The sequence below is a fragment of the Macrosteles quadrilineatus genome, unplaced genomic scaffold (assembly GCF_028750875.1).
Source record: "Macrosteles quadrilineatus isolate MER2022 unplaced genomic scaffold, UCM_ALF_1.0 Scaffold_6__1_contigs__length_79288215, whole genome shotgun sequence".
Taxonomy (NCBI): Eukaryota; Metazoa; Arthropoda; class Insecta; order Hemiptera; family Cicadellidae; genus Macrosteles; species Macrosteles quadrilineatus.
In genome coordinates this window covers 27,383,319-27,960,034 of record NW_026542599.1, presented here as the reverse complement: position 1 = coordinate 27,960,034, position 576,716 = coordinate 27,383,319, and the positions used below count along the sequence as shown (strand labels likewise).

Here is a 576,716-nt window from a genome sequence, read left to right as displayed (position 1 = left end):
TTCAGCATTGAAATCAGCGTGGAAATGTAGTTCATAATGATGTGTCACAACACTATAATTACATTAAAAAATATTTATATCCAATATAGCAGATCCAATATGGCTGAACCAAAATGGCGGCCCAAAAAGCGATCCCTATTGAAATTAAGTACGGACCATCCAATAAATATCGGTCGTGGTTCCAAGTCAATATCTCGAAAAATGTTCAAAAAAACATGTGGTATCTTTTGTTGCAAAATTTGTCCAATATTGGGAAAAGCCGCCATTTTTTCCTTAATTTAGGGGTTTCCCGTGGACTGATTTTTTGCAACTTTTGGTATGTCACTCTGCACACTACAACAATAAAAATAAAACCATAAAATGTTTACTTGCAAATTTTTATACGATCCCTGTGTCTGTTTTTTTTTTAGTTTGCTTGGACTATTACATTAATTTATAACAAATATTTTTATTTGAAATATTTTATTATTTCTACAGGGTTTATTTTTTGTTGTAGGTACATGTATTTGGTATCATTTTAAAGGTAATTTCAGGAGGAACATTAAATGTGTTGACGACTTTTCACCAATATTGACTGGAAAGTCAGAATTTCAATAAAAAGCAAAAAACTACTGGATTTGGCCGCCATTTTGGAAAAGTGGTGGTCTTCCACCAAAGATATTTTTGGAGACTTTTGATATGTTATTCACAATACTTTTCACTATCGAACAACAATGGTTTCATCTGTGTTCTAATTATTTCTAGGTCAAACCATATATTTAGGGGCCTAATCCTAACAGCTGGTTCAACTAAACAATTTGATAAGACATAAGACATAAGATATTTATTGCCGTTGATCATTTTTACATGAGATGGGCATGGTCAACATAAATATACAGGGTGTGAGTTTTAATTGTCCCCCCCCTAACTTTTTTCTACATTTTTTCAAATATCAATCCCAGACCACTTCCAAACATTGTTGGGTAGTAAGTACTTCATTTTGACAAGGTGGTCATTTCCGGCCGCCATCTTGGATCCGCCATATTGGATGCAAATTTTTTTTCAAATGTAAAGGTGGGGTTGTGACCCATTATTTCAAACTACATTTTTACCCTGATTACAATGCCACAAACCGTTTTTAAAAATCATTATTCATTTTAAAGTTATGAGGGCTTTTTAAAACTTTATTTTTAGCCCATTTTAACATTGTGCATTTACAAACTAAGACCATAATCTCAAAAAAGTGCTAGATAAAAATAAGTATACACTACCAGTAATTGTCGACCTATTTTCACTTGGTTATGACTGATGTATTTTTTTCGGCCGCCATCTTGGATCCACCATTTTGAAATGTGATAAATTATTTTAAATATGAAGAGGGTGTTGTGACCTATCATTTTGAATTACTTTTTTAAGCTTAACTCAATGCCGCAATCTATTTTTTGTTATCAAGTTTTATTTATGAAATATTGCAATTTTGTTGTTAAAAATGTCAATATTTCAAAATAAAAAAATGAAAATGAAAAACAGATCATGGAATTAAGTTCAGCTTAAAAAAGTAGTTCGAAATGATGGGTCACAACACCCCCTTCATATTTAAAATAATTTATCACATTTAAAAATGGCGGATCCAAGATGGCGGCCGAAAAAAATACATCAGTCATAACCAAGTGAAAATAGGTCGACAATTACTGGTAGTGTATACTTATCTTTATCTAGCACTATTTTGAGATTACGGTCTTTGTTTGTACATGCACAATGTTAAAATGGGCTAAAAATAAAGTTTTAAAAAGCCCTCATAACTTTATAATGAATAAAGATTTTTTAAAACGGTTTAAAGCATTGTAATCAGGGTAAAACTGTAGTTCGGAATAATGGGTCACAACCCCACCTTTACATTTGAAAAAAAAATTTTGCATCCAATATGGCGGATCCAAGATGGCGGCCGGAAATGACCACCTTGTCAAAATGAAGTACTTACTACCCAACAATGTTTGGAAGTGGTCTGGGGATTGATAGTTGAAAAATGTAGAAAAATGTTGGGGGGGGGGGCAATTAAAACTCACCCTGTATACAGTCAATAACATCAAATAATATCAATAATAATCATCAATAATATCTAAATATATTTAAATTAAAACTAAAGTTGCAACTCCAGCCTAGTACCCAAACAACAGCTTCATAAACATTAAATTAATAAAATTGGTAAACTTCATCCAAACAAACAAAAGTTAATGCTTGCTTATCATTAATTTGAGAGCTTAAAACATATTATCTATGTTGAAGGCCATAAACTCATTAATAGTAAAGAATGGATTGTCTAGAAGCCATTGATACAACTTGATTTTGAAGCCTTTTAGAGGAGTGGTGTGAGCATTATCGGGAAGCTTATTAAAAAATTTAACACAATTTACCATGTAAGAATTTCCAAACTTTGTTAACCTATGTTGCGGGATTTCAAGTTTGTTTTTATTCCTGGTATTGTGATTGTGTACCTCACGTGTCTAATAAAAAAAGAATTTAGATTTGTTTTTGTGAATATTAATACATGATAAATATACAAGTTAATAATTGTAGGAATCTTCAATTGTTTGAAAAGACATCTACTATGATCTCCAGGCCTGGCTTGACAAATGGTTCTAATTAATTTTTTTGAAGAATCAGGGCATCTGAGACATTTGCAGAGTGTCCCCAAAGTATGAGACCATAAGCAATATGAGACTGAAAGAGTCCAAAATAGGCAGTCCTCAGATAGTCAGTAGAGATTATGGAGCTCAGTTTCCAAAACAAACAATTGACCCTTGAGAGTTTTTTACACAAATTTACAACATGGTCATTCCATGTGAGCTTTGAGTCTATGTGAATTCCCAGCAGTTTTACAGATTGATTTAGATCGATGATTGATTTTGATTGATAGTTTTGATTTTGTGAAAGACTGAGCAAAATATTCTGAGTTTTAGTCTCATTACACAGCAGTTTGTTAGCTGAGAACCATTCTTGTGCTTGGTTTTGAGCTGAGGTTATTCTGGCCTCCAAGAGGTCAAGGTTTTTACTACAAGTAAAAAACGTGGAATCATCTGCATGGATAATAGAATTTACACCTACATTTTTGGGAAGATCATTTATTATTACAATAAAGAGAAATGGTCCGAGAACTGAGCCCTGCGGCACTCCCAAGGAGACATCACACAATGATGAGTGAGCACCCATAATATTTACATATTGCTTACGGTTCATTAAGTATGATTCAATTAATTTCAAGGAGTCGCCAGAAACACCATAAAAGTTAAGTTTAGTAAGGATATTGATAGGCGGTACACAATCAAATGCCTTAGTTAAATCTAATAGGGATAGGAAGGCTGATTCTTTATTTTCAAAGGCATGTAGTGCTTTACTGACAATTTTCATTACTGCAGAAATTGTAGAATGTCCGGGTCTAAAACCAAATTGGGACTCAGAAAATAGTCTGTTTATTTCAAAATAGTTGCTAAGTTGATTGTACATAACAGTTTCAAATAATTTTGAAAAAATTGGAATAACGGATATAGGACGATAATTTTGTGGAAGATTTCTGTCTCCTTTCTTATAAACCGGTGTAATTTAAGACAATTTTAACATATTTGAAAAATAGCCAGATTCTAAACATCTACTTATTATATAAGCAAGTGGTTCCTTAATTATATTTATTGTCTGTTTCAGTAAATAGTTGGATATCCAATAAAAATCAGTGCTTTTTGAATTTGATAGGCTTGAAACAATTTTCGAAACTTCAACCAGATTTACACTTGTCCAGTGAAAGGAGTTAGGAGCTATAGGTCTTGTTCCCATTAAATCACAGATACTGACATTAGTGTCAGGAATGCCTTTCACCAGTTCATTGACAGACTCTATAAAGTATTGATTTACACACTCAGGGTCAAGAGGGATGACTTTGGTGGAACTTTTGCAGCTTTCTTGGGATATGACCTCCCAAGCAGCTTTGCATTTGTTTCTTGCACTATCAATGTATTTCTCACAAGCTATTTTTTTAGTTAGTTTTAAGTTTTTTCTATAATTTCTTTTACATGTGAGATAAGCGTTATAAGCCAATTGTGTCTGCTCAGAGCCACTCCTTGACAAATCTTTGTAAATATGAAATAAAGTCAGCATTTTGTCTCTTTCAACTCTTAACTCATTGGTATACCAGTTAACTTTGTTTTTACTAGTTGTAGGTTTGCTTTTTTTACATTTTAATAATGGTGAACAAAAATGCCAAAGGTCTACATATCTTTTAAAGAAGCTATCAAACAGTGTATTAACATTTATCTTGCCGTTTTTGTGCTCTTCGACCATACTCCACTTCTCTTTTATTAATTCATTAGTAAATAGCTGGATAACATTATTATTCTGTGATCGGTAATAAGAAGTTTGTTGTGATGTTTTACAGTTTTTATTGGTATATGATTTTAAAGAGAAAAGGAGTGGAGTATGGTCCGCAAAGTGACCCTCAGCTGAGGTAACTTCATACAGGTCTTGGGAGAAGTTAACTAAAATGTTGTCCAAACAGGCATTGTTTCTGGTGGGTGAGGAATAAGTACAGTATAAACTAGGAGTACGCTCCGAAGTCACGTATGAGAATGAACGAAGACCATTTCATACATAAAAAATTGTTATTTAACAGTAGGCCTATCCACATTCATATCAGTTGATCAGCTGCTCAAGCAGTTTTAACTTCATTAAGGCACTAACACCAAATCCATAATACTTTTTCACCAAAGCATTTTCTTTACTGTACTTTGGACTTGCGTCATTAAAGCAGGACCAGGAATCAATCAGGGAGTTGGTATATGAAAGGGACCTTGGTCCAAGGTCATTAGGCAGGTTTGAGAAAATTTACTAAGGAAGTATGTATAATCACTGAATGTATTTCGATGTATTTAAAAGCAGCAATATTGCTCGAAAATGCTAAATAATATTAGGTTTGTCAATCTATAGAAACTCCAACAATTACTTTGTGATGTTTCATTGCTCTACAACATTCAGAAATAAATTATAACAGTGAGAACCATTATACATTGAGGGTAAGGACATCCCTTACATGACCCATAAGAATTATAAACATTTCAAAATACAAGAATTAAAACCTTTTAGGTGTTGCATGGGAGGAAACACTATTTTTGAACCATCAGATACTGCTGAATTTGTTGTGTGAATGATCAAACAAATGTTTACCCGAAACAGTTTTAAAACTTTATATATTTGGATTCACATTTTAATACATTTACCTACGACCGTTTATTAAAATAGCCGTTTCAGCTCAGTTGTTAGAATTTAAAAGTTTCTCATAACATCATAGTTTTATCATAACACAGGTGACGGACCAATGAGGTTCAAGTCATGGTGGAAGGAAAATACATAGGTGTGCTATTCCCGTCATATTCTGACGTCACCCAGATTGCAAACGAAAAATCACTTGATTATACAGTATTGCCGTATTTAAATATATATATTTGTTTTTGATTTGATTGTTATTGTTTATATATTTTTGTTCTAAATGGTGAAATGGTGTTTGCAATCTTGGTGACTTTGACTTCAACAGCAAATTACGGGAATAGCACACCTTTGTATTTTCCTTCCACCATGGGTTCAACTATTGAGATAGAGGAATTAAAATTGTAATGATTCGAACTAATCGGCTCATTTAATTGTCGAGTGGTGCTTAACAATCAGTGTTTGGTACAATGTTTCGTTCCATGATTTTCAGTGGCTATGATACTATAAACGAAAACATAACCTCTCTTCTTAGAAGTTATGAGTAGTGATTAACACTGTCGTAGGTAAAGTGGTGTACGCAACTCGCGTAAATAGTGTTAACGACACTCGTAGAAGTTTTTAAAGCCCTCGCCAAGGGTCGTACCTTAAATTTTCTACTCGTGACAGCCCTACTACTTTACTTTACCATATCATAAGATAGTTTTAAATTCAAAATTATTATGCAGGAGTAAATATTTTGTATCAAGTATTTTTTTCTCCTGCTACTTCACACCCAACCAGCACTTTGCAGAGTACTGTCAGATGGTCAACTCTCTGGAGGACGAGATCTTAAAAATCAATGGTGTTGGTGAGGTGACTGTTTGAAGGGATTTCAATGCTAGGGCGGTGGAATGGGGTTTACCCCAAACAAACACAGAGGGTCAGTATGTTGTAGAGATGGCAGCCAGGCTACCTTCATATATCCTTAATACAGGTGACATTTTCATCATCTGTCACCACTGGCAAGGAAAGATGATCCCTAACATCTCTCTGGCATCTGAAGCCCTAGCCCACCAGTCACGGACTGGTGAGTCTCCAAGGACTACTCTGCAAGGGACTTATCAGGCAATCGTCTTCAGGGAACTTCCAAAGCTTTCCTGAGTTGGGTATCCATATGCCAATTCAGCTCATCCGTCTCAATGTTGGGACCTCAGTTGTCTTTGCCAGGCCACTTTTCAGGGTTACATAAAAAATCAAACTGTTGGGGACATTAAAAGTGCCGAATTTCAAGCCACATTGAAGATGCGTCCCACCATCTTCGGCATTTGACTGTTCCATGCCTAGGACTTTCGCCCACCGCAGAAAGAAGCCAGTTTACTGGTGGAAACCCAAGATTGCAGGACCCCAGGGAATGTGCCTAGAGCTCTGACGAGCAGCGCAGCATGCCAGAAACCGGCCTGAAGGTAATGCTAGATCGGCAGAGCACAAGGCCCCCATGCGAGATGACCATGGTGATATCAACTGGAGTAACATCAGGTGCTGGAAGCAACTGTACCAGGACATCCAGAATAATCCTTGGGTGATAGGCTACAAGATTGTAACCCAAAAGCTAGCGACTTGATCACCCCCTACGGTCATGGATCATGGAACCTGTCGCCGTGGCTACTGTCATTGAAGTGTTATTTCCAAAGCACCCACCGTGACCAGCAAGGGAATTTGGAGATTAGGGCGCGTTACCAGCTTTTCGGGAAGAGGAACTATCCTTCGTTGTCTGATCCCTGAGAAATGGAAGAGCACCTGGTGACTACAATCTTACTTTACATTGTAAAAAAGTAACAACAATTATACAGACGGCTATATTCAACCCTAAACCACTGCCACACAATCAATACTTCTTAGTTTTTTTTATAACTATTTTTATAGTTATTACCATGAACTAAACCTAGCGAAACTCAACTAAGCTACTGTAAGTGTAAAAGATTCATCTTAAAAATAACCTGGGCCCTATGGCCCAAAATGTTAATATTTGCAATTTCATGATGATTATATTTGATCTAGTGAAACATGTTGATCTTGTTCAACATGTTTAGCTGATGGCATTCCTGCAGAAATCTTAAAGCTTGTTGGTGTTCATTAGACTGTTACTTGACATACAAATCAGTTACCTATACTCAAAGAATTCAGTACACAATACAGCACTTGTAATCATGGACTCTGCTATGCTGTAAGTTAGTTAAAACCAATCTTTAAACTTAAAGTGTGACCCTTTTTTACATTCTAAGTGCTATTGAACTTGGATTTTAATGCAATGTAGTGTAAATTTTAATTGGTTGCTTGTTTTTATGGAATTTAACTTTAAAATCTTAAAGAGGGTCCCCAATTTCAAAGTTTTACATCGATGGAAGTATTGTTTTGTTTTAAAATATGGGTCTCTTTTATCTTAAACATTCAGTACATCATGAATTGGGTCTAAAAAATACCTCCAACTCAGCAAACCTGCAGACTAAGCGAAATTCAATTTGCCTTATTTAAATTTCACTTAATCTATTTAAATAGGTAACAAGGTTTGACAAGTACTTAGGTTTGCTAATACATGGAGAGTAATAAAGTGTAATTTTTAGTAAAATACTTAATAGCTTAGTATAAAATAAAAAAATACCGTGGGAATTTTTATTTTAGCAAATTTCCCATACAGGGAATAAGCTATTACCATAGGTCTCATGGTGAGACCTAGACCCGGGACCGATTTACTTTTTCCTTTATGGCCCCAGAGGCCAAAACACACTCCGTTTAAACTCATATATACAGGGTGACAAAAAAGTCTAGAAACGGCTTGATATCTTTTTAACTAAATTCATTAAAAAATTCAAATCTTTTACACCAACTTATATGTATGAAAACTATTTTTTGCAAGCATTACCATTTTTTTACCTTCACCAGGGGACGGCCCATGAGGAGTAGGTACATAATCTTTAATTTAAGCATAGGTTGATATTCACATCTTTTTAAAGGTCTGGTCAAGTGGAGTTCATTGCCCGAAACCGTGTCAAAAAAGGTTAATCCGTTACAAAATGGCGGCAGTCCAAAGTTCTTGCAGAATATACCTGCACAGGCTTAGAGTTGGTAAATACTCATAGTCAACATTAGCCGTGAAATCCGAAACCCGGTTAAATTTGTTTTGAAGATTGAATAAACTTAGTCTATGAGCTAGCTGACTTTAAAATACAATTTCAGCTCTCAAGCTAATGTTTAATACGAGTATTTACCAATACTAAGGCCTGTGCAGGTATTTTCCGCAAGAACATTGGACTGCCACCATTTTAAAACGGATGGACCTTTTTTGACGCGGTTTCCAGCAATGAACTCCACTTGATCAGACCTTTAAAATGATGTGCATATCAACCTATGCTTACATTAAAGATTATGTACCTACTGTTAACAACGCTGCCCCCGCCATCACTAATATCATTCGTTTTGTCCTCCACCACTTCCAAACCGGAGGAGGACATCATAGTTAAATATATTATTATTGGCAGAACACAGGTTGTTGGTAATTTGAATAATAAAACAGTAGCCTATATTATAAAAGAAAGAGAAGAGAGAGATAGGTCTTGTTTGGATGAACAACAGAATGTAATTGATATTTTTTTTACAAAATATAAAAAACATAAAACAGCTGAACATATAATATTAAATACAAAGTAAAAGCGTTTACCATAGGTTATGGCGCACAGCACACCGCTGGGAGCTGCCCCATGTACTTACGCGCTACGTAACTACTTGGCGCTCCCAGCGGTGTGCGCCACAACCTATGGTAACCACTGCAAGGCAGAAACAAAAACTTATATGCAATGGGAACTGTCAAAGTAGGATTGTTTACAGTTATGTTTTATGTTTTTAATTTATTGAATGATTTGTGATTGTGCAAATGTTTGATAGTTTATTTTTTCTAAGGTTTAGGTGCAGTGGTAGAACATTATGGCTATGGTATATGTGTTATACTATAGCATGCCGTAAATTTAAAGAACAAAATTTGGTGAGTCAGTGGCTCAGTCGGTAGCGTCGCGGACTTCGGGCCCAAGGCAGTAGTGTCGTGGGTTCGGATCCTGGTCACTGCCACTAACTTTTATCAGTACAGTCACAGAAAACATACTACTATAACCCAGAATGCCAACCGCATGGTAAAAAGCGTTAAGTGTTTTGAGAGAGCTTTGCGTGTCAATTGTAGGCAGCGCCACCAGCTTTGCTATGCTGAGTGTATGGCAACGCTGGTGGCGCTGAGTTATAGTAATATGTTTTCTGTGGTACAGTTCACCGTGGAACTGTACCGGCTCACCCCTTGCTTTGCTGGATACGTTCCACGCACAGATCTGTAGTCTATGTGGACGGGCAAATGCAAGGTTAAAAGAGGCCGCCAACCTCTTAAAAAAAAAAAAATTACCAAACTGTGTCCTTCCCAATTGCAAACGCAAAGCTTGAGTATTACTGCAACAAGCATTTTATACTTATATGCCAACCCTTATATGCTTATCTTACTAATATTATAAATGTGACAGTTTGTGTGTTTGTTTGAAGTTCAATCACGCATTAATTACTGGACGGATTGGGCTGAAATTTGGCGTGGTGATAGCTCACATTCCCGATTAACATATAGGCATATTCTTATCTCAAAAATCCTTTCGGACTCCGCCCCAGTGGCTATAGAGTTTCCCATGTTAACCTTATGAGTACTCATATTTAAATGGATTTAAAGAATTTAATCAGCTGTTGCAACTAAAAAGGTTGGTTCTATGGTATGCAAAAGCATTAAAAGTTATAAGATTTACCAACAGGGTGCAGCACTATTATTTTTTACTTTCTCCCCCTATACCATAGTATATGGAGAAAGTATTGTTTTCGTCAAAATTTTCGAGTTTGAGTTTTGAGTGGATATATTCGTTTTGGGTCCCCCTGGACCCAAAAAAGTGGTTTTCGAAGTGATGTCTGTGTGTGTGTGTGTGTGTGTGTGTGTCTGTGTGTCTGGATGTGTACAGAGCTAGAGACTACACCTGTGGTCCGATTTCGATGAAATTTGGTATGCATGTTCTAATCCATGGTATCTCGAGGCGTTTTTTTCATTTTTTTGAAATTATGATTTTTAATGAGGATTTTCCCATAAAAACCCATAAATAACCGGAAAAATCTGATTTTCTCAAAAATGGCCCGAACGATTTTGATAAAAATTTAGTATGTTGTAGCCCTTTAAATTCTGAACAAAATGGTACAAATCCCATTTCTGTAAAAATTACGGTTCAAAAGTTATTGTAAATTATGTTATTTTCCCATAAAAAACCCCATAAAATAACGAAAAATAGGGTTTTGGACAAAAATCCGGTTTTTATTTAACATAGTATGTTATGGTCCTTACAATTTTTATAGTTTTTTTTAATTTTTTTTAATTTTTATTTTTAATGGGGATTTGCCCATAAAACCCCATAAAATAACGGAAAAATCGGATTTTCCCAAAATTGGCTCGAACAATTTTGATAAAAATTTAGTATGTTATAGTCCTTTAAATTCTGAACAAAATTTTTCAAATTCCATTTCCGTATATTTACTCTCACCGCTTACACACGATGAAGGCTGTTGACAAACTTATGGGAGAAAGTATGTGTCAGAATGCTGATACCGTTTATTTCATTTATAAAAACAGCTAATTTGAAGTAAGCAGCAACAAAAAACTATGATACACAATGAGAACCGTCTGTCAGTTTTGTTTATGTTTTTTTAATTTCACGAATAATTTGTAATATTTTGTGAATCTTTAGTAATATTTTTTTTCTATCGTTTGGGTGAAGTAGTAGAACATTATAGCTATAGTTGTTGTGTAATATAGCTTACCGTAAATTTAAAGAAGCAAATGTTATCATACTGTGTCCTCCAAGGATTTTATACTTATATGCCAATCCCGTACGAAGGACGGGTACTCTGCTAGTATGCTTATATATGCTCAAGCAAAAATTATCCGATGTTCATGAAATTTGGTACAAACGTGTAAACCTACGTTTATTCAAACAAGTTCGCAAACAAGCATGATCGGACTATGAGAATGGGGGTTTATGGGGGGTTTTATGGAGTAACAATTGGTTTTTCCCATTTTCGACCCTAAAAACACAAAATTTAACAATTTCTTTCCAAACCGTTTTGTGGAAATTAAAAAAGGAAATAATTTTGTATATTGAAGAGTATTTGTATGCCTAACGGTTACAGAGATGATTAAATAAATTGTAAATTTAAAATTCCCATGTTATTCTTATGGGGAATAAATAAACTGTTTTAGTTTGCTTGTTTATGGATATATTTTAATCAAATTTGCCATTTTTGTACTACTAAGCTATCAACGCTATCATACTAAGCTATCAACATTTCAATTTAAAAACACCTCAATACCTTCCCTGTAGCAGCAAACCTAAGAACTCATTAAAATTAATGTTATTTAAATAGGAAATAAATCTGAGAATTTTAAGGAAATATTTGAGTAGAAATCCAGCTAGGAAAATGGAAATTTTCTTAGTCTGCAGGTTTACTGCGGTGGGGATATTTTATATTTTCCCTGTATTGAATGACCGTACAACAATATTCCAATGTACTAATTTACTTGTTTTTCACGCTGTTCAAAATGGTTTAGAGAGAAAATATTTTATTTTGATATGGTCCAAAATGAGAAAAACCAAATTTTACCCATTACCCTGTTCCTGTAGTTCGATCATAGTTCTGCGCTCTCTCGTCTGACCAGATTTGTACAAAATTTCATTGAAATTGGATGGTATATAAATGAATCTGAACGGATAGGGTTTTTTGCCACTGGAACATCAAAACTAAATATTAAAGTGGTCCCAGGTCTATGTCTTACCATGAGACCTGAGACAGTAATAGCTTAGTCTATTCCCAATACTGTATATATGAGAAATTCGCTGGATAGTAGCTAAGAAACCAAACTAAAAAGTTGTAGGTCTAAAACTATTTTAAATTATCCATAATCTTAAAACAATAAGGGGTTTCCCTGTAACATCCTTTTTCCAGCCAATTTACTTTAAAACATAGGTAATGTAAGTGTCAGATTTTTTTAGCGAATTTCCCTATAGGGAAGTAGCTATTACCGTAGGTGGCACGGTAAGACCTAGACCCGGGACCGATTTACTTTTTCATTTTGATGTCCCCAGAGGCCAAAAACACTATTCGTTCAAATTTTTATATATGTATATATATATATAGACATATATATATATATATATATATACGTCCGTGAACGCGATAACTTGAGTAATTTTTGTCCGATTTTGATGAAATTTGGTTTAAAGGTGTAAAGCGGGATAAACTTGAATGAGTTCGCGAACCAGCACGATCGGACCATGGGAACGGGGCTTTACGGGGGGTTTTATGGGGTAAAAATTGGTTTTTCTCACTTTTGACCCTCAAAACACAAAATTTCCCAATTTCTCTTTAGGCCTTTTTAAAGAGCTTAAAAAAACAAATAATTTAGTATATAAAAGTATTTTTGTTCAATTATTAGTAACGGAGAAAATTAAAAAAGTTTTAAATTTTAAATTCCCATGTTATTCTTATGGAGAATATTGTCAAATGTTGTAGTTTGCTTGTTTATGAATATATTTTGATCAAACTTGGCAAATTTATTTATTTTGTACTAAGCTATCAATATTTTACTCAAAAACACACTTTATTAGTTTCCTTGTAGCAGCAAACCTAGGTACTCGTTAAACCTAATGTTATTAAAATATATTTAACTGAAAATCAATTCAGACAAATGGAAATTCGCTTAGTCGGCAGGTTTGCTGCGGCGGGGGTATTATATTAATTGTTAGGTGTAATTTTAGCTAATAATCAAGCTGCAATTGCAAATGGTAATTTCCTTTAGGGCTTTGACCCCTCTACGTTGAATTTATATCCAGAGTCCATTTTCAAAGATCTTCGATCTTTGGGTCAGCATGTCTGGTATAATGACAAACTTTCTTTATAAAGGTTAAAATCTGCATTGTAATTTACAGTGGCGGTTCTAGGGCCTTATCATGGGGGGCTTGCAGGGTGTTCTTCACCAGAAGGAAGTCCAAGAGCTTCTCGCACGGACAATTTTCTATTTTTAAAGCCATATTTAAGGTCTATAACCACCGTTACGTTTTTATAACGAAATTTATGTTTGAATTTATACTTCCAGGGTCCAATTGGGGTGAGGGGCTTTCTAAAGCCTCTATGCCCCCCCCTTTGATTTGCCACTGGTAGTTTAACAGCTGTTACTTTGTGTGAATGTTGAGCCACAGTCAGAATGTAAACAAGAGACTAAGCAGTTCACTTGGTCTATGTAAATGATGATTAGTGGTATTATATGATAGTTGGCAAAACAGTTTTTTTACTTTGCTGCATCACTGGTCCATGGTCTGTGAGTACTGTGAACCAAGTGATACCCGCTCTAGATGTGTAATATTAAAATGTAGGTACCCTGGTCCGTTCTGTGACAATGATCTCAGCATCGCATATATGTGGCAATCGGTAGCGAGCGTGTTGAAAGGAAGACATGATGAGCGTTATTTCACACTCGTTTTAACGGATCAGACTATGATACAAAAATAATCAGATTACCAAGGCACTATTGGCTGTTATTTTGTGATGCATACTGTAAGCAGGAAAACACAGTGAACAGTTTCACAGAGTACTTACGATATATTATCGCATGAAATGTTTGTTTGATATAAATATGTAGGCCTATTCAAATATTTCATTCAACGTTATAGTTTTTTCTGTTGTTATTATCAGTATATCTATAAAAGCCCTGCCACTCTGCTGCATATAGGTTAGGTTAGTTAGAATCATTTTAGTTTATGATAATGAAAAAATATCATTTTTTAAATTCAACCTTTTTCATAAGTAGGGACCTAGTCTTTAAAAAGAAGGTAGTTATTACTGTACCATGAACTAAACCTAGCGAAACTCAACTAAGCTAACCAAATACCCGCAGAACAGTGTAAAAGTTTCTTCTTAAAAATAACCTAGAGGCCCTATGACCCAAAATGTTCATTTTAACATAGCTATTTTATACAACGTGAAACAATATATGTTACCCACATGACCATAATATTTTTTTTTGTAATACATGATGTTATGTATGTAGCCTACCCCTACCCAAGATGCGATTAGCGTTACTTTATATGACCAGTCTAGCCTAACCTAAGGGTAAAAACACACATACAGCGACTGGGAACAGAGCGGAACGGCGCAATTTAGAGTGACAAAATCAAACCAATACAATCAAGTAGTAAACGCACACAAACTGCTGTTGCGAGCATAGCGGAGCGAAACGGTTAACTTAGGAACAATCTCGTTTGTTTTTCTAGCATTTGGGAGCGGAGCGGGCAACGATTCTGTGGACATTTTTAGGTCCACTTTCGCCAGTAGGCTGCTCTGTATGCCCATTCCACCCTAACCAAAACTTACCCAGAGTGTTTCAGAACCTTCTCGAACCTTTTCTTTTTAAAAGAATGCATTCAAAGGTTGAGGTAGAATGGTATTGCATAAATCATGATTAATACTTCTTAACAACACGTCAGATGTGCGCCGCTACCACACGTCTGTTCCAAATGACGCCACATAATACGTTCCTAATCCAGTTACTTTTAAAACTGTTTAAAAAAAGATTGCCCTCAAAGAAAACCTAGTACCGTATAGGAACGGTAGTGCCTCTTAACCTCATTAGCCGAAATGGATGGAATCAACTTCACTTTATCTGCCCGCACCTATAATATTGATTATGAAATTAAATTGTTCTAAACTATTACATCTAACCTAATCAAACTTGCTGTAACATTTCAAAATACGGTTTGATAGTAGAATTCTGAAATTTAGGCTAACTGTTCTTAACTAACCTAACCTAACCAAACTGTATGTGTAGCATTTCAAAAATTGGCCCTTTTGATAACAGAAATGGCTTTCGCGCTCAATTGACTGTTCTAGAACGTTAAATCCTTAACTTATTATGCGCGTCTTTTGCTTCAAAATAGACCAATTTTAAAGAAACCTCCATCTTCGCAGAAATTTAATGTAAGTGAGTAGGTAAGTAATTCATAATGGGGTCTAGAGTAACTGTTTTTTTTTCATTATTTTGCAATACTGGAACGGGAAGGGGTTGTGACGTAATTTTGACATGTGAATAGTCACTTTGTAATGTTTTAAGCCAAGTCTTTTGCCACGGCCACCTTTAACTTGTCTAGCGCCAAACATCGCAAAAGATAACATGGCAAACAGGTGACACCAGCTCATTAATTTGCATACTATCCATTTAAATTTAGATTTAAGAACATAAATGTATTCAAAGAATAGAAAACATAGAGAATTGAAGACCAAAACAAGATTTAAAAATCAAAAATATATTTTTGTACATTTAAAAGGGGAGTCCATATTTTCATAGCCCAATACCGGTAAGCAAGTTTTCATGTTATTAACAAATACACAAATACTATTAGCTGCCTCACAAAACAAAACAGCTGTTACAAGCCTACTTGCGATGTTGCCACTTCTAAGGCCGCGGCCTTTTTGCTGTGCTGCAAATTGCTGCAAACTTGCTTTGTGGTATCTTGGAAATGATCGAGCTCCCGTTCGTGTCGCTCTCGCTTAAGTCGCTGCATGTGTCCGACATCAGTCGCTCACACTCTCGACGCTACAGCCCGCCTGCTCCGCTCTGAATTGCTGTATGTGTTTTTTTACCCTAAGACATATTAGGTATAGAAGCACAATTAATTGGACATAAGTTATCTAGATCCTAACATTTATAGGTACGGTACTACAATTCAAAATGGCCTTGATTTACGCAATATCGTAGCCTTAAATGGTATCTTCATTACGCAATTGGCTATTATTAAAAATTGAAAATAGGGCACACTGCATTGGAGTTGCTTATTTGGATAAACCCAAGCAAAAAATTGCCAACTACGACTTGGCTTGTTTTCTAACTCTGTCGACTATTAGGCCCCTACAGGCCTAGGCCTAACTAAGTAAAATTAGGATGAAACATGTATTCATGGTGATACTCCAAAGTCAATTAAAAACCAAGAAGTACATGCCTAGGAGTAAAGTTTGGCAGAGAACCTGTGATGTATTAATATCATTTTAAATATAAATAAATTGAGGCCTGTATCGATTTTGATTCGGTTCGATACATAAGAAGCTATCGTTTCCACGATATAATTTTGTTATTTGAATGTGTGTCGAATTGAGCTAAATTATTGATTTTCAGTATATGAAATTATCAATACAATGCAAGTATTGATAAAAATGCAAGCATTTTTGAAAAGGTAATTTGAAGGGTTTTTCTCAAGATTTTAATTTTACAAAAACAGTATGCAGGCGACATAAACTAACAACTCGATACATTATAACCTAAACTTTACCTTCCTAATCTAACCTAACTTCAAAACACTTAATGCAGTCACCAATTCGCATAAAGCACGACCTACCACCCTGACATGCCTAAATGAGAACTGTAATTTTACAGTTGCTTGTCGTGTGGTTGAAAACAGTCAGCTGTAGGCTTAGTTAACCCACAGTTCATTCCACTTGTAAATGTTATCCATCCTACCTTGTTTATTGTAATGTTGTATATTTCTACGGCTATATCTTGAGAAATATTCATCAGCGGTGAAAAATAATAGAATATTTGGATTCAGGAGGTAAAAAAATATAAAGTAAGATATCAAAATTAAAAATTTGTTTGAAGGCACCTATACGGAATAAATACGTATCGTTTGGTTACTTAGGTAGGTAAGGTTAACCTAACCTAACTAACCAAACAATATATCGAGTTAAACAATCGAATAATCAATATTACTCATTCGGTTATTTGTGCCAACAGATATGGAAGTTTACCCACACAGGCTGCTATTCTTGTCCTAAGTACAGTAATTTAATTAGCCTACTGTTTTCTAGAAGCGGAGCGACACACATTGTTATTCGCTTTTCCGCAATCCGGGCCGAGAAAAACCTAGCTTAAGTTAAGGCCCAGAGATATAGGCTACCTACCTATCTAAGTTAAAGGCAAGAAGAAATTGATCAATATAAGGCCTAGGTCCTTAAGCTTAAGTTAATTGGGACTGTAGAATAGGCCAAGGTAGGCCTAGGCTATTAGGCCTAGCCTACCTTTGATTGTACGCTACCCGAACACAAACGTTGTCAGTTTTGATAGGGTACACTCTTGTCAGTTTAAAATGGGCCAACACTTGAAAGATCATATCTCAACAATCACAATTAATTTTTAAACAACACAGTATATTATTCCTTCCTTGCCAATGGCCATGAATCCCTCAGATTTTCTTGGTTAATGCATCGAGCCTCTTTAACCTGGATCTAGTCTTTTAGTTGCGATTGACGACTGTAGTATCACAAACTACACTTCAAAGTGTAACCATAACACCCTAACTACTACAATTAATTACTTTATTACTATTTAACTAACGGTGTTAACATCAACATAAAACTCAGCTCAGCAGACAGCACCCAACAACACGAACACACAATCACGAATCACAACACAACAACACAATCCAATCGACGACGACGACAGACGACGATAAACAAATTTTGAAAAAAGTGACTCTTTATAAAAAAAAATAGTAATAATTAGGCTGATATTATTCAAGCCTACTGAACAAACAACCATAACAACATGTAACTACCTAAATAATTTTATCGAATGTAAGTTAATAAATTTCGGTGGATATTTTTAAATCCGATATTTATTTCCACAGATAAATATTCTTTTAAATAGTTATAAGTTAGTGTAAAGCGTTCTTATGCGTAAAACTGTTTACTCCATGGATGAAAGAAATAATAGACAATTTGGTCTCTTTGTCTTTAAAGCAAGAAGCAAAATAACAAAATTGTTGCTCGTAAAATGTAAACAAAAAAAAGAAGAAGAAGGTAGCTCCTAATGTTATTCTTATGGGGGAAAATTAAAATGGTTTTTTTAGGATTAAATAGTAATTACTGAACAAATATGCTCCAAAAACGATCCCCGGCATGATATTATACTATAGAATCTTTGTGCAAAACATCAAGTTGATAGATGTAATCGTTCTCGAGTTTTTGTAATCCATAGAGATGCTTTTCGTACCAGTATGAGAATTCACTTCGTTCATTCAATTAATTGATCTTAATAAGTTCAAAAACAAAATTGAATTGTTGTTATCATTTCTATGTTAAAATCTCCGCAGACGATAACTTTGGTCCCCCTCGATAAAACCTTCTTCACGGCTAATTCAAGTTTCTCAAAAAATATATATATGTTGCCATGAGGTGACCTGTACAATGATATAACATACAAATTGTCTTTAATTATTTTAACACAGCTAATTTCTATGTCTATTTCTGAACTAAATTTACTCATATCAAATTTACAGAATTCAATCCCCTCTCTAACAAAAATTCCTGCACCTCCGTTCTTGAAATTTTTTCTAATAAAAAAACTACCGGGAACGTAACCATGTGGTGTAAAAACCTGTAATTCCTCAGAAGTAAGCCAATGTTCTGAGAGACATATTATGTCTATTTTATTTTCCTCACAGAAGATTTCAAGTTCAAGTAACTTATTTCTCAAACATTGAATATTTACCTGAAGAAGATTTAATCGAGTAGGAGTATACAATTGCCCAGAAGCTACACTATGATATTGACTTGAGACCGTTTTTCTAAAAAACTATGACTTAAGCTACTATCTTTACCCTTGGTTGCCCGATCATCTTCATTGCCACTCACTTTCACACTAGATTGACTTTTTTCACCACTAATGACACCAAATGACCGGTCAGACTCCGGAGTAACTGGTAGGTGAAGGCTCCCGTGGTCAGTGGTGGTACTCATAGAGAGGTGAAGAGGGACGTCTGATGTCGGCATCTGCTCTCTGCTCACTGGATTAATCAGCGGTGGGTGATGTGGACTCACTGGTGAAGATCGGCTAACAACATCTGCATAAGTTTGTTCTCCTGGTGCTATTGGTGTTAGTGGATCTTCTTCCCTCTGGAGATAAGAAAAGGTCTCCAAGCACCTCTCCATTTCCTTTATGAAGGTGTTGTGATCCAGGCCGTTCCGCAAAACACGTGCTGATCTTTGGTTGTATGCAACAATTTTAATCTGGGCCTTATATGACATTTTTTATAAAATGTTCTACTTTTACTCTAGGTATCCCTTATACAGCCCATGGGAGAGCAGTAGAGATATTTGTAGCCCTTTCTTTTAAAATCATTGCAGAACTGTCCAAAAGCCCTGTCATAATCATTTAGGTTGGGCTTCCCCCAGTAATCCAGCTTTGTTATCAAGCTGTACACTCCAGCTCCATCTTTGACCTGCTGGTATGCCAGATGGTCAGACACACAGTTCCATAGAGTGGGTTTGCCAAATTCCCGTGCGAATGTAACAGCTACCCCAGCTGTCATATGCCTATCATTCCCAAAGTCACCAGATATTGTGTGAGAGAATGCGACCTCTTTGTTGTTACAATGGTCGTTGATGACCCTGGTCATGTCTTGTTCAGTAATCGTGATCTTTTTTCCACGCCCAAGATTTACTGTTTGGGTGACATGTTTGATGGCAGTTGGGTCATTTTCTGTTTGGGTAGCCTGACATTTGGTTTGAATTATATCCAGTATCATGTTTGCCACTTTTCTTTTCCCATTTTTGTTTATATGGTAGCCATGTCGAGTGTGATTGAACTTTTCCAATAGATATAGATCTAGCAGGTTGACATCTTTGTTCTTGTAGACTAAAGCCCGGATATTGTTATTAATTCGGATTCTGTGATGTTCAATAACATTTAAAAAGTTAATAGGTTTACCAACAGGGTGCAGCACTATTATTTTTTTAAATTTATTACAACAGCTAATTTGCAGCCAAAAGGTGAGTGAGCGTAGCGAACGAACTTCAACCAGGACGTGATTGAGCCATGCGAACGAGCTCATTTTGAAAATGAACGAGCATTTGACATAAAAACCACATTAAGACAGGACGACGTCTGTCGGACCAGCTAGTAACAATATAAAATCCTACAATTTTAACTTCAATATTTCTTAAAGTTTAAAAATATAAACCTATACACAGGTTTTTGCAGAGAGCTTGTTGTTTTAAACCTGCGTTCCTATGATTTTTTCTTCAATTAATTAAACTTCTTTTGAGGTGTTACTGGATAAAATTATGTATATACTTATTTTTTTGTTAAAGTTATATGGACTTTGAAATTTTTTTATGGAAAAGGGTCATTTTGAGAAAAGCTATTTTGGGAATTTCAATTACGCATAAACAGTTTTTTTGCATTTAAGAAACAATTTTGGTATCAAAAGAAAGCTTATAGTGTCCTCTTTGGAGGCAATACCAATTTTTATCTTAACTCCGCGGTAGTTTTAATTTAAATAATTGTTTTATCGAAGTGTGTCGTAAAAATCACATTTCAGAAAAGGGAGCTCTTGTCGGCCCTATTTTATTTCTTCATAATATCAAAAAAGATACCACTTGTCGGAACCGCAAAATTTGTGGGATATTTTGTTCTCCTTTAAACTGAACTTTGTTGTAGTTCTCTAAATTTACACTAGAATGCAGGACAATTGATTTTTGGACTAAAGTCTATTTATAAAGTGAATATTAGAAATGAGACCTCTTGTCGTTATGGCAAAATATCATTAAGCGACAAGAGGTAACTTTCCCAGACCGTGCAGAGGCTAACAAAATGTTTTATTTCGACCTTATACATCTTCAATTATTTGATATTTTTACCAATACTGACCTGTTTTATGTTAAATGAGATATAACAATCGATAAAAAACCCAAATTTCAATATTTTTGACCTTAATTACTTATATCAGCCGTAATGAAGTTTTTGACTCACCAAGAGGTCCCTTTTTGCTTTCCACATCACATTTACTTTTAAATTGCAACAATATTTATTTTCCTACATTCACCTGACAAAGAGAATTAAGATTTTTTTTTCGTTTTGAGGTCCCTAGAGGCCAAAAACACCATCCGTTCAAATTCATATATATAGATAGATAGATTTATTTGATCATTTAACCATTATACATAAAATGCAATAGATCATGTCAATAAATAGTAAACAAGGTAATCAGAGAGATACATGCAATCAAGCTAATATATATAGAGGTCGTGCGGAACGAGGTGAAGCCTGAGATTTTCGGCAGGAACGGTCTAAAGCGGGGAAATCCATTGTGGGGGTAAGAGACGAGCCGATCGTCGCCTTGCATAGCGACACTTCCCCCGCCACACCACTATTCCCCTCCAATCTTCACCTCGTTCCGTACGACCTCTACTGTATGTGTCCGTTAGCTTGATAACTCGAGCAAAAATGATCCGATTTTGATGAAATTTGGTATAGATGTGTAAACCTATATTTATTCAAACGAGTTCGTAAACTAGCATGATCGGACTATGGGAACGGGGGTTTACGGGGTTTTATGAGGTAAAAATAGGTTTTTCCCATTTTTGACCCAAAAAACATAAAGTTAAGCAATTTCTTTCCAAACCATTTTGTAGAGCTTAAAAAACAAATAATTTAGTATATTGAAGCGTCATAATGCGCCTAATGGTTACGGAGAAAATTCCAAAAAATTTAGATTTAAAATTCCCATGTTATTCTTATCTCCATGATGTTGTAAACTGTTGTAGAGTAGTTTGCTTGTTTATAAACATATTTTGATCAAATTTGGAAAATGTTTTTATTTTTTACTAACTATTAACATTTTACAAAAAAAAACAGTTTTACCCTCCCTGATGCAGCAAACCTAAGTACTTGTTAAACTAATTCTATTTAAATAGGAAATAAATGTTATATTTTTAAGTAGACATTTTAGTGTAAATCCTATCAGGCAAATGGAAATTCGCTTAGTCTTCAGGTTTGCTGCGGGGGGTATTATTGTGTACATTTAAGTATTTTTAGTTTGTTATATTACATTTCTCTCGTGCAGAAAGTGCCACTTTGCCCACTAATTACACAAATGCAATTCAATTTCAATTTATTTCCATTAGAGTTAATTATGTACTCGGAGTACATAATTAACTCTAATGGAAATAAATTGAAATTGAATGTACTCGCAATGAAATGGATAATATGTAATCTTGTAAATGGTTCAAAAGTATAATGTAGGGAATTAAATCTTTAGAAAATGGGAACTGGGAAGTGGTCACACACTGTTTGAACTTTGTACTAACTGTACTCACTCAGCTTTGTTTATTGATTGAAACGAAACTGAAAACGAGTGACTCTAGTCCTAAGTCTACTCACTCAGTCTGTCTCTGTCTAACTCTGGCTTTCGTCTGTTGTATTGCAAGTGGCAACGTCACATCCATTTATCTGTTTAATTGTATCGTATCTGTTCTGTCAAAGTTTAGAGGTTACAAGAAACTTTGAAACTGTTATCATTTCCGGGACCAGTGGTCAGTCCGATTTCCGTACTTTTTATCACTATACAGTATTTCTCTGTCCGTTAGAGTAGTTTCTTGTTGTACATTACTAAATATTAACTCATTAAAATGACTTCACTTACCAAAGGTATAACCCTACTTTTCATTTCAACTTCTTAATTGTAGATAATATTATTCTTAGGTATTTAGTTGTAGGCCTAATTATTTTGGGTAAAAAACTGCCAGGTTGTAATGCTATAACACTTTAACGTTCTTAACATAAGTTATTTTTTGTGTTATGTTACAAGGAAACCTAAACATAGGCCTAAGTAGGTACAATTGTAAAATGGGGTACAGTTTCTTAACTGGGCTATGCTAATATCGATTGAAACTATCGAATTGAAAATATTGAATAATAATCGATATTTTTAAATATATTTATTATCAAATTAAACTATCATAACCTAGGCTAACCTAACCAACCAAACTTGCTGATGGTGATAAAATCGCATGAAGGTTTACTAATCGAATCGATAGTTTCAATCGGTATTAGCATAGCCCAGTTAAGAAACTGTACCCGTAAAATGTTATTTTTAAAACTAAATAGCCTAGGCCGACTCAAGCGGAGCAAATCAACATCCATTAACGGATTTTAGGATCAACTAGGTTAGGCTTAAGTTAAATGTTTAGGGTACCTATCTAAATTCTTTAATACCAAGGCCTATCTTGTCATTGCTTGCTACCAAGAATCAAGAATCAAGAAGTTTATTGGCCATTAAATACAATGTACAGGAATTCATTAGCGTACAATAGGCTTCGTCAAATAGTTTTAGTACAAAAAATCTTAAGTTTCTAGTCTAAGTCTGAAATGTACATTTAAGGTATTCTTCAATGCTATAAAATGCTTTTTGTTTTAGCCAGTTTGAGATAGGCCTAGTTTCTTTGAATTTTACAAGAGGTAGATTTCTTACAACTAATGGTAACTTGTTAAATAACAAAAATTGCTGGTAACTGTGACTTCTAAATGATTTGTGAAGGCGAATGTAAGGTGTTACAAGATTGTGTTTGTTTCTCGTGCTGTGTTCATGTTGATTACATTGTTCACTAAAATTAACTATATTTTCCTTAACATAAACCAGATTACAAAAAATATACATACATGGTAACGTCATTATTTTAAGACTAATAAAACTATCTGTACAATGTTCTTGATTGTTTTCTAAGCCTACCATGCAACGAATGACTTTCTTTTGCCATATTAATACTCTTTTTGCATCAGCGCTATTTCCCCATAAGCGCAGGCCATAGTTCAAATGAGAATTGAAAACACCATAGTAGACCATTAATAATACATCAGAACTGACACACTGTTTGAGTTTCCTCACTAAACAAGTAGCTCTAGCAAGTTTTTTACATACAAGGTCAATATGGCTACTCCAGGTTAACTTGCTGTCTAACACAATTCCTAACAGCTTAACAGGTTTTAAAAGATCTTCATATTCATGACTAATACTATTTTTGAGTGTGAAGAGAATGTTTTCAGTTTTATTTTCATTCAGGAGTAGGTAGTTTGCACCATACCAAACTTTGCAGCAATCTTTTGAGGAACTAAGCTGCTTTAAAACATTATGGATATTTACACCTTTTTCAAGAATAGTTGTGTCGTCAGCATATAAAACAGAAAAACATGGAACATTTACAGCAAAATCATTGATAAAAACTAAGAATAAGAATGGCCCAAGGACCGAGCCTTGTGGAACACCTGCTGACTTTGGTTGAGAAAAAACATTATTGACTTTAACTACTTGAGATCTATTGCTAAGGTAACTTCTAACTAGGAGTACGCTCCGAAGTCACGTATGAGAATGAACGAAGACCATTTCATACATAAAAAATTGTTATTTAACAGTAGGCCTATCCACATTCATATCAGTTGATCAGCTGCTCAAGCAGTTTTAACTTCATTAAGGCACTAACACCAAATCCATAATACTTTTTCACCAAAGCATTTTCTTTACTGTACTTTGGACTTGCGTCATTAAAGCAGGACCAGGAATCAATCAGGGAGTTGGTATATGAAAGGGACCTTGGTCCAAGGTCATTAGGCAGGTTTGAGAAAATTTACTAAGGAAGTATGTATAATCACTGAATGTATTTCGATGTATTTAAAAGCAGCAATATTGCTCGAAAATGCTAAATAATATTAGGTTTGTCAATCTATAGAAACTCCAACAATTACTTTGTGATGTTTCATTGCTCTACAACATTCAGAAATAAATTATAACAGTGAGAACCATTATACATTGAGGGTAAGGACATCCCTTACATGACCCATAAGAATTATAAACATTTCAAAATACAAGAATTAAAACCTTTTAGGTGTTGCATGGGAGGAAACACTATTTTTGAACCATCAGATACTGCTGAATTTGTTGTGTGAATGATCAAACAAATGTTTACCCGAAACAGTTTTAAAACTTTATATATTTGGATTCACATTTTAATACATTTACCTACGACCGTTTATTAAAATAGCCGTTTCAGCTCAGTTGTTAGAATTTAAAAGTTTCTCATAACATCATAGTTTTATCATAACACAGGTGACGGACCAATGAGGTTCAAGTCATGGTGGAAGGAAAATACATAGGTGTGCTATTCCCGTCATATTCTGACGTCACCCAGATTGCAAACGAAAAATCACTTGATTATACAGTATTGCCGTATTTAAATATATATATTTGTTTTTGATTTGATTGTTATTGTTTATATATTTTTGTTCTAAATGGTGAAATGGTGTTTGCAATCTTGGTGACTTTGACTTCAACAGCAAATTACGGGAATAGCACACCTTTGTATTTTCCTTCCACCATGGGTTCAACTATTGAGATAGAGGAATTAAAATTGTAATGATTCGAACTAATCGGCTCATTTAATTGTCGAGTGGTGCTTAACAATCAGTGTTTGGTACAATGTTTCGTTCCATGATTTTCAGTGGCTATGATACTATAAACGAAAACATAACCTCTCTTCTTAGAAGTTATGAGTAGTGATTAACACTGTCGTAGGTAAAGTGGTGTACGCAACTCGCGTAAATAGTGTTAACGACACTCGTAGAAGTTTTTAAAGCCCTCGCCAAGGGTCGTACCTTAAATTTTCTACTCGTGACAGCCCTACTACTTTACTTTACCATATCATAAGATAGTTTTAAATTCAAAATTATTATGCAGGAGTAAATATTTTGTATCAAGTATTTTTTTCTCCTGCTACTTCACACCCAACCAGCACTTTGCAGAGTACTGTCAGATGGTCAACTCTCTGGAGGACGAGATCTTAAAAATCAATGGTGTTGGTGAGGTGACTGTTTGAAGGGATTTCAATGCTAGGGCGGTGGAATGGGGTTTACCCCAAACAAACACAGAGGGTCAGTATGTTGTAGAGATGGCAGCCAGGCTACCTTCATATATCCTTAATACAGGTGACATTTTCATCATCTGTCACCACTGGCAAGGAAAGATGATCCCTAACATCTCTCTGGCATCTGAAGCCCTAGCCCACCAGTCACGGACTGGTGAGTCTCCAAGGACTACTCTGCAAGGGACTTATCAGGCAATCGTCTTCAGGGAACTTCCAAAGCTTTCCTGAGTTGGGTATCCATATGCCAATTCAGCTCATCCGTCTCAATGTTGGGACCTCAGTTGTCTTTGCCAGGCCACTTTTCAGGGTTACATAAAAAATCAAACTGTTGGGGACATTAAAAGTGCCGAATTTCAAGCCACATTGAAGATGCGTCCCACCATCTTCGGCATTTGACTGTTCCATGCCTAGGACTTTCGCCCACCGCAGAAAGAAGCCAGTTTACTGGTGGAAACCCAAGATTGCAGGACCCCAGGGAATGTGCCTAGAGCTCTGACGAGCAGCGCAGCATGCCAGAAACCGGCCTGAAGGTAATGCTAGATCGGCAGAGCACAAGGCCCCCATGCGAGATGACCATGGTGATATCAACTGGAGTAACATCAGGTGCTGGAAGCAACTGTACCAGGACATCCAGAATAATCCTTGGGTGATAGGCTACAAGATTGTAACCCAAAAGCTAGCGACTTGATCACCCCCTACGGTCATGGATCATGGAACCTGTCGCCGTGGCTACTGTCATTGAAGTGTTATTTCCAAAGCACCCACCGTGACCAGCAAGGGAATTTGGAGATTAGGGCGCGTTACCAGCTTTTCGGGAAGAGGAACTATCCTTCGTTGTCTGATCCCTGAGAAATGGAAGAGCACCTGGTGACTACAATCTTACTTTACATTGTAAAAAAGTAACAACAATTATACAGACGGCTATATTCAACCCTAAACCACTGCCACACAATCAATACTTCTTAGTTTTTTTTATAACTATTTTTATAGTTATTACCATGAACTAAACCTAGCGAAACTCAACTAAGCTACTGTAAGTGTAAAAGATTCATCTTAAAAATAACCTGGGCCCTATGGCCCAAAATGTTAATATTTGCAATTTCATGATGATTATATTTGATCTAGTGAAACATGTTGATCTTGTTCAACATGTTTAGCTGATGGCATTCCTGCAGAAATCTTAAAGCTTGTTGGTGTTCATTAGACTGTTACTTGACATACAAATCAGTTACCTATACTCAAAGAATTCAGTACACAATACAGCACTTGTAATCATGGACTCTGCTATGCTGTAAGTTAGTTAAAACCAATCTTTAAACTTAAAGTGTGACCCTTTTTTACATTCTAAGTGCTATTGAACTTGGATTTTAATGCAATGTAGTGTAAATTTTAATTGGTTGCTTGTTTTTATGGAATTTAACTTTAAAATCTTAAAGAGGGTCCCCAATTTCAAAGTTTTACATCGATGGAAGTATTGTTTTGTTTTAAAATATGGGTCTCTTTTATCTTAAACATTCAGTACATCATGAATTGGGTCTAAAAAATACCTCCAACTCAGCAAACCTGCAGACTAAGCGAAATTCAATTTGCCTTATTTAAATTTCACTTAATCTATTTAAATAGGTAACAAGGTTTGACAAGTACTTAGGTTTGCTAATACATGGAGAGTAATAAAGTGTAATTTTTAGTAAAATACTTAATAGCTTAGTATAAAATAAAAAAATACCGTGGGAATTTTTATTTTAGCAAATTTCCCATACAGGGAATAAGCTATTACCATAGGTCTCATGGTGAGACCTAGACCCGGGACCGATTTACTTTTTCCTTTATGGCCCCAGAGGCCAAAACACACTCCGTTTAAACTCATATATACAGGGTGACAAAAAAGTCTAGAAACGGCTTGATATCTTTTTAACTAAATTCATTAAAAAATTCAAATCTTTTACACCAACTTATATGTATGAAAACTATTTTTTGCAAGCATTACCATTTTTTTACCTTCACCAGGGGACGGCCCATGAGGAGTAGGTACATAATCTTTAATTTAAGCATAGGTTGATATTCACATCTTTTTAAAGGTCTGGTCAAGTGGAGTTCATTGCCCGAAACCGTGTCAAAAAAGGTTAATCCGTTACAAAATGGCGGCAGTCCAAAGTTCTTGCAGAATATACCTGCACAGGCTTAGAGTTGGTAAATACTCATAGTCAACATTAGCCGTGAAATCCGAAACCCGGTTAAATTTGTTTTGAAGATTGAATAAACTTAGTCTATGAGCTAGCTGACTTTAAAATACAATTTCAGCTCTCAAGCTAATGTTTAATACGAGTATTTACCAATACTAAGGCCTGTGCAGGTATTTTCCGCAAGAACATTGGACTGCCACCATTTTAAAACGGATGGACCTTTTTTGACGCGGTTTCCAGCAATGAACTCCACTTGATCAGACCTTTAAAATGATGTGCATATCAACCTATGCTTACATTAAAGATTATGTACCTACTGTTAACAACGCTGCCCCCGCCATCACTAATATCATTCGTTTTGTCCTCCACCACTTCCAAACCGGAGGAGGACATCATAGTTAAATATATTATTATTGGCAGAACACAGGTTGTTGGTAATTTGAATAATAAAACAGTAGCCTATATTATAAAAGAAAGAGAAGAGAGAGATAGGTCTTGTTTGGATGAACAACAGAATGTAATTGATATTTTTTTTACAAAATATAAAAAACATAAAACAGCTGAACATATAATATTAAATACAAAGTAAAAGCGTTTACCATAGGTTATGGCGCACAGCACACCGCTGGGAGCTGCCCCATGTACTTACGCGCTACGTAACTACTTGGCGCTCCCAGCGGTGTGCGCCACAACCTATGGTAACCACTGCAAGGCAGAAACAAAAACTTATATGCAATGGGAACTGTCAAAGTAGGATTGTTTACAGTTATGTTTTATGTTTTTAATTTATTGAATGATTTGTGATTGTGCAAATGTTTGATAGTTTATTTTTTCTAAGGTTTAGGTGCAGTGGTAGAACATTATGGCTATGGTATATGTGTTATACTATAGCATGCCGTAAATTTAAAGAACAAAATTTGGTGAGTCAGTGGCTCAGTCGGTAGCGTCGCGGACTTCGGGCCCAAGGCAGTAGTGTCGTGGGTTCGGATCCTGGTCACTGCCACTAACTTTTATCAGTACAGTCACAGAAAACATACTACTATAACCCAGAATGCCAACCGCATGGTAAAAAGCGTTAAGTGTTTTGAGAGAGCTTTGCGTGTCAATTGTAGGCAGCGCCACCAGCTTTGCTATGCTGAGTGTATGGCAACGCTGGTGGCGCTGAGTTATAGTAATATGTTTTCTGTGGTACAGTTCACCGTGGAACTGTACCGGCTCACCCCTTGCTTTGCTGGATACGTTCCACGCACAGATCTGTAGTCTATGTGGACGGGCAAATGCAAGGTTAAAAGAGGCCGCCAACCTCTTAAAAAAAAAAAAATTACCAAACTGTGTCCTTCCCAATTGCAAACGCAAAGCTTGAGTATTACTGCAACAAGCATTTTATACTTATATGCCAACCCTTATATGCTTATCTTACTAATATTATAAATGTGACAGTTTGTGTGTTTGTTTGAAGTTCAATCACGCATTAATTACTGGACGGATTGGGCTGAAATTTGGCGTGGTGATAGCTCACATTCCCGATTAACATATAGGCATATTCTTATCTCAAAAATCCTTTCGGACTCCGCCCCAGTGGCTATAGAGTTTCCCATGTTAACCTTATGAGTACTCATATTTAAATGGATTTAAAGAATTTAATCAGCTGTTGCAACTAAAAAGGTTGGTTCTATGGTATGCAAAAGCATTAAAAGTTATAAGATTTACCAACAGGGTGCAGCACTATTATTTTTTACTTTCTCCCCCTATACCATAGTATATGGAGAAAGTATTGTTTTCGTCAAAATTTTCGAGTTTGAGTTTTGAGTGGATATATTCGTTTTGGGTCCCCCTGGACCCAAAAAAGTGGTTTTCGAAGTGATGTCTGTGTGTGTGTGTGTGTGTGTGTGTGTCTGTGTGTCTGGATGTGTACAGAGCTAGAGACTACACCTGTGGTCCGATTTCGATGAAATTTGGTATGCATGTTCTAATCCATGGTATCTCGAGGCGTTTTTTTCATTTTTTTGAAATTATGATTTTTAATGAGGATTTTCCCATAAAAACCCATAAATAACCGGAAAAATCTGATTTTCTCAAAAATGGCCCGAACGATTTTGATAAAAATTTAGTATGTTGTAGCCCTTTAAATTCTGAACAAAATGGTACAAATCCCATTTCTGTAAAAATTACGGTTCAAAAGTTATTGTAAATTATGTTATTTTCCCATAAAAAACCCCATAAAATAACGAAAAATAGGGTTTTGGACAAAAATCCGGTTTTTATTTAACATAGTATGTTATGGTCCTTACAATTTTTATAGTTTTTTTTAATTTTTTTTAATTTTTATTTTTAATGGGGATTTGCCCATAAAACCCCATAAAATAACGGAAAAATCGGATTTTCCCAAAATTGGCTCGAACAATTTTGATAAAAATTTAGTATGTTATAGTCCTTTAAATTCTGAACAAAATTTTTCAAATTCCATTTCCGTATATTTACTCTCACCGCTTACACACGATGAAGGCTGTTGACAAACTTATGGGAGAAAGTATGTGTCAGAATGCTGATACCGTTTATTTCATTTATAAAAACAGCTAATTTGAAGTAAGCAGCAACAAAAAACTATGATACACAATGAGAACCGTCTGTCAGTTTTGTTTATGTTTTTTTAATTTCACGAATAATTTGTAATATTTTGTGAATCTTTAGTAATATTTTTTTTCTATCGTTTGGGTGAAGTAGTAGAACATTATAGCTATAGTTGTTGTGTAATATAGCTTACCGTAAATTTAAAGAAGCAAATGTTATCATACTGTGTCCTCCAAGGATTTTATACTTATATGCCAATCCCGTACGAAGGACGGGTACTCTGCTAGTATGCTTATATATGCTCAAGCAAAAATTATCCGATGTTCATGAAATTTGGTACAAACGTGTAAACCTACGTTTATTCAAACAAGTTCGCAAACAAGCATGATCGGACTATGAGAATGGGGGTTTATGGGGGGTTTTATGGAGTAACAATTGGTTTTTCCCATTTTCGACCCTAAAAACACAAAATTTAACAATTTCTTTCCAAACCGTTTTGTGGAAATTAAAAAAGGAAATAATTTTGTATATTGAAGAGTATTTGTATGCCTAACGGTTACAGAGATGATTAAATAAATTGTAAATTTAAAATTCCCATGTTATTCTTATGGGGAATAAATAAACTGTTTTAGTTTGCTTGTTTATGGATATATTTTAATCAAATTTGCCATTTTTGTACTACTAAGCTATCAACGCTATCATACTAAGCTATCAACATTTCAATTTAAAAACACCTCAATACCTTCCCTGTAGCAGCAAACCTAAGAACTCATTAAAATTAATGTTATTTAAATAGGAAATAAATCTGAGAATTTTAAGGAAATATTTGAGTAGAAATCCAGCTAGGAAAATGGAAATTTTCTTAGTCTGCAGGTTTACTGCGGTGGGGATATTTTATATTTTCCCTGTATTGAATGACCGTACAACAATATTCCAATGTACTAATTTACTTGTTTTTCACGCTGTTCAAAATGGTTTAGAGAGAAAATATTTTATTTTGATATGGTCCAAAATGAGAAAAACCAAATTTTACCCATTACCCTGTTCCTGTAGTTCGATCATAGTTCTGCGCTCTCTCGTCTGACCAGATTTGTACAAAATTTCATTGAAATTGGATGGTATATAAATGAATCTGAACGGATAGGGTTTTTTGCCACTGGAACATCAAAACTAAATATTAAAGTGGTCCCAGGTCTATGTCTTACCATGAGACCTGAGACAGTAATAGCTTAGTCTATTCCCAATACTGTATATATGAGAAATTCGCTGGATAGTAGCTAAGAAACCAAACTAAAAAGTTGTAGGTCTAAAACTATTTTAAATTATCCATAATCTTAAAACAATAAGGGGTTTCCCTGTAACATCCTTTTTCCAGCCAATTTACTTTAAAACATAGGTAATGTAAGTGTCAGATTTTTTTAGCGAATTTCCCTATAGGGAAGTAGCTATTACCGTAGGTGGCACGGTAAGACCTAGACCCGGGACCGATTTACTTTTTCATTTTGATGTCCCCAGAGGCCAAAAACACTATTCGTTCAAATTTTTATATATGTATATATATATATATATAGACATATATATATATATATATATATATATACGTCCGTGAACGCGATAACTTGAGTAATTTTTGTCCGATTTTGATGAAATTTGGTTTAAAGGTGTAAAGCGGGATAAACTTGAATGAGTTCGCGAACCAGCACGATCGGACCATGGGAACGGGGCTTTACGGGGGGTTTTATGGGGTAAAAATTGGTTTTTCTCACTTTTGACCCTCAAAACACAAAATTTCCCAATTTCTCTTTAGGCCTTTTTAAAGAGCTTAAAAAAACAAATAATTTAGTATATAAAAGTATTTTTGTTCAATTATTAGTAACGGAGAAAATTAAAAAAGTTTTAAATTTTAAATTCCCATGTTATTCTTATGGAGAATATTGTCAAATGTTGTAGTTTGCTTGTTTATGAATATATTTTGATCAAACTTGGCAAATTTATTTATTTTGTACTAAGCTATCAATATTTTACTCAAAAACACACTTTATTAGTTTCCTTGTAGCAGCAAACCTAGGTACTCGTTAAACCTAATGTTATTAAAATATATTTAACTGAAAATCAATTCAGACAAATGGAAATTCGCTTAGTCGGCAGGTTTGCTGCGGCGGGGGTATTATATTAATTGTTAGGTGTAATTTTAGCTAATAATCAAGCTGCAATTGCAAATGGTAATTTCCTTTAGGGCTTTGACCCCTCTACGTTGAATTTATATCCAGAGTCCATTTTCAAAGATCTTCGATCTTTGGGTCAGCATGTCTGGTATAATGACAAACTTTCTTTATAAAGGTTAAAATCTGCATTGTAATTTACAGTGGCGGTTCTAGGGCCTTATCATGGGGGGCTTGCAGGGTGTTCTTCACCAGAAGGAAGTCCAAGAGCTTCTCGCACGGACAATTTTCTATTTTTAAAGCCATATTTAAGGTCTATAACCACCGTTACGTTTTTATAACGAAATTTATGTTTGAATTTATACTTCCAGGGTCCAATTGGGGTGAGGGGCTTTCTAAAGCCTCTATGCCCCCCCCTTTGATTTGCCACTGGTAGTTTAACAGCTGTTACTTTGTGTGAATGTTGAGCCACAGTCAGAATGTAAACAAGAGACTAAGCAGTTCACTTGGTCTATGTAAATGATGATTAGTGGTATTATATGATAGTTGGCAAAACAGTTTTTTTACTTTGCTGCATCACTGGTCCATGGTCTGTGAGTACTGTGAACCAAGTGATACCCGCTCTAGATGTGTAATATTAAAATGTAGGTACCCTGGTCCGTTCTGTGACAATGATCTCAGCATCGCATATATGTGGCAATCGGTAGCGAGCGTGTTGAAAGGAAGACATGATGAGCGTTATTTCACACTCGTTTTAACGGATCAGACTATGATACAAAAATAATCAGATTACCAAGGCACTATTGGCTGTTATTTTGTGATGCATACTGTAAGCAGGAAAACACAGTGAACAGTTTCACAGAGTACTTACGATATATTATCGCATGAAATGTTTGTTTGATATAAATATGTAGGCCTATTCAAATATTTCATTCAACGTTATAGTTTTTTCTGTTGTTATTATCAGTATATCTATAAAAGCCCTGCCACTCTGCTGCATATAGGTTAGGTTAGTTAGAATCATTTTAGTTTATGATAATGAAAAAATATCATTTTTTAAATTCAACCTTTTTCATAAGTAGGGACCTAGTCTTTAAAAAGAAGGTAGTTATTACTGTACCATGAACTAAACCTAGCGAAACTCAACTAAGCTAACCAAATACCCGCAGAACAGTGTAAAAGTTTCTTCTTAAAAATAACCTAGAGGCCCTATGACCCAAAATGTTCATTTTAACATAGCTATTTTATACAACGTGAAACAATATATGTTACCCACATGACCATAATATTTTTTTTTGTAATACATGATGTTATGTATGTAGCCTACCCCTACCCAAGATGCGATTAGCGTTACTTTATATGACCAGTCTAGCCTAACCTAAGGGTAAAAACACACATACAGCGACTGGGAACAGAGCGGAACGGCGCAATTTAGAGTGACAAAATCAAACCAATACAATCAAGTAGTAAACGCACACAAACTGCTGTTGCGAGCATAGCGGAGCGAAACGGTTAACTTAGGAACAATCTCGTTTGTTTTTCTAGCATTTGGGAGCGGAGCGGGCAACGATTCTGTGGACATTTTTAGGTCCACTTTCGCCAGTAGGCTGCTCTGTATGCCCATTCCACCCTAACCAAAACTTACCCAGAGTGTTTCAGAACCTTCTCGAACCTTTTCTTTTTAAAAGAATGCATTCAAAGGTTGAGGTAGAATGGTATTGCATAAATCATGATTAATACTTCTTAACAACACGTCAGATGTGCGCCGCTACCACACGTCTGTTCCAAATGACGCCACATAATACGTTCCTAATCCAGTTACTTTTAAAACTGTTTAAAAAAAGATTGCCCTCAAAGAAAACCTAGTACCGTATAGGAACGGTAGTGCCTCTTAACCTCATTAGCCGAAATGGATGGAATCAACTTCACTTTATCTGCCCGCACCTATAATATTGATTATGAAATTAAATTGTTCTAAACTATTACATCTAACCTAATCAAACTTGCTGTAACATTTCAAAATACGGTTTGATAGTAGAATTCTGAAATTTAGGCTAACTGTTCTTAACTAACCTAACCTAACCAAACTGTATGTGTAGCATTTCAAAAATTGGCCCTTTTGATAACAGAAATGGCTTTCGCGCTCAATTGACTGTTCTAGAACGTTAAATCCTTAACTTATTATGCGCGTCTTTTGCTTCAAAATAGACCAATTTTAAAGAAACCTCCATCTTCGCAGAAATTTAATGTAAGTGAGTAGGTAAGTAATTCATAATGGGGTCTAGAGTAACTGTTTTTTTTTCATTATTTTGCAATACTGGAACGGGAAGGGGTTGTGACGTAATTTTGACATGTGAATAGTCACTTTGTAATGTTTTAAGCCAAGTCTTTTGCCACGGCCACCTTTAACTTGTCTAGCGCCAAACATCGCAAAAGATAACATGGCAAACAGGTGACACCAGCTCATTAATTTGCATACTATCCATTTAAATTTAGATTTAAGAACATAAATGTATTCAAAGAATAGAAAACATAGAGAATTGAAGACCAAAACAAGATTTAAAAATCAAAAATATATTTTTGTACATTTAAAAGGGGAGTCCATATTTTCATAGCCCAATACCGGTAAGCAAGTTTTCATGTTATTAACAAATACACAAATACTATTAGCTGCCTCACAAAACAAAACAGCTGTTACAAGCCTACTTGCGATGTTGCCACTTCTAAGGCCGCGGCCTTTTTGCTGTGCTGCAAATTGCTGCAAACTTGCTTTGTGGTATCTTGGAAATGATCGAGCTCCCGTTCGTGTCGCTCTCGCTTAAGTCGCTGCATGTGTCCGACATCAGTCGCTCACACTCTCGACGCTACAGCCCGCCTGCTCCGCTCTGAATTGCTGTATGTGTTTTTTTACCCTAAGACATATTAGGTATAGAAGCACAATTAATTGGACATAAGTTATCTAGATCCTAACATTTATAGGTACGGTACTACAATTCAAAATGGCCTTGATTTACGCAATATCGTAGCCTTAAATGGTATCTTCATTACGCAATTGGCTATTATTAAAAATTGAAAATAGGGCACACTGCATTGGAGTTGCTTATTTGGATAAACCCAAGCAAAAAATTGCCAACTACGACTTGGCTTGTTTTCTAACTCTGTCGACTATTAGGCCCCTACAGGCCTAGGCCTAACTAAGTAAAATTAGGATGAAACATGTATTCATGGTGATACTCCAAAGTCAATTAAAAACCAAGAAGTACATGCCTAGGAGTAAAGTTTGGCAGAGAACCTGTGATGTATTAATATCATTTTAAATATAAATAAATTGAGGCCTGTATCGATTTTGATTCGGTTCGATACATAAGAAGCTATCGTTTCCACGATATAATTTTGTTATTTGAATGTGTGTCGAATTGAGCTAAATTATTGATTTTCAGTATATGAAATTATCAATACAATGCAAGTATTGATAAAAATGCAAGCATTTTTGAAAAGGTAATTTGAAGGGTTTTTCTCAAGATTTTAATTTTACAAAAACAGTATGCAGGCGACATAAACTAACAACTCGATACATTATAACCTAAACTTTACCTTCCTAATCTAACCTAACTTCAAAACACTTAATGCAGTCACCAATTCGCATAAAGCACGACCTACCACCCTGACATGCCTAAATGAGAACTGTAATTTTACAGTTGCTTGTCGTGTGGTTGAAAACAGTCAGCTGTAGGCTTAGTTAACCCACAGTTCATTCCACTTGTAAATGTTATCCATCCTACCTTGTTTATTGTAATGTTGTATATTTCTACGGCTATATCTTGAGAAATATTCATCAGCGGTGAAAAATAATAGAATATTTGGATTCAGGAGGTAAAAAAATATAAAGTAAGATATCAAAATTAAAAATTTGTTTGAAGGCACCTATACGGAATAAATACGTATCGTTTGGTTACTTAGGTAGGTAAGGTTAACCTAACCTAACTAACCAAACAATATATCGAGTTAAACAATCGAATAATCAATATTACTCATTCGGTTATTTGTGCCAACAGATATGGAAGTTTACCCACACAGGCTGCTATTCTTGTCCTAAGTACAGTAATTTAATTAGCCTACTGTTTTCTAGAAGCGGAGCGACACACATTGTTATTCGCTTTTCCGCAATCCGGGCCGAGAAAAACCTAGCTTAAGTTAAGGCCCAGAGATATAGGCTACCTACCTATCTAAGTTAAAGGCAAGAAGAAATTGATCAATATAAGGCCTAGGTCCTTAAGCTTAAGTTAATTGGGACTGTAGAATAGGCCAAGGTAGGCCTAGGCTATTAGGCCTAGCCTACCTTTGATTGTACGCTACCCGAACACAAACGTTGTCAGTTTTGATAGGGTACACTCTTGTCAGTTTAAAATGGGCCAACACTTGAAAGATCATATCTCAACAATCACAATTAATTTTTAAACAACACAGTATATTATTCCTTCCTTGCCAATGGCCATGAATCCCTCAGATTTTCTTGGTTAATGCATCGAGCCTCTTTAACCTGGATCTAGTCTTTTAGTTGCGATTGACGACTGTAGTATCACAAACTACACTTCAAAGTGTAACCATAACACCCTAACTACTACAATTAATTACTTTATTACTATTTAACTAACGGTGTTAACATCAACATAAAACTCAGCTCAGCAGACAGCACCCAACAACACGAACACACAATCACGAATCACAACACAACAATACAATCCAATCGACGACGACGACAGACGACGATAAACAAATTTTGAAAAAAGTGACTCTTTATAAAAAAAAATAGTAATAATTAGGCTGATATTATTCAAGCCTACTGAACAAACAACCATAACAACATGTAACTACCTAAATAATTTTATCGAATGTAAGTTAATAAATTTCGGTGGATATTTTTAAATCCGATATTTATTTCCACAGATAAATATTCTTTTAAATAGTTATAAGTTAGTGTAAAGCGTTCTTATGCGTAAAACTGTTTACTCCATGGATGAAAGAAATAATAGACAATTTGGTCTCTTTGTCTTTAAAGCAAGAAGCAAAATAACAAAATTGTTGCTCGTAAAATGTAAACAAAAAAAAGAAGAAGAAGGTAGCTCCTAATGTTATTCTTATGGGGGAAAATTAAAATGGTTTTTTTAGGATTAAATAGTAATTACTGAACAAATATGCTCCAAAAACGATCCCCGGCATGATATTATACTATAGAATCTTTGTGCAAAACATCAAGTTGATAGATGTAATCGTTCTCGAGTTTTTGTAATCCATAGAGATGCTTTTCGTACCAGTATGAGAATTCACTTCGTTCATTCAATTAAAGCTAGTTCCTTATCTCTATTACCATAATACTCCAATTTCCTGCAAAGAATAACATGTGAAACCATATCAAAAGCTTTACTTAGGTCTAACATACTACAGCCTGTGGCAAAATTGTTTTCAAAACCATTGAGGATATAATCTACAATGCTCTCTACAGCCTTGGTAGTTGAAGAATTAGGCATGAAACCAAATTGGTTAGTACTAAGCAAATTGTTACTTGTAAAATAATCATACATTTGCCTAAATAAACAAGTTTCGATTATCTTACTTATAATGGGGACAATAGCAATTGATCTGTAGTTCTCTGGTAAATCTCTGCTACCTTTCTTAAAAATAGGGCTAATTATTGATTGCTTCAAGCAATTTGGGAAAACACCTGTAACTAAAACTAGGTTGACAATGTAGGTGAGATGTACTAGAATAGGGTCTATAATATTCTTCAAAAGGTAGTTCGACAGTCCAAAACAATCTTCGCTGCGAGAGGAGCTTAGTTTAGTTACTATTGATTTCACAGTTTTCATATCAACTTTTTTTAATGAGAATTTATTTGAGCTGGTGGTAAACTTTAAATTACTAAGTAGTTTATAATAGTCTGGTAAATTTGAGTTCTGATTGTGAGTCATACTTGTTGGTACATTAACAAAAAAATCATTAAAGGTGTCAGGCGAAATACATATTTCAGTCGGTACTTTGCTCTGCCCTGATTCACTTCTCACTATCTTCCAGGCCGCTTTGCATTTGTTTGTTGATTTATTAATTAGTTTGTTGTTTGCAGAAATTCTTGCCTCATTCATAGCTTTTGTGTAAACTTTCTTGGCATTTTTAAAGTTCATTTTGTCATTAACATTACCATTAGTCTTCCATACGTCATAAAGGTAAATGATATATTCTCTCATGTTTGCAAGTTCAGGTGTAAACCAGTTACTAGGTCCTGGCTTGGTTTTTGGTCTACATTTATTATTTACGATTGGACAATAAACATTGAGATAATAACAAAGTATATTTATAAACATAGAGATCACAGCATCAATATCACAGTTGTTATATAATACTAACCAGCTAAGATTTGAAAGACAATAATTAAAATCAGCTAGCCTATCAGTAGTAATCAGTCTCCTCTTAAATGATTTAGTTTTTACACCAGCCTGGCTTTTATTATCATCCAGCTTAACATTAACAAAAATACCTGCATGATCAGAGATGAGGTCTTGTCCGTAGAGCCAACATTCATAGTGGTCAGAAACGAGGTTGGTGAATATATTGTCGAGACAGGCTCTTCCTCGGGTTGGGTAGGAGTGCACATTGTCGCAAAAATCGATTTTGATCCTGAAGAAGTCTTCACTTGACAATTTTATGATGGGTTAGCCTCTGGATCAAGATAATGCAAATATAAAAAAGGTTTAATTTTCATGTGTCAATTGATCCTTAAGTTATGAAATAACTACGTCCGTTTCGTGCTGCTAAGCGAGCACTTCCTCAGGTTGCATGAACGTTAAAATACGGTCTTCTCATCCGTGAATGGAGTTGTCAACAGGTAAATTAAACCTTTTTTATATCTTCACTTTCAAACTTATAGCCTTCAACTGTTGTAGTAATCTAAAATGTATAACTTATTCATAGTTTTTTTCTCCATTACAGGTATATTTATTGTAGCAGCCAAAAGAACTCCTTTTGGTACTTATGGAGGAAAATTTGTCAAGACAAGTGCTTTGGAACTACAAGAAGTTGCATCAAAGGCAGCGCTTACCTCTGGCAACATAAACCCTGAAATAGTCGACTCTGTAGTCATCGGAAATGTTTTAGGGGTAGTTATCAGTAATTTTACCTTCAAATTTGTTATTTGGTCCATAAAGTTCATATATAACAAAGCTAGGCCCGAATTTAACTAACCTTTTTTTACCAAACTTAACCAAACTGTTCTTAAAAATTACACTCAAGTAAATTGTAAATATTTAGAAATCTAAATAATAAATTAAGTAGGTTTTTAGGATTAATAGCCTAACTCTTAAGCTGGGTTCACTCTGAACAAACTTTAAACAAACAAAACAAAACAAAAGTACATATTCTGTCAGTCCAGTTAGAGCCGAGCTAGTATAATTAACGAACATGTACAAATTGTGATGTACAAAAGTGTAAGTGAGTTTGTAATGAGTTTGTGATGTACCATCGTTGTCGGCTGGCTTGTTTAGCGGCAGCGTTCATGGTACTAAAGGAACCTCGTCCTAGAAGATTCGGCTTTACAAAGAAGAAACAGAGTTCTGGAAAAATAAAAATATTGGCATAAATAAGTTAGGTACAAATCAAATTAAATACCTAGGTTACAGTTCCGGCACCTCATTTTTTACAAATAGAGCACTGACAATAAGGGTAAGTGACTGCTTGGCTATATGACTTTACAGTGTTTTTTGGCTACAGGAGACTAAGATGATTCCTTGATGTAGGCCTACTTATTCAAAAGATATTTTCTTTACAATACATTGATGTACATCTCATCTACATGAACTAGATTTGGGAAGCGAGCTGGACTAGTGGTAAATCATGGGGCTTTGAATCCCGGGTTCAAATCCCGCCAATCACAAATGGATTTTAGATTTTATCTAATGCCGCAACCCTCTTAAACTAGAATGTGGAGCTGGTACATAAAAAAATTATAAAAAAATAAGGACACGATTTAGCCATTGTTTGGTTAAGTTAATAAAAAACATATTTGAGTGACCTACTCATAGAGTATGCTACACTAGAAACACTGTTTTCTCCGTTAATTTTTGGTGGATTAATATATTATAAAAGCTTATATAATTTTACAATAAAGCTGTCTTAGTTTGGTTTGGATAAAACATTAAGATATTCAACGTAAATCAGTAATTTACATCAGCACTCTTTTGATGGCTCAATTCAAGTTCATTTTCATTCTTTCAACCTTTTCAGAACACCTCTCCGGACTCCATTTTTCTTCCTCGCCACGTGTTGCTGAGATGTGGAATCGCCATAGACAAGCCTGCACTTGGTGTGAACCGACTTTGCGGTTCAGGCTTCCAAGCTGTAGTCAATGGAGCTCAGGTAAAGAACTGATAGGCCTAATCCATTTATTATTCACAACAGTCTTTTACATATTTTACATTTTGTAACAGATAGCCTAATAAGATAAGGATGAAGCTGTAAAATTACTTTTTCTTATGAAAGAAATACTAGGCTACGATATGCTAGACACTTGCTAGTACGGCAAATCGGGACTTTAGCCTACCAGATTACCAATGCCAGATAACCGAGTACTGGTACCTTAACGATAGCTGATATTGTAAACTCTGTTAATTTTGTATTATCATACCAAGCATAAAATATTTGACGTTTAAAAATGTGTTTCAGAATATTCTAGTGGGAGACTCCCATGTAGTTTTGACAGGAGGAGTAGACAACATGAGTCAAGCCCCTCACGCTGTGCGAAACATAAGGTAAGGTCTAGTAAATAAATATACCCTAATGTTTTGATGGTTGAACAAAAGTTAAACAATTTTCTGTGCTATGAACTGTACCGGTCAGAGTCAAAGTTTTTAAGTGTGTCCAATCGCAAACAAATTAGGACATGTGGCTAGTCTAGTGGTTAGTGTCTTGGACTTTGGTGTGAGAAAAACAGGTTACACCCCTGGCATATCCATAAAATTTAAGGGATTTGGACAGCTTTCTCTTAAAAGCATTTAACGTTCTCAAATAACTAAGTCCATCCCCACTCAACCAATCAATCAGATCTTATTTTCTGATATTGAAAGACTTGGATGTCGCAGGTTTGGAGTGCCACTGGGCTCTTCGCCTGAGCTGGAAGACACACTTTGGGTGGGACTAACAGACACGTACTGCAAGCTACCGATGGCTCTTACGGCTGAGAAATTGGCCGCACAGTTCAACATCACACGGGCGGAAGTGGACGAGTATGCACTTCGATCCCAGACGTTGTGGAAGAAAGGTAAGATGTGTATCAATCATGTTTTGGAGGGACGATTTGGTCTCCAGTATATCCACAAAAATGTTTAGGTTTTTGGACAATTTTCTGTGAAAAGCATTTTAGATTACATAACACAAAAAGCAACTGGCATACACACTAAATATGCATGAATATATTTTATAACTTTTCTCTACGATTCCAAGATTTAATTTATTCCTTTTGTGCCACTAGCCCACGACGCCGGGGTGTTCAAGTCTGAGTTGGCTCCGGTCACGGTAGTGCAGAAGAAGAAGGAGGTGGTTGTAGACATGGACGAACACCCCAAGCCGCAGACGACACTAGAGGTGCTCAACAAACTGCCGCTGGTCTTCAAGAAAGATGGAGTGGTGACTGCCGGAACTGCTTCTGTAAGTTTACTTTCTTACTGAAATGATTTCGTAATTTGTTTTTAAGCTTCTTGACAGTTCCACCTTTAATTGCCTGTACAAATTGTGATTTTTAATCTAATTACCATCTAATCTGTCTGGACTTGGGGTTGTTTGATAAAATTTTCAAAAGCTAAATAAAGGTGATCTTAATATTTTCAAGCTTTGTTAGTAGTTTTAGTATAAAAATTTAATTGGATGCCATTTTCAAACAAAAAATATATTTTTAATGATGATTTTTTTAATAGCTTATTGCTACTTTACATCGTATAGGTTACTGAATTTTATAAAGATATCTTTACAAGTTAAAGGTTTAAATAAAAAATTACCAAACGACAGATATCTTGGAGCATACAACAGGGTGTTTTTTGGAAAAAATGTTACTATACTCTACATACATCCTATGTATTCACTAATTTACATTGTTTTCCTCCCATTACTCTAGACTTCCACTCAGTAATGTCCCAGTGTTCCTAATCATCTTGTTTACTGTACAGATTAAGTCTCTGCTTATTTAGCCCAAGGTCAAAGGTTTGTTGTGTGATAGACAACAATTACAATGTACTTCTTGGTTATTTTACTTTCTTTTGTGTGTTTCATTGAATAACCTTGATCTTGACATAATTGTTTTAGAAAACCTGCAATATAATATATTTTGCTTGAAAGCTGTTTTCTCTGAAGTATAACTCAGGTTTTATCATTATTTTATCTTTAATGAGAAATCTTAGATTAAAATAAGCTTAAGTGCCTTAAACAGAACATCTTGAGCATTCATGGGATTCTTGATAATAGGTGCCCAGCTATGTAAATAATACCCCCGCCGCAGCAAACCTGCAGACTAAGCGAATTTCAACTTGTCTGATTACATTTTTACTAAATTATTTCCATAAATAAGACATATTTATTTCCTATTTAAATAACATTAGATTTAATGAGTGCTTAGGTTTGCTGCTACGGGGAAGGTAAAAAGTAATTTTTGACCATACGTCAATAATATAGGATGAAATAAATAGATTTGCCAAATTTTATCAATAACTTATACAGGGTGTTTCACGAGAGGTGTCTCAAATTGATTACGGAAAAACGGCTTAACGTACAAGAATGAAATAAAATTATTTTCCGCTAAATCGACCCCAAGGAATAACGTAAAAATATTTTTAACTTTTTCCAAATACAGGGTGTGCCAAAAACTGAGTGTCACTAGTTCAAATCTTGGAATTTTCAAATTTAAACATATGTCATGTTATACACCGTTTTAAAGGTATTTAATAGACAAACATTTTGGCGAAAACTTAAACTTAATTAAATTTCTTTTTCCGTTTCAAAATGGCGGCAGTTAAAAAAAAAAAAAAAATCTATATTTCTTTAGTACTTTGTGTTTCCTATACCAAAGCATTTATTGCTTCTCCGGTTAGATTTTCTTACTCGTTATGAAATTAGCTTTACTTTGATAAGCTACAAGCAACGGTTATTTAAAATGATAAAAATTCCCAAAAAAAAATATTATTGAAAATTAGCGAATGCTCATTGTTCAAAATTTTTAAATAGCAACATATGTCAAGTGGCACATCATTTTATAGGTTTTTTAATTCCTAACAACTTTGTAATTTACACTTACTTCGTATCTCTTTTAGTTTTTGCGTAAATAACAAAAAACCTAATTTTCCTATATCAAATGCATGTTATTTGGGTTTAACACTAAAGGCCCAATTTGATGGAGTGTTAAGTCACGCCAAACCCAAATAACATGCATTTGATATAGGAAAATTAGGTTTTTTGTAATTTATGCAAAAACTAAAAGAGATACAAAGTAAGTGTAAATTACAAAGTTGTTAGGAATTAAAAAACCTATAAAATGATGTGCCACTAGACATATGTTGCTATTTGAATTTTTTTTAAATAAGCATTTGCAAATTTTCAAAAAATAATTTTTTTTGAATTTTTATAATTTTAAACAACCGTTACTTGTAGCATATCAAAGTAAAGCTAATTTCATAACGAGTAGGAAAATTCAACCGGAGAAGGGATAAATGCATTGGTATAGGAAACACAGAGTATTAAAGAAATATAGATTTTTTCCAAAAAAACTTGCTGCCATTTTGAAACGGAAAAAGATAACTAATTTCTGTTTTCGCCAAAATGTTTGTCTATCAAATACCTTTAAAATGATGTATAACATGACATATGTTTACATTTGAAAACTCCGAGATTCGAACAGTTTTTGGCACACCCTGTATTGGGAAAAAGTTAAAAATATTTTTACGTTATTCCTTGAGGTTGATTTAGCGAGAAATAATTTTATTTCATCCTTTTACGTTAAGCCGTTTTTCCGTAATCAATTTGAGACACCTCTCGTGAGACACCCTATATATCCATGAACAAGTAAACCACAACAGTTTTCATTTTCTCCATAAGAATAACATAGGAATTTTTAATTACACTATTTTTGAATTTTCTCCGTGACCGTTAGGCATACAACAGCGCTTCAATATACTAAATTATTTATTTTTTAAGCTCTATAAAACGGTTTAGAAAGAAATTGCAAATTTTTTTGTTTTTATGGTCAAAAATGGGAAAAACACATTTTTACCCCCTAAAACCCCACATAAACCCCCGTTCCCATGGTCCAATTATGCTGGTTCGGGAACTCGTTAATAATAAACGAATAAACATAGATTTACACGTTTGTACCAAATTTTATTAAAATCAGATCATTTTTGTTCGAGTTAACGCGCTAATGGACACACATATATATAAATACTAGCAGAGTACCAGTCCTTCGTACGGGGTTGGCATATAATAGTCCAGTCAAGGAATGAGGTGTAGAGTGCGTGAGCAGGTAACTAAGCGATTCCTTCAGAAACTTGTTCAGGGGGCTTAGGGTGTTAACATACCAAAAGTCCTGACTCCTAGGTGGTGAGCCAGGGGGTGGAGGGGGGAAAAAGGGGGGGGAGAAAGGTACGCATTTTGGGTTTTTTGATTATATCTCGAAAACTATCAACTTTTTGTATACTATAGTAAATTATAAAATTGAAGAAGATTAAATTTTCTACAAGAAAAGTATATAATGTGTTTATTTTGGTTCAACAGATTACGAGTTATAACTTATTTAATTGATATCTTATTAAAATACTCCTTCCATAAGAAATACATGTAAATTAGTATGCGAAATGGGGCGAATCCTATCCGCCCAAAGGAAATATAAATGATATTCTGGAAATCTTGACAAAATTTCCAGTAATTTGACACTTTAATCATTAAAATTGATCCAAAATTAAGGCGAGGGTGAGGTAACAAAATGTCGAGTTTTGGTGTTTTTTTATTGGAAATATAAAAAAAACCTTAAATCATCCCATTTTTAAACGCTCACCCTCGCTTTAATTTTTGACAAAATTTCATGATTTAAGTGTCAAATTACTGGAAATTTGGTCAATATTTCCAGAATATCAGTTATATTTCCTTTGGGCGGATAGGATTCGCCCCATTTCGCATACTAATTTACATGTATTTCTTATGGAAGGAGTATTTTAATAAGATATCAATTAAATAAGTTATAACTCGTAATCTGTTGAACCAAAATAAACACATTATATACTTTTCTTGTAGAAAATTTAATATTCTTCAATTTTATAATTTACTATAGTATACAAAAAGTTGATAGTTTTCGAGATATAATCAAAAAACCCAAAATGCGTACCTTTCTCCCCCCCCTTTTTCCCCCCTCCACCCCCTGGCTCACCACCTAGGAGTCAGGACTTTTGGTATGTTAACACCCTAAGCCCCCTGAACAAGTTTCTGAAGGAATCGCTTAGTTACCTGCTCACGCACTCTACACCTACTTTTGGATCATTCATTGACTGGACTATAAGTTTAAAATGCTTATTGCAGTTATACCCAAGCTTTGCGTTTGCAATGGGGGAGGACAAAGTTTGATCAAATTTGCTTCTTTAAATTGACGGTATATTTTTGGTATTACACATCTACCAAAGCCATAATGTTCTACCACTTCCCCTAAACATCAAAGACAAATAATAAATTATTAAAAATTCACAAAAAAAATCACAAACTATTAATTCATGACATTAAAAACATAAACATAACTGTAAACAATCCTACTTTGACAGTTCTCATTGCGTATCACAGTTTTTTGTTGCTGCTTAGTTCAAATTAGCTGTTTAGATAAATGCAAAAAAAATATACTGCTGCCCTGTTGGTAATTCTTATAACTTTTTAATGCTTTAGTATATCATAGAACCAACTTTTTTAGTTGAAACAGCTGACTATAGTATATTTCTTACCTAGGGCCGAAAATGAGGTTTTGCCGGCTCGAGATAGTTTTTAAGTTCGAGACGAAGTCGAGAACTTAAATCGATCGAGAGCTGCAAAACCATTTCGGTCCGTGGTACAAACGCTATTTTTCACCATACTATACCCTATTCAATCAATCAATCAATCAAATATTCTTTATTCACAAAGTTTAGACAATATGTCTTGAATAGCGTCATTAAACTAACATAAACAAAAAATTATAAACTAAACTAGCTGTTGTACCCGTGCTTTGCAACGGGAAGAGGGCACAGAATAGAAACAAAAAATCTTTAACCCTCCCAGTGTTACTTGACGAAAATTCGACAAGCAGCACACTTTGTGTAGTGTTACTTGTCGATTTTTCGACACGCAGACATCGTTTACGGCGAAGGCTCTATGACTGACTGAATCGGATTGAACTGGATCGAGTTGGGTATCGTTCTTTCCGTAATATTCTAAGCTTTCTCCAGAGGTCTGTCTCTAAGCGCTATTCATTTTAGTTCCGAAAATATTGTAGCAGACAGCTGACGTGCGTGTATTTGTAAACAGCTAGGTTCCCCCGGACCGACGACTGATGTGTTTTATTACGTTTATCATTGTTTTAGTGTTAAAAATCAAAAGTAGTGATATACGTGGTGCATTATAAGAAGATTTAAGTGGTTTTGAAGTGCTGTTTGATGATCCTGAAGAAGTAGGTAGTGATATTGATGTAAATTATCAGCCAGATTCCTAGCTATGGTTAGGCTATGCATTCTTAGCTAAACGCTATGTACTGAAATCAGTTTTTTGCCCATAACTTATTTATTTGCAAATCTACTTCCTTACATTATTATATATTTGTAATCCTCATAAAATTTAGAACAAAGTGGCTATTTTCAAATATTTATAGGCCTATAATTTATACAATTTCATTGAGCGCGAACTTATTTTTTTTTGAAAATTTTCGAAATTATATTTTTTTTACCTAAAAATTTTTTTTTTTTTTAAATGTTCCTTATGTTTTATATATAATATTGAAGCCCATGATTTTCCAAACAAAATGGTATATAGAACATTAGAATTAACATTGTTTTAAGCTTCTCAGATCCGTTTTAATAAAACCTTGCAAATGCGCCAAAAATAGGTGGACATTAAGGCCTAAACTATGGACACTTGGAGGGTTAATAGAATAGAAACAGAATAGAAATCTTTAAATCTGTTGCATATAATAGTTACACATCCGCCAACCCTTTTAGAAACAAAATTCAACTTTTATGGCCTTAATACAAACATTTAAGTTATGACTTTTAAATCTGGTACGTAGTGGATACCACCATTTTGGTTTTGATTAATTTTAAACCTTGTGTAGGCTGATTTGAGAAAAACTGACCAAATCTTCAATAAAACTTTGACATACATGATTTACCTTCATCTCCATTAGTTACATATCTTTTAAATTATTATTGATATTTTAAATCTCAATTTTGAAGTTGCAAAAATACTAATTATTAAATTTAAATGAACATTTGTTTTAATTTCACTCTTCTTTTTAAATCACAAATACTTCCATCTTCAATTTCTTCACTCACAATAAATCATTAGCAAAACTAAGTCAGCTGTTATAAACTTTAGAAAAATTGCTGTGCCTTATCAATACAGTCTTTTTAAATATTAAAGAAACTATATCTATGGGTACTATAAAAAATTTTAAACAAATAATTTAGCGTTAAAGACAGCAGACAGATTAATATGATTATCAAAGCATCAATGACTAAAAAATGTAATAGCAAATACAGTATATGCTTCATTGCATCTCTGATTCTACTCTACAAAATATCAAAAACCAACTTAATATACAAAACAGTTCTTTTAATCTGTTCCATCGTCCACTGCCTTTACATTTTCACACTTACCATTAAGTAAGCATAGTGACCGATATTTCATTGATTTTAGAAACAAAAGAACACTGTGTACTGCTTAGTTTTATGATATTTTCCTTGGTTTAATTTAATCAGTGTTGTGGCAAAACACTAATAATAAATGTATCAAATAAAGTAAATGTGAACTTAAAGCCATGCTAAGATAAAATAAGAGTATGTTGTATTACCATTTGATAATTAAATATAGCCTAGTTATACATATACAAGAGATTTTAGAAAACTAAAATCAACGACATACAATTTAGTTATTGATGATATTCTTTAGTTTAATTTATGCATAGGTTTGGCAAAACACAATAACTTAATTTACCTAAATATATATATATAAAAAACAATGTGATGTGCAAGTTATGTTAAGTTAATCTAACACATGTTAAGCAGTTAGAATTGATTTAAAGTAGCCTCCAAATTCATTCAAAACATCTATACATTGTTATTTTCATACTGTTTCCATTAAAACATATCAATAACATTATTTTCATAACTTAGACGCTTTAAAAAATCCATAGCAGAGCCAGAGTCGATACAGCAACGATTATAGATTTTTTCTATAATCATTGACATAGTTTTAGATTAAATAATCCATGATAAACGGTTAGATTAAAATAAACCTACCTCATAGTTATGGAAAATATTATATTTAATAATTTCTTTGTATCAGCTGTCTGAAATTGTGAAATATGCAGTTTAGCAGTTCTTTTTGTTTACATTTATATGTCAAAGCAAATGTAAACAAACATTGTTAGTGTTCTCATCGCAGCCATGGAGACGAATCAATATTTACTTTTAAAATGTTCACCTCAGAACGTTTAAAGCCAAAGGGGCAAAGCCTACGGTCAGTGTCGAAATGTGAACAGTCCTATAATGGTCCTTGGTATGGTAGCTATATTTTTGTACAACTTAAGCCCAGTTGGTTCAGTAGTTTTTGCACCTAATAGTAATACACATACAGACAGACACCATTAGATTTTTATATAATAGTATAGATATAGATAATTAAAATCATTCACAAAGGATTTATATAGTAAAACTAAAAATGAGTGCTATAACTTTAAAAAATCACAAAATCTTAGAAGGTTACGTTAGAGTAAAACTAGGTAGTAACTGGAATTCAAATGGTCGTTTCGAGATTACAATTTAAAAATTCTTTGATGGAATAAAATGGGTTTCTTATCAACAAGTCTTTTAGTAGGCTTTTTAATCGGTTTGTATTATTTTCTTTTTTAAGTGAAATCGGTAATTTTTGAAGAAATTTTAAGCCTGCATATGAAGGTTTTTTGGTATAGAATTCTAAATTATGTCTAGGAAGGTTAATTTGAAAGCGTGTGTTATATTTACTTGCAGTGGATAATAAATGAAATTGTTTTGCATAAATTATTGTCTCATATATATACAAACTGTAAACTGTTAATACACCCAATTCAGGAAAGATATTTTTAACTGAATCTGTTCTTTTTAATTTCATGATCACTCTAATAGCTTTTTCTTGTTTTATAAGTATTTTATCCAAATTTGCCTTAGTTGTTGCTCCGTAAATGGCGATTCCATAGGATATGTGGGAATGAATTAGAGAATAATAGATTATCCTAAGAGTTTCCAAGTTGCAAACCTTGGACATTAGCCGCAAGGCATGAATGCCAGATGATAATTTATTTACTACATAGTTTATGTGATTATCCCAAGATAGATTTTCATCAATAACCAGTCCCAGAAACTTTGTTTGGTTTACCTGATCAATTTTGTCTGTTTTTATAAAAATATTAGGTTCAAATGCTGTTATTGATTGTTTAGTTGAAAAGGATATTAGATTTGATTTTGTTGTGCTGATAAGAAGATTTCTTTCATCCAAAAACTTTTTTATAGAGAGAAGACTCCTGTTTGAGGATTTTTCAATAGTTAAATTGGATTTTCCTGAAAACAAAACATTAGAGTCATCAGCATACAGACACATAGATCCATCACTGACCGGGATCATCTCTGGTAACCCCTTAATGTAACAGAGGAACAAAAGAGGCCCCAAGATCGATCCCTGGGGTACTCCATATCGTAGTGTCTGCCGCTGAGATCTAAAGTTTTCAATATATTTAGTATTTCTTTTCTCTATTACGTAGTCCACTTCAACAAACTGTTCTCTGTTTTCTAAATATGAAGTGAACCACCGTAATTCTTTTCCTATTATTCCTAATTCATTTAAAATATTTAATAGTTTACAATGTGAAACGCTGTCAAAAGCTCTACTAAGGTCTAAAAATATTCCAACTACTTTATCACCATTATCTACAGAATTTATAATTGATTCAATAAAATCTATACCAGCTGTTATTGTAGATTTTCCTGGTCTAAACCCGTGTTGCTCCTTATCAAACACTTGATTCGTTTCAAGGTAATTAAAGAGCTGAATATAAACAACTCGTTCAAACATTTTTGAAAAAACCGGTAAAAGAGATATTGGGCGATAGCATGATGGGTCTGCGGTGTTTCCTTTTTTGAATATGGGAATAACTTTGGCTAATTTTAATTTGGATGGAAAAATTCCTGAAATCAGAGAAGAATTTATTACATGTGCTAATGGTTTTAAAATATATGGTAGTGATCTTTTAATTATTGTGATAGGTATTTCATCATACCCCGTTGAATATTTATTTTCAAAAGAAAGTATTAATTTTCTAAGATTGTCTTCAGTTATAGATTCAAACTTAAAATTTTTAATAATGCAAGATTTTGAGGGTTTCTGTGTTACTGTACCTATTGCTGTTGTTAATGGTTGTGAAACATATGGCAAAACAAGCTTTTCAACTGCAGTTGTAAAAAAGTTATTAAATATATTACTCACTGCCAGTGGGTGTGTTACCGTTTGACCATTTTGAATAATGGTTTTATTTGAAGTTAGATCTACTGTTTTCGACTTAAGTTTTATTTCTTTTTTTATAATTTTCCATGTTACTTTAGTTTTATTAGTGGCATTTTTTATCTTTTTGCCGTAAAATGTTTGTTTCGCTTTGTTAATTGATTCTTTAAATTCTTTTTTCTTTATTTTAATCATTTTACTCATTGCATTATCTTTTCTTCTCCTACATAAATTCTCAAGTTCTGTTATTTCAAACTTTTTCTCTACTATTTCACCTGAATTCCATTTACCATCATTGTACTTTCTTTCCATACTAATTACTTTTGGAAAATTTACATCAAAATAATAACTAAAAAAAATTATTACCACTATTCACCACTATAATAATGCACACTGATAGTCAAAACAACTACAACTTTAAGGTTATGTAAAGAAATAATTTGAGGAATCAGCAAAAATAAAAATTAATAGTTGCTAGGCAACAGTGACAATAACACAATTCTTTTGCTATGCTATGGATTTTGATTTGTATTTAAAATGCATTCATATTTAAGTAAGCGGACAGCTGATTTTGCGGCCCCGGCCTGTAAAAACCTGCTCGGTCCCCAAATTACGATGACAGCTGGCATAGCCAGCAAAACGTAACTTTCAGCCACCAATTAACGTATGTAATACAACCAAAAACATCATAGTGTGGTGAAAAATTCTTTAATTCCCTCTAAATATGAATACTCATAAGGTTAACATGGGGAACTCTAGAGCCACTGGGGCGGAGCCCGAAAGGATTTTTGATATAAGAATATGCCTATATGTCAATCGGGAATGTGATTTTTAAAGTAAAATTGTATGTGGTCTTATTGACTGAATATTTTCAAATAGTTAAAATGAACAGTTGTTAACATTCTTTTGCTCAAATTTGTATTAGTTGATAGACCATTATTTGATATCTTCCTCTTAAAAAAATTGAAACGAATCAATACAAATTCAAAAAAAAAGGTATTTCACTGCCAGTCCCAAAATTGGCCCATCTCGAGAGAAGATATTGCTTTACGAGCGAGGTGAGGCCGAGCACAGAAAACAAATATCAAACCCGTAATGGAACTTTTGTGACAAGTAGTGAACAATATTTTTCATCATAATTAAAATAAAGACAAAAAGCTTATTTTTCTTAATTTTATTTAATAAAATATTATACCATGGCCTAAACATTCTCTTCAAAGTTGTTAAATAGCATAAGCATAGTTTTACTATTTTTGCCGCTCAAGAATTGTAGATGCCTGCACAAAGCTTTAGCAGAGTGTAGCCATACATTTTGAGAGCGGTAATAAATGTTAGTGCTCGTAATACACACAAGATTTATTCTACCACCATAATTAACTTATCATAACACACAGATAAACTTTTAGCTGTATATAAAATGTCATTTAGGCCTAGGTGTGTTTGATTTATTTTGGTTATTTTATTTGCTTACCAGTTGTTAACATACCAGCTCCGCGACTGTCGTTGGTGTAGAAACACCTACTGTGAAATCAGCTGAATTAGCGAGCGGAAATGAGCTATTTGGTATACTGTTTAAAAATGTGGCAATATGATCATTTCCATGCAGAAGTACGAAAAATTAATTTTAGGACAGGTAAAATCATGTGTTTTGATAGATTTTAAATTTTAGGTAAAGCTCAGCTGTAAGAAATTATTAATATTTATTCAGGTTTTTTTATTGCTAATTTTTATTTTTACGTTTTATTTCCTCAAACCATTTTTTCAACTTGAACTTGAAACAAGTTTTGGTAAAAAAACCCCAAAATATTTGCATTAAAACGTTAAGCATTTAACAAGCGTATTTTTGAAGGGTATCTGTGACGGTGCCGGAGCCGTTGTGATCGCTAGTGAGCAGGCTGTGAAGCAACATAACCTAACTCCGCTGGCTCGTCTGGTTGGCTACTCAGTGGTGGGAGTGGAGCCGAGCATCATGGGTATCGGCCCGGCCCCCGCCATCACCAATGTGCTTAAGGCTGCGGGGAAAACTCTCAACGATGTTGATCTGGTCGAGGTAGGTGCTTGACAGCTATACAAGGTCTGTTCTGGATAAAAGTATTAGGTGTTAATTGGTGTTTTTTTTTAAATTTAAAAGTCAAAGACCACAGAAGCCACATCAAGCTAGACATTGTCACTGCATCGAGTTTAAAAAGCTATATTATCATCAGAAATTTGCGATCAGGATTAGTAAAAACCATATTTTGGGATTTGGAATATTTATTCTCGATCAGGTGAAAAAGAGCCAAAAACATAACAAGGTTAGAATACAGACTCATCCAAAGCTGGGATATCACTAAAGAAAACCCATACAGAGAGAGAGAACTGAAAAGTAGTCAAAACCTTAACCCTTTCGATGCTAGAATATTTTTTTGTAATTTTCCGGAAAATGCTATAGTTATTTGCTTATTTTGTCCGAAAAATGCTAGGCTTGCCACAGGTACAAAGTCTAGTGTGCGAGAAAAAATCTGTAAAAATAAAATTGTTCATCTGAAAGTGCTAAAGAACGATATATCGGGCCTCGATCATATGAGGAATCGAAAGGAACCATCGCTGTTTCAAGACTACAACCGAGTCAACCGATAAGCTTATTTAAACTCACATGATCGAAAGTTGTGCCGGCACGATAGATTGTCGCTTAGCGCTTTTCGGATGAAACGCGAACAACAATATATCGTTCCATAGCACTTTTCGGGAAAAAGACTCACAACGATATATTGTTGCATAGCACTGAAAGGGTTAAGAAAACAATACATCAACAATACAAAACAACCATCCTATATCGGCCCATGATCATCAATGCACTGCTCCAATACCTCAAGACGAGAGGAAACACACTAAAACAGGGACTGCGAGATTTGCTGGTGGAATACCTGGTTACTCAACCAAAGAATTCATTAATCTCTTATACAGATAGATGACCAGAAAATAAATGAAAAAGCAAGATATCCAAACAAACGTGATGCTGTTGTATTTCTTGAAGAAAATAATAATAAAGAAATTTGTCTATTGTCTAATAAGTAGAAATAGAGCGCACTGGACATGTCTGTACAAGATGGTGGCTCACGGGAGGGTGTCTCCAACAATCCCTTTAAAAAATATACTTACAATCACTAGAAGTTGATCTTCAAGCAAAAAAAGTATATTTTAAATGTTTGGTCTGTCAGGGTTCCTGAAGTTTAGGACAATATTTCATATTCATATTCAAACATCTTTATTCATTATAAATCATGTACATTGGTGGTACAGTGAATAGTGTCAGAATGCTTAAAATAAAAATACTAGGCCTATTTCTATGTATGGGAGGTGAAAAACTCCTCAAAAGAATATAATGCTAAATTTATTAAATAATCTTTTAGAATTTTCTTGAATTTAGATAGGTTTGTTTCTTTTTTTATCAATTCAGGGACAAATTTTAGAAACTCGTTTCCAGCGTATGAGGGTTTTTTTTATTCAAAAAATTTTAATTTGTGAGGCTGGACCACAATCTCTTCTCCTCCTGAAATTATAAGAATGTACTGAATTTATTACTTGCTCAGATTCATTTTTTTTTTCAATAAGAATTGTTTCATAAATATATTGCCCATAAACTGTAAACATTTGTAATTTCTTAAAATGTTCTTTTGCCGAATCATCTTGTTTAAGCTTAAGCATATAATTCTGATAGCCTCCTTTTGCCGTTTCAGAATGCTATCCATATTACATTTTTTTGTTTACCCATATAATGCTAAACCGAATGAAAGATGAGAGTGGATGTGAGCAAAATATATACTTTTTAGGGTTTTCAAATTACAATAAGTTTTCAAATTCGTTATTTGACAATGCATAAATTCCAGAGTTAGTTTTATTAATAATAAATTTACAGGCACAAAATTCAAATTGCAATTCCTCAAGTAGAACATTACATATTGTATCCGGCACCGAGACCCTCCTCAGTTAAAAACTCTTCTCTGCCAAAATAATAACCCCTCCTTTAGACTTTAATTTTCTAGAAAAACTTGATTTTATTGAATAAGAATTTAAATTAACCCTTTTTATTTCCTCTTCTTTTGTGTCATGTTCAGATAAAACCACTATTTGGGGATTTATTTCGTCTAAAATTGCCTGTAGTGAATTTAACCTAGAGGGGAGGTGTTGAATGTTCTGGTGAAAAATTTTTACAGAATTATGTTGTGATTTTATTTGATTGGTGTGGTGGTTTCTAGAATTGAGTTTAAAGCTGAGAAAGATGACTGTGCCGATCCACTACAACTTAAACTACTATATACATTCTTTGGAATCTGGTTTACAGGACAATCCCTTACTGTAAGGCACTCTGAATTTTCAGCTTTTAAATCACAAGTGCTCTGCTTTTCACCACTACCTAACTTGACCGCTTCACTGAACTGCAGCTGGCCTGGCACCACAGGAGGGTCGAGTTGTTGGCTGGAGTGATGAGTTGCCTGAGAGAAAGTAGTTGGTAGATGTTCATTCTCCAGTTCTGACGTAGGAGTGGTGTTGGTCCTATGTTCTTCCAGCTGTTCTTGGTCACTGGTGTCTGTAAACTTTACCATCTTGATGCAAAGTCAACTGTCAGTATCATAAACTGAGGGAGAAAATAAAATCTTTACTGCAGCACACTCTCATTTAGTATTTTTTTTTAATAATCTTTTTATTGTGGTAAAGCAACTAGCAATAGCATTGACAAGGTCATACAGTAAAGTCAGAGACATACTTAGGCAAAATGTATTAGCAATAATAAAATAGCCTAATTACTACAGTTGGTCCATTTAGATGGAATCGGGATGTCTACTTTAGTTACCAAAAGCCAATTTTAGTGCTCGTGCAAGTATTCTTTGAGCGCTGCAATCTGAAAATGTTGAATGTGTATGAAAATTCCAGATCAACGAGGCGTTTGGAGCTCAGACACTGGCTTGCAGGAAGGAGCTCAACTTGGACATCAACAAGTTGAATGTCAACGGAGGAGCCATTGCGCTCGGTCACCCCCTGGCGGCTTCTGGCGCTAGGATTACTGCTCACCTGGTGCACGAACTCAGGTACAGTGAGAACTTAGATGTTATATCTTCACAATGTGTACGGACAGAAAACCCCATACTGCACCTCTCCTTTTGAACGTGATTGTTGGTTTTGCTTTTTGTAGCTGTTTGGCTATGGTATTCAATTCAATTCAATATTTCTTTATTCATTAAATCACAAAGTACATGAATAGTGTCATTCTCTTAAATGTTTTTATATTCCAACGTTCTTACATTCTATGGATACAAAGTTCTTAAAATCTAACATAAGTTTATACAAATAAGAAATTAACGCTCCTTCTAAAATTTTAAAGTTCATCAAGGGAATACAATACCTTGTTGATGAGAAATGTTTTAAGACCCCTCTTAAATACCACCATGCTTTTTGCCGATTAAATTTCATTTGGAATTTTGTTGTAAAATTTGGAGCCGATATAACTTGGTTTCTTACTGTAAAGTTCTAATCTGTGGCGGTTTAGAGCAATGTTGGTTTTGTTTCTGGTATTGTAGTGGTGGTGTTCACCAGTTAACGCCAATTGAGAAAATCTGTTTTTGACATATAGAACTGTTTCATAGATGTACAATCCGTATACTGTCATTATTTTTAATGATCTAAAATGCTCTTTTGAAGTTCTCGAGTCAAGGTCCAAAATAATTCTTATAGCTCGTTTTTGTAATTTTAGGATTGTTTCTAAGTTATTGATAGATGTAGCACCATACAGAGATATTCCAAAAGAAATAACAGATATGTATATACGGTATGTATATACAGTCGACTCCCTCTAATACGGATACCTCACAACGGACCTCTCTGTGGTGTTTCACATAAGCAAAGTATGACCTGTAATAGATGGTTATGTTATGATTATTAATTACCACTAACGACGGTTTTAGAGCATACTTTCTCTAAAACTACATCAAGGTTCAATAGCGCACTGTGTTAATTACTAGTTATAGTTTAAACATTTTGAATAGAGCAGTTGGATAACCATTTGATCTGAGGAAAAATTCTGGTGTAGTAGCAGAAGGGGAGATACTTTTAAATTACAAATATTTTGAGGTAGTCTAGAACCTTTTTATACAGGGATCATGGTAGCTAAGTGATAGTATCTTGAAGTAATAAGCCGGAGTTTGCTGGTTCAAGCCTGCACTTTATCACTTCAGTCGCTATTGGCTTGCACCTGTAACCTGTATTGTAATAATACTTTATTGTCTAAAGATGAATATGTAAATCAGAAGTCTATGGTGACGGGACGGACCCTTCCACCCTCAGGAAAAACACGGACAAAACCGCCTGAAGTCGGAACTATCCCCGACAGCATCAGGACGGGTGGCAACCGTGATGGGGAAGGACAGTTGTGGGTTTTTTTAAATTTTAAAAAGTTGGTTTCCTTTTACTTTCTTGATGTTAGAAATTTCATTGAGTTATACTTGCTTAATCATGTTTGGGTTTGTCAAATGTTTGAGTGAGCAGGGTTCAGGTTAGCGAGACTACTGTGTTATATTTTTACTTGTGGTCAATGTATTCTGTTAGCCTTGCATTTTGTACACTCTACCTCTCCTCTGAAATCTATGTGTAACAAAATAGGTTTACTAAACATTGAGTTCACATTACTTAACATTGAGTTCACATTACTTAACATTGAGTTCACGTTACATTACTAAACATTTAAACGAATGTTGCAGGCGGAAGAAGCTCAAGCTGGGAGTGGGCTCGGCTTGTATTGGCGGAGGTCAGGGTATTGCTTTGCTCCTGGAAGCTGTCTAAAAATATCATACCACATACTGGACAAGACTGATGAATTTATCATTGTTGTATCGTTATAAGCCTTATTGTTAAGTATTAAATGTCAATGATAAAAGCTAAGAAAGCACTCTACCTCAGTAAGCCTTCGAGATATGTGAGATGGATATTTTGTAGACCTGAATACTTCTTGCACAACTAATTGGTGCCTAGTTACTTTTTAAGTAGATCCACTAAGTAAAAATATGATAAAAAGAAAATCTTTAAGAAATTTACATATTTATAAATATACAAAATTATTTAATAGTACTTAGGCTACAAAGTGCCTATCGGTCGTGAACCAAACACTCACCTCTTAATATTTGCGCTGAATATTTATCAAACTTTACTCAGTCCCTAACATGACAATTATTGATATTTAAATAAGTACTATTTCGTACAGTTACCTAACAATGTACATGTTCTCTCACTGATTTGAGAAAGCAAAGTGGCCAATTCGCTCATCAGTGAGACAATGTTAACATTGTCTCACTCTAATTACTTTGTCTCACTCCAGATTTGCAATGTGAAGGCACGAAATAGTGAGCGCGTAACATGCAGGCAGCATCGTATGCGCGCGAAATACGTTGGCAGCACTGGTTGTAAATCAGCTGGTCAGCTGTTGTACTGTTGTATTTGTCACTTCACATTAAATGTTATATTAAAAGTTCACTTCTGTGTAAAAATAGGTTATGTTTCTTCACCAATTTATTTGTTTTATGGTAACTGTAGGAAAAGTATAATGTCGCAACTCGAGTTCAAAGTACAATTGCCTCACTCGAGAAACCATTCCTCACTCGCCTACGGCTCGTGAGTAAGAATTTCTCTCGAGTGAGTCAATTGCTCACTTTTCTCACTAGTTGCACAAATAACTATTCTCTATGACCTTGGCTAGAGTGCTTTCTTTCTTGTGGTGCCAGATTGTTATTTTTATATAGATTTTATACTTAAGCACAATTCAATCAAAATATTTATACATATGCATGACTATTGAATTGATATTAAATCATATTTTCATACAATATATATTAACTTATTTGTGCTATGTATCTAAAGGGCTCACAAATTTACATGATTTCCTATTTTAAGGAATCATAGTTCCCATTTTGTAGTAACTTTTTATTCTGATGTTTCTTACTAATCAAGCAGTCTAAAAGTTTTATCTTTGACTATTGAATAGTCAAAGGTTTTATTTAAAAATATTAACCTCATGTCAAAATTTTACTAAAAATATTAATCATTAAAGTTATATTGAAAATTAAAATTGCATAAACAAAATATTGTTTCAATAACCTACAAGTGATCCAAGCAATCTGCCCTACAAAGAACGTGTGGTATGAATAACGAAAAGCAATTAACTTAAATAACATTTTACTCTTAATACATTTGTGACTGCATACAGCATATTCTCTCAAAGTAAGGGTAGTTTCTGGCAACTACTTTTTATTACTTTCAGCTCTAGAAGTGTTTGTCACTCTTATTAAGCTTGTCCAGTTCCACAAAGGAGATGTCGTCGTCTGTTAAGGCGTCTTTTTCTAAGTCGTGAGTAATGCTGCTATTGGCTGAATGACCGTCATCTGATCTCTCCAGGCCATTGGTTGCATCCTAATAGACAAATTGTCATATTAATTTGTACGAGACAAGAAACATTCAGGCCCAACCTTGTATATAGGCTGACTGGGCTATAGAGCAGTGTGCTAAATATTTATGGGGCCAAATTTCCGACAATATTACTGTATTTTCATTTTTTACCATATTGCCATACCACGTGTTTTTGTCATGCTCGCACGTAAAAACACAACTTACTGGGCTAGTAATATTCTATTTCCTACAGTCACCCGACAAAGTGTGCTTCCTTTAATTGTACTGATTTTTCCTTTTTTTCTTTCAATCTTGATGAGAAAGCTGCTAATTGCTCCATTTACTTACTTTGCACACACATTTTACTTTGTCGCACAATTTTTACTCTGTTCCAGACCAGTAAGTAGATATAATAGGACAATATGACCCCACTTTCGGCGTTTTAGAGGCACTTTTAGGGCACTTTTTATAGGGGAAAAATGAGAAAAAAATGGAAGAGCTTTTTTTGGCCACTTTTTTTAAAGACCCAGCTCTCGACCTATACACCCCTATATAAATTTTCTACTTTTGTTAATACTAAAAATTACGTCTGGAATATGGCTCATTTTTTGGCCACTTTTTTAAAAGACCTGGATCTCGTCCAATACAAGCCTATATAAATGTTCAAACTCTATTAAAATTTCAAATCCACATCCATTCCCATGTATATTTTCAAAATCATGTGAGGTTTGTGCGTTTGGCTTATGACGTGCTCCCTTGGACATCCTTAGTGGAAATCCATGAGTTCTGGCTACTTGGGAACCCAAGCCATTTGACATACAACGAATCACCTTTTTTCCTAATTATCTTCTCTACCAAATACATGTCCTTATACTTGGTCTTTAACAACTCCTCTGTATAGAAGCCTCCCCTGATTATATTGCCATTTTCATCTTTCAAGATATAAGTCACAGGCTTTGTATTCTTAACTTCTGCTATTGTAAATAGTTCCCCTGTCCAATTTGGAGTATAACCTTTACTAAAAACATGTTTATACTTGGAAATCCTTACGCTATCACCTACCTTATATCTTGGCTTTTTAACTTGCTCTACTTTAGAAGTCAACCTCTCATGTACATATTTACTATTCTTAACATTTACTTGGTTAGGCTTCATTCCTATAGATCTATGCACTTTATTATTATATTTTCGAATTAACTTTGGAAGTAAATCCAACCATTTATAACTCCCCTGAGCACTAAATTCCCTATATAACCAATTCTTTAAAGTTCTCTGAAACCTCTCCACAATTGCAGCCTTAGTTGTAGAAAATGTGTGATAGTGATTAATATTTAATTTTTTCATTAGTTTGCTAAAATATTGATTAAAAAATTCTTTTCCATTGTCAGATTGAATGTTTTTAACCCCCTTTGGTAGAATGGTTTTAATGGCTTCTGTAACCACTAACCCTGTCTTATTCTTTAGTGGAGCAGCATAAGCTTTTTTAGAAAATGTATCTATTAAAGTTAAAATATATTTATTGCCAGAATTTTCTCTAGCATAGTTTTGCATATCAATTAAATCTATTTGTACGGTTTCATTTATACCTAATACTTTGAAAGACCTTCTAATGAAATTCTTTCTTGCAGGTTTATGAAGTTCGTATGCAATTTCATTCATTTTTTATAACATCATCCTTTCCTGTAACTCTAAATACATCACCATTAGCCCCAATCAATAGATTATCTTCCATTCTTTTAAATACATAGTTTTCTGGTATATATGGTCTATTATCTATATACTTAAATCCACTCAAAGATGTGGGGTCAGCAACTAATAAATCAGGATTATATTCCATCAAATTAAATTTTTTTTCTCCATATACAAATTTTGATCCATCATAATGCATAGATTGTGACATTAGACAAATATCATCCAAATGTTCCCCCTCTGGTAGATTTCTTATGAATTGTTTTTTGGCATCCCAACATTTTTCTTTTTTATCAAAAGTTATAGTCTGTTCTTTTATAACACAGTCAGTGTCATCAATGGCAGGTTTAACACGTACTAACCTTTTACTATTAAAACTCCAATAGCCTGCTTCCATTTTTGGAACTTGTGAAACATTCACAGCATCTTTACTATCTGTACCTTCCATCAAATTACTAATTTTCTGTTTCTTCGCATTCCAAACACCATTCTCTGATTCTAAAAATTCATAATTATTATTGTCTTGTACAAATTTACCATCTTCTTTTCGTATTAAAGTCTGTTGTAAAGTGGGCACATCATCTAAACTTTCACCCTTTTCCACATTAGTAATTTTCCGTTTCTTAGCATTCCAAATACCATTCTCTGATTCTAAAAATTCATAATTATTATTGTCTTGTACAAATGTACCACCAACTGTTCGTATTAAAGTCTGTTGTAAAGTGGGCACATCATCTAAACTTTCACCCTTTTCCACATTAGTAATTTTCCGTTTTTTAGCATTCCAATTTTTATTCTTGGATTCTAAAAACTCATATTTAGTTTTACCTTGTAAGAAGACATCACCTTTTCTAGTTAATGTCTGTCCCAAAGTTGATACATCATCTACAAACTCCCCATCTTTAACATTACCAAGTTTACGGTTTAAACCATTCCAACTATCGTCTTGTAAATTTAAAGTAGGTTCACTACTAGCCCTGGGTTCTGCAGGCTTATTATATGGATTATATAAACGATAAAATTTATCTATAAACATATTTTTATTTAATAAATAATTCCACTTTCTCTCAATTCCTCAATAATGGAATCTATTTCATTATCCACTCCTGAGTTACCGGCTTGGCGACTTAGCCAAAGAAGTCTTAACCTATCTACAAGCTCATTAGGATCATCCCAATAAATATAGTCTATTTTCTTACCAGTCACTTGTCTCAAACCTTCACCAACAGATTTAAAAAGAGGTTTAATTATATTAAGATATTTAGTATGTCTATTGCTTGAAATTGGTGCACCATCTTTGTAACTCTTTAAATGTCCATTTGTAGCTTCCAAAATTTCTTTATAATTTTGCAAATCAGCCGGAGTATAATCCTCAGGTTCTTTTAAAGTTAACAATTGCCACAAACCTTTTGTCCCCTTGTAGGTTTTATTTGCAATTGTAACATCATCATTGGCAATATCAACTTCCTTATTTCCAATAAAAAATTTATTTGCTTCTCGTCTAATACCATATGTAGTGTCTGTCATACTACTTTTACTGAGGTAATTTCCTAAATAGTCTGATGCTAAAAGACCAAAATCTAATTTCTGTGGAGTAGATTGTTGTAATGGTTGTAATCTTGGTATTATTGGTATTCTAGATGGAGTCATTGGGAGAATCTCCATTCGAGGCCTCTCTGTTTTGGCGATTTTTTTTAATTCTTGTAATGGCTCTATTAAAGGTTGGAATGTTTGGAACCTCTCTTCAGCCTCTAGAAACTTGCCACGTTTTAAAGCTCTATATTTCTCTCGTATTTGATTTGCAGAGTCAACCAATTCTTGTTGAATGTTTTTCATCTTTTATTTACATTTTATTTATCTCATTTGACAAAGGATTGTACTCAAACACTTTATCATGTATTATCAAACAATATGCAGATGTATTTGCTGGCACATTTTCTGCAGTTTCAATCTCTAATTTAATATCAACAATTCCTTCCTTCACTGTTTCGTTCTGTCTAGAACAGTCTATTACAATTAGTGGATATTTCTTCATAAACTCAGCCCTACTAATCATAGGATCTGGGATAGTATTATAGTAAGTCTCTCTAAACCTCATAAACATCTCATAAGCTTTAGAGACATCTCCATTTTCAAAGTCGAGATTTAAATCACTATAAGGATAATATTCAGAGTTTAGAAATACTTTGAGATTTTTTAACTTACAGTGATCAAATTCATCAGTTCTTTTTCGTGCACTATTATCCCTAGCTGTTTGGAAACCAAATATAATATACCTAGGCTTCTCCAAACTTGAAGATGTCTTTACTGACCATGTATGTCTTGTAGTATTGGGATATGATGGAAGTTCATGCAACTCTAAGCTTCTAAATGCAATTTGCAAATTTTTATTTTGCAGTAACATCTTTTGTAATTGTAACTTCTCCCCATCTGATGGTATTACATGTGGCATCACCCATTGAATTGAGTTAAGTGTAATTTTAGGAATCATATCAGCAGTACCACTGGCTGGAGCACTAGTGGTTGTTAATATACAATTCAAATCATTTTTGGATCTTTTTAACACCAATTCTTGTTTGACATTTACTAATACCTTATTAAAATCCTCAAATACACCCATTAACAGTTCTAATGGCAAACAAGTACTAAACTTGCCACTTTTATGGAACTCTTTTAAATTCGTGTCAGAATCAAATGCCACATTTGACAATTTAGTAGTTTTATTGTAAGAGCTCAATATTTTCATAAGACTAGAAATTCCTGGGTTTCTTACAATGTCTATTTCTTTACCTGCGACTTCATATCTAATTTCATCAAATAAGAATGCAAATGCATTATTTATAAAATGACCTTTATCATGATTTTCAATTTCTCCCTTAATATACAGATAACTCCTACACGGGAGAGTTAGCAAATCTTGATTATTAATACATATTCGAATTTCATCGGAATTATTTATTGCCAAAGTGTTGTGGGGAACATAGGAGTGATTTGTAATTTTAACCACACTATCGTCGAATTGGGATTTCCCTGTAACGTCTAGAAAATCTTCCATTTTTATTAATAGAAAATTTTAACTTTAGTCCTATTGATCGTAGGAACCTAGCATTTTGTACACTTATAGATAAATTCTTATAAATTCTCATATCTTTTTTATATGACAAGTAATTGTAGTTTCTTCTCCATTAAAGTCAATTGCCTTGTCATGCTGATCGGCAAATGTAATACTGACAACATCTAAACTTCTCTTATTTACAGGAAAATATATAATATTTCTTGGAACTTCAATAATTTTGTAGCCAGGAGGAGCTTCTGGATAAAAGCTATGTATGGTGTGTGATTTGTTTCCGTTTAAATAGGACCCGTTTGCAATATTACATTTTACTCTAATCACATTTACATTATTAATGTTTATTTTATTTGTAGATTCAAACTGAACACCAGGAGTAGAAACACCTTTAAATCCCAATAAAACAGACCCTAAACATGGTTTTGTAAAATCAAACACGTGGCTAGAAAGTAATGTCGCTTTCATAGTTTTATTATTAGCTGTAAGGAAAAAGTCTGGGATTTGCTTTTGAATTTCCTTTGCAAGCTCAACCACCTCATATGTTCCTTCAGAAATTTCTATTGTAACTGGAGCTTTGTGGTCATAATAGAAAACATCATCACCTTCTTCAATGGTTAATTTGTTGCCTTTAAGTTGATTTAATTTTGGAATAAGCCCTTTGAATAAAAGTTTGACTTTAGTATTAATTAATGCTTCTCCATTCTTATGTATTATAACTTTAAGTTTACCATCTAATAACTGGTTTAAATCATCAACTAAGATCTCTCCCTTTGGTAATGTTTTTTTCTCTACTTTGTAATATGTTAAAGTATTAAGTGGTTTTTTTACATTAAATATAGAATTATAACTTTGAAAATCTACTAATCCAATTACATAATCATCATTTAATTCTATGGGAGGAAAGAACACTGACTTTAGCTCTGGCTCTGTACCCGAAAATGTTATAGTAAATGAATCCATTTTTATAAACAAAAATTTTTTATGAATGATAAACATAAAATTCCACAAATAGAACTATTTAAATCTTGTATTTGATCGGTTGTATAGAATATTTTATGTCCCTCAAAATATTTAATTACTTCTTTTGGAGGTTGGATTCCAAATGGGTCAAAATAAATTACAATATCTTTATTTTTACGATATGCTGTCCAATGTGTGCCGGATGAACTGTCTAAATTAACTATTCCGCACTCTTTTACTTTTGGTGTTAGATTTTTTAGCTCGTTTTTTAGGTACACCCCCCGGAAGTGAGGCACGTCTTTTGCGGCCTCTAACAGCTGGTAGTTGTCCATCTTTTTTATTAAATTTTAATCCCATTCCCATTTTTGCTTTTGCCTTCATCAAATTTGTCACCGCATAAGCTGCAGCTCTTTCAGCAAGATTTGCGTCATTTGCCGTTACTCTAGTCCAAGCTAAGTCTGCTAATCTCATGTCTGCTTTGTTCCGAGCAGCGGTATCGGGATTATTCATGTAGAATATGTCATGCTCTTTACAATAAGAGTCTAGCTTATTTTTTGGAGGTACATTTTTGGCTAAATTTTGACGTATATTCGTTCCAGGTCCACAGTACCGATATGATGGTATGTGAAGTGGAAATGGAAGATTATTTATAAGAGTATTCAATAACCCTCGACCCCTGTAAGGCTTTAAGAATAAACCTTTGCCCTTTTTACATGTTTTCTTATTATTTTTCACCATTTTTATTATATAAAAAATGTCTTTTATTCAACAAAAACATAAATTTAAAATAGTACATACTAAGGAAAATATACCAAAGAAGTTGGGTCTATTTCCTACCAATATTCGATGTGTTATTTGTGGTCCAAGTGGAAGTGGGAAGACGGTTGTAATTTACAATTTAATTGTGAAAAAGGAAGGATTAAAATTTACAAACTTATATTTAATATCTAAATCTTTAGAACAAGAAAAATATAAAAAAATAATTGAAATATTTAGTTTGTGTGATGAAGTGAAATTACACACGTTTACTGACTGTGAAATCACACCAAATGATGTAAAATCACAGTCAGTTGTTGTATTTGATGACATAAATAGTCAAAATATTACACAATTTTTTTCAATGGGTCGACATAAAAATATTAACTGTTTTTACTTGTGTCAATCTTACAGCAAAGTACATAAACATTTACGTGATAATGTAAATTTCCTAATATTATTTAAACAAGATGATTTAAATTTAAAACATGTATATAACAATCATGTTGGTAATGACTTTTCATTTAACCAATTTAGAAATCTCTGTCATCAATGTTGGGATAAAACTAAATATGGCTTTTTTGTAATAGACAAAGAAAGGTCAAAGAATAATGGCAAATATAGATTTATGTTTGATCAATTTTATAATGACCAAGCGCAAGAGTATTGATGCCATCTTCCAGAATAAACCTCTTGTCATCGTCAAACGATAGTACTTTCTTATTCATAGTTAAGGTTTGAAGATGATGATTTGTAGATTTAATTCTTGTCACATTCTCATAATAATCTTGCCCAGTTGCAAGACAGTTTAAATAATGTTGATGTCTGAGGAGATGTTTAACTGTAGCACCATCAGCTCCTTTAGCTTTTTTGACCTCTAAAGCTTGCTTGTCTTCTTCATATAACCATTTTAGAGGAATATAAGAATATAACTTTGGTCTTAAACCACAATATTCATACATAATATGACCATCTAATTCGTCTTTAAACTTGCCAGTGACTTTTTTATTTTTATCAGAGTATAAGAAATGGTCTTTACTATATCCAGAGGTATCAAAAAAGTGCAAGTCACATTCTATTTCCTTGTAAAAGTCCTCTGTAACTATAGAATACATTAAAGAATCTGTATCTGTCATAAGAAATCTTTTGTTCTTAAATTTTGACATATAATTATAGTGGAAATCATACATTATTACTTTACTGATATCTAAAATGGTCATTCCTAAATATATCGGCTTATTAAACTTTACAACTAATTTATTTAAATGTATAGCATGTAAATTGTTATCGAACTTTTTGCTACAGTCGAACCTTGGATTAGTGACATATTTAGTTAATAGTGACTCATCCTTGAGATATATATCACGAAACTTGCGTTGGTTCATAATTGTTCGACCAAAGAGACTATTATTTAACAATTTGTAAAAGTCTTTTTCAAAATCATTTTTAGCACATTTGCGTTTTTCAATATTAAAATTAATATAGGGCGCAAGCCATTTAGACTGTCTAAATTTTAAAATTCTATGGTATTTTGTAACAATCAAACCCAATTCTTCATATTTTTGTAATGCTTTATAATGTAAAATATATTTAGTTTTGTCATTTAAATTAGGTATTAATTTGCCATTCATTTTCTCAGGTGCTAATGGATAGTCATTATGTAAATCATGTAAGCTTTTATCATATTTTAAATCAACTTCTAAAATGTATCCAAACTCATCATTTTGATTGTTTTTGTATATTTTGTAGTCTATCTCATTCGTCCAACGAAATCCATCCACGGGTAGTGTCTCACACATAGCTGTGGAGTATAGCGAGTTACAATCTAAATATACTAAATACACACTCTCTTGTTTGGGGTCATAATGTTCACCCATATATCTATTATTGGCTTTAGCGTAACGTGTGGAAATCATACTGACTCCTCCTCTGATTGCACTTTCTATGAACAAATGCATGTCAATATCTTGAAATAATTGTAATTTTATGCCAGTCATTCTAAGACAGGCTTCCCATGTTAGTCCTGGAAGTGAATACATGTGTACGGGGTCAAGTTTGTAATCCTTTAAACACAGGTCTCTAAATGTCTCAAACACATCAGCCAGTAGCAATACATCTGTTTTAAGATATAAATCATGATATTCTTGTAAATTATGTATATTAAAATGGGTCCAGATATGTTTTGCATGTTCATATTCGATGGGAGAGATATGTTCTTTAGTTAAAGTACTGTAAAAATTTTCAATTGGAGGTAGAGACTCTGCAAACTTATCTGGTCCTGTCATGTATTCATAAGGAAATACGCCTTTACGTTGTAGTAGTGGATTGTCTATGAATCTAAATGTATTTAAATTGGAAGCTAATTTGTATAATGGAAGGGACAGAAAGTTATAGGAATCTAAAAATACTAAATCATCAACAGAGAATGAAATGTACTTTTCCATATCTTTGGCTATGCAATTTAATTTACGATTATATTTTCCCAAGTGTTGCATTATTAAATGTCCATCGTAATTTTTCAAGTTATGGAAGAATACTGGTATTTTCTTTGTTACTTTATAGTTTAAATTACAATCATTATGGGCAGCTCCACGGTATTGGCCATTTGAATGACAATGTTCTCGTACCCTATCAAAATATAGAGGCTTTTCACAAATATGACAATGTGTTGAGTTTTGGAAAGATGCCTCTTGCTCAGGAGTCATTACAAGGGGAATATATATCGCCATTTGACTTTTAATAAAATCATAAGTCTCAAATAATCTTTCAAAAAACACATCCATAACATTTGCACCACTATATAACTCTTCAGAAATAATCTTAGAATCTTTTACTACGACAAATGCAAATCCCGATGGAATATGTATATTGGAGTTTATAAAGCACTCAAAATCAGCATAAATCACAAATGGGGCTTTAAGTTGATATTTATAATTTTTAAATTGTAATGTATCTTGTTTAGACATTTCCACTCTTTGTGCATCAAAGTTCTTACAATATGTTATATGACATTCTAATTTATCTTTGGTGTAAAAATGTTGTAAACAAAACTTGCAAAAATACTTCTTGTGGTCTTGTTTCGTAGACCGTAGCATTAACCTATCAAAATCACGAATTAAACAGTAATGTGATTTACGACCTTGTAGTAATAATAATAGATCTATGTGAGCATTACTATTCAGTTTGGTTCTTCTTAATGGATATATAAATTTTTGGTCTTCAACTCCAAATACATTAACACTTATATTATTTTGTCTTTCAAATTTATCTATATCAGATATTTTAACAGGATACTTTATGTTTGTCATATTTAACTGATTTTCATAGGGTGCATATTTCGATACCCTTTCAGCATGTTTAGCATTCCTTGGATGTAAAGCTGCTAAAATTGACCAAAGGAAGCATTTATTATCAGCATTCTTTATATTTAAAACTGCTTTTGTCAATTTAATACTTTTTGGTGTGGGGATATATGACTTTGGAGTTAGGGGCTTATACTTGTAAACGTGCAACTGCCAATATTTAGTATGGTCATAAATCCATCCACTGCCTTCGGCTTGATATTTGTGTATGGAAGCATCAATCTTTAAAAGAGCATTTTCAATTTGAGGCTTTAAATCTCTCTTCTCAATGGTTAAGGTAGTAAGGCTTCTAAAATCTGCAATACATTCTTTCTCATTAACTAATTTTCCATTTTGATCTATTGTATATTTTATAAATTTGATTCTCCTTACTAAAGTCCATTTTATCGGTAGAGGACAAGACTGAAGAGTACTTTTAAGTTCAGTTTTAATCGATTCACCAACAAATTTAATCATTGTATATGGACATTTGTTACAAGAATTGATGTGTCTTTTAAAATGACCAACAACATTTCTTTTACAGAAATTACAAGTCTTATGAGTTTGTAATATATGAGATTTTAGAGCCATGTTATTATCACAGATTATATCACAAACTTTGCACAGTTTCACCTTCATTTTATGTATTACCTTGTAGTGGCGAATCAGGTTGCTTTTTTTGGAGAGCGATGCAAAACAATGTTGACATGTAGTCTTCATTTTTATATATGTAATTAAAAAATAGGTTGGCATCTTCTATATAGTAGAAATTACATTTTGACAATTTCTATTAATGAGAAATAATAATTTGAATTAGAATTTTATATTTTAATATTCAAAACAATTTCATACAATAAGATTTGGCAATTGTAATTTTCTAAATCAAAACTAAATCCAAAATCTTAAATAAAAAATACTTTTTAGCAATTCAGATTGCTGAGTCTACATATATACAGAGTGAGTGTTACCTATTTTAAAGGGGACTTGACAAAATTATATAGTATAATTCAGCTAAGTTTTTAAATAATAACTTGTACACACTTTAGACTCAAAGTCCCCCGGTGCATAAAATTTGGCTATGTTTTTAAATAATAACTTGTGCACACTTTTGACTCAAAGTCCCCCCGTGAGTGAGTTTGGCTAAGTTTTTAAATAATAACTTGTGCACACTTTTGACTCAAAGTTCCCCCCGTGAGTAAATTTGGCTAAGTTTTAAAAAAATAACGTGTACAAACTTTTGACTCAAAGTTCCCCCGTGAGTGAATTTGGCTAAGTTTTAAAAAATAACTTGTATATATTTTTGACTCACTTAAAAATAGTAATAACAAAATAAGTTACTTTTTTGGATAGAGAAGCAGCACACAGTTGACATGTAACTAAAAAAACTAAGTTAGCATGTTCTATATGGTGGAAATTACATTTTAGACATTTCAATTAATGGGAAATAATAATTTAAATCAAAATTTTAAATTTTAATATTCAAAACAATTTAATACAATAAGATTTGGCAATTGTAATTTTCTAAATCAAAACTAAATCCAAAATCTTAAATAAAAATACTTTTTAGCAATTCAGAATACTGAGTCTACATATATACAGAGTGAGTGTTAGTTATAGAGAAGACTATGTTACCTATGTTAAAAGGGACTTGACAAAATTATATAGTGAGTATAATTCGGCTAAGTTTTTTAATAATAACTTGTACACATTTTGACTCAAAGTTCCCCAGTGCGTGAAGTTTGGCTAAGTTTTTAAATAATAACTTGTGCAAACTTTTGACTCAAAGTCCCCCTCATGAGTGAATTTGGCTAAGTTTTTTAAAATAGACTTATATACATTTTAAGTTCCTTAGTGACTGTTCAAAATACTCTAAGTGTTTAAAAATAGATTTATATACATTTTTATAAGTTCCTTAGTGACTCAATTCGGCTAAGTGTTTAAAAATGGACTCGGGAAATTAGCTACACTCCTAAGTTAAAAGAAATACAGAGTATGAGTAGCCTACAAGCATCAATTACATCACCAATTGATCCCATGACCCGACACGCGACAACATATTACATTAGTCTAGCTTAGATGTCAAAGACTTACCATAACAAGAAGATCCAGGTGGAAGAGTTAGTGATGATTCCGTAGAATGCCCCCCTTATATACCACAAAATTGTCTAAATTAATTTAGAACTTAACAATGGAAATTGAACAAACTGAAATTGAACAATTGAATAATTGAGGTCAATCAATCAAACATATTTGGCAATTGTCTAAACCTGCCCCAGACAGACTGGCGCCAGACAGGCAGAGAATGTTGACAATTGGTTTTGATTGGGGTCATTAGGTTACACTCACAGTCATTCATTTGAGTCAGGCATAGTTTACGCATAGCCATAAGCATGCCCGAGTTCACGCACAAACCTCACATGATTTTGAAAATATACATGGGAATGGATGTGGATTTGAAATTTTAATAGAGTTTGAACATTTATATAGGCTTGTATTGGACGAGATCCAGGTCTTTTAAAAAAGTGGCCAAAAAATGAGCCATATTCCAGACGTGATTTTTAGTATTAACAAAAGTAGAAAACTTATATAGGGGTGTATAGGTCGAGAGCTGGGTCTTTAAAAAAAGTGGCCAAAAAAAGCTCTTCCATTTTTTTCTCATTTTTCCCCTATAAAAAGTGCCCTAAAAGTGCCTCTAAAACGCCGAAAGTGGGGTCATATTGTCCTATTATATCTACTCCAGTATTCCAACCAAACAACACAAAACTGTGCTTTTATTATGCACGTAATCCGTGTATGCTTAGATATTACATGCTTAAAGATATTACACTTACAATCAGCTGGTGCAGCGTTTACCATTTCATTCAATGTTTGTATTTAACCTAACCTAAAAACGTGTTATACAGTGTTTGAAAGACTAATTATTCATAAGGTACTAGCTGTTACCCATGGGCTTCACCCCGTTTGACATCATAAGTATTATTAAAACTATTGATTGGTTGAGTTAACCTGAAATAAACAAACAAATAATCACGCCTGAGTTTAATCTATACTTATAAAAGGCAAAGCCCTCACTGACACACTCACTCACTCATCACTATAATTCTCCCACTTCCCATTTACCTAGGAGGCTGAAATTTGGTACACGGATTCTTTGGGCATTAAATAGGAAAACTAAGTTGTTTTTATTCTGATCGGACTCTCGGGCTCCGCCCCAGTGGCTCTGGAGTTTCCCATGTTAACCTTATGATTTTTCATATTTAAAAGGAATTAATGAATCTTATCAGCTGTTTCAATTAAACAAGTTGGTTCTGTTCTATGATGTTCAATAGCATTAAGGTTACAAGGATTACCAACAGAGTGCAGCACTATTTTTTTATTTTTTATTTATGACAACAGCTAATTTGCAACCAAAAGGTGAGTGAGGGTAGCGAACGAACTTCAACCTGGAGGCGAGTTAGCGTAGCGAACGAGCTAACCTGAAGGCAAGTGAGCGCAGCGAAGGAGCTCCAACCTAAAGGTGTGTGAGCGTAGTGAACAAACTTCAACCAGGACGTGATTGAGCCATGCGAACGAGCTCATCTTGAAAATTAAGAAGTTAAACGGGGCAAAGCCCGCGGGTACAGCTAGTAAGGTAATAAATTGAAAGAATAACAAACAAATAAGTACAGCTGAAGTATTTTTAACATTAGGTATATAAAAAGTTCCCTTTAGAAAGGAATTACGACCTTAAAGGGCAATTTATGAAATAATTGATAGTTTTGCGCAAGGTTTCTCGTCATGACAAACATTTTAAGTACCTATATGGTTTATGGGTGTGTGATTTGTAGTTTTCTCAAAAGTTCATGGGTACTTTTGGTTTTATATATAGATGATTTATAGTAACTGTAGGAGAAATATAATGTGTAACAGAAGTGCAAACTGCCTTTGCTGCACTTGAGAAACTTCTCCATTCCCCTACGGCTCATGCGTAAACATTTCCCTCGTGTGCAGCAAAGTTCCACTTCGCCTACTATAGGTCGGCCGCTTAGAAAACGACCTCCTCCAGCATTGGTTTAGCATTAGCACGCAGGTCGTTTTATAAGCGGCCGAACTATAGCTACACAAATAACTGTTTCAAATAACAATTTTATGTACAACTTTAGCAATACAAGCACGTGCTAAACTCACTGGCCTGGAGGTTTCTACCGGAGGTGGTGGTGGAGGTCTCTTTTTCCGAGCCTTAGGTCGAGCTCCGAGCACGCTCACGTCAGTCTCTGACTCCGGACTTGTCGGGGAATGATCATCAGCTTTCGTTTGGTTCTCAACGTCCAAGTTCAGCGGAAGAGTTAGACGTCCATTGAGTTGTGGAGACTGACTGTCTTCGTCTGCACTTTTTGCTGGAAAATAAACCAAAGGGTGAAATGAATACTGACAAGTATCCATTATAATAGATTTTAGATAGATAGAATAGAGAAGACTTATTACTGGAATTGGATCACCACTTTAAAGTGTGTATTTAATCTCTAGAATAAGGGATGTGTGTCAAATGGCCATTCTATATATCTGGGTTTGTAATATATTTCAATAGGTATTTCAAGAATCATTTGAAGTCATATCTATTGGTTGTAGTAAAATCATGTCATGGTCTTAAAAATCTCATCAGTACACTATGTTCAAAGGGTATAGTCAATGTATCTTTTTATTACTCCTCTAAGGCTAGTATTATACTAGGACGCTGGCGTCCGAGAGGCCAGCGTCCGGGACGCTAGCGGGGCATTAAATCAAATGGGGGCGATTATACTATGGATGCTAGCGTCGGATGCTAAAAAAGCCACCGAAAGCTCGAAATGATTACCGTAGGTGGCATGGTAAAACGTAGGCCCGGGACCGATTTACTTTTTCATTTTGATGTCGCCAGAGGCCAAAAACACCATCCGTTCGTATAGATTTGAATATTATATATATATATGTCTGTAAACGCGATAACTGGAGTAACTTTTGTTCTATTTTGAAAAAAATTGGTTTTAAGGTGAAGGGTGGGATAAATTTGAATGAGTTCGCAAACCAGCATGAACATATACCTTGGAAACGGGGTTTATGTGCTAAAAAGGGGGGTTTGTCATTTTTGACCCATAAAACTAAAAAATTCACAATTTCTCTCTAGATAATTTTAATAAGCTTAAAAACAAATAATTTAGTACCTATATTTAAGTGTTTTTGTACTGTTATTAGTTATGGAGAAAATTTAAAAAAGAGTATATTAAAATTGCCATGTTATTCTTATAGAAAATGTTGTTAAGTGTTGGAATTTGCTTGTGTATGGATATATTTCGATTAAACTTGGCCAATTTGTTTCATACTAAGCTAATAATACAGTATTTTACTAAAAAACACACTTTATTAGCCCCCTTAAAGCATAAAACCTTGGTACTCGTTAAACCTAATGCTATTTAATGTTACAAAAAGTGACTAAACATTGAAATAAAATGGCAGTCCGAGAGGCTAGCGTCCCAACACAAATCACGTAATTTATCGGGTCGAAGTGGGACGCTAGCGTCCCGGACGCCAGCCTCTCGGACGCTAGCGTCCTAGTATAATCCTGGCCTAAAGCTCATCAATAACTAACAAGGTTACATGAATTAGGAGTGCTTTTAATCTTTCAAAACTCTATACATACTTGTAGTATCAGTGTCTATCTAAATTCAGTGATTTGTGTTTAATGAAAATTGTTAATTGGTACTTTATCAAGAGAGAAGAAGCTTATTAATTGTTTGAAGGTGTAATTGTTTTGCTGTATTTTTTCATGTTTTGTCTTTTAAAACACACCTGAGGCGTTTTTTGATAGGTGAAAGACTGAAACCCTAGTCAATTGAAGGGTTGAGACCTAGTTAGAAAATAATAAGACATTAGTAATACTACAAGAGTCGGATTATCAAATGTTTTGACAGACCTAATCAGTTATGGTTATCAATTTATAAAACTGAAGTAGACATCCTAGCTATATGTACCAGCTGCAGCTTGTTTTCAGTATTTTTTACTCATAAAGAGCATAGTGACATGAGTCATTCACAGAGTGGGTTGGGGCCCAGGAATGCCAGAGGTTGAAAGTTTTTTTGGGGGGCGAAAGGGAAAGGAACAGTTCCCCGCGATGAAGAGTGGATGGGGCAAATAATTATCTCTTGCACCTATAGCACGTCACATGCAAACTGCGGGCCTGGAGTGCGCTACGATTTAAAAGTAGTAATTTTCCATGTAAAATATTTATAATCATTGATTAGATAATAAATATATTTTAGTTTGCAGAAGTTACTTTTAAGTATCAAGAAGTAGATAGTAATTTTCTGACTTAAGATAGGTAGACTAACCCAGCCTGTCATGTTTAGCCTACTTACTCTCTTGCTCTTGAGTGCTGATAGACCTCGAGAAGACTTGTTGTCTAATCTTCTCCTTGAGTTTTGGTGAGATGATGCGATAGTTAAAGTCCTCATGAAGACTGTTGCTTCTCGGTTGTAGACTTGCTTCTCTGTACGATGATGAATGTTCCAGTCTTTTCTTCTTTTTGGTGGCAAATTTCTCCACTGCCGTTTTTAAAACTGACAGCCGCCTTACAAGCTTCCCCTTAGGTGAAATGTTCAGAGCTGACCTGAAAATAATGTATTGATTTAGACTAGATCCATTCAACACTGACTGAAGATGAGTGTTGAGATTCTTGATTTGTTACTGACTAGGATCAACTGGTCCTTGAGCCAGGATTGTTTTCAAAGTCCAATGGTCAGAGAGACCCTAGACACCTGGGTCAGGGACCCTAGACACCTGGGTCAGGGACCCTATAGACACCTGGGTCCAGTTTTGAGCCGTCAAAAAGCTACCGTAAATTGACATAGGACGTAGGTAACTGTGTGTATTTGAACCCGAATACAAGTGAAGGCTCAGTGTAGAATGCAGTGAGATGATCTGTGTAGTTTTGTTACTGAGTGAGATCAGCTGTAACGTTGGCCAGGATAATACAATTAAACATTTTGTTAACAAGAACAGCTGGATCCAATTTTAAAATATCAAAAAGCTACAGATTTTTCTAAAACACTATATCCATTCAATTACCCAGCTATCTATTGTAAATTTGTTGCTTATATTGTTGGTCGGTATTGTTAGGCACATTAGTGCCTTGCACCACTACCACATACCAGGAACAATGTGACCTACTTTTTGCCACCCCTCACCCCCTCATTTGGTCTAACTACAGTTTTTTGTCAAGTACTGGTAAATTCCCTCACGTTTGGGAAGTAGGTCTTAAGACAGCATAGAGTCACCCGAGGTTTGTAAATTAATTTTTATTGTTCTTGTAAGTGTTGGCTGGCTGATGTTTTAATTCATTATTATCATTGACATTAAATTATTAAGAGAAATAATAAGCATCTGTGGCAAACTACTGTCAAATAAACATAATTATTAATTTAATTCAGTATTAATTGAATTGACTTGATAGAATTACAGCCATTTGAAATTGACACTGCAGTCACGTAGAAGAATCTAGTGATATCTCTTATCACGATTGCAATGTGACAGATTTAGACCAAAGGTCACCTCACCTTGCAAACAATGGCTTGATTGCAAATATCAGCTGTTGAATCTCACATCAACAATTACAATATCGAACAAGAAAAACTGTAAAGAAAAATAAAAACAACTCCCTCCTACTACTTTTATATATTTAAATATTGTATTTAAATATATTTGCTCCTTGCAATGCTCTCAAATGAATCTTTACAAATGTTGGTTGCCCCTGGGTTGGAAGAACTCCAGAAAATAAAAATATCAGACAGAGCTTTTTGGCAGTGGAAGCTTGATGTTATTGAAAAAATATGAGTGGGCCCTGCAAAATATAAATATTCCCAAAAGGTCCTTAGGGGACGCCCCAAAACCACAAACAGCACAACAACTATGTAATATTATAGCACTGGTACCATGAAAATTAAGTAACATTATGTTGACACCTTCAGATAAAATGTTTGCATTTACCAGACTCGTATGGTAATCCCGCACTCGACTTCGTCTCGCACAGGAACGACCACACTCGTCCGGTAAACACCTATTTTTGGGACTAATGATGTAATATTCTATTAAAATACAGTAAGTTGAGTAACTATTTTATAAACAAATATAGTAAACAACAAAACACCCTCTCATTCTCTTTCGTCAACTGATCTGCAAGGGTTATAAAAATATAAGCCAGAAATTTAAATCTATGGCCTCACTCCCGAGACTTTCTCTTTATGCAAATTTCCAATATAGGCAAGCTCAGGTGTTATGGTAATACCTAGTCCGATGACCTCTTTACTTTTTTGTTTTGAGGTCCCCAGAGAACTCATTGAGCAAGTCCTGAGATTAAATTCTTTATTTATAATTCAAAAACAAGAAAATTTGTTCAGGTTTACAACAGGTGTATTTATATATTTATAATAAACTGTGATATATTTTGCAATGTCAGCCCTGAAAATTCTCAAAGTGGTAACAATATCATCCCACTTGCATCATTGAACAAAAATGCCATTTGTCATGTTTAAATTGACACCGATATAAAAAGGTTGAGTGCAATGATGCACATTTACAGCACAGGGTCCTTGAGGAGATAAGCTATGACTCCATGTGATAAAATTAACAGAGCGCTCAAACATATGGTTATCTTTCAGCTAGTCAAATATCTCTCCTCTTATCTCCTATGACTTCAGCAGTCAGCTTATTCCTGATTGATATTCTCACTTCTCAGTCTGGGTCGTAAAACAATAATTATTGGCTATATACGGCAGTCTGAACCATTTTGAAGTTGAAGAAACAAGACAATTTTTATATTTAATATAAATGGGAAACTATGTGTTGGTATTTTTTTTTACTAGGGATGTCTATTTGATACATCTTGTTGTGTCTGGTAAATGGTTTATGACTTACACAAATAAATCATCAAATGTGATACCTGCATTGTATTGTGACATAGCTTGGCCATTGGTTTTAAGTTTTTATTTATTTATTTATTATCATTACGGTCCCTATATCAAAGATTGACAGGTGATTTGTCATCAAACTAAAAACTATTGTATCAACAACCATAATATTGAATAACTTACTTACAATTTCTTTCATTGTTGAAGGCAGCTTATTATAGATTTTGGGTCCCATATATATTAAACGAAAGTGGGATTAGCCACAGTGCCACTATAAATCCCATCTTTTCTCAAGTTTTCCTTTGACGAAACCAGACCGGTTTTCCTTCTTTATTTTCATAAAGAAGCCTGCACAGCCAAAGCTATTAACTAGCTAATTGTTGAAATCAACGGTGACGTCATGTGAGATCAGCTGATTTTATTTAGCAGCTAGACACCCAGATGTGGTTGATTTATCGTGAAGTCGATCCATATTGTGTATTTGGTGATTAAATAATGTTGGAAACGTTTTCCGTGAGTTTTTATAACTTAAATGTTTTAGTTGCCAAAATTGTATTGGTTATTTTGTGACGGCTATACAAAATCAAATCACTGTAAGATAAGGACGTGATGAAAAGATGTTTCTTTTAATTTGAGTAGGCTACCTGCCATCTGTAAGAAATGTCATTCATTGACTTACCATCCCAATATCATCCAATGATCTTCACTAAAGGTACAATTATATTTGAAAATCAATCACAAATTCTTTAGATGTTAAAAATTGGTCTAGATTTACAAATATCTGCCCGTAAAGGTTGAAGTTAGAAACGTGTGAAATTTAATAGCAACAGCCCATTCCTCCCTTAGTCCCTTACTGTCCCTGCATTCACATATTTAGCTTTAAATTTCTCCCAAACGTCTTTAAGGATTAATTTAGTGATTGATTACTACAAAATCATCAAAACATTTGGTGTACATGTTGTACGAAAACATGTATTTATATCATCTTAATTTGATACATTAGGACGATAGTTCTGTAAGGTCGTATTTTAAAAAATACATTAGGTATACAGTACTACACTGCACGAAAGTTCGGAACTAACTGGGCGTTTTAACTACAGTAACTATCAACCACGCACCAGACTCCATTTTAAAAAATTATTTTTCATTTGTCTCTATTGTCTTTGTAGAAGTGCCACACATAAGGAACAATATAATTAAACGAACGTGAAACAAGATACAAAACACAATTTGCATAGCTAAAACCACATTATTATTAATTTTGCAAACAATTACCGTTTCCATAAATTATCAATACGTTACTATTAGCTATGACAATAATGGAAAAGACGTACAAATTAGACCGTAATGTATTCTATTGAATGTGTTGTATAGTTTTTTGTTTGTGGGTTGCTTTCAGAAAATATTTGGCATGATTTACATAAATGTTGGTAAAGCTGAATTCCTAACCTATACCATCAACTTTTAACTCTGCAATTCTTCTCATACTATTGTAAAATATAGCTTGTTTTGGTGTCTGTTTGAAACGTTTTCGTGCATTTTTTTATTTTGCTGTATACAACCACAGAGAATATACCATGGGTGGTCTATTGTCTGTAATACAACTCACATTTAGGGCTCATTTTACAGTGGAGCATTGGCTCTTTGATTACAATATAGGACAAACATGATTTCACTAACTAAATTATTATGTGTTGTTTCTAACATTTATTAGTGTGTAAAAAGACGAAAAGTAAATAATAGTGAACTTACTAATACACTCATTCAACATATGAGCCTATACCGGGCAGAAATATATGGCCTAAAATGAATTCATTGTCTTCAGTTCATTGATAGAGATGTCATGTTGAAAGGGGATTATGTAGGGTACATGCCCTAACTTTGGTCTACAATTTTAAGAGTCCTCTTTGGAAGTAGTTTAAACTTTAAAGTGACATACCACGACGTCAAGATTGACCTCAAGGATGTCAAAGTCTTGGTTGAATCACAACACAGCTTGACAATGCAAGATATAGGGGCTCTTTAACTTGTACTAATAATAGACCTCTTGGATGAAAGGATTTGAACCAACGACTCATTTATAAAACATTATCTATCATTATCATTTTCACACTCGTCCTATACTTTGAAATGAATAGGGTTTGTGCATACGATTAAAAGAAACTACTCCAACGATTTTCCCAAAATTTTTGGGGAATCCCTTATTTTAGGATAAAAATAATATACATAGGCAAGATCCTGTTAAAGGAAAATTCAAGTTTCGTTAAAAATTCTAATTGAAATGGCTTGGATTCTAGTCGATTTAGAATAACTTGTAGCTTTTAAACTATATTTGCATATTCCGGGGAATTGCTGAATACCTACATTAATAGGTTAGTCTTATCTTACTGGGATAAGTACCTATTGTACTACTGTAGCTTTAGCTTTCGAAGCTCTTATCAAAGACCTCACGTCATTTATGACTGAACTAAATTCTAAGAACCTCTTTTCCACGTGAGAAGAAGTGGCACTCCTCTTCAGGTAAAATATTTCGTAATATTCTTAACAAAATTAAGTTTAAAGGTTTAATAATATTATTATTTTGTGTGCCATTGTAAGCATTGCTCTTTCTGTCGGCTCTTAGATAGCCATTTGAGTGATCCCAAATGACCAGTGGCATCTTGGTTGAGAATCGGCTCAGTTTGGGATCGAACCGGCAACATACAGATTAGAAGGCGATCACTAAATCCACTCGCCAACCCATACAATTATAATAATAACTAGGCTACACAACTGGTCTTGTCGTGAGAGCCGCGTCAAATTATTGGCAGACCTATATTTACACATTACACTACAATACCAGACGTTTCGCCCATGCCCGTCTGATAGACAAACAGTGTAAATACCAATTATAGTTCGGCCGCTTAGAAAACGACCTGCGCGCTAATGCTAAACCAATGCTGGAGGAGGTCGCTTTCTAAGCGGCCGGACTATAGACAAGGTTCTTACAGGAAACTCAACAATGTTGCGATGACACTGCCACTTAAGCTGCGAATGGAAAAAACAATAATAAGTTGACAGCCGTAGTTTTGCGCCACAATACAATACATATTTACAACAACAATTAACAATAACGTAGGTAACATACTTTTGCTCTCGTAAAATTAAAAGCCACATATCATCCCCACTTTACACCTAATCTGTTCATATTCATCTCAAAATACCTACGTACACTAAGTGCAGCATAACGCAGTGTAACTATTTATAAGAAGCAAATCGGAAATCCACTATGTATTTATTATTAAAAGGAGACTAGAGTTGGGACTCCTAGTCCCAGATTTGATCTTCAAGACCCTTTTATCATTCATTAAGCTCCAAAACTAATAATCTATGGAATAGTAAATAGTGGATTAACGACATATCGTACAGCTTAACTTATTTTAGGGTAACTATTGCATCATTCTTGAAGGTAAAACGAATCAATTAAAATTAAATTAGACAGTGATTTATTATAGTCTAGATATAACTTATTGTTCTAATTGTTTTGGGTCCGAGAAGTTGCTACAAATTGACCACCTTCACTTACCACGGCTTCTCCAGGAATGTAGCTTTAGGCTTGACCGCCTGCTGTTCCCTGGCGTTCCATGTGTTATACTTGTGTCTGCCGCTGGTCCTGGGGGGTGCCACGGGGGAGGCACACGCAGGGTCGTAGCTCTCGTCGAAGGGGTTGAGGTGTTCAGGGTAGTCACTCGTCACTCCACTCATGTCACTTGCAGTCACTTCAAGTAAGTTAGTGGGTGGCACAATTTCGACGCAATTTTCTTCAATTTCGCCAAATAGACGTTTCCGCCGAAGACGTCCGCAGGATATTTAAATTTTAAAACTTTCGGTAAACTTTTGAGATATTAGTTTGAGATAGACAAATCACCATCAACTCCCGATAATTATTGGTAAGAATAAGTCTAGTGTTTTTCCTGGTAGAGAAAAAATTATGTGCCCTTATTAACCAATGAATAAATTATATTTCAGTTGAAACCCCTATACTAACTTTTATCACTGTGGTCAAAAATCGACTGGCAAAGGCGCACTTGAGTGGTGTTCCCTAATTAATTTACAACCGACAAACAACAGTTGAATGTCAGTTTAATTGAGAAGCCGCTGCCAATTGACTCGTACTGACCAGAAGCGAACCAATCTACCACTTGAGAACTCAATAAGGAATCAGGCCAATCTCGTAGTCGGCTGGCAACAGCAGCGCAGCGCAGCGGTAGACGCCCGCTAGACGAGTGTACACGGCGGAGGTGGCTGCGTTATCACCAGAGTGTCACTATCAGAAGTGACGACGACAGTGCTGCTATCAATCGGGCAACTAGACAACTACAAGCTCACACCGTACCACCCTAGTGGAGATTTGAGTAACCATTGTCTGTGCGTAATAGAGCAAACCGCAAACCATTATAATACACTAGCTGGCCCGACAGACGTCGTCCTGTCCTAATGTGGTTTAATGTCAAAAGATCGTTCATTTTCAAGATGAGCTCGTTCGCATGGTTTACAGTTGTCGCAGCTTGTCTGGGCGCGCGGACCCTTGTGTACTAACCGTTCCCCACGCCAAAGCCATGAAGACAGCAGTGAGGCGCTGAACAACGCCAGAGTGCCGTGTGGGCCAGATGTTTTTGGAAATGAGCAATAAACACTCCCCTCTACACCCCGCACCCTAGCGGGGCCGCGCGCCCAGATTAGCTGCGACAACTGTAATCATGTCCTGCTTGAAGTTCGTTCGCTACGCTCACTCACCTTTAGGTGGGAGCTCGTTCACTGCGCTCACTTGCCTTCAGCTTAGCTCTTACGCTACGCTTACTCGCCTCCAGGTTGAAGTTCGTTCGCTACACTCACTCACCTTTAGGTTGGAAATTAGCTGTTGTCGTTGTCATAAATTAAAAAAAAAATATAGTGCTGCACCCTGTTGGTAAACCTATTAACTTTTTAATGTATTGAGCATCACAGAATCAAATTGATTAGTTGAACCAGCTGTTAAGATTCTTTAATTCCATTTAAATTTGAGTACTCATAAGGTTAACATGGGAAACTCCAGAGCCACTGGGGCGGAGCCCTTTTGACGGATCTGCACCAAACTTCACACAAACCATCCTTGAATAATGCTTAATAATGCCTGAAAGTGTCATTACAATCTGTCGAGCGGTTTCGGGGTCCTTAAAGGACAAACAAACAAACATACATACAAACAAACATACATTGGATTTTATATATAGACTAGCTGGCCCGACAGACGTCGTCCTGTCCTATTGTGGTTTTATGTCACATGCTCGTTCATTTTCAAGATGAGCTCGTTCGCATGGCTCAATCACGTCCTGGTTGAAGTTCGTTCGCTACGCTCACTTACCTTTAGGTTGGAGCTCGTTCGCTGCGCTCACTTGCCTTCAGGTTAGCTCGTTCGCTACGCTAACTCGCCTCCAGGTTGAAGTTCGTTCGCTACGCTCACTCACCTTTTGGTTGCAAATTAGCTGTTCTCATAAATTAAAAATAAATATAGTGCTGCACCCTGTTGGTAAACCTATTAACCTTTTAATGCTATTGAACATCACAGAATAAACTTGTTTAGTTGCACCAGCTGTTAAGATTCTTTAATTCCATTTAAATATGAGTACTCATAAGGTTAACATGGGAAACTCCAGAGCCACTGGGGCGGAGCCCTATTGACGGATCTGCACCAAACTTCACACAAACCATCCTTGAATAATGTTTAATAATGCCTGAAAGTTTCATTACAATCTGTCGAGCGGTTTTGGAGTCCATAAAGGACAAACATACAAATATACAAATATACAAATATACAAACATACAAACATACATTGGATTTTATATATATAGATTAAAGTACAGTATTACCATTGACTATTAGATTACATTGTCTGTGGTGCCACCCTACTTACTATTGATAATTCAAGCAATAACTTTGGGCCACTTTTCAAAAAGAGGGCAGCCACTTTAATAAGTACCTTTACATGTTATATTAGGTCTTGTTAGGTTTGTTTGTATCACCTTCGTTTTAATTTGGCAAATAGATGGTGGCCCCTTTAATATTTTTTCTTTTATAAGTTATAGATTTCTCCATCACGACTACGTTAATAGACATACAATATTATAATACAGTATATCACTAATCCCCTGCAAGAAAAAGAGCCAAAAATACTAAAAATATACAAGTTTCACTAAAACATATTTTTATATAAGATCAATGTAACTTACTGCATATGCCATTTTATAGCTGGTACTAGCACGATTTAGGTATACATAGAATCCCTTTGATAACATTCTGTGTATCTTATTCTGTTTTGCATTGCAAAATCCAAACCAACAAAACAAAAATAAAATAAAATTGCTTCTTAAAAAAATCGAGGTACTCTACCACAGTTAATTTTACCTTCGTTCAGTCACAAATTGCAGCAATTTATGTACACTGTAACGCCTTCCAAACGCTGGGTCTGTTAAGTACGTTGCATCGACGTGTTAGTGTGGTTTCTGTAGTCGCAGGCGTTGTAAAATTCTAACAACTGATGTTACATTTTGTGGATAGTTTTAAATTAGAAAAACTACTGTCGTACACACTCACACCTTCTTTCTTTGTACATAACAGTTTTTATAAACATATATTGTCGAACATTTGTTTTTTCAAATTTCCACGATTAAATGTGAACAAAAAAGTAGAACAAATGTGTTTATATTTAATTTTGGTTATAATATATGTGTGTGTTGTGTTTTTTTTAACTATCCAACAACAAAATATGGTACACGTTTTAATAACCAATCTGTAACGACAATGTTAAGTTATTTATTATGAATTTAATAGGACAAAATAATGTTGTAGAGTTTCTGTATAGTTAAATTTCCAATATTTTAACAGAGGAACATTTTTTCAGAAACTTGGTGGAAAACGTATTAAGAAAATAAACTAGTTTAAAAATAAATTTCAATTTTGGGTGTGTTTCCTTTTCAATATAAACAATCGATCCTATTTTATTGCTGATACGATAATGATCCTTTTCGAAGATATAGTTCGGCCGCTTAGAAAGCGACCTCCTTTAGCATTGGTTTAGCATTAGCCATATATACTTCTATGGCATTAGCACGCAGGTCGTTTTCTATGCGGCCGAACTATAGTTGTGGTACGTAAACAAACACAAGCGTATACGAGCTAAAAGCTATTATGATTTGAACTTATTTGAATATTTTCTATATAGTGCTAAATTATTACAAGAATTTGTTGGATTTTTTGTGTGCAGCAAATCGATCCCTAAATATTTATTTTTTAGGCATATTGGGTAACGATTAAAGCTCTTATCTCTAGATGTAACTTTTGCGGGTTTAGATTATATCTCGTAAAAGCCCTTCGTCCTACAGGCTTTCAAAATTTCACAGAGTCTATGCTGAATTCTGTTGTTAAGATTTGTTTACATCAAAACAGATGGCCAAAATACAGTTTCTTCTCTGTGGTTTACTTTAATACGAAAATAAGGTTATCTGTTCTAGTTGGTGATGTTTCAGTATTCAAGTAAAATATTGTAATGCTATTTGTATAAAATGTAAAGAAAAGAATGACTTACGTTGGATTTTGTGTTGTAACAAGGATTTTGTGTTTTCATTGTAAGTTTTATTGATGTTTTATAGTATTTAAGAAACATATTGTAATATTATTTGTTTAAAATGTAAAGAAGAGATTTTGTGTTTTCATAGTACGTTTCATTAGCATTTTGTAATTTTATGTCTCGAATAGATCGTGCAAGCAATCGAAATAATAGGGCACGCAATGCAAAATAGGGACATAATCATAAATAATCGTTTTTACCCTTATCAACTATACATAACATATATCACGGATTTTTAAGTCACGAAGTGACGCAGGCTGCTAATTTTGTATATATTTTTCAAAGCGACATAGGATTTTCGTAAATGTAGCACAACTTCATTATAACTAGACTTATTATTTTTTATTCCATTCCATGAGCATGTTTACAAGGTTAATGGTATTATGTTCAAGAGTAATTTAATCAGTTTCCTCTTGAACGGTCTTGGACCAGTATATTGCTAATGAGATCAGGTAAGTTGACTATAGTTTTTCTCTATGAAACACAGGGTGTTCGGAAATAAAAGGATTGAACGTTTATGTTGTTTGTTGAGACTTCAATAAAATCGTCGCTTCTCTATTAACTTCCTCATACATAACATTCATCGAATCTGTTTACCATTCATTACAATGAGAAACACTAGCTTAGCATTTGTTTCGTTGGCAACAGTGTTTCCACTTTCGGCATGATTGGTAGCAATGTTTCCTGATGGAGATGCACAGATGCACGATGTGGGTGAAGGCCTTCGTAATGATAAACTGAAACAACTGGGTCGGGTTGTTTGTATCGTTCACTAAATCTAGCTCCAAACCTTGGAATGAAATATCTACGTCCAGAGCGGTTGTACACAGTTTATTTTGTTAGAATTCTCATCATAGTGTCAGCGATTCTCAAGATGGCTTCAGGTAATTTTACTATTAGACGTCTTGGCCCTTCCAAATCGATGGAAAATAGTGCAGTATGTCAGTGAGCAAGGTGCATTTTATGTGCTATTACAGCATAACCTCGATAACAAGACTCTCATGGGAATTACTAAATAATACTTGTTATCAAGATTGACTTTTATCGAAATTTGCACTAGCGTGTGATTAAGGATGGATAAATTCTAGGTGGTTTTAAAATGTTACTTCTTATGAAGGACTTGTTATCTAAGTTCCACAAAATCATCAACGAGTAAATCGTACACTGTAAAATCCTTGAGTAAGAAATAAAACTAGTCAACCTAAACAACTTTTTATGTTACCAAAAATAACATACTTGTACATCAAGTTTAAGTTTTGCGATATGATGAGAAGTGTACGCACGTCGCATAGTGGTGGTTGAAAATCTGATTTGATAATCATTTTTAAAGAGTATTTAGTCTTTATTCTGCAACACTACAGTAGTACTTTATATGTGTTTATTTGCTATGAGGTGGTACGAATATTGGATGAAAGTTTGTAAACGAATCTTGGACCAAAGAAAAACGTAAATATAATTTTAAAATAGCCTCACGTCAGCAAATTTGCATAAGTGAATTTCCATTTGTCTATCGATTCCCAATTTAATCAACAGTAGGTTTGTCAATGCTTAGGATTGATACATTCACTATATGTGCTTTGCTATGAGGTGGTACGAATCTCAGATAAAAGTTTGTAATATTATTTAGGCTACTATGGACTTTAACGCAACGTACCTATTTTCATCAATAATAGTACATAAAGTTTATAACTAACATATAACATTAGTATCCATTAGTTTTCCAGTATACTCTGCTCGATATTATGTTTATATCCAACATAGTGTTACAAAATAGATAAATTTTACAAAGAGAATCAATAGTTTAGGTTTTTTTGTTAATGGAAACCAATCAATATTTTAGCATGAATATAGTCGTAGCTCGACTTTCAAAACTTGGTAACAAATTCCTTAGAGTAAATCAAGCTCGAACCCTGTTCACTGCAAATCCAATACAAACTGTTGACAAACCACGTCACGACCAGACAAGGTACTAGATCGAGATAACTCCTTGAAAGGTAAGAACCAGTCGTTCAATTCATTGGTTAGTGTTCAACTGGACAAAAAGGCGTGATGAAGTCAAGTAATTAGTAGACAATACAAGGAAACACAAAGCTTCTGTCCGACTTTCGACCTTCCTCCCGACTTGTAGGTGTTGGATCAAGTACGCTTCCTCGGGAATAAGGACACCAGACACCCGGTGCAGCAAACCTACGTACAATAGTAATGATACTATCGCTCGAGTGTTTGTGGAATTGCTGGAAAATGTTTGTGTAAATAACTAGATTTTTCAATGTTATAGTATCTTCATGGCTTTAAATTTACAGCTTATCACATAGGAATGGAATAGCTATAGAAAATAAAGTCTCATATTGTAGTTATACAATTTCTATTTGTTACAATCAGCAGCGAGGCAGTGTAAAAACATATTTGGTTTAAATGTAATCAAAACCAATGTTTGCATTGCTATATCTTTCGTCACAATGGAGTTCAATTAACATATGTATCTCTCTTTGTAGCACGTGGTAATTTGAGAGCATGGGGAAAAGCTATAACTTTAATATTTTAAAAGTCCATAACGTGTGAATAATACTTAAGTGAAAAAAAAAAAAAAAACAGACAGACACACACTCATTTTCATCATATTTACCGTACGTAATTTACTCATAAAAATTCAGTTTCGCATTTTTGTTCGGTTTTGGTTTATACAGGGTGTCCCGGAACTCTCTACCAATATTTTAGGGCATTGATCCTGGGTAAGAAACGTACCTAAATATCATATTTCAATTGTCCGGAAGTCCTTAGTTACTCACACAGCCGCCATTTTCTTTTTTTCAGTTATTAATTTTTTTTCTAAAGAATGGTGAAACATACGAAATGGAAACTTTGCACAAACATTTATGACAGCTAGACAAAGCTACAAAAAAACTATGACGATTTTTAAAATTCATTAAACAAAATGGCGGCCATTTAAAATTTTCTTTATTAATAGCTAAAAAACCATTGATTTGACAAAGATTTTAAACGGCCGCCATTTTGTTATATGAATTTGAAAAATCGTCATAATTTTTTTGTAGCTTTGTCTAGCTGTCATAAATGTTTGTGCAAAGTTTCCATTTCGTATGTTTAACCATTCTTTAGGAAAAAATTAATAACTGAAAAAAACAAAATGGCGGCTGTGTGAGTAACTAAGGACTTCCGGACAATTTAAATATGATATTTAGGTACGTTTCTTACCCAGGATCAATGCCCTAAAATATTGGTAGAGAGTTCCGGGACACCCTGTATTTCTGTAATTATATCTCATGTCAAAACGACATGTCCAGCTCCGATGTCAAGTGTTTGTCAACTGCCTTGGCTTTTCAAAATTGGGTTTTCCCTGTTTCTATCCCATTGATTAATTATAACACTTTTGACTTGTGTGAAAAAGTACCATCCCAAATCAACCCAGAGCACGTAGCCACAGCTGTGTTGAACAAAATTGTTGTACACATGCTTGTAACAAAATATCTACAGTGCCCTAGCAAATTGGTAAATACAGCACAAAAGAAAAAGTTATTCGGATGGATACAATTGAGCATAATACACTGAACGGTACGTGTATTGGTGTGAAATGGGATTAATACGATTGTTAAAATACATAGAGGATTTAACAGCAAAACATTCTAAACACTAAATATTGAAGATGATGCGTTAATCGTTATATAGCATTGTTGGTGTACACTGCAAACTCAAAAAAGTGTGTGAAGTCTCTGTAGCTATAATTATAGCATACGGAAGGTTTAAGTCCCGGTTTTTAATAGATATTTTAAACTTCTTAAGCACTATGTGAGCTCCTCGTGCAATGCAAAGCAGACGATTCTTGCCTGAAGGGATCCAGCTGTTGTCCAGGCAAGACGCCAAATGACCAACACTAAATAATATCTTTCCGTTAAAACCTCTGAGCAAGAGTGTAAATATAGATTATGATATTAAAAACTATAAATACCTCAGAGAAAGCATTGGCCCGTGCGAAAATACCTTGACCAACCTAGCATTATGTGAAAGTAGCTAAGGGACAGTAGTCATGAGCTAAATATTGCGCTCAAATGCTGTGTTCAGTTTAAACAAAATACGGGGGGGGGGGGGGGGGGGGGTCCCCGACCTCTCTACCGATTGCATAGGGTATTCTGGAAAAATATAATTTGTTATGTAATATTTGGTTTCGAAATGGAGATATTTTATGATTTTCAAACTGAAATAACATTTAAACAGTACATAAATAAAAAAAAATACAGTAGTATTTCTGATTTAGATATTTTTTACAATTTTAATGGTGCCGATAATCGGTCCATAAATAAGGGAAAACGCGTTTATAAGATACCGTTCGACAATAGGGGCGTTGGTGCTGGTTAGCTAAAACAATCAGTTGTTTTGTTAGTTACCCAATGAGCGTAGTATCTAAAAAATCACCCCATGCGTTTTACCCCTTATTTCTGAACCAACATTGGTACCGTTAGAATCGTAATAAAATTTTCTAAAGAAACCCATAGGCATACTCGTGCCACAATAAGTATTAGAAGAAGATATCTAAATTTAAAGTACAACTCGTGAAGAATATACCCGAGCCTTCCACTAGCTGTTTATAGTCTGTATGATGGATCCTGTCCCAGGTAGAGAGAGGGTCAGGAGACAGGTTCCATACATACAGACTATAGTGAGCCACTCCATCCAAGCTCTGTTATCTATTATAGACAAGAACTCCCTACGTATTTTATGTACACCCCCCCCCCCCTGAGACAGGATTCGAACACTCAAATTAGGGACTTGTCTTCTCCTACTTTGTTTTAATAGTTTTTGTTGAGTTATGCCACAGAATAATGCTCATTCAAGTGGCATTCACATTTCTTTCTGATGTTTTACTCGCCTACATAGTAAAGTAGTAGTAGTGGAAGTAGTAGTAGTATACAGGGTGATTGATATAAGTGTGCCAGCCGTTTTATTCGAAAACTATAAGAGATATCAAAAAAAGTTAAATGGTAAGTGCCTTGGATTTTTTATTAAAAAAATTATAGTCAAGTCCAAAAAATTATTTTAGCCGCCATTTTTCCAATATGGCCGCCAACTTTGATTTTTCTTATGGAACACCCTGTATTTTATGATGTATTCTGGTAGAAAATGTAATTTTAAGACGATTTTATTTTTGTAATTTTTTTCATAAACCTAACCGTTTCAAAGATAATAATGGTTAAAGTTTTGAAATTTCTGCATGAGAAAGAGTTTCGATAAAGGCCTTAGCAAGCATGCCAGCTGTTTTATTCGAAAACCATTCAAAATTTCACAACTTAAACCATTATTATCTTTGAAACGGTTAGGATTATGAAAAAAATTACAAAAATAAAATCGTCTTAAAATTACATTTTCTACCAGAATACATCATGAAATACAGGGTGTTCCATAAGAAAAATCAAAGTTGGCGGCCATATTGGAAAAATGGCGGCTAAAATAATTTTTTTTGACTTGACTATTATTTTTGTAATAAAAAATCCAAGGCACTTACTATTTAACTTTCTTTGATATCTCTTATGGTTTTCGAATAAAACGGCTGGCACACTTATATCAATCACCCTATAGTAGTATTAGTGGAAGTAGTAGTAGTAGTGGTAGTAGTAGTAAGTGGAGGTTTCGTTGTGTTACTCACGTCAGATCAGCCTTTCAAGCTGGTTAAAAATTAGGATTTCATAATCTATAATTTAACGATACGACGACGATGTGTTGACGACCTTGGTTAAGCCCGTTACAGAAGACCATCCAAAACTCCAGCCCACTGCGGACATTGTGCTGTCTCTGTGATGAGGTCATACCCGACCTCGCAACGGCACTTCAATACTTCCCTTGTACTTTCAACGATTCTCCAGATGGTCGTCATAAACATCGATCATCCTCGGGTTGTTTTAGAACTTTCAATGCATCCACTATAAAATAGTAAAATGTGCTCGACCAATTGTAAGGACGCAATTTTCTATTTTATATTTCTAAACACAGAAAACAAATAATTTAGTACCTATACTAAATTGTTGCTAACTAATGCTAGGGAGATGGTTTGAAAAAAAATGTAAATTTTCAAATTGCATGTCATTCTTATTGAGGATGAGTCATTGTTGTAAATTGCTTGTTAAAGATACATTTATTCGAACAAGTTTGGCAAATTTGTAAATTTTATTTTTCTGATAAAAACAATCTTCCCCGTAGCAGCAAACCCTACTGATTAAACCTAATGATATTTTAATAGGAAAGAAATCTGACATTTTAAGGAAACATTTTAGTGAAAATCCAACAGGCAAATAGAAATCGGTTATCAGTCTGCAGGGTTGCTGCCGAGGTTATCCTTAAAATTATCCTCAGTTGGTCCATAAGGATGATCCGAGGGAGTGTGTTACAGTGCAACCTAAGTTCACACTAATGTAAATGTTATCATAGTACATTTAGGTCAAGTTTGCCTCGACCAAAGTAACATTGATTTGATAGACAAGACCATAGGTTGAATCAGGTTGAGTTGAAAGCTTCCGACAAGTTCAGACCCGCCCAACGCCCTGCTATCCCCCTACTGTTGCTGATGTACGGATTGATTGATTTCAATAAAATCAAAGTCTAATGAAATTAACCGATACAAATCATTATGGCTCACCAACTTATCAAACAACTTCTATGTCATCATTAAATGTATCAACATAACAAGATTATTATAGTTGTGTGTATCATTATGTCAGCGAAATGCAATAATTATCACACCGAGTGATTCAACTATACGCAATGAACAGCTGATTAATTATTCGTCATCGTACTAATCGGGTGCTTTAGCAAGGTAGGTTAAGGCCATATGTCACTATTATTCTTTTTTTTTAACAAGTTATACTTTTAACGAATGTCTCTACCACGAATATTGGAATAGAACATAAACTTTATGGATCATGAACTTAAACGAATGAAGTCACTGGCCTAAAATTAATGGTACATTTTTCTTCACTTTGACGTAAAGTGGCTCTTTTCGACCCGAGCTCAATGTTTACGATCTAAAGGAAGCCGATGTCAGAGAAATGACGAGCGAGGGTTGAAAAGACCCTTTTGTGATGGAATATACTTTTCGTCAGATTTCACTATTATTTTAACAAACTATGATTTGTTAATGTTGCATACAATTAAAGATTGTCAACTATAAAATGTAGAGGGTGTTTTGTTGTTTACTATATTTGTTCTTTTTTGCTGTTTAACCAACTTTAAACTATTTCAACCAAACAAAGCAATAATTGGTTTGTTCTTCCTATAATTGTTCTTCCTACGTTATCATCAGTCATCGCCAACTAGTAAAGCACCTAGCTGTAAAATCTTTCTTCAAATGAGAGAAAACGCCTAGTCGACTGACGCTTTCAAACTTCACCAATATGAAACACGCATAAAATAGGCTTGAGATTTTACAAGCATGAGTAGTCTGTATGTATTATTCAGAGTAAATTTTCTGGATAATGACATTAAAGGTGGCGAGTTAATGCTAAACATTGGTGGTAGAATGCTGAAGAAGTACGAAGTTAAGTGAATACCGGTACCGTAAGGGACAAGACCTTCTGTAACCACCAGAAGATTTACTGACTGGGACTGGTCAATTAATGTTGAAACAGCCTCGGAGTCGACGTCCATGGTCTCGAGTCCAGATGGTCCAAGTTTGTATACACAATGTGACCAAGCGACTAAAACTAACAAGGTGACAAGTAGCCAGACTATGAGAAAACTACGCGTGAGAACAAAGAGTGTTTCTTTTCTGATGTTTGTAAAAGATTTTATTTAAATCATTTAGATTCGAATTTGTTTTAAGAAGGAAACATACCGTTAATTTTTACCCTGTGCAAATGAAGTCAATGATGCATGGTGTCCGACGTTAAGGTTTAAACATTTTACTGGTCTTTTATGCACTGACAGTTGTAAAGCATTGGACAAATTATGGGACAGGTTTTGCAAATATTTAATACAAGTTTTTAGATTCCTAAGAATTGCAGTACCGGTAAACAAAATGGCGGTATATTGAACATTTCACCAATTTGCTTGGTCTTGGTGTATAACACAGCAGCACAGTCTGTCCGTGGCTGGATACAACTATGTTTATTTTCATTCAAAATTGACGATAACTTCAACATAAAAGTGGCATGTATAATACTCAAAAGATGGAAAATCAAAGATTAAAGTTGATTTTTCTTCATTGCCATTAAAGTTTAACCACACTCACTACCGTTTCTCAGTGTTTACCCCGGTTTCTATTTCCAGACGTCGTCGCACGACCCACTTTCCGTGTAAAATTACTCGCTCTTGAACCCATTCGGCACGGACAGTGACGTCACAGAACTCCTTTGTGTAATGTTGACAGCTCAAAATGACGTATTATCAATGTTTGTATCAGAAATCTCGCCCTCCTTGTGTTCATAAATACTGCGCGATTTAAATTGATACAGCGGTGTTGGCTAAGAAACGCCTGCCAGTTGTTGCAAAGTTTGATCGTCAAGCCAAAGTTGTCCAAAAAGTGACTTATTTGATTGTCAGGCTAGTTGACTGTCAACAACTAATTTGACAACGAGGATTAGGGAATTATCTCCATTGCTGATTTAGCTGAAAGTCACTGATGAGTTATGGTTGTAGGGGTTCGGAGACATGGTCTACGCCCCGCGCTCTACATCTAAACCATCTCCCTCCCACGAACATGTATTGGTGCGGTTGATAAAACGTCCGATTTCAAGTATTGACCTTCACTCAGTGCAATGTCACATTATGTGTCAAGGGTATTTTTTAGCTTATAATTTATGGTAATGCACAGCCAAGTACCCAATTAAATCCTAAACTCAACGACAACAATATGGCAGTAGCAGCCAACTCCCGCCCTGGCGCGGCCGATGCCAGTGCCTGATTAATCTCACGGTTGGGTGACAGCGGTAAATGCTGGGTTATTGCGATCTTGGATCATGTAAAATGTTTGCATTTGCCAAGCTTGAATTAGAATGATTACATTGATGTCAGGATTAGGTCTTAAAGTATAAGATAATTTGTAACACAGTTTTAAATCAACTAGTGAACCTGTGCGGCTCAATGCCCCGCAAAAACATATGAATTTAGAAAACAAATTCATCGTGTTATATATTGACTCGTCGAAAATTAAATACAGTAATAATAAAGTCTTAGAAGGGAAGCAATCCAGCCATTTTCTAGCTGTATGCGTATTATATTTAGTAAATTAATAAGTGTTCAAGTTCAAGTATGTTACATGGTAGTTATTTTTTAAGATTCTTAAAAACACATTTAACAAAACATTTTATCATATCAAACCAATAGGCAGTGAATGTAGCATATACCTATGTGAGGGTCATAAAATGCTGCTTGAAGAAAACACTTTTAAAAATAAACACTGAAAAACAATATTTTTATCACAAAAGCACTTCCATAAATACTACGATTTTAGTCTTAAAGTTACCTTCAGGAATATTACCCTGGTCAGAATTTTCCGTAATGAATATGCTTATCCTACTATTAAAAGATGTAGCCTTACTTAAAACAACATATACAGTATAATATAGTTGTTGCTCATGACTGAAATTGGTCTGGCTAAGAACATTGCTGCTCTTTAATTAAAGTACTTTTGCTGCAAATGCCAAAGATAACAGAAATTAGCATCTTTCCATTTTAAAAGGTAACTTTGTTTCAGACGGGCAAATCTTTTATCATCGAAATCAAAATATGTCCCTACTCACTTGTTCCATGTTAGGACTTTACTTTCTACTTTACATTGTTGTTAACCGTTCTGATCACACGAAGCCTCGTGCCATCAATGAGCCCCTTTTTGATGTATTAATATCAATAAAACCGCTGACTCCTTTTATTAGTATAATCTGTGTCTTGGCAATCCACTGACCTCTATATTTAAAAACTCAGTTGGATTTTCTAGATGGGTGCCTCTGCCTTCGACTGTTTTCAAGGATCCACTCTTCCCCTTGGCATACTGACAATTAATTACCTAACTTGTAAAGTTCATGTAGTAATTCATTAATACTGTTAGTATATAAAGAAAATTAGATAAAAAGTACTTGGCTTGGTGCTTTCATAACTAAACTCAAAATACACCCACAAGTAAAAAAGAATCAAGTTATTGGTTAAAAAAACTATGTTTGTGTAAAAACATTATTCACATGAAGTAGATGATTTGTTTGATTTCTCGGTCAGCTGTTTCAAAGATTTGTGATTTTAAATACATCAATTATTATAGTAAAGTTTTCTAAATATGGTAACTTATTCTCAACTAAATTTTACTATTCCCAGCATGAAAATAAAGTAGTGAGGTCCGTTATGAGTAAAGTTTAAGGCACACAATCATTGATTGAAATGTAGTATACATTAACAGTCATAATACATAGCAATTATTATTTAGTAGACTTTGACTATTTTCAAATAACAAACATATGTTTCTGTAAATAAAAATTATCTCCCTTGTTATCCTTATGGAGAAATACGAAACTTTAAAGGGCCCCAGGGCCTCACTCTCTAATTATTTCCTTAAAAAGAAGGTTTCCTGCACAACTTCACGTTACGCTCTTTCCAATGACACCAAAAACATGTCAATCGGTTCAGTAGTTTCGGAGGAGTAATTGTCACAAAAATCGTGCTTGCGTATTAAATAAGTATAGATTTACTGGAGTTGTTTCGGTTGCGTTTAAAAACCTACTCAACGAACTGGACTGATATTTACAAAATGGCATAATCAACCAAGAGCCGTTATTATGGATACTAGGTTTCTTCTGTGTCTTCACTACGTATTGAAGCTACATAGAACACTAGTTATTGCTGCTATTTGTACAAATTTAGAATGTATGTGTAAGACATACAGTACACGATGTTTTACAGTGTTCACACTTTAATTGAGGGGAAAAACATAAACTCAAAAATTCAGTGGTTCTCCTATTTCACCTTATGTACTATAATAGCACAAGTGTCTCTGGCTTTGTTCTATAACAAGCAATAGGGTCCTAGGGAGTCGACAGATGAGCTTGGTCCCAGTGACGATTGTTCTCCAGAGTATCATGGTAGCTTTCATAAAACTAGGATTGTCTGAAGTTACACTTAAGACGCATAAAGAGCGAAGAACTCTTTTAAAATAGGTGAAATAGGTTTAAAATAGGTCTTTTAAATGATACAATTACAGGGAAATTAGATAAATTCAAACACCACAACAACCTGTCCCGTCTTATATTTGGTGTAGTAATTTTCAATACAACAAAACACAATACAACAATAATTTTCATATTATCACCAAAGGATATGAATTTATTTCCTTTTTCAAAATTCGTGCAAGTTGAGTTTCGGGTTCAGTGATGTTCAGCAGTCGTATGCAAGGCCACCAAGATTGACAAAACACCTAGTTGTTGTTATTGTAAAATTATTGTAAATAATTGCTTAATTGCTGGCAGTGACAGTTTCAAACGACGCGGATGCCAGTTAAAGGCTTAAAAGTGACGTTTCTCTAATTTGTTTAGTACAGTAATCGAATTTCTACATGTCTTCTTCACATCTTGTCCGTGAATTTTCACTAAAACACTGTATCCATCACTTTGGTCACTTATTCACTTTACCTTAATTAAATCACTTTATTAAGAAAGCTACACACTTTATGAGTGCCTTTTTAAGGTTAACAAGAAGCGGAATAATAATAGAAGTGCGTTCTTCAGCCGAGACCGTTTTCAAAGAACCTCAATGATCGAAAGCTAGTTGAAGTATCGATAGATTATACCCTGAAAATTTGCTCATTTTTCAAGATCAAACCCGTGACTTTCTGAAACGAGCACTGTAGCCTTTCAGCTAGGCAGTTGCATTTGAAAAACGCATTATAAAAGATAGCTAAGCTAAACAATAATATTATACATTTTCGCAAATGAACACAACTATTTACACATTTGTTCAGAAGATTGTATTCGGTTGATTAAATATCAAACCTGGCCTGAATGTCAAACCAATGATTACAGTTCAAAATAGCATGGAACATTCTTCACTATCTGGCGATTACGAGGGACCAAAACAATAACATTGAAGATAGATGATCCACGTGAACCAGAATCACGTGGCAAAATGGAGTTTATCTGAGAGCTGTTAGATAGCGCGGCAAGCGCAACCTAGTCTAACCTTGATGAGTCAATGTTTATATGGTTGTGAATCGCCATATGTTAACAGACAGATGTGTGCAGCATATTACCATTGACTATATATTACGCCTCGTGCCAGGTTGACGAGTATGTTCCTTTCCGGGTGAGGTTAACAACAATATAGCTGTAAATATAGGGGAGAGGAGTTGTGAACATGTATTAGTGGTTGAAGAATACAAATTTGGCAACATTCTGGGCAAATAGTTTTTCTCACTATTTCGTCTCTAATATAAGTGAGACTTAACTAACGTTTAACTAATCTAGTTAACTAACTAGAAAACTGCAACGAATATTATTGGTTGCTGTACAATACAAGCCAATAGTTATTTGTCTAACTAGTGCGCAAAAGAACCTTTGCGAGCCTGTTATACATTATATTTTTCCTACAATCCTACAATTACTATAAAACATAAATAATATAAGGGAATTGTAGGACTATATACAGGTTAGCTTTTACTATGTAGTTCCACGAATTAACTAATTCAAATTCAAACCTAAATGAAATTGTATCACAAACAAATCAAAATCTTGAATGGAATTTTGCAAACCTAATGAATCAAATCTGAATACAATTTTTGGTTTGTAAAGTTTAGTTAGCACGCAACAACAGGTTTATAGGTTGTAACACGAATACTACGGTTGTAACAATGGTCAAGTGGAGTGTTAAGTAAGCACTGCACCAGCTGATCGATTTAGCAGTGTCGACAACTTGTTTTAAGCATGTGTATTACATGCCTCGCATAATCGCACTATTTTGTGTTGGTTGGTTGAAATACTGGAGTGCGGGAAAGTAAGTAAATGCAAGAATCAGCTACTTTGCGTGCTATAATCAGTGAAAAATGCCCACTTTGTCAGCTACCTCTAGGAAAAATCATGTACATTCAACAAAGCAACTAGAATAGGGGATGGCGGTGTTTGACATTTGTATTCATGATTTGCTTAAGAGTTGATGTCTAAAGATTTGCCACAGTACATAAATGATTTAGAATACTGTAGTCCTTGTTATTTAACGTAAACTATTTTAGTTTCAAATAAAACATGTTTTCACAACTTTTAGAGGAGGAACTCCTGCGTATGTAATATTCCAATTTCCAATTGTAAGTAAGGTATTGTACACAATAATTTCAGGTGCCTTATATAATGATAATAGTAAACTGCTGTTGCGAATGGTGACTTTTCTATAGGATACGACGGATTTAAAATTGATAGGCGTTACAGTTTATAAAAAGAAGAACAGTATACTTTAAGGTACATATGTATGAAAATGCTATATTTTCCCCAAATTTACTGGCAACAAATTGTTCACGAGCTGTAGAATATACCACCTCCGCAGCAAAACTGCAGGCATTAATTATAGTTTTTTAGGGTCAAAAATGAAAAAAAAAACACAGTTTCTCCCTATAAACCCTTTAAAAACCCCGTTCCCTTATTACGATCATGCTGGTTCAAAAACTCGTTCGAATAAATTAAAGTTCATACGTTATACAAAATTTAATCAGAATCGGATCAATTTTTCTCGTATTTTTGGCATCTCTGTGGACCTCAATACAAAAAAGTAATTTGGTCCCGGGCCCAAGTCTTGCCATGAGTCCTGCAGTAATAGCTTATTCCCTATATAGAAACTGCTCTAAAAACCCAAAGATAAAAGGTATTGCTAGTTTAACCTACGAAGAAGGATCCGTGTCGTATAGTTAAATACAATAAAATGGTTATATCAATTGGATCTAAGTTACTTATGCGGCATTTATTCAGGAACGGTAGTTTTACATAAAGGGTGTGCGTGTGTGAGAGTGGGCCGCCCAACCTATATATATCTGTGACGTCATTGGAGGCCTCCCAATTTGGAGCGGTGCAGCACCAGGTTGTGGCACCTCATACCACAACCACATTGAATACTTGAACCTCAACCACAATCACCGTCGACAACCACAACCGTATCTACCACATACAGCAGCGACTACTATAACTATAGTTACAACCTCAGCCACGACCACAGAAATGCCACAACGTTTACTACGATAACTGTTCTAAAACCTCATTCACAACAACAATCAAATCCACCTCAGCCATAACAATCACAGCTACAGTAACAGTTCTAAAACCCCATTCACAATAACAATTAAAGCCACCTCAGTCACAACAACAATCGTAGCTACGAAGTTCACAACTATACAGTAACAGTTCTAAAACCCCATTCTCATTAACAATTAAAGCCACCTCAGTCCTCAGTCACAACAACCATCAACAGCTACTACGTTCACAACTACAGTAACAGTTCTAAAACCTCATTCACAACAACAATCAAAGCCACATCGGTCTCAACCACAATCACAGCTACGACGATCACAACTACCGGTTACATCATCAACAACTATGTTACTGTAACGTTTAAAAATAATTCACTTACCAAAAACTTTCCGTAATTTTTATGGGTTTAATGTCAGTTTCAACTCGCTCAACGCACAATAGATTAAGGATATGTTTTAAACTTTAGTCTGTATGAGTTCAGCATAACGAAAAATATAGTTCATCACACGGCAAGCCTACAGATACATGGTGATTGTTTTTCAGTGGTATGGTTGCGTTTTTATCGTTTCGCAGATAACGCACTAAAATATGTATGCACAGTATATGTTTTGCATTATAAATTATTGAAAACCAATTTTTAAACTCATATTTTTTTGTGTTGGCTAAAACTATTCTTATGGTACCCTCCCATCCCATCTTAGTCTGTGCTTCCTCGGTTGCGATCATTTGTCAGTTTAATGTAGCCCCAGCCACGTAGGTTACGGTATCTGACGACCCATGTATCGCCCACATCATGTAGGAAAGTTGTCCAGTTTCGTCCGCCCTCGGTAGATCGCGTGGACGTAGCGTGGTTGTTACGAGCGGGCGTACGTAGGGGAGAATGAGTGCGAAATCGTAAAGTCATGTGGTTGTTTAATTGTTGACAGTACCTGTACAATTCGTTCAAATACTAAAGATGTGTAGCTTTATTGTAGGTACCAAACTTTGATACTGAAAGTTATTTTACGCCACACTACATTATTTTGACGAACTTCCCACGCAAGGATTAAGTCCAGAAAACAGCTGTTTGCCGCCAGCTTATTCAAAAGGGGTTTCATTGCGTACTACTGTACTGCAATGAGTTTTACCGGACACCAATCAGCTGATTATAAAATAGATGGAAGTGAGTGGTTATAAACAAAAACATAACCTCTCTTAGAGGTTATGACTAGTGATTTTTAGAACTTTAGTTGGTGGAAATATATAAGGATTTGTACGGATTTAGTAGTATGGCGTAAACTATCGTACGTAACTCGTCCAAAATGTGTGTACCGGACTCGTATGGTAATCCCGTACTCGATTTTGTCTCGCACGGGAACGACCACACTCGTCCGGTAAACACTTATTTTCAGGACTAGTAACGTAATAATATACTATTGAAACTATATACAGTAACTGTTCAGAAATACTAAAGGAATCCATAAAAATATGACCCGGAATTAGGTAAGTGAGATCTTTATGGTATTTTGAGGGAAGATGTACTTTTTATGAGGCTAAATACAAGCCAAACCTTAAAAGTCAAGCTTAGCTATTTGTAAACATACTCAGAGCTCGACATCGGAAGATCCATCAAAAGTTCATCATTAACCATGTGAGTCATGCTCTAGAAATTAAACCTCAGCTACTTGAATAATCTGCAATTGTTCATTTGAACTTACAAAGTTTGGGCAGATGATCTAGTGATTAATACCCCCGCCGCAGCAAACCTGCAGACTAAGCGAATTTCCATTTCCCTGAATGGATTTACACTAAAATGTCTCCTTAAAAATATCACATTTATTCCCTATTTAAATAGAATCAGTTTAAAACATACTTAGGTTTGCTGCAACAGGGAGGGTAAAAGTGTTTTTTATGTAAAATGTTAATAGTTAGTAAGAAATAAAAACATTTTCCAAATTTGGGCAAAATATGTTTATAAACAAGCAAACTACAACAGTTTACTTATTCTCCATAAGAATAACATAGGAATTTTAAATTTACAATTTTTTGGAATTTTCTCCGTAACCATTAGGCGCATTATAACGCTTCAATATACTAAATTATTTGTTTTTTTTAAGCTCTACAATATAGTTTCGAAAGAAATTGCAAAATTGTATGTTTTTTGGGTCAAAAATGGGAAAAACCCATTTTTACCCCATAAAAGCCCCCATAAACCCCCGTTCCCATGGTCCGATCATGCTGGTTCGCGAACTCGTTCGAATAAACGTAGGTTTACACGTTTGTACCAAATTTCATCAAAATCGGATCATTTTTGCTCGAGTTATCGCGCTAACGGACACATATATATATATATAAATATATATATATATGAATTTGAACGGATGGTGTTTTTGACCTCTAGGGACCTCAAGACGAAAAAAAAATCGGTCCCGGGTCCAGGTCTTACCGTGAGTACTACGGTAATAGCTTATTCCCTATATGGGAAATTCGCTAAAACGCTAAACATCGGCCCTAAAAGGGCTGGGATGAAATCTATCAGAGAGAGAGAGCCAATAGCGTTCAGCTAAAGGGTTAACGTCGATTCAATTTTCCGGAGGATGAAACATCAAGCCACATTTGTGCAATAATCTTTTTGTTACAATAACAATGTGAACTAGGCTAAGAGTGATAAGTGTAATTGTAATAATGTAAGCATAAGTGTAATTGTGAATAAAGACCACTACTCTTCTGTAGCGTTCACCTGCTAAGAGGTATGGATTCAATGCAGTGATCCAAAATGGTACGGGGTCAACCTTGGGCTGTATGTCTTTATATCCAGAAAAATAGTAAAGCAAAACTTTTACTGTATTTAAAAATACCCCCCCCCCCCCGCTGTAAAGATCATATTAAATGTTCTCCTAAGTCTACAAAGCGGTTGGTTGAGTATTTTTATCTGCTTGTAGTTTCATTCTTTATCCCAATCGTCGTGCATCTAGCTAGGAGTCCTTCCAGTCGAAGGACTACTCAACATCCTGAACAGTTTTGAGCTGAAGAATCTTATTCTTAAAGCCACGAGGTTGCCCGCAATATTAGTTTTCTGGTCTTCAAAAGACATTCCACCCAATGTCAATAATTGATGAATATCTGAGGCACCAATATGATCTTTGCATGCTCTTTTGTAGCCTATTTACGTTGAGTGGAGAATCTACTGCATATCACACTCAGCGTCCTAGGATGTGAAGGTGGGACACAAAAATACAGAGAAAACTGAACAACACTGGAAGTTAAGAGAGAGATAGTGATGGACCAGAGTTCCACTACGACAAGACACTCGTGAAGATCGTCGATCCTGAAGCCTACTGCATCGTAAGAATAGCTTGTCTTTTGTCTTATCACATCTAACCGTTGACGTAATGCAGCGAGCTCAGCACTTTCACATTTGAGAGTAATTAATTGTTAACAACAGATTATCTTGTAACTAGATTCTCACATTACGTATTGGTGATTGCGAGAAATGAGAAACGTTGTTCAAACAACTGAATTCACGCAAACTTAAAATCAATGCTGTGAAAGTTCTAAAGAGAATTGTTAGATTATGTAATTATGTTTGTAAATTATAACTCATTCACTACTTGTCACGAAAGTTCCATTTCGGGGCTCGATAGTTATCCGCGCTCGACTTGGCCTCGCTCGTAAACCACTATTTTGCTCAAAATGGGTCACTTTCCTGACTAAGGAAATGTACAGTACGCGGAGACACGAAAATTACGCATTATTTTTTAATAGGGCTGGATTTAGAGATAAATCGAATAATGCCCTTTTACTTTTCAAAGATTATGTTACAGATTATAAGTAAACAAAACTACTAATTTACAATGAATTAAATTTGTTGCATATTACAATTACAAGAGTAATTCACTTACCTCAATTAGGTTACAGTTATAAAAAGTATCCTATTTAAAATATATTTTCATACACTGCTTTGTCTCAATGTTACTTTTGAGTTTATGACAAGGCCCATTCCAGTCTACTGGTCAACGGCTGCTATCCTCAAGGTACCAAGGATACTTACACTGTACATTATATTATAATTTTGACTCTTGTTTACAATCAAACTGTAGTTACACATTCAACTGAAAGATCATCTATTAATATTAAAATAATTCGCATCCAAACATTTATGATATACCTAAACAAAAAAAAGAATCAAACGCTATGGGGGCGAAGCCCTAAAATCTAAAATAATTAAATTACCTTATTAATTACCCTTCATCACTCATAGACTAATCAACACCAGTAGACTTTTCTCTTCCCATTGAAAATTTTGAAGCTCGGATTTTGTCTAGTTCATGTTGGTGACACTGATTCCTAGTGTCAACGAAATATTGTTTCTATTATTTTAGGGTTAATTTCAGTGTGTGTCCTTTACTGTTTGGTTATAAAACTAGGGAACGAGTTTTTGTTTATGATTAGTGTAGATCGTTTTATTTGGTTAAACGAGATTTAAATTACTTAAATAACAAGAAACAAGTTGTAAACAAAACACGGTATCTTAAGTGCACTCGAAACAGACGGAACTAACAATTAAATTGCCTTCAGCTGACCCACCAAGGGAGTATGTGTTATCCATGGTATAACTCTACAAGGAGGGGTACAGTATCTGTGACCTTTAAAAGAGCGATACATTCCCACTCTTTTGATTATCAAATTCACTTTCCTTTCGAGGCTTAACTTGAAAATGCAATCTATGTATGCAAAACACTTACCTATTTTATGTACTCGGGCGGTGTCTCGATGTAGTCAATGACGTCATTACAGATGAAGCCAGCTGGTGTCTGATATTGGTGTCACCTGTCTACCTTGGCGAGTTATTGTGCTTTTATGGCACTCTGGAAAGCCTAACAAGGTGTTAGCGGTGTAACAGCCTACTTGGTAATCAAGCATGTACGTCATCATCATGTAGAGAAATTATTGGAAAGAGAAGAACAGTTTTGGTGAAATGTGATCGAATGATTTGGTTACAAGCCTCCGGTAAACTACCTCATCTCCAGTTATCTAAAATCCATGAAAGGTTACGGTTTCGATTTTCAGAGATCCTGCTCAGACGAACTTAAATTTATCCTACATTCGGAAGTCAAAATGATGAAAAATTTACATTCGTCTGACTTAGAAATTATAAGATGTGTTGTACCCGTACATCGGAACCAAATGAGTGGATCACTTGGCAAATACGGCATTTTAAATCAGTAACGACCAAAGTTATTTATGTTCATAACAAGTTTAATAAAAGAACAGTATACATTTTTACCGATTAATAAAACTAATGCCATACTTTTATTTTTTATCAGCGACAATCTGAACAAATAAAATCTAGGACGATTCAAATATTAAAATTTATTTGACGCTAGTGCCTTCTTCAATTATAAACGTAAATCTCATAGATAATTTTTAACAATGGACTAGACTCAAGATCTAGAGTTGTGGAAGAAAATAACATCAAACACTTAATAAAAAGAAATGTCTGGGTTAAAAAAATGTCTGGTTAAGATGAGAACCTCCACAGCTGCATTTACTGATGTCGGTGGATCGAATACCGTGCCTGGTTCTGCTTACTACAATAGAGGTGCTTACTTAACACGCTCTCTAGCTATTTCCCAAGGTAGTTGAAACATAGTTGGGAACTATAGCCATAGCCGATTGTATTGTAAATTGACAATGAGTTAACGATCCGTATATGAATGAATATGCATTATTTACTTGGTTTCCAAAACCATCATCGATGATTTTCCAAAGGCCCTAAAGGTTATATTCGGTTCTCAGTTAAAAAACCTTTTAATTTTTCAATCCAAGGTGGATCTGTACAGCTCAAGGTAGGCTCTAAAGCAGCAATCTGACTAACGACTAATTGTTTTTATATTTTACAAATCCCTGTCATCAGTCCCAAATTGTAACATACACAACGTGCTACATGACTGACATGTTTCGGCTAGCTGCCGAATTCAAACACAAAACACACATAGTCCAGGAATAAACTTAAAAATCCGCTGATACAGCTTCGTTGATGGTTTACTGTTCAACACACAACCCATAAATTTTTCCTACAGTTACCTAACAATGTACATGTTCTCTCACTGATTTGAGAAAGCAAAGTGGCCAATTCGCTCATCAGTGAGACAATGTTAACATTGTCTCACTCTAATTACTTTGTCTCACTCACTCCAGATTTGCAACGTGAAGGCACGAAATAGTGAGCGCATAACATGGAGACAAGGTCGTATGCGCGCAAAATACGTTGGCAGCACTGGCTGTAAATCAGCTGGTCAGCTGTTGTACTGGTGTATCATTAAATGTCATATTAAAAGTTCACTTCTGTGTAAAAATATGTCACGTTTCTTTACCAATTTATTTGTTTTATGGTAACTGTAGGAAAAATATAATGTGCAACTCGAGTGCAAAGTGCAATTGCCTCACTCGAGAAACCATTCCTTCTCCATTTCTCTATTGAGTCAATTGCTCCCTAGTTGCACAAATAACTATAACATACGACATATAGATAAATACAATTAGTTTGATAGGCCTATAACAGGATCCACATCCACCTCTACTTCCGCACTACTTTTTGGAGTTCAGGAGAGACCCAAAATGGCTATTTCTACCAAAAACTCCAACGAAAATGTTAAAATTGTTGTGTTCTTTCTGCAGTTGTTATTGGACATGCACTGGTTATTGGAAGAATATGAATCAATCTGCGGTTGACTAACTTGACCAACAGCTTTATAATATGTTGTGTTAAAAAAAAATAATTTTAAAATCTGTACTATTAATATTTAAATCATTAATTACTGTGGATAATTTTATGAAACTTTTAATGGTAGTTCATATATCTTTGCTTTTTAAATTTTGTTACATTGTAGCCTTAAAAAGTGTTTTAAAAGAAAAATTATAGCAACTTAAAAGTGGATTTAGATCATAAAGTGTGTACTTTATGAAACATTACTGGTACTCAAGACTTACTTTTCTATCGAATTCAACACAAAACCACTTTTAAGATGCCAGGGGCTACGCAGAGATCTTGTGCCAAAAATTCAAAAATAGTCTCAAGTGTCAGAAATATCCCAATAGAAGCTACAGTGCTTTGCAACTCAAAGCTAGAAGTTCTTTGAAATAAAGGAAACAATTTAAAATTCTAAAGGCTTATCATTGCATGTTAAAGTTGAGTTAATCTGTTAATAACAAACATATTTTACTTAAGCAATATAAAACCACTATTGTTTGAAGCACTTACTGTTGTTTTAAACCTGGAGCATTGTTTTTGCCTAACAGTTTTGTAGATTATTATAGCTTTAAATTTGATTTCAGTATAATAATCAAATAACAAAATAACCGTTGATCACGTCATGTCTTATATTTTGTTAATTTCCAAGGATAAAAGAGCAAATTAATTATGAGTTTTAGTGAGTGGTAAATTTGTCAATTTAGTTACTATTGAATGTAAACACGATTTTAAATAGAAACTAAACCTTTTTGATAACTATCAGTAATGAGTTTTGCCTATCTGTGGTACATTACAAGGTTGTTTGCCAACCCTATTGCTTAATTGATTAAGTATCATCATCACTGACCAAATACTTGGTAGTTGCTGGCACAGACAGGTATTGGCTTCAGCTTCTGCCAATCGCTACTGACGTAACCATTACGCTACTGATCCCCTGTCAACTCATCAGAGTTGTGTGTGTAAAAATTAGTCTTTAAGTCAACAAATAACTCCCTTAAATTACTTAACATTGAGCCGTATTAATAAAGAAGAGGTAAACCTTTTACTTGCGAAAATTCGAGGAAATCCTTCTATCTGTATTAATAAAAACTCAAGCAAAACCTTTTACTTTATAAGGAAAAGGTAATCCATAGAAAGTTGAGGTTTTGCTCATGACTTAAGTAAATTGTTATTAATAAAACTGACCATTTACTTTTTCTTTGAAGTAAATCCTTCAAAAATGATGCATCTGATCAGTAGCAGATTATACGTTTAAGTAAAAGGTGTGTGGTGGTTTTACAGTGTGGTGCTAAATTTTAGCGAATTTCCTAAATTGGGAAAAAGCTATTCCGTAGGTCTCATGGTAAGACCTAGACCCATGACCCATTTACTTTTCCGTTTTCAGGTCCCCAGAGGCCAAAAACCTCCTCCGTTCAAATTCATATATATGTGTGCCCGTTAGCACGATAACTCGAGCAAAGGTGATCCGATTTTGATTAAATTTGGTGCAAACGTGTAAACCTACGTTTATTCTAAGGGATTCACGAATCAGCATAATAGGATATGGAAACGGGGGTTTATGAGCGGTTTTATGGGGTAAAAATTGGATTTTAACATTTTTTACCCTAAAAACATAGAATTTAGCAACTTCTTTCCAAGCCATTTTGTAGAGTTTAAAAAAACTATTAATTTAGTATATCGAAGTGGTATTATGCGCCTAATGGCTACGGAGAAAATGAAAAAAAAATTAAATTTAAAATTTCCATGTTATTTTTATGGAGAAATTTTTAAAATGTTGTAGTTTTCTTGTTTATGACCATTATTTGATCAAATTTGCATTCATTTCATACTAAACTATTACATTTTACAAAAAAATAAAAAAAAAAAACTCCTTTTTACCCTCCCTGTAGCAGTAAACCTAAGTACTCAGTTAACCTAAAGCTATTTAAATAGGGAATGAATGTGATATTGGAGACATTTTAGTCTACATCCAATCAGGCAAATGGAAATTTACTTAGTCTGCAGGTTTGCTGTGGCGGGAGTATTTTTTCACCTCCTACTAAGCTATCAACATTTCAATAAAAACACACCTCAATACCTTCCTTGAATCAGCAAACCTAGCTACTCATTAAAATTAATATTATTTAAATAGGAAATAAATCTGACAATTTTCAGGGAATATTTTAGAAGAAATCCAGCCAGGTAAAAGGAAATTTATTTAGTCTGCAGCTGCGGCGAGGGTTCATGTGGTTATACAGTACTGCATGCTATCTACAAAGCATATGATGATTTCTATAAACAAATTTATTATGTACCCGACTAACTATTATCATCAACCAAATTCTATGTCTAGAAAGGGGTTAAGATTCTGGGGGTAAAATCTGGGGTAAAATTCCGGCCCACACACTCTAGATTTTATAATTTAGTTTGTTATGATTAAATTCAAAGCCGGATGCAAAACCATTACACGGAGTTGGCACAGTTAAGCCTTCGAGGGGAATCAGTAGACAAAAATAAACAGGATCAGACGTGTAACATGTGATGTTCCTAAAGAACCATTTACTTCCGAGCAGAAGGATTTGCTCGGAAGGAAAAGGTAATCATTATTAATACGGTTTGAAGGATATGCTTTTACTTTTACCTTTTACTAGAAGCAAATGCTTTTGCTTCATACCTTTTCCTTTTGAGCATATCCTTCTTTTTATTAATACGGCTCATTGTCTCAATCTAACAACTTTGACTCAAATATGTTGGCAACACCACCACTGAAAACCCATGGAAAATAAACAATAAAACTAAAAGTTGGATTAAGTTTCTTCACTTAACTAGACAACTAAGCAGTTAGCCAATAAGTTGTGACCAATTAGGGTATAATTGATAAGCCACTCCTAGGAAAAAGAGTTGTTTATTTTACAAATAGCTATTCTTAATGAAAACAATAGATTATAATAAAATAATCATATCACCTTAATACTAATATTAACAAAATTATTAACACAATATGTACAAAATTAAAATAAAATAGCAGTTATCATGTTACAAACCAAAACCAAGAGGCGAAGCATCCTAGCTGGTCCTGATATTATTATCAACAAAGAACCTATTACAAAAAAAAAAAAAAATGGAAACAAATCGAGTTTAAAATACAAGTAGTAGGTTTGTTCACAGAACATAATTTTTTTTCTAAAATTCATTTCGCTCTAGCGTTACATAAAGTTACAAAAATAACTTGCATCCTGTCAGAAGAAGAATGATAGGGTTAGGAACTTAAATATCATACAATTTACAGGGAAAATTCATAATAACAGTTTCAGGAATCTATTTATCAAATTAAAATCTAAGTACAAATTTTGGCCAGGACCTTCAAGCCTGAAGAGGCCTTTATACTGTGGCACTAACTGCATCCGAGAAGATCGCGCACACCGAACACAACTTAGCAAATCCACTCCGCAGTTTCTGTTTGCAGTTACGGAAGTGCAGATCCAAAATACCTTCCAAAACCGGATTTCTTCGGGAGAGAGTTATGATATTTTCGTTTGCGCCACTTGATCTTCAATTCGGTAATGTGTCATACAGAATGTCCTTGACGCTGGCCGACAGGTTTTCAGGGAACTTGATGTCAAACGCAACTAGGAGATCTCCCTTACGACTTGGCTCCTTGGGAAACGGTAGTCCATGGCCCTGCAGCCTCTTCACCGTCGTTGGCTTCACAATCTCGTTGGTTAGGTTGATTGGGATCTTCTCTGCGGTGAGCGTCGGCACTTCGACTATCGTTCCACAAAGGGCCTGTGACAAAACACGACACTATGAATATAATAAATCACTTAAGAATCACACAATTAGTTCCTTAGAGCAAAACATCACACTGATTTCAAACATTTTCTGTGTATTGTCACAATTTATTTTATATTTACTATTCTTCTTGATAAGCTAGCTAACAATACTAAATGCATCTGAAAGGTCCTAACAAAATTAATGCAGTGATGAATAATTTTTCCAAGGTCGAAACAGTTTTGTATTATGAACAATAGTACAGCAAAATTATTTTTGTGTACAGAATAGATCATGATGTCATTGATTTTCAGTAAAAATTATTATTACAGCTCGAAAGAACAACTGAAACAATCAGATCAGATCCAACCAAGTAAAAAATTGAAAATGGAACAGACATAAATTTTAATGATGTGTAACAAACCTGATGAAGTTTAGGAAAATGTAGTGCAACTTTTGTTAGCAGGAATTTTAAAAAGTTTAAAACAGAGTGAATGGAGTGGAGAAAATGGCTGTCACCATCACTAATCAATAATAGTTATTGTGATAATAAATAGTAGAACAAAACTACAACAAAGGGTTTTCTGTATTAACATATAAAAAGTTTTGGTATTTGAATAAACTCTGAGGACACAATTAAGGTGCAAGTTAAGAATTTAAAAATAACTTAGTCGAGCAACCAGCAAGAACAGTATAATAGAAGCTAAGGAGAGTGTTATACACTGAAGGTGATATCCCATCTTTAAGTTATAACAAACTTTAGAATAAAGTGAAACTTCAGTCACTGACAGAAAGTGCTGGTGTAAACTATTGTTATTTTTCAAAGACATACAACTATAAACCATGACAAACTGGGAGAGCAACTCTTGGAAAACTGTAGCATATTTTATTGTAAGTACTCATTAACAATTAAAGAATTGAAAACTAAAAGAGAACATAAAACTTTAATTAAAATCAACCTATAAGACACTGATTTAACTTAATCTGGTTGTTTTAAGTAAAAAAGATGTCTTCAGCTGATATAAATGGGATGTCAACTTCAGTATTGAGTCCTCTAGGGTATACAATTAATACTTGATAAAAATCTTACCTGTTTCAGAGATATTTTGGCGGTGTAACGAATGTCGCTGCCCTCTCTTTTGAAGAGTGGATGAGGTTTGTCCCTGATGATGAACACAATGTCTGCAGGAATTTTGTTTCTACCCTGATCACCCTCTTTTTGGAAGGTAATTTTTGTTCCAGCTTTCCAGCCAGGTTTGACGTTTATCGTTAAAACTTTGTCTTCTTTTTTGGCAGTGCCGTCTGGTTGTAACACTCTTCTTGATATCTTCATCTTTTTTGTACAACCTCTGACAATATCCTCCAATGTAACGTACAGGTCGTGTTCGATAGGCGAGTCTTGTATTTTGTCTTTTCCTCGGTTTGCGTTGTTTCCGTGGATGTTGAAGGAATGTGAACGGAAAGCACCGCCAGGTCCGCCTCTTGTGCCCATGCCCATGCCTGAGAGGCCAAACGGATCCATGTCCGTGTCCATATCATCATCACCGCCAAAGGAGGAGGCAAACATCCTGTTGTTAGGACCTCCGAGGTCGAAGAAGGTGCCAAAAGGACTTGCTGTGCCAAAGAATTGAGCGAACGTTGCCCTCGGGTCTCCGTGGAAGGTGTAAGTAAAGTTTCCACCACCAGGCGACGACCCTCCACCAGTGTGTCCACCTACGTTTCCTTTCAAACCTTCTTCACCAAACTGGTCATAGACATCGCGCTTCTTCTTATCACTCAACACTTCGTAGGCTTCTGCCACCTCCTTGAACTTTTCTTCAGCGCCAGGTGTTTTATTTTTGTCCGGATGGTACTTAAGAGCCAATTTCCTGTATGCCTTTTTGATTTCGTCATCTGTCGCTCCTTTTTTAATTTCTAAAATCTTGTAATAGTCTTTTCCCATGTTGTGTTTCTATACCTGAAAGTCGAATATATTGTTAATCACCTATGACTGGCTAAGCACATTAACACTTTTCAATAGAAAATAACAATGGATGTTAAATTGTTTATAACTAGTTATTAAAAAATATATTTGAACCACCCTACTTTTGAATAAGTTTTAATGGTGTTATAAATAAATCATGTGACAGGATATTTTACCAATCCAAAATGTCATCCAACGCAGCAATAAAGTTAAGTTTTTAAAACTGAAAACACTAATTAGACTTGTGATGGGTCTTTTATAGACCAGTTATTACAAAAGAATTACTTGAAGAGTGTTAGTTAAAAGAATACAGGCAGGCCTACTAGTTATAAAAAACACAAATGACTGATAAACTTTACACTCTAAGTTAGTGAATTGAGTATTGCAATTTAGGCTTAACAATTGTTGGCATTTAAAAAAATATTCCAAACCCAAGTAAATGTCCCTTAAGCATTCAAGCAATATACAGTACATCCTCTTGGACCAGTTGCTACAAAACCAATGTTTATTAGGTTTTATATATTCAAGAATATTACATCATTGTGAGGTAATCAAAATAATTTTCACCACACTGATGTTTTTAGCTGTTTTACATATGTTAATTGGTGGCTGAAAGTTGCATTTTGCTGGCCATGCCAGCTATTATCGAGCAGGTTTTTAAATCCCTAGGGTCGTAAAATCAGCTACCCGCTTACTTTTTTAAAACATGAATGCATATTAAATACACAGCCAAAGTATCTATAGCATTGCAATAGAATTGTTTTACTGTCACCCCCGTCCTTGCAACTATTTATTATTATTTTTGCTGATTCCTCAAATTATTTCTTCACATAACCTCAAAGTTGTAGTTTTGTTGACTAAACTTATCAGTGTGCATTATTATTGTGGTGAATAGTTGTAATAGGGTATAGGGGTCACTCCTTCAAAAAAGAGCTATCAGACTGATCGCAAGAGTTCCTAAGACTGCACACTGTAAAGACTTTTTCATATTATTTAAAATTTTAACCTTATACAGTTACTCGCTTTAATGGTGAAGGGTGATATAGGATTATTCATGGAAAGCCAACAAAACCATTCTCATAACACGAGATTTAAAAATTTAATCAAACTGGTTGAACATAGGATTCAATTGTTCCACCTCTCCCCTCAATATATGGGACCACAAATTTACAACAAATTACCCACATTCATTAAAAACACTGAGTCTGTAGCTAGCTTTAAAAAACGTTGAAAAAAATGGTTATTGGAGAAGGCTTTTTACAGTGTTGATGAATTCTTATCAGAGCAAAAATAGATTTTAATTTTCTCATTTTTAATTTTAGTCTACTTTTAGTAATAATTAAGACTTATGGACAAATCACCTGTCAATTAACTTGATGTAATGTGATGATTGATAATAAATAAAATAAATAAAAAAATAGTGTGGTGAAAAATTGCATTCGTACCATGGACCGAAATGGTTTGGCAGCTCTTGATTATTTTAAGTTCTCGACTTTGTCTCTTTCAGACCTAGGTACGAAATATACTATTCTGTAGCCTAAGAGCGTTTAATTCAATAGGAAATAATACATTAAATATGAAAAAAACTAAAACCGTTTAACAGGCCGAGTAGGCATCCCTACACTCTGTCATAAGATGCATTGTGTGATAACAATTTAATGGTGTTCTGTCATGGCTAATTAAGCAACTATATTCACATACGGTATCTGAGTAAATGACATGGATTATTTATTATTGTACTAGTAGCCTGACATACACGTTTGTTATTAATATTTTAGTAACAATTGTTAACATTTTGCTTTATCATACTGATAATATTTATTTATACAAGTTATTTTGAAAAAAAAAAAATACCATGAATAAAGTTGTAAAATGACATAGCCTATACAAAAACCACCCAAAATCCAAATGGCCATCCTAAGGTACTCATATGTAGCTATCCACTGAGGGCAGCATTGAAAACACCCCTAGTGACATGTAGTGATTGGGTCATTCATTCAATATGGCAGTAAAGAAACTTAATTTAATTTTAATGTTAAGTACAGCAGATGCTGAAAAGCCTATGCTCCCATCTTAAAATGTTTTCCCCTTAAAAGTAAATTTACCAGTTTGTTAGGTATGACTAGTTTTAAATGTAACACATATTCAAATCAAAGAGCATTCACCTTGAAATTATCCTAAACTATTTCTCAATGAAGAAGCTTTATCTTTAGGTAGAAGCCAGTGTTTCACAGTTACAACACAGTTAAAACAGAGTTTTGACAATTTATATCTAAAACGAGATGGTCAATGTGAGGAGCGTAGGCCTTTACTCGGTGTAGAGATGTTGGTTTGACTACCCAATGGCTGTTAGTTACTTTGGTCAAAAGAGAACAAAAAGAATGGCAAGTATGAATACTCCAAATAAACCATTCTATCTTTTTCCAATTCATATTAGATTTGTCACTAGGCCTACTGGTCCATTTGATTTGAACATCCCTTTTGAGTACAGAGTCTACTTCAAATCCACCTAAACCCCTCAAAACGGACGGTTCAGTAGTATTTAGGCCTACTGATAATGACTGCAACAACCCGATGCAAACTTCACACTCGGATAATGCATTGTGACCAGAAGAAAACGATGAGACATTTCCATGAACATGTAAATTTCCACCAGAGGGCTTTAAAACTTGTGCGGCAGTAGGCCAATATTGTTCACACGATGGTATCAGCCCCAAATTTATCCTATCTGCAACTGCTCGCGGGGCTTTTAAATTAACATCTCCCTCCAACACAGTACACCTGTCTGTGACCTTATTGCGAGTTAAATTGAGATTTAATGCTTCTACAGACTTGGGATTCCACTCACAAGCAAAAACGTGCTTTGCCTTGCCATGTACGAGGTACGGCAATGTGAAATAACCAATTCCGGCAAACATATCTACAATGGTTTCGCCTTCACAAGTAAAACTAGCGATTCGGTGTCTTTCAGATACGTTGCCAGTGCAGAACATGGTGTGTTCAACATTCCAAGTAAACCAAATGCCATTATCCAACAAGGTAACCCACTGAGAGGGGCCAAACACAACCCTGGCATTAGGCGATCTGTAATCATCATTGTTGATCTTGCCTTGTAAAGCAATAGATTTGCCACAAAACAAGTTTGATATTTGCTCCCAAAGCCTAGGTCCTGCTTTGCTCCACCGATCACTAGTAAAATATTTTGAACTAAAAATAATGAAATTATCAAAGTTATCCCAACAAGGAGGAATTTGCTCAATCATCGAGTCTTCCCATAATAGCAAATCTTTCATCTTCTCAATAATCGCCTTTTTAAGCTCTTCTCTTGAGGGAGTAAATTTTTTCTTGCGATGTTTGTTACTCGCCATTTCTGCAAAGAAGAGGATTTGAATGTTTTAACTGTTATTCCTTCCTCTGCATACATATGTAGTATAATTATAGGCTAAAAGCATTAAATTTGTACATTACCATATAAAATATTTATTCATCCGTTTTTATAAGCCGTTTGTGCATATAGAATACTTAGTTCGCATGTACACCACAACTAGCCTCCTCGCCACATCATTTGTGAACAGAACTGTACACCATTTGCAGCTCTGTAGCTGACATGTACACTTTGCTATGTGTCGATTTTTTTGTTTGACTATTGAATCTCTTACCCCATGTGATTAAGGATCAGTAATATGTTTTTTGAATGCAATAAACATATCGGCTGCAGACATTCATTGCCAGATTCAGAAAAATTATGTTTGTGGTCTAAGTCCAATGATAGAAAGTGTAAATATGTCAAGGAGTTTAAAAATGGCTGTGGAAATGACATTTTTGGAAGGAATTGTGTTTTTTGGGTACCCAGACTTCTCACAGGATTCAGAAATCAAAAAAAGGTTCAAATCTTTATTTACACTAAACTATTTACGAACTTTCCTCTCACTCATTGCATTAGGGCCAAAACCTTCAGTCATCTGGCCATGAATGTCGGGATCAAATGTTTCTTTTGGTCCAAAAACTTATCACTGACCTTATATTGCATGCAGGGGATATTCAATGATTTGAAAACACACAGCGAAGCGTACAGCTATAGAGCTGCAATGGCGCCATTCTGTTCACCAATGATACCAGTAAGCGGCGAGCCGACTCGTTGCAGTGTACACACAAACTAAATGAATGTCGATATGTCAAACTATTATTTATCAACATTTTTCTTGAATCTCTTGGACTTTCAGTGCAAACCGTTTATCCCATGTCATCAATCTCAGATTCAACGAAAACTAAAATGTGAATCCAGCCGAAACCAATGCATTATAAACTAAAATCGATTGATAACAATCGATAGGCCCTGCAACCGATTGCTTACAATCCGTTACTTTCAATACAACCGATTGCATACAATCCTTTACTTTCGATACAACCGATTGCATACAATCCTTTACTTTCGATACATCCGATTGCATACAATCCTTTACTTTCAATACAACCGAGTGAATACAATCCTTTACTTTTGATACAACCGATTGCCTACAATTCTTTATTTTCGATACAACCGATTATTTACAATCTGTTACTTTCGATACAGCCAATTGCTTACAATCGAAGTTAACAAGTGAGCAAAATGTACTACTGACATCATCGACTCTCAGCTTGATTTTTACCCCCTAGGAAGAAAAGAGCTACTTTTGACCAGCATATCATGTATTGAAAACAGCTGTTTTTGTTGCAGTAGGCTACAAATAAAAATGACTTAAAGAGCACTAAAAAAGTCTAATATAAGGTAGGCAGAAAAAAACTTCCAAAGATAGCTTGGATGAGGTCCAACAACCTCCTCCAAAAAAAAAAAAAAAAAAAAAAAAAAGAGATAAGAGATAGAGATAATGAGACAGAGGAGGAAAGCAAGAACTGGAGAGAAGTAAAGCAGCTGGCCCGGAACCGTGAACGGCGGAGAGCTTTTGTTGCGGCCCTACGTCCCCCACAGGAATAAAGGAACTAAGTGAAGTAAGTGAAGGGTACAAACACAGTAGAACAGGGAAGGTGACCTAGCTAGTTGTTATCTCACTTACTGCACAGAAAACATACTATAACCCAGAATGCCAACCGCATGGAAAAAAGCGTTAAGTACTTTGAGAGAGCCCCCTTGTCAATTCGTAGGCAATGGCAACGCTTGTGGCGCTGCCTACAAATTAGGTAGCCAGGATGATAGCAGTGAGCTAAGCTGTAAGCAGCAAGAATGGCCAAGTCAATTGTTTACATAGCTTGAATGGCTATGAAAATAAATTGTTAAAGTTTATGTTAGGTCTAAATTGTTTATTGATCAAAGGATATAAGTAGGCCTAATATTGTATTTAACCGTTGCTGTATTAAACTCTTCTCTCTAGTTGTAAACATCATGCTTGTGGGAATTAATATTCTAATAGACTTGTGGAAACTGTAAAATTAAAATGTTTAAAATTTTTACAAATTGTTGTTTATGATTTTAAATTGCTTTACATGTGGTTGTATTAGGCCTTAAAATATGCATGTTTATTAAAACAAGGTGATATAACTTACACATAATTAGAATTTTTAGAGAACTCCACAACCACAACTACATGATTTACTTTGTTAAACAATTTTGTAGGCCTAATCATGATTTTTGTTTCTACCAATCTTAAAGCCCTGAGAAGTAGCAACAACAATGTAGTCATCATTGATTTTGGATATTACAGTACAAGCAGTCTTCACATCCTATTGAACAAATTTGTAACCCTTTTTAACGTATGTTTCTTGCATGGTTAACTTACGTTGGAATGCACTGAGTAATTCTAGTAGTAGGCAAAATGTTTACTCTTCCTAGCCTATACGGTAACTTACCGTATGGTATTTTAAATTAACTAATTTATCAACTGAAATTACCTTTCCTCGATTAAGTGTTTACCAAACACCGGCTTCAATCAAACCAAAGAGTTTTATAAAACTTACCCAATTTTTATTTAAATTAGGCTACCTACTTTAATTTCTAGCATCAACTGAAAATGTTATGCAATTTTTTAGTTTGTTTAGCCAATGTGTTGTCCTTTTTGCATGCGATTGCGGTAAACTTATCCCTCGCGGCCGTGAAGACATCATTATCGTATCCCGCGGCCATGTGGACATCGTAATCGTCCCTCGCAATTGAGGCAAAATGTTAATCATATCCCAAAGTCATGTAGAGACATAATTATTATCGTCTCTCGCAGTCGCGGATGTACGTCATTGTTGTCATGCGTGATCAAGGTAAATTGAAAATTCCAGTAGAAATACAAGTATTAGAAATATAAATATCACACAAAATTCCAGGTTTTCCCGGTAGGTGTACACCCTGTTTTATATAAGATACCGGTACCGTACTAAAGGTCGTCGACTGGTCGAAAACTCGACCAAAAATATGTAATGTACAGACTTCTCTATTTTCATCCCACACTGTAAATAAACTTAAAACAGGTGATTGGAATTTCTTCCATTTGTTTTGATTTTCCGTTAATAATTCATTGTTATTTCGTCACCGGCTTGGCAACCCATATAAGGCCCATGTGAATTTTTACAAATTTTGAATTTATGTTTTGTAGCCTACTTATTTTTTGGCCTATTTTAATTTATAAAGGGATAAACGTATCTTAACAATATGCGTAGATTTTCCCTGTGATGTACACAAGCTAAGAAGTTACTAATAGTTTTTCCTCTAGGGCGCAGACAGGTTCAAAAACGGGTCTGCTTATAGGCCCTAATGTTTCGTTTCAATAATCAGGTACGAGTTAAGTTAAGTGGGTAAATGTACAACGGTTAAAATGACACACTTTATTTATGGGGTGATCCTACGACTAATTTGGGCAGATGTCTTGACCAGTTTTGGGGGGGAAATTTGGGTCATAAGCCTTAGGGGGGATGGGCGCCCCTGAACCTAACCACAGAAAACATAGCTTACTACTATAACCCAGAATGCCAACCGCAGCATAGCAACGCTGGTGGCGCTGCCTACCAATTGACAGGCAAAGCTCTCTCAAAACACTTAATGGTTTTTACCATGCGGTTGGCATTCTGGGTTATAGTAGTAACTTATGTTTACTGTGACCTAACTAACCAAACTTGCTGATAATTAAAAAATAATCGAATGAAGGTTCACTAATCAAATGTTTCAATCGATATTAGCATATAGACCAGTTAAGAAACTGTACCCAAAGCGAGGATAAGTAAATTAGCCTAAGTTAGCCTACATTTATGAATTTAACAAGATTGACTTAACTAGAAATGGCTCCAAATAAGATTTCATATACCCTAAACATACGCCTAGGCCTACTTATGATGGCAACACTAATTCCAGTGACACATTAATCATTTTCCAATGTTTAGCTGAACCCTAATCAGTCTCTCTTGGCCCAAGAGGATGACCTTTCTTTTGCTCTTAATTTACAATATGAAGCAAAATATTGTCATAAATTTGGACGCATAAGCCCATGCCTCGAATAAAACAAAATAGGCCTAGTCCTCAGTTAGTTTGATCAAGCAATGTATCAATCTTAACAAGCCTAGCCTAGGTCATAGAACATGTTGCCTTATGTCATATACAATGAATGCTAACAAAGATTGCACTTGAACATTTATAAACAAATACTTACAAAACAAAGAAAAAAGTATTCCAAATTCCACACTTATTACACTTGACACACAAACAATATAACTTATCACCAAGACCAAGTTTACAATCGATCACCAAGAAAAGCTTTCTCACAATCGTTCTTCTCACTTCGATCGTAAATTACACACTGACAAAAAGCAATGAGGTTTTTCCTGTGGTGGTGGCAACAGACAATACGTAGTATCACGTGACCCCCGACACAGAAAGAACTATCTAGAACATTCGAGAGCTTTTAGCCTTTGGGTTGTCTTCAGCCAATACAAACCGTTATAGCACAAAGTGTTCACTTATCAGTTAGATTACTGGGGATGTATAATAAAATTACTCAAATAAATAACATTTTAAGTAGTCATAAACACGATAAACAAATCATCCGGTTCCTGATTCTGATTCCGGTACAGGGAGAGATCATTGAGTTAGTTATCAAACTGCTTCTTGACTAAAAAAAAAATGGACGGAATACATATTTTATTATAGATAAATAAAAGGGAGTATGTTTTATCTATGATAAAAGTATACTTCGACTTCCATATAGATTAACTATTCATATGGATGCGCTCTTATAGTCAAAGCAGTCTGATAGTTAACTATATTTATATTATATCATATGTTTAATGTTAAAGAAAATTCTAGAACATTTTGCAACATTTAAGTGTGTTCTGGAACTTTCCACAATGATCATAGGGACGTTCACAAACATTCCAGGAATTTCTGTACTGTCTATAATTAATACAGTAGTTATTTAGAATGTTCTTGGCCGTTATAGAATTTCTAGTAGGCAAAACTTGCAGGTTTGAGATCTCTAAAATCTTATTGGATCCATCTAGTACACTCTACACTCCTGGCTATCCATGGCAAAAAAAATAGCTTCAACTACTTGGATTTTATGAATGGTGTATAGTTACTTGGCAGTTTTGGACTATTATTCGCGATACCTAGAATATTAATAAATATATCTACAATGATTGTTGATGAGCTGTTACAGAAGATGAAATCATGTTCTGCCCGCTATGGAATCCCCGAAAACGTTGTTTCTGGTTCAAGATCTAAACTTACATAGAGAAGTTAGAGAGTTTAGAATAGAGAGATTTTGCAGCCATATTTTGGTTAAAAAACAATTAAAAGCAGTGATCAAGAAAATAGTGATGTCTTGCAGTACAAGCTCTAAAAAAATCGTCATCAAGTACAAAGATCCAGCTTTTACGCACGTATTAGAATACAGAGCAACTCCATCAGGACCCCATATCATCTTAAAGGTATAGTCATAAGTTGACTGAAGTTGACTTGTACCTCTAACTACAGCATGCATTTATATAATTTGACTGTGTCTCATGCATTTATAATGTCTATAGACGAATAAATATCATTTAATTTTATTCAGGTTGAGTTGTTACGAATTGTATTATTCAATAGAACCTGAAGACGCTGAAGATCTTAAACCTAAATGGTAGACCACATAGTGGATTCAAGGAATGGGATAAAATTACTGAAGAGATCAAGTGAATAGGAAAGAAGAGAAGATGTGATTTAAGAATAATACCCCCGCTATTCTAAGCGAATTTCCATTTGTTTTAATTGATTTTCAATCAAATCTATTTTAATATATCATTTAGGTTTGACCAGTAACTAAGTTTTGCCGCTACAGGGAGGCTAATAAAGTGTGGTTTTTAGTAAAATATCAATAACTTAGGATAAAATAAATAAATTTGCCAATTTTGATCAAAATATATTCATAAACAAGCAAACTACAACATGTTACAATATTCTCCCTATAAAAAGCATGGGAATTTTTAATTTAAAAATTTTAGAATTTTCTCCGCTACCACAATAACCGTACAAAACATTTGATATATTAATTATTTGTTTTTAAGCTCTTTAAAAAGGTCTAGTGATCAATTGTAATTTTTTTTTTTTTTGAGGGTCAAAAATTAGAAAACCCAATTTTTACTCAATAAACCCCCCATAAAATCCCGTTCCCGATCATGCTGGTTCACGAACTCATTCAAGTTTATTCCGCCTTACACCTTCAAACCAAATTTCATAAAAATCGGACAAAAATTACTCGAGTTATCGCGTTCACGGTCATATATAAAAATAAATAATATATTATTTGAAAGAATAGTGTTTTTGGCCTCTGGGGACATCAAAATGAAAAAGTAAATCGGTCCCGGGCTCAAGTCTTACCATGAGACCTACGTTAATAGCTACTACTTCCCTATAGGGAAATTCGCCTAAAAGAAAGAAATGAAAATGTTGTATTTTGTTATTACTTATATTAGTTTTAAATCATTATTAGCATCAGCTGTGGTGGATATTTTTGTTTAATTCAGTGCATTTAATAATAGAGTAAGTCTCTAAAACCTGATTCTATCTTATTATTCAACAATAATTTGACCCATGTTAAAAAAATATATGGGCTTGTTCGATACTTTACCATGTATTTACCTAAAGTTTGGTACTTTTTATAGTACTATGCCATCTTAGTACTATAAGAGCGAAAAAGAAACTCTTTGGCGCATTATGTTTACTTTTGTTTTGTAACGGAGTGGAGACGACACACTGACAGAGAGGACGTGATGTTGTCAAATTTACTCTAACCAACCGGTTTGCGGTTTTTGAACACTCATTCTTCGAGGAGGGACAGAGTTGACTGCAACCGTCGTCTGCCTTGCCTTCTCAAACCAAACTCAGCAGAGCAGAGAACTCTATCCTTGTGTAATTGTGATTGTGACTTGCAATAATTTCCCCCCAAAAGTATGGAGGTAAGATAATTCAATAATTGGCGTTATACCGTTATACTTATAAACTACTCTTTCCACAAACAATCAATTTTACTCTTAGATACATTATGTTTTAAAAGAATTATACTTTCAACAATCGGACATTGTTATTAGAGCTCATTAAGTTATACATTTTTGTTAGATCATTGTACAATTAATAGGCCTTTAAGCTAATTTTCTTTCATATATTATTTTAACTAATTGCCAATTGAAAACTTGGGTTAACAGATTATTCTTGGTCGTGCTAAATAACTTAGTACATTTGTTGACAACAAAAATATTTTAGGTTAAGAATGGTAATTTTAAAACTAGATAAACACATTAATTTGATTTGTCCCACGTTAGACTGACAAAAACAAATATAGGTATGTGAATTTGAACTGATGGTGTTTTTGGCATCTAGGGACCTCAAAACAAAAAAGTATAAATTGGGTCCATGTCTTCCGATGAGTACTACGGTAGGCTACTAATAGCTTATTCCCTATGAGCTATGAGAAATTCGCTAAAAATACATGCAGATGAGGATAACTAGGCTACAAGAAAAATATATACACTACTCAATATAACGTCTAACTTAGGAAGTTCTAACTTAGAAAATCATTTGGTTTGTAGGCCTAAGTTAGAATGGGTTGTTAACTAAATTAGCCACATATGAATTTGAGCTTTATAGGGAAGTGATAGGAATTTGATAGGCAATTTATTCAGAGATTTTAGGCCCAGAATTTTATGACTTTTTTCGTTAATATCGTGTCTTTATAGTTTTTAATATATCTACTGTATCCCTTAAGTTATAAAATATACTTAGCCTACCAAAATATTTAATTTAAAAAGTGTGAGTTTGATTATTCCTTAATTTTTTATAATCGTTGGCTGCACTTTACTTGACGTCCTACACTCATCCGATTGTTTTTATCGATTCGATATTTTCATTCGATTGTTTCATTCGATACATCGTTTGGTTAGTTAGGTTAGGTTAACCTTACCTAACTAACCAAACGATATATCGAATGAAGCAATCGATTAATCGATATATCGATCGATAAAAACAATCGAATGAGTGTAGGACGTCAAGTAAAGTGCAGCCTAATCATTAATATTAATTATATTGTGTTAAATAGTTGTGACTGATACCTAAATATTACTTTTTGCAGATTATATTTAAAAAGTAAACCAAAAAGTTCGAACATACAATTTTTTGACAGTCTATCCCAAAACCTTCACTATTTAGTATTTACTATTTGACACAGAATAAATGTTAAGATATTGCGCAGATTTGCGCATTAAGAAAGTAAAAGTAATGAAACTTATTCATCTATACTTATATAATGTATGACCATAAATCTAGTAGGCCTACTTCAAACATCTAAACGCAGACTTTAAAGTAATTTTTATTGATTTATATAAAAACGTGCTATCCAAATGTCCCGTGCAACACACAGAGAATTCAGATGTGTGTAGGGCCTTTCCTTATCCTAGCCAAATATTCATCTATAAAATTCGTTCATAAAATTTAGGCGGTTTAAGGAAGTGATTCTATCACTTCCATTTCACCCTACTCTGAAACAACAGCTGATCAGCTGATAAATACATTTTAGCAAAAAAAAAGTTGTGGGGGACCCAGGAAAACTTGTCTTTAAACAGCCTAAATTTTGTCAACAAACGATAGTGAGTGAACAATCTACAAGTCCTGTTCCAATGTGTAGGTTTAGTACCCTAAGAATAGTCGTCCCAGATCGTGATAGAGCTGTGATAGCCTTTAGCATTAGACCAACTACATTACTACTAAAAGATTAAAAGATTGCATGTAGGCCTAACTCTAAATAACAACTAATAACATTTGAAATGTATTTAGTTTTTAATAGAGTATTTAATAAAATCATTAATTTTTTGACAATTTAACTATCCTAGTTTGAAGTAAAGCGAATAGAGAACAAGCTGTGAACAATATCGAAATAATTTGTGAAATCAGAGGTTATTTATAGAAAATAGAAAACATATTGCCTAATATCTTGATATTTGTGTCTCGCACCTTTCTAAGAGGATTCTACACCTACTATTTAAATGTCTACTCTTTAAAGACATTCTACTAGATTGGTTTAAGATGATGATTGCTTTTAATCAATTATAATTAGAACCTTTAATGATCCGCAATATTTTGTATCTGCAGATCATGGCTAGAGTGAGTTCTGTATGTCACAATCAAAACTTGTCATTGAGGGGGGTTTTATTTATCTAAAGTTTTGATTTTTTGATAAATTAACAAAAAAATTTTCTACAATTATTGCATTTAGCAAGAAAACTTAAGATTTCAAGTCGGGTTGTAAATTTAATTTTGCCTTTTCTCCTACCATACATTGAGGTTCCCTAGTAGTTTGAGTTTGTTAAAACAGTTTATTTACAAGAAGAAGGTTCTATCTGGCTTTTGAATTACTTTTAGCTTTGTGAAAATGCTGTGACCCTATGGTTCATGCCGCCATCTTCAGTGGTCAATCCTGCTATCTTAAAAACGAAGGAGAAAACTGCAGAAGACTTAGAGTTTATATCCACAATAAAAATATCTTGTATTGAGGATTTTTAAAATAAATACAATTTAAAATTAAATGAAAGTAAAAATAAATGTGTCACATTAAAAACAAAAACAATTCCAATCCTAATATTGAAGTACAAAGCGAACCAATTGAAATAACAGAAGCCGTAAGGTTCCTTGGTCTGACATTGGACAGTAACTTGTCTTGGGACCAACAAATTCTTAACTTGTTCTAGATAAAATAGACTCTGGTCTCTTTGCGATTCAAAAAATGTCTAAACTATGCAATATTGAAGTTTTAATAATGATTTATTTTTTCCATATATCTTTATGGCATGTGTGTACTAGCTACCTGAAAATCAAATCTGGACAAAATTTTGACGATACAAAAGAAATCGATCACATCTATGTTAAGAATGAACACAATGATTCTGCCAAAGAGTCTTTAAATATTTAAGAATCCTCACTGTTTATGGTTTATATGTTCTTGACTGTATTATGTTTGTAGAAAATAAACATTTTAATCCACCAATTAAAGAAAACAATCATAACTACAATACACATAACAAAAATAACTTTGTAATTGGAAATACAAAATTAGAGCTCTTAAAAAAAGACTGTCAATGCAGGATATGAATTTTTAAAATTTATTCCTTTTAAAATTAAAACAGAACAAAAACCCAATATAAAAAAAAAAACTCTTCAAGGAATATTTGATGGCTGTCCTTATACTCTATAGATGAATTTAAAGGCTTTATCTTAGTCTTAAGCATTAGTTTTTAATTGATTTGACACTATTCATATACAACCATGTATACTTATGAATACAGATTCTTGACTATGACTATGAAACAGGGATAACTGACTTTGTTTGAAGAATTCTCTCCTCTAATAGCCATACAATAACAATAATAGTTTAAGAGGTCAAATAACTATACAGCATTAAAGTACCTGCTCCGATTAGCTATCCTAGTTCCTACAATTTCCAAAAGTGATTTTGTAGGGTTTTATCAACATGTAGGTAATTTTAAAACTTGGGTTTTTGTGAGATTACTGTGAAAAGGCTATTTTGTTTTAGTTAGCTATTAAAATGTATTATTTTAACTACCTTATTGTTTTAATTAATTTATCATACAATGAAATGTTAACTACCATCAATTTAATTTGTTTACTTTTTCCAGATCCAAATCTTCAGCACATCTGGAAATAAACCCATTGGAACACTTGATACTGTGAGTATATTTATCAAGTATTGTACAATCTATCGTCTTTTGTAATTAATTATGAGATATATTATCTCTGTTAATCTTGATTTGTTGGCTACTCATCATATAAATAAATTTATACACAATTTACAAAAAAATGTGTAGGTATATTTCGAGTTTACTTCTAAACTCATTGTCAGCCTTTGTTAACAACATAAGTAAATAAACTCGAAATATACCTACCTACACATTTTTTTTTAAATTGTGTATAAATTTATTTATATGATGAGTAGCCAACAAATCAAGATTAACATAAATAATACCATCAAGGAAAAAACATACCGGAATTAATCTATTATCTCCAGCACTAAACTATACCCCCGCCGCAGACTGTAAACGTAACTTACCTTAGGCAGTCTGCATCGGTTGATTAGTAGACCTACTTCTTGTTTAAATGTTTTTTCGTGTGTGTGAAAGTGTGAAATGTGTATTTATTTGATTGTAATTGACGTCTCTAATTTGGATGAAACATTCTTGTAAAGAACACTTGACAATGCCTGAACAAGCGAGAAATGTCATGAACTAGGTGAATATTATGACCCCTGTAACAAGTTTACAAGGTTACCAGTTATATATATATACACAGGCCCGTTTTTGACCCTATCAGCGCCCTAGGCACAACTAATAGTGTAGCGCCCCTTTGCAATTTATATAACGGTGTCCATTGACCGAAAAATCCGGGAATCATGCGGGAGTTTTTCGAACAGGGAATTATGTGAATTTTGTATTTCTACCTAGAGTTTTCAATTTACCGCGATCGTGCATGAAAACAGTGACGTTTACATGACCGCGGTAGACGATAATATGTCTACAAACGGCCGCGAGGGATGATCATAATTTTCCACGATCACGGAATACGATGATAATGTCTACACGACCGCAGGAAACAGCAAGAATTTTGCCGCGATTGCGGAAGACGAAGACGATCTCTACGCAACTGCGGGACATTATCAACATTTTGCCGCAATCGCGGGAGTCGATTACCATGTATTCATGACCGCGGGAGACGATTGTGATGTCTACATAGGACCGCGGGAGATACAATAATGATTTATAAACGACCGCAAGGGATGATCACAATCATGCTGCTATCGCTCAAGACGATGATAATGCCCACATGACCACGGGAAAAGATCAGAATTTTGCCTAATTGGCAGAAGACGATTATCTCCATATGTCCGCGGGAGATGATTACAATTTTGCCGCTATCGCGGGAGGCTATTACTATGCCCAAACGACAGCGGGGGACAATATAATGATGTATTCACGGTCGCGAGGGGTGATCAGAATTTTTATCACGATAGCACAAGACAATCATAATGGCCACACCCACACGATCGCGGGAAAAGGTTAGAATTTTGCCTCATTCGCGGTAGACGATGATAATCTGCTCACGACCGCGGGATATGTTATTTATTTATTTTATTTATTTATTTATTTACTACATGTCATTACATCATTTTTTGACAGGACATAAAGTCATATACATGATATACTAAAACTAAGAAATAACAAAAATGCCTTACTAAATTATTAATCAAACTTAACGTCCCTATTTAAATAACATTCTATAGAAAAAAAATTTTTTGTTTTTAACCAGGTCTTCAGGGTGGTTAATATATTGCCACGATCGTGGAAGGTGATAATTATGTCTAAACGACCCGACCGCGGAAAATAGTTGTAAGAATCTTGCCACAAACGCGGGAGACGATTACGATGTCTAAACGGCCACGAGGGATTATCGGATTTTTTTAATTTTCCAAATTTTTGGTGCCCCCCAAAAAAGCCAATTGCCTCATGCCCTAGGAACGTGCCTACCCTGCATATTTGGTAAATCGGCCCTGTATATACATATACACACACATAGATAACAACAACCAAAGCAAACAGAGATACCCTTTTACACAGAAAATAGGGTGTACAGGAATATCCATCTTGACAAATAAATAAGTTGATTCTTAGTTTATTTAAATATTACAATACGTTGTTTTACATTTTGAGCTATTTAGGGACTTACTAGTAATAAGTTGGATTTTCAAATATTTACTGGAGGTGAAATGATTAACCCACTATGATAACTTTTTATATTATTTAATTTATTTATCTTGGTTTCATAAGAGACAAATTATTTGTTTAAAGTTTTACGATGAAAATAAATTATTTGCATCGGTAATCCTTACTGGACTTGGGTAATTTTACCTCTAAACTCTCTATATACTAAATAAATACAACAGAATGTATGAAAACACATAAATTTTATATTAATATTGATGTTAACTTAAATATATCAGATAAAAAATGAATGCAAAGGCAATTGTGCGCTCCATAGCTACAGTACACTAATTTATCTTATAATTCAATAATCTTAATTCTACGTAATTTTTGTTTAGTCTGAGACTTATTATCTTGAAGAGAAGTGTAAAATAGCAAGAATCACTTGCTATATGACAGTGGCCGAAGGTCATACCAAGGTCAAGGTCAACTAGTGTGATAAGTCACAGAACTGGTTGGAATCACAGTTGGATGTTGTCACGGGCCCGGAGACCTTGGTGAAAGTTCCTCCAAATATCCTCTATTAGAATCGTGAGGACTCCACAAGTAATTACAACCAAAAGGTTGCTGTCTCATTTACTCAGGTGCATTTTAGTCACAAAGGTTTGCTATGGCACCAGCAGTGGTGTAAAATAGATGAAATAGTAAACAAAAATGCCTCAAAACTATATTATTAGATTACTAAAAAATCTACTTTATTGTAGCCTTACACTTTATTGGTTGACACTAGGAGTAAAGACAGGTAGTAAAATATTCTATAATTTGTTGTATTTGTAATGATAAAATAACCTATTCAATATGTAAGTTAATCCAAACAGGTAAACTTTCTAGAGCATACGTTTTAGAATGTGAGAGGGAAAATGTAATCTATTATGCCAAAATGTACATGCCAAGTATTATTCATATCAAATAGTTATTAAAACAATTGAACAAATTAAGAAAACAATTTAAACAATAATGTATGTTTTGATACAGTTGGATAGTGATTTGGTTTGCAGTGTTCTTTATACTGAAACAATTATTTAGATAGTAAATTACAATAATTTCTCATTTTAAAACAAGAAGAAATCTTTGTTTTAAGAAATATTAATTTTTATTAGCAGGCCTAGTCATATAAAAATGCAGCAACTTAAACATAACAACAAAAACACAAACAGTAAAAATATAGAAACTTGAAGTTCAAATAAAATGGTTTTAAGTTAGTTGAAGGCCCACAAGTATATACAAGTATATAGGTTTTTAGTGTAAGCAGTAGGAATGTGCTAAATATTTGTTTAGTACAGAAGTTTGCTCCTGACTCGACAGAATGGAAGGGCAAGACAACAGTAGTTTATGGTCATGCATTTTCTATGACTTTGCAGCTATGTGTTTTGAAATGGTTAAACACAGGCATTGAAATGGTTAAACGGTACATTTAATGGTTTTAAATGTATTAGAATATAATAATAACTAGGAATAACATAGGACAGGAACATAGACAGAAAGTACGGCCCTGTCTAACTGTAATGTAATCTGCATGACTAAATAAACCAATTTTGAATTGAATTGAATCAACAGGACAGGGACATTCTTTGTGAGTTGCTCCTCCTGATTACACATTCGTTTTTTACTTATTCTTACTGTTTTTCTTCAGAAAAAAAATTAATATACACACTTCTTATGTTTATAAGCTATGGGAAAAACCAATTAAATATACAGTATTTAAATTTTAAATCGAGGGATTTATGAAAAAATTATTAGATTTTATTAAAATAATTTGTTCAACAAGTGATTGTATTTATTTTGGTCCTAATTTCAGCTCAGGAATTCGTCAACGATAAAAGATGTTAAAAGGGGAGTTCAAAGGCTCAAAAGCAACTTGTATCCCGACCGGCAAAGTATCCGGCTGGAGGCTAAAGGAAAGACGCTCAAAGAAGACGAAACGTTGCAAAGTCTCGGACTTAAAAGTGGAGGAAAGCTGTACGTGAAAGATCTCGGTCCACAGGTAGATATATAGCTGATACTGTAGTCTTGCTGATCTGAACTAATCGGGATTGAACCTTGTTTTGACCAGGGTAAATTCATATTAGGTGGAGTTTTGTGTTATTAGACCATATGAGATTCACACAGAGGTAAGATATTGTGTAGCCTACACTTAAATTTAATACAAAGTCAATTTGTCTCCGACATCTGAGATTAAATTAATATGACTGACAGTGTTAAAGTACAGTAGCATTAATAAGTTTTGTCTTCCTCATGTTTGGATTAGGTGGATTCATTATTTATTAAATATTAACCTAAAGATATTAGTTTTACAAGTGGGGGTGTTTTTTTACTATTGTGATCAATGATTTCTTTTGATATATATAGCATACTGAACTTGTTTATCAATGCTCTGGTTTGGTAAAACTTTTTCCCAAATTGTTGTCTTTAAGTACAAAATAATTACGATTAGTCAAAGCTGTGTCATTAAGCATCATAACTAGTAGTTAAATTATCATTTATTTCACTTTTTTAAGTTGATCTATGTTTGAATACATCTTAAAAAAATTGTTGATGTTTAAGTAAAATGAAATGGCAACAAAACTTTTACGAGCCTACATTGAAATTTTGCAACGTTGCTTTTGTTTCTTTGGTGTTTAGTAGATGTTTCAGTGGCGGTGATAAGCCATTAAAAGTAGGAAGGCAAAAATCACTGTGACATAGTTATATTATGGTTTAAGATTATATGAATTTAAGAACACAATAACCCACTAAAAGTGCAGGGGGGTCAACTGTTATTGCTAAACTTTGTGCCTCGTGATTGACAGATTGGTTGGGTGACGGTGTTCCTGGCTGAGTATGCAGGTCCGCTGTTCATATATCTGTTGTTCTACCAGAGACCATGGCTGTTCTACGGAGATGTTGTTCAAACACCTCATTACGTCGTCCAGTAAGTACTGATACTCTCTTCTTTCTTTACCGATACCATTTGCTTTAGTTTACTAACTCTTGTGTAAACCTGAATCCTCGTACAGCTGGATTTGACTATTTTAAAGTATTATATGACAAATGTAATCAGGCCAACATCTATTACATAAGATTAGATGCTAAAAAGGTCAGTTGCTTAACTTCAATTCGCAAATAATCCAAAATCACACTAATTTACTGTTTCTATGTGTTCATTAGTCTTTTCGAGTAGCGTGCGGAAGCGCTGTTTACAAACTATTGTTCCATTGTGAGGTTAGCCACTGCCGTGAGATACTTCAATCTAGTAAAATTTGTTTTCAGATCTGACTATTTTATCGGTGGTAGGGATTGTTAAAAAAATTATTGTTGTCTGGGGTTTAGGCTTGAATCTAATGACATGCAATTGAATAACGATGACTGGGACGCAGTATGTACCTCTCATTGGGATTAAACTAAATTTAAACGTTTTCGTACACTCATTCACGCAGCCCATTAACTGTTTGCACCACCGGCAGTGGCTGGCCATCGCGCAACCGCATTGAACGTGTTAATATCTTCGATTTACTGTAAGGACTGCAGAATCGAAGGCTACACGCAAAAAAACTTAATTCTTCTAAAAACAGTTTTGTTCCTGATCATTGGGATTAAATAAACGATCTTGACTAATGAACCAGCTGATCTTAGTCAGCAACAAAGCTACAAAGATCATCTCGCAACTTTCTACACTCATCATTCACTAATATTGGGGCTTAAATACGCACCTAGGTGGCGTCCCCATCTCAAATAATTGATTGAAATGATATTTTATGAAAGTGTCTTAGATCCGCTTGTTTGAATTTTCAAATAATGTTTGTAACAGCATAGCAGCTGGTTGCTGGACGTTTCATTACGCCAAGAGGATCCTGGAGACACTGTTTGTCCATCGCTTCTCTCATGCGACGATGCCTATCATGAACTTATTCAAGAACTGCTCCTACTATTGGCTGTTCACCGCATATGTAGCGTATCATGTCAACCACCCATTGTATACGGCCCCTGGTGACTTGCAGATATATGCTGCTCTGGCTGGCTTTGTTGTAAGTCTAAATAAAAGATGAGATATTTAATCTTAAGACAGATTTTTTATTAGCAATTTTTTCCTTGAATTTTTTTGGCTACTTAAATTTCAAATATTTGCTGTGACAGTTTTTCTGAAATAATCTTTTGAGTGAAATGAGTTTGGTTAAACTGATGTTTGTTTGTTATTAATTCCACAACACAGTATAGGTCTTAACATTTTCGTTGCTTCATTTGATTATAAATTTATCAATCGCTAAATAATATTTTGTTTGTTTGGAATTTTCATATGTTCTGATATTTAAAAATATATGATAAATATATATGTATGAAAAATTCTGTTTTGTTTAAGTAATGGATTTTCTGTTGCGTTTATATCTTATGAAGTAAATCACTATTTAATGTGGAAAAGGGGAAATGATGAGGTCTATGGATGCCCTAACCTAGAAATAACCAGATCAGAAGAGTACTGGTAGGCCTGTATGAAATTAAAAATACCTTAATTTGGATATGCAGGTTTAGAGAAAGTAAGTTTCAGTTTCTGATTTTTTTTATGTCTCCCTGTAGATCAGTGAGCTGGGTAACTTCAGCATCCACGTCGCCCTGCGTAACCTTCGTCCACCCGGAACCACTTTACGAAAGATTCCCGTACCAACGGCCAATCCACTCACAGCTCTTTTCAACTTTGTCTCCTGTCCCAACTACACTTACGAGTTCCTCAGCTGGCTCTCGTTTACAATCATGACTCAATGCTTGCCAGGTGAGCTTTCCATCCTTGTATTATGTTCACCATCTTGACTTAATGCTTGCTATGTAAGCTTTCCGTCCTTGTATTATATTCCTTTCTGTATGCTGAATCAGTGCTGGTAGTGATTTGTTTCAATTCTGGTGATACAAATGTATGTACACCAATTACAGAAAAATAGGAACTTTGTTGTCAGGGATAGAGTTTAGATAGCTTACTAAAGAAAATTGGAACCCAGAGCTGAAGGTTGATAGGTCAAAAAATATTTTTACTAAATTTTTTTCTTAGATCACGTAGTATAAAATGGTTGGTTTTCAAACGATTCTGCCAAATAAAGTGGGACTCAGGGAGTAAGGGGCTTGAAAGTAGTAATTTTGTTAAACGTTGGTACAAACCTAGTGGCTGAACCACAGGCCCAACAAAAATGAAAATTTTTTAAATTATAGCCTATCATATCAGTTAGGCTATGCGTAAGAAAATAATTTTTAAAATGTCACAAAAAATAAAATTGATGTTTTGTTAAGTCTAATCCTAACTTGATGTATCCTAGGACTCTAGGCTATAATCCGGAACTGTTTACACATTACTTCAGGTTATGCCTAGAGTTTTGTAACATTATCAACTATCCCATACCTAAAGTGTCTGGTGATTAGCGGCATTTGAACCCGGGTCTGAAGCCCTGCGCTCTACCTCTAGACCAGCTTGCTAACCATTTTAGTTTTATACTAGACCAATTTACTTTGCCTGTGCTTTACAAGGGGATAAGGAGATAGAAAATTATGACTTACTTTAAATCAATTGTAGAAAACAGTTACATAACTGCCATTGACTCATCAGTAATTGTTCAAGTCAATCAATGAGGCAGAGTAAAATTAGTGGCTTTTATCAAATCTGTTGTCATGGAGACCAATCAATATTTACTTCCCAAAGCTCCATTCTTTGTAGCTCCGCTTTGTTTATCACTAGAGAGCGTAGCCGAGATGATTTAACTGAATGAACAAGTCAATGTGTTTGCTGGGTTCATAATTTGCCATCGAGTACAATTTCACCTATGTTGGTTAAGGAATTTTGCATTTACGTGGAATAAACTACTACATTTTCTACGAATGTACACACTGGATTAGAATTTTTGACAACATCTATAAAGGAAATGCACAAATACTGTACAGTGGAATCTTATAGCATACACTCAAAATGAAGTGAAAACGAACTAACAAATTCTTGAAATACAATAAATTTTCCCCAGTAGCTTTGAAAAAGAAATTCAAATGGACAAAGTGTTGGCAAAAATGTAGAGCTGGCTTTAGAGAGGTAACAATAGAGACAATTTTAAACAAAACACCTGAGTAAATATACATGAATGGTATCTGTTATGTAATTAGGTCATGATAGTTTAAGTAGTGAAATGAATTATTACCAAGCTACATTATATCCAGCTGCATTATCTACACTACATTGTATCTCAGCATATAAAATGTGTTTTACATTGGTTAGGCTTAGGCTAGAGTTCCCTAAATATTTTTCTCATTTGGAATTTTGAACATCAGCACACTCTTATAATCAAAATAGACTTCAAATTTTAGAACAGGGCGAGAAGTCTACTTGCAATTTTTAAAGTCAATGATCTTACTGAAGCACAACATTTTTATATGAGTGCTGTCTTATATTACGTTTTTTTTTATATTTTCCAGCTGGTCTGTTCACCCTGGCCGGTATGTACCAAATGACAGTTTGGGCCCTTGGCAAACATCGCAACTACAAGAAGGAGTTCTCAAGCTATCCTCGCCAGAGAAAAGCCATCTTGCCATTTATCATTTAAGCGTTACCACGAATCAAAGTTTAGGTTTACAAGATGCAAGCTATGGACTATTTTAAGTTGATTTTAGAAAGGTTTGGTTATTTGTAAATTGTGCTATCTCAATGTTAAAGTGCAAACAGGTATTTATATTTATTGTGTTCAAGACCATGAACATCCGTTGTGTTTTTTAAGCGTTCTAAACTTTTTGGTCTCTGTACATACGATCTACAGGGAAATTTTGTTTGGATTGAAATTTTTTGAGCCTATAAATTATTTTCCTAATTACGGGTGTAAAGCATCAACAATCATAGGAAAAAATACTTGCCACGGAGGCTCATGGTCATTGTTTTTTTATGCTCTCTCATGTTACGAATGTTTTGTTTTTTGTTAATATTGTTTTATTGTTACTTATTGTGGCCCAAAGAGGATAGTGAGCACATTTTGATATCGTTTTACAAAACCTTTAAACGACGTCTTGTGCGCCCTTAAAAATCTATTTTGTGTGTTGGGTGATGGAGGAACTGTTTTTTAATGGGTAATTTTAGTCACCAAGTATACTAATGTGAAATAGATTATGTTGTCTAAACAATTTTGTGTGTGTAAATTTAACTGAACAAATTAGGCCTATGCAGCTCTAGAAAACAGCATTAATGTTTCTGGAGTATATTAAAGTTTGTAAACATAATTTAAAGTTGCCTAATGGATATGACATTTTTTTGGTTGTGGTAACGTTAAGACAACTGATCAAGTCTTTACAAAGTTTTACCACTTGTGTTCAAATAACATTCCCATATCTTTAAAATGCATTTTGAGTTAGTTTATGACTGAAAACTTTTGTCAAATAAGGTTGTGAACTCCAAATAGTTTTTTGTGTGAACAAAGAAAAATGGTCAGTATACAATGCACATAAATTATCTTAAAATTTCAAACATTAGGTAGGGTTTTTATGCAATATTTTCCTATTTCTTTGTTGATTTAGGCTAAATAATAAAGTATTGCTGTAAAATGAGTGGTGGAGAAATGTTCCCCTTTTTTAGTAATACAAGCTGTTTAAAATATATAATAGTTGTTGACCTATTTATTTAGTCCATACGAATTTATTTTTTTCTCTTTAGACCAAGATCAAAAATCCTGTTAGGTTTTTGGCGAGTTGGTGGCACAGTCCAAGCAGCAATGATGAGGGAGATCTTGGTGCCATTTTTGTGCTTGCCAACCCCACAGACATCTTTTAGCGAATTTCCCTATAGGGAAGTAGCTATTACCGTAGGTCTCATGGTAAGACTTAGGCCCGGGACCGATTTACTTTTTCATTTTGATGTCCCCAGAGGCCAAAAACACCATTCGTTCAAATTTTTATATATGTATATATATATATATATATAGGTATATATATAGATTTATATATATATATATGTGTCCGTGAACACGATAACTTGAGTAATTTTTATCCGATTTTGATGAAATTTGGTTTGAAGGTGTAAGGCGGGATAAACTTGAATGAGTTCGCGATCCAGCATGATCGGACCATGGGAACAGGGTTTTATGGGGGGTTTTATGGGGTAAAAATTGGTTTTTCTCACTTTTGACCCTCAAAACACAAAAATTCCCAATTTTTCTCTAAACCTTCTTAAAGAGCTTAAAAAAACAAACAATTCAGTATATCAAAGTGTTTTTGTACGGTTATTGGTTACGGAGAAAACTAAAAAAATGGTAAATTTAAAATTTCCATGTTATTCTTATGGAGAATATTGTAAAATGTTGTAGTTTGCTTGTTTATGGATATATTTTGATCAAACTTGGCAAATTTATTTATTTTATAGTAAGCTATCAATATTTTACTAAAAACACACTTTATTAGTTTCCTTGTAGCAGCAAACCTAGGTACTCGTTAAACCTAATGTTATTTAAATAGATCAATTGAAAATCAATTCAGCCAAATGGAAATTCGCTTAGACGGCAGGTTTGCTGCGGCGGGGGTATTCTAATAATAACACAGATTCTCATGTACATAAGATGAGGAAAACGTAGTAAAAATAAGCAATTTCAAGTCAATAAGTGGTCCTTGAGGTTCAAAGATTTAAGTATGTGTACGTGAAAAAACTAAATTTGTTTATGAAAAATGTATAACACGAGAATAGTTACCAAGATGTCCCTTACATATTAAACAATACTAATGGATGATTGAAAATATTTAATCAATAACAACTAATGAGATAAATGAATCAAAAATCAACAGCAACATTAAACAAAATTGTTAAATAACAATAACTGTAAGAAGTAAACATTAACAAGGTAAAAACGATGAAAATAAAATGTACGATAACAACATACAACAACAACAACATAATGATGAACAAAAAATATACAGTATACATACTGATATGGCAAACCTTCATTAATGCTTAAAGTAATTATGATAAATAGTTACAACAACAAAGAAGTCTTGATAAGGATTTTGTCACTCGCTCACATATCGCATATGTGTATCCAATATTTAGGATGTTCCCTAAACCTTATCCAAACTTATCACTTTCTATAACAGAGTTACTCATATGCAAAAGATAAATTTTCCAATGATGTAAACAGTCGTGTATTATACAATAAAACAACACATAATATTAACTAAAATAAAAAGATTTAGCTTAATATTTAGGCTTCTGACGGTCTCAAACTGGGTTTTTCTTCCAGCTGTACCTTTTTCTTCAACTTTTCTTCAAGCTGTTTATTTTTCACTATCAGCTGGGCCAATTCATTCTGTTGAACGCCAATTTGATCTTCCAGTTCCTGTTAAAAACCAGGGTTTGACCACCAATATTGGAATGGAAAAGAAACAAACATGTAGTATTAGACTTAATAGTATTTTAAGGCAGGGAAATAGGTGTTTACGTTGCGAACAACTAACATAAATATTCCGGATTTCATATGTGTACTGTAAACAGGTCCCCAGGTTAGTTGCCTGCAAATCCTTTTGCCACACTACCAGCAACAAATATACTACAGTCAGTGTAAGTAAGACACAACCTGTACATGCAATCAAAACACGGTTTAATATACACTGTTATATCGAGTTTCAAAATAAAAATAATGGTTTTCAAAGGTAACGTTTTCAAAACCCCGGTATTTATTATAAAAGTTGGATGTAAACAGTTTTTATGTTAACTTTGTACACTACCTGCCTTTACATGAACACTTGCCTTTTTGAAAAAGTGTGTTGTAAATTTAACGAGCTCCAGCTGATTTCACCAATCGTTTTGTAAACGACTTTTTCTACAAGAGACCAGCAACACCCTGGTTACTTTGTAGAGCAGTGAAAATAAATAGTATACATTTTTAAATCAAACACATTTGACTTCAAAAGGGAGCTGATATATCGGACGCAAGAGTAACACCAAGTACCAAGTTTAGATATGTTACACTAGGGTTTTTGGTTGATCAGATTCAGAATTGGTGCAGTAGAGTGTTAGGTCTAATCATTGGTCTAAGGTGTTGTCTCTACAGTCAAAAATATTCACAATTAAATCACCGAGTCATCCATAGTTTACAAAGAGTTGATTTATTACATAAGGCAAAATGTGCCTACGTTTTCTACCGTTTTGACTCACACTGTTGTAAAACAAGTCTAAGAAACGGTCTTGCATACCTAAGACACAGGCACAACACCAAGTAGCCATTGATCATGCCCTCTTATTTTTCTGGGTTAAGATAATATAACAGACTTGCAGAACCCCCTACTAGGGATACTGATGTTTAGTTTTGTATCACCGATAATTGTTCAAAGGTCTGAAACTATTTAAAAACCAGACAACACTGTAAATTTGGATGATTTTAACCCAATGTGTTTTAGATAACGAGATATTAGATCAAACACAACACCCATTTCAAACCATGGATGCAACCAACCCCTCGAAACCTAATAAATGGTCAAAGTAAAGAAACCAATTTAACTCTCATCATGCATATCCTCAGCATTCAATGTTAGGTAGGTAATAATTCAATAATTGAGAGTGGGAATTTTCAACAGTATAACAAGCTAAGTGAACATGTCACCTTTATCTTGTACTTGTACTCTTCATGGATGCTCTCCTTGGTTTGAACGGCCATCTGAAGTTTCTTCTGTGCTTCTCGTGGAGTGATGAACTTGTGCATTCCCACAATACTCTCGAGATCTTTCACGTGTCGTTTACAATCTACTAACTCCTTCCGCAAGGCATTCACCTCTTCAATAAGTATGACGTTATCCTGTGAAAGTGTTAATTCATTGTTATGGAATATTTATCTATCCATCATTGCCTTCAGGGTTGATTCATGACAGTATAGATAGGTTTACACACATTACACCGATCCTAATTTAGTCTCGGGTGGCTAGTTTTGAAACATTAGTTTCATTTCCAGCCTCTTGTATCCATATCAAATTATAAGAATGCATTGTTGTAAATTCACATAGGCTTAACAATAATTTTATTTTGTAATTACAAGTCTAATAATGTCCGAAGGCAAGAGGCCTGAAAATAACACTAATGATTCATCAATAATAATAGTCACTCGAGTCCACAGTGGCATTGACGACGTAAGGTGTGTAAATCTCACGAACTGACTATAATTGTACAAACTAAAAAAAGTCTGTACCAAGAAGAGTGGTTATTACAAAATGAATGGGTAGCTTTTAAAATCACTAATAACTCAGTAAACTATTTCAAACAATGAAGGAATAAAGCAATACAGTACATACTAATGAACAAATTTAGACAAACAGGTTGTAAATGGATAAACTTAGTTGCATGTGTGTGACTGAAATGTGGATAGCAGCCAAAACAAACATATCCAAATTAGAGTAAGTTTACTGTACTCTGACTTCAGGAATTTTAATTTGTGATTGAACCACAATAAATTTTCAGATTTAATACAATTTTGGTGAAAAAAAACAACATACAAGAGTTTTTGAAGATGCTAAAATCATTGATCAAGAAAAATGTTTTAAAATTCAAGTAAAAACCTTAATCTGTGACAGACATTGTAGGTTAAAAATGGTGAGAGTCTTTATTAAAGCATTCTTCATGGTCAGAACAGCTGGTTTATAGGTTTAAAATTTAGAGACACATCAAGCTGCTTGGGTTTTCGCCAATCCTAAGAGGCCCATTTATTCTACGTTAATGGTAATACCTTGTAAGACGCACTAGGTTTAAAGTGTACTAAAAAACTTACATCAGTCACACCACTTTGACCAATCTTCTGTACATAAATTCTATTCTTTTTTTGCGGAAACAATCATAAAGAAGAAACAACACAAACCAACACAATTTTTCCACTAAAATGTCTCACCTTCATTATTTTCTCAGTGGTGTTTTTCTTGGTTGATTCCTTGTAGTAAAGTTTTCTCTTGAGGCCATCAACTGTGCGCTCGAGATGGTCACGCTGTCGTAAGAACTCGTTTTGAGCATCTCGATCTTCCTGTCTACTGTGCTCAAACTGTTTTCCTTCGCTATATTTGTGGTACAGATTCTGAAATGATGCCACATAATGAATCAAAGAAGTCATATGTTGAAAGGGTTATTTTTAATGGACACAAGAATAATGGTAAATCTATTTAATTTGTTTCACCATCCTCTAAGGATTCTGAAGAATATTCTTTTTTGGTGGTGTAGGTGTAATCATTAACAAAGTTTTGAAATCGTTGTAGCTGGCAAGTTTACTTAATGGTTTACGTTGAGGTAAGTGAACTATTATTTAATTTTAAAGTTTAGATTGTAATAACTGGAAATTGTGTCACTGTCAATATGGATATAAGAACAAGCATGTGAAATTAAAGTAAAGGTCTGACGAGTCCAGTTTTGATCGATCTAAACGCTACCGCCTTTTTCAGTAGATCAACAATTTTTAACATAAAATTCAAAGGGTAATACATTTTGAAATTTAATCCTAATTGTGTTAGAATCCATCCTTAACGACTGATTCAAAATCAATTCTTGTTACCAAACAAAAAGCCTTTGAATTAAAGGGTGAACACTAATCGCCTTAGCTAACCAAATTTGGTACGGTAGGTGATATAACTGATACATGTCAAAGCATTTTTTAAATATCCGCGATGGAAGTTTTTCCAAACCAAACAATAAACCAAGGAGAATTTGGTTCATCTTTGATTTCAAACTTTAAAGAAACTTCAGGGTTTGAATTTACAACTATTACATTCAAATGTCTAAATACTACTGTGATGTTATGAGCTACAAATTCTTCGATCTACTCACTATCACTGCTCTCTTTAGCTCCAGGGGTTCTTGCACTAGAGCTGATAACTCATGCAGCTCGTATCTTATCCTTCGAAGGATCGCTTGTGTTTCTTTGTTCAGTTTTTTCTCTTTCTGGTAATCCTTTTCTCTCAGTCCCACGCCCTCCTTCAGTTCAGCTATCTCCAGTTGGAGGCTGCTCTCCTTCTGCTGGTACTCGTTGATTTCTTCCTCCATCTGTGAAAAGTTAGATTTGTTGAAATACTTGTGTGCTTAGTTAAAAGTTTGCAAAGCGTTTTAGGTGTTCGGTGGCTTAGTTGGTAGTAGACACTAGACAGACTGTGAAACAAAGGCGGCGATGTTGATTTACATTTTGGGTGTTTTGACATTGTAACTTTAAATTCGTCAGTACAGTTCTTTCTTGTACTGAAATGACACTCCCATTAATTTGCTTGATATGTTCTATTGCTCAGTCATTATTTTAAGACCCATGTAGACAGAAAGGTTAAGAGAGGCTGCAAACATATTTTTTTAACAGTTTCCCTTGCCTAAGATACTTATTTTGGCAAAGTTGTTTGCTTTTCAAGAAACAAAATTTCTAACAGACAATTTGCTTGAGTGGTTTTGAAAAAATTATTAAAAGTCAGTGCAATCTTAATTCATGGAATGTCTAAAAACACTGAGGTCCACATATAATGTTTTTATGGATTAAAAAGTCTAAATTTGAAACAAAAAACTAATCTAAACACAAAAAAAATTAAACTGAGAAAAGCTCTGGTTGAGTACATGCATACATATAACAAAACTCACATCTTGAATTTGTTCCTTCTTTTGTTTGATCTCCTCCTCCTTAGGTTGTATTTGCATTCTAAGTTCTTTTATTTTGTGATTGAGTACAAACTTGAACTTATCCAACTCTTGATTCTTATTCTTAACCTCTGAAAATCGTCGTTCATTTTCTGTAATCGTGTAATCCCTCTCAAATATCTCCTTCTTCAAGTTGGTGATGTCTTGTTCTCTATTGACTATTTCCACCTTTAATTGCTGATGTTCATTATGAAGGGCCGAAACTTGATGTTTTAACTCATCAATTTCTTTTTGAGCCCTGGTGAGAGAAAACGGGATTCCAGAATTATATAAATGCAAACTAGTCTATTTCTACTGATACTGTCAATATGAATGTAGAATACCTACTCTGTAAATAAACTCGCCTTATCTTATTACCAGATTTGTAGGCAACCCAAACTAACAATGAAAAGATCATAGCCTATTAATTATAATTTGGACCAATATGTTGTGCAGACGTGTCCATTTTATTTACTGCTATCCACTTAACAGCTCTCCGTGTGGTTATTTGATTGTGATTTTACATTTTTGGCTTGGTTTGTAGTTTGTATATATTAATTGTGTTGTGTTTCAGGTACATTTTTACCTGAGGACAAAATTAGATTCTAGGTCCCAAAAGGTTGTGAAAATTATTTTTAGCCCATTACTTACGCAAGGAATTTCTTTTTCATCACTCCAGTTTCTCCACGAAGTCGTACATTCGTGTCTTTCTCCGTTCGCAAAGCTTGTTCAAACTTTGTCCTCAGATCGATGATTTCTTGGTCAGCGTCTTCCTCTATTTGTCGTTTGATTTCCTCGTGTTCGGAACTGTGAAGATTTTGTGTGTCATGAAGCTGAAAAAAACGGTTAACTGTCAGCTGTAAATTTAATTGTGTATGCATTAAAATTCCTAGTAAAAAATTATATTTAATCTTCTGTTTTGAAACATCACTGATAGTCAGGCTGCTGAACTTATAAGAGAAAGCTGCACTCTATTCTAGAGCTTATTATGTTACTTTACAGATTTGGGATGGAAGAATTTACCTCTTGGATGATGGCATCTTTTGCCTTCAGTTTCTCTTCGTATTCTTCAGCCATTCTCTTTAATGCTAGCTCCTTTGATTTGGTTAGCTCATCAATCTGCCTGTTAAAAATTTAAAATTTAGAAAATTTCGATTTTAAAAAGTTAGAAGAATACTGAGCAGATTATAACTAAAAAAATGTCAAAATTGATGTTCCTTGTCTACTTTGTTAAGAAAAGTAGTAAAGTAAGTAGTAAGTAAAGGTATGTTTACTATACCTCAATCAGATAGTCATTTTTATCCAGTATTTGAATCCTGTTTACTCATACTAACATTTATTTTATTTTATTTTCTGCACCGTTAAGTCACTAATAAGGGATCAATAGCATCATGGATAGCATTAACACTGTTTAAATAAAGGTTAAAAACTCACCTAAGCAATTTATCTCGAAGTATTTTATCCTTTTCATCCAACGCTGCGTATTTGTCATATTCCACGATCAGTTTTGCATTGTAGTTGGATTCAAGTTTTTCCATGGCTGCCATATGTTCTCTTTTCATTTCAAGACTGTTGCTGTTCATTTTGTTGATTTCCACAGTGTGCTCTGCTACCAATTCCTGTGTACAAAGTATAAATCTTATAAAACTATCAAAGAAGACAGTGCACTTACATTCATGTATTCAGTTTTCATCAATCTCATTGCTGACTACTAGATGACAAAACAAAAACTTGATACTTTTAATCCTCTGTGAACTACTAACCTCCGCTTCATAACTTTTTGGTCAAGTGGTGCCCAACCCCATACTTTGATATTTGTTTTGAATGCCAATCTTACTAATATTATAAATCTGAAAGTTTGTGAGTTTGTGTGTGTGTGTGTGTTGCTCAATCACGCATAAACTACTGGACGGATTGGGCTGAAATTTGGCATGATGATAGCTCACATTCCCGATTAACATTAAAGCATATTCTTATCTCAAAAAACCTTTCGGGCTCCGCCCCATAGGCTCTGTAGTTCCCCATGTTAACTTTATGATTTTTCATATTTAAAAGGAATTAATGAATCTTAACAGCTGTTTCAATTAAACAAGTTGGTTCTGTTCTATGATGTTCAATAGCATCAAAGTTACAAGGATTACCAACAGGGTACAGCACTATTTTTTTTTTTATATTTATGACAACAGCTAATTTCCAACCAAAAGGTGAGTGAGCGTAGCGAACGAACTTCAACCTGGAGGCGAGTTAGCGTAGCGAACGAGCTAACCTGAAGGCAAGTGAACGCAGCGAACGAGCTCCAACCTAAAGGTGAGCGAGCGTAGTGAACGAACTTCAACCAGGACGTGAATGAGCCATGCGAATACTTATGAAGTTAAACGGGGCAAAGCCCGCGGGTACAGCTAGTAACTAATAAGTCCAAGTCAAGGAACAAAGATATTTCTCTTATTGTAACAAAAAATAGTCAAATTGTGTGTGGTAGAGAGATATAATTTTCTTTTTTTAATGTGTGTTTTCAAGCCACTGATATTCTTACGTTTTTTCGTAGGCTTAAGGGAGTGACCAAAACCCTGGTCTTGTAACTATTTAACGTTGACTATTTGTTAGACATCATCATTAATTTATTGATGGCCAATGACAAATCACCACAAATATGTTAAATGAAAGGGCATTTCAATTAACTCAGTTATTTTTCCTAGGAAAGAAAGTTTAAGTTAGAGATCTATGAGTACTACTAATATTACTGAAATATCTATACGTGTGTATAATCCTCATACAGGAAAAATGTAGGTAAACCTACAACCTGTGCCATTAAAACCTTAATAGCCGTCCCCGGTTTGTGGCAGCACTAAAGAATCAGTTTTGTTATTGTATGGCCATGGTTGGTTTGTCCTAGGGAGCCTGTACACATTTGAAACTACTAATTGTCCTGTCTACCATGGAATCCTTACCACATTATGTCTTGATAGAGACTAAGTCACCTGATTTTTATCCTTGAGGTTCTGGATCGCTGCACAGTAGCCGTTGTGGAGCTCTTGTACTTTGTTTGAATGTTCAGTCTCCATCTCTTTTATCTGGTACGCATGATCCGTTTCAAGCGATTTCACCAGATTTTCTAAATACTTAATTTGCTGAATTTTTTCACCCAAGTCTTCTTTGTTGATTAAAATCTAGAATAAATAAAATATGTAATTAGCAAACGACAAAATGTTATTTCCACCTTTTTTGCACTATATAACTTATCAATAAGCATGTTTGGTTAAAATTGTACAATTAGTAAGAAACATTTGAAGATGTACTGTAGGCATATATTACTAACAAGTCAACTTTTACTTTACTGTAGGACCTATTAAACTGTCATCGGTTTCCGAAACTTCAAGTGACCAATAGTGTCAAAACAAGGACAGCATTTTGATTCGGTTATACTCCAATCGAGCTTGATGATGGTTGGTATGAATGGTCCAACCATTAGAAAATGTTACGTCTTTTACTCATATAGTACACATTTACTATCTTGTTAATTGTTAAAGTTCACATAATGTTAGTAGATCAAGTTGTGTTGACAGGTATCTTTTCTTTTAACTCTATGTTTTAGCTTTGACTAAAATATCCAACGTTGATAGTTTTAGTAACAGCAACCTCTTTACTAGCAAATTTTACTTTTACAGAACCTTTTTACAGATTGAATACATTTACATTAAATGTGTATTCACACTTTAACTGCTACTGTCAATAATAAAACTGACACACAAAAGACGGTCCAACAAAAATGTATTCAATTATAATATGTTTAACTACCTCTTTAGAATAGGAGAAATCAGGATCCATCTTGATGCATTTGCGGTCTGTGTTGATCAGTTTCCAAATACACATCGTCCCGTCGTTTGAGCATGATATCAAATTGAGATCATCATAGCTCAGTTTTATCTGAAAGATTAAATAAATAATTGTATAGTATAAAGTACTTGTTTGTTCTGCAATAGAAATAAAGCGGAAACAGTTTATCATTTCGTGACTGAATGCAAAATTATTAGATTCTTAGGTTGGGGAAATATTTTTTGGGTTATGCAAAACTCTAAAAATATTTTTAACTAGGGAAATTGGGAGTTTTCCTGGTAAGCGTTTGAGGGAAAATTGCCATTTAAAGATGTTATTTAATACAGGACTTTTTCTAACGGAACATCCTTCTGGTAAGTTACTACAGTAACTTACACCGATGTAAATGAGATATATGTTTCCAGATCAATATAAAACAATTTTAATATTGATTTGCAAATCTTTCTCGGTTAAATCTTTGAATTTTTCCTTGGCTATTTTCCTGGTCATTTTTTGTTGTCCATTCACAATATAAAACATACAGAGAAAATGAAATAGGTTTTAGATTTGTAAATGCTATCATAGTTATAGTTAGCTAAACAAACAAACATATTGCCATGACTGAAGAATATTTGGTTTTGTGAAGAATATTTAGCTCATATCTTTTTGTCTGTCTTTTAAGTGGTTGCTGATGTTTGTTTTTAAGGGCCCTTCTATTTAATTCACACGAAGAAAAAATAATAATTATTGTTAGTAAATGTTACTAAGAATTTAGAATAATTCACAAATTTGACTCAAATAAAAACATGTTATTACAGTTATACGTTTTTACATACAACTCAAGCTTAGTGAAAATGCAAAATTTGTTATTATTGTTGGTTGCAAACAAAAACAATGAAGTAAGAACAATGTTTGATCGAGTCTATTCATGACTACACATAGGCCTTTGGCGTGTACATAGATTGTATCATTGCAAGGGTGATCTGGTAAGTAGGCTGCCTACATAAATGAACTGTATTGGTAAAATATATTCATGACAGACTGAGACTATAGATAAATATTAGTGGAGGATTGGAATGCAAACCCACAAAATGGCTGCCTTGGGTTTGTAGCCTGTCACACTAATGAGGGACAAAGCCAAAGCCTCACCAACCTCCTGATGACATATTAAAGAACAAAACTATGAACTGACCATTGTCACAGGGTTGTTATGCAAGAAAAACTCAGCAAACTCCGGTGGTCTGAGTAGAGGGTAGCGAACGGACAGAATCGCTCCTTTAGTTCCCGTACAAAACATCATCTGGTCAGAGCGAGAGAGCTGTACTGCATACAAACACGAGTGGTGAAGACTCTCCTCCCGTAATATCTGAAAGCGGTGATGAAATATTAAGTTCTTGCTATGACCATAGCGTCAAGAAAACAGACATCACCTTATTATGCACATCATGAATAATGATTCTCTAAATATAAAAAAATAAAACAGAACTAACTTTTGCTTTCAAAAAGTAACTCAAAGATATGATTTTCACTGGTTTTGTAAATTAATCCTTAACTTAAACTCATTTCATAACAGATTTTGTTGATAAAGTGTGAAAAGAATAGTTATTTGTGCAACTAGTGAGAAAAGTGAGCAATTGACTCACTCGAGAGAAATCCTTACTCACAAGCCGTAGGCGAGTGAGGAATGGTTTCTCGAGTGAGGCAATTGTACTTTGAACTCGAGTTGCACATTATACTTTTCCTACAGTTACCATAAAACAAATAAATTGGTGAAGAAACATAACCTATTTTTACACAGAAGTGAACTTTTAATATAACATTTTACGTGAAGTGACAAATACAACAGTACAACAGCTGACCAGCTGATTTACAGCCAGTGCTGCCAACGTGTTTCGCGCGCATACGACGTTGCCTGCATGTTACGCGCTCACTATTTCGTGCCTTCACATTGCAAATCTGGAGTGAGACAAAGTAATTAGAGTGAGACAATGTTAACATTGTCTCACTGATGAGCGAATTGGCCACTTTGATTTCTCAAATCAGTGAGAGAACATGTACATTGTTAGGTAACTGTAGGAAAAGAAATTAACTATCTGGTAATTCTTGTAAATAACATCATTTAAAAATTTAAGCCATTTTCATGTAGTTCCAATTTGAAACTTGGAATGATCGTTGTTTTGAATTTAGTTAGAGCGAAATATTTTTTATATTTATTTTAAAGGGAATCAGAAGGAAAAAAAATACTTTGTAGGGAAAAAAGACCACTTTGATTGAAACTGAGAACTTTTGGCCATTAGATTATGAACCTATTTTTGTACGATTGCTTATGGAACATAAAATGACTCGCATTTGCAGTAGCAAGTGCTTAGCTCTTTTTACGTAAGTTTAGGTTTTTACAAGTCTGACATGCCACATTGAAAACTTTACAATTATGATAAGTGAAATATGAATAAATATGAGAGCTTTATCACTGGCTTATTACAGGTCAGTGTTTCATTAGCCAGGGCCATTTACTAAATCCAATCATCAAGGACAGCTGGGTCCAGTTGTGAACCATTGAAAAAAGATTCTGATTTTCTCAGGATCGTACCAGCAACCTTCTGAATATAAGGCAAGCACTATATCCACCCAGCTAATCAATTCCTTAACATAATAATGAACAGAAAATTACAACTGATGTATACCTCTGCATTGTTAATTTCTTTCAAAAGCCCGTCAGATCCAACACCGTAGACTAGTTTACCATCTTGCGAAGTCGCCAGACCCATGTAGTCACACTGCTTTGTAATAACATCGTTAGCTCTGGTCCCGTCGTAGGTGTTCCATTCGTAAATTGCGCCGTCACTCCCACAAGAGAACAAACTCCTGTCATCAGGAGTCCAAACTAACGAGCGAACCTGCATCAGAAAATTAAAACATCATTTAATATTTGAATACTTTAAGTAAACTTTTTTTATAGAGGACTTAATTCTATCTAACTTGATATAAGATATGATATGTTTAAATGCAATCCTGTTTGAATGGAAACGAACGGGGATTTTGTATTTCCTAACTTTCCTAATTATTCTTAAGTTAAAATCGGATAATTTCAACACCTTTTAAATGTTTTTTTCGACTTGTAAATTATTAAGGTAGAGTGTATGTGTTTTAATATTATAGTAAATTTAACTTACATATTCATTATGCCCCTTGAGGTAGTAGACACACTGGAAGGTGATGACACAAAACACCTGAATGGTAGAAGCGTTGACGGCTGCAAACATGTTGCCAGTGTTGCTGAACGCGACCTGACGACATGTGCGGATAGAGAACTCTCTGATTGTGTTGAGGTCGTCAAGAAGAACCAACATAAACCTCAACTTATCTGAGAATCCCACGGTTGCGTAAAGCCCTGAAACATGAGACAATCACTTAGTGACGATCTTTGTGCACTGTATTTTAAGTTGCCTATGAATGAGTGTAGAATGGAGTGAGATGATCACTGTGGTTTTGTTGCTGACTAAAATCAGCTGTTTTTAACCAGAACAATTTAAAAATACCCCCGCCGCAGCAAACCTGCAGACTAAGCGAATTTCCATTTGATTTACACTGAAATGTCTACTTAAAAATATAACATTTATTCCCGATTTAAATAGAATTAGTTTAACAAGTACTTAGGTTTGCTGCATCAGGGAGGTAAAACTGTTTTTTTTTTATGTTAACAGTTAGGCCTAGTAAGAAATAAAAACATTTTTCAAATTTGATCAAAATATGTTCATAAACAAGCAAACTACAACAGTTTACTTATTCTCCATAAGAATAACATGGGAATTTTAAATTTACAATTTTTTTGGAATTTTCTCCGTAACCATTAGGCGCATAATAACGCTTCAATATACTAAATTATTTGTTTTTTTAAGCTCTAGAAAATGGTTTGGAAAGAAATTGCTAAATTTTATGTTTTTTGGGTCAAAAATGCGAAAAACCTATTTTTACCCCATAAAACCCCCCGTAAACCCCCGTTCCCATGGTCCGATCATGCTGGATCGCGAACTCGTTCGAATAAACGTAGATTTACACGTTTGTACCGAATTTCATCAAAATCGGATCATTTTTGCTCGAGTTATAGTGCTAACGGACACATATATATATATATATATAAATATATAAATATATAAATATATAAATATATAAATATATAAATATATAAATATATATATATATATGAATTTGAACGGATGGTGTTTTTGGTCTCTAGGGACCTCGAAACGAAAAAAAAAATCGGTCCCGCGTCCAGGTCTTACCATGAGTACTACGATAATAGCTTATTCCCTATATGGGAAATTCGCTAAAAGTTTAAATATCAAGAAAAGCTGGATCCAGAATCAATTTTTCACAAAGCCGAAACTACTACCTTTCGAATTGCTCAATAACCACACTGCTACACCGAGTCCCTTTAATTCATTTCATAAAATAGTTAAACTATCTTACTGTTTAACGCTAATAACAAGAAGATTACGTCAGATTATGTTAGTGAGAATAACGCTAGCTCAATGATCAAGAAGAGATGGGTCCAGTTTTGAACTGTCAAAAGCAGGTGACATATGTAAAAACTGACCACTATATTAGTATAATAGAGAATGTTTTTAAAGCTTATTAAGATTACCCACGATATAAGTTTCAGGCAAACAGTAATTATGGTACAGGACAGTAAATATAAAAGCTAATATCAAAACATCAATAAACATTATCACTATCAGTCATTTATTCAATGTTTTTAGATCTATTCAATATTACCTGAAGGTGCATCTTTAAACAAATTTAGCGACTAGGAACATGAAGATTTCGTAAACATAATTTGTGCTATTACAATTCTGGATGATTTTACAATTCCAAACAACTTGATTGGGTTTAGCTTTTATTTTTTAAATTTTTCATTCTAACACTTTTTTAAAGCCATGGAGTAGGCATAACCTAAATATATTTTGCATTTAGCATAAAAACATTTTTGAAAACTAAAGAAAAGACCAATTAATTGTGATTAAATCTGTAGATAACATGTCCAATTGATGTTGCTTGGCAGTATGAGTTTTAATAAATCTAAATAGGCCTATATAAAAGGCAAAGCCCTTTACTGACTCACTCACTCACTCATCACTAATTCCCCCACTTCCCATTTACCTAGGAGGCTGAAATTCTGTACACCGATTCTTTGGGCATTAAATAGGAAAACTAAGTAGTTTTTATTCTGATCGGGCTTTCGGGCTCCGCCCCAGTGGCTCTGGAGTTTCCCATGTTAATCTTATGATTTTTCATATTTAAAAGGAATTAATTAATCGTATATTAATGTAAAAAACCTACAGTTATAGCACATATACAAAATTGTCTACACAGTAAAACATACTTAAAAGAAAAATGTAAATGTCGAGCATTGGAAGCAGTCAACAGCTTTAAATATCTAGGAATAATTGTAGATCATAATTTAAAATGGGAAGCTATTCAAAATATTCTCTTTACTTAATTGATCATTCCATCAACCAAAATCACCTCACACCTTTATGTAATGCAATTTGGCTATTTCATACAGGTGTGAGTGTTATAAAAAGTTGCCCCTGGTAGGGTTTGAAAAGGTGAGATTTAATTTATTTAATCAGACTACTGAGGACCAATCACAGAGCCGGCAGTGGAAGTAAGATGTTGTATTGAGCCCTGGTAATTGTGTATCCCAGAAGTCCGATTTATGGACCGTGAGAGGTCTGATATGTCCTCCTGAAAGTACCTTCAATGATCTTAAATATAACACTTCTTAAGATGTAATAAAAAGTATACCAAACACTCTGAATGCAAAATACACTCTTTGTTGAAATTCTGTTAAAACATGGCTATGACTCTGTATTATTGAAACGATAATGCCAAACACTGATTGAACTAATATGTAATAAATTATGTATTGACTGACTATTTAATGATATTGTATTTTATTGCAATTGTTCGGTTAAGCCGGTTACCTTGACAAGATTAACACAGGAGAATTAATAAAATTGTTGAGAGAATAAGCTTTGTGTATTGTCACTTTAAATATTTACAAATATTACAAATAATCAATAATAATATTCAAGTTTCTGCTATAATTACACTTCAATTGGATAGGGGAGAGTATTGATTGTGGTTTTTGACTTTCTTTCCTGAGATACTGACAGCAGAGCCTCGGGAAGGTTCCCGAGGTTTGATTTATTCCTAGGTAGGTTTGATTTATTTAATCTGTTTTTAGGCTATCAGGCTTCCCAAATTTGTGTATTTATTAACAACTGGCCAGTTGATCTTAATATGCAAAGGGGCTATTCGTAGTCCTGTGTACAGCACACTTTGTTGCTCAGTGGCAAACTGGGCCAAATCGACTACTGAGTCGATTGTTTAATTTTGGTTAATAAAATTACTTTTATGGCGTTAATGGAAGCCTACCCTTATAGCCTGTATTGAAACCTACCCTTCAACCGGGACAATGCTCTGATTGAAACCTGAATTTGTACACAATCAAATACTCTCAGAGATCTCTTTATGTATTTTAGAAGTGATTTAAAACCCAAATATTTAAGCAAGAACAAATTGTAACAGTTTTACGTGACAGACAGCTGATATCCTAACGATATAAATTGAAGTTAAGTACAAAATTACAATATGAAATTTACTGGTATAAAAATTTACCCAAATTATTAATATAATAATACCTACAAATGTATCACAGTATGTATTTTAAAATAAGTAAATGGCAATAACTTTAAAGCAATGTGACTGGATTACACACTAGGACATGAAACCTGCAAGAAACATGATCAAACAAATATGAATATGGACAGATTGGCTTCTTCTAATGATATAAATACAATTTACACAAAACATTTACTTACATACACAGAAGACAATTTTGACGACACATAAACATATAATTACGACACTGTACTTGGGGTAGGCTCTACGAAAATGGTCAAATTTGACGAATTTTGCCGGTCGACGTCGAACTTAAAGACTCGATTTATTTATTCAATTCGTAATTTAGCAAACGCTGTTTCACGGTTTAAATACCAATGCACTCCGGAAATCGAACAATTGATTTCGTTGACGAAATACACGTTACGACTACCAAAAGTGAGTTTTGCGAATTGAAAAGGAGAATTTAAAGATTTCCGAACATCACGGCTCAGAGCCTAATCCCAAGTGAACCGTTAGAAAGACGTCCACACAAGTCAGCAAGTTGATATCACTCCGCGCTCACGTGATTGGCCGTTGTTGGGTCCTTGCCTTCGCGCGTTTTCTGTTTGATTTGAATTTTCAATCGGTACAAAGCTCATCTTACTAATATTATAAATCCGAAAGTTTGTGAGTTTGTGTGTGTGTGTGTTGCTCAATCACGCATAAACTACTGGACGGATTGGGCTGAAATTTGGCATGATGATAGCTCACATTCCCGATTAACATTAAAGCATATTATTATCCCAAAAATCCTTTCGGGCTCCGCCCCAGTGGCTCTGTAGTTCCCCATGTTAAACTGATGGTTTTTCATATTTAAAAGGAATTAATGAATCTTAACAGCTGTTTCAATTAAACAAATTGGTTCTGTTCTATGATGTTCAATAGCATAAAAGTTACAAGGATTACCAACAGGGTGCAGCACTATTATTTTTTTTTAAATTTATGACAACAGCTAATTTCCAACCAAAAGGTGAGTGAGCGTAGCGAACAAACTTCAACCAGGACGTGATTGAGCCATGCGAATACTTAAGAAGTTAAACTTTGTTACTGTTTAGGAAGGGAAAACTATTAAATTATGGCTGACTCAACGAGATGCATCTAAAAGACATTAAGTGAAATCAAGAAATGCTACGGACAAGCCTTTTATGAGGCTTATGTAGCTTAGTGTTATAATGCCCTTTTGTCATTGTGTTGTTATTGAATAAATAAATTGAATTGAACAGCTCTTTCAACTAAACAAGTTGGTTCTGCATCTTTTTTGTACATTTACCGTCTTGTGAGTAACAGTATAACCGTAAATATATGTTTTAAGTGTTATAAGACGTTTCTTTTATTTACTTTCCGTTAAATTTATAACAACAGCTAATTTGCAACCAAAAGGTGAGTGAGCGTAGCGAACGAACTTCAACCTGGAGGCGAGTTAGTGTAGCGAACGAGCTAACCTTAAGGCAAGTGAGCGCAGCGAACGAGCTCCTACCTAAAGGTGAGTGAGCGTAGCGAACAAACTTCAACCAGGACGTGATTGAGCCATGCGAATACTTAAGAAGTTAAACGGGGCAAAGCCCGTGGGTACAGCTAGTAAATTATTAAATCTGTATTGTCACATAACGTTTACATAATATAGCAAAGCTATAAGACAGGTGAAGTTGTCAAATTACAAATACCTTAAGACTAAGGAGTTATAAAAGACTAAAATAAACTAAAACTATAAAAATAAAAGTTGTTTAAACTAAATATGTATCAGTAAAAAAAAATCATTATTACTCATCCTGATCAGTTGAGAACACTCACCTATAATAGGTTTTTCTTAAAAGAAAATTAGCGAGGCTGCTTTTGAAGTGATTGGACTGGTTTTTTTTTTTTGTTTCTTGAATTCTTGTGACAGTTTATTAAACAGATTTTTTGCCCATGTATGTTGGGATTTTTCCTACTAATAAAAGACGACACCGCGGATATTGAAAATAAGTTTTAAATTTAAACCTAGTATCCTAAGCTCAACGTTTTCACTGCATAATTTTTAAAAATTACCTTCTACCATCTAAAGTGTTTTTAAAATTGTTAAGCTCGGAAAAGTCATTACTACTAATTCTTTAAAAATTGCTTTACATGATGTTCTCCAAGGTGAATTACTTTATTAGTTTGACTCATCTGTTCCTGCAGATTCCATTCCTGCAGTGATTTGGACAAAAGCAAAGATTAAAGATAAACTAAATGGTATGCTTCTACGATCGACTCTTGATCTTCAGGAGAAAACTGCTTCGTTGAAATGGCAAAAATAATAGCCGACGTTTTGGATATGTCAATCCATTTTTGCGACAAGCTACAGTTCAACTCAATTGCAGAAGTCTCTTATCCATTGTTACAGTTTTGTTAGGAATGCGGTCCACAAGATTTGACCAAGTTTAAGATATTTTGGTGTTAGCGTACACTTTAGTTAGTAATTTGAAGAACGTACCGGTTGGGTGTAAAGCGACAGAGAAAATGTCCTCTTGATAATGTTTGGTGAGAATGAGCGACTCGGTTGTCAGGTCCCACACTCGAACCGTGCGGTCAATCTCTCCGCAAGTCATGAAGATAGTTTTCCAGGCGCAAGTGGCGAGACCAGCGATTGGCCCGTGATGCAGCGACTCACCCAGGCAATCCATCACCGTCATAGCATCTGCCTGGGAACAACAAAGTCTTATAAGTAAAAACAACCTGCCGCAGCAATCCTGTAGACCAAGAGGATATCCTTTAATTTTATTGAATATTTGCTGGAATATTTCTTTAAATATGTCTAATTTATTCCCTATTAAACATCATTAGGTTTAACGAGTACTTAGATCTGCTGCTACAGAGAGGGTAATACATTGTGTGTTTTTAGTGAAATGATAATATAGCTGAGTATCACATAAATTTGGAAATTTTGATCAAAATACATGTCTGTGCTTCTGTGCAAGCAAAGGGCATCAGTTTACTTGTTCTCTATAAGAGTAACATATAGGAATGAAACATTTACAGTTTTTTTTAGTTTTCTCTTTGATCATTAAACACACAAAAATTCTTCAATATAGTGCATTCGGTACTTAAGTATTAAACGGAGGCCACATTTTGTCAGCGCGCTGCGGCGGTTATGTTAGGTTGGGTTATCATAATAGAAAGTATCGTTCGATTCATAACGAAGCGAGGAAAGTCCTACACACATAATATTTACGATAACCCAACCTAACATAACCGCCGCAGCGCACTGACAAAATGTGGCCTCCGTTTAATACTGAAGTACCGTGCATTATTTGTTATTTTAAGCTCTACAAAATAATTTAACAATAAATTGCAATTTTATGTTTTGAGGGTCAAAATTGGAAAAACCAATTTTTACCCCGTAAATTGCCATACAACCCCATTCCTATAGTTCGATCCTGCTGGTTTGTAAATTTGATCAAATGTATGTTTATACGTTTATACCAAATTTCATAAATATTGGATTATTTTTACTCGATGTGTTAACAGACACAATATATAGTCGTTTTTGCTCTCTAGAGGTTTTAAAACAAAAAAGTAAACCACTCTCGGGGTCTATAGGTCTTACCATGAAACTTACGGTAATAGCTTATTCCCTATAAAGGGAATTCGATTAAAGCTTAAAACTAAAAGTGGTTTGAATTTAAGAGGAGGGAGGAACTTTTTTAGTCGTTTTTATTTGTGGTGATTCTCTCCAGATATCTATGTCATATATCCCACTGTAAGAAACCCGTCCTATGAAAGCTGTCTATTTTAACCTCCTTCTAGAATATCTAAAGAAACTAACTAAAACTGCTTTAAGAACAAATTGACTCACTGGCTAGGGAGACCTTAAATGATTAAATAAAACTTTACCCGAACTCGACCTGTGAAAGAAAGTTGTATTCACTTTCCTATGTTTGTAAAAAGTGCCAAAGTGACCTGTAATTTTAATGTGACACTCTATGAACAAGTAACTGAATACAGTATTTAAGTTTTTATAAAATATAAATATAGCCTAGTTGTTTGATTTTAAATTTCATTTAAAAATACCTATTTTGAGGTGACAACAGAAGTTGATGGTTAATCAAGGTTCCACTTTATTATTTAAGTTACTCATTGTGATGCATGAAATACCAATTAAAAATCTCTAGTTTTACAGTAATTAACAAACTGACAGCGGAAGCAGGGGCGTCTGCAGGCAGTAAGGCTGAGTAGTATATCTGGCTTTGCTGCGTAGTTGCCAGGATCCTATCCTGAGCGGGATTCACAGCGAGATTACGTATTGTGTTCATTTCCTCGGACATTTCCCCACGAATCTCAATCCCGCCGATGCGGTAGACGTTCTTTCTTTTATACCTGTGGTGCATAATACCAGGTATAAAATACAACAAGACAAAATCTAGCATGTCTTACAGTAAATTTCCTGATCACACACCATCAAGCAGTCTATTACAATCAGAAACCGAATACTTTACAGCACATAATGTGACAACCTAGTTAAGGCTAAACATCCCTGAAAAAGTTGTGTTTCTGGCCCGATAGATAGCAGCACCTCTGCGGCAAATTTGCACCACTTATAATTTCCGTATTTATTATCAGATTTTTGTTTTGTAAACGGTTTTGTAAATGATATGAATAAGACATTCACGCTATTTTGCTAATGTTTTTTAAAATTTATTTACAAAAAAGTTTTATAAAGAATTTTTTTTGCTATAATTATTTTTTTTAATCGCAGGTAGTCATTTTGTAAAGAGAAATTTTAAAAGAATTTTGCCGTTTTCAGATATTAATTCGGCCAAATGGTTGTATCGGAATCCTTTTTTAAAGAAATTATCATTATTTCTCTCGCGCTCCGGTCCCCTCCCCCCTCCCCCCCCACATAGCGCAGCTCCAGTGCCAGCCGCTCTGCCCGGCCCTGCAACGCGACTGTAGCTTCGTCATCTCACACACACCTCGCATTCATACTCTTACCGGACACATGGACTATTGATTTTAACAGATACTAGTTTATGATTTAAAAACAAGTATTTTCTGTAAGTCGGAAAGAGACAATAAAATTGAAGTTTTATCTGTACATTGCTTAGAATCATGGAGTTTTTGGTTATTTTTACGTTTCGTAGCCTAAGAAAGCCTATGAATAAAGCCTATCAGTAATATATAAAAATTGAATACTTGTGTCAGGCAATTAATATTACAGTAGGCCTAATCATAAATGTTGTTTCTTTAACTGAGAATGCTCATTCCGATGACTAAAATAGCGAGCTGTGTTAGCGCTAAAACAGCATTGCGAGAGTTGGCGCAAAACACTCTCGCACTCTAATTTTTACGTGTTCTATCTGGACTCCAAAATAATAGCTTATGCTATAAAAATGATAAACCATTAGTGAAATATATTTTCGTTCTAAAAAGGCCTACGGGAATCTTGTAGTAAGTTGAAACCTTATATTCTGAACAGGAGTTGGTTTGCATATTTAGTGTGCATTTTGCATTAAAAGAAGGCCTGTAATTGAAAGTTACTTTTCACACAGGTTAAAAGTAGTTCAAATACTACCTCAACCTCACTATTGCACACTTTATTCGGGTTGAAATTTTCATTAACAAAGGTGCTCTTGTCTTTTCCACGAAACAATGAGAAATAGGGACATTAATGCGTTACCAACAGACATACAAACAAAAATACAGAATTGAATTAGGGGATTTGCTACGCTTTAACCAAAGCAAATTACAAACAAAGTAATTATTTGAAAGTTTTGATAGTGTCATCAAATTTTATCATAATCGTTTTTAGGCCTAATCAAACTGTAAAATTGGTGTAAATCCGTTGGCAAATATATAAATAAGTAAATAAATACACCTCCAAGCTTTAAAAATTCATGATGGTAGGCCTACGCAAAAAAACATTTTCACCAATGGTTTTTCATTTTCATAGCATACTCTAACATTATGGAGTCCAGACAGAAAACGATAAAATTGTACAGTAAGACATCAATTTAATTTAATAAGAAATAAGGTGCAGCACTAACGATAACTATAGTTGTAAATAGTAATGTGTTTGTACGTAAAACTGTTTCTTACTACTACCAGTGGTTCTAAGGAAAAGTAGTAGCACCAAAAACCAACGTTTACATTTAAGAAAAGATCTATAGTAGGCCTACTTACGACCAATTCAAACTGTCCTTCTAATCAAACTGTACCTATTATAGGTGTTAATCCGTTGGCAAATATAAAAATAAATAAATACACAGGCCACAAATTATGTAACATGTAACGTTAACAACGTTAAGCTTTAAAAACTCACTATATGGTTTTCTCAAAAAACACTTTCAGTTGATGTTGTGCAGTTCAGAAGATATTAATCCCCCTTGGTTTTACATTTTTTAAGTTTTTGAAAATCAAAGTTATTTTCCATTAATAGTATTATTTGTAAGCAACTTTTAATGTTAACATATTAATGACAGTTTGAAGAAACCACCGTTATCCAAACAAAGGTTTCTTAAGATTACGTGATCTCTAAACGATAATCGGTACATATATCTAGCAAACATTCGGAGGAAATGTGACAAAAAACGCACAAATCAGGGGTTTCGGACGTTAGTAATTTTGCTTCCTAAATAGGAAAAGTACTGATATCGTTGTCGAAATGTAAGTAAGTAGACACCAAAAATGGCAGCCAGTGGCACATTGGAAAAGTGAGTTTAGCTACATCTGTAAGTTAAACCTCTGTTACGACCACAGCGAAATCAGAAAGATCTTCCAAGATCGCAGGAACATCCACGATCACCCACTGCAGTTCTGTTTTTATACTTTGCACTTTACACAACTGTCTTTGAAGCGCCGTCAATGAGTGGAAACCTGTTTTGTAAGCAATTGGTGACGATGATAAATAAATGTAAGTTTCCCAGCACTAATATACAGCACTGTTTCACAGTATTTTCCCCGGTTATCAAAACTCAAGAACAATCGTTGCACTTGCGATTAATTAAACCGGTTAAGTAAGGCACAACCAAGGCCGCACAACGTTTTTAATCTAATGTTCCAAATCCAATCTTGGTTTGGATGTGCCACGATTACTAGAAAGGATGTGCTAACAAAACTTGATCGGAAATGGTTGCGGTATTTGTAAACAACTTTTAATGTAAACATATCAGTGACAACTAGAAGTGAGAACTAATCCAAACAGCTGATCGTTATTTCATAAAATGTACTAGTAAACATTGGGAGAAAATTTGACAAAATTCGAACCAAATTGGGTTTTTGATGGTTCGTTATATCGTTTTCAAAGAAGCGAGGCCATGTTTTTATAACCAAAGACACTCTCATCAATCCAGTAAATACGGAATAATTATTAGAACCTTGATCGGAACTTTAGTTTTCTGGGAGTAGGCCTCGCAAAATGACATTTTGGCACGGAATAGACAAACAGACAGACAGAAATTGAGATAAGACTCGTTTCGGCTTTCTTATGTTATGAAACGTAAAAATAACCAAAACCTGCATGATTCTAAGCAATGTACAGACAAAACTGTAATTTTATTTATATAGATTTATATATTTTCCAACGGATTTACACCAATTTTACAGTTTGATTTGGGCCTAAATACGATTATCATAAAATTATAAATTTGATGATACTATCAAAACTTCTAAATAATTATTTTGTTTGCAATTTGGTTTGGTTAAAGCGTAGCAAAACCCCTAATTCAATTCTGTATTTGTTCGTGTATGGAAGCGCGGGAAACCGTCATCCACCGGTATACAAGCAACACCCCAGCCTTGTTGTGAGGTGGAGGGGTAGCAAATGTGAGTGTGACCTTGGAATGAGTCACAGCGGCCCTGTCCTGCACCTGCTTCATGTCTCTCTCGCGTTTGTTATAATTACTGTAAATGTTTAAATAACGATACCGACTGAACCAGTCAAGCTATTTTAAAAATTTAAAAAGTAAAATTAATTAAAAATTATTGTTTTTAAAATGACTACCTGCAATTTTCATTTTTTATTTTGTAACACAATTATTTAACTCAAATTTTTTTAACCAGCAACTTAATTCAAATTTATCTTCAATGGCGTGAATTGTTATCTTATCCCGTTCACAAATCAGTTTTCAAAATGAAAATCGCATGAAAATTCCGCCAATAAACACCAACACAAAATTACTCCATTTTGGTGCTGCGACGTGGTGGCAGAATTTGGAACTAAACCTGGGATGTTTAGCCTTAAATTGCTTCTTTCATCATAGAGTTATAATACTTCAAACAATAGATCCCAGGTTGCCATGATAGCTATAAAAATCAAACAATACAATAAATTTCTGTCTAAAAGGTACACTGGTTGTCCTAAACTACTTCAGTTATTACAAAAGAACAATGTTGAACAAGCTATCATTAACTATATAAAATTTTGCTGAATCTCAAGAAATACAGTGTTCTAAAATAAATACAAAACCCAACACTGTTCCTGTACTGTACCTGTATTTTGTCTGCTTCTCAAACACGATGATGTAGTTTGCTATTGAGTATGCGAAACCATTGGAGAAGGCAAGGACGCAAGTCACCTCTTTGTCACTATCGATCTTGCATTCAGTGTTGTACGAGTATGCTCCTGGCTGACTGGGGGAAATAGTCACATGGATAAAGTTAAACTTTGAACTGCAGTTAACTCTCAGTAATCCAACATTTAGTATGACACACTCCGATACAATGATGAATGAATCATCTCATTATGTTTACACCTGGGATTTGTTTTATCTTGTGAGGGTGACAGAAGTCTCATGTAGTTTGAGTAATAGCAGCATATCAGTGCTAAAGTGTGCCCGGTTTGACATTTTGGGTAATACAATATCCTCCCGGTCCCATAAGTGTTTAATTATTGTGAGTAACCTGTAGAAACATAGTTGAACATTTCAATTGAGAGGTCAATAGATTGTAGGATCAAATCAGCACAAATTACGCGCACAGATGTGAGTGATTTACTCACTCAAAAAAAACAAAACTACAAAAAAGGTAATCTTTAACTTTCTGCTCATAACAACTGTTCAATTAAACTGACAAAAATTAACCTAAAAAAACAACGACCATAGTTATCTATTCAAATTAAATAGAGAAAAAAGAATCCACAGTAAAAATATACAAAACTTACTCTTCTAGAACTTGCACATCAAACTCTGAGATAACACTGGCTCTGTAACGGCCTCGTAAGTCTCCATATTCCACGACGATGAGTCGATCATCTTCAGTACCGGCAAGCACGCGGTCAGGTGTGATCCAACAGACACATTTTATAGGCATCTTGTCCGCCTTCTGGAAGCCGTACTGCCGCCAAACAGTGTCCGAGACGCTCATCAGACGAAACAAGCCCGGACCCACAATTACTACCACTGCGCCGTCGGTGGGGTTAGGACACACCTGCAATAAACGTTCACAACACTTTAAATTTTCTATTGAGACGCTGAATTAAGTTTAGAAGAGTTATTAGTCAGTGCAGCTTTACTGTAGTGAGAGAGTTGATGTCTAGTGGTAGAGCCCAGAACTCCAGTCCCTTAAGTCATGGGTTCAAATCATGCCAATCACCAATGGATTTTATCCAAGTGATAGTTTCTTGAGCCTGAAGTATTATGTCAAACGTTCCGGACTAGAGACTAATGTATAGGCTAAGGTTGTGAAGGTGGGAGGAAAAGTAAAGCTTCCCTGTAAAGAGTGAGTCTTTGATAAACCGGTTCTACAGAATTTGAAAAAGTGCAATTTTTGTAAATTCAAGTGACGACAGCGGCAGGACCTGGCTTTTCAAGTAACTGTTGGACTGGATAAGAATATGGACTACTTAATCGTAAATATTTTATGTCACATCAACTATTTTATCTCAGAAACAAAAAACTAAGGGATAATAAGCTACTACACAAATGATAGCCTAGATAAGGCTATAGCCTTATGCTATATATAGCATTAAAGGTTGAGAGTAACAATAGGAATACCTGGGAGATATTTATTATTTGATTGAAGGAACAGAATTCAATTGAATGGATTATGTGTGATCGTTATAAGACATCTACGTCAAAGTGTTGAGGAGAGGAGAGTTCACGAGGTGGACAGAAAGATAAATTTAACTTGCTTCTTGTTAAACCAGTTTTCATAATTAAAATTTTAATGATACAACTGGATTAGTTACACATTAGTTATTTTGGCAGGTTTGCTGCAACAGCGTTTATAGGTTTGGTTTGTCAGTGATTTTTCTCTGTCCCTCTATTTTTTTACCTGTGTAACAGGGCCAGTATTTGCTGGTGGGTTGTTCGCTCGAGTTTGACTTTCAACCTTGCCCTTCTCCCAGTTGTAGAACAACATCATCCAGTCAGGCTCTCCCACCACAGCCACCAAGTATCGGCTGTCAAACGTGAAAGCGATGCTAACAAACTCCTTTGCTGAAGACTCGTATGGAAGTCCCAGCACTTTTTTCCTCTTCATAGATTTTACATCGTAGAGTGAAATACATGGTTTATCTCCCTCCTCAGCAATTGCTATTATTTTTCTAAGGAAAACATGGTAGTTAGACCAAGGTGTATCCAAGTAATTTGATAAACACTTTAGAAAGGTACCTACTAATCGTTTTTATAACTTTTAGTAGCTATGTGGAATGATTTGTTAAGATAAGTTACTACTTATGTAAGCCTATTAATTTATATCGGCCTAAAACACAATAATTATTAAGTAAGTACTTTAGGCATATTATTACAATTTGGGTGTGTTGCTAGCCTAGTGTTTTATAGTGTCTCAGACATTTGTGAGTGGGGGTCGGAAGATGAGTTCAATCCCTGGAAAATAAACAAAAGTTGCGAGCCTTGAACCACTCTCCCTTATTTAATATACTTTCTTGTACACACTGGCATCGAAACTTAAAAAAGTCTGATATCTTGCAAACAACTGATAGGTTAGGTACCAAGTTAATCGTCGAATTATCTAACTTAGATGACTCAGATTGGAGGAATAAAAATTAGTTGCCAAAAAAACATTCGTACAGTGTATGACATTTGACAAGTAATACAGTTATACTTAATTACAGCTAGAACTGTGTGAAGGCTCTATTCAAGCAGATAAGAAATGTAAACTTAAATTTAGATAACATATGCCTAGACATCTAAGTGATTTAAGATTTCATTTTATTATAAAAAGGTACCGGAACTGTTAAACATTACCATCATGTTTCAGCCTAGGCCTAGGCTATAAGATAGCTTACTTGTTAGGGCTGACACAAATTATGTTCAGCACTTTCTGAGGTTCGGGCAGTTTGATGTAGAACTGTGTCATTTGTACATAGTTGTGAATCACTAGTACTCCACCTGCTGGGTAAAGAACATCCAAGTCAGATACATAGTTTATGTTTCCTTTGATACTTGTTGTAAGTCCCCAGAATATTCTGGGTGCTAGTCCTTGAAAAGAAGCCATATTATGATTAGTTCAAAATAGGCTCATGCAAACACGAATTAATAAACACTGTAATAAGCGCTTGAGTATAGAGAAACATAAGTTACATTGTAAATGTCAAATAATATATCGATTGAAGAATACTATAATGATTGATGGTTGGTATCCGTATCCAGTGTTTGAAAATCAGAATATCGGCTGCAGCAAGCGCGCTTGGCAACATGTAAACAAAAACAACGTTTTGTTTTGGACTCATCAGCTGTTGCTGTTGGTTGTGTTGAGTTTCGATTTCGATTGTAAAAAGTTTAGATCAGGAGCACCAACAAAGTAAAAACTAATCTTTCTAAGGGGAAAACATGTTAATATAATTTCCTGTCAAAATATGCACAATGGTACATAGGAAGATTGTTGTAAGCAAGTAATTTTATTGGAACATACAGTGCACATATTGATGTTGAATTTTGATTTTAAATAAATGGAAAAAATATAGGTGATGGTTTGCAGGGGGATTATTCTAGTGCACCGTCAATATGCTATAGCGACTGCTGTATATTAAATCGTGGCCGCGCACAACACCAGCAAAATATCATGAGTTGTTGTAGGATGAAGTTTGACTGGTGTACCATATTCTGATAATTTGTACAATAATGTTACAATAGTTTGATACTCATACCATCATGTAACCACAATTTCTGTTTAGGTTGGCAATATGCAAAATCAGGCGATATTTCTAATAAAGCAGCTCATGGCTATTTCCCGTGACGTCACATCACGCCACCATCACACCACCTTTCCGAACAAGCCTAAATCCCCTCTCCTCACGTCAGTCCACACCATGTATTAGTCCCGTCAACACCGTATACCCTTTGCGGCCCTCTGAGCCCTTTTAAAATGTAACAAGTGTATTTATTACAACGCCCCATCCCTGACCCCAAAACGTACAGTACGATGACGACGTATCGTACAACTGGCGACGAGGATGGGATAGAAAGGTACACCTGGCGAGTGTAGAAAGGTACACCTAACATAACGTTATTCTTTGTTTTATGGACGTAATATTAGACTACGGACAGTTAAATAAGTGTAAAAAAGGCACTTATGCCGTTGACTGAAAGTTATTTCGAACAATTCGGACAGTTAGCGGAAACGTATTTTTCAACAAACATGGCAACAATTGGTAATATCGGTCCTTTTGACAGCGCCGAAGAAACTTGGCAATCGTATACAGAGCGATTTGAACTTTTTGTAGACTGCAACGGGATTAATGCCACAAAGAAAGCGAGCACACTACTAACGGTAATGGGAGTCAGGACGTATAAATTGTTAAAGGACTTAATCACACCTGATAAACCTTCGTCCAAGACGTACGAGGAAATTGTAGACACGGTCGGTAAACATTTACACCCGAAACCGTCGTTTATTACAGAACGTTTTAAATTCAGCCGCAGACATCAGTTAGAACACGAAACAGTGAGTGATTATATCGTACAACTTAAGCAGCTATCGCAACATTGTGAGTTTGGGGACAAGCTTCCAGACCATCTACGAGACAGACTGGTATCAGGCCTCAAGAACCACCACATCCAGAGACGACTGCTGGGGGAGGAGAACCTGACCTACGACAAGGCAGTACAGCTGGCAACGTCAATGGAGTTCGCTGAGAAAGGAGCAGCCCAGATGACGCTTAATCCAGGAGGACGACTTCAGCGCCTCAGCCAGACGACATAAGGACAGCACCGAGCGGAAGCGGGGGAAAATTCGCAGCCAACAGAGGTTCGGCAACGTCACAGCCCCGGGAGTGCAACTGCTGTGGAAAGAACAATCACAATACTCTGCAATGTCGGTATCGTGAGTACAATTGCAATTTCTGTAAGAAGAAAGGACATCTTGAAAAAGCTTGTAGATCTAAGAGTAGAAGTGCAAATAGGCCCCATTTTAGTAAACAGTATAATGATGTATCTAAGACTAATGGACAGTCTAGGGGAGGAAATAAGTCGTATTTTAATTCAAAGTACAGTAATGCTAATGCTAGGCAACACTATGTAACAGAAAATGTCCCTGAACAATGTGTAGACGAAGACACGGTATATGACATATCTAACTTATTTCAGGTACAGGGAGTAGAAGTTAGGAAAAAAGTAGAACCAATTAGAGTGCAATTAGAGGTAGAGAGCAAAAAGATCCTATTTGAAATTGATACCGGAGCTTGTGTGTCAGTTATATCTGAAAAAGATTACAAAGTAAAGTTAAGTCATGTAAAGTTACTACCAACAAGCTTAGTTCTTAGTTCGTACACACACGAAAAGATCGTACCTATCGGTAAACTATGTGTAAATGTAAAACATGAAGGTATTTGTAAACAATTAGAGCTGTATGTTGTCCCTAACGGTGCAAACCCATTGTTAGGTAGGGATTGGATGAAAGCACTGCAGCTAGTTGTTAGTATCAAAAATAGTAGTAAAGTAAACAATGTTCAATCAGCTGTGGATGACAGCTCAGTTGGTACACCTGTCAGCTGTTCTGCTAGCAGAATGGTCGACACTAGCGCGCCGACTGAGGTGGCCGACACCGCAGTTACCAATGTAAACAAACAAACAAATGTCACAGTACATCAGCAGGGCAAGCAGCTAGTTAAACAGTTGTATGAGGAATTCCCTGATGTTTTCACAGACAAGCTAGGTTGTTTTAAGGGAGAACCAGTCAAACTTAAACTAAAACCTAATGCAACCCCTAAATATCATAAGCCAAGGACCTTACCTTTCACACTTAAAAATAAAGTAGAAGCAGAACTAGCACGTTTAGAAGCTGAGAGTATTATTTCACCAGTAAATTCAAGCCAATGGGCTACCCCTGTAGTACCAGTTTTGAAAACAAATGGTCAGTTAAGATTGTGTGGAGACTATAAAGTAACTCTAAATCCTTTCTTAGAGATAGACAGACACCCTTTACCTAAGATTGAAGAATTGTTCTCCAGTTTGCAAAATGGAGACAGGTTTTCTAAAATAGATTTGTCACAAGCGTATCAACAACTAAGACTAGATGATGAAAGTAAAAAGTTATGTACAATTAGTACCCATAAGGGCTTGTTTGAGTACAATAGATTATGTTATGGCATATCATCTGCTCCTGGTATTTTTCAGCGCACAATGGAGCAAACCTTACAAGGAATACCAGGTGTAGCGGTATTTCTAGATGACATTCTTGTAACAGGACAAAATGACTCTGAACATATTAGTAAATTAAAGTTAGTTTGTAAACGACTACAAGACAATGGTTTCACAGTCAGTAAAAGTAAATGTAAATTTTTCTGTGAAAGTTTAGAGTATCTAGGGTTTGTCATAAGCAAACGAGGGTTGGAAACTTCACAAGACAAGGTCAAAGCCATTGTAAACGCCCCAGAACCAAAAGATGTCACCCAATTAAAAGCATTTTTAGGCTTAGTTAACTACTACGCTCGTTTCATACCTAGAATCTCAACCATACTTACCCCTATGTATATGTTATTGAGGAAAGACACTGAATTTGTATGGAATTTAGCGTGTAAGAAAGCTTTTGAAGAAGTTAAGCAAAAACTAGTACCCAGCCCAAGTACTAGCTCATTTTGACCCTAAGTTAAAGTTAACGTTAGCATGTGACGCTAGTGCCTATGGTATAGGTGCAGTTCTAAGTCAAATTCAAACAGACGGTACTGAAAGACCTATTGCATTTACAAGTAGAGTGTTAAATGATACTGAAAAGCAGTATTCACAGATTGACAAAGAAGCTCTTAGTATAGTGTATGGAGTAAAAAAATTCAACCAGTACTTGTATGGTAACCATTTTTTGTTAAAAACAGACCACAAACCGCTTGTAGCTATTTTTGGACCTAAACAAGGTTTACCTGCATTTGCAGCTAGTAGGCTCCAACGCTACGCATTGTTTTTATCAGGTTATCAGTACGACATTTCTTATGTTAAATCCGAATGTAACGGAAATGCTGATGGTCTATCACGTTTACCAGTAAGTAATCCTGTGAACGATGAAATCAATGACAATGACTTAAATGTAAATATTGTAGGTACCTATTTACAGTGTTTAATTGAGAGTGAACTTCCTCTAAGTTATGTAGAAGTAAAACGAGAGTCAGCACTAGATCCTATACTAAGTAGAGTAATAGGTTATGTTAGATTTGGATGGCCAAATGACGTAAATGAGAGGGATCCTATGTTAAATCCATTTTTTGTGCGACAGTCACAATTAACTTTTGAACAAGGACTCCTAATGTGGGGTTACAGGATCGTCATCCCAAGCAAGTTTAGAACACATATTTTACAAGAATTACACAATGGCCATGTAGGTATAGTAAGAATGAAGGCGTTGGCAAGATCTTATGTTTGGTGGCCAAATATCGATTTAGATATTGAACAAATTGCTGGTAATTGTACATCATGCTTGAAGGAACGTGTAACTCCACCCAAGTCGATTTTGCACACTTGGAATGTACCAGATAAGGCGTGGTCCCGGATTCATATTGATTTTTTCGGACCTTTTCAATCAAAGTTATTTTTAGTAATTAAAGATGCTTATTCAAAGTGGCCGGAAGTGTTACCCGTTCCATCAACGCAAGCAAAACACACAATATCTCATCTTAGAGAATTGTTTGCTAGATTTGGCTTAGTAGATCACATTGTCAGTGACAATGGACCACCTTTCACAAGTACAGAATTCCAAACATTTTTGCAAAAAAATGGAATCAAACACACATTTTCTCCACCATACAACCCAAAGACTAATGGCTTAGCCGAGAATGCTGTAAGAACAGTAAAACACAAACTTAGAATAGCACTACAAGACACTTCTGATTTGAACTTAGCATTATCAAATTTTTTGTTTACATACAGAAATACAGTACATTCCACAACCAATCAAACACCAGCAGAGTTAATGTTAGGTAGATCTCTGAAATCAAGGTTAGACTTAATTAGACCTAATGTGAAGGATGTCATTAGTAGTAATCAAAACAGACAAGTTTCAGCTTATGGTGGTGTCACAACTCGTAGATTATTTGTTAATCAACCTGTGTTAGCTAAAGATTACAGGGGAAGGGAAAGATGGATAGAGGCTACAGTTATTGAAAAACTGGGTCCTGTAACTTATTTAGTTGAACTAGAATCAGGCGTTCAGTGGAAGCGTCACATAGACCAGTTGATAGCTTTACAGTCTAAGCTAGGGCAGCAGTCAGATTTAGTAGTAGAATTTCCCAAAAACGATCTGACAACGTCGCTTCCAGACAGACAATCGGCAACATTGCAAAATTCGCCAGACCACACACTGACAGGGAACAGTAGCGAAGGTATGCGAGCTCTTCCGGGCACAGTCGGGCAGAAAACTCCGATATTGACTAGGTCACCTGACGCAAACCAAAACATTGAGGGAGCGGGGTCATTGGCTTCGCCTCCAAATGTAAACAAATCGCCAAATGTAAACAGACAGACGCCTACTAGACGCTTTCCTGTACGGGAGCGCAAACCTGTAATAAGATTAGACCTTTAATTGAATACCCGGACATGACTTGTATATAAATTTATTTATTATATATCCTTATCAATGATTTTCAAATGTTTATTAATTGAATTGTGTGTACCCTTACTTTTGTTATCAATATTTAATATCATCAAGGTTCAATGTTTAATGTTATTAAGGTTTATGATTTCAAGTGTGTGTTTCATTTACTTGTGTTTTTAATGTGTGATATTATCTCAATATTTTGACCATATATACCTATATATATTTAGAACTGATGATTGATTGATTCTCATTCTCATTTAAATGATTGGCAAACAAAAATAATAATAAATTAATAAGATATTCTGGTATTGTTATTTGTGATTGTAAGTTTTCAAGATTATAGTAACCGATAGCATCACAAAACTTAAGAGGGGAGGATTGTACCATATTCTGATAATTTGTACAATAATGTTACAATAGTTTGATACTCATACCATCATGTAACCACAATTTCTGTTTAGGTTGGCAATATGCAAAATCAGGCGATATTTCTAATAAAGCAGCTCATGGCTATTTCCCGTGACGTCACATCACGCCACCATCACACCACCTTTCCGAACAAGCCTAAATCCCCTCTCCTCACGTCAGTCCACACCATGTATTAGTCCCGTCAACACCGTATACCCTTTGCGGCCCTCTGAGCCCTTTTAAAATGTAACAAGTGTATTTATTACAACGCCCCATCCCTGACCCCAAAACGTACAGTACGATGACGACGTATCGTACAACTGGGTCCTAACGTGTTGTGTCTGTATTCAGGTACTGCAACAGGAGGCTTACCCAATCCAGCGAATGTATAGTCTAACCATGGTCTAACTAGAGCTCGCCCTGCGGTTGAAAACTCGACCAAGTATTGTGCAAAGTTCTCTATTTTCACCCCACCCGCTGTAAATAAAACATGTTATTGGAATTTCTTCCATTTGTTTTGATTTTCTGTTAATATTTTGTTGTTATTTCATCACCAATATGGCAAACCCATAAGGTCCATGTTAATTCTTCTAAAATTTTAAATTCATTTTTTGTGCTTATTTTTTTGCTTAATTTAATTTATAAAGGGATTCTGCACATCTACATGCAACTAACAGTGTGCGTAGATTTTCTTTGTGATGCACAGGAGCTCAGAAAAAAGATTTTCACTAAACACGCTTCTCTATTAATATAGAATTAGCCACGTGTTAAATCTCCATCAGACAAGTTGAATTTCCATTTTTGACCTGATTGACGTAGATATTCTCAAAATACAAATAAACCTGCACATATAGGACCAATAACTTTTCTTTTTGTACAAACCCGCGTGTAAATCGGTCCAGTAGTATGGCCAGGGTGGGCTGTCTTAAGCTTAAAAATGTGGTCCATGTTAAATTTCCATATAAGTTTAATTTCCATTGTTGACCAATTTAACATAAATATTTTCAAAATACAAATAAAACCTGCACTCCGATATAATTCTTTCTTTTGGTACAACCCGCGTGTAATTCGGTCCAGTGTAGTATGATCAGAGAGGCTATAGCTGTCATAAGTTTTGCAAAAGTTTTAGCGAATAATAATAATAATAATAATAATGATTAGCGAATAATAATATAACAAGCAAATTAATAAATAAATTGATAAATTAATAAATTAACAAACAAATTAGTTTATTTCCATTAAAAGAAAACATAGTAAAAAGCAATCGCACTATAGCATTTAAATTGAGCAAACAAACCTTCAAAATTTGATTAAAACGAAAACATGTTTGCATAAAAAGAAATAGAGGCCTTAATGGTAAATGATTACAAAATCAAGAAGTTAGAGCCCTAAACCTTATTTCCTCCTGGCTACGATAGTAAAACACAATACTTTTCCCATTCTAAATTCAACAAATACTATTACATTTACAAGAAAAATTAGATCTGGAGTAACTGTAAATAGCTGCTTTGCTACTGCGGCAAACAATGGCTGATTAGGACGTCAGAAAGCGCAAGTGTGCGTCATAGTCCGTGAGAACTCCAAATCTGAAGCCCAAAGGTCAAGCTTTGGCTATTCAGACTACTTTGTTTGTGATAAAAGCCTTGCTGATAAGAAAACCCCGTACAGTTTCCATCTCACTCCCACCAGCTCAATCTACATTTCCAGATCCAAAACCTAAAGATAACCTCAATCACTTGACAACATGTGTGTCCCGTACAATTGCACTCCCAATTTGATCAGGTGCAATTTTCAACGAGTTTCTGAACATTTTGGTTGTGTTTGATTCGGATATCAACAATATTAGGTTAACTCCAATTTGACTTTGCTCTTTTATGAGTGGGGTTTTTCCTGTATGACGATTGGGTGAGTAACTGAGATGACATTTATATTTGTAAGGATTGGAAGGCAACTTTTATTTGCTATCCCATGCATTTTTTATTTTTATAAAAAAAGATAATCAAACACTAGTCTTTTATTGAGATTTGGATTGATTATAATGTAGCCGATATTGTACGTTGATTACTGATTCAACTACTAAAATACAGTACACAGCTGTTTAAATATAAAAAAAACGTACCGGTACGATTGACTCACTTTTATAAACGTGAATAAATGACTGATTATTTTTTGTCCCTATAATCATGTAATAGAAAATAATCCGTGTGAGTACTCTTTAAGAAAATTAAATGTCAGTAAAATATGTCTTAATTCCTGGTAATAAAAACCGTGCATTCCTTATACCACGAAGCTAAAAGATGCTACAATATTATACCAATTAAGGTATTAAGGTATCATAAGGTATTAAAGATGTATCATTATTAATACCATAAAGTTTATGGTATTAATAATGATAAAGAGATATGGCAATAATTATGGATATTAATATTTTTAACTCTTCTCGGGGATCTTCATGCTTTTCATTTCTACCATGGTCGCATTGGTCAGAAATAACTTCTTTGACTGATTTAATTTGGAATAAGTTTGTAAATGTAGTGTTAGATATGAACCCCCAAAACTTGCGTCTTTTAAAATATAATCTGATATGGGCGTATTTTAACACAAATGAGGGAGAATAATTTGAAGTTACAGAAGAATTTGTTTGGTTTTAAAAGATAAGAATCAGTATACCTAATAGATTAAACTTAAGTTTGGTTGAGTCTATGCTATTACGACGTTTTATTATATAGACCAACCAACACTAGTATGTCTAAGGGATTGTTTTATCTTTGGTTTTATTTCTAAACTTATGAAATTTTATCGGCTGAGACGGCATGATAAATTCAAAAGGAAATTTAAAGGAAATTAATAATACACTTATTTATTTCAAACCAATTTTGTATGAACTATCCATACAGTAGTAAATAACTTCTTGATTAGCGTTATATGTTATTAAGTTTAAAGACGTTTGATTCATAACGAAACTTGGAAAATCCTACAAACATATTTATGATATTCCTACCTAAACATAACCGCCGCAGCGCACTGTAAAATAAGTGGTCTCCAACCTCCGTATACCACCGTTTTGTATGGGAACGGGAAAAATTAAAATTGTTAATGCGTGCTAAGTCAGTTGCACAGGTGAGGTACACCTAGTTTCATTTGAATATAATATTTTGGATTGGTTGGAAACCATGGAATTCAAAGAAAGTAAGCACGTTTGATATGCAGTATTTACATTCAGTGACTATAATTGCCCTAATTTATGCTTTTATCATAGATAAAACACTCCTCAAGTATGTTTTATCTGCTTTTATATGTAATCGGTTTAAGCAGACCTTTCTATTTATATAACTTACGTATTTTTACATTATTAATTAAATATAATTAATTGCAGAATGGCAGCTCATATTCTTGTAAGGGTCTTGGCACTGATGATCTATCCAATGAGGCTGATGCTGAGGATAATGTTGCCACTGTATGCTCTCATACTAAATATGTAAGTATAAAGATATACTTTTAATGTTAAACCGGTACATCTTATAATTGGTTGACTTTAAATGATAGGGCTAGCTTTATTTTGGTTCCCGGGTTATAAATAAAACTTTAGTGAAAAATAAACTTGCATAATGTTTAATTCAAGAAAAATTCCCTAACAACAACGTCCCTAAAGTGAAACAATTTTCGTGCCTCAGTACTTTGTGTTTTAGTTACAAAAAATGTGTATACTTAATGATACAATTATTTATGCAAATCATAAAAGGGAAAATACGGTGAGAAGAGAGGATAGTAATATAAACACTTATAGATATGTGTATTTTATATAGTATTACAGTAATCTATTCACCACCATTCTACCAGATGCTCTTTCAATATCGGCTGTTTTCGATGTACAATTCATCAGCTGTTATCTCAACACTACTGCCCTGTCTGCTATGCTTTTGTTTGTTTGTTTTCTTGAGGAAGATTATGTCACTTGGCGAGTTCAAGGTTAGTTCTGAGTTTAGCAATGACTTGTCATTTATTCAGGGTCGATTTTACACGGCATTTATCTGTTTATTAGTTTGACAGACAGTGAGACATGCCAAGGAGTTTATCGAGTGTCTTCAATTATGTAAACAGGTTGGAGTCTTCTATATCATTCTAGCAACTGACTACAAAGTAGACCAAATTAGGCTCATAGTGTTACTTAACTAACTGATATTGTAGATCTTGTACCATTTTAGTTAAGATTTGGTGTTTTAAGTGTACGGTGAGCTATGGCTGCTGAGGACAGTGACATAATCATTCAACGGCAAAGGTTGGTAAACCTAAATAGCCTAGGCCTATCTATATCTTTGGACTTAGCCCTATGTAATTTTTCACAGTGTAAGTTAGGTTTAGGTTTTATATCAATATATATATATATATATATATGTAAAATGACATTTAAAATCTTGAAAAAATCTGGATAAACCAAGTTTGGCCTTGGCCTAACATAGTTGGTTATTTTTTCTTGCGATAAGAAGCTACAATCAACTGTTTATACATAGCCTAGTGCTGAGGTAATGATTGCCATGTTGTCAATTTCAACATTAAAATAGGATTTTCAACTATATAAAATCCCAAAAATTGTTTATTAATTAGCTTCGCTCTCTAATTCTATGAATAGAATGATGGCATTAATGCTAAACCGGTAGCTGTAGCACTAAATTGGAAATGAATGTTAACTTATTGATAGTTAGGCTAAAGAAAACCCACTAAAACCTCTTTAAGTAAAATCACAATTTTTATTAGCATTTAGGTGCATCTAATATGAATAAATTAAGTGAGATATAGAATGATGTCTATGATTTCAGGTCTTGTTACCTAGTTCCGTAGTTTTAGTAACTTAATATTGTTAGTTTAAAGTCATAAACATTCAAAAGTCAGCTCTAGAATTGACTAAGAGACTATAGCCTAGTACAAAATTTAAGTCAATGAAATGCAAGAATCATGATTTCTATTGTTTCACTTATTGTCTGCACAGTCCTCTGGGCATATATCATCTTCCTCTTCCTCATACTTGATAAATGAAGAATATATATCATGAAAAAATGATACTGTATTATCATATAACATTCTATGTCTGCCTGGTACAAAATAAAAATTTATTACTTGTAAAGGAGGCCAGGTAATGCATTCAAAGATGTATAGTTTTATACCTTTGTTCACAATTTCTCTCTTCAATTGCTTCCAGCAACAGTTTTCTAAATATCCGATTGTCATAAAAAATACTGTTATACATATTGGAGAACAAATGAGTTGATCAGCGATTACCTTTTTAACAATGACCGACGGAGTTCTTCCTGGCAACTTCTTGTCTAAAATTTTGTACCAGTGATGACAAACAAAACCTGTTGTTAATCCAGATATTGCCATGTGATTTGTTCTGGATCTATCCCAAGTTCTTTTATTGTTCCTCGAAAGTTCAAAATTTTGCACAACCAAATCACCAGTCCCTGATAGGACTACTGACATTCCAATGTTTCTCAAAGCTTCTTTGCTGAACAAAGTTCTAGTGGTAGAATTGAATTTCGGAATAACTTTGTGTCTAAACAAATTAAATATTTTGTTAAGCATCTTATAACTTAATAGTAGAAACAAAATAATTCAAAATTTACCTAGGTTAGGAACTAACTGTAGGCCTAATTGAAAGTTTACTGTTAATATCAGGCATATATATTAGTTTTGACACTAGTTCAATTAGAACCCAACGGTTCAGTCAAAGGATTTAAAAAGTGGTATATGATGTTTCTGTGTATACACATTTCTATAACCTCATTATCTTTGCATAGGCCTTTTATCAGCTGTTAATAAATAATTATTTTTTTAGTATCCTCAGTTGGTGTTGGAGTTGGTGGTGTCCAATGTCTGCCAATGTTCTTCGAGTTGCAGAGAAGAAACTTCTCTCTTGTAAGCTATAGTTTTGTTTGAATTAGTCAACTCTTTATTTAAACAAACATTTCTAAATTACCGGTATGTTTATCTTTTGGATTGCTACATTATTTGTGGTAAGGTTTGGGTTAGATTTTATTGAACTATGACCATTGTTGGTGTAAAGTCATATTAATTAACTAGCTTGTTGTTGGTATTAATAGTCAAAGCTACAACAAACTACAAAATTCATCTCTAAACATGGGGTTTGTGATACAGTATATAGGCTATTGATCGAAATTCTGACACCATCAAATTCAGATTTCAGATTCAGATTCTTTATTTGTCACAATACATTTTCTTCCCAGCACAGCTGGTAAAACAGGTGACATGTCAACATCTTAAAAACTAAAAGCAAAATATACATTATACAATTTTTCGGCAAGAACTTAATCGAATGCCTTAATTTTATATACATACATCATATTACAAAGTGGATTTGCATCATCAATCCCTTATTGGGTAAAAGATGAAGACATGGTAATAAGGTAAAGTAAACTTATGCCTAAGTGGTAAATTTGCATCTTATTACTATTATAACTAATTGGGATGGGGACACCACCTAGGTGCATATTTTAACTCAAACATGAGTGAATGATGAGTGTATAATGGAGTTTGATGATCCGTGCAGCTCTGTTACTGACCAAGATCAGCTTTTACTTTAGCCAGGATCATTTATTTAAAGCCCAATATACGCAGGGCTGGATTTTAGCATAGACAATATAGGCCAAGAGGCCTGCGCTACAATTATAATCTAAAAAATTTCACTGATCATGTTTTATCATCGTAAATATAGTTTTGAATTGGTGTGTAGTTTTACATTATTTTCAGTGTGGGTCCATCGTTTTAGGTGGTACCTAATTTCCTATTTTTCCTGGGGAGATCTCTGGACCACTATTAGCGAATTTCCCTATAGGGAAGTAGCTATTACCGTAGGTCTCATGGTAAGACCTAAGCCCGGGACTGATTTACTTTTTCATTTTGATGTCCCTAGAGGCCAAAAACACCATTCGTTCAAATTTTTATATATCTATATATATATATATATATATATATATATATATATATATATATGTGTCCATCCGCACGATAACTTGAGTAATTTTTGTCCGATTTTGATAAAATTTGGTTTGAAGGTGTAAGGCGGGATAAACTTGAATGAGTTCGCGAACCAGCATGATCGGGCTATGGGAACGGGGGTTTATGGGGGGTTTTATGGGGTAAAAATAGGTTTTTCCCATTTTTGACCCTAAAAACACGAAATTTCACAATTTCTTTTTAAATCATTTTGTAGAGCTTAAAAAAACAAATAATTTTGTATATTGAAGCGTTATTATGCGCCTATTTGTTACGGAGAAAATTAAAAAAATTGTAATTTTGAAATTCCCATGTTATTCTTATGGAGAATAAGTCAACTGTTGTAGTTTGCTTGTTTATGAACACATTTTGATCGATTTTGGAAAATACTTTTATTTCTTACTAACTATTATCATTTTATAAAAAAAATCTTTTTTACCCTCCCTGTTGCAGCAAACCTAAGTACTCGTTAAACTAATTCTATTTAAATAGGAAATAAATGTGCTCTTTTTATGGAGGCATTTTAGTGTAAATCCAATCAGGTTAATGGAAATTCGCTTAGTCTGCAGGTTTGCTGCGGCGGGGGTATTTCATTGGGGGGGGGGGGATGTGGAATTGTATACTCCTAAAACCAGCAAGCCCAGGTCCCCCACCACAAGTAGAGCCTAGGGATCTTTTTTCTCTAAATCCGGCCTTGCTTATATGCTATAGGATCTACACCATGAAGTTGGCAGGTCCCTTGATGGGTGGGGTTTCCCACCTACTGTTGCAATTGACCATTTATTTCCACTAAATAAATTACAATTATTCAATTTAATTCAACTGTAATTAAGAGTGTTACATTTTATTTTCCCGGGTCTTGAAATTTGACAATTACTCCTTTTGCAAATGTTGAACAAACTGTAAAATTTGTTTAGTTAGGGAAAGAGTTATAATAAACTTATTTCTAGAGTACAATTAGAATACTAATTCTTATGATTTATGAACTCCATATTTAGGCTAATTTAATCCTTGACATTTGTGCAAGAGCCATGACTGTTAAATATTATATGTAGAAGATCTAAATGAATTCTAAACTTCTGTAGACCTTTAAAAAAGTATAAGTAGTCCCAAATGTGAACTGTAGACTGCATTGCTACATCCCTGTACAGTAGACTCCCCCTTATCCGGACACCTTTTAACCGGAATACACTCGGCGGAAATGACATCTCTTTAACCGGACAATTTTTATCAGCACATTGGTTTAACCGGACTAGATTGGCAGTACTTTAACGACTGTTCTCGTGGGAAAGATTTGAGACCAGTGATCACGTGTCTAAATACAATGCTCTCCTAAATTTAAGTTGAATATCTCAGTAAACAGTCCGTTTTAACAAATTTTTGGGGACGTCTGTTTAACCGGAAAACCCATTATCCGGACTGGTCTCGGTCCCGAGGAGTCCGGATAAGAGGGAGTCTACTGTATTCCTGAATCTGCACCTGAGATTTTTCATCTGTCAAAAATAAGCGTCAGATGGTTTTACCTAGAAGCCAAGTAACTGAATCGTGTCCCACAGACTTAAAGACGCCATATCGAGGGTGGTACGTTGACATAGGCTCGGTGGTGGGAACGTCAGACAAGATATGGACCATTGCACTCAACACGGAGTCTCAACGGATGCCATTGGTGCTGCTGCATGGACTAGGCGCTGGGGTGGGGCTGTGGTGCCTCAACTTGGATGCTTTTGCTGTTCACAGACCCGTCTACGCCATTGATGTGCTGGGTAAGCCAAACAATCCTTGCGTACCAAATACATACAATTTATTCTAATTTAGGCTCTTAAAAGTGGGGTTGGGTGGCCTCCGTATAAATACCAAAGTGCCAGTTTTAGATTGCTAAATTATAACATATGGGTTTAGAATGCAGTTAAAAAAATCTAATGTGAATTGATCAATCCTTAAAATAGACCAGCTACAATTGTTCTAGCTTGGATGTTTTGCATAGTTATTTATAGGCCTACAATAGTACAATTTTAGTAGTTTACAATTCGCATAACCAAAGAAGTTTTTGTTGATTTAGACATGCAATGGATCATTATCATTTCAGGTTTACATGGTAGTAAGGAAAGTACTGTAAACTCGGCACCTGATAACTCGTCTATTAGTTTGACCATGACCAACAACCATAATGTTTTTAGAACAATCTCTTAAGTTATTTATTTTCTTTTTCAATTTAAATTGACATGTTTCATTGTTGTGTTGTAAACCACTATCACAAATTTTAAACATTCTCACTACCGTATACATCAGTTTTAATTTTTTGTCCCTTTTCCCTGATAAAAGTTTATGTCATAAACTTATAACACATATTGAGTACTTAATAAATATTTGAATTGATCTGATATCATGAGTCCAATTCATTCCATTTTTGATTGGTCAATAAACATTTAATTATCATCTGTATTTTTTGTTACCTCAACCAGGTAAATAAAAGTTTTGCGTGTAAAGGTTTTGAGGTGGTATTCTGTGTCAGGGTTCGGCCGCAGCTCTCGACCAGACTTCAGCAATGATGCCATGGAGGTGGAGCGCCAGCTGGTACAGTCAGTGGAGGAATGGCGACGGGAGATGAAACTGCCCAAGATGATATTGTTAGGTCACAGTATGGGTGGATTTCTGGCTGGTGCGTACGCATTAGCCTACCCTGAGAGGTAAGAATGGATAATATAGTCAAACAAGTATACTTGTTCGCAAGGGTGGTGGTGTTCTTGTGATTGCAGGATATGTTCAACATTTTCCTACGAAAGCAAGATAAGATGATAATATCCCTAGGAAATGACTTTAATTTTGTCGCGGTCATACGATTTATATCGTGAAAATTGCAAGATATGTGCAAAATTTTGCCATGATAACAGGAAACGATGATAATAGTGCTGTATTCATTGTTACAACTCTTCCTTTACCTGCAATAATCTCAGTGAGTCCATAAACCAGTAAATATCAAACAAAATCTTGATCAAAAATTTTTGATCAAGCCACACTAATGATAGTATTTAATACTATTATTAGTGTGGCTTGGGCTGAAATGTAAGCGGGTAGTAGTTGTATCTATTTAAAATTGAAAATCTCAACATTCGTAAACAAAATAATGCAATAGAAAAATATCAACATACCCAATACTAATTACTAATATACACTACTAGCTGTGTGCCCGATCTACGTACGGGAATCTTATAGTAGTCAGTTGAATGTGACAAAAATCACACAATGTTGGGTTTTTGGACATTTGTAATTTTATTTCTTAAGTAGGTAGGCTATAAATTCTATGGAAAAGTACTGGTATCAAGGATCGTTGTCGAAAAGGTTGTTATTTGAATAAATAGGAAGGCGTACACGTACCCAAGAGATGGGCTATGGGCCTATTTGCTGTATGGTCCAGCGATTGCATTACACGGTGAGTACAGAAAGTGACACATTGGAAAAGCGAGTTTAGCATCATCCGTAAACCTCTGTTACAATCACCCACTGCAGTTGTGATTTTTTTACTTTACACTTTACACAATCGCCATTGAAGCGCCGTCAATGAGTGGAAACCTTGTTTGTAAGCTTTTGGCGACGATCATTAACTGTCCCCAGCCATATACAACACTGATTCAAGGTCTTTTTTCTGGTTATCAAAACTCAAGAACAATTTTATACACAAAGAATTTCTGGTTCCTGATCTGGATGATGCCTAGTTATTTAATTTCATCTACGGTTACACTATGATATTGCACTTAATTAAATCCGTTATGTAAGAAAAACATTTTTAATCTCACTTGTAACGTTGACAACAAAATCGTAAAGGCCTTCCGGGGTCGCAGCAACACCCACGATCACTCACTGCAGTACTGTAGTAATTATTTACTTGATAGAACAGCGATCAAAACGCTGTTTATTGTAGGCTATTAGTGGTGATTATTTAAAAATTTAAGTTTCCCAGTCTTATACAACCCTGATTTACTGTATTTTCCCTGGTTATCAAAACTTAAGTTGAATTTTATAGACATAGAATCTGCAGGTTCTTGACCTGGATGTGGATGATGATTACTTTAATTTACAGTTAACATTATAGTACTTGCGATCGATTAAATCCGTTATGCAAGTCAAAAGGTCAATTAACGTACTTGGTTCCTCAATGAATGGTTTTCGATTTGCGTACAAAATGTGATTGGAAATGTTGCAGTATTTGTAAACAAAATGTAATGTAAACAATTAAACATATCAGTAACAGCTAGAAGTGAGAGTTGATCCAAACAGCTGTTCGTTATTTCATAAAATGTAATAGTAAACATTAGGAGAAAACTTGACAAAAATCAAACAAAATTGGGTTTTTGATGGTTCGTTATATTTTTTCAAAAGTAGTTAGGCCATATTTTAATAGCCAAAGACACTCTTGCCAATCCAGTGAATACAGAAAAATAATTGGAATCTTGATCTGTACTCTAGTTTTCAAGGAGTAGGCCGCGTAAAATGACATTTTGGCGTTACAGACGGAGTCACAGAATGGACAAACAGACATACAGACAGAAATTGAGATAAGACTTGTTTCGGCTTTCTTAGGCTATGAAACGTAAAAATAACCAAAAACGGCATGATTCTAAGCAATGTACAGACAAAACTTTAATTTTAATTATATAGATTATACATAATATTTCTATTATATACTACTTATACTATTATAAATATTTCCTCCAACGTGAGCGTTGTAATACATGACGGTGAGCGGTGCTGCTGGTGCAGTGTTGGACTTTGCCCTAGACACGAGCACTAGTGCTAGACACCACTTAAGTGTACCATGAAGTTTACCGTCTGTTCTTAATTCTCTGTGTACCTGTATAATTTAATTTTTAACTATTAAATTGGTGATTGTAATCATTACTGATAACAAATATAAAGTATTTTGTTATTTATAGGGTTAAGCACCTGATATTGGCAGACCCATGGGGGCTGCCCCCCCGTCCCCCCGCTGAGGAGAGCAAGCGTTCTAAGCTGCCATGGTGGGCCCGGGCCCTGCTGTTTACGTTGGAGCCCCTCAACCCTCTGTGGGCCATAAGGGTGGCGGGGCCTTTTGGTAAGCTACCATTTTATAGTTTACCACCATCATGCTTAAAATCGTTAGAATGTTAAAGTGGGAAATTCGCTAAACTTAACCTGTTTATCTGAGTAGTCTACTCTGTAACAATAAGTCTTGGTAATGGATGTACTAATATTTTGCTTAGCTAATTCCAAATAAAATTTAGTAAAAAAACACAAAAGCTATGTTTACAAAAATGGGGGTTTTCTCTTTTTTTCCACTCTAAAAGCACCAAAACTCTGCCAGAGTGTGACAATGACAATTTGGGATGCTTAGCATTTTATTTGTCACTTAACAAATTCCGCTCACTGAGTAGCCAGGAGAAGAGTCAAAAACAAAATGCTGATTTGTCAACAAATCATTAATAGGAATCTCTTGGGCCCTAAATTAATGGTGTTTCAGGTCAAAAACTGGTGGAAAAGATGAGGCCTGATCTGTTGAACAAATTCTCGATTGCTGTGGATGGAGACACACAAGCTGTATCACAGTACATTTTCCAGTGTAACGCACAAAGACCTTCGTAAGTGTGTTTCAACCCTTTTATTTACATGGTTATTTAACTCTGGAACCGACTGTTGGGTTCGATAAAATGCCAGCACATTTTTTAGCATTTTGCATAGTTAAAATAAAAATTAAAAATGAAATTAATAACAAATATTTTAAAGATATACTACACTATAAGTTATTTATTTTAGAAATAAACAGAGAGTATTATTATGTTATTTTTATTATGACCTTTTTATTCATAGGTTGTACCAATAATTGTCTTACTTAAGGTACAGGCTATAATTTTTATGGGTAAAAAAATCTAAAAATATATTTTATATTTTATAATAGGCTATATAAATACATAAAATATAAAAAACGCCTACATAAATATAAGATATATAAATCTGTGGCTATGCTAGCCTGATATAATTGTGTAAAATAAAATTAACTATTGACCACAAGTGATAATTTACATTTGTGACGTTTTGCAGGGGTGAAAGTGCTTTTCATGCCCTCAACTCTGGCCTTGGATGGGCAAAGAACCCTCTGGTCAACAGGATAGAACAGTTCAGTGACAATCTCCCCATCACCATAATGTACGGCTCACGGTCTTGGATGGACAGTAGGGCCGGCACTATGATCATGAAAGAGAGGTCTTCTACCAGCTACACGGCTATCAAGGTATCATAGCAGATATTTATGAAGATTCTACCACTTTGCTATAGTTTTAGTTATCATAAACAATAAATCTGTATTGGGCGTACTGCAGTGGCGGTTCCTAGAAGAGGGGGGGGGGGTATAGTATAGGGGCTAAAGCCCCCCATTGGATCCTAAAGATAATAATTTAAACATACTAGACAACAAGAATTAAAAAAAAATTAAACATTATAGACCTTTTTCATGATGGGTTAGCCTCTGGATCGAAAATTGCAATAGACATAAAATAGATAAAATATTATAGACCTTGTTTTGAACCTATTCCAGTAGAACATAATAAACCTTGTTTGAACCTGTTACTGTAGAACATTAATATAGACCTTGTTTGAACCTATTACAGTAGAACATCATAAACCTTGTTCGCACCTATTAATTACTGTAGAACATTATAGACCTTGTTTGAACCTATGACTGTAGAACATTATAGACCTTGTTTGAATCTATTACTGTCCAACATTATAGACCTTGTTTGAACCTATTACTGTAGAACATTATAGAACATTACTGTAGAACATTATAGACATCGTTTGAACCTATTACTGTAGAACATTATAGAACATTACTGTAGAACATTATAGACATCGTTTGAACCTATTACTGTAGAACATTATAGAACATTACTGTAGAACATTATAGACATCGTTTGAACCTATTACTGTAGAACATTATCGAACATTACTGTCCAACATTATAGACCTTGTTTGAACCTATTACTGTAGAACATTATAGAACATTACTGTAGAACATTATAGAACATTACTGTAGAACATTATAGACATCGTTTGAACCTATTACTGTAGAACATTATAGAACATTACTGTAGAACATTATAGACATCGTTTGAACCTATTACTGTAGAACATTATAGAACATTACTGTCCAACATTATAGACCTTGTTTGAACCTATTACTGTAGAACATTATAGAACATTACTGTAGAACATTATAGACATCGTTTGAACCTATTACTGTAGAACATTATAGAACATTACTGTAGAACATTATAGACATCGTTTGAACCTATTACTGTAGAACATTATAGAACATTACTGTAGAACATTATAGACATCGTTTGAACCTATTACTGTAGAACATTATAGAACATTACTGTCCAACATTATAGACCTTGTTTGAACCTATTACTGTAGAACATTATAGAACATTACTGTAGAACATTATAGACATCGTTTGAACCTATTACTGTAGAACATTATAGAACATTACTGTAGAACATTATAGACATCGTTTGAACCTATTACTGTAGAACATTATAGAACATTACTGTAGAACATTATAGACATCGTTTGAACCTATTACTGTAGAACATTATAGAACATTACTGTCCAACATTATAGACCTTGTTTGAACCTATTACTGTAGAACATTATAGAACATTACTGTAGAACATTATAGACATCGTTTGAACCTATTACTGTAGAACATTATAGAACATTACTGTAGAACATTATAGACATCGTTTGAACCTATTACTGTAGAACATTATAGAACATTACTGTAGAACATTATAGACATCGTTTGAACCTATTACTGTAGAACATTATAGAACATTACTGTAGAACATTATAGACATCGTTTGAACCTATTACAGTAGAACATTATAGACCTTGTTTGAACCTATTACTGTAGAGCATTATAGATCTTGTTTGAATCTATTACTGTCCAACATTATAGACCTTGTTTGAATCTATTACTGTCCAACATTATAGATCTTGTTTGAATCTATTACTGTCCAACATTATAGACCTTGTTTGAACCTATTACTGTAGAACATTATAGACCTTGTTTGAACCTATTACTGTAGATCATTATAGACCTTGTTTGAACCTATGACTGTAGAACATTATAGTCCCTGCAGGACCGGATTTCCCAATAGGCCCGGCCTATGGGCGCGAGCTCCCAAGGGGCGCACGAGAGGACATTTGTTTAAATATCTAAAAATAAAAGTAAATAGGTGATAAAAAAACTCTAACTCTAACTAATAAAGCATTCTATTTCTTAAGTTCATAGTAAATAATAATTGTTAGAAAATTTTAACTATTTTTCTGAATTACGCATCAATTTGGTTACGAACATTGGTTATACGGGTAGGCTGTAGGGATGTTGACGAGCGCCTGAGAGGTACGCATCGTATTTCCACTTTGCTAGCTCGGCGCTACTGATCGGAGTGATTAGGGGCACATGTGTGCTAGACTCTGTTACCACCCTCACCTCACAAAACAAAAGTTATTAACTAATCTTTTGATTAGTTTACAACAATCTGCAGTATCAAGTTAAAATATACGATACGTTGTGTTGAATATTAAAAAAACTATGAATGTACCTAAAATTAAAAAAAAAATATTAATCTCAGTTTGCAATAGGTTTTAGGACAATTTAATACCCCCAAAGCACCATTAATGCTGTCATTTTCTCCTCAGACCTAAGGATCGGTATCATGGTTGGCCGGAATATTGCTCTATTTTGCTTTGGAAATATAACCTAGATGCTGTACCACCATAGACATAAACATATTTTATTTGCACATAACATTCTTTACATGTGTTGGTACATACAGAATAGGTGCATTGTCAGAGTTAAATTATCAGAATATAAAAAATAAAATAGTAATCAAGAAGTTGATGTAAGTTAACAAAATTGAATGAAAATCTGCAATTGAATAAAAGCTCTGTCAATTAAAAGTTCACCTATTTTATCTTTGAAATTATTTTCACTTAAAAATTTATAGTTTGCAGGCAGCACATTGTACAGCCTCAGCCCAGCATATAGCATACTTTTTTCATAAAGGGTTAAACGGTGCCTTGGAAATCTGAAAACGTTTTCATTTCAAGTTTTCATTACGTTTTGACGTAATTTTGTTTCTATCATTTAAGGGTTAGTTCTATGATGTGTGTTTTAATTTCTTGTAATATAACCAGGAGACGACCTATTGTTTATGATTAGATCGTTTTATTTTTGATAAACTAGGTTTAAATAACAAGAATTGTTTTCAGCTAATCCATAATGATGACAATTCACTAAAACTAACTATAACTAAAGAAGTTTGTTTAATCTATGGTATCACGTACTGTTTGGAGTTAATGTTTTTGGGCCTGAAATTGGAATCAATGGCCATGTTTTTGCAAGAATGCTCGGTCGGTTGAGTTGTTTTGTTTCAGTCCCACAAACGTGAGCATTTACTAAAAGCATAAAATTCCTAAAAGTGTTTAAGACAGCATTTTGTTAAGGTTAAACAAGTAAATAAAAAAAAACTTGCAATGATAAAATTCTGCCGAGGAGTGGTATTCAAGCAACTAACATAGGCCTATGGGCACAATATAGCTTTTAATAAAGGTTTGAAGGAAAGTAACTGTGACCAGACTAGGGGGCGGAAAATTATTTGGGCCTAGTGGCGCCAAAATGCTAAATCTGGCCCTGAGTCCCTGTTTGAACTGCTCACAGTAGAATAGATATTCTCGAGCCCATAAGTTGAGTCACAATACAACCATAGCAGCGACATATCTTTTATGGTATTTTTCTCTTAAAAACACTTGAATGTAAATTGTTCTAAAAATTTTTAATTTTCCTATCAAACATTCAACAGAAATTTGTACTTAAAATTATTTTCAGACCATCATGGGAGCTGGTCACCATGTTTATGCAGACAAGAGCGAAGTTTTCAATGAAACGGTGAATGAAATTTGTCAGTTTGCGGACGATTGTAGTGACACTGAAGACAACGTAGCTAATTCACAACCAGACGAGGGTCTTGCTTTAAAGAAACGGAAGAGTGAAGACAAAGTGCAAGATTTTAGTCCAACGAGGAGCTTGCCGAGTGGGAACTCCGTTGACGATACAGTTGAAAGGAAAGAAAAACTCAGTTGAAGTTGATACTTGGTAAATAGATATAATTTTCTATGCAAGTTTTTAAATTGTGATAAAAAAGTGTTTATAAGTATTAGAAGTTTATTTATTGTTTGCATTGTTAGTTGTTGTCCGCCCAATGGCTTGCACATTAATTAAAAGGTTTAATTTATTATTATGTTTACCAAATAAAAAATTCAACAATTTTATGCTTTTAGAAAAATGATTACTGATTTGGTAAGATTTGTTGTGTTAGTAATAGTGATAACCATCTTACAAAGAGTTGAGACAAAGAGTATCATTGTTTCCTTGATAAAATATTTGTTGATGATAACAAGAGACAATATATATTGTTTGAACTTGGGTCAAGATCAATTTTGGAAACAAAATGTCAATAATTGCTTTAAGTCTTTCATCTGTAGTTGTGATAGTTTATTTCAAGTTTCAAGTTTCTTAGATTTAAGAAGATGTAAGAAATGCAAGGAAAAATTATTAGTGTATTTAAGAAACGCACAATAAAACCTGTGTTTTTAAAATGATTATTTGTCTTACTTTTTTTCTAAATATTAAGTTAAAAATTTAATTGCTTCGGCACTTTACAGTGTGTTTGTACACTATATTATGTTGTAGATTTATTGACATGCTGAGGGCTTAGATTCATTATTTTTTTATAAATTCTGTCCTTTTTTTAAATTTGTCGTTAATTATCTCGGGGTGTGCGAGTAGTGAATTTATAAGTCGAGTTCTCTTATAAAATTTTGTGAGCTGCAAACTTGTCGAGTCCAGTTTTTATCAAAATTAAGCTCCCCAAAACGATGCATCAGGTACTTTATTGTATGTACAAAACAATTTAAATCTAATCTAAAAAAATAAGCTTGGACTTAGAATAAAGCTTTAAGTTGCAAATACAAATACTTGCATTACACTGTAAAATTTAGCCAGACTTATTCAATGCAATTTTCTTATGTGTTCTAAAACCTAAAGCATAAATTCAATTCAATTAAATAATTGACCAGTAAACTACACTCTTATATTTTGTTCACTATTTTTAGGTGGTTTGATAGTAATTCACCCCCAACAATTTTTTGTATTTAATGTATAATTTTAAAGGTGGTGGTCAAGTGGAGGGGATAGATTTCTTCCCCTAAAACCGCCTTTATTAGATTTAGTATTAGTTTCAAGAATATAAAATAAACATAAACATTTGACAATCTGAAACAAAATAAGTGAGAGATTAGCTGAAAGATATTGTTATTTCACAAGAAGTCATTGGAGAATTTATTTTCAATAGCCAATAAATTTATAGTGGACACTTAAAATATTTTTTTAAATTTGGATTGATAGCACTCCTTCCTTTTTGAAAAGTTCCATAAGTTGTTGAGACAAATTGATTGTAACTATTTACACTTCAGGTAAACTATTAATTTTACTGCAATGAACAACTGTACTTTGCATGATTGAATGATAAAACTGAACTCTCATCAAGCCAGCACATACTAGTAGTATTTTTGCATATGATTAGCATTTTAGTAATCATTAGTAGGCAGCCAGATTTGCGTTTATTATCTTTAGGAATCATGTATTTATCATTTACCTTTCGGCAATTCTTTACTATTACCTTTACCTATAAAGTTGGGCATTTTATAGGTTTTGACTATCAAACAACATTGTTTGGTGATTATGTGATTCTTTTATGAATCATATTCATTTGTAAGACCTTGTCAAAAAATGTCCTGAGATGTGTAGTATTTAGTGAAAGAATAATGGAAATAGTGTGCCATGCAACTATATTTTTTTATTAAAGTAGGCCTATAATATTATTACTAGGTTTACATAACGAGCCAAAAATAAATGTCAAAAACCATTATGTATATTGTATGAAAAAATAATGATTTTTTTGCATTTTCAAAAGATATGACACAGTTATTGGGTTTTAACAAGAGAATTGAATAGAGTGAGAAGGATTTGTATGTTATAATCTTCTTCATGCAATGGTGGTTTATTGACTATCTACAATTAAAAAATAATATTTATTGATATTTTGGTACCAATCAGGTCACACCCCAGTACAACTTTCAATACGTATTCATAAGAGTATACTTTATCTTAAAAAAATAAAAAGGGTAAATCCTATCTATGTGTTAAATTACATATCACATAAATTACAAAACCAATACGTTTAGTAATACACTTGTATCATATTTTGTGTTTATAACTCTTGGCACTAGATAACACCTATTTTCCTAAAGTAAACCACCTTATAGGTAGTTTGAGTTGCACAACGGAATCTTAGTATAAGAATAGAGAGCAAATGGAATTTTTGCGGATTCTATTCTATTACTAAATTAGTTTTGTTATTTTCCCTATACAAATATATGTTGTTTAGGTTAGGTAAGAACATAGTTTCATCGTGTTACAAATATGAAACTCTATGATTGACTTGTGTCCACAAAGTGTTAATACATTGCAATATAGCTTTCTTTAGATTATGAGGTTTTCTGATGGACACATCAAGACCCAACTTGCGTTTTATTCATCACTGTTGAAAAGTACAAAATCCGATATTGCATTGTTGCATGGAAAGTTATAAAGGATTAGTTAGAAGTGTGTTTAGTTTTGAATTCATGATTTTTGTTGTTGAACCAAGAGCTTATAGTTTTGTGTTTTTTATTTAACTGATAGTGTTATACAATTGAATAAATGTGATATTTATTCTATCTTGTGTTCTTTTATCTTCCTGGTAATTATATTATTCTCTTTATTTTTAAATGTAACAAATGTGTAATAACTGCTACACAAGTACATGTTAATACTGTTCAATGAAATGGCGACCATACATAGTAGGTATTTTAAGACAAGTATGAATGGAGATGAGTGTAGGATGAGTGGCGCGATCTTGTAGTCTTGTTAGTGACTAAGGTCGACATTCCTTAGACACAGCTGTTAATTAATAGCCCATACAGCTAATGGCAACTAAGGGACCTACAGTTTATAGAGGAATCCGAACCACATTTTTTCCTTGGTATATACGATTTGGTCTAATTATCAGGATAGTACTGCGGATAGTCGTAGTAATCACTTGTGCGGACGTTAATCCACACCAGGGAGTATCGCATCCACAGTGCATGCCTATAAATATCCACAATTCGTGACCTCCTAGTAGCTGGATTACAGGACGACGCCACCCGTCCCAGTCATTTGGTGAGTATACATGTATTTGCTTTAACCTGTTGTAACAGGGATTGGTTACACAATCCATTTCAATAAGATGTATTGAAGGCGTAATGTTTGTAACGGTTGGATCTGTAATGTTTATGTTTGATTAACATTTGTTAATGTAATAACAACAATAAGTGCAAGGTATCAACTGTATCACTATCGCTGTATCAGTTATATTTAACTGCAATGAGTAACAAATAGTTTAAAACAAAACTGATGGACATCATACAGCAGAAAAGTTAATACCTTACTTAATACATTGACAGCAGTAACGGCAATGTTATACATGTGTTGAAATCTACAGAAATTTAGCAACATTGTGTCAATTATCAACAAACTATTTTAATGATGTGTGTTCTAGCTGTTAACAATAAGCCAGAAAATGTATTCCTTGTGTGGAAAATAAAACAGCAAAAATAACAAATCATAATAATTTAATATAAATTAAACATTAACAACAGCTCAGCTATTTTTTCTTACAATAATCGGTAAAGCTTTTCAATCATAACACTGCTGGAATGGATGTGTAAGTAGGTGATCTTTACGCAGCAACAAATCCGACTCCTTCTGTGACGTAAACTTGAGCGAGCTCATCGTAGTCATAGGTCCGCTTTAGGAACGTATCCACCAAGCGAATACCAGAAATATTCTGTAACAAAATGGTACTTTAGGCCTATCATAAATTTATACAGTGAAGTAATATTGATGTTGTTTATTGATAAAAAAAATGTATTACCATCTTGGGGCCTTGGTTTTAGGATTCTCATTGTTGGTCACGTCAACTAACTCAGTAACAAAAATAAGGGAGAAAATAGAATATTAGACACTAGTGCAATCTGTGACTAGTTCACTTAACTAAGTATTATATAAAAAATTGAAACCATATACAGTAGATTGTATGTCTACTTCAGTGTAGAAAGTCAACGGTTGTACTTTAGTTATGTTTGTGTTAAGAATTAATAAGAATCTTCATTCTAATAAAAGGGCAAAACATGTCTTTTTACTTAGCTGTTTTTGAGTCTTAATTAGATAATTTATTTTTGTAAAAAAATACAACCGACTTCAAACGCTCTAAAAAGAATGAAATAATTTCAATAAAGTAAACTTTTGTATTAGGCAAGCTCACGTATTTTAAGTCGTCGCGGCTCTATGATGATTTTTGATACAAAATTTAAAGAGGGTGTCCATATTGCAGGTGACTATCTATAACTAAAGGTGTTAATCTGCATGTATTTTTCATAGTTATGCGTTAAGTGTTATTTTATTACCGTAATCAGAGATCGGCATTATAGTGGTATTAACGAGTATCTTTAAAAAGATTATAACGCATTTAAATGTTTCTAACTTGGAAAAGTAACGTTTTAATACTAAACTAGCTTCTTTTCCCTATCATAATATCAAACTAAATTATTTTCCTATTCATATAGAACATTTGTGTGTGTTATTTTCATAATGCATTTATTCTGAAGTAAACATAAAATACAAGAAAATATTTCCTTTAATATATAAACAAAACAGTTCAGTATGTTTTTTTATATGTTATCTAGCTACAATTTATTGATTTTCAAAATACACACACAATATTTAATTTCAATCATATTTGCAGTTTGAGCCGCGCCGACTTGAAATACATGAGCTTGCCTAATACAAAAGTTTACTTTATTGAAATTATTTCATTCTTTTTAGAGCGTTTGAAGTCGGTTGTATTTTTTTACAAAAATAAATTATTTCATGATTTTTAGTGACTGTATAATTGTTTATGTACTTGAAGTTTTTTGATAAGCATAACTGTTTGAAACAATCAAACGTTCCACGGAACAATCATTATTTTAAAACTGCTTGAGTCACCTGTTCAGGTTACATAATCAATGGGTATGAAAATACACATTTTTAGATATTCCTTAAGAAAGAAAGAGTTGTCCATTACATTAGGCCTAATGAAAAACTAATTGTCTTTTTTAGATACATTGAAATGTCAGACATCATCGTTTCTTGCAATCGGTGTACTTCTACATTATAAAAAGAAATACAGTAACGTCTCAAGCCTTTTGGAACAATATGAAAGTTATTCCTCAGCTACCAGCACTAAAAATCTCTCAAAAGTGGAAAATTGGTCGTTAACACGTATAGTACCTTTGGAAAATATTATATGAAATATTGGTTCAGCTAAAAGTGGTGTAAGTCATGTAGGGGGTTTTGTTTGATCAAGATATAGCCTAGTCGAAATTGCAAATCATCTTCCTCTAGGACTTTCCGAAGCAGGCATAATAGTATTGATATGTTATAGTAACTGGGTAGAGAATATTAATAAACATTCCACATCTGCAAATGAAATATGTATATGAAAGATTGGTTCAGCTAAAAGTGGTGCAAGCCATGTACGGTAGGTGGTTTTGTTTGATCAAGATATAGCCTAGTCGAAATTGCAAATCATCTTCCTCTAGGACTTTCCGAAGCAGGCATAATATATTGATATGATATGGTAACTGGGTAGAGAATATCAATAAACATTCCACATTTGCAAATGCATGTTTACTGATTAAAATATTTAACACTTTTAAGACAATTGACGATTATGCACTGTCACTTCTTAGGTCGTGTAAGGAATAATTGCATTTAATTTATATTTAGGCCTGTTTTACCAATGCTTTGGTTTTCACAATACACCTTTATTTGTCAATATCATACAGCTATTCACTGAAACAAACATGTTTTTGTAAGTCAGAATATTCAATACTTAAAACAGAATTACTGTATACACAAATCAGGTCAAACGTTAAAATACATTTTTTATAGTATCCAAAACAAAATGCATTTTTCTCAATGTAATTCATTTAGGCTCCATGGCAAGAAATAGTTTATTGATCAATATGAAGCAACTGTTTCATGAAGAATTGTCTGTAGCTTCATTTAAATGGTTTCAACTAACAGCTGTAAGAATGTTATTATTATTTATTGCCTTCTCTGCACAAATGTAAACAATCTGCACAAATGTAAACAAAATAAATGTTGAATAATTAAGGTTTTCAGAATTTTTCACCGAAACAAATATTATACTTAAACATAATATATAAGGTACCAAATAGAAACTCTCCTGGTTATTTTGGTGGTGGAACCACACTGATCGGTAAAAGAATCACAGAGAAATTGGTGAACATACATAGAAAAAAAAAAAACATCGCCACAAACAAATTGAGAACCTCCTCCTTTTGTTGGTATTGGGGAAGTCGGTTAAAAATAGTTATTTGTGCAACTAGTGAGAAAAGTGAGCAATTGACTCACTCGAGAGAAATCCTTACTCACGAGCCGTAGGCGAGTGAGGAATGGTTTCTCGAGTGAGGCAATTGTACTTTGAACTCGAGTTGCACATTATACTTTTCCTACAGTTACCATAAAACAAAAACATTTGTGAAGAAACATAACCTATTTTTACACAGAAGTGAACTTTTAATATAACATTTAATGTGAAGTGACAAATACAACAGTACAACAGCTGACCAGCTGATTTACAGCCAGTGCTGCCAACGTATTTCGCGCGCATACGACGTTGCCTGCATGCTACGCGCTCACTATTTCGTGCCTTCACGTTGCAAATCTGGAGTGAGACAAAGTAATTAGAGTGAGACAATGTTAACATTGTCTCACTGGTGAGCGAATTGGCCACTTTGCTTTCTCAAATCAGTGAGAGAACATGTACATTGTTAGGTAACTGTAGGAAAAGGAATTTTCTTGTAGAAAAAGTATGTATAAAACCTGTTAATGATCTCAAATATATTTATTTTTTTTACCTAAGTATTGTTTTTTAGGGTCAAATATATAACAAATTTACATTTTTACAAAGCTCTACTAATATTATGAAGATCACTCCAGTTATGAACTATTCTTTTCGACCTCTGAAGAAGACCTTAGGACGGAATATCAGTGTTAAATTTTGTGTTCTTTGTGCGTTAGACCCTGTTAACACGTTCGCTGCGGAGCAGTAAAAATAGGCCGGTGCCGGCTGAGTGCCAGGTGCTGCACGGTCGTAATCGGCTGTTCCCATGATTTAACTTTGAACAGTCAGTGTGAGCTCAGATATTGACGCGGAACCTTATAATCGTTGCCAGCCTGTAGCTAGAATGCGAGCTTTATTTTAGTGTAGGTTGGTACCAAAATTTCCCGTAAAATACCACCTGACAATGTTTTATCCTGGTTTCCCGGATTTTCTCTCTTTGAGCCACATTACATAGACACTGGCTACGGATCCAGTCAGTGCTGCTACCCTTGGGTATTTCAGTGAACTATGTCTGCTCTTGGGGTAAAGCAGCACAATCCCCGCTGCTCTTTTGGGACTCGTCAGACTGAAATATTTGAATGACAAATGCGTTCACTGATTTGATGATTGTTGCCGCCATTGGCGTGTGCCTGTTTGATGTATGCCGCAGTGAACAACTTAAGCTAGTAGTCTAACTAAGACTAACCTGTAGTCCCGGCAGTAGAGGCACCACAGTCAGTGTTAGGTATGTCGACTGTCCAGGCTCCAACTTGCCCAGCTGTTGCCCAGACACAGCGCACCACGCCAGGCCGGGACACGACTCCAGTCTCAGTGATATGTCCAGAGTTCTTTCACTGAGGCAAATGTTTCAATTAGAATCATAGATTGTATACGATCATTGTTAGTGAAGAGTTTAGTATAGTAAAAACAAAACGGTACTTGAGTATTAAACGGAGGCCACCATTACGAAACGCGCCGCGACACTTATAGAGGGTTAAATTGTTATAGATGTTGTAGTAGAACTATTCTAGTATTGTTGGGAGTCGAGCGTTATCAGATGAGTCATGTGTCTACTCGCAGAATCCCCTCCAAGTAGGCCAAGGTCAGGGTCGTTGACCGGAGCGCGCGCCATTACCTGTCATCGCCTGTCACTGTGTCTGGTCAGCTATATCAGTTATAAAATTAAACTATCATAACCTAACCTAACCAACCAAACTTGCTGATAGTGAAAACATCGAATGAAGGTTTACTAATAATCAGTATTATCATAGCTAAGTTAAGAAACTGTAGGTTAGGTGGCCTCCGTTTAATACTCAAGTACCAACAAAACCAATTTCAACCTAGAAATCAGTAGTGCAATGGCAAAGGTTTCCAAAAGAACAACTGTAGGTTATTTAAGGATTATGGGTTTTTACATGTAACAGGTTTATATTGATATTAAAAATTGTGAAATTATCTTAGAAAAAAAAAACATGATTCTTACTAAATTCCAATACTATAGAGAGTCCAATTTATTTCTATAAAGCCAGTCCAAATTATTTGGAAATCTACATTAATAAGCTACCAAAAAGAATAAGCAAAAGTTTCACAAAAATATCTTTTAATTTTGTTATCTTCATAAAGTCTTTTTATCTACTTTATATACTTCTTTATTTATCTTGTCTCCTTTTTTCTTACTTTTTATCACTCTTTCTTTTTATCTTCATTAATATTATTACATACAAAACTAAAAAGTCTTATTATAGTACTGTGGGATGTTTTCTATATGATTTGAATTATTTTCTGATACAGATAATTGGTATTCCTTTTTTTAGTTATAAGCTTAGCTGAGAAACATGGCTGAACAATAAATTTATTTGACTTTTGTTACTGTAATGACAAGTTATGCTGTAGTTCTTTGTGAATCTTTGCCATATTGGTAACCCAATAGCAGGAAAACGTGGGAGGAGGGGAAGTAGGAGGTAAACACCCAAGTTTTTCAAACTCCCTAGACATTGAACTAAAAGGTTATGCAAGAATATTTAGTATACGCAAGTTTGCACACTAAAGTATTGTCAGCTGCTGGACTAATAATTCTTTGTGAATAAATATTCCATCAATCAATTTCCAATTATACTTAGCTGCAAGGAACTCGAAACATGATCTTAATTATTACAGTATTAAAATTGGTTTATGGGATACCTGTTTCTGCAAAGCCTAATCAAAATGTTAGGTACTTGTGTTGCAACTAGTTTTTATTTGTCATTAAGTCATCTTCAGGCATTGAAGGATGTCATAAGCACTCGTCAGATGGTCAGTCATTGATTCACAGGTCATGAAGTGATTTGATTATATGATCCTTCAAAACCTGAAGATGACTTTATGACAAGTCAAAACCATCGAGGTAGACTTCTGGAGTGATCGCTAAATGGGGCAAAAACGGTCCGTGCTGGAAAGCGGTGGTAGGCAAGAACGAATTCGGGCGTATTTCAGTATCGTGCGCGCTGCAGTTTACTCGCTGTTGTAGCTCGACGGAAAAGCTCCAGTCAAATAAAACTTATATATTCTTAATCTACATAAACATCGGATTCTGACAGTATAAATATCTTTTATTGTAATAATTATTTCGAATTTTAATAATTGAAAATATAGAAGACTTACCAGAGACTGACATGGAAAAGTCACTAAGTGAGGAAAATTTTTATTTTTGGGTTACAAACAAACTTCTAGCGGGAAAGTTGTAGCCAATGAGTTGATCTTAACTTTCAAATCAACCAATTTGTGATAAAATGATTGCGTCATTATTAAATCGTTTGGAAACGAGCGTGGGACGGTACCGCGCCGCCACCGCGCGGCCACTCCCGGAGTACCCGGTCCCGGTTGTGTAGCTTTGTCGATATGCATTTTCAGAAAACAATCTAGAACGTTTATTAATAAGTATTTGTATAGGATCTTATCGAAAATACATACTTTCCTTTCCACATGTACTTAAGGAGTAAAATTAACAATCAAGTTTAAGATTAAATTTATAAATTTGTTTTCAGCTAAACAAACGACCAATGTTCATTCAAATTAAATTGATTATTTGCCATACTTTAAAAACAAGAAGAATATTTGGAGATTTTAACGGGTAAATTTCATGAATGACAACCCGAAATCTGGGATTTTTCGTGAATGCAGTGGTAGCACTGCCAGGCATTGATAGGATCGAGATGTTTTTTGTTTGTTTACGAGCAGCGCACACTTGAGTTGGGCGTCTTATCATCTCTGCCATCGTTTGTTGATATTTTAATGCACTGGACTTTCAGTTTTAAAATGTTCCCAATGTTCCAAGATGGTAACATCATGTGCAGCTATTAATTGTACAAATAGGCAAGCAAAGGGGACGACCATCGGATTCCACAGGAAAATAAATACAAAGTTTTCGGATATTTTGTTAAAAATTATAGGTTTAATGTCTTGAATAATATTTCAAGTGTTTTTGAAACAATTTCCTATTTACTTAATTTAAATTATAGTAGATTGGAAATAATAAGCGTTAATAGCAAATTTTGACCATTACAACGCCCGGCTGTCCCTCGAAAATTGTGCAATCCAAACGGAAAATTTTTATTTCGTTTATTTTTATTATTGTTGTTTTGAGACCAGCTCAAGTAATAATCTACTTGCAATTAATGTAGCTTTTCTCAAAATATACTACTTTTCCCGAGTTTAAGGAGTTTTAAAAACCACCCAGCAAATGGTTTAGACGAAGTAAACCATCGAGTAATGCTAATTAAAGCAATTGGTAGTTATTTTTAAAGGTAATTGGCCATCACAAAGCCAGGGAAGCTACAAGTGCTTCCAACTTGCCTAATCTTGGGTTAAGACAAAAATTAACCAAACTGATTTTGTTTAGAAATGTTTAGGATTTAAGATCTAAAAATCTAGACATAAATGTTATTAAGGTGTTAATGTTTGTATATAATGTTTTTTATCTTATTTGAGTTCAAATAGATAATGTAGCCTATATTTAATAATAATAAATTATTTTGATTCGTTGAAAGTGTTCTTATTGCCTTTTATTTCATTTTAATTTATAAACATGAGACCAATCTCTAATTATTACAGTAATTGGACAGTTATGACCCTCTATCCAAATTTATTTCAAAAGCCAAAAAATGTTTAAAAATATTATACAAATGTGTTAGGGAAATATTCCAATTTGTTTTTAATAAAATAAAATAAAACATGTCACTGACAAGAAAATTACACTAAAAGTTGAAGTTAATCGTGTTTTAAAAATATACCTGATGTGAAAGTAAGAATGAAATTAATTCCGAAAGAACCACAATCTATTAGAGAATACAATTCAATCGTTCATTTGTCCTAAAAAAAATCATGTCGTCTGGAAACAAAATAAAAGTAGGCGCGCGTCGCGATTTTCCCTATCCCGCCCATCTTAGCGCTGGCGTTCTTGCCTACCACGGGCTGCTCACAGCTACTCGCGGCCGGACCGAAAAACGGTTCGCTTCAACACGGGCGCGATCACTCCAGAAGTCTACCTCGATGGTCAAAACTAGTTACGACGCGTAACAAATGGATTAAGCAGAAACAGGTATTCAAACCAGTTTTTATATGCAACGTAATCCGGAAGCTAAAATAAAAAACTTAACTTAATTATTACCAAGTGTTGATGATTCGACACCGGAAGTCAAAAGGTTCTTCCAATTGTACAATGTTGGGCAGTTCTTGTACAGACAAACGCATGTCGCCGTACTCTGGGGCCTGTCAACATTTTCTAGTTAAACATTACAACCACTACTGAAATATTTCAACATTAGAATCATAGTAAATTTACTTCAGTCTAAAATTGCAGATCCAATGTAACACAGGTAAGATGGGCTTTGAGCATTTGAGGACCAACGACACTCACTATTATAGCTATTCATGTTAGACTGAGTGGTCATAGTACCTGTCCACTATTTAAAAGGATGCAGTTGTGGGTATAATATTCATGTCAGACTGAGTGTTCATAGTGCCTGTCCACTATTTAGAAGGATGCATTTGCAGGTATAATATTCATGTCAGGCTGAGTGGTCATAGTGCCTGTCCACTATTTAGAAGGTTGCAGTTGCAGGTATAATATTCATGTCAGGCTGAGTGGTCATAGTGCCTGTCCACCATTTAGAAGGATGCAGTTGCAGGTATAATATTCATGTCAGGCTGAGTGGTCATAGTGCCTGTCCACCATTTAGAAGGTTGCAGTTGCAGGTATAATATTCATGTCAGACTGAGTGTTCATAGTGCCTGTCCACTATTTAGAAGGATGCATTTGCAGGTATAATATTCATGTCAGGCTGAGTGGTCATAGTGCCTGTCCACTATTTAGAAGGTTGCAGTTGCAGGTATAATATTCATGTCAGGCTGAGTGGTCATAGTGCCTGTCCACTATTTAGTAGGTTGCAGTGTTGCAGGTATAATATTCATGTCAGGCTGAGTGGTCATAGTGCCTGTCCACCATTTAGAAGGTTGCAGTTGCAGGTATAATATTCATGTCAGACTGAGTGTTCATAGTGCCTGTCCACTATTTAGAAGGATGCATTTGCAGGTATAATATTCATGTCAGGCTGAGTGGTCATAGTGCCTGTCCACTATTTAGAAGGTTGCAGTTGCAGGTATAATATTCATGTCAGGCTGAGTGGTCATAGTGTCTGTCCACTATTTAGAAGGTTGCAGTTGCAGGTATAATATTCATGTCAGACTGAGTGGTCATAGTGCCTGTCCACTATTTAGAAGGATGCATTTGCAGGTATAATATTAATGTCAGGCTGAGTGGTCATAGTGCCTGTCCACTATTTAGAAGGTTGCAGTTGCAGGTATAATATTCATGTCAGGCTGAGTGGTCATAGTGCCTGTCCACCATTTAGAAGGATGCAGTTGCAGGTATAATATTCATGTCAGGCTGAGTGGTCATAGTGCCTGTCCACTATTTAGAAGGATGCAGTTGCAGGTATAATATTCATGTCAGGCTGAGTGGTCATAGTGCCTGTCCACCATTTAGAAGGTTGCAGGTATAATATTCATGTCAGACTGAGTAATCATAGTGACTGTCCACCATTTAGAAGGTTGCAGGTTTATTTTTGGCAAAGACAGTATTTTTTTGGAGAGTTGTAAAAAGGTTTGGCTTTGCCTCACACAAGAACCTTGAATGCACCAGAAAGTGTCACGTTGGACTGACCATAAAATTAGAGGTCTGATGGCTAGGATTTTTTACATGGGGTCAAAATGTTGACATTTGGGTCTCTGGCAAAAATTGGGTTGCTTTATCAAATATTGACTAAACAAATATACTAATTTATTGCTAAGCCGTACAATTGCTAAATATTACAAGGTTGCTGTGAAATTCTGAATATCTCTTGCAATCACGGAGACATCATCGTCATTCACGTTTGTAGCAAAATAGAAATCCTTTGATTGCCCAATCTTCGCATATGCTTTCTGCTACCGGAAGAATAAAAGTTTGGATCTATAGTTTAGTCACTTGTTAAACTCTAATTTAAGTAACCCGACTGTTGGCCCTGCCCAGGAAGAAAATTTTGGGGACCGGCAGACTCCTACATAAACTGTACAGTACAGCCAGGCAAACTTGACACTCGATAACTAAGCAGTTTTAAAGCAATCCCAGCAAGAAACAGTTTAGAACTGAGCAAACCTGTCAAGAGTTTGTAACTTTTGTCCACAAAAAAACTTGTTCGCGACCTAAACAAGCAGGGAACTACAGAACACCTAGATTCAATAATTTTACGGTCCATTTCTTCCTTCAATTAGAGCTAGAGCTGCTTGCAGACATTGAGTTATGTATACTTGATGATAGGAGCCCTATTCAGTCCATTTCATAGTTATTTCATAAAAAATATGTTTATTCTATAACAAGTTAAATTAATGTATTTTCGTCATACTGCAGCAAAAACAGCGTTTTTAATGCATGTGTTGCGGGTATAAGTAGTCTAATTTCACATTATTACTCTGTAGAGTTAAAAGCGTTTTAGCCCCTAGGGAGTAAAAATCAGCTGTTATCAGCTCAGTTAGTTGTTAATTTTGATTGTAAACAAAATTATCCAATTTTGATGAAATTTGGAACTAATGTATAACCCTACGTTTATTTGAATGAGTTCACAAACCAGCATGACTTGACTATGGTAATAGGGTTTTATGAGTTTTCCTATTTAGACCCTCAAAACGTAAAATTTTGACTAAAGCACTTTGTGAGAAAAAACAAATCATTTAACATAATTAATATAATTGAAGCTTTGTTACTTGTTATGTGCAAATATTTACGGAGAAAATCCAAAAGAAAAAACTGCAATTTAAATATTCCCATGTCATTATTATTGAGAAACTGTTGTAGTTTGCTTGATTATGAATATTTATTTTAATCAAATTTGGAAAATTAATTATTACCAAGCTATAAACATTTTGCTACAAAAATACACTTTAATCATAACATTCCTTGTAGCAGCAAACCTAAGTACTTATTAAAACTAATGTTATTCATATAGTGAATAAATCTGCCATGTTTGAGGAAATATTTTAGTGAAAGTATCAGGCAAATTGAAATTCACCCAGTCAGCAGTTTTGCTGCGGTGGGGATATTTCCCAATGGCATTTCAAACCCCTGCACCCTTCAAGTCTACATTTGATTGCTACTGTACCATTCTCTGCAGCTGAGAGGTCTGCAGTCGACCACGCTCGCCCAGGTTGGAGCGCCACACAATGTCTAGTTTGCCGATGTTGGTCGCCCCGCTCAGTAGCTTCAGGTCCTCAGTCAAGGAGGCTTGAGGCCGCAGACAATACAGGAACTGTCTACTGGCGTTGGCCGGAACACAGTTCACCGGGCCAAACACGGACTCGCCATTCGTCTTAGTGTTTAAAGCCGTTACTGCAAAATTTTCAGTTATTATCCTAAAAATTTATTTTGTTTTAGATAGTTTACAAGAAAGACCAATATATCGGTGTTGTGATGTTAGGTGTTCAGATTGTATTCAGATTTAAAAATTGTTCAAATTAGCCAGAAATTCAGTAAAATTTAACAAAAGATAAAATAAAACAATAATCACAGCGGTACCATGGATCATCTTTCCCAATCGCATAAATATCCTTTATTATCACCGAGATCTCATTTTTCTTACTAAACAAAGACCTTGAAAGAGAACTAACGGAATATAATTAAGATATAACTGAAAATTATAATAAGAAAAATCTTTGCTGGCCGTGGTTATTCTAGGATATAGTAGCCTAAATACTGTATGTATAAAATCATAATCCTTATTTTAAGTATTGCTTTAATTAATTTTGTAAGACTCAATTGTAGTTATTTTTAATGTTGTTCTATAATTTCTTGGAGTGATGTGTGTAACTGATGTTGTATAATTATATTATCCTAAGAGATGAAAAATCAAAAATGTGGAATGTATTTTTAGATATTAATAATATGAATAATTTAGGTTAGGTTGGACTCTATTCTTTGTAAACAATTTACATGTTAAAGAATAAAGAAGTTTTAAATTGAATTGAATTGTCATTTATGATTGGACCATAGACTATTAGGGATTATTCCAAATTTCCTGGTTCCATAAAAAATCTACGTACAATTCACAGACATTTTTCTGGTTATCAAAATTCACGAACTATCACAGTAAAAAATACCACCGATGCAACAAACCTGCCGACTAAGCGAATTTCCAATAGCTTGATTGGATTTTCACAGTAATATTTCCATAGTCATGTCAGAATAATCCTATACTTAAACAACATTAGGTTTAACGAGTACTTCGGGTTGCTGCTAAGGAAGAATAATAAAGTGTTTTTATAGAGAAATATTATACTGGTTTGCAAACTCGTTCAAATAAACGCAGGTTTGTACAAGTTTGTATTAAATTTCATCAAAATAAGATGGATTTTTTTTATCATATCTACGCCAGTGGCATTTTTGTAATGAAGTCAAACACTTTTAAGGGAAAGCAGTCCAAACCCATTAAAGTTTTGTAGATGTGCCGGGAAATAATAAAAAATAAAAATAACTCTATTTTTGATAGAGTTTTCGTGCTGACACACGCACATATGAATTTATGTATGTATATATATATATATATATATATATATATATATATATATGAATTTGAACAGATGTTTTTGGCCTCTTGGAACAAAACAAAAAAATATATCGGTCCTGGGTCCAGGTCTTACTATAAGACCCACGGCAGCCCTAATAGCTTATTTCTTACACGGGAAATTTGCTGAAACTAAGGGAGAAAATATAATCTAAGACTGTGGGTGGCTCATTCAACTGTGTACGATTATATAAAGTGCAAAGTTACAAATAATATTTAAAAGATACCATTGAACAGATGAGATGATTCCAAGGTGACCTTCTCCAAACTGATTGGTCCAGAAGTGATGTTCTGCACTTGGGCTTCTAGGTAAACTTCATCCGACTGAAATCAAAGTGAGGAAAAATTTTAAGAATTTAAAATATAACTGTCACTAGAATTTGGCTTTTGACACGAGGGTTGTAGTGTCTGTCAGAAATATTCTTTCTACAGTCAGTGTCTTTGGACACTGTGTTATTAAGACGAGACACTTTTTTTTTAAGGGTTGGTACTAAATTTGGAAAAATAAAATTCTCACACTTTTCCAGGTTTTCCAGACTGATATTATACTTTTTTTCAGGTATACCGTAAGTCGAAATTGACTAATCAAAATCAAGAAATATTCGAAAAAATGTAAATATTTTTATACTCATTTAATCACTTGCAAATACAAAACTTGTTTCAAACTATACACATATCAATTCGTCTCTCATACTGATAACTAACTATCGATATAAAAATGTGCATCAGTGCTTGCTTATGTCGTTCTTTTTGACATTGGTCATCTCTGAAAAAAACATGTTAAGAGAAAAATGTAGAATATCTGTAAAAAGGTAGTATTTCAGGAGAAATTCCAGAATCTTTTCATAATTCCCTGACTTTTCCAGGTTTTCCCTGACCGTACCAACCCTGTTTTTGTGTCTCATTCATTCAATAAACTATGTTAGCATAAGAAATTGGACATGTAAATTACATCCTGGCATGGAAGCAGTTAGTTAATTTGGTATTATTAATGGTGACAGAATTAACACCATGGTGTTCAGTGTTCCATGAAAGTCAAATTCAAAGACAATTCCCAGATTTTCCAGGTTCAAAAATAAAAAATGCTCAAATAAAAATATTGCTTAAAAAAACTCACCTATTTGTACCTACATTATAAAGTGTTCAATGGACCTAAATCAATCTCAATTCAAGAAGATTAAAATCTATTTAATCTATGGCACCATGTTGTTGGAAACCCATGATCACTTCACACAGTTATAGCAATAACTGTTATGATTTTTCTAACCGCAGGGACATCCGTGACAGTTTACCGCGATCGCAGCAACATCTGCGATAAGTTATTATGATCACTCATTTTTTGCGATTTTAATTCTTACTTGACACAACAACGTGAAAAGAGAACAAACAACAATTATTTTAACTGTTTTAACTAGCAATTATTCAAAATCTAAAAATCCCCGTACCATACAAAATTCACTGATTTTCCTGATTTTTTTCCAAATAATCAAACAAGATAAAATTAAAATTAATTACGTCATTTGAATACCTCCATGGTGAAATCAATAAGTAAAGCAGATGTGAGGAAACAAGTTACAATATTAAAGTACGTGCTTGAAAGCAAGAAGATGTGAAATTTAGAATCTTAAATACTAATTAATTAACACATTCACCAAATATCTCTATGTATCTACAAAACAAATGAAAAAATAATTGGTTCAATTTCAAGACAGTAAAAACATAAATTATTACCTGGCTATTATGGCAAATATTTAACAAAATGTATCCATTTTAAAATATAAAATAAAATAGATAGACTAAAGAAAAGAATATATAATTTTATTCCAGTCTGCAGTTAAGTATCAATTGCACTGGTCATACATAATATTTAAGTATCAATTGCACTGGTCATACATAATATTACAGAAAAATTTTTTTTATAAATAATATAGGCTACCTACATAAAATCGATCAGTAAAATGTTAAAATACAAACTTAAAATCAAACTAAAATGGAAAAGAATGTGACTTACAATCAGCTCCTTAAAAGATACATGCAGAAGGTCACCATACAGCAATTGGGCATGCAAACAAAAATCAAAAATGTGTGCCAAAAGATAAGTGTGACTAGAAATATAAAATAAAATAATTATAAAGAGGACAAAAAAGTGGCTAGTAGTAGACCTATCTATACCATTGAGCAAAATGTACTTATTGAAAGTAATACTAAAGCAAGCTGCAAAACTTGAACACCAGTTTGTATGTCTAAGTGTTGAAAAATGTATTTGATTGAATTTTAATTTTAGCCTTCTAAACATTAAAAAACTATGAATTAATGTAATTATTGTATTTTTGCGATCTAAAACGTTGCGGTGTGGCAAATAACTTTTACTCACATAGAGATCATCCTTAGACCAAAACTAAGATGTCTTCTTGTTGCTTCATTATTAAAGACATTCAAATGAAGCAATAAGAAGACATCCTAGTACTGGCCTTAAGATGACTTGTATGTGAGTTGAAATAAATAGTTGCCATACCTTTCAGATCGCATATATGCAGGTAACTACACAAATTTATAAGGTTGAAATAGCAGTTTACGTGAAGATAGTCTTTACGACACTCGTAGAAGAAGGGTCGTGCATTAAAAACTTCTAAGAGTGTCGTAAAGACTATTTACGCGAGTTGCGTACATGACTCTTTTAAAAATACTAACAAACACTACTCATAACTTCCAAGAGAGGTTATGTTTTTATTTATAACCTCTCATTGCTACTGATAGTGATGCAACGACTCATTGTATTAAACCACTCCCACTCATTAACAAAATTGGTCTTAACAGCTGATATGTTGACATTTGAAGCATTGCAATTTTACTTCTTTTCTATCAATTCTTGAACCTCATTGGTCCGCTTATAGTGTTGTAAAGTAAGGGTAATTTCCAGTTAAAGGGAAAATTCATTATTATAGATGATTACTTTTGATATATTGATATTTTTGTTTTCCTTTACGATCTATATTCCTTCCTGATTTAATATCTTCAATTCAAATTAAACTGTTCCAATCTAACCTAACATAACTAACCAAACTTGCTGTAACATTTCAAAATTCTGTTTGATAACAGAAAAGGCACGTGGGAAATATCAAACGGAGTTATGAAATGTTACAGCCTGTACAGAACAGTTAGAACAGTTTTATTTCAATATATTTTTTAAAATTGTTTGTTGATACTAAATAATAAGTATTTATTTATCGTAGTTGTCAGCTGATATGTTTCAATTAGTTTATAGTGATATATTGGATCGAATAATAAAATATCGATATATTAGAAAATTGTTGATAATTATGAATGTTTTCTTTAGGCCTAACAGGAAAGTACCAAAGTAAGTAACAATGCTGTAAAGTGAATCTTTTCAATTCTAAGAACTGAATTGAAAAGGCTAGTTTGAATAACGTCCAAAAAACGGTTGTAGGTAAAATTGTTTCCAGTTTAATTCTGAACCCAACTGTCTTGTTACTGTTGATCCTGACAAATTAATTTGTTGGACGTTATCAGAAAACATCTTATAAAAGACAGTTCTACCAACCCACATTCATTCTTTCGGCATGATTTCTGAAAAATATGTCCACCATATTTAAAACAGATCGCTGTGTTATAGATAGAAAAACTATAAATTATTTTCTGTGAAACTTAATGAACTTAGTGAACTTAGTGAAACCTCATTACTACATACACAATATCAACACTACCTTCACCTTTAAGCAAGGAAATTGATTAATTATAATAATACTTTCAACCTTTTTTGTTAGAGTTAAATTCTATGCGGCAACTATTTTGTTGAAGATACAAAGCAATCAAGAAATTAAACCAAACTACTACGGTACCTCAACCAGGATATTCAGTTGGTTTATTGATGCCAGTAGAATGAGTTTGTAAACTCATTCTATCTAATTTGCAGGTAACAAAATTAATCTGTTGAAAATTGAAATTACTTCCCCACTTAGCTTGTAAATAGTCCTGTGGGGTTAACAATCAGTAGCTTACCTCTGCAGTGTAAAACTTTGTTTTCACATCTAATGGCTTGACCACTTGAAACTTGAAGAACTTTCTAAACGAGAGTCTGTTACTGGTCAGGGATTGGGGAGAGTAGCTCACTTCACACACAAGTCTGTAAACACGACAAAGTAATTCATTCTTTGGTAACGAAAAGTTAATTAGAGGAACCATAATTGAACCATTCCAATAACTACCATCCCTCCTCATACAACACTGAAACTCCCAAACTCCCTGTAGAAAATAGAGCTTAGAACCTAATAAAATAAACAGTAGGCCTATCATTAATCAATTTTCAAAGCATTGGGGGTTGTATAATTTTGATAAAAGTTAGAAGGATTGTAACATACTACATTTTAATTGAAATCGCCTGAGTCGTTTTTATGAAAATACGACTTCTCTGTTATTTTAAGGGTTTGTATGGGAAAATCGCCAGATAAAATCATAATGAAAAAAAAACAACTGGAGATATAATGGATTAGTACTCAATTACCAAATGTCATCCAAATCGGACCACAGGTACGGTCTGTAACTCTGTACACATCCACACACAACAGATATCCATTAGAAAAACACTATTTAGGGTAAGGGTACCAAAACTCAAATTCAAAGAGAAATAATACTTTCTCCATACATCTACTGTGTTAAGTGCCCTAGGGATGGACAAGTCTCGAAATTTCGGGAAATTTTCAGGAAATTTTAAATCTCGTTACACGAGACAAGATTTCTTTTTGGCCGAGATTTTTATCGAGACAAGAATAAAAATAAAAAAAATTTAAAACGCCTGCAGAAAGTCAATGCAATACCCGCAATACAGGAGCGTGTTGTAGTTGCGTTTCCTTTGCGAAGGCGTTCTTATTTAATTAATTCTTTAAATGTAAATATTACTTTAATTATTTTAATAATATTACTTTAATAACATTTGAAAAGTTTTGTTAAGTGTAAGCAGTGTGAGGAATGTTTTAATACTATAAAAAGTCAAAACAAGTAACTATTTTATAAAAATTAATATTGCTTTTATTTTATAATTTATTTTATTTTAGGATAAGTTTAACTCTATCCTAACTGATATCACTATGTTTCCTAATCGTAGGCATTTTTAATAAGTTAGGCGTGATTAATAAAAAATGTTATGCTGATGTTTTTTAATAAAAGATTGTAAATATTCTTGCCTATTATCATTATTTTTGTATGTTAACAGTCATCTAACAATGTTACAAAATCAGGTAAAAATTTTGAACGTGCATTTCCCGTTGTGAATGAGAAGGGAAATCCCGTCTCGATCTCGTCTCGAAATTTTATGAGAAATAAAAAATCTCGTCTCGTCTCGTCTCGAACTAAAAATTCAATCTCGTCCATCCCTAAGTGACTTACATGTGAGTTCCGATCTCCTTGACTTCGTGATGTATGACCTCGTCCAGATTGTGACCAGGCTCCAAGTCCCTGGCTACTGAGTCTCAATAATACTTTCTCCATACATCTACTTTGTTAAGTGACTTACATGTGAGTTCCGATCTCCTTGACTTCATGATGTATGACCTCGTCCAGATTGTGACCAGGCTCCAAGTCCCTGGCTACTGAGTCTCAATAATACTTTCTCCATACATCTACTGTGTTAAGTGACTTACATGTGAGTTCCGATCTCCTTGACTTCGTGATGTATGACCTCGTCCAGATTGTGACCAGGCTCCAAGTCCCTGGCTACTGAGTCTCAATAATACTTTCTCCACATATCTACTTTGTTAAGTGACTTACATGTGAGTTCCGATCTCCTTGACTTCATGATGTATGACCTCGTCCAGATTGTGACCAGGCTCCAAGTCCCTGGCTACTGAGTCTCAATAATACTTTCTCCATTCATACATCTACTGTGTTAAGTGACTTGCATGTGAGTTCCGATCTCATTGACTTCGTGATGTATGACCTCGTCCAGATTGTGACCAGGCTCCAAGTCCCTGGCTACTGAGTCTCAATAATACTTTCTCCATTCATACATCTACTGTGTTAAGTGACTTGCATGTGAGTTCCGATCTCATTGACTTCGTGATGTATGACCTCGTCCAGATTGTGACCAGGCTCCAAGTCCCTGGCTACTGAGTCTCAATAATACTTTCTCCACATATCTACTTTGTTAAGTGACTTACATGTGAGTTCCGATCTCCTTGACTTCATGATGTATGACCTCGTCCAGATTGTGACCAGGCTCCAAGTCCCTGGCTACTGAGTCTCAATAATACTTTCTCCATTCATACATCTACTGTGTTAAGTGACTTGCATGTGAGTTCCGATCTCATTGACTTCGTGATGTATGACCTCGTCCAGATTGTGACCAGGCTCCAAGTCCCTGGCTACTGAGTCTCAATAATACTTTCTCCATTCATACATCTACTGTGTTAAGTGACTTGCATGTGAGTTCCGATCTCATTGACTTCGTGATGTATGACCTCGTCCAGATTGTGACCAGGCTCCAAGTCCCTGGCTACTGAGTCTCAATAATACTTTCTCCATACATCTAGGCTACTGTGTTAAGTGACTTACATGTGAGTTCCGATCTCCTTGACTTTGTGATGTATGACCTCGTCCAGATTGTGACCAGGCTCCAAGTCCCTGGCTACTGAGTCTCAATAATACTTTCTCCATTCATACATCTACTGTGTTAAGTGACTTGCATGTGAGTTCCGATCTCCTTGACTTTGTGATGTATGACCTCGTCCAGGTTGTGACCAGGCTCCAAGTCCCTGGCTACTGAGTCTCAATAATACTTTCTCCATACATCTACTGTGTTAAGTGACTCACATGTGAGTTCCGATCTCCTTGACTTCGTGATGTATGACCTCGTCCAGATTGTGACCAGGCTCCAAGTCCCTGGCTACTGAGTCTCAATAATACTTTCTCCATACATCTACTGTGTTAAGTGACTTACATGTGAGTTCCGATCTCCTTGACTTCGTGATGTATGACCTCGTCCAGATTGTGACCAGGCTCCAAGTCCCTGGCTACTGAGTCTCCTTGGTGTCCAGTGAGCGGGATACGGAGAGAACTTGTCTGAAGATCAGCCTGCCAGCAAAACATTCTTAACTTTAATATCAACCTTACTAATCTAGTGTAAAATAATACAGTAGAGCACGAATCATCCAATTATCCATCCGAAACAACAGATAACAAAAAGGAAGAAGGAATTTTAAAAAATTAAATCGGGTGGCAATCACAAATTTATGTCCGCTGCTCAAATGTCTACAAGAATAACTTTTTGTCTACCATGACCGTGTGCACCCTTATGACTCTGTTCCAGTTTAAATTTCCGGTTCCTGACGGCTTTTGTCGGTGACAGTTTGTACGCTATTGCGTAGTGTTTTTTAAGTAAGGGCCTTTTAAGTAAGTTTGCTTGTAAGTCGCAACGAGGTTCCTCACCACTTCTGGCATCATTTGTGAACAGAATGACACAACTTGCAGCTTACAATCTAAACTTTCAGTTTACAATAGAAACATAAGTCAATAATAAGATAAATCTTCTAGCGGAAAGTAAATAAAAGAAACGTTTTATAACACTTAAAACATAATATTTACGCTTATACTGATACTCACAAGATGGTAAGTGATAATCGATTTCGATTGGACACAGACCCAAAAGGCGAATGGGCGAATGGGCCCATTCGCCTATTGGGTCTGATGATGATTGAAGAAGTTATTTAAATTTTCTAGATATGACTATTGAGAAGGATAATAGTAAACTAAACTTTAGTATTTATAGAAAACCCACGTCTTCAAACCAAACAATACATGCCTTGTCATACCATCCTTTTACTCAAAAAAGCGAAAGGGTTAATAATTTTGACGTGTATGATTCCAAATACCACTTTGCTGTATTTTATTTTTTCTACAACATAATAGATAATCCTTTATTACCTTCAATGTAACATCTTTGGCAGATTGAGTGCTATCGTTGTGTACACAAATATAGCTTGAGAATGTCTCACCCAAGTAAATGTTTCTGAAATCAAAGACAGCATTACATCACTTTTAGCCAACACATTTTTAAAATAAGTAAAATAATAAAAAAAAAAAAAAAATTACATCTGATAACAAGACAAATCTCTGATGGAAAACTTGTCACAGAGATAGTAGTATGTTTTCTGTGACACAAGTTACAATTCGACAACATTGGTTAAAAAGATAAGAGGTAAGACCTCACATAGCCAGTAGGTCGTCCAATCAGATGGATGAGCAGAATAGTAGAGCGACCAATTAGATTTAGGCAGAAATAATATGCCGCCCCCTGTAAAATATCCTAAATTTAATTATATCAACAGCCTGAGTCTAATGGTAATTTAAAGTGTAAACAGAGTAAAACCAGCTTCTATATTTGAGGAATGAGAATGTAACCTAGAAAAATCGGTACTTACAAATTATACCGACCACACCTAATAATGTAACGTAACTTAACCTAAGGGTGGTTAGGTTAGGTTAGGAGGATTTTTGATATAAACAAAATTATCGAAATCTTGGCATTTCTTAAATCTTAAAATTTGGAAATCAATTTATTGGTGATGTTATTGATATAATAATTATTACCTTAATTACCTCCTTTGTCACCAAGACCAGCGATGCCGGATAGGTTGTGTCAATACTATTTACATCTATCTATAATATTAAAACGAAACAGTTTTTTTTATTTCACGATTCTGAATCAACCACTCGACGGATTTTCATGATTTTTGTGTTGAAAGAAAGATAATTTTGAGAACTAGGGAATGTCGAAGCCATAATTTTAGTTTAGGGTCCCAGTTTTTTAGAAATTAAGTTTTAGTTTTTAAAAAGTCTAGCAGCCGACGATAAGATTCTAAACTAGCTTTTGGCATAAAATTATTTGCTTAACATAACAGCTGTAAACATTCAGCTTTTGTGTCAGAAATTCCGCATTTGGATAAAAATGTAAAGACATACTTAGGGTTGACTTATTTATACTATGTGTAATGCTAATCATTGATACGTTCAATTCTTCTGCAAGAGGATGACAGATTATTTAGATATACATAGTAAAATACTAGCATGTTCAAATTATTTTTTAAGTAATCTTTGTAATCTTTGATTTGTTTTAGTGCAATATAATTTGTTTTAACTAACAGCTGGTTCAATATAAAAAATGTTCTATAGAACTATGAAGTTATTTGATTTACTCTGATTTTGTCATTGATTATAAAAAAAGTAAGATTAGTATACAACCGAGATAAGTAACACCATCGATGTATACAAGTCAAGGCTCTGTTCACGAGTCTTAAAAAAAGGATATGCAAATTATTTGACTGCTCAACCTTTTGAGGAAAGGGTAGGAAAATCACAATTTTTATATGTTTTAATTCATCTTGATAGCTTTATGTTTACAATCAATGTTTTTGAATGCTTAAACTTTGTTTGGATTAGGCCCGGAAATATTGATGTCATAAAAAGGAGATCAAGAATCATCACAAATCATGGTTTTAAATTACCACTACAACCTCAGACGGGTTTTATGCAAAGATATACAGATGAATGACGTAGATTGAACACAACGTCATCATTGACCTAAGATACTGCAATTAGATTAACCATACTTTTATGAACTCTAAAAAGTTGTTTGGCGTGTGTTTGTTTAGTTGTGTTTACGTTTGGTGGCGCTGATGTATGCAAAATATCACTTTTATTTCAACTGAATATTTTATAGTTTAAATAAATGAATATGGGGAATTACGATGTACATTGATTCAATGAGGGTGGTTTAATTATCAAGGATATTAGAACTGATAACGGTATGGATTAGGTACGTCACTAGCTTTACTAGCGTGTTAACTTTTTAAATTCCTTCAACCTGTGACTCTTTTTTCAAATTAATATTATTTTATTTTTGACTCAGCTGTTTACAAAACAAACTATATGTTGTTGTTTTTACTTTACTTTGTTTAAACTTATTTGTTTAGCAATTGATGCAGTGAAATTGATATAAATGATATACTTGTGTGGACGATTCGTTTTATGATATCAGGACTTCAACGTTGTATTATGTGTACTGTGAATTTTATTGGATGTTTTCGTTTTATTTTATAGAGTTTCTTTTCAGACCTACTGGAAATTGTGTATATTATGAGAAATTGTTTTGTGGTGATATTGATTATGGAAGAGGCAGGTATGCGATGGAAGGTGATATCGTTGACTAGGCCTTTACACTTCTCAATTGATAATTACTCTTTCTACTGTAGGCTGCAATAACATTTCTTTTTATACGTGTAAGCTATCTGTTCTGAATTATACACAGTTTTACATTACTACTCCCGTACGTAGGACGGGCTAACACCTCGTATTACTAAAAACAAAACTTTTCTCTTTAGATAAAATTTTATGTCATGGCGGTGGATACACCCATACTTTCAAAAAAATCTTTCAGGCTATAATATGGCCTATCTTTTAGCCATATCTTCAGGGCAGTGCTAAATTTAGGAGCTTCCAGGTTCTTCAGTGTTTGGGGTAGACTATTGTAGATCCTGAGTGCCATGGTCGGGTATGAATTTTTTGTTTTTGAGAGTCTGCAGAAAGGGATGTCTATTTCCTTGTTACGCCTGGTTTGATGTGCATGTATGGTACTTCTTGTAGGGAAATTTAATAGGTTGTCTCTAACATGGACGGAACACAGAAGGATGTATTGGTTATAAACTGTTAGGACCTTTGTTTTCATGAAGAGCGGCTTACAGTGATCCAGTCTCTTACTAAAAGTAATCACACGAATTGCCCTCTTCTGGAGAATGAGGATATCCTCACAAGCAGGCGCGTGTCCCCATAGCATTAGACCATAGCTCAATACACTATGGAAGAGAGCGTGGTATATCACCAGCAAATAGTGTGGACTTATCATATGGGTGAGTTTTCTAAGTAGGTGTACAACTCTTGATAGCCTTGTGCTAACCGCATCTATATGCTTGGTCCATGTAAGTTTTTAGTCTATTTTAAAGCCAAGGAGAGAGACCACGCTATTTTCTTGGACATGCTTAGCTAAGGTGCAGGCCATCGCTTGTGTTTTGTCCTCATTTAGTTTTAGTTTATTGGCTGCAAACCATTGTTTGGCTTCATCAAACAGGACCTCCGCTGCATCAATCGCAAGGGCAGGGGTAGCACCAGACGAGAAGATAGTGGTGTCGTCGGCAAATCTGAGCGCGGTGCCATGGAGCTCAAATCATTAATGGCCAGCAGGAAAAGTGCAGGCCCTAAAACTGAACCCTGCGGAACGCCTTGATTTAGCTGCATGGTTCTGGACTGTGCACCACCTAGAGAGATGACCTGTAGCCTATTAGTAAGGTAAGATTTTAATGACCTGAGTGCAACGCTCCCCACTCCATAGCGTTCAAGTTTATCAACTAGGATGTTATGTGACATGCAATCGAACGCTTTACTTAAGTCACATAGCGTCATTGACAGTGATTCAGATGATTCGAAAGCTGATTGCACTTTACAGACAAGTTCTGACACAGCGGTCACTGTAGATCGATCTTTCCTAAAGCCATGTTGAAGATTTGAGAACAACATGCCTCTCTCAAAGAAATCCACCAACTGGGTTTTCATTATAGCCTCCAGAACCTTACCAAACACAGGTATCAGCGAGATGGGCCTGTTGCTATTTAGGTCTGATGTTTCCCCCTTTTTGTACACAGGGACGGTACGGGCCATCTTTAATATGTTGGGAAAGACACCTACTCTCAGACATTGGTTGAGTATACTGGCTAGTGGCTCTGCGATTTCATTTACTATGGCCTTCAGGACTATTGTGGTCATACCATATACATCTTGGCTTTTGGATGATTTAAGCCTGGACACAATCCTTATTATGTCCCTTCGGTCAATAGGTTGCCATACGTAAGTACAAAAAAATCTGTATTATATCTTGAGGTAAAGGCCTTTGTAACGAGGGCCGATCTGTTGCTCAACAAATTACTTTGTTGTCAGGCCACATAACTGGCTTTTTCTAAATTAAAGATATAAAATTACGAGTGAATAGAAATATATATAAATAACTTTATTAAAAAGTTATTTCCTCAGCAGTGGTGTTGGTCGTCATGTAAGTGCTACAGTAAGTTAGAACCTCGATAACAAGACTCTCATGGGTATTATAAGACTTGTTAAATCAAGATTTACTTCTTATCGAGGTTTACAACAACAAGTGATCAGGGGTAAAATGAATTCAAGGGAATTTAAAAATGGCACTTGTTATCAAGGGTGACTTGTTATCGAGCGTCTCGTTATCGAGGTTCCAAAACTTAGCGGTAGATCTTGATTTGTCTGCCTGTTTGTCCTCCTATGTAATATCTTATCATATTTGTGTATATCTTATGATAGGAGTTTTCATGTATAAATATTTTATAAAAACATGAAAACCCCTATGAAACAGGTTGAGGCCTATTCTCGAACTGTTGTGATGAAAATAGCATTATAATGGTAAAAATTGTACAAGCATGAGGATGAATTAAGAAAAGAGTATTTTAAACTATAAACCTACCCAAAACTTTGTGGTAGTAGTAAGAACTGTCCTATGGCAAATGACTCAGCTCCAGGAACTGCAGTTATGTCGTTTTTTAACTGGTTGTTCAAAACCATTCCAAGGAGATCAGTAGACTCTGTCTGTACACAAACTGGACTTGCTAATGTTGGTCTTGTTAGTCGCATAACTAAAAAAAATTAAAACTGCATTTCATGTCATAGAAAAGTAGCCTTCCAATAATAGATACACCAAGAGAAAAATTATATTTAGTAAGCCAGCCTACTTATATGAAAGTATATTGAAAACCAAGCTAGGAGAACAGCATTTTAAAACACAATTAGGTTGGAATGTAGTTGCGTTATCAATGGTTAGCAGAAGGTTCTCTTCTTGAGATGACACACAAAAAATTAATATTTAGTATACAAGTTATTAAATGAAATATATATATTGATATAAAAAATTGATATTTAGAACCGGTAGAGGTTGAAGCCAGCGCAACCCGACCGTGTACTGCCATGGAAGGGGGGGGCATGGTGTTTAGAGGCATAAATAATAAAGCTTTTAAGGCTAGGCTAATGGAACACATCAACAAATTAGGACCATTAGAACCTCTTGGTGGAAGGACAGTTAAGGACGGTTACCTAATTAATTGTAAATGAAGAAGTTTTCTCTTAGTTTATCTTGATTACAGTAGTCGCAGCTAGTCTGGGCGCGCGGACCCGTTTGTACTAACCGTCCCCCACGCCAAAGCCATGAAAACAGCGCTGAGGCACTGAACAGCCCCAGAGAGCCGTGTGGGCCAGATGTTTTTGGAAATGGGCAATAAACACTCCCCTCTACACCCTCCGCCATAGCGCGGCCGCGCGCCCAGACTAGCTGCGACTACTGTACCTCATTCCTTTCTTCTTCACCATGACCAGATATGACAGATAGGTTGTGTCGTTTGGAATTAAATAAAGATAAAAATACTTAGGCTACCGGTACTGATACTTGTATCTTATTTACATATTATGTACATTTACTTATGGTGGTGTATCTAACCTCAATTTAGTTTAGTCTTTTGAAAAACTCGTTCAGGCTATAGAGTGGCTTTCTAACTAGCCATGTCGTCAAGGCAGTGTTAAATTTTCCTTGTTTCTAGGTTTTTTATGTCTTGGGGCAAATTGTTATAGCCTATAAATCTTAAGCACTATGGTCGGGAAAGCATTTTTGGTCTTGGAGAGCCTGCAAAAGGGAGGGAAGGTATATTTCCTCATTAGGCCTAGTATTATGTCTTGTTATATTCTGGTCGGAAAATTTTGGATGGTGATTTTGTACTAGGTAATGATGACATAGCAGAATAAAGTGGCTATAAAAGACAAACATAAGTTAACGCACAAAAAACATTTAACTTAGGTCTAACTGTTTTTTTTTGCGTTACCTATGTTTATGTATTTGTTTGAATGTTTTTTAACGACTCTATCATGGATGAAGATCAAACATTCTTGGTAGGAAATCACCTGACGATGCCTGAATAGGCAAAACATGTTGTGAGTTTATCTAAGTTACAACAACATTTGAACTGTCGACTTAAAGGTATGTACCTTATATTTGTCTAATTAAACAGTTCAGGGGCTACATCATGAATTATAAAAATAGTAAGTCCCTCATCAGATATTAAAACACTGAACTTCTAAATTTACATTTTCATTAGTGAAGCCACAGATGCTAGTGACTAAATAACACTGATGCATTGGTATGATATTAGTTTTAACTTAAAACGAGATTATGTTTAATTGAAAATGTAAATCTTTACTAGAAGAATAATGTAAACTAGGACTAACCTTTGAGTGCTAACAAGTGTTCAGGTTTTTCTCTTCCTTCCATTTTTCAAGATTGTATGTAGTGTTGTAAATAAGAAATTAAAAAATATGCACAATTTCACACTCTACAACTTCTTTGATCATTTGTTTTAGGCTACCAACTCAATAATTAGCCTATTATACAAATATTAGGCAGAGTTAAGGCAGGTTGACATAGACAGACGAAGATGAAGACGACAAGACGACAAACAAACAAAACAAAACTAAACGAAACGTCAAACAGCTGTCCTGCTGCTGAATCGCTGAATCCAGTGGTTAGGCTTAGGTCACGGACGCAATTACGTAGAGTTAGCATCGAGTATAGTTAGTTTTGAGATGTTTTAAGTCCAGGGAGCCGAAGCCCCACTGGATTCCTAATGTTCTGTAACATTGTAGGGTCCAATGTGATCGACATCTCAAATGACCGAAACTGAAATAGTCACATTTGACTGACATTATCATACAACTCCAGTTGTGAGCTTTGGTTATTGTTATGGTGGTAACCCATAAACAATGGAACCCATGGAAGGATAATAGATTAATTGTTATTCAGGCTTTCAAGTGACTTGAATAATTGAAGCGTTCGTAGCGCACATGTCTAGGGAGTAGAAGACGACTAGGCCCCTTTACTCCATCTCCGCACGGATGTTTTTGAAACACCTTACTCAGTTTGGCGATCCACCACCTTGTATATAGTATAAAGTGTTTTAAATGTGGTTTAATAGCGCAATTTATCCAGCTATGGCTGGGCAACGATGAAGGACCGGTAAAGGTAAAGGTAAAGGTTGAAGCCATCCCAGCCCGCGCGGCCGTGCACCACTGCCGTACCATGGTGAGGGGGGGCGTGGTTTTAGAGACTTACTTGATACTTGTAGGTATCCCATTAGTAGCACGGGTGTGCCATGGTCGTCAAAGTTTTGGCGTATTCTTGATTTAAAAACTCTTTTAATGAGTAGTAAGGCCTATATAGTTGTTAAATATTCTTTAAGCTTGGATTTAAACTTCTCCGCATCTTCAATTTCCCATAAGCCTGCTGGAATTTTATTGTATATTTCTATGCATGTACTGTAGGTCTTGGTCCATCTCTCACTAAACTCGATGAAACTTGCGGTACATGTAAAATTTCCTTCTGCCTCGTTGAATAGAGTTATGGATTTGTTGAATTTTCGGAAAATTTTCTGGCTTCCTTTTAACTGTCACTGCAGACTTAAGGATGATCAGAGCAGGCAGTGTGAGTATTTTCAGTTGTATAAAAATTGGTTTACAATATGATAAGTAAGGTTATCTCACAATTAATTGTTCTTACTATGCGTTTTTAAGCAAAAATATACACTCCGCCAAAGGACTATTCTATTCCCCCAAAATATCACACCATAATTCATTATGCTATGGAAGCATCCAAAATAAACTTTCAACAGTACAGCTTGATCAACTATCAATTGCATTGCAGCCTACGTACCATGTGACACAGAGCTTTCAGTCTTGCTGCTGTGGCATTCACTTGGTTCTGCCATTTTAAGTCACTGGCCTATTGTCAGACCAAGACAATAGTCTAGTCACTTAACAATAAACTAGACATACATAACTAGGTGTACAATGCAATTGTCTGCTTGCAATATTGAGCGGAGCTAGAATATTAATCCAATAATCTTCTAATGTCAATGCTACATGTTTCTCGTAAATGAGAAATGTATATACTTGGAGTATCCAATGTCAATATTGCATATTTCGTTCACGCAAATGGAATGTCTATTTGCAGTATTCAAAGTCAATTATTATAAGTCTGGTTCACGTAAATGAATTAATTGTGTACTGTACTTGATGGAACCATAAAGTCTATTTTGCATCTGGTTCTTACAAATTAAATGTCTACTTGCAGTATCTAATGTCAATGAGTCAATGTTATATTTGGTTTGCATACATAAAATGCAATGCATATTTGCAACGCCTGGTTCACTTAATTAAATGGAATGTCGGAATGCCTATTTACAGGTTCTTAAGTGAATGGTACGTCTTGTTCACGTAAACGAATTGTTTATTTGCAGTATCCAAACTTAATAGTACATTTGGTTCAGCGGTTCAGGTAAATGAATAGTCTACTTGCAGTATCCTGAATCAATGGTACACCTGTTTCACACAAATGAGAAGTCTACTAGCAGTATCCAAAGTCAAAGGTACGTCTTTTTACCTTCCCAGCCTTCCCATGGTTGGTTACTATGATTGTGCTAAATTTCGTGCAGATCACTTCAGCCGTTCAGGAGTATTAATTTGTAAAACCAAATCAGGAGTGTAGGCTAGTACACAAAATTCATAATATCTGATGAATTACAACTCATAAGCTTCGCTCCGCTCAATAATATTTTTTAAGGCTAATGGAACACATCCGACAAATTAGGACCGTTGTCATATTAGACATTTAGTTACTGATAACAGTCATGTAATAAAAACACCCCCACCGTAGCAAACCTGCATGTTAAAATGTGCATGCTTAAAAATATCAAATTTATTCCCCATTTAAATAGAATTAGTTTAACGCGTACTTAGGTTTGCAGCAACCGGGAGGGTAAAAGTGTTCTTTTTGTAAAATGTAAATAGTTTAGTAAAAAACAAATGCATCTTCCAAATTAAAAAAAAAAACGTGCATAACACAAGCAAACTACAACAGTTTACTTATTCTCCATAAGAATATGGTAACATAGGAATTTTTAATTTAAAATTTTGTTGGAATTTTCTCCGTAACCATTTGGCGCATAATAAAGCTTCAATACACTAAATTATTTGTGTTTAAGCTCTACGAAATGATGTGAAAAGAAATTGCTACATTTTATGTTTTTTTTTGTTAAAAATAAGGAATACCCATTTTACCCCACAAAACCCCCATAAAGCCCCGTTCCCATAGCCCGATCATGCTGGTTTGCGAACACTCGTTCGAATAAATGTAGGTTTACATGTTTATACAACATTTAATCAAAATCGGACCATTTTTGCTCGAGTCATCGTGTCCGAGCTAACGGACATTAATATTTATATATATATATATAAAACATATATAACATCCATACATACATATATATAACTTAAAGATACATATTTTAACAAAAATTAGCACTAAATCAACAAAAAACAAAAAGGTGATACAACTCATACAAACGATTTATATCATGCTGAAAATTAAACATTACGTGTAAAATTATTGCGTTGAGCTTAACAAAATATTTTAAAAATAATTTCCAAAAGATTGTTAAAGCAAGATTAAAACCGGAATCCGATCCTGTTTAATTATTCATGCCAGCACACAGGCGTCCTAATTAGGCCCTATTCACCTGAAAATATAGTCTCCATCTCGTTCTACTGCGTGTGTACGATTGAAATTCATTATTTTACATTTTAGTTTATTTTACTTTAATATAGATTATTACTGAAATTGAAATTCAAATTGATCATTAAATAACAACAAACTAATGTAATAATTTAATATTATGGAGTGCAAATGTAATTATCGTTAAGCATAGATGTAATATTCTCAAATAGTAAGCAATAATGTAATATTCATGTAGCATAGATTATTGAAATAGTTTCAACAATTACACTGTAATTTACTGTATTAACGTAGAATTCACTGTTAAAATTATTGCATAGAACGTCGATTAAACGTTATTGTTATTTTTTTAAATACCCAAAGTTAAAGCTGAACCAGTAGTACAATATTGACATTTTCCGGGAATAATACGTTAATAACCTTAAATTACCCAACGCTTCTTCGTAATCACATGATTATATTTTAAATAAAAAACAATGGATGATTACAAACCACTAAAAGTTGCTTACAATCCACGAAGTCTCAACCCACAACCTGGTTTTGCTTATTCCCTAAGATACAACATGAATCAGGAATTAACATTTGACGATTTCCTAGAATTATCTACATGCACTTAACACAGTAGGGACTTTCTCTATCCCTTTTTCTGCTGACTTACTTAACCGATGTTCACGATTGAGGTGTCATTCTTCAGTTTACAAGTGCACCTGTTGCTCGAATTCGAGCAGTTGCGAAGTATTACAGGCGTTATTTTGTTAACGAATAACAGTCATAATTTCCGATGACTTACAAAAAAATCGACTCAGAGATTATGGAAATACTCACGATGTACATAACAGTACTATATAATCAACATTTCTTGTAAATATCCTATCATTTTTCAAAATCAGATTTTAAGTATTTCTACAAATGTTTCCCAATCATAGCCGCATTAGGTTGTCCATAATAACGATTATAAATTCTAAAAAGAAAAACATTTTTTCTATTTCTACTATGTGGTGTTCTACGACTTTCCTATGTTTCTATAGTTTGCAAATCGACTCTTTCAATGATTGCTCAAGAAATGCAGCACAGTGTTAATTCAGTTTTATTTTTAGTATATCAAATTGTCCAGGCTTTATCGCTTTTTTATTGTAATACTAGCTGTACCCGCGGGCTTTGCCCCGTTAAACTTCACAAGTGAGCTCGTTCGCATGGCTCAATCACGTCCTGGTTGAAGTTCGTTCGCTACGCTCACTCACCTTTATGTTGGAGCTCGTTCGCTCCACTCACTTGCCTTCAGGTTAGCTCGTTCGCTACGCTAACTCGCTTCCAGGTTGAAGTTCGTTCGCTACGCTCACTCACCTTTTGGTTGCAAATTGGCTGTAGTCATAAATTAAAAAAAATAATAGTGCTGCACCCTGTTGGTAATTCTTGTAACTTTAATGCTATTGAACATCATAGAACAGAACCAACTTGTTTAATTGAAACAGCTATTAAGAAATTCTTTTTAAATATGAAAAATCATAAGGTTAACATGGGAAACTCCAGAGCCACTGGGGTGGAGCCCGAATGCCCGATAAGAATAAAAACTACTTAGTTTTCCTATTTAATGCCCAAAGAATCGGTGTACCGAATTCAGCCTCCTAGGTAAATGGGAAGTGGGAGAATTAGTGATGAGTGAGTGAGTGAGTGAGTGAGTCAGTCAGTGTGGGCTTTGCCTTTTATGTATTTAGATTGGAGCCAACCCAGTACATATCTATCTATCTATCTATATATTAATAGGCAAGCATGTTTCTTTAAAACCTTTTTTCTCAGCTCGTGTGCATCGCAGGGAAAATCTACGCATACCGTTAGAAAGATATTTTTCTGTAGGTGTGCAGAAACCATTTAAAAATTTAAATAGGCTCAGAAATAAGCACAAAAAATGAATTTGAAATTTGAATAAAATTAACATGGGCTTTATGGGTTGTCATGCTGGTGACGAAATAACAACGAAATATAAACAGAAAATCAAAACAAATAGAAGAAATGCCAATCACATGTTTTATTTACAGTGTGGGGTGAAAAAAGAGAAGTCTGTACATTATATATTTTTGGTCGAGTTTCGACCACTGGACGACCTCTAGTTTCATTTAAACCAAGCCATTAAATGTTTGTAGCACATGTTTCCTTAAATTGCAACTAAAATATTAACAGCAATTATCCAGCTGATCTTAATGTAAACAAAAATGTTCTTCATGAGGATAACATGAGAACTTCAAAAGCCACTGGAGCAGAGCACAAGGGAATTAAAAAAATGTAAGGACGGATTTCAAATTTATAAGTGTTTGAAAAGTAAAAGAATATTGAATATTTATTTCTGAATTTAAGTTTTAAACCATATTAATGCACAATTTGCGCATGGGCCCCCTTGTATGTTAATAATTACCTCCAATTACCTAACGCTTCTTCGTAATTGCATGATTATTCTCGAACAATCGAAAATTGGTTGATTACACCAACACAAGTGCCCAAAGCGCTGGAACGAGTGTGGGGAATAAAGGGCAATTAACCAAGGATGAAGGAAGTCTGCAAACCTTGGGACAACCTTGAACTTAGGGTTTAACTTTCACTGATCCTGGTTCTGGTCTCACTCGCTCTCTGGATATGATCCTGCTGTGGCCCTTGCTCCTGTCGTCCCTTGTGAACGGGTAGGTTATGTTTGTTTGCTTTATCAAAATATTTGTTTTAAACTATTTTAACTGTCCATCTAAACACGGTGTCTAACTAATACTTCCTTAAAGATTTGAATATACCTGAATAAATAAATAGAACATTAAGGAATACAATTTTTTAATATTAAATGTAAGACCGTAGAGCGTAAAAAATGGTTTACTTATTTTTTTACTGAAACATTTAAGATTTCAATTAATTTAGTTAATAAAATGTTGTTACGAAATATACTTAATTATCTTTTACTAGGCTGACATGTTATGCTTACGGCTGGGTTGAAAATAGAGTATAATAAACTCAAATACAAATTCTGTTAGGCATTGAAGGTCACTTTTATTTGGGGTTTGTTTGTAGGGCTCTAACTAGAGAGTTATTTGGGGTCTGTTTGTAGTGCTCTAACTAGAGACTAATTTGGGGTCTGTTTGTAGTGCTCTAACTAGAGAGTTATTTGGGGTCTGTTTGTAGTGCTCTAACTAGAGACTAATTTGGGGTCTGTTTGTAGTGCTCTAACTGGAGACTAATTTGGGGTTTGATTGTAGTGCTCTAACTGGAGACTAATTTGGGGTCTGATTGTAGTGCTCTAACTGGAGACTAATTTGAGGTCTGATTGTAGTGCTCTAACTGGAGACTAATTTGGGGTTTGATTGTAGTGCTCTAACTAGAGAGTTATTTGGGGTTTGTTTGTAGTGCTCTAACTAGAGAGTTATTTGAGGTTTGATTGTAGTGCTCTAACTAGAGACTAATTTGGGGTCTGATTGTAGTGCTCTAACTAGAGACTAATTTGGGGTCTGATTGTAGTGCTCTAACTAGAGAGTTATTTGGTGTTTGTTTGTAGTGCTCTAACTAGAGAGTTATTTGGGGTCTGATTGTAGTGCTCTAACTAGAGAGTTATTTGGTGTTTGGTTGTAGTGCTCTAACTAGAGAGTAATTTGGGGTCTGATTGTAGTGCTCTAACTAGAGAGTAATTTGGGGTCTGATTGTAGTGCTCTAACTAGAGAGTAATTTGGGGTCTGATTGTAGTGCTCTAACTAGAGAGTTATTTGGTGTTTGGTTGTAGTGCTCTAACTAGAGAGTAATTTGGGGTCTGATTGTAGTGCTCTAACTAGAGAGTAATTTGGGGTCTGATTGTAGTGCTCTAACTAGAGAGTAATTTGGGGTCTGATTGTAATGCTCTAACTAGAGAGTTATTTGGTGTTTGGTTGTAGTGCTCTAACTAGAGAGTAATTTGGGGTCTGATTGTAGTGCTCTAACTAGAGAGTAATTTGGGGTCTGATTGTAGTGCTCTAACTAGAGAGTAATTTGGGGTCTGATTGTAGTGCTCTAACTAGAGAGCTATCTGGGGCTAATATAAAAACCGTGCCAATGGCAGACATTATGTGCAGTACACAATTATTGCATTACTAGTGGCTTGTAGGGACATAAGTCCCTAAAAAGCTCAAATGTAAAACAACTTTTTGCAATACCGGTATTTAAACAAACTCAGAATAACATTAAATCTATGTGTCAGAATAGGCATCCCTACACCATATCTTTTGTGTAAAAACCAGTTTGTTGTTCTTCTTTGTTTGCTTTTGTTGATGTAATTTTCAATAAATAATTTGAATCACTCCAGTGGTTTAACATGAAAATGCAGCAAACATATCATTGTTTGTGAATAAATACTGGTTTACTAAGGTAGCTTTGGTCTTGTGGTTAATGAGGATAAATAAAAGCTTCCCTGTTTGGAATTTTAAAAATTCATTGCAGGTTCGCCTTCAGATGAATTGAAGACGCCTGCAATTTCATCTGCAGTAGGCTTATTATACCTACGACGATCCATATTTATCCTGTCTACAAACCTAAGTTCTAATTCACTGTCACCTTGTACAACCATTTCTTCCGAAGCTCTTTTGTAAATTTGTGCAAATGGATTTTCTAATAGAATTTCAGCTAGTTTTGACAATATTTCAGGTTTTAAGTCACTATTTTCTCGACGCCTTTGACGAATTTCTGTTGCTGTTGATGTGTCAATAATGTACAATTGGCCATACACGGGGTCTTCATCATGTTGAGGCAGCAAATCTGAGATTGAACGATAAATCTGTCCTTGAATTTTGAAACAGTATGGTCCTTTTCCTGGAAGCAAAAGCCATCGCACTGTTGCATTGTCGAATGAATTTATACAGTTGTGGGCTCTCTTCAAACAAACTTTTAAGTTCTACATTAGTTTTTGACTGAGGAAGGTTAATAAGTCCGTTATGGCAACATGTCATAAAATGATTATTCGTTAGTTCTTCTCTAAAATGAAGAGCACTACATTGAATGCACTCTTGGTCCAATAATCCTGCATCATGGATCTTCACATTTCTCTCGTCTACCATGGGTCTCCTAAAAAGGGGTTGTAACATATCTTGATTAAGTTCGTCATTATCTACTCTTGCTCTCCTACGCGCACTGTCATTCCTATGAACAGTTCCCCGTATTTGTGGTATTCCCCTGGCGTTCATATTAATTACAGTACTTATAATGAAAAGAATATATATCCAGCAGCCTACATACCAAAACATCTTGAATCCCTGGTGATTTTATAAAAGTATGATCGAATATGATTACTCTACGTTGTATATTCACTGCACTAAAAAAAATTACTTACGAAGGAATGCAAATACACCATTTTAGAACCAATAAAATTTATAGGTTATTTTAGTTGTATATATTTACACAACCTTAACCTTAAAATGTGTAGAAATATAAAGAAAACAACATCATTTAAAATAAACTTGAACATATGATTTAAAAATAAAAACAAAACAGAAGTTAGATTTAATTTCGACTCTTTGATTATTTATACAGAATATTTATTCTATGTCGTTTATTCCTTTAACACGACAATAACGTAAAAGCATGAAAAAATGAAACTTGAGTATATGATTTAAATATAAACAAAGAATGCAGACGTTTTTCCGACTAATCTTCAATATTTCAGTTTTATTATAGTATACATTTCATAGTTGACTGGCTAAAAGGAAACCAAATGCGTGTATTGATCACTGTTTTCAAATCTGTGGCACAGCTGTTTTAATTTCAAAAGATGTAAACAAATTAAACCCCATGTTGTTTTAATGGGAAAAGTTTTATTCTGTTGCGAATTTATGGTAAAAAAATAAGAAAAATGAATAGTTTTCCCTCAAAATTCACGTCAAGACCTTTAAAATAAGACCCCTCCCATCCTTCTACGGCCATCCAGTCACTCACAATTTCTTTACAAAAATTTGACTTACGGAATCCTACTAATATTATAAATGAGAAAGTTTAGATGTATGGATGTATGGATGTATGGATGTATGTTTGTGACAAGTGAACGCGAAAAATACTGGTCGGATTGGGCTGAAATTTGGCATGATGATAGCTCACATTCCCGATTAACATATAGGCATATTCTTATTTCAAAAATCCTTTCGGGCTCCGCCCCAGTGGCTCTGGAGTTTCCCATGTTAACCTTATGAGAAATGGAATTATTGAATCTTAACAGCTGTTTCAACTAAACAAGTTGGTTCTGTTCTATGATGTTCAACAGCATTAAAGTTACAAGGATTACCAACAGGGTGCAGCACTATTATTTCTTTTACATTTTTGACAACCGCTAATTTGCAACCAAAAGGTGAGTGAGCGTAGCGAATGAACTTTAACCTGGAGGCGAGTTAGCGTAGCGAACGAGCTAACCTTAAGGCAAGTGAGCGCAGCGAACGAGCTCCAACCTAAAGGTGAGTGAGCGTAGCGAACAAACTTTAACCAGGACGTGATTGAGCCATGCGAACGAGATAATATTGAAAATTAAGAAGTTAATCGGGGCAAAGCCCGCGGGTTACAGCTAGTTATATATATAGATAGATAATATCACATACACAATAATGTACACATACTAAAAACTGCATGTATTTAATAAAGAACTAATCTATCCTTATATTTATCCCAACTAATAGTTTTGGTTGCGTTGAAACTACAATACATTTATTTGGGATTGCTTTTTAAATAAAGTATTTTACTCGTTTTCAAGTAACGTGTAGACTAGAGTTTTATATTGTTTAAGTAAGATTTTTTCAAACATATATACTGTATTTTACAATAATAACTATAATAATTAACTATTGAAAAGATGACGGTTATAAACTAGGCGTAATTTCATTCAATGTTTTCGTTATTGATGTGACTATTTACAAGATATTCGATATTTCCGTCACTGAAAACAAATTCTAGGGTATTGTTATACGGTATTAAAATATTAAACTGTACTTTCACAATAACTCAACTAAATGATTTCATAAAATCCACCTTTAACAATCAAGCAGATAAATAAAAAATGGTGAATTTGTTTATCAATTTCTTGATCTTTTGGTTCTTTTGCAAAACTTCATTTGTTACATATGACACTCTTGAAATCATTGAAAGTATTTATAAAAAACCATATTGTTGTTAAAACATGTATTTTCCCTGAAACCCTATTTGTGCAATTTGAAATGGGGTTGGTTTTTAATAATTTTTAAATTTACAACATCACACACAACACTTTACGCACAAATAAATGGAGCAAAAGAAACATTTTTTAAACCCTGAAACCCGTAGTTGGCATCATTAGAAAAAAAACCCAAAGTAGCCTTACAACTAGTTGGTTGATTGTATTCAATTAAATATGAATGGTCCGTATAAATATGTATATTCGAATACTACCTATAACTGCACGAACGGATTAGTTGAATGATCATCTTAACCTGATTACAAAAATTTAATGAGTTACCTAAATGAATGCAGTTATGAGTTGAACTTGTTTTAATGGTGAACGATTGATTTGCAAAACTGTCAATATAATCCTCAGAAACTGCACAATGTTGACAGAAGACAATATAAGTCATGTAACTCCTAAACCTTTGCCAACTTACACAGCCCGGGATTAACAACTTAACTTGAATCTGTCTTAACAACTTGTAGCGCATGTAATCCAAGTACAACAGATAACTTTTTTTGTAAAATGTTTAACAACAACAGTAGCCATACAAATCGGGCGTTTTACTGCACATAAATAATAACTGACAGTATTTTCTGTGAAAAAGTTAAATGTTAAAATTAAAATAATATTAAACCTAAAATATTTCATAGTTAGTTAAAGAGGACGCAATTTCAAAACGATTCATCTGATCTACTAGAAATGAGATAAATGGTAGAAATAAGTCTATGACGTGTCATATTTATCGGTTGTACTATATATAATGGCAAATCTAAGTTTGAGGTTAAGAGTCCCTCTTTCCTTGCAATTCTAAGTGTGTAATATATACTAAAGAGTTCTCTTAGAAATCCCTCATGCCACGAACGGCAAATTTTTCAAAACATACATATTACCACATTTCAAACATTTATTCCGACTATGATCAACGTTAAGTTTTAATTTGCACAATATATCCCGTAGAAATTTATAGTTTGAACCATTGTTATGGAATTAGACGAAATATATTCACAAAGTTTCTAAAGGCATGTTATAATGTAAACAAACCTGCGTTTATTGAGATTTAAATAAGTAATTTATTTCGAAAAAAAATATTTCAATAGAATACTTGTTATAATTAATAATATGCTGTGACTAAATTTAGATTCTCCAGAAATCAGAACCACCAGAAAAATATTGGACTAATAAGTTAAAAAATTAATAAATCCAATTAAGGTTTTGTGAAGTTAATGTAAGTTATAACGTATACTTATCACATACTAAAATGCTTGGGCGTGACTGTGTGTGTTAAATGTTTAGTTGTGGAATCTGAAACACTATGTACAAATATTACGGCATCATTTTGAGGGGATTGCTCTTAAGCATGTGTGCCATAAAACTATTTAAATTTCTCTGGCAAAAATATAACATTTTGATGGTAAAAAAAAAACAAAAAAAAAACACGCATAATACAAAGTAAACACGTATAACTATAAACCTAATGCTTCTCATAAGGGATCTACTAGATCTCTTTTAGCGAATTTCCCTATAGTGAAGTAGCTATTACCGTAGACATGGTCCGTGAACTTAAGTAATTTTTGTCCGATTTTTATGAAATTTGGTTTAAAGGTGTAAGGTGGGATAAAGTTGAATGAGTTTGCGAACCAGCGTGATCGGACCATGGGAACGGGGTTTTACAAGGGGTTTTATGGGTTAAAAATGGGTTTTCTCATTTTCACCCTCAAAACACAAAATTCCCCAATTTCTCTCTAGACCTTTTTAAAGAACTTAAAAAAACAATTAATTTAGTACATAAAAGTGTTTTTGAACGGTTATTGGTGACAGAGAAAAATTGTAAATTTAAAATAACATGTTATTTTTAGTGAGAATATTGTAAAATGTTATAGTTTGCTTGTTTATGGATATATTTTTATAAAACTTGGCACATTCATTTATTTTATGCTAAGCTATTAATATTTTACTAAAACACGTTTTATTAGTTTCCTTGTATCAGCAAAGCCTAGGTACTTGTTTAACCTAATGTTATTTAAATAGATTTAATTGCAAATGAATTCGGACAAATGAAAATTCGCTTAGTCTGCAGGTTTGCTGCACCGGGGGGTATTTAATATTTTACTTGGCAATACTCCTAATCTTGATTCATAACTAATATTATGAAGAAACAATAAATAAGAAAAATAATTATTTTCTGCTCCGTAAACTGATAAATGAATGAATAGAGATTAAATCCCGGGATGAATAACCTCTTAACAGTGAAACTAATATGAATTTTCCAATTTCAACTGCCTTAAAGTTCGGAAATTTAATTTAACCTTTTCTTCTAGAACTAATATAATATTTATACCTTAAACATTATATTGTATCATTCAACGAAAAAAAAACTAAAGTTAGTTTGGTTCTCAAAGACGTCGAAAATGAACAATTGAATCACTATACTTTAAGTAATACAGTTTTAACATTATGTAATATTAGGGGGAGATAAACGGATTAAAAAAGTAATACTATATGTTTAATTAGGTTTGTTAATTAACTAATTATTTTAAATTTGGTAATTTACATCAAAGGCTGTACTAAATTGATACAGGCAATAAAGCCATTAGTGCTTCTACTGTCCATTATATTAGTTGCTTCACTGAATCTCTAATTAAACAACAACCGAAAACAATAATATACTAAAAAGATTGGTAGTTTAAGGAAATTCTAACATAACGTTTGTTAAATTACGCTATATCACAGTAGACTTTTAATAATATTTTTTTTTATGCTTGGCATTAAACCCAAGTGGTCATAGAGCATATTCTTATATATTAGGAGTGGGTGTTGTTTAAACCTTGATTATTTTAAAATCTTGTTTCTAATTTTAAATGCTAGCCGATCTTAATGATTTTTAAAGATTGTTTAATTTAAATGGAGGTTAGTGACATCTTTCTAATTTTTTACTTGTAACGGATTAAGATACCATTCAAAATATAAACTATTTTTGGCTAAATAGTCTGAATGTAAAACATACACAAATAAAATATGTACAGAAACTGATTAAGGAAAAACGGTTGTATATAAAGTTTGTATAAGCTCTTCAGTTGGAACCTTTACTGATAACTATTTATACTTTAAAGCCCAGTCTGCAATACACTGTCAAAAGTAAACCCAAGTAAAAACAAATGTCAGCATAAGTTAGTGAAGCATCGTGGTTTTAACAAAACTGCTACAATTTCTTGGAAAAGTTTTAAAAATAATGTTGTACAGATTGATTCTTTCAAACGCAATTTCAAACTATGTCTTTCAAATTGGGTAATGCTTGAGTTAGTTCATCCGAAGGTCTAAGCTCTTTTGATTTAACAAACGACGATGCTACAAAAATACCTCCGCCGCAGCAAACCTGCCGTCTAAGCGAATTTCCATTTGCCTGAATTTATTTCAATGAATCTATTGAAATAACATTAGGTTTGCTGCTACAGGAAAACTTATGCAGTGTGTTTTTAGTAAAATTTTAATATCTTAGTTTAAAATAAATAAATCTGCCAAGTATGATAAAAATGTATCCATAAACACAATTTTTTTTCTCCGTATAATAACCGTACAAAAACACTTTGAACAAAACGGAATTATTTGTTTTTAAAGCTCCTTAAAAAGATCTAGAGAGAAATTGGGAAATCTTGTTAATAATAAGAGGTTTATGGCGTTATTTCTACATCAGATGCATATTGAAATGTCTACTGCAACCTAATGCAGTGTGAGTAACACTCGCGTAACATTTTATTGGAACAGGCACAAATGGAGGTACATTTATTTCCCATCAGCAAGGAAAGCAATGTCACATCTATTTACCATTAACACGTTACATTCTTCATGATGCTGCCATTACGGACTGGCAATGGCGTTGTTTGGACCTTGGAACGGAACACTGGACTTGCAATGTAGTGGACAGGGACCGGTGGACTATGACGGTACAGCACAACGTCCAAGGTGACTTGATATCATTGGCGATTGCAGATCCAGCGATTATGTTGGCACTGGCTGATTAAGCCATATACGGACATCCAGGTGTGATATTTCAACACATTCCCTGAACCTAAAAGGAACCTGGTTATGATAATGAAGGTTTGTTGTGTGTGGAATTTTACCTACGACTATTTGTGAGGTTACGTTCTTGTTTCGTATTACCCTTATTTGATTTAATTCCCCGGTTGAAGATAGTAAAACAGATTTTTGCAAGCTTTAAATTACATCGAGAGGTTAAATAAATCTAGATAAAATACTCGTGGCTCTTTCTATTTTCATAGTAAATATAGCAATGTACATTGATATGTATTTACTATTACATTACCAATTACATTAAATTGATTCGCTTTTAATTGTTTGACAAATTTAAAATATTTTTTCAAGTCATATTTTTTGTAGCATTGGCACGAATATATAAAATTTGATATTAATATGAACATTGTTATACCCATAATGATATCATGGAGATATCAATTTTTATATCAATGTATTATAAAAATAGTGACGTTACTGTAACATTTGGTATACAGCTTGAAAATAATCACATGCTTCCTTTCGATTTAAAAACTGCATTCATGATACAGTTACGGACTTGACACATGAATGCAATAGTCAAACTATATAAACTTTTAAATAGGATTCGTACAAAGCCCTAAAAATACCATAGTATTTATCAAAATTATTGTGTGGAAGAAACCTCAACATTCTATGACGTGGTACAAATCGTAGCAATGTCGTGCACACACTCTCGCTAAGTGAACATTATTTTGTATTTTGTTCATACACGAAAAAGTCGCAGAACTATTTCAAAAGGACCTCACATTAAGAGCTTAGTTATCAAATTACATCACACCTGCCAGGAGAGAAAGCGTATTGATTGTAATCATTGTATGAAACATTTCTGTATACAACTTATTCTAATTTTGTAATTAGTCATTGATAAATATAATAGAAAGAAATAATCGTAACACCACTGGCAGACAACAATCATTGTAATCTAGTGATTCTAATTGAAGAAAAAAATGACTCATAATACAAAACACATGTTCTAATCAAGTTTTTGTACGTTCCAGGCATGGCCCGTGCTCTGGCGAAGGTAAGGACGTAGGATCCCACCTTGTAAAACAGCTGTATGATGAGATACATCAGGGAGAATGTGACTTGGCCCACCAGACCCACTACGACAGCTATGTCCCGGGCAAGGGAGAAGCATTTGACTTCATCGTAGTCGGTGGAGGGTCCTCAGGCTCCGTGGTGGCGAGTCGTCTAGCCGAGAATCCTCACTGGAACATCCTACTGGTGGAGGCGGGCGGAGACCCCACCATGACCTCTGAGATACCAGGACTCTTCGGCGCCTCCCAGGACACCGAGATTGACTGGCAGTTCAAGACACACCCCCAGGACGGCATGTTCCAAGGTTTGGTAGACAAGAGGAGTGCGATATCACGTGGAAAGGTCTTGGGTGGTTCAAACACTCTGCAGTACTACGACTACGTCAGAGGGAGTCCGAAGGACTATGACCATTGGAAGGAGGAAGGAAATGAAGGATGGGGCTACCACGACGTTCTTCCTTACTTTAAAAGGTCTGAAGGAATCAGAGCCAAAGAAATCGTTAGTGATCCTCAAGTAGCGAAGTATCACGGTAAGGATGGTCCACTGACTGTAGAATCTATCAGAGACGACGGTCTGTCGACCTTGGAAGCAGCTTTGTCTAAGGCCATGGACGAGTTGGGTTATCACACTCACACCGATGTAAACGCTGACGCTCATAATGGGTTGTTTGTGATTCAAGGCACTCTTCGTCACAAGAGAAGATGCAGCGCTGCCAAAGCGTTTCTTTCAGAGAAAAAACCTAATCTCAAAATTGCAAAGCATACTTTGGTTACTCAAATATTGATTCAAAACCGGAATAAATCAGCTTATGGTGTGGAACTTCTTCGACACGATGGAGAGCATATTCGAGTAAGAGCCAACAGAGAAGTTATATTGACTGCTGGAGCTATAAACACGCCGAAACTACTTCTTCTTTCAGGTATTGGAGAGCAAGAAGCCTTACAGAAACATGTTATCGAGCCCATTTGTCTTTTAGAAGTCGGTAAGAATCTTCAAAACCATATCCAATACCCTGGAATTTTCTACTCTTTTCCACACGCCCATGACGAAGATCCTCATATGACGAAGAACCTGGTTGAGTACCTAACACACTTCACAGGACCGCTCTCCCATTCCGGCCCAGTTAGAACTATAGGATTCATAAACGCCGACAAAGACGACTGGCCCGACATCGCGCTCCTACCTGCCTTTTTCGGAAGGAACTCTTCTGCAATCCACGGGTTTTTAAACTCAAGAAGAATCATCCCAGAAATCCAAGAGTATTACTTAAAAGTCAACTCTCACTCCCCGGTTCTAATCATCACAGCAGCTCTCCTTCGTCCGAAAGGCCGAGGTAAAGTTGAACTTCACAGTGCTCACCCGAAAGATGACGTTGAAATCCTTCCGAACATCCTGAACCACGAGGAGGACGTTGAAAAGCTCTTGAACGGTATCGCGTTTGCAGCTAAGCTCTCAGAGACTAAAGGAATGACAGATCTGGGTGCTAAGCTTCACTACGCGGACATTCCTGCGTGTCATGACCACAAACCTCCGACTCCCGAGTACCTCGTGTGTGCCTTGAAACACATCGCTCTCACTTCTCATCATCCCAGCGGAACCTGCAAGATGGGACCGGAGTCTGACGATCACGCTGTGGTCAGTCCAAGGCTAAAGGTTTACGGACTCAAGCATCTCAGAGTGGCTGACATGAGTATCGCTCCCAACGGTATCTCAGGGAACACCAACATCGCTGCCATCATGATCGGAGAGAAAGCGGCAGACATGATCAAGGAGGATTGGGAAAATCATGATGACATCAATCATCACAGAACTGTCAATGATCACCATCTCCCGCCCTTCCCGCACTGAGCTGTGATAATTAGTGATAAGTCGTGTTTAAAAGTAATATAAGTATTTACCATTTATCTTGAAAGTTGACATGCTTAGGCTAGTACTGTACTGTGGAAAAGTAAAGATTTATACGTGTTTTACTTACCATTTTAAACTGTTAAGACTTTATTGGGTCTTATTGCTTGCTGCCTATGCATTAATTGGCTCTCGTATAATTTATGTTCTTACAAAGCAACGTGAAGACTTCGAACACTTTATGAACACATTATAATTAAATTATAATTAAATATTTTAATTTGTTTAACTTTAGAGAGTCAGGGTTCTTTGTTTGGACAAATAAAAAAAAGAACTCTGAAACACGTAAATTGTATAACTGTTTTCTTTATGCTTACCGGTAAAATTAACGGGGAAAGTGCCTTTGACAAAGTCTTCCTTTTGGTTTATTTACAGGTTATAAAGCTATTTTACATTGCCATAAGGCTTCTCTTATAATACTGTAGAGCCACGAATGTTGTTCAGTTCCTTCCAGCGTTTATGTGAACCGCAGTTTAAAAACTAATTAATCTTTTGATCATAATTACACGAAAAAAACATTATGGGTAGTTTTGTATTATTTATGATGTGTAAAATTGTGAATAATTTTACTTTTACTTTTGTATAAATATAAAGTACACAAACTGTGATTATAAAATGATTTAATGAACCCATATCATCTGTAAACACCTATTACCCTTTGTAGAATATATCCTCATTAATTATTGTTATTTCAGATGAATAACAATATTATATAGGCCTAACAGTGTAACAGAACAATAATAAATATATATTTTTTTACTTTGCTAGGCAAAAGGACAACTATATTTAATCATATTGTTTCTGTCATTAAATGTTTTCCTTTTTTTCTTCACATTTTACAAAAAATCTAAAAATATTTCTATTTATACTCAACCTTCTACATTTTAATGCTACTATATAAAGTATAAACATTTAAAATAGGCATGCATATTTTTCAATGCCTTTTCTAAAAATGCATTTTTTCAATGCCTTTTCTTAAAATGTATCGTAGACGAGTCGATTTAGCCCAAAAAAGCCTCTAAGATAGAACAAATTCCAACAAATGGTTTTTCGACGGTTTTTGGTAGTAATAGGTGTAGAAAGTACCAGGAAAAAAGTCTACCAAAATCGGACAACCGGAAGTCGGGTTTTTCCAAGATGGCCGCCGTGAGGCCCTCAAATCGACAAGATGACTGCAAATTCGTCGATTCATAGTTCCAGGATTGGCCGATTTCCACGAAAATTGGCAAACACATGTAGAACTATATTTCCAACCTTAAATATGAAAACTAGGCAGACAAAGTAACCCAAAGATGAATTTTCAGGGTATTATGTGCTAAAAAATAAGATTTTTTACCTCAAATATATGTTTTTCTAATATTTTGTACAAAGTTTGTTATAATTTCAAATTTATTTTTTCACCATTAGATTCAACACAAAAAAACCTAACAATTTAGTATATTGAATCTTTGTTCTGCTTCAATTTGTTACAGAGATATTGAAAGTAATAACTTTAGTATGTTTTCTTGCCGGGATAGCTCAATGTTAATCTTATGGAGAATAAGCATAAATATTAATATTATTTTTCACTAAACCTATATAGATAAGACTTTTTTCTGCTTCATATTATCTGTTTTAATATTTTTTTAACTAAAAATTCCTTTTTTGGCAGTTACCATTGCAGCAAACCTACGTATTCGGTTCCTCAGTTTTAATAATAAAGAGAATAAGCAAAAATCAATTTTTTTATTAGTCCGAGAAGTATAGAATATTACCTTAAAAAAATTGCAAGAAAACGTTTTATGGTTTTATGTTGTAGTATTGGGTGTGCAGAGTCGGATTTTCCCAACATTGGACAGATTTTGAAAAAAATATACCATAAGCATTTTCTATGCACAATTTTCTAAATATTGACTTGGGACCAACATCGATATTTATTAGGTGGTCAGTACTTCATTTCGATGGGAAACGTATTTTGGCGGCTATTTTGGATCCACCTTTTTGGGTATATTTTTTTGTTGTTGTAACGACAGTGTTGTGACACATTATAACTATATATACTATATTTTCACGCATATTCCATTGCCGAAATCCGTTTTTAAATACATTTTTTTGTTTTAAACGTTTTGTACTTTGAAATTTTTTACGATTATTTTCCTTATCTTCAGTTAGTAGTTCATTCTTAAATAATTAATGATGTAAGGGCTTTCATTTCAGCTATTGATCATTAAAATTCGACGAGTTAGAGACGAGATACCAATCCCAACAAAATATTAAATTTAACTTTTTATAAATCAGTTTTTAAATGATTTATATATCGGGTTCTTAATACGTCACCAAGTTCTTTCTTGTCTCAAATTACTCAGTAGAGAATTGGGTTTTTTATTTTATTAGCCACTAAATAATATCTGACTAATTAATAAAAAATGAGTCATGCACCTTAATTTAATATTAAATTATTTGCATTTGAAATTTCTCTTTAGTTAAGTAAAATATATACCCAATTCTAATAACTCCCAATAGATAATCCATAACTACAGTAAAGGCAATACTTTGATTAATCTTTTAAGATTATAAAGAGTATTGGGAGTTATTTTTCGATTTAGGGGCATATGTCTTAAGCTAAAGACTAATCTCGAAAAAAATATATTGTTAAATAAGAAAGACCCATATTAAATTTGTCACATTTTATTTAATGATTAAAAAAAATTAACCCAAACATTTACTGAGTAATTTGAAACCAGAAAAAACTTGGTGGCGTATTAAGAACCCGAGATATAAATATTTTAATAAAAATGTATTTCTAAAAAGTGAAATTTAATATTTTGTTGGGGTTGGTAACTAGTCTCTAACTCGTCAGATTTTAATGATCAATAGCTCAAATGTAAGCCCTTACATTACTAAATGTTTAAGGCTAGAACGAACTGCAAGCGTTAATATGTACTGGAGATATAAGAAAAAATAATCTTAAAAAATGTTCAAAATACGAAACGTCCTTAAGAAATGTATGCAGGAGAATTGTAGTTTGAATATATCTTTAAAACGAAAAAAATATATTTTAAAACTCATTTTGGCAATGGAATAGGCGTGAAAATCTAGTTTAAAATAATGTGTCACAACATTGCCATTACGTACTTTAAAAAAAATATTTATATCCAATATGGCCGATCCAAGATGACGGCCAAAAACTCGTTCCATATTGAAATGACACTGTCATTTCATTTAAAAAAAATATTTATATCCGTTAGGGGGATCCAAAATGACGGCCGAAAACACGTTCCCTTTCGAAATGAAGAAATGACCACCCAATAAATATCGGTGGTGGTCTGAAGTCAATATCAATGAAAATGCATGTGGATTTTTTTTCCAATGTTGAGAAAATCCGTCATATTAAATCTTGATTCTAGGGGTTTTCCAGTAGAACCATTTTTGGCAATTTTTACTATGTTACTCTGCATACCCAACACTACAATAAAACCATAAAACGTTTTCTTGCAATTTTTTAAGGTAATATTCTATTATTCTCTTTATGATTAAAACTGAGAAACCGAATACGTAGGTTTGCTGCAATGGTAACTGCCAAAAAGGAATTTTTAGTAAAAAAAATATTAAAACAGATAATATGAAGCAGAAAAAAAGTCTTATCTATATAGGTTTAATGAAAAATAATATTAATATTTATGCTTATTTTCCATAAGATTAACATTGAGTTATCTCGGCAAGAAAACATACTAAAGTTATTACTTTCAATATCTCTGTAACAAATTGAAGCAGAACAAAGATTCAATATACTAAATTGTAAGGTTTTTTGTGTTGAATCTAATGGTGAAAAAATAAATTTGAAATTATAACAAACTTTGTACAAAATATTAGAAAAACATATATTTGAGGTAAAAAAATCTTATTTTTTAGCACATAATACCCTGAAAATTCATCTTTGGGTTACTTTGTCTGCCTAGTTTTCATATTTAAGGTTGGAAATATAGTTCTACATGTGTTTGCCAATTTTCGTGGAAATCGGCCAATCCTGGAACTATGAATCGACGAATTTGCAGTCATCTTGTCGATTTGAGGACCTCGCGGCGGCCATCTTGGAAAAACCCGACTTCCGGTTGTCCGATTTTGGTAGACTTTTTTCCTGGTACTTTCTACACCTATTACTACCAAAAACCGTCGAAAAACCATTTGTTGGAATTTGTTCTATCTCAAGTGCCTATATTGACTCGACTATCGTGTAATGGTTGGGTAATAACGAATGCATTTTTTTAAGGAATAATTTATCATACAATGCAGTTATTACATACAAACTATCGGTTCAAAACTTAAACAATAAACTTAGTTCTAAAATTAATACTGCCGCTACGCCGCAACACACTTTAAAATTCTCATATCTAGGAACCTTTCATGTTAGCCAAATTGCATGGCGCGGCCTCTGGAAAACTCTTCAACTTGTTTCAAGAAATGGACGTGGCACTGAACTTTGCGAGAATTCTTCAAATGAAACAAATCCCAAGACATCGTCACATCTTGTATTCTGAAACAAGACATTTCATTATACATAACAATAACATTAATGGATATTAACAATTGACGTCATAATAGAAAATTATAAACACAAATTACCAATAATTCGCAAATTGGGAAGATTTACAATTGGCTTATCCTACTAATATTATAAGTGAGAAAGTGTAGATGTATGGATGGATGGATGAATGTTTGTGACAAGCAAACGCGAAAAATACTAAACTTTCAGGGTTGAAATTTGGTATGAAGATAGCTCACATTCCCGATTATTATATTATAGACACATTCTTATCTCAAAAACCCTTCCGGGCTCCGCTCAGTTGCTCTGGAGTTTCCAATGTTAACCGTAAGAGTATTCATATTTAAAAGGAATTAAAGAATGTTGCCATTTGTTGCAACTGCACAAGTTGGTTCTATGATATTAAATAGCATTAAAAGGTTATAAGGTTTACCAAAAGGGGGCAGCACTAACGTCATGATAGAAAATCGATTATCATTCATGGCGACCTGCTCAACGATTGGATACGCTTATCGGAAAAGAATACCCGAAAAGAATCGGGAAAGTTTTTGCTTAAATACTTATTTAAATAAAACTAACGAATTGAAACTAATTTAAGTACCTTGGAAAGATTTACAATATTTGGCTTATTTCTGATATAAGTATAGAAATAAATAGCCCACACAAATAACACATTTATTTTTCGAAAATAAAAAAAATATAATAACAAATATTAGCTATTGTTGGTAATTAATTGAGATTGGATACTGCAATTCGATTGATCATAATCACAGTAATATCTGACGCAAGTTCTAATGTGATTTATGATTATACTTCAGTGTGTTGATGATCCCGACTGAATACCTCCCTTATTTTTGATAAATTTTATAGTTGTCACTATAAAGCTTTAGCTTAAAAAAAACATTTGGTAGTAGTTATTTTAAAATCTATATATATATAAAATCCAATGTATGTTTGTATGTATGTATATATGTATGTTTGTCTGTTTGTCCTTTATGGACTCCGAAACCACTCGACAGATTGTAATGAAACTTTCAGGCATTATTAAGCATTATTCAAGGATGGTTTGTGACAAGTTTGGTGCAGATCCGTCAAAAGGGCTCCGCCCCAGTGGCTCTGAAGTTTCCCATGTTAACCTTATGAGTACTCATATTTAAATGTAATTTAAGAATCTTAACAGCTGGTTCAACTAATCAATTTGATTCTGTGATGTTCAATAGTATTTAAAAAGGTAATAGGTTTACCAACAGGGTGCAGCACTATTATTTTTTTAAATTTATGACAACAGCTAATTTGCAACCAAAAGATGAGTGAGCGTAGCGAACGAACTTCAACCAGGACGTGATTGAGCCATGCGAACGAGCTCATCTTGAAAATGAACGAGCTTTTGACATAAAACCACATTAGGACAGGACGACGTCTGTCGGGCCAGCTAGTTTGTAATAAAATCCACAAAATATCACCATTCAAACATGGATAGGCTTAAAAATAGCTTAAATGTTACAACAGCTGATAAAAATAGTCTACATTTATCCAGAGTGGGTGTGTTTGATTTTGAAAGTTTCTTGGATTGGAAAACGGAGAGATTATGATATGAGAGCACAAGTCCTTGAATGACTCATTGAACAAGTCTTTGAACCAGTATTAAACAGTGACTAAACAAATGATAAATCGTTGATATAGAGCCTGGTTAGGGAACAGAAAAAAGTCCTCCGGTGAATTTTGAGTTGCTATTACACACCTGATTCCTCAAAGAATGTCCAAAAATACTATTCGATTATTGGTTTTAATTGTCTTCGAGTGTATATATAGAGTAGCTGCTGACGATTGTGACATTACAAGAAAATAACTGATCATGGAAGTACAGTTTTTAATTGTTTTTAAAACTATATCAACTATTCCTATTAGTGCTTAAATTAATTTTACTATATTTTATCTGATCAAAATATCTCTGCTGCAGTAATCCTGCGGACTAAGCGAATTCCCATTTGTCTGATTATATTTTCATTAAAGTTGTTTTCGCAATTAGGTTTAACACGCACTTAAGTTTATCGTTAATGGGAAGGTAATAAATAAATAATAAAATAAATAATAAATAAAAAAGACTAACATCACAAACTCTAAGAGTTTAAAACAACCATATTCTTTTTTTACCGAACACAGACTACAGCTGGTCCAAATAGAAGACTCAAAGGTCCCTAAACCTGAGTATTAAAGGATAGTCTTACTTGCTAGCAATCTTTTCTCCACATAGTTAAAATTTTATGGTTAGTCTTGCGGTTCTATAGGGTTTGAAAATATATATTTAATCGTATATGAATCCTATTTCCTAAGATGAATAAAAATATAACATGTTTAAATAATTTGGCCAAATTGCACGTAATATGTCGTCTGATTCGAAGAAGTTAAGATTTTTGCACCACACTGATTAATCTATTTTAGTGGGATGTTTACATAAACACTATAGATGGGTTGTTTGCCTTCCATAATTATCTCAACTAGTCAGCCACACGCATTGTTTTGTTGATCTCTGTTCGGGCTCTACAGACCTGAACAAAAGGTCAAGACCAAGGTTATACTTGTGTTGCAACTACTGCTATAACATATACAGTAATAGAATTTGAAAACCTGATGTAACCTTATCAATTCACACACAGTCTCAATAGACAAATCCCATTACAGGTACAAGAAAGAAAATCATTGGAGTGGTATCTTTGAATGGAGAATGATGATGACTGATAAATCATTTGTGATTATTATGAAGATTTGCTCAATCGAATTCATTGAGTGCAGCTTAACCTTTCCTTTATTTGTTACTAGCTGTTGTACCCGTGCTTTGCAACGGGAAGAGGACACACGATAGAAACATATTAATCTTTAAATCTGTTGCATATAATAGTTACACATCCGCCAACGCTTTTAGAAACGAAATTCAACTGTTATGGCCTTAACAGAAACGTTTAAGTTATTACTTTTAAAACTGGTAAGTAGTGGATACCACCATTTTGGTTTTGATTAATTTTAAATCTTGTGTAGGCTAACCTTTCCTTTATTTGTTACTAGCAGAGTACCCGTCCTTCGTACGGGGTTGGAATATAAGTATAAAATGCTTATTGCAGTTATACTCAAGCTTTGCGATTGCAATAAGGGAGGACACAGTTTGATAAAATTTGCTTTTTTAAATTAACATTATTCTATAGTATTACACATCTACCATAGCCATAATGTTCTACCACTTCCCCTAAACAATAGAGAAATAGTATATTTCATTACTAGGACCGAAAGTGGCATTTTCCGTCGCGCGCTCAAAAAAACCCCAATTTCACGTGCGAGGCGAAGCCGAGGACGGGAATATTGGAGCAAGTGTCGGATAAAAACTTTCGGTACGAGTTATGAACGATACTTTTTATCACAACACAAAAATACACAAACACAGATTAGCAGACCTCAGTATTATTACAACTATTTTATTTCTCAATTAATTTGATTGAACATCAAAATAAAATAAAATCTTCTAAAAGGAAACCTACGTATATCTCTTAATAAATTTTGTTTAAACATTAAAATAAAAGGATAAATAGTTATTTGTGTAACTAGTGGTGAAAGTGGCACTTTGCTGCACACGAGAGCAATGTTTACGCACGAGCCGCAGGCGAGTGCGGAATGATCTCGAGTGCAGCAAAGGCCTTTTTCACTCGTGTTACACATTATATTTTTCCTACAGTCACTATAAAGCGTACCTATAACTTAAATAATTAGCCTTTCAAACAATATTCAACACGTTTTTAGGTTAGGTTAAACCCAAGCGTTGAACGGATTAGTAAACACTGCACCAGTGCACCAGCTGATTGTAGTCGTAGTATCATTAAGTGTTGAGTACACGTCGTATATACGGGATGGGAAGCATAATTTTTATTTCAATTGGAGTTCCTGGCGTATAGGACGAATGCAGTACATATTTTGATTGGCTTGGGCTTGAGGGAAGATCATTACCGCAACGATTCAGTAAGAGACCAAGTGATTCGGTGGTCTACTGGTTAGCGTGTTGAGCTGGCAATCTGTAGGACCGGGTTCGAATCCTCTCAGCTGCACTTTCTTTTTGTCTAAGATTTTTTGTTATCAGCAAGTTTGGCTAAGTTATGACAGTTTGATGTTATAATTAAAACATTATAAAAATGATTTAGAGCCATTTATAGTTTTATTTTATAAACATAAGTTAACTATTTTTTCGATTAATTAGTAAACCTTCATTCGATTTTTACATTGTCAGCAAGTTTGGTTAGGCTATTATAAGTTAGGCTATTATAAGTTAGGCTATAATAAGTTAGGCTAGTTTAATTTATAATAAAAAATATAAAATTGAATTTGAGGCATTTATAGTTTTATTTTATGAACAGAACTATTTTATTTTGATTAGTAAACCTTCATTATAGCCAAATCAGAAGCCAAAACGGCAATAATCAGTAGGCCTAAACTTAACTTATAAACAGAATAAACAAGTAGGCCTAAGTAAACAGGTAATTTTTACTAAACAGTTTTAACACTTTTCAAACCAACAACAAGCAAATTAACAATAACTAATGAAAACTGGAATGAAATTCTTAGTATGTTGACAAATAAAAATCAGAACTTGGAATTTAACAAACATAAGTTAGGCCCTAATGAAAATGTGAACTCGATTTATTTATTGTTCGTGATGTTAATGTTGAATGTACAGTTTTCAAATTTGCCCGACAAAACTAATCCCGATGCAGAGGACACTTCGGAATGTTCTTCGAGTTGATTAGTCTGTTGTAGGCCTAGTACAGGTGCATTTTCTGGTGACTGTTTCTTTCCTAAAATCAGTTGTCCAGTTGCAATCTTTCCGCTAATAGAATCGTCGATGTAGCCTTCAGCTACTGTTGAGCTTTTCCAGCCTCCGTGACGCTTTAACTGTGTCATGTTTCCTCCTGCTTCAACTAACAATGTTGCTGAAGTGCGTCTAAAACAGTGTCCAGTGTACCTTTCGGGGTTAGGTAGATTTAAAAATGTAGCTACTTCAGTTGGGATTTTACCTATTTTATTAACACCTACAGGTTGTCTAATACAAACACCATTAGCATACTTCATGAATAATCTACTGTTGGGTACACCTGAAGGTCTCAATTTAAGGTATTTCCTGTACAATTCCAAATAACTGATATCAAGATTATCGTCGTCCGTTACAGTGAAGACGCGGCTTCTGTTGGTTTTTGAGTCTGGTATTTTATCTATTAAAATTGAACCTTTATCATCTATGTCATCTACCGACATTTTAGCGAGCTCGTCTCGCCGACATAATCCAGCTATTCCTAGTATTAAAACTACCTTCTTCAATAAGCAAGTTTCATCAGGAGCAGTTTTAATAAAGGTTTCAACCTCATCTTTTGACAACGTCATTGACTTTTTAGGCTCATAGCCTACAGACAGTTTTTTCAAAAAGGCTATAAGTTTTTTGTAGTTGCTTATGTTTACATCATGTTTAACTTGGATTGTTTTCTTGAGCATAGAATAAATGCTCCAAATAGTTGAAGACTTAATCACTTTTGATTGTTCTGCAAAATATGCCAATAATACATTTTCTGATACCTTTGTTGCCGGTACTTTCTTACCGGCGCACCATGATGAAAACTGGTCATAGGCTTTTTCGTACCTTTTTTTTTGATTTGTCAGGTAACAAATTCAAACTTACGTTCTTAGCAGTTTCTGCTAATTCTTCCGGTGTGCCTAAAATATATTCCGTATCACTCTCACTTTGTTCGTTCATGTTAATACCGCTTTTCACTTAATTATATTTTTAAATAGGATGAAATAAGTTTAGGTTATGTTCTAGTTCTAACCAAGCGTTGAACGAAAATAGGACAACAACTATAAACGCGAAATGAAAGGTTAGTCAGTCAGCTGATGTTAGTATTATTATCTTTAAGTGTTGCCAACCTATTTCCAAGCGTACACGGATTGCGTGCATAATAAAGCCACGCTGTTTTGTGTCGTTTGGTTGGAATCCTGATGTGCGGCAAAGTATAAACCGTGCGGCAAAGTATAAACCGTGCGGCAAAGTATAAATATGCAGCAATTAGCAGCTTTCTGTACTATAAACAGTACAGGGAAGCCAACTTTCTCGGGTGACTGTAGGAAAACAACTTTTAACAATTCATACAGCTGATTCAAATCATTAAATTAAACCGTTACAAAACACTAGCGCGCGTAGTGAATAAATGGAGAACTAATTGAGAGCGAGGGAAAGTAAATTTAGAGCGATGGAAAATCAGCTGATCGATTTTCCCTCGCCCTAAATTAGAGCTTGGGAAACGACTACTTTCATTGATGTCAGCTGTTATCGAAAATAGTTACTTTCGTTACGGAGTGATGAAATAGTATATTTCATTACTAGGACCGAAAGTGGCATTTTCCGTCGCGCGCACAAGTTTTTGTGTGAGGCGAAGCCGAACACAGGGAACCCCAATTTCACGTGCGAGGCGAAGCCGAGTATGTGAGAGCTATTTTCACGTACGAGGCGAAGCCGAGGACGGGAATAATGGAGCAAGTGCCGGATAATAACTTTCGGTACGAGTTATGAACGATACTTTTCATCACGACGCAAAAATACACAAACACAGAATAGCAGACCTCAGTATATTAAAACAATTTGATTTCTCAATTAATTTGATTGAACATCAAAATAAAATAAAATCTTCTAAAAAGAAACCTACGTATATTTCTCAATAAATTTTGTTTAAACATCAAAATAAAAGAATAACACAACTTTTAAAAATACATACAGCTGATTAAAATCATTAAATTAAACCGTAACAAAACACTAGCGCTCGTAGTGAATAAATGGAGAACTAATTGAGAGCGAGGGAAAGTAAATTTAGAGCGAGGGAAAATCAGCTGATCGATTTTCCCTCGCCCTAAATTAGAGCTTCGGAAACGACTACTTTCATTGATGTCAGCTGTTATCGAAAATAGTTACTTTCGTTAAGGAGTGATGAAAAATAAATTATCAACAATTCGCAAAATATCACAAATTATTCATGAAATGAAAAACATAAACATAACTGTAAACAATCCTACTTTGACAGTTCTCATTGCGTATCACAGTTTTTTGTTGCTACTTAGTTCAAATTAGCCGTTTTCATAAATGTAAAAAAAATAGTGCTGCACCCTGTTGGTAAATCTTATAACTTTTTAATGCTTTTCCATATCATAGAACCATCTTTTTTAGTTGAAACAGCTGACTAAATTCTTTAATTCTCTTTAAATATGAATACTCATAAGGTTAACATGGGGAATTACAGAGCCACTGGGGCGGAGCCCGAAAGGACTTTTGAGATAAGAATATGTCTATATGTTAATCGGGAATGTATGCTATCATCATGCCAAATTTCAGCCCAATCCGTCCAGTGGTTTATGCGTGATTGAACTTCAAACACAAACAAACAAACAAACACACAAACTGTTACATTTATAATACTAGTAGTACGCTTATTCTGCGCGTAACGGGATGAGTGAACATGAGCGCAGTAATGAAAGAGTCCACCCACACCTAGCCTACTTACCGGTGTCACTGGTGACACAATGTTATTTGTATGGGCAAATCAACCAAATCTTAGTCAACAACAATCCTAACTTCTCATCCACTAATTAACATTGGTAATATACGTATATTCCAATATATATTGGAAAGTCATTGGTAATATACGTAATGGATTTCCAACAGTTATCGATAGGAGGTAAATCCATCGTTCCTGTACAAAATGTCTTTTGATTAAATGAAGCCTATTTCCATATTTGTTATGAGGCCTATCATAAGCAAAACTAAGCCAAACTGAACTAATCTAACTTAACCTAATTGCCAAGGCACGGTGTAAGGAATCTCCTAAAAAATATCGTATGGCTTACAATGATGATTTAAAACAACGATATCGTAATTATTTAATCTAAAAATGATTAAAAACCCAATATATGTTTATATAACTAATGAAGGGTTTCTACACTCCGAAATGTTCGCCTCAACTACTTCCTTCACCACTTCCTACGCCGTGGACCAGTTTCCCTCCCTTCCTTTAGCATTTTATTATTTCAGATTCATTAATCTATCTGTCACAAAGGGTTCCCACACTCCGGACTGCTCGCCTTGACTACTTCCTTCACCACTTCCTACGTCGTGGACCTGTTTCCCTCCCTTCCTTTAGCATTTTATTATTTCAGATCCATTAATCTATCTGTCACAAAGGGTTCCCACACTCCGGACTGCTCGCCTTGACTACTTCCTTCACCACTTCCTACGTCGTGGACCTGTTTCCCTCCCTTCCCTTAGCATTTTTTTATTGCAGATACATTAATCTAACTGTCACAAAGGGTTCCCACACTTCGGAATGCTCGCCTTAACTACTTCCTTCACCACTTCCTACGTCGTGGACCTGTTTCCCTCCCTTTCCTTTAGCATTTTATTATTTCAGATCCATTAATCTATCTGTCACAAAGGGTTCCCACACTCCGGACTGCTCGCCTTGACTACTTCCTTCACCACTTCCTACGTCGTGGACCTGTTTCCCTCCCTTCCCTTAGAATTTTATTATTGCAGGTACATTAACCTAACTGTCACAAAGGGTCCCCACACCCCGGACTGCTCGCCTTGACTACTTCCTTCACCACTTCCTACGTCGTGGACCTGTTTCCCCCCCTTCCTATAGCATTTTAGTATTGCAGGTACATTAACCTAACTGTCACAAAGGGTTCCCACACTCCAGACTGCTCGCCTTGACTACTTCCTTCACAACTTCCTACGTCGTGGACCTGTTTCCCTCCCTTCCTTTAGCATTTTACTATTGCATATCCATTAATCTATCTGTCACAAAGGGTTCCCACACTCCGGACTGCTCGCCTTGACTACTTCCTTCACCACTTCCTACGTCGTGGACCTGTTTCCCTCCCTTCCTTTAGCATTTTATTATTGCAGATCCATTAATCTATCTGTCACAAACGGTTCCCACACTCCGGACTGCTCGCCTTGACTACTTCTTTCACCACTTCCTACGTCGTGGACCTGTTTCCCTCCCTTCCTTTAGCATTATATTATTGCAGGTACATTATTCTAACTGTTTCTCTCCCTTCCCATTGCGTTTTTAGAATTGTAGATACATTATTCTAACTGTCACAAAGGCTTTCCACACTCCGGAGCGCTCGCCTTGACTACTTCCTACATCGTAGACCTGTTTCCCTCTCTTTCCATAGAATTTAAGTACCTATTACAGATATATTAATTTAACAGTCACAAAGGATTTCCACACTCTGCACTGCTCACTTTTCCGCTTCCTTTACCACTCTCTACGTCGTGGACCTGTTCCCCCCCCCTTCGCATAGCATTTTAGTATTACTAACATCTAATATCTTTGAATATTTAACATCCAATGCCAACATTAAATTGAATAATGTAAAAAGCTGCTTTGTTCTAAATATATACATATATATTTTTAATTTAAAGGTGAATTTTAATACTGAACTGCCGATTAAGATTGTAAAGTTCAATTTATTATTCAGAAAGTTGTGAAATTTAATTAACTTAAATAACATTATTCTGAAAGCTGTGAAATTATAATGATATATATTTATAGACGCCAAACTGTTTACTCCATGAATGAAATAGCTAAAAGTCGTTCTCTCTGTCTTAAGTAGACATCAACATTTTTGGTCGCAAAACGTAAACAAATAAAAAGAAGAAGAAGGTAGCTCCTAATGTTATTCTTATGGGGCGAATTTAAAAATGTTTTTTTAGGGTTTTATAATTACTACTGAGCGGAATCGTCTAGAATTTTAATGGGGTCTTCCCACTGGTGTCATAGTTATGTGTGCAAAATTTGAACGCTATAAGTGCAACGGTTCTTGAGATTTGACGCGAACACACTCACGGACTCACAGACAAGCGGACAACTTTTCTCCGACTCCGCTATACACGATACATAGATTCGTTCACTTCGTTCACTCATCTATTAGTAAGATTGAGTTTATTGAAGTAATCATCGGTGTAGTTTTATATTTTTAAAGTTTTTCATTACGAAGAATAATTATTTTAAGAAGTAAAGAACTAATATGAAACTACAGTACAATATAAAATAACCACGCCGCAGCAAAATTACAGACTAAGCAAATTTCCATTTGAATGATTGAAATTATACTAAAGCATTTCCATAAACAAGTTGGATTCCTTCCCTATTTAAATAATATAAGGATAAAGATTGCTTAGGTTTGCTGCTACAGGGAGTGTAATAAAGTATGTTATTTTAGTAAAATGTCATTTGCTTAGTTAAGGACAGTTGCCACAGTTTGATAAAAATATATCTATAAACAAGCAAACTACAACTGTGTACTTAGTTTCTGAAAGAATAACTTGGGAGATTAAAATTGAATCATTTTTATGTAAAAGTACAAAATTACGGATATTTGGTCAACTAAGCGATTTTGGAAAACGTTTAATCTTTATTTCCTCTTAATTTTGACCCATAGAACCAGTTCCCGGAGTTTGGCTGATTACGGGACAACCTGTACTACTGTTTATACACAAGGATGATGATAGTTGTCCAAACTGTAACGTTGTGTACAAAGTTGTTCGACCTGTACATGTACATTGACAATGCAGTAACTAACTGCTTGGTTCTGCCTGAGTCCAGCATGAATAGACATTGTTTTCCTAGACTTACGGGACAGTCGCCAACTGTTCGAAGGTTTTCTGGTACACTACACGGAACTCTCAAGTTGAAAGGTTAACACCTTGAACACACGACAACAATAGCGAATAAACCTGAAGAATCAGAATACAGCTGTTCAAGGCTGATAGTGAACGTAAACATTTATAATTTTATTTATTGCATTTATGAGTGGTTTATTTTATTTGCTTTTATCTAAGTGAATTACCCATATAGGACATAGTAATTGCCGTATGTCTAAAGACCTAGACCCAGGATCGATTGACTTTTCATTTTGATGTCCCCAGAGGCTAAAAACATCAGAATTTGTACCACCAGAGGCGAAATCAGAACTGGCTATTTGCGATTTAAGGGGAAATCATCATTAACGAATGAGTGGTAACACTCCTCTCACTCTGGCATCGGCCTAAATAGACCAAATATATCATAAGTGATGAATAAATTACATAGTGTTTTGTTGATCAGTGTTGGCGAGAAATAACTTTGTAACTTTTAACTTCGTAAAGAAATATCTTAAAAACAACTTTGTAATAGCTTTAGATTATTTAAACTAGTTAAACAAACAATGTTTCATTGCAATATTTAGGTAACTTTTACACACCTATAATTTGTTATAAGCATTTAAAAAATGACCACCATATGAGCAAATGTTGGTAAGCATTTTAACGACCTGTTCGGTTTGTTAAGATTTAGCCAAGATATTCATACATTTATAAATCGTTACATTGTAAAGCAAACATACATAAATATTAATTAAATACACAAACGGTGTATTTTGTGGGTGAATCATGTTTAAAATGATAAATTATTTGAAAAATGTCCTATTTTCACAAGATGGAGGCACATAATTTCTTCGTATTGATATTCCTGTGATAGTATAGTGATGTTAGTGAAAGCATAAATATTTAACATTTTACCATGCATACGTTCAAATTCATTTACATAAAAAATACTCCTCTATAATTTGTGAAACACGGTGGTATTGAAAACTTAATTAGTAATGATACAAACAATTTCCATAAAATCAGCTATTTCTTGGTAATTTAAGTTAACAATATTAAAATGATCAGCATTTTGAAACTAACAATATTTATTATTCACACAGCTTATGGATTTCGAAAATCGTACGGCTTAAATAGTTTTTAAGGTATAAATTTAATAAAAGAAAACACAAAATATTTCACTAACGAGGCTTTTTATGAAAAGATTTTATACTTTATTTTAGTTTTATTTTCACCCATTAAATATTGTTTTGAATATTTAGTACAGCACTTACTTATGGGAGACTCAGTAAACAAATCATATGTTAGCATCATTAAGAGCATGTAAACAATATTTAATGCATAATGGTTCAAAAATCTTGTGACTCTTGTATTAGTTTTTACTAGTGCACCTGTTGCTCGAATTCGAGCAATTGCAAAGTGTTACAGGCGTTATATCAAAACGAATAAGAGTAATAATTTCCGATGACTTAAAATAGTTAACAAATTACATTATCTTTGAGATAATGTAATCAATTACTCCACTCCAGTTATCGAAATTGAAAACTAACTCATTCTGAACGCTCTTGTGAGTATCATTTTTTGCGTGTTCACTATGAACAGCTGTAATTAATACAAATTATTCATCTGTTTAAGTAAACAAAACCTTTTCTTCGTAAGAAATACATTGTGATTTTGATGGTCTGCGGGCAAAGCCCGAGGACTTTTATTACATGAATTGGCAAAAGGGGGCGTCTACACAAAAAATACTTAATTTTGACACATAGTTTGTTAAAATCCGTCCATTATTAACGGAGGAGTAGTGTTTCGTAGAAATCACCTTCACGTATTATATATAAGGATACTACTTAAAACTATTATCAGCTTTATTTGGGCCTATATTGTCAGAAATTTTACGTTAATTAGATCATTTAAAGTTTCTTTTGAACTCGACCACTTGTCCTTGATATTTTAAAAAGAAATGCTGAACGTAGAAGTCTATAATAACAATGGTAACAAGATGTCGGTATAAAGTTCAGAAGACAATCATCATAAGCAACTCAGATATTCTTGAAATTAAGAGGGAATCAAGTGTCACTGAAATAGATGTAATTACTATCTAAAGCTTTGTTATAAGAGATGACATGTTCAAAACAACCAACTCAGGCCTCAGAGCCATCAAACTTCCCCATCTGTGGTGATTCAATTTGTCTTCAAGGATCAACTTTTGAGCCTTAACTGCTTTGTTACTTTGTTAAAAGTTCTTTCAGGCGTGACTTCCACAACATCGTTATTAGCTAATAAACTCCGAATTTGGGTAATCTTCGGATATATAAATCTTGTGGCTAAGTAAAATAACCCTCAAACTTTTGTGAGAGTAAATTTCATTAGTAGTGTAATTTAACTTGTACAAAAATATCTGGAACTTGCAATGGATCCAACATAAAATAACAGGCTACAAGTTAACATAATGATAACTGAATGTGAGGAGAGATCGTGATCATGAATGTGGTGACACTTGTAACACGGGTGTCACGATAGATCTTGTATATATATATATATATATATATATATATATATATATATCACCTCTTATACATAATTTTATATAACTATATATTACCTTTGAAATATATAACAACATAATCTTATATATCACAGATGATCGTAGGATAGCTGTTAGTGGAGGAAGCACTCTGAAGTAAATTCACCACACTTGAGAAGCCTATTTTGTCTTCATGGAAGCACTTAATCTGAAGCGTAATTTTTGTGCATGTTTCAATTAATCATCTTACTAATATAAAGTTTGAGTGTTTGTTTGAAGTTCAATCAAGCATAAACCACTGGATGGATTGGTCTGAGATTTGGTCTAATGATGGATCACATTCCCGATTAACATCTCTTCTCATATTCTTATCTCAAAAATCCTTTCGGGCTCCGCCCCAGTGGCTCTATAGTTCCACATGTTAACTTTATGAGTATTCATATTTAAAGGGAATTAAAAAATTTAGTCTGCTGTTTCAACTAAAATGTTGGTTCTATGATATACAAAAGCATTAAAAAGCTATAGGATTTACCAACAGGGTGCAGCACTATAATTTTTTTTGCATTTATGTAAGCAGCTAATTTGAACTAAGCAGCAACAAAAACTGTGATACGCAATGAGAACTGTCAAAGTAGGATTGTGTTCAGTTATGTTTATGTTTATAATGTCATGAATAATTTGTGATTTTTTTGTGAATTCATAATAATTTATTTTTCTTTATTGTTTAGGTGAAGTGGTAGAACGTTATGGCTATGGTAGATGTGGAATACCATTAGTATACCGTCAATTTAAAGAAGCAAATGTTATCAAACTTTGTCCTCCCCCATTGCAAACGCAAAGCTTGAGTATAACTGCAATACGCATTTTAAACTTATATGCCAACCCCGTACGAAGGACGGGTACTCTGCTAGTTTTTAATATTCTCACTAAGTCAAAAATATGAATTTTTACAACATGGCGTATCTGAATTTAAAAAGCACGATAAATAAATGAAATCCTAAACACAACAAAAAGTTCCGAAAACATTAAAGCTAATTACGTTCCCCCTAATCCATCCAAATAATATATGCTATTATCCAATACCAAGTTTAAAATTACAGTAATAGTAAAATTATTTCTTGGTAGCAATAATGTTTCGTAATTTGTTACTCAGTGTAATAAATTGCCTATAAATTGTTAACGAGTTTTGGATTACATACCATTACCCATTAGCTTAAATGTAAATGTGTTAAATCATTTCCCAATTTAAATAATAAATTAGTTTACTAAGAATCCTCTAAAGATAATTCATTTAACAATTCATCAGATAGATTTAGCTATTAAACTAGTTTACCTATAAAAAATTACCGGTTCAATGGACTTTAGCAACTTAAATCATTCTTCTACACAAACCTAAGTTAAATAAACGTAAAAATTGTATTGCTAGTTTCCCTTTTGATTTTGGATAACAATCACCCACTCTTATTTTAAAAGGCGACACCAATTTTAGAATTAAAAAGAACGTTGAATTTAGCCATTTATACAGTGCACTGATGGAAAATACTAATTTCGCTGAGTACGCAAACTTTTTAACTCAGCTAAATTGAAGAGAGATTTTATTGTAAACGATAATATTTTACTTAGCATCAAATATCACAGGAATTAAAATGAAAGTAGGAAAATTAATAATACTGTAACAGACTGTGTTACCGTTTCACTAACCATATTTTCTCTATAAACATAAATTTGACTAAATTCGGTTCTAGATGTCAATTCGAAAGTCAATGATTCTAATTTCAGTTTCACCCACCTGTCTATCTCGTCAGTCGCTTCAGTCTGTAGACAACTTCCTCCCTCCGACAGTCTTCCAGTTGCACCCCGTTTCGAGGGTTGTTCGCCATTTTCTTAGCGGCTGCCCAGCACACCACCAGCTGTCCGACCAGTAGAAGTTCCGCAACCAACATAATGACGACAGCTGTAGATCTTCAAGAAATTAAACAACCACAAGCTGAAGTGAGAAAAGCTATAGAGCTTCCCGTGGAATAAGATGTAGGAGATCTGCGTGCGAAGATTTAAAAGTGAATAAGCTGTAGAACCTCGAGCAGGAGAAGAAAATTGATATATTGTAGCGCGAATTAAGCTATAGACGCTGAAGGGGGATTGTAAAAGTAATGGGACACAATGCTAAGGGAAAGACTTCAAACCTCAGAATCGATTGACAAGAAGTGTCGAATCGAGGAGAATGACTGCAGTTATAGCCTACTCTCTTGCACTATCACAATGCCCTCTTATCACTATAAAGGTCCAGAGACTTATAATTTCTATGTTATCGTGCTTATTCAACTTTTTATCTCATTAAGTGGTTAATTTTAACAAAACGTTCGCTCAGAATAGAATCAGGTTATCAATTCGAGGTGACTTTGCCCTCAGTTGCATAAGTGTGAATTTAAGAAAGTCGGATTGGAGAATTTACGGTTATAACGGAACGAAGCAGGTAAAGATAATGGAATATCCTAGTGAAAACATAACTTACTGAGAGTGTATTCAGAATAAATACAACCATTACTAAGAAAAAAACCAAAAGTAAGCTGATTATTTATTTAAAGAAAAAAATATTACTTGATTTTTTAAAGACAATTACCGGTATTTTTACAATGACATAGACAATTTATTTTGAAATGACTTTGCTGATAATCCAATAATATGTAAGCCTACTTCAGTTATCTACTATTCAATCCAAACCAACACAACCAATAGAACCTTGAAGAATACCTCGTGTTTTAATAAACGTATTTTAACAGCCTATCAGAAGGTAGATTGATGTGTAAAGTGGTTTGATACATCGTACAATTACGTATGCATAACATGTTAGTGGGGGGAGGGGTTTGAGGGAGGGTGGAGAGGCGGCGTGGAAGGCATAATACCTGATTTGATGGGATGTTCAGCTATAATAGTATTATGATGATCAGACAATGTAATTTATACGTGCTTCAGGTAGCGTTCGCTTACCTCATCTAAAGTGTAACTTTTTGCTCAGAAAAGGAGGGAATCTATGTGAGGTAAGAGGCTATTCAGCCATGCTCTCAGGCTAAAATTAGGATAAATATATAAAAGGTATAAATGAATCAACCTAGCTATATCCTAGTCGAAAGTCTTGCGGGTCAATCGTTTGATCTCTTTTAATCAGCATTGTATGGCGAACGATAAATAAGTTAATTTTCTTACACATGTAATAAAACACGTCTTCCACAACTTTTCGATATATGTAAACTTGAGATGAGTGATAAGGGTTGGTGTTATGAAAAGTGTTTGAATACCTTTTTGCGTTATTTATGAATTTTTTCTAATAACGCTAACACAATTCAGATAGTTTTTAATGTGTCAAAAACCACCAGTTTTGTTTTTAATGTGTGGTGTCTAAAATTCTCTTTTCCTCGTTGTAACTGAAAGAAAAACAACTGCGCCAACAAAATATAATTTAAAATCAATTTCCAGCTAAAACATAAGCGCTAAGAAATATTGGTACTTTCCTGTTAAAGGGAACATTCATTATTATCGATGATTTTATCTCAGTATATCGTTATTTTTGTTTTCCGATCCATTACAAATTGACAACTGATCTTGTTTAGGCTAAAATAGACCATTATATGGATTAAGAAATAAAACTGTTCTAAGCTAACCTAACATAGCCAACCAAACCTGCTGTATTATTTAAAAATCCCTTTTGGTAACAGAAGGGAGAGAGAAGGAAGAGTTATTAAAAATAAAGAAAAGCCTGTTAACAATTTAAATTTAATTCTATGCAATATTCCATGCATAATGTACCTCCCTCTAAAACAATATTTACTGTCAATAATATTGTAATAAAACATGTGAAAACATTTTGCATTAACTTAAAACAACTCTAAGTAAATAATTAAGTGAGGGAAAGAAAGAGGTAGGCTAGTGGTAAAAGAAGAGGCTTCTGTCCCTGAGGTCCCGGGTTTAATATAAACGTGTTAATATGTTTCAAGTATTATTAGACGCATTTTTATTTACTTACTAAAACGATCGTTTCAGCTACCACGAAACTACTGACTACTGACTTAATAAGTTTGTTATTGAAATGATTGTCATTTACGAAACTGTCAATCCATTGTTTCTCTTTCGAATCCAACCACGCACCATGTATCGGCAATCGAAATCGAAGCATCATAGCGCAAAATATCCTAATGAGTTCTCATATTGAACGTCTGTTATGATATTGAATCAATATCAATTACATAGGATACCTATATGCACTTTTGGACATTGATTTTTTTATTCTAGAAATCCTAAAAGAGAACCGTGGTCCCCAACAGCTCTTACTTCGGCAAACTTTTTCACTACCAGGAATTCGCTAAAAACTGTTCGTAAATAACAGAGATTTAAATTGACGTTGAATTGACTGTCACATTCCCACTAAATCACATTACAATGCGTTGACGGCAGCCTGATGGATGTTGATTTACATCTTTCGTTGTGTTGGAGAGAGCTAATTTATGTCAGTCATTGAGAATTGAACATTTGAACGTTTTCAATAAAAGTTATTGATTTAGCGTTTAAATTTTACTAAATACCTTATGACTAATTTATGAAACTTTTTCTTTGAAATGCGAGTAAGTGTAGTGTTTTTTAAGTATTCGTGACTTTCCCATATATGTAAATAAGGATGTATGAGGTAAAAATTGTGATTTCCCATTTTTGGCCCCAAAAACATAAAATTTGGCAATTTATTTCGAAAGCTGTTTTAGAGCTTAAAAACAAATAATTATGTATATTAAAGTGTTGTTGTATGTCTAACGGTTACGAAGAAAAATCTAAAAAGAATCTAAATATATAATTTCCATATTATTCTTATGAAGAAAAAATAATGTGTTGTAGTTTGCTGGTTAAGCATATAAAATTCTAATCAAATTTGTCAAATTTGTTTATTTCATACTAAGATATCAACTTTTCGATGCCACCATTTACCTACCCTGTAGCAGCAAACCTAAGTAATCATCAATTAATGCTATTTAAATAGGAAAGAAATCTGCCAATTGTAAGGGAGTACTTTTGTGGAAATCCCGACAGGTAAATGAAAATTTGCTAATTCTGCAGATTTTCTGCGGTGGGGGTATACAATGAATACAATGAATACAATACAATGAATACAATACAATGAATACAATGAATTTATTTGGCCAATCAACAACAACATTGTTACAGGCTATGTCAATGTACAAGCATAATGTACAAGCATAAAATAAAATAAATATCATGAGTTAAAAATCAAACCAACCATGTGAAAAAAAAATATCTTCAAGACCATGCACAAAAAGATACAAAGCAAAACAAATGCAGTTCATCAAAATGCATGTACCATGCAAAAACAGCAAACAGGTTGTTTAGAGGAAAACTTAGGCTACTCAACTATTTATATATATATATATATATATAAAAAACTCTCTAAACTGGTGATGGTAAATAAAAAAATACATGCAATCAATATCCATGTTTCCTATGTATACGTAAACGAGTTCTGTTTGAATAAAACATATAAGCTTTGCCTAAATATTTCTAGAAAAAAATTAAAAGTAGAGTATGGTGTACTATCCTCCATAAGATTGCAATATTTATTTATTAGTTTTCATGCATAAAAAAGAAATCCGTATGCAAGATATTCAATGCACTTCTGTTAAATAGGTCACAACACCTTGGGTCCCACCACATCTGAGTCTTTCGCAAACCACAGGATTCTACTAGGAACCGATCCACTGACATTTGCTCAACTCGTCTAATTTCATACATAACATTTCGTATTTGTTATCATCAGCTAATTAATGCATCACCTATTTGTATCTATTGCTTTGCAAACTATACACAATTACTCTAATGTTAATTAATTAACAATAATGTTAATCATTCTGTTGGTTTTACTTTTCCAGGGACCGGAAGCCATTTCTGTTGTCTCCGTGTTTCCGATTGGTCAGCCATGTTGGTTCAGTTTCATTGGTGGAGTCATAGCGTACGGTGTTGTTAGTGTTCCATTGTGTGAGTTTTTTGTACGTAAACCTTTTATAGATTATAGTGTTTTGTGATTTGTTATTAATTGCATGTTGTATCATGACTTGACTGCTATACAGTGCATATTTTTTGACTACTACCCTCGGTAGTGTATTCCAACTTAGGTTGGGCGTTTGTGTATTGTTAGTTGTAATGTGTTAGTTAAGTTTTTTCACCTGAAGACGGGATCAGATTCCAGATCCCGAAACGTTGTGTATTGTTTTTTACTTTCGTGATGGAAAATGTCCGCAATAAACCTTTGAACAACATTAACTCACCATCACCAACAATGAACTTCAAACAAAGAATGTTAATCAATTTAACAACTAATCGTGGGAAGCTCCATTATGTTGTGGTTTTCAATATTTTGACATACTCAATACTAAGATTCAGGAGACAGACGTTCGTCAACATCAATTGACATGTTTATTTCGAATTTCATAAAAATCTGAGAATTCCATCAAAAGGTGTAGTTTATTTCACGAGCTTTTCCATTTGAACTGCAATACGGTAGTTCTATGATTATGTATCAGTTTAATACACGCTGATGACTAACACTAAGGCAGCAACATCTATTGCTTCACCCTGACCTACGGGAGTGACGTCATCTTCGTGTTGAACTGCATCGGGAGGCGTGATTGGGCGTGCCTACACACACACTCACGCACACACACATAATCAACTCTCAATTATCTATCTATCTAAACTATTATACAGAAGAGGTGGTGTCCGTCTGTGTGTTTGTATGAGCTAATCTCAAAAGCTACTGAACCGACTGGGCTCAAATTGCACACAAATGAAGCTACAGCTCCGAGGATACATATAGAACTATTCCTGCTTCGATACTGACCTAGGGTTCTGCCCCGTGGGCTTTCAAAAATCTGAGGTGAGAGATGTAAAAGTAAATATTGATTGATGGTATCCATGGTAACAAAGAACACACCTACAAATTTAAAAATGTAAACAAGCAGAATGAACTGTCATATGAATTTTGATTTCACAATTCCACACAGCTGGTTCAAACATATTAAATACTACACGAATATTAGAACAGAAAAAGTATGGATTATAAACATTAATAGATTATGTCACTCTGCCGAATGTAAATATAATTCAACATTACTTAAATGGAACTAAAACCATGTGTTAATGTCATTAGTATAGGATTCTTTCAGTTATGTCATTTGCTTATATTTATGATCCATACTGAGTCTGTTCTGATATTTGTGAAATGCAGTAATAATATTTCACAGGGAATAAGTCAGACTAATATCCTGAGTTTTATGAGAATAATGTTGTACTTATCATTGATTCTGAATGTGTTTGAATGAAATTGAAATTTGACAAAGCAATTAAAATTCCCTCATTTCGTCGATCCGTGAATCAGGAATATTTCTTGTTACAAACAGAATCATTTACCATCATTTATCACAATTTAAGCTAAAATTGACAACAGTGGAAAGCTTTACAAGTGCAAGTAAGATTACACATTAGAATTTGAGCTTAATAAAGATAATTTCCAAACCAACTGAAATAAAGAAAACGCTTTAACGAAGTTTAGAATGGTAATTCGGATCGGTGGGTAAGACAGGAAGGCAAAACATGCTAAGATAAACTTCAACCGGTCAACACTTTCATTTATTATGTAACAAGGGGTATTTTAGTAATTTTACAATTGGATCATATTTATGTAGACTGCATCACAGTTAAGAAAATGCTTATTGACGATGTTAATTAGTGTTGTAATTCTGTACAATGGAACAGATTAACTAGTTTGGTGGTGTGGGACTTCATAAAACATATCCGGCAATGTGATACGAATATGTCGCTCTCGGTTCCCGGTGCTATATTAAGTTTTACATTCAATATCATGAAAAAATAGTCGGTGCTATGGTACCACGAAAATTCTGTTCCGGTACAACGGAATTCTGTGCGATGGAACCTTATCGTTGATAGTGAGAAAACATATGCATAAATCTTACAGCATGTGAATTCTTTAACACTAATATGAAGTCACTATTTAATTGACTATTGCCATAGAAGTACAGACGCTTTTGTAACATAGAGTTTTGACTTTCTATAGCTTTTGTCATGCAAACTTCCAGTATTGATTAGTAGATACAGAATTATGTTAACTTTGTAGTTTTTACGTGTTTAATTAGCTTAAACATTTTCCTTGTTATATATCCACGCTAGAGTATCCCACAACATAACTATTCAATTTAATTATCGGTAACCAAAGACATCCATTTGCATATTGTGTTGTGCATTTTCCCTTACATTAAATCAATTAACATCAATTGGACATATATAACCTAATACAATTAATAAAATTATTTTCCTGATTATTAACATTGTATAAATGTCCAATTTTGTATGTTGGCAGACATGTTGAGTGGGATCAGACGGTAGCGTGACCGCCATGTACCAATGTCGCATGTTCGAATCCCGTCGCACGCCATTAAATTTTATCAGTAGAGTTGTACTGTTCGGGCTCACTACTTGCTTTGCTGTAAACGATCCTCGTACAGGCCAAAGTTAAAAGAGACTGCCAAGTTAAATAATCCAGCAATCTGACCCATACTTTCACCCATAAGATTATCAACAACCTTTATCATGGGTAAGCATTGGGAGTAACTATGATATTTTATAGGGAAAATCACAAAAGTTAAAACATAAATTTTTGTACTGTGATTGATACAGCAATAGGGTTGTATTGACTTATATTTTTTATAATTATAAGGACCATAACACATGAATTTTAATCAAAAACGGCTTTTTGCCTAAAATCTGATTTTTGTTATTTTATGAGAAAAAAAACATATGTTACAATAACAGAAATGGGATTTTTACCAATTTGTTCAGAATTTAAAGGACTATAACATACTAAATCTATATCATAAACGTTTCTGGCAACAAAAAAAATTAGATTTTTCCGTGATTTTATGCGTTTTATGGGAAAATTACCATTAAACACACCTGGAGATACCACGGATTAGTTCCTGCATATCAAAAGTCATCAAAATCGGACAACAGGTGTGGTCTGTAGCTCTGTAAACATCCGCACACACACTGACATCACTTCGAAAACCCTTTTTTGGGTTCAAGGGATAAAACGGATAAATTCACTAAAAACTCGAGCTCGTAAATTTTGATGAAAACAATACTTTCTCCATATACTATGGTATAGCGGGAGAAAGTAAAAAGATCTAAAGAATTGCTGGTTGTTCTTTCATGTTAAATACATCCATTCAATACAAATCCAACACTAGTTTTAAGCTAAGGGTGGCACACTATTGGTTAAGAGTAGTTTACGGAAAATTCCACATAACGCCTCTAGATTTGTAGAAATTCTGAGAACTTTCGCTTGGATCTGGTCTAAAGCTAACACCAGCTTTGAGGTGTAACCAAGCGGCGTTTCTGCTACTGAAGCTATTAGCACGGCTTCAGCCAGTTAGTCCTCCTGGAAATGTATTTCATATGAATTCTAACGCTTTATAATATTGCCCTCAACAATTTGATGAAATCAGCTGATTTCCCTGTTGTATTTTTACTATTACCGATTTAGTCCGAGTTTGATATGGTATATAACGTTACTAGACCTGAAAATAAGTGTTTACCGGACGAGTGTGGTCGTTCCCGTGAGAGACGAAGTCGAGTACGGGATTACCATACGAGTCCGGTAAACACATTTTGGACGAGTTCCTTACGATAGTTTACGCCATACTACTAAATCTGACCAAATCCTTATATCTTTCCACCAACTAAAGGACTAAAAATCACTAGTCATACATAACCTCTAAGAGAGGTTATGTTTTTGTTTATAACCACTTATCGCCACAATACAGTATAATCAGCTGATTGGTGTCCGGTAAAACTCATTGCAGTACAGTAGTACGCAATAAGCTGAAATTTGAATAAGCTGGTGGCAAACAGCTGTTTACTGGCCTAAATCATTGCGTGGGAAGTTCGTCAAAATAATGTAGTGTGGCGTAAACACCTGTAATGATAGGTGAAAGTTGATCCGGGTTAAGTAAAGCATTTGAGCACTGTAGAATGACTTTGATAGCTGAAATCCGATACTTGGCCCCAAAGAGGTCTTCTCTATTTAATATTGAAAGTGTACTGTTTCTGTATTTACCTACACACGTACGATGGCTGGAGATTGCATCATAGATAAAACATACTCCCCCATTTGCATTTATTATTAGAATAAATTATTTAATGGATTAATTATTATCCCCTAATTTTGAGTTTAACGAATGATTCTGGCTAAACACCTGGTCCTACCCTGCAACAGAGCTACACGACACATTTCACCACTCTCATCATTGTTTAAAATACACTCAAATGGCCCCCCTTCTTACTTGGACTAGAAAATCTTCAGCTTTTAATGTTGTCAATTACAAAAATACAACAGTTTTTATTTAAATATTTTTCGCGAATATATAGCACTACTCATACACGTATTTAAAACCTTCTTTACACACCGTAATTGTATGTGCAACGATAATGGTATAAACCAATAATTAATTGTACGCATTCCTGGCACAAAATAAACTATTAACACAGTTAATTAACATCACTTCATAGCCAATAGCAACAATCACTTAGAGACAATTACAATTAATAAAACCAATCCACACCCACTATACCAAGCCAAATAAATCTAATTACGCAAATAAATGATAAATAAAGGATTTTATCGTCATACTGCAGCAAAAAAAGGCGTTTTCAATACATGCGTTGCGGGTCTGAAATAGCTCTTTTGCTCTCCAGGGAGTAAATTGCTTTTTAGTCCCTAAGGAGTAAAAATCAGCTGTTGTGAACTGAGTGGCAAAATTCTTTTTTAAGCAATCGCGTTTATCGACATTATGTATCAATTGATTGCATCGGTTGTAGCTTATTTGTTCATTCATGTCAATAGTTTGACTTGTACTATACAATAACACAATCGTGTTGTCCAAATAATTGAATCACTAAGCAAAGTTAAAACAAGATAAAAATAATTTTGAGAGGTTATCTTTTGATAAAAAGAATCCTTGTTTTCTAAATTAGCTTGTAAAAATAATATTACAATATGACGAAAATATATAGTACATCACTCGGCCAAAAAGTGTCTTTTCAACCCTCGCTCCTTTCCCGACCTCGTCTTCACCTCGATCGTGAAACTTGAGCTCGGGTCGTAAAGAGCCATTTGACGCCCTAGTGAGGAAAATATCCCATTCTATTATCAAGATATTCAAAAGATTCTTAAAAAATGAGTCTTTTTCTTTAGCAATACAACATTTTAACCGGTGCAAGTACATAATAAAAACAAACGTATAGACGTAAGTAATCCGAAATTAATTATTAAATAACTCCTAATACTTAAGCGGTTTAAGATACTCTAGTAACATGCTCAGTTTTTAACAGTTTTTTTATGACAACAATCTTAATAGCACACAGTATGAGGGTGGCGTAAGATTTGAAGCATAAAGATAATGAAGAATAAAGATTTGAAAATAACAACTTGAATAGCTCCACGTGTAAAAATCAATGGAGATCAGTCAAATAATGCAAGAAGGCCCAAACAAAGCTCAACTTCGATTTAACACTTGTTCGGTTTGAGGTGAAAGGTAGCTCAAGCGAACATCAAAGCAAGTTGTTGGAAGCGCCTCAAGACCTGAACATATTCAGAGAACTGCTTATCGTGCTAAACGTCTTTGACACTCACCAGTTCCTAAATAGTTGTGCGTTGTTTCAACTATTTAAAGTAAAGCCGTCACCGTAAACTATAGTATGATTACGTTGATTACTAAACGAAAGCCCAAGTGTGATGTCTATTGTCTATGTCAGTTTATCAAGTCGACAAGGCAGAGTGATTTTATTATTTACGCTCTACCGTTATACAAACGATTATTTGAATTATTTAAGTTAATTTGGCATTCAGGAAAACATATATAATATGTTTAATCAATGATTTTCTGGTATTAAAATGTTTAAAATGCTTATGTTGAACGCTAAGATGTGGTTGGAATGTTTTACAGTCAAGTTTTGTCCCTGATTAAAACGTACGTGAATTATTTAAACCTTTGCTTTTAATTAACACCAGTTACACTTGCTCTTTGTGATGTTTTGATAATTGAATTTCCCCACTATGTACACGGAATACACAAATAGTGGACAGCTCTTAAAATAATTTGGTTTTAGAACATTAGTAGTGATACTCTAAATTTGTAATTTAGAAATAACATATTTTTATGAAGGTGTTTGTCACAGTCAAATGTTAGAGTAAGACTTAGATTAACTTAATAACTGTTCACATTACTAAGCCTCAGAAGCTAGACTCAATTCTGATATATTTTCTCATATACTCCTGTTGAAGCAGTTAAAATTTATGTTTTATTGAACGGAGCAACTACCTAATTATGGTGGTTTATAGATAACTTTATTTTAGACTTTCTCGAGATTCTGCCTATGTTGTATGTTGTTTCTTGTTTATACTGTCAAAATGCGTTGTTTTTAGACTCCAAATATTTCCTCTAATTTTGTTTTTCCATGTTTAATATTGTGGATGAGAGCATAATGTTTATTGTAGCCTTTTCTCTGTGGCGTTTTTACAAAGTCTGCTTTTTCTTTGTTGAAACGATTAATATCTTAAGTAACGACAACAAAGTATTAAATACTGCAACATTTTCTATCGGATGATGGTGAGTTTGAGAGTGTATTGTTTTGTATGTGATTTCTTCATTTATACTGCGTGTCCCATGTAACACCACAAATGTACAATCAGTCACCATTTAAGCATTGACTATTGGATACTGAAGTTGTAGTCAAAGATTGAAGCCTATCCAGGAAGGTTCATTAGGTTCATGTTTATGAGCTACATAACCTTAACTATGCAAAGTAATAATCTCAATTGTTTAAGCTAAATGTTTCACATTATCCGACAAAACACTTTATATTAGCCCCATAATATTTAGCATACTTCTCCAATTTTCATCTAGAGCGAGTATTCAACTGTTGAATGTAAGCCAGTAACAATTATAACTCAATGCGTACAGTGGTTTCGCGGGAATCCGGTTACATGGATATTCCGTTATTATTGCATTCAGACAATGGGAGGTATCCGTGGCTGTGTAATTACTTTGAAGCTGCATGATTCAAAGCTCGCCTGGGGCAGTAGAAGGAAATATCGTTTATTTAGTTTCTTGTTTAGTTTAGTTGGGAACATTGTGTTTCAGGAAAATATCGTAAGCTAATAAGACAGCTGATATTAGTCATCAACAAAGCTACACATACCGTCTCACACCTTCTACACTCATCCTTCACATACTCGCGTAGGTGGCGTCTCCATCTCAATAATAGATAGTTTTGATAATAATCTTTATTTAGCTTGCACCATTTTCTTTCAAATATGTCATTAAAACGAAATATTATGTATTACCATTGACTATACATACGCTGAGTATATCTACGCCTTAAATTATATGTGTGACGTGTAATGAATAATATTTAGTCTAAAAAGTATTTTACATAATACAACAAGTAGCTACTTTAACGTTCAATGATTTAATTAAGAACGGTTTTACTGTTCCAAGTAGAAAAATAGGATGAATCTGGGAGTTCTTAAGAAAACATTCAGTATAATAGGGGAAGGGAGAGACTCCTTTTATGTGTTTGTTACCAAGACCAGGTAAAGAATATCTCAGCCATTAACCAACAAGATAATGGCATCCCAAGGGCCAAGAGCAGATGGGTTCCTATTTCTTATATTAGAATAATTTTATAGTTTATACAAATTATGAATAGGTATAATGTATGAGGATGTGATTTTAGTATGCTAATAGACATGATCACCTCTTAGATGCGTTCAAGTATTTTCAAGTATTACTCGCAATGTACTAAACATATTTGACAAATCGTCTCGTGAGCCGGTTATCTCCTCTCCTGTGAGACATTCAGTTTATAATTTGAAATGTAGGCTTCTCTACAACACTAGGTTATGTATGGCATTTTCATCCATCTGGAACTCGTTGGTATCGGCAGGATTTGAACCTGCGGGCCCTAGGATCAAAGTCCCACGCCATCACGCCCATACTACCTGTGTGCTAACTAAAACTAGTATGCATTTGACTGATTAACAATATGAAATTTCCAGACAAGTATAGGTTTTATATACAATCCCTTACGCATAGCTCAGGTGTAAATTACATATGCAACCATGAAATGCCCATTATAAAATCTATTAAATTTAAAATATTAAAAAAGCGAGTGTGAACTATAAATAATTTTATTTTTTTTTTAAATTGAATCTGATTGAAATGACGATTGGTATACATAAAATTATGGTTATTAAAATATATTTTATAGTTAGAACTACTTATAGAATTTTAGATAGTTAGGTTGTGTGAGTGCAGCTGAGCCTACCCCCTAAAACCTTATAAAACCTCATTTCGGTCTTCAAACCTTTGAAGACTCTTATGACTTTGTTGTTTATTGAAAATATTTAACACAACATTCCAAGCCATATTACTAATAAAACAAGGTACTGCCAGTAAAGTATGTACCATGGACAATTAATACAAACAGTAGAGCTGGACACATCACAGAAGTGATCGTTCAATGTTACCTTCAGAAGTAACATCTGTACTATTGTTTCATCCATACTCATATATAGTATTGTAAGTTGGTGTGCCCATGAAAATTCACAATGATAATAATAACGATGATAAATATATTGACACTTGGGATTATAAGATTACTGGATAAGGTGCAATAAAACATATTGTTAAATAAGATTAAATTTATTAATGTACCACTTGTTAAAATAATTATACAATAATTATTATTTGCTTATAATTATTGGGGTTTGTGTATGTAATGACTTTATAGCTCGAATCTGAACACGAAAGATTAATGTAGTGAATCAATGTAATTATAATATAAAATCATAATTAAGCTGATTTCACAGCAATTCATTAGGTACGGGATTATTAAATAACACTGTTGTCGTAACTAATCTGTTGAACAGTTTATAAAATTAACTGTAACTAATTTATTTAGTATTGTATGTATTTGAAATGATTTAGTTTTCATAACGAAATCCTAGTGTTCAGTAAAAGATTTTAGTCAGATTACGCTGTACAATTGAAGGATGGACTTCAACAAAATTAATAGCAGTAAAATTCATTTGGGTTGGTTCCAAAAGTTTTTTGTTTTATTTGTGCAATGAATTTTATTTACAAATCCAGAGTAAGAGACTTAGATTCTTGAATAACCAAGAAACACTAATTACAAATAACATATACTAGACCTATTGATACATGTAGGATACTAGTTAAAAAACTAAAACATTATGTATTACTGTAAAATAAATTATATACTTATACCTACTTCATTTACATAGTTAAATTTATGTTCTGAAACATTACATTGGACCTATATCTTCCTCGCTTAGGTCCATAATAATTAAAACAGGATTCACGTCAATTTTCAGTACGATGAGCACTCCATATAATCACAGTTTACTTAAATAAAACTTACATTTAACTTATTAATTATTATTGATTACTTATAAATTAACAAATACATAGTCATAATAAATGAAATCAGCACACACACATACTTCAACCAAAATAAATTAATGCTCTAAAAGTTTAAGCATTAAGATTTTAAGTAGACAACCACTTGTTTCAACTCTTATATTACTTAGAAACATTAGTAAAATTACAGTTCACGTACAAACAGACCGACCGTTCGTAAAACTATTTCTTTGTCACATCGATATCACATCGATAAAAACATTTTTACTTACTGAAAATTGACGTTACAGATCTCAGAAAATTATATGTATGTCAGGAGAGTTGGATGCAGTTCCATTGACTTTCCCTCCTTTTTCTGGAGGTTTTGTGGCTTGATTCTTTCCCCCTCCAACTCCAGGGGGGTTGGCTGCCTGATTCTTTCCCCCTCCTACTCCAGGGGGGTTAACTGCCTGATTCTTCCCCCCTCCTACTCCAGGAGGGTTGGCTGCCTGATTCTTCCCCCCTCCTACTCCAGGGGGGTTGGCTGCCTGATTCTTCCCATTTCCTACTCCAGATTGGTCAGCTGTTTGAGACTTTCCCTTACCATGTTTGTCTTTGTTATTCTTTCCGTTCTTCCCATCGTCGTCATCATCGTCATCATCATCATCGTCATCATGATGTTTCTTCCCCATCTTCCCGTTAGATCCTCCTTTGTATTTCTCCATCAGAGATATCCACGTATCAGGCTGATGTGATTGGAGGTAATGGAAGAGCTTGTCCACGCCAAGACGTTGGACGTCGGTGCAGTTGGAGCAGTTGGTAACCAACGCGTCTGACAAGATACCTAGACAAGGATAAATTGTGAATAAATAGTCCATGGGCAAGCAGATTCCTTGTAGGTGAGAAAAGTAGTAGTAAAGAATATTTATATTTGATTTTCCTAATCAATGTTATTCATTCAGGATTTATATACATTTTAAGTTATAAGTTACAACCAGTTATTAAATTTATATACCACACAACATTTATCCATAGTTTGGCTTTGCATGGTGCAACGATGTATATAGTGTAACTATATAGTGTTAGACTATATACATCGATGGTGTGGAGAGAGATATCAATTATTGGAGAATTCTTTTGCTCGTGACACCTATATTTTTAATACTTAGATCGGCGAATACAAAAAGGGTGTGATTAAATCCAGCTTTCCTGATGATCAAATGCTTCCGGACAGAATATACTTTTTAATTTGACCACTGAATTATTAAAACGTTATAAATTAGTCCTCCAAGTAAAGTATATGGTCCGATATGGTCGATTCTTCCAATACATTTTCGAACATTAATATAGATAGGTTGAATATTAATCATACTTATGTTTACTAATTCCACACGTATGAGTAACAAAAGAGTTTCCCCAACAAACGAAACCAGGTTAAATGAAACGATTGAAGCTCTGACAACCCACAAGGGGCACAGTACACACAGTAACGTATTGCGTATTGCGTGTGCGTATATGTGATAACAGTAAGATGAGTTATGACGTGCCTCGGTTGCCACAAGGGGACCAGTACACACAGGGTACGTATTACGTATTGCGTATTGCATATATGCGATAACAGTAAGATGAGTTATGACCTGCCTTGGTCGCCACAAGGGGACCAGTAAACACAGGGACGTATTGCGTATTGCGTATTACATATATATGATAACAGTAAGATGAGTTATGATGTGCCTCGGTCACCACAAGGGGACCAGTGTACACAGGTACGTATTGCGTATTGCGTATTGCATATATATGATAACAGTAAGATGAGTTATGACGTGCCTCGGTCGCCACAAGGGGACCAGTACACACAGGGACGTATTGCGTATATATGATAACAGTAAGATGAGTTATGACGTGCCTCGGTTGCCACACCCAGTTATATGTATGAGTCTATCACATGTCTCACGACATATTTCATCTTATTACCTGTCTGGATATGAGGGAGGCTATGTCAGGTGGTGACAGTACACACAGGAACGTATTGCGTATTGCATATATATGATAACAGTAAGATGAAAAGTACTGTTATCTCCGAAGTACAATTCTCATCTTAAATTACCATCTCATTCAACTACATTTTTCAAGAGACACTTTCATTACAATGGCATTAAACTTTTTAATCTCCTCCCTCCCTCCCTTCAGCTGGAGTCGGACTTGAACAGCTTTAAAAAGCAAATCAAAAAAATACTCTTGGCCAAGGGTTACTACAGTGTTCGAGATTGTGTCGCTGATGGGTTTAGTTAGTTGGTTTTTTTGTTGTAAGAAGTAATTGATATTGTTTTATTGAAGCAACATTGTCTATTGTTTATTTTAATTTGAGTTCTATTATTTGACATGACCAATGCAAATTTTGTATCTGTTATTTTGGTTCAATACATGAGTTATGAGTTATGAGTTATGACGTGCCAAAGGTCGCCACACCCCGTTGTATGTATGAGTCTATCACATGTCTCACGACATATTCCATCTTATTACCTGTCTAGATATGAGGGAGGCTATGTCAGGTGGTGACAGTACACACAGGAACGTATTGCGTATTGCATATATATGATAACAGTAAGATGAGTTATGACGTGCCAAGGGTCGCCACACCCCGTTGTATGTATGAGTCTATCACATGTCTCACGACATATTCCATCTTATTACCTGTCTAGATATGAGGGAGGCTATGTCAGGTGGTGACAGTACACACAGGAACGTATTGCGTATTGCATATATATGATAACAGTAAGATGAGTTATGACGTGCCTCGGTTGCCGCACCCCGTTGTATGTATGAGTCCATCACATGTCTCACGACATATTCCATCTTATTACCTGACTGGATATGAGGGAGGCTATGTCAGGTGGTGAACACGTATGGGCTTGGGGAATTGGAAATATTAAAATGTGACAAACAACAAAAAATGTAAAAAGAAATGTGAATTAATGTTTATTAAAAAAAAGTAAACATTCATCCTAAGTAAAATTGTAATCCATTTACTTAATACAACTGTCAATTAGACTGCAATGTTTGGACTTTACATTTTAGTCTAAAAGCCTAAATATGCATCTAAAAGGTTTTGTTAACTGAATTTTGATGTCCCATTGGCTACCATAGTCAGTTCTAACTTTTTTTGGCCGTTGAAATTTACGCACAATGACAAAATACAATGAAAGTCAAGATTGTAACCATTTCCTGATTAAATCTTTATAAGATCTCTGATCTATTTGTCGTTTAAATTGATTATTTATCGTATTATATCCGTATATCTATCTATCATATATATATATACATATTTCATTATTCATTGCTTATTCATTAGTTTATATTGCCAATATAGTAGCCGTTGTATAAAAAAATATACGAGCTCAACGTGGCCATGTCATCATTAATTAGTTGCCTGCTGATATGCTGTTTAATATGTCCATCGTTAACAGCTATTATGCTGTTTAATCAAATCAAATCATCTTTATTTCGCACAGAAAAACTGTATAATAGCGTCACAAGAATATGAAATATAACTAAATTAATATTTTTAGGTTTATCGAAGTTAACTTATATTTTAGATATTGACAAATTAACGTAATGCAATACTAAATTTAAAAGTTCAATAAAATAACTTCTTGATCAGCATTGTACGTGTTATTAAATTTACGGAAAGTAAATAAAAGAAACGTTTTATAACACTTAAAATATATATTTACGCTTATACTGTTACTCACAAGACGGTAGATATACAAAAAGATGGTATGGTTAGTGGTGATCGATTTCGATTGGACACTTCAATCATCATTAGACCAAATAGGCGAATTTCTGTAATTCGTTTAACAGTTAACAGATTATTCCACAAATTATTATATGACATTTTTGAACTTTTAAATTTATTATTAAATATACAGAAGTTATTGGATTCCATACAATTTATGAAATTTTAGATAATCCTAATAACGATAAATATTCAACTATACAAAAGGTATATTCATGTTTTAACGAACGTAGACAAAATTGGGATTTCCGTTAACTTATAATAATTTATAATTTTTGACATTTTTGTTTGTTAGAGGTTAATGGTTAGTTTAACCCTGCTGACGAATTAACAACACTGTTAAAACGTTTGCTTCATGTACTGATTGAAATAACATTATTTTATCGTTATGTAAATAGCTATTTTATGTCGAACACACCAACCTAACATTTAATCAAGCCAACTTATTCTGATATGTGAAATCTTTTATACCATACCAACCGTTACAGTAACAAAGGACTGAGGAAGAAAATATAAGAGGTATAAAACCAAATCACACTTTATGACCAACTCATTCACTAATACAAATTTGGAAATGTGTCCATATAGATATCTACTTTAGTGTCCAAAAACCATGCTTTCATGCAACTAAAGTAAATTACTCAAACACCATACATACGTTTTATACTGGACGCATCCTTGTTGCAGATCCCTCTGTCCATGAAACACCGGATGTAGTTCTCCCTGGACCGGGTGTTGTTCAGGATCATGTCCATCCGGTGAGAGGCCTCCTCCAGAGTGTGTGGTGGGAGGGGCGGAGCACCCATAGCACCTCCTAGGACACCCATCACTACCAGGACCTGCAGGGGAGTCATGGTTACTGTAGGTGCTGGTGGAAGTCTTCAGTTTATACCCAGGTCATAGGTCCTTGGCCACTGGACCATCTCCAACCATTTGGTCATGGTTTGACCGACTTCCTGGTCACAACTGGGTTGGTAAAACCGTTGGGTTACTTGACAGATTTAATTGGAGGCCGTTGTTTGAAAACTGATTAGTTTTAGAGTCTTAATGGTTCGAGGTTTTTCCTATCGTTTATGAACTTTGAACCATATCGTACAGAAACTTACTGAATACAAGAAAAATTCATTTATTGATTAAAAACACTCTGTTAAATGGCTGAATGTTATAAATTGCCAGATTTAAGAAAATAAATGCTTTGGAGTTGGGTATGAACAATTTAAAGGCCTTATACAATTTTCTTTTTCTAATGATGATAACGAGTAAATATGCTATTTAATTTTCTTTTACACACATACTGTTCTAAACAGTTATTACTTAATTTTAGTTTACTTAAAACTACATCTTATCTTAAATAAAAGCAAAGATAACAGACTAATGAGATACTATCAGTTCACCTTCTATAATGTATTGTTGCATCACCTGTAGATACTTCTTATATTACTGAATTAGGCTAAAACGAGAGCTCGCCCCATGGTCGAAAACTCGACCAAAAGTATGCATTGTGCAAACTTCTCTATTTTTACCCCACACTTTAAATAAAACGTTAGATTGGAATTTCTTCCACTTGTTTGATTTTCTGTTTATATTTGTTGTTATTTTGTCACCAGCATGGCAACCTATAAGACCCATGCTAAATTTTTTAAATGTCAAATTCATTTTTTGTGCTTATTTTTTAGTCTATTTCAATTTATAAAGGGATTCTGCGCATCTACAGGAAAATAACGTTCATTTGGTACCCACCGCGTGTAATTTGGTCCAGTAGTATGGTCAAGCTAGCTGTAATAAGTTTTGCAAAAGGTTTTTGATATGTAAGATATTAAAATGTACAGTTCAGGAGTACTTGAAGTAGGGACTAAGAAACGTGATCTGATCTGGACACTTTTGAGACGAAGGCACATACATTCCATTAAACATAATCTAATCAGCAACCTACAATAAAAACAGTTATATACCCAACCAAATCACTGTTAACACTATTAAAACAAGTACATTATATTCTGAACTGCAAAATTCATCTTCAATACTATTACTGGAACAACGTCCAATACAGTTTCACATCGATAAACACAAATCAATATTAGCCACTAAACAATATTCTAATAAGATTAATATTTATGTTAGTGTCATGAGTTTATTTTTTCATTTTTTGTTTATTAAAAATTATGTTTTATTGTGTTTGAAGTTTTTTCAGTTACGTATTTATGTTATAAAGTCAGGGTCAGGAGTCAAAATCTTTCAGTTTCGATTGCAAAATAAACATTTTCTTATCACCTGCATTTTTTGTAACCTCGGTCAGGCAACTGAACAACTTTCGCGTTTGGGTTTTGAGATTCGATTTGAAAAATTTTGATTTCGGTTCGAGATTCCAAGTTTTATTGTTTTTACCACCACTATTGTGCTATGCTGTCAAACACAACAATGGTCTGTTTAACAGTAGGGCTTTGCAAGGGGTATACGAAAAGAACATCCAGTGGTTCTTGAACACGTTAAGTACCCTACTAATATGCAACAAACGCTTTACACCACCATTATAGCGTAACAATGTTGAGTTTAAGACGTCAGACAGCTTAAGAAAAATAACTAAGTCACGACTCAACTAACTAATGAGAACACCCCAGGACTTAGCGTAATGACAACGTTAGATTGAGATGCAAACACGGTTCTAAAGAACCACAAAGCTTACAACAGCAGAATAAAGTGTTATTACTGTTCGTGTCCGGCATTACAAACTTGAGAAATATTTTCAACCAACTACCTACTTTGGTTTAGTTTAAGCGGGGGAACTAAAAAAAATTCTAAGTCATTTTATTAGTTTAAGTTAAGAATTCCATGATTAAAAAAAACTTTTGTGGTACGTTGCCCTGAACTCAAACTCCACATAATATTTATTATTATCGTCATACTGCAGCATAACAGCCGTTTTTATAACATGCGTTGCGGTTCTAAAGTAGCTCCTTTTCTACCTATGGAGTAAAATCAGCTGTTGCAATCACATGTTTTTAAAGTATGCATGATTGCATTGATCGACGGTATAATGTACACTAACACAATCGTAATAGATGGTAATTGAATAAAAGCCACTTGTTTGCATTAGCAAAAATAATAGAAGTCACAAGCTAAAGGTAGTTTTGAGAGGATATCTTTACGTAGAAGTATTTTAAACTTCTAGCTTAGTGTGCATAAATAACGGTACAATAAGACGAAAAACATAGTTTATCACAAGGGCAACCCCGCTCACGAAATTTAAGCTCGGGTCAAAAAGACTCAGTGCCCCATTGATGAAATATACTAGTATCATTCCTAGTCATATAATGCTATTAGTCATGTGTTTGACAATGGTTAATGGGATGGAATTATAGTTATCTGTAGATGTATTTAAAACTGAAATTTAACGAATGTTGAAGGATGTGAACGTTGGGTTCCTGAAGATTTATGTAACAGGGGAGAAATACGAGGACCACGTCCTGATATTTTTCTGTAAAAGTGAATACTTTTACAAACATATTTAGTTTGAAAAGTTATGCAAAATTAAATTCGCTATAGATTTATTTCAGATTTTTCCGACGGCATTTCTTAAAGTCGGTATGTTATTTGAACTTGCCTTATACTCTTAAGCAGTCCTAGAATCGTAGAAGTTACTTATTCAAGATTTTTTATTTATTTCTTTTGACACACAAGTTTAATATGACATTTTTGATTTTATAGTTACTGAGGTAGTTCAATTAATTGTATTTTTGGTACCCAAAGTAGTCAGTAAGAGGATAAATCACACGTTTATTTAATTTAATCGAGTAGTTTACGTGTTGAGTCGACGCCTTCAACACCGATATCGCACTACTACAAACCAAGGCTGTGCATTTGCTGCAAGAATTTGTAGGGACTTCTTGAGCACACTCTAACGCTAAAAATACGAATGCAAGAAATAACAATATTTTGTAAGACTTTTCGTGATAAAGAATGATCCACCAAGGGATTAGCCTAGGATTTTTGTTTCGGATATTTAGGTACTCGAGTCGTAGGCTCGGTCCCCTTAAACACAGAGTTTCTGTCCCATATAGTTTTTGATAAAAATGTGTTTGTCTTATTTCCATGAAACGTATTAAAGCATTATGCCAAAAGTTATATAACACATTAAATGTACAGTTGAATTTAAATATGGACATTTAAAATGCAATAATGTTAATCAAGACACCAAACATTTAAAAAAATGTTTCCTAACATCTATTTTCTTTGCTGATATTAGATGTTTTTTCGCATAACACACTAGGTGTATAGCGTGTTGTATGAAACGTATACAGTTTCAATACAGAATTGACTAATTCTAAGAATTTAAAACTAAGCTCATATTAATATGATAGCAAAATATTTAGTTTTATTGTAGTTTATTGTTTATAGTTATTATTTCATTGTAAAACTAACAACCTCTCAACATAAATTCAATGCTTCAAATCCCCTAAAGAGTTCAACACCTGTATTTCCATAGTTCAGATATTTTCTTTAATTGAACAAATCAGATCGTAATTCATCCACGTTATTGTTTTTGATGGGCTGAGAAAATATTAGGCTATTTAATTGGTAAATGAGTTTACCATTTATGGTTTAAAATAAACATAAATTGTGTTTGGATGTAAGAATGTACGCAAGATCAATGTTAAAAAAAGTAAATTGCGCAAAAGAACTATGTTGTTTCGTGTTTTGTTTTAGCAGCGTCCGGCCGAATTCCTTTGTTAGATAACCGTATTTTGTTTTAGCAGACTCCATTTGGAAAATTAGAACGATTATATGTTGTACAAGGATAAATTCATTGAAGTATTATGTAATTGAATGTCTTTAATACTTAATATTTAAAACATAAAACATTTCTGAGTTTTTTGCACTCAAACAACTGTAAAAATAATGCAGTGACAAATTATAAAGACAGTTCTTCCCCTAATTAAATTATTTGATCCAAGCCATTGCACTTCTAATGTATGTAATTTTATATACATGTCTATTTTAGCTATAAATAACATATCATGATGTAGCTATTCCATTTATATTTATAACAAAACTACAGTCACAGAAATACTGTACAATTATAACTACCTTATATTTATTGAGCCACCGATTGAGTGTGCTGCTAAAAATAGTTTTATATGTTCTACACAAGAAATAACGATAAAAAAATATTGTAAACCTGTCCCAAGTACAAAAATCTAAGAAATTACAGCTCAATGAAAATCCAGTCAACAAAAGTCTATGCTATTTGCAAGCAAAAGAAGGGCAGCAATTGATTCATGAAGTTAAGATGAATACCGCAGTACCTTAATAACTGATTCTACGTTAGATAAGCGCACAAAATATACGCATTTGTTATTGTCAGGAAGCAATCTAGTGCACTTAAAACAAAATATTGAAGCTTTAATTTGATACTTGATGATATATCATATTTTAGTTGAAATCAGAATAAGGGGGTTTGATGAAACCAAATATTTCTGGGTAGACTTTTTGCAAACGTCAAATGGTTTTATTAGGGTATAGTTGACATACGAAACTTATAATTGCTATTCTGCACATGTAATAAGGTTAATATAAAATATCTATTCATATTAATCGATTTCAAATAAATGGAAACTCAAACAAGCTAATGTAATTTCCTATTACTGTACCAACACGATACATCGATAAAACGTTTATACTCCATAGCTATCACGCCTTTGTAAAGGACTATATTTGGAACGTAACAATGAAAACTTTGTTAGCCAACTTGTTATTATATAATTAGTTTGTAGAATTACTTTGTAGTACTGTTTGTTCCAATGAATATTTTCTTCCAAACGTTTATTAAAGCTGTATAATACAACGCTACTTCAACAACCCTGTTATAAAAGGGAATTTTTATAAACAATTTTGCTACTAAAAAGTAATTATTCTTTTACACACATTATTACCTAGAAATCAAACCAAGGTTGCTTTATTTAAAAATACCCCCACCGCAGCAAACCTGCAGACTAATCGAATTTCCATTTGCCTGATTGGATTTACAATAAAATGTCTCCTTAAAAATATCACAATCATTCCCTATTTAAATAACATTAGTTTAACGAGTACTTAGGTTTGCTGCAACTGGTAGGGTAAAAAGGTGTTTTTTTGTAAAATGTTAATAGTTTAGTATGAAATGAATGTATTTTCTAAATTTCATTAAAATATGATCATAAACAAACAAAAACCACAACAGTTTACCTATTCTCCATAAGAATAACATGGGAATTATAAATTTAGTTTTTTTTTTAATTTTCTCCGTAACCATTAGGCGCATAATAACGCTTCAATATACTAAATTATTTGTTATTTTTAAGCTTTACAAAATGGTTTGGAAAGAAAATGCTAAATTTTAAGTTTTTCCTATTGTTTATCGGCTTTCTCTTATATTTGTCGGGTAATAGCCTGTAGAGGATGTTTGATATTTGTCTCAATAAAGCTGTTATGTTAGTTCAAATTTAAATTAGTATATTAATTTACTTAGGAACATCACAAGGTTGTACGTCATAACTGTTGTGTGTGTTGAGTCGGAAATAATCGAACGTTAAAATATCCCCAGATCTGGAATGTGTTAAGAAATGCCATCGTTGGAACATACATTCTTGAGTTCAGAATGTTCGGGATTACGAACTTCTGACTATGAATTGGGTTATAAATTCCAATCTAATGCTACACGCCATTTTTTTTTATAAATACCCCCGCCGCAGCAAACCTGCAGACTAAGCGAATTTCCATTTGCCTGATTGGATTTACACTAAAATGTCTCCTTAAAAATATCACTCCCTATTTAAATAGCATTGGTTTAACGAGTACTTAGGTTTGCTGCAACAGGGAGAGTAAAAAGGTTTTTTTTGTAAAATATTAATAGTTTAGTAATAAATGAATGCATTTTCCAAATTTTATCAAAATATGTTCATAAACAAGCAAACTACAACAGTTTATTTATTCTCCATAAGAATAACATAAGAATTTTAAATTTACAGTTTTTTGGAATTTTCTCCGTAACCATTAGGCGCATAATAACGCTTCAATATACTAAATTATTTTTTTTTTAAGCTCTACAAATTGGTTAGGAAAGAAATTGCAAAATTTTGTGTTTTTAGGGTAAAAAATGGGAAAACCCAATTTTTACCCCATAAAACCCCCCATAGACCCCTGTTCCCATAGTCCGATCACGCTGGTTCGCGAACTCGTTAAAATAAACTTAGGTTTACACGTTTGTACCAAATTTCATCAAAATCGGATCATTTTTGCTCGAGTTATCGCGCTAACGGACACATATATAAATATATATATATATAAATATATATATATGAATTTGAACGGATGGTGTTTTTGGTCTCTAGGGACCTCAAAATGAAAAAGTAAATCGGTCCCGGGTCCAGGTCTTACCATGAGTACTATGGTAATAGCTTATTCCCTATATGGGAAATTCGCTAAAAAGGTGTAGCCCGTTTTACAATCAAAATAAACATAGTTCTATTGAGTTGGCGGATGAAATTTTGGCGTGAACTAACGACTTCTGTTGAATATACACACTTTGAATCATACAAAACTGAAAGGACAACTTTACTTATTGTAGACCATAGTATCTTTTCATTAACTATATCCGTAACAACAATTGACGGCAAAAATAGAATCTATGGGTTAAAAAACAATTTTTTGCTGATTCAACTAAGTTCTTTTCAATAAAAAACTAAAAACTGTCCATATAAATGGAATGTTTACTTCAGCATTTAAAAGTCAATGCATCTACTTTAGCTGCTGTAATATAAACTTTTTCAAAGACCATGAGTATCCCAATAGATTGTTAATGTGCTATCTAATATTGCTAGAATCCTTATAATTTTATATAATACTTATAGAGAACTACTTCCTGGATCACCTATACTTAAAACCTAGATCATCACGGATACGAAACAATAAACTTTTTAGATGACGTGTACAGTACTTATAGCTACATAAAACAATTGATGAAGAGCATTAGATTAAAAAACCTAAGATTGGCATAGCTTTATAAACTGAATCGTACAAAGGTACTATTCAATAACTTCAAAGTCACATTTTTACTACAACTGTTTGGTAGTCTTAACATCTACTAAGTGCCATAAAATTACGAAAGATCTAAAAATGTATCTGTATAACAACTCGTTACGTTAAATAATAATGAAAAGTAGAAATAATCAGTGATTCAGTTATGATACAGCTACCAGGAAATCAGATGAAGTGTTAAAACAATTTGCTTAAAAATATAATATTCATTCAATTTGTGCGACGAGGCTTAAACAGTTTTCATTGATTTGTCAGAAATATTCAGAGGGTATTCATGTTGATTTCACTCAATCAGAATTTCAGAGGCAATCTTCGTGGTAATTTATTTCCTGTCTTACAATGAAAATTACAAATAAATACTCGTGAATAAAGTAGGCTAATACTACACTCCATATTTATGTGACAGATTCACTAGTAATTTTATCCAATTGCATCTCCAGTTTGCAATAATTTAGGGTAATACTACACTCCATATTTATGTGACAGATTCACTAGTAGTTTTTCCAGTCAAAAATCCAATATTCAATAATTTAGGCTAATACTACAATCCATATTTATGTGACAGATTCACTAGTGATTTTATCCAGTTGCATCTCCTGTTTGCAATAATTTAGGCTAATACTACACTCCATATTTATATGACAGATTCACTAGTAATTTTATCCAGCTGCATCTTCAGTTTGCAATAATGTAGGCTAATACTACAATCGATATTTATGTGATAGATTCACTAGTAGGTTTATCCAATTGCATCTCCAGTTTGAAATAATTTAGGCTAATACTACACTCCATATTTATGTGACAGATTCACTAGTAGTTTTATCCAATTGCATCTCCAGTTTGAAATAATTTAGGCTCATACTACACTCCATATTTATGTGACAGATTCACTAGTGATTTTATCCAGTTGCATCTCCTGTTTGCAATAATTTAGGCTCATACTACACTCCATATTTATGTGACAGATTCACTAGTGATTTTATCCAGTTGCATCTCCAGTTTGCAATAATTTAGGCTAATACTACACTCCATATTTATGTGACAGATTCACTAGTAATTTTATCCAGCTGCATCTTCAGTTTGCAATAATGTAGGCTAATACTACAATCGATATTTATGTGATAGATTCACTAGTAGGTTTATCCAATTGCATCTCCAGTTTGAAATAATTTAGGCTAATACTACACTCCATATTTATGTGACAGATTCACTAGTAGTTTTATCCAATTGCATCTCCAGTTTGAAATAATTTAGGCTAATACTACACTCCATATTTATGTGACAAATTCACTAGTAGTTTTATCCAATTGCATCTCCAGTTTGCAATAATTTAGGCTAATACTACACTCCATATTTATGTGACAGATTCACTAGTAGTTTTATCCAATTGCATCTCCAGTTTGCAATAATTTAGGCTAATACTACACTCCATATTTATGTGACAGATTCACTAGTAGTTTTATCCAATTGCATATCTAGTTTGCAATAATTAGGCTAATACTTCACTCCATATTTATGTGACTACAACTCATGTTTATGTTTATGTCTCATACAAGAACTAACTAACGATTTAATACTTGAATTGTTTACTTAGAAATGGTTTAGACACGATCATCCAGTGTCGGCTGATAGTTATATTCCAAATGATACTGTAATTAGTTCAATTAAACGGAATGGTTTTGGATTACACAAAGACACATTCGGATTACCTTTGTTAATATCGTAGGTGTTCCTGTTTTAATCGATTATATTCATACACCGGGTTTTACTGGAATTGAATTGTACGTTACCATAGAATAAAATGACACTTTGTAACCACGACATAATGATAATAATTTTACATTGTTTTACACGTACATTATTTTAAACGTAAATGATAACATACATATTTTTAAAACGTCACATTTAAATACTTGCTTATGCATATTTAGCAACTAAGATTCTATTTGATAAATAATGAATGGATAAATAATGTATTTGAATGATAAAATTACCCAATTCTTGTTTAGTAATATACATTTTTGTAATAAAATATATAATATATGTACGCATTGCCCTTTTTACCGTATTTTGAAATGAAAAAAAAATTACTGTAACAACTATTTTTTGTACTTTTATTGTTATTTTATATTTGGAAACACAATAATATCTCACTTGGTAAAGACATCGGATATTGTTTTTCTTAATAATAGCTCAAAATGGATGCGTTTTTGCTAAGGTAAATACAAATAATTCTAAATAAACTTGCAAAAATATGAGTAAAGATAATGCATTTTCTTAGCTAAAAGATCTTTTCATCAGAGAGAATATGTTTTACTTACATTTCCAGGGCTTTCGTCAAGTATGCATTAATCTCAAAAGACTTTCCCCAATAATTCATTAACCTTTGAAAAATACTTGTGACTTAGAGTTCAATTTTGCCTCAAACTGTAAACGGGCCACTAAACATTTCGTGACATAGTAGATGAAAATCACCTCTATAAACTTAGGTTGGCCCAACCGCCTTATTCTATTAAACATCCAAGAAAATTGTATATTCGTCAGAATGTGTTTTATTTGTTAAATAGTTGAAAACGTATTGCGGTTTAGCTTGACAATAACTGAAAATTACTGCACGTAAAATTATGACCATACTGACTCTCCGATAAATAATACATCTCTATTGAAATTAAGAGCTAAATACAGTTAAAATGTCAAAAGGTTTGTTTCATATTTGGTGCCAAACTGGATCAAACTGTATATAAAAACAAACTGTGGCTGTTGAACCCTTTCATCCGTGAACCATACTATTAGGAACTGCTGTTTGTAAAACAGAGAAATAAAAAATAATGTAGCGAGCATATTAAATGTTGTGAAGAGGTCGCCATCGTTTGTATTCAATGGCCGAGAGCAGATATTTGTTGTAAAAGTGAACAAAACAAGTAATTTGCATGCTAAGTAAGGACAAAGATCTAAAGAAGTTCAAAAGGTTTGATTCTTCTAATATTTTCTCTTTTGTACTGGATAGTTATGGTGGCCTCTATTTTATTAGTTTGTTTGCCTGCATGATTTTTTTTAACTCAATACTACACAATACACATAAAACACGTTTACTGCCTAAAATCTGTGTTCATAGACGTATTTTTAACTTTCGAATAGCTAAATTATGTTTCAGTATTTTATGACATTATAGAAAAACAGCAATAGTCTTATATGTATAAATCCTAACTAGTTTTGGGTAATTTTACGTTAGGTCTCAGGTTTTAAAGTGAATATATCTAATTAATATACATTTCATCTGTAAGAGAAACTCCTATGATTGGCTATGTAATTATAGGAAAAGTTTAGTCTCTCTTAAAATTGCGTTTTAGCAATACATTTATATAGGCTACTACACCAAACTTAAACACTGTTATATTTCACTTTCAGTTTTAATGTTAAGACAGTCTATGTTAAGCCAATTATTATTGTTATATTAAGCTAAATAGGCTTTCCCTTACGGGTGCAACTAAATATAGGTTTTCCTCTATTAAGAAATTCACTAAAACGCATTTTTAGTCTGTAATCGCAATGGTTAAGAGATGGAAACACAATATTTTTGCATACCACAAAATATAGAAATGAATAGGTACCTAGAGGAAATGTAGTAAAACATTTTACGGTAACTATTTCGTAGAATCATTATAAAACGTGTTATCAAGTTTAACCGTTCTGTTGGAATGAGCTTAAAGCCACAATCACCCTGTATTGTTTGAAAGCAAATCCTCCAACAAAGAAAGGCTTTGGGAATTAGTTAAATGAAACGGAATGGTTTATCATTACACAACGAAACAAGTAGTTTGCCTTTAATTTAATCTATACTATCAAGTAGAAATTAGGACCTATCAGGTTATAGTACCCGAGTTGTATATTCTGAGTTTACCGTAGGAGAGGTGCGATGATGTCGACGGATTATATATGATACTAACATACAGGGTGATTGAAATAAGTGTGCCAGCTGTTTTATTCGAAAACTATAAGAGATATCAAAATAAAAGTTAAATGATAAGTGCCTTGGATTTTGTATTTTAAAAATTGTAGTCAAGTCGAAAAAATATTTTAGCCGCCATTTTTTCAATATGGCCACCAACTTTGATTTTCTTACGGAAAACCCTGTATTTAATTATGTATTCCGGTAGAAAATGTAGTTAAGACAATTTTACTCTTGTGTTTTTTCATAAACCTAACCGTTTCAAAGATAATAATGGTTAAAGTTTTGAAATTTCGGCATGAGAATGAGTTTCGATAAAGGCCTAAGCAAGCATGCCAGCTGTTTCATTCGAAAACTATTCGAAATTTCACAACTTTAACAATTATTATCTTTGAAACAGTTAGGTTTATAAAAAAAACACAAGAGTAAAACTGTCTTAAAATTACATTTTCTACCGGAATACATAATAAAATACAGGGTGCTCCATAAGAAAAATCAAAGTTGGCGGACATATTGGAAAAACTGCGGCTAAAATATGTTTTCCGACTTGACTACAATTTTTAAAATACAAAATCTAAGGCACTTACCACTTACTTTTTTTATATCTCTTATAGTTTTCGAATAAAACAGCTGGCACACTTATACCAATCACCCTGTATTTTGCGCCTAGATACACTTGTGATGTTAGCAATTTCCATACTTTATGCATAGATTTGTATCAAGTTAAACTTCATATCACGTTTACAAGTGTTCACTGTATGCTGCTGCGAATTGATCAACCCGAATCTGTTTGACGATTCATCACGTATATTTATATCAGTGTATAATATAACGTGATACGTGTTATAATTGTTCTGTAATAAAAGATTAATTAACTGGCTGTTACAAATTATTTGTGAACACGTTAAGTCACAATAACAATTCGAGTTAATACACTTTGAAATTGTGCATTTTAAAATAGTAAATTTACTAGTTCAAAAACTGTTGTTGTAATTTTATTGATTTACAACCCTACTGAATAGTACATAATACAGATAGTCCTATAACACTTCTAAAACAGTACAAAATTGCATGCATAAGATTTGAAATTCCGTGTTTATTGTACAATATTGACGTTTAGGATTTGATGAATGTTTCTTTATTTGCTTAAACAATCGTTTTTACGTTGCAATACAAGTTTACGAGGAAAGTCCGAATTACGTTAAGTCAAACAACCATTTGCAACAGTATTGCCTTTTATTTAGCATGCGATGGGTGAACATTTGTGTATACAAATACAAATGTGCTGTAATATAAATCTCTATCAGACGAATCCTATATTCTAATATGAGCAATGTTTGCTTGTATGCTGGCTTGCTTGCTTGCACAAAGATCTCGAAAACGGCTCCGACGATTTTCTTCAAATGTTGTAAATAGTTTATTCCTGGCCTAAAAACAAGTTTACTGCAGTTAAAACTGCCAACAAAAATCTAATTACGTAGAAAAATAAAACTGAAAGTCACATTTTTTTAACGAAGTGACTATTCGCACGTCAAAATGCTCCACAGCCCGTTCCCGTTCCAGTTCCAGTATTCTGTTACAGTTCCAGTATTACAAAATAATGCAATGGGAACTTTCAGAACGTTCAGTTTCAGTTACTTCTTACTAAGTTAGTTCAAAACAATCGTTAGAGCCAGAAAAAAGGTGATAAAATTTGAAAAAAAACACACATAAATGATCATTTGAAATATTATCAATTAACTTACAGCTGCATATACAGTGGTACAAGGAAAAGTATAAGCTCGGGAAAGCGGCCAAATCAAAAATAAGATTTTACTTGTAAACACTGTAAAATTTTAAGCTTTAAGCCGATGACAGCCTGGTGATTTATTACTATTTTATCCTAAAGCCTAGCCTACTTCTGGGCTATCTAGGCCAACATAGGCCGAAGGAAGTAGTAAAGGCTGGCATCGCAGAGTGGGGGAATGATTTTCCCCGAGCAAAGCTCGGTTCCCAGGTACTGATTAAAAATACGTCTCTGCATACTTAAAAATAAATCTGCACACTAAGTGAACTGTCATTTTATAAACAGGCATTTTTGAATAGTGTTTTGAAGTATTTTTCTCAGGTGGTAGTACAAAAGCAGTTTTGTAGGTAACATAAGCTAATAACTCGATTCATTATAACCTAAACTTTACCTTACCTATTAACCTAATACACTTCATACAGCCTCAAATTCACATATTTTTTTATCCAGCGCAAGTCATGTCAATTTAACTGAACATAATCAGGACAGAAATAGAAGTAATTTGCCTGAGTGATGTTTTATCAGTGAAATCATGCTTACTTAAAAGGGTCGTTAGTAGTAGCCAAACACGGGGGTGATCCCGTGACGTCATAATTAGGTAATTGGTAAGTATTTTGTGATTGTGGAGCAGCGTGAATTACGCAGCGACTCTGGCGATGTATGTTGTGGATTGGTTGGTATTGTTATTAGGTCAAGGTCATCTGAATCTGTTTTTAAAAAATATTCTGCACTAATGGATAAATAGTGCAGAATATTTTTTATTTATTCATTTATTTTTTTTACAATCAACAATAGTAATAATAATGTAAAGTAGTTAAATCTAAGTTAAATCTAAGAAGTGTTGGAATCGTTCTTCGTCGTAGAGCTGCTGCTTTCATATATGTTGAATGCTGAATGGTCGGTTTCAAATTTTCTTCGATTGGGGCATGGTGGTTTGTAAGCTCCGTAGTCTGGAAGCAGAGTGCTGTTGGCTGTTGTTGTTACTGTAACTGCATACCCACTTGCAAGTAGAACTCTCAACTCTTCAGCAAAAACATCTATATCATGGTAGGTTGAAAGTTGAACATCGTCGTACTGGACAAACTTCACCTTGAGAGACATAATTGTTGTATTGAGCTGAAGTTGCCTCTAGGAAGTCTGCAGAACGATTGAAGGCATAGGACTATCTTCTTGTATTTATAGGTAAAGTCCATCCCCCCCCCCCCTCCTAGCTACCCCCACCACTAATCTTTTTAAAGGGCCTCGTATTACACCATAAATATTTTCATCACAGAAATAATAGGGGTTCTACAATAAACGCAATTGTCAACACTTAGGCCGCACATGATGCAGCTGCAAAAATGTTTGCAAGGTAAAAACACAATTTCCCTCTCTGCGGACAAACATACTATGCACTCCGATCCTTGTTTTTGCACAGGTTCGTTTGTTCCTACGCCTTTGGTTGAGCTTCTCTTTTTAACTATCACATTTTTATTTATTCGCTTGGAATATTTGTTCACAAAGTCTTGCCCCTTGTTAACAACCACAAAGGGGCATCTTGGAAACCATCGTGCATGTTCTTGCCACGGATCATCTTCTTCTTGCCAATCCTTTAATCCTCCTCCACAGTAGTAACATATAGTTTCATCATTCTTCCCAGTGTAAAAAAACCCTGCTTCGGATAATTCCCATTTGGAATTGTTTACGACAGAGTTATGTAAACTTTTTTCAAAAGAATTTAGCCTAGTTTGAAAGTGAGTATAGTTCGGAAAGGCAATTTTAATCTTCAAAATGGTTGCGGACATATTAAGAGAGTAGATGGCTCGCTGCAATCCAAATGATTAAAACCCAACTGTTAGCAACGTTTTATACGCAAAGAAGATGGGTGGGGGTTAGCTAGTTTGTAATCGATTGTAAAAATGTTGTTTCTGATTTAGGTCAAGGTCATCCATATCAGTTTTTAAAAAATATCATGTTAGTATTTTAGACAAAATACTAACATGATAATTTATAATATTTTATTTATATACAATCATTTGTACAATATTCTTATTCTAACAACAGTGCAAAGAGAGTTCTGTAGAGTTGTTCCCACTAACTCCATGAGATACCAAATAGAGAGAGCCCGGTTCGATGCTGCGTAGATCCTCATTTTGTAACATGCTGACAAACCGTTTTGGAAGAAACATTTGGAACTTTGGTTCATCTCCTGGAGTAAAAGGTGCATCGCTTAAGGAGACTAGAATAGCGTCCCCAATAGATGTTTCCATTTTCTTCATTCTATGCACAATATAATGTTTTAGTTCCTTAAGTTCTGAACACTTTTTAGTAATTAAAACACTTGACTTTGAATGAGTGTTGAACTGATCAACAAGGTTCTGGAGTTGAGATGCCATCTTTATTGGTCAAGCTGTAGGTGTTTTCCTGTCCTAGGTTGGAACAATACTGATGTGTTGTCTGCACACTTTCCTCATATTTATACCCATCGATTCCCCCACTACCGCAGCTCTCCTTTTGGTTTAGGAATGATGCTATACGGTATGCATTTTTTAAAGCACATTGACCTTGACGATGACATTTGTTTTTGCCTGCAAGACAAATACCGTCATAACACACTTTAAAATTTGAGTCAATCGTTACATCAATCACGTTACCAATGGTATATTTTTGAATCCAGCTTCGTTTTTCCAAACCTTTAGTGTAAATACGGTTGAATTTCGCACAAAAGTGATACATTACATCATCTACAGTGTTGTAATCTAAAAATCCTTCATTCCATGCAATGTGATGAAAATTCCTAGTAACCCACTTATTAGTTAACTTGGCTTTAGAATTTAGTTTTTTAAAAGAATGTGGTGGCTTAAACATAAAGGGATAGACAACGTACGTTAATAAATCTAAAATTACTAACTCCTTAACAACATATTCATTTGTATTTCCACGAAAAGCTTGGAACTCAATCACACAGGGTTTCTCTTCTATTGTTTTAACTTTGTCTGAGAACCATACCCTCTGCTCCATGGTAAGAATGTTAAGTAACTGATTTCCACACCACGGTAGGTTTTATATTTATACCAGGCCGTACAGTTAAGGCGCGTTGATGTATATTTAACGTGGGCATCATCCCCAAGTAGGCCTACCCCACGAGTTTAAATTAGTTTTTTTTTTATTTCAAACTAAAACACACTTAGATTGGCTGTGTTTCTTCAATATTTTCTTTTACGTCATCCGTTGTAGTCTTATTGATCTCGTAGTCTTTTATACTCCGCCACATTTCAACCTCATAGGGGATTCGATTAAAAATTGATGTATCGATCGGTCCGTGTAGAATCTGGGAGTCAGGGTATTGATCCATAGCATCCACTAAATATTCTTTTATTACAGAGCTTGAAAATGTTAGTTGTTTCATGTATCTAGTTACAGGTGAAGTGGCACAACCCAAAACATAAAATTCTTCTCTTGTTAGTTGAATCTTAATATCGTGTTTTGATAGGTCTCTGAAACGTATTTGCTGTCCTCCACGATACTTATAAATATCTATTTCTATGTCACAATCCAATAACCGAACAGCCGTTTTTTTACCAAACATGTTTTTAGCCAAATAACATTCGATTAAGTGCAAATGTTTTATGAATGAGTCCCAAGCATGCTCCGAAAAAAACAACATTTTTGCTCCATGATTTAAAATTGCGTTAGGTGCGTATGATAGGTCCTTCACTAATCCGATTGCAATGCCTTTAGACATACATCTTGAAATGGGGTAAAATATACGGAGGAAAATATCCGTTAACATATTAAGAGGAAGGTCGTCTTCGGGGGTTTTCTTCCTCTTTAGCGCTGAGTTAGTTACAAAAACACTGTTTTCACAACTGTCCATATCATTGTTATCTTGAGTATGGAATTTTAGAAACTCTGATAATTCATCTTCACAAAGCTTAACTTTTGCGTCATATTCTTCTTCTCTAACAACCACCTCTTCTTCCACTTTGGTACTGCTTTTATCTTTGTCCGTTAAAGAATTCATGTCTACAGTATCATATGTTGCTTCAACCACTGACAAATATAAACTGAATCCTTGCTTAAGTGACTGCTATTTATACCTTGTCTTGCTGAGGCTTATAAAACCATCTTTACTATACCGGTTAAAGGTGTGTACGTTACAATTTTGTCATGAAGAATCAAACAGTACGCACTTGTATTAGAAGGTATGTTGGATTCAAACTCCATTTCTAATTTAATATCCACGCTAGAAGATTTAACGGATTCATTTTGTTTTGAACAATCAATAACCACGATAGGTGCTTTTGAACTAAATTCAGTTGGTGATAGTAATGGTGTGTTTGCCTTGCCATAATATGAAGATTGAAATCTTGCATACATGTCGTATAAAATACTATACCGCTTCTTTTCAAAAGAAACATTTAAATTGTCGTATGGAAAGAATTGAGAGTTAAGGTACAGTTTACAGTTTTTAAGTTTACAATGATCGAATAATGTTGCATCAGCAGTTATGTTACTTCTTCTGTCCGTTTGCAGTCCAACTATCACATATCTAGGTTTTTCCAAATGATTAGAAGTCTTTACAGTCCATGTATGTCTTTCTGTCTCCGGTAGAATAGGGTATTCATGCAATTCCCAGCTTCTGAATGGTAGAACGATATCACGATCAGCTTTCAACTGCCTTAAAAGTGTAATCCTGTGTTCATCTGCCAGTTTCAAGTGTGGGACTCTCCAAACTATCTTATTCAAGTATAATTTCCATTCCAGAGCTTCTTCAGTCGTTGATTGAGGTGCTATAATAAGGTCTTTGTCATTTGAAGATCGCAACAGAACCAATTCTTGTTTTACGTTTATCAATATCTTATTGTAATCCTCCGCAAAACCTAGTAACAACCTTAACGGCACAGAAAAATCAAAATTACCATTTGCATTGGGTTTTATGGAATCTGAACTGGGATTAACCCACCCAGCAACCGCTAGTAGATTTCTTGCGTTTGGTGATAATGAGCATAGTCCTTTCAGTGTACTAGATATCCCTACCCTTTTTGTAGAGTCTATGGTAACTCCTGAAATTTCATACCTTATTTCATCAAAAAGAAACGCCATCGGGTTACTAACGAAAGGAATGGTTGTTCCAATAGTGCCATCCTTTTTTGTTACTGTTCCTTCGATGTACAAACAACTCTCAGAAGGAAGGGTGTAGACATCTTGCTGTTGGATTGGAATTCTAATTTCATCGTTATTGTTTAATTTCGATGAAGCGTAGGGGTTGTGGGTGTGATACTCTTTTTCCCATAGAGTCTCGTCGAAAGTTGGACCGTGCGTTATATCCAGTATATCCATTATTATTTACATGCAGACCAATATCCTGTAGAAATTTAATGTTTTCAACTGTTAACTCTTCTGATGCAGGTGGCCTACTAACTCTTAAATCACCAGTGCTCTTCTTTTTAAAGGATAATCCCATTATTCATAAACTGGGTTAACATAAGAAAATGAACAGAAGTTTTTCTTACCCTCTAGAGTCAAAGGGGTCCTGGTTTCATCTAAAATATAAATGAAGATGTTTGATATAATATAACTACTATTCATTCTGTAAAGTATCTGATTTTTTCTACTTATTATCAGGATATGTCAAGAGTTTCCCTAATTTGATATCGAGGGTTCAGAATGATATTTCGATATATTTTTAGTTTGTTGACCATCATATTCAGGTTTGATCATGCGTTCTTCTTCATTCCAAACAAACTTTGATCCCATGTATGTTATAAGCCGATCTTTTACCCGATATACATGTGTGCGAAATTTGTAATCTCCACCACGATAAGATGCAAATCCACTTATACTACTATCTTTAGCTATTATTACAGGAGTTAATGGATTATTTACAACCAAGTCGAATTCCTTATCACCGCATTTAAAGATGTCTTTTTCCTGATCGTATGTCAATGTTTGGCTAACAGTGCTTACATCATCTTTGTTGATTCCTTGAGCAACATTAGTGATTCTCCTATTTTTAGCATCAAAGCAACATCCTTCAGGAGGAGAAATTGTCTTTTTTACTTCTTTTACCGCTTCCTCAAGACCATCATTAGAAGATTTCAAGTTTTGTGTTAATGTGGAAAATCGATCGCTTAATTCTTTCAATTTGTCCAACTTTTCATCTATGTGAACAAGTTTTTCTTCCACACTTTTTAAATCTAGTTTATTAACATAGTAACGGTTTAAATAACCTTTTGTTACCGGTTGACGTGCTGTTTCATAATCAGATGCAACCCTAAATCTTTTAGTATCTTCTTCATCGTTATCATCTTCTAGCTCTACTTGTCTCTCACGTTTTTGTGTATACAAAGAGTGGCCGAATTTATCAATTATGTGGTGCCTTATCATTTCAGGTGTTCAACTTTCAACGTGTACAAACATAATAATGATTTTCCAAAAGAAATTTACTTATATATTAAAACACAATTGAAAAAGGTTTTTTTTTTCACACTACTTATTTTTCTTTAAGTGTAAACAAACTGTAATTCTTTCATTTCTGAAATCTACCAGTCTATTGTCTTGGTCCATGATTTTTAGTGTAATGTTGCTGATTGTCCGGGTAGTGATTGGCAAGTAAATTACAGGATTAGGTATCTCTACCAGTTTATAACCAGGTGGTACAGCGGGAAAGAATTGGAAAATCATATGACCTTGTTTGTTGTTAATGAATGATCCGGTGGCTATATTACAGTCTATTCTTACTGTGTTTACTTTAAAGATGTCTACAACGTTTTCTGAGTAATAACTGATTCCAGGTTCGGCTGTAATACTACCGAATCCTAATAGTTTTCCGATGGAATTAGGCTTAGAAAAATCTACTTCCACAGTACACTTTAACATAGATTTTAAAGTATTGTTGTTGGTTCCTAGTTGGATATAGTATTTCTTTTCCTTTGTTGTTATTTTTTGGAATTTTTCTTGTATATAGTCTCTTATGTCCTGCACCTCATACGCACCTTTCGGAATAGTTATTACTTTATCTTTATCGAAATGAAACAGGTTGTTTGTTTCATCAACGTTTGGTATTGAGTTGTACGATTCAAAACTGAGAAGACCGATTTCATACTCATCAAGAGAACTCAACTCAATAGGCGGGAAATAATCGATAGAGAGCACAGAGCTCCTACCTGATAGTGTTAGGGTCTGAGACATAACTGAATGCTCATAGGTTAATTACCACTTATTTATGGACAACTAATGCTTTTCTTTAAAAATTCTAAACACAAATGGCCGCATATTGATGTATCTTCTGGTTGTTGTCCATCATAGTTAAAGTATACAATTTTTGAAGATTTGAAGTATTCAAGAAGTTCCTTCGGAGGCGGTAAGTTTCCAAAACTGTCAAAGTAGTAAACTATTTCACCGAGTTTTTTGTAACAAACCCAATGAGTGCCAGGACCGTTAGCATTATCAAGATTCACTATACCAGTCTCGTTATTATTTACTACGGATGGTAGTTCATCCTTCATAAAAACACCTCTGAAGAAAGGTATGCGTAAACAGCTAGCGTATCGTAAAAGTTCAATATTGCTTAAGGCTTTATCTGGAATTATCAACTTATTCCTCTTGTTTAATAAACACGGTATGGCTTTAGGTATAACCCTCCTCCGTTCTTTATCATAGACCAAATTGTAGGTTTGTTCTTTTTTTTTCTATGAGAAGTTCTGTTTTTTTTCCTTCTTATATTTCCTCCACGTTTCTTAACATTACTACGTCTTCCTTTTCTCCTTTTTCCTCCACCAAAAGCTGTTTTTCCTTTCATTGCTGCCGCTACTGCTAACGCTGCTGCTTTCTCTCCAATACTACTATCACTTGCTTTTACACGTTGCCAAGCTTTCTCAGCAAGTATTTTGTCTGCTACTGATCGGTCTTTTAAATTACCAATTTTTGAATACGCTATATCGTGTTCTTTACAAGCTTGATCGAGCTTATTTATTCCCGGATCTCCTCTAGCAAGGCGTTTTTTTAATTTTGTTCCAGGACCACAGTACTGATAACCACCAATTAAATGCAATTCCACAGGCAGTAAATCAATCGCTTTGTTGACTAATGCTCCAACTGGTTTAGTCAATATAGAAAGTGCCGTCGATGTTATTCCCCTTCCTCTCTTGAAGGTCTCTCGATTGCGAATGGCACGGTTGTTGTATAACATTTGTTTTTATAGTAAAATCACAAATGAAGAGTGCACTCTATAAATATGTTTCAACGAATGACTAATAAATAGTTTTTCCTTTTAATTTATACGATTTGTTTAATAAACACTGGTAATTGTATATGAAAGCTCCTTACGCAAACAATACAGTGTAGTAACACAACAAATACTTCTTTGTAATTTTAATAAATATATAGCATTTATTAGTATTAATCAATTATCCCTCGATTGCGCAGTTCATCAACCAAAGCTACCCATTCGTTTTCTAAACCTGAATGACCAGCTTCAATAGCTTCACGTATCAATTTCATTCTATCGATTAATTTGTTTGCATTGTTGTAATATATTACGTTAGTGTTGGAGCAGTCTTTAAATAGTCCTTCTCCAGAATAAGTTGATATATCATCTTTCCTTTTTCTCTTATGAATTGTATCAATGTCGATTGATGAGATTGCCCTTCTTTTAACTCTTCTGACTTGTGACGGGAATAGTTCTGATATGATAGTTGTGTATTTAACAGATTGGTTTCTATGTATTGGTAAATTTGAGTTGTAACCTTTTCTATGAAGGTTTGTTTTAGCACAAATGTTTTTAAATAAAACTAAATCTTTTTTATTATATTTACCAGGCTTGTTTTTAAATATAAGTTCGAATAAACCAGGTGTCCCCTTATATTTTTTGTTTCCTACGTGTATAACATCATTTTCATCAATGTCTAGCTTACTATTTCCAATCATTAGCCCGTTGTCTTCAAGTCTAGCACCATAAACATGGTATTTTCTGTTAGCATTTGTAGAATGTAACATTTTTAATAAGTACTTCCTTCCAAGCACAGATTTTGAAGTTATATCTTCTCCCAATTTACTTATTTCAGATGGATTAATATCCGCATTCTTAATACTTTCATATTCTTGAGGAATTTCCAAAGTTTTGTCCCCTTCTCTGGAATCTTGATCTGATTCATCAGTCTCCTCAGCGTCCTCAAATTCTTCTGAATCTTCGTAGTCATTATAGGTCGTTAATGGTTCTAAACCATCTTGTACTTCTGATTTCGATACAGGTAGTAACATTTCACTATCTGTAGGTTGAATTGATTTAGAAAACGTGTGTGACAGGTCTTTTATGGGTTCAATAATAGGTTTAAATGTTGTTTCTAAATACCTATCTCTTTCACTTATACCCATTCTTAGAGCCCTGTTTTTTCTTCTAATGGAATCACTTAATGTTTTTATTTCCTTTACAAGCTTTTCTTGGCTACCCATGTTCTCATCATGAAATTCAATCTACTAATAGATAAAATGTGTTACTGCTGGTGCATTATAACGAACCTATCAAACCCTATTCGGTATCGCCCGTTTTTAATACTTTCATCCTTATCAATTACAACAAATCCATATTTTTCATCCCAAGCCTTACAACATATTTTTTTAAACATTTCAAATGACATATCAACACCAACATGGTCATTATATATATGTTTTAAATTCATCTCATCCTGTTTAAAAATTATAATTACATTTGCATTATCCCTTATTAATTGTTTTGGAATTTTGCTATATGTTTGACCAATATATATACAGTCTATACTGTTGTGTCTCCCCATGGAAAAATAGTTTCTTATCGTGTCATGGTTTTCACATGACACATCATCGAATATGAATACTGAATGAGGTTTAGCTTCACCAGGTTGTAGTATTTCACTGCTTGCATCGAATTTAAATAAAGATACCTCTTTAACGTCCGATATTATTTTATCTAGTAGCTGGTATTTAGGTTGAGCCAATGATTTGGAAAATATATACACATTATTAAACCGCAAACCATGTGGGTTTGTTAACAAGTTAAATACAACATTAGTTTTCCCACAATTGGACGGTCCACTTACTATAGACCTTACACTGTCTGGTAATAATTTACCATGTTTACCTTCTTTGAGTTTTACATTATCCACAGTTAAATTGTCTATATTTTCAATTTCAAAAGAATATCCATTGTGTATAATGTCCATGACATCACTCTGTGAAGGTTGTTTCATAAATGACGTTTTTTATATAATATTTTCTTTAGACACCCAAGAGTCTTCACTTTTATCAAAACCAAGCCAACGAACCAAAACCTTATCTTTTTTACGTTTTAAAACTTTTTCAACAAGGTAAATATTTCCTGTAGAAGATTTTAACATCTCATGACCATAAAAACCTCCATGTAAAATTTGGTCTTTATTGTCCTTCAAAATATATGTTTCTGGGTACGTTGGTTGCACTCTATAAACAGTGAAAACTTCGTTCGTCCAGTTAGGTAGGTATTTCTTACTAAATATCCCCTTATATTTACTTATACGGACTTTGTCACCTTCAACAAATTTATGTGGTAAAATCTTTTCAACCTTTGGACGTGTGCTTCTTTTAATGTTGTTCAAAACTTGTTCTGAATTATTTTCATTTACTTCACTTGGGGTCATACCTATCGTCCTGTGAAACCTATTGTTGTAGTTGTTCAACAATTTTCCAAGAATATCAATCCACACGTAAGAACCTCTATTTGAAAATTCCTTAAACAAATCTCCTTTTATCGTTCTATTAAATCTTTCGATAATTGCGGCCTTTTTTTCAGATTTTGTTGAATAATGATTTATATTATATTTTTTCATTAACACTGAAAAGTCCTTATTGAAATATTCTTTTCCATCGTCAGTTTGCAAATGTTTGATAACGTTATTATCCCTCTGGATAACAGTCTCCATAGCCTTGGTCACACTTTTTCCGGTTTTATCCTTCAAAGGCATGGCATCAGCAACTTTTGTGAAGCAGTTTATCACGGTCAGTATATATTTAAATCCCTTGTTAAATTTACTGTAAGGTATCATTTCAATTAGATCTGCTTGGTATAAGTCATTAATTCCTTTTAGAACTGTATTCCTCCTTGGAAAGTTTTTCCTTGCAGGTTTATGAATTTCAGATACAATTTGCCATTTAGAAACCATATTCAATCATAACATCCGTCGTACGGCTCAGTCGGAGTAATGGATATCTCTGATATTTATCAATTATTTATATTGGTCAAGGTCATTTTAAAATGTGTAAAAAAGAGGGGGGGGGGAATAAACCCCCCCCCCCCTCTTCTTTACGGGAGGATATTGGGACAGAGAAATGTGATATATAGGATAAGCTAAGAAACAGCTTGGATTTATTAGGTTAATTAGTTACGATTGAATAATGTCCAAAAGGAAGTGTGTCAATACCATTTTCCAGTATGTATCTTTTGTTATCATTGGATGTTATTGCAATCTTCTCTTGCACAATCGTATATAGTCTATGGTTGAAGCTTCTAATGGTTTTGAAAGTTGCAATATGAACTTGGTTTTCAAATAAACACTTTTTAAAATGTTCAAACTTGAGTTTCTTCTTCAAATATGAACTTTTAATTCCTTTCGCCTTTTTTATTACACCAATATCGCTGTCGGTGCTTTCAGTGTATAATTGTAATGAGTATAGTTTTGACATTAGTGCTACTACTTCTTCTAATGGGATTCCGTTTGTTTCGTCTTTAAATTTTCCTAACACCTTTTTGTGTTTACCATTGTCATAGTTAGGGTGATCTACCGGGTAGTCGGAAAAGTCGAAATCGTCTTTATACATAAATGTTCGTAAATCTTCATACATATCATGAGTTTTGATCCAATAAAGATATGCGTCGGTATCCATATATATAATTCCAATATTGTCTCTTCCGTAAAATGAAACCATCTTGTTATAATGAAAGTCGTACATGTGTGTTTTTGAAATGTCAAGTATACACATACCAACATACATAGGTCTATCCATTTTAATAGTAGTTTTGTCCATTGACACACAAACAAGATTTTCATTTATGATAATAGATGATTTAAAATTTGGTTGTCTTACAAGTTTTTCTACCTTTTTGGGATCCGACACTAACTTAACATTTTTATGTTTTCTTTTATTTTCTAGGGTCTTTCCAAATATTGCATTATTCATCAGCTTAAAAAAGTCTTTTTGGAAAGCCGATGATGCTGCAGCTCTTCTTTTTGTGTTTGAGTCAATGTATGTTTTTAACCAACATGATTGATTAAACTGTAAAACACGGTGAACCTTTTTTAATTTTAGACCAAGTTCGATGGCTTGTTGGACAACCCAAAAATGGGCAACATAGCGTTCCTTGTCGTTAAGCGTCATCATCAGCTTAGGATGTTTTCCGTCTGGTGGTATTTCAGATTTAGCTAATAGAGGTAAATCATAGTGATGATCATGAAGTGTGGATGGGTATTCAAAATCACACTCCATTATGAATCCGGTGTCTCCATTTTTTGGGATACTTGTTACATCACCTAATAATATTGGATCAATCCATTGAAAATTACCATATGGAAGTGGGTTTGACATTGCCCACCCATATAAGTTATTGGCGTCAAAATACCCTAAATAAACTGATGGGTCCTCCTTCTTGAAGTTTGGAATGTGTTTATTATTTGCTTTGACATGCCTTGTTACACTCTGGGTAAGTCCCCCACGGATACTAGATTCAATCATAAGCACCATATCAATGTCTGTTAACAGCTGTAATGTACATTTTGTTTCTTTTAACATAGCTTGCCAAGCTAATCCAGGCGAGGTGTATGAATGTAGAGGGTCTAATCCGTAGGCCGCTATACAGGTGTTACGGAATTCCTCCATTATATCACAAAGAAGTGTTACATCTAACTTCACATAAAAGTCACTATACTCGCCTAAGGTGTTCATGTTTAACTCACTCCATACCTGACAAGCATGTTGATAGTCTTCAGGGTCAATATTAGAATCATTTAACTGACTGTAAAATGCCTCAATGGGTGGTAGTGAGGTCTCGTTAAATCTTTCAGGATTATCAATATAATCATAAGGGTACACTCCTTTACGAAGAACCAAATCCATGTGATCAGATGCGACAATCTTTTGAGTTTCAATAAAATGTTCTCTTTGCAAATTAGCTGTCAATTTCTCTAAACTAGAAGCCATGAATCTGAAAGAGTCTACAAACCTTAATTTTATTTTACCCACTTTTTTCGAAAAACTAATAAATTTCTCCGTACTTGTAGCTAAAACATCAATCGCCCCTTTGTCTCTACCTAATTCAGGAATTATGAAATGAGAGTCATATCCACTTAAATTGTGGAACACTATTGGGATAAACTTTGGTAATTTAAAATTAATGTTACAACTGTTGCAAGCAGGGCCTTTGTAAAAACCAGTCAGGTGATCATGATCCCGAACACGCCTGTTGTCTTCTGTAAAACTACAGTCACAAAGGTAACATCTATCCGCACTTTCATGGAATGTCAATTCATCATGTGTAAGATTAATCATTGGAACTACATAACTATACAGTTTTTCCACCTTATTAGCTATATCATAAAGGTTATCTACAAATGACTTAGCAGCATTTTCACCGCGATATACAAGTGGTTGGGTTGTTAACCCGTACTGACGTAAATGATCTTCATCCAAAGTTGATTTAAGCATTAAACAAAAGCTGTTTGGTTCATGAAATTGAATTTTTTTAATTTTGCTTTGATCACACTCATCTAAAACTAAAGGAACTAACGATGACTCAAAGTCTGCATATATAACAATTGGTATTCGATATTGTTGAGCCGTTTTGTTGAATTTAATAAAAGCTCTATTAGGGTGAGGTAATTTAACCCTTACTTCGTCCTTACTATTGCAGAGACGTTGGTGGTCAAGTAACCATTCCTTACCCCCCAAATGAAATGGTTTGGCAGCGTAGCAAAAACACCGTTTGCAAATGGTGAGACTCATCTTCCTTTTGGATAACTGTTTTGATAAAAGTGCGTAAAAGTTTTTTATGTAAACATAATGTGAGATTTTACCATTTGTAAGAAGTAAAAGATCTGTATGGTCTCTACGTTCATGAGATGTAATCTGAATAGGAAACACATTATTAGACTCATCCAATCCATACACATTAACGGATGAATTAAGATTTTGTTTTTCGAATTTCTTGATATCTTTTAAAGACACTGGGTAAACCAAACCTGTAAAATTATATTTATGAGCCACTTCACTATAATAACGGCTTGGTCTATAGGCGTGCCTGTCTTCAACAAACTTTGCTAAAACAGCATACTTAAAACACTCATTGTCTTCATTTTGAACATTTATGCAAGTTCTTGTATTAGCAATCTTTTTGGGCAGTGGGATGAAACTACTACCTCTATCACCATACCCATGTTTATGTACACGTATATCTAAGCTGTCTACGCTTAACAAAGACCACCCAGATCCTCTTCCTTCATGTTCAGATATTTTAACAACAATTTCTTCCAAGCAACTGTCGACTTCAGCCTCCAGATCAGTGGTTACCATGATGGATTTATTTCGTGTTATAAACCCCCGAGGGGACACCTCATTTTGTACATTTGTAAATCTAGTGTCCAAGAGCAAGCCAAATTTGATAAAATTAAGTCTGGTTAGTTCCTGTTGTAGTGTTTTTATGATAAGGGGTTTAGCTTTTAAAATAAAATCTGACAAATCATAATTTGTATTAGAAATTTTGAAATGGTTTACTATGGCTTTAGGAAATGCTTGGGCTAATATTTCTACTGATAATTGTTGGTTTGGTGGTGCATACTGTATAACTGTTGGTCTGTTCTGTTGTAAGAAGGGGTCTTCAATCAAATCTTCATATTCCATAGGTGTTGAAGATTCATTAGACATATGTAATAGTTCATTATGAATATTGAGGAGAAATTCATCCTCAAAAGACTCATGACAATTTTCACATTGATACATTTTTGTAGTTTAAGACACTACTAAGGAAACTAGCTACATTACACACTGCATGGTTGTGTTCATAGGAATGATATCAGTTGCGTGCGTGACTTATATATATAACACAGTGTATAACCCCCCACTCTATTTATTCAATAAGGGGGAGGGGATTAGACCCCAACCCTTTCCACCAATGGCATAAGTATTTTATGTTGGTGGTGGGGGTCGTGGGCGGGATTTTATAATAACGCAGGAAGCAGCATTATAGCTTACATATTCGCAATGCCTCCTACAGACCACACGAACCTTACTGGAGTAGAGCCTCGAATCTGGGAGACTGATTTTGATGAAGCACAAAATGAAAGTGATACAGAAAACGACGAGGACTTGCAAGAGATGCTAGAGGAAGAACAACTGGACGAGGATGTGAACAACGAACAAGGTCAACCCACACCGAACAATGAATTTCATTCGGACTACTGTGAAACACCAAAGATTCCAGTTCAAGCAGATGAAGTTGAAAATGGAGAAAATAAACTTTGTCGAGTATTACAGTTTTGTGGCAATGTTCGAAGAAGATTATCCTTTAGTTCAGAGAGTGAATCAGAAAATATGTAGCTTTTTACCATTTTTTAAAAACTCTTCAGTTTAACCTTGACCTAATTGTTGGACACAGTTAATCAAGCTAATAGCATCATTACATATTACATCTTAGCAATTTTTAAGTCATGGTAACGTAGCAGAACAAACTATTTGCAATGTTAAAAATATAAAATTCTGGTATATTTATTCCTATTCTTGCTACAAAACGAATGTAGACAAAGTATTATGGCTACTAATAATTTATATATTCATTGGCTATGTCTAATAAAATTCAACACTACTTAAGTATAAATTTGACAACAACTAAAAAGTTTTGTGGTAATTTTCGAAGAAGTTTATCCTTTAGTTCAGAGAGTGAATCAGAAGATATGTAGCTGATTTTATTATTTTTTAAAAACTCTTCAGTTTAACCTTGACCTAATTGTTGGACAAAGTTATTAAGCTAATAAAATTTCCGCAACTGTATTGATCATAAAAACGATACATCTTTACGTCTTAGTAATTTGCAATATTAAAAATGGATCAGTAGGGGTTTTAATAAGAAAAACCAAACATAGAAACTTCTATCATATTTATTTCCATACTAAAAAACGAATGGTAACAAAGTATTATGGTTGCTAACCATTTATATGTTTGTTTTCTATGTCTTGTAAAGTTCAACACTACTTAAGTATAAAATGCACAACTACTATTCAAGTAAACCTGTTAACAAAGATGAAATGTAAAGGAATTAACCTTAAACAGTTAATGCAAATAAATTTTGTGTTTGTATGCCTAGATGCCTTTGAGGATTATGAAAATATATTGAGTTATATCATAAAGTGTTACACTTAATTTATACACAATGGCAATGAAGATCTTTTTGCAAAACACGAGATAAACATAATATATCTTTTAAATGTCCTTAGAATAGTTAATTTTACAATATAGAAAAATGTTGATGTAATATTGGACAACTTGAACAATCAATATGTTTTCTAAAATAACTTTATCAAAATATTATACATGAAACTTTGCGAACACATTGTTAGGATATAACAAATTTGTTTCTAATGTTTTATGAATAAATTAGATGGAAATCTCTGATTAAAATAATCTATTTCTAAAATCTCAAGGTCACTCTTTAAATGCAAAAATTGGGAACGCATTTGTTAGGGTATAACAAATGCGTTCCCAATTTTTGCATACTAAAGGAGAATTTAGAGGATAATTAAGATCAATTTGAAACTAAACCAATTTATAATGTTACAGATGCCCATCCCGAAGACCGATCACGAATTATGTAGTATCGGTGGGTTGTATTCGGGATGGTCATGCCTCTGGGTAATTTAAGTCGGAACCTGTCATTTCCTTCTCTTAAAATGACTTCACCGTTTGGTGTCATCAAAAGAATTTCGAATTTACGATTTTTGGGTAGCCTATCAATTCTGGTTTTTTTAGCTTGAATTTGTGGTGGACGACAGGGTCGAGCAAAGCCTGACGTTCGTGGTTGGCTAGGCAAAATCTTGTCTATCACAACAACACGTGAGGTGCTCGGTGTTGGATCAGATGTACAAGATTTTTCCTGAGCCTGGCTTTTGACGATTATTGATGGTCTTTCAAATGACTGAGGATTGGTAGCGACAGGTTTGCTGCTAATAATTTTAGGTTGAGTGGGTACCATCCTGCTTTTCCCCTTAGTGTGGAGGCTGCACACATTAGCATCAGAAAAGCAGGACTTTTCACAACGCTCACCTTTTTTCACCCCTTTTTGGAAAATATAACAACATTGTGGCTTGGGCTTAAATGCAGCTCGTCTTTTGGCCATGAGTTTTACCAATTTTTCAGAAGGGTTTGAATGGGGGGGAAGGGATTCTTTTGAGGATTCAGTTTTAGTAAAGAGTTTTCTAACAACGGTGGGTGCAGCAGGGAGGGATTTGGGTGGGGGGTTTGGAATGGTAATTTCAGGAGAATCTATGTCAGGCATTTGGTTCGAGGAGGAATTTAAATTAGGAAGAGTTAGGCTATGTGGTTGAGGTTTTGGAGATGGCTTACGTTTGGGAGTGGATGGCTTTTCTGGAGATTTAATAGGAGATAGCAAGGAGAGAATTATGGGAGAGAGAAGCATGGATAGAGGGGACTTAATTGTTTGATTTTTGGGCGATGACGTAGAAGAAGAGGACGAGGACGATGAAGAAGACGAGGAAGATGATGACGAAGAAGAAGAAGAGGAAGACGATGAATCAGACCGTTTCTTCGACGAAGTGTTACCAGAAGAAGGTTTCTTCAATCTATCTTCAAACAAAGCAGAAGAAGATCCTGGCTGCGAAAGAGTCTTGGCGGCAAGGGAAGATTGAGTTGATATTGTAGTTGTTTTCTTTGCATCGTCAGACAAAGCAGATGAAGAGGATCCCGGCTGCGACAGAGTCTTGCCTGGCTGCGAAAGAGTCTTGGCGGCAGATGAAGAGGATCCCGGCTGCGACAGAGTCTTGTTGACCAGGGTTTCAGAAGGAGTTGATGATTTCATCTTCTTAACACCTCCAGTCAACGCCTCCTGAAGTTTAGATCTCTTCATGCCTGCCACTGGCTTCATTGGCTTGGTAGTCTTTCTTAAGCAGGGGTCCATGGCTTTTCTGCAGGCTGGCAACAGAATGATGTTATTAACCAATATGCTCTCTCATTTATACCCACCCTAAGTGGTGGGGGATATAGATAGACAGAGTGGGGGAAGATATGAGTGTGGTAAAGAGGTGGGGGAATAAGTACATCTAAAAGGAGGAGTTGCATGTGGGCAGAGAAACTATTTTAAAGATAAAGTTTCAAACAACCAATAATACAAGTAGGTCAAGGTCATTAGTTATTTAAAAAAAACATGCAAAGATTCAAACCACTAACACCAAGTCACAACTACTAAAGCAAATTATCTAGCAAGAAAGACTAAACAGTACATGCATGAAGAACTTTTAGACATATAACATAGGCAAGGGCTTGAAAGGAGCAGCTTGGGTTTACCATTGCTGTATGTTAAGGAAGGGTAGAAATGCGACTTGGTTTGACCACTGTCGCATGTTCAGGAAGGATTTAAATACAACTTGGTTTTACCACTGTTGTATGTAAAGGATGGATAGAAATGCAACTTGGTTTGACCACTGTCGCATGTTCAGGAAGGATTTAAATACAACTTGGTTTTACCACTGTTGTATGTAAAGGAAGGATAGAAATGCAACTTGGTTTGACCACTGTCGCATGTTCAGGAAGGATTTAAATACAACTTGGTTTTACCACTGTTGTATGTAAAGGATGGATAGAAATGCAACTTGGTTTGACCACTGTCGCATGTTCAGGAAGGATTTAAATACAACTTGGTTTTACCACTGTTGTATGTAAAGGATGGATAGAAATGCAACTTGGTTTGACCACTGTCGCATGTTCAGGAAGGATTTAAATACAACTTGGTTTTACCACTGTTGTATGTAAAGGATGGATAGAAATGCAACTTGGTTTGACCACTGTCGCATGTTCAGGAAGGATTTAAATACAACTTGGTTTTACCACTGTTGTATGTAAAGGATGGATAGAAATGCAACTTGGTTTGACCACTGTCGCATGATAAAGATTCATTCAAACCCTAGATAGACAAGGGTTTGAAAGGAGACAGAACATGATGTGTACCGTGCGAGTACACAAGATGTAGTGAGGTTTGAAAGAGATTCAACTAGTTTTGTGCGCTCTGGTGGGGGGTTGGACTAAGTGGAGGCGTGGTCTACTCAGCCAATCACAGGACAGGTAGCGTAGTGGGGACGGGGCTTGCTGGAGGCGTGGTCTACCCACCCAATCAAAGGATATGAGGTGTAGTGGGGGACTAGCAAGAGCAGCCATTAGTTATTAATATTTATTTTGATATTAATATTATTTGAAAGATAGCGGAATAGCCGTTTTAATAATCCAAAACAAGATACGTGATTTTATAATGCTTATGGAGATGCAAATTACAATTTAAAATATATTTTTTGGCTTAAGAATGTTCAATAATACAAGAAACAATATTAGTTGGGTCTCAAGAACGAGATATGAAGTAAATTAAATTATTAACCGAGCTAAGTAAAATAAACACATAACAATCGTAGCATTTTACAAATACTATTAACTAAAATATATTTAGTTGTACATGTATTTTTTAAGGAAAGATTACAAAGAGATAGAAACCATCTGAACTATGCGTAAACTAAGATTTTTCAAATAATTACCTGTAGTAAATCAGGAATACTCCTTGTTTCAAGTAAAGCTGCGTTAGTTAACTCTAGAAGAAAAAAAAACACATTAAGCAATTAAGTATTAGAACCATTTTATATGTTTATTTTGAGAAGAACAAATCATATGTTAAGAAAATCGTATAAAAAACAACCAATTTAATCGAGCTATATTTTAATAAAGTCAGCAACTGACTATGAGAAGTACCTTGATTAATATTATAATTTAAGAGCATAACAAAAAGTGAAACAATTCATGTACGTGAGAAAGCAATTTGAGATAAAAGAACAAAGAATAATTTAATATAAATACTATTAACTAAAATATATTTAGTTGTACATGTATTTTTTAAGGAAAGATTACAAAGAGATAGAAACCATCTGAACTATGCGTAAACTAAGATTTTTCAAATAATTACCTGTAGTAAATCAGGAATACTCCGTGTTTCAAGTAAAGCTGCGTTAGTTAACTCTAGAAGAAAAAAAAACACATTAAGCAATTAAGTATTAGAACCATTTTATATGTTTATTTTGAGAAGAACAAATCATATGTTAAGAAAATCGTATAAAAAACAACCAATTTAATCGAGCTATATTTTAATAAAGTCAGCAACTGACTATGAGAAGTACCTTGATTAATATTATAATTTAAGAGCGTAACAAAAAGTGAAACAATTCATGTACGTGAGAAAGCAATTTGAGATAAAAGAACAAAGAATAATTTAATATAAATACTATTAACTAAAATATATTTAGTTGTACATGTATTTTTTAAGGAAAGATTACAAAGAGATAGAAACCATCTGAACTATGCGTAAACTAAGATTTTTCAAATAATTACCTGTAGTAAATCAGGAATACTCCGTGTTTCAAGTAAAGCTGCGTTAGTTAACTCTAGAAGAAAAAAACACATTAAGCAATTAAGTATTAGAACCATTTTATATGTTTATTTTGAGAAGAACAAGTCATATGTTAAGAAAATCTTATAAAAAACAACCAATTTAATCGAGCTATATTTTAATAAAGTCGGCAACTGACTATGAGAAGTACCTTGATTAATATTATAATTTAAGAGCGTAACAAAAAGTGAGTCAATTCATGTACGTGAGAAAGCAATTTGAGATAAAAGAACAAAGAATAATTTAATATAAAAATTGTTAAGTAAAATATATAGTTTTCTATTATGATTATTAGAATGTGAAGAAATTTTTACGTATGTCAATAAAGCAATCCTCAATAAAAAACAAAGTATAATTTTAGGCAATCACATTTTACCTTTTATAATCCAAACAAGTTAATAATTAATGTATTAGAGTCATATTTAGATATCTCGTTTTGTGAAGAACAATTTATACGTTTATACATTGTTAGTTAAGGAAATCGGTAACCATTTTTTCAATCTTAAAAATGTTTAGTTATTCAGTTTAATCAGTCCATATTTTAACAAATACAAAAACAACAAAAGGTAATTAATATTATCATTAGGACTACAACAAAATATGAGGTGAACTTGAATAAACATACATTTATTTTGGCAAGGACAATGTACATTATAAGATATTTTTTTATCCTAAATCATTTATTTTTTATTATAATATAATGATTTGAGGTAAATGATATAGTTTTTTGTTTGTATATATCACAAGAAAGATTATTTGCGGTTTACATAACATCTGTTACAAAATGTGAGACATTAAATACGTATAGTGATTTAGCGATATTGGAATACCAATTTTCTTAAAAACATAAAACCATTGACTATACACAGAATAGACTTCCCAAGTAATGTAAAAATTTGAAGCAAAAAAGAAACGTAGTGCAATCTGTTAAGTGATAAATCAATCAGCTGTTTGCTATGTACTGCATTAGTTTTAATTAATAGTCAACAAAATACACTAGTAAACTCTAGTGAGATTGGCCTCAAATTTTTATATCACGTGAAAAGACTAAAAACTCACTGCCAATACCTAAACTATTTCTAATCGAAAGCCGTTTTATTCTGTAGAAAATTATTATAAAATAGGCGGTAAAAATGGTTGTAACGTATATTGTTGTATTCATACAGCAAAAGAATTTTTGAGTTAAGATAAGTGTTTTGTAAGTGCAGATTTACCGAAATATTTATTTATAGTCTTGTAAAGTTTTCATATAATTAGGATTATATTTGAAAGATAAGTTAGTTTCGTTTTTATATTATGAGAAAGGTTGTATTTAAACGATTAGACAAAATAGTGGTAGGATCTTTTATACAAATAGTTGAGCTAATTTAAGTAATGATTAAGGAGTGAGCTTCTTATAAATAAATAGTAAAAGCTAATATATATTAGGATACTATATGTATATGACAAGAAAAATTAATTACCTGTATATTTAGGGAATATTCCACAAATCACAATGGGACGACGTGTATCACAAACTGGAAACACTTAAACTTAAAATACAACAGGGAAATATAATTAAAACTCTGGAAATTACAAAATGTGACAGGATAAAATTGCTTGACACAAAGCAGTACGCAATACGAATGAAGCGTGTCTAGTTTGCGCGACAAACAACAATCTTGAACACAATGCAGAAACAATAATAGGTTAACTTACCTCCTACATAGATAAAATAATCCATTAACAAAAAGCCGTAACACCGCTAAGCGTAATCAGTGACGCTAGAAAAAGTAAAGCAATAACAGTTAATCACATGTCGGTCCCCCGCGAGAACGAGTAGGCCTAGTTATTTATAGGCACACACATGCGAACACTCACATCTGTTGTCGTTCCGTGAGAATCATCTCTCGGAAGATTGAAACGTCTCTGTGCAAACATTTAGAATTTCTGTAAACACTATATAAGTGTTAACAGAGTAAACTACAGATCATTTGACTCTTAGCTACCGTCAGGAAAACATGTCTGCAAGAAATTCAGCTCCTATTCAAGACCCCAAAATATCTTCAACATCGAATATCTCAAATAATAATATTCAAGAACAAAACACTCAAGAACAAAACACTCAAGAACAAAACACTCAAGAACAAAACGCAGTAGACGTAACTATGTCACCGATACAGAACTCACAAGTATCTAGTACCTCGTACTTTCTCCGCCCAGAGTTCGAAGATTATATGAGACAGCTAGTTGATGGATAGTTAAATGGAACAATACATATTTTTACAATCCAGTACATGGTATATTTGAAACATTAAAGCTGAACATTTAAAAAAACACATTCAGACAACCTTGACCTAATAACAATACCAACCAATCCACAACATACATCGCCAGAGTCGCTGCGTAATTCACGCTGCTCCACAATCACAAAATACTTACCAATTACCTAATTATGACGTCACGGGATCACCCCCGTGTTTGGCTACTACTGTCGTTCATTGTTTGGCCTTGAGAAATCGTTGAGTAATAATGTAAAAGTAAATATACTTAATGTTATGAGAATGGAAATTGCTATATGGAGATGTTATCCTGTTACAAAACTAAAATTACATTAAACTTATTATAATAGAATTTGGGGATGGTTGAGTGAAACGTTTAGAAAAGTTCTTGTAAACAACTGCTATTACATTGTGTAACATTTTTAAACACTAGTACGTACATTAATAATCCTTCCAAATTAAATTAATCTAACAGAGTATCAATCACATGCCTTATTTAATATATAGATAACATCCGATTTTAGTGTTGTTGTTTTTGAACTGGAGCAAATAACCACTTTTATGGTATTAAATTGCATTGTATTAGGTATTTTAAGATACCTAGTTACAAGGTTGTACACTAGTTACAAGATATTACCATAAACAGATTAAACATCATGAACTTATATTTTAGGTTCTTGTACACTAAATTGTTATTAAATCGTTAACAGTTCAAAGAATTATGATTTTTCAATTAACCTATTACACTATGGTGTAATGTAGTATTTATTCTGCATATATCTCACCATTGACTCCAGACGTAAGGGCTTGTGATAGTTCATTAATTTGATATACCTCTAGGGTTATCATAGAACAATGGCCTATTGTTTGTGTATGGTCAGAAATACGAGCTAGGCCTAAGAAAACTAAACAAAAGGAACTAATGCACGTCTAACAGGCATTAACGTTTGTCCCTATAACGGCAGCATTAGGCTCTTATTGTATTACTCAATACATCCATTTACTATAATGCCACTTAAATACCCCCACCGCAGCAAACCTGCCAAGTAAGCGAATTTCCGTTTGTCTGAATTGATTTCCAATTAAATATATTTTAATAACATTAGGTTTAACGAGTACCTAGGCTTGCTGCTATAAGAAACTAATAAAGTGTGTTTTTTAGTAAAATATTGGTAGCTTAGTACAAAATAAATAAATTTGCCAAGTTTGATCAAACTATATCCATAAACAAAAAAACTACAACATTTGACAATATTCTCCATAAGAATAACATGGGAATTTTAAATTTACAATTTTTTTTTAATTTTCTCCGTTTCTAATAACCGAACAAAAATACTTTCATATACTAAATTATTTGTTTTTTAAGCTATTTAAAAAGGTCTAAATAGAAATTAGGAAATTATGTGTTTTGAGGGTCAAAAGTGAGGAAAACCAATTTTTACCCCATAAAACCCCCCGTAAAGCCCCGTTCCTATGGTCTGATCATGCTGGTTCGCGAACTCATTCAAGTTTATCCCGCTTTACACCTTTAAACCAAATTTCATCAAAATCGTACAAAAATTACTCAAGTTATCGTGTTCACGGACGTATATTTATATATATATATACATATATAAAAATTTGAACGAATGGTGTTTTGGCCTCTGGGGACATCAAAATGAAAAAGTAAATCGGTCCCGGGTCTAGGTCTTACCGTGCCACCTACGGTAATAGCTACTTCCCTATAGGGAAATTCGCTAAAAAAAAAGATCTTATGGACGTTTAAAAACTTTGATTACTGATACAGTTGGACATTACATCTCAATATTAAAGTTGTTTCCATTTTTTCAAATCAAAATCGTTCTAGTTGATGTGAGCCGCCATCAGATTGCTCTGAACGAAATACTAATTTCTGCCAAATACACGAACCAAGTTAATCCAATGGAAAGAGTTATTGTGAGCTATACCAACTAACAAAAATAAGTTAGAAACTGGAAGTTTATACACTATCGCATTCAGTGACTGGCTCACACAATTATGTTTCTAAATACAAATTTCAACAGCTGGTCCATACAATAGATGGGATGCATACTTCCGTGTCCAATAGGCCTACTCAATTCTTATAGTGGTTTTATATTATAAATAAAACAACAAATAACTTTTTATGTAAGAAACTTAACAAATGCATCTTTTGTGTTTAGTAATACAAGTAAAACAGTTTTGTTATTAAGTTTAGGAAGAATTAAGTTTTTTTTTATCAAATTGGTTTTAAAAATGGTCCTTCGCCTAACAGTCGTTGTGTGTTTCAATGTATTCAATCAATTCATTCCATAACATTTTGCGTTAACCTATGCAGTTACGAATTTGAATCCGTCAAATAAAATCTGTTGGCTTATGAAAACAATATATTAATGCTCATTAAAACTTTGGAAATGCAGCAGTGTTAAATATTTTAACAATAATTTACTACTTTCAACAAAACAATTTTCATATCGCAACCTTTTAATTTTATGTTAAATATTTGGTTAGATGAGTACTAAATATCTTGTAGAAAAGGCGTAGTGATTATAACCCTAATTGTCATAATAATCAAGGCCACTGGATTGGGTCCAATCAGATATCAGTTCTATAGAATCCAAAGCTAACTCCAAACCTCCCTGTACCAAGGGATTATTTTCATTCATATTGAAGGTATTATTTTTTATTTCTGATTAAATACATTTTTAAAGAAATAATACGTAATTAACAGAGAAAGTTGGCTAAACCAATAAACAACCATAATAATATAAATTGAACTGAATCAATTAATGTTAACAAGTTGTTTGTTTTAGTTAGCTTGTGTCTCAGAATAATAAAGAAATGTAACATCGTATTTGTCCATGGTATGTGTGAAATCCAATTAAATGAGATTGTGAAGAACAATGAAAAGATCACTGTAGTTCAAAACCTAAGCAGACACATTAAACTAACACCATTATTTTAAAATATAATCAGCCTCTAAGTTGGTAGTTATCGCCAAAGCCAACGATAAAGTTAGTTGTATTAATGTCTCGCTAAAAAAGATCAATCATGTTTTAAAATTCGGCAGCAAATCTATCTATCCGACAATCCACAAGACTGCAGCCTTTAGATCCATGCTCTACCGTGCCTATAAGATCCCACTTAGCCAAGCCAATAGGAAGAAAGAGCTGGACACCAATAAGAATATCGCTCAAGTTAATGGATTTCGAACCAAGACGATAGAGGACATCGCAAGAAAGACGAGGAGGAAAATCGATAGGCAGAATACACTACACAGCAGAACAACATTAGAAGAGATAAAAGAGGAAAACACCAGATATGTCACATTTAGCTACACGGGGACTACAACACAAAGGACTGCTAACAGATTCAAGAAATGCGGAGTTTCAATAGCCTACAGGACTCAGAACACCATGAGTAAAGGGTGCTTCGGGCTTCTATAAAATCAATTGTAACGATTGTATGATAGCTTCTACATTGAACAGACTGTGAACTTCGTTAACCGCTTCAAAAACCACATATCTGCGTGGAGGAACAACAAACCGGAAAGATCAAATGTCGCACAACACCTGTTACAAAATGGCCACTCAATAGGAAAAATGGAGGATAGTCTAGGAATTTTAAAGAATCGTAAGAAAGCATATGTAATGAATGCTTGGTAAGAACTGTATATTTATAAGGAAAAATGTAAAAATAGAAATAAGTTGATTAATGAACAAGTAAATTTCGATTCCAGTTGTACACTTATAAAAATGTATTGGCCGGTGCTTCCGGTAGCCAATAGGGTATAAGTAGGGACGCCATTCAAGATTCTTGTCATTCGCCTATTAATTTTGATGATGATTGGAGTGTCCAATTGAAATCGATCACCACTTACCATCTTTTTTTGTATATTTACCGTCTTGTGAGTGTTTTAAGTGTTATATGACGTTTCTTTTATTTACTTTCCGTTAAAATTCGTCTAACTACGTCAGTCCTCAGAATTGAATCCGTAAATTTATAAAAGTAATTTTAGCCTATATTATTAAAATAAATTTGTTAAAGATTATAAGAAGAAATAAATATTTTTGATTTTTCTGTCACCGTCATCTTTCAACATAAAATTACAAATGTAACAAAACTATTTTGTATGATAAATTGGGTTACTAATTTGGAAAATAATAAAAACTTATAAAGAGAAAATTAAGAGATCTATGTTTAATTGCATTTGCATAAATAGTTTTAAAAATAACTTAAATATTTACAAGGACAAGCCAGGTCTATTCTTTTTTTGACAAAAATTAAAGGTAAGATATAAAAATATTAAAATGAAGTTTGTAAATATTATAATCAGTGAATTTAACAAAACCTGAAGTATTGTCTCAGAGCAATGCCATATTATATACTCAAAGCTATGTTTGTTGTTAAATTTTACATTAATACATTTTTACAAAGTTTTTATATAATCCAAATACATTTTTTATCCGCTAATTAATTAATATGCATATATTTTCAAATTACACACCGTGGAAGTCAACACATTAATTAAAAATGCTAACTGTCTGCTTCTTTAATTAGTAAAATGTTAATATTCTTTGTGATCCTATTTAATTAGCGTATCTTTGTCTGCAGCATAATAATACAGTAAGCTGATGAATATATCACACCAGCCCAAGGGTGTTCCGAGAGATTCGAAATTATGATATTCTCTTTTAACATAAAATAAAAATCCTCTCTGTAAATAATATAGTAAATACGAGTATAAATGTACGTTACGAAAATGCACCCTGTAGCTTAAAGTTGAATGAAAAGTATTATTATTTATAAGTATTTTAGTATTGTCATTTTTAAAGCATTTAAAATGCTAGATTATTATTAAAAAATGAAGGTTTAAGAGTTAATGTTAAGTTTGTTAAGAAGTAATTCAGATTTTGTAGTAAGTCAATTTAAGTAATCGAATGTATATTTCCATGGACCTAATTTAAAACCCGAAAAACTCCAACCATGTAGTATTGTTTTTAAAACGGAAGGAATAGTTGGGTAGTCTTCAGTCTTTGAATACCGGGTTCAAAACCCACAAATAACCAATGAATTTGGCTTTGTCATAATCAAGTAGTCTGGATCTTTCTTACGCTTTCTAACATCTTCTTACCTCTCTAAAATACAAATATAACAAAGAAGGGCATGTATTTTACGTTATTAGTTCTAGAGAATTCCCAGTAAAATCCAAACGATAATAACGTGTTTCAATGAAGTTTTGAGAGGCCTAATGTCCTAATAAACAACTTTCCTCATAAAGTTTCTAGCCTATGTATGAACACATGGAATAAGAATTAAGCTAAGTCATAATTTTTACTAATTTTTAATAATTTACAAAAACTGCTTGATTATGAATTAAACACTACATTTAATAAACATGGTGCTTTGAAACATTATATATGTTAAAACCACAATGGACTTCCCTTAAAACTTTAAAATTATGTTCATTTGCAGTTTGTAATATTTTGTTCTATACCAGACATACTGCAATTGTTTGGGCAATGTCCGAGCATTTTAAGTAATTTGACATTCTACTAAAAAGACTTTCAAGACCGTTTCTTTGGACATTTGTAAAGATGTTTCTGGAGTGGAGTGTTTAAAATCTACTCAACATTTAATACTCATTATCCTTACCACAATTTCTTAAACCCTGAGGAATAATTAGCTTGCTCTGTTATTCTGTGTTGCTGCATAGAATCAGCATTATTCATTTCATGACCCTATTTTATTATTTAACCTTTGCAACATCACCCTTGAATTATTACAAGTTTGAATAGGTATTGGTTCATAAAGAAGTTTGACCAAAAACGTTGAACCCCCCTTAACTGTTGAACCCTCAAATACTGTTAATAAATTACTAGTTAGGGAGTTTTACCATTGGTATATTTTTATCGTATTGGGGGGGGGGGGAGATGGCTAAATAATATGACCTAGGTGAAGAAGTATTTTATATATACCTGTTAGAGATCACAATAGTACTGTATATTGAATGCACTATTCTCCAATCAAGATAACCGGCCTTTATAACTTAATTTTTATGTTCCACACTACAAAATAACATAATGTGTTCTAAATACATCCCATTCCAATACGACGTTTTTAAATTAACCGTTTCCACATTAAATATGTTTGAGTTTTTTTTTAAATACTCTTTTATCATTGGATTGAGCAAAAAGAAGAAAAAAAATGCTTTGTGTAGAATATTATTATTCAACGTATATTATTCACAGAAATTTTAAAAGAGGTAAACGTAGTACGTTGTTTATTCTGTTATTTAATTAAGGTTACATTTATTCGTGGAGACACATTTATTTCGTATTTTTTAGATGCAATTTTTTGAACTAGATATTGTTTGGGTAAGGTATAGGTGGAAATTTCAAACCAAATATTTTAAAAGGTATCAAAATAAGGTAAAAGATATTTATTTGCCTAGCATACTGGTTTTGCTGATAATGGGGTACATTCTTATGATAACGATTTTAAACTATTACTGTAACGGAGCAAAACTTGTTGTCTGGAAATCAATGTAAGATCTATAAACATATGAACACTTATATGAGTTGATAGATAACAGCATCAAAGATAGTCTAGTTGTACGAAGAAAAAAAACAGAGACTACTCGTCAAATGTTATAAAGTTTTCAAATGTCATAAATTAAAATTATCAGAATGTCTTTTAAATCTGAAAACATCTGTTGACAGCCTTGTAATTGTTTAACCTTTTACTTTTATATCTTCATAAACGTTGTTTTATTTAATTTGATTGTTTAACTACACGCGTTTACTGGGTCAACATATTTTTTTGATTTGACAACAAAGAGTAACAAATAGTTTTACAATGGCTTAAATTAGCTCATAGCTCATATTCACAGGTCTCTTTAAAGTTGAAAATAATAAAATGTTGACACATTGTGGGCATGAGAAATATATTAAGAGGAATCCGACGCAATATCCCATAACTTTTCTATCAAACAATTTACATTCAGATGACAGTAATAGTAAACAGTAAGGATCAGATGAATAATATAAAGGTAATCTTAGTCGTATCCATAAGATATTATAGACTTCATATTCACAAATATTATTTAAACTGACGATTATATCTTATATTAATCTTATAATAATTAAGGGCGTTGATTTATTATTTTCACAGTTGAAGTTTTTAAGTTAAGTTTTTATTAAACTGATACAATAGGTGGAAAAAGATTTTTTTTCGTTTTGGCATTTAAGCTTACTATGCTATATGAAAGAGGCTAGCCTACGTTTGGAAAATCAACATTGTAGCTTAATACACATGTTTTAACATAATATTTAAAAAAATATGCATTTTTAACACTATTTAAAATGCATACTTGACTTTAAACAAAACAAAGACTATTCAATAACAAAAGTGAAGGTACTAGGTATATGTATGTACTAGGTGTATGTATTAGGTATAGATTCTATTTCGGATCAGTTAAACTTACAAAAAACTTTTGCATGTAAGAATTATTTTTCCAATTAAACTATCCGAGTGGAGAACCAGCCTATGTATAAGAAATGAGATGTCACATAACATTTTAACTAATTAACACAAACGGGAAATCTGTTTGATTCAAGAATGAAATACTAATTTAATCATACGGAACAGTAACCTCTCCATCACAAATGGCATTTCAAAAAAATAATATGGAATATATATAGATTATTTATTATAATATCGGACAGAAAACCACAGGGGACTTCCCTTCATCGTTTTAACATAAAAATTATGTGCATTTTCAGTTTGTAATCTGTATGTGTTCTAGATCAACCACTAGTGTCCACTCACCATTTAAGGACTTTTTTTCCTTATCACAATTTCTTAAATTTTTAAATCCAATTCCATGCCCTTTGCTTCTTAAAACTTCAACAAAAAAGTATTGGTTGTGATTTTATCAAAACAACATCGATGGTTGGGTTTTCTTGGATGGCAAACTGACGGAATTAAGTAATTATTTAATTACTTAAAAGTTATAATCCCGCCACTATAGACAGTAGTCATGTGATGTGTAATGTGATTTGCCATTGATGCGATGTTGGTTGTCGGTCAGTCCGTGATTGATAGATTGATAGGAGTTTCCCAGAATGCTCTGTGATTTTTGCGTCAAAGAGTTTGATTAGAATCACAGTTTTCCCTTCAATCGTGGCATATCAACTGACAATATAATGTTTACCAATGGCTTTTAGTTTGCTCAAAGGTGTTATATTTGTTTCATTGTTGTTGCATTATTGGTTTTAGTTGCATTGAGAAATAACTGGTTTTTGAAATACAGGGCGAATAAAAAGTCAAGACCCCCCCCCCCCACAAATATGTTTCCAAGTAAATATACAAAAATATCCTTTTGGTGATCATGTAATCTTAGCAGGAAGTTTCATTGTATGATTTTGAAATTGTTGAGTGTCCCCCCAAAAGGGGGGATCGTGAGGGGGGGCAACTAAAATATTTTTAAACACTTCAAAATGAGGTGTCACTTAAAGGGGGTTTACATTCAAAATATTTTAGTTGCCCCCAAATCCCCCCTTTTATGGGGGGGGGGGCACTCAAAAATGTCAAAATCATAAAACGAAACTTCCTGCTAAGATTGCACGACCACTAATAGGGTATCTCTGTATATTTACTTGGAAAAATATTAGAGAGGGGGTCTTGACTTTTTATTCATCCTGTATAACATTTTTTACTTAAAAGATATCGAAGGTAAACACATTTTACAAATTCATAACAATCTGAAAATTTTAATTTACATATTATTAAAGACTTTTATTAGGTTAAACAGTTAATCAGGCACTCCCTAAGATAAAAAAATACATAAGACTTTATGTAATTAACCAAACAAATGGAATAGTTTTTTTTTAATTAATTCAATTATATTAAATTATATTAAACTAATTAGATTTAATCTTAAATAAAGTTAAAAAAGTATAATTAGCTATAGTTAGTTTATTGTGATTTAATGACTCATAAAGCCATTTGAGAACTGGGGTAGCTTTACGTTCGTGTTATCTACAACCTTACTAACTAAGGCAATCACATGTATGTCCTGAGGTGCATCGTTGATGAACAGAAACACTCATGTATGTATGTATCACTTTACAAACACACGAGTAATGAAGCCTATTTATTATTTTTATTGTGCTGTCATATTTAGAAAAATAAATGTAAATTTAGAATTCCTCAAGAGCTATGCGTATGCAAATTAATAAATTATAATAACCAATACTTATTTATGTGTACGTAATTGTACTCATTATGATAAAATACTGTGAACCATAAAAAACTCTTTTAAAGTAAATAACAAATTAAATAATGAAAAATAATGTCAAGGTTTTTGTTTGATTTATGACTATTTATTCGTATTTATAATACTACTTAGTATTTACGTTACGTTCTAGTAGAACAAAATATATACCCTTCATACCTAATTGTGCGCAATAATACAGTGCTGCATAAAATGATTGACTGGTGTTTTGGCCATCAAATGTTGCATAAACAATAATTTTTGTTAAGTTTTTCATGCCTTGCCACTACGACTTTGTTTTCAGTTTGTCATTAAAACAAACGTAACTATTAGTTTACACTACATTTACAATTTTTATTATAAAATTATGCTTATATTGTTACACTAGCATATTGAATTTTCTATACACAAATTTAATGAATAATTTTATTGCGTAATAAAATGTACTATATGTGTTGTTTTCACTATTTTATGTATTTCTAAGAACAAGTTTAATGCAAAATACCGTTGAAGCCACTTTAATCAAATATGTATGGAGATTCTGGCTCTACACAAACATACACAGACATGAGGAAAGTTCAAATTCATTAACCTTTGAGAAATTTCTAATTCATGAAGTTCAATCAAACTTCTGATAGGGTCACTGGTCATTTTGTGGCTCGCTGCAGATTTGGTTAAAATCACATTTACGCTAAGAAAATGGATATGATATTTATGTCAGCCCCCATTTACTTAAGCTATTTAATTAGAATGGCTCTATTAAGAACCCCAACTAACTTAAATTCCTGTTGCCTAGCTCGTTTTCCAATTGATTTAAATTTTTATGATGGTTTTGGTTCTAGAGTTTAACTTTTTGGGAAATACACATAAATATAAACAGAAAACCCCTATTTTAGATTAATCAACTCCCAGGATCCGAGTGTTATTTTCTACTCAAAACCTACATGGTGAAATAGATTAATTTTACAAAAATTTCCACGTCAAGTTTCCTTAGGCAACTTAGAATGTCATAACGAAACTGATGGTTTGTCAGTAGACATGTTTAATTTGATTATTTAAAAACTCCCGTGTACAATTAGAACATAATATAATAGCTTACTGCAAACTTGTAACATGTGGTTTTAGAAATATATTCACAACTCAAAATATTTTTAACAGTTTAACGACATTTTCTTTTATTTACAAACCATATAATTTTATTTACATATTTATTGACGATATGTCAGCTTTTTGATTGATTAATTGTGGACTTAGATGTACTTGTTTATAAAACAAGTCATATAATACTTCTTGATTTTTTCGATATATGGTCCGAAAATGCAGATTGTCAATTGATAACAAATTGACTGTTGTATGGATAACAGTCATAAAATAAATGCATTAGTGCGGATTAAAATGGATAGTATATTTTATCGTTAACTAGCTGTATTCCCGGCCTACGCACGGGAATGAAGTATTTAGTTTTTTATTTAGTTCAGCGGGTTCAGAATTGGTTTATTTATCTACTCACTTTTTGTCTGGAATTTCTTGAAGTTAGAGAACGGTCAAAACCCCGGCCTTGTTACTATCTAACATTGCCTTTTGATAGATACCATAATTTAACATATTATGCCTAATGACTAATGTTAATTGCTAGACCAAGCAAATGGGTCCGGCAACGATTTCGTGTAGAATCAAATCAGTGACCTTTAATTTTTCGCAGCAAATTTTTAAATTTTTTTACAAAAAAAAACACTCAGTAAACCTTTTTCAACATATTTTTTACCCAATTATACACATTTTAATTCAATAAGTTTACAACAGCATCTTCATCGATCCGTAGGAAAAGTTTTAAAGTGAAATTTGGGGATAATTTAGAAACTGGTTATAAATAGCTACACTATACCTTACATTGGATGCAAACAGTGAAATATGTTACTGTAGTTTGAGAAGTCTCGATCAAAGGGAAACTTTAATTATAATGGAGGTCTTTGACGCAACTCCAATCAAGATGTCATCAATCTGGGTCCGACCGTCAACCACCAGTATCTCGTCAATAGCACATCAGTGTGTAGTTAACTAAGGAATTACAACATTTAACAAGTGATAGAGGCATTAGTTCTCGTCTGGTAAATAGTCACTATCGAAACATAATACAAATTACCGCCGTAACCAAATATCAAAGTTGTGATTCCTAGAACCAGAAGGAATAGGCTATTTTCCATTTTAACGCCTTCAAAGACAAACCACCTTGAATCGTGCTCATTCTCAATAATATAAATACGATTATAAACGTATCTCCACCTCTAAGGAAATAGATTTAATAGGTGATAGTAAACTCGACACGTTGTAGAAAGAAATGTTTAGTTTTCTTTCGAATTTTTGTCACGCTGAAACAGTTTTTAAATGTACGTTAGTTTTCAAATTAAGTCCGTCACTTTCAAAAATCATCCATTTTTATGCAAAAAGAGTTGCTTACATAAAATGATAAAATGCTTTATTTGTCGTCTGTACTCCTCCATTAAAACCTTAGACCACAGCTGTAAAACCAAGGCTAAAAGAAGCAAGGTGTTTTATGTTTTTGAAACCAGATTCAATAAAAAGGTATAAATGTAACTGAACTTTTTTAAATTTTTTAGGATCCAACCACTCTGTTAAGTATTAGATTATTATAACTTTTCCCGTTATTTTAATTTCAACGAATTGGTAGATGACAGGAGAGGAGATGGACTAGTTTTTTACTTACTTGTTACACTTTGTTGCCAAGCTAAACATATGTTAACTTAATACATGTGTGTAGAAAAATAATCAAATTAAAGAGTTCTGCGAACAAACCATCATATTTGATATGACATCCTCGTGTGCCCGCGGCAGATTACCAATTGTCTGCTCTTATGTAAACACAATTTACTGTATCACCTACATGCATGTTTAGTATTTCAAATGTGATTAAATAAAACACTTTATTTGATGTTCGTGACCTTAATAGAAGGTTTAAAAAATAGTAATTTTCGTTACTAGTCCCTAAAGTAGGTTTTTTGAGACGGTCCGGAAATTCGATTAAGTAACAAAGAGCATTTTAGGACGAGTTACGAACAATATTACATTGTCATATACAGGGTGGCTGAAAAGTAACTTGCACCCCCCTTTAACTTTTCAACAATTTGAGATATTTGAAATCGGTTTGCGGCAACCTTCTTAGATATGAGGGGCCACAATATTTATGGTAAATTTTGAAAATTTTGCCCTTAGGGGTTGCGGGGGTAGGGGGTAGCTCAAAATTTTCAAATGACAAGAATAGTCGAGTTTGGTAACTCTACAGGTCTTGACGAAACATGAACATTGACATAAAGAAAACCAAAATCGGCTCAATAATAACAAAATGGTGCCCTAAAACGTTTCAAATCCAAATAACCACGAGGGTGGCAAAAAAATTAACTTGCACCCTTTTAACTTTTTAACTATTTGAGATATTTGAAATTGATTGAAATTGATTCGAGTCCTTAAAAGTTTATGGATTAGTCCGCAAAAAGCTATCTTTAGGGACTAAGAACGATCCGTAAGACAGCTGTTTTTGAGACAGTGTAATGAAAATAATATTTTTCGGAGAAGTTTCACTTTAGGACCTTTTATTCAAGTAAGCGGTTGATAGATTGAAGGCTTAAGATTTTCTAAACATTTCGTGATCCTTATCCTTAGAAGGTACCATCCACAACTTAAGTGTACATGGATTTCAGTCAAAGAAATCGCCGTGAACAAGGATACACCTGCCACAGCAAACCTGCAGACTAAGTGAATTTCTGTTTGCCTGATTGGATTTTCACTTAAGTTTTTATAAAAAAAAGCCAGATTTATTCCCCAGTAAAATAACAATAATCTATATTTTATAAAGCTAAGAAGGATTTGAACTTTTGAGAAAACCATAAGCCATTAAAGTATTTTTTTACAACAGTTTTAACTTAAATTATAATCGATATAATGTACTTTGCTTCCTCTTATTTTCCTAGATTAGAACTCCTCATCAATTAAGGCTTAAACAATTGACCTGTAATTAGATTGGGCCTGGTCCAGTGGTCTTGATTGTTATGTCAATTAAGATTAGAAGCACCAAACCTTCAATACAAGGGAGTTAATAATTAGTTGACCTATATTTAGCTTAAATTAAGAAAAAGCATTTACTCATCAATTTGTATATGATGTTTTGTTTAAATCATGATCAGCAACGAAATCGTTTTGAATCGGAAATCAGTGTTTTATTAAAAATGTAAACAGGAATGCAAAACTGTTTTCTAAGTTACATGGTAAACACATTCAGCCATGTTTACTTAACATTTGTAAAATAAAGTAAATACAAAAACACAATCACTTTGAAATTACTGTTTGATTTTACGCTTTCAATTAAGCCATTAATTAGCTTAAATAAACTCGATATATTGATACTGAGAAACGACTGTAGATACATAAGAAAACACATCTTAAATTAAAACCCACCAATATTGGATTGTGAATCCGTGGTGTAGGCAGGGCATGATTTTATTGACTTGGGATAATTAATATTGCTATAAAATACGAACATAATAATTGTATCAGATTGTATTGTCAGATTTTAACATACTAATTGTATTTGTATAGATGGAATAATTGAAAACCACAGTTTGCAGTCGCGCGTTTTAATGGTTTAGATACAAAATGCATTACGCAAAACTAATCCTATTTCGCATTCTTAGCTTGTTTGTTGTAATCATTCCGAGAATCATATAGGTAAATAAATATTCAATTTCTACAGTAATTAGATAGAATCACACGTGGTAATATCATACATTGATACCTCAAGACGTGATGAATTGTGTAACAAAGCCGAGTGTGCAAGAACGATATCCAGTAGCATACAATATACACTTGTAAACGTGATATGACTTTCAACTTCATACATATCTACGAATAAGGTGATAAATCGATAACACTCTGAGCAGAATAACAATTCGTTGTTTTGCCACCCTTTGATTTTGTTTGTATAAATAATTTAATAATGACAACCTGACGTATCGGAAAACAATCGATTTAAGTTATTATACCTCATTAAATGTCGAGCAGATTTGTCTGGAATTTCACCTAACTTCATTGTGAATTTTGGAATCTCAAATTTTACTATTAGAATGTTATGGTATTTAGTGATTTGATGCTTCGAAATGTTAAACCTCTGGACTAAATAGGATCTGAAAGAGTCTTAAAATCCACTTTCAGCTAATTATTGATTGAATCGTGAGTTTTTTTTACACAAATATAAGGTACATACCTTTACATGCACAGTTCAAATGTTGTGGAGGCAGACTCTTATTAAAGCTGATTCTGTTCTCTTATTAAGGCAGACTCTGTTTAATTAAACAGCTCAGGGGCTACATCATGAATAATTTTTTTTACAATTTGTAGTTTTTTTCTAACACATTGACTGTCTTTGCATGTTCAACAAATCTGAGCAATTTGACCTTAGTTTCAAGATTTAATTGACTCTTTTTGGAAGTAAATTAACTCTACGATATACCGTTCGAATAAGATCAAAACCAATTTAAGTTTTTGCAAACCGCTTCTATATCTATAAATTTAAAAAGTCTAACTTAAGTAAAACAAATATTAAATACCATAAATGACTCATCTAATGCATTGGTAAAATTAATGTGATTTCCGTCTAATCTGTAATCAAAACTGACATAATCTTCACAGTTAGAGGTTTAATTTAACTTTGCCAATCACAAATACTTCTCCAAGGTTAATGAAAATCCAGGAAACCTTTTCTTGTGTTTCTACATAATAGATATAGGATCTGATTCACAATTATATCCTACTTAACGAACAACTTATTCAATCGTAACAATGTGAATAATATTTATTCTTGAATGATAACTTTCTGGAAACTCTCCTGGTAGATGTATTTGGTTGGCTGTAATAGATCCACACAAGACGCCATTTCATTATCTCAGTCACTATGGAAACGTGGGAATTGCAAAGTCAATCGTTTGTCTATGCTATATGGCAGTTTCATGAGAAGTGGTGATTCTATCACAGCTACACAGCGATTGTTTCGTGCGTGGTTTAATGTTGTTCGACATTGATCTGTTCCGAGCCACACAATCCTCAGGTGGGGGAAACATTTAAGATAATATTATCGAACAAAAAACCACTATGTGGTAACACTTTCCCCGCCAAGTCAGCAATCCAAAAAAGATAATAAATCATTACTTTTTCCGCCAAGAAAAACAATGTAATGTATGTAAGTTTGGCAACTTGGCGGCAGACTTTTGCTTGGCTTTTTTCATTGAAGTTACGTTCGTGGATAATTTCACAAATCAACTTCTCTAATTAATTAGTCCAACTAAGTATAATAATTTCGAGGCAATCAGTAAATATAAAATTATCACTATTACGAGTTTATGAAATGTGGCACAAATAAGGTCAAATTTTGTAAAATAAGCTCTCACCTATCACTGTACTAATGGGAGAGATACTTGCTCAATGAAACTAGTTATATGGTATTTATTAAAGTGATCGAGCAAAAGTCTGCCGCCAAGTTGCCAAACTTACATACATTACATTGTTTTTCTTGGCGGAAAAAGTAATGATTTATTATCTTTTTTGGATTGCTGACTTGGCGGGGAAAGTGTTACCACATAGTGGTTTTTTGTTAGATTTTATTTATTTTTGTAGAAAATTAACAGTTAAAATAAAAATCCTCCTTTCTCTGATATATAGACCACGGCACAACTACATCTCATATAATTTCAATAATATTGTTTGTGTATAACTAAATTCTACATTTTTGGTCTTATCTGCTTTAAATCGATTAAAAACTTTTAGACACACGTACCAAAATTACTATTTAACAAACCCTCTGGGCTTAAACTCAGTTACAAATTTCATCAATGGTCATCTTGAACAACATAAAATGCATTGGTGTTACATAAGTGTTCTGATAATTGAACCCGTATATCTAAAGACTAGTGTAAATTGAGCCCTTATTAGAGAAGTAAAAATGTAATCAAACAGATTAAGTTTGTTAGAAATAGCATAAGGCAAAACAAATATTGATAAAACTCATTTATCCTAAATTTACATATCACTTTTTAATTGCTTGTTTAACATACGTAGAGTGATTTTCTTAATCAAAGATAAGCCAAGTAGTGTTTTGTGTTATCCCAAGCCATTCAGAGTTATAGAAGCAATTACAATAGCATTTAGAGAGTATTCTCCATCAACGAGGAAGTTCGTGTGAATAAACCTACTTCATTCATCAAGTAGTTCTAAAAAGTAGCTACTCTTTGGTTAATAAACTGATATAGTTGTACATGCCTTTTGATAATGAATGTGAAATTATGGTGTTTCATTTTTATGCTTTTAAATGTTATTTTTCCACAGAAATATTATTTAGGCAAAAATGTTTACAATTATTAGCTGGATATTTTCGTGTTTTCTTAATATTTAATTAATTATTTAATTACAAAAAGAATGTTTTATGTTTCGGTAAAGGATTTCATAGTTAGGAGTTTCATCAAATATCATTGGGCAGACTTATATTTACTAATTTGTTATTATAATCAATATTAGTTAATTGAAAAAGATCACAAAGTTTTTTTATTGGTAGATACAGGGATTTTTTTAAATTTTTATGGATATTTTTTTTGTCGTAGAAATCTATATTATTAATACGCTACATGAAACTTTGTGAACAATAAGGTTTAGTCCCTTGGGCTCTGCCCCAGTGGCCTTTCAAGTTCGCATGTTATCCTTATGAAGAACATATTTGTTTAAATTTTGATCAACTGGATGATTTAATTGCCGTTAATATTTTAGTTGCAATTTAAGGAAACGTGTGCTACAAACATTTACTGACTTGTTTGAAATGAAATATTTATAATTTGAATTTGGGTTGGCGTAAATATTACAATGGAAAACGGCGAGAAAGCCTGGGATATTTGTTATACTAAAAAGTAAACTGAATTAAAACTGTCCTGCATTTCTTGAGCAATCATTAAAAAAGCCGATTTGCAAACTATGGAAATATAGGAACATCATAGAACACCACCAAGTAGAAGAAAGAGAAGTAATGTTTTTTTTTTTATTTATAATCATTATTATAGACAACCTAATGCGGCTATAAGTGGGAGACATTTGTAGAAAACACTAAAAAACAAGACCAGTTTTTGAAAAATGATGAGATATTTACAAGAAATGTTGATTATATCAAACTGTTATGTACATCGTGAGTATTTCCATAATCTTTGAGTCGACTCTTTTAAAGTCATCGAATATTATGACTGTTATTCGTTTTAAAATATAGCCTGTAATACTTCGCAATTGCTCAAATTCGAGCAACAGTAACACTAGTCATAGTTAATAATTATAAATATTATTTTAGCTGATGTAACACATATTTATGTATTAATTTGTTGATATATTTTACTTTTAATAATGTTCAAACAAATTTGTAATTATTATCAAACCATCGTCCGTTGGAGTTATTATGTGACGTTTTTGTATGTAATTGGTGTGTTTTCCTTACATTTTATCCACCAACTTTATCGATATTTACATTAAATTTAAAATTCGAAATGTTCAATCAAGGCTTACAAATTTACACCTAATGTCCTAATACCAATTATCTTTGTCCTAATATTAAAATTAAATTAAATCAAGCAAAGTAAATGAAACATTACTGTAAATTTTATGATGTAAACAAAATAATAATTTCCCTTTATATAATTTGTTTCCATCATTCGCTTGGCTGTTTAAGGCTTCTCCCACAATGTATTAATTAATTATAAACAAAAATTATATAAAACGAAAATTTCTACGAAATCAGAAATAATATTACCCAACCTACGTAACAGAATAATACGGAGAAGAACTCCTAAGCAATTAGCGTTTGAGCTAAGGAACTCGAGTTAGATTGGACTCGGTCCAGTGGTCTTGATTGTTATGTCAATTAAGATTATACAGTATACGCTACGCCTTTACTACTGCAAGGTGAGCAAATCTTCCAAAGCTTATTAGCAATCACATTAATAGTGTTATAGATGTGATCGAAGGTTTATATGTAAATGAAGATATCGATAGTTTACCAAATTATTTCTTAACATATTAGATATATATTAATCTTTTCACTCAAAAATAACTAAGTAGTTTTGTTACAAAATAACATACTAGCTATCAAAAAAGGCCCACATATCCTAGGCATGAGACGTGAATTTAAATAGCCACCCTAAACCGGCAAAATTTAGCTTGGATCGAGTAGAATCAAAGTTAATCCTTGAACAAAAGTTTCTGCATTACATGTTGTGTTCTTTTGGAGTTTCCGGTATCATGGTGGGACAGAACTATCCTAGTTTTGTCAACATGTTTGCAACAACCGATAACCAACCTCATTCATCAATCTCTTGGACTTGTGTTACGTGTAAACCTACGGAACAGTTTGCTCACAAATAGACAACTATACAACTAGACATTTGTGCCAATTGTTGACGCTTTGATGCAATTATTCTTTTTAAATCCATGTAGCCCCTGAGCTGTTGGACATAATGTAAGACTAAATTACTTACGTAATTCCCGTCACAGCTCAATAAAATATGTCTATTCAGGACATGTTTTGGTGTTAAAACACCAATTATCCTGTCTCGGAATGAAAAGAAATATAAACCTTTAAATGTGATAATAATCAACAATATTATTGGAATCATTAACAATACACACTTTATTTTTAGTTTAGGTGGATGAAAACTGTAGTAATTTATGATAATAGTAATGGAGTATTAATTGGTCATTATAATAAGTAATTTGAAATATGTATTTTTTATTTGATTACGTTTCCAATGTTTTCCAATGTTGTTATATTCCGTTTACTCTAGAATTAGTCTGAATATATCAGACGTTAAGTCATAGACCACTGACGATTTCGTTGAAGTAGTTTCTTACTCACTAAAATGTGGTTGAATGTTTATTTTAAAGAATTTAAACTTTATTGTAAGATTTCAAACATGTTAAACTTAACCTGATTTAAAACATGGTAGCCTTTGTTTCAAAACTTTATTTTGTGAACAAACAATTCACGCGCAGTTTGTCTGTATTAGCAAAATCAACAACATCACACGATAATATTTTTTGCTTACCTCTTAATGTGTTTGTATTAAACCTTTTCATAAACACAGAATACCATCATTATTTTTTAAAATTCTAAACAACAATAGGGGCATATTATAACCTATAATATTAAAAAAAATATAAAAAAAGCTTTTTCAAATATTTTACCAAACACATTTTTATGGTATAACTTCTGGATCACTGAAATAAAATGTTTAAATTACCTATATCCGTCAAGTGAGTCAACTAACTACAATCTAGGATTAGTCTACTAAAATCAACACTAAATATAATGCAGATGTTTTGAAAGCTATGTTTAGTTAAATCAAATGCTTCCCTTTATACACTACACTACTGTTGTTGACACATTACTTACTTCGATAACACAAACACTTCGCCCTGGTGTCACAGATAAGGTAATTGTGTTATCAATAACATAATATTGTTACACAATTATGCTGGTAAAGGTTGAGTTGCTATAGGAACTGCTTTGCTTGGTTACCGTAGACTAAAGATATCCCAGATACTCCTAGGGTTCTCATTGCCAATGATAGTTCTCTTCTGAAGTAGTTCTCCTTACCCTAGATAGCTCCTCTGATATTACATATTACCGCGCCTGTAAACAGTATGGGAAATAGCTCATTTACGCTCTAGAGCGGGAATGGATTATTCCTGTTAACTAATCAGCTGATTTCACAGTTGGCGTTTTTTTTGTATACTACTAAACAGTTAATCTGTGTGTTATAAGTTAATTATGGTGGTAGGAAAACCCTTGTGTGTATTACGAGCATAGTCATTGCAGCTCCCGAAATGAATTTCAAATTTAATTGCTGACATAATCCAAGCTTTTACCTATTAAATTCATCTACACGCTGTTTCAAAATCGACGTAGCCTTTAGTTCCCATCTCCATCCCCTACTGACTGGGGCAATACTTGAATGGACTTAACAGAAAAACTCATGTATGTATGTATCACTTTACAAACACACGAGCATTGTAGTATATTGATTATGTTTATTGTGCTGTAAAGTAGTACATATTAATTGTAGATAAAATCGTTGCTATGCTGAGAACTAGTAAATCCATTTCAATTTAACAGCTTTAGCCAGGTTTGGAATGAAAATGGGCGCATTGGTGGTTAAATGGTGGCTTATTCTAAAATATTTGACAAAAAATGTTTAAGCTAAACCAAATAAAAGAGAACATTTAGTGTTATATTGCATATTTTATGCCACTTTATATATCGCAGGAATGAAAAACCTCAGCTGGTGCAGATAGATGGTTTATACTTCCGCATCTAAAGTCAAAGATAAAACGAGTGCTTTATTTGACCAGTTAATAAACTCATTACGATTTATCTAACCTGCCAAATAGATAGTTTAAAATTTGATCTCCTTTATTGAGCTTATAACCCACGGATACATTATTGACTAGATTTACATTTTTAATTAAACACCAATGTAGTGTCTGTTTTTCTTTAACATTGTTTCTATTGAGTTTAAAACAGCATGCCAGGCTGCTAGTGTGTCCTGTTAATTTAAAGCGATATTTAGATATCAAGAAATTTTTCCTAGATTAGCCTAAAAAAAATTGTTTAGCGTTTCATTGTGGTGACTTCTTCATAAATATAAGTTGATTGATTGGCTCGTATAATTTCATTTAGAATAAAACTAAAATCGTCTTCTTTTTCGTTTCTTCTTCTACAATATATATCTATAAACATGTTATGTAAAGAAGGTAAATATTACAACATAAAGTGGATTGTTAAAACAGTACGTGTAAATTAACATTTATGAAATAAACATTCTGATAAATTAACTATATTAACTAATTCATATTCGTGTTGCACTAGACATTCTTGTTAAGCTTCAAAGATGCACTTTTATTTATTGCACATTAATTTCTCGCAATGGAAACAACAAAAACATTTAGCAATAGATTTTTTTAATTTTCTAAGGATTTAGGTATATTATAGCGGAAAAGGAGAATGTGAAAGCAATGTACGAAGAGAATTCTATAACGCTTGTAAATGGAAGAGAAACTTCAAAAGAATATATTATTTTATACTGAACTAGGTTCAGTTTCCTACGTTTGGAAGGCCTCATTGTATAGTCAGAAAACATAATGAGTCTTTATCTCCACGTCTGTCTTTATGTTACAATGTTCTTCAGTTTTACACATTTGAAAAATTGTATCCGTTGTTGGTCCATTTTAACCAACTATTTCCCTAATAATACTAAACTAATAAAAACTAAGCGTTTATTAAAGTAAAAGTAAAATAATCATCTACGCTATTATAAAATAAGATGACATCCAGCCATCCCATAGAAAATGTTTGAAACTTCATATCTGTTTTGTCAAATGTTATGGATTTCCTGCCATTTCGCAAAAAATAGGATCGTTCTCCCTTGCAGAGGGAGTAAAAGACACTATTTAGCTATAAACATGATTATATGGGCTACTTTAATTTGTCTCATAAAAATGGATGGAGATATAAATTTACAATTACAATTTTAAAAAATTAAAAAGAAGAGTAGGCATTATATTGTTAATTTTCAAAGTTAGCTTTTAATCTTAACAAATCATTCTCTTATTTACAGTGCTTCTTTATGAAAATGTTCAGAGGATATTATTGGTGAGGGATGTGAGGTTATTCAAGGAATGTTGAGAATGATCTTACAACATTGTGGAATATTCTAGAAAAATCCTATTGCTTTTTATTTAATGCTATACATAAGACATAAGTCTGTTCCCAGATGCTGATTGCAGTCTTTAATATATTTACCATTTTCTTGCACAATTATCAAATTGACGGTTTATGAGGAGGATAAAGCTAATTTGTATAGTTTATTTTTCCAGTAACAGGTAATCTATATCTTCAGGTGTTCTATATCTTATTTTATACAAATTTCAATTATATAAATACTAGAACGCATATCTGAAAACTGAAAAGTTATGCGTTCCCATGTTGTAAGTGCCAAATTGAAAACCTTTAGAAACCTAGACTGAGTGAAATTTCACCTTAAATTATAATTCTGAATTCAAGGAGTTTGTAGTAAATCTAATCTCTCACTTTGATATACGATAGTTAATGGTATACAAATAGGTGAAGCTGGGTACCTGGGAACATAAAAGTATTCGATTTGATATGCATCGATTATCTTCGTAATGTTACCATAGAGACAACGTACTACAATAAGTACTTTAACATTTTAGTAACTATTTATGCAATATTGATTTTGTGCATTATATTGGATAGTTTGAAAGTCTGTTTGAATTTAATAAATGATTAATTTTAATTTGAAGAAAAGAAATATAAAATATATTAGAGGAACAAAACCTCTCTACTACAAGAACTCTATTTTGGCTGTTAAATTAACATCAATCAAACCATATCAAGGATTATATAGTACAGGTAAAATAATACAAAAAACCCTATATAAACAACAAAATTTGTACATTCATGAAATTTCACCCGTTAGTTACTAATAATATGAGAAATGAAGATCCGATGAGTCCCCAAAATTTTAGGCGTCCTAAGGCCCTTTTTGGGGCCTTTTTTGATCCGAAGGGCCCTTGTTCATGAATAATTTTGTTTTTACGTTTAAGGTCGAGTGAGGTGTGGTTTTCGATGGTTTTAATTATTTTAAATCGGTTGTGACTAGTTTTAAGTGTATTAAACCACTCCATACAGGGTGTTTCGAAATATTATTGCTTTTTACAATATTTAAACTTCTATTCATAAAGTAATAAAATGAGTTACCTCCATGCTCTATATAAAAGGGGATTATTGAAAATAATTGTAATTCTTTACTACGTAAGGGGAAACGATCGCAAGGAGTAAGATAAAATATTAAATACCCCCGTCACAGTAAACCTGCAGACCTAGCGAATTTCGGTTTTACTTACTTGATTTTCAATTAAATCTAAAATAGCATTGCGTTTAACGATTACCTAGATTTGCTGCTACAAGGAGACTAATAAAGTGTGTTCATAGTAAAATAATTATAGCCTAGTATAAAACAAATAAATTTGACAAGTTTGATCAAGATATATCTATTAACAAACAAACAAAATTATTTGACACTATTCTCCCTAAGAATAACATGGAATTTTAAATTTACAATTTTTGAATTTTATTCTAAACTAATACACTTACTTACAAAACACGTTAATAAACTAAATTATTTGTTTCCTTTAAGCTCTTTAAATGGCCTAGAGAAAAATTGAGAAACTTTGTGTTTTGAGGGTCAAAGATTACAAATTTTATACCACATAAAACCCTGTTCCAAGGACCGATTATGCCGGTTTCGTTAAAATTGAACCAAAATTACTCGAGTTATCATGTTTACGGACACGTATATAACATGGATATATTATATTATATATATATGTATATAAACACATATATAATATTTTGAGTTATCTTGCAACCCTCTAAACAGCAGCCCTCTAAGGGTGATTTAGGCTTCTGGGGGCATCGAAATGAAAACGTAAATCGGTTTCGGGTCTATGTTTTACCATAAGACCTTCGGTAATAGCTTATTTCCTATATGAAAAGTTCGCTAAAAGGGGATGGATTAAGTTTTACACTATAACATAATAACATAGGTTACTACGCAAAAATTTCAACTTTTAAGGTGGTGTGAATAATCTTTCAATGTGTTTTTCATATAAATCTATTAAGAACAATTTCAAATTGATATGCATTTTTCTTAGGTAGTTATTTAAGTTTTTTTTACATGTATTAAAAATTAAAACAATTGTATTTGTATAAAACCTTACATTACATATTAAAATGAAGTACTTAAACTAAAGCAATTTTTCTACAATTTCCGTGGTATCTCTCTTTACAATTTCATCATCACAATAATTATTCTCAGACGACTCATTAAAAATTTTATTATTCTTAGCAACTTATCCATCTTTACTGATTTTGTCCAAGTTGGTGTTCAAGCAGGATTCCCCAATACAAACCTTGCATATTGCAGTACAGGCAACACCAATCTTAAAGCACGACAATGTGGTGCAAAAACACCTTTCATACATACTGACGTTTGCAACTTGTATCTTAATTTCCTCAAAATTATTTTCAATCAATACAAGTGCGGTTGTCTTTCGTGGTTATGACGACCAGGACAACACTAAGACATCAGAGCAGCATTGTCGGTACAAGCATTTTTGTCCTGAACAATGGGAACGAGGTTTATGGGGTAAACATTGGGGTTTCTAATTTACTTCACCCTCAAAGTTTCCCAATTTTTCTCTAGAAAATTTTAAATAGCTTAAAAACAAATAATTTAGTATATTAACGTTTTTTGTATGGTTATTAGTTACGGAAAAAATACTAAATTTGTAAATTTAAAATCCCCATGTTATTCTTGTAGATTAGTGTCAAATAATTTTGTTTGTTTGTTAATAGATATATATTGATCAAACTTGTCAAATTTATTTGTTTTATACTAGGCTATAATTATTTTACTATAAACACACTTTATTAGTCTCCTTGTAGCAGCAAATCTAGGTAATCGTTAAACGCAATGCAATTTTAGATTTAATTGAAAATCAAGTAAGTAAAACCGAAATTCGCTAGGTCTGCAGGTTTACTGTGACGGGGGTATTTAATATTTTATCTTACTCCTTGCGATCGTTTCCCCTTACGTAGTAAAGAATTACAATTATTTTCAATAATCCCCTTTTATATAGAGCATGGAGGTAACTCATTTTATTACTTTATGAATAGAAGTTTAAATATTGTAAAAAGCAATAATATTTCGAAACACCCTGTATGGAGTGGTTTAATACACTTAAAACGAGTCACAATCGATTTAAAATAACTAAAACCATCGAAAACCACACCTCACTCGTCCTTAAACGTAAAAACAAAAGTATTCACGGACAAGGGTCCTTCGGGTCAAAAAGGGCCCCAAAAAGGGCCCCAAAAAGGGCCTTAGGACGCCTAAAATTTTGGGGACTCATCGGATCTTCATTTCTCATATTATTAGTAACTCACAGGTGAAATTTCATGAATGTACAAATTTTGTTGTTTATAAAACCCTATTTTACCTGTACTAATAGTGCCTTCTAATATAAGTAAAGATGAATAAAACTGTGTTTTTGGCTTCATGCGTCTAAATAAAAAAATACAGTAGCTGTGGTCCATCCTGGACTATGGGTTCTAGATTTCACCATGAAGCCCACACTAATGGCTACTTCATAATATGATAGGTTGTAGGAAGCAATTTAATTACCTTATCATGCATAAGCTAAGCACTGCATTTATTAAGTTATAAATAACAATACTGCGTCATCATTATTCAAGGTTTGTTTTCCATCAGATATATTTGATTGACTTCATAATGAGCAAATGCATTTCCAACTCCATTGGTTCAGTAAACAATAAGTCGATGTATTCTCCCTAAACCAATATTTTATTAAGTGTGTTATTATTCCAAATATTATGAAGTAGAGGTTTGATTATTAAGTTTTTAATATTTTAAAATATTTTGAATTTGATGACAAATTATAAAAACGCCCTATTTAAACTACTCGAGGGCTTCGGTGCCCGAGGTCACGGGTTCAAATCCCGCTAATCACCAATGGATTTTATTCGAAAAACGAGAACCCAATGTCAAGCAGTATTATGGCTGGTGCTGTGATAATATTTAGGTCATGAATGATTGTAACACAATTTTACATCACATTCCGTTTAAAGTTTTGAGTTCTGGACAATATAACATTGAAACACACATTAGTGAGCAGCAGGTTAAAATTGAACTATCCAAAATTGCAGCCCGCGGTGAAACACATTCAATCTGATTTCATTGAAAGGAGAATCGCTACCTGATGTATTTCTGATGGAAGCAATTTTATCTTGATTTTTGTGAAGGAAGGAGTAATATATTTTTACCAAAAGGATAAGGAAAACCAACTGATGCCAATTTAAAAAAATCCTGCTTCGTTCTTGGTGATGGTTAAATGATACAATTCAGTCATAATAAAACAATCGGCTGAATAGCACTAATATGTGACATGCGGGAGAAATTACTAGCAACAGTCTTGTAACATATACGCCACGAGAGAGGACACATGAGACAATAATTTGGTTCTCTTCAACAAAAAAGTTATACGCCTACAATTAAATTTTACCTCTCATAGCTAAACACACTTTTTTATACTCTTTAAGCTCTTTTGGAACTGCTCAAGACAACTTCAAAATTTATGCCGATTCCGTAGAATTTTTTCGTGAATTCCTCCTTTTTAAAGTAATCATAAAAACATATTTTTTGGAAGATGGAATGCTGTATTTTTAATTAATCATTAATGCATTGCATTTCCGTTGCGTAATAATGGAAAAATCTGGTTTCACAAAAAAGGCTTAAAAGATTTTTATTCAAATTTAGTATCTTATGGTTACTATAAATCTTCGTAACAATGTGTTTTATAATTTTTAATAAACTATACATAAACCCCTTACGTTAAGCAATTGATAAATCGTTTAACAACTTCGTTTGTAATTTTAATCACCACAATTCCAGCTGTATACAAATAAACCTCTCAATATTGTTGTTATAAAGATAAAAATGGCACAACAAGGCACCCTGTTACGACGACCGCAATTCAAGTCGTCGTCATCTTTAGTTGGTCATATATTACAGAATACACTGTTAACCTTTTAGCATTCACAATCTTTATCCATCACACACACATATTCTGTGGAACAATATACTTCTATTGATGAAGAATAATTTGGTCTTGAGTGTAGCGTTAATATTATAAAAATATCATTAATCAAAAGAGCTTTTAGTAGGATATCTATTACACTGTGGAATTACTTTATTTTCACAAAGGACCTGTTTTTATTGGAATCTAGAAAATCCCTTTTAAATATGAGAACGAATATTTAATATCTTCGAGTGTCATCAATTAAATGACCACCAGCCTACCCTTTTATAAGTTTGAATGATTTACTTCATTAAAGTTTTAGGTCAATTGAAACAAACATTGAAATCACATTTTTATTCGAAAAACATAACAAAATATAAATAACTAAATCTTTATTATAAAAATATGAATTTAATGAGCTCAATAAAGTTCGGCATGTCTTGAGATCATAAAAGTCTTTATTTTTCGACATTATTCCTATACCTTTACCATTTAACAAAAGAATATTGATATAAGATATGTAATAAAACATGCTACCTACTAATCATATTAAAATTGTTTGAAAGTAAACATCTTATACCTAAGCTGAATAGCACATTATAGTAAATGAATTTCTTGCAAAATTTGTGACAACCTTTTACATACATGTAAGGATGTATATATATACTGTATGATATAAACAGTTCTTTCCATTTTATGTAATTTTATTTTTATTTAAACTATCAGTTACTTAACTTGTTAGCTGATCAGCTGTAGTAAGCGAAGTAGTTGTATCTCTTTTCACTATTTTGTTTGAGTGTAATTGTTTTTTTTTGGCTTGTCTTTAAAAGACAAGAGTCGTTTTTACTGTTGAATACTGATAAATAGATATTTCTAAAATAACAGATATGTACCTTTTATTGTTTTTATATGTTTATTTCGCTCTATCTTTTAGGTGAATATAAAAATAAAACATGTATTAAATAAAAAAAAATACGTACTGTAATTCATAGATTATTCATGGTTAAATGCCTCTTGTAATACTTCTAACATATAAATAAAATAAATCATATATGAAATACATAAACAATTAGTCTTATTTTTGTATTATTATGAATATGAGGAAATAGCTTTACGCCAATGAAAAATGTATGACGGAAATTGTGGTGTTAAAAATGTAGACCCTAACAGAAATAAAAACCACCAGAAAACATAGCCAATCAACACTAATAAAGAAATTTAAAATTTATACAGTTGTTTGTCTAATTGGGAGGATAACAATATAGTCAAACCTTTTTCTTGAATCTTCGCTAATAAATCTTTCGCTAATAAAGTCAGTAGCGAAGAGGTAAAGTAGTAACAGTCCTAACTAGAAAAGTTCTTTGCAATATTTTCACTTAAGTAGTTATATAAGTAAGAGTTTTATCGTTTCCGAATGGAAACCAAACTAGGAGTCTTACTCAATAGGGATATTCCAAATGAGCATTTATCTAAACTAGCTGTTACCCACGAGCGTCACCACGTTTGCCTTCATGAGTTTAATAAAACTATTGGTTGGTTAAGTTAAGCTGAAATAAACAAAAAAGAATACAATAATACAAAAAATTAATCACACCTGATATTAACAAGCTAATAAATTGAAAGAATAACATACAAATAAGTACAGCTGAGGTATTTTTAACATTAGGTATATGGAAAGTTCCCTTTAGAAAGGAATTACAACCTGAAAGGGCAATTTATGAAATAATGGATAGTTTTGCGCAAGGTTTCTCGTCATGGCGAAAATTCTAAGTATATGGCTGTTGTGTGACTTGTAGTTTTCTCAAAAGTTCATGGGTACTTTGGTATTTATGGATGAACATATTCCAGATAATCATGCTCCCAAACAATCATCACCATGTTCTAAAAAGATCAGTTACCTAAAATGGACATCTTCTCGGATAAACTTCTTCCCGAATTGACATTTTCCTATGCGAGCACGTTGCTAAGAGGGGGGGGGGGGGGTTGCACTGGAATACGTTTTATAAGTTCTATCCTTGCAGCACATACACTTATCCTATGGAATGGCTCTCCAAAACGTCCCAATGGAATGTTACCACAAGAGCATCCACACCAGTTTAAACTGCCTATCCTGGCTGCCAGAGTGATTCTAAGCACCTAACACAATCTACTGAGGAGTCATCACTTTGACCCCGTCCAGCCTGAGCACACAGTTAGACTGCCGCCTGTTGCAGCAGGTGTGACAGTAGTTCCTCTTGCCGCCGCTGAGCGCTGCTGGCGTGGAGGCTGTCCTCCTCCAACTGACCAATCGGACCACATCAACAGCATCGTGCCTGGAGTCTATTGTCTGGTTACGCTGTTGACAGAAACACCTCTACATATAAATCATTAGGGTAAAATTCGCTTTTTAAACGATTTTCATTGTCTGCAGCTTAATATTTTGTATCCACGATTTCTCAAGTTATTAGCCAGAAAAAAGTAAAAAGGCAGGCAGGCTTGTCAGTGAGTACGATATACATTTTTGTTACTAACTACTTACTCCGTCATTGCTGTTCCTGATTGTCTATAATACACAAACTACTATCAATGTGAGTACACGTGTGTAGCTAGTATTACAGTTTAGTTCACTCAAAATCCGTGGAGATGAGTAAATTGACGAATAGAAATTTTTTTTCAGAGAATTTTTAGTAACAGCTACTAAACTGGCTAGTAGCTTTTAAACTCACCCTGTATAACACAACAGTATTCAAGAGATCTCAATAAGACTTTTTAGGCTCATTTTCCTTGTGTTTTGAATAGCTTCAATTTATACACATGTTAAGCAGAATAGATACAAATAATATTAGTTTAATATAAAATTTTCCTGTATCTCTTTCTTTTATAAATGAACAAATTCTAATTTAATTGCACAGCTGAACCGTCAATAGTAATGATAAACTTTGAAGACGATTGTTGTACGACCAAAGTTTGATTTTTTAGCAAATCTCCACTTATTAACATCGATGCTTAGAACTAGAGGTCCCTTAAAGATTGAGAAGAACAAAAATAAATTAACTTTGTTAGGGAACTTAAGTAAGTAATTATTTATATTATTACATTACTATTATTACGTGCCGTAAGACACTCTAACTCTAATAATTACGAAGTAATATTTAAAATAAATAAGACAACTCAAATCGTCGCACTATTTAGCGTTATAATCTGGAAAAAATTGCGTTAAGTTTTTTGAGAGTTCAGGAGGAGTCACAGCAAACATACTTAAAAGTTTTAGGACAACAAAACGCTTGAAATACAAATGAAAATGTGTTTTAAGTAAACAAAAAAAGCAAGCAATCAATGAAATAGTCTGGTTATTTTGCTAAATTAATACTTACAATTAACTTCCGTTTACGTAGTTTGAGTATTAAACGTAGAAAAATAATTAAACTAAGACCAACTAATTTTAATTAAATTAAATTGTTTCTAGAGGGCTCAAGGAAAACAATTGCAGGAAGTAAACAAGTTAATAAACCCTAAGAACCCTAACGTAATAACATTCTCTATTAGCCTATACGAATATTTGATGATTTTAAAGTTACTCTTGTACAAACTTTACATTGTTATATGCAACACGTTATATAACCAATTCATAATAATGCTGCTCACCACAACCATTTGAAGGCTGCTACGTTCTAAAGGCCCTTTACAGATTCAACCCACATGAAAACCCCAAAATATAACCAACATGAAGGGGTTCTGAATTGCACACCAGTTGGTCCTAAAAACACATTTCTGTAGTTTTAACTGGATTCTGTGTTTGGATTTTTTTGTCTGTTTAAAATTATTTGTTGTGATTCAAAATGTAATTGTGTATTATTTTTATTCATATTTGAAAATTTTATACTTGTTTCTTTGTGCTCAATAGCGTTTACTTACTAAACTAACATTCCCATTTACACTCAAGTATCATTAATTTATTGGTATCATCCAACATGAAAAAGAATAAGTAATAATATAGTAATCACAATACAAAATACCCACAATATTCACATATTATTTAGTAAAATGGGAATATAATAAATGTCATGGTCAAATTATGTATAGATTGAAATTACAGTTAAACAATATAATATTACAAACTCTGTTCACTATGGTTAACAATTATTAAAAAAAAGTTGATTAGAGCATTGACTATTGCTGATTAATGTTTTAATTAATTAACTTAAACTTTTAAAGTTAATTGTTAAAAGTGTATTAATAGTCATTGAAAAACTGGTATAAATGGTTGCGTATTTAGTAGCGGTAAAATAACCAAGAAATAATAAATAATCATATTTATTTACCATATCCTATTGGCCAGGTGATAATATGGGTTATAATTCCCAATCTCTGATACATTGGGGACCTGGTCGAAAGGTAGAGTGCGGGTTTGGGGTTCAAATCCCACCAATACCCAATGGATTTTATCAGTTTTTTTAAAGTGTTAATGCCACAACCTTAAGTCCTAGTTTGAACTAATGTGAAAAATGGTTTCGGGCTATAGCCTATGAGATCCTAGGATGTGAAGGTTCTTAACTGAGTAAGTAACTAAAGACAAACAATTATTTCTTAATTAATATCCTTGACCCAAGGCCCCACTAGAAAAAACAGGCCATGCTGCAGCATAGGCAGCGCAACACTACGTCACAGTGGTGGATAGTTGTACTAAAATCTTACCATTAAAATCTTACAAACAGCCAGCTTGTTTATTTACCTAAAACATATGGGAATGGTAATGGCAATGAATTTATCAATGAAATCCATCCACTAGTGTGACGTCATGAATCCTGCAGCATGGCCTTGTTTTTCTAGTGGGGCCTTGCCTTGACCCCACAAGTCGAGGAAAATCACAACATTGCAAGCCAAGACGGACAGAAAAAAAACCAAAGTGCGTGGAACAGAAAGCAAATGACAACAACCAGGCTAGGTAAAAATAATATTTATTGATAACATACAATAGCAAGTCAGCTGAAAAAGGATGCAGTAGCGATTACATAAATATTTTGACAAACACTAAAATACATTACAAACGTAGGAATGTAAAAGAACAATTGGTCAGGAATGGCAATGAGCAAGTGCATTGGGATCACAACAGAAATGCATGGCATTGTGGGTAATCACAGCTGTTGACGACCGTTCGAGAAGACTAGGCTTGGCTGAAATTGCATTTCATTGTCTCAGAACTTCTAGATATGTACAGCAATTACAGGATGATATAGGTCAACTGGATTCTTAGATTTAACATACATAGATTCATCATCCTTATGTATTAGCTATAGGCAATTTTAATGTATGTTTATGAACGGTGTGGAGTGCGTATAGACATTAACTCTTTGTTTCCTTTCGTTTTCCCATTTGGAAATTTATAGCATTGGCTTTTATATAGGCCTACTGAAATATTCATTCTATCTATACGTACTAGCTGTCACAATTTTTTCTATTAAAAAGAATATCGTTTTGTGAGCCACTCATAGATTCCTAAATGATATTTACGTCCTTAACCTTTGTTATCAAGATGGTAGATAGGGCATAACAAATATTATAGTTTAGAATACGTATTTGTATTTATTTCTATTACGAACTATCGAAACTGTGGGTTTCTTCTAGTATTATTAAACAAAGAATCAAGCGCACTTTGTAAAATATATCTCACAACAGGAGATGATTATTTATTAAAATCAGCACACTCCAGCAAAACCGCTCATGAAAAGATTCTTCAGATCTGACAATAGGATGGGAAATGTCCTTGCAGCGTCCTAAACCACTAACAAAATAGTTTAGCAGCACCAAACGTTCAGGATTGTTAAATATATGTATAAAAAAGGTATTGTTAAGTCTTTTGTAGAGTTAAAACTAATAACACTAGAGTATTAAACTCGTAAATAAAACATTAAAAATAGATCGATATGAATTAAATGTACGTTTTTGGAAACTTCATGAAAACATGTATTTTTTTGGTCTGAAAAGCTTGATACATATATACTGTAAATATTGAGTTAAACTTTAAATAAATGCATACTAGGTGTCAAATAGTCAAGTTTAGTTATATTTCTTCCCGTTGATCATTTCGTCATATTTTTTATCTAATCCTTTTCAAAACCGAGTGATTTATACTCCTAGTTTATAGAAGGAATGACAATTATAGTAATTTGTAACTGCTACACAACATTATTCTCAAGATCAATTAAGTTAAATATATGGGATTTCTAAACGACATATTTCATAGTCTAATATAAAAACACTTAAAATAAAAACGAATTGAAACTTTACTATGAACAGCTCAAATTGCTAACATTTAATAAAAAGTCTCCTCCTTATGAACTATTCTAAATCACAAAAACATTGTATTGAGTAGTAAACTAAAATAAATAAATAAACTGGATTGTGTACTTCTCACATTTCAAAAACTGTTAAGATTCACAATAACAAGAATGCTTTCTTACTAATTGTCTTCAACTAAAAAATACTTAACAATAAAAATAAATATTAAAAATACTGTTGATGTCACTTGTTAGTGTTAATCTTAATAGTTCTGATTAATTAATAAAAATCAACCCAACTTATCCATTTTAGTAAACTACTTTATTTTAATATCAAGATGAGTGTTTATTATACATTTCTTTTTATTAATTAATTACTATGGACGTGAGTAAAACCAGCTAATCTATTTTAGGTTTGTGGCATACAAACCTAAACTAAATTTGTTTCCTCATAAAAACAAAAACATGATTGATAGTCTTAAATCTAATTAGTTTTACTTCTAAACTACTCATTTTACGGTTTTGGTTAACAAGGGATTTAAAAATATACGCAAGAATACCCCACAATAACGTCTAAAATTCAAACATTTAATTACGAAACTATTTTTGTTTCCTCATAAGATCAATCTTAACTCCGATAACAAAATGTAATTAACTCTCTGCAGAGTTTCTCTCACATGAGAAGCTAAAAGCGGTTTGAAACTGTTTGTTTGTATTGTAAACATTACACGCTTGAGTTCTAGCTTAAATATACCCAAAGTTTTATTGCTTCATAGTAAAAAGATATACCGTAGTAAAAATGTAATTTAGTAAATTTAAGCTTTTTCTTAAGCTATGCCAAAAATTTGTCTCTCCTAAATGGGGTCTGTTAAGTTCAGGTTATTTACCAAGTTGGATTATATAAATCATGTGTAATTTTGGTGTAGTGCTTTCATTCTATATAGTTTTTTAAAGTGTTACTCAATGGTTTAATAAAACCCTCCATTTTATGATTGAAATTGTTAGTTACATTTTGAGAATCAAAGTCACTGAACAAGTAGCATACTAAGAGTGTAATACGTACGATAAATACAGTAGAAGGATGTTAAAGTGGAATGTTATTGCCTCACTCTATTTACTGGGTTTCGACATTAATATTCCCGAAATTCACTCTAAGTTCTGACTTAAAGATGTGTTAGTAGAAGACCCCAGATAAATATTGCCAGCCTTTGTCATTTTGCAGGACCTTCCGCCTAAAAATTAGCTTAAAATATTTTTCACAAAGAAAACTGACCCCAGCTGATAGAGAACGTAGGCGTACTCTCACGGAATTCTGCCTTTGAAGTCGTTAATCAGTATAAAACTTCTTATTAACAATCCTACAGTAGTAGTAGATGGGATACAGTCCCCATCTAAGAAGTTGACTTAGTTACCTCGATAACATGGCACATAAACTCAAATTTGTTAGTATGATTAATTTATTCATTGTCAAAAATTACTCCTGTAAAGAGGGAAACTCTTTAAAAGCTACACTCTTCCATGGAATGTTTAAAATGTGTTTAAAACAGCAGCATTAACCATGAGTATATATAGTAAATGATAGCAAAGGTGAAGAATGGCATTGTAGAAAATTATACATACAAACGCTATATGTCTGCTCTCGACTTTGCATAGTGGTTGGGACGGGTGGCGTCGTCCTGTAATCCAGCTACTAGGAGGTCACGAATTGTGGATATTTATAGGCAGTACTATCCTGATAATTAGACCAATTATTAAATACCAAGGAAAAAATGTGGTTCGGATTCCACTCTAAACAGTAGGTCCCTTAGTTGTCATTAGCTGTATGGGCTAATAATTAACAGCTGTGTCTAAGGAACATATCGGCCTTAGTTACTAACAAGACTACAAGATCGCGCCACTCATCCTACACTCATATTTGGGTGTATATAAAATACGCACATAGTGGCGTCCCCATCTTAAATAATTGATAATAAATAATAATTGATAGTTCATTACAAAAAGCAGAACAAACACTATCCTAAACAAATCTAACCGAGAAAAAAAACGTGTCTTACGAAGAAAAAGCCTCCTTGAAGCTAAAAACCCATATAAATTTAACACACTGTTAATCAGTCACTGATAGGGAGAGACAACTTTCGCGATGTGCGTTCATTCTAGAGCATAGAGTGGTCACAATGGCAATGATAATCACAGCCACAGCGAGCCAAGGAGGTGTACACCCCTCCAGGTGCCAAGTCAGCCCTAGCCTTCTCGAACGACTGGGTCTCGGGTCACTCGACGTTGCGCAGGCTGATGGACAAAGCAGGCAGACGAATGTCAGTGGCGCATGTGATAGCTGTAGAGGATACACTTCGTCCTCGTACCTGGCCGGGGGTCCTCCGCCGCGTCCTGATGTTGAAGGCGCCGTAGACGATGGGGTTCATGCAGGAGTTGGTGCAGGCGAAGAGGAACAATCCTCGCTGTACGCGCTGGTCCACGTCCTTGGCGGAGGCGGGGAACAGCCAGTGCCTGAAACAGTACTTGATGTCAATTGAGAGTCATCTAAGATTACGGCGAGAGGAAACCTAGCTTGACAAAAATGTAGGCCTACTCAAGAGTGTGCTCAACATGACATCAACAGTGGTTGTGGCAGAGAAAAACCAGGGCCTGAAACAGTACTTGATGTCAATTGAGAGTCATTATATTAAGTTAACATTAAGAAGAACATGACATAAGCAATGGTTGTGGCAGGGAACAACCAGTGCCTGAAACAGTACTTGATGTCAATTGAGAGTCATTATATTAAGTTAACATTAAGAAGAACATGACATAAGCAATGGTTGTGGCAGGGAAAAACCAGTGCCTGAAACAGTACTTGATGTCAGTTGAGAGTCATCTAAGATTACGGCGAGAAGAAACCTAGCTTGACAAAAATGTAGGCCTACTCAAGAGTGTGTAGTCAACATGACATCAACAATGGATGTAGCTGGAAACAACCAGTGCCTGAAACTGGTTAGTTTGGAGTTAGTTTGGTGGAATTTTTTAATTGAGTTGATGGTGTAAAGAGGAAATGTGAAATAGCTGATTAAGGGAATTCATTTGGTGACACCGAGAAAATATTTACAAAAAAAGTAGTAAATGAGAGACATCCAGTTATTGGGATAGAGGATACATTTACAATATTAGGATGAGTGAAATCCAGTTGGTTCTGCCAAGAAGACATTGGCTAGGTTGTCAATATTAAGTTAAAAGATATTCACTTAGAAATTCACTATAGTTTGGTTTCTTTTTTCTAAATAATGAAAGTTGTTTAGTAAACTTGCATATTTTATGCTCCTTGTTTTACTTACAACTCTCTTCCTAGAATCATGTGTTCGTAACCAAATAAAATAGTTTCTCTATTTTCATTATGAAAACTTATGTTCTATTCTAAAGGTTCTATTGTTACCATTGTATAAGTGTTTCTCTCTCTCTCTCTAAACTCTTCTTATATCAACTTTACCCATCTAGTCCTTCGAATAATTTATCACCTTGTGTCACTTAATCCTCTTTTATCTCAAATATCAACTTTATTTTTTAGATAAACTTTTACTCCTTTACAAAAAATCAGTCCTTCTTCTGCAATCATCCAAGAGTAGCATTACATAAACTACTTGTTCAAATGATTTACTATGTCATAAAATAAACAGCATATTTAATACAATTTTTCAAAAAAATCACAAAAATACTTTTTTTTACAACGGTATTAGGGAAATACAGTAACGAAACTGATTTTAGTAACAAAGCTTAACACATAATTCAACCCATCTTAAACTGATTCTACATTTAAAATACGTACACTCAGTGTCACTGTTTTAGTAAAGTTATTACAGTCTTATCAGTTTTTAAAATTTATCTATCCGTTTCAATTTCAATAGTGAGTATTGACTGGTGTTTATATGATGGTGAATCTCTATAGGGTAAAATGTAACAATCGTAGGGTAAGTACTGTTTATAAAAGTTTCAAAACATTATATAGGATAGTTTTTTTCCTCAAGGCAATAACTGTTTGACTAATACTTATTATATCTATGTGAGGTACATAGTCATCTTACCACACACACATGACGTAGTACGGAGTCCAGCAGACGAAGAATACGAACACAATGGTGATGGTCATCTTCAGTGTCCGGCTCTTGGCACGGCCCAGGAACCCAAGGCTGGACCTCCTGAAGCCCTCTGAGGATAACAACAAACATCGGTCTAAGTTTGGATTGCAAACAATAGTAGTTTACGCAACGATTGCGTTAAGTGAGTCTTTACGACACGAGTAGAACATTTAACAAAAAAAAACATTTTTTTAAAACTTCTACGAGTGTCGTAAAGACTATTAACGCGAGTTGCGTACACTACTTTACCTCCGACCGTTTTTTAATTACTATCAATCTGGATTTAACTACTAACAATCACTACTGATAACTTTTTAGAGAGGTTATGTTTTCGTGTATTGTCATTGCCACTGAAAGTGATGCAACGACTTGTTGTATAATCAGCTGATTTCCTGTAATGACGTGTTTGTTAAAATTCGTTAAATATTACATTGCTAGCAGCATTCTTACCATAAATAATATTGTATCAGGTACAATTCGGCAAATATTTCATTTATTTTTGGACTTCCACCAACTTAATTAAGAATACGCGAGTATCAACATGAACAAGTCGGATCAACAATTAAATTGGTCAACTGATCAGCTGATCAGCTGATTAGTTGACGTTCGAAGCATTACAATTTTAATTATTTTCTCTCAATACTTGAACCTCATTGGTCCGTTACCTGTTTGGATATGAGAAAACTATGCGGATATGAAATGAAACTATGCGGATATGAAAGTAAACAGCTGTAAAGTGAAACTTTTCAATTCTAAGAACTGGACTGAAATGGCTACTTTAAAAAACGGTCGTAGGTAAAATATATAAATGCACAACATAGTTATTTCCTATACTTCAGGCAGAAAACACATTTTTGTGGATTTTGCCTATTGAATTCCAGTCGGTTGTAGCGTATGTAAAAAAATGGGGTAGCTTAAACCATGTAAAATGAACTATGATGACTAGGAAGGTGGCATCGTCCTGTCATCCAGCTACTAGGAGGTCACGAATTGTGGATATTTATCGGAATGCAATGTGGATGTGATAATCCCTGGTGTGGATTAACATCCATACAAGTGAGTACTACGACTATCCGCAGTACTATCCTTATTACAAGGAAACATTTGGTTCAGATCCCACTATACATTATAGGTCCCTTAGTTGTCATTGACTGTATAGGCTATTAATTAACAACTGTGTCTAAGGAATATGTCGGCTTTAGTTAACAAGACTACGACAAGACTACAAGATCCTGCACTCATCCCGGGGCTAGCACTCATCCTACACTCTTCTCCATTCATACTTGGCTTAATATACCTGCATTCGTATGGTCACCATTTCAGATTAAAGTATTAAATTATGAAAGTAAAGTCAGTGTGAACCATATTAATCTTTTGTGTGTTCATCGACTGTAATGGTAAGAAAAATATAAAATATAATGATCACACGTTACACTATAATTAAGTGTAAAATCCTGTTGAAAAGCAGTTCATACAAATGTAATGCCTGCTTCGCGTGATAGTTTTATCAAGTATTTTAGTACATTTATAATGCAAAAATTGAATTTGGAATGAAAATATAAATGCTGCAGTTGTAGAAATAGTTGCGCTTAAAAGCTTCTTAGAGTCTCAGACAAACTGGCGCTAGTGTCACCAATGTTAATTATTGGTCCCCAGTTTCTGCGGGATTTACAATCTTGAGCGAGCCAAGAGTAACATTAGTTTATCGTATATCTCAGCCTCACTGCAGTTCCAAAAGGGGGCTACATGTATAATTTTACAAATAAATTTGAGTGGAAGGGAATGGAAAAGAAGAATATAAACAACATACGACACATTGGTCAATTGATTTGGAATAAATGGCATAGCGCAATAAATAAACTGTCCGACTCATATAAGTTTTGAATATAGAAAAAAATCAGAGTAATTATCAAACTGAATAAAAATATAAATGTAATAAAAATTAAGTAACACGTAAAACACAGACAGTGGAACCTTGATAACAAGTCGCCTTCGATAACAAGTCGCCCTTGATAACAAGTGTCATTTTCAAATATCCTTAAAATTATTTTACCGTTAATCACATGTTATTACAAACCTCGATAAGAAGTCAACCTTGATAACAAATCTTATTTTACAATCCCCATGAGAGTCTTGTTATCAAGGTTCTACTATATTAATTTGAAATAACAACTTCACCAATATTTCTGAATTTTTAATTTTTATGAGGCTTTTTGCCAGCTATGCTGGCATCATCCAGACACATCACAAAAATACATCACAAAACTGTTTTGTGATGTGTCTGATGATGCCAGCATAGCTGGCGAAAGGCCTCATAAAAATTAAAAATTCAGAAATATTGGTGAAGTTGTTATTTCAAATTAATATTAATTCCAATATTACCAGTTCTTCTTGAAGAAGGTTCTACTGTTTTATATACCACTATCTATTTACTTCATAAGGGTAAATATTTACATAAGATAGTAAGTGGTGGTCTATTTTATTTGTACCCCCAATCATCACAAGATTTGATAAGTGAACAACTAATTAATTAATGAATCTATTTATTTTACGGTTACACCATTTTTACAGGGTTGACATGCTGATATTGATACAATATTGAAAGATTGAGATTAGATGAACGAAAAGTAATAAATGAATGGAAGTGAATTGTGAAAGGAGCATAATTACTTAGCCTAATTAAATTTGCTTCCCTTCTGTCTTTTCTCATGCTTTTTTACTTGTTTTGTACTTTCTCCTATTAGCTTGTCAATAACACCTTATTACGTGTGTTAGGTGGGAGCAACTGTGATATTTTATGAAAAATCACAAAAATTTGAACAAACTTTGAACCATAATCGTTGTAAAAACATTTTGTTAAGATTTCAAAGGACGATAATAGACTAACATTTTAATCAACATTGTTTAAGCCGTTTTGTAAAATGTAAAATTTGTCTATTATTTTATTAAATTTACATTGAAAATTTAATGTTCATATAACTTTACTTGCAAAGAGTATAATAAAACTTGGACCACAGGTATGTAGCTTGGAATACATTCACAAAACACACACACACATACAGGCAACCCCCCCCCCCAAACACACACACACATACAGGCAACCCCCCCCCACACACAGACATAATCAGGCGAGTGTCTTAATTTTCTACATTGAAGAAAAGTATGAGTTTATGTTTATGTTTACCTGCTACTTCAAAGTTTTCATAACACAGTCTCGATATCATCAATAGATGTAAATTATTTTTTATGATAAAACTAGCTGTAACCCGCGGGCTTTGCCCCGTTTAACTTCTTAATTTTCAAGATTATCTCGTTCGCATGGCTCAATCACGTCCTGGTTGAAGTTTGTTCGCTACGCTCACTCACCTTTAGGTTGGAGCTCGTTCGCTGCGCTCACTTGCCTTCAGGTTAGCTCGTTCGCTACGCTAACTCGCCTCCAGGTTGAAGTTCGTTCGCTACGCTCACTCACCTTTTGGTTGCAAATTAGCTGTTGTCATAAATGTAAAAGAAATAATAGTGCTGCACCCTGTTGGTAATCCTTGTAACTTTAATGCTATTGAACATCATAGAACAGAACCAACTTGTTTAATTGAAACAGCTGTTAAGATTCAATAATTCCATTTCTCATAAGGTTAACATGGGAAACTTCAGAGCCACTGGGGCGGAGCCCGAAAGGATTTTTGAAATAAGAATATGCCTATATGTTAATCGGGAATGTGAGCTATCATCATGCCAAATTTCAGCCCAATCCGACCAGTATTTTTCGCGTTCACTTGTCACAAACATACATCCATACATCCATACATCCATACATCCAAACTTTCTCATTTATAATATTAGTAGGATAATAGTAGTGTGAATTTAAGTAATAAGATAGATATTTATTAAATGGTAGATCTTTTTTGAATGATAAAATACACACTTTAGTCATTTCCTTTAAACTTGAGATTGGTTATTTATCAAAGAATTAATGCATGTTTAATCAGTAGTCTCAGCTCTTGCAGAAACTAGAGAAAACAAGTTGTTGTTTTACTCAAAACGTCCATTCAATTATCTAGACTAGTAAAGTCTTAACATCTTAACGAAGTGGCTTTGGCATTAGTTTAATTAAGAAAAGCCACGTTTCAAATTAATTAAAATCCAGCTTATGTCGAATGTTAAATATGTGATCGTAGTTCTATAATAAAACATCACAATCCAAACAAATTTTATGAATAAAATGTTATTTATATTTATCTTAAAATAATAAAACTATACACTAAATTTACAAATTAATTTACAATAAATAATATTATGGTTGTGGAAATTATTATGTTGTTAACTGTTTCAAAGATTGCAAAACGCAACATTTGTTATCCCACAATTTATTATAATTTTAATAATGTCTTGTTAAACGAGATATTTTCATGAAGTTGAGGGTTTTATACTACGTAGTATGCTTTTAAATGGTTATACAAACAGTTTTTTTTATTCTTTCAGCAGCAAATTCAAGTATTCATTAAGAGAAATATTTTTAGTGGGGTTGAGTACGTATTTAACTCTGAACCTAAAATCGAGTTGAAAGAAGCGTTTGTGCATGCCGTAGTTTGCAGGTGTTGTGGTATGTTGGTAGTTTACAAATTTATATACAAATCATAAAATAAACAATAAACCGCTGTATATGTTATATCGTGTCAACAGACTACACACTTTACAATTAGTTGATCATGCTGAAGCTATATACGTTATTATATTCTGTGATTGTTATTTTAAAATTACCAAACGTAGTGTAAAAAATAATCAAACTGAATGCAAATATAAAGTTTAACGAATTGCAACACGTAAGCTATAGAAAAGTTATTATTCAACAAGGCATACTGTCCGTTTACGATAACAATGGATTTCTACGTTTGTATTTGTTTAAGCTATTCCAGCTTTATTTCGAGTTTCCTCAATAACTCTTTGTATACAATATCGGGCGAAATATTTTACTGCGTTGTGCCATTGACTAAGGAAACTAAGTCTTATTAATTTTGTTTCCTTAGTCTATGGTTGTGCAGAGCATTTGCAGATGTGTATTGTGGATACTATGCAGTGTATTTTATGCGAAAGAAATCAATCAATTTAATCCCGCCATAATATTTTTTTTTTAATTATTGCCAATTGTTTGTCGCATATTTAAAATCACATGTATATAATGTTAATCCAAAGTTTTACAGAAAATACAACATATGGTACTGATATAAGATTTTAAGTATAAAGCTAAAACTGTCATGAATCAATAAAACTAGTTTGCATAAAAAACGATACAAGTAATTTTAATATTCTGTATATTGTAACTAAACTAGATATATTGCTTAAACTTTTTATGACAGTTTTCAGCAATGAAAATAAACATTTTAACACAGTTTGATTTTTTTTTGCTATGAATAAAAAGAACGAGAACTGCCGATAAATAAATCCATAACAATACATTCCACCCTAATGAAATACAAGATCTGTGTTAGCAAACGTATTTAGATAATAACCGAGCAACATTTGCCGGTTGCCTTAGAATACCGTCGTGAAGTTAGCGGCTCTTTTCATCGGCGCTTTTTCGGATAGTAATAGATATGGGTTGGTACGCCTGTGGGCACCACAAACGACAAACGTGTTTTGCAGGGATGTCGGAAACGCAATTCAATGACAATACGGTGCGAAATGATGTTTTTACATTTATATAATGTCAATTATACCTTGATAAAACGTGTATACACGTTAAAACTAATAATTGGTGTATTTTTAAAGGCATATTTGAGACCGTACTGTACATTATACGTAGCTATGGCTTAACATAACGCGATCAATTAAAACTCCGAACATAAAAAAGTGCATAATCTTTATGGTTGATAGGAATTTGCGTCGGGAAAAAGTGCAAAATCTTTTTCCTAAGGCCATCAAATCAACTTTTAGGTATTCTAATGGTAATATACAATGTGTAGAATAATCAGTATGAGTATGATTGGGGCAGTCCCCTAAATTACCAAGTTATATGGCAAAATGTATATAGTTGATAGAAACTCGCATCAGGAAAAAGTGCACAATCTTTTTCCTAAGTCCATCATATCAACTTTGATGTATTCTAATGGTAATGTACAATGTGTAGAATACTCAGTATAAATATGATTGAGGCAGTCCAGTGAATTACGAAGCTATAAGGCAAAATCTATATGGCTGATAGGAATTTGCGTCAGGAAAAAGTGCACAATCTTTTTCCTAAGTCCATCACATTAACTTTGGCATATAACTTCGTAATTTAGGGGACTGCCTCAATCATATTTATACTGAGTATTCTACACATTGTATATTACCATTATAATAGCTTAAAGGTGGTGTGATGGGCTTAGGAAAAAGATTATGCACTTTTTTATGTTCGGAGTTTTAATTGATCACGTTATGATAAACCATAGCTACGTATAATGTACAGTACGGTCTCAAATATGCCTTTTAAAATACGCCAATTAATTAGTTTTAACTTGTATACACGTTTTATCAATGTATAATTGACATTATATAAATGTAAAAACATCATTTCGCACCGTATTGTCATTGAATTGCGTTTCCGACATCCCTGCAAAACACGTTTGTGGTGCCCACAGGCGTACCAACCCATATCTATTACTATCCGAAAAAGCGCCGATGAAAAGAGCCGCTAACTTCACGACGGTCTTAGAATTGTGTTATCGAACATAGTTAGATATTTGATTTAGCAATCAATCAAAACACTTTTTAGATTTACATAAAAGAAAAAAAAATGTGATTCAATGTTTTTAAAATTTAAATAAGCAAAATTTGTTTAAACCCCAGCCAAAACCAAACTGTAGTTAACACTCTTGTAAATTATAAAGTATTAAAACCGTTTAAACATGTCTTACAATATCATTTACCCAGAGAGATTTGGCCTGTGAGGCGTTAATTTTGATACATCGAGTTGTCTTGTAATGAAAGGCAGAGTTTTGTGTGAACGATTAATCCTCATTTTCTTAAAAGAGATTTGTTGGAGAAGGCGGAGGGAGGGTATTATTTATTTTCAAATTGAGGATTGAAAAGAAAAAGGATCATTAGATTCTCGCTGGTAGTTTTGGCGCTATGTTCAATTAAAGCATTTGCAAACAAATAAAAAAAGGACAGTTTTTTAAATGCGGTGATATCAAATGTCTCTTATATACTGTCGCAATCCCATTGCATAAAAAATATACTATACAGGGTGTAAAAAAGCTCTCTGGAGGCTTTAAAAACATCATATGAAAAACATTGGTCTAAAATTGCTGGTTTTCTGTTGCTTGATTTTCACAAATTTATCCATAACTTTCGAATCCCTTAAGAAATAGACTTAAAACTTAATACCTAAGTAGTGACAGATAAGACCACCTTGGTGCATCGGGTATAAAAATGTACTCGTAGAAGAAAATTATATTTTCAAAACATGATGCAATTTTGATTGGGAAAAGTATAAGCGAGAAAGGCACTTTCTTCCATTAAAACTACAATAATGTAATTATGTTTTCATAAAAGAAAGGGAGTGACCTTTGCACAAATGCTACAATGCAGTTTCCTTGAACTATTCCATTCCTTTGATTGAAATATCCTTAGAATGTAATAAACGTTTCTATAGCTCTTTATACTCAAATATTCATAAAATAGATTATAAATGGAGATAGAATAATTTTGTCCTATTTTTAACGTAATCTGGATAGCATTTTAAGAATGTTTTTACATTAAATTAAATTCTGATATTCAAATGATTTTTGACCTTTTGCGTGCATAAGTGAACATGTGGGCATACAATAAGTATATTTTCTAATCATATTTCGATGACTATTTTAATAATTAGATCTCTTCTTTATGATATGATAGAATAAATATTTGGTACTCAATGTGGAAGTATACTTGTACAAGCCAACTGTATTCAAGCGTAAATCATGCATTGCCGCTTTTGGATTGATAAAACATGGACTATCATATTTGATTTGCACAAGTCATTAATAAATTAATCTTTTCATCATTTATGGAACTCATCTGAGTACAATACGAATTTCCACGCTTGTAATTTACAACTGCATAACACTATATTTGTCCACGGATTTTTCTTGTTCCTCCAGTAACGGTTGATATAATTTCATAAACGAATAATATACGAAATGATTGCTGTTGCCAGAGTCCTAAGAATAAGTGAAAGGATGTAATTATTCACCAACATTACATTATCGTATACATAACGCGTTCATAAATGTTAATGAATGTTATAATAATTCGCCTAACTTTTGATGTATTGAGGACTGTGTTGGTTTGTTTATTTTTGCTTTTTGTCTAGCTATAACTTATGAAATACTAGTAGTTGCAATACATAACAATATTTTGATAACTATTAAGAAATCGTGTAGTTTTTTGAATCCATGTTTAAAGGACATACTCAAACCCCAAATACCGAAAGGCGAACGACAACTCAAATCTTTTTATTTTAATTCAATTAAATAATTTCAGAATTATTAAGGTAAGGAGAGTCGAAACAAAGCCCAAGCAAGCGTTGTAGCACTTCTTGTTGTTACCATGTTAGCAACGCAGTACAACTCCCAAGGTATTAAAAGACATCAAGTGTAAATTTCTAAGTCTACAGACAATAGCAGTATTACGCATAATAAGCTTCCTCTACTTATACACGACAAAGTTTGAGGTAAAATAATGTAGAGATTACTGCTTGGTGGGGGAGAGACTGGCATAGCTTCTAAACCTTTTGCTGTATTGCAGTAAATTAACATATATTTTATATTATTTTAAATAATTAGTGACCTAAAGGGCTCCTAAATATTAAATAGTAAATAACAAAAAGAGGGAAAAGAGGTTAGGGGTAAAATACCCTTCCGTTTAGCAAGTTTAATGAAAGCTTTATTTTTTAGGTAGCGCACCTCAGTACTCCCAATAGTGTGATCAATTGAGTTCCACAGCTTTACCGCCCCTCTGGCTGTGACATATCAACATTGAAAGGTGAAACCATACCTGCACATTTTATCAGCTCAGTCAGATAAGGCCCTTTATACACATGCGGTCGCCACTTTAAATTATATATTTTATATTGCAGCCGCAGTGCTTAAAACCCTTTTTTTTGTCAATGTACTTAAAGAACCACTCTGTGGCAGCCATAGGTGCATGAAAGGGGCTTTATAAATGCCTTATATTCTATTAAACTAATCGATCATCTGTAAACAATTTTTAAATTAGTTAAATCCTATTATAAGCGAGTTTATTTAGACGGAAGGCTATTTATCATTTGTTTAATTTCATTTAACCAATGTTGAAATTATAAGAGCAAATTAAACAAAATATTTATCAGCGATTGCTTTTACTTTGGTATTGTTAGCATATGATTAACACAGATTAAAAAACCTACTTAAAATCAGGTATTATACGTCCAGCGCATTAAAAAAATCACCAAAATCAAATACAGTGAAAACAGGCTCAAAAATGTAATGTTTACTTTACATGCAATAAATGTTACTAAATAAATCTAACTAATAATTGTCAACTTTAAATAGGCCATAATGCCTTCGTAGAACTTCACATTAACACGCTGAAGATGCCACGATTGTTGCGACATGTTCCCGTGTTCTAATCAAATAACATGTGATCGACAGCAACCACAGTTCAGGGACTAACAATATGGAGTTTAATTTACTACAGTCTATCATACCTCCAGGTTCCCTAGAGCGACGGTAGATCTCTCCTAGGATTGATGCGTAGGAGAATATGATAACCAGTAGTGGCAGGCCGTACATCATAATCATGCCGAAGAAGAAGTAAGCCAGCTCATGGGTCGGAGAGGAGAAGGCGCCGAAATGAACACATTGGTGATACCATGTGACATTTGGGTGGTTCTCCACGTGAAACACGAACGCCTGGAATGAAAACAAATCAATTACAACTATTTTTTCATTAGAGGATTTAAAATATAATATTTGTAATAGTAAAGATAAATGTGGTGAAAGTCAACCATCACGAACTATGAGAGGTTACAGTAGAACCCTGATATCCGCCCTTGGTTTTACTGGTCCTCTGTTTATCCGGCCCCTTCCAGGAATCCAATATCAAAATGTGTTTCTCACAACTGCAGACGTGTAGATGCAAGCACTAATCTTTGCAACTTGAGCGTTCTCACTATTTATCTGTTTGTTTATGCATTTTACTTAGTCACTATACCTAGTTGAGCTAGTAGCCCTAACCTCTGATCAGTTGGTTATTTATTTCCAAAGAGGGTTTATCACGGTACATTAATCAATTTTGGTATTATATAAAATGGATAAGAAAGTTGAGTAGAAAGGGATGTACCATTTAAGTCCTACTGATCAAGGCCAATTTATTGTCATTTTAACCTCCCTTAATTATTATTTAATAGCTATTATTACATGGAATCATATTACTTGTATTTAACAGCTTTAACCTACAAATAATTTTTTCCCTTCGTACAAATATGTTTATTCTTCTGAAAATAATATCAGAACAGACTTGAGTGATACTTTTGACTGCATATATTGATTACATATTATTATTAAGAAGTCATTTTAATAGTAGTTTGGTTTATCTGGCCAGGGGTTGGTCCCGTGGTGGCCGGATATGAGGGGTTCTACTATCTTAAGTTACCAGCAAAGAATTCTGTAATATCTTAAACCAATGATTGTGTCAATTCTTGTAAATGTAACTATAAACATGAGTGTAAAGGGACAAACACGTTAGCCCTGATGCTTTACAGTCTCAATCAAATGAACTGTAAACTAGTTACTTCTTTCAAATGCTCGTAAGAGCAACATTACTAAAGATTCAGTTTCACAATATTATGTCTTCTCACCAAATATTTTTTGAAAATACACCTACTTACAATAATAAAATGTTGACCCAAGATCTATCTTAAACACAATAAACGAATGTAATGAACCAGTCGATTTCAAACAGTCATACCAATCCCCAGGCACCCCCAGAGACAAAAATTTAAAAGTATTTTAACATACACAAAAACAACAGAACCAAACATACTACTCTAATTTATTTTAACATACGGCAGAATTTACAGGGGGAAACTAAACATATTTTGGAAATTAAAGTTAATATTCTAACTTCGCGATTAAAGCAATTCCTAGGGAGCATAAATAAGTTGAGGTCTTCAACAAAAAGTTCTCACATTCTTGAGCTACAGGAAAACCACGTTGAAAACCTCGATGGAAGTGCAAGGAACACTGACGGTGTTGTCTTGCAGAAGCAAAAAGAGCCATATTAAATCGTATTATCAAGATATAAATCAGTTTTGATAGTCTTTTAAGATGTGATTCCATGGTTGGTTCAATATACATACACATTTATGATTGATGTGATATATATCGATATATTTATTTAATGTACATTCTATATTCAACTACATTTGGTTTTGATTGACACATGGGAAGCTCCCATAATGTACTCCGTGAGCTGGGGAAATTAATAAGAGAGTGAGAGTTTTCTTATAAACAATAACCTAGAAGACAAAAATATTTCGTCCCCGAGGGTTTATCTTAAAATATACAATTGAAATATACCCTGCACCACTTAAAAAAAATTAGTGAAAAAACAAAATGGCGGCTGTGTGAGTAAATATAGACTTGCGCACAATTTAAATATTATATTTAGATATATTTCTTACTCAGGAACAATGCCCTAAAATATTGGAAGAGTGTTCCGGGACACCCTGTATAATATATTGCATAGCATGGAAGTATGTCATATTGAAGCACACAAAAGTAAACTGATTAATGTGTGAGGAAAGCCATTATTGATTAACCAATAATCATGATAATGATGGAGCCAGTGTCATCCATCATCTGACTTTGTCACTTGGAAGATTAGTCGCCAAAACTAAGCATTCCAATTACATTGTTTTATAATCCCTGCCACTCAATTAACTTTACATCTAACCTTTAAATGATATAACGGGTAGGATTAGAGTTCCAGAAGAATAATTAACATTTTTACTTCAGGAGTGAATTATACACGCAGTAAAAATACTTTACGCTTGACTATCCGGGTTTAAAAGATTTTCCATGCGTAGAGTTAGTCCGGGAAACAGCTGTTTTCCGCTTGCTTGGTCGAATGGAATTTAATTACGCACACAACAGGTCTATATAGTAATACAATTTTTCCAAAAAATCTATTAAATGGACTTATTTTGGAAAACAGCTGGTTTCTGCCTACTGTACGGTAATGAGTGTTTATAGACACCAGCTGAATATAATCAGCCTATGTTTAGTTTGTTATTAACACCTTACGTGTTTTGTAAACATGGATAAAACTATCAATGTAACAAAATATAACAACTAAATCAAATAAAATTAACTTTGTTTTCGCACAGAAATGTATGTATAAAAGCGTCAAAATTCTTGACCTAAAACCAAACTCCGTAAAAAAATAGGCTCCTAAACAATATCTAGATCCGTGTCAAAGGTTTGAACAAATGTGCTTTGATGCTATTGTCATAAATACTTTCGATATATCGAACAAAAAATACAAAAGGGGGTTTTGAAGAGAAGAATTTTCTTTATTTCGTAAGTATTGTGTTACTAAACAGAGTTTCTTGGAATGTTATTTTACACTATTTTGACGACAGACGTCGTGTTGTAGGTCTACACAATACTTTGCACACGTATCAAACCCAGGCAGTGTAACACAAAGCTTGAAATGTTGGAATGGATGTTTACAATTGCCGGTGGCTGAGTTATTTTATGTAAGCCCAATCTTATTTTCCGAGAAGTCAACGATAACATTTCGATCATAGAACGTCGTAGCGGATTGCCAATTTGTACCGATATCACCTTTCAACCAGGCCGTGACCTTAAGAAATGCGAAAAACACAGTCGTTGTTCCGTGCTATCTATCAGTCATACATGATAGCGTTTTAGGGAATTTCCCAGGTTAAGGGAATAAGCTATAACCGAAGGTGTCTTTGACTTGATTGACTTGATTTGGGATCGATTTGCTTTTTCATTTTGAGGTCCCTAGAGACCAACATGTCCGTTAGCAAATAACTCAAATAAAACATCAGATTTTAATGAAATTCGGTGCAAACGTGTAAAGCTAACTTTATTCAAACCAATTCCAGAACCAGCATGATTGGACTATGGGAACAAACTTTTATAGAATGAAAATGGGGTTTCCAGTTTTTACCTACAAAACATAATATGTTTCAATTTCTTTTCAAACTATTTTATTGGTCGGAGAAAGCACAAATAATTTAGTATGTTGGAGCGTTGTCAAGATAAAATGTACAAAAAGATTAAATCTTTTTAGGTAAATAAATAAACCGGTGTGGTTTGCTTGTTTAGGGATATATGGCGATCTTATTAGGCAGTTTTTTTTTTTATTTCAGACTATACTATTAATATTTTACCAAAAGAAATTTTTCTTTCTGTTGCAGCAAACCTATGTAATCATACAGTTAACAATGTTATTTCAACAGGGCATGAATATGGCAATTTTAAGGGAAAACTTTGTAAAGATCCAACAAGGTAAATGGGAAATTCGCTTATTCTGCGGGTTTGCTGGTGGGGGTATTTACGACTGTTGTAGGACAAGAGTGTAATACACTCAATAGTTCGCTTTGAAAGAAAACGTACTAATTAAATGTTTAAAAAAGATATTTTACAGCAAAAGTCTCCATGCGATGTACGACTATGAGTTTCCGTCTCTGACGTAGTTTTGTAATGGACTGATTTCCATTAAAATCATGATGTTGTCAATCATCTGACACCAGTGTGGACAATAACACCCCTAACTAACATTGTGGTAAATCTATCGTAATAATTCTTAAAATCCTACATGGTTCGTAGTCGCCACCTGCATTAGGTAACGCTACGTATGTTTTTCAGAATATTGACAGAATTTGGTTAGTTTACAAAGAACACAATACGATAAAAAAAATATCTTTCATATTAATTCAACGAAAATATTTTGTACAGTTTTCTTGATGAACTTCCCTGCATTTTATATAGCTGATTCACATACATTTTTAAAGTTATGAGCTAGGTAATTATATAAATAAAAACATATCATAAACCAAATATCTATTTTAAGTGCAGGCTGAATGGATTTTACGCTATGAAGAAATGCTTTACTTCACAAAAAGAACTGTTCGCAAATTTAAGACTCACGAATGCATCTCTTTGTGGAACTGATTGTTCTCACTACTTCTAACTTGTTTGTAAATCGAGTTTTCAATCAAAGAAGAAGTTTATCTTCAACCCAGCAAGGAGACGTCTTGGCTTAAACCCATTAACATATTTTAAACGTCACAATCGGGAACCGACTGACTTTATAAAAGAGTAAATTTGCCTCATGTCTCCGTCAGATTTTACCTTTTTTTACTTCAAATATATAAATATATATATATATATATATATATATATATATATATATTTAGATAAATTTCACTACAAATGGTATGGTATTCCGTTTGAAATTTGAAAAAAAAAACATTAATTCGACATGGGAAACTACCTGTAGACTGACCTGTACCTAGAATTATTCTAGTTATGCTTACCATTATGGTAAGTATCAGACAAACATTTGTAGTGGCAAGAATCTTACTTTGTTATTCATTAAGTGTTTGTTGCAGAAAACAGTTTAAAAATTTTGTAATGTAATAATTTAATTTCACGACAATTTTAACTGTCAATCTTTTTAAATGATTGTCAAATGTCTATCCTACGATAAGCCCTGTCAAAACATGGTAGAAAAATAATTTTGTAATGGTAAGTTATATTTCTTACAAGAGTAGAAAGTAAATAATTAAATATGAGACCAATGTTTGAAGTGCGAGATTTAAATATGGTCGAGGATATTTAATTACCCACTTTGACTCGTTTCTGAAGCTACCTTTCGCTACACTGTAATGACTAATTATTTTTTAATTAAAACTATTAGAGTATTTATTTTTTGCAATTAGGAACATTTAAAAACAAATAGCATTTCTCCGGTTGGGCCTTCTAAAGCTAAAATTTAATATTTTTGGTTGTTGCAAACTAAAACAGTTGATAAAACAATTACATGTTTGTTAGTTTTGTCGGAAATAAATGAAAATAGTAGTAACATTTTGCATAGTAAACCTTTTTGTGCGTCATGAGCAATGTAATGATGAATTTACACAGGTGATAAACAAATAACGAAAACAGATGAGTTCACAATAGTGTAGCGAAAAAACCTACGTTAACTTTCACATTTTCAACGTAGGCGTTATAATCTTTTTAGTCAGTTGTTTACTTACATTAATAGCCTAATAACGTAGCTTGTATGTTGGTAGGTATATTTTTATTTAGCATTGCATCGTTTTAAGGAAATACAACAATTACAATCGATATTGATTAAAAATCTAATGACTAATGGTTGTTTTAAGGTAAATGATGTGTCAAATTATATATATTCATGTTAACTGTAGTGAAAAATTAAAACGTTTTATAATTGTAAATAAATTCAAATTAAAAGTCCAAATAGAAATTAAAAATACAAAAAACAAAGATTTCTTATAAAAGCAGTTCCATTACTCCTTCCAAGTGTATATGCATATTTACACTTTAAAATGGTAAAAAAACTAGTTTCAAATCCACTATGAATCTTCTAAGGGTGTATAAAAACGATTTTCATAAAATTTGAGAGGATTTTTGGTATAGTTAAATTAACCACTCTTATGAGTTATTTAAAAAAATAGCCTACTGAATTGCTTTTATTACTAATAATTATCGCTTTAAGAAATTCTATTTTTATAATATACACAAGTAATTATGTTCAAACACAAATTAAAGTATTTACTTATTATGAATCAATGTCAGAACATTTTAGCAACATTGATACAATCTGTGGGGTGAACCACAGGTCCAATCAATTAAACTAATGAACCAAAGCCTACATCCTAAGGATTATTGTGGTAGTATTGGTAATGAAGAATAATCCATCGTAAGGTAAATAAACCATTAAAGTTTGAAGATTTAGTAAATATAAAAAATAATTAAAGATGATAAAACTTAGTTATCAACTTAAAAATAAGCTGATAAAAACACTTTTACGTAAACTTACTTGATATAAACGATTATACTTACTTTGATTTATTTTTCAATAACTTATAATGCTTTATTTGATTTCTATTCTTTAAAGTTCAAAATGTAACTTCGACTAAACTATTGTGGTTTAAATATCCTACAATAAGAAATATATTGAATTAACGCATAATGCATGGTGTTTTTAAACGCAACGCAAATATAAGACACTTCTGGAAAAAACAAGCTCACATTTTGGCATCCCTGGATTCCTTATTTTGTTGTAAATCAGCTGATTAGCATTGTTGCAGTTATCTATGAGTTTTAGTGTTATTGTGAATTTATTGTGAATAAGTCTCAACTTTACATTCTTGCAAGGTCTATTATTGAGCATGCAAAACCATATTAACTTACAATAAATTACCCAAAAACACTAAAATTAATATAAAACCTAAACTATGCAAACTAGCTGATCGGCAATAAAGTAAAGAAAACAGGGGATCCTGAGCATCATGAGCTGTTTTTGTTGTTGAAAAGGTTCTCATGGTAGTTGTTATTGATATATGTTTAAAAAACACACTGTATATTGTTTACTATTAATAAAGACACTCAAAATGGTAAATGTTTTTTTTTTAATCTATCCTCATTAGACATATATAAAATAGCTAAATAGAGGAAATTATTAGATAAATTAGGCCTGATAGACTATTCTGTTAAAATAACCCTAATTTGCTTAATCTGAAATTTAAAATTATATGGATTACGTAAAAAACATATTCGTGAACCAGAAATACGACAAAATCATAAGAGACAAAACTGACCATGTAAGAAGGTATTTTACGCTACTAAATATTTTACCTAAAAGTACAATATTTACTATTATAAACTGCACAACCGTGGTAAAAGTTATTAAACTTGTTAGCTAAAGTCTATTAATAACTTGATGAGATTGCCGAGACGGGTCAAGCTACCTTTATAAAAAGAACCTTTTGAAGTTCAATATTAAAACAGAGGTCCACTCAAAAACTAAAATTAATATAAGATCCTTTTATAACCTAAATATGTTTTAATTGCTTACGAGGTATGTGTAAATGTATATAGGTTTGATCAATATTAAAAATGTGTGTCGTGTTTAAACATTTATTTATTTTCGTGTTAAATATGACGGTCTTCATATAAAAAAATAATACGTCCTGATGATGGCTCCACATATGAGCTGAAACTAGTTGCATTTGCAACAAGATTGGATTGCCTAATAGCATGTTTTTACACCTTTTTTATTATCATTTTGGCAATCGGGAGGCTGACATCTACAATGATTATTATTGTAACTTTATAAGGCTTAACCAATATTATTGACCGATAGTTAAATTATGTGAAGGTACTTAAGTATTAAAACCTAGAAGGAGAGCTTAGGAGAAGATATTTTCCTAATGAGCTTCACAAAGTATTGGCTGAAGAAGACTTGAACATGATTGATCACCTGCCAGAACAGTTTACGGAAAGTAAATAAAAGAAACGTCGTATAACACTTAAAACATATACTTACGCTTATACTGTTACTCACAAGACGGTAAATATAAAAACAGATGGTAAGTGGTGATCGATTTCGATTGGACACTCCAATAATTATCAGACCCAATAGACGAATGAATATAACAGTTGAATGAAAATAACAGCTAGAATATAACAGTTTAAAAACCAAGCTTTGTTACAAAGATTCTAAATATTTGACGTGTGATTAAATTACAAGTAAGATTTACTAGGGGAAAATTGCAAAGGATTAATTTAAGGACCTTACAGCTTTGCAATGCTATGCTATGCAATGCTAATGCAAAGCCACTGCTGTAAGTTAATATAGTAGTTGGTTCAAAGAGCTTCGCTATAACGGCTAAATGGAGGAAGTTGGTTAACAGAACCTTATTAAGCCCTATGTCCGGTAACTTCGAGTCTATATAGGCACTTAGAGACTTCTGTATGGACTACGTTGAATAGGAATTTGACGTCAACCCGTTGTACATTCAGTTATCAATAAATCATTGTTCATGACTTGTTTAGTTTTTGAAATGTTTTAGTTTTAACGAAATAAAGCCCTATTTAAATAACATTATTTTAACGAGTACTTAGGTTGCTGCAACAGGGAGGGTAAAAAAGGTGTTTTTAGTAAAATGTTAATAGTTTAGTATGAAATTAATGCATTTTCCAAATTTGATCAAAATACGTTCATAAACTAGCAAACTACAACAGTTTACTTATTCTCCGTAAGAATAACATGGGCATTTTAATATTACAGTTTTTTTTTAATTTCTCCGTATTAGGCGCATAATAACGCTTCAATATACTAAATTATTTGTTTTTTAAGCTCTACAAAATGGTTTGGAAAGAAAATGCTAAATTTTAAGTTTTTAGGGTCAAAAATAGGAAAAAGCAATTTTTACCCCATAAAACCACCCATAAACCCCTGTTCCCATAGTCCGATCATGCTGGTTCGCGAACTCGTTCGAATAAACGTAGGTTTACACGTTTATACAAAATTTCATCAAAATCGGATGATTTTTTCTCGAGTTATCGCGCTAACGGACACATATATAAATATATATATTTTACTAATATTATAAATGTGAAAGTTTGTGTGTTTGTTTGTTTCTTTGTTTGTGTGTTTGAAGTTCAATATATATATATGAATTTGAACGGATGGTGTTTTTGGCCTCTAGGGACCTCAAAACGAAAAAGTAAATCGGTCCCGGGTCCAGGTCGTACCAAGAGTACTACGGTAATAGCTTATTCCCTATATGGAAAATTCGCTAAAATTTATTTTTTTATTAAACTGGAAGTGCCTACGATACAAAAATGAACTATGTTTCAATCATATTCGAATTGTTAAAAGATTAAAATGTAATAATGGTATTTTTTCATAACTATTGAGAGAGTATGCCTAAATTTACTTGCAGCAGTAGTCCTTTTGAAAATCTCTTTCCAACAGATAATGTGAAAGATTGAGGAATTGGTGCACGACGTTGCTTCATCCCTATGTACATGGTAGTGCTAAATAAATACAAACTCTTAGTTGCTACACTATTGCACTTTAGCTGACACACAAAATGAAGCGCAAAATGTTACTCATACTTTTAAGCACTACAAGTTAAATAGACTATCGCCTAGCGGCGTCCTTTCTTAAAAAATTGATTTCACTGATTGATTGATATAATAGTCAAAATTAGTCAGTATATCGCAATTTATAATTCTATAATAAATAGATTACATAAATGACCAAAATTGTCTACGTAAATAGCTTAGCAATTGTATTTCCTTATTTAAGTATTTTTATCTAATGTAGGCTACACAAATCAAAAGTAATTGTCTTTCCCTGTTGCATTGCATTATACGATGACACAACATAAATTTTAATTACATAATATATTTTAAATGGCCTGACTTTAGCCATACACAAGCTTTTTAGAAATAGGAAAATGTAAGTGTAAACAAACGCCTTACGTTACACAAAAGAGTTATTAGGCATGCAAAGGAATGTATAAAGGAACTTCTCAAATTGAATTCTAATTTAACTCTATGTGCTACTTTCTAATTGAAATTATAGTTAACATTTTAAAATCAAACCCCAAACAACTCTTTTCTTTGAATAACTTAGTTAATCTCTTTGACTATCATTCGACTTGCCAAATTTTAGGATCTTTTCAAACCTCGTCCAAAATTCATATACTCTTGGTTGATAATAATTGTAAAAGCTGTGTGCCTGAAACTAGACTTACGAATGGGTTTCTTTCGCTCATATCTACGCAATTGGCATATAAATTAAATAACTTCTTGATATGCATTGTACGTGTTATTAAACTTACGGAAAGTAAATATATGTTTTAAGTGTTATTAGACGTATCTTTGATTTAATTTCCGCATATCAAATTGAAGTTAAAGGTCAGTTCAAACACATTTTAGGGAAAGCTGTCCAAACCCATTAAAGTTTTGTAGATGTGCCGGGAATTGAACCTGTCTCTCTTGCACCGACTCCGAAACGCTAACTACACACTTAACTAGCTTATTATTACCTTATTACCATGTCTTCATCTTTTACCCAATAAGGGATTGATGGCGTCAGAATTTCAATATACAAAAATACATTTAAAAACAACTGAATTCGAGTAGATACAAACATAAGCTTCTCGTATTGTTAAACAATATATTAATGTAGGCTATACAATATTCTATTTATGAAACATACTAGATTATTTTGATTATAAATTCCAATAAGAAAATAAACCCACTTATTGACTTGGACAGAATGTAACTCATCATCCGAATCACAGAAAGCGGTTCCCCTCGACCGGTTTTACCATGATGCGTTTAAGCTCCAGAAGATTCAATCACCCCGTCTCCTTCCTAGCAGACTATTTACGCAGTGGACTATGAAATTTGGACTCCAAATCCAATAGATTACACTTTATGAAAGGCGGATGGATTTTGCGATGAAGTCATTTTGATTTGTGTTGTATACAATTTAAATCGTCATCACACTTTTGAAATCTACAAGAAACTTGCAGATAGGAAATTCGATATTAAAATAATCCATTTGCATCGTACTATGGAAACTGTTTACGATATTCATTGCCTGTTTTATGCTTAAATTAAAATTGTAAATTAAATTAAATTTGAAAATAATAAACCTAGGCTATATTCCTAGAACCATTTTCAAGGGGTTTTAAAAGTCATAAGTCTACGTGTACTGTATACCAATTAATTGTTAATCTTAATCATTAATTTATGCGAAAATCGGAATCTGATCAACAGTTAAGGAATAATGGTTAATCTGTTTTGGCCTTCTTTTTCTGAAAACCTAATGCTTACGTACCGAACCCGGTTGAAAACACTTGTTCAAAATAAAACGTTAGCAAACTAAATGCAGCGTTTTGTTTGACTTAGTATTTTATTTTGGTAGGTGTTTGAATTTTTGGGAGGTGTTTACGATGTGGGCATAGATACGTGCGAAACTCGCCGAGCACAGGATTTCATGTGAGTACCTTATTTTTCTCCACACTAACCACGACAAATATAGAGGGTAAGTAAAAAAAAAACAATCCATAAAATCCAAAACATACAATCACAACAATGTTTAATATACTATTTTTACAGAGCTCACAATCTTTCTCAACACGATTAAAGCCTTTTTTTAATATTTCTTGTGAAAATGCTGATAGCTTCATTGAGAGCCTACTGAAACATTTACCATAAAATTACTTGGTAAACATATCAGACCTGCTGTTTTTACCGGACCTTTTTCAACAACTTTCTTGGCTACAAAGAGACCAGACACAAGCTTTCTAATAATGACGGGAAAATATAACTACTGTCATACGTAAAATATTAAAATGCGAAAACTATAACACTACTGCAGGTTAACGTGTTTCTATCCTATTTAATAGTACGTGAAAAATATTGTTGGCAAACCTTTCAAAGGCCACTAAAGATTGAGTCACTTATCAGATTAAACCCGCCGTTTGCGCGCGTGGGTATTGGAGTAGGATTTGACCCTCGAGATGTTTCTGTAGTCACAATAGTTTGACAAAGGAATTTTCTGCACGTGGAGCCTAGTTTTACTACCCTTTTACTCGGTTCTATCTTATTTTATTTGCCAGACTATTGTTAAATATTTATTATTTTTTGGTATAGCAGATTCCAACCGTATATTTCTTATGATTTCAAAAATTGTCCTTAATAGTCCCTATTATGGGACATGAAAGTTTTTTAAACAGATATTATATTTATCATCGGTATTTTATATTAGAGACAAACTTGAGTTAATGTAAAAAGTTATCTTAATAGAACAGTTGATAATGCTGTACAGTTTTCTTCACTTCTACAAAGTTAAATGGATTTTCAGTTGATTTTAGAGACACACTTAACATTCCACCAATCAACTAATTGAGGAAATAAATAATTGAACGTGTATGTATCGGTTTTAATTTAAATGAATGTTACAAAGTTCTTGTAACATAAAATAAATCATATTAGCAATGGAAGGAAGCCCAAATGTACTATACAATTGGTATAAACTTAATATCAGCTAAATTAGCCTAATTAAAATTATAGTAAACTTATTTTAATGTGCATAAATCGAGGCCTTTCGGATTTGCCCATGTCCTTAATAAATGAAATAATCTTAATATTGGCACTATTATTTTGGGTTCATTTGGACACTCAATGCCAATACAGTAAGTAATAAAATACCAAAATTCGTGTTCCTGGCCCCTGGACTATATTTTTAAGACCTTTCGCCTTCAGCTGATGAGCAATATTAATTGTTGGACTATTTGACAGTTGTAAAACCCCATTATCTTATTCATATTTAAAAACCTTTGGTTTTTCTTTTCTGAGTTTCTTTGGCTCTCCTACACGACGGATTTTTATGATTGAGGTATCAAGTTGAAGGTATGCACGAACAGATTTCACATCAAGCATCGGCATACGAGTATATTTATCTACTGTATTACTCGACCGGGTTTTCTATGATTGAAAATCAATAGCTCCAGTATTGTTTATGTGTATTATAGGTTCTGGGCTCAAATTAATCAGTAAATTATGGGCTTTAATTTGAGCTAATGATCGTTTGAATCAGTTAAGTTCAAGGAACTGTATTATTTAATCAAAAATATAAAATTATTTTATTATTATTTCTCGGATATGATATTTTATTTAATTATTTTAACGCTGCGAAGCAGCATGGGCTCTCTAGTTGCTTAGTAAAATACATCTGACAGAACAAGTCTAAGCAATGTATTTATATATTTATCAACATAACCAGTAAATAATTAATGTAGACACTGTGCCATAAATTTCCATATTTTCAAATATCGTATTCCAAATTTAGCTGTATGATTTTTGTCGATCGTCGACGATGGCTATTCAGATAAGTCAGTTTTTGCTGGGTCCGGATTAATAAGGTTTTACCTGTTTATCTACGGTCGTTAAAAAACATAAGGTAAACATCACGGCTGTGGTAAGGTAAAAAATCACTCATTGCGAAGGAATGATAACTATAATGATACAACAATGATAACTATTAGGCCCGATATCACCAGCTTGGAAATTAAGTAAAACAACGTTTACGCAATTCTCGACTCCAATATTTTCATAGGTTGTTTTCTGAAGGAAAGCAATCATTTGCGGTTCGCTGGCAAAATCTAAAACGTCTTGGATTCGGAAAGCAAGTTGACTCTGTCCCATTATCAATGCCTTTAAATGATTTTAACAATGATTTCTTATCGGTATAATCACATGAGTAAAATAGTTCAGAACCATTTAACTAAGTTAAAATTACGTTAATTGCCTAATACTATTCCCCAATTAAACTTTTAGCCAGTATTGCAGATTTATGTTTGAAGGCTTTATGACGGATAACGTCTGATGCCATTGGTTCTGACAGAATCCCAATTTCCTTAATTAAACTTATCTTGTTTGTTCTTCTCCCAACAAAACTTTCATATTCAACACCTCACTGAGATTAGGCATTTCCCAGAAAAAAGGAAGTCTGCTCTTGTCCGTCCCTTGAATAAGATCTCATCCCCATCGCTTCCGCAATACTACAGATCAATAAACATTCTTCCTGATCTATCTAAAGCCCTAGAAAGAGTTGTTCACTCCCAAGTGTCTGACTTTCTGTCACAAAACAATATTCTTAATATATTGCAGTCAGTTTTCCATAAATATTTCAGCACCGAAACAGCAATGCTTCATATCACTGATGATATACGATTTCATTGTTTGAAATTCATTGTTGGTGATGGTGAGTTAATGTCTATCGTGATGGAAAATGTCCGCAATAAACCTTTGAACAACATATACGATTTGCTATGGATCGTAACCAATGCACCATTTTGATATTATTTTACTTCAGACAGCTTTCGACACGGTAAACCATAGCATTCTTCCAACCGAACTCCAGCTTATAGGATTCTCTGACAATTCATTAAAATTGATTAGATCATAATCTTCTAGGTGCAAGTAAACAGCACTTCAATATACATTTATCTTTTAACCTTCACGATATTTCTAAAATGTAATAACTTAGCAAACTGCACCTTCAATATACCAAATTATTTGTTTTTTAAGCTCTACTAATTGTCTGGAAAGAAATTGCTAAATTTTATGTTTTTTGGGTCAAAAATGGGAAAAACCTCTTTTTACCCCATAAAACCCTCCGTAAACCCGTAATTCCCACAGTCCGATCAAGCTGGTTCGCGAACTAGTTCAAGTTTATCCCGCCTTACCCCTTCAAACCAAATTTTATCAAAATCGGACAAAAATTACTCGAGTTATCGTGCGGATGGACACACACACATATATATAGATATATAAAAATTTGGACGAATGGTGTTTTTAGCCTCTGGGGACATCAAAATGAAAAAGTAAATCGGTCTCGGGCCTAGGTCTTACCATGAGACCTACCGTACGGTAATAGCTAATTCCCTATAGGGAAATTCGCCAAAAGCAAAATTTAATCAAGACGTTTTGACCTTTTGCTATGGATAGTAGGTTTGACTATTAATTAATAGTGGAAACAATTTTTGGTTCGTCATCATAAAAGGCACGATTCTTGTAATAGCCCAGGCAAATTAGACATATGCTCCCCAAAAAATCGTCTAAAGCTGGAAAGTGTTATAATACCTTTTGGGGGTCCCAAATAAGACTCCTGTGAGTTTGCGACGGATTCTGACGTCTGCTTAAGTTTTGGGAGTCGAAAAACTAAGAAAATTTTGCACTTTTTTCAGTTTTTCGCTTATAACTCCTAAATAACGAATCCTAAGGAAAATGTTGTTCAAAGGTGTATTTTAGTGCATTTAATTTCGCGTCGATTGGTGTTAAATACGTCAAAATCGACCGAGCCGATTAGCCACTGTGGCTTTTCAAAGTTGGGATATTTTAATCAACATAGCCAAAAGGTTGATTATTTGACCAGTTTTCGGCTTACAACTCCTAAACGACGCATGCTATACAAAAATGCACCTGTAGTTAGTTTGGAAAACACAAAATTCGGCTTAGAATTATGATTATGAATTACTAGATAGTTTATTTCATGGTTATCATATCCAGAGGTTTATCCAAGAATGTTTGAAGGGAAGGGTAGCAAGACCCCCTATGTAATTTTAAATCTAATATTGGTATCTGAGGTTACAAAAATTTTAGGATTCGTCCTAAGCTCCCATTTATACGAACCCATCTCTGGACACTCCAAAATGATGTTAAGCGATTCTAATATATAAAAAGATATTACAACGAGAAAGATTTTATTAAATGTAGCAAAAATTTTATTTTTTAGCTTAATAAACGAAAGATGATAATGGGACAGATTTACATAGTCTTTATGTGTTTAGCTTATAAAAAAAACCGATTGGGAGTTTTCGTAGATTTCACCATATAACTTCTCTACTTCTCATCATTAGAATCTTAAGAATAAGGATTCATTCCTTGCTCTTTTGTCTTGCCACAAATGGTGACATTCGGTATACGCTACCATCTTTTTCGTCAGATATCGAATTGGGATAATCGTGCCCCTTGCAAGTCTTTCAGACAGTAGTGCATTATATCCCTGCATTTCAAAAGTAGCAAGATAATGTAAACCTTTTTTTTTACATGTACACGATAGTCGAGATAGGTAGACGGAGTTGAGAAATTTTTTTTTTTGAGCCGTAGTGATGGGAGTTAATCCATTGGCGTTTATTTTCTATACCTATCTCTCTGAATTAAGTACACTTTTAAATAAGCTCTAAAGGATTGGTGGATGAGCAGCCCCTTTTGATAGAATTAAAGTCAAAATTAGATTTTGAAAGTGTACTCTAGAAGAGACCAACCCTCACTTGATTTGGATATTTTCTGCTCCCAACATGTATAGGGTCAATACCTGCTTCTGCAACTTCGCCAAATGTTGTAACCCGTCAGAACACAGTGAGATCCACATTGATTGGAGTAAACAGCATGAGTAGTTTTAGGCTACATGAATAGTTAGATTTTAGTCTCTTCTACATCACGCTTTCGTCATCAAACTGCGCTAGTGGGTGCGACCTATTTTTAATCCAAAGTATGATTCAAATTGAGGCTTGGATTTAATGTGGAATATGTCATGTGCTGACTGAGGCGGGCAGATTTTCCTTTAAACTTTGCTGTTGCCATCACAGCTCGCAATTAAGGTCACCACTTCCTTTTATTCTGCACAGTTTATGGTCATCATAGGCTTGCCTATTTACGATTTTCTTGCAAGCTGTGTCTTTTCATTACGCTTTATACATATCTCGCGTTGATGCTATCATTATATCTCGCGTTGATGCTATCATATGGGATAACTCCTGAGCTGATTGACATGAGTGAACTATTTTCAGTAAATGGGTCGTGACACTGGAACCATTTGATGAATTTCTTATTGATCCCACCGTATCCCTGGAGTTTATATTGTCAACTTGATATGTTGAAGAGGTGATTCCAAAATATCCCTTAGTTTGATGGGTAGCATGGTAGCATTCACTGCGATGGGCCTGCCACCGAACCATCGGGCTAGATCCCCATCATTGATTCCTCTATCTCGGAAAAGCTCTCCACAGTAAGATGTTGCTCTCATGAGCACTTACTTGTTCAATGGTCATATTACACCATAATCCGGAATTATGCTTTTTGTCTTGCTTTAATTGTGAAATATCCTTGTTCAATAGTACGTGGATATTTAACATTAGCCAGTTTGCCATTCAGTTCCAAGAAAATAAATTTCATTGTTTACTATTGTTAAAATTTTTGTTTTATAATTTGATATTTAAACATGTGTTGCTCTGAAAATAAAAATGAATAGTAAATTTATTTTGTGATTGTGGTTTTAAGACATTCCATCCCCATGTTAAAGTTGTCGTCAGGTTTTTAATCAAATTTGTCTTAGTTGATGTGAGCCACATACAGATTACACTGATATAAATTACTGATTTCCGCCGATTAAACTTTGGTTTTTACCAAGTCAAACTGATGGAATGACTTATTATGAGCTATAGCAACTGTTATAACCCAGTAACTATGTCAGAAACAAAAAACAAGGTACAAAATAGAGTTTTAGACACTAGAGCAATCTGTGACTGGCTCAGACAACTACATTAGTTTTTAGTAAAAAATTGGCGACAGCTGATCCATATGGATGGGACGTCTTCTTCTGAGTCCAATAGTCAATGCTATAAGTTAAGGACGTGTTCAGACAAGGCCCCACTAGAAAAATATGCCATGCTGCAGGATCCATGACGTCACACTAGTTGATAGATACGTGGATAGATTCATTGATAGATTCACTGCCATATCCCCTATGTTTTTGGTAATTAGGCTGGTTGTTTGCCAGATTCTTCACACCTTATTAGATAAACCTCTGGATAACCATCATGGAATAAACCACTATCTAATAATTCATAATCCATTTAAGGACAGGATCTACGTTGTAACCAATTTTAGTAAAATTTTCCAACTTTAACTTTAATACTTTTTTCAATGAAATGGCGACTATACAAAGAAGGTAACAATCAATTACCGTTATTAATTAATAAAAAAAAAACATATACGCAGAATTTTGTGTTTTCCAAACTAACTACAGGTGCATTTTTGTATAGCATGCGTCGTTTAGGAGTTGTAAGCCGAAAACTGGTCAAATAATCAACCTTTTGGCCATGTTGATGAAAATATCCCAACTTTGAAAAGCCACAGTGGCTAATCGGCTCGGTCGATTTTGACGTATTTAACACCAATCGACGCGAAATTAAATGCACTAAAATACACCTTTGAACAACATTTTCCTTAGGATTCGTTATTTAGGAGTTATAAGCGAAAAACTGAAAAAAGTGCAAAATTTTCTTAGTTTTTCGACTCCCAAAACTTAAGCAGACGTCAGAATCCGTCGCAAACTCACAGGAGTCTTATTTGGGACCCCCAAAAGGTATTAAAACACTTTCCAGCTTTAGACGATTTTTTGGGGAGCACACCCTATTTTTGATCTAATTTGCCTGGATATTAATTCTCGACCAAAGTCTATAAAGAATTCGTTAAGATGGAAAGTTTGCCGAGGTTGATACTGATATTAAAAATCCTCTGAAGTGTGGAATTAACGTTGAGATTTACTTTGGAAGGTGCTACAGCCTCTTATTACGACTAGATGAAGTTGGTAAACCAAGCTATATTAGGTTCAATGTCAAGTAAATTGAACTCTTACATTGCCTTAGGATTTTGCTTTCATGCATAAGTTTACACTATTTGTCAATTATTACCATCCTTAACGTTCTCTATGTGGCTTTAAAGATCATTGTGTGATCTATAATGTTTCTCGTGGATACTGTCAAGCTACATACGGTGGTGGTATTATTGAACATGATGGAGTTGTAAAAAAAACAACTAAAGTCTATTAAAATCACTCATCTATTACATTATAACTTAATGAAGTTCCAATAGGTTTCTAGAAAATATATTCAAAGCATCGTAATGTATTACAACACTAAATTCTAAACTAATCTTATTTATGTAAAAAAATTTAGAATATACAAATACTGTATTGCCTAATCATTATAATTACCAGTTTAAGCTTTAACATTCACAAAATGTCTTAAAAGTCTTAAAATGTCTTTTATTAGGTTGCGAATGTGTAAATGTACTGTAAAAAGATCTCTCGGTTTACTGTATTTATAGGAACGTAATACTTAATCAAAGCTAATTTCCCTAGGGTTCTATTACAGCAGAAACTCGGAAGATTATATTTGCCACTGTTAAGCAAACGGTTAAAGTAAGGGTAGGCGACTGCTGAGGGTCTGTTTCTCTTGTTTTATAATTTAGAATAAGAAGAAATCTGATATTATAACGTTAAGCTTATATTTTACATACACACATATATTATAAAAATTGTAGTGATTTGATGAATCACTACAAATGAAATATCAAAAACGAAGTACCCTTTTTGAATCTCGTTTTATTAAACAACGATTAGTTTTGACAGTTATGCCATAGTTGTTTTTCTTATATATATATATATATATATATATATATAAGAAAATATATACATAAGATATGTATTCTTGCATGTTTAGGGCGACTAATGTAATAAAAATTAAAAACATAGTAAAAATGGCAATACAAAAAATTAAGTATGATTTAAAAAAGGGTATTCTGTTAACTATGGAGAACCTTTTCTTGGTACTTATGTAATTGATAATACAACAACAACAAAGATATGTATCGTACATAAGCGAAAATATACATAAGTAAAGAGGTATCATCATAAACATTGTGTTTCCTGTTTATTGTTTAAGGTTTAAGTAGTTTTTTAGGTGCATGTAAACAGCAGCGCAATATGCATTTATCTTTTAACCTTGACTATATTCATAAAATATGATTAACTCAGAAAACTGCAGAATCAAATTGGCTGTTTTAAAAACAGTACAATTCCAAGAATCAATTTATCATAATAGACAAAGTGAAATACAAAGAAATCTGAGATAGAATAAGACTATACAAAGATTGTTGTTTCATTAATATTTTAAAATTGAATCCAAAGGATATTGTTTTAACAAAACATTAGTTATAACAGAGGTTATGACTATATAAGAAACTTAAACGGTAATAGAGTTTTGTGTCGAATATTTTTTTGTTTCATCTTATTAGTATTAACTAAATCACCCTTTAATGTATGATAAAACTATTATTGTTTCAAAAATTTAAAACTTTTACTACTACAACTGTAAGGAAGGAGAACTGTAGGAACAGGAAGCCATAAAGTGTGGTAATGACAAGGATATGAGATGATAATGGCCAAAGCGGACACCAGTTGTGCCGGACAATATAGAAGATTGAGTATTTTTGTTTAATGTAAGGTTAGTGTAGGAAAGATTAATTCATTGTATACTATTAAATTTTCCTGATTTAATATACTTTTACTTACTTTTAATATACTTTAGTCGTTTATGGGGTTAAAACAGTATAGGCTATAATTCTATAGTATAAAATGTCCAATGTGAAAATTTTTCTCCATTTGGGCACTAATTCATTCATTTTCCTATTTCAATTATAAAAAGTCAACAAATATATTAGGAATCAAAAAGATACATTTGTTAGCTCAACAAACATGTTTTCCGAAATAAAAATACTGTAATAAATATAGGAAGCTAGGTTAAAAAACACTTAATACACTTGATTTTAACGTAATCCGACAACAGCTTTGTGTTATAAATAGTGTGTTTAGCAAAGTATAATGATTGCTTTAAGCATATGTTCGCTCAAGAGTATGACTACACTACTTTGAATACTTATGTATAAAAAAAATAATTAATTGTCAATTATTTAATTTAAATAAATTCTAAAAAATAATATAAAATGCTTGATATTCAACAACAATAGAAAGCTATTTTTAACCGACTTCCCCACTACCAACAAAAGGAGGAGGTTCTCAATTTGTTTGTGGCGATGTTTTTTTTTCTATGTATGTTCACCAATTTCTCTGCGATTCTTTTACCGATCAGTGTGGTTCCACCACCAAAATAACCAGGAGAGTTTCTATTTGGTACCTTATACATTACGTTTAAGTATAATATTTGTTTCGGTGAAAAATTCTGAAAACCTTAAATATTCAACATTTATTTTGTTTACATTTGTGCAGATTGTTTACATTTGTCCAGAGAATGCAATAAATAATAATAACATTCCTACAGCTGTTAGTTGAAACCATTTAAATGAAGCTACAGACAATTCTTCATGAAACAGTTGCTTCATATTGATCAATAAACTATTTCTTGCCATGGAGCCTAAATGAATTACATTGAGAAAAATGCATTTTGTTTTGGTTACTATAAAAAATGTATTTTAACGTTTGACCTGATTTGTGTATACAGTAATTCTGTTTTTAGTATTGAATATTCTGACTTACAAAAACATGTATGTTTCAGTGAATAGCTGTATGATATTGACAAATAAAGGTGTATTGTGAAAACCAAAGCATTGGTAAAACAGATCTAAATATAAATTAAACGCAATTATTCCTTACACGACCTAAGAAGTGACAGTGCATAATCGTCAACTGTCTTAAAAGTGTTAAATATTTTAATTACTAAACATGCATTTGCAAATGTGGAATGTTTATTGATATTCTCTACCCAGTTACTATATCATATCAATACTATTATGCCTGCTTTGGAAAGTCCTAGAGGAAGATGATTTGCAATTTCGACTAGGCTATATCTTGATCAAACAAAACCCCCTACATGACTTACACCACTTTTAGCTGAACCAATCTTTCATATAATATTTTCCAAAGGTACTATACGTGTTAACAACCAATTTTCCACTTTTGAGAGATTTTTTTGTGCTGGTAGCTGAGAAATAACTTTCATATTGTTCCAAAAGGCTTGAGACGTTACTGTATTTCTTTTTATAATGTAGACGTACACCGATTGCAGGAAACGATGATGTCTGACATTTCAATGTGTCTAAAAAAGACAATTAGTTTTTCATTAGGCCTAATGTAATGGACAACTCTTTCTTTCTTAAGGAATATCTAAAAATGTGTATTTTCATACCCATTGATTATGTAACCTGAACAGGTGACTCAAGCAGTTTTAAAATAATGATTTTTCTGTGGAACTATTGATTGTTTCAAATATTTTTGCTTATCAAAAAACCTCAAGTACATAAAAAATTATACAGTCACTAAAAATCATGAAATAATTTATTTTTGTAAAAAAATACAACCGACTTCAAACGCTCTAAAAAGAATGAAATAATTTCAATAAAGTAAACTTTTGTATTAGGCAAGCTCACGTATTTCAAGTCGGCGCGGCTCAAACTGCAAATCACAAATGTTCTATATGAATAGGAAAATAATTTAGTTTGATATTATGATAGGGAAAAGAAGCTATTTTAGTATTAAAACGTTACTTTTCCAAGTTAGAAACATTTAAATGCGTTATAATCTTTTTAAAGATACTCGTTAATACCACTATAATGCCGATCTCTGATTACGGTAATAAAATAACACTTAACGCATAACTATGAAAAATACATGCAGATTAACACCTTTAGTTATAGTCACCTGAAATATGGACACCCTCTTTAAATTTTGTATAAAAAATCATCATAGAGCCGCGTACAAAAGTTTACTTTATTGAAATTATTTCATTCTTTTTAGAGCGTTTGAAGTCGGTTGTATTTTTTTACAAAAATAAATTATTATCTAAACCGCTTTGAACATTAAAAATAATCCTGCTAAACTTTAAATATTTTACGTCAAACATTACGAAGTTAACTTAATGTCACAATTGAAGATGGAGCTTTTCTATTGAGTTTATCTTAGCTCTGCTGCCCAATGTCTTTCTTTTCTTCAAGAGTTAGATATTAACTCTTTAAGACTGTTTATTTTTGTTTGGGGGATAAGACTGTGGGATTAGGTTTATCAAAAACACCGTTTGATTATAGCTAAACTAAGATAAGTAAAATAAATAAGGTGACAATTGATTTGTTTTTCGACGTTTATTAGATGTTCGTTTACATTACGAACGACATGTGCGTTCAAAAGGGGGTGAGGCATTGGGGTCTCTGATTAGAAGGGTAGCATTAGTTGTTATTTGTGCAACTAGTGAGAAAAGTGAGCAATTGACTCACTCGAGAGAAATCCTTACTCACGAGCCGTAGGCGAGTGAGGAATGGTTTCTCAAGTGAGGCAATTGTACTTTGAACTCTGAGTTGCACATTATACTTTTCCTACAGTTACCATAAAACAAATAAATTGGTGAAGAAACATAACCTATTTTTACACAGAAGTGAACTTTTAATATGACATGTAATGTGAAGTGACAAATACAACAGTACAACAGCTGACCAGCTGATTTACAGCCAGTGCTGCCAACGTATTTCGCGCGCATACGACGTTGCCTGCATGTTACGCGCTCACTATTTCGTGCCTTCACGTTGCAAATCTGGAGTGAGACAAAGTAATTAGAGTGAGACAATGTTAACATTGTCTCACTGATGAGCGAATTGGCCACTTTGCTTTCTCAAATCAGTGAGAGAACATGTACATTATTAGGTTACTGTAGGAAAAGTTATATTTTTGTCCCATGAGGTTTATAACGATTGAATTTGAAATTTGTTGCAACTAACGCCAGGAAAACCCCGAATCATGTACGATTGAACGGAAGGATTATATGAAATCCCATTACATTGATCAAAACCTGCTGGTTTAGAGTTCTCAATAACGTTACGTTTACAACACATAGAAGGTGAAGTAAGATGAGAAAAGAGACTGACTGATGTCACCTCATCTCAACCCTAATGTTCTATGTTATCAAGCGGTGGAAGTAAATGATTCTGAAACACTGGCAAACTTTCAACTTACTATGATTGATTCATTAGATAAAGTGAACTCCACTTTTGTTAACTTTTAATGGCTCAAATTTGATCGGTCGTTGTAAGAAACTCACTTTACCAAACTTAATTGTTCGCATACTTCGTCATCGAGATTATTGGATACGTTTCGTGTTAAAAATAGATCCACTAACAAGAATCGACGTTATTTCATTTATTTAATAAGAAACTCCAGTTTTAAAATATCTTTCAAAAATTGTTTCTACTCTAATTTGGTTGAGTGTTTTATTTTATGATTTTATTACATTCCGGTAAAAATCACTTACTTATTGAAGATTCATCAATATTTTATCTTAGACAAAGATTGCTATTAAAATTCATTGTTGTAGCCCCGGAACTGTTATTTTTTCAAAACAATTATACAAAGTTTATCCTTTATAAATTATCATCTTAATAATTCTTGTAGTTAATATCTACTGTTTTTGACGCGCAATCCACATACAAGTTAAATGGGAAATGACATAAACTATCTTACTTTCATTATTCATTTTTTGCTAAGCTTTAAATACCATTTTTTATACATAATTTGCCTCCAGGATTGATCTATTGACATAAAATGAGGTTACTAACCTGTCGTCAATCAGTCCTCTATTGTCTTTGATGACTATAGTTTCGGGGTTATAACCCCATTTTCAAATCTTCTCTTCAGTCGTCAAATGTCAAACATATTCTCTTGCGTAAGCCGTCGTCAAAATTACTTTACATATACACAAAAACACACACGAAAACATTTATAAATACAAATCATGTACATGCGCGTGAGGCCGGCCAAGGACAAAACCAGACTGCAGGGTTTGATAAGACTGTAGGTTATCTTCCAAAAAGAAATATGAAAAATATGAAGATAGAAAATAGACACACCCTAGCCTCACTAGACATAGTAAACCTGTACACAAATATCCCAGTTCAGAGAACTCTTGAAATTACAAAAAACAACCTGCTAACTTACTCTGAACTTGAAGCTGATGCTATAGATGAGTTAATTAGTTTACTTGAAATAGTTTTGGAACAAAACTACTTTTCCTTCAACGGAAAATTCTATCTACAGGAAGAAGGGTTAGCTATGGGCTCTCCACTGTCTAGTATTCTTTCAGAAATTTACCTGAACAATTTTGAAAATGAATATATTTTCTCCGAAAATAACAAATTTGCTAGTAAAATTAAATTCTATAAAAGGTATGTTGACGACACTATTGTTTTATTCAATGGAAATGTGAGACGGTTAAACTTGTTCAATAATTATTTGAACAGTATATACAATAATTTGCAATTCACCTTGGAGACTGAACAGAATCATTCCATCAACTTCCTTGATCTATCATTAATAAAAAACAACAATAAACTTACATACAGAATCTACAGGAAACCTACAACCACCGACCATACTATTCACGCCACTTCAAATCATCCGCAATCTCATAAAATGGCCGCATATAATAGTTTTGTGAATAGACTCTTAAAGGTACCAATGACCCAAGAAGATTACAACATTGAATACACAATTCTAAAATACATAGCAGTAAATAATGGTTACTCAAGCAGCATTATAGATAAGATCATTAATAAACAGAAGAACAAAAAGTCTCCAGATGAACCTAATTCTAAATTCGTATCCATTGAGTTTGGCAATAATCTACATTTCACTTTGAAAAATGAATTAAAAAAACAAAACATCATTCTGGCATGTAAGACTACCAATAAATTAGAACAACAATTGAACACATCCCCTCCTGATAATAGTAACAGTCTTGAAACATCTGGCGTGTACAGATTATCATGCAACGATTGTCCCAAGGTATATATAGGTCAATCAGGTCGTTCATTTAGGAAAAGGTATGTAGAACACCTTCCCAAGCCTAAATTGCAAACACAAAAATCTAAGTTTGCAGAACACCTAATGAACGAAAATCACAATGTCAACAGTTGCATAGATAATTTAGAGATATTACACAAATGTAATAAAGGTAATAAAATGAACGTTCTGGAAACCTTTGAAATTTACAAGGCAATCAAAAATTCCCCAAATGATGTTTTGAACGAGAAATTAAATTTTGGATCAAACATTTTATTTGACAGAGTGACCAAACTACAGAACAATAGAGGAGATAAACAGCTGGTTCCCCTCCCCCAAGGTCAACACCATCAAGTAGGCATCGGCTAACCTACAGTCTTATCAAACCCTGCAGTCTGGTTTTGTCCTTGGCCGGCCTCACGCGCATGTACATGATTTGTATTTATAAATGTTTTCGTGTGTGTTTTTGTGTATATGTGAAGTAATTTTGACGACGGCTTACGCAAGAGAATATGTTTGACATTTGACGACTGAAGAGAAGATTTGAAAATGGGGTTATAACCCCGAAACTATAGTCATCAAAGACAATAGAGGACTGATTGACGACAGGTTAGTAACCTCATTTTATGTTTAAATACCAGCCAAAATATGTGTTAATTCAATAGAATGTCTGGTTTATTTAATTTTTGGTAGACAATTAAAACGATAGTAGAAACAATATATACAAATTAAATGTACATGATTTTTACACTTTTAGTTTAGGTTTAACGATGAAATTAATTACCCTGTATCTAGATCTACCACTGACATAGTTATGATGAAGTATTTTATATTTTCTACGGATGTAAATATTGTATTTATGGTTAACACTCTATCACTCGACCTTCAAACCGAATACCTTGGGTTACCGTATCTCTTATCCATTGTGATATACACTGTGTACATTGTAATGTATTTTATCATACATTATATGTTTCCATCAAAGTCTATGTTATAAGGTGATTATGTTTTGCGCCATAATAATGTTCGGCAGGTATTTTGGTTTACGTCTTGGGACTACTATGTGACATAGCTCTCACTTAAAGGTTCGCAACCAGCTTTTTAAGTTGTAGGTTCATCGGGTACAATAAATGGATATGCTTATACTCTCAGTTTAATTAGACATATTAAGATTTACTTGCTATTATTGTTCCAAAATACTAAATAAATTTTAAGGGGAGCAGTGCGCGAATACCACGCCCATGTTATTCTTATGGGAAAACATGTGATAAGATAGGTACATTTATTTTTAAACCCGTTAAAGATATTGACTTTGAATTTTCTTTATATTCATTCCTTAGATTGTTTTCTATGATTTCATGCTATATAAACAAGAAATTAGGTATAGTTTTTTAAAAATATAAAAATTAAATAAAAATGATTAATTTTTAACTGTGTTTTTTTATAATAAACAATTTATTATTTAAGTAAAATTAATGGTAACATTCTAAAAATGCATGAAACTATTCGTCATGGTAACAGGAAGTATTGTGTCAAATTTGGGCTTGATAAGTTAAGCCCACACTTAACTATGATACCTACACTTATAAAAAATAACTTTCGGATATTTACATTTGATCCCTTGAAGGGCAGGCTCAGTAGAATCCTGAAGGCCCTCTTTCAAAAATCCGGGAAAATTATTTTTATTTACAATATTAGACTATGGGTACTCAAAATGTTCAGTTTTTTTCCTGAATGCAAATATGCAGTTTGATTTAAGATTAGACTATTTTGACTATTACAAGCTTAGTAAATCAGAAAAACCCGGGAAAATGGGTAGTTTAAATTCTGTATCTTAATGGAGAATTAAAGATCCATTCTCATACAAAAAATATCAAATGTATAAAGTGTTATACATTTTCTTAAACGGCACAAAGTACACAATATTTTGTCAAGATTTATTAAAACTGCATTTTTTGGGCATTTTCGCGCACTGCCCCCCTTAAAGGAGTAAAAATTTCCCAAAAGAGATTAGATGTATACTTTTAGTTTGGTAATAGTTATATACGGAGTAAGCGTATGTTCTTGTAATTATTTTATTTCAGATTTACCTGCGGTGTGCTACATATGGTGGACCCGACCCAAGCGCACGTCAGCATCACCTTCCCTCTGCGATCCACGTCAGAGAGGTTCATTGGCTTTAGCACTGCGAAATACCTGGACAAAAAGTGCAAATGAAACAGTAAAACAGTTTAATAATTTAACATGTAAGCTTCAAAGTTAAAACAAGATTATTACCTATACACATTAAATTCCAAGCTTTCGAGTAGAAGTATTTATTTTTATTGTTAGCTGATGTTAAAAGTCAATGTTACATGTCCAGGTTTCCACCTGCGTTAATATTTCTTTACAGTCGTTTTTGCAACTGAAGTAAACAGTTTAGAAAACAATGTTGTTTGAAAATTTAAGTCAAGCATGATTCAGTTTTGCATCGTGATTTAAATTGCGTGCCTTGATGCTCTTGACATAAACCGAAATTTATTCTACGTATTTGCTTCAATTATTTGTTAATTAGCTTAGAATAACACACAAAACTTGAGTGTGCAGTGGAAAATTTAAGTTTAAGTTCTTGTAATTGAAAGCTGCTTGGTATTTAAATTGACCATTGTTTGATATTCATGGATACAGCTTGTAAAATTACAGCCTTTTGATGGTCAGTGATCTCAACCGTATGCAATATATCGAAATTGAGCTCACTAAAGCTACGTGGAAAACCCTTGTATGGATCTTTTTATTATTACACAAATGTGCAATTACTTTTTCAATATATACTTCAACTGTCTCGGAATTAAATTTAAACTCACTGACAAAAACAGCTTCTGGGATTGCTAGAGGGTATTTCAAAGCAAATAGAAGCCAGGGACTAAATGAAGAAGCACGAAGACACCAAATATTTGGAGTTAGTAAACACACTTCAGATTAACACTCTATTCTGTGTTTATTCTCCAGAATATCTTACGAGCTTTCAAGTAAATTGTATGCAATGTTTAGTTGCTAGACACAGATGATAACCAATAAAAAATAGATATTTTGGTATGAGATAGACTAGTTTACAATTTCCATTTATGACATAGTGTATGTAAAGCCTACATAATATGTAAACTTATTTATTTAGCTTCTGAGCTACGAAAATGTAAATTTTTGCACTTTCCATTTTTTTTCTATTTCCATTTTGTATCAAACAATTAAACGTAGCTTATTTTAAATATTATTCTGATCTGTAAGTGTATACAATGAAGGTCAAATAAGAGATAATGAGATTTAAATGACATGCCCACACGCACCTGTCTATACTGATACATATGAGGACGAAGCTGGAGAGATAAAGTCCGAATATCCTGAAGAAAGCTGTAATTCTGCACGCCACGTCTCCGGCCCACCAAGCTACAGTCGCGGCCCAGACAATCTCTAGAGGCATCATGAGGAATGTTACCTGAGACAGAGAGATTTTTGGTAAATATTCAGACACTATGATATCCTGAAGAAAGCTGTAATTCTGCACGCTACGTCTCCGGCCCACCAAGCCACAGTCGCGGCCCAGACAATCTCTAGAGGCATCATGAGGAATGTTACCTGAGACAGAGAGACTTGGGGTAAATATTTAGACACTATGATATCCTGAAGAAAGCTGTAATTCTGCACGCTACGTCTCCGGCCCACCAAGCCACAGTCGCGGCCCAGACAAACTCTAGAGGCATCATGAGGAATGTTACCTGAGACAGAGAGACTTGGGGTAAATATTTAGACACTATGATATCCTGAAGAAAGCTGTAATTCTGCACGATACGTCTCCGGCCCACCAAGCCACAGTCGCGGCCCAGACAAGCTCTAGAGGCATCATGAGGAATGTTACCTGAGACAGAGGGACTTGGGGTAAATATTCAGGTACTATCTGAGGGAATAGCAGGATAAATGAGATCTGGATATCCTGAAGAATGCTGTGATGCTGCAAAAGGTGATCACTATCCATACCACTATCCCCAGGAGTGTCTCTAAAAATATTGCCTGAGACAAGGAAAGGAGGGCTGAGATCGGAAATAAAAAAAATGGATTATGAATCTGATTATGATTAAATTAATTATGATAGACTCTTGAAGAATACTGCTGTCAGTGTCTGCAAGCTATTTCAGACAGAGATTAATTGTTATACAATCATACTTATATACTGAAATCGAAATCCAGCAAAGCTGCAGTTATAAACAAGCTATACACAACGTTTTCCATTCGTCTAAGTTATTTTACATCTCAAGATGGTAGTTCTTCGTTTGGTAAACAAGTATATTTTCATATAACTTATGAAGAAGATAATATTGTTTCAGAACCTGGTCTATAATAACTGAAAAATATACTGTATTTAAATCTATGGTTGAAAGTTAAGATTTTGCTAGCTTAAGTTCCCAAGGGTTTATGTTCCACAATTTTAAATTTTAATATAGATTTTAAGATAGACAGAATCCTTATTTGCATGACAGAGTTTTAAAAAATCAAATTGACGGAAACCCAACATCAGAGACTCACCAACAGGTCAGCTATGGCCAGATGCATCAGCATCGTGTTGATCCTAGAGCTGGAGTTCCGCCTGCGACGCAGTATGATGGACAGGACCGTGATGTTTCCGATGGCCGAGAACACGAACAGGATGGAGTAGAAGACGATGGACACGACATGGCCGGCGTTAAACCGCATGTCGATGGGGATCTCATAGCCGGAGATGTTGCGCCAGTCGGGGAAGAAGCCGAAGGTGGGGACGTTGTCGGTGGTGGCCCCCATCTCCACCTCTACCGTCTCATATCGTGGCGATTCCACCTGAAACAATCAGCTGGTTATTGCTTGGTTCAAAATCTGGCTAATTAAATTACCACTAGGGGATTAAGCAGCAATTGTGTCCTTCATGTCCGTTGTAATGTGACCTTAACCATGATGTGCACTATTCCTAAATAATCTACTTCGTAGTCGCGGTCTTTCCCTAACACTTTACATTGTAACACTGCATTACCATTCTAACCTAAAAACAGAACACTGAAATCGATAAACAAACAAATATGCAATGTTTACATCAGATGGTATTATAAAACAGCTTATCTGCAGCAATACTTAAATTAGAAAATGACTGGGCCATTGACACCCTGTGGGGCAGAGCAGGGGTAATTTTTGAAACTTCTGATATTTTTCCCACCGTCCTTGGACCATAAGCTTTCAAATGAATCCTCAACAGCCATGATATTTTTTTCCTAGCTCGAGATATTTTACGGGGACCGATTCGCTTATGGAATTAAATATATAGGCATGGTTAGAAGCATTATTTTGTTTATTTTCGATTGTGTAGTAACTGAACACCAATCTCATAAACATCAATCATTATCTATAGCCTGCAGTTGGCTGTTAGACTATTGGACCTAGCACTGTTATCAATCAATCTGTAATACAAACCCAATTACACTGGGTGTAATAGACCTCATTTCCAAGAAATTACAATTTCGATGTGTGTAACAATACATTTTTAGGCAAATTTGCGTGCCTTAAACATGTATCTGTATAGTTAATTAATTAATCCATTATTTGAATAACCTTTAAATACATATTGACAGTGACACAAATGAAAGATTGTTAGATACACTGTTGAATGCAGTCGTATATTAATCTGTTTGGTCATCTTTCTTGGCTCAGCCACACTAATTATCTGTTAAGCAAACTGATCCCACTCTGTAAATTGTTGGTCTCATTACTAAACAAAAAAATATCGATAATCTTTGGTGAATAACACAAACAAACCGTCCAGGCAACTGTTCGATACATGAACAATACTAAACTCTCTAATAAACTTGGTGGAGCTAGGATCAATAAACTGAGTGTGTTTTGGTGAAGCAACAGCAAGGATCAATTAGGTTTTTGAGTCTATTTAGCAAACAAACTGCTGAGTCTACCAAAGAAAAGGACACTTTCTTTCAATCAACTTATGCATCCAGAAACAACAAAGTATTAGTTAGTGAAATTTTCTAATTCAGTACCTACAAAAAAAAACTTTGAAGTTGTTATTTTTACTTAAACTGAATTAATGTTTTGTTTTCTTAAGTAATTGGGACCTTAAAGGCTGAGGTTTTGCAGTATTGTATTAAAAATTACTCATCCCAGGTACTCATTATTGAACTCTAACATTTTTCACTCAAATACAAAGAAAACTGGTTTATATTTTTGTACTTTTATGGTCATGTTTAATTCATAACGCATTTAAATTAGGTTTAGCTTTGGTAAATCAGTATAATGTCTTTTTTGGCAGATAATAAAGTATATGATTCAATACAATTAATTATAAGCACCGATATTGTACTAAATATGTCCAATAATTAAGGTATACGCTTATGCATGAATAAAAGTAAAATCATCGTATAGTGTCTAGTGAGATGAGCTTTCAACCCTTGGGTTTTTAAAACATTATATAACAGGTGTTTTAGTTGTACCTAAGCTATTTTTTTGTTAGTTATATTTTTGAACATAATCACACACAACAATATTCTGCGTTTTACCAATTAAAGTAAGTAAATCTTAGATTGTATATTCATCTGATTCATCCCATCATTATTTTCAATACGTTGTGTTTCTTAAACTATTTAGATAGATTATTGATGATTTATAGTAGGTGATAAAGTAGTGATTCATTAGAAATACAAGATGAATCACTATTTATAAAAAGATCAAAATCATATTTTAACGAAGCAATTATTAAGCTGTTTACTCTGAGGACACTGGTTGTTTTTAAGATAACGCTTCTCATCCAACTGGTTATTAACTTTAATGTTCTCGTTTTCCTCATCTGAGACCCTTGGCTCTTTTAATGAAAGGTAATTCAAAATTAAATTTTTATGAGCTTCTATTTCTCTTTCCCTTTAACGAATACCTAAAGAATGTTTTCATTGACGAATTTCTTGAATATTTTAAGGAAATATTTCAATAACACTTTGTTTGTCAGCGTAAAGCAAAGAAATATTGCTCATAAATTGAATGTTTAAGTTATCGGAGTCGATCCAAGCAAACGTTTCCATTATTACGTGGAAATAGCAATTTTTTAAAATCTTTGATTGCTTATAAAAAATCATTTAAACTCTTTTAATCAGCTGTATTAAATTTTAAACATGTTGATATTTCTTCCATAACACCTATTCAATGTGTACAAAATATAAATTAATTAAAACAGAAACTGCGAGTAAGTACGTATCTTGCAAATCCATGAGATCAAAAATTACAAATCCGAAATTGAAAACAAGCTGGAAGTCATTTTGAGAGGATATCTTTAAAAATGAAAATATTTTTAGTTCAGGCCTAAACTTGGTTCTTTAAAATCTTTTTTGTCTTTTATTTTTATTTGCAACTGTTTACAAATGTTGCAATACAACGAAAAAGTATAGTTCAGCACACGAGAAAAAAAAGTGTCTTTTCAATCCTCGCGTATTTTTTAGTTATAACTGTTGCGTTATTTTTATGGAATTTTAGATTAGCCATCACTCATAAGGTATTTTATTCTTTTAATCTTTTTGGTAATCAGTATTCATACATAAATTACATAAATAATGAAATTGCAGAAGTGTTCAAACTATTTTAGCCAAACAAACCTAAATTCCTGTAATAAATATTACCTTTCCAGTATTGTTTGTTTATTGAGACTAATCCCTTCACATGTTAAAGGAGATCGCTTAATTCCAATACGCTCTTAAGCGTAAAGCTTTTAGTTACCTATTTAATGTAATAATCCAGCTTATTCGATGCTTAAGATCTTCTATCTATTGCCATTAGCGTTCACAAAGATATCCCAATATAATATGCAACGTGTAATACATTTACTTAACACACTACTCCATTTACACGAACAAAGAAAATATATTTTCCTACCACTGCATAAAAATCACTTTTCCACACCTTTAAACAGTACGCAAAGTAGTTAATTTCCCATATATTAATTCCAGCTTGCTAAATCACCTGATTTCACTGATGGCGTTTTTATAAAACACTCACTCCCAATATGCAAATAGCATAATAATATGCTTAATAATACGATGTGCTTAATTACATTTTATATACAACTATAAATTTCATATGTGAACATTAGGCTACTTATGTTGGTATAACAAGTTTGGGTGTATTACGAGCACAAACATTGCCGCTCCAAAATGTATGACCTCAGTTAAAGCTTCATGCAACCGACTCCAGTTCTCGAGCAGAAATTACGTACTTTGCGCTCTCAATACATAAATAGCTATAATAATCACTTGTACCTTGCTAAGCACTATTTAGGACTAAGGAGTGCAAAAAATCTTCAAATATTTTAGATAATAGTTCGGCCTGAATACCAAACGTAAGTTCAGCGTACAGTTTAATATAATGTAGGTTTATAATTATATGAGATACAATTCAGAATTTTTATAGAAATAAGTAAGGTATATATCTTATATCTTACACTTGATTTTTGACTTGAGGTATTAAACTGAATTAAAAATGGTGTTCGGTGTGAGAGAGTTGTATTTTTTTAATGTTAGTGGTCTGCAAACCAAACAAAAATCTTTTAAAACCAATAGCATTTATTAAATTAGTAAATCAAATAAATGAATGGTTTGATTCTTTTTACAAGTAAATCACTATGAAAATAGTTATCAAATTGTATAAAAAACTTCATTGCTCATTTTTTTAACCAAACCAAGGTAAGACAATTACGTCGAAGTACCAAGTAGGTGGTTCGAATGAAAATACCAATATTTCACTAGACAACTAATAGGATCCTCACAAACTACAACACTTCGAAAATGAATAACGCTAACAGTCAAAGACGCTAAAAAAAACTTAAAACGACTGAATGTTAATTCATGTAATCTTTTGTACATACTGGTACGGTTTCAATTAAATTGTCAGGTATAATCTCAAACAATTAAAAGCTTTGAAAATCTGTTCTTAAATGTATTAAAATGATATTTGTAAGCTTAAACATACTCAAGATGAAATAACATAAACCTTTTCAGTTGGCATAGGTAGTTTAATTTAGAGAAATTGTTACTCATTCATTTAACTTAAAGTAAGGACTTAACTTCATTTCAAACGAACCAGGACAAAACGCCTGACTTATTCAATTCAAAGACCGAGTAAGAGTTCTCTTACAATTGGATGGACTCTTTGGTCTTGTTTAATCGTCGTTCCAAAAACCGACCATCATACTTTTTACTTGAAATAATTATTAAATTAGTTACAAGACATTTTACACAGTCAGACTATATTTTCTGAGACTAAAAGACTTGTAAAGAGAGCATTACTGCATTGTTAAGTGCGTTACCATTATAGTGGTTAGCCTCTCGGACTTCTATTTGAGAGTTACGAGCTAGATTCCGGGCATATTACCTACTAAGGTACAAGAAAGTTTTTCCCTTTAAAAAATCTGTGATTCTTTTGTACAAAATGCAACTGGCACAAACACAAAAAAAACATGAAAAAATACTTAATTTAAACAAAAAAATTAAAACTAAGGGAACCCCTTGAAAAGTCGTAGGAGGGTTTAGATTGCCAGGGTGACAGGGGATAAGTCCTGCAATAAGTTGAAAAGACTTAAGTTGAGTCTGGTATTATCTGATTACTGCAAAGCTGCAGCTTATGGAAGGATTATACTCATTACTTTACAGTATTTTTATTGGTAAGAAATTGGTAGTTGTATTTTTATTCATGTTTAAAAATGTACTCAAGATAGTTCTATTGGTGAGATAAATTATCGTCTGTATAAATTATTTCAGTCAACATTGGTTAAAGCTCGATCATTGGGAGGACCTTTTGAAAATAAATACCCTGTCACAGGAAACCTGCAGACTGAGCAAATTTCCATATCTGTTTGGATTTAACGACAATATTTCCTTAATTGGCAGATGACTCTATTAAAATAAGATTAAATTTTACGAGTTAAGAGTTGCCATTTTAGGGAAGAAAACAGTGGGTTTGGGAAGTTTGTATGTATATATATTTGAACGTTATGGACTCCGAAACCACTCGACAGATTGTAATGAAACTTTGAGGCATTATTAAGCATTATTCAAGGATGGTTTATGTGAAGTTTGGTGCAGACCCGTCAAAAGGGCTCCGCCCCAGTGGCTCTGGAGTTTCCCATGTTAACCTTATGAGTACTTATATTTAAATGGAATTAAAGAATCTTAACAGCTATTTCAACTAAACAATTTGATTCTGTGATGATCAATAACATAAAAAAATACAAAATGTACCAACAGCTAGGGTGCAGCACTATTAATTGTCTAAATTTAAACTCGAGAACAAGTGCACGAAATTAAATTATTAACTTTTTGCTGTGTTCCTCAGTGCCAGGGGAAGGTTTTTGTGTAATGAAATTTATAATCCATCCTACCATTATGGAGTAATTTGATTAAAAAAATGGCCTTAAAATTAGCATTGGAGGAAAATTTTTTCATTAACTGTGGGATACGATAACATGTGTTAATTTCCAAACAAAAGTTGAGTGAACGAAATTCAACCAGGACGTGATTGAGCGATGCACACGAGCTCGTCTTGAAAATGAACGAGCATTTGACATAAAACCACATATGGACAGTACGAAAATTATTCTTTTATGTATATATATATGTATATAATTTATCAACAAGCAAACTACATCGGTTTTCTTTTCCCTCCGTTTAATTTATTCCAGACTGTTTGAGGAACGGTGAAAATATTTCAATACTTAATACCTACACAAAGAAAAGTAAAATTAAAAGTTAACTCATCTCGAAGTTGTATAGGATAACATAAATAGTCAATTTAGTTAAGACGACGTTTTGAATAAACCTCAGTTTATTCGTTTCATGAATGAATTATCTGTCACAACGAATTACGCCTTGTTAAACACTGAGTTGACTTTAAGTAGTTTTAAGAGGTACTTCTCTACTTTTAATACTACTAATCAAATAAACTTTTTCTGAATATTGTATAGTTGCATACACTTGTAAACAAACCCACACGGTAGATATATATTTCATTTTAGACATGAAACCCACGATTAATAGAAGAGCTACGAGATGAGAAATACATTTTTAGATCATTAATGCTGTCATGACATTGTATTTTCTAGAAATCCGCCGTTTCAAAATACACATATCACTGAGGATTTTTGATTCCAGACTTATTGGGAAACATCATAGAAAACTGAACACTTGACAATATAGTCGATCTCGTTAGCTGTTACGTCAAATGTTGCTGGAAGAAATAAAGCTCCAGTTTTCCCTTGTTTAGAGTTTTTTTTATTTAATGTTAATGTATTTTTTACCCTAACTATAAGGCTTTTTAGGCAGCTTAAATGTCTTAACATCGTCGGATAACATAATAAAACTACTGTTAATCAATTTGTTGTAAAGAGAACTACGTAAAAGTAAATGAGTCTATACGAAATTATAAAATACCATTTTTCTGAAATGGTGTTCACACACTTTCGAACACCCACATGTGTAGATAAATTTCATATTAGACATTGATGCCATATTTTTTTTTCTAGTAGAGTTACAGGAAGATAAATACATTTTAAGACCATAAACTCCTTATATGTTCTGCCACGTGTAAAACACGTGTATTCATAAATACAACGTACGCATATAACTTTTCGGACGTACTGTAATAAAATAGAAACCGTAAATATTAGTAAAAACCCACTGCCTGAACAGTTTTTTAAAATTTTTTAGTGGTGTTAATTTATTTTAAAATCTTAGTTATCATTCACATATTTGCTATACTTAGAAAATCCTGAAATGTAATCTCCATTCCAAATAATTCTACGTTATTCAGTTAGTAAAACGTAAGATAATAGTTAGATGGCAATCAAGGCTGTACAAAGGAGCTCACATAAAATTTAGTAAACAATTATAACTAAGTCTCCTAAACTTTTGCTAGCTTCAGAAACATTATTAGACTCAACTAGTACAACGTAATAATGAAAACGTTTACAAATGCAATTAAAATTGCCATTCAGAATTTTAGTGGAAAATCTTTAAGGTTAAATTCAATCACGTTGATTTGTTAAAAATATGAGATTATAAGTTGAAAAATGTTGTTGTCGATACCTTTTCAACATTAATTAAGTTTCCTGAAACTTGTTTAGAGGTTGGAAGACTTTTGATACAAAGTCTTCGAGCGCTCTTAGATCTTTGACGATGCTCTGTTGCTCTAAAAGTTTTGTTCTTGTTACTGCTTTATTTAGACCTATACGCTTGTAAGTATACAGTCAAGAATTTTGAGGATTAATACATCTGAAATTGAGTAACAAGTTTGATATTGGAGAGTTCAAAGGGAATCACGTACCGCTTCACTGAAAGATAAATTTATACTAAGTGTGTTTGCTCCACCTATACGTTATATTCATTACACTTTAATAGACAAATTATGTTTCAATCTAATAAATATAGCCTTTATAGCAAGTCTTTGTTTTTGAATAGGTTTGATTTCAGTTTTGACTCAGACTTCTTTAGTGAACGTAAAATAATGAAAACGAATGGTTAGCCCTTTCTTATTGTAGAGGTAGGCAGTATAAATTGAAATTATTCGTCCTCATGGGGTTTATAGGGTTGGTCATGGGCGTAGATCGTATCGAAGGGATTTTGCGTAGAACAAAAGAAGCGATAAGTAAAGACAGAAAAAAATAGTAGTAGAAAAAGGCGCGACCTTCCCATGTTTTGCGATCGTCGTGATGTCGACTAAACTTGGTGACTGTATCATGTATGGCGTACCTATAGTTTTACTCAAAATGACATTGAAAGTGCACAGTAACACGTATAAAATTAACACACAACTGCATTTTGCTCACATAAAATAAAATAAACGTTTAAAATATATAAATACCCCCGCCACAGCAAACCATCAAATTAAGCGAATTTCCATTTGCCCGATCATATTGTTACTAAAATATCTCCTTATATATGCCAGTTTTATTCCCTATGGAAATAACATTAGTTTAGTGAGTAGATAGGTTTGCTGCTAAGATGTATGCAATAGAATGGTGTTTTTGGGAAATGTTAATAGTTCATTATAAAATAATTAAATTTTAAAAATTGTATCACATGGTTTCCAAACAAGCAAAATACAACAGTTCTTATTTCCTATAAGACTACATGGAAATTTACAGTTTTTAGTATTTTCCCCTTATAGTCCAGTAAATATTGAAAAAAATAGGGGGGTTTACTTACAAACGGTCCGGTAAGTCTAAATGTTTTATATGTTGTCTAGGATGGTAAGTTGTTGTTTTATGGAGGAGAGTTTTCGTTTGAATATACCTTCAAAATGTAAACAGATATTTAAAAACGGATTTCGGCATTGAAATCAGCGTGAAAATCTAGTTTATAATGATATGTCACAACATTATCATTTCATTAATTTTTTTTATTTATATCCAGTATGGCGGATCTAAGATGGCGGCCAAAAATGAGTTCCCTATCGAATTGAAGTACTACCCACCCAATAAACATCGGTGGTCGTCCCAAGTCAATATCTAAAAAAATTTGAATAAAATATGCATGTGGTATATTTTTTTCAAATTTTTCCAATGTTGGGAAAAGCCGCCATTTGTAATCGAGATTTTAAGAGGTTTCCTGTAGACCGATTTTTGGCAACTTTTAGTATATCACTCTGCAGACCCAAGACTACAAAATAAAATCATAAAACGTTTTCTTGCAATTTTTTTACAAGATGTTTTTTGAGATTTTGCAAAATAACAAAAAATTTTGACGTTTTATTGTAAAAAGATTTAAATATTTTCGTATCCAGAAGTCTTAGAACCAAATTTTTATAATTATATTATAGGAAATTTTATTGCTTACAACATTGACATTACATATCTTTCGCTAAAACGCACCAAAACGGAGATATAGGCGAAAATCTCTAGAAAGTACAGATTGTTTTGATTTTTCAATATGGCGGCGGGCGCGGAAGGGGGAGAGTTGTGCATTTTTAATTTTAAACACCTACTTACCGTCCTAGACAACATATAAAAAACTTAGACTTACCGGACCGTTTGTAAGTTATTATACCTCTATTCACTGGACTATTAACCTTAACAACCATTAGCACAACAACAATAGCTTATGCAAGGATTTCAGGGGGATTTCAGGGGATTTTAGGGGGGGGGGGGCATCAATTTTCACCCCATAAAACCCAGTCATACTGTTTCGCAAATCCTTAACGTTTTGTACCAAATGTCATTAAAATCGGATAATTTTCCCTCGAGTTATCGGACAGTTATAACTGATGGTAATTTTGTCCTCTATGGACCTCAAAACTAAAAGTAAATCAGATCTTACCACAATACCAACAGTAATAGCGTTTTCCCTATTTGGTAAAGTTGCTTAAGCTAAGTGAAATAATTACTTCAATAGAACTCAATGAATTGCTAACAGTGAATATTGATTAATCTAAGTAGGGACGGTTTTCCAGGAATTCCACGAATTGCACAAATACCACCTGTGTAAATCGTAATTACTAAGCTGCCGTTTGAATGTGATTAGCTAACTCATGTAATTTTAATATTTTCCACTATGAATGTCGGATTTGCAGCATTAAATCGCTTATTACTCTCCATCCTGAACCTCGATGCTTCAAACCTTAATCTCAATAACGCTAACTAAAAAACTACTATTTATGCACATTATTTATAGCGTCTATAAAACTCTAAAGTAATATTATACATATTTATTAATATACATATTTTATAATATACAAATACTTCCATAGAGTAATCAACTTAAGCGAGAGTATGCATTCTAAATAGTCTAATTGTATGTGTTGTGCCGTGATGTAATTTCATTATTTTATTCGAAATGATTCATATTATTATCGTCATAGTTTTGCTCTTTAATTTAGATATAAATATTTTGCAAAAACGGGTTTACAGTGTATTCGCACCAAATTAAATTATGTATTAATGCAATTGAATGATAAAGCGTACATCTAGTATTTTATGATTGGTATTTCTCATCTTACTGGTTACAAATTATCTTTTACTGCGTCTTAAGATCAACTACAAAATCCAAGTAGCATAAAAACGTTCAATTTCATCTACCATAGTTAAACAAACAAGTCGTACATTTCATGAAAAGAAACATTAAATGAACAGGGTGACAATTAAGTCTTAGGACACTTTATAACTTTAAAACGAAGAGAGATGACACAGCCAAATTTGCTTAAAATTACAGGTATTCGTGAGCAACTTTGTTGCGTATATGGCGATCGAATGCCACATATGGGAACGGCACATGGGAAGTAAGTTGAAAATCTTAAATGTAATCATAAGTAATATGCACCTCGAATTAAAGGTCTTCTTAAACCAAAAATGCCACGAACCGGACTTAAAAAGGTCAATTCAGTCAGATTTAAAAAAATGTTTTAATACGACATTGTACTTATGAGTAAAAAAATTTACAAGATGAAGGTAATACTTACTGGTCCTAAGACTTAATTTTGACACTTTTTACAGTGTGTACTAAAAAATTAGTGTTTAGTAAATCATAATAAAACAAATCAGAACCAAGTTTCAACCTTTCTATGTCAGAGAAAAAGAAACTTAAATAGAAAACAGTCCAAGAATAACGGGAAGGTTCTGGTTACCTAAACATTACTTTCACTCCAGCAAAAAAAGCCTTGTTTTCATTAGCGAGAAGCTCTTCTACTGGAATCTTTGTCTCAAAGACTTTTCCTCTTAGCTTTGTAAAAAAATCATCTTCTCAATGAAATACGATTTTCTGGAAACTATTGATATTAGTCGTGTAAATAACCAAATTATAGGTTTTATGTTAATCGTCCGTCTGAATAGTTAACATCACGTTTCATGTGTAAATAATACAGTTAGTAGTGGTAGAGGCTTTTAGAAATCATCAACGCGCTGCGTCCTCGGTCAACTGTTCAAAATATCTGCCAAAAATGAAATATAATAAGCAAAAAATGTTACATTTCACTCAATAAAAATCATTTATATTAGAGACTAGCAGTTACCCGGTGCTGACAACTATTATTTTAAATGGTACTTTTTTATGATAAATAATAAAAATGTAGGCTATATCGAAAACAAAAATAGAATATTTATTTTACTGAATTGCCAGTGGATGAACAATGTTGTTTTGTTTTTTTCACTAGGTGTATAAATATATAAGTTGTTAGGCGTACCTACCACTTGAATTTAAAGGGTAATTAATTCGGATGAAATCATCGGTATTCTTGGAATTAAGAATTTCTCTCCTCCCCCATTTAAGTCGTTCCATAAATGTTTTGTAAACCAGTTTGTGTTTTGGTAAACATTAGTAATTTACATCAGCACAATCGGTTGTTCAGATCAAATACTACGATTTTGATGAAAAACTGGTGTAAATTTAACATGTGGATAGAATGTCTTATCAAAGATAATACTAGTCTCTTAAAATAGAAAATATTGTAAAGTAAATGGTCATTCTATATTTACTGAGTGAACGTATACAGTTGTTACAAAAAAAAAAAAACAAAAAGAAAATGCTGAAATAATAACATTTACTGGTAACTACAATCAAACTATCCTGTTTTATCTAGCTGTATATCACTTTTCAATGTATCATCATTAAATTTATATCAGCTGGGATAAAAACCAACACTTTACTTAACTTTTAATTGGGTATTTGAACAATTACCTCCGGTAGTACCATTACAGTCAAAGGTAGTACGCTACAAATCAAGAAATATAGTTAAAATAACATAGTTAAAATTTGTTGATAGGAAAAATACTTATTTAAGTAAGAGCAATTATTTTGTAACGAATTTACTGTTGTAAAATAAATAAATTGAAAAAAAAAACATGAGTTAGGTATTATGCTGACAAAGGAGACCTCCTGGAGAATAAACATAGTCTTAAGCTTACAACCGCCTGCTTGAATTGTAACATATTAATGCTACTATAAAACAGCATGGTCAATAACCTATTTTGAATCAAGCTTTTTTAATGATTTAATTCCATTTTTAAATTAATAAAGCAAAGCAATTTAAATATTAAAATAATGGAATAAGTGCGTTTGTTAGTTAAATACATATTATTCATCACTATTTCGTTGTTATATGCATCAATATTTTACAATGACTATCAACTGCTAGATGAAAGATATATATATATTTATACTTTCTAATTATAAGTTTGAAATTACCAAACTAAATATGTGAGGAGGATGTTGAATAGATTTAAAAAAATATTAAAATGTATATGAATCTACAATTAAGTGAGAGAGTGCTAAATATAATAAATTACCAAGCAATTTTCTGAGTACATACAAAATGCTACTAATGGTGCATTATAAATACGTAAATTTTTCCTAGTATTTATTATTACCTAATTATTGGTTATCAAAGATGGAAAAGTGATTATGACAAAAAGTAATTAATTTGTTGTAATATATGTTGACTAGAGAGCCATTGAGACAAGTTTAACTGAAGTTGTTCAGTTTAAAAATAAATAAGCAGTTTAGATTAATCGACCATTCATTAGGAATTTTATTACTTGTGGCATTTCCGGCTCCCACTCATGTTCCGGTCAGAATTTGAACGAAATTGGACTGCTATCCCTTCAAAAATCATCAGATGTATCGGAGAGCTAAACATTGGTTTTGATTCAAACATTCACCAAAAAGATGTAAATTGAAACATAAATCAGGGAAAATGTAAAATAACAAGTACTAGAGATTGAGAAACAATAGTCTTACTATAAAGCACACTAAATATAACGTTTTGGTAGAGATCACAATTGCAGCCTCACTTTGTAAAATTTCTCTCAAATTAAGCTGCACACGTTTCCGTTGAATGTTGCTTGGAGGGTCCATGTTTTATTAATGTTCAATGATGTTGAATTCCACATTTCTACAGCATAGTTATAGAAGGTGTACATTTAAGGGAATTTCTCATAAAATCTTTTACCATGTTACGGGACCAATTTAATTTTTCATTTTATATCCACAGTCATGAACAGCGTTTGTTTAAATGTATACAAATATGTGTATGTTTGTGTGTGTTTTATTTGAACAAGATGACTCGAGGAGTTTTGGTCAGACTGTTATGGAATTTGGCAGTGAACGTGTAGGGCTGGACAAAATTGAATGCGTTTGCGAACCAGGAAGATTGTGGGCAAGACATCATATATATGTATATATGCCTGTTTTCAATCAGTATGCTCATGTCAAAAATAGTACAGTATACGTAGGCTATGTGCAGACACAAAACAAACAACTTGATGAAGAAGTTTTTTTTTTTTAAGATAAAAATTTTTTTAAATTCAAGTCAACTACAAAACCACTCGGTTGACAATAACGAAAATCTTACTCGAAATATGAAATACAAAAAGGAAAGATTGGAAGAAGCTTTCCCTTCTTTGAATGGAATCTTGGCATGGCTACTAAACGAGATCATAGACTATATTCAGATTTTTCAGCTATCTAGAAACTACTTCATCGTTCATTGTTTTAATTTCTCAGTTACTTTTTCGTAAGGAATCTTAAGTTTAAGGGATAATTTTAACAGTATACGACTCATAGAAGTAGTATCTATTTGATAGACCTGATGAAAGTAGATTCCGAATCCCCAGGTCATAGTGTTGTAACGAAAAGACTTCTGTGGTATAAAACTAATAAGTTACACATAGGTATTCCATTAAAAAATTACATCTAAATGATCAAAATTACGGGGTTGTTAACAGCAAATATGTATAACATTATAGATAGTTATAAATTCTAAAAATTCCATAACTTCATAATAATGACATAAAAGAAAATGCCTAGTATACGAAGGTTCTTTTTAGATAGTAAATAATCCTATCTTTGTTCTAAGACGTTTCAATCTAAAACGACGTTTGCTCCCTTTGATCTTATGCTGGTTTTATCTCCTTTTACCATAAAACTATCGAGTATCTTATTAATTTAAAGTAAGTAAACACACAGTTTATTAAAGAACAACATAAATCTAAACAAGATTTGGCAAAACAACACAATTTCAATTAACAGGATGAAAATTTAAGAGGATACAAATCCTTCATTAAATTGCTGACAAAAATCAGTATCAATTGGTAAGACATTTTTTAAATTTGGCTTAAATTGGCAGTTTCATCAATACAAAATAAAACGTTATAAGGTCTTTTTCTAAGACTTTTAAATAATTTCGAAATAACAAGGATGTTACAATTCTTGTGTTATGTGGAAACGGAGAAGTTCTGGGAAACATAGTAAATTGCGACAACACAAAAATGCGTTACTTCAAATACAACGCTTTTTCTAACCTTTAAAAAAAAATAGTAGGTAATGAGATGACACTGTTTTACGGCTTCTTAAGAAACATACCAATTACCAAAAACTTCACGACTTCTACGCAATGTACAGACAAAACTATAATTTTGTTTATTGCAACAAATAAAGTGCACTGTTCATCTGAGGATAGTTTAACTGAATTGAGAGGATTTTAGTATTTGTAAATCATTTAAATAATTAAAAGGTAACACAACATATATATTCTGTCAAGTACTACTTTATGATTATATGTTACTAGACTAAAACAAAAATAGATTCTCTATTGAACCTATAAATAATCTATGTTCTATTGAATCCATTAGTTATCGTATTTATACAAGAATGAATTTGTGTTCAACGTGTAGTCCAGTTAGCAAATTAAATCTTAATAATCATAATTAAAAGTAAAGAGAAGGTGTTTGAGTAAAGTATCTCTTTAAGTATATAAAGTAAATTCGGCGTTTGAAAATGTGTAATTCAAAGTGGCAGATGTAATTTAATGGAACGGGTGAGCCGATGGTTAATCTAAACCCTAAATAATGGATCATAATTTTAAAATAATTGAATTAATTGTTTTGTGGTAAATATATTTTTGGAAATCTATGAGATGAAAAACAAACTTTTCTTAAGCATGGCAAATTTCGAGGAAAAGATATTCTCAGCTAGTTATTCAGCTGTGGGAGTCCGTAACGGATTATTCCTGGTAATATATGTAGGTTTTATCTCCTTTTAGCATACAAATACCTTTAATTTCCTCCTAACAACTTGGATTTAACAGAGGTTATTGAACTTTTCCAATAAAACAAACAAGGTTCATGTTATTCTTTCTTGAACTTGCCAAGCTTTCCGTAGAATAATTTAGTTCAAATAAAATATAATACGATTCAACAAGATTTATTGCAGCCATTAAACATAACATTTCGTATTAGACATTGATACAATAGTACCTAAAAATAGTATCTTACATCAGTTATAAATTTCATATATAAAGTTATATCAAGTATTTATTGTAACATCCATATAAAAATAATTATATAAACGCAATATTATACCATGGTATTGAGCAAAGATATAAATGTCAACATCAATCATTTAAATGTTAATCTTTGTCATAGCATATTTCAAAATTTTCTGTCTATGTATGTTAATACTTTCTTGAACAAAAGTTGAAATTATCATTTATATCAGCTGCTGATTTTTCACCAATCCGGAAAAAATTAAAACAAGTATATTGGAAAAATTAAGCCAATTAAGTGCAAAAATTAAATCCTAAAATACAACATAATTTTTTATGCTGTAATGTTTTAAAATATCAAATTACAAATGTTAATAAAACTGATAAAAGAATACTATGAGCGTGGAAAACATGAGCCTAGATTGTTTACATTATCTCATAACATTTAATTTATAATGATACATAGCCTCATTAAATTTTGTAGGACATAAATAAAATTACAGACGAATTTTGTTAAAATTTGAAATATATAAAATAATTATAATGCTTTAAACTTTAAGCATTAAATCGACCATTGAGTACCGATTTAATGCATCTGTCTATAACAGTTTAAAACTTTTAAATCGGTCTTACAGATTTATCTACGCTTACAGTTAATAATAAATCAAATATTTCCATTACATTATTCGTTTCACCAGGTATTGTTCAATAAGTCTGACTCCACAATGCAGTTACGATACAAGTATATTATGTCGATACGGTGGAGTTCTGGGAAATATAAATCGAAATATATGTGCGCCAATAAACCACAAATGTGTTTCTTATCATCTTTTTATAGCCTAGTAACTGTAAAAATGCAGCTGTTGTGAAATGTAACATGTGTATCTTAACTTCTTACTTCAATGATATAATAAAATATCAAATAATTTCTGGTAAATATTTTAGCAAAAACTTCAACTATTGCAACTAAACAGACAGATAGTCAATTAATTATCTAAGTTCTTCAAAGAGTATATTTCTTTTACTATTTTACACAACTTTTATTATTTTGTTTCAGGAAACCGACATTAGGATACGATATTTACTACAATATCATACATAATACATTGTATTAAGGTATTATTAAGAATATTATTCTGAAAACATTATTGGTTGTACACCAGGATCCATAGCTTAGGGGGGCGTCTAGACCATAGGTTCTAGCTTAGTTAACGGGATTTGAACCCTAGGCAGAAGTAATACATTTAGACTCCACACCCCAAAAAAGAATCTCTCGTATAGGCTAATTCTAAGTGTTTAGTGAATTGTATGGAACGAAAAAATGTATATTTGTTACAAGAAAAAGTACAAAATATCCACAAATAAAAATTACTTAATAATATGTTTATTGGCAGCGGTATAACTTACTTATAGTACAAATATCGTACACTTAACAGTATTTAATTAAATTTAAATCACAGAGAAAACTCGGTATAGCACGAAAAATTGAAATTTAATTAGTTTCTTTTGTTAATGTGAATAAAAGTATGAACAAATTAAAAGTAAGACCAATGTTATATTATTTATGCTTACCTCATCCTATTGTATAAATAGAAGAGCGTAAGTAGCGTTTAAGCTGGATTATTGCATGAAACTGGTTATACGATGCTTTAGTCTTAGGAACGTATTTGACTTAAGATAAGTCCTTTTAACCTATGGTGGACTTTAAGCGAATCTTAGCTTACAGGATTTTCTTTTACATAAAAATCTACATAAAAAGCTTGTATTTATTACAAATTTACACAAATACACAACCAGATCTCCTTTAGAAAGGAAACTATAGATTTGTAAAGAATAAATACCCCCGCCGCAGCAAACCTGTCGACTAAGCAAATTTAAAATTGTCTGAATTGATTTTCAATTAAATATAGTTTAATAACATTAGGTTTAACGAGTACCTAGGTTTGCTGCTACAATGAAACTAATAAAGTGTGTTTTTTGGTAAAATATTTATAGCTTAGTACAAAATAAATAAATTTGCCAAGTTTTATCAAAATATATCCATAAACAAGCAAATTACAACATTTGACAATATTCTCCATAAGAATAACATGGGAATTTTAAATTTACAATTTTTTAAATTTTCTCCGTTACTAATAACCGAACAAAAATACTTTTATATACTAAATTATTTATTTTTTTAAGGTTTTCAAAAGGGTCTAAAGAGAAATTGGGAAATTTTGTGTTTTGAGGGTCAAAAGTGAGAAAAACCAATTTTTACACCATAAAACCCCCCGTAAATCCCCGTTCCCATAGTCCGATCGTGATGGTTCGCGAATCATTCAAGTTTATCCCGCTTTAAACCTTTAAACCAAATTTCATCAAAATCGGACAAATATTACTCAAGTTATCGCGTTCACGGACGTATATATATATATATATATATATATATATATATATATATATATATATATATATATAAATCTATATATATATATTTATACATATATAAAAATTTGAACGAATGGTGTTTTTCGCCTCTAGGAACATCAAAATGAAAAAGTAAATCGGTCCCGGGTCTAGGTCTTACCATGCCACCTACGGTAATAGCTACTTCCCTATAGGGAAATTCGCTAAAAATACCTGAAAGCACAAAAATACCTCAAACGACAATTGTAATAATCTCAGTTATACATTTTATTTCCTTAAATACCAAGTTTTTCTATCAAACAATGTGAGATGTATATTTCTGACAAGGGTTAAATTGAAAATCAATGTTAAAATGCGTCATAAAGTATTGTAATAAAAATATTTATTTATTTGATTATTTCTCACTAAAACTGGCTAGTTTAGATATTAAACAACACATAATTAATTTAACTGTACATTTTGATACAATAAAGTTGACAAAAATACACTTTTATGCAAAACTCTATTTAGAATAAGTAAAGTAAAGTAAAAGTTGTCGTTTCCCAAAAAAACCTTTCCTTTCAAATGGAACAATTGATTGGATTGCTGCTAAATCTAAGAGGTTCCAAATAACATTACTGTTGCAAAGGTCTTTTATACCCCTTTAGTGTAATTACGAAATATTTCATTCTAGACATCAAATAATGTTTACACTTATAAACAACTTATGTTTATGTATGTTAAGAAAATATATTTCTTAAGTATATGTTGGTTGTAAATGGGTCTTTTACATTTAGTTTGAGGTATTTTATGTCAAGTCACAGAAATGATAGACGGATGATTAGAGTTTAATATTACCTAAAGGTATAATTTATTTTTAGGTGGAACAAATATTATTTAAACATGCTACCCGGTACTAATTTCAATGTTATATTTAATTTATATCAACTGATAAAATTAAGTAAGAGGAAAGTCATTTATAGGCTACGTTTTAAAATAAGGTTATTTTCATAAAGCCTTAAAATAATGAACCAATCTGGAACGCTACAAACAAATAAGCTGTCTCTCAGTGTTTCGAAAGAATTCAACCACAAAGCTTATTATTTAGAAATGTGTAACCACTCAAAACCCAACTGTTGATGTTCGCTACAGAGTATAATGAAAATAAATAAAGTTCAACTTACATTATTGTAAAATAAGTGGTTTCACAATTATAATCAATATGTATTTATGTATACAGGGTGGTAAAAGTACAACTGATGGTTAAAATTTGCTGAAAAAAAAACATAGTCAATTTTATTTGTAGTATTCAGTACACTCTAAAATAAATAGAAGCTTTCAAATACTCGTTGCTTGTTTATTGACTGGTGGACTTTGTTGAATGGCTAATAAATGTAATAACATCATCAATCGCATTATTATGAAATATAAAATACCTGTACATATAAATTATCTTTCATACAACGTATATAAACCTAAATACTAAAAAAATACATTATTTTCTTACAACTTTAAACAAATTATTATAAATATAAATTGATTGATCAAGTTTATATTGTTTGGAAATATCACTTTTCTCGACTAAACTAGAACCATAAATCACGCAGTGAATTTATTGACATCAATCCAAGTTTAAAAGTTTCTATTTTTTAATATATCATCCCTGCTGCTCAGGTTAGGTACAAAGATTGAATGATTAGGGAAATTAACTTTACTCTTAAAGAATATTACGTCATCTTAAAACTAAAGTGTATTAAAAAATCAAAACAAGACTGCAGTTTACAGTGGTAAACAGAGCTTGTTGTTGGATAAGAATAAATATTTTATAAATAAGTAAAAGATTACTTGACACCAACGACACGATAATAATATCAGTTCAAATCTATCCTAAAACGCTTTCAGTTTTCATTCAAAAGGTTTCGTAAGAACGAATAGTTTAAAAGCGAACATTCACTTAAGTCATTATCGCATTTGAAATAATTCGATTGCATATCGCTCCTATGAAAAGAACACGTTGAAGCATAGTTAACTGTTTTACTAGAGTTGAGCGTAAGAAAAATGTTTACATTCGTATTAAACATTAGATTGACAGCTAAAATTTTATTTTAAAGTCAACTAGCTCATAAACTAAGTTTATTTAATATTCAAAACAAATTTAACCGCGTTTCAGATTTCCCGGTTAATGTTGACTATGAGTATTTACCAATACTAAGGCCTTAGCAGGTATATTCCGCAAGAACTTTGGACTGCCGCCATTTTGTAACGGATGAACCTTTTTTGACGTAATTTCCGGAAATGAACTCCACTTGACCAGACCTTTAAAATTATGTGCATATCAACCTATGCTTACATTAAAGATTATGTACCTACTCCTCCTGGGCCGTCCCCTGGTGAAGGTGAAAAAATTTTAATGCTTCCAAAAAGTAGTTTTCATAGATATAGGTTGATGTGAAAGGTTTGAATTTTCTAACGAATTTAGTTAAAAAGGTATCAAGCCATTTCCAGACTTTTTTGTCATCCTGTATAAAATAATGACATTTTAAACATCAAAATTATGACCACTGATTACAAGGTTTGCAACATACGTTGGTTTGGAAATGATAAAGCGTACACAAGGCGTTTACATTGACGTAATAAAACAACACTCAGCTGTAGCCTACATTGTTCACTTCTTTGTAATGATTCTAAATTAGTCGGGTCTATAAGGAGGTACAATACAGACAGCCTATTATGTTGATAAGGTGAAATTCTGGGAAACAAAGTTCAGGATTTATGTTCTTTGGCAATTTAGATTTACAAACGCTTTTCCTCGAGTAAGAAGTTTATAGAAACTCAATAAAGCAAGCTATTTTGAAACCTAGAATTCTAGATTCAATTGTCATTTTCTATAGGATAAAGTTGTAGTGATCTTAAAAATTTAACAATCGAAATATTAATTAGTTTATGTGTGATACGTTTTACCAAAACCTACCTAGTGAGCTTTGACATGTTTACAAAATGTTCAGATTACAAACAGTGTTGCTAATGTTCAGGTAATCGTATATATGAACAAATTTTGGTTTTTATTTTCCGAGTACGTTTGGCTCTTCTACCCGACCAATTTTCATCATTGAGGTCTCAAAATGAAACAATGGACGCTTAGATTTCACATCAAGCTTTGCAATAAATTTATCAACTGGAAATTGGTTTTTAACTGTTTATAAACATTCTAGGTATTTTAAATTTTGTAGGTCTGGAACTGTAATTTTTTTAACCGGCAATTATTGGCAATAATAATAATTTGTCCCATTCTTCATACCAAGGGTTTTAACCCCCACGTCCCCACCACCAAAGTGGGGCTAAGATTATTTGTAATATTTTATCTCCCTCGAACTCCGAAGATTTTAACTTTATATCTATGCTTATTAAGCTATAGAAAGTTTTTGAGATAATGACTTAGCGAATTTCATCCACTCTAGCACCGGCCCCAGCACATCGAGACTCTAACATGTCAAGAATTGTCTGGTTTGCACCACAAACTACCCCTCAATGAAAAACTTTGCGTCTGCAACGTTATAATTGGGGGTTTAATGTAGAAATTCCCGGACAACATCCTGTCCCCCCTGACACTTTCTCATCACGACTCCTATTGAAAGGGGGCCTGGGAGCGGATCCTTCAGCGAGCCAAAGGCGAGTAATTAATTATATAATCTTATATATTTTGGTCTATTAACCTTCAATTAAATCCCGGCTTAAGCTTAGTTATTCAACTTGGACGCCTTTCAAGTCAACGCAAGGTGAAGAACCAACGTACAGATATTTTTATAAGGGTTGTCTATGATGAAAAAATTAATCGCTTCAGTATTTTTTTTTATTTATTTTTTTTATTTTAGACTCATAATAATCAGGAAATGATAGGCCTTTTTTATAGTAGGTTAAATATTATATTACGATGTTGGGTTGAATTTCAAACAGCCAAAGTAAAGTAAAATATAGCCAAATTGGAAAGAAATTCTTAATGGGAGTAATACTATAGGGTTATTCAATGAGAATGGTACATAACTAAACGTTTGGTACATCTCTTTCTATGATTTCGAACAGCTGATTGTTACAACAATGGAAATGGCGTGTTTATCATAAGATTGGAGTATTATTTCAAAAAACCTAACACAGAGAAGCTACAAAGAGTAATATTTTATTTATTGTAACGAAGTGTTTGCAATGACAATCAAACAAACACATTGTGACAATCCAATTTTTAACGGTGTTGTACAGCGATTAGTCAGTGTTTTGTTCAGTTAAGATTTAAAAGGGTTAACTGTAAACATTGAACGTCGACATTTATTGATGATTTCTCTCAATATTGTCCGGCCAATTCTATCTGCTCGTTATTTTATGCTGTTAAAAAAGCCATACTGATTTCAATTATCTTGTTTATTTATGGATAGAGCCTAATTTTAAACTCGATTTAATATTTTTTCATGTAATTTTTTTACAGGCTTTAGTTGTAATAAACACTAATAGTGAAATCATGATAACATTGATTAGGCAATCCGATGGCATAATGTCGAGATTCATTTACATGTATTTTCACGAAAACAACGATATAACATTATTTTTCTCTTCATGTTCATTTTTGTCAAACTGTAAAATAAACCACTTAATAAAGTTACATTACAAAACATATAATATAGTTACATTAAATATCGACCAAAACTTTCAGGACTAAGAATAATATAATTTACAAATGAAATTTCCCTTTAACAAACCTCTTTAAATGTCATGTAACAATAGAAGAAGGTATGGCAATTTTCAATTAAACTTTTATGACATTTTAAGAGGTTTGTTAAAGGGAAATTTAATTTGTAAATTATATTATTCTTAGTCCATGTCTGTTTTGGTTGATATTTTACGTAAATATATCACATTTTTTAAATATTAGTTTATTAAGTGATTTATTAACAATAGTATACCGGTAATTATAATATAGGAAATATACACAAAAGTATTCATTATATTTTTTCCAATTTAGTTTCCCTACCCTTGTTTAAAGTGATATTATTTTCTGTATAATTTTTGTTGTTTTAGCAAAAAGAAGTGAAATAAAAGATTTTGTTTCCTTAAAAGGCCCTCTCCTGAAAGGAGCCATTGATGGGATTGCTGATATATCTAAAAAGCTCTCTAATTGTGTTACAGTTTTAAAGGCATGTCCGTAATATCCTTTTCGTTCGTTCCATTAAGGCATTTTCCTTCTAGTAAATTAAATAAACTAGTCAATTTTAATTTAAGAGACGTGTTAACTTGTAGGAAAATGCTATAATTTCAATACCAAATAATAAATGAATATTTTTACCATAAATCTTTGTCTTATTCAAACTTATGTATGTAAAGACTTCAGAACGACTTTTTATTTGAATTGGTTACACAGAGTGTTCAAAAAAGGTGGGGACATTAATTATGAAACAATTCTCGTCGATGTATAATAACTCAGATTTAGAGTTATTATACATCGATGGTGATCCCTTAGGTCAAATTAAAGAGAAAATAAAATATAATTTTTTTTATCGCTTTGTTAACCAGATATTGGCAATTTGTTACATAAACATTTTTATCTTTGATTTTTTTCAACCGATCTTTACGAAACCTAGTATGTATGTTAGGGTAGAAGAGGCCCATGTTAGAAAAAAATTATCTTGATTCTACTGTTCTACTTAAAACTAAAAACTTAAAATTTCAAAATGGCGGCCATTTAAATATTTTAAACTTAAATTGCACAAAAATGGCAGATTTTATGAAAATGTTTAAAGAACACTTTTATTTAGAATTTTTAATTCCCTATCAAACAATGTTGAGGAAAATCAAATAAGAAATAGCTTAAATATTATCAAATCAAATAAAATATTCCTCTATTTCCAGTTAACATATATACATGCATGGCTTGCGTCACAATTTTTAAATAAAATACTTAATTACGATTTATAGTTGTAAAATAGGACAAACCTGCCTAGCATTTGCCTTATTGTACCTCATTTTACAACTTAAAAACGTAAAATTTAAGCTATTTCATATTTGACCTTTTTGAACTTGGTATCGTTGATAGTGAAGGAATAAAAAATGCTAAATAAAGTGTTCTTTAAATCTTATCATTAAATTACCCATTTCTGTGTAATTCAAGATTAAAAAATTTATACAGCCGGCATTTTGAAATTTGGAGATGAATCAAGATGATTTTTTCCTAAAACGGGATTTTTAACCCTAACATACATACAAACTTTCATAAAGAATGTTTATGTAAAAAATACAAATTGGCGGATATCTGGTTAACGAAGCAATTCTGAGAAAAAATGTTATACTTGATTTTCTCTTTATAAAAAAAAAAGAATCACTACGTAAATTATGTCCCCACCTTTTTTGAACACCCTTTATAAGATAAAGATCAAAACAATATTAGTAAGTAAACAGAATTTCGTATGTGGAAATTTTGACATCTTGAAAGAAAAAAAATATTACTTATGTTTTTACAATGTATATTCATTCAATTGTTTTTTACTTCTTTAAGATAAGCAATACGGCTCCAATTGGTTACAGGTTTTTTTATTTCAGCCCTGTTTGATTGCTCTTTGTGGATTTAATGGGCTTTTAACTTGGTTTAGAGAAAATGAGAGGAATATTAAGTTAAGTTGTTTGTTTTTAAATACAAACTACACTAAATATTTATGAATACTTCACTATTCAAGATTAACAATTCTATCTAGTATTTTTTTTACCCTACAGTGATTTTGTGCCATAGTCAGTAGTTGTCTTATCATACACACACTCCTTGCCAGTTGTTGACTTTCTTTTCATTATTTTCCTTGTTCTAGCTCAAAGTTCTTTTTAATACAGGAACCCAAATTATGTTGTAATAAGTTGCTTCTCAGCGTCCTAAAGTAGTTATAAAAAAATTACTATAAATTATCATTTTAGGGTGTATAACAATGTAAACTAAATGGATGGTGTAAAGTAAAACTTGATTCATAAATTAAATAGCTACGATTTTTGGACTTAATCCCAGTTTAAAAGTTTACTGAATGTCTGAGGAAATATTCCTACCAATTCAAATTGTGAATATTGCACGCAGATTTAAACACAACATTTAAACAAACAGTGTTTACAATACGTTAGCAACCTTATGTGTTTTACGTAGTAAATATATTAGTCCTTAGGGCCTATGTGTTTTAGTTTTTAAATTAAAATTTAGCAGTTGAGGTTTAAGTATATAGTTCAAATCTTATTACGTTTGCAACTCTTTAAAAAAGTCAACTCTTTATAACAATAGCAAACAATATTTGGAAAAAATACTTTTCATAAACCGTAAATAAAAAAACACAAGTTTTAATATAAGAAATAAAACATTTTTGTTGGTTAGATAACCTTAAAAGATACAGGAAAGTTTTATTTTATTTAGAAGAAGTTTCTTATGACGAATTTCTAGTCGTAGCTAGGGAATACTGTCTTTGAGCCAAAGGTCTGTATAGAAAAGCTTTTGGAAAATGAAAACAAGGGTCTCTTTTGCTAACACGATATTATTTTTAGTTTAACCAAGTCTTTGCACTATTCTTACTATTATACCGCTTCTAGGAAAGGTTTTCTGTACATTTTGTATTACCTTTTCAATATAAACTTCTTTAATCTTCTTTTTTACATTTTCGCAAACTAAATTTTGAAGTATTGACTCAGTGTGTAGCTAAATATTTATACTGTTTCTGTATGCTTTCTGCTTTATATAGTTTGGTGTGAGGAAATGTTTAAACACCGCCATGTTGGATACGTCAAGCTTCTACAGTACTGAATCATCGCCCTTGCGTCGTTGTTAGATATGTATCAAGCTTTATTACTTAAGAGAGTGTAGAGGTCAGATAAATTTGATTTGACAACATCACCTTCGGGGCTACCACTGTCATTGTTGAATATGTGATGGGAATACGCTTGAACCTTTGCAGTTTGCTTATTTATTGTTATATGTTTAACAAATTTGGCGGATAAGCTTAGTTGGCAGGTTCACTATGGCAGGTATTTTTATAAATTTGAGCACAGTTTTAACTCTGATATTTAAAAACAAAACTTTATTTTATGAACATATTTTATTACGAGGTTGAAACAATGACTAACGAAACGAGTTCCTGACATAAAGAGTCCTATCTTTCCACCTAATTGAAATCCTGCAGGTCTTAAAGTTGAAGGTCCTTATGAACATTGAAAGTTAAGTCATTTGATGCATATACTAGGCGAACCTCCTACGTTTGAACTACAGATAGTATTATGAAAATTGAGCAGAACAAGCGTATAAGATTTAAGTGATCTTTGAATCAACATCTATAATTATAAGAACTGGCGCTTTATCCAAAACTACATTGTGAGTAAATAAAATCGCACACGGTTAATTAGCTACATTCTAGCAATACGTTCATTCATTGAAACAATTTACCTAAGACATGACCGTCAAATTTTATTGATATGGATGATATTATTATATGTTACGGTGGAACCTCGATAACAAGACCCTGGATAACAAGTCACCCTTGAAACAAGTGTCATTTTTAATCCCCTATAATTTATTTAACCCCTAATTACATGTTATTGCAAACCTCGATAAGAAGACAAACTTGATAACAGGTCTTATTTTATAATCACCATGAGAGTATTGTTATCAAGGTTCGACTGTATACTATCATTAGATAATAGAGAATAGTTTTCAACACGTATTTCTCATTGACATTAGGCATGGTACGTCAAAATATAAATAAAAGGCTTAACACTACAACTCTTACCTTGTCCTCTTTTGTAGAAGTTGTTGTAGAAAATATCTGAAACAAATAAAATTTTGTTATAATTTGTGTTTTTATAAAAATATAACCTTACAATTCCTATGTAAAATAGAATACATGCGCCCGAATATTTAGCTTTATCTATATAAATAAAATTAGAGTTTTGTCTGTACATTGCTCAGAATCATACATTTTTAGGTTATTTTTACGTTTTATACATTAAAGAAGCCGAAACAAGTCTCATCTAAATTTATGTCTGTCTGTCTGTCTGTCTGTCTGTCTGTCTGTCTGTCTGTCTGTCTGACACACTCAAGATGGCATTTTACGCAATCTTCTCCAGGAAAACGAGAGTACCTATCAAGACCCAAGTCATTTTAATGTATTCACTGGATTGGCGAGAGTGTCTTTAGCCATTAAAATATGGTCGCACTACTTTGTAATTAAAATTACGGCCGTTCAAAAATGCAGTTTTGTGCGATTTTTGTCAAGATTTCTTCTTCTAATTTGTATCACATATCTAACAACACAATTTCAATTAACAGGATGAAAATATAAGAGGATACAAAACCAAAACTCTTACTATCTTACTATTTCAAAGATATATTATCTCACTATTTTACACAACTTTTATTTTTTTTCGGGAAATCGACATTAGGATACGATATTTACTACAATATCGTACATAATACATCGTATTAAGGTATTATTAAGAATATTATTCGGAAAACATTATTGGTCTTACCACAGGATCCGCAGCTTAAGATGGGGCGTCTAGACCATAGGATAATAATGTCATAGCTTAGTTAACGGGATTTGAGCCCTAGGCCGAAGTAATACATTTAGACTACACATCCCAAAAAATAATCCCTCGTATAGACTAATTTTAAGTGTTTCATTAATTGTATGGCACGAAAAAAAAGCATATTTGTTACAAAGAAAAAGTACGAAATTTCCACAAATAAAAATTACTTAATAATATGTTTATTGGCAGCTGTATAACTTACTTATAGTACAAATATCTCACACTTAACAGTATTTAATTAAATTTAAATCACAGAGAAAACTCGGTATGCACGAAAAATGGAAATTTAATTAGTTTCCTTTGTTAATGTGAATAAAAGTATGAACAAATTAAAAGTAAGACCAATGTTATATTATTTATGCTTACCTTTAAGCACCCTATTGTATAAATAGAAGAGCTTAAGTAGCGTTTAAGCTGGATTATTGCATTAAACTGATTATACGATGCTTTAGTCTTAGGAACGTATTTGACTTAAGCTAAGTCCTTTTAACCTATGGTGGACTTTAAGCTAATCTTAGCTTACAGTATTTTCTTTTACATAAAAATCTACGTAAAAAGCTTGTATTTATTACAAATTTACACAAATACACAACCAGATCTCCTTTAGAAAGGAAACTATTGATTTGTAATACATGTAAAAATACCTGTAATAAATACGTAAAATAATAATTGTAATAATCTTAGTTATAGATTTTATTTTCTTAAATATCAAGTTTTCTATCAAATAATTTGAGATATATATTTCCTAACAAGACATGAATTCACTGTTAAAATGCGTCATTAAGTTATGTAAAAAAAAATATTTTAAATTTTATTTGATTATTGCTTACTAAAACATGCCCGTTAAAATATTAAACAAAACATCACTAATTTAACTGTACATTTTGGTAGAATAAAATAGACAAAAATGCATTATTAAATGAAAAACTCTATTTACTTAAGCAAAGTAAAAGTTCTTGTTTTCCAAAAAAAACCATTTTCTTTCGAATGGAACAATTGATTGGATTGCTGCTAAATCTAAGACGTTCCAAATAACATTACTGTTGCAAAGGTCTTTTATACCCCTTTAGTGTAATTACGAAATATTTCATTCTAGACATCAAATAATGTTTACACTTACAAAATAGATTTCTTAAGTATATGTTGGTTGTAAATGGGTCTTTTACATTTAGTTTGAGGCATTTTTATGTCAAGTCACAGAAATGATTGACGGATGATTAGAGTTTAATATTAGGTATATATAGTCAATGATATTACCTAAAGATATAATTTATTTTTAGGTGGAACAAATATTATTTCGACATGCTACCCGGTACTATTTCAATGTTATGTTTAATATATATCAACTGACAAAATTAAGCAAAAGGAAAATCATTTTTAGGCTACATTAAAAAAAAGGTTATTTTCATAAAGCCTTAAAATAATGAACCAATCTGGAACGCTACAAACAAATAAGCTGTCTCTCAGTGATTCGAAAGAATTCAACCATTAAGCTCATTATTTAGAAATGTGTAACCACTCAAAACCCAACTGTAGATGTTCACTACAGAGTATAATGAAAATAAATAATGTTCAGCTTACATTATTGTAAAATAAGTGGTTTCACAATTATAATCAATATGTATTTATGTATACAGGGTGGTAAAATTTTCTGAAAAACATAGTCAATTTTATTTGTAGTATTCAGTACACTCTAAAATAAATAGAAGCTTTCAAATACTCTTTGCTTGTTTATTGATTGGTGGACTTTGTTAAATGGCTAATAAATGTAATAACATCATCAAACGCATTATTATTAAATATAAAACACCTGTACATATAAATTATCTTTTATACAACGTATAGAAACCTAAATACAGTACTTAAAAATACATTATTTTCTTACAACGTTAAACAAATTATTATAAATATAAATTGATTGATCAAGTTTAAATTGTTTGGAAATATCACTTTTAACGACTAAACTAGAACCATAAATCACGCAGGGAATTTATTGACATCAATCCAAGTTTAAAAGTTTTCATTTTTAAAGATATTATCCCTGCTCAGGTTAGGTACAAATATTGAATGATAAGGGAAATTAACTTTACACTTAAAGAATATTAAAGAATATACTCTTAAAGTCATTTTAAAACTAAAGTGTATTAAAAAATCAAAACAAGACTGCAGTTGTTGGCTAAGAATAAAGATTTTATAAATAAATTGCTTATCTTTAAAATTAATTTTCCTAAAATGACTAAAGCCATGTTTTCAAATCTTGATACAAGTTTTGTCGTTTTATAAAATGATTTGTAAAAGTAAAAGATTACTTGACACCAACGACACGATAATTATATCAGTTTAAATCCTAATACGCTTCATGTTTCCATTCAAAAGGTTATGTAAAAGTGAATAGTTTAAAAACGAAATATCACTTAGCTCATTATCGCATTTGAAATAACTCTATCGCTCCTATGAAAAGAACACGTTGAAGCATAGTCAACTGTTTTACTCGAGTTGAGCGTGAGAAAAATGTTTACATTACATTCTAATGATTAGCATGCATGTTAGGGGATTTTACTGTTATTTTCATTTTGATTAGTTTTCTAGGAACTTAAACACCCACTAACGAGAAAACAAGCTTCAATTAAAAAAAAACAAGACTGTATACAGCAGTAAATGTGGTTGGTTTTAGTAAATTTCTTTACAGAAAAGCCCAGCATAAAGACAACCAATAACAAACTACCTATGTAAACAGACTTTCTCAACTATATAAACATAAAAAATCACAGTAACGGCTATTTATCTATTTACAAACATGTGAAGTCTTTTAAATTTTTAGTAAAGAAATTTCCATTATGCTCCAATAAATTATGTGTTTATCGAATATAAAAAACGTATTTTACCGAAATACGAGGCAATTAACTCAAAACTATAATACAATTATAATTTTTTTGCAATTTACTTTAAAAAACGTGCATTTGTGTCGCAAGTATCGCTTTTTTAGAATTATTTCAATAATGCTAATTGTTTGAAAAGGGTTAAATCACAAAGTATAAACATTACGGTTAAGCTTAAAAGTCTTCTTGACGAAAGCTAGTCGAGAATATTTTTTCTCGATGAAAACGACAAAAAGGGATTTTTGGATTACCAACACTTTACAACACGTAGTAATGTTTGTTTTAATATTATCCGCAAACTATCCTTAATTATTCGTCATAATACTTAATACTTTAATTTATTTATTATACTTAACTTCACCGATAGTAGGTTATGTTTATTGTAAAATGATTATTCATAGACAACAATATATTTTTAATGGGAGTAGTTAAGTGTGCATTCATGATCATAAAAAAAACAGTTAACCACTAAAAAGATGATTACAATTTAGTTTCTTAAAACAAGATAATATAAAATTACATTTTAAACATCACAAATTATGATCACTGAATACAAGGTTTGCAACATACGTTGGTTTGGAAATTATAAATCGTACACAAGGCGTTTACATTGACGTAATGAAACAAACCTCAAATATAGCCTATATTGTTCACTTCTTAGTAATGATCCTAAATTAGTCGGGTCTATAAGGAGGTACAATACAGACAGCCTATTATGTTGATAAGGTGAAATTCTGGGAAGCAAAGTTCAGGATTCATGTTCTTTGGCAATTTAGATTTACAAACGCTTTTCCTCGAGTAAGAAGTTTATAGAAACTCAATAAAGCAAGCTATTTTGAAACATAGAATTCTAGATTCAATTGTCATTTTCTACAGACTAAAGTTAAAGTATTCTTAAAATTTAATAATCGAAATATTAATTAGTTTATGTGTGGCAGGATTTACCAAAACCTAACTAGTGAGCTTTGACTTGTTTACAAAATGTTCGGATTACATACAGTGTTTCTTTTTAGAGTTTGTCTGGCTCTTCTACCCCACCAATTTTCATTATTTAGGTCTCAAAATGAAGGTATGGACGCGAAGATTTCACATCAAGCTTTGCAATATATTTATCTACTGAAAATTGTTTTTAACTGTTTATAAACGTTCTAGATATTTTAAATTTTGTAGGTTCGATGGTCTGAGACTGTAATTTTTTTAACCGGCAATTATTGGCAATAATAATAATTTGTCCCATTCTTCATACCAAGGGTTTTAACCCCCACGCCCCCACCACCAAAGTGGGGCTAAGACTATTTGTAACATTTTACCTCCCTCGAACTCCTAAGATTATAACTTTATATCTTTGCTTATTGAGCTACCGGTATAGAAAGTTTTTGAGATAAAGACTTTGAGAATGTCATCCATCATAGCACCGGCCCTAGCACATTGAGACTCTAACATGTCAAGACTTGTTTGGTTTGAACACAAACAACCTATCAATGAAAAACTTTGCATCTGCAAAGTTATCATTGGGGGTTTAATGTAGAAATTCCCGGACAACATCCTGTCCCCCTGACACTTTCTCATCACGACTCCTATTGAAAGGGGGCCTGGGAGCGGAGCCTTCAGTGAGCCAAAGGCGAGTAATTAATTATATAATCTTATATATTTTGGTCTATTAACCTTCAATGAAATCTTGGCTTAAGCTTAGTTATTCAATTTGGACGCCTTTCAAGTAAACGCAAGGTGAAGAACCAACTTAGAAATATTTTTATAAGGGTTTGCTATGGTCATAAAAATCAATCGCTTCAATATTGTTTCTGTTTTTTATTTTAGATTCATAATAATCAGTAAATGATAGGCCTTTTTAGATAAGGTTAAATATTACATTACGATGTTGGGTTGTATTTCAAACAGCCGAAGTAAAGTAAAATATAGCCTAATTGGAAAGAAAGACTTGATGGAGGTTATACTATAGGCCATTCAATGAGAATGGCACAAAATTAAAAGGTTGGTACGTCTGTTTCTATGATTTCGAACAGCTGATTGTTACAACAATGGAAATGGCATGTTTATCATTAGTTTGATTTGACAAGGTCATGTTTTGTTTAGTTGAGTCTATGGAAGCCTGTCAACAAATGGAAACCCTACCAAAAGTATAAGAGGATGTTATTAAATTTCAATCTTTAGTAACAAATCAAATTTAAATATCATCATTAGCTTTTTTCACAGGGAAAAGAACAATTTATCAAACAAATTAACTGTATATATCATAAGATTGGAGTATTATTTGAAAAAAAACCTAACACAGAGAATCTACAAAGAGTAATATTTTATTTATTGTAACGAAGTGTTTGCAATGACAATCAAACAAACACTTTGTGACAATCCAATTTTTAACGGTGTTGTAAAACGATTAGTCAGTGTTTCGTTCAGTTAAGATTTAAAGGGGTTAACTGTAAACATTGAACGTCGACATTTATTGATGATTTCTCTCAATATTGTCCAGCCAATTCTATCTGCTCGTTATTTTATGCTGTTTAAAAAATGTTTCTAAAAAGTCATACTGATTTAAATTATCTTGTTTATTTTTTTTTTATTTTTTTTGAATAGAAAAATTCTTTATTGCTCAATGTACATAATATACAGTTATTGTAAACAATCACAATAGTATTGAACACAATTCTGGTTATACTATTTATACAAATATGCCTATGAACTTACACAAATTTTTTTAAACCTTAACTGTTTAAAACATGGGATATAATAATAAAGAGAATCATAGAGCAATAAAGCCCTGAGGTTATAAACCTTAAAGTGGATATTTATGGACTTGTTTGGTATTGGACTCGCTGTATGGAATATTAGCAGTGGATATTTATGGATAGAGCCTAATTTTAAACTTGATTTAATATATTTTTCATGTAATTTTTTACAGCCTTTAGTTGTAACAAACACTAATAGTGAAATCATGATAACATTGATTAGGCAATCCGATGGTATGTCGAGTTTCATTAACATGTATTTTCACGAAAACAACGATACAACATTATTTTTCTCTTCATGTTCATTTTTGTCAAACTGTAAAATAAATCACTTAATAAAGTTGCATTACAAACAAATGATATCGTTACATTAAATATCGACCAAAACTTGCAGGGACTAAGAATAATATAATTTACAAATGAAATTTCCCTTAAACAAACCTCTTAAAATGTCATGTAACAATAAAAGAAGGTATGATAATTTTCAATTAAACTTTTATGACATTTTAAGAGGTTTGTTAAAGGGAAATTTCATTTGTTAATTATATTATTCTTAGTCCATGTTTTGGTTGATATTTTACGTTTGTAATATTAGTAATATTAGTTTATTAAGTGATTTATTTACAATAGAATACCAGTAATATAATATAGGAAATATACACAAAGGTATTGATTATATTTTTCCAATTTAGTTTCCCTACCCTAGTTTAAAGCGATATTATTTTCTGTATAATTTTTGTTGTTGTAGCTAAAAGAAGGGAAATAAAAGATTTTGTTTCCTTAAAAGGCCCTCTCCTGAAAGGAGCGATTGATAGGATTGCTGATATATCTAAAAAGCTCTCTAATTGTGTTACAGTTTTAAAGGCATGTCCGTAATATCCTTTTAGTTCGTTCCATTACGGCATTTTCCTTCTAGTAAATTAAATAAACTAGTCAATTTTAATTTAAGAAACGTGTTAACTTGTAGGAAAATGCTAGAATTTCAATACCGAATAATAAATTAATATTTTTACCATAAATCTTTGTCTTATTCAAACTTATGTATGTAAAGACTCCAGAACGACTTTTTATTTGGATTGGTTATACAGGGTGTTAAAAAAAGGTGGGGACATTAATTATGTAGTGATTCTCATCGATGTATAATAACTCAGATTTAGAGTTACTATACATCGATGGTGATTCCTTAGGTCAAAATAAAGAGAAAATCAAATATAATTTTTTTAATCGCTTTGTTAACCAGATATTGGCAATTTTTTACATAAAGATTTTATCTTTGATTTTTTCAACCGATCTTTACGAAACCTAGTAGCCTATGTGGGTAAGGGTAGAAGAGACCCATGTTAGAAAAAAAATATCTTGAATCTACTATTCTACTAAAAATTTCAAAATGGCGGCCATTTAAATATTTTAAACTTAAATTGCACAAAAATGGCTGATTTGATGAAAATGTGTAAAGAACACTCTTATTTAGAATTTTTAATTCCCTATCAAACAATGCCAAGTTCAGGAAGATCGAATAAGAAATAGCTTAAATATTATCAAATCAAATAAAATATTCCTTTATTTCCAGTTAACATATATACATGCATGGCTTGCGTCACAATTTTTTAATAAAATACACAATTACGATTTATAGTTGTAAAATAGGACAAACCTGCCTAGCATTTGCCTTATTGTACCTCATTTTACAACTTAAAATCGTAAAATTTAAGCTATTTCATATTTGACCTTTTTGAACTTGGTATCGTTGATAGGGAAGGAATAAAAAATGCTAAAATAAAGTGTTCTTTAATTCTTTTCATTAAATTACCCATTTCTGTGTAATTCAAGTTTAAAAATTTTCATTTTAAAATTTGGAGATGAATCAAGATGATTTTTTTCTAAAATGGGTTTTTTAACCCTAACATACATACAAATTTTCATAAAGAATTTTTATGTAAAAAATACAAAATGGCGGATATCTGGTTAACGAAGCAATTCTGAAAAAAAAATATTATACTTGATTTTCTCTTTATTTTGAAAAAAAAAATCACTACGTAAATTATGTCCCCACCTTTTTTGAACACCCTTTATAAGATACAGATCAAAACAATTTAGTAAGTAAACAGAATTTCGTATGTGGAAAACTTGACGTCTTGAATGAAAAAAAAAATAGTAACTTACGTTTTTACAATGTATTTTCATTCAATTGTTTTTTACTTCTTTAAGATAAGCAATACGGCTCCAATTGGTTACCGTTTTTTTTTCACTGTTTGATTGCTATTTGTGGATTTAATGGGCTTTTAACTTGGTTTAGAGAAAATGAGAGGAATATTAGGTTGTTTGTTTTTAAATACAAGTTACACTAAGTATTTATGAACAGTTCACTATTCAAGATTAACAATGCTATCTAGTATTTTTTTTTTACCCTACAGTGATTTTGTGCCATAGTCAGTAGTTGTTTTATCATACACACACTCCTTGCCAGTTGTTGACTTTCTTTTCATTATTTTCCTTGTTTTAGGTCAAAGATCTTTTAAAAAAGGAAACCCAAATTATTTTGTAATAAGTTGCTTCTCAGCGTCCTAAAATAATTATTAAAAAATTACTATAACTGATCACCCATATCATTTTAGGGTGTATAACATTGTAAATTAAATGGATGGTGTAAAGTAAAACTTGATTCATAAATTAAATAGCTAAGATTTTTGGACTTAATCCCAGTTTAAAAGTTTACTGAATGACTGAGGAAATATCACTACCAATTTAAATTGTGGATATTGCATGCAGATTTAAACACAACATTTAAACAAACAGTGTTTACAATACGTTAGCAACCTAATTTGTTTTACGTAGTAAATATATTAGTCCTTATGTGTTTTAATTTTCAAATTAAAATTTAGCAGTTGAGGTTTTAGTATATAGTTAAAATCTTATTACATTTTCAACTCTTAAAAAAGTCAACTCTTTATAAACACAAATGTTAGCAAAAGTACACATAGCAAACAAAATTTAGAAAAAAATACTTTTCATAAACCGTAAATAAAAAAACACAAGTTTTAATATAAAAAATAAAACATTTTTGTTGGTTAGATAACCTTTTATTTTATTTTATTTTAAAGTTTTATTTTATTTAGAAGAAGTTTCTTATGATGAATTTCTAGTGGTAGCTAGGAAATACTGTCTTTGAGCCAAAGGTCTGTATAGAAAAGCTTTTGGAAAATGAAAACAAGGGTTTCTTTTTCCAACATGATATTATTTTTAGTTTAACCAAGTCTTTGCACTATTCTTACTATTATACCGCTTCTAGGAAAGGTTTTCTGTACATTTTGTATTCCTTATCAATATAAACTTCTTTAATCTTCTTTTTTACATTTTCGCAAACGAAATTTTGAAGTATTGACTCAGTGTTGCTAAATATTTATACTTTTCCTGTATAACTGGCTGGGTAGCTGAGTGGTTATAGTGTTCGCCTAGCAATCAAAAGGTCGCCGGTTCGATCCTGAGAAAAGTTAGTAGCTTTTTGATGGTTCGAAACTGGACCCAGCTGTTTCTGATCATTGGGCTTTAAATAAATGATCCTGACTAATGAAACCGCTGATCTTAGTCAGTAACAAAGCTACACAGGTCATCACACACCATTCTACACTCATCCTTCACTCATATTTGGGTTAAAATACGCACCTAGGTGGCGTCCCCATCTCAATAATTGATTGATTGATTGATATGCTTTCTACTTTATATAGTTTGGTGTGAGGAAATGTTTAAACACCGCCATGTTGGATACGGCAAGCTTCTACAGTACTGAATCATCGCTCCTGCGTCATTGTTAGATAAGGATGTTTCAAGCTTTATTTCAAGAGATATTTCAAGAGAGTGTAGAGGTCAGATAAATCTAATTTGACAACATCACCTTTGGGGCTACCACTGTCATTGTTGAATATGTGGTCTATGGGCTACGCCTGAACCTTTGCAGTTTGCTTATTTATACCTATACGTTTAACAAATTTGGCGGATAAGTTTAGTTGGCAGGTTCACTATGGCAGGTATTTTTTTCAAATTTGAACACAGTTTTAACTCAGATATTTAAAAACAAAACTTTATTTTATGAACATATTTTATTACGAGGTTGAAACAATGACTAACGAAACGTGTACCTGACATAAACAGTCCTATCTTTCCACCTAATTGAAATCCTGCAGGTCTTAAAGTTGAAGGTCCTTATGAACATTAAAAGTGATGAAGTCATTTGATACATATACTAGGCGAACCTTCTACGTTTGAACTACAGATAGTATTATGAAAATTGGGCAAAAAAAGCGTATACGATTTAAGTGATCTTTGAATTAACATTTATAATTATAAGAACTCGCGTTTTGTCCAAAACTAAATTGTGAGTAAATAAAATCGCACACAGTTAATTAGCTACATTCTAGCAATACGTTCATTCATTGAAACAATTTACCTAAGACATGTCCGTCAAATTTTATTGATATGGATGATATTATTATACGTTACGGTGGAACCTCGTTAACAAGACCCTGGATAACAAGTCACCCTTGATAACAAGTGTCATTTTAAAATCCCCTATGATTTATTTAACCCCTAATTACATGATATTGCAAACATCGCTAAGAAGACAAACTTGATAACAAGTCTTATTTTATACTCCCCATGAGAGTCTTGTTATCAAGGTTCTATTGTATATTATCATTAGATAATAGAGAATAGAATTAATAGAGAATACCTTTCAACGCGTATTTCTCATTGTCATTAGGCATGGTACGTCAAAATATAAATAAAAGGTTTAACACTCTTACCTTGTCCTCTTTTGTAGAAGTTGTTGTAGAAAATATCTGAAACAAAAAAAATTGTGTTATAATTTGCGTTTTTTATAAATATATTACCTTACAATTCCTATGTAAAATAGAACACATGTGCCTGAATATTTAGCTTCATCTCTTATAAAACAGTCGGTATATTTTATTCCTCTCTAATGAAGACCCTACAACCAATGTTAAAAAGAATCGTACCATTATATGGCTGGTTAAAATCAATGTGTTTTCATTATTTAAACACTTGTTGACATGATAAATGAAAATTAGGCATGAAACGGAAAGGTACTCTATTAAACCATTACTTTATAATTTAAAAATTATTTTTCACTTAAGATAAAAATAAATAAACATTTGTTTAAGCTAGCTGCATCTAGTCGCTTCATGAAACAAAGGACCGTAAGAATATTATTTTACCTTCTTAAGCCATAAAGCAGAAAGTTATAGCGCTGTTATCGTTGACAAATATGAACACTGTGTCGACAACGACATTCATGATACTTTAAAGTTTCAGCTATGTATAAAAATATAAAAGGAATAAAGTTATAAAAAAATCTGTGGCTGAGTAAAACAAGTAAAGTATGTGAATAGTTCTGTTACTTCCTGTTTATTTCTCAAAAAATATTTATAAACCTTTATGAGAAATAATGTTGTTTGATTAAACACACACTTTGTCTGTACTTTCTTGAGATCTTCAGGAAAATTCTTTGTCAAGCTTGTCTTTACAGGATAGTCAGGTCTTTACAGACAACGAAAAGGTATAAAGGGACACAATATCTATTATTACTGAATTCTTAATATATTGCATCTATCAGCTCCCATGCTGTGTCATTACCGTTATATCGGTTGTATTATTTATTGTAATTTTGTTCCATTTCAAACAACACACCAGTCTTGACTTATATTTTGGATACAAATAAATAGTAAATAAAAATAAAAATAGGTTTAACAGAGTTATTTAACCATCCGGTCAGCTCCTTTGTGACGTATTGATTAGTGTAGTTAGTGACGTAAGACGACCGAGCTAATTACTATGTCCAGAACAGAGTTTTGTAACCTAAAAACAAACTAAAATACAGATTAGATTTATGTTTCTAGTTAAGTCGTAAATACTCGGTTACCTTTTTAAACGTTGTTATTACAATAAAGACTAACGTTGAGTATATTGTCAAATGTGACGCGGGTTTGTATTAACAAAACTTGCATATAATGTAAATCAAATTCATTTGACGAATTGAATTAAAAATTCAATCATTCTTTGGTCAGCACTTCAATAATTTGTATAAATATTAATTTATACTACCATTTGTAGCATTTAATTTTCTTATATTGTATATCGTATGCTAAACGGTGAGGTCAACACTTTGAGATGCAAGATCTTCATTTGTCAAGTATTGATTAAAATAATGCCTTAACTTTTGTAATGAAAACTAAAATTATAAAGTCTTAATCGTGGCTAAATGTGCAATATGATTACAGGAATATAATTTTCTTAATGTTTACTAAGCCATTTAAAATATTACTCATAACACAACTTAGGTGTCATCTAGTATTTTTGCTGTTCTTACGAAAACTATATTATAAAAATGTTCAAGCAGGACATTTTCTACATGGGATAATAACTTAAACAACATACTAATATTACCATGGTTAAACAAATTAACAGTCCTAATCCTGAAAACCTTAAAAATATTTGTTTATGTAATTAAAAATTACCCAAAGATTTGAATGATATAGTTTGGTGGTTTTGGGTTGTCTCTATGTTGAACCCACTAGGTAAAAGTGTGGTTGAGTAATTATTGGCTGAATGTGATGAGCCGGCTGTGGTAAACTCAACATCTATCGATACCTGTAAAATTCCAATATTTGTCTATTTGCAGATTACAAAATTAAACTTTACAGACGTCATACTATGCATGTAACTAGAATAGTCATGTAACCAACCTAGTTTAAAAGTAGACCTATCTACCTGTATATTTTATAGCACTATTGGTGCAGGGCAAATACTTACTCTTTCTCATTTGGGTCCTTTAATACATCTAAAAATATATTCTTTCCTGAAGTATATAAGTAAGACATTCAGCCGATTATTTGTTGTCAATTTCTCATTAATTATAGTTGCTTTTTTTAATTTTATTCTAATGTTATCTTTCAATATGAGGATTTCTTATAGGATTTATCTTACGGATTTCTCCCATAGGATTTCTTAAAGTAAAAATGAAAATTTGGATACAAACTTTGTATTAGGTAAAGTAGTATGATCAGCTTCATTCAATCTAAAAATAGTAAATTAATTATAAAAATTAATTAATAAATTAGTATTTATAATTTGTTTAACTGAATAAAGAATTGTAGAACTTATAAATTATTGTTTAACGTAACAAACAAACAAGTCAAAGTTTTTATAAATATGTTTTGAAAGTTAATTGTTCTACAAATACTAAGCATCAACTTCGAGTCCACTATGGAAAACCCAATTATTTGTTTAATACGATTATCTTTAACTAGTGTCTGTGTAAGTATTAACTTCCATACACGTTATTCGGCTTTGGCGGTTGATAGCTTAAGGGTTTCGAACTTTATCTGATGTTATCTGATACAGCATGGACATTTCGATCAGTCTAGGATTTCCATCCCCTTCAGGCTGGATTTTTCCTAGATCTCCTTCTAAATATAAAAATAAAGGACCACGTACAGTTTGTTTGGATCGGCTTAGCTTTCTTGTTTCTTTAAAAAATTGTTTCTTAGTACATTTTTATTATTTTATGTTATCCTTGGATTTTCCCGTGCATTTAGGCCTTACGTGTGTGTAGAATGTGTCAATCAAAGCAAGGGGTGAGCTGATCAAATTAAAACACTCAATCGCTAAATCTTATTGGTGACAGCGGCACGTGAACCAATGAAAAAAAATTAAATAAAATTAAAAAGTTTCACTATCGGCTAACAATAGTGAAAAGAGTGTTATTAAAAATTAAAAATGTAATAACAATGGGTAGTTTGGAAGTACAAAGATGACTTCTACCTTCCTTTAAGATCATTACAACTGAAAGGGTGCGTTATTCTGTCTGGTGAAAAATGGTTTAATTGTTACAACTCATGTTCAGAGACTAGTAAATTAAATTAAAAAGTGTAAGGAATGAACAAATATCAACAACACCTAAAGAAAGGTAAAACATATGTCCCAAAAACACTTAGACTCATAACAGGGAAATATCTGTAATGACTTTTTTTAACAGTTGTTTCCTGGTGAACAAAATTTCCAAAATTTAAATTTTTTATTTAATGATAGCAAACATTAAAAGGCTTATGGTTGTATTAAACGAGCCTGGTTTTGGCCACTGTGGACAACGAAATAAAATAATAAATTGGTCGCAGATTTAGGGATCTCCGTTATTTTTTATCTAAGTCATAAGAATTCTAGTTCTGAATCTTCTTGTGGATTTTATTTGGTGCCTGTGAATGTAAAAAGACAAAATGTATGATCGTAATATTGCTATGAAATAAATGTTTTAAAAAGATAAATTGTAAAAGTGTAATTTTTTTCGTTTTTAAACCGCTGTTCTTTTATGGGTACTTTGGTATTATACCGTCCACACCGATAAATCTACTTCAAAAATAAGATTTTAATTAGTTTAAATAACAAAATCTTTCAAACCAACTTAGCTATTCCAACTTTGGTCCAACTTAACCATTCTCAGGTTACGATGTAAGGTGTGGTCGGTATAGGAACCAAAGTACCTTCTTTTGCGATAGGAATATTTCTACATATGCCATCCAGAGTTTAGATCAGGCAATGGCTAATATACCTGGTGAAATTATACTTTAAACACTGTCTAATTTAACCTTTGCCTGTACCCAAAAGTGAAGGATTCAGGAGATTAAATGCAACCAACAACGATACTTAAGTTATAAATGATGGAATCCTAAACAAATCGACCTTTTTTTCACAAAGTTTTTTATTTCTAAAAGAATAAAATTAATGAAAAACAAAGTTTAATTGGCTAAGGCACAGATCAGTGTATTTGAAAACTCGTTTGACGTAGAAAATACGTTTTGACAGATGCCAAAGAACAGCTTGTAGTATAATAAAGTTTTTAGCGTTTATCCTTTAATTTGTAAAACGTAGTAAATATTAATTGTGTTTGTGAATATGTTCGCACGATTGTTGTGCTCTTGTTATGTGTTACAGGTGAAGATGTATTCGTGGATTTTATGCAGTAAGTTTATTTGGAATACAGAATGATCAAAGGATGATAACACATTACATTTTGCTGCAGGATACACCATATGGGTGAAATTATATAAATAATTTTGTTTCCATTTATGGGGCTTGTTTTCTGTGTTAAAGTCGTATGTTCAACTAAATTGTCAAATAATGTGGTCCTAAAGAATAAATAGAAGCTTAATATGTATGTAAAACACATGGAAAAAACGAGCTTTTTCTTTCGAAAATTAATGAAAGTTATTTTGTAACCCATAAGGAATTTCAAGGCTTTAAAGGATTGTTGTAAGTAAAGTAAAAAATTCATAACCTTACGAATTAAATAACGTGTTGTAGTAGATGTCTCGTGATAGAAAATAGCTTGGGCAACTATTTAACAGATACTTGAATAATTTCCGTGTAAATAAAATATATAGTGAAGACCGAAAACACCCTAAAGCTGCAATAACAGACTTAAGAAAGCGAAACATTTTCCTAGAAATTATTCTAGGAAGAATTATCGTAGAAATTATTCTCCTGATAAGGAACAAAAAACCAGACTTTTCAGATACAACTGAACTGTGTATCTTTCCGTAGGTATGTCAAGCTGTGATTACATTTATTTTATTCCTAGCTTTACTTCTAACACCCCTAAGCAAACTTTAAATTATTTTTTGCAAACACTGGCTTAAAGCTAATAAAGAATAAGCTTTAGCTTTACTACGAGTTTTGTTAATTCTTTAATTTTAATCAATGGATTTCACTATTGACCTATTCGTAGTGGCACAGAAACAGTTAGACGTCAACCCGACGTACAAATTCTCTCTTTTTTTCTGCATATATCATACCTGTGCGAATATATTTCACAGTTCACACGTGGGTTCTGCCAACACCAGCGATTCACGGTATTTATTGGAATTTTTCTGCTTGACATGATACATTATTTTACCAAGCTAATATTTTTTATTTATGCGATTTTTAAACTAAGCTTATTAACTCAAAGCATTTTTTAATCTTGGTTGAGTTTCAAACAGATGTCCTCGTATTACAACATATATTTTAAATTACCCAAATAACATTGTTAAGTAAACTATTTATGAACAGTTGAAAGTTATATAGTTTGTAAAAATACGATACCTGCTCAGAGGGGCGACCGCTAGACGATGGAAGAAAATCCTAAAAAGAATCAATATGCACATCCAATTAAAGGTCTTTATTAGTAGAACGCAATGCCTAAAATTTGAGCTTAAAAAGCCACAACTTAAAGAGTGGTAGTTGTTAAAGACTCAAAATGACAGATTTAAGAAATATTTTAACAGCTGTCATTGTTGTCTCGGTGTCAGTTTGTGTCCCTGTTTGCGGCATTGTATTTTACTAAGAAAGACCTTATTTTAATATACATTGATATACCTATCATTACCCATAAGATTTTCAACTTGCTCCCCATAGTCCGCTCCCTTACGTGACATTCAATCATAGTGCACACAAAAAAGTAGCTTACTTTTACCAGTAATGATATGCCAAATTTTGTTGTGATGCAGTATCTCTACTCGTTCTTAAGTTATAAAGTCATCTTAAGACTTAATTGTCACTCTATATATTAAACTAGAGAATGGTACGTTTTTGGAAAGATTGGTAGAATTAACAATGGATATAATAAAATATATAATACAAAACGAAACCATTCTGTAATATTTCACTTTAAAAAATGTTGAAAAAATTTAGAGGTTTTTACTGATTAGTACAATCCTGTTAAGTCTTAAGATATTCATACGTATTCCATCCTTATAAAAAAATAGTTGAGATAGACAAAAAACATAGATTTAAGTATAAACTGTCATAAACTCTGAAATTTATGTAGTCAAGCAAAAGTAATGGTGAGTAATATTGCATTTTATACACAACCAAAGATCAAGAAAAGGTCTAATTAAGCCAAGGTAAGATATTAAGCTATCCATCTAATATCACAACTCCTGTAGTCTCTAGGTGGTGCTGTTAGGCATAACGGTAAGTAGTTTGGGAGTTCAGGGACTCGAATGCGGAGTTTGAAACATGAGGGAATCGTTGTAATAAGAAGCCAAACTCTGTCTCAGGTATCGCATATCATTATTATGAGATCGAGACCTCATTGCACAACAAATCAAATACTGCTATATACACATTTATGTCCAAATGATGACAAACCTAACATATTTATCATGTGTAATTTGGAAATGATCAAACACGCTATAAAGATGCTACGTAATTTACCAAGATTTTGATAATTTACCCTACTGAGTGTTTATTATGGTTTTAGCAAATCTTTTATTTATATATATATTTTATCTTTTTTTATATTGAAGGTGTATAATGATGAAATTAAATCTTTGAGCTCCCTGCTGGTAAATGTTTTCCTTTAGAGGTTAAATATCTTTTTATGTCGAAGAAGCATAATTTGTCTTCTGTACAATGCTTTTTGTTTCATTTGAATGAAATTAACCAAAATACAACCTGCACACTGGGACGGGGAAGCGGATTTTTATCCCCCTGGAGTTTTACCCCCTGGGCAAACGTGACGTCACAAACGAGGGGGTAAAATTCCGGCCGCGAACTTTTGAGTTTCGCGACATCAGCTCGATGGATTAAACGCGGAATTAAACATATATTTTCACGGTTGTGAATTTAATCAGAACACATCAAATTATAAAAACCTAGAGTGTACGGCCCGGATTTTTACCCCCGGAATTTTACCCCCGGAATTTTACCCCTCGGAATTTTACCCCCGGATTTTTACCCCCGGAGTTTTACCCCCGGAATTTTACCCCCTGGATTTTTACCCCCGGAATTTTACCCCCTGGCCAGATATATAAATTAGTGAGAATGATTAATTATCTTCATTCTGTTTTAATTTAATAGTAAAAATTTATTATTAAGTAGCCTATATTAATTTATTTGTAACATTAACTAACCGAACAGGTTTTTAATTTTAATTTTGAGATTCTAGTTATTAGGATTCGATCTTTGAAGCTAACAGTTGGTTAATATGACGTATAAACAATCAACTGAATGATAATTGTTTCGAACATTTCTTTACAAAATAAATAAATAAAGATAGGCTACTAAATAATGAAAAGTTTACAATTAATTAAAAACAGAAATAAGAAAATCAAACATTCAATTTCTAAAATCGGCCAGGGGGTAAGATTCCGGGGGGGGGTAAAAATCCGGGGGTAAAATTCCGGGGGGTAAAAATCCGGGGGTAAAATTCCGGGGGGTAAAGATCCGGGGGTAAAAATCCAGCCCGTACATCTTCAGTTGTCTAAACGCTAGTTATATGGACAGGGGGTAAAATTCCGGTTTTTATTGCTAATCTAATTAATCACGCTCTGTCTATTTTCATTAGACTTCCAAATCCACGGGGGTAAAATTCCGGCCGCGAACAAACTTTTGGCCACTCAGGTTACTACGTCATAGTGACGTCAGCTTCGCCCAGGGGGTAAAATTCCGGCGACCCACTGGGACCAATGTGTTGAGCCTTATTTTAGTTGTTACTTCTTTTTGTGTATCAATTTAAACCGAAATCTCTATTTATAATTCTTAAACTGCCTCGAGTTGGCCTAAATACCATAGTGTTATAAGTTATAACTTTCCATGTCAGCTTATAGAACTTAGCTCTAAAAGATAGACGTGTGAAGATTCTAAAAGTGAGTTGCCTCAAAACATATTTTTCATTTCATCTCAAAGAAAAAATGTCCTAAGAATACGCTTATTCTGTGTTTCTGTGTACGTGTGTTCTGTGTGTGTGATTGAATTCTGTGTTTTAAATTTTATATTTAATTAAATATGTATTTAAAATAGTTCATGTATTAAAAAAGGGGTTGTAGTGGGATTAAGTTGCAATAATATTTGTTTGTCGTTTTATTCTAGAGGGGTATATTTAGGTTTGGAATAATAAAATAAAATAAAACCGAAATAATCAAATTGGTTCGTATTATGAAAATAGATAAAACTTTAATAGAAGGTATAATTAACGTAGGTGAGTTCAGCAGTGTTAATTTCACAGGCTATAGAACAAAGATTGTTTTGATTCGTTAATGATTCTGAATCACTTGTTATTTCTAAAGATGGGAAAGAGCCAAAACCGTTTATACCCACTTAACCTGGCAAACCCTTGCTCGCTCACCCTTTCATGGCTTTTACGTTTTATATATTACATTATTGATACTCCAAATAGTAATTTAATCCCCTTAAATTTTGGAATAGCGAGATTTCTATAAACATATTGTAACTACTGTATACATATGAATATTGTACATTGTTTACTCAAGATTAGTCAAAAATATTAACGTAATTTGTGCAGGAAGTAAAAAATTCAAAAAATGTCAATACAAGAGTTAAGAATAAAACATTTTTCATTGGAAGATTTATGGAAAAAATGTCCATACGATGGTAATTTGTCTGACAAAATCGCCTTCCTTATAATCAAAAAGTATAGACACGCAAAGTTCCCATTCTCAAATTCGTTTCACAGTTGTCTTGCAGTATAAAATAGTATTTTTGCATTTTTAAATACGTTCGAAAAAATATTTTAATACTAACTGCAAGGAGGCTATGTTTTTCTTACGCTGTCCCCTGTAGGAACCGGTCACTATTTAGCCTTTCCCAAACTGGTTAACGTTCTTAGCCTTTTGAAATTACGTTATGCCTTATACCACTATTTCAAAATTGTGAGAGTATCTCAATACATTTTTTCATGACATCTAACCACAAATTTTTCTTATTTTTGTTTCTATTTTTTTTCTGTTTTTTGGTAAATAATTTTAATTTAGGCTACTTGTTAGGCCTAACTGTTAAGTGAACAATTTGAATTAACTTTTAAATTATATTTATTTACAAAACAGTGTATAACACATTGTAATTGTTACATTGTATAGTACAAATATGTTGGAAATAAAAATGTCTACTCTTGAAATAAACCTTATTATTCTGATTCAATATGAGTTTGAAGTGTGAATGCCAATTCGGAATACTTTGGTATTGTTGCAGCTCGCCAGTGAAGTGAATAAATATATTTAACAAGCTTAACAAACCAAACATAAAATGCATTAAAGTGTTACATGTAAAACCATTATATTCACTCGTGTGTGTTGGTTATTCACGGAATGGTATTATTTATTTTTATGTTTGCGTTCGCTGCTGAACCAATACAAGCGTGAAAATAAACATACCCAGCAAATAGGTTAAATAATAATGACGTATCGGGTAGTTCAATGTAATTAAAAGTTACTACTTAAAAATGACTTTTCACGATATCTGATATTTTTCACTTCATTTGTTCAGTATTTGTACATTTGCTCTTCGTTTTTTATAATCTGCTTTTAAATTTTAATTAGATGGTGGATGAATCACACAATCTGCAAATATTAGGATTATTAATTTTCTAAAATTGAAACCATGTGTTAATTACATTGTGTCAACTTATAAGGATTCACTTAGTGTAAATATTGCAGTATCAGTTTTGTAATTTGTAAATTTAGTAATTAGATATTTTCACATATGTAATGTAATCACATTTTCAACTAAAAATATAATGGTGGAAAATATATTGTACCAAAATATTGTTTCTAAAATGAAACGGCAGTATGAAGAATATTATCTTTCGTTGCAAGAATCTATATTTATAAAAGAGGAAGTTTGTATATATATAAATATATTTATTTGAACGTTATGGACTCCGAAACCGCTCGACAGATTGTAATGACACTTTCAGGCATTATTAAGCATTATTCAAGGATGGTTTGTGTGAAGTTTGGTGCAGATCCATCAAAAGGGCTCCGCCCCAGTAGCTCTGGAGTTTCCCATGTTAACCTTATGAGTACTTATATTTAAATTGAATTAAAGAATCTAAACAGCTGGTTCAACTAAACAATTTAAATTCCTAGCAAGGAGAGTTTACTAACGACAAAGTAAGTGTAGGAACTTAGAGAAAAATTAAGATACAGCATTTGGATGTAGAGAGTCAGAACACGTTTGGTTATGTAGAGTAAAATATTCATATTGTTATAGTTATAGTATAGGTATTTTTTTAAACACCTTGAATATTCATATTCTCATTAAATATTTTTTAAATCTATTCATACATTTTTATACATATACATACATACATTTTTACGTGCTACGCTGATTTAAAAAAAATACTACTATTCTTACTGACTTGAGTTTGATACCAAAATTATTCTCGATCATGTAAATTACATTACAAAATGTTCAACAAAAAACTATTGTTTTCGTTAGAATACAAACTTCTAGTAACCATTTAACGAAAATACCATATAAGTAGAACATATTACGTTCGAGTAAATAGATCAAGTGTGGTGTACAAACATGATTTTGCAATAGGAATAATCCAGTAATTACACTATTTTGTCAATTATTTGGTAAACATGGTTAATTACTATTCTTGTTCATGCTTAGCAAACGATAGCTACTATGCTCAATGCACAATTTATATTTGAGTAATTATATGTATATAAAAAATGTTTCTATATAGTATTTCACCACTTACTCTACAAACAGTATCTTTTTCAGTGATTTGTAGTCGGAGATTCATTGCATTCTAAAGCAAGATGACCTTTGACTTTCTATCGATGTGAAGTAAATAATTATAACTCATAAATAATCTAAAACATAGGGCAGCGAAATTCCAATACACAACGTAAACCACTGGCGCATACATGTGAGAATATTGTAAAATATATGCATCGAATATGAACTACTCAACCAAAATAAAGGGAAGGGGTTTTCGTTGAGTTGACGCATAACAGTTTTCAGAAAATCGCACACGTAGATGCAGGTTTTTAGGAGTTAAATACTGATGATCCATTATATTATCTCCTTCAATTACTGTCTACCCTATGAAAACATGTAATTAAAAGTGGTCTGTATACTAGCACAGAAAATATACTTCTATTACCCAGAATGCTGACGCTTACGGAGGTAGCATTAAGTGAAATTTAATTTGGAGCGCTGCCTGTTGGTAGCGCTAGTGTCTTCAACTCAGCGCGCACGGGAGAAGTTTATCCAGTTTGAGTCAACTGTAACTAGACGGGCGCATCATATTTCCCGCTCTCTCCCCGTCCCGCCATTCCACAGTCGCGGCATATGTGACCTTGAACGAGGCTGCCGCAGCCGCTGTCACTCACTGGCGTTTCAATGAATGCCCACTATTATAGTACTACTGTATTAATTCAACGTTTTGCGTTACCTCGTTATCTGTTGTCTTTATTCCACTTCCAGATAAAATGTTATTCCAGTAGTGTTTTTAAGTTAACATATGACGTATTTGTTTTTATAATCTTTAACATCCTCAGTCGCGATAATTCATAGTTTGCTGTTTTGCAATAAATTATTATATATAAATAGCCTTTATTTAATTGCACTATCGTGATGGTTCTAAGGATTATTCTAATAAAACGATTGAATTAACTCACTTCTCTTCATTATGTTCTGTAAAACTTTTGCAACTACAGTAATTTACAATTAACTCCCAGATGAGCAAGATTAGAAATTTTAAACATAAAAAATAACTGGATGACAACGCAATATAAAATATATTTCAGTAATTTATTTAAGTTTTGTAGCAAACATTTAGGACTTTGATGGTTTGTATAAATATTTATAGTGCCATTGACAAAATATGCGTAAAACTTATTTATTAGGTTACCAAAGGTAAACAAAATTTTTAATAATCTTCCACCTTCTACCTTGTTATCCAACACAACTAACGATTTAGATTAATAAACAAAAATAATGTAAACGAAATTTGCCAAATAAAAATAATTTATTCGAATGAGAACACTTACATTTATATCACAAAACAGTACAAAAAAACATGTAGGCTAGGCTAAATACCAACAATAAAATAGTAAAGTACAATAACCAAATAGCTATTACAAACAAAGAACACGATGCAATTGCAATATATAAGAGCAAATAGCGTTAAATGCGCTCGGAAAAACAAGTGCCCAGTATCGACAATGAAACAATAGTATATTACAGGTAAAAAATTACATATGACAAATAAAGATATTGATAAACAGAATTATGTACACGTAGAAAGGTAGCCTACAAAAGCCAAATAGCTAATACAAATGAAATACAGATGCAATTGCGACATATATGTAATAGCAAATAAGGTTAAATATACCCGAAAAAAACAAGTTCCCAGTATCGATAATGAAACAATAGTATATGACAGGTATAAAATTACAAATACCATATTAGGCTATTGCAAAACAAATAAATATATACACGTAGTAATGTACAAAAGCCAAATAGCTAATACAAACAAAATACACGATGCAATTGCGACATATAAGAGCAACAATGTTACAGTTAAATTGAACACAAAGGAGCAAAAAAGAGGGTTAAAAACTCAATAACTGTGGACTCAATAATGGACTGGTTTGTCTTGTATCAAACCTTAGACATGCTTTAACACTTTTAACTTGTCTAAGGCACTGGTTTTCATGCTGGTACTTATCCATTTGCATTGTTTCTGTATCAAAATACGGAATAAAGTTCTTACAACGAAATCTTCATTCCTAAAACAATTGGCATTGGCACAAGTCAGTGACCCGAATGAAACTATCTTACTGGTACTGTTTAGCAACCTACGTACAAGATGGCGTTTGTGGGCAATTGATTTGTACCTTATTTTGAAAATTTTTAACGCTGCATCGACAACGTACAGGAGGCTCTCCGAAGGGGCCAAAAGTCCACTTGTTTCATCCACTTTAAAAGTTGTAAACGATCTGTTAAGGAGTAGCAGTTCCTTTCGACTTGAAAGCTTTGAACGTAAGTCACACATCTTACCTAAGCACTGTATGCATTTGTACTTGTTGTAGTACCTGTGGGCAATATACCCAGCAAAATACACTTGGGAGCACGTTTCCAACATGACTACACTGTCTGGCATCACATCTATTCTCTGATTGTTGGTTTCAGCTGCCCCCTCACTTGACGTGGAGCATTGGCTGGAAGATTGGCTGATGTTGTCCTCGGTATTGGCCATTGGATCTGATAAATACATAATTATAAAACCAACTGATCATAATTATGCAAACATAAAATAACAAATGAGAACCTAAACACATGCGTATAGGCGCATTGACTTTACCAGGATAGATTAAATATACAGTATTTCAAACATAAAATAACAAATGAGAACCAAAACACATGCGTATAGGCGGATTGACTTTACCAGGATAGATTAAATATACAGTATTTCATTGATCAAGTTGTTATGTGCATCCAACAGATCCTTCTATTGTTATGTATATACATTTACACAATCGTTATCCTTTTCACTTTTTATTTTTACTTTGGAATGCAAGACAACTTGAATGTCCTTGGACAATGGGTCTTTACAAACAGCAATTTTATCCTATATAACAAAACTAATTTTATATCTTGGTAAATCATTGTAATCTCTCAAACAACAGCTCAATAATTAACAGCATGCAATATAACAAAGCTTTATTCAATTTTGACGTCAAACTAAAAATATATGACAAACAGCAATTCTTCAGAACAAAAATATAATTGCTATCATGAGTAATCCTGGTTATCTTTTAAACAACAGCTTTATAAACATAATGCAATATAAAAATCGCTTTTTTACTTAAACTATCTCAAACAAAATTGTTAATGGGTTTATTATTGGGGTTTTCTGAAATATTTTACTACACCAATTCCTGACTAGGGGTTTCCTAAAAAACTAGAAATTGTTCTACCAAAGTTGTACGAGGATTTTTATTGCTTACCTTGAAGGTCTTCGCTTTGATTACAAGTAGATATTTCCAGTAGCTTGTCTTCGTCTGGGTCGTAGGAAGTTGTTTTGGGCGGCTCTATCATGAGTTTTAGTGTCATCACTCGAAGAGTTCCTCTAAAAACTCGTACTGAAGGATTTCTGTTGAATCCACCTCTTTGTCTTATCGCAGAAAACAAGTTTTCTAATGGATCTTGGTTCAGCCTGGAGGTTAGTAGAAACTTGCATTTTTCACTTTCCAGCAGCTGTAGCATGGCATTAATGGTAAAAATAAAACCATCAAAACACGGTGGCCTAGGAAATTTGCAATTAATTTTTTTCAAGTTAGTGAACATTTCGATTGCATTTTTCAAAATGTCTAACACATGTTTGTCACTTTGACTCAACGCACAGTTGTCAGGATTTCGAGACCTTAACCTCCTACTATTCATAGCATCAAACAATGAATTAATTGTTGCCAGGAACCTCGCCGTTGGTTGGGCAGTAGGGCTTCTTATCTGCCCTGTCGCTACTGCAGTGTGCAAAGCGGCTGATGTTGTGTGGCTGAAGACCTGAGCAGCGAGCGACACTTTCATCTTCTGGAAGTTGTTCGGGTATATATGAGCTGGGGTCAATTGATGTGCAGCTCTTGTTGTCTTGCTACTGGATTCGATTTCAAATAACCGCCTGATGTCTTTGAAAGATATCCTTTCGTCAAAGAGGGCAAAGTCATGTGTCAGGAGATTATTTCTGACAGATTTGAGAAGATGTGGTGGGTCGTACAGAGTGAAAATCTTCTTATCACCAGTTTTAAAAAATGGCTTCTCAACTGTTGCTCCTAATCTTCTGTAGGCATTGGTATTCGTGGAACATTGGTCTGTGACAACAGCTTTGACCATTAATCCTGTTTCTGATAGGTGCTCTATGGCGTCTTTGATCAGAGTAGAAAGTACTGAGCCTGATAGACCATCCTTTGAAACAAAATAACCAATGGGTAATTTCCATTGATAGTATAAGCCTCTTATCATGAAAACGGTTGCTTCAGAAGCTAATTTCCTCGTTCTGCCTAAATAGCCACAATCCTCAAACCCTTCAATCAGGTCATACTGTGGCGAATATTCCAGTTGTTTTTTAATAGCCATCTCATCCACCAGCAATACACAACACTTTTCTTTCTCATTCATGCTTGCAGCTTTATGTTTGATTTTTTCAAATAACTTGCTGTTAAAGCCAGGAATGAATAACTTTTTGGAAGATAACCAATTTCTAACCGTAGATATTCCTGGTAAGGTAATTTTTTTTGCCAAGAATCTATAGGCAGCAGGAGACCTTAAATACAATTCAATGGCAAACTTCATTTCGTCTTTCTTCCAAGCTTGCCTTTTTTTGTGGAGCTGCATTCCAAAAAGTGTTGCTGCAGCTTTGGATTTTAAACCCGCTGTGATATTTTGCAGCGTTGGTTTAAAATGCTTTAATTTTCGGATTTGCCGCTTCAATGCTGATATTGTCGCCATTTTAGATGCTAATTGCTTCTTTTTTCTTGTGAGATTTTCCTGGATCCGTTTTTTTGATGGTGATTCAAAAAGGGTCTTCCTTACGGTTTGTAGATTTGATCTCCCTACAAATCTGCTTGCTTGCGGTGACGCATTCACAATCCATTGTCGCACTGATGGAGACTGCTCAATTTCAAAAGTTGCAGATGACGTGCTTACAGCAGGAGAGGCCATGATGTCTGTTTGTGGTCTTCCTGGATATCTTCTTGGTGAACATATACTTCGGCTAAGATGGACATCAGGAGACTGTACAACAGATGGATCTTCAACTTCTGAATCCGCAACAACAGATGGATCTTCAACTTCTGAATCCGCAGCATAAGGGTAGGGCACTGAACCACGGATCAGTCTTCCACTTGGAAGAATTGCTTCCTTCGGAAAGTGCTTCTCACAAACAACTTTGATCCTGTTCAGCTTCTTTGGTGAAAATCCAATCAGCAAAGGATTCCCTGTAAAAAAAGAATAATAATTTATAGTATTTGTGTTCAGTCAAGTTGGCTTTGATTTTTATTTTATTTTATATGTCTTTGTTCCTAACAGTCTATATGTGATTCCCATCACATTATCATATGTTAATTTCCAGTGTTCCAGTCATTCGCCACGAATCACCTCTCATAACAATATGTAATCATTTTTTTCTTAATTTTTACTTTTATATATTAAAGAAACCGAAACAAGTTTTATCTCAATTTCCGTGTGTCCGTCTGTCATGGCCCGGAAGGCATTTTACGCGGCCTTCTCCTGACAAACAAAAGCACCGAATGGTAAGTTATTTGCCAGTATTGAAACATTTTTGACACTGTCTTTAGCTATTAAAAACGAATTTTTACGTTCTCCGAAAATATCTTTGATTAGGCTCGTCAAATTTCAAAATGGTGGCCATTTAAAATTTTTAAAGTGAAATACCGTGAAAACTAGTCATTAAGGTAACACAGTACTCAAATATATTTTTTTTATTATTTAGTTTTGTAGAACAGACTTTTCTGAACACGTAGATAATAAAAATTAAGGAAGAAAGAAAATTATTTTTAAAATTTTCAGCTACTTTTATAAACTATTGCAGCCTAATTTAGCATGTCCAAGGTCCTACTAGCCTACTAATCAAGACGCAGAGGGTACGCCGTCAAATATTAATTTTTTTTTAACATTTTTATTATTTAGTTTTGTAGAACCCACTTTCCTGAACACGTACATACCACATATTATGGAAGAAAAAATTATTTTAAGCAATACAGCGACTTTTATACACTCTTTATACACTGATCATCCATGAAGATAATCAATCAGCAATAGCTGTTGCAGGAAGTCTAGAAAACAAAAGACTTAAACACATTGATGTCAAATGACATTTTTTAAGGGAAGTTATCAAAAAGGGAAGTGTTGTTTTAAAGTACATTAACTCTGAAAACCAATTGGCGGACATATTAACAAAAGCTCTGTGTAAACCAAAGTTCCAGACATTCAGAAATAAGATGAATGTTGTTTAAAACTGTTTGTAAGAAGACAATACATTTTTATATTTAGGGAGGGTGTTGAAGCAATACAAAAATATATCAAAATATACCCTAACTCAATTATTTATTATTCTATGTGTAATTAAAGACTGTTTCATGTTTATAAAATTAGTTGTTATGTTGGCATAGCAACCTCCTAGTTGGTAAAAACAAAATGTGCTTATGAGTTGTATAAATTTATATGTGTTCTGTTTAAAAGTTATAAAATAAAGTATTGTTTGTTTGAAGAGTCAAGTATTATAATTAAATAAGGTCCACAGATTTAACCTCAACACTGACAATTTAATTTTGCTCAAAAACATTTTTGCTTCATATTATTGTTGGTAATAATGTATTTAACTTAGTACAAAAATTTCAAGTTGATAGGTTAATATTTGTAACAGTTATGTGTACCTAAAAACTGTCATTTTAACATGGGCGGGATAGGGAGTACTGTGTCACCTTAAAACAAAATTTTAAATTACCGTCTTTTGAAATTTGGTAAGCCTTATGATCAAAGATATTTTCGGAGAATGTTTGTTCCTGTAGACTTAAAGTTTCTACAAAGTTTCATAAAAATATCTCCAAGGGTTTTTAAGTTATTAATATTTTCAAAAAAATAAAAAAATTGCGGTTTACGGCTGAAGTAACACGAAATTGAAAAAAAATTCTCGACATTTGCGATTTATTTTTTCATGTAGAATCTGAAGCCCGATATGCTTTACTAAAAAACACTGTATATGCCAATGCTTGAATGCAAATCTGTGCGTGCATACCTTCAATTTCAGACCTCAATCATGAAAAGCGGTCGGGTAGGAACGGTGAGTAGGAACTATTAACTATATATAATCAATGGTAGGAACAGAAAGTGACACATTGGAAAATCGAGCTTAGCATCATCCGTAAACCTCTGTTACAACCACCCACTGCAGTTGTGAATTTTTACTTTACACTGTACACAACCGCCATTGAAGCGCCGTCAATGAGTGGAACCTTGTTTCTAAGCTATTGGCGACGATCATTAATAAATTGAACTTTCCCAGCCATATACAACACTGATTCGATGTCTTCTTTCTGGTTATCAAAACTTCAGAACAATTTTATACACAAACAATCTCTGGTTCCTGACCTGGATGATGCCTAGTTAGTTAATTTCATTTACGGTTACACTATATTAAATATTCCACTTGCGATTAATTACATCCTTTATGTAAAAAAAAAACGTTGTAAATCTCACTTGGATGGGATTTGCCTTTAAAACTTGATCGGAAATGGTTGCGGTATTTGTAAACATATCTAGAAAAAATAATCTTGATCAGAACAGCTGTTCGTTATTTCATAGATGATTATGTGATAAAAATTGGACGAAAACTTGAAAAAAATCGCACAAATCTGCTTTTTTAAACGTCCGTAATTTTATTTACAAAGTATTGAGGGCATTGAGGCCATATTGTAATGGCTAAAGACACTCTCGCCAATCCAGTGAATACATTAAAATAACTTGGATCTTGATAGGTACTCTCGTTTTCCTGGAGAAGATTGCGTAAAATACCACCTTGAGTGTTACAGACAGACAGACAGAAATTTAGATGAGACTTGTTTCGGCTTCTTTAATGTATAAAACGTAAAAATAATCTAAAAATTTATGATTCTGAGCAATGTACAGACAAAAGTCTAATTTTATTTATATAGATAGATAGATAGATGAATATTATAACAGAACCGGTATGGATCATAAACATAAATAAATGATGTCAATAACCCGAATGTTGTTTAGGATAATTAGTTTTCACATTTAGTTTAGTATTTCAAAATGTAGAGTCTAACGTTCTTTCACCTAGGGCCACTTGTCGGCTTTAGCAGCGGTACAGAGTAATAAATCACCGTCCTTCTACGAAAGGACGGACCCTTCCTCGCCAGTTCTTAGAATGTTGTAACTCAAACCTTGGGTAAGGGAGTTGTCTTTTGTCTCTGTTTCGACGAGCATCACATTGTTAAGTTCGCATAGCTTCATATAGAACGTGAGAGGCAGATCCCTCAACGCATTTCATTAGTCTTATTCACATTATGTTAAAACCACATTAGTTTTTTCACAACGGTTTCATTTATACAGCCCACTAATATTATTTGTTACTTTCTACATTAATACAATTATAGTTAATTTCAAAGTGTTAGTTTTTATTATTACCAAAGCAATGGCGCATAACGCGCTGCAACACTTTAAGACAAATTATTTTTTTGTTCCAGATTGTTACCTCTAATTATTCTACTGATAATTCCAGTTTTATACGCCATAATACATTTGAAGTTATGAGCAATCAAATAATTTCTAATCGTAATGCTGCGATCTTATTTGAAATGTAAACTTATTAGTACCTACTAACTTTATAGAACAACACAATACACAATACAAATTAATATTTAAGTTTTGTATTCTTAAAAGGTGTCGTGAAAACATTAATATATAAATATATATATATATATGAATATATGATATTATTCAGTACTTACCGCAATTAATCGTCCAAATATCGGCTAATGGTGAATTGGGGAACCGGAACATACGGACACCTTCCTCCCGGCTTGAAGAACAAGACTTATAGCTACACTTTGTCCTTGTCATGATAACAATTAACTTAAAATAACTAAAAAAAACACACTATTTCGAAACACAAATATCCATTGACAATTGAGAATACAATTCCGTTTTGAAATGAACGCGCGCGCGCGCTGGCTACACTAGACAGTGCAGTGCAGACGAGCCACGACAGCTTAGCTAGGAGAGAGAGGGAAATAAGGGTGCGTGCAGTTGGCAGCACTGACAGCGCTTGCCCGTCAACGCTGGTGGCGCTGCCTATCGAGCGACAGGCAAAGCTCTCTCCGAGTACTTAACGCTTTATAACCAGCAGTCAGCATTCTGGGTTATAGTAGTATATATTCTGTGATACTAGGGATGTGAAAATATTTTTGAATATATTGTTACTTGTTGGTGGGGGGGCGATCTGGTCTAGTGGTTAGAGCAGGGGACTTCCATCCCTGAGGTCCCGGGTTCAAATCACGTGAAATCGCCAATGGATTTTATCTAAGCGATAATGCCGTAACAACTAGGTCTAGCCTGAAGGAATGTGCAACACAATACCAGGATCGTGCCTAACGTCTTTTAAGATTTTTTTAACTCGCTTTTTGGTGAATATTTTGTTTGAAAAACGTATTAAGCTAAGATAAAAACAACACGTATTTTGGAAGAATAATTAATTGAAGTGTTTGTTTAAACAAAACTAAGATTAAGATTATAATTAATTACAATTACGATTTTAAGGTTTATGCTACCTCAGCCATGACGATCATTGTTACGTGTGGACATGGGTGAAAAAAATGTTTTCGACTTAATAATGTTTTTGATTACCATACTTCTTTCCAAATACGAGTTAAATACAAACCAAAATAATCCGATTTTAGGTACTACAAGGATAAGGTTTAATACATATTAGTGTATACAAAAACATAAAATTGGTTCAAAACCCATTTTTAACCTGCTTGTTCTCATAAATATGTTGGAACAATTACAATTGGCTTGGGTTCTATGACACGTTTGCACTATACCGATAGTGCCCAAGGGGAATTTATAACCCAACAAAGACTTTAAGTAACTTTTAAGACTTCACCTGGGATACAGATCTGGTAGTTGGATGTTATTAAAGTTTTAATTTTTTTTTAGTTAAAGTACCATTAATAATGAATGATTAATAAATTTACCAAACGAAAATAGTTCAATAAGACGTTTACTATAACTTTTTGAATAAGTATTTGAGGCAATGTAACAGGCTAATTTTCTTATCTGGATTGTAAGACTTTCTAAGTAGCAAGTGCAGAAGACATTCCTATTATTTTGTTTATGAGAAAGCTTCAGATAACAAACGATTTAATTTCAAAACCCGCCTTTGTTCTTTGCTTTACGGATATTTTCCCAGTAATAACGTTTTCATAGTGGGGTTTACGGGACCGAGAATGGTTGTGTTTTGTAAATAGGCTAAGATAGTTTGAAAGTGATTTTTAAATATTAAAAACAAAAATACGAATGTTTGGGGAAACCATTGATATTGATTTTACGCACGGTCACGTGTTAGGACAAATTTGCATTCGGCGTTGTAAAGTAAAAAGAATAATTAAGCTTGTAGCCTATTTTTATGAATTAAAAAAAGTGAATACGTACATTTTAGAATAATATGGGGTCAAGTCGGGTAATTGGGAGCAAGGGGCTATTGGAATAACGGGTTGCAGTCATGTTATTTTTGCTTAAAAAAGTACACATGTCGAATTTTATAACACATCATATGTTTTTTTTCAGTTACCATTAATTGTTTTTATAAAAATTTCACATTTTATTTTTTGTGATTTTTTTTCTAAATGCCTGCATTTACACTTGTCACACAAATTTGATTGTGACTCTTTGGTATTTTTTTTTTATTTTTTCCTGGATGTGTTGAAATGATAAGAAGACTTGAAATGTACTTATTTTTCATCGAGGAATCCATAAAAAATATCAGCAATAGCTTCAGATGAACAGATAAAATGTTATAGCCGTGATCCCAATTACCCCTCCTAAAACGCATCAGGGGATAATAGGAATCACGGGGTGTGGGGTAATAGGAATCACGGGGTGTGGGGTAATTGGAATCACCCCACCAAAAAGTTTGTAACTCCCAAAGTTGTTAACATAATTAAAAAATTAAAAATTTCTCTGAAAACTGACAACATGGAATATATCCCAATTGCCCCAGAACTGATCTATATATAAGCATTTGGAAAATACCAACTGTGATTCCATTTTCCCCAGTGTGGTAGGGCAATTAATATAATGCCCAATGGTTTTGAAAAACATTTTTTCCATAGGTATTTTTACTTTACCTTGAAATTAATTCAGCAATCACTTAAGATACCAATTTATTTGTGAGCAAAGTTTCATAGCTCCATACTGACAAAAAAAACTGTGTCACTTCAAAGAGGAATTATATGATTTTCTCATTCCAATTACCCCACTTGACCCCGTTTTTGGTAACATAAACAAGTTTTGAATTTACCGAGGGTGTTTCAATAATAATAATGCAATCTTATTATCATATGTACATTTGATTGTTTGTGTATTAGAAGGTATAACCTGCAAATTCATTTAAGTGAATTTTCTGGGTAATGTTATTTAACAAAAGAAAAGACATTCTTTTCCTCTTCCAAAATTTAGTTAGGTTAAGTATTGTTAAGTTGTTGTTAGTTTTCAGTATTCAAATCCAGTAATCCAACCAAGAATCAATTCGTATTTATTTTGCTCTAACAGATGTTTATTACAACATTACGGATCAGATTGCACTTAATGGAGCCAAAATATTTAAAAGAATTAAAACAAACGCCAAGTAAACATTGAACTAATACAGTCTTCCTGAACTTTAACTCTCTGGTCCTTAAAAATAAGTTTATTTTCATAAAAACCTTTAATTCTTTTAAATCATTTAATTAACCTAGCCATTTTAACGAACCATTGATGGTTAAATGTTTTGTATTTGGAGTTGTGGTTGCTTAGCAACATAATCAAAGCCGATGACGTGGTTATCAACCACTAAACAAACTGATTTCTGATTTGCAAGCTCTTGTGATTTAGGTTTTAATTTTTCACCTCTGCAAAACGCTAATTTTCGTTAACAGTTTAAATTTATGAAATAATTAATTTTATGAAACATTAATTTTGGTTATCAGTATGATAACAATATTTCTCCAAGTATCTTATTAACACCTTGAGTATGTTGGTTTTTAATTATATGGTGAACTAATTTATGTATTTACACCACTGTAATTAATGGCTATTCCTATTTCAAGTAGGCTAGCTAATAATTAAAAAAACAATACACAAGCTTAACCCAGTGCGAATTATGTAATATTCTTTATAATATTTCTATTTTTGAAATAAAATGTAACATAAAGAAAACTACGTATTTATTATTTCTATTAAAATAATTCATCTTTAAAGTATTGTTGTTCGGATACCTTATTATGATACCTACATCAAATATACATTATAAACACGAGAAATTATGAAATTTTACTTTATAAAATCTCATATTCTTCTATTCTTTAAACTTTCTTATTATTTTAATTTTAAGTCAAAATTTTTGTCTTAATTGTAAGAGGAAAACAAACCTTTGTTTTATTGAAATAATACTTGTAAAATATAATGTTTCGCTAAAACAAGTTTTATGTATAACAAAAGAACTGTTAAAAACCCTTTCCTTACAATATAAAGTTAACTTTTTAACTATTTAAAGAAACTTAACGAAATCTTGTAACAATTTATCCCAACAGAAAGGAATGACCAAAGGTATTATAATTCTCTTGCAAACTTCCTAGAGAAGAGGACAAAGATAGATTTTTAATTTAAGTCTCTTTTCATAAAAGAGAGTTGTTTCTTTTATAAAAAAGCTGCATCAATAGAATGTCTTTTAGCAGTATTTCTTTTAGCAGAGCATTGTCTTTTAATTAAATTTATCTAAGGAAATCAAATGTAACAAATAAAAAAGATATTTTAAAACTGAGGTTTGAAAAAATTATTGTTAGTTGGTTATTTGATTCTGCATCCACCACTTCGGAAAAAATAAGAACAATGTACAATTATAATATTTTAACCATTTAATAATACTTCCTTGCTTCTACTAAAATTATTACTTTACTTTTAATCTTAATAAAACAACAAACACTACTAAGTATTACTAATTAGTTGTCATGTTCCTTTTTACAGTTTTGATCATAACTACTATGGGGTATTGCGTCATGTTAAGGTAAACAAACCCAGCTGTTTTCACATGATAACGGAGGTCAAGGTCGAACGCAAGTAGATATAATCCTCATTCCTTTTTTTATATATTTTACAGCCAACTTGTTTTTCCAGCTATGAATTTGTTCTGCAATAATTTTAAAATACAAACTTTCTACTTCTTTTAATTGATCAGGCGAAGAGATCTAGATATATATCTTAGTTAAATAATTGGATTATATGTAAAAACAATATTATAGACTTGCCGGACCGTAAGATGGGTTAAAGGTAATTATGTAAATTTACAACCAATATAATTTGCTAAATTCAACTAGCAGCCTCCCAACCCAACGAGAGAGGGAATATCAAGATTAAATCACAAAAATTGAAATTTATTTATATAAAAAGTGAACCAGAAAACAATATACAGGACCCTACAATGTGAAACAAAAGAAATAGTTATTTGTGCAACTAGTGAGCAAATCGAGTGAGGCGATTGCACTTTGCACTCGAGTTGCACATTATATGTTTCCTACAGTTACCATAAAACAAATAAATTGGTAAAGAAACGTGCCTTCACGTTGCAAATCTAGAGTGAGACAAAGTAATTAGAGTGAGGCAATGTTAACACCTGTATGTTGGTTTTTAATTATATGGTGAGCTAATTTATGTATTTTCACCACTGTAATTAATGTTAACATTGTCTCACTGATGAGCGAATTGGCCACTTTGCTTTCTCAAATCAGTGAGAGAACATGTACATTGTTAGGTAACTGTAGGAAAAATAAATTTAGGTGTCGATAGTCACAATCCAATTGAATTTAGACTTTAAGTCAAGGTTCAAAAGTAAGTGAGCCGTGGCACAGACCCACGCGTATGTTCTCCACACCAATGTGTGTCGGCCACTGTGCTGAATCAATCACGTGACCAATCAAAAAGTGCTAAATTACATACCCCATAGTGGAATGAAAATGCTTGAGGCTAGACACGTGCTGCGGCCAAACGAGAAATTTAGGCGCAAACGAAACTAAGAGCGAACTAAGTTGCCGTCAATAGCCTTGTAGAGCTGTCGTCAGCCCGATATCAGCATGATAGATCAGACTGTCCACCCTAAAGGTAGGTTTAGGGAATATGGACATTCAACTGAAGAAAAAGCTTCAAATTAGTACCAATGAGGGGAAAATATTCTCCGGAAAGTAAATAAAAGATTCGTATAGTAACATTCGCCTATTTGTTCTGATGATGATTAGAGTGTCCAATCGAAATCGATCACCACTTACAATCTTTTATGTATATTCACCGTCTTGTCAGTTAACAGTGTATAAGCGTAAATATATGTTTTAAGTGTCATTAGACGTATGTTTTAATTAATTTCACTAAACTTAACAACACGTACATTTCTGATTTAAAACTTCTCGGCCGTTACAATAATAAAAGGTTTATTACTAAACTTAGTAACCCTAAACTAAACTTAAATGTTTATGCATAACGGTATTTTCATACCAAAATGTTGCAATTTAATCAAAGGTTTGATGGAATGTGGAATGTTGTTTAGTAACTATTGGAAGTAATTTTAACATCCAGAGTGGAATTAACCCACGCCAGTCTATAAACACAGAGTCAACAATTCATGATTATATAATGAAGTACTATGAAAGTTGGAACACTTGTATAATATTAACCCAATTTAACTACGTATTTATCAATTAGGGTAAATTGATAAATAGGCTTAGTTATTAATTAATTTATAAACACTTTGTGTTTATTGTTTCGACATTCTAATACAGTTTACATAGTTTGTGTCTCTGCTGTTTAATCTGTAAAAATAAACTTTCAACTCAACCCTCAACCCTCGACTCAACCCATTTGATTGGACGAAACATCCTCAATAAAATTCAATGTAAGAATTAGAACGTCGAATGAAAAAATAATCGTTAAGATAAGGGTAAGGTTATCTATATATAGACTGCAGAGTCTATAGTTAGTGTAGAGTTTACCACCGGCTGTCCTAAACCGATAAACAGCACCTCCCAGGTAAGGGAGTCTCACAGTAGTTGTACGTGAGAGAAGTACGCAATGTGAACACTCACTTCTCTACAAGATTCCTATCCATAAAAAAATGTTATAAAGCATGAGAAGCTAAATCAATGAGAAAGTTCATAATTTATCACACGAAATAAGCGATCTTTCAATCAGGAATATTCATAAAGAATTGTTGTGTTAACAACTAAGCACAACTATTTCATTTAGTTCTGACGTCACTTAATTCATTTCCCAGCTTAATTTAGTAGACTTCCAGCTTCATATAGGGTTCATATTAAGGTAATTCAATAATGGTATGTAAATATATGTTATAATATAAGTTCACTTATAATATAAGTGTTATAAATATAAGTAAATATATGTTATTTACTTACTTTACCACTATGATTAACATATTCTTGCCACAATAACTGAGTATTAATACTAAGTAATTAGCTAGCTGTACGAAAGATTTGATCACAATCTGAATCGTGTACTTTCAGGAATAGTAAGTGACAGCAAGTGCATTTAATGTGCATTTTGTGATATCCGCTATTAAATCTCAATCCTAGATCAGTATCTTTAACAAATCCTTGACATGGCTATTAAACAACTGTATTTTTTCTCTGAATTATTTTCCTCTCGTGCCGTAATCTTTTATAAGGCTTTCCGCTTTGTGAAGTAAAAGGAATGTGATGTCCGACTTCTTTCCAACACCAAACTCCAGTGACGTAATACTAACAATAATCTGTCCACGTCACATTAGGTTTTGCGGTTTTACTTCACTCATTCTTTGCCGGGCCATTTACACAAAACAATATTTACATTTTTGGCAAGGATGTTAGTGAAAAGCAAAGGGGCAATGATAATGTCTACTAACTTTATTTTATGGGAATACTGTAAAAAAAACTATAATTTTTATTTTTTTATTAAAAACATATTACTATACGCAAAATGCCTTTTTAGATGTATGTATATGTTAATCACTCGTATGATTTTTTGTAGATTTGTAAATGGTTTGTATTATAAACTTATTTCGCATCCTAGGACGCTAGACCTTAAGATAGATAGATAGACTCCTAGACGCTAACTCGGAACGGTTTTACACATTACGCCAATTTGAGCCAGAGGGTAAAGGTGTTAAAACAGTTAAAAACCATTAGTAGAACCAGAACTTCGTAGACCGAAGCATCGATGTTGAATGCTTATAGCTAAATGCTAATATTAAATGCTGATATTAAAATGTTAACAACATTTTAAATTTGGTTAAAAATATATAACATAAGAATAACATGAAGATTTTAATTTACAGTGTTTTTTTTATAATCCCGTAACCACTATAAGCAAACAACTACGCTTTAATGTTGTTAGAATTGTTTGTTTTTATTTTACTTTCAAAATAGTTCAGAAAGTAATTGCAGAAATCTACTCATGAAATTGTAATGGAGGTGATAACGGACACACATGCTAAGAGTAAAACCTGTTAAAACAGTAGTTATATGATGTGGTATTCAATAAGACAAATGTGAACCAGTTAATCCCACTGAATATTGCAATACCAATTAATCCTATTGTTTGCAATTAATTAATTATTGCATAATCGAACAATTTAGAAACACATTCAAGTTCTATTTGCAGAATCGTATTGGATTTCGGTGGTAACGTCACATATTTTTCGCCATAATCTATTATTTATGGTCAGTATATATTATCAGTTTGATGCTCGGGATCGAGAACAATACTGATGTTTTAACGCTAGAATCTATTTTATCAAATGGTTGACTTAATTTTTTGTGGAGAAAAACACAGCTGAACTTAGAAATACATTTCAGTTTAATGCTTATCCAAAGCAAAAAATTTAAAAATTATACAAAACTGTGACTCTTGTTTAGGAAAAGCTATTAATTTAGTTATCAGAAAACCAATTCTATTTAGCTCATTTAGCAATATTAAAGAATTGCAGTAAATCTTAACCGTTTTAAGTTAAAATTTACTGCAATTCTTTAATATTTTATAGGTGTTCTAGACATATAAATCCATAGAGCATTGGTTAATATACTTGTCTTATTGTAATAATCATTTAGATGAGAAACAATATTTTACGGGTGGTAAAAACAACATTGTCGTATCAAACATATACTATAAAGAGGTAAAAGAAAACCTGTATACAGCGTTAACAACGGACTTTTTTTACTTGAATTTCAGTTCTAATTAATGAGTAGGTTTGTACAATTCCTCTAGTGTACCTGCATATTAAGGATACTATTTCATTGTTGCTGTTGCAATATTGTATGCAGTGTATGTATATTATTCATCAACAAAGCCTGAGGACGTAATTACCTACGGGTTCCTCTACACGTGAGATGTCCTTTGTTTAAACTTGGCACATAACAATATGTGATACATAATATTATCACCTCAGAAAACATACAGACCAAGCAAATTATTGTCTATTGGTATTCTTTTTGATGAATTGGGTTTACTAGGGGAAATTCATTCTTACAATACTAGAAACAGGCTAAACATATCAATGCCTATTCACAAACTAGGGTTTTACAAAAAGAAAACAACACATGCTGGAGGAAAGTTTCAAAATAATTTACCAGATAACATTAAAAAAATGTAGTATTATTAAGTTAAAAAAATTGCTAAAGAATTATTTAATTTCAAGACCACTATATTTCTTAAAAGAATTTTAGTATGTTTAAGCTTAAATTTAGTCATATGGAAATATTTTTGACGCAATTCTATGTACTAATTTCATGTTCAATAATGAAATAAAGAATGTTTGAATTGAATTCTTATAAAAATATCTACTAAAAAACCATGTCAGATTTATTTTACACTTAGATAATATTACGTTTAATATGTATTCAGGTTTGCTGCGTCAGGTAAGTAAAGGTGGTCTTTTGTATAACTATAGTATAGTATGTAATGAATCAATTTGCAAAATTGAATCAAAATAAATCCATAAACATGTAATTTGCATCAGTTTACATCTTCATAATCGTGGGATTTTTAAATGTTTTTGTTATTTCATCCGCAACCTTTAATCTTATGTTTCAATTCACAAAATGTTTTTTTAAAGCCCTACACGATGGTTGTAGTAAAACTTTTGCATTTCTATGTTTTAAGGGTCGATAACAAAAAAAAAACCCCAATATAACACGCTGTTATTATTTCTCGATATTTCTGGCCACCTACAGCCAACCAGGGCAACTACAATAAATTATCAACGATGTAAATATTTAATATCACAGTGTTTTATTTATTAAATCCTAGATAGATATACAAAAAAGTCAAGTTCGCCTAGAAAGATTTAATCACGCTTAGTCGAGGAGATAATCAGGGTCAGCGATTCTGTCATTTATCTAATGTTGAATAAATTAAAATTTCCATCGCTCTCATAATAGGATTATTAATTGCTATATCTCACCAACGATGACAGCCAAACCACTGCAATTTGCAAATTTAACACAATACATCCACATTACTTAAAAATAGTACATAATGAAAATTTAATATTAAAACAAATTACTGTTCTTTTAATATAATTAAAATTAAATGAATATGACCTGTTATATTAATAAATCAAAGGCCATAAAGCATTGCCAATTATTGTGTTTTTAAATTTTGTATTAATGCTAAGTAATAAATCTCTAATTGAAAACAAGTCGTGTTAATGTATTTTAGTAGTGCAAAATGTATGTGAGATTGTAATTCCTTCTGTTTACGTGTATTATGCATGATAAAAAATTAATTGTTCAAGCTGCATACAATATATTTTATATAATCATGAAAGATGTATTTTGGAAGATTTTAGAAACACTTGTTTCTCTCAAAAGTATAATGTGGTATTTAAGCTCCTTAGAGGAAATCTTGGTTCACTTAAGACACCGTGGTTCTTGGAATTTATCCAAGTGCTTGTTCATGTTCAGAGTATGTTCTTGATTTGTTTACAGTTATTTGGTAAAAGGATTTTTTAGTAATACAAAATATAGAGTGATTAAAATGTTACTACAAGTTGCACTGATACAAGTGGCTATTAGATCGTTTTATATTCGCTGGGTTGATTCCCATACTTGTGATATCCATAATAATCTTACAAAAGTGTAGAGCCAGTGGGAGTACCTGGTCAATATACGGAAGGGTAGACCCGTACTGCGCCAGGTCTAAATAATCCCTCTTTAGCAAACGCCCGTACTGCGCCAGCACTAGTCCAGGTAGGCGAGCCCGCATCATTGGTATTGCGAATGTAAACAAACATCACAGCTTTCGTTATTTCACCTAGGTCAACACCCCTTGTCGCTAATTTAACAAATCTTGCTCTTCACCTCAGTGCCATTGAGGAATCACAATTAGATACATGTTTAGCAATCAACGGTGCTTTGGAAAATGAAAAAAAGTACAAGAAAGAAAGCCACGCTTCTTCGACAACAGTTTGTCAAAACGAAAATTAATCAATTAAGAGCCGGTGACTTGGACCTACTTTGTTTCTTGAAGTGTGTTGCTATCAATTTTGCACCCATTTAGGCCTAAACAATAACATTACTTTTTTGCTACACTACTTTACACCATATACAGAAGCAGGTACTTTTCTTACGACTATTCTCCATTTTTAGGCGTTTCCGTGATAGCAAGTAATAATATCGGTCGTTTCTGTCATCACAGAAAATTGTCACGGATGTTACGCACGCATTTGCTTCCTATTTTATCACTTTAGCTAGTGGGATGATGCTCAGAATGTTTACTTAACTAATTTGCTTTAGTTGAACGCTAAATTAATTATTTTACCGTGGAAAGCGTGACATTATATCGCAATTTGAATTTTGAAAGGTTTTCTATTAATACGGTAGCAAAAAATACTGAATTACTAATTCATCAACTTAAATGTGTCTTCGAATCATTGTTGTATCTTTGTTTATCGCTTTTGCCATAGTTTTTCATACAACCGATTTATTTTTGTTACCATGGATATTGAAAACTGCATTTATATTAATTCAATCAATGCACGCAGTAATTTCAACGAAACATAGTTTAATAAAAATATGCCCATATAAGTAACTTCTTTGTATAAACAAGTGGATCTGTCATCTCCTAAAAAGATTGTTCAACCCGGAAGACATGGGATCTGACCTCTCAACGTTCAAGAGTAAGAGATTGTCACGTCACGTCAAATATTTGGATATACACGGCTACGTTGTACTATTTGATTGAGTAAGTACACGTCTATGGAGTGTTAATATAAGAGCAATAGCCTACATATAAATAGAATGCAATTGTTCAACTAATGTTAATAGGACTAAATCTAAAGCAATATAAATCGCTCGAAATGTATAGAGTAATTTGTAGTTTTAAATACAAACTTAGCACACAACATCTACAGAAGGAAGTAAAACGTTAGGAAGCAATACATTATTTTGAGACTTTGAAGTTGGACAACAAAGATATCAATTTGGTAAATTTGATGCGTAATAATAACGTAATCTATTTGATTAGTAATATCAATAAGGTCGTAACACTATGTGTTGGGCATCACCCTACACTAGATCCAAACATCTACAGTATCTAGAAAACAAAACAAGGATAGACATATTAGACGATAAGTTATTCCTAGATATTGGATACTTAAGTCCCTCCATTATGATTATGTTGATTAAATTAAATCAAATATTTTGTTATCCAATTTGTAAACTCAAATCTCTCTGGATTTGGAAATTTGGATTACTTTACCACGTCGTATTGTCATCAGATTTCATGTTAAATATTATCCTTTTTTTAAATTGAGAGAAAATTTCCGGTTAAACGTTTGCATTATATTGTCAAAGGATATCTCATTGAGACATAAGAGGTCGACTAATGTGTGTGATATGTTTACTTCCGAATCTTTCATATTACCTTCAGTTGTATTATGTTACGAGTTGGGGAAATTATGCTTTATAAATGTAAACTGTGACTTCTAAAGGAAATATTGTTGAAAAAGATTACTAAATTTAAATGCTAAAATAAACGTCAGAAATTAAAATAAAATATGATTTGTCTCAGATTTAACGCAGGAGTGGGATTGGACTAGAGACTGGAGGAGTTAGTATACACGTACGGTATTATATTATGTTATTTTCTCTAAATTATCATTATGAATTTTAAGCCGCTCCTCGACCCGGGCGAGTCAAGTCACAGCTTGGCAGAGAATAAGCTTTTGATACCACGATCACACCAATGGAATGGACACAGCAATGTTATCCATACTCTCATATGGATGTATTAATTCACTTACATCCCTGCGAGAGGCAAATGCAATTACTTACATTTTATGTATTTTAGTAAAAAGAACTTCTTATGAGTTTAATAAATATAATAGTAAAAAGTTAAGTAGCTTTTAAAATTTATATAAACGATAGCAGAAGTTTGTTTAAATTGTATAACTTGTATAAAACAGAGCTCTCACAATGCAAAATATTGCTTTGTTTACATTGGGCCTGCAATAGTTCAGGGGTTTACCACCAGATGGCATTGGGGTATATCTCTGGCGGCTAGTTTAGGAATTAGCTACCCTTACAAATTGCCATCTAAAGATTGATGTGGTCAATAAGGATTCAATTAATATGCATTAGCTTAAAACTGACAGAAACGAAGATATATATATTTACAGAAATATGAAATGAAACATTTTCTCAATTTGAGTAAACCCTAATACACTTTTATTATTTCATGTTTGTGTACGTATGTTGAGAGTTGCTAAGAATATTCACACCAAAACTGCAGCATCGATGGAAGTTTTGAAAACTTGACTAATGATGTAAATTTGAAAGCAACACATTTCTGAACTGAACCTTAGGTGAGTTACATTAACTTTAATCCTCAATTTTATTACAGATAATACTGATATAATTATTGTATTAAATGAATTAACATTCACACAACTTTCAGAAGTCAAATTTTACCTCCTTCCATAACCATTCATGCGTAGCCTAAAAATACAATATTGAATGTTATCACAGCCAATAGACCATTGGACTATGCCATAATAGTCTGTGATGTTTTATATATTTACAGTATTTATATTAAGTTTACATTAGACCTGCATTTCAGCAGTAAAAATTGTAACAATTGTGTTTCGTATTTTAATAATGTTATTTTCAAACGCCTTCCAGTAAGCATGTTAATAACACTTGAGTTGCTTTTCTATGGTAAATTTAAACTTTACAACACATATTTAACACGACAAATGCAAAAAAATGTTTAATAGTGGTGATACGATTGGCATTTCATGAACAAACAGAACAGGCAAACAATCACAAATTTTACAATTAGAACTACTGACAGGTTCTGTAAATCATATAAGTTTAATTCTTAATATTTCACAGCGCAGTAGCATTGAAATTATATTATCCTACATAAAGTGTGTCCCCAGTGAAAACTGTGTTAATTTAGAAGATTAAACAGTAGATAGCTTACTAATATTTTCTTACTGTGTAAATGATTTTACCAAGATGTACTAAGATGTTTTGTAATCGGACATTGCAGTTCTATTGAATGATCCTCAATTTCAACGGAAACACCTAAATGAACCAGAGAAGAAATATTTCTTGAGCCATCACAGTCACTAGGTGGGTCGACAACTGGGCCTGTACCGTACATACAACGGATTGTTGGGAATGAAATGAGAGGTTTGCCAAACTATACATGGTGTGTATAGCGTCTAGAGAAAGCTTCTTTCAAGAACTTTGAAAATCCTAGAACCTTATGAAAAATTCAAGTTGAACCTTAATTTGTATTCGAAAAATGAAATATATGCGTTTCAATATAGTATCGAGGTATTGTTTTAGTCTAGCACAAAACAAATAGCATACTCTTGGAATAAAATTCGCATTATCAAATTAAATTGAATCAAACCGACAACCTAATATCAGCCTGAGAGTGTACTGCTGTCCATAATTTGATTTGTGTCATTTTAACTGCAGTACTTTTTAACCTAGCCAATTCAGGAAAACATGTTGGAACTACAGTATAACTTCTTGTCAATGTCATCACCATAGTATAGAAAACTCAAGAAACAATAATATAATTTGTACTGTGCTCTCTGAATTTTTGTATTCGTTTCGGTATATAAAAAGTAATTATTCCAATGAAAACTTCACATTTTTGTTTTCTAATTGACAATTCAAAACCAGCAACGTAAGTATTTCCATCCATTATTTCCATTATTTTGTAATACAATAAGTGAATTACAACATCTTCTTGATTTAATCACAAGATGCGTTTAAAACTAAAGACATTGTCGTCACGACATTAAGGACAATTTTTTGTAAAGAGATTAATACAAATGTGAAATAAGGAGGTGGATTTGGAATAAATTGAGAGGCAAAACATACACACACCTACGCGGTACCATGATAACTGCACACTTGTGAACAAATATAGAAAAGTAAAATATTCTTTACTGGTGAGGACCTAGTGCTCAAGAGAGTATATATGAGGTATATATATATATATATATATGATATATATATGGTATATATATGAGTATATATATATGTCTCCTATCTTGCCTGAATTTAACATGTAATTATTATAAGTAGACTTTCGGTCAATCGTGTCTTATTTACGCCGGGGGCATTTTTTATGCAATAACTAAAAGAATAAAGAATGCGTAGAAGGGGAAGTGGTTCAATCCTCTTAAGGTTTGTTGTGGCATTAGTCAAATTTTACAATTTTTTTAAATTTTGAAGTTGAGTAAGACTAGTTGAGTATTAGGCCAGTTGCTAGTAAATTTTCGAAAAATCAGATCCATCAGACAAAAAAGCTGGATAAAATTAAGCTATTTATTGAATAGTTAAAACGCTTAGATATGTTTCGAAATTAACGGAAAAAATATTTCCCTACTGATTTGTTAATTCGCTCTGAATATCTTTATGTGAGGGATGATATCGTGGCAAAGCGCGGGGCTTTAGTCCGCAAGGTCCCAGGTTCAAATCCTTCCAATAACCAATGGGGGTTTGCTATGTAATAGAACCACGACCATCATGGCCTAGCATAAATTAATAGGTGGAACTTTTCGGGTTCCAAAAGAAATCTAAGTTGCCTAACAGCATTGAGGAAAATAAATTAACGTGTTACAAACCTCAAATCCCAAACCTACAATTTCTTATCTGGCTCTGAAAAATCAACTTCGAATCAAGCTCGAATCCAACAAATCAGAAATCATTAAAATCGATCCAGCCGGTCTCGAGTTACAAACTGTTGAACTAAAACGACTTTGTTATATATATATTATATAATATATTAGGATATATAATAGTTTAGTTATATAATATTAGTAGGATAAGTCACAGAGTGTTTATATAACACTAAATTAACTCTCAGACTCATTAATAGGGCAGTTTCTCTCAGAAATATTATTACAAAGAAAAGGCCGCTCTGGCGCAGTACAGGTCTGATTTTGGGTGGTAGATTATAGTGCTGGCGCAGTACGGGCCTGCTACCTGGACTCTCTGGCGCAATACGGGCTCCCCGATACGGGGTCCTGCTCGGTTGCAGGTTGATGGTGTTAGTGAATAACGAAAAAATATAGCACACGACTCTTTTACTTCTTACAATGTGAAATAGAAAGACATGCAAATAGGCTGGCGCGTATTTCGGTTATATTTGTGCACACGGTGTTAAAATAAACACAATATCAACATATAATAAAACATAACAAAAGTAAGATAATGATTAAGTAATTTAAAAAGCAAACATCCAAACATAAAATTACAGAAATTATAAGCTAATTTGATTATGAAAGATAAATGTTACTAAGCCTTGTTTGCAAAGTTGAACATTCAATAGGAAAACGCATTTACTTGGAGAAAGAAACTCTTGCAGATATCACTAATGTTTTAATGTTTGAATACATTTTATTATCTTATTTTAAATTTCACCCATCAAAAGAAATTCAAATAAAGGATTATTTTAAATAATTATTTTGAAAATATAAAATTTAGGGCTGCAGTATGATATAACAACACTATAACCAGTATAACCACTATAATGACTTAACACGAGTTAAGTACACTAGGAAACATACTAGTTATACTAGTTATAACTAGTATGTTTCCTAGTGTACTTAACTCGTGTTATATTGATCCAATGGGTTCACCCTGCATATGATTCTCAATTTGAAAGTTACCCTAGTTATAAATTAAAATCATAAATGAGCTTACAACTGTTTAATCAGAGGAAAATTACGGAATTACGTACTACTTTACACAAAATGCAAGATAAGCTTATTCATGGTTGTTAAGTCATATCCAAAATCTTAAAAACGTAAACTTATTCCCTACATAATTTTTCAACTTAAAGTGTATTAAAATAATATTATAATTAAGTTTGCGATCCCAAGAATTATATAAAGCCAAATGGGGTTTCCACCAACTTCACCTTTAATTACCATCCATATTTAACTAGTTATATATCTATGTTAATTACATTCAAATGTATACCACGTTATGTATCTTGAAAAATGACTGAAGTTCACTATAGTAATGAAAAAATATTCAATGAAGTAAATATCTAGGCATGAATTTGACGTTTATTGCACTAATAACCTTCTAAAAAATTATAGTTAATTAAAAAAAAGATTTTTTATTTAATCTAGACTTTTACTTTTTTATTTTAATCTATATAATATTCGGAGGCTTGGAACTGGATTTGTAGTGACTGAAAGATATTAGTGCAACGGCAAAGTTTGTAAATGGCGCATTTGTGGTTGAAATCTAGTCGTTAGTTTCCCCTAACAATTTCCTCAAATGAAGTAATTCTTATACGTTCAGGAATCTTATTTCCATGTAAAAAGGCTTCCGTTACAAAAACTTGTGTATAGCAAGGGTCAAAGGATCCTTGGGAAGGGTTTGTGGATTAAAACAAATAAGCTGTTCGCTAAGAAGAGACAATTTTATGAGCAAAGTGTCCATGTTTAAAGAGGTTTCAGCAATATTTCCTTGTTATTCATTTTTTTGACTAGAGCGCTACCGTCATTCTGTTTTAATAAAATAGTAAAAAATCTCGTAAAAGAGTCAAAAGATCATCCCTTTGTCATGGTTTTAAGGTGTCATTTTTATTTTGAAGCTGCAGCTGTTATAGAAGATACAAGTCTCACAAATTAAAACCCCTATACTAGCTTGTTTTAGGTAATGGCCATACACAGCATTAAAATGCATCTAAAGGGGGAAAATATACATTCTGATCCCATGTGTTCTCAAAATAGCCTTTTACTGTCAGTAACATGAGATAGATTCGTCAAATAAAACATAAAATAAACACTGATTTTGCCCTATTTTATGTACACTGATAATGCTGAATTCAACATATAATAGGACTTAGTATAATGTAAAACGGTTCTGGGGCTTAGCGTGCTAGGTTGAAAATAAGGGACATGCAAATTCTTACATTATTGTTTTATTTTTTTGTTTATATTGGGTCTTTGAAAGTAGGCTACTTAATTATAGTTGCAAGGTGTATTTTAGAAATAATTACAACTACCGTGAATTACATTTTAACAACACAACTAGGTCATTATGATGGTATATATATATATATATATATTTTTTTTTTTTTTACTTCATTGCCGGTCTTCTAATATGCATCGTTCTAGCTATCTATTAGATTTCGCGTAATTGATGATTTATTGTAGAACTTGCGGAAACGGCGAGTTGAGACTCGTTTACAATAAATTCCCAATAACAATAAAACTCATAGATAACTATGCAACAATGCATATCAGCTGATTTGCAATGAAACAAATAATATAGTGAGACCAAAGTGTGAGATGCGGTGTCTTATGTTACATTTAATTTTGGTTGCGTAGGCCTAAACAACACCCTTTATACCCCTTTTGTGTGTGTCATACATAATACTGTGTAGGCGAGTTGCCATGTAGCCTACCAACAGACGTAGTGGCAAATGAGTTTCAGTCAATATTTACCACAGATCAGCCACGTGGTCTACTTTCAAAGCTCTCACCACAGCATCATTAGGCTAAATTTGCATCACAGATCAAGTGACTCGGAGTCTGGTGATAGCTTGCTCTCAATGTGGGATTTAACATAAGAATCAATGAAAGAATAGTGAGTAGTTATTTACTAATTAAACTAATACAGAATTTTGTCGTAAAAAAATCTGTCCTATTACAGTAGGCCTTTCATTTACAACCAAGCAAAAAACATAGCCTCATATTACTATGCACTAACTGTAACATAATTTAGATTGCTCAGTTGAAATGGACAAAAAATTCTTAAACAATAGGTTGATTAATTATAGTGCCTATAGTCCTATTAAAAAAAAAATTGAAAAACTGTGATCACACAGGGAAGTAAATAAACAAAATTTAGATTCTACAGGGTGAATAAAAAGTCAAGAACCCCCCCCCCCCTCTAATATTTTTCTAAGTAAATATACAAAGATATCCTTTTGGTGGTCTTGCAATCTTAGCAGGAAGGTTCATTTACTGATTTTGAAATTTTTGAGAGTCCCCAAAAAGGGGGGATTTGTGGGGCAACTCAACAGTTTTAAACGTAAACTCTCTTCAAGTGACACCTCATTTTGAAGTGTTTACAAAAACTTAAAGAATTGTGAAAACTAGAGATCGTTATCTCTTCTCTATCCAAAATGGTAGTCCCATAAAAGATTAATGACGTTACTGTTACATTAATATTATTGTGTAATAAAAAGTAACTTTCCTCCCTTGAATTTGTTCCTAAGTAAATATTATAGAGTTGTCCTTTTGGTGGCCAGGCAACCTTAGCAGGTAGTTTAATTTAATGATTTTGAAATTTTTGAGTGTCCCCAAAAAGGGGACAACTCAAAAACTTTAAATGTAAACCCCCTTCAAGTGACGCCTCATTTTGAAGTAATTACAAATACTTAAAGAATAGTGAAAATTCTATTATAAATATAAATTTAATATGAATTTAAATTATACATATTATTTTATATAAATTACATTATTACCTTATATGTGATACATTTACGTCACATTCTATTTATAGCTAATGTTAATATATAAAATATTGATAAAATTAGCAAAATTTCAAATAAAAAGTGTCATTAAAAGTGTTCAGGTTCAAAAAAAAGCTTCTTACCTTGCTCTCTTTGATAGGGAGTCACAGTACACTGATCTGGAACAACAGTTTTCAATAATTAAATTTATAAACAATACATTTTCTTTGTAAAAAAAAAGTCAAATACAGTTATCAAATGACTAGAAAGGTTTTAATAAGTTTATATTTCCTTCCTGAAACCATTAAGCTACTGAACTGTGGAATTTAATTGGAAAATCTAATGTCTGACTACAAACATGGACACAGAGCAAAAATATATTTCTTTATAAATAGTATATTATGTAAGGTTTCAGGGAATTCAAAGTGGTATTCAAAAACATGTGGATTGCGCTTATTGAACCCAAATAACTCTCAACATTACTCTCAATACTCCCAACAATTGTGATACCAAGAATTTGAAGCCTAAACATAGCTCCATTCACCCGGATAACAGTTAAATTACATGTTTATTAGTACATGGCATGAACTAGTTTCTAAAACAGTTGTTGAGCTCGTTACGATTCTTTACTTATTTTAACAATCAACAGCTTGAAGTTATATTTTAATTATAATTGATACTTTTTTGAAAGAAAAAAAACTTTTTTAGACATTTGATGCAAGTTGTTGTTATATATAAAAAGATACCACGAGCTAAAAAGAAACCATTAAGTTTAAAACCAATTACAAGTGCTATAGCATGAGCATGTCTCGATAAAATGAAGTCCAAAGCACAACGAGTTAATATTATGTTTATGAATTTGATTTAAAAAAAGTAATAATAGTATTTTATTTACTGCAGAACAAAATTCAATTGATCAATACATTTATCGAAATGTCGTTTTTCTCCATCAGTTACTGAGTTTTCCATTTAACATTCTTAAGAAGATTGAACACATTTCTTAGGATATTGTTAGTTAAATACTAACGTTGTGTTTTAAACAATTTTTATTTCAAAACCCGACTTTTTGTTAAAATTATTGTCTATAACAACATAAATTGTTGTTTTAAATTATATAAAATATAAATTTTTTAAACACGTACGATAACTCACATAAGTCCGAAATCATAAATACTAGTTAAACATTAAGTATTTACGTGGTAAAAGCTCCTTTACGATGGAGTCAAATTATTTTTCCAAATTAATCTGAAACTTAACATTTTTCCAGTTGTTTGATGTGATATATTAACAAAGTTTAATTATTTTCCTTTACAATAATTTGTATTTGTATTTTCACCGCAAGTTGTAAAAATACTTAAAATATTACTTTTTGCAAAAAATAATTGTTTACAAGGAAAGGCTATTTGACAGAAATGTTCGTTATGTCTCCAGAAAAATCTTTCTCGAATGGAAAAATATATTACAACTTAACCAAACATAGCTTTGTATTATTGTATTCCTTCGTCATTTGTAAGATAAAGTTTTTTTTTTTTTTTGTATTCTTATAATTAACTTATTAAAGTGATTTCTAGTTTTTACATTTTTACTTGCCACAAGTTTCAAAATAGGCTTCATTTAGGGAATGGTTATAAAGTTTGGTTGGGAAATGATTGATTTATTAGATTCGAGAGGTTGAACTTTAGTTTTCTTCCCCCAAAATGAACAATGTAAAGTAGTTTGATGTAACTATACGAAGCTTGATAGCTTGATTGATACACTGTGACATATTGGTTGGTTGAGTCAGTGATGCCATCATATGGCACTAACGAGAGGTCGAAATATGACATAGCAACTCTCATTATGTCAAAGGACATCTGTATGCAAATCACAGGCTAAAATGTGTTTTATGTGATGTTTACCACATTCAAATGGTTTTGTGTTAATTGTTTACTTTTCCAGCAATAAACATTTCATTTTTGGTATTAGTATTTGAGTTTCAAGATGTTTCATAAGTATACAAATATATCCAAATTTGTTCACCACTGAAGTTGTTAGTGTACAAACCAGATGTGTAAGATTTTGCATTAATAAATTGTAGATCGAGAGAGTAATTTCTCCAAATGAAGTTGAAACACCTAAGCTGTGTAATTCTATATTGTATGATGCGATTAAGCTTAATTTACAAAGTTGAGTGTTCCTCAAATTTATTACTTTTTTGTAAAATGTTGTGGATATAAGAAAAGAAATATTTCAAAGTTGTTTATTTTAGCATATTTTCCATATAGGGAATAAGCTGTTACGGTTATTCTAATGGTAAGACCGAGCAAGGGACTAATTGTTGTAAGATTACATGTATGAATATTTTATCCAAACTCTGAAAAGGTTTGATGATTAAACTGTATGTATGTGCTTATTGTGGAATACAAAAAAAATAAATTCTACGTGGTTGTGTTGTTAGCTTAAAATATAATAGGCTTACTATAATCCTAGTTTATATGAGCGTTGTTAGAGACTCCTAAATTTGAGTCTTAAATTCAACACTCAATTATCGAGTTATAAGCCTTATATTTTGTTCAGTTTATGTTAGAATCTGGGAGAAAAGTTACGTTGATACGGCAAGGCTAAGTTACTTTGTTTGCTATTGATTGCTACACACTGGGATTTCATTTCACATTGTTATCACAAGAAGAACAACTAGAGGACCCATGCTGCTCCGCAGCGATAAAATGAATATAATATCCGAGATATAGGCCTAACCAAGTTCATGATTTTTGATTGAGTAAAACAGTATCTTGAGCTTAACTGATTCAAACGATCAATAGCTCAAATTAAAGCCTATAATTGACTGATTATTTTGAGTCTAAAACGTATAAAAAACCTCAACATTACTGGAGCTATTGATTGTTACTCATAGAAATACCTTATATAAAAAAAATGTTTGTTGTTCACCTTGCGTTTGCTTGAAACTCGCCCGATTTGAAAAACTAATAGCTTAAATGAAAGCCGGTATTTCTCTGGAGGTCCTTAGACCAAAATATATAGGATTATATAATTATATAACTGGTGAAATACATCTTAAATTGAAGAAAGAATCCGAAAATGAATCAAATTACGTTTTTTGGTCGAACAATACAGTAGGTAAATATATGCCGATGCTTGATGGCAAATCGGTGCGTGCATACCTTCAATTTGAGACCTCAATCATGAAAATCGGTCGGGTAGAAGGGCCAATCGAACTTGGAAAAGAGAAACCAAATTTAACTCCCATAAGAAATACATGGGGAGCAAATTTCTTTTACGTATAAGCCGAGTGGGATTATAGATAAATATATGCCGATGCTTGATGGCAAATCTGTGCGTGCATACCTTCAATTTGAGACCTCAATCATGAAAATCGGTCGGGTAGAAGAGCCAATCGAACTCGGCAAAGATAAACTAAATTTAACTCCCATAGGAAATACATGGGGAGCAAATTTCTTTTACGTATAAGCCGAGTGGGATTATAGATAAATATATGCCGATGCTTGATGGCAAATCTGTGCGTGCATACCTTCAATTTGAGACCTCAATCATGAAAATCAGTCGGGTAGAAGAGCCAATCGAACTCGGCAAAGATAAACTAAATTTAGCTCCCATAGGAAATACATGGGGAGTAAATTTCTTTTACGTATAAGCCGAGTGGGATTATAGATAAATATATGCCGATGCTTGATGGCAAATCTGTGCGTGCATACCTTCAATTTGAGACCTCAATCATGAAAATCGGTCGGTTAGAAGAGCCAATCGAACTCGGCAAAGATAAACCAAATTTAACTCCCATAAGAAATACATGGGGAGCAAATTTCTTTTACGTATAAGCCGAGTGGGATTATAGATAAATATATGCCGATGCTTGATGGCAAATCTGTGCGTGCATACCTTCAATTTGAGACCTCAATCATGAAAATCGGTCGGGTAGAAGAGCCAATCGAACTCGGCAAAGATAAACCAAATTTAACTCCCATAAGAAATACATGGGGAGCAAATTTCTTTTACGTACCAGCCGAGTGGGATTATAGATAAATATATGCCGATGCTTGATGGCAAATCTGTGCGTGCATACCTTCAATTTGAGACCTCAATCATGAAAATCGGTCGGGTAGAAGAGCCAATCTAACTCGGCAAAGATAAACCAAATTTAACTCCCATAAGAAATACATGGGGAGCAAATTTCTTTTACGTATCAGCCGAGTGGGATTATAGATAAATATATGCCGATGCTTGATGGCAAATCTGTGCGTGCATACCTTCAATTTGAGACCTCAATCATGAAAATCGGTCCGGTAGAAGAGCCAATCGAACTCGGAAAAGAAAAACCAAATTTTTTTAATATATAAGATTACTATTGGTTAACGCTTCTAATTTTTTTATGTGGACGAAACACAATAGAAAATATAATCAAAGTAAATAACCAATGTTTATAAATACCATGTGTTGTTCAAAGCGTTTAAATATTCATGTCAATCATGTCTTACTTTTAGTACTGGAATTACACAATATAAATAAGAATGAACTTATATAAAAAAAACCCAGTATAAACAACAGCAATAAACAATACATCCTAAATACAATAAACTTAAACGTGTTTAACCTTAAACATAAGTGGCCGTGATGGGTTCCTATTTAATAGCGTGTAAGGGGGGGGGGAATGAGATTTTAAAATTAAAATTCTGCAAATTTAATGTTTTCTTTTATCTCTAGAACAACCAATAGATGGTCTAACAGTAAAATACATTCACAATAGTTTTTGTGATAAAATGAATATATAAATAACAATATATTATTCCGTTTAGAAAGGTTCGATTAACTTCGATACTCTTCATCTATAACGTTTTATAGCTTAAGGGTCAGAATCTTATCCGACGTTGCCCAAAATAGAAGTTTCAATCATTCTAGGTTTTCAATTCCCTCAAGACTGAATCTTTCTCTGATCCCTCCGTAAACATGAAAATAAAGGACCACTTATATAGGTTGTTTGCATTATATTTGCTTTCTTGTTTCTCAGACAATCGTGAATCGGGCTGAATGTAAAGAAAACAAATCATTATCATATCGTTTCCATACGTTTAATAGCATCAAAGGTTATTTCATTTGATCTAAAATTATCACGGAAGCAATAATTTTTATTGGCATAATCACGTTTTATTCTTCAATTATACCTGAATTGTGTTACAATTGTACAGTATTAGTATTGTGCCATACACAAAGTGGCGATACTACTTTAATTCTGAAAGTATATTAGTTATGCTAACATTTATATAATTTCGATCTTTTCCCTCTATCCTCTATTCTTTTGAATGTGTATTAGTGTAAAGTTACCTTACTTAAACAAATAGGACAGTAAAAAAAGGGTTTTTTCATTATTGTATAAACATTGTAAACATTTATTTCGGTGTATTTTTAGCGAATTTCTCATATAGTGAATAAGTTATATCTAACATTAATTTCGAAGTGATGTTATAAAGTGTGTGAGTGTTATATGTATATGTATACTAGCATTTACAAACGATTTCTGTAAGTATATGTATGGTAATGTTACATTATTACTAATTGTTGATGGTAGTTTTTGTAAAATTCAAATACCTGAGAAAGAAATACGTTTCAAGAGTGCGAATGTATTATAAGCCTCATGTTAGATGCATTCATTCCTACATATTTATGAGGTTGAACGGATTAGATACAGAATTTTAACCTGTTTGAAGTAATTGAAATAACGTTGATGAATAAACATATAGAACATGTTACCAATTACATATGACGTGTATTATTTCATCCATTTTTTAAAATATACCTACTTAGTATGGACTTATTACTTTTTAATTATTGGTATATATATCTTTGTAAAGAGTATTAGACTATTTTTTTAATGGTTGGTCGCATTTTTAACCTTACATTTTCCGTCCCTGGGTTTGTTTATGGAACGTATCCAGTAAAGCAAGGAATAAACTGTTACATACAAAAACGAAATTTGATGATGAAATACCTTTTGACAAGGATAACAGTACGCAAATACACCAATTCAATGAGTAACTCAAAATGTAACGGTTTCAAAATACGAAAAAAGAATTTGTTACAAATTAAATATTTTGTATAGCCAAGCTAAGACTACTGGTACACATTCTATAAAGGTAAATAATCAATTACATAAAACGATTGGTTACAATAGTTATTGTAAATTTTCCTCTGATACGTGTTGATGGTTATTAACCTTTTCAAAGTAACCAAATTGTTCACAAAAGTAACTAGTACGTTAGTTTACACCTGTTTTGACTAAGTAACTTTGTTTATTTTCTTATCGGGTTAGGTATTCACCTATATACTTTAGTTTACAAGACGTTTTAGTTTTTATGTTTTTATATCAGACTACACAGAAACAGGTACTTTTCCATCCGTATTGGATAGGCTTGAAAGTTGCCATTTACCGTGAATAAACATGGGAAATTAACGTTATGTACTTTTATCGTGCACTTAATGTCCTGAATAAATTGTGATACGCGTTTAAAATGTACTAATTATGTGTATTATGATGTAAAGTATTGTACGGTACTCGCCCGGTAAGCTTTAACACTCGCACGAAAATTCCGCGCGAGGCGTCACGGTAAAACACCACGGGCTCGTAACGTAATATACTATTACTACTCAGTTAGTTTACTAAACAGAAAAACAGGCTTGTAATAAACCTATGTAATTGCAATGCAATAATTCGTTGTGATGTCAAGTTTCAATTAACTATCTTAAGCATTCAACAAGATAATTTTTGTAAACTCATTCCCCCGGTCATCTTAACCTATTATTTCCATTACAGACAATCCGTGAATTGAAATGAGATGCAAGTCCTCACCGAGTACAACATTGTATCCATGGAAACGAACCTGTTTTTCTTGACTCAACAAACTAACCATCAGGCTCGTGAGTTAAATAACTCTGGGAATACCGTATATTTTTATCCTATTATCAAACGATCTATTCTTGTGGAGGAGTGTGAGGGTTCGGTCCACGGGGTCCTTGGTTTAAATCCTGCCAATCACGAATGAATTGTATCCATGTGATGGTACCACGACCCTCTAGTCCTAGTCAGAAGTTATGTGTAAATTGATTCAGCAAAACGTTAAGGTGGGACAAATATATATATATACTTGTATATCCCCTATGGAGCCTATATTATTGATGCTTTTTAATACTTTAGTACTTTTCATTGAAATGGTGACCATACAAAGTAGGTATTTTAAGCCAAGTATGAATGAAGATGAGTGTAGGATGAGTGGCGCGATCTTGTAGTCTTGTTAGTGACTAAGGCCGACATGCTTTTAAATGTCTAAAAAAACATTTCCACAATGGTAATTATGTGTTTATAGACTTCAATTGAAGGACTTCGTAAAAAATTGCAACTCCGAGTTTATGATTAAATAGTCTTCCAATAAATAAATAAATTAATAGAATAAATTTAATTTCTAAGCGTCTCTCAGTACTAAATCTGCTTGACAGCGTAACCCAGGTCTATTTTTATACTAATATTAAATTTACAATCATGATAAAAAAACTATGTGTTTGATGAAATAAACTTAATTATTCAATTGTTTTAGAGTGTTCTAATTTTTAAAAAATTAATATTGTGGATATACTATGAAAAACATCAAACCTAATGCAAAAATATCGTCACCATTCTTAGAAAAGCACGACCGAAAGGTATTAAGATCCACAAGAAAACTTTTGTAAAGCAACGAACAAAGGCGGATTTAAAAGTCTAAATCCAATCTTTTATTGTGATCTAGAGCGTTCAACGGAAATATAATTGGTGTGGTTTTTACCCACAAAGAGAACTTAGAAACATTATTATTCGGATAAAAATCACTAAAACAATAATACATTTATATGGAGAAATCTCATTACCTGAATATTTCATAAGATTGTTTAGTGCTCTCCTTTGTGTAACACCTCAATTATAAGCTGACACTTTATCTAGTAGATCTAACATATCTGTATGATCATAAGTCGTGTACCGCAAGTTTCGCGCTCCGCTCCACTTCGGTTGTTAATCTTGTCTTGAAGTGGGCCACTTTCTTTACTTTGAAGGGAAATACTATTTTTAAATACCTGGAACTTTACCTTTACGCTTAAAACAATGGTATGATGGTAAATTACTTTCCGTTTGATTAAACAATTAGTATACAAATAAATAACCACTAGTAAGTATGTACTGGAAAGTATTGCGCCCTTATAGTATGAACTATTGGTATAAACATCATAGTCTATGTTATAGAAAATCACCACCAAAACAACATTTTTGAAAATCTTAACATCATAAAGCATAATTTTCATCTATTTTTATATCATTAACATAAATATACTGATACTTAATAACTTCTTGATCACCATTGTACGTGTTATTAAATTTACGGAAAGTAAATAAAGAAACCTCTTATAACACTTAAAACATATATTTACGCTTATACTGTTACTCACAAGACGGTAAATATACAAACAAGGTGGTAAGTGGTGATCGATTTCGATTAAACACTCCAATCATCATCAGACCCAAGGCGAATGTCTGATGGAGTGTCCAATCGAAATCGATCACCACTTACCACCTTGTTTGTATATTTACCGTCTTGTGAGTAACAGTATAAGCGTAAATATATGTTTTAAGTGTTATAAGACGTTTCTTTTATTTACTTATACTTAAGTTAATAAAGGAATGAAAAGTACTATATTCGAAAATAATAATTTACATTAACTATATGATTTCAGAGAGGTTTGTTATTCGTCTTGTACTTTTCTGTATAGGCCTTTATTACATTATACGCAATATTGGTTGAGACAGATTTTCCAACTTACTAACAATGTATAAAAAAACTATTTGCCGTCGAATTTGAGTGATTTTAAATACTTGATTAATTTTACATCTATAATGCAAACATTTTTTGTTCAAATTAATATAATTTTGTGTACTAATTTAAATTTTTAGCTTGAAATTATTATGTAAATTGGTCTCAGAAGTTTGAATTACACAATAAACTTTTACTTATGATTGATTTTAACTTTAACTATAAAAGAAGTCCAAGTAGTGAGAGAGTCAAAATAAGATAAAAATGTATAGCTACTTTATCCGAAATATTATTGCCTTTTTCTTGGACATTTTCCACCAAAATTAATGGAACAATTTTTTTCACGATGTTACGATGTCTGGAATTTTATTCGAGCAAGAAAATAATTGTGACAAGTTTTTTTCAATTTTTAAGTCATGTTTACTTTAATTTTACCTTTTTGGGAAATTATTAATTGTTAAAAGAGTATCGAAAAATTCCATAGCATAAATTTTTTTTAGGGTTGGCAGGGATAATGGTAAAGACTTATTGTTGTTTATTGTGTTGCTGTGAGTGTAAATACTGGAATCTATTTCTTTGGCAATATAAACTTCAACTATATTTATTATTTAGTATGCATGTCAAATTATTGGTGTGACGGATTAATGCTACTTTCTAATTGGGTGTAAACCTATTTTTCGCAAATAGACAATACAAGCACCATCAATGGATAACAAGCTTTTCTGTAAAAATGAGTGATCCTTCGATATTGTGATAAAACTAATGAGTCCTCATTGGCTATTTTCTTTTTTGCAATACGATCGAACCCTCAACTCTTGTTATTTACTGTCGGTTCAATAAAAATCAGTAATATTTTACAAAACGTCATTCGCGTTTGGCATGGGTTAGGTTTGTTTTCACGACCGCTTGGCATAAAAGTGTAATGCTGAATATACTATTCTATTTACAAACCCTTAGTGGAACGATAAACAATGGGGTACCTTAAAACTCAGTTTATTGACTCTCAACAAAAATAGCAATACTTTGTTTTATTGTTAGGTTGTATGTGTAAATATATAATTAGTAGTTTGGTAGTATATTATTAGACACATATTTGTCTTCCTGCAAGATATTATTAATCCCAGTAAAACATAAGTATTAAATAGTCTTTCCATAACTCACCTAATTATCTGTGAAACAGTAAACTCGTATTTTGACAACTTAAGCTATGATAGCACCACTGTATGTTGTGATAGGAATTCCAGTTGGAATAAGTCTTTTACAAAGGCAACTAAAGATAAAATAAAAACTAAAATAGATCTGGAAACTTTATTTCAAATAAGGCTTATTATTTTAGCTTCGATAAAGCAATGGCTATAAATAGCTTTATTTTATAACTTGGGTAAATCATATCTAACTAAGTCATTCATCGATATCTAGATTTGACTTATGTGCTTCATAACTGTTATAAAGGCGTGTGATATTTATTACAGCAAGTATACATATTTTATTTTTTGTTGGTCTTCTAGGATGAAAAAAAAACTGCTTAGGTCACCTAACGGAAGTAAATAAATTTTCAATATTACTATCAATCTAATATAATATATCAGACTATGGTTTTAGAATTTATACAATTTACATTTCTGTAGTTCTGTGTATTAAGTGACTTTTAATCATTTTAAAATTATATAGAGTTGGTGTATGATTATTATTTACTAAACAGTTTAATTGTATTTAGTTCGTAGATGGGGGTTTTGACTAATCTCACTTCAATTAAAAACCCATAAATTTTATTATCTTGCATAAAGTCATGTTCAATCAAATAGTTGATTGTGTGTCGATTATTGGTTGATAACCATCGGAATTTACCACCGTCAGTCCATCAAACACCAGACATTAATTACATTATTAACAAATAATGTGTTACCTTCGATATGAAATAACTCTATTGCTTAAACATTATGCCATACAATTTTTTTATTATTTGACTAAACTACTAAAAAAATGCAAACTGATGCAGCCTCATAACGTTATACAATATTACAAAGTTTCATTATACTCTGTAAGATGGGACCTGTCTTCTCAAAAAGTATAAAAGTGTCGTACGTATTTAATTAAAAATACTAAGTTTACGTACACCTAACAATTCTTTGTTGTTAACAACCCTTTGTAAATGGTGATACGTTCCTTCCCAAATATAAAGGAAGGCACGGTTTTCAGGCGGATTTTTTATATATCTTTAATAGCAATGCGTATTTTCTCCTAAACTTGTAACTTTATAAAAATCTCTAACATTCTATCTCAACAACGGTATATTTAATGTTTTCCTTATACGCTTTTCTGCGGTCACAGTAATCTGTTATATGGCTTTTAGCTTTGAAAGGTCCGGTAAAAGGAATGTGATGTCCGACTTCATTCAAGGACAAACTTTAAGATGACGTAATACTTTCTATAGTTGAGTCATATCAAGATGCTGTTAGTTTACTTAATCTTATCTAGATAATATTTAGAACAATAATACGATGATTATGTTTTGATAAATAGAGTAGCATTCGTAGAAATAATGTGGTGATTGTCTTGCCTATTATCACTAATAAGTCTATTTTTGTATCTTTACACGTTAGAGGTTTTATAAAATATTCGTTTCACTTATGAAATAGTAACAGTTTCTATAGAAACGTTATAACATTTGTTAAACGTAACGTTAATTAATTTGGTGTGTGGGATAAAACAAATATATATACATAATATATACTTAAATGATTCTAAAGAAAATAAGCTTACATACATAGTTCCAACGATGCCCCGTATTTATACAAACATTAAATTTTGTGTGGCAAAACTAAAGATTGTTAAAATGATTTATTTAAGTACTTGTATCACTTTGAACGAACACTAACAGTATTATATGAATAGTATAACTTATAACCCATCACACATATTTCAGCTTCATTACAACTTAAAGATTTTATTCCATAAAACACTTTCCATTTTATTACAGCTTTGGTAGCAAGAGCTATTTTTCCAACGACCACATAAATTTGGGTTATTTATTTAAACGTTCAAGCATATATTGAATTGTAAGAAGCTTTTCTTGTTTTAGGTTCTTAAAACGATTTACAAGTTTGATAGTAAAATAGTGAAACACTTCATTTACATCTGATAGAAAATATAATATAAATGTTACGCTAAAGCTATGAGATGGAAAATAATACGTCAGTGTTAGATTCTATAAGACAAACTATTAACAACACAGCCCTACATTGAGTACAATAACGTACGATAGGTAACCATTTATAGTATATTCCAGTATATTAACTGCTTACTAACTTTGTGAAACGAAAATTTAAGATCCGACGAAGTACAAGTTTATGACTTGGGTGTGGATACGCAGAGGCAATGTCAAAATATTTTTTTTTAATTATTATTAGCATCTAAATGATTTATTACACATTATTACAGCCAACAATTAATTCATTACCAAAATATTATAACGAAAATGGCCTTTGAAAATACTAACAATTATGTTCTATATGTACGATGGTACATTTAGACGTTGTTACATTAATACTTTTGGGTCTTTTAGTATAAATAAGCTTCAAACAATACTGTATTGGCTGGTTGCTACGTTCCCTAACCAAGAGACGGAGCAAAAGACGCTTTAGTCAATATTTACCACAGCCCAGGCAGGTGGTCTACCTTCAAAGCTCTCACCACAGCATCGAATTAAATATGAAAGTATATTAAAAACTCGCCTTTGGATCAATTAGGGCTACGCCTCCAGGCCCCCCGTTTAGTATTTATGGTAGTGAGATTGTAGGGAGCGGGGAGAATTTGTTACCGGGCAAATCTTACACTGAGTGAAATACCAATGTAGTTAAACACTAAGCGCTGCCAAAATTTTTAAGAAGTGGTTAGAGATCAAACAGTTTTTGTTAAGAACTGTTTTTAAATATTTAAGAGGAGGGGGTTGAAATGGCTAATTTCCGTATATTTTTAATATATTTTATTTAAACTTATAAATTTAAACGTATATTTATTTATTTTGTTTAGTTTTATACATGGTCCCTTTGAAATAGTATTCTGTGACATCAGTCAAATAATACACATCACTTTTTAAATTGTTTTATGATTTTGAACATATTTCTAAGGCTACAAAAATATTTTTTTATATCCAGTTGCAACGGAGAATGGTTAGAAGTTTGGTTTATCTTTCCTAAGCCATAAAGCGATAGATGATTAATTAAGCTTTTATAGCTTCTGAAATAAAAACGGTTAACCCACAGTGACAAATATAAGGTTTGTGTCCAAATAACAATTTAAGCTGACTAACTTTAATAGGGTGTGAATTTCAATTTGATGTAAATTAATTTAATTATTTAAATTGTTTACACCTTACTTAACGTAAGGGATATATTTTCGAAATATTCATGTTAAATTATTTTATATTATTTATTGTTCGCACGATTAAATGCTGCATCTTACGATTATGTCTATTATCTGGTTTAGGTACGTTTGTGGCTTATTATTAGGTGAATATATAAACAAATTCACTATTTATACTACAGATTTATGTATACTGCATACGATGCTTTGAATGCAGTTGATAACCCTATGAAACAAGAAACTTGTTGACACGGAGTTATTCCATGTTATTTTAAAATGAAGTATTCCTGATAAATAAAACATGTAATAGAGAATAGGACGGGTTCTATGCCGTCCGTATTAAGCTGCTCTACACCGTAACTTTCAGTGTGTTCTTGCAAAAGGTAAAACAATGAATTGGCACAACAGAGAGACACACGTTAAGCAATTACTGTAAAAACATCAAAAACTATGCCTTTAGGAATTGGTATTTATGTTAAATATGCAGTCTAGAAAATAAGTTTTCCAATTATTCAGTCTCAAGAGATTATAATCTTGGCTGAGAAATAATATTGTTTGATTAAATTTAAACTTAACTTTTCTTTCAACTCTCAGAATTTCAGAGAAGAAGGATGCTATTAACACATTCTTCTCTGAAACAGCCTTAATTGGCGTTTAAAAGATATCGTAGCTATATTCTTTCCATAACGCCCAGTCGAAGTAAACAATGCAGCTTGGACAATGTTGAAATGAACATGTAAAGTAATTCCACATTTATTTAATCCATGGGATATTTCGGAACTATAAAATATCGGAAACAATACAAGCTTGAAATCATTAAGCCGTGATTAAAATATTTTAAAAGTTAAATGGATATATTATTGAATATGTTAATTTATAAGGATTATATTGTAAGCAAACTCCATTAACGTTTCAGTAAATTGTTTTTGATTTGTATTTTACCAAATTTAAATAAATTTTGGAAAATAAATTTGGATAAAGATAAATCTTTTTTAAGCTAATGCTTTGTTTATGTACTATAATATACAGGGTGTTTCAAAAAGAATCCCCCCATTTTGAAAAAAAATCATAACTACTCATCTATGAATCCGATTTGATCGAACAATATTCTTTTAGAAAGAGGAAGTTCTTGAGTTTCACGGAAAATATCCAAAAGTCCCATTTTCTAATTTTAACCCCCCTGAAAATCCAAAATGGCGGACAACTGAAAACAACAAAACACGTTTTTTAACGTATATCATTACTACGCGGTAAGAGCTAGCAAGGATTTGGAAGAATTTTCATAGCCAGGAATTAAATTTTCTACAAGACACTATCAGGCGTTTTCTGGAATTCGGAAATTGTTAAAATATGCATACATTATGCAATCAACTTAAAATAATATTTGAACGTTCGAAGAACATAGAGCCTTTTTGATTACATTTTCAGTTAAATTAAATTCAGTTAGGTAAATAAAATTAACTGAAAAAAATGTTTTGTTAAATTTCAGTAAATTAAGTTCTTTTATGTATAACGTAGTAACTATACTTTCAGTTCAACGTATGCCATTAGTGATTTATCCATGCAATTCTCCACTATGATTAAAGTAACATGAAAACTTTTAGGCTAAAACTCAACGTAAAAACCTTTTTTCTGTTTTAGTTGAATTTTTTCACTCATCAATGAATGTATGTTATAATTTACACGTGGATTCGCCGTATTGCCAGCGATTCGTGGTTTGTGTACAATCTGTTCGTATATTCTGTCTCGCGTGTTTAATTTGTCCACAGAGAAACAGATTGATCGATAGTTTATAGACGAAAAAAGAGTAAAATTTGTTTTAAATCCTACGTAATCTTACTTGAGAACTAAGTTAAGAACCAAGTCCCAATTTAAACTTCAAAGGGCTTACTAGAAGATATTGAGTGTTGGAGATAATTGTGGGTAATACATAATTGTGCGCACAATAACAACTATCACACGCTAGAAAGTGTATTTATGTGAAAAAATATAAATTAATAATATTTTCCAGAGAATTGTACGTGGTATGAGCCATGCTATAGTGATGGCAGAATATTACGTATATTGTGAATAACGCTTTACACCTGGTATATTTACTCACTTTTACTATATAGTGACAACCATTAATATACAGTACATGAAAAAGGACTATTTTAGGTTTTGTTCAGTACTATTTTAATAAAGTTGGTATTTTCAAATTAGAGCATATAAGATATATTGTTTGATTACACGAAGCAACAAAGAAAAGATAAGAAAAAGAATGTAAATAAATATGATATTTAAGTGGATGATAAAACCCAATAATATACCTACAATTTATTTTCTAATGCCAACATTAACTGCACCTTTCAGATCTAGATGTTGCATAAACTGATCTCAACGGATCCCCAGACTAACTGATGGGATAGTTAACACAACTGGCTAAGTTACTATGGAAACCTTGCTGTCATAAGTTCATTACACAGAATCATGGGATCGTAATAGATGTTATTGGATTTTTATTCATATGTCTCGGTTAACTATTTTTAGTCACTCATAATATCAATATCGTACACTCATGTGCTTTTAAAACGCAACAAAATACATTTTATTTTTTAGAGGAAATTCTTGAACTGCTAATGTATTTTAATGGAAGTGGGTCTAAAAGCTCTCAATCAGAACTTCTTTGTGTCCATGGAAACAACGATTGTGCTTGAAAATGCCTAGGCTTTTCTTACGCAAAAATAGTTAATACTAACAAACATTTACAAAACTAGATTGTTATACTAACTTAATTCATAATAGTAACAGTAAAACGTGTGGGTTTTACATGTTGTAATTTGTATCCACACCTTAAACTTATACATTGCGTTGGTTGTTTTGTTTTTATATATTGAAAAAACGGAAATATAGTTAACAGTTAACTACTCGACATATCCGTAAAATGTATAGTGACAGTTGGTCATGTCAGATAAAGAAATAGAGAAACTTGCATTTTGTAAATGATTTCTAGAAACCCTTATTAATGTATTTATACAAAAGATGCTGACATTTTACAACTGACTAGTGAAAAATACCAGTAAAACATTTAATTCTCAGAAGAATTTCTTACCAATGAATATAATGAAGTATGTTTTATAATTTATTTTATATATTTAAAACGCGTTTTCCTGTAAAAGTCAAAAACCAAATATCAGTACGCTTTGCTTTGGAAATATTCGCAGCCTTATTGAGTACCTTAAATTACTCTTTGTGGTATAAATTTACATTCAAAATTTTTGAAAGGTTGGAAATTTATAGCTTCATTCATCTAATAGTAATCTCAAAAAAATTCAGATTTTCAGGCAATTATAATTTTCTTGAGCGTAATTATTTTAAGCTACGAAATATTCTTCGAAAGGTATCGCGGACGTGTTTTGAACCCCATTAAAATGATTAATTTGTGAACGGGTCCCCCCGTAGTTACATGTTGCATATAATGCTACGCTCACGTAAATATATGATGTGTAACATTATTCAAATACTTTACGTAGAAACAAAAGGTTAAGAAAACTTTAAGGGGGGAAATAAGTGTAGAATTAGTTGGAATTAATTATGGTTATGTAATGGCTTTGTGACAGTTAACCTTTTTATGGAGGGGGGGGGGGGAAATACGTTTATTTACACAAGATAGCCAGCCTTTAGTGTGAGACTCCTGAATTTATCAAAAGTTGGACACAGATTAATTAAGAACTGCAGATTTTTTAACGATGGTAAATTCACTTGATAAAATATTCAAAAAAGTATTCCGTCCCGAAATCTATTTTAGATTCTGAATAATACCCGGATTCTACACACGTTGAATGAGAACAAAGCAGTTGTAAAACAGGGTAAGGTTTCCAAAAATAGCCTCTATATCCGCCTATCCTAAGTCAATAAACAGGGTCTCCCGCGTAACAGGCTCTCGTGGAAAACATACGTGAGAGAACCTCACGATGAGATCCACGCTTTTGTATTAATCAGTCCCAGGTCTAAGTTTTGCCAAGAGCTCGTTCTCTTTACGAGAAGTTCGCTAAAATCTTCACTTACATCCTAAATACGACCTGGATATATGTCACAAGTTTCTATGCATGATTCAAACTCAAATAAAATAATGACTATGTTCTCAATAGGAAATTACGTACAGCTACAAGACTTATAACCACACCTAAAAAGAACAAAAACAAAAGCATTTATATGCACCCACGTATACATGAAAAGTGCTTAGTGGAAAACTAAAAGGCTCCATTTTCCTTGTTTATTTTGGCCAAATAAACAGCGTGGGCAAGAATGAATGATATTTTAACTTACCGTTATTTAAATTTAGTTGTTAGTTTTTAAGTGAGATTTTATTTTTTTTACAAAAAAACTTTTTTAAATCCGAAAACATGTTACAGTAAATTGAAACGAAATAAGAATATCTGTCAAATGTATTTGCTTAACACTGTATATGCATTTTTTATGTCAGAAAAAAATGTTAAAAAAGAATTCTGACTTGTAAATATTTATTGATATCTCGATATTGACCTCAGGTTGATATTTAAATTATTTTTACTATACAATTTAAAATATCCAGAGGCATCTTTTAATTCTTGCTTAAATCTACAATTAAATACATGTCTTGCATATGCCCTACATACAATTTACAGCTTGCATTTTTGTTAAATTTGTATTTAGTTATTAGTGCATGTTCAAAATATTATTAACTATCCATTGACCTTCCTAATCACTATCTATACATTTATTTTTTTCTGACTATCGTAGTTTTATCTGAGATTTGAAAATGCACCATCTGAAGTATAAATACCTATACAGGTTTAAATATTTAAAGTGGTGAAATACCTGCCAACTGGTGTTCTAATAATAGAATCAAACAATAGAACATGAACGGAACCTGTAGAGGCAGTTGAGATACTTTGTGAAATGAACCACAGGTGACTAAACACGTTACTTTAGGTCAAACTTAAAAATACGACTTGTGGCATTCACTGCAAACATATTGATAATCCCAAGTCACTGAAACATAACTTATTTATGTTAAGATTCCCTTGAAATTAGCTAATGAAATTGTTTAACCCATGGCAGACGATGGGTTAAGTTGCATATTTTGTCAATAATTGGCGAAGTTTTGTATTTGCACCCTATTGTTTCAAACCTTGTACCGATGGAAATTAGTTTAATTGAAATAACTAAAACAAAATCAAATCATTTAATCATTGGGTAGAGTAAGATTAAGAAATAATAGTGTCCAGCAGTTTAAAAGATTTAGTTTTGTAGGGTTGGTAGTGTTCTTAGATAACAAATTCAAGTTTGTCAGTTAAGTTCACTAGAAAAATGGTCTACTAAAATGTGGTTGCTGTATAAATTGTAAGTAGATTTTAATATTGTTTAATAATAAGATTTTAGGAGATTTATTGTATATAGCATTTGTAGAAATCATTTTTGGAAAAACCTGTAAAGTAAAGAATAGTTTTCAAATCAATTTTAATGCATTTTACAAGAAAAGAAAACAAGTATAGTTCATACAGACCTGTAGAGTTTTGTTCTTGAGAAGCACATTTTCACAAGGTGTTGTAAGGATCTTAAATCCACTTTTAATTATTAGAATTTGTAGAGAATAGTTTTTATCGGGTTTGTGTGTTGTTTTCAGACAGATATCAACCACTTCTTGTTCTTGGTACTACCACTTCTTGGTCCAGTAGCTTCTTTGTGCCACTTCTAGTTTGCATGGTATCTGCTAGTGCCTGTTTTGACCATTAAACCCAGTGTCTCTGATTAAAGTAAGATCTTTCCAGTATTTTATTATTTAGTACAATATTTGGAAGTAATAAGAGCATAATTGATTTTATTGGGAAAGTGTATTTTGTGAAATTTGAGAACCGTAAAATATATATGTCTTTGGCCTACTTAGTCTTTTAATTCATCTCAATTCTACTACCAGCTTAAATTAGATTCTTCCTAAATTAAAGTATACTACCTAATTGGCTACATGGTAGGGCTATAACCTCAAGATGCTTAATTCTTATATTTATTCCATATCCAAGCTGTGCTTCCTTGGGTACAACTTGACAACTGTACTCTTATATTTAATTATTTTATTTGGTTTGTTGGTATCGATAGCTTAATATTTTCATTTTCTACAAAATTATTTTTTACTTACCATAAGAAAATAGCAATTTTGTTAAAAATAAAGCTTTTATGACAAAAAAGCTTAAAAAATCTGCAATAAATATATTTTTAGTTATTAAAACTGCAAGTTTATTATTTTAAGGTATTGTATTGTACTTTAATTATTTATTCATCTTTTACATATTGCAGTGTAATCGATCAGGCAGAAACACTATGTTTATGACTGTATAGCTAATGTCCATGCATATGTAACTTAATCAAATATTACTTTACCAAAACAATTTGTTTGTTATTAAAATATTGAGGATTGCTCTATTGTTGATACAATCTTTGAAATAAAACCCTATTTCAATACTTCAGTCAACATTTCAAATTCATTTAATACAAAGGATTATTTTCATATAGTCGAAACGTAATGTAGTATAAAACTTTATAACGGTCAAGATAGTCAATAAAATATATGCTAATAATATTGAAGTTGAGTTTGTGGAAACAAACCGTATTAGAACTAAGAGAAGGTTTCGTATCTTTATTTCTTATCGCAATAGGCCTATATAGAGATCATCTTCCTGCAGAATACCCTTTTATCCACCGATAACGACTTATCTTTATCTGGAAATCCAAAGCCATTTGACCTTTACCTTTTTTCGTGCAAATACAAATTTTGATAAAGACAAAAAACTGTAAAAGTAAAAACACATGTGAATATTGAAATCCAAATATTTTGCAGTAAATACACTATTTTGAATTTTACCGACGAAACGGTTAATTAAATATGATTTTTACCTTTTTACAAAAGAAACGAATTTAAGTCACAAATGTGTGTCATATAGCTCATTTTCAAATTCCTCTTATTGCAAATTCTACCACTGAAAACAAATTGTGCTAACACCTGGTTCATTCAGGTTTTTGAAGCAGGTTTTGTTTGTATAATTGAACAGTTGATCTTTAAAAAAAAACTTTACATGAAGGCGTGGTTAACGGAGAAAACATTTTGTACCAGAGGAACAAATCATAATAATGGGAAATTTCAGTGTACGTAGATGGAAATGCTACAACAAAGTATACTCTTATATCTGTGCTACAGCTTAGCAAAACAATAATCCTGAACAGCCTAGTGAATAAAGTTAATGTATACATAATCAATTGGAACACAATTCATATATTACTGAAATGTAAAATAAAAAACATAAATTCTTTATTATAAAAAAAAATACGCTTTGACATCCATCAAAGCGGATTCAGTGTGTCAAATGAGTTTTCAAACACGCTGCTATGCGTCGAAAGCCAATTAAACTTCGGCTTCCATGAATTTTGGTTTCCGCAGCAATACGCATGCTGTAATCCGCAATGGGACCAGAGTTTCATCATTGTAATGATAATGTTGTTGGACATATCCAGAATCGGATACCTTTATCCCTCTAATTACTGTAAATTTGACAACTGTTAATGAATAGCGTTTGGATACCAAAAGATGTATGTTTATTAAACTAAAGTGTTTTGCACCATCTTATAATGATGATATAATGATGCGTGGCTTTATAATGATGATTTTGTCGAAGGGGAAATAGCTAAATAAAAAGGATCATGTGATAAAAGTAGGTGGAAATTGAATCAAGCTAATATATACAAAAAAATATCATAAATTATTAAATATTCTTAAACTCAGTTTCGTTAATGGCGTGTAATAATATTCATTGAGTATTTACTGAGTGATTAACCTAACAATAAAGAATTTACAATGAGGTGTCCAACATAAAAATGATAACCCATGTCTTAATAATTGTTTTAAGATCATATATTTATAATATTTAATTAGATTTTCCTAGACATACGTGATGTTTCAAAATTTTCAGCTAATGAATTTGTATGAATATATAGTGGCACTTAAAATATATACATTTATATCATCACTAAGCAAGTGGAGTTTGTATAAATATTAAATCAAATGTAAGCCAAAGTGCCACAGTTATCAGCCTATTAACACTATTTGGCTTAGTGAGATAGTAACTGTATAGTTCAATAATTAGTGTAGTTGTTGTGTGTAATTGGCAGGTGCAAGTTTAGCCATTGATCTGATCCTTAAACTGGTTTAGAGTTTATTCAATTAATTATTCAATGGTTAATGTGCAATCTTCTCATCTACAGCAGTTCTTCGTATTCTTAAGACTGCATTTGTTAGGTAGCATTGATAAAATTGATAGAAAGAATGACCCTATTTATATTTATTAATTCACAATTCAAAGTAATAATAGACAAATAATAAAATATTATTTGTTATTTCGTTACCTTATGCAGTAACAAAATGTTTATCAACCAACATTTTTACATGAAGGCTTAGGATTTGAATCTAATCGTGATTCGAATTGTCTATCTTTCTTTAAATTATTATTTTTGAAACGCAATTATTACTACCGTGCATGTTAAAAAGCTCATTTATATTTTAAAAATACAAGAAAAACATCCTAAATGGATATTTGTAATAATTAACTGGGAACTTTTTATATATACTAATATGGGAATTTGAGTCACCTACATCGTTAAAGGGTGGCTATGGTATAAATCAAGACCTAAGAATGTAAATATAAAATATTCTACTAACTTAATACACGGATGAATAATTAATATTTTCTTAATTTAGCGAATCAATTAATTTTGATTACACCACTAACCTTTAGAGCAAAAAACATAATTGTTTTAAATGCTGGATGTGAGTTGTGTCCAAAGTGAATTTGTATTTGAATGCCTTAGAAAATAATGTTTTAAAGGAACAAAAAGCTAAGCCCATTGAAATACCCGTAATTGTTTCTTTATTTTTGTGTTTCGACGGGATTCTGGAAAAAAATTCTCTTAAAACAATCTAAATCCTACAATGATTGAAGTGTCCGTTTCGGAGAGCGGAGGATAACACTTGGAACCCATAAGCTATGAACCGTAATATACTATACTAGCCTAGGTTAGTTAGGATTATAATAAATTACTTTATATTATAACAACTGTAAACTATAAACAAATGTAATAATTTGTTAGCTATACTTTGCCTTACGAAATTAAAAGAAGAAATATGTATTTTCTCTTTAAATTTATTCGAAGCTGCAACCTAAAAGTTTATTTAATCGAAAGAAGGAAGAATTGACATCCAGATTGATTTGTTAACAATGTACAGTATGATATTCTTATTTTTAACATCGTCAAAACATGTGAAGTTGGTTATGAAAATAAATACAACCTCAAGTTTTAATTTCTCTAAAACTGTTATTTCATAGCTTATTACCTCAACTAGAGATTTTGTAAAAATGTAAAAATTGTTAAACATTTGCTGCATAATTTTCCCCAGAAATTAAATTAGCGTAAATGTTAGTAAAAATATTAAGTCATGAGGACTAAAAATCATTAAGCTATTAAATTTGAAAAAAACCATAAGTGTTATGTGTATTAAATAGTTAGAACATAACTAAAGGATTTTGATTGTCTATTTATTATTAGGATACATTATTTTACTGGTCTAATTACATTTACAACATTATTTGAAACATTTTAACATCATTAACAAGAGGTTATGAGTAGTTTCTAACTAAGTGGGCTGAGCAATTATCGTGAATGTAATTTAAACTATTCATAAATCTGTAATAAGTCATTGAATCCCTAATATTCGGTACTGATTACTCAAACAGTCTTGAAATTTGAGATAAGTATTTTTTACGATTTTTATTATTGAAAATCTGTAAAACAATAATTTGATTATAATTTATTTTTTGTATGTATAATGTTATGAGCAGCTGATAGTTACGTATAAAGTTTATTTTAAGCAAGCCACACATTTAGAAACTACTGAAACTTAAGGGGTCGTCGGTGAATGTAAATTTACCACATCAGCTCGTCTCAGCAGTCAATAATTACAAGACTAAAATGTAGCATGGTGGCATCAAAATAGACAGAACACTACTATAGAACAACAGTTAATATGTTAATATTTACATAAACAGAACTTTGTGTTTAACATCATATTTGTTTTTTTTCATTCATGATCTATTAAAATAAATAAGAATTTTGCTTTATAATGAACATAAACTATACATGATCTAATGTTTCAACGTTTGTTTGAATGGTATAAATTGAGTTTTTTTATGTTTCTTGACAATATATTACTAAATTGAATGCTTACTACAAACACATTTTTAATGCGAATCAGAAACACCATGCTAAACCATAGCTTGCATGTATCATTATTGAGTTTTAAATATTTGGTCCCGTAAAAATTCAAATAAAATAAAATAGTTAGTTTAGCACTTTTTATATAACGATAACTGAAAACTGAAGAGCTCTTTTTAATTTCACTGTCACTAAACAGATAGACATTGGAAACGAGACAAAATAACACATTCATCGAAGTGATGGATTTATCTACTTCAAATGCGCTTTATATTCCCACATAGAAAATTTATATTGAAAATATATAAAAAAAATATATTTGAAATATAAAGCTATATATTTGCTAATATATATTGTCAATATATTTTAAATATGCAAATTATGGGACCGAGTAATATATTTAGTTATATTTCATTTGTGGTATTTATATATAAATTATATATTTCAAATGTGTTCTTATAATATATTTTAAATATGGAAAAGGGCTAGTATATTAAAAATATATTTAATATAATCTATTTCAAATATATAAATAATATATAAAGCTGTTTAAACAGTGTTTGTGAGTCGCTAAAGCGACGCATAACACCACGGTGGTGTGTTATGAGTCGCTTTTACGACGCTTAACATTTGGCGGGTTAAACAAAACCAGGTCTATAATTTAGGACTACTTAGACAGCTCTTTTATGGAAAAATGTTATGCTTTTAATTGAGAGAAGCTTTATCCAAATGTATTATCGTAGTATTTTAGGTTTACTAATTACACAGATTTGCTTCATTCGGGATGTAGGCCGGCCTGATATCGTTACTATAGTAGTAAAAATTCAGACTTGCGCAAATATTTAGCTAGAATATAGGCAAAAAATAGGCTAGAATGCTGTTTGTAAAAATAGATTGAATAACGTACATTTTTATTGGTAAATGTACCGTATGTATTCTAATTTATAAACAGTTGATCCACTTACCGTAAAATCGTACAACTATGTAGGCCGTATCCAAATTACTAACACTCATGTTTTGAGGTTAGGTCCAAATTAGCACTCATTTTTAATGCCTAGCCTAATAATTACACATATTTAAAGACTAGACAATTTCACTTATACTCTTTCTTGTTTCTTCAGCAAACATTCTACAGATACGCATATTAGGCATATTGCCTTAAGCTAGAATCGTGCAACTAGGCCGTAACCTAAATGACTAACACTCATTTTTTGAGGTTAGGTCCAAATTAGCACTAATTTTTGTTGCCTGGCCTAATAATCACACACACATTTAAACAAAAGACACTTCCATGCATACTCTTTCTTATTTCTTCAGAAAAAATCCTGTAGATACGCATATATCTGTTAAGTCCACAACATATAACCTACGGACGCAGTCCTACACCCACCTATCGCCGGCACAACACTGCTCAACTGAACATAATTAAATCAATATGGCCGCATATATATATGTGGAATATATTTATAATATAAATCTATTTTGTATTAGAAATGTAAATGTTAAAATATATTTTTAATATATTGAACAAATACATTTAAAATATAAATGTAAAACGTTGAATAATCTTAAACTATATTTAAAATATATTTAAATATTATACGAAATATATTTACAAATATATATTATAAATATAACATACAATATACACTTTAAATATATTTTAATAAATATATTCAAAATGTATTATGAGAAATACGATTAATTTATAATAAACTTATACTCGATTTATATTTAAAATACATTCTAATATATGTTCTAAAGTATTAAATTTATATATAATGCCAACTATTTTCTTTATATATTTATACTATATTAGGAATATAGAATGGAATTATATATTTGTACAACTATATATATTAACTATATTTTGAGAAATTTTTACATATTGAAATATATTCTTAATATATTTTCATGAATAATTCTTTTATGTGGGTTGTATGTGTCCTCCGGTACTTGTAGTGAATAAGAACGTGTATTTTGTCATTCATAAGTAATAGGCTAAATTCACTTTCATGATAACGTTATGCTTCCTGCAATGAGCCATAGTTGTCTTGTAGGGCTTTTATAAAATCTATTTTTAGGTTTTATGCTTAGTTTTGCCATGATTACACATGTTTGAATATGGACTGGGTAATAAATATATGCTTTTTAGATCATTTGAATCACTCCATATTTTAACTGATAAGGACCTATAGTAGAAAGCAGTATACAAATAAATGAAAAAGTGTCATAAAATGTTGGTGCATGGAAATAAAGAGGTCCCTAAGTAATACCAATGTTTCTATTTAACATTATGTACCACAGTGTCCTAAGTGGACCTAGATTTAATCTAAGAAGCTTACAATGAGTCTAGCAAACTCCACCTCCACCTTTATACTTTGTTTTAAACAGATTTTATATTACATATGTTCATTGTAGCGTGTACGATCATGTAACTCAAAATTGGATTAAATAAATATTATCAGCAATCTAACACATACTTTCACTCGAAAACCTTTATTATTCAAAGCGCATAGTAAGCGATGGAAGTAACTATGATGTTTTATGGGGAAACCACAAAAGTCCGGCAAGCCGTTTTTCCAATAATTGTATTTTCAGTTATTTTGTGGGGAAATAACTTAAGTAAAAATACATTTGAGCTATTTCTACAACAATAGGGGCTGCGAAACCGTTCATGTAGTTTTTGTAAAAATATATTTTTTCGGCGTTTCGTGAGTTTTCAGAGCAAAACCACCATTGCCAATCAATATAATAAACACCTAGAGATACTATAGATTATTAACCACATAAGTTACCAAATTTAATCAAAATCGGGCAATAGGTGTAGCCTGTAGCTCTTAACACATTCAAACACACATCTACACACTCACAGACTTACCTCATTTCGTGTTTAAGTACTTTACGTCTGAGATAAACTGAAATGTATTATATGTTTTTGTAAAGTGGATCATTAGATAACCGTTCATATTCTTAGCTTTAATTTTCTATAAAGATTATTATGAGAATCAGTTAATTATTTAAGTTACTACGGTACGTGATAGGTAAAACTCCAAATGTTTTGAGTGATAAAAATGAAACTCTAATGATTGTATTGCAATGATTTCTAACAATTCGAATAAATTGTGCGGGCGTTGATAATCCATTTCCTGTGTTTATACGTACAAATGCATTAGCAGCAAAATGTTAATTCAAAATAATTGATATTATGTTCCACTATATTACTCAATACATTCTTCCTCTGATATTTACCAGATTAACTTCATTCAAACCTAAATAGTGACCCTGAAAATATGATTTTAATTGTTGTATGAATAATTTAAAAATTCAATATATTAACAGTTGCTGTTGCATTTGTTTACATACTATAAAGTTTAGATGGTGGAGAGTTAAAACTCATACAACTTAACTGTCAAGACTATTAAACAATGACATTGTTTAATTGAATTAAATGGTGTCATGGTGACACATTGATTGGTGGAGTTCGTGACGTCACTCAGTATGACACTAACGAGAGGGTGAAATATGACATCACAACTGTCATTATGTCCCACGGCGCCATCAAGCGATGCAAGTAAAAATCACAAATTGTTTGGTGTAATCTTTTGGGAAAAAGTCATTCTAAAAAAAAAATAGCCTACATTCAATCGATTAGAATGAGGATTACTTTTTTGGTAAAAAGAATTTAATTTAATATTTTTTAACATATTTTTATAGAGGAAGTATGGATTATCACTAAAACTCCCAAGTGACATTAATAGTGTTGTATCGTGCTGAATCACGCAGTTTATTGTATACAATACACATGATAAATATCCTTGTGTAACACCAACAAATTATTTTAAAGTAGATGCACTACCATGGTTTCAAAACTCTTAATGACCTCACTTTAAAGTGCATCAAAAGGAACATTCTTAATTAGTAAAACAAGGTAATAAGTAGTGTATTTAAAATGTTCATCCTAGTCCCAGAAATATCGAACGATATTTCTCTTAATAAAAGAATACATACTTAGTGACTCTGTTGAGCTTAAGCGAAACTTTGTTTTGGTCAGGAAAAAGGTGGTTTGATACAGTACATGCATGATAATATAAAATACTAATAAATGTTGCAAGTAAAGATTGTGTATTATTATTATTCAACAAGAGTCATCATCACACACAACAACAATATATTATAAAACTTATATTAATGCAAAGGTGTATGAATGACAAAACAGTTCACATAAAGTATTGTTTGGGACAAGAAAAAGCATTACTTAACCTATCCTAAACATTTTTAGGACATGTAAAACTGATACATTGTGTTTAAAGATTGGGAATTCACTTTATTTGTAAAGCTCAGCTGTGATGAAAGACATTTTATTGTTATTGTTGATGTTAAGCATGTATTTTCTTAAGAATTGTCCAATATAAATAGGTTTCAAACAGTTGTTAGTACTTAAAACATGTTTGAATACTTTGTGAGGATGCTCCATGATTCTATTAATCCTAAAACTTTTCCAAAGTTCAATCATCGAATGTTAAGTATGTCAATATCTCCGTAAGGTAAATGATATACTTAAAATTAAGTTTCAATAACAACGAGAATTGTAAATCGATCAGTTATTAATTGAAATTTGACAGACTGTTATTGGTAAAATCCACATTCAATTACAAAATTACTTCTGATTGTTACAAACAATATTCAACAAATTATCATGTTTTTGATTGACATGAAACTGTTATGAAACTTAAACTATGCTGATGCGAGTTATTCATAAAATATTGGTTTTTTAACATTGTTTTAATATTTAATAAATGTTGAATATAAATACAGTACTTATAAAATTATTTCAAAGTCCACATTTCATCTGCCATAATTGCCTCAATCGACGACAATAGCTACTTGATACAATAGACATTGATACAGCTTTGATAAAAGAAACCTTTTGTTTGAAGAAGTAACTGAAACTACTAACATATCTTTGTGTTCCCTTTAAAGACGTTCACTAAAGAATTGTAATATATTTCCGTAATTTCTTTCTGTGGATGTTTATTGTTTGTTGCAAAAATCAGCCAATCTTCTATAAAAAAATAATAATAAGAAGAAGACACTTTTCATCTAACTAATTGTTAGGAATTATTTAGGACACTTTTTGTGATAAGATAAATTTTACATAACAGATTTAGTTGGATCTGCAAAACCACGATTTTGTACTGTTTGTACACAGTTTTGATTAAATCTATTACAAAGACAATACACGTATAAACAAAAACATTTATCATCACCACCTTTTTATGAACTGTTCGGAAACCTTTTGATTATCGAATCGAAGCTCAGATATTTTACCATTTGTTAAAGTGAATGGATTTGAGCATAAAACTGGTTAATTTCCTATCAAACATATGCTCACAGACGACGAGAGAACCGAAGCTAATTTACCTGTCAAGTGGTGACAACTCCTGAATAAGTTTGATGATCAGTTTAGTTAGGACACGTGAGGTTAAGTCTAATAAACAAACCCTCATACTGCAGATGAAAGCAACACTTTAAATTAAATTGAGGTATAAATATTTAAGTAATTAACTATTGTGATACTAGGTGCGAACGTATTTATCTAGTTATTTAGCATGTATTCCAAACTATCAACATAAATAGTCTACTATTTCATTGGTTATGATAACCTACTTATGATAACTTGTCTAGGTCGGTTTCATTGCTCAGGTAAGTTTTTTTTTTACTATTTATTAACATCAATACTATCTTCATCTTAAGACTAGAATTACTGAACAAGTTGGAAAACAATGTTGAAAGCACTGAAATGTAATATGTTTAAAGTAAAAAGTCACATACACCACCTGAAAACACAAGAGATAGCTTGCATTTGATATCGCTTTGGTTGTCAAGAATAATTGACAGGATAGCTTAAGGCTTTTCCGAAACATATCCAATGTTATCCGAATTTGATACTTCGATCATGCTGGGATTCCAATCCTCTCAAAATATAAACCTTCTAACTCACTCCTAAGAACCTTTTGCTCTCTACATCTCTATTAGAATGAGATATCTTTTTTTAACTTTTTCATGAGTACAAAGGACTATTTACAGCTTATTTTGATTAACGTGACATTTCAAGAAAGTTTTTTTTTTTAATTAGCCTTTCAAGTGGAAATGTATTGTAAACAAATCAATGAACCCCTTAAAAAATAATATAAATGAAGTTTTTCATTCAAGATCATGTTGGAAATATATTGGACACTTCAAATTGAGACATAGTAAATTTTTAATAAAAATGTTCTCGAGCCTGCAAAGTCACGATTTTTCCCATATAGTATACTGTACCTCTCAAAGTTATTACCACGAAAACAGATATTCTATTTACAAAACCACATAATTTGAATACGTTTTGTATTAGTTGCAAAGCTATTGGTCATTGTGCATGATCAGACTCAGGCTTTAAGTGTTATTGAAAAATAAAAATCAACCATAATGTAGTTGGTTCGTAATAATATCCTACGTAATAATAATCCTAACATAAAACAATCCTACGTTCAGTGAACTAAAGACAACGAGGGAACCAAAGTTAATTTAATAGCAATTGATATCAACTTTCGGTTAAGATAGTTCGGTGATCAGTTTAGTTAGGACATGTGAGACTAGTAGTTCAGTGACTAAAGACAACGAGGGAACCAAAGCTAATTTACCAGCAATTAATGAAAATTCTCGGTTAAGATAGTTCGGTGATCAATTTAGTTAGGACATGTGGACAAGTAGGCTAGCTCAGTGGACTAAAGACAACGAGGAAACCAAAGCTAATTCACCAGCAATTGATGACAACTCTCTGTTAAGATAGTTCGGTCACAGACAATGGAATAAACAATAAACATTAAAGTATTATATTGTCTGTGGTTCGGTGATCAGTTTAGTTAGGACATGTGAGACTAGTAGGCTAGTTCAGTGGACTAAAGACAACGAGGAAACCAAAGCTAACTTACCAGCAATTGATGTCAACTCCCGGTTAAAATAGTTCGGTGATAAGTTTAGTTAGGACATGTGAGACTAGTAGTTAAGTGGACTAAACACAACGAGGGAACCAAAGCTAATTTACCAGCAATTGATGACAATTCTCGTTTAAGATAGTTCGGTGATCAGTTTAGTTAGGACATGTGAGACTAGTAGTTCAGTGGACTAAAGACAACGAGGAAACCAAAGCTAACTTACCAGCAATTGATGTCAACTCCCGGTTAAAATAGTTCGGTGATAAGTTTAGTAAGGACATGTGAGACTAGTAGTTCAGTGGACTAAAGACAACGAGGGAACCAAAGCTAATTTACCAGCAATTGATGTCAACTCTCGGTTAAGATAGTTCGGTAATCAGTTTAGTTAGGACATGTGAAACTAGTAGTTCAGTGGACTAAAGACAACGAGGGAACCAAAGCTAATTTACCAGCAATTGATGTCAACTCTCGGTTAAGATAGTTCGGTGATCAGTTTAGTTAGGACATGTGAGACTAGTAGTTCAGTGACTAAAGACAACGAGGAAACAGAAGCTAATTTACCAGCAATTGATGTCAACTTTCGGTTAAGATAGTTCGGAGATCAGCTTAGTTAGGACATGTGAGACTAGTATGTGTAATAAGCCCTGATATTTTGGAGGAAGGCGAACCATTAAACTGAATAAAGGATCAAATATGAAATATTTATCCATATTACATCAAACCAAACTTTATGTGATATAAGGAATACATACATTCCTTACTCTTAAGTGGTTGTTTAATCTTAAAATATATTTCCTTTACAATATAATTAATTTTTTTCTGTTTTAATTACTGTTTGCCAAGCTATGTTTTATTATAAATGACTGTCGTCTCCCTCATTTTAATTTAGACTAACATTACCGCACGAGTACAATACATATGTTAAAAACACTGAAATTAAATATGTCTAAAAATGCAATGTCCCATTAGACAATTGTAAATACAAGAGATCAACATTTACTCGATATCACTTTGATCGTTTAAAGTAATCGACAGAATAGATTAAGGAATCTGAAAGTTGTCCGATGCTATCTCAGTTTGAGACTTCAATCATTCTAGGATTTAATCCTCTCAAAGTATAACCCCTTCCTTTTCTCTAAAACCACCTTTCCTAGAATATAATTTGCAATAAATCCCTTTCTAGACATGAGAATCAATGAATACTAGAGCTTGCTTGGATTACCTTGGATTCCCTGTTTCTTTTCAAATTGTTTCTTACATTGGAACGAACCTTAAGTAATATTGGCTTGGCATTCATACTCTACCGTTATCTGAAATAAATATTTGTTCAATTTTCATTGTACACATTTCAAAACGGTAAAAGCGTAAATAAAATAAATAAATAAAAACTGTTATATTAATTTGTAACATTTCAAGTACCAGTGTTAAGAAAATTGTGATTTAAACATGGTTTTAATTGAAAAAGTAAATTATTAAATTCACAGTCTATTGTTATTACACTGAACTAAGATTATAAATTAAAACCATTACTTTTAATATGATTTCCCTCGTGAATTATTATTCAAAAACCATAATTTAGGATTTATTGCGACTACTCTATGCCGAAAAACAAATTAGCTAATTTTTATGATAGATTTATCTGAGATCGAATGAGAATAAGACACCCTATAATACATAAGTGTGCCCATTTGCTAATTATTGTTTATTAGTTCAAACGTGTAAAAGTTGTTCACTAAAGTGCTTTATATCGCCTTGTTTCTGTCCAAAACGATCATAATAATAATAAAAGCCCATTTGGAAGAGTTGACTATGAAAGTAACATTAAAGTAACACTAATTATAACACACTCATCAAGAAATAAGCAGACTTTGGAGAAGGATTGAAAATCATTTGCTGCCAGGCCCCTTTTTTGTATAGCTGTTATGGAGGTTTGATGTAGAAAAATCAAGAAAACCTAGGCAAAACGTTATTTTTTATGTTTAATCTTTTTTTACAGAATTCACTTAGCATGAACAACTATGCAACGTGTAAGAATTATTTATATCTGATAGTGGTTGATTGACGTATATAAAATGTATACTATTTAGATTTTCAAGACTGAATTTAACATACTATTCCTACAAACAAGATGTCCTAAAGAAGCAATTTTAAAGATGAATAATACTTTGTATTGAAATAATAAGTTTACCAACAGGAAACTGTATTAATAATGTATTCCAGAAAAATTTAGTTTATTTACGATAATTTATTTGACTGATTGTTAGGAATCTGTGCAGCTTTATTTAATATCACATTTTCAATATTATTTCCCAGTATGACGTAAAAATATCAGTATTTGGAATTCATTCTAAAGATAATTTGAGCTGATTAATACTTATGATAACTGGAGGGTAATAGAATTCGTTAAAAAAAGAGCGGAAAAATAATTTAATAAATACTTCCCTTGAAACCAGATATGTGGTTTTGGATCCTTTCCAGTCGTGGTTTTGTTTATCGACAACGAAATTAAAGGTTTTCCGCTTTGAAATGGCTTCATAAAACATCCACTTCACTCCATTCGACGTTTGATAAAGTTTGCTATTCAATATAAATTTCAACATACAGACTTTGAGCAAGGGAGGAATAATTGAACATAAACGGCATGATATTAATTATAAAAGTAGTATTGTTATTAACCTATCTATTTACAATTAAAAGTTTCAATAACTTACTTAATTCAAGCTACTGTACGATTCATATTATGTGCTATAAAATCATAGTTTTAAATGAGCCATTTGTAAAAAAATAAAGTATGTATTACTGAGTTACAAAAGAAAAAACTATATATTACATAGCTTAAAACAGATTGATAGAATAACTTCTTGATCAGCATTGTACGTGTCATTAAATTTACGGAAATTAAATGAAAGAGATATCTTATAACACTTAAAACAGTAAAACATATATTTACGCTTATACTGTTACTTACAAGACGGTAAATATACCAAAAAGATGGTAAGCGGTGATCGATTGGGTCTGATGATGATCACCACTTACCATCTTTTTTGTAAATTTACCGTCTTGTGAGTAAGAGTATAAGCGTAAGTATATGTTTTAAGTGTTATAAGACGTCTCTTTTATTTACTTTCCGTGCATTGATAGAGTATTGGTTCTTGGAAATTTCTATCTTATATGCTCTTAAAAGTGTTTGTTTAATACATCATTTATTAAATCACCATGCTACTCTTTTTAATATGGTATTTATTTAAAACACTAATTATAATTATATTCAGTTAAACGTTGTTTCACATGGAAGATGGATAACATGATTAATCCAATATTGGGAAACATTATTTGAAAATTTTAAAAAGCACTTAATTTACAACAAGTAAGCTAAGCTTTAAAAACAAGCCGCACTAATTAAGTCGTTGAGATTACAAATTGATATTGAAAAATACCCAAATAGGGTTTAATTAACGAATTTGTCAATTTTGGTTAAGATTATTTTACTCAAGCTAATGTTATATTTTTATGGTTATGTTAAACGAAACACATTAAAAACAATAAACAATGAAGAGCTATTTAACTTAGAAACATTGCAAACCACCAGGTTTGACTATATGGTCAAAGAGGATCGATTGTTTGGTTCCGATAAATTTCCGAGCCGTTCTAACATCAGCAAACTTTCCATAAACAAACGTTCCTCTCTTTACATAGTCTTTTTAAATGGATGATGTAGCTGGTCAAGCGAAGGGGACACGGGTTCATACCACACCAGTCACGAACAGTAATTTCCCTCATGATAATAACTTCAAATGTTTATTTACACAGGGTAAATCAGACCACCCAAGCACAACGGTTTTGCCTAACAAGCGTTAAAAACGACCTTTTTATTAAAAATCTGGCATTCAACATTTTTCAGTGGGTTACAATTTTAAAACTTCACTTTAGGCACTTTTCTTTCAATGTTGCGATCATTAAAATACTGGTCATTTGTATACCTGACCAGTAAGTCAGCCAGTTACACAAGGGCTGTATATCCCGTTAATACAGTATGTGCACGGATACAGTAGTCTGATTCATCCTGTATAGAAACAAACCTCAGATATAACTTTTTTACAAAACAATTGCTAACTATCTACAAAATCTTTATGTTATTATTTATGTAATTTGTGTATTTTATGTATTTTATGTATTTGTAGGGTAACGGTCCAAATCCTGATCTTATTTTTATCTGAAATCAACCCCTTGTTTGATAGAATCGTTAACTGATAGGCATTTGGTTGAGAAATTATCTCTGTTTACAACCACCAACCTTCAGATTTGAAGGCGATCTCCATAACTACTTCACTATTTAGATAGTTTTGTAGATGAAGAGAGCTATTTATTTTTTTAACTCCTCATAAATAAAAGTTATTAAACAGTTAAACCAGTACAGAAAATGACAGAAGTTTGTAAATTTAATTAAAATTCTGAGATGTTTCAATTTTGTTATATTTTATAAAACTCCAAAAGTGTTTTTTTTTTATATTGGAATATGATTGTTTATATTAAATGTTTAAAACCAGAACCACGTAGTGAGATAAATATTACGGACAAAACCTTCGATTTCTACGGTACGTTAATCTGAACTTGTGTTGGAAAACATATTTCTTAACATTGGTATGCATCTACATAAACATTTTCAAATGAACAGTAATCTAAATCAATGGTTGTGAGCTGACAGCGCCGATAAGTTAATTAAAGGAATGTGAAAGTCGATTGATGTTAACAGAGTGGTGAGTTGTTGATAGTTAACTAGAGGACATTAACCACAATCGGATTTAACTTTGTTACAAAACATTACATTAGTGGCTGAATAGTTGTATAACTATTTTATTTGAAAACAATTAGATATATTTGTGAGGTCGATTAATTGTAAGTTTGAATAGTTTAGGACTTAAATGTTTTGTTTTTAGGATATACAGATTTCCATTTTATACTATGTTAACAGTATTCATCAATGAAACTTCCGGCGAAACACTTCCAGTAAACCGTTTAAAAGTAGGCCTATAATTTAGAATAAAACCACAAGTGTTACATCACCGATTTTTGTGTTCTTTAATCTCATGTTTCTAATTCTGATCTCTGTCTTGAGAATCTTTGATGCATGTTTTATTTAGTAATTGAATGAACGAAGTGAGTTCTTATAAAACAAATACGCCACATTGGCAGCTGTAAAACTAATCTTGTTAAAAATATACATCAGAGGTTACTGAACCCTTACCAGTTTTTACTAGAGCTTAATCTTTACAAATTCGTTGCTCTCAAGTTTACTTATGAATTGATTAAACAAGAGTATGGTCATATTTGCACCTACACTTATACGTCATGTTTAGAAAGAACTCGCAATTTTCAATAAAGTCGTAACCCTGACACCATCGATCACTTACTTGGCCTTTATGAGAAATTCCTACTAAAATATTAGTTTTTTATACACTCTCTTCAAAGGGCACAAATCTTATTTGATGGATCATATTTATTCACATTTTAAATATTAAATATGCGTTAGCTGTGACATTGGTTTTGAATTCTAACTGTTTGTCGTATTCGTGTAATAGAATCTATTAGGAAAATTATGTATTTTTGTATGTTTACCCTTCAATAAATTATTGTTTTAATTTTAACTCTGCTTCTCAGCTGATTTAAAAAAACCACCAACCTTCAGATTTGAAGGCGATCACCTTAACTACTTCACCATATCCCTCACCAACACAACATTGATAGACACTTTCACAAACAAACAACACAAACACGCGCAAACATACGCAAACACACAAACAAAAGAGATATTCATTTCAATAAGCAGTACTACAACTGAGTGTAACCTAATCAATAATCAATGTAAGTGTTTTTACTCTAGATTAAAAATAACCAATCATTCTCTTCTGTATTCTCATCCCGTTGCGAATCACGAGCAAAACAACTTGTTATATTTAAAGACACTTCGCTATAATCTATATTGGAAACCAACAACAGGGTTGGAATCTAATTACGTTAAGTCAGTCGTGCTGTTACTGAAGCAACGCGTGTTATTTCCTTAACAACATAAAATAAAACAAATTAAAGGGACAACTAAAAAACACGGCTAAATATAAAAAATATTAATATTACGCATCAAAGTAAAGTTCTCGAAGAAGCTAAAATTTGTCTTAGGTTTGAATAAACTAAATTAAATTTGTTTACGAGATTGGATGATTTGTAATGTTGCATAATAGTTTGTAATATGACAATGCTCAGAATTCGAACCTCTAAATTTTGATATGACTTAATGAAATCATATCATATTATACTAATGTTATCTTATCTTACTAATATTATAAATGTGAAATTGTTTGTGTTTATTTGTTTGTTTGTTTTAGCTCACATTTCCGATTAACATATAGCCATATTCTTATATCAAAAATCCTTTCGGGCTCCGCGCCCCAGTGCCTCTAGGGACACTCCATGTTATTCATTTAATTAATTTAAATTATTATTCACATTTAAAAGGAATTAAAGAATCTTGCCAGCCGTTTCAACAACACAAGCTGGTTCTATGGAATTCAATATCATTATAAGTGTTATAAGGTGCAACAGGGTGCAGCATTATTACATTTTTTTATGCATTTATGTCAACAGTTAATTTGAACCAAGCAGCAACAAAAAGCGGTGATACACAATGAGAACATTCAAAGTAGGATTGTTTACAGTTATGTTTTATGTTTTTAATTTATAATTAGTCTAATAATTTTGCAAATATTCCATAGTTGAATTTTTATTGTTTAGGTGTCGTGGTAGAACCTCATGGCTATGGTAGATGTGTTATACCGTGAATTAAAATAACTAAATTTACTCAAACCGTGTCCTCTCCCATTGCAAACCCAAAGCACGAATATAACTCTGCAATAAGCATTCTATACTTATATGCTAACCCCGTACGAAGGACGAGTATTCTGCTAGTGACATAATTATCAAGAATTGTTAATTTGTCGATGAAAATTAAATTTCGTAATGGTACGCAATACTGTAAATTAAACCGATGTAACGCACACTACGACGTAAACCTATGACGTAGGCTGGCAAGCTGTTCAGATGTTTGACAGTGGTGTAGCGGGGGTAGGGGTATGGGAGTAGTAAATTACAGGACTGTCTGTAGCTGTCTTATCAAGGATCGTAAATTGGTCTCAGGGTCAGGGAGCTTCTAAACATCACGTGACATCATGTTTTTCTACGTTTCCGTAAACCAAAACTGAAAACACCCAGAATCTATCACGAAAATATCATCTCTATTTCTAGGTAGGATAAATATATATTTTAAAATATACAGTCAAAATTTGAGCTTGAAAACGATGTTAGGCTATTAGGGAGTCATGGCCATCATGTCTACTCTGTCAGTATTTTGATTTCTTTTTTTCATTATAAACGGGGCGAGATCAGTAGATACAAGATGTAGACGAATTATTTAAACTCTAAAATGCATTGCTCATTGACTACGTTTTTTTTTTCATTAAAACTATGTAAAATATGTACATTTCTACAAGTTCTTTGTTGAAACTATGATAGTGGTTTAAATACCTTATTCATGCAATCCAATTGTTGTCTCCACAACTAGTTTCAACCTGCTAGGAGGTCATCATCAGGTGAGTACAAGGATGAATTACTTCATATGAAGGTCGTCAGTAACAGTTTTTTTACATTTACACAAACACACAAACTCACCTGATGATGACCTCCTAGCAGGTTGAAACTAGTTGTGGAGACAACAATTGGATTGCATGAATAAGGTATTTAAACCACTATCATAGTTATTATTCGCAATCCGGAGGCTACCCACACCATAATGATCTTTGTTGTAAACTTATTACTTAGTTAAGTCAATGCTTGTAATATCTATAGCTTGAAGAAGCTATGTAACTAATAAATTAAACATTTTGGAGTTGTAATCTTAAAGAATTTAATCAATTTTATAAGTTTTCTCTTGAGAATAGTTACCAAACAGTTAGTCAAAGCTATTTTTTTTCTATTGAAATCGTCAACTTATAAATGCCCTTAAATGCCTTGAGTAGTTTGGTGTGAACTTAGATGGTTTGTTTTAAAACTTTTTTTGTTTTTTTTTTATCCGCTAACCCAATTAATTAATTCTTGAACATTTTTATGGCATAGTTTAGGAATGCGTGTCTAACTGAATTCAAACCCAAGCAGATTTAGTGATACCTTAAATAGAATCTTTCAATCCAGCGCAGAATATTTTCTGTGAGATGAACACAAAACTTTGTTTTTAAATATAATACTTCACTATTTGTTTAATTTATACTTTTTATTTATAGTTACAATCAGTCTAAATCCTTTATATAATGATATTAATTCAAGCATAGTGACGACACTGTACCCTATTGTACAACAGCCAATCACTAAATATGGGTTTTAATATTGCTACATTTAGCTTTTTATACATTTTACCAAGGTCAGAATTTTTAGTATTTTCCTCTAAATAAAATATTTACGTTGTCAATCACTGAATATAATATAAATTGCATAGTGGTTAAACAACAAGTTAAAACGTTACTAAAAATGACCCTATAAATAACATATTTTTATAATATATTTATATTTCAATGTTACGAAAATGGAAAACTGAATTCCTTATAGCGTTCTCTGAGTCTATTTTGGATTGGAGAATGGGAAAGAAGTCCTTTTGACTATTTTTAGCATCAGAAATATGTTCATACTTTAAGCGAGTGTGAATTGCCGTTCTATATACAATATTTCACAAAAAGTTTTATTTTACAACCCATGTTAATGATGAATCCATTGTAAAATATTCCTAAAACAATAAAATGCTAACAGTGATGCATGCGAGAAAACTATTACATTGTGAAGCCCTTTTGTTGTTTTTATGAGTAAGCTTTCTATAGAACAATAAATATATTAATTATGCGGAAATGATATCCATATATAAATTCTAAAGTACCCATGAACTTTTGAGAATACAAGTCACACCCCTATAAACCATATATTTAAAATTTTCGTCATGACGAGAAACCTTGTACAAAACTATTCATTATTTCCTAAATTACCCGTAATTCCTTTCTAAAGGGGACTTTTCATACACCTAATGTTAAAAATACCTCAGCTGTGCTTATTTGTTTGAATTTATTAACTTGTTAAAATCAGGTGTGTTTATTTGTTCGTATTACTGTATATTGTTTAGTTTATTTTAGCTTAACTTAATCAATCCGTAGTTCAATCAATAGTTTTGTTAATACTTATGAAGTCAAACGGGGTGAAGCCCGTGGGTAACAGCTAGTTTTACATAAAACACTTTTGTAACTGAAATAAAAATTTCAATCGTAATATATAGTTTTTTATAGAAACATAATCATCCGTTGCTAACAGCATCAACTATTGCGAGAAAGGATAATTTACAATCATAGAACTATATAAAAACGATTAACCATAAACATTTCCAATTATTTAGAAAAATACTCTCAAATTAGCACTTAATAATCACCAATAAATTTGTTATATTTATGCAATTCTGATAATGGCAGAACAGTTGCTTAAACATTTTTACTGTACTAAATACTGACGTATGTTACGGATTTTATCTTACTTAAAACCTAAGATCCATATGAATTTTTAATTTTGCATATAACATTTTTGAAATATTTGTTTAATAAGAGGTTTGTATTTTTGTAACTATTTAGATTTTTTTATGATATAAATTATAAATATAGGAGTTTTGTATTTTTAAAGATATATACTGTTTAAAATACTCGTTTTACATTTAGAATTAAGATAAAATGGTCATGAGGTAATTACAATGGTAGACTTAGTATATTTTTAAAATACCACTTCTATAACCATTGAAACTGCAATTGAATTCTAAATAAAATTACAGAATCACTCCATCATAATAAAATTGCAGAGCATAATTATTTTTAACCGTGATATAAAAAATACCTTTATCCCTATTGGCTAGTATTATTTCATAAAGTCCTTATGGGCAAAGAAAATAATTTACCATAAAAGAAGCATTTGTCTGATAATTTTGTATTTCAATGTCAATAAACAAATATCGATTGTGGTTCGGTATTATTATTGCAATAAAAGTCGTATTTATAATTACAATAACTAGTAATTAGTACCGTAGTAAAAGATTAATCCAAGGAATTTTATATTTATTAAATTGGCTTAAGTTATGCCTCCAGAACTACTTAAAAAATTTGTATTGAAGAAAAATTTTAACTATTACAAAGCGTAGACGGGTTTTAATTTTGTATAAAATATTGCATTAATCATTTGCCTTCTCAATTTTTACATCACATTGTCGCATACAAAACAAATAATTTACCATAAAATTATTCCCCATTAATTCAATCGTTCAATCGTTCATTAATTATACCTTTCCTAGATAAAACTCACTTAGTATAATTGTAACTGTATTATTCGATAGGTTCATTAAAACTAGATAAAAACTTAACAATCCAACTTTACTTAGTTTTTACCTTCGTGCCCTGAAACTTGAGCAGACCGGAAATAGTTCCGCACAACCGGAACAGCCGTCAACGACGCGAACACAAACTGACGCTTCTATCGTCCCGACGCGACCTACGACGCCGCGCACACACGCGCACGCGCACCCTATCAGGGACTCGTTATCACCTAATCTTCTGCACAGATGGTATCAGGCGTCCCGACGTCACTCTGCTCCTAATGGATGACCGAACAGTGTGAAATAATGGCGGGAACCACCAGCTGTTTACCAGCCGATAACACATGACAGCTTGGGCTCAACTGCAAAATTTATGCGCTCTTTTGTAACAGTTCATAACTGCGTGACATCGACTGTCGGGGAAATTTTCAAGGTTGATTGAGCGGTGTTGGATTTATCGATGGATTGCGTGAAAATCGCGTCGATGTGGTGCAAATATATTTGTTGGGACGTGAAACGTTTCCGGTCACAACCAGAGTTAAGTTAACTTTCGGATATCACAAATGTTTTTATTCGTTGTAAAATTTTAATTACACTTGAATGATATCTCTTACATAAATAATACAAACTATTCTATTGCCATTGTATATAAGCAAACTTTTTAATAGAAATCAACGCGGTTGAATTTAACAGAGTGTAAAAAAGATTATAGTAAAGTAACGTTTTGTAAAATAAAGCATATATGATGTAGATTATAACTGTATAAAAAATAAGAGGGGAAAATGAATAATGTTGGTGGTGGCTCACTCTATGAATGGTTATTTCAACAACATTCAATTGGGAAATTGACAAGAGTCATATTGAAAAATATCTACCCTGTTATATAGTCACTTTACATTTTTTTTGGAACCCGTAAGATTTCCGACTAATCAATAAATTTGTTTTATGAATTAAGTATATTGTCACACATCGAGACCTATCTAACTAATCATACAATTTATGTATTAATCGTTTTGCATAATTCTTTTCACATTCGGATAAATAATAAAGTTAATTTTTTATTAACTTTCAGCTATTATGATTTAATGATTTATTAGGCCATTGAGCAAAACAATAGGCTTAGTCACTTACAATACAAAATAAATATTAAATAGTCCATCTCTTGATTCACAAATAAATGCAAGTTAGATAAATATAATAATAAGGAAACAAACAAAACCATGCAAAACAAAGCTGAAGTAATCGTGTTACTCAATGATTATCATGATCTTTATATCATGATATCAAGTTTTAGTGGAAGAAGCTTATAATTTTTTTTTCAATTTCACGAGGAGTGAGTGAGTATATTTATTTACCTGTAGGATATATCTACAAAATGTATATTTAATTGATTAGTAAGTCCAGCAAAAAACTAATTTACGGAAAAATCGAAGACTATGCCTACTAAAATAGTGTGTAAAACAACAAGTGGCATAACAGCTTATATTTAAGTTTGTGAAAGGGTTTGGCTTTTGTGGACAAAAAACAGGCTAATAGCTATAAGGAAAAACTACGCTTTATTAGAGGAGAAACTTCTTACTTTTCCTGTTGAGAGTCGTTTTCTTTGGAGGTCCTTTACTTCGTTCACAACAAATCACAGGAGCATCAAACAATGTGTCAAAATGTAGAGTTTTTATTTAGACTCCCCTTTCACCAATTTGTTTAATAACAGTTAGTTTTCGGGATTTGCCCCATGGGCCTTCACGGTTTTAGTGTATTTCTTATAAAAAAAATTTTACTTAAACAGACAAACTATTTCTGCAGTATTAATTGCATACTAGAACGGTTTTCCATAGTAAAACACATAATATCAGGAGAATTTTCGTGTTGTTGGCTGAGTATAACCATAGATTAAACATACTCCCCAAGGTATAACATACAAGACCATGATTTCCTTATAATATAATATGCCTACGTGGAGCAATTTTTTAAACTAACACTTTCCTTATTTCTTGATGGATTTAAACATTTGAGGTAAATAATAATATACAGAGGGCTTCAAAAATAGGTTTACAATACAAACAGATAAACAGCTTGAACACAAAAGTAAGTGAGTGTTTTTTAAGTAAGTCCAACATTTTTAAGAGTAAATTTAAGGTTCTGCTCTTCAAATAAATTGGAAAGTTTATGTATGAATGAATATACTTTTTCCATACAATTTTTCATTACTGTACACCTACTTTTGCACCCCAATGTATAGTAATATTTTGGCTTAGTTCTTGTTTGCAAAAAGAAATTAGGTTTTAGATAGGTAAATTTTGAAGAGCACTGGCAGGCCTTAGCTTCAGCTTTCGTCCACAAGATTAACATAGAGAATATTTTTCTATACCTCACCATGAGAATATTTTTGGTTAATTTAAACAACAACTATTCATAGTAACACGCAATATAACATAAGAAGAGATATTCAAAGTAAAATACGAAAACCCGATGAAATCACAACCCAGCCTTTATTCGTTTTAAAACTCAAATGTAAATATTTAGCCTTTTGTGTAAATGCTTATTTTTTTGCTTTTTTTATAGGGACAGGGATAAAATTACTAACTGCAAGCTGCATTGCTGCAGTATTAAAATATAATTATGTTCATCCCTAAAGTTCTTCTGAGTCCTGTATACCCTGAAATGAAGCTCCAGAGACTTCAGCAGCTCCACTAGTCTGATTTTGATCCTGTAACGTTTTATTCCCCTAGGAATTAGAAAGGTGGTTTCAAGGTACTTAATTTGTCTTGAGCTGCGGAGTAATCAAGTGAAAACCACAACACGTTGGGAGGAGTAAATAAAATTTTTTAAATATTGTCATTATTTTGTTATATTATTAGAATAAATTAAATTATTGTAGTAAATAAGTACAACTGAGCACCCGGAATATTATATTTTTAATATAAGTGACACGTTTCGGACATAAGACCATTTTCAAACTTCAAATACATTAAATACTTAACTGTTGTTTATATATAAATAAATATAATTTAGATATACAGATGATTTATAGAATTAGACAGGATTTGGAAAAACATTTTTGTAACTGATTATTTAATTCTAAAATTTAGACAAAGATTGTGTTTCTTGAAGTAATTTGGCTAATTAAAATATGATTTGGATTTTTTGGGATTTTCTTCGTACATGAAATATTCTTCAGTTGAATCTATTCTATTTTATCGACCAACCACAATTACACGAATTTAAAAAACATGAAAATTCTAAAAGTTTTAAACAAAGGAAATCGAATGGAATAAGATAGAACTAGAAGGAAAAAGAATTAATGAATCTAAACAGCTGTTTCAATTAAACAAGTTGGTTCTGTTCTATGATGTTCAATAGCATTAAAGTTACAAGGATTACCAACAGGGTGCAGCACTATTATTTTTTTGTTTATTTATGACAACAGCTATTTTGGAACCAAAAGGTGAGTGAGCGTAGCCAACGAACTTAACCCTGGAGGCGAGTTAGCGTAGCGAACGAGCTAACCTGATGGCAAGTGAGCGCAGCGACCGAGCTCCAACCTAAAGGTGAGTGAGCGTAGCGAACGAACTTCAACCAGGACGTGATTGAGTCATGCGAATGCTTATGAAGTTAAACGGGGCAAAGCCCGCAGGTACAGCTAGTCTAAATTAAAACATAAATGACTAACAACCATAAAATATTAGAATAAACTATTGAAACTATTTCTGGATATCGCCTGTAACCATAAAAACAAAATAAAGCTGATAGAAATTATTTTTATCATCTGTGAAGAAGAGGGGTTTGTTTTCTACGTTTCGCAGGGTTTCAAATTCTTGTACGGTTTAAAACCTTAAAAAAAAGTTAGTAACTTTTGTTTCTAAGAGTTTCTTGAAGTATGCTCTATGATCTGTAGGATGGGTTTGGTTTTCATAAAATCTACAAACTTGAAGAATTCGTAACACCAGAGATTGTTTCTTTGTTTGCTCCTGACAGAAAAAGAATTCACGAAAATCTAATAGTTCCCACCTCAGACCTCAGATGGCTTTAAGGGTTAAGTGTTTAATGTTTGTAAAGTTTTACTGTTGTTTGGAAACATCAAACCTTGAGAAGAAACAAGTGTATCAACTCTGTAAATTGAGGTGGTTACTTGGCAAATTAGTGCGGCGAGCTTACGTCTTTGTACAAATTGCTACTTCTCTTCTTTCCCAGCCTAAACTGTTTCAACTTAGTATATAAACATATAAGTTATGTAGAGGCGTTGTCCTACTTAAATAGTACAGCGGTCAAAGAGTACAGGATTTTACAGAAACTTTAAACTATCTGTTCAAACTTTGAGATGAGATAACTTAATGATGTATTTTTGACCATGAAGCACTCACATTCACAAACGAACTACAATTTCTTCATTATTCAGTGAAGTCCATAAATGTGCGTAGTTAATTAGACCTAACAGTTACGATAGAAACCCTACCATAAACTTCAAATGTGTTACGTTTACTAATTACTGTTCATAGAAGAAGCTTTGAACAATTTATTCACTAGTAAATTGATTGTATTGATACGGTTAGGCGTGTACCAGAATGATTAAATAAGTCTTATAAAACCCATGGATTACAAAAGAATGGGATGCAGAAAAAGTTCTTAATTCCACAGTTATGTTGGGTTTTACTTAAGATATTCGTCAATTTAAAAAACGTGGACGAAAGAAATGGTAATGAATCCTCGGACATGGATAAAAGACCAATAAGGTTCAAGAATTGAGAGAGAAGAAGTAAAATTGCAATGCTTCGAACTTCAACTAGTCAGCTGTTTAATAATTTAATTGTTAACGATTGTTGCAATTAATGATTGGTACAATGAGTTTGCATCAATGTCAGTGGCAATGAGAGGTTATAAACGAAAACATAAAATCTCTTAGAAATTTAGAGTTGTGATTATTAGTAATTAATAACCGGTCGTAGGTAAAGTAGTGTAAGTAAGTCGCGTAAATAGTGTTAACACTGTCTTTAAGTGATCGTTGCGTAAACTACTATAACCACAAAAGTTTCGTAAAATAAGATATTCATAAAGTTTCTCTCCATCTCAGGAACCATTAATAATTATAATAGATTAATCATCAATTGAAAGATTTTGGTCTTATTCCCATTCTCTAAGTCTTCTATGCCCCCGAGTCTTAACAATAGCTTATAAAATAAATTATAAACAGTTTTCTACTACAGCACTCTACAGAAATACCTGATTCTACAGAGCTTTATAGTTTAAACCCCTAATATCATATACTATTGATTTTTAACTTGTAAAACTTCAAGTCGTTCATACAAATCACCTTACTGCCTTTATGAGATGCCTGATGTGTAAACTAGTAGCCTATAGTGTAAAATTCCGCGTGTCCCTGTGCTAGTCCTACAGCTGGTGGATGGTGTAACGGCTACATTAGCATTTACACGATGTTACAGTCTGGAATCGTTTACAGTTGGACGGTTTACAAGACCTGACAGCGATGGATGGCTGACATTAGTGGCTACGTTCAGTGGTTTGTGGTTTGGGATACAATATCCTGATAGGGTTATTGTATCCAAAACCACAAACCAAAGTACACAAAATCCTAATTTATCTCATTTCGATTATAGTTGTAATCTTTTCGAGGTCGTGAAAATGTTTTAAACATGTGTGAACCGTTTTTTTATGTAGACTAAAATGAACAAAAATGCAATCCGGTTTAGTGCAATATTCACTTTAATACAATAACCATTTTACTGTATCCATTATATCGTACATTATGAAACGAATAAGGTTCGCGCACACAATAATTTTAAAAATACAGTTAAAAAGGAAATTGCATTCGCATAAATGCCGTTTATACGTATACATAGGTTGTATTACTGATTAATGGGGTGACTATAACGGTTTTGAAACGTAGAGTTTTTAACGCAAAATATTATTCACTAATATCATAAACAGCAGGTTTAGAGATAGATAGCCCATGGACTTTTTGTTGTGTTCGACTATGCGCCGCCGGCAAATTAAAATGAAAAATATCGTTAATATGAACTTCATTAAATTAAGTTTAAACAACAATTTACTAAAAACAAACAATTCAAGTTTACCTCTAACTTCGGAAAATATATCTTGATATTCTCGCTGGTTTTACCATTCACTCTAGAGATAAATATACCACATTCAATTTACGCAGCCGTGCGCAAGAGAATTTCTAAGAAATACAAGCAGTGAAGCAGTTGTAACTACTGTTCTGAAGCTCATATGAAAGTGATGAACCGATTTAAATGCATCCCGCACAGCAGCTTTATTCAATTTTTCAAGTATCTTTACACATTTTCATCGTGTTTGACTGCTCGAGAGTAATGCTTTACAGTTTTTAAGACTGTAGATAAAGCAAAATGTGCTAATGCTTGCACAAATGTTTTGGATGCTGACATTTTAATTCATGTAAAGGATATGTTTCCAACATTTTAAGTAAGCCTAGTTATAAATTTGTTCACCAAACTGTAGGAAGCTATTATGGTATTTAGTTTCCGTACCACAACACAAAATGGGTTTCAACCTAATAAAGTTAGAATCATTATTGACTTATTATTGAACATGCATAGTATGTAAACGCGTTTTTGAATTTTACAAATTCAAAAAGTTGTATGAAAAATATTATGCTTGTGGATTAAATGTCGTAGCTTTTGTAGTTCTATGCAATTATTTAGTCTTATTTTATGTAAATTTGCATTTTTTTATATATAAATTCTATACAACAATTGAGTTGATGTTTTTACAATTAACAGCTAGCCTGAGTAATACACTTTTATAATTATATCAAAAACTCAAAACTTATTTTAGTCTTTTTCTTCTGTGTAGTAAATCGATGCGAATGTTTAAGAGTTACATAGGCCTATTTATCCTTCCTTATTCACTTTACTGGCACTTCTCTGTATAAGAGTTCTTGTGTTTCCTGGTAGTGAATGGGACTATAGCAAATCTCTTTGTTCAATATCTCGATGTCACCCGTTTTGGCATGATTGAATAACAAACCTCCGCACACTGTAAGTTTTCGAGTTACTATTTTATTATAAAAGTGAACACTTAATGTAACCATTTTCGTATAAACACTGTAGTTTAAGGGTTCGTGATTTCTTTAACGGTTTCAATACTTATCAAGTGATATCCTGTTCAATGTAATCACCGAGGAGCGCAGTTCGCAATAACAGTGTGTTGTTTCATCAGCAGTTGTGAATGTGATTTGCCACGGGGCTTAATTTTACAATATATTTACAATGTGTGTTGATGTCATTGGTTTACCGAATGAATGGCGTTTCAACAAATATATTGATTTTAAATAGCTTTGTTTATTTCGTTTCGTCACTTAATTGTTGTCAAGTTTTTATTTTAAGTCTCATCGTTATTTTAGATTTACGATATCATGCTATAAATTTAATGAATCATTTATCCAAGCCATTTAGTTTTATTGTGAAATATTAATGTTGCGGATAACAAATATAGAGCTAGTTAGTAATGCTTCGTTTATGATTGTTTATTTTTTATTTATTTTTTCACCAACGGCATGCACCATTTTATATTGGTACGTGTACTTACAAATAGCCGAAAAAATTGTAAAATATTATGAGAGGCTGACAATTAACAGAGAAAGAAATCAATATGTAACAATAACTTTAACGATCTAAATAATGTAATATTTTTAAAAATTTATACACTTTTCATGATTTAAAGACATGTAATTAATTGCTTTGAATGAGATTTAGTTTTAATTTTAAACATTAATTTACCTGTAGCTAATTATGGAGATTGCATTTCGCAATAGTTTCTGTTTGGCACGCTTATTGTTAGGTGTCCTTTAATGACCGTCATATAATTGCTAAGTCTAGGCATAGGCTCAGATAATTGCTAAGTCGGCTAAGCATAGGCTAAGTCTATGCTTAGTCTATTTATCATTATCATCACATAAGGAAATCAAATGTAATTATCGTCCAAGAGAACCTGCAGTATTTCTTTTTTTATAATCACCACAATCCATCTAGGATAGATTATAAAAAAATTAATATTGTTAAGACTCAAACCATGATTCAAACGCGTAGGTGTGTACATTTTGGAATAGGAACTAGGAACTAGGAAACTAAAAATGTGTGACTCACACATGTTTAGCAGATTGTTCTTTTTTTAACTGATACTTAATGGCAAACAATTCATCAGGATTTTTTTTCCTAGGCTTTATGGGGAAAAGTGAAATCTTGTTGTGAAATAGATTAGCACCCGTTGTATGGTGGCGAATTGACGGCTACTTACTTTCTAATTTGCATATATTCTGATAAAATAGAGACTAAAACTTCGGGTAGTAAGAGGGTCGTTACCTTCGGGTTTTCACTAAATAAAAACTTATATTTTTTTACTTGAAAAGGTATTAATTTTTCTTTAGGTGGGATGTGTTTTTATGAAATGTCATACCAACAATTGTATTCGTATTTTCCACCTTTCAAATTTATGGAATATATAAAGTGGCATAAATATTAAAAAACCTTGTCCAAATGGTATGGTAACTAAACTAATGAACAAACTATTATTTTTGTAAGGTGGCGTTACCGAACGAACTATAATGAAAGTACTTTAATGATTCCTTAAACAATTTTTTTTAGCAGACAGTATAGCTTCATCAACATTAGTAAAACAAATCAAAAATTACACACAAATAGATTTGATATGTTTGATTTTTATACTATTTTCATATCCTAAATTGATTTGCCCTGCTCAAATTAAATGTTTGAAACTGCAAAAATAATTTTAACCCCAATATTTCATGTATAGGACTATGTTTTCAAGAATCATGGGCAGCAAATATGTTTCCATCCAATAAAATGTACTTCCAAGAAAACTCATGAGAATACAATCATAAAAAGAACATCATTAAAGTTTGTGAAATACATTGACATTTTTGTGATTTGTTGAGGTCAAGAGAGACTTTGAATCCATGGCAACCATGTGTCAGAAAGCATCTTGGTATGACATGACAGGTTTTGCGTTGGATGTAACCTTTTTGTATAAGTAGTACTTGTTAGAGTGGAGGCTAATACTACTGAATGTGACATTTACGGGAGGCACCAGTTCGTCGACGAAATACTGATATCGATAAATACGAAAACGTTTTTGTTGACAAGCTATTTTACTGTCAGAAATTATGTGGGCGTGGATCGGGGAAATCATGGACAGCATGCACGAAGATCCACCACTTCGGATAAATACGTTATGGCATGTGGTGATACGTTGTGGGGGTGGCATTTTATGTTTTAATGAACTCGTTACAAAATGAAGCCACTCAAACCTTCTCCTCGTAAAACACCCTACGTCTAAGGGCATGACAATGGAACCTTAGGGTTTAAGAAATATAAAACTACATCTATTTTCAAAGGGGAAAACATAATTTCTGAGTAAAAGTAATTCGGTTCGTAAATGAAAGATGCGGGAATCATCGTTTAGCTTTTTGGCCTTACAATCACAAGCTTATTTTACACTTGATTTAAGACCTGTCAGCTGTTCTTTTCTTTGATCGTATTGTTGAAAAGTAAAATTCAACGTTTTCTCTGCACTCGTTTCGAAAACTGATATACAATTGCTTATTTATACATTTTTACAATGGGGTTTTACCTTACAGCTTTTGAAGTATTTTGTACAATGTTTCACGTATAAAGTGTATTTTTATGATTATTTACAGGGATATTCCTTCTTATTTACGTCGTAGATTGAATTGTAAAATACATAGCCTAAATAATAAAAACCTATAATGTCTGTTTTTTTTTTTTTTTTTTTTTTGTTACTTTGTGATGTTGGGTTTAATTCTTTTAAAATTTGTTTCGTTGATCAGTGTCATACATGTTATTAAACTACCTGAGAGTATAATAAATACGTCAAATAACACTTGTAATAGTATATTTACGCTTAAACTGTTGAATCAAAAGACGGTAAATACATATAAAATATGGTAAGTTGGTAAGTGGTGATCAATTTCGATTGGAAACTCCAATCATCTTCAGACCCAATAGGTGAATGAACTGAGAGAAATATAAATGTTGACGGACTAGGCAAGCCTTGTGTCTCTATTTGTTAACACGAATTGTACATTATATTTTGTCTACAGCAACTATCTATTACTTTTTCCCCCTATACCATAGTATATGGAGAAAGTATTGTTTTCGTCAAAATTTTCGAGTTTGAGTTTTGAGTGGATATATTCGTTTTGGGTCCCCCTGGACCCAAAAAAGTGGTTTTCGAAGTGATGTCTGTGTGTGTGTATGTGTGTGTCTGGATGTGTACAGAGCTAGAGACTACACCTGTAGTCCGATTTCGATGAAATTTGGTATGTAGGTTCTAATCCATGGTATCTCCAGGCGTTTTTTTCATTTTTTTGAAATTTTGATTTTTAATGGGGAATTTCCCATAAAAACCCATAAAAAACCGGAAATATCGAATTTTCTCAAAAATGGCCCGAACGATTTTGATAAAAATTTAGTATGTTGTAGTCCTTTAAATTCTGAACAAAATGGTACAAATCCCATTTCTCTAAAAATTACGGTTCAAAAGTTATGGTAAATTATGTTATTTTCCCATAAAAACCCCATAAAATAACGAAAAATAGGATTTAAAAAAACACGCTTTTTATTTAACATAGTATGTAATGGTCCTTACAACATTCATAGTTTTTTTCAAATTTTTAGAAATTTTGATTTTTAATGGGGGTTTTCCCATAAAACCCCATAAAATAACGAAAAAATAGGATTTTCCCAAAAACGGCCCGAACGATTTTGATAAACATTTTGTATGTCATTGTCCTTTATATTCTGAACAAAATGGTACAAATCCCATTTCTGTAAAAATTACCGGTCAAAAGTTATTGTAGATTATGTTATTTTCCCATAAAAACCCCATAAAATAACGGGAAAATCGGATTTTCACAAAAATGGCCCGAACGATTTTGATAAAAATTTTGTATATTATTATCCTTTAAATTATGATCAAAATTGTACTAATCCCATTTCCGTATATTTACTCTCACCGCTTACACGTGATAAAGGCTGTTGACAAACTTATGGGAGAAAGTATGTGTCAGAATGCTGATACCGTTTATTTAAAAATCTTTGCGTCGATGTTTCAGGCCATACGGAAATGCTGTGTTGGGCATTGGTTTTAGTTTGAACGTAGGTGATAACATTTGGATAATACAATAAACACTACTAACTATACAATTACATTTGAATAAATGTCACTTTATTAAAGCTAAATCTGCTTACCTTTATTGTTGTGATATTTCCCCTGGTTTAGTCCTTCACTTTGTCTGGAACAAAATAAAGAAGTGGGTTGTAAAAAATAACGTTTTCCAAAATATTTGATCTGGAGATTAAGGTGAGGAGATCTTAAAATAAGACAAGATAATTAATCTTATAAAAAGGATATTCGTTTCATATTCATGTATTTAGAGTATTGTTTGTCAAACACATTGTACACCCGAATACCTTAACTCTCACAGAAAAAACTTAAATAAAGTAGCTCAGCCGTTAAAATAGCTAAACCAAAGTCGATGGTATTTTATGAGGTTAAGCACCTTCATTACTACGGAAAAATATGTTAGCACCATAGGTTAGCTGGTAAAAACATAAGAAATAAATCTTTCGATGTAAAAGTAAGATCAGTGCCCTTTACGACGAAACTAGTTGAGCATGGAAAACTCGTATGCCATCTAAATAGGTATCTTACTGGTTTAAATGTCCCCGAGTAAATGCTGCAAATGTGTCAGTAAATGCTGTTAAATAATGACAACCGAATGACCCCAAGTAGTTGTAAACGTTGTTACGTAAAAGTACTGTTTCAATCTATGCAGTATAAAGTTGAATTGCACGAATCGTGAGCCCAAGTTGTAATGGCTTGAGCTGGGAAGAGGAGATGTTGCAATTTGTACCAAGACGTAAGCTCACCGCACTCATTTGCTACACAACCAACTTAATTTATACAGTTGTTACACCTGTTACTTCCCTAGGTGTAATGTTCTCCCAACATCGGCAGAACCAAACAATTCCGAACCTAACAAGCCTATTAAGGTGGAGAAACTTTTATATGCAATACTTTTCTTGTATTAGTCAATTTTTGTGGTCGTAGACACCCCTTAAGTAGCTTTAAATTATATTGGATTAAGGATTAAAAGATATTTAATTTATGAGCAATAGCTCTAAACATACTTAAATATAATACAATTTAAAACTAGCGTCAATCGATTTTAAAGAACGTATTTATACAACGAAGTTTAGGTTTCAGTGTTTCTGAGTGTGTTATTTAGCATTTACAATATGTTACAGCGTGAAAAACTTTACATTTGGACGGTCTACAAGAGCTGACAGGGATGGATTTCCAATATCAGCTGCGTTCTTTCTAGTTGCACAGTGTTTAGAATGAACAAAACTAAGATCTACGTACCTAACAAGTTGAAAATCATGATGTACGATTTAGTATTTTATCGAATTTTAAGCACACGTATAAATTTTAGTTGTTGATCAAATGCACAAAAGTGAGAAACTTTTACTTTTATTTTTTCAATCATCTTTAAACTAAAATAAGTTTTAAAATTGCGTGATCAAAGATCAATTCCTTTGCGTAGATGCACAATTAACATTAGTTTAATGAAGATTATAATTTAATAGTTGAATTGGTTTAATTACATACGTAGTTAAATGTTAATATTAAATCAGGTATATTTTTAACTGGTTGTAGAGACACAGGAATACTTCCTTTACTGTATGAACTAAGCGGTTGCAGGTAAGAGCTTGCAAATGATTCCTGAAAACACAAATTGAGGTAGGCTTTGTAAAACAATTTAACTGAATACATCTTGTGTATTGAGTATCTTCTTATCCACCATACATGGTATTTCGTTTTTAAAATTATGCAATATCTTTTCCATAAATACCTTTGAAATCATTAATGATAATGTATATACGTGGTAAAAGGTGACGTGGTTGGAAGAAGATGGTTCTTGAACTGATCTTAGCGCCAATGTTAAGATCAGACCCGTTTCCATTTCTAAACGGAAGTGTAATTTTAAACGCATTACAACGGTTCTACCTTGTAATGTATTTCGGAACTCATTCAACAGCTTCCATGTTACAAATTATCTTTTGCAATCTATCTCTATTTTCTATCTCTATATTATATATTCTATATCTATTTTCAGGGGACCCGTGCGCAAAATTCATTTAATGTCATTCACAATTTGTCTCCAAGGCATATCGAACCATTCAATACCATTTTAGCTTTCATAGATGACTTTAAATCGGGAAATTAAAATCAAATAAATATCTATTTTATGATAACTAATGTATTTGAATATGTGTTTGAGTCAATTAGTCATTTATAAACTAACCCTCGATTAATATTAGCCCTGCAATTCATTTCTTAAACTGTGCCTTATTATAAATTTATGAAAAAAATTCCATAAGAGCATATACAATTTATTTTCTAACTGCCAAGGGAACCGATATGAAGGGAGCAATATTTTTAAAACTCTTTTATACCATGTTGGATTAAATTTATTTCAGGATATAAATACACCACATTCAATTACCCCAGCCACGCTCAAAAGAACCTCGAAGAAATACAAGCAGTAACTCTCAATGGTAACTATTGTTCTGAAGCTCATATGAAAGTGATGAACCAATTTAAATGCATTTCATACGACTCAGCATCGGTTTCATTCCATTTATTTAAGTATCTTTTCAAATCCATTTTTGTGCTTGCCTTCAAGTGATTTTTGCCTTTTGTTTTTACAATTTGTGGATTGCGCTTGAATGTGCTTATGAATGTATACTTCTTAGGTTATTTTTTCTAGTATTCATGATAGCTTTTCCGTATTGCTAATCAACAATTTTGTAAACAGTAGTTATAACAAGTTTCCTCGATAGAAATTAAGTTAATCGTAGTAAGTAAGAAATCCTTTGGAATGCTCAACAATATATTAATGTAATATTTAATAACCGAACATGTATTTTAGTGTAAATGAGGTTTATCTGTTTGTGTTACAGCACTTATTAAATTTTTTATATCGATAAAATTGTGAATAAATCGATACCGTGCTTTGAAGTTTCAAGTAAAGCAAAGGACCACAATTGAATGAGTGTGGTTACATGTAATCTGGACATATATCTTATAAGTTGTTTACATTATTAAAACAATTAAAACATGTGACCAAATTCAAATAACTTATAAAACCAAACAAAACAGTCTTTTTGAAATCAATTAAAATCAGTCTCTCGGTAAATGTTGCTTGTAAATATAAGTTTATATTGAAGTTTTTAAGCGATTACTTACTCGTCATATCACAAGTTGAATTACACTTATTACTTTTAAAACGATAAACGTGTGGTTCACATATGAATGTATGTACTATTTACATATATCTTGATAAATTCAAGTATAAATTCCATAGTCTAACTAACAGACAATATTTGATTGCATATCAAATAAAAATAATTGTATCAAATTGGTATATATTTTTCCTTTTCTCGAATATAAGAGTCTTAAATGCAATAACTAAACCAAACAAACCGCTTTGGAACGAATTACCTCAAAGTGAATCACTCACCTAGAAATTCAAGCTTACGAAAGTCACATCGCCACTGTACGTAATTTGTGAATTGAATTTACAAAGCTAACTTAAGTAGTCACCTCGTAAAATAACATGTATGTGTTTACCACATGTTTAGTTTAAAACTTCACCTCTTCGATCGTATTGACATTTTTTACAACCCCAGCTTTAGCTTTCGTAGATTTTTTTGAAGATTGAGAAATATAATTTTCAACGTGATCGTTTTTTCCAATAGGTTTTTCAAGTTTTTCACTCTGTATTTTCCTTATTTATACACTAATCTTCAAACGTTGTTTTAGAAAAAAAATTGAAAAAAGAAAAGATAAAATGACAACTGAACGAAGCAATCATAGGTAAACTGTCATCTACAGACTCCCATATATCAGTGTAGAACCTTCTTTATGTCTCACACTCACTTGGAGATGTGTTATGTTTTTGTCATCGTTTTCCGTTTTGGACTTAAAAGAGAAGTATAGTTATTATTTTTTGTTTAGCAATATTGTTTGGCAAAAAGTTATGTTGAACTTCCTAAACAAAGATTTTAGTTTCTAGTTTTAAAATAAATAATAATCACAATGTATATTTTTCCACGTTCTTTCGTACGTGAATTGCAATTAAGGTAGGGATAAATCTATGTATCTTTAAAATATAGGATGTTCACTTTACAGACCACGAAAGTCAATCAATATCAATATTGTCTAAATACATAATTTATACTTAACAACCAATTTTGGCTAAACTTTTTGCCCTCTTCAAGCTGGAATTGCACGTCATACTTTAACCATCTTCTGTTGAGATATTGCCTTCGCTAATACAAGACCGTGTTGGTGTGTGGCAACGTCACAGCGGCCGGCTCATTGCAACGGTAAAATCAGAAATAACAAACGTGTAACACAAACATTGCAGAGAAGCTCCATTATGAATAGCGTAACAGCTGTTCGGTAGGACGGGGCAGCGACGTTGCCACTTTTCTCTCGCCCACGTACTTGTATTAGAGGAGGCTACGATTGAGACCGTAATTTGTATGATAAAACCGCCCGTTTTCTTTTACATATACTGTCACGGACAACACGTTACATTGACACCAGCTGATTTGAATACGTGAGTCTGGTGGATGTTGAAACTGGGTCGGAGTCTTGGTAAATAATCTTACATAAACTATTCAACAGAAACATATAAGTGTTTCTTTGTACTAACTGTTTGGTCTCTGGTCTGTGAATTAATTTATTTTTATACCTAACCTAAATAACATAACCTAAACTAACCTAACCTAACATAAACTAACCCAACCTAACCTAATCTAACCTATTATAAACTATAATGTATGATCAAGTTGACTTATTATAAAAAAATATACCTAAAGAACGATCGTGAATTCAGTACATTTCATAACTTTAACGCAGCGGGGTTAACAATTGTATTTATGTACTATACATTTTTACTTTTATTTTCTATATATTTTTATATTGATGGGGATGGTTGTAAGCAGTGCAAATGTGTCTTTGATTATCTTTCTCGCTTACAATGTATTATTATCTATTTAATTAAAATATTCATAGTTTTTGTAAAAGTTCAAAACTAAGACATCGATGTCCTGTTCAGTTTTGTACACTGTGAAAGGCAAATTGGTGTTTTTGATTAATCAACCGTGGTGAACGTAATTTCCCCCTAGGCTTCGATTGACAATTAACTTCCAATGGATGTTGATGACAAGATATTACATGTTTAAAGCTTTCACTATTTCAAAAGCCTATATTTATCTCTTATCTTCACTTAAGAAAGATAATTGTACCTCATTTTTATCATTTTTTGTTTAATATACAACCAATCTTAACTCATTTTGCAATGAGTATCAAATGCACTTCACTAAAGCTTATTTGCTATTGTTATAGTTTTAAAAGATGAACAGAACAGCAATTTCAGTTATATAGCCTCGCCTCTTTCTCCTCTAAGACTTCCCATTTCATTATTCACTATTCATTTCATTTCAGTATTAGCGTACCTAAGTTTTCATTTTGAATGAGGAGGATATGTAAAATGTAATACAAAAATTAATCAAATATTCTATGTTGTTATTACATAAGACAATTAATTATAAGATATCGTATTACCAAAAAATAAGTATTATGATGTATTAGAGTTAGTTACATACATTTTTATATCATTATTGTTTTCATCACAATACCCCAATCCATTTGCAAAAGAAAATAGCCAGAGAACACTTAAGAAGGAAGTTTTAATGAGACAAACTTGGCCAGATCAATATCTTTACTCCACGCGAAACGATTGTTCGCGAATTAATTGAGTGTTTTCTAGTTGTAGAGAAATCAATAACATTACAAAACTCTGTTCAAGTCATTGTTTTAATTACCATGCAGTTTGTGCCTTTATTTCTTTGTAATTTTTCCACAGTTATTTACTTTATCAGTGATTCGTCTTCTTTCAGTTTCTGGGCGTTTCTGTTCATTTTGACTGATAAGTAAGCGTGTGGAATATCACCTAACAGTATTTTATGAAAGCATGCAAGGCCTATCCTAGCCAGTACATGCACTATATAGACTGTGCGAACATAACTCTAATGAAAACTAGTCCTAAACTTTACTGAAATTTTGCATTTCATTGAGCTTTTGATTCTAACCCCTATCTCTAACCAAGTTTTATCAATAAACCCTAGATTTGAACAACTATATTATGTAATACAGTTTTTTTTTGTTTTTCTTACAAGAGAAAAACACTTGAACAATTTTTAACTTCTTATTTTCTAGAGGTTTACCACCTAGAAATATTTGTGTAGTTTTTATTTATTTATTTTATATTATTTATTTAATGCCTTTCATTTATTCCGGCTATTGATGAAACAGAACATATCACATAAACATGCAAATAAATCAGCAAGAATAATGTACACAATATACAAATTGTTTCATGTGTTAATGTTTGTTGGTTAATGTTTTATGTAAAGACCATTATATTCAAGGTTTCATAATATCTGATCCGTCTTCAACAAAACGACCAATAAAACATTTTAAACTCAATACCTCGGCAACTAAGTATATTAAAACTGTAGATGTAGCTTCTATCACACTTCTACAGACATTTACCAAGTCTTGACTTGTTTCAACTTGCAGACAACTTCTCATTCGTTACAAACTCCGGATTCATAAAGTTTGTTCTGCTTTAACATTATAAATAAAGGGTTTTATGTTATTTTAAGTATTAATTTGTTGTTTAAACGACTTAAGCCTGTTAAGCTTCGAGACTGATTGATTTCGTATGAATTGACTGTTAACTAACTTAAGACTGTTTATGGGTGATTTATGTCAAGCACATATAGCCTACTTAACTTTGGAAAGATTATATTCTTATGGCACTTTTTTTATGTGAAATTCGGAAACAAATAACTCGATGTTATTAAGTATATTAAGTAAGGAAATGCAAACATACCATGAACTTTAACTATTTATTTATCTTCAAATTACTGTCACCAGAACCTTTAACGATCGTGGAATTGAGGTTCTGTGAAAAGCAGCATCGCATTATAATGGTTAGCCAGAGCTACAAAATGTATAATTTAAAATTCTTACCCGTCAAAGATTTTTCACAATAAATTTTTAACAAAATATAGGCGAAAATACGTAAAAGTATGAAAAATGTGTGAGATAACAAAAAAACGCTTTCAAGTTCGGACCTTCTTACCTGAGTTTTATAAAAATAATAATCTAAATATTACTAAGTATCTCGAGCTTTAGTACTAAAAAGCAAATAAATTAATATTTAAAATTGTCTGATTTTGGGATACATTTTTTACTTAATGTTAACTTAATATATGATAATAAAAATTAATTAAGTTTCCTGCATACTAATCTTACTCTTATAGTTTAGCGCTACTAATAACCAATTTTGATTGTTCTCATAAAGAAGAGAGTAAGACGGAATCTCAAGATAGTTTACATAATTCAAAATAATGCCTTTAAAAAGTTTATACTCAACAAAATGTAAAACTATTTACAATTAGCTGGTTGGTAAAATAATTTTAAATATGTATAATGTCTGCGAAAGGCCACAAGTAGTTGCAGAGATGCATACTTTATCAGCAAAAAATCTTTAACTTTTACTCTAGTGAAATGTTTGTACATATTTTTTTAACTATCTTACTCATTTACACGAAGACTATGCTTATCTCTGCTATGTTTTATCATTAAAAACTTCACTATAATTCAATAATTAATTTTATTTCATGGGCAAATACTTCATAACCAAATAAAGGCATTTAGGCCTAGTTAGCGTCTCAAACTACAGACAGAGTTCAATTCACACACAGAGAGAGACAGGAGGGAGAGACAGGTTCAATTCCCGGCACATCCACAAAACTTTAATGGGGTTGGACTGTTTTCCCTTGAAAGCGTTTGAATTTACTTCATTAAAAATGCCACTGGTGTGGAAAGTAAAAAATATTGTGTTGCAGCCGATTTTGTACAGTAACTGCAAGTGTTTGCTTGATTTTATGGCATTTTCTTTACATCACAGCGTAAATGTATTTTTTGGTACTTTAATCTAAATTTTTTTTATCAATAACTATAACAGTGTTTTGTTGTGATATCGTTTATAGAGAGATATGAATATAAATTGCTTTTGGTAGCAATTCTTGGAAGCAAATTCGTTAGCACGACATCAACATTTCGGCAATCCCACAAAAAGATCCTCGAACTGGGGAACCTCTTTGGACCAATTGACATGAGTAGTAGGTTATTTGTTATGAAAAGAAGAAAAAGCTAATTTCATTGTTGACCCAGAGTTTTAACCCAAAAGATGCACATTTAAGAGCTGAACTTGAAAATCTAAAAATAAATCACGATGGTTTCTAAAGTTATGTAGCACAATTAATTTGCAGTTACAGGGCATAATAATTTTTTAGTCAAGTTATTCTATTGTCAAACCAATTGGAGTGAGAGACATTAAAAATTGTTATAATAGCTTAAGGAGTTCAATAGTACTATTGTGTAGACATTTTCACATTTAGTGAAGAGTAGCTAAGAAAATATAAACTAATGTTGATTGAAATGGAAAATAGATTTTTTACGATTAATATACAAAGTGACGAATGCAAATCGGTAAGCAAACAGCTTTACACTAAATTACTAAGTAAATCATTGACCTGGAAAAGCAAACTTACAAAAGCCACTTTCCTAATACGCGTTTACAACTTTGTGCTTTTTGCAAATTAAATCTCTCTTGTGTACCAAGCCAGTGTACAATACACCTCTACAAATATTTACATTTTCAAAACATCTTTTAATGTTAGAGCTACTTATTGAATATGCTAAATTCACAACAGCTATTAGAGCTCACAACCTAACCTAACGTAGTTTTTAGTTTTATGAATGTTTAAGATAACTAAAATTTCAAAACCAAACAATATTCAAATTGGTTTTTACTTTTAAAAACTTTGTTATATAATAGGTTTATATAATAAGTACCGGTATGTACCATTATTGAATTTATGTTTTTGTTAAGCAAATACCTATTAAATAAAAAAAATGCATTAGGTGTTACGAAAGGCAATGACATGATAGGGACTGACAAACTTAACACCATCATGATGATAATAATATGTAAGTACTGTGTGGTTAGCATTAAATATCATAGGCAAATATTTCCAATTCTATTATGTAAGACGATTAAAATTTTGTTAATCAGGAAATATAATTTAATAAAATATTGTATTGTTTGTTAGATAGTTATATTGAGAATTTTATTTGTAACGATTCGCCGACTCTTCGTAAAATAATATAGGCCTAGCCAGAGAAAGTTGAAGTAAAATGTTTTAATGAGACAAACTTGGGAAGATCAAAAACTTTACTCTAGTTAAAGTGATTGTTTACGAATTAAATGATTTCAGTTAAAAAAGAATTGAGAAAAATCATACTAGCCAGTCATTATTTTAAGTTTTTTTATTAAACTATATCAATTTGTTAATAATTACAAAGCAGTCTTGTATAGATTTTTAGCCTAGTTTTACTTTCCAAGAATAACTTATTAAAGCGCTATCATAAAAAGCGCATTATTAAAGCACGTGAAAAGGTCCATTGACATTTTTGATTTGTTGAGGTCAAGAAGAAGGGACTCGGAAACCATGGCAACCATCCCGGACCGAGAGTTAGATATATTGGTACGACATGTGAAAGGCGTTGCGTGGGATCCAACATATTAGTACGAACAAAACATTTGTGGGTGGAAGTTATTGGTAAGAAATAAAATCTTGGATCAATTCGGAAGCACTAGAAGGGTTTTGTAAAACTTTCAAAATTTCCATTTAGTATTCGACTTGCCTAAACTGTAATGAATTTGATTAGAATCCTAAATACAATTTTTCTTACACTCAGAATCAGCCAAAAAATGTAAATGTTTTAGTAAAATTCGACTATTTTAGTTTAAATTAAACCTTAAGAAAATGTATATGCATTGGAGACATATTTAAGGTTTTTCAATGGAAGCCATGAACTCTGGTTTCACTAATATTTAGACCGTGTTTATTTCTACTTTATCATAAAACGTTAGTAAGCTAAACTATCGTACAGTGTTTCAGGAAAAAGAAATTAAAATAAACGCGTGCATGCAACAAGTGTATAAGTTACTGTTATAAATATGTATAAGCTATTGTATTGTATTATTACAATATTATAAATAAAAAAATAATGAAGTTAAAATTTTTCTGGGATGAAATAAATATTAAATTAGATTCTGGAAATTCTTCAAAGATTTGAAGCTTCTTGACATAGATAAAGTTAATGAAAGACTCTGCAGCAAATACTCTTCTGCCGTTAAACTGAGTTTGGGTGGTTGATATTGTTGAGACTAAGGCAATTACTTGCTATTGATAGGAGGGTTTAGCTTACTAATAATTCTAATCAAAAATTAGACTAAGATGAAGAGTAATTTGAGGTTGTAAAGCGTGATTTTGACTTGTAGGTCCCTCGCCACCCAACCAAAATATTCCTTTCCTTGGTGATTATTAATATGGGCTGACGATATTAGTAAGGCCACATTAGCAATCCTACACATTCTTTACTGTATCGTGCATACATTTAGTTCTGGTTTCAAATCCCAAAACCATTTATAGTTTCCAAAATATAAATGTATTTACGCCCTTCTTACTAAATCACCTTTAAGATTCTTGTTTTTAAATACAGGGAGTTTGTTGTTTAAATACAAGCATCGGCATATATTTATCTACAGTACCACTCTGCTTATACGTAACCGAAATTTGTTCCTTATGTATTTCTTATGAGAGTTGAAATTGGGTTTTCTTTCTGAGATCGTTTGGGTCTTCTACCCGACCGATTTTCATAATTGAAGTCTCAAATTGAAGCTATATAGTGGTTTAAATTACCTTGTTACTGTCAAAACGATCCTTTGTAGTTAGTAGACTACAGCTATTTCATGCTACGAATGGAGCACATCATCAGGTCAGAAGAATGTCAAGTAGTCTTCATATTCCTCGCAGTGGAGTTCGTCAAAAGTTTAATAATAAATAGAGAACAAAACACATAACACACGGAAACACGAAACCTTTAATATTGGTCGACCACACGACGGTAACAACACACGTGATACCATCAAATTGAAGGTATGCACTCAAAGATTTCACATCAAGCATAAGCAAATCTACTGTATTAATAGACCATAAAAATGAATTTAATTCATTTTCGAATTCTTACTTCAATTTAAGATGTATTTCACCAGTTATAATTATATAATCCTATTTATTTTTGTCCAAGAACCTTCAAAGTTCATGATACTGGATTACTCAATCAAAAATCATCAATTGGATTAATTTTCGGAAATGATATCCATTTCAAAGCTGTGTAGCAGCATGGGTAGACGAATTCACTGATTATAAAATATTATTTGAAACATTATTCATTCAGTGATGATTTATTACAAATCATTGCTCTAGTATCTCCTCAGGTATCAGAGGAAAATCTGTGAGGTAAGCATAAATTTATATGCACATCAAATTAAAGGTCTTTTTTAGAAAAATACAATGCCTCAAACTTGACCTCAAACGGACAACCGAATAAAAAATGGCAGCATTGAGAATATTAATAAAATAGCAACAATAAGTGAGGTAGGTTTTTAAACATTTAAAGAGATAACGCATGAATGAGGTGCTCCGTTATCTTATCGGTTTAAAGGTCCGTTATCGCCGAACGCCATTCATTCGCGACATAGTATTTAATAATTTCGGAACTGGTTATAATAACTAATATAATGGTTTAAATACCTTCAGTCACCAGTTCAAATTAGTCGGCTATTGCAATAGCAATAGCTAATTTGAACTGGTGACTGAAGGTATTTAAACCATTATATTAGTTATAGTATTTAAAGTTATCTCTACCATGGAATGTTATTGATTTTAATTTAGATATTTTTATAAATCTTAAAATTGGAACGAAACATGCTTTTAGAGTCGGGTTTTCGCCGTTGTGTTTCGCTAAATACAATCTTCAAACTAACATATATTTTTGTATTATATAACAATTTTGAATATTTTAAAATATAAAAAAATACTTATTCATCTAGTATTATTTTACTTTCATACTATGTTTTGTCAGTAAATAAATCTAACTAAAATTCTTTCAAAACCCCTGACATTCCCACCTTAGAAAGACTGCCTTTAAGGCTTATTCCTGAAAGTTATCACAAAACTGATGGTGTATAAACCTACTCCATAAGCAATACAAATTTTTTAACTTAACTTTAAATGGTATATTTTTCCATTTAACATTGTTTTTTTTTTTATTTGAAACGTTGTTTTCAAATAAAAAAATATATATCTACATGCCTTCTAACGTAATAGAATTTATAGAGCAGATAACTTTTAAGTCTGAGTTTGGTATTTGTGATTTTAATATTTTTCTAATCCATAACTACTATTAAATTAAATTTCTAATTACATTTTTAATTATATTTTTTAATTATATTTTGTTTTACCTCAGCCTGTTTTGAAACTAAATTATTTAACATTGTTAAACGTAAGCCATCGGGTTGAGATGGAATGTGAATAAAATGTAAACACGATATCTGTATAAAATATACCTTCCGGTGGAATCACAATATTATTTACCAAAAGTACAAATTATTCCTTCCTCAAGACTTTCACACAACACAACGTTAGAAAATGTTTTACCAAATGCATCGTTAAGACATGTAATAATATGTGTTAAAGGGTGGAACTAGTCGAGAAGATTATATTTGTCGGTAAACATTCTTTGACTTCGTAACTAGTGAAATGTTTAAACATTCTTTCTAACTACTTTGCACATTTTTGAGAAGAGTGAGGTTTCCTGCTTTTCATTTATAATAGTATGAATTTCAAGTTAATTCATTGGAATTTTTAATTTATATTAACATTCTTTCCAACAAACCAGCTTTTCATAGAAATGTATAATTTTTATTTTATTTTATTTTTATTTTATTTTATTTAAATGCTTCAATACAGCCACAACCTAATAATAGCCACGAATGTAATAAATGAAAGTATTTCACATAGTACGACACTGAACATCCATTCATTATCATTTTTATGTATTTAAACTTGTAACTTTTTTAAAGTAGTGTGACCAGTTACAAAAGTAGTTATGTAACCGCCTAATCTTATAAAATAAATCAATTAAATTGGTTGGTCTAATACAAAATTAAACCAATTTTATCTGCCGCTGCAACATCTGGAGCAAATTCAATTTGAGGATACATAAACATAAAAAATACACATAGACTAGACAACACTGTTACTAAATCGTTAGTGAAGTAACATAAACCCTGTTGAGAACTAAGATAAGTGATTAATTAATTCAATTTCTTTACTTTGGCGAATTTCTTATACAGGAAATCCTACTGTAGGTCTCATGGTAAGACCTGGACCCAGGCCGAAATTACTTTTGCGTTTTGATGTCTCAAAACCACAAATACCATCCGTTAACAATCTAAAAAAGTTCCATTGAAAATGATCAGATTTTGATTATATTTTTGTATAAACAGGTAAAATTAAATTTATTATAAAAGACTTACAAAACCCACACGATTGAAATGGGGGTTTATTGGGTGCTTTATGAGGTAAACATGTATAAACATATATTAGCTTTTCCCATTTTTACAATTAACATATTTTTTCAAACCAATTTTGAAGAGCATGCTTTATTTTGGTATGATAAAGCAAACGAGAATTTCATTAGTCTGCAGATTTTCTGCGGCATTGTGTTTTATTTTAAAGCAGAAGTCCATTGAACAAGTTATGGCCCAAGAATTGAAATTAATTACGGAAATTGTCAGTAATTTGATTGATTTATTTGTAAAACTTGTTTTACCATTACAATTATTTTGCATTATATATTCTCTATTTCCGCTTAAACCATCTAAGAAGAGATGAACTGTTGGTTTAGTTGGAATAGTTTAAAATAATTTAAAAAAAATCACGTTTCTATGTAAGGTATGTTTTTGCCTTTTATTTTTTATGTAATGTAACTAATTACCATTGATGTTTTAAGTTACATTTCAAGCTGATATTAAAAATTCAAAAAAAAATACTACTCTATTTAGTATGATATTTTAATAATAATAATTTTATTTGTAAATTATACTGGTGACGGGGGAGACAGTAAATCCAATTAAAATAATGATTTTTTTTATCATTAATCAGAGAAACTACTTATTCGAAATGTTAAAAAAGAACTATTTAAAAATCTACCTGTTTAATGTAACTGTGACGTTTAGAAACACGAAAATAGTCATTCTTAGCTTTGAGTTTTTAGTTTCCGATTGAATTTCGAAATGTTGTGAAGGTTTCCTACGTCATAAAATATTGACTGAGGTGGACAATTTCAACAGACTTTTCCTGTCACGACCCGCCAAAAGGACATTTATCAGGACTAGAAAGATGGTCAGTGCAGAGCAGTGGGTGAAAATATAAAGCGACAAAATTACTCAAGGTTTGAAGAAGCATAGAAACGATTGTCTATTTTTATCATGAGTCATATTTCAGAATAAAAAAAACTCTTGTGTCAAATTTGTTGCTTTGCAAAATTGTTTATGGAATTCTTAATGCACTTGAACGAAAACAACTCCCACGTTTGGTTTTTACAAAGTTTTGTTATTACAAAACTAGAGTCATATAGCAGTATTTCCATGCTGTTTATTGTGATTTCATATTTTTTTGGAATCCCATAAAAATCTGATTTTGATTCGTTGCAATCAAATTATACTTTAGAGATCGTTTTCACTCAAGTTTCAGAAACTTCAACCCCTGACGACAAGTTGTTTAAAGAGTTTTCAGCGATGTTTAGTTAAATACTTTGCAGCCCTCTCCATATCCAGAGTTGATGAGATCACAGAGGTAAGTCCTCCTAATGTAAGTCCTTCGCTAGAACACATGTGGAAAAATAGGACATTTCAACTTTTTACAAAATCATTTTTATATACTTAGTATTAAGTTATATGTCTCGTTGTAAACTACAATTTGTTTCATGTTCGTATTAAAAAAGATTATGATAAAAAAAAATTTAAAGTGAATTTTAATATTGACAGTTCAATTTTTTTTAATAATTATACTAAAAAGAAAGTTCAAATGAGAAAAACATATATTCATCCTATATATTGATTTTTTAATATCTTTTAATAGGGTTTGTATTAGGTCGACTTGATATTTGTGATCTCTATGTATATTTTCATATTACGTAAGTAGTTAGACATTTTTAACTAATTAGTTATGAAAACACTCAAAACTCGTTTACTGTATTTAATATATTCAAATGATTATATTACTAAAAGTTTCGTTAACCACAACACCATAGTGTTTGGATACAAACATCCTAAATAAAAACAAAACAATCAAAGGTAAAAATATTTAAATATGGATTTTCAATCGCAAATCACAGCATTGAAATTCTTTCTACTCAAACATATTTACATATCTGTGCTTGGTAAAGCCGCCTTGTAAAGCATCCAGCTGTGCCCAGCAGGAGATCACAATGTAAAGGCAAACAAAGTATTGAGAACAACATACGTCACTTTACATTTACATGTATGTTTAATAAACGTATATTTCCTCCAATCATATTTTCATTTATCTTGAAGAGACAGTATCTAAACTCTGATAGATAGTTTTAAAATAAAAATAAAAACTTGGGACGAATTCAATGTCTGTTTATTGTAAATTTTCAGGGCTTTCCCCTAATCCCCCCACCGACAGCTATAGAAATATGAATGGAACCATTTTATTTAAATATATTGAATACAACTACGCCAAATTTATTTTTCCTAAATAACGTTAGTTAATAAAGGATTTTACATAATTCATATTGTAAGGTTGGGACCTATCATTCTATTAGGTCATTTCAACTTGATTTTGAACATAAAATTGATTGTTAAAGAATAGATCAAGGTGGATTGGCAAAACGACGGTTTTTTACATTTTTAGTACATTAGCTTGGTTGAAAGGTATCTAAGATAACTAATTTTTGACTAGCAAAAAAAATATTGTAAAAGTTACTTATCATTGTGGAGACGAAAACCCCGTTTTATCTTCATAACAATTTATTAACATTATCTATTTGCATAAGATCATCTGAATTTCAAGTCTCAAAATTAGTATGAACTAAAGATTGTAATTATTTATTTAAAAGTTATTTCTAAAGACATCAATATATCTATTTACGGTAGTTTTCCGATGATATTCTTTGACAAACACGTGTCGCTAAAAGGGGAAGCTTATTGAACATGTTTCTTTGATAAACTTGACCTAAATAAAACACAATTTGAAGCATATATAATTTAAAAAATTCAATTTATAAATTTTATACAGAAATTTATTAAAATATTTCTAATCTCCCACTATTATAGGTTTTTTTTGTCTATTAAAAAAGGGGGCACGTATGAGATTAATAAGATAGCATATCGTTTACTATTCCATACGCTTAAGTCCATCAAATAATTATTTTAGTTCAGCAACCTACAAAAGTTTAAGAATTTAATTAATTGTGTCGGAGAGAAATATGAAGATTGGTAGTAAATCAAAAACTGCAATTCGTAATATATTATATAATATATATATATAATATGTTTAATATAAAAATCTTCTGTGAGGTTTGAAAATAATCTAGATGATTGGAATGTTTTTGAGCACCTATACACAACTGTGTTACATACTTAAAATTGCTAAATTTAATTCTAATAAGGTATACACATCTGCATAGTAGCAATTTGGAATCACTTTTCTATAAGTATTAATGCTGTTTTTGTTATGATATTAAACTTTTAATATAGGAAAAGAATAATTTAAATTAGGGTATTTTAAAAGTGATATTATGGTATTTGATAAGTAAAGAACTAAACAAAATAATAAATTAAACAAGAGTCGTGTGGAGGTCTACACTTTGTCAGAGGATTTAGACAGATGCGTAATATGTTATTTATGACGTGTAGCGGAACATGTTTTGTTGAATCAGCTGACACAAACATTTACTGTTTCTTTCTTTACAAACCCTGTCATATTTCTCGCAGTCTATTTTCTTTCTTTATGCATGCACAATGTTTTGCAGTGCTTTATAGATAAATTTTGATTCTTTTGTAAATAAATTATGATCTCCAAGTTATAAAACGATTTCTTGAACGGGCAAAAGTAGTAACCTAACAGGTTAGGATAGGGTTTGTTGTAGTTCAATTATGGATTTTTTTTCTCATGTTAAAACTCATTTCTTCTTTTAGATAGTGAATTCAATTGCAAATATGTATTATATCATCTTTGTAGGCTAAACTAAAATGGTTATTTGATGGACTTAAGAGTATTGGATAGTAAACGATATGGTATGTTAGTGAATCTCATAAATCAAATGTTTTATCAATAGACTATAAAAGTAAACCTAAAACAGTAAAATATAGGAGATTATAAATATTTTAATCTTAAAAATCCATTTTAAAAATTTTATACTGTATAATTACAGTATAAAATTTATAAATTGGATTTTACAGATTTTCCACACTTCAAATTGTATTTAAGAATCCATGTTATTCTTATGGAGAATATTTTTAATGTTATAGTTTGCTTGATTATGGATATATTTTGGTCACACTTGGCAATTTTTTTTTTTTTAAGTTTTTTGTCCTAGGACGCTAGGCACGAGCCTGGGATTGTTTTCACATTACTTCAGGCTAGACCTAGGGGTTGCGGCATTTTGGTGACTTGGCGGGGATCGAACCCGGGACCTCAGAGACTGAAGTCCCGCGCTCTAACCACTAAGCCAGCTCGCTCCCCCGTTTTATATTATACTAAGCTATTAATATTTCACTAAAAGACACCACTTATTGGCCTTCCTGTAACAGCAAACCTATGTTATTTATAGTATATTATAAACCTTGTGTTATTTAAATAGATTTGATTGAAAATAAATTGAAACAAATGGCAATTCGCTTAGTCGGCAGGTTTGCTGCGGCAGGAGTATTTACTATCCAAGTATTTTTCAAAAAAAAGTTTGTGCTGCCGCTTGTGACAACGAAAGCCATTTTTCTTTACATTTTAGCTCGTTATTCAGGGGTTAAATTTCTTCACTTCTTTTATCTCAAGACTTCGCTAATATTTTAGCTCTTTACTTACATTACACCTATTCAATCATAAGTAGATACAATAAACCAACAACAATGTTCATACAATGTTCGTTGTATGAAGATACAATGAATCGAGTTTTATTTGTGGTAAAGATAGTGAAGACAAATTTCCTTAACCTTCTAAAATACTCGTTTATCCTAGATTAATGGTTGTTTGTTTAAAAAAAAAAAAAAAAAAAAAAAAAAAACAATTTAATCTCCTCTATGAATTTTTTTTACTTGATTTTTCTGTAAAATACAAACTAATATTCATGCTGTTCAGACTTCTTTGTATAAAAAACAAATAGAAAGGATTTCCACATTGTGATATTACAATTTTGTTCAACAAAAGAAAGTGCTGTAATTCTAAATAAAAGTAACTTGATTCATAAATAAAAGCTGCGGGAGGCAACTGTCTTGCGTTTTGGCTTCAAAATCTCTACCTTATTTCACAGTTTAAACGGAAGACTTGTCAGCTGTAAAAGTTAACTTTCTCTCTATGAATCACGTTGATTATACGTTATTTGAACTAAATTATAATTACGATTACCTTTACTTTTTTACAGCCCCAATTAATGTGTTTAAAAAGGTTCTTATGCATATCAAAACTTGTCTAGGTCCTGATTAGTATTTTATATGACTTTGTGATTTGTATTTCACACAGATTGTATATCTCACTATTACTGTTGTACACTTGAACAGATTTCTGCTTTGGACTGTCAACCGTAAAGGACTTGAGTACAGTTAACCATATAACCAGAACAATGTAATCGACAAAGCTTTGCTGCCAAGCTTGCTTTTGTAACTATGTTGGTGTGTGTTCTAAGCGAGTCATGTCAAACAAAGTTACGCCAGCAACAACACTGTGACATTTTATTGTGATCAGAATTGGTTTAATCTTTCATTCCTAGTCATCATCTCAGTATGTTCATAACCTTATACAGGTTTTAATTTTATTATTGATTTCTTTTCAACCCTATTTTTAAACATCGATGTATAATGTTAAGCTACCAGATGAAGAATATGATTACTGCAATATAAAATTATTTTCAAGAGATAATGCCCTTCCTAATTTGGTAACTCGTTAATTTTATACATTTCCCTATACAGTATGCCCGAAAACTTTCATCACTACTAAATCTTTATGCATACTCATCATTATATTGTTATATTTATAAAAACCCTTCCGTTTTATTTGCCTAAAAAAATACAGAACATTCCTTAAATCCTTATTCCCTTTATCCCTTAGGCGTAAAGTTGTTATTTACCTTCGGTGATACACAGGAAAGTTTATTTTAAACCTTTTATTAACAATTCTTTTTAAACATAACTGAGAGCTTCAAAAGAGTGAAATAGCTTCAAATGGCATATTTCCTACAGGCACTGCTACGAAAAATGTGCATGTTCCAAACATTTGCCATTTGGAAAAATGCCTTTTGGAGTTATGCCTTCCGAAGCAGTGCCAAAATCTCCTTTAATTCAAGTTGTTTAGGCCGAGTAACACTTAAGTATCTTCAATTTGTAATTTTGATTATATAGAGGGTTTTTTTACTTTTCTGAAACATCACGTATTATATATATAGATACTTCATATAAAGTAAAGCAAAGTGAGTTACAATTGCAGAGGCAACTTTTATCACACTTCAACAGATGTTTATAAAGTTTCAAGTTTTGTTAACTTGCAGACAACATTTCATTTGTTACAAACTTTGATACAACTTTGTTATAACTTTTTCAATTTCAAAATTGTAAATAAATACTAAAGAAATAGTTCGTTATCGAAACTTGTTAACCCAATGTTCCTACAACGGGGCTCTTTTAGAATGAGCATTGAAAACTGTTCCCGTGACATTAAAACTCAACGACTTGTCTAAAAATATATAAAATATGACAATATAAAAAGTGAATTTCCATTTGCCTGGTTAGATTACATATTTTCCTTACAGATATATTCTCTATTAATGTAACATTAAGACTATGTACGTTTGTCGCAACAGGGATGGTTATAAAGTGTGTATTTTATCTAAATGTTAGTAGCATAGTGATAGTAAAATAACTTATTAAATTTTATAAAAACATTTATCCATACATAAGTAAACTACGAGTTTATTTTATTCCCTTTATGAATAACATAGGAGTATAAAATATAAATTGGAATACAAAATGTATAGTGTTTTTTCTCCTTAACCTTTATGCGTACAACAGTGTTTTTATATATTGAAATATTTGCTGAAGCTTTAGAACAAGGCTTGAAAAATATTTATGACTTGGGGGGTCAAAAATGAGAAACCCCAATTTCTACCCCATAAAACCCCCTTAAAAATCTATACTCATAGTCCGATTATAATGGTTCAAGAAACGTAGGTTTACACACTTGTAAAACATTTCAACTAAACTAATGATGGTTACTTGTGTTATCGTGCTAACGGACACATAAAGCCTAAGTATATACATTTATATAATTTTTTTCAAAACATGGGTCTCTTCTACCTTAACATAGATATCAAGTATCAGAAATTTCAGTTGACACAATCTAAGGATAAAAATTATTGAGTAAAAAATACAAAATTACGGTTATCTAAAACTAAAGGATTTTGGAGTTTTATTCTTAAATTTTCTCCTAAATTTGGCCCAAAAAATCATACGTAAATTTATATTCCCACCTTTTTGAACACTCTGTATATGGACCGGAGATAAAAGGTAAAGTAGAATTGACTTGTTACGTAAGTATTAAGTATTGTAGTATTAAATTGAAATTCTAAATGTTTAATAACTGTTATGTGTTATGGGCTCAAAAAGATCCATTATTAGCAATAAACATTTTATCTCAAATCGCATTCTAAATGCAGTGAAGGTTTCTTACGTCTACCAATGTTTACTGGGGCGGAGAATATCAACTGGCTGAACGTCGCTGTCACGAACAGCCGAAATGACATCTGACTAGACGAGGGAGTTGTTCAATGCGGTTAAGTTAAAAAAAAACACACACACACACGTTCAAAACACATGTTTTAACACTAAATTCAAATTCATTTTATTTAAACGATTCTTGGTGTTGTTAATAAGGATAAACCTCCTTCCAATGCTACAACTGGCGTAGATTTTAGAATAGAAATTATAGTTAATGAATTGCACTTAGATCTGGACCGTGTAGTAAGCTTCTATTTTCAAGAAAAGAAAATTTCCCCACAAATACTAAATGTGTAAGGATAATGCTCGTATTTATCTTTCCTAGTATAATATATATATATTTTTTAACAACATTTACATAAACTAGCCAACAATTTTATACGGATACAGAACGCATTTTAAAGAAAGCTATTGATTAACCGGAATGTGTTTAATAGTTTTGTTTTCTTACGCAATAAGGAAATTTTTCATCCCAGTTTTTGTTATTATTCAGCTAATTAAGAATCCCTACTGTTAAATTTGTTACGATTAAATGTACAAACACAATTGTGATTTATTGTAAAGAATTCGAACGAAATGAATTACTCCAAGAAAGTTTCCAGTGATGTAAAAACTAACTTTAACGCCTGTCAACTACTGTTTGCAGAGGTTTCAGTGTTTTTCAGGTCTAAAATACTCTGCATCACTTAAACAGCTTTTTTTAATTTAAGAACAGAATTTTAAACAGAATTTTTAAGAAACACTTATCTTAAAAATTCTGCAAGTTGGATCTTACTTCCGGAATCGTGTTATAAGTAGTAAGTAGAGTCTTCATGTTGTAACAGACGGTTAAGAATATTGTTTGACGATCAATTTGCTTCCGTTAATAGTTGTGCAAGTGAAGAAAAAAATGTACAGTAAGAGAATTTTTTTAAAATAATATTTAATCCAAGAAAAGTGTTTTACCTGTATTATTACATCAAATAAATTTTCTTTTATTGTTATGGGTAATTCTTTCACTGTTTTGTCAATCGGAGGCCTTATTGTAAACAATATTTTATCCTAATTGGTCATACTTTAATATGTTAATTAATTAACAGCTGTGTCTAAGGAATATGTCGGCCTTAGTCACTAACAAGACTACAAGATCGCGCCACTTATCCTACACTCATCTCCATTCATACTTGGCTTAAAATGCCTACTTTGTATGGTCGCCATTTCATGGAAAAGTATTAAAGTATTAATACAGCTATTCGGTGAACATGAAAAGAGTAATCAACTATATAGTACACTATTGTCTGTGCCTATATTTATTACTTTTTTTTAAGAAGAATTTCTATTTTACAAGTACAATTATATTTCTACTGTTTCCATAAATATTCATAGTATCTTAACTTTTAGATCATGTAGATTAAATATTTTGTCAGACATATTCAGCAATATTAAACTAAAATTAGTAATACCTGTTTTACTACTACTAGTTGAGATTGGTTCATTGTAAAGTATGCATTCTAATTATTATTAGCACAAAATACTAGATTAAATAATTCATTAAGCTAGTTTTAATTTCAAATTTTCACAACATTTCAAGCATATTTTGAGTGGTTTCTTTAAAAAGATTTTATGAACTTTTGTTTATAATAAATTGTAATAAAAAGCATTTCATTATTATGAAATATATTTACAGCTGAGTACTTGGCAAAGCCGCCTTGTCAAGCACCCAGCTGTGCCCAGCAGGAGATCACAATGTAAAGTGTATAAAGAAAACTCCCACCAACGTCACTCTCCGTTGTCAAAAATGTTCAATAAATGTATTTTTTTCTTACAGCCCTTGTTTGTTTCCTTTGATAACAAACACTAAGATATGTACAAGTCTGGTATAAGAAACTATATTTTAGTTAACAAAATTATTAAAAGTTCTTGCCCGCTTATTATAAATCATAATAACACAGAGGAAAGTTCGTTTTTAATTTTATTTTTAATCTTATATTTTTATGATATTTTTCAGATTACATGTTAGAAAGAGTAACGCTCTAAGGCTCTAACGTTGTTTGATTAAACAAAAAAAATTTCAATGGTATTTTTGTAAATGGAAGTATGGCTACAATTTAGATTAGTAATATTTTACTAAATTAAAACTAATAATTACCTAAGCCTAATGTAATTAAAGAGATCGAGGAATACATTAAAAGGTTTCTTTGTAAATACTTTCTAAAGACCCTTAAACATATTTTTGTGGTAATGTTCTAGAAGAACCACGTGTTTCTAAAATTGACTACTTATTGGGCAATTTTTTTTAAGAGCTCAAAATTAAAATCCTATTTACATTATATTAAGATATAACAATTTGTAATATTTCATATAGACATTATTTCACCTACGGATGCATAGATTATGTAAAGATATAGATATACTTTGGTATGTTATTGTTTTTATTCAATGCGTGTAAAATATGAAAAAAACTCAATTACCTTCTACATTAATCTTGTTTAGCACACTTAAAAATATTTTCAAAGTTTAAATATTTAAAATTCAAACGATTTCATTCAGAAAGTGGGTTTGTTGACTTCATAAAGGCATGTTACAAGGAAAGATATGACATGTTGCTAAATGCCCCATGCGAATTGAACGTAGAGGAGGAATCATAAGAATGTCTTCCGCTCAGACAGCGAGAAACCCAGCTTCGTTGTAACTACATCATTTATGACGTATAGGGGAAATATTTTTAGGTTTAATTCACTCACATTATTTACTGATCCTTGACAAACACTCTATCACTATATTGCGCAGTACGTTGCCTTATTTGGTATGTAATGTTGATGTTTGTTTTGTGAAATATATACCCCAAGATTGTTTGGTAAAATTCCATAGACATCTCTTGACAATAAGCTACAATTTTCATTTGTATCTTATAGTGATTTAAATCATGTCCAGTTTATACGTTACCGGTTTAAAGATAGTTTAATCAGTTAAATTGTTTCTCCTTTTGTACAAAGTCATCTTTCTACTTTCAATAATAAATAACTTAATTATATTGTTCACTATGCTTAATATACGATTTTATTAAGTATGAGGTCCAATAATAATATAACTAATCAGAATTATAAATAATTTCCAACTCAATAAGGCAATGAGCCATTTCTGAACTCGATATAAGAACAATTTATTATATTTTCAAATCATTAGGCTCTCCTAAAAATAAAAAGCGAGTAAATAATATGTATAACAATTTTTATTATGAGAATTCAAGTTGATTCACTTACGTCTGAACCTTTTCTTAGTTTTTCCAAATGTATTATTTCTTTAAGTTGGTTTTGATATAACATTAGAACTCCTGAGAGTTTGGGAAACTTCTTAATATGACATTGTATTGAACTTCCCATCGCTACCTTTCCAATAGACGTCCAATCGTGCCAAAAACTTTATTTCTTCAGGTAGTGAACTATATCTATTTTATACAGAAATTCTGTTAGAAACCATCCTGACCTTGCGTTTCAATGCACCATATTATCTAAAATTAATTAAAAACACTGTATTTGGAATATCACCCTGACTACTTTCAGAAATATATAATTTGACACATGCGTACATACTCACAACAATCGTTCCTGGGTAGTGTTTAATGTTTGTTTGCTGTATGCTTGTTTTCAGATATTCTGGTTCCAGTTTTAAATCCAGTCATAACGTATAAGGTATAAGTATTATGGACAAGCTGTAAGCTAATGCACACAGTCGGTTTAGACTTATACGTGTTTTTTTCATCTGCTCAAGGATCGTTCACACTCACCCACCTTTTTCAATAAAGCTTTTCGTAGGCGAAATTACAGAATAAAGTATGCTTTGAAAGGATCCACAAGTTGATATACAGGATTGTAACCTTGGTTAATTAAACGTGTCACTATATTCAACATTATTGCAATAAACAAACATGTTAATACATTTTGTCAGCATAAACATTACGATAATCTTAATGATATTTCAAAATACAAAACATTCTTGTATACGACTTCTTAAAATAAAAATACTGAATTTATTTTTTTGAATGAGGAGATATTTTTCTTAATTCAAATCTTACTGTTCAAAATAAATTTACTTGGATTAAGATATCCCTTGACACATACAGAACATCTATTCTGTATACAAACATGGAAATTGTTTTGGGTATAGTGATTGTACACAGCTACATAGCATAGAAAATTTATATTTCGGACATGGCCTAAAGAAACGATTTTCACCGTCGTACTTAATTTATTTGGTTTTCCTTTAATCTTTATTTTGTAATTATCACTCTTGACAGATGTCTTAACATTGTTATAACTGTTAAGCCTATATACTTAGCACACTAAATAAATTAGATATTTGTCTAAAATATGTCACGCGTGAATAAACATGACATTAACTGGGCATAATATACCCACTTATATTTTTTTGTGTATATATGTATTATGTATTTAGGTAAAAATTAGGTATATATTACAGTATTATTATTTAATAATTTCAATTAGATTTTCTCAACATTAGTTTTCTCTGCCATATCTTGAAAGGTAGGTCACAGATTACCCATTTTTTGCCCAAAGTTAATTAAAATCGGAACAAAATTACTCGAGTTAGATGTTCCCACACACACACAAACCAAGGTATGTAAGTAGATAATATGTTTTGACGAATAGTGTACATTGCCTCTTGGACATCAGAATAAAAAATCAAATCGGTGCCAGGTACTAACAGCAATAGCTACTACCATATAGGACAATTCTATAAAAACTAGATAAAAATATTAAAATGAACATAAAAGGCTAAGAATACTTGGACTCCAAATATAATATCAAACTTTGCCAAATTCAATCATAAGATAAATAATTCTATAATATTAATAAATATATACAGATACCTCCCACCGTTTCTATTTTTGAGTTAAGTTTCCTTTACTAGAAAACAGTTTTTTTTATTATTTATCTGAGAAAAAGATTTGTTATATTATTGTGAAATGGATTAAATATTTTTTTTCTAACGAGTAAATCGTAAGTCGCGCTTTTGTACGGTTTTCTGTTTGATTTGAGTACTGTAGTATTTTAGTGAGTACACCGATGTTAATTATTGGATATTGCAAATATGCAATTTTTGAATACGGAAAACCTTCAATTAAGAAAAGTTGAAAGTGCGACTTATTGTAAACTGTAACATAATTTCTGTTACACCTAATTCTCATAGAATAAAAAATTGAAGGAGAAAATCCAATTTCAACATCAGGTACAATCAACTACGTTTTGTTTGAATAGAGTTGGCTACGTTTGGGATTTTAGATGGAGCTCGTCTTAAGCGATAACGCTAACATGATTTGTAAGACATGTTTTGTTCAACTAAGAATAAATGTAAAGATGAGGTAAGGATTGACCCTACAAATGCTGCAAAATATTTTGATGTCACAATTTGTTTATACATGAAGAAAATTATTTTATATCCTCAATCTAAAGGACGAAACTACGTTTGTCCATAGATAAAACATTCTCCATTTGGGTTTTCTTATTATCGCTTTGACTATTATTATTATTATTTATTATTAGTATTGGCTTTGACTATCAATACAACTAAAAACCATATGTGTCAACATTTTTAAAGTTCATATTTTTATAGCAGATGTAAAAATACAAAACAAAATATAAACCATAGATTATTTAAATCAAATGTTTGAACACTATATCTAATATCCATATTGGGCGATTCGGTAATAACTAGATAAACATATTAACAAGAACGTAAAAGGCTAAGAATACTTGGAATCCAAAAATAATATCAAACTTAACCAAAGTTTAATTATAAGATGAATACTTCTATAATATTAATAAATACTTTCACGCGAAAAAGTTGAACTTATCAGCGAACAGTTCAAAGAAAATAACATCTGGCGGGTTTCGTATAAACGTGGGATAGTGAAGCCCAAGATCCATACAGATACCACCCACCGTTTCTATTTTTGAGTTAAGTTTCATTTTCTAGGAAAAAGTGTTTTTTCTTTCACTGCTAATAAGATTTTGTATATTATTGTGAAATATATTAATTAAACTTTTGTTCTTGTGAGGAAATAATAAGTCGCACTTTTATACAGTTTACTGTTTAGTTTAAATACTGTACTGTTTTACCATTGGTTTAAGTATACATTCCACATGTTAAGCTGTAGACACTAGTGAGTACACCGATGTTAATTATTGGATATTGCAAATATGCAATTTTTGAATACGGAAATCTTTCAACTAAGAAAAGTTGAAAGTGCGACTTATTGTAAACTCTAACATAACTTCTGTTACACCAAATTCTCATAGAATAAAAATTGAAGGAGAAAATCCAATTTCAACATCAACTACGTTCTGTTTGAATAGAGTTGGCTACGTTTTGGTTTTTAGATGAAGCTCGTCTTAAGCGATAACGCTAACTGGATTTGTAAGACATGTTTGGTTCAGCTGAGAATAAATGTAAAGATGAGGTAAGGATTGACCCTACAAATGCTGCAAAATATTTTGATGTCACAATTTATTTTTTAACTGTACATGAAGAAAATTATTTTATATCCTCAATCTAAAAGAAGAAACTACGTTTGTCCATACATAAAACATTCTCCATTTGGGGTTTCTTACTATCGCTTTGACTATTATTATTAGTATTTATTATTACTATTTATTATTAGTATTGGCTTTGACTATCAATACAACTTCCAATAGTCAATGGTATTAGCTAATTGGCTCTAATTGGTATCCAAATCATTAGACAATGGCTTATCGTTGCTATGGCAGGTAAAACGATTGAGTCCTATTCCATTCTAAACCACTCTAAAAACCAATTTTTAGTGAGATTTGTGAAATCAATATTTTATTTTCAAATTAGTAGCTTAATTGAAACAGATTGGTAACTAGTGCATTAATTGTTGTATTATAAAGAAAGAGGATGAATTGACGATTTTCTTTAACCCATATTTCCTGGCTGTTGATTGGCTCAATCTGGGCTAAAATGTCAGACCTGTCAGAGTTGAATGATCGCTGAAACTAAACCCAAACTAAATTTTCAGGAACCGTAAAAACATCCATTGGACGAACAGCAGTATTTTTTTGCGTACCCGCAGTTTTTGTTTAAATCTCATCGCTGGAGGATTCTAAACTTTTCCATTTCAGTAGGACTCATTGACATGCAATCCACATCGGTTGAAACATATAAATTTACCAGTTTCAAAAAACATCAAATAACCTCATTGATCACATTTTAGTTAGAGGATGATATGTGATATTTAGGTTAGAAACAAAGCTGGAATTTAAGTCAATTAAGTCACAGTAAAGCTGGCCAAAAAATACAATGTTTATTTAGTACATTATTACACTCATTACACGTGTATTGTAAAGTAACATGGTTTGTCTCTCTACTCGTGCTCGAATGTAATTTACTACAACACAGTGGCTACGTTTTGTTTGTGTTAGGGCCAGGAAGGTTAAACAATCTGTTGGACGAAACCATCTTGTTTGACTTTCAACTACCCTGGGAACAAACGCAATGAAAATTATGAAAGTCATTCTAGTATATTTACATGGAAATAGTACTACGAGTGCTTAGTATTTATTTTTGTTTCTGTTAGGATACATAAATACAATTGTACATACCATTTTAATCTGTTAATCAAGAACTTTTTAATCGGCCAAAACCAAAAGGGAATTTTTTTAGTATGGTAGTGTTTTCTTTAAATATTGATAGACGCAAACATCTTATTCCTATGCTAAATATATAGTTTTTTTTATGAAATATAGTGTTTAGTTGTGAAGTTGCCAGAGTGCGCTGGTTGATTACAATCAATAGTTTATGACGTAAGCATCAATTAATGTGATTTTTTTCACAAACTATCACAGATAAAAAAATAATAAGAGAAATAACAGTTTGACTGTAGCACAATTTAACAGTGACTTATCCAACTGCATTCGTTTTTTATAAAAAAAAGTTGCTATAGCTGGTCAATATAGACAAAGGTCCATTTTTATTGGTTTTCTTTTTCGTATGATATACATTTTGGTGTAATGAAGCAACAATATTGTAAACTTTAAATAACAAGTTTAACAAATTTGATAACGCGACTTCATAAATTTTACAAGTTCATTTTGATCCAATTAAATACTGTATAACCGAAACTGGGCTAACAATATAAGTTTAAAAAAATGAAAAACTTTCTCTGGTTCTCAAATAAGCTTGTAGACCAAAACTTGTTAAAAAGTAAAATTTTATTTTCATCACTCCTTAACGAAAGTAACTATTTTCGATAACAGTTGACATCAATGAAAGTAGTCGTTCCCAATTTAGGGCGAGGGAAAATCGATCAGCTGATTTTCCCTCGCTCTAAATTTACTTTCCCTCGCTCTCAATTAGTTCTCCATTTATTCTCTACGCGCGCTAGTGTTTTGTTACTGTTTAATTTAATGATTTTAATCAGCTGTATGTATTGTTTAAAGCTGTTTTATTCTTTTATTTTCATTTTTAAACCAAATTTATTGAGAAATATACATAGGTTTCATTTTAGAAGATTTTATTTTATTTTGATCTTCAATCAAATTAATTGGGAAATAAAATGGTTGTAATATTACTGAGGTGTCTGCTAATCTGTGTTTGTGTATTTTTGCGTCGTGATGAAAAGTATCGTTCATAACTCGTACCGAAAGTTATTATCCGGCACTTGCTCCATGATTCCCGTCCTCGGCTTCGCCTCGTACGTGAAAATAGCTCTCAAATACTCGGCTTCGCCTCGCACGTGAAATTGGGTTCCCTATGTTCGGCTTCGCCTCACATAAAAACCAGAGCGCGCACGGAAAAATGCCACTTTCGGTCCTAGTAATGAATTATACTATTTCCTCAGTGCATACGTGAACTGTTTGTTTCAACAGGTACAAATATTAAAATCCAATCGAAAAAGTGTCTTGGAAATACGCAGAGCAATTCTTGAAGTTCAGATGGATAAGAAACATGCTTCGGTCACAGAAGTATCTACTAGTTGGTGAATGTTTTACAAAGGTTACGGACTTTGTTTGAGGGCCCTCATGACTCACTGCGGTCATCTCAACTCAAGTTTTCCCCCACTTTCGTTTACCCCCCCCCCCCTTCCCACAATTACTGATACGACCCCCACCACCGTTCATCGTTGAACTGCGATACCGGAGCCGTACAATGATTTATAGGGTTCAGTTCAACAAACACGCATCGATCACGTACGAGAGTCAGAGTTTACACTCGCTGATATTTCTGACACAACTGATTGAATTGATCTTTTAAATACTACACCGCACCTGTATGTGGTTTTCACACATAATTTAGACGAATAATTAAAAGGCAAATACCTCTCGCTAATATTTCAATAACTACAAACTGTAAGAACTTGGAAGTTACAATTAATTGGGCTCTAGATATGCAATAAGGAGCGTTTTTATGAAATTCCACTAGGGCTCTGTCCCAGTGATCTTTAAAGTTCCCATGCTGTATGAAAAAGATTCGTTTACATTAGAAAAAGCGTCCACATTTATATCACTATTTAAGAACTGTTTTGGTTTAACGTATAGTGGTTTAAATTACCTTGTTCTGTCCAAAACGATCCTATCTGGATCGTAGTGACTACAACTGTTTCGTGCTACAGGAGCACATCTTCAGGTCAGGAGAATGTCAAGCAGTCAATAGATATTCCTCATGGTGGAGTTCGTCAATAGTTTACAGTAAATAAATAACATTTACTATAAACTACTATTTATTTACTAGTTTATAGTAAATAAATATCATTTACTATAATTTACTATATATTTACTATAAACTTTTGACGAACTCCACCATGAGGAATATCTAATGACTGCTTGACATTCTCCCGACCTGAAGATGTGCTGCTGCAGCACGAAACAGCTGTAGTCACTACGAACTACATAGGATCGTTTTGGACAGAACAAGGTAATTTAAACCACTATACGTTAATTCAGACGATTCAGAGGCCACACCATCATGTTTTGGTTGGAAATTGGAAAAGTTGATTTCTCAAGATGAAAATGCTTTGGTCAAACTTTTCTTGGATTTATCCCGGAAACAGCTGTTTATCTCTTGCTTGAATGGGATTTGATTACGTTACCAGAGAAATTACACTAGTCCAATAATCTATTGGCAGTGAGTGGTTATAGACGAAAACAATCTCTCAGAGAAGATTTGATTAGCGATTATTAAGTTACTGGGAACATATAACGGATATCGACAAGTTTTTTACTGTCAGGTTAGTTTAGAGTAGAATGGCGAAAATAACACACGCCACTCATCCAAAATGTGTTCACCGTACTCTTACGTTAATCCCGCACTCGACTTTGTTTCGCACGAAATCCATACTCGTCCGATAAACTCCTGTTCTCTGGACTAGTGACGTAACATAATATACAGGGCGCGAATACATGTTGTGTTTTAGGTTTACACACCTGAGGAGAAGTCTCGATTCTAAGTAGGTATCAAAAACTCGTGAATTTCCTAAAATAATCTCGATGAAAATCATCCAGTAGCTTAATTACCCATTTGGATAGCATGTAAACTCAATAATTCAAAAAATGAGGGAAAACAAACATTTTATGAATTATTTCTACGAACAAAAAGAGGTGGTCGTTTTGATGTTTATAATCTGTTGATTTTGTGTCATGATTATATTTTACATATTCTAAGGCTAATCAGTAATACAACCAATTTCTTAAAATATTTAAGTAATTAACTACAATATCTATCATACTAGTGTGTGCTTTTCGTATAAAATAGTAATCGAATTGTAAATGCTATAACAAAATAATGACTTTCCAGCAAATAGACATTACAATGTTGTCGAAACTAATAGTTGCATATTTCATTAATTTAGGTCCTACATTTACTAGCACTAAGCTACGTCAATAGATTGTTTAATGATTCGTATAGTACTTTCTCATTGAACACAACCCAACACTTGATATATTTTCGGTTCACGTGTTATTTTTACCTGAACTCTATTGATTATCAGTATTCTACATGTCAAATGTATTTGTATTTCAAATCGTAATTGCATACCAGTATTTCACATTCAAACTTTATTCCATTAACTGCCGACACTACCCGTGATTTTCAGGGGGGCTGCTGTAAAACAATAACTCATTAATCATGCATTAAAAACGGGAAAACTTAATTATACCAGTTACTTTTAAGTTATTTTTTCATTCATTTAAGCGGGTTGAATTTTCCTAGGATTCCTAGTACAACTTAAAAGTGTTGTTGATGCATAAAAGGCTCTAACACTTTAAAGTGTACTTACTTTTAACACATTCCTACTATTTGAAGATACTATATCCAAAAGAACCTATATCATAGCTTAGTGAAGCTTAGTGAATAGATACTTGATATTTAACGATATAAGATAACGATGTTTTCCCTAATTCTTTAGTCGAAGTAGAACATTTTATAAATTTAACAGTAGTCAACAAACGAAATTTGACAATCCTTTTGTTAATAAAACGTAACCATCTCACTAAATAATTCCCAAGCCTACCAATTTAAAACATAAAACATCCAAACCATGAATACCCAAAAAAAGTCAGCATCTATTTTGTTAAATTCTTGACCATTCCGCAGTAATTGGGCATTAAAAAGGTCGTGGCTAGAGATAAATCTGGGCATCTTCTGTTCTTGATTGGTAACAAAGTGACACCATACGTCTCACTTTATTTTACACTTACTCCACCAAAGTTCAACCTAGAATACCCTATTAAGGTCGTATCAATAAAGGTTTTTAATGTTTAAACTGTTCGATAGTTACCTTGTAGGTTAATTTAATGTTTTATCAGCTCCATTGTGTTAAATGACGGATCTGCAATAATAAGAACAAAAACCTGTGAGATAAATCCTAGAAAATTTATTTTTCCCCAAAAAACGTTTTCGAAAGTCGCTCAACTTATACCCATGCTTCGATCATATTGTTTATTAAAAATACAAATATGTAACCGTTTTCGGTAATAGTGTACTTTGTAAACGTCGTACCGGTAATAATATGGTTTGGTAAAATTAAATAAATGGCGTAAAAGATATATTTTGTTTACTTTTTGATCAGATAAAGTTATTTACAGAAACATGAAGAATATTTTCAACGTGTTTCACAGTCGCACACCTGAGGAAAAACTCTGGCGAATGTTTTGTTCCCAATATGCGTATTCAGCATATTTCTAATATTTTATGCCACTGTCATTTTCCCCCTTGTATTATGTGAATATTTTAGATATTTTATTTTACCAACTGAAATAAACATAAAAACCTGTATGAAATGGCTTAATAAGCACATATAATTACAAATATGTATTGTTGTTTTGAGAATAATATTATGATTATGACAATACAAATAACAATTGTAAGGAAATCTTTTTCATGTACATAATATGTTTTTCATAATATCAACATTGCATTTTACATAAGGTTTTGCTGTTCACGATTGTGTTTTATGTTCAAGATAGAATATGTGTATACAGTATACGTACCTAGCATACATTTATATTTCCACAACTTGAAAGATCTCAGTTATCAAAGAGTCTACCTTTGTAAGTGTTTTACTATAGTTATTTGTTTAACTAGTGGGCGAAGTGGCACTTTGCTGCACACGAGAGAAATGTTTTAATGTTGTGTTGTAATGTGAAACATTTCTCGAGCTCAGGAAAGGCAATTTGCGTTACACATTATATTGTCACTATAAATGATATAAAAAAAAATAGTCTTTGACACACTGTACAACACGTTTTTAGGTTGAGTTAAATCCAAACATTGAACGAAATGGGAAACGCTGCACCAGCTGATTGTGTTGCCAACTTATTTTCAAGCGTACACGAATTACGAGCATAAAAAATCACGCTGTTTTGGGTTGTTTGGTTGGGATTCTGTTGTGCACCAAAGTAAAATCTGTATGCCAAAGTAAAAGCTTTGCGCCAAAGTAAGACTTTCTGTACTATAATTTGTGCAGGGAAGCCCACTTCGTCGGGTGACTGTAGGAAAATGATATTTAGAAAATTATTATATTAAGACAATCAATAACCACAAAGATACTGTGTAAAAATTTTGAAGTAAAACCGTTAGAGATTTAGATTATTTAAGAATAAGTAGTAATTTGTATATCAACTATTATCTGAGTATAAATAATAACAACAACAAAATCTAAATGTAAGTAGCTTTGCGTCAATGATGTATACATATACCAGTTATTACTTTCACAGAACAATTACATTATGATTTCGGTTCATTGGGGCGAAAAACTCATCTAGATATTAAAAAGTAAGCCTAAAGTTATTACTTTACACACTTTTATTATAAACCTCAAATGGTATACCAACCATATGGTCAATATCGATACCTATTTACTAGACTATCGTTTCATGTCAAGTAACATATGACAATGGACAAAAAGTGTCAAGTAGCTATGTTTCCCCCTTTATACATTATTATTTTCTCCCATTCTTATCTGCAGTTTCCTTATCACTATACTGAGATGCTACAACTGGCAGATTCGTATTCATTGATCGTTTTATTGGGTATTGATTGGTGTTTAGAATATCCTTAAAAGTCAAACTGATGTCTTTACCTTAACTTTCGTTTTCTAGACAAAAGTTTTATTCTTCAAAAGCTAATGATTCAAACTGTCTTCCGCATCAATGTTGGTTGTTTGCCCTTGAGCTATGCCCGACGTCGCAGATAACGGAGATATCTTGGCATTTTAATATATCTGTTATTCGGACAAACATTTCGAACAATACAGACTCTAGATTGACTAAAAAATTATGCAGGTAAAATATTTGCTAAGGGGGGGAGTTGTCAGCTATGTGCAGGAAATTGCTAATAAATTCGCTTAATTATACAAATTAGTTGTGACGAATCCATTCATTCTGATTAAAGTATGATTGGGTGTATTTCCAAGGTGAGTTCAACACGTGTTTTATTTTACTAAACTCAACAAATATTTGTAAAATTTTACAAAACAATTAATTACTTTCAATTTACCGTCTTGATTAGGAGCACTTAAAAATTTCGACATAACTCAACAAAAAACTAGGATGAACAATTTAAAATGTGTTAATGTAGATTAAATCCCAGCTGCTTTTAGAAGTTTAAATTCACAAACAAATTTCCAGATTGCAAACCAATGTAATATTTCGTTAGGTATCTCTAGTAGTCAAAACACCTGACCTAAATAGATCACATGTTCCAGTTTCTGCGAACGTTTTTACATTGATGTGGAACCTATTAAAATGCACAATCCTAAATTCTGACTGAAGGAAGTACTATCACAAGCATACACATATTCAGATATATAACAGCTTTGTACTCACAAGTTTCTCCAATGTTTTACAGTACACAATGCTACACGAATCACACACAAGCACTAACTGAGCTAGGGTCATCTACGGGTCTATGGGTCGTGCGATAGCCCGCCAGCCAGTCCGCCAGCCTTGTGGTGGACATTGTAGTGCCACTTCCATACTAACAGCTTCATCTGCTGCTCACATCCGGCAACTGATATCTTCATCTTCTGTCTGGATGTGTTTGGACGTGTTAAACACACAGTAACGACCAATAGTGACCAATGAGTCAATAATGTGCTGCATAACGTTGAGTGGTAAGATGTGGTAGTGGCCATTCTGTACTAGAGGTGTTTCTATACAGTACTAAATATCAAATAAATTTGTAAGTAAAATATAATAGATTCAATAAATATTCACAAATAAATATTCAACTACGAAAGGGGAAATCATGTTTTGAATATCATTTAAAGAGCGTGAACAAGCTAAATCTACTCAGGAGAAATTAAGGTGTACCTAATTAAAAGGTGAAAGAATTTATATGATGTTAACATATTCAGTAAGAATTTTCACATCCAGTTAATGAATATGCCACGATGTATTTGAAACTCGTTAATAGATATTTAGCACTACTTGTATCGTGAAATTTACCTCTTGTTGAAAATATTACACTAATTTATCTAAATGATAAATAACATAATGGATGTTTACATTTATCTGTTGTACGAGTATTTTAATACTAGTCAATTCATAATCTATTAATAGGGTGAGTTTTTTAAAGTGATCCAATAGCTAACTTTTTAATTACAGGACTTAGCACCTCACTTTAAATTTGAAACTTGCTCAGTTTTAAGTTTCACTCAAGAATACGATTTCAGATTTTTTCATTGTGGCCGCCATTTTCCAATATGGCTGCCAACTTTAAAATTTCTTATGGAACACCCTGTATTTTATTTTGTTTTTAGATTTTACTCTAAAAAATAAAACATTTTTGTTCTTGACATATTTCAATATCTCTAATAGTTAAGGAGCTACGAGGACAAATTGTTAAGTATCAACAGTAACAACACTTAAAACTAACATTGTTTTAAAACATGCTTTTAGAATTCATGCAACTTTGTATGAAAACTTTAAGTCCTCGTAGCTCCTTAACCGTTAGAGATATTGAAAAAATCTCAAGAACAAAAATGTTTTATTTTTTAGAGTAAAATCTAAAAACAAAATAATATACAGGGTGTTCCATAAGAAATTTTAAAGTTGGCAGCCATATTGGAAAATGGCGGCCACAATGAAAAAATCTGAAATCGTATTCTTGAGTGAAACTTAAAATTGAGCAAGTTTCAAATTTAAAGTGTGGTGCTAAGTCGTGTAATTAAAAAGTTAGCTATTGGATCACTTTAAAAAACTCACCCTGTATATGTTAATATACCATTTAACAGGTGACTTCCTGTTTAATGACTAGCGACTTATGACTTAGCATCATAGCTATCAGCTAACCTGTGACTGCAAAGAGCTGTGAATAATATAAAACGTAACAGCAAAATAACAGGTTTTCATCACCGGTAGAAAAGGTGTAATAGTTGTTTTTTTGGTCGGAAATGTGTTTTGTGAGTTATGCGAAGCCGAGCGTGAAAAACATATTAAGCGGCGAAACAATCTTTTGCCTCGTTTGATTAACAAGAGTTTCCATCATACTCGAAAACAAGCGTTTAATTAATGAACATTTCATTTCAATCACAACTTATTGGTTTTTGTGGTCAGATAGTTATCACGCAATACTTACAATGTTATCTTTTCTTAACATTAAACTTATCGTTCAGCAACGACAAATGTTTTTCAGCATTGCAACAGATACAGGTTGGTTGTAAATGTACTAGTACAAAAAATAAATTATTTTAGAAACTAAACTACAATATCACATGCATTCTAAGAAACGGAATTTTTATCAAGAATGCATTAGATATATCTTATTGATAAAATAAAATGATTACCTTATTCAACCACAGTTGTTGGTATGACGACAAGTTTCGTTCCTTAGAACTTGATCAGGTAATTTGGGAGGACTGGAACTGCACTCACGGTCAGTCCCTGGTCCTAATCCAACTACGGAACTGCACTCACGGTCACTTTGAGCCTTTCTGGGGGTACCGGAACTGCACTCACGGTCAGTTTTTAATTAGCCTATATCACATTGTGCAACACCATGATTGAATTTATTAAAACTTATTAAATTAGTTGAAATATATTGAAAAGTTTTGATTAAATTAATCTAAACGTCAAAAAATAAACTTACTACTGACATTGTAAAAAATACACATATATATGTGCACAGAAAATTCTAGCATATATTTACGATAACATGATATGCTATATTCTTATTATAACGAAGCTTCTTTTGTAAAGGTTAGGTTATGTTAGGTTAGGTTAGGTTAGGTTAGGTTAGGTTAGGTTAGGTTATTTATTGTTGTATTTATTGGGACAGACACTAAAACGTGTATTAAATAAAGTATTGGATAAAGTAAGACAGAGGACGGAATAAACAGATGACTAAGGGGCTAGCGAAGCGTTCAGCCGTGAAAGACCGATTTTTGACCGTGAGTGCAGTTCCATATGGCTTAGGCGGGCGACCCTTCCAACCCTTGTAAATTCCTTTGACCGTGAGTGCAGTTCGTTGTCAGCCGGTAATTTGGTATCCAACCACATCACCAATGTATTAATGCATTGCTGTATGTCAATAGATTCTTTAAAAGACTGCCACAATCACAATAATGGAAAATAATTACAATATTAATAAAACTGATGACAACTGTATTTCAACCAGCACTGTCTATCACTGCCACTGACTAAATAAAACTGACTGAATCATAATGTTTCTTCTTCTCTCCAGTACCACCTGTATTTCAATGTGTTTTCTTCTTCTTATTTTATACTTCTTTGATTTGTAACTTGTCAATACATCAAATATAATATTTGACTTGAAAGAAGTCTGATAATTTAGAATGTTATATGGGTCGAGTTTTTTTTAGCTTTGTAGATGGTGAATTCTTTAATATCAAGCTTAAAACTTGTTGGTACTGTAATACTTCGACTATTTCTTTGTTCTTATCAAAAGATGTATAGTAGTTGTACCATATTGTTCAGAGTTAAAAGGGCAATGATAAGCTGAGTTGTAATCAAAATTGTTCGCAGAGAAAGTAAAAATGGAATTCATGCTTCCAAATGACATCATTTGAAGCGACAGAAATAGTTAAATGTTAAGATGATCACAAACAAAATGAATTGATGACAATTCCAAACATAATAGATGTGCAAAAATCCAGTTTATTGGTGGTAAGGGTTTTCTAAATGCCGCGAGAGAGTAAGCAAGCTCGTGTGTGTGTTTGTGTGTGTGTTTCAGAGTATCAATGTAGCCAACACTCCAACATCATGTTGCACCACTGATGACCAATGACCACAGCACGCAGAGGTTATCGCTGTTATCAGCTGCGCCTAGATGCTAGGAATTATTAATTTACAGATGAAATTCCACACCATGAGCCATTTACATAGTGTGTGGAATTTTATCAAAACTGCAGTGTTTAACATTACGTCTGAAATAGTGTTTTCTATGAGTTATCAATTACATAATATCAGTTGCATATAAATAAAAGTATTACAATGTTTTTAGGAGAGTTATATAGGGAAAACACTGATTATAAATGTACTTACACTAAGGCAAATATATAATGCAGGGTTTCTATAGAATACCCACAGGTGTGTTAGGCAATAAAGATAATATAATAAAGATATTTGTTTTAACTATTTACTTTACAGTAATGATTTATTTTGTGTATGGTTGAGCTAGGTTGGTTTATTTTTTTTCTTTTAGAGAAGTAAAAAAATATATGGTTAGTATGGGATACTTAATGTTAGTTTAGATCCGTTAATGGATGCAAAAATTATAAAAAGTCCTTAAACAGCATATTTTATATTTTATCTGCAGTTCCAACGGATATTCTATAGAATGACTAGGCACGGTTTATATTGAGCTCTATTTCATACTTTGCCTGGTTCATATTTGGAAGTGTTTAGAATGCATGATTATAAACTTTGCCTGTAATAATATAGTAGGAATATGTATTATACTATTAAATATACATAAGTACTATGTATATAGTGTGCTTGTGATATAAATTAGTTATCAGCTGTTTGATATTGTGGACATTTTTACTTGTTTATCTTTAGATGATTTTTATTGATTCTGGTTGTCATGGAGAAAATAATATTTACTAGTGAATTTTATTGTTCTGAGGTGTAGTAAATGTTAGTTTGTTAAAGCATTAAATATCTTTAATAATTTGTCTTCAATTTGCATTTTGAATTAATTACATATAGTTAACTGTATACAGGGTGTTTCGTAACTCTCTACGAACCTTTTAAGGTATTATTTCAGAGTTCATAAAAACTTTAATATCACATTTCAATCGTCTGTAATTCATAACAATTAGTACTGTAGAAGAGTCACCATTTTGTATTCATCAAACATTGATTTTCGGTGGAAATAAAATTGTAAAAGAATATCTAAATATTCTAATGTTAAACATCAAAATGGTGGGCATTTTAATATCTTGAAGAAGAATAACTTCAAAGCCGTGAATCTTATTGAAAAATTACCACATTGTTATTCGAAATTTACAAATGCAATTACACTTTAATATTTAAAACACAACGAAAATAACCAAGAAGTGAAAATGTTTGAAGTGCGTGACTATTAGTGTTAAGTAATGCTGGCTGTGACAGTCACCGAACCAAGATGCTGTTTACATAAGGGAATACACACTGAGCGTATCACAAAAATGTCATATCTCGGTTATTTTACATTGGATTTTCAATGTTGAACTGTCATTCTGTTTGTTTGAACATTTCCAATAAAACAGTCTTCTTGTGTTTTTGTTTAGATTCATAGGTTGAAAGTTATTCTTGTCCATTTTGAATTTTAAGATTGATATTTTTCCAAAATGTCCGTAACAAAACAAATCTGTGTTTGAATCAAGGTTATTGAGAAAAAGCAACGCTTTAAAATGCGAAATTGTGGCTCTGCGAAACCAATTGAACCAGAACCATTGAATTAACCATTGACAACAGAAGATTTCAATGTGATATAAGTGCCCCACTCACTCCCTGTACAGTTTGCAACTTCCCCTACTAACCTACGAACTCAACTTACCTTCCCGACCTCAATCTACCACCGGCGTTGTCCCCAAACCTTCAGCGTTGTCCGGAATCCCTCCCGAGAGTTTCCCTGGACGAATCCAAAAGTCCCCTTCAGGGATCCTTTACCTAACCCTTACTTGATTGGAGGAGCGAGCTGGGCTAGTGGTTAAAGCGCGGGACTCCGGTTCCTGAGGTCCCGGGTTCAAATCCCGCCAAATCACCAATGGATTTTATCCAAGTGATAATGCCGTAACCCTTAGGTCTAGCCTGAAGTAATGTGAAAAACAATTCCGGGCTCGTGCCTAGCGTCCTAGGAAAAAAAACCCCTTACTTGATACCTTTTCACTTCTGGCGTTGTCTTTGGCATGTCTACGTCCCCGAAAAAAGGTCCCGGTATCTCGAAACACGTTCCCCGCCTTTGACAAGACCTACAGTACTTACCTTTACCACTCCCGGCCCAAGCGTCAAGACCCCCTTCACGTTCCACTCCCCAACGACAGAACACATCATCCCTAGTATGATCTCCTGGAGGTACTTCGGCGTCGCAATAAAAGCATCGTACACAGTTCAACTTTATTAGATAAATTATATAAGATGTGATGCCGAATTCCAATACTTTAATACTTTTCAATGAAATCGATCATACAAAGTAGGTATTTTAAGCCAAGTATGAATGGAGATAAGTGAAGGATGAGTGGCACGATCTTGTAGTCTTGTTAGTGACTAAGGCCGACTTATTCCTTAGACAAAGCTGTTAATTAATAGCCCATACAGACAAAAGGGACCAACAGTTTATAGTGGAATCCGAACCACAACAATGGAATACGTGATCAATAAAAATAACAAGTAACTAGCATTAGGCGCATCCGAAAGGCTGTCGATGAATTTATAAAAGCTTTTTATAGCACGGTAAAGTATTTTCGTAAAGTGTTAAACCTAGATTTGAATTTCCTTAAAAGGCTCGTAAAAATATATGTCTTAACAATACATGCAAAACCTGAATATTCTAAATGTCTTCATCATCTAAAATATTTCTCGAAACATGATAAGCTTACTAAAATTAAGGTGATACTTGCAAATATTCTACTTCAAATAATTAAGCACCGTGGGAGCTTACAATGCTGACGTTGTGAGAAAATAGTTAAAATTTAGCACCATATAGTTTTTCACAATTTATCATTTCATTCCTTATCCTATTAAAGAGTTTTTTTTATATGTAAGAAAGTAACTTGTAATGTGTGTAGTTCGTTGTGTGTTCCGAGTTCCGAGTAGGCATGCCAGGGTGAATCTTCAAGGTACACCAGACTAAACTTGATTCGCAAGGTACATAAACTGTAAAATAAACATTAAAGTTGTCGATGAAATGTAAATCAGTTTAGAACTTAGTGTGCTTTAAATTCTGCAAACATGCGATAACTTGTGTTTGGATTCTTATATCTCGGAAGTTTTCATCTTTTTAACCATTATGGGCTATGAATACAGGGAACTCGTTTTCACATGCATTGAAATACAGTCCGAAAGTTCACAATTGATTTTTATTTGTTATTTAATCATAAATTATCTATGAAATATATAATTATTATCCTCAAATTCCTAATTATAAATTTAAAATTTCGCTTTCTCAAAAATGAAAGACATTGAGGAAGTCATAAAAAATCGAAACAAACAAAATATATAACTTGAATTTAAGTTAAGAAAGGGTTTAAATGTCGTATAGCTTTTTGAGGGAGAGCGAAATATTGAGTGATAGACTAGCCGAATAAATCGAATGCTTGCCTAGATATAAATTATAAGAAAAACTAAAACCATATAGATGTAATAAAAAATACTACATCACTAATCAATGTCTTCATGACTTCACTTTGATGTAATTAAGACGGTAACTGTAAATAAAAAAGTTTACAATCGATAACGAGTCATCAGATTAAGTCATCATAATGTTAAATGTAAATGAAAAGAAGGGTTTATAAAATTTACCAACTGACGATCAACTTAACTAACTAACTTATTTTACAACACAAACAAAAGTGTAGATAAAACTCTACTTTCCATTAAATATGCTACGTATAATATTATATTTTATTTGCAAATTTTAGAATCGAAGAAAATTTGACTTCACACCGTAGTTTTTATACATTGAAAATCAAGAAGTTTAAAGATATAATAATAACTTAACAACAATGGATTGTTTTAATTTTTTTTCGTATCGAACAAAAATCAAACCCCTACATGTGTTTGATTTGCATTAAAATTAACTGTATTTAGAAACGTATCATTACAAGTTTTACCAGCTAAAACGAAAGTCTGGTCTATTTTCAGCACAAAGTTAAATACGTTAAAAGTTTAGTAAACAAATATCGAACTGAAACAAAGAACAAATAAATGAGAGAAACAATCCAAACAAGGTTAACTTTACAACTTAGCGAGATGAAGATAGAATACATAACATGCGTTGAACACATCGGGTGCATATAAAATACAGCCTAAGTAGAAGTCGTACATTCGTAACACGTTCAAACTTAACACTTGACAATGCCCAAGGCGTTACGACTCTTTGCAACTAATGACAACTATTATAACACTACTAGTGTACCTGTTGCTCGAATTCGAGCAATTGCAAAGTATTAGAGGCGTTATTTTAAAACGAATAACAGTCTTAATTTCCGATTACCTTTAAAGAGTCGACGATGTAAAACAGGTCGATAAAATCGACATTTTTTGTAAATTTTTTATCATTTTTTAAAAGGTGATTTTGTTTTTAGTGTTTCTACAAATGTTCCCACTCATAGCCACATTAGGTTGATTATAATAACGATTATAAACATTTAAAAACGTTATTTCTATTTCTTCGTCGGTGGTGTTCTATGACTTTCCTATGTTTCCATAGTTTGCAAATCGGGTCTTTCAATGATTACTCAAGAAATGCAGCACAGTTTTAATTCAGTTTTCCTTTGATCATATCAAATTGTCCAGGCTTCCTCATTTTTTTCTATTTTAATATTTACGCCAACACAAATTCAAATTTGTAGCACACGTTTCGTTAAATTGCAACTAAAATATTAACAGCAATTAAATTATGCAGTTGATCTTAATGTTATATAAGTATGTTCTTCGTAAGGATAACATAGAAACTTTAAAAGCCACTGGGACAGAGCCCAAGGGAGTTTTTCAAAAATGTAAGGTCAGTTTGCAAATCTACACCCCTAGACGAACATTTAGGTATATAATAGTGGGGATGAATCTTAAAACAAAAAAGCCTTATTGTTTACAAAGTTTCATGTAGCGTATAACATATAGGTGTTGGGTGGTTATGTAAATATGGATTTATTTAAATGTCGCATTCAATATTTTTTCCTTTACCAGTTTTTCCTTTACATTTAGCTATAGGGTTAGATGGGTGCAAAGATTGCCACAGAGCTTGTTAGGCCTGGGAGAAGTTAACAAACCAAACACTTCAAACCGCACTTTACTGGTTATTCACGCATATTCCTCATATTTCCTGGAAAATTCATATTGCTAAATCTCGTCTTCGTATATGGCCCGATATGAACAAAGCATAACGATTTATTGAATACGGTAGTACGACATTGGATCTGTTATCTGTTAGGGCAACAGTAACATGATAAAAATTTACAAACCACTACTTAAATTGTAGTGCTAAGGAAAGAGGAGTTTTTTGACACTTAATCAACCTCTTTTCCACTAAACAGTTTAGCTGTTACAATTGATAATAGGATTAATATAATATTAATTTAATTCAATCGGATAGTCACCACTGTTGCCCATTGGTGTTGTCTTGGACTGATTGCTGATTCGAGAACAGCTGATTGCTGATTCGAGAACAGCTGATTGCAGATTCGAGAACAGCTGATTGCTGATTCGAGAACAGCTGATTGCTGATTCGAGAACAGCTGATTGCAGATTCGAGAACAGTTGATTGCAGATTCGAGAACAGCTGATTTCTGATTCGAAAACAGCTGATTGCTGATTCGAGAACAGCTGATTGCAGATTCGAGAACAGCTGATTGCTGATTCGAGAACAGCTGATTGCTGATTCGAGAACAGCTGATTGCAGATTCGAGAACAGCTGATTGCAGATTCGAGAACAGCTGATTGCTGATTCGAGAACAGCTGATTGCTGATTCGAGAACAGCTGATTGCAGATTCGAGAACAGCTGATTGCAGATTCGAGAACAGCTGATTGTTGCATTATTTTATGCCTGTAGTCCATCAGCGTCTTGTCTATGTGACTTTTACTGTAACGACAATTCGTTGTACTTTTTCTATCACAGTAATCTTTAGTTCAACACCAGAATCATGAAGATCTGTCAAGTGGTTCAATCCCTTGACCAGAATACTACATCACGTTTTAAAACATATACAATATATGGGTAGAAAACAATTTTCTATTAAAACTTGCAACCTCCAGGTGCTGTAAAATATTTAAATGTATATCCGATTTCAAATTATTGCATTTCATTCATTTTTAATATTTCATTATATTTACTTCAAGAGGATAAGTTTCGTCTCAATACATGTATCTCTATATAATCAACGTCAAGAGGAACACAATAATTTTATATTGTTTGTTTAATTTTTATGTCCCACAAATACTTCTAAAACTAATATGTTTTACTAAACGTGTATTTACTTCTATATTCAAACCGATGTTTGTTTATTGTTTAACATAAGTGAAATTTCATTTTAACAGTTCTTTCAGTTATTTATTCAGCTGCATGAGACACAACAGCCTACGAGAGTTAGACACAAATACTATGATGAGTGAAGTATTTTATTCTACAATTAAAATAATATTGCACACTTTTCTAAATTAGATTTTAATGTTTCTGTTACAGCAAGTTCAAGTTATATCAAGTTCGAGAAATATAAATTTTCTTTGGGCAGCTTTCATCCAATATTGGTTACAAGAAATAACGTTTCCAACTTATTTGTGAAGAAGAAAATTGTCTTCCCTTATGATCTTTTTCCTTGTTAAAATGTTTTATAAAGCACGCTTGAGTAACATATTTGGAATTACATTTAGAAGTATTTTAATAAGACCACAAACCTAAATATTAATCCTTTTTAGCGAATTTCCCATATAGGGAATAAGCTATTACCGTAGTACTCATGGTAAGACCTGGACGCGGGACCGATTTTTTTTTCGTTTTGAGGTCCCTAGAGGCCAAAAACACCATCCGTTCAAATTCATATATATATATATATATTTATATATATATATATATATATATATATATATATTTATATATATATATATATGTGTGTGTCCGTCAGCACGATAACTCGAGCAAAAATGATCCGATTTTGATGAAATTTGGTACAAACGTGTAAACCTACGTTTATTCGAACGAGTTCGCAATCCAGCATGATCGGACCATGGGAACGGGTGTTTACGGGGGGTTTTATGGGGTAAAAATAGGTTTTTCCCATTTTTGACCCAAAAAACACAAAATTTAGCAATTTATTTCCAAACCATTTTTTAGAGCTTAAAAAAACAAATAATTTAGTATATTGAAGCGTTATTATGCGCCTAATGGTTACGGAGAAAATTCCAAAAAATTTTAAATTTAAAATTCCCATGTTATTCTTATGGAGAATGAGTAAACTGTTGTAGTTTGCTTGTTTATGAACATATTTTGATCAAATTTGGAAAATGTTTTTATTTCTTACTAACTATTAACATTTTACAAAAAAAAACAGTTTTACCCTCCCTGATGCAGCAAACCTAAGTACTTGTTAAACTAATTCTATTTAAATCGGGAATAAATGCTATATTTTTAAGTAGACAGTTCAGTGTAAATCCAATCAGTCAAATGGAAATTCGCTTAGTCTGCAGGTTTGCTGCGGCGGGGGTATTTAGACATTTCTTATTTTCCATGACGATAATGATTGTTCTAAAATCTATCATCATACGGTTACTAGAACTTTTGTATGAAAGGAAGATAGTGATCATAAACTTGATAACTTGATAAAAATCGTAATCTAATTTAATAAATTAGACCTTAAAATCTTGCATTTACATCACAACAGTTGTCTAGTCAGGAAATCGTCCATTCTGATAATGATAAAGAGACGATAGAAATCCACAACTATTTGTTTCATGATAGAATAACTTAATAAATTTTAAAAACCCATTTACTTTTAAAAATCTTTACCACAACCTATTTTATTTTTAATTTCTACGGTAATTCTTCCCAAAGGCACCTTTACACTTTATGACCTTTTGGCACTATATAGTCACCAGTATTCCTTGAACACCATAAACTTTGATCTTGGCAGCAGGCGTGATTTCATTTATTGTTTAAACATTAATTTGTACATTCAAAAATAACCTGAATCAGTAACGCATAAAATTTTTTTAGGAGCCATATTTTGAACAAATATTTGATACCTTTCATTTAAAAGAGCTCACACTGAATTGTCGAGTGGCCCTCAAAGTCTCCATGTTAACCTTACGAAATTATGGTATTTCAATAGGTGTTCATTTGTTTGTTTTTAATTTGAAGTCATTTAAACTTTTATATTTAATTTCATTTGTTTACTAGCTGTTGTACTTGTTCTTTGCAACGGGAAGGGGACTCGAAATAGATACGCTTGACATTTACATCTGTAATATAAAATATATAAATTAAAATGTCAACGCTTTTAGAAAAAATGTTAACCATACCACATCATTTGATATGGCTTTTAAATTAGGCAAGTGGTGGAAACCATCATTTTGGTTTTAATAAATATTTATTCTTCTATGGACTAATATGAGAAAATGTAAAAAATTTTCCAATAACATTTTCATATACTTGATTTACCTACATCACCTTAATTTACTCATATTTCCTACTTTATTTTTTACATTTTAAGTTTTAATCTTGAAGTTTCAATACAACTAAATTGTTTAATTTAAATAAACAAATTCTATTTGGTACTAGTTGTTCTGCCCATTTTTCGCAACGGAACAAGAATACTTGGAAGAATAATGTGGGACTCAAGACCTACAGTATATAACAGTTACTTACATACTATGAATTTTACAGGCAAATCTTAATCATACTTTGAGCTTATTTTAATGAAAATCTAACAGTCAAGACGATGTTAGAGGCAAAATCTGCTCACATGGTTGTCTGTTTCTACTGTATCAGTCGTTCACAATAGTAAATGTTTTTTTTTTTTCAAAGAAGAATGCTTAAACTAGAGATTTTATGTCAACTTTACTTGTGTTATACTAGTGTTTCCATAAATAAAGGATAAAGGATCAAGGATCGTGTTAAAGGATAATGGATAAAGGGTAAATATATTCTTATATAAATAATAATTAATACTGTACAAAATCGTGTTAACTTCATCGTTAATTTTTTTTAATGAGTTTTTAAATATTTTCTTTGTTTGCATGAACTTAACATATCTTGATTGCTGAACAGAACTCATGAACGCCTATTACATCCCTTTGGGGGACATTATTTGGCTAGTGCAGTTTCCTTGATAGTGTTTTAATATTTACCTTAAATTGTCCAAATAAAAAAAATAAATATTTCTAGAAATAGGTTAAAAGAGCTAAAATATAACTGTTTAAACCCCTTTGTATTATTACCAATGTGCTAAAAACCCATTTTATTACTTGTACCAGATTGATTGTCATGTAAAATTGATCTCTCCGTCATACATTTATGCTATTCAATCTGTAAATGTAAAAAATTTAAACTTTGGTGGACTACTGTTATTCTCAAACAAATGTGGTTAGGGCAATGTCATCTTCCATATAATAATAGACAAGCATGTTTCCTACAACTTTTTTTCTCGACTCGAGTAAATCGCGGGGAAAATCTACGCAAAATGTTAGAAAGATATTTTCCTGTAGATGTGCAGAATCCCTTTATAAATTAAAATAGACTCATTCATAAGCAGAAAAAATTAATTTTAAATTAAAAAAAAATAAATGGGCCTTATATGGGTTGGCATGCTGGTGACGAAATAACAACGAAATATAAATAAAATCAAAACAAATTGAAGAAATCATTCGAATCACATGTTTTTTTATAGTGTGGGGTGAAAATAGAGAAGTCTGTCATCACATAATATGTTTGGTCAAGTTTTCGACCACTGGACGAGAGACGACCTCTAGTAATTAAAACACACATTATATAACAAGGCAGAGTATGCTTTTGTTAGTTTTCAAAGCAGCGATGCTCTTGCTCTAAGGGTAATTATCCTTTGTATTTTCTTGTTTATATAATTATGAACGTGACAGTTTACAAGCGTGATAAGACTGGTTTATGTAAACAGGATATTTAGTAAGAAAACAGGTCTTATTCGTTTGCACATTAAAATTTAGTTTCTATATTACAAAAACTAAGGTCAAAAATTTCTTTTGCACCGTTAGTTGAAACGTTCATAGAAAGCGAACCTCTACATTTATAGGCTATAGCATCTAATAATATATATGTGTACACTCACAACTCATAAGAATTTATATTACTAAGAATGCAAACTAAATTTTTCTAGATGCATGTGAAAAAGGTATTAACCTTTTATATTAATTTATCGTTTTTCATTATTTACTTTAAGATATCTATGAACAAGCGATCTACAGGAATTACTTAATTTCTCTCAAATAGCACGAGAAGCAGACAAAACTCAATTAGCACTTTTAATATTTCAGCTATCAATAGGGCTCAATTTATTTTAAGTTATTTTTAAAGAGCACTGACTTTTTACTTTTTAATATTGGGAGAAGTCAAAGTATATTATTTTTATATACAATTCCACATATAAAGTAAAATTTTCTATTGAATTTATTTAAATTATAAGAATTTATCAAAAGAAAATAGTGTCAATGGACTGATACAAGAATGTTTGTGGGGCCTCCCATACTCCAACTACAGTATACAAAACCTTGGTCTTACCGTGAACTAAATTAAATAACTTCTGTAAATATACATGACAAGGTTAGATTATACAATCGTGATATACTTCGTTTATATTAAGGTTTTACAATTAAGTTTGAGTTGATAAGCTGTTCTTTAATGCATGGTTACCAAAACTTGTTATAATGGTTATCAAAGTTCTATAATTATACAGGGTGGCGCAGATGGATCGGGTGGTTTTAAAATACTTGTCAAACTGTCAATTTTAAAGGTATTAAATTGAAATAAAGTGCAAAACGTGTAGTTACAATGGAAGTTTATTGACAAAAAATTAGTTAAGTTAGTTTGTAAAAATTACATCCATCTAATGCCACTCTCTTTTGGCTCGTCCTCTCCAGGGACTCTTTAACTTGTCCGTACGGAGCGGTGTGTTTCCAGAGGCACTGAAGATCAGTTATGTTGTACCAATACATAAATCTGGCTCGATCTCTGATGTGAACAACTATAGGCCGATTGCTATCCAGTCTGCAATTTCGAAGGTCTTCGAGAAGCTGATTCTCTCAAGCGTCTTCCCACTACTCCAAAGCTCTATTTCTCCCTACCAGCACGGATTCTCACCGGGTAGATCTTTTATGACAAACTTGATCAAGTTTCACTCCGACATCATATCCTCGTTCACCGGTCGAAAGCAGGTCGACACCATATTCCTAGACTTCTCCAAGGCCTTTGACAGGGTCAGCCACCCTCACCTTCTTGCTAAACTGTCGTCTCACGGGATCCACGACCCATTGTTGGACTGGTTTTCGTCTTACCTCTGTGGCCGGAAACTGGTGGTGAAGTTTGCCTCCTGTACCTCAAGATCGTTCTTTGCTACATCTGGCGTCCCCCAGGGCTCACATCTCGGCCCAGTACTCTTCAATATCTTTATTAATGACATCTCAAGAGTCATTCATGTCAAGCACCTCTTGTTCGCTGACGACATCAAGCTGTATTCAACCATCAATTCAATCGATGACTTCTATGACCTCCAGGATAGTCTTTCTGTTGTGGAGAGATGGTGTGTCGAGAACTTTATGGCTCTGAACACTTCAAAATGTGTTATCATGACTTTTCACCGGACCTTGGCTCCCATATTCCACAACTATGGCTTGAATGGGTGCAACCTTGACAGAGTCTTCGAGATTAGGGACTTGGGTGTTATGTGCACTGCTTCCTTGAGTCCAGAAAAGCACGTACTCTATATAAGTGCAAAAGCAAATAAGAACTTAGGTCTTATTACCCGATATTCACGATCCTTTTCGTCACCATTGGCACTGAAACCCCTCTATTGTTACCTCGTCAGATCACATTTGGAATACTGCTCAGTAGTGTGGTCCCCCTACCAACTCTATCTTCAGGAGAGACTCCAGTCAATACAGACTCAGTTTATCCGCCTAGTGGGTCTTCGTCTTGGATACCGCTACGCAGATGTTCCAGTGTGCGCCTTGGCAGCTGTCTTGGATCTTCGTACGCTGGTGTATAGAAGGAAAGTATTCGATCTGATGTTCCTACATAGACTGGTCAACGGAGAGATACTCTGTCCGGAGTTGCTTGAGCGGATTAGCTTCCACGTCCCAGGAGGGGGTACCAGATCGAGGGAGCTGTTTGCTAGGTCTTATCATGCTACGCTCTACGAACAGCACAGTGTCATCGCTCGCATACAAGCCATGGGAAACTCTCTGCCACCTGAAATTGATTTCTTCAACTGTAACACCACATGTTTCAGGAGATTGATCAGCTCGCTTCCACTTGATTAGAGAAGATGACCTATCTCATTAATTTAATCTCTCACTAATTTGTTAAATGCTTTTTATGTTTTGTTGTTCTCGTTGCTCTTTATTGTTATCTTAGTATTTATTGTTACATCATTGTTATTGTTTTTGTTATTTCGTTGTTGTTGTTATTGTTATTATTATTATTATTGCTATCGTTATTACTATATGCACTTTTGTTGTTATTTATACATGTTTGTTAGTCATCACTCATCAATTCAATTTAATTCAATAGTTATAACACAAATTGTATCCTGTATGAAATGGTTTGTCCGTCAAATAAATGAAATAAATGAAATGAAATTAAATGCCTTCCTTCTCGAGCGACGCATTCTTGGAGTCGGTCCTTGAGGTTCCGCATTGCTCGCTCAAGCACATCACCAGGAATTGATGTGATTTCGTTGTGAATTGCAGCCTTCAACTCCTGAATGGTCAGGGGTTATTTCATGTAGAACCTTGCTTCAGGAGTTGAAGGCTGCAATTCACAACGAAATCACATCAATTCCTGGTGATGTGCTTGAGCGAGCAATGCGGAACCTCAAGGACCGACTCCAAGAATGTGTCGCTCGAGAAGGAAGGCATTTGATGGATGTAATTTTTAAAAACTAACTTAACTAATTTTTTGTCAATAAACTTCCATTGTAACTACACGTTTTGCACTTTATTTCAATCCAATACCTTTAAAATTGACAGTTTGACAAGTATTTTAAAACCACCCGATCCATCTGCGCCACCCTGTATTACATGTTTGTTCCATCGGACGTGTTTAGTTACCATCGTAAGGACCATACGTGTCATGTATTGAACTCTTCATCAATTGTCATTATGTGTTCTTTGTCCTGAAATAGAAAGTCATCAATGTGTTAACGTTCCCGGCAAGAGTGAGTACTGTTTGTGTAAAAAAACTTGTCTCGTGAGATAAACTATTGTATCTTAACACCGTATGGAATTAACATATCCATATTTAAATACTGATCATAGTTAAATATAAATTTGCTGCACCATTTATCACGTATTAAACACATAATTCCTTGAACACATGACTATGTTTTGAAATGGTAAAAATAACAATGATTTGATAACCAGCTGTTTGCATCAAAAGTGGCACGAAGATATTTACGCAATGCTACACATAACAACAAAACGTAAAACTATTTGTTTACTGAGATTTATGTTTCATTTTGCCTTGCTTCATGATAAAAGGAGCTTCACGCTGCAATTTATAGTATAAATTCAATTTCATTGATAATTAAATTGTATTTGGCACAATATGGAATTAAAGATGTTATTCATATTTCGTTATCATTGATTTTCAAAATCAATACTACAAAACACTTACAGTAATCGATGGAGATACGTTCATAAACAAGCTAACTTTAGCAAATAATTTACCCTCTAAAAGGTTGAAATGGAATTAATACAATTTGTTTGAGTGATGAACAAAGTGCATGAACTTTAAGTTGATTCAAATAATGGTGACATTGTTTACATTTCACCGATGATTATTTCAGAAAGATTTTTTATTCACAATTGATTACATGTTTTATCTTAGTATACCTAAATTTAGGATTTAAATATTGGCAAAATTAAATAAAAAGTAAAGGTTGCGATAATTCTCTAGATAGATTTTTTTACCGGTTATGGTTGTCAGCGACTGACGTACGTATAAAAAAAGACAACGATGTAAGCAGACTTTGCCTTATAGTCTTGACTATAGCAGGTTGCTGCAGTCTGAAGTGAATATATTCTATCCAATACTTGAAGGGTGAATCCAAAGCTAATGTTCTGATGGAAGTACTTTTACTATTTTTTTTATAATAAGGTAAAATTAGTTGTGAGTGATGATCAAATAGTTTTAATTAATGCAGACAGTTTGTGATTGATTCAGAAAAGAGTAGATTGTTAATTGAGTAGGTATCAAAACCCAATTATTCATTGTTAAGTTTACTCAGTGAGGTGTTAGGTAGTTTGATTGCCTTCCAGGAACGTTGTTGTTGGGTAATAAGTCAACTACAGTTTATGGAGATAATGCTTTTGCGGTATTGTGGAGAACGTTTTCAAATTCTGCACAGTAACATGTATGTATATGTAGGATAGTTTGTCGTAGATGAGTCATGAAATTTTAGACTTACGTTTAGCGCACTACTGAGCCTTCGTATTTTTAATGCCAAAACTATTGTACAACAGATAAAATGAAACACTCACCTTCCCACCAAGATCACAGTTTATAGTGTCGAGGGTATAATTCTGGCTATACCGTGCCAAAGATGATACCGTTGGGGCTGGTTTTTTGGACCTTAAGTAAATGGTGAAGAATGTACTTGCATCCACACAGTTATTCATATAATAGTTTTGTATACATGGCCAGAAAATTCAGATCACATCCTACTCGTAAGTTTTAAACGGACTATATCAACACGATCTTTACACGATCGACCGGATAAAGTATTTAACCGTATATTTGTAAGGGATATAAAACCTATTACATTTTTTAAGTGAAAAAACTTGTCTTTTTATTTACTAGTTTACTTTAAATTTACTAGTTAGTAAAGGATCTCCGAATGTTTATTGTTTCTACGTAAAATAAATTTTTGGAGTTTCCATTCACTCTCTAAAATTGTAAGAATGAAAGTTTACTGAATTTTCAGCGTAAAGCAAAGGACTTTAGGAGCCAATTTATTAGCTTAGATTAACATTTGAATTAGTCTGAGATTATTATCTAGCTTCTCTTAAAACATTTGCTGGAACCTTATGGAGACAGATTTCAGAATCATTGTAGTCCTGCTAACTATAAAACATTTAACGAAAGTAATACGATTTTTGATAGGGTCATTATTTTACATCTTAAAATTGTTTGGTCACTCGATCGTGCTTTGGAAAATATTTGAACAAGAAAATAAGCAAATAAATTAAAAATAATATACAAACAAGCTACAAAACAATTAAACCTGTGTTAGAAAAAAGTGTTATTTCGTTTTGATGTTGAACAAACTACCCCACTCATCTCAGTATTTGCATTTAATTCTCACAGTCTGTTGTGCAGCTGAATAAATGACTGAAGGGACTATTTTAAACTAAATCAAAAACAACCGTAAATAAATGGAATTTCAAGTATTTTGAACAATGAAATATCAGTTTGTGTAGGAATAGTCAAGAATCCTACGCGTTTCACAACTAATGTCAAGCAAGGAGCTTAACAGTTTAGGAAGCTAAAAATCAGTGTATAAACTAAAAATATCACAAGTACAGTGCTCCGAAATAAGTACCTAAGTCCTATTATGTGTGTTGAAGCAGTAGCTAGTCCTCTCGGTAACCCACTTTATAGTCTGCCTGAGCTGGAGTATAACTAAATGTTATATACTATAACAATGTTCTTATGGTATACTCTACACTTATTGCCGTTAGTTCTAAGCTCGATCCATAAAATGTTATGTAGAAAAGTAGTATTATAACCAGTATATTGCAGCAGTAAAAAAATACAGTGTATCTCCAAGAAATATGACTTCCTGCAACTGACAGGCATGTATATCACACTTGTATGAAACATACATCAACACTCTCAGGAAATCATTTAATTATGCTTTAAAGAAATCAAAGCTATTCAATGGCTTGCTTTTGAACATTGGATAGTTACTTGTATATTGTTTTACCTAACCCGCCATGTTAAACTTCCCTATCCCAAGCGTGATGTATACAACTTCTTTACTTCTCGAGTGATGTAAAGTTGAAAAAAACTCACTCGGTGAGGTAATGAAACCAATTTGAATAACATTGAGTGCTTAGCTTAAAAAATATACCTCTATAAAGGCAACGACGTTCAACGCTAGAAATCAGCCGTGCGCTTGAATTTTATTGTTATGTTTTGAAGAATTTTCCTAACCTAGCTTTTGTTTATAAATGTACGTTACCGTTAGAAGATGAGTGAAATGGATAATGGAAAATATTGTTCGTAACCTCCTGTATATTGTCGGGTCAGGTAAAATCTTGTACGTTACAAGTTACGCAAGAGCGTGTACGAACATCACTTAGGTAAACATTCACCTGCGTGATGTAAAAACACCCTTACTACACTTGTAAGGTAAATAGCTATTGGCCACTCTCGATAAAAATGATTCTCCAAACATCAATTGTTTACAAAATCAACAAAGGGGATTAACAATTTTGAATGTATGTAAATTTCTTTGGACACCAATCAAAATGCTGCATGTTGCCTGATGAAATAATACTAATTAATCAGTTTAAGTAATCAGATGTTATTACCAAAGATAAATCTAAAGTTCTGAATGCTGTACAGTGCGTTTCTAAAAGAATCGTTTAGTAAAAAGTAATACTGTCCTATAAAGAAAAACAAATGAGTCCCATACAATTAAAATGTTAAGCTTATTTAACTCTTTTGACACACTTTGGAATTAAATCACAGAATTAAAATTTTTAGCCACCAATAAATAATGAAACCTTATATAATGTTAACTGCACTCAGTGCAGTACTTCATAGCTTATACAACACAGCTTCTAGCTAAACAAGTGAACTAGTAACTTTATTTTGTGATTCAAAAGTAAATATGGACATTTAGCTACAATACTTAACTGCAGGCGTATGTTATCTCCGTTATGAAACGATGACTCACTCTATTCCCCGTCGTAGATACATGTGTCCGCAATATTCCGCCCTTGAAATATTTACAGAGACCTGCCAACCCCTTGTCAGGTAGCAGTAATCCCATGTGTCCGCTTTTGCCCTCTTTAATGATGTGTCCCCAATATTCCGTGTCCGCATTTGCCTGGTATTCGTATGTATGATGGTACTCAAGTCACTGAATGGAGCGCTTTCTGCCAACTTTATGAATAGAATGTGTATTTTATTTTTATTATTATTACCATTTGAGATGGGGGAGCCACCTATGTGCGTATTTCAACCCAAATATAAGTGCAAGGGGAGTGTAGAATGGAGTGTGATGCTTTGTGTAGCTTTTACTGAGTAAGATAGTTATTTTTAACAGAACCTTTGTCTACATTTACAGTAGAACTAGAGAATCCTTCGCCATGTTCAAATACTAGATAGATTAATAATAAAAATTAACGCAGGTAATTATGACAAAAGAATGTGCTGATGTAAAATACTGAGTTCTAACAAAGTTAGCGAGCTTGTTGAGGGTAAAGCAGATTGTAAACCATCGATTTATTATGTCACATTACCTAACACATTAAAAAACCTCAGTGAGAAGATTTAATACTGTACCGTTGCACACTTTGTGGCTCATTTAACTTTTTTAATAAAATGGTGGTCCATATTTATGTATATTTTATTATCAATAGTTGATGATAAAACTTGTAAGCTTACAGAGATTATCCTGTGTACTATGTTGATCATATATCAAGGTTGACTGGACACCAGTCTCAGATAGATGATAGTAATGGTTTATGTTGTGTGCTCAGGAATATGTACCTTGCCCGTAGGCGAACCTATCAGATCTGTTTGTCTTGTTTTAGTACGGATCATTTAATGGAATATTCCACTCAAAATGCATTTAGATATACAGTATCATTAATGCAAACAGTCCGCTCTGCTATTATCAGATTCATCCTTTAATGTTTTTTTCTTTTAGTAAAAAGGTAGTTTTGAAACTAAGTTTTTTTTTAGAATAAAATCAAGATGAGATTTTCAAGATTGCTTGTAGTAACATAATATTTTCTCCCTGCGTCTTTCATTACTGTGACATGTGAATACATGTCCAAGAAGTAATGAAACACTTGTAAATGTGTTTATCACTTAAATGGAAACACATTTTATTTCAGAAATTAATTACCAACCACTAGTAAGGATATATCTGAGACCACCAGTTCTTGTGGTAGGTTCAGTTATGATATAGTAGTTTACACAACGATTGCGTGAAGACAGTGTTAACGACACGAGTAGAAAATTTAAGGTACGAACCTTGGTGAGTGCCTTTAAAAATTCTACGAGTGTCGTTAACACTATTTACGCGAGTTGCGTACACTACTTTACCTACGACGGTGTTTTAATTACTCAAAATCACTACTTATAACTTCTAAGAGAGGTTATGTTTTTGTTTATAACCTCTCATTGCTACTGACGGTGATGCAACAAAACATTATATCAAACACTAATTGCACCAATCAACAATTAAATTGGCCTGAACAGCTGATTAGTTGAATTTCGAATCATTACAATTTTGCTTCTCCTCTCTCAATCCTTGAACCTCATTGGTCCGTTACCCGTGTTGTTATGAGTAAAACTACGCCGTTATGAAAGTAAACAATGCTGTTATGAGATACTTTTCAATTCTAAGAACTATACTGAAACGGTTACTTTAAAAAACGGTCGTAGGTAAAATATATTACATGATAATTAAAATAGGAATAATGAAGTTCAGAAGCTCACCACGCCCCCGGCAATAAGTGTTTTTGTTTTGTTGAGTTCTAAGTCACAAACGCTTCTAGCGTTGTTGTTTTTGTTGGCGAAACAAAAACAAGCTTAACCGAAGCAATATTCGTTTATACCCTCTTGGTATAAAAAGTATACAGATTGTTACAAACTAGCTATTGGGTGATAACTTTCCACAGCACCGACCTAAACAGGAGAATAAATACGGAGACGAGTAAGAAAAGATTTAATGATGGAAGTATTTATAGAATTTAACATTGTTATGAATCATAAACTTAGCATGTACTTTTTAATAAATGAACATCTTTATTTGAACCATGGGATGGGTCGGACTCTGTACCTTGCATCTGGCCATAGTGTATCGTACTTACATCTGCATTTAGTTTAATATAAAACTAGGTGTAATCATCGTATACAGGAACTGTCTATGTCTATGACACCATTTATAAATAAATTCTGGAATTGTAACATTTTGAGTCCTCATCTCCCCATAGCTATCAAGGGATTAACAGCGAAGTAATCCCACAACATTTTATTCGCTAGGGAAATCGTTACAAGTTGTGTTGTCTTTCCCTCCGAACAACCAAAAGATTGATCATTCGCCTATTGGGTCTGATGATGATTGAAGTGTCCAATCCAAATCGATCACCAATTCACCAATTATAATCTTGTATGTATTACCATCTTGTGAGTCAACAGTTTGAGTGTAAATATACAGTGTGTAAATTAAGTATTGAAACAAATCTGTATTTTTAAAACCGAAATAGATAGAAATTTTCTATTTGTGGAAATAATTGTTGAAAAAGGTCCCACAATTTTTTACATAAAAAATATTTTTTAAACTCCCTAACAGGGTTGGTAAGAAGGGGGTGACTTATTTTTTTCAAATAGCAACCCCTATTGAGTGACCCCTCATTTTGAAGGGTTGCCACAAACCGAATATTTCTATATATTTCTGTTTTAAAAATACAGATTTGTTTCAATACTTAAACACAGTGTATTATTACAAGTGTTATTTGACGTAATTGTGTTTTCAAGTTAAATTTAATCACTGGAAAACGGCTTGATAAAATGTATTATGCTCTTTTTATACTCGTATAAAGGTTATTTCATATATTTGAAGTTCCTCGAACCCTCGACTCACATCCCATCTATCTATGATTACTTTTGACCATTACTTTGGCCCGTCCTCCATACGTCACATCCGTTATTTTTGTTTCAACTCTTTTAGTAGCATAAAAATGAGTTACTGACATAGACGATATATACTGACTATATATAGTGTATATTGTCAATGGCAATGATTCCTAGTTCAAGGATTGGCAAAATATAAAATTTCATAATGAAACTTCCCAAAAAATACAACTGATGGTATTTCAAAAACAATTTAAACTCAAAGAAATTGCATTAAAACGAAATCAACGTTAAGTGAGGTAGTTTAATTGAACTGATGGTTGCTTACTAAGATATACAAAGTACTAAAAAACATCTAGTATTTACTTATGAATATGCTAGAGTCTGCCGTAGCCACAATGGTTGGAATTTAAACTGTTGGGATTGTAAAGGGTAAGTTGATTTATTTTGAGATAAATGCTTCGAGTAAAACTCCATCGGCCTTTGATTTTCTATTCAAGAAAACCGATTGAATATTTTCACTGCGGGTTGCAATTTGGGACCTTCAGATACTTGAGGCAAACTCCGTTCAAATGATTGTTTGTTTTTATCTCGTTTTGTTAGTCGCACACAAGCGTAAGTGGTTTTGTAGAACTATTTCAAACTATTGACGGAGCACAAACTAAAATGTTTACGTCTCAAATTTAGGTATGATAAAATATTTAATATAATGATGTGTAAAAACATTATGACTTCATCATTGTTAGTCTTTAAAGAAATTGAAAAATATCCATTGTTTGAATCGACTTAAAATAAATACATAAGCTTTGCTCAGCACTCAAACTAATTAAATTTATAATAATTTTAATTTCATTTTATCCTTTTAGAGGGTAAATTGTTTGCTGATTTATTGATTGATTTATTGATATTTATTTGTTTATTTATTGTTTATGAATATATCTTTGTGTTAGCTTTTAAAATCGAAGTTGAAAAACGTGTTTAGCTCCTTATTTTGCCAAGGACAAGCGTTTAATGATTTCCTAGAGTTTATACTATTCGTACATTTTTGCTTTGAGTTTGAGTCCTTCAGTATGAGTGTAAGAATAATAATTCGACGTTTCCTATTGGATTATTTTGCTTAATGGAATAAAGAAGAATTTTGATTTTGATTGAACGTAAACCAAGACAAAAATGCAGCAAAGCATAAAAATATGTATTTTATTTTAGTATCGCATTTGGATTAAGTATAAGCTAAAGATCTCTTGCGCACTTTTTTTGCAAGAGTTGGGTTATTAAATCGTTCAAACATAAATGTTACCAAGGCAAAAAAAAAATGCAAAACCCATATTTTAAACATGATTGTGTCCTTAAGACAATCATTAGATGATTACAATAACTGACTAATAATTAAATATTATCTTTAAATTTCACATCTATACCTTAAGACTTACTTATCTCAATCAGGTTAGTAATTATCAAAAAATTACCTATTTAAAATTCATTTTCATAGACTGGTTCTCTCGTGTTTAAAATCTGACTGTGGTTAAACATTGAACTGAGTGATCCGCTATTAAATTAAAATTTGCGTCTAAACCGTTATAAAGAGAGTTGTAGAGCATCATTGAATTCTGACATTGAACTCTATAAATCAATCAAAAGCTAAGGGGCGAAGCCCTGA

At 32.8% G+C, this 576,716-nt stretch overlaps 11 protein-coding genes across 16 annotated transcripts; 4 read left to right on the top strand and 7 right to left on the bottom strand.

Annotated features, from left to right (window-relative positions):
* The first annotated feature begins 22,633 nt into the window (after window positions 1-22,633).
* Window positions 22,634-59,878, top strand: LOC128996283 (3-ketoacyl-CoA thiolase, mitochondrial-like). Its single transcript, XM_054421497.1, has 9 exons — window positions 22,634-22,801; window positions 39,968-40,134; window positions 41,258-41,389; window positions 41,696-41,781; window positions 42,112-42,290; window positions 42,501-42,676; window positions 53,619-53,819; window positions 56,684-56,838; window positions 58,504-59,878. The coding sequence occupies exons 1-9, from the start codon at window positions 22,783-22,785 to the stop codon at window positions 58,583-58,585; spliced, it is 1,197 nt and encodes a 398-aa protein (XP_054277472.1). The 5' UTR covers window positions 22,634-22,782; the 3' UTR covers window positions 58,586-59,878.
* Window positions 59,879-59,954: 76 nt separating this feature from the next.
* On the bottom strand, window positions 59,955-83,205 carry LOC128996286 (uncharacterized). The gene is made up of 4 exons (XM_054421498.1): window positions 82,481-83,205; window positions 76,369-76,619; window positions 74,165-74,373; window positions 59,955-60,205 (listed from the first exon to the last, which is right to left on the bottom strand). The coding sequence occupies exons 1-4, from the start codon at window positions 82,657-82,659 to the stop codon at window positions 60,059-60,061; spliced, it is 786 nt and encodes a 261-aa protein (XP_054277473.1). The 5' UTR covers window positions 82,660-83,205; the 3' UTR covers window positions 59,955-60,058.
* A 27,167-nt stretch (window positions 83,206-110,372) lies between these two features.
* Window positions 110,373-558,739, bottom strand: LOC128996124 (dnaJ protein homolog 1-like). 2 transcript variants are annotated; one of them, XM_054421240.1, is made up of 4 exons: window positions 558,728-558,739; window positions 120,843-120,916; window positions 112,345-113,211; window positions 110,373-111,269 (listed from the first exon to the last, which is right to left on the bottom strand). In XM_054421240.1, exons 3-4 carry the CDS (start codon window positions 113,194-113,196, stop codon window positions 111,036-111,038), a joined length of 1,086 nt encoding a protein of 361 aa, XP_054277215.1. In that variant the 5' UTR covers window positions 113,197-113,211; window positions 120,843-120,916; window positions 558,728-558,739; the 3' UTR covers window positions 110,373-111,035. The 2 variants fall into 2 exon arrangements, with proteins under 2 accessions (XP_054277215.1, XP_054277216.1); XM_054421241.1 differs by lacking the exon at window positions 558,728-558,739 and having other exon boundaries at window positions 120,843-120,982.
* On the top strand, window positions 123,497-137,076 carry LOC128996126 (probable very-long-chain enoyl-CoA reductase art-1). Its single transcript, XM_054421245.1, has 7 exons — window positions 123,497-123,624; window positions 127,351-127,401; window positions 131,285-131,470; window positions 132,276-132,397; window positions 133,274-133,490; window positions 134,038-134,230; window positions 135,907-137,076. Exons 1-7 carry the CDS (start codon window positions 123,619-123,621, stop codon window positions 136,032-136,034), a joined length of 903 nt encoding a protein of 300 aa, XP_054277220.1. The 5' UTR covers window positions 123,497-123,618; the 3' UTR covers window positions 136,035-137,076.
* LOC128997419 (cilia- and flagella-associated protein 57-like) lies at window positions 138,663-165,037 on the bottom strand. The gene is made up of 19 exons (XM_054423057.1): window positions 164,829-165,037; window positions 163,853-164,123; window positions 162,741-163,006; window positions 162,071-162,211; window positions 157,780-157,960; window positions 156,078-156,285; window positions 150,067-150,284; window positions 149,578-149,790; window positions 148,086-148,259; window positions 146,876-147,004; window positions 146,059-146,247; window positions 144,515-144,699; window positions 144,104-144,203; window positions 143,732-143,913; window positions 143,045-143,339; window positions 142,256-142,471; window positions 141,333-141,512; window positions 140,061-140,252; window positions 138,663-138,797 (listed from the first exon to the last, which is right to left on the bottom strand). Exons 1-19 carry the CDS (start codon window positions 165,035-165,037, stop codon window positions 138,663-138,665), a joined length of 3,684 nt encoding a protein of 1,227 aa, XP_054279032.1.
* Window positions 174,353-190,858, top strand: LOC128996123 (1-acylglycerol-3-phosphate O-acyltransferase ABHD5-like). Of its 3 annotated transcripts, none has more exons than XM_054421237.1 (8): window positions 174,353-174,449; window positions 176,805-176,884; window positions 179,539-179,745; window positions 180,495-180,669; window positions 182,914-183,071; window positions 183,477-183,594; window positions 184,055-184,244; window positions 187,908-190,858. In XM_054421237.1, exons 1-8 carry the CDS (start codon window positions 174,385-174,387, stop codon window positions 188,160-188,162), a joined length of 1,248 nt encoding a protein of 415 aa, XP_054277212.1. In that variant the 5' UTR covers window positions 174,353-174,384; the 3' UTR covers window positions 188,163-190,858. The 3 variants fall into 3 exon arrangements, with proteins under 3 accessions (XP_054277212.1, XP_054277214.1, XP_054277213.1); XM_054421239.1 differs by lacking the exon at window positions 174,353-174,449 and adding an exon at window positions 174,928-175,072; XM_054421238.1 differs by lacking the exon at window positions 174,353-174,449 and adding an exon at window positions 174,963-175,250.
* Window positions 191,778-218,756, bottom strand: LOC128996127 (trafficking protein particle complex subunit 13-like). Its single transcript, XM_054421246.1, has 10 exons — window positions 218,598-218,756; window positions 216,793-216,961; window positions 212,181-212,265; window positions 211,198-211,331; window positions 208,266-208,389; window positions 204,473-204,569; window positions 202,788-203,014; window positions 199,760-199,860; window positions 195,821-195,968; window positions 191,778-192,009 (listed from the first exon to the last, which is right to left on the bottom strand). The coding sequence occupies exons 1-10, from the start codon at window positions 218,638-218,640 to the stop codon at window positions 191,902-191,904; spliced, it is 1,236 nt and encodes a 411-aa protein (XP_054277221.1). The 5' UTR covers window positions 218,641-218,756; the 3' UTR covers window positions 191,778-191,901.
* LOC128996122 (glucose dehydrogenase [FAD, quinone]-like) lies at window positions 224,534-236,733 on the top strand. Its single transcript, XM_054421236.1, has 2 exons — window positions 224,534-224,606; window positions 234,181-236,733. Exons 1-2 carry the CDS (start codon window positions 224,563-224,565, stop codon window positions 236,066-236,068), a joined length of 1,932 nt encoding a protein of 643 aa, XP_054277211.1. The 5' UTR covers window positions 224,534-224,562; the 3' UTR covers window positions 236,069-236,733.
* Window positions 303,857-307,322, bottom strand: LOC128997418 (uncharacterized protein DDB_G0271670-like). Its single transcript, XM_054423055.1, has 2 exons — window positions 307,268-307,322; window positions 303,857-305,238 (listed from the first exon to the last, which is right to left on the bottom strand). Exon 2 carries the CDS (start codon window positions 305,222-305,224, stop codon window positions 303,857-303,859), a length of 1,368 nt encoding a protein of 455 aa, XP_054279030.1. The 5' UTR covers window positions 305,225-305,238; window positions 307,268-307,322.
* Window positions 341,976-551,781, bottom strand: LOC128996125 (adipokinetic hormone/corazonin-related peptide receptor variant I-like). 3 transcript variants are annotated; one of them, XM_054421243.1, is made up of 11 exons: window positions 551,667-551,781; window positions 516,437-516,480; window positions 464,397-464,432; window positions 425,406-425,441; window positions 414,182-414,217; window positions 387,273-387,560; window positions 386,039-386,187; window positions 384,806-384,911; window positions 357,145-357,349; window positions 347,385-347,508; window positions 341,976-345,819 (listed from the first exon to the last, which is right to left on the bottom strand). In XM_054421243.1, exons 6-11 carry the CDS (start codon window positions 387,522-387,524, stop codon window positions 345,582-345,584), a joined length of 1,074 nt encoding a protein of 357 aa, XP_054277218.1. In that variant the 5' UTR covers window positions 387,525-387,560; window positions 414,182-414,217; window positions 425,406-425,441; window positions 464,397-464,432; window positions 516,437-516,480; window positions 551,667-551,781; the 3' UTR covers window positions 341,976-345,581. The 3 variants fall into 3 exon arrangements, with proteins under 3 accessions (XP_054277218.1, XP_054277217.1, XP_054277219.1); XM_054421242.1 differs by lacking the exon at window positions 414,182-414,217; XM_054421244.1 differs by lacking the exons at window positions 414,182-414,217; window positions 464,397-464,432.
* Window positions 440,618-445,056, bottom strand: LOC128997417 (uncharacterized). Its single transcript, XM_054423054.1, has 3 exons — window positions 444,966-445,056; window positions 440,680-441,410; window positions 440,618-440,629 (listed from the first exon to the last, which is right to left on the bottom strand). Exons 1-3 carry the CDS (start codon window positions 445,015-445,017, stop codon window positions 440,618-440,620), a joined length of 795 nt encoding a protein of 264 aa, XP_054279029.1. The 5' UTR covers window positions 445,018-445,056.
* Window positions 558,740-576,716: the final 17,977 nt, after the last annotated feature.

Excerpts from the sequence above, each read along its gene's own strand:
- LOC128996283 (XM_054421497.1), top strand. Across the intron at positions 40,135-41,257 it reads TCATCGGAAATGTTTTAGGG|AACACCTCTCCGGACTCCAT; the intron begins GTAGTTATCAGT and ends CAACCTTTTCAG. Across the intron at positions 41,390-41,695 it reads CTGTAGTCAATGGAGCTCAG|AATATTCTAGTGGGAGACTC; the intron begins GTAAAGAACTGA and ends AATGTGTTTCAG.
- LOC128996122 (XM_054421236.1), top strand. The coding sequence starts at position 224,563 with ATGATCCTGCTGTGGCCCTTGCTCCTGTCGTCCCTTGTGAACGG. Across the intron at positions 224,607-234,180 it reads CTGTCGTCCCTTGTGAACGG|GCATGGCCCGTGCTCTGGCG; the intron begins GTAGGTTATGTT and ends TGTACGTTCCAG.
- LOC128997419 (XM_054423057.1), bottom strand. The coding sequence starts at position 165,037 with ATGGCTTCTTTTCAAGGACTAGCACCCAGAATATTCTGGGGACTTACA. Across the intron at positions 157,961-162,070 it reads GAGAAGCAGACAAAATACAG|GTATAAAAGAAAGAACGTCT; the intron begins GTACAGTACAGG and ends TATGCACCACAG. Across the intron at positions 144,700-146,058 it reads ACCTCAAGGATAAAAATCAG|GAATTGGTAGCAGAGCACAC; the intron begins GTGACTTAGTCT and ends CTTTGTACACAG.
- LOC128996286 (XM_054421498.1), bottom strand. The coding sequence starts at position 82,659 with ATGAGTGGAGTGACGAGTGACTACCCTGAACACCTCAACCCCTTCGAC. Across the intron at positions 76,620-82,480 it reads ACATTCCTGGAGAAGCCGTG|GTCAGCTCTGAACATTTCAC; the intron begins GTAAGTGAAGGT and ends CATTATTTTCAG. Across the intron at positions 74,374-76,368 it reads CAGCACTCAAGAGCAAGAGA|CAAAAAGTGCAGACGAAGAC; the intron begins GTAAGTAGGCTA and ends TTTATTTTCCAG.
- LOC128996124 (XM_054421240.1), bottom strand. The coding sequence starts at position 113,196 with ATGGGAAAAGACTATTACAAGATTTTAGAAATTAAAAAAGGAGCGACA. Across the intron at positions 111,270-112,344 it reads CCAAAATATCTCTGAAACAG|GCCCTTTGTGGAACGATAGT; the intron begins GTAAGATTTTTA and ends GTTTTGTCACAG.
- LOC128996125 (XM_054421243.1), bottom strand. The coding sequence starts at position 387,524 with ATGGGGGCCACCACCGACAACGTCCCCACCTTCGGCTTCTTCCCCGAC. Across the intron at positions 386,188-387,272 it reads TGGCCATAGCTGACCTGTTG|GTAACATTCCTCATGATGCC; the intron begins GTGAGTCTCTGA and ends TCTCTGTCTCAG. Across the intron at positions 384,912-386,038 it reads ATATGTATCAGTATAGACAG|GTATTTCGCAGTGCTAAAGC; the intron begins GTGCGTGTGGGC and ends CTTTTTGTCCAG.
- LOC128996127 (XM_054421246.1), bottom strand. The coding sequence starts at position 218,640 with ATGGAAGGAAGAGAAAAACCTGAACACTTGTTAGCACTCAAAG. Across the intron at positions 211,332-212,180 it reads CCAAAGATGTTACATTGAAG|GCTGATCTTCAGACAAGTTC; the intron begins GTAATAAAGGAT and ends TTTTGCTGGCAG. Across the intron at positions 204,570-208,265 it reads CAAAGTTTTACACTGCAGAG|TCGGATGAAGTTTACCTAGA; the intron begins GTAAGCTACTGA and ends CTTTGATTTCAG.
- LOC128997417 (XM_054423054.1), bottom strand. The coding sequence starts at position 445,017 with ATGTTCCGGTTCCCCAATTCACCATTAGCCGATATTTGGACGATTAAT. Across the intron at positions 441,411-444,965 it reads TATTTGGACGATTAATTGCG|GGAATCCTTTGCTGATTGGA; the intron begins GTAAGTACTGAA and ends CTTTTTTTACAG.
- LOC128996126 (XM_054421245.1), top strand. Across the intron at positions 133,491-134,037 it reads CTGCTCTGGCTGGCTTTGTT|ATCAGTGAGCTGGGTAACTT; the intron begins GTAAGTCTAAAT and ends GTCTCCCTGTAG. Across the intron at positions 134,231-135,906 it reads CATGACTCAATGCTTGCCAG|CTGGTCTGTTCACCCTGGCC; the intron begins GTGAGCTTTCCA and ends TATATTTTCCAG.
- LOC128997418 (XM_054423055.1), bottom strand. The coding sequence starts at position 305,224 with ATGGACCCCTGCTTAAGAAAGACTACCAAGCCAATGAAGCCAGTGGCA.
- LOC128996123 (XM_054421237.1), top strand. The coding sequence starts at position 174,385 with ATGATCTATCCAATGAGGCTGATGCTGAGGATAATGTTGCCACTGTAT. Across the intron at positions 179,746-180,494 it reads CTACGCCATTGATGTGCTGG|GGTTCGGCCGCAGCTCTCGA; the intron begins GTAAGCCAAACA and ends ATTCTGTGTCAG. Across the intron at positions 184,245-187,907 it reads CCAGCTACACGGCTATCAAG|ACCATCATGGGAGCTGGTCA; the intron begins GTATCATAGCAG and ends AATTATTTTCAG.